This window comes from Ovis aries, chromosome 18 (assembly GCF_016772045.2).
Source record: "Ovis aries strain OAR_USU_Benz2616 breed Rambouillet chromosome 18, ARS-UI_Ramb_v3.0, whole genome shotgun sequence".
NCBI classification, from domain to species: Eukaryota; Metazoa; Chordata; class Mammalia; order Artiodactyla; family Bovidae; genus Ovis; species Ovis aries.
In genome coordinates this window covers 30,771,078-31,314,607 of record NC_056071.1, presented here as the reverse complement: position 1 = coordinate 31,314,607, position 543,530 = coordinate 30,771,078, and the positions used below count along the sequence as shown (strand labels likewise).

General features: G+C 47.8%; 13 protein-coding genes, 3 long non-coding RNA genes, 1 other non-coding gene and 2 pseudogenes across 45 annotated transcripts; 10 read left to right on the top strand and 9 right to left on the bottom strand.

Moving 5' to 3' along the window:
- Positions 1-11,526: 11,526 nt before the first annotated feature.
- On the top strand, positions 11,527-54,012 carry LOC132658083 (14-3-3 protein epsilon-like; annotated as a pseudogene).
- A 49,480-nt stretch (positions 54,013-103,492) lies between these two features.
- Positions 103,493-111,025, bottom strand: LOC121817103 (uncharacterized). The gene is made up of 4 exons (XR_006056855.1): positions 110,828-111,025; positions 108,930-109,018; positions 108,742-108,811; positions 103,493-105,239 (listed from the first exon to the last, which is right to left on the bottom strand). It is a non-coding gene; the product is annotated as an uncharacterized LOC121817103 (long non-coding RNA).
- An 89-nt stretch (positions 111,026-111,114) lies between these two features.
- Positions 111,115-120,970, top strand: C18H15orf39 (chromosome 18 C15orf39 homolog). Of its 3 annotated transcripts, none has more exons than XM_027957169.2 (3): positions 111,115-111,286; positions 114,890-117,721; positions 119,579-120,970. In XM_027957169.2, exons 2-3 carry the CDS (start codon positions 114,940-114,942, stop codon positions 119,929-119,931), a joined length of 3,135 nt encoding a protein of 1,044 aa, XP_027812970.2. In that variant the 5' UTR covers positions 111,115-111,286; positions 114,890-114,939; the 3' UTR covers positions 119,932-120,970. The 3 variants fall into 3 exon arrangements, with proteins under 3 accessions (XP_027812970.2, XP_060257403.1, XP_060257404.1); XM_060401420.1 differs by lacking the exon at positions 111,115-111,286 and adding an exon at positions 111,396-114,621; XM_060401421.1 differs by lacking the exon at positions 111,115-111,286 and adding an exon at positions 111,396-114,621 and having other exon boundaries at positions 114,890-117,773; positions 119,579-119,691.
- An 11,386-nt stretch (positions 120,971-132,356) lies between these two features.
- On the bottom strand, positions 132,357-136,613 carry LOC105603153 (taste receptor cell protein 1). 2 transcript variants are annotated; one of them, XM_042235221.1, is made up of 8 exons: positions 135,891-136,613; positions 135,406-135,470; positions 134,980-135,063; positions 134,202-134,489; positions 133,916-134,061; positions 133,501-133,583; positions 133,297-133,340; positions 132,357-132,856 (listed from the first exon to the last, which is right to left on the bottom strand). In XM_042235221.1, the coding sequence occupies exons 4-8, from the start codon at positions 134,366-134,368 to the stop codon at positions 132,826-132,828; spliced, it is 471 nt and encodes a 156-aa protein (XP_042091155.1). In that variant the 5' UTR covers positions 134,369-134,489; positions 134,980-135,063; positions 135,406-135,470; positions 135,891-136,613; the 3' UTR covers positions 132,357-132,825. The 2 variants fall into 2 exon arrangements, with proteins under 2 accessions (XP_042091155.1, XP_027813058.2); XM_027957257.2 differs by lacking the exons at positions 135,406-135,470; positions 135,891-136,613 and having other exon boundaries at positions 134,980-135,364.
- Positions 134,751-138,456, top strand: LOC121817104 (uncharacterized). The gene is made up of 2 exons (XR_006056856.2): positions 134,751-135,055; positions 137,520-138,456. It is a non-coding gene; the product is annotated as an uncharacterized LOC121817104 (long non-coding RNA).
- A 6,804-nt stretch (positions 138,457-145,260) lies between these two features.
- On the top strand, positions 145,261-146,307 carry LOC105603152 (stress-induced-phosphoprotein 1-like; annotated as a pseudogene).
- A 27,323-nt stretch (positions 146,308-173,630) lies between these two features.
- Positions 173,631-179,180, top strand: COMMD4 (COMM domain containing 4). 2 transcript variants are annotated; one of them, XM_004017842.6, is made up of 8 exons: positions 173,631-173,688; positions 177,080-177,151; positions 177,363-177,428; positions 177,622-177,661; positions 177,948-178,067; positions 178,250-178,330; positions 178,637-178,813; positions 178,900-179,180. In XM_004017842.6, the coding sequence occupies exons 1-8, from the start codon at positions 173,686-173,688 to the stop codon at positions 178,938-178,940; spliced, it is 600 nt and encodes a 199-aa protein (XP_004017891.2). In that variant the 5' UTR covers positions 173,631-173,685; the 3' UTR covers positions 178,941-179,180. The 2 variants fall into 2 exon arrangements, with proteins under 2 accessions (XP_004017891.2, XP_042091154.1); XM_042235220.2 differs by lacking the exon at positions 177,363-177,428.
- Positions 179,181-188,412: 9,232 nt separating this feature from the next.
- Positions 188,413-195,290, top strand: NEIL1 (nei like DNA glycosylase 1). 9 transcript variants are annotated; one of them, XM_042235216.2, is made up of 13 exons: positions 188,413-188,525; positions 188,615-188,690; positions 188,778-188,872; positions 189,648-189,773; positions 190,361-190,817; positions 192,797-192,916; positions 193,005-193,068; positions 193,362-193,461; positions 193,839-193,966; positions 194,288-194,315; positions 194,500-194,558; positions 194,684-194,849; positions 195,017-195,290. In XM_042235216.2, exons 5-13 carry the CDS (start codon positions 190,384-190,386, stop codon positions 195,085-195,087), a joined length of 1,170 nt encoding a protein of 389 aa, XP_042091150.1. In that variant the 5' UTR covers positions 188,413-188,525; positions 188,615-188,690; positions 188,778-188,872; positions 189,648-189,773; positions 190,361-190,383; the 3' UTR covers positions 195,088-195,290. The 9 variants fall into 9 exon arrangements, with proteins under 9 accessions (XP_042091150.1, XP_060257399.1, XP_060257400.1 ...); XM_060401416.1 differs by having other exon boundaries at positions 188,615-188,872; XM_060401417.1 differs by having other exon boundaries at positions 188,413-188,690.
- A 616-nt stretch (positions 195,291-195,906) lies between these two features.
- MAN2C1 (mannosidase alpha class 2C member 1) lies at positions 195,907-207,340 on the bottom strand. 6 transcript variants are annotated; one of them, XM_015101979.4, is made up of 26 exons: positions 207,186-207,340; positions 206,806-206,931; positions 206,041-206,164; positions 204,617-204,687; positions 203,342-203,519; positions 202,843-203,032; positions 201,675-201,781; positions 201,410-201,520; positions 200,955-201,047; positions 200,710-200,826; positions 200,390-200,485; positions 200,141-200,286; positions 199,667-199,790; positions 199,246-199,367; positions 199,039-199,124; positions 198,743-198,917; positions 198,454-198,563; positions 198,180-198,312; positions 197,855-197,959; positions 197,589-197,745; positions 197,359-197,502; positions 196,885-196,994; positions 196,703-196,782; positions 196,428-196,576; positions 196,219-196,328; positions 195,907-196,148 (listed from the first exon to the last, which is right to left on the bottom strand). In XM_015101979.4, the coding sequence occupies exons 1-26, from the start codon at positions 207,287-207,289 to the stop codon at positions 196,022-196,024; spliced, it is 3,195 nt and encodes a 1,064-aa protein (XP_014957465.3). In that variant the 5' UTR covers positions 207,290-207,340; the 3' UTR covers positions 195,907-196,021. The 6 variants fall into 6 exon arrangements, 5 of the variants coding, with proteins under 5 accessions (XP_014957465.3, XP_014957464.3, XP_042091145.1 ...); XM_015101978.4 differs by having other exon boundaries at positions 198,180-198,274; positions 198,454-198,551; positions 198,762-198,917; XR_001436072.4 differs by having other exon boundaries at positions 196,135-196,148; positions 196,421-196,576; positions 198,180-198,274; positions 198,454-198,551; positions 198,762-198,917.
- Positions 207,341-209,367: 2,027 nt separating this feature from the next.
- SIN3A (SIN3 transcription regulator family member A) lies at positions 209,368-275,354 on the bottom strand. Of its 4 annotated transcripts, none has more exons than XM_060401414.1 (21): positions 275,015-275,354; positions 253,711-253,932; positions 249,038-249,214; positions 245,030-245,136; positions 244,071-244,353; positions 242,567-242,818; positions 241,858-242,010; positions 241,565-241,723; positions 239,606-239,695; positions 237,565-237,683; positions 236,769-236,979; positions 236,331-236,447; positions 233,191-233,429; positions 231,680-231,863; positions 230,022-230,595; positions 227,681-227,850; positions 223,215-223,388; positions 217,827-217,919; positions 216,711-216,805; positions 212,866-213,073; positions 209,368-210,652 (listed from the first exon to the last, which is right to left on the bottom strand). In XM_060401414.1, exons 2-21 carry the CDS (start codon positions 253,897-253,899, stop codon positions 210,422-210,424), a joined length of 3,825 nt encoding a protein of 1,274 aa, XP_060257397.1. In that variant the 5' UTR covers positions 253,900-253,932; positions 275,015-275,354; the 3' UTR covers positions 209,368-210,421. The 4 variants fall into 4 exon arrangements, with proteins under 4 accessions (XP_060257397.1, XP_011954055.1, XP_014957463.1 ...); XM_012098665.5 differs by having other exon boundaries at positions 275,327-275,354; XM_015101977.4 differs by lacking the exon at positions 275,015-275,354 and adding an exon at positions 271,026-271,283.
- LOC121817050 (serine/arginine repetitive matrix protein 1-like) lies at positions 270,250-271,152 on the top strand. The gene has a single exon (XM_042234984.1). It carries the CDS (start codon positions 270,250-270,252, stop codon positions 271,150-271,152), a length of 903 nt encoding a protein of 300 aa, XP_042090918.1.
- LOC121817102 (uncharacterized) lies at positions 271,665-279,219 on the top strand. Of its 2 annotated transcripts, none has more exons than XR_006056854.2 (2): positions 271,665-271,709; positions 276,591-279,219. It is a non-coding gene; the product is annotated as an uncharacterized LOC121817102 (long non-coding RNA). The 2 variants fall into 2 exon arrangements; XR_006056853.2 differs by lacking the exon at positions 271,665-271,709 and adding an exon at positions 275,496-275,700.
- A 4,410-nt stretch (positions 279,220-283,629) lies between these two features.
- Positions 283,630-356,661, bottom strand: PTPN9 (protein tyrosine phosphatase non-receptor type 9). Of its 3 annotated transcripts, none has more exons than XM_004017839.5 (13): positions 355,959-356,661; positions 321,906-322,049; positions 319,509-319,598; positions 318,663-318,787; positions 313,406-313,511; positions 304,343-304,453; positions 302,236-302,564; positions 298,320-298,413; positions 293,246-293,312; positions 288,309-288,387; positions 286,964-287,114; positions 286,336-286,543; positions 283,630-285,517 (listed from the first exon to the last, which is right to left on the bottom strand). In XM_004017839.5, the coding sequence occupies exons 1-13, from the start codon at positions 356,019-356,021 to the stop codon at positions 285,303-285,305; spliced, it is 1,782 nt and encodes a 593-aa protein (XP_004017888.1). In that variant the 5' UTR covers positions 356,022-356,661; the 3' UTR covers positions 283,630-285,302. The 3 variants fall into 3 exon arrangements, with proteins under 3 accessions (XP_004017888.1, XP_042091147.1, XP_042091148.1); XM_042235213.1 differs by lacking the exon at positions 355,959-356,661 and adding an exon at positions 352,263-352,292; XM_042235214.1 differs by lacking the exon at positions 304,343-304,453.
- Positions 356,662-373,343: 16,682 nt separating this feature from the next.
- SNUPN (snurportin 1) lies at positions 373,344-416,738 on the bottom strand. Of its 4 annotated transcripts, none has more exons than XM_012098663.5 (9): positions 416,580-416,738; positions 387,713-387,875; positions 385,979-386,126; positions 381,313-381,417; positions 380,983-381,079; positions 379,740-379,837; positions 377,262-377,339; positions 375,609-375,689; positions 373,344-373,935 (listed from the first exon to the last, which is right to left on the bottom strand). In XM_012098663.5, exons 2-9 carry the CDS (start codon positions 387,868-387,870, stop codon positions 373,612-373,614), a joined length of 1,089 nt encoding a protein of 362 aa, XP_011954053.1. In that variant the 5' UTR covers positions 387,871-387,875; positions 416,580-416,738; the 3' UTR covers positions 373,344-373,611. The 4 variants fall into 4 exon arrangements, with proteins under 4 accessions (XP_011954053.1, XP_042091141.1, XP_042091142.1 ...); XM_042235207.2 differs by lacking the exon at positions 416,580-416,738 and adding an exon at positions 388,374-390,713; XM_042235208.2 differs by lacking the exon at positions 416,580-416,738 and adding an exon at positions 388,722-390,713.
- On the bottom strand, positions 394,490-394,596 carry LOC114109277 (U6 spliceosomal RNA). Its single transcript, XR_003585951.1, has one exon. It is a non-coding gene; the product is annotated as a U6 spliceosomal RNA (small nuclear RNA).
- Positions 404,980-406,110, bottom strand: IMP3 (IMP U3 small nucleolar ribonucleoprotein 3). The gene has a single exon (XM_042235209.1). It carries the CDS (start codon positions 406,074-406,076, stop codon positions 405,522-405,524), a length of 555 nt encoding a protein of 184 aa, XP_042091143.1. The 5' UTR covers positions 406,077-406,110; the 3' UTR covers positions 404,980-405,521.
- Positions 416,320-440,779, top strand: SNX33 (sorting nexin 33). Of its 3 annotated transcripts, XR_009597092.1 has the most exons (3): positions 416,320-418,954; positions 438,570-438,663; positions 440,664-440,779. XR_009597092.1 is itself a non-coding variant. In XM_060401412.1 (2 exons), the coding sequence occupies exons 1-2, from the start codon at positions 417,493-417,495 to the stop codon at positions 438,593-438,595; spliced, it is 1,488 nt and encodes a 495-aa protein (XP_060257395.1). In that variant the 5' UTR covers positions 416,320-417,492; the 3' UTR covers positions 438,596-440,634. The 3 variants fall into 3 exon arrangements, 2 of the variants coding, with proteins under 2 accessions (XP_060257395.1, XP_004017886.2); XM_060401412.1 differs by lacking the exon at positions 440,664-440,779 and having other exon boundaries at positions 438,570-440,634; XM_004017837.6 differs by lacking the exons at positions 438,570-438,663; positions 440,664-440,779 and adding an exon at positions 425,430-430,150.
- A 94-nt stretch (positions 440,780-440,873) lies between these two features.
- Positions 440,874-476,412, bottom strand: CSPG4 (chondroitin sulfate proteoglycan 4). Its single transcript, XM_027957164.3, has 10 exons — positions 476,226-476,412; positions 457,198-457,361; positions 452,002-455,532; positions 450,387-450,869; positions 449,889-450,065; positions 448,089-448,287; positions 447,875-448,009; positions 447,609-447,775; positions 443,883-444,066; positions 440,874-443,632 (listed from the first exon to the last, which is right to left on the bottom strand). The coding sequence occupies exons 1-10, from the start codon at positions 476,311-476,313 to the stop codon at positions 441,798-441,800; spliced, it is 6,963 nt and encodes a 2,320-aa protein (XP_027812965.2). The 5' UTR covers positions 476,314-476,412; the 3' UTR covers positions 440,874-441,797.
- A 10,937-nt stretch (positions 476,413-487,349) lies between these two features.
- Positions 487,350-491,941, top strand: CIMAP1C (ciliary microtubule associated protein 1C). The gene is made up of 4 exons (XM_004017835.6): positions 487,350-488,291; positions 489,309-489,419; positions 490,518-490,631; positions 491,312-491,941. Exons 1-4 carry the CDS (start codon positions 488,171-488,173, stop codon positions 491,788-491,790), a joined length of 825 nt encoding a protein of 274 aa, XP_004017884.1. The 5' UTR covers positions 487,350-488,170; the 3' UTR covers positions 491,791-491,941.
- The last annotated feature ends 51,589 nt before the right edge of the window (positions 491,942-543,530 follow it).

Here is a 543,530-nt window from a genome sequence, read left to right as displayed (position 1 = left end):
TGATTGTAGTAAATATTTAGGGGTCTCACCCAAGGCTTGGGGACACTGGGTGAATCTGATTTTACATCATATCCATTAACTCAAGGCTCAGAATCTGATTTTACATCATATCTGTTAACTCCCAGGTCCATCTGTCACCAAAATTTGCTTTAAGGCAGCATGGTGGCAGTGTCTTATTATGAGGATGGGCTGTCCTCCATGGTCAGTAGAGGCATGATCACAAGCATATGCTGTTAATAGGGAAGGAGAGAGAAGGAAGAGAAGTGCATACCAATGGTCAGTGTAGATGATAAGGATTGAGGTGTCTTAGATCAGCCTCTGGATGGGGGAGGCTGGGATGTGAACATTTCCTAAGGACCTCTGGTGTGCCAAGCACTTGTGTATGATCAGCAGGTATATTATTATTTTTATTTTACTAAAAAGGAAGATGATGCATGGAGGATTTACCCAATCAGAGTAAAAGATGTGGAGATGGGTTTTGAGCCAGGTGTGGCCACCTCCATGGTTGGCCCTCTTTCTTCTCCGTGGAAAGTGTTCTCCAGTTGCTATGAGTATGCTTTCAGGATTGGGATGTCAGCCGCCAAATAGAGAGCTAGTTTTCAGACAGTTGAGGGAAGTCTTTAACATGTAAGAGAGGCCAAAGCAACAGAAAAGGGGAATGTCTTAGATTTGATTTGATGGCACCAATGTACAGAGAGGCTGAGGTTTTGCTAACAGTAAGAAGAGTTAGAGCCCTGCTTTCTCTCTCCCCTCCCAGGTCACTGGGAAAGAAGCTCCACTCTAGGCAGCTGCAGTCAAGAACACAGGGCTCTCTCTATCCCCAGTGCCCAGCTGAGAGGTACAGGATCTCCCTGGGAGTGGCAGGCCACCAGCATGTCACAGCTCCCTCACCTCTGTGTTGAGGTGTATTCCAGGTAAGAGTAGCTGAGAAGCCTGGGGCCTTTTTCCTCAACCCATTTCCAACTCACGGTGGAATGTCTACCCTAGTCGTGGGAGCCAGAGGATACTGAGGCCTTCACTCTCTCACTTATAGCGTGGAGGTTGCATTCTAGGAGAGGCTAGTTTAAAAGACCAAAGGCTACTGCCCCAACCCAGCATCCTTATAAAGCAGGGATATCACTCCAAGACAGCAGTTTCAGAGCAGTGGTACAGATGTTTCATACAAACAGAGGAAGTCCATAAAAACTCTGATGCTCTCCTCAAGGGAACTGGCTTTATTTGCACAGAGTGGGGGGAAATTCAAGCATGTTGGTGCTCTCAAAACAATGGAGATATTGGTGATAAGCAATTAAGTCTGGTAGTGCTTTGAGAAAAGCTAGCTAAAAATTAGACCAACTAGAAGTTTGTAGAGAAGCAAAGAGCTAATTGAGAAAAACCCTCCTGAGATCAGAACAAACTTCAGAGACTAGCCTCAAATACTACTCCAGTCACCAAAAACTTGGCCTCTCTGTACACTGATGCCAAATCCAATCTGGGAGACAATTTTGAAGTAGAAAAGGATAACTTTATTACTTTACCAGGCAAAGGAGGACACACCAAGCTTCTGCCTTGAAAAACTGTGTCCCAGCCTGCGAGGATTGATGAAGGATTTTATAACAGTGATTCAAAAGTGGGATTTCTGGCAAGAGTAGGGTGAGTGTAGGGCCTGTACTCCTTTAATCCCATCTCAAGTGGTCAGGTCTAATCTTGAAGAGCCTCTAATCTGGCTTCAGGTGGTTTCTTGGCTTCTCCTCCCTTGATTAGCAACTGTACAAATTTGCCCTTTGGAACTCAGAGAAGGTCATGACGGCTGGAGTCTTGCCTACAAGAAACGAGGGACGGAAATTCCTCCTTGCCTGGGAGCCCCACAGGGCCTTACTCTGTTTCACTCCTGCAAAGAGACTTCATTTCTTTGGATCAGACTGTAGAAGCTTCCAGAAAATGACACCAGATCTTATACAAAGGATCAGGAATCAGGTCGGCATCAGATCTCTTAATAGCAATATTCGAAGCCAGAAGTCCGCAAGGCAATGCCTTGAAGATGCTGAAGGAAAATTATTTTCAACTGAGAATTATATACCCATCCAAGGTATCAGTACAGTGTGAGAAGAGAAGGTAGATATTTTCAGATAGACAAGGTTTGAAAAACTTTATCTCACATGCAAACTTCCTCAGGAAGCTACTGGAGGATGTGCTCCAGCTCACAGAAGGGCATAAACCAAGAAAGAAGAAATAAGGAGCCACTACTGAGAATATGGAGGCAAGAAGAATGGAAATTTCTCCGAGTGGGAAAGGGCCCCAAGCAATCCAGAGAGGATGTCTGTGTGGGTTTCCCTCCCTACCTCGTCCAACTCCCACACTGGTCTTTGTAAATAAATGGTGTGGTCTTTGTTGTGAAGAAAAAGAAGATGAAATAGAATGCAGGAAAAACAGATCATTAAGGGAAGAAGCACAGGATGACAGCTGTGGGGCTGATCTAGAGCTATTCAGATGGAGGCAGGAGAACCAGGGGCTCCAGGAGGGGTGTCTCAGAGTTAAAAAAAATAAGGAATGATAGTGAAAATGTGCATCGAGAATCATTTTACAGGACTTTTGCAGGGTGTGGGATGTGTCAAAAAAAAAAAAGCAAATGAAAAAACGAGTCAACAATTCTGAAGAAGGAAAGTTTACAAAGCAAGGAAGGGTGTTTATGAAGAAGGGAAAAGAAAGGTATGAAGAAAGGAAAGGACAGCATATTACTTGGCTTAGCAGCGAGCACTATTTACTGATTGAAAATGTAACCGAGAAATGTAGTGTTATGATATCAAAAGGAGAGGAAAGAGCGTAAGTGAATCTCATCTGTCAGGAGAGGAATGCCGAGAGGCGGTATGTAAACTGGACTTCTCTGAGATAGAGATAATAGCAATAAGTGCTTTATTTTGTTGTTGTTTTTCAGTTGCTCAGTAATGTCTGACTCTCTGCGACCGCATGGACTGTGGAATGCCACGTTTCCCTGTCCTTCACCATCTCCCGGAGCTTGCTCAAACTCATGTCCGTTGAGTCAGTGATGCCATCCAACCATCTCATCCTCTGTCATCTCCTTCTCCTCCTGCCTTCAGTCTTTCCCAGCATCAGGGTTCTTTCCAATGAGTCAGTTCTTTGCATCAGGCAGCCAAAGTATTGGAGCTTCAGCCTCAGCATCTGTCCCTCCAATGGATATTCAGGATTGATTTCCTTTAGGATTGACCGGTTTCATCTCCTTGCAGAGATTTTTTTTTTTTCTTTTTTAAATTTTAAAATCTTTAATTCTTACATGCATTCCCAAACATGAACCCCCCTCCCACCTCCCTCCCCATAACATCTTTCTGGGTCATCCCCATGCACCAGCCCCAAGCATGCTGCATCCTGCGTCAGACATAGACTGGCGATTCAATTCACATGATAGTATACATGTTAGAATGTCATTCTCCCAAATCATCCCACCCTCTCCCTCTCCCTCTGAGTCCAAAAGTCCGTTATACACATCTGTGTCTCTTTCCCTGTCTTGCATACAGGGTCGTCATTGCCATCTTCCTAAATTCCATATATATGTGTTAGTATACTGTATTGGTGTTTTTCTTTCTGGCTTACTTCACTCTGTATAATCGGCTCCAGTTTCATCCATCTCATCAGAACTGATTCAAATGAATTCTTTTAACTGCTGAGTAATACTCCATTGTGTATATGTACCAAAGCTTTCTTATCCATTCATCTGTTGATGGACATCTAGGTTGTTTCCATGTCCTGGCTATTATAAACAGTGCTGCGATGAACATTGGGGTACATGTGTCTCTTTCCATTCTGGTTTCCTCGGTGTGTATGCCCAGAAGTGGGATTGCTGGGTCATAAGGTAGTTCTATTTGCAATTTTTAAGGAATCTCCACACTGTTCTCCATAGTGGCTGTACTAGTTTGCATTCCCACCAACAGTGTAGGAGGGTTCCTTTTCTCCACACCCTCTCCAACATTTATTGCTTGCAGATTTTTGGATCGCAGCCATTCTGACTGGTGTGAAGTGGTACCTCATTGTGGTTTTGATTTGCATTTCTCTAATAATGAGTGATGTTGAGCATCTTTTCATGTGTTTGTTAGCCATCCGTATGTCTTCTTTGGAGAAATGTCGATTTAGTTCTTTGGCCCATTTTTTGATTGGGTCGTTTATTTTTCTGGAGTTGAGCTGCAGAAGTTGCTTGTATATTTTTGAGATTAGTTGTTTGTCAGTTGCTTCATTTGCTATTATTTTCTCCCATTCAGAAGGCTGTCTTTTCACCTTGCTTATATTTTCCTTTGTTGTGCAGAAGCTTTTAATTTTAATTAGATCCCATTTGTTTATTTTTGCTTTTATTTCCAGCATTCTGGGAGGTGGATCATAGAGGATCCTGCTGTGATTTATGTCTGAGAGTGTTTTGCCTATGTTCTCCTCTAGGAGTTTTATAGTTTCTGATCTTACATTTAGATCTTTAATCCATTTTGAGTTTATTTTTGTGTGCGGTGTTAGAAAGTGATCTAGTTTCATTCTTTTACAAGTGGTTGACCAGTTTTCCCAGCACCACTTGTTAAAGAGATTGTCTTTACTCCATTGTATATTCTTGCCTCCTTTGTCAAAGATAAGGTGTCCATATGTGTGTGGATTTATCTCTGGGCTTTCTATTTTGTTCCATTGATCTATATGTCTGTCTTTGTGCCAGTACCATACTGTCTTGATGACTGTGGCTTTGTAGTAGAGCCTGAAGTCAGGCAAGTTGATTCCTCCAGTTCCATTCTTCTTTCTCAAGATTGCTTTGGCTATTCGAGGTTTTTTGTATTTCCATACAAATCTTGAAATTATTTGTTCTAGTTCTGTGAAAAATGTGGCTGGTAGCTTGATAGGGATTGCATTGAATTTGTAAATTGCTTTGGGTAGTATACTCATTTTCACTATATTGATTCTTCCAACCTTGCAGAGATTTTTGTCTTCTGATTTTTGTCTCCTAAATGACTGAATGAATTGAAGTGGTCACTTCGAAAGAGCAGGATGGAGTGACATAGGAGAGTGCTGTCTTTGTTCTAACACTTTAGCACAGTTTGACTCTGCAAACATTTTTTGCACATGAGTTTGGGAAGATAAAAATTAACTGAAAGACAGATGAAAAGAAACCATGATAACAGTAAGGGCCTTCCCTTTTGAGATGCTCCCATCCTCTGAATTCTTTTAAAACAGCAATCGGGGAACTTTCCTGGTGGTCCAGTGGTTAGGAATCTGCCTTCCAATGCAGGGAACTTGGTTCAATCCCCAGTCGGGGAAGTAAGCTCACACATCACAACTACTGAGCCCTCGTGCTGGAGAGCCTGCATGCTGCAAGGAAAGATCCCACATGCCACAGCTGCAACTAGGACCCGATACAGCCAAATTAAAAAAAAAAAAAAGATTCCTAATCTATGCAAAGAAAACAACTGAGCAAACAACCCCACCCATCTTTTCAGCCATCTCATAAAGTGCATTGTCACCCTGCAAGGCAGATATTGATAAGGGTTCTTGTGAGGGTCAAAAGGGATAGTGTTTTGTAAAGCATGAAGTTGGCATATGGTTTAGATCGTGGTTATCAGGCAGGACAGAAATAAATATCCCCATGTGGTACACAGGAAAGCAGAGACCCTCCCTTCCACCCCAGACTTCCCACAACTTACCTGGCTCTGAGCCCTACCTGGAGGGAGATTAATGTGAGGGCCCTTGATGTCATCAAGGCTCAGTTCTCATCCTGGCAGTGCTCTAAGCACTGACCCTGGTCATAGACTGATCCCTGGTGCTGGTTGCAGGCTGAGCCCCCACCGTTTGCCACTAACTTCCTTAGTAATGCTCACAACCAGACCTAAGCTTGCCTTGGCTGAGAAGAATGGATGGCTGGGCTCCATTCCTCTCCAGTGCTGTCTCAGGGGCAGGGTTGGTGCAGCTGCGGCCTGGCTAAACTCTCTGGCATGGTTTCCCTTCATCCTGGACTAGATTCAAAGCCACTGCCTGTGCCCAGTCCATTTCTGTCCCCTCCCACTGGTCCTCCTTGTGGGGGATGGTGGGGCCCATGGTACACTCTGAGCAGAGATTGTCTCTGGTGAGTCATCCTTGTTCATAACAAAGGAGTCTGGCATGAACAGCACTTTTTCTGCCTTCTCTGCTGCAACGGAATAACGTCCCAAATCCACGTGTTCAAGTACAGCCTTGAACTGGCTGTTTCCCACCCTGGACTCTTCAATCCAATCCATTACCAGGGAAGCATTTCTCCAACATGATTTCCAGGAGTTCCCGGAACATTGGCTTGTTGTAGCTATTTCTCTGCACATAGTGACTGGCACCTCCTCTGAGTATCCTCTACAGTCAGATGGGAAGCAAGGCTGACTTCAAACCCTCTCATCTCTTATCAGTCCCAGGAGAGGTGAAAGGTCAGGAAAGGGGCAGTGGCAGATGCTGGGCCTGGGAAAGTTGGAGGGTGGGTAGGGAGACAAAGGGGATGGGTGGAGGGCAGGCACAGGATCATGGTTTTGATAAACTTGATTTACTACTGGGTCACAAATGTCAGGGCAGTCAGGAAGCTGAAAGACTTCCTCTCCTGCCCCTGTGTCAGACAGATGGAAAAATGAGGTCCCTGAAAAAGAAATGTTCCCAAGATCCCACAATGACTTGGGATCAGAATGGTGGATTATTTATGCTGAGGATCAGCCTCGGGCAGAATGGCACAGATTCCACAGCCCCTAAAGCCAGAATAGGACTCTTGAGGAAGGTCCTGGGGGAGATGGAGGAAAGGCTCCAGGGAAGAAAGATCTTCCTGATTATCTGAATTATCAGCTCTGGGACCTCTGGTTGGAGGGCACATAGGGTCACAGTTTCTCATTACCAGATGCATGGCAAGATGCAGGCTGGACCGTACTGTGGGAATGTGCCCACAGCGAGAGGAGCTTGCTTGCTCTCTTGGCCATGTTTCTCGTTGTGGGACTGGAACCAAGCTGTGTTCCTCACAATCCTAGGGTTCCTTTGCTTGACCTAAGGATCTGCTCTCTTTCTGAGCCCTCAAGATCCAGAACAGCTCCTGTGAGCAGCCCCAGAGCTCTGCAGCTGCCTCTGGATGGCCACAAGACCCTGGAGACAGAAGAGGCACCTGGACCCACAGTTAGAGTATGTATTGAGGAAGAAAGTTGGGAGAGGGCCACCTTGGGGGGTCTTTCTTACAGGAACAGATTAGGTCAGAGAAAATCATGATAGGTAGGTGTCCCTCCTCCAAACTGGTAGGTAGGTAGAATAGGGAAAAGGAGTCCAAAATGGCGGTGGCTAAAAAACAAGGAAGGTCAAAGGAAGGTCCGAGGACCAGAGTGAAGACTTCAGGTAGAACAAACAACACTCCTGGCTAAGCCCAGTTTGCACAGGGCGGGCCCGGGGGGAGGGAAACATATAAAAGGAGGAGCCAAAGCACTTTCTCTCTCTCCTTCTCTCCTGTGTGCGTGCGCTCTTTCTCTCTCTGTCCCCCTCTCTCTCCCTCCCCAACGTGTTCTCTCCCTCTCTCCCTCCCCCATGCACTCCTCCACTCTCTTCTCTTTGAGTCTTTGGGTTGGCATACCCTCACACTTCGAGGATGGATTCTCCTGCTATCTTCTAAATAAAATAGAGCTGTAACACTGATTTGCCTAAGAGCTATAACACGGTTTGTCCGAGACCCGAGAGCTGTGACACGCACTGGGCTCTAATGTCCGTTGCTCCAAATCTTTGTTGTGACGAGACAAAGAACCGAGGAACGTACACTCGCCTGACAAAACCAAGGGTCTGCGCTGCAGCTTTCAGGTGGTGAGAGGCACTTCGGCTCTTGCCTCAGTGCTGTTAGCCAGGGCCTCCCAGATCCTCTCTGCCTGTGCCCCGAAGCCTGTTTCGGGGCCTCTGCTGGCTGCGTCCCCCTGGGGCCGTCCTTCCTGCACTTTGGTTGCTTACTTGTCTCTGCCACTGGGCTGGCAGCTCTTTGAAAGTCAAGTATTGCAGGGTGGGTTCTCCAGGAAGCAGACTGTGGCTCAAAGTGTAGCATGCTGGATGTTCTTCAGGGAGAGCTCTGGAGACTGATGAGTGTAGAAGGGAGGGGGAAGAGGCAGCACTGGGCAGAGGGAGAAGCTGAGCTGTACTGCAAGCCCCACCCAGCCTGGGCTCCTCACTGGGAGCTTGGCATGGAACGGCCCCTCACAGTCCCATACTGAGCTGAAATAGCTGGGCCTCTGCACCCCAGCTAGATTAGTCTTTGGAAACAGATTGCCCAGAGAAGGGCATGGCCCAGGGTAAAGCAAGTATCTGCAGCTGAAGTGATCCCTGGATGGGCTGACAGCTACAGTCCTCCTGCCCTGGCCCCCAGACACCAAGTCCTTCCCTGAAGGGAAATGTGGGCATCACATCTCAGCGTCTACTCTCCTGTGTCCTTGTGGACTTTTGAGGAATGCTAGCTGAAGGAATGAATAAATTAATTTGAAAGAAGACCCTAAAATATTTTGGCCTTATTCTCCCCATCTATGAAACGGGTATATCTTTGACACTCGTGCTATAAAAGGCAAAGCTCTTCATAAACTCCACATCTCATGGGAGTCTTCAGCCTCCCTTCTGTTCTCTTTCCTTTGACACCCCAAGGTTGGGTCTAGGGCCCTGAGGGGTGGAGTGGCTGGTGGAGGGTAGGTGGGGTGGGCTTGGCAGTTTGTGGTTGCTGTTTTAGGAGAAACCACAGCTGCCTCTGGTTCAGGGCAGTCAGTGAGGCCCAAGGAAGGGGAGGTTCATATGCAGGGCAGGCCTTGGGCACTGAGTCACCACCCAGAGGAAAACCACAGCTTCAAGAGCCCCAAGGCCCAAGGAAGGGTAGCAGATGAGTTGGGCGAGTGCCAGGTCTCAGGAGTGGGGCTTTGGACAGCCTCCTTACTCCTAGGGCTGGCCCTGTTCCAGCTTGCAGGGCAGCACCTACTGTATGCCATGATAAAGGCAGGCTGAGTCACACATTTCTGTGAAACAGGACAGACCAAGAAGAGAGTGACCCTGAAAAAGAACCATTCCTCTCCGGTCTCCAGCTCCCCACTCTCTGCAGAAGTGGGGGCAATTCTTGAATTCGAGAAAATTCTTCTAAGATATCTGAAGATTCATAGACTTCAACTTCGCTTATATATAAATTTACCATCATTTTTAGGCTTCCCAAGTGGCTTAGTGGTTAAGAATCTGCCTGTCAATTCAGGAGCTGCAGGAGACTTGAGTTCAATCCCTGGGTTGGGAAGATCTCCTGGAAAAGGAAATGGCAACCCACTCCAATGCTCTTGCCTGGAAAATCCCATGGACAGAGGAGCCTGGCGGGCTACAGTCTATGGAGTTGCAAAGAGTCGGACACGACTGAGCAACTGGGCACTCATGCACCATCATCACTGTAGTCTAGAGAGGCTGCTTCACGTTGCATTCATCTACAGATAGCTCAGAAACTGTGAAATGGCTGGTTTTTTTCTCTTTCTTCTTTGTAGGAAAATGAAATATTCTGAACTCTCATCTTGTGTGATGAAAGCTAAAACAAACAAATGAACAAAGATAAGGTTTCCAGACCGACTTGTTTATGCCTTCTTGAAAGATATCCAATGCTTCGGACAGAGCAATAAGAAAACTCAAAGATGGTAGAATAGCAATGATTCATATCACCATTGAATTTCCCAGGCAATTCCATCGTTCTCTTGTTTTCTTATTACTTTAGTCTCTGTTTTTAAAAAGCATGATTGAGAATAATTAATGAGTGATGGTGAAAAGTAGTTCCTAAGAGGATGAAATAGCAAATGTTTTAAGATCTAGGATATATTTTGAATTTACAAAGGATCTAATGGATCAATACAGTAATTGATATATTTTGGGCTTATAAAGAATCCAGTGGATCGTTTTGGTAAAGGTCTGTCTAGTCAAGGCTGTGGTTTTCCCAGTGGTCATGTATGGATGTGAGAGTTGGACTATAAAGAAAGCTGAGCACCGAAGAATTGATGCTTTTGAACTGTGGTGTTGGAGAAGACTCTTGAGAGTCCCTTGGACTGCAAGGAGATCCAACCAGTCCATTCTGAAGGAGATCAACCCTGGGATTTCTTTGGAAGGAATGATGCTAAAGCTGAAACTCCAGTACTTTGGCCACCTCATGCGAAGAGTTGACTCATTGGAAAAGACTCTGATGCTGGGAGGGATTGGGGGCAGGAGGAGAAGGGGACGACAGAGGATGAGATGGCTGGATGGCATCATTGACTCAATGGATGTGAGTCTGAGTGAACTCTGGGAGTTCGTGATGGACAGGGAGGCCTGGTGTGCTGTGATTCCTGGGGTCACAAAGAGTCGGACACAACTGAGTGACTGAACTGAACTGAAGAGAGAACAAGCTTTATTCTATTTAAAAAATAATTTAAATCTCTCTTTGGTTTTGGGAAGACCCCTGTAGTCATCAAATAATCAATCCTTATTAATAGTTAAAGCTGCTCAGAAAGGGAGCTTAAAAATTAAAATTCAGTCTAAATGACCTTGGTAGTATACTAAGAGTTAAAATAAAATTCCCCAAGGAGAATTTAGCTGAAGGTCCACTTTTCCCTATACCCAAATAGGGAGGAATAAGCAGAGACTATGAATTTGACATAAAATGAGACCCTATGCAAATGACAAATGACATGCAAAAAGATGCAAATAAATGAAGACAGTAGGGAGGGCCCTAGTGCCCTGGGTAGACATGGAATACTGGCTTCCTCTGGTTGGATGGCAGTTCTAAGAAAGTTGCCCCATCCTCCTCCTAGGTTCTCCCACATGGCCCCTCTGGCTGAGAAACTGAGGCCCAAAGACTATTCTTGCTGCCCTGGTCCCTCTTCCAGTCATTTGCAGAGACCCCTGTGGTCCATTGGAGCCACTTTCTTGCCACTCTACTCTCCCTGCTATGTGGGCCCTGGGGCTGGAGTCTGGTGCTGGGTTCAGGGCACTATGGAGTCAGGACAACTGGGCATGGCGGATAATTCTATGGCACCTCTTGATCCTTCAAGGTCTGTCCACTTCTCTTACACAGCCCCTATCCTCACCCCCATGCCATATGTTCAACTTTTCTCTTCATCACAGCAGTGTAAACAACAATAGTTTGCAGGGACTGGACATCAGGCAAAACAGGGCTATGATCTTCGACAGATGGAGGACACACAAAGCGAACCCCATGTTTAACCAACTTTCTTCCTGAGGCCATTTTCCAAACTGAGATGCAGCCAACTAGACCAAATAGGAGGTGACATCTCAAACAAAGGTTTTAAAATAAGTAAGGATAATATGTTAAAGAGAATAGAGCAAAAGATGGACCAAATGGGTGAAAAGCTTGAGTATTTAAAGAGAAAACTTGAATCTGTAAGAATGAAAAATATTGGTGTTTTAGACTGCAAAATATCTGAAATTAAGAACTCACTGAATGGGTTTAACAGGACACTGTATACAGAGAAGACAAGATTAGTGACCAATCAATAGATATTATCTGGATTGAAGCACAGAGTGACAAGGAATTGAGGAATAAACAGAGCTGAGCATAAGAGATAGTAGGACATGCTCAAATATTTGAATAGATAATGACTGAGAATTTTCTAAATATGATGAAAGGCATCAAGCCACAGATTCATGAATATCAGTGACGATTGAGACACTGCCATTTTTGTTGCTCAGAAGTGGAGTGAGAGGCTGAGAGTGGGAGACACTATCTGCTTCCATCCTTCGCAATCTGGTGTATCAGGCAAAGCAGGCCGAGCAGGCTGAGCAATGCGGTGGAATGGTGAAATCAATGAAGAAAGTAGCAGGGACGGATGTGGAGTTGACAGTTGAAGGAAGAAACCTCCTATCTGTGCATATAAAAACTGTGATCAGAAGTAGAAGAGCTTCCTGGAGAATAACCCACAACAAAGAAGAAAACAAGGGAGGAGAAGACAAGCTAAAAATGATTTGGGAATATCGGCAAATGGTTGAGACCGAGCTACAGTTAATCCGTTGTGACATTCTGGGTGTACTGGATGAACACCTCATTCCAGTCCCTAACACTGGCTGAGCCCAAGCTTTTCTGTGATAAAATGAAAAGGGACTAGCACAGGAGAACAGCTTGATGGCTTATAAAGCTGCTAGTGCTGTTGCCGTGACAGAACTTCCATCGACACGTCCCATTCACTTAGCCTTGCTCTCAATTTTTCCATATTCTACTATGAAATTCCTAATTCCCCTGAGCATACCTGCAGGTTGACAAAAGCAGCTTTTAATGAGGCAGTTGCAGAACTGAGCACACTGAGTGAGGAGAGCTGTAAGGACGCTCCACCTATCACACAGTTGTTAGTGATGATCTGACACTATGGACTTCAGACATGCAGGGTGATGGTGAAGAGTGGAATAAAGAAGCACTGCAGGATGTGGAAGATGATAATCGGTGACACAGAAAAGCCAACATGAGAAACCATCTCTGACTACCCCAGACATTCCCATCCTACCCATCTTGGAAATTCCCCCATTGTTACTGAGAACCACCAAACCTGACTTTTACGTATGGCCTCAGACTTTAGTTCCTGCCCTGTTGGTCTTTTTGTTGTTGTTGTTAACGGTTTTCTAAAGTTCTTAAAGGCAAGAGTGAGTTTCTGTGGATTTTACTGGTCCCAGCTTTTAGGATCTTTAAGAGCACTAACAGGAGTGCAGAGAGGCTTTTTCAGCATTACTGCATTGTCTCTTGCAGACGCCGCAAGATCACCATTAGCAATGGAAATTACATTCAAAAGCTGTTAGAATTTTGTGTGATGCAAGCATCTAAGAGAAAGGTTAATCACACGACTGAGGTGTATGTGGTATCATTTTCCCTTTTTCTAATTCTTTGAATTTTAAACCAATGTTTAAAATTAATTGGATCTTAGCTAGAGGTGGTTAAAGGTTGTCTGGGGAGGTTTTTGCAATGGTTTTGCTATTTAAAAGTGTTTCAGACTCTGTTGAAATGTTGAAAAGTATGATGCTGGTAACAGTTTAACAATTGTGGCTGCTCATTCTTGCCTCCTTTTGCTCTTCCTCTGAAGCAGGTTAGCATTGAAGGTGTTATGGAAAAGCCAGCATGCATGTTCAGTTCTTTGTTTCTTCTCCCACTGGACCCCAGCCCTTCCCTCCTTTGCTCCCTCAGCCTCTTTATTCAGTATGTCTAACTTGAAACTAATTTATACTACTGCCTATATGACTTGAGCCATAGATACAGAATCTGTATTGTTCTTACTGAAACACAGCATGGATTAACATTAAACTGAAATAAAAGAAACCTAAATAAAACAAACCTAAATTTGAATAAAACAAAGCTAAACTTGAATAAAACAAACTCCAAATATTATAAGTATAAAGAAAACTATACCTAGGCCCATCAAAAATCTTAAAAGCAACCATATTTTAAAAAATTAACTTGTTTTTGGCTACACTGGGTCCTTACTGAGGTGCATTAGCTCTTTGTTAAAGTGATCATATTTTTAAAGAGACAGAGTTAGTAACCAGTTAACAGTACAGTTGATGGCTAACTATGGAAGCCAGAAGACAATGCAATGATATCTTTAAAGTGCTAAAGAAGAAACCCTACCAATCTAGAATTCTATGCCCAGAAAAAATATCCTTCAGAAATGAAGGGAAAATAAATGTGTTCAAAATTTTGTCAAGTGGACAAAAATTCAAAGAAATTGGTTTGTCACTAGTACACATTGGCCATACAGGAAATTTTTATGGGAATTCAGGATGAAGGAAAATGACCCCTGAGTGAACTGCAGGGAGGAATAAAGGTGTAGCAAAAGATTAAAATGTACATAATTATAAATGAATATTTACTAAAATAACAATAGGGGATTCCCTGGCAGTCCCATAGTTAGGACTCCATATTCTCACTTGCCAAGGGCCAAGATTCAATCCCTGGTCAGAGAACTAAGATTCCACAGTCACATGGTCAATAAATTAACTAATTAATTAAAAAAAAAAACAACTTAAAGCTAACAATATTATAAATTTTTTTTAAGTTTTTATTGGAGCTGATTTACTTTGTTGTGCAGCAGAAATGAACACAACATTGTAAAGCAGTTAATCTCTACCCCCTGTTCTACTGCTCTAGGGCATCACGGAGCACCAAGCCAAGTTCCCTGTGCTGTACAGCAGCTTCCCACTAGCTACCTATTTTACATACGGCAGTGCATGTGTCTCATAAGGTGTTTAACATGAAAGTAAATCCACGTCAGTGTATAAAAATACAAATATATATTTAAATATATAAATAAAATTATACACACACACATACACACACGGGCTTCCCTGGTGGTTCAGATCAAAAAGAATCTGCCTGCAATGCAGGAGACCTGGGTTCAATCCCTGGATTGAGACGATCCCCTGGAGAAGGGAATGGTTACCTACTCTAGTATTCTGGCCTGGAGAATTCCATGGACAGAGGACCCTGGCAGGCTAGAGATCCATGGGATCTCAAAGAGTTAGACATGACTGAGCGACTTTTACAACACACCCTAAACTTAGAGGCTTCCCTTGTGTCTGAAATGGTAAAGTCTAATGTTCTCTGTCAGATTTTATTAGTGGTGGCAGGTGAGTGGCACATGACGATGTGATAAATGATATTAATTAGTTTTAACTTCATTCAAGGTGCTATGGGCTTGAAGAGTATGGGCTCTGCAGACAGGTCTGGGCTTGAATTTCATCTCTGTGATTCTGACTTCTTTGGAGCCTGAGCGTCCTCATCCATAAAATGGATTGTGTAGAATAAGTAAAACGATATATGTGATGTGCTCAGCACAATGCCTGGCCCATGTGTGTGTACATGCTAAGTTGCTTCAGTCATGTCTGACTCTTTATGACCCCATGGACTATAGCCTGCCAGCCTCCTCTGTCCATGGAGATTCTTCAGGCAAGAATGCTGGAGTGGCTTGTCATGCCCTCCTCCAGGGGATCTTCCCAACCCAGGGGTCTAACCTGAGTTTCTCACATCTCCTGTATTAGCAGGCAGGTTCTTTACCACTAGCGCCACCTGGGAAGCCCTGCCTGGCACATGTGAAAGTGAAGTTGCTCAGTTGTGTCTGACTCTTTGCAACCCATGGACTGTAGCCTACCAGGCTCCTCCCTCCATGGGATTCTCCAGGCAAGAGTACTGGAGTGGGTTGCCACTTCCTTCTCCAGGGGATCTTCCTGACCCAGGGATCGAACCTGGGTCTCCCGCATTCCAGGCAGATGCTTTACCCTCTGAGCCACCAGAGAAGTACCACAGATGGTAGATGGTTATTTCTGAGCACCTCAGCTATGTTATAAATATTCTAAGTAGAGAGACCGTATTTCTATTTTGTTGTGGTTAGGTTTTTCTTTTTTTTTTAATTCTTTGAATTCTGGAATATTTTAATTGAAGGATAACTGCTTTACAGAATTTTGTTGTTCTGTAACATAATCAGCCATATGGCTGATTCATGTTGAGGTTTGACAAAAAACAACAAAATTCTGTAAAGCAATTATCCATCAATTAAAAAATAAATTTTAAAAAGAAAAAAAGGCTATACCATAGATAACATATTTACAGTTTAAATAATAATAATATAATTAATACCAAGATACTTATTTCACAACTAGAAAATAAAACACATCCAATTCCTTGGAGCCTTTTGTGTCTTTTCCCAAATCATATCTCCTCTCACCACTTCAGAGGTTGCCACTATCCTGAATAGTATAGTGTAAGTAGAGGTCTTATGGGGGGCAGCACACCCACTCCTCCCAGCCGGGGAGGTCTAGTGGAAGCCAGAAACTCTCATGCCCTCCCAGCAATAACAGATAATACCCCCAACTCCAGAGTCAGTGGAGGCTGTTATGAACTGAATTGTGCCACCCCCATTCATAAGCTGAAGCTGTAACCCTTGATAAGACAATATTTGGAGATAGGGCTGTTAGGGGGGTAATGAAGGTTAAACAAGGTCATAAAGGTGACGTCCTAGTCCAATAGATGTTCTTATAAGAAGAGGAAGAGACACCTGGGATGTAAACACACAGAGGAAAGGCCATGGGAGGAAGGAGTGAGTAGGTGGCCAGCTGCAAGCCAAGGAGAGAGTTCTCACCAGAAATCAAACTCCAACACCTTGATCTTGGACTTTCCAATCTCCAGAATGTGAGACAATAAATTTCTGTTGTTTAAGACACCCAGTCTGTGGTATTTTGCTATGGAAGCCTGAGCTGACTACTATGGAGGCAGAGTGGGGAACCTGGATGTCTAACCCTGCCTTGCCTTAATGAGGTAGCACCTCCCCTCCTCTGCTGGACCAGTGTTAGAGGAAACCAGCTAAAACCAGAAGTTTAAATAAGATCCAGAGTCTCATAATCTAATAGCCAAAGCACCCAGGTTTTAGTAGAAAATTACTTGTGACACCAATAGCCAAGAAGATCTCACACTGAAGGAAAAAAAAATATTAATAGATACCACACTCAAGATTCCAGTGATGTTATCTGATTAAGATTTAAAAGCAGGCATCATACAATGCTTTAGGAAGCGACTGTGAGCACATCTGAAACAAGCAGAAAAAGAGAAAATCTCAGCAAAGAAATATACAAAGAAGAACCAAATGGATATTTTAGAACTGAAAAATTCAACAACCAAAATAAAAAACTTGGTAGATGTGTTCAGTAGCAAAATGGAAGGGGATAGAAGAAAGAATCCACGAAGCTGCCCAATCTGGACAACAGAGAGAAAATAAACTGGAAAAAAAAAGAGTGAAAAGAACCCCAGAGACCCAGGGGACTGTATAAAAAGAGCTAAAATTCATGTCATTGGCATCTAAGAAGGAGAGAACATGTAGGACAGGATATATTGTGACAGTCATCCTTAGAAAATACAGTCCATGTTGCACAGAGCTGTAGTCGCTGTAGTCTTCTGTTTCATTTCAGTATTCTATTGTGTGACTGAACCATAAGCTTTTACTCATTCTACTGTAAAGGACATTTGGGTTGTTGCCATTTTTATTGCTATTTTAAACAGTGCTTCTGGGAATATTCTGTTCATGTCTCCAGGAGTGGAATTGCTGGGTCAAAGGGTATGTGAATGTTCACCTTCACAAATAATGTAAAATTCTTCTTCAAAGTGAGTGTACTAACATCTAGTCCCACGGCGGTGTACTAGTTCCATTTTGCCAACATTTTGTCAGTCTTTAAAAATGTTTCCAAACCAGTGGGCATGAAATGGTAATTTGTGGTTTTATTTGCATTTCCTTTTCTACTAACAAGGCCAAGTGTATTTTCATAAATTTAACAGGCCATTTGTGTTTTCTGTGAAATGCTTGTTTGTGTTTTCGAAACTTTTTCTATTGAATCATTTGTCTTTCTAATTGATTTATAGGATCTGGCTACTAATCTTTTTTGGCTTTATGTAAAAATATTCCATTAGGACTTGATTGGAAAAGTAATAAAGCTGTACATCAATTTGTACAATACTGTACAACTTTACAGTATTGAAACTTTCTATCCGTGAACATGGTGTTACTCCGTTTGGTTTTCTTATTGCCTTTCAAAAAGGTCCTTTAGTTTTCTTCATAAATTTTTTGAACATCTTTTGTTAGATTTATTTTCAATGACCTTATATTTTTCATTGCTACTGTAAATCTTTAATTGTATTTTCTGACTTTATTGCTGATGTTTATAAATTCATTAGACATATTTTTTGCAAAGTGAATTGATATATTTTCCCAGGCTGTCAATTGACTTCTCATTTTGTAAATAGTGCATTTTGAAGATCACTGATTTTAAGCAGTTATTGATGTACCTCAGTGTGGTTTCCTTCATATTTCTTCTATCTGGAGTTCATTGAGTGTTTTTGTAGCTATTGGTAATTTTCATCAAATTTGAATTCTTCAAATGTTTGCCTCTCTCTCTCAAAGCTATGGTTTTTCCCATAGTCATATACAAATGTGAGTTGGGAAGGCTGAGCACCAAAGAACTGATGCTCTCAAATTGTGGTGCAGGAGATGACTCTTGAGAGTCCATTGGTCTGCAAGGAGATCAGGGAGTCAATCCTAAAGGAAATCAGTCCTGAATATTTACTGGAAGGACTGATGCTGAAGCTGAAGCTCCAATACTTTGGCCACCTGATGGGAAGAGCCAACTCATTGGAAAAGACCCGGATGCTGGTAAAGATTGTAGACAGGAGGATAAGGGGGCAAAGAGGATGAGATGGTTGGATGGCATCATTGACTCAATGGACATGAGTTTGAACTGTTGTTCAGTCACTCAGTCATGTCTGATTCTCTGCAACCCTATGGACTACAGCATGCCAGAATTCCCTGTCCTTCACTATCTCCCAGAGTTTGCTCACATTCATGTTCATTGAGTTGGTGATGCTATCCAACCATCTCTTCCTCTGTCACCCCTTTCTCCTCTTGTCTTCAGTCTTTCCCAGTATCAGGGTCTTTCCCAATGAGTCAGTTATTCGCATCAGGTGGCCAAAGGACTGAAACTTCAGCTTCAGCATCAGTCGTTCCAATGGATATTCAGGGTTGATTTCCTTTAGGATTGATTGGTTTGATCTCCTTGCTGTCCGAGGGACTTTCAAGAGTCTTCTCTAACACCACAGTTCAAAAGCATCAATTCTCGTGCAATCAAGCCTTCTTTATGGTCCAACTCTCACATCTATACATGACTACTGGAAAAACCATAGCTTTGGCTATACAGACCTTTGTCAGCAAGTAATGTCTCTACTTTTTAGTATGCTGTCTAGGCTTTCACAGCTTTTCTTCCAAGGAGCAAGCATCTTTTGATTTCATGGCTGCAGTCACCATTTGCAGTGATTTTGGAGCCCAAGAAAATAAAGTCTGTCACTGTTTCCATTGTTTCCCCATCTATTTGCCATGAATTCACGGGACTGGATGCCATGATCTTCATTTTTTGAATGTTGAGTTTCAAGCTGGCATTGTTACTCTCCTCTTTCATTTTCATCAAGAGGCTCTAGTTCCTTTTTGCTTTCTGCCATAAGGGTGATATCATCTGCATATCTGAGGTTATTGATATTTCTCCCAGCAATCTTGATTCCAGCTTGTGCTTTATCCAGCCCACCATCTCATATGATATACTCTGCATATCAGTTAAATAAGTAGGGTGACAATATACAGCCTTGATGTACTCCTTTCCCAGTTTGGAGCCAGTCTGTTGTTCCATGTATGGTTCTAACTGTTACTTCTTGACCTGCATACAGGTTTTTCAGAAGGCAGGTAAGATGGTCTGGTATTCCCATCTCTTGAAGAATTTTCCAGAGTTTGTTGTGATCCACACAGTAAAAGGCTTTAGCATAGTCAATGAAGCAGAAGTAGATGTTTTTCTGGAATTCTCTTGCTTTTTGTATGGTCCATTGGATGTTGGCTATTTGATCTCTGGTTCCTCTGCCTTTTCTAAATCCAGCTTGAACATCTGGAAGTTCTTGGTTCACTTACAGTTGAAGCTTAACTTGAAGGATTTTGAGCATTAACTTGCTAGCATATGCTGCTGCTGCTGCTGCTGCTAAGTCACTTCAGTCATGTCTGACTCTGTGTGACCCCACAGATGGCAGCCCACCAGGCTCCTCCATCCCTGGGATTCTCTAGGCATATGAAATGAGAGCAATTGTGCTATAGTATGAACATTCATTGAAATTTCCCTTCCTTGGGATTGGAATGAAAAGTGACCTTTTCTAGTCCCATGGCCCCATTTCCAAAATTGCTGGCATATTGAGTGCAACACTTTAGCAGCAGCATCTTTTAGGATTTTAAATAGTTTAGCTGGAATTCCATCACCTCCACTAACTTTTTTTTTTATAGTGATGCTTCCTAAGGCCAACTTGAGTTCATACTCCAGTGTGTGGCTCTAGGTGAATGATCATACCATCATGATTATCCAGGTCATTAAGGTCTTTTTTGTATAGGTCTTCTGTATATTCTTACCACCTCTTCTTAATATCTTCTGCTTCTGTTAGATCCATACCATTTATATCCTTTATTGTGCCCATCTTTGCATGAAATGTTCCCTTGGTATCTCTAATTTTCTTGAAGTTGTCTCTAGTCCTTCCCATTCTGTTGTTTTCCTCTATTATTTTCATTGTTCACTTTGGAAGGCTTTCTTATCTCTCCTTGCTACTCTTTGGAACTCTGCATTCAGATGGGTATATCTTTACTTTTCTCCTTTGCCTTTCACTTCTCTTCTTTTCTCAGCTATTTGTAAGGCCTCCTCAGACAGTCATTTTCCCTTTTTGCATTTCTTTTTCTTGGGGATGGTTTTGATCACTGCCTGCTATACAATGTTACGAACCTCCCTCCATAGTTCTTCAGGCATTCTATCAGATCTAATCCCTTGAATCTATTTGTCACTTCTACATATAATTGTAAGGAATTTTATTTAGGTCACACCTGAATGGCCTACTGGTCTTCCTTACTTTCTTCAATTTAAGTCTAAATTCTGCAATAAGGAGTTCACGATCTGAGCTACAGTCAGCTCCCGGTCTTGTTTTTGCTGACTGTATAGAGCTTCTCCATCTTCGGGTGCAAAGAATATAATCAATCTGATTTCAGTATTGACCATCTGGTGATGTCCCTGTATAGAATCATCTCTTGTGCTGTTGGACGAGGGTGTTTGCTATGACCAGTACATTCTCTTGGCAAACTCTGTTAGCCTTTGCCCTGCTTCACTTTGTATTCCAAGGGCAAACTAGCCTGTTACTTTGGGTATCTCTTGACTTCCTATTTTGCATTCTAGTCCCCTATGATGAAAAGGACATCTATTTTTGGTGTTAGTTCCAGGTCTTATAGGTCTCATAGAACTGTTCAATGTCAATTTCTTTGGCATTAGTGGTTGGGGCATAGACTTGGATTACTGTGATATTGAATGGTTTGCCTCAGAAATGAACAGATTATTCTGTCTTTTTGAGACTGCATCCAAATACAGACCCTTTTGCTATGAGGGCTACTCCATTTCTTCTAAGGGATTCTAGCCCATAGTAGTAGATATAGTGATAATCTGAATTAAATTTGCCTATTCCCATCCATTTTATGATTCCTAAAATGTCTCTTGCCATCTCCTGTTTGACCACCTCCAATTTACCTTGATTCATGGACCTAGCATTCCAGGTTCCTATGCAGTATTGTTCTTTACAGCATCTAACTTTACTTTCACCACCAGACACATCCACAGCTGGGTGGTGTTTCCGCTTTAGCTCAGCCTCCTCATTCCTTCTGGAGCTATCTCTGCTCTTCTCCAGTAGCATATTGGGCATCTACCGACTGGGGGAATTCATCTTTCAGTGTCATATCGTTTTGCCTTTTCATAATGTTCATGGGGTTCTCAAGGCAAGAATGCTGAAATGGTTTGCCATTCCCTTCTCCAATGGACCACATTTTGTCAGAACTCTCCACCATGGTGGAGAGTTCACCTACCATCTTGGGTGGTTCTACAGAGTATGGCTCATAGTTTGAGCTAACTCTGGGAAATAGTGAATGATGTGGAAGCCTGGTGTGCCATAGTCCATGGGGTTGCAAAGAGTCAGACATGACTTAGTGACTGAATAACAACATCAATATAAGATTTTTCTCATCTAGTAATTAAATTTGCCTTTTTAGAATTACTTTTTAGGTCTTTTTATGCTCAGGCTTTGTCTACTTTTTTTTTAAGATATGGGATATATTTCTAATTGCTGTTTTAGTTTTAATGTTCTTATCTACTAATTCTATTGTCTCTGTCATATTTTAGTCTATCTCTATTGACTTATTTTTCTTATCATTATGGGTAATATTTTCATACTTCTTCATATACCTGTTGATTTTTTTTTTTTCTTGAGAATATGTCAAATTTACTAACTTGCTAGCAAGGAACTAGCAAGATGACCAAAGTACGTTGTTTCAGAGAGGGTATGAGGAGAAGGAGTGAGATAGTAGGGGCACAGACCACTCCCCTAAATGGAATGTTGCCGAAGCAGGAAAGAGAGTGGGGTCTTTTGGCAAGATGGTCTCTATCATTTTATCAATTGTCACAGAGAGGGCCTTTGTGGCAAGTGGTCTGAGGTACCTACCATCAAGAGCAGACACACTTGTGTGTGAATTGAAACCACAAAGCTCCTCCCTCCTCCTAGGTGTATCTCACTGGCCGATTAGCAGAGGGCAGGAAACAGTGGCACCCCAGAGAAGCAGCCAGCCTCAGAGCAACAAGTGTGTGTGTGTGTGTGTGTGTGTGTGTGTGTGTGCGCGCGCGCCCGCTCAGTCGCTCAGTCCTGTCTGACTCTTCACGACCCCATGGACTGCAACCCTCCAGGCTCCTCTGTCCATGGGATTCTCCAGGCAAGAAAACTGGAATGAGTTGCCGTTCCCTTCTCCAGGGGATCTTCCCTACCCAGGGATCGAACCTGGGTCTCCTGCACTGCAGGCAGATTTTTTACTGTCTGAGTCACCAGGGAAGCATATGACCCAGAAATTTTACTTTTGGGTCTATACCAAAAGTAATTGAAAGTAGGGTATCAAAACCATATGTCTACACACATGTTCATAGCAGCTTTATTCACTATAGCTGAAACACAGAAGCAAACCAAGTCTGCATTGATGAATGAATAGATGACCAAAATGTGGTATACTCACACAATGGAATATTATTCAGCCTTAAAAAGGAAGGAAGTTCTGCAATATGCTATCAGTTCAGTTCAGTTCAGTTCATTTCAGTCGCTCAGTCGTGTCCGACTCTTTGCGACCCCATGAATCGCAGCAAGCCAGGCCTCCCTGTCCATCACCAACTCCCGGAGTTCCCTCAGAGTTGCATCCATCGAGTCCATGATGCCATCCAGCCATCTCATCCTGGGTCATCCCCTTCTCCTCCTACCCCCAATCCCTCCCAGCATCAGAGTCTTTATGAGGTGTCCAACATACTGGAGCTTCAGCTTTAGCATCATTCCTTCCAAAGAACACCCAGGATTGCTTTCCTTTAGAATGGACCGGTTAGATCTCCTTGCAGTCCAAGAGACTCTCAAGAGTCTTCTCCAACACCACAGTTCAAAAGCATCAATTCTTCGGCACTCAGCTTTCTTCACAGTCCAACTCTCACATCCATACATGACCACAGGAAAAATCATAGCCTTGACTAGACAGACCTTAGTTGGCAAAGTAATGTCTCTGCTTTTGAATATACTATCTAGGTTGGTCATAACTTTTCTTCCAAGGAGTAAGCGTCTTTTAATTTCATGGCTGCAGTCACCATCTGCAGTGATTTTGGAGCCCCCCAAAATAAAGTCTGACACTGTTTCCACTGTTTCCCCGTCTATTTGCCATGAAGTGATGGGACCAGATGCCATGATCTTCGTTTTCTGAATGTTGAGCTTTAAGCCAACTTTTTCACTCTCCTCTTTCGCTTTCATCAAGAGGCTTTTTAGTTCCTCTTCACTTTCTGCCATAAGGGTGGTGTCATCTGCATATCTGAGGTTATTGGTATTTCTCCCGGCAATCTTGATTCCAGCTTGTGTTTCTTCCAGTCCAGTGTTTCTCATGACGTACTCTGCATATAAGTTAAATAAGCAGGGTGACAATATACACCTTTGACGTACTCCTTTTCCTATTTGGAACCAGTCTGTTGTTCCATGTCCAGTTCTAACTGTTGCTTCCTGACCTGCGTACAGAGGAGTGGTGGCTGCGCAGCACAGGAGGGCCTAGAGGAGCTATCCCACGTTGAAGGTCAGGAACGGTGGCGGTAAGGAGATACCCCTCATCCAAGGTAAGGAGCAATGGCTGTGCTTTGCTGGAGCAGCCGTGAAGAGATACCCCACGCCAAGGTAAGAGAAACCCAAGTAAGATGGTAAGTGTTGCAAGAGGGCATCAGAGGGCAGACACACTGAAACCATACTCACAGAAAACTAGTCAATCTAATCACACTAGGACCACAGCCTTGTCTAACTCAATGAAACCAAGCCATGCCTATGGGGCAACCCAAGACGGGCAGGTCATGGTGGAGAGGCCTGACAGAATGTGGTCCACTGGAGAAGGGAATGGCAAACCACTTCAGTATTCTTGCCTTGAGAACCCCATGAACAGTATGAAAAGGCAAAATGATAGGATACCAAAAGAGGAACTCCCCAGGTCATTAGGTGCCCAATATGCTACTGGAGATCAGTGGAGAAAGAACTCCAGAAAGAATGAAGGGATGGAGCCAAAGCAAAAACAATACCCAGCTGTGGATATGACTGGCGATAGAAGCAAGATCCAATGCTGTAAAGAGCAATATTGCATAAGAACCTGGAACGTCCAGTCCATGAATCAAGGCAAATTGGAAGTGGTCAAACAAGAGATGGCAAGGGTGAATGTCGACATTTTAGGAATCAGCGAACTAAAATGGACTGGAATGGGTGAATTTAACTCAGATGACCATTACTTCTACTACTGCGGGTAGGAATCCCTCAGAAGAAATAGAGTAGCCATCATGATCAACAAAAGAGTTCGAAATGCAGTACTTGGATGCAATATGCTATAACATAGATAAACCTCAAGGATATTACACTAAGTGAAACAAGCCAATCACAAAGAAGATAAATACTGTATGATTCCAATTAGATGAGGTACTTAGGGGAATTGAATTCAGAGAGATAGAAGGTAAAATGGTGGTTAACCAGGGGTTGGGGCTAGGGAAGAATGAGGAGTTATTATTTAAAGGGTCTGGAGTTTCAGTTTTACAAGATGAAAAGAGTTATGGGGATGAAAGTTGGTGATGGTTACACAACAATGTGAATGTACTTAATATCACTGAACTGTGAACTTAAACATGGTTAAAATGATAGACGTTATATTATGGGTATTTTACCACAATAAAGAAAAAATCACAAAACTGGAGTACCTTGGGGGCTACCCTGTAGGGCTATAAGCACAATGGGCTGCATAGAAGACTTCCGTGTGTGTCTGGAAGGACAATTTAGTAATGATGAGAAGGAGAGAGAAAGAGCCTGGCTCCTAGGGAGACTGGAGGAGGCCAGGCTGAGAAGAACAGAGATAAGGATGGAAAGGTTCAAAAAATTCCATTGCATGGTCAGAGCAAGACGCTTCTGCAGACATCGTTAGTTGTGATATTTCTAAAGTAGTCATCAGAAATGTAGCATGTAAGGTGGAGTGGATGGAGCAACCTGTTAGAGGCTGAGCACAAAGAACCTGAACTAAGATGTAGGAGAAGTAGAAAAAGTAGGAAAGGAAAGAAGGGAAGGAGAAAGGAAGGCAAGAAGTGGGAGAGGGGCAATGATTTAGTGAGAGAAAAATGGTAGGCCTGTAGGAGAAAAAGGCAGAGAGGAATCAAGATTTTTCAGAAGGGACCATCAGCAACAGAAAAAGAGTTCTTAGGATGCCACACATGCTCATCAAATCCTACTCTCCCAACAAGAGTTCAGAAGAGAAGCTGTTTATCTAATACCATTGTAAAAGCAATGGTGTTTCTCCCTCTTCCCTTGTCCACTCACCAAGTACTTAGGATGGGCAGGTACTGTGCCACAGAATCTGACCATTAGGGTCCAGTCTGGGCCTTGGGACTGGTGGAGGGGATCATTCGAGGAAAGGCAAGGTGTCTGGTGCCAAGAGACTATGCTGCCAGAACGCAGAAGGGATGGGCCGGGAGAGAGATGCTGTATCTGGGCTGGAGCCAGACCTGGAGGAGGACCCTGAATGTGACAACAGACCAGAGGGCTGCCAGGAAGAGAGCCACACTGAGGCGAAACCAACAGAGGTGGGCTGCGGCGGTGCATCAGAGCCCTCTCCAGGCACCCACAGTGATGCACAGCTAGGGATTCCAGCCAAGAAATGACATTGCACAGGAAGATCTGCTTGTCTGCAGACTGAAGGATGGGCGACCTGCCGGGAGCCAGCAAGAGGAATCCCGCCCATGGCAAAAGTCATGGGGAAGGAAGCCCGACAAAACGCAAAGGCGTGATCTGGCTTCAGGGGTTCCCCCTGAACTTTCCTGAACATCTACCCCACAAAACCAGAGTCTGCCTGCCTTATTGTACTGTGCTTTCCACTCTTCTGCCTCTAATAGGAATTAATTTAGGGCTCCAGTTAACAGTCTCCTACACATGAAAGGAATGTTTCAGCTCAAACCCCTCTGATGGCTCTCTAACTTGCCTGACAGGTTCCCCTGGACTTTCACAATTTGTGAATTGCTTACAGCCTCCCAGCCATGAGAGGCACAAAGCTTAAAGCATCTTAAAGATACAGAGCCTTTTCTAAAGAGCTAAAAATTATATTGGTGATGGGTTTTCACTGTTGACTCAATGACTGCTGCCAGGCCTCCATATTCTTTATCTTTTAGGCACCTGGGAGGATATTAATCAATGTAATCGGGATGCAGAAATAGGAATATAGTAGTTTTGATGTTAGCAACATTAGACTTTTGAGTTAATTACTTTTCTCTTTGTTAGAAATTACTGTACTCCTTTTACTTGTTATAAATTGTTGTATCCTTGCTATATAAGAATATTACTTTATTTAATGCTTTTTGAGAGTGGAACCAGACTTTGGGACGAACAACACAAATAAGTCTTCTGGTTGACAAACCCTTATCAGAAAAGGGCTGTAAAATGTTAATTGGCCTTCTGGCTGGAAGATGATGTAAATCACCTAAGACTTGTGTATACAACTAAGTATGCAGAGAAAAGGCCTGATCTCAATAAGAGTCAGGGCTGCTGACACTGCATAATTTTGTATTACCCATTGATCTCTATGTACAATCAAAAAGTATAAAAGGCCTTCTGAACAATAAAGGATGGACTGGTTTCTTGGACTAGTCTCTCGAACTAGTTTCTTGGAAATCTGGTTTCCCCCGTGTCTCTCTCTCTCTTTCTCCCTCTCCCTCCCTCTCCTTTTCTGGCTGAATTCCCATCTGGAGCGGGGAGGCTCACCACGTCTACTAACTTGCCCCAGCTTTTAAGTCCCATGAGAGAGGGAGCCCAAGGCGGGCACCCTCCACTATTCAAATGAGCGCCGGTGGCCTAACGTAGATGGTGCAAACTTCTTGTCCTGAAGTTTTATTGGCTTTCCCCGTAAACCAAGTTATTCAGCCTCTTTTCTCCACTAAGTTTTCCTACTATACTATTCCTTCTTAATTTCTTTTATATTTCTAAATAAATAAGTTTTTCCTCGCCTACTCCGTCTCCCCTTTGAATTCCCTGGATCCACCGGGGCTGGACCCCAGCAGCAACCTGCATACTCTGCATCCTCTAAGGTTGAGAAAATGCACTGAGGGTGGCCTGCCTGTTTATAAGTCCCTCGTGTTGCTTTGGGGCTTCCCAAGTGGCGCAGTGGTTAAGAATCCACCTGCCAATGCAGACGAGGCAAGATATGAGTCTTTAAAAATATTCATGAAGTCTAATTTGTCTATTTTTTTCTCTTGTTATCTGTACCTTCAGTGTCATAGCCAAGAAATCATTGCCAAACCCAGTGTTGTGAAGGTTTGGTCCTATGGTTTCTTCCAACAGTTTTATTGTTTCTGGTCTTACATTTGGGTCTTTCATCCATTTTGAGTGAGTTTTTACATATGGTGTTAAGAATTCACCTTCATTCTTTTGCATGTGGCTATCCAATTTTCTCAGCACCATTTGTTGAAAATGCTGTACTTTACCTCACTGAATGGTCTTGTCACCTTTATAAGAAATCATTTGATTGTATATATCAAAGTTTGTTTCTGGGGTCTCTATCCTATTCCATTGGTCTTCAGGCCTATCTTTATGCCCATACCACAGGTTTTGATGACTGTAGCTTTAAGTTTTGAAATCAGGAAGTGTGAGTGCTCTAGTTTTGTTTTCCTTTTTCAAGATTGTTTTGTGCATTCAGGGTCTCTTGAGATTGCATATGAATTTTAGGGTTTTTTCCTCCTATTTTCACACAGAAGTCATTGGGATTTTTGGTAGAAATTGCATTGAATCTGTAGGTTGTTTTAGGTAATATTGACATTTTAACAATATAAAGTCTTCTGATCAATGAGTATGAGACGTATTTACATTTATTTATATCTTTAATTTATTTCCTCAGTGTTTTGTAGTTTCCATTGTACAAATCTTTCTCCTCCTTGGTTAAGTAAATTCCAAAGTATTTTATTTTTTTGAGCAATTGTAAATGGAATTATTTTTATAACTTCTTTTTCAGATTGGTCATTGTTTGTGTATAAAAATGCAACTGATCTTTGTGTGTTGATTTATATCCTGTTACTTATTGAATCTATCAGGATTTTTTGTTGTTAAATCTCAATAAAATTAGGTTTCTCAACATATAAGATCATATTATCTGCAAACAGGTAATTTTACTTCTTCCTTTTCAATTTGGATGCTTTTATTTCTTTTTCTCATCTAAGTGCTCTGGCTAGAACTTCCAGTGCCATGTTGAATAGAAGTGATAAAAGCAGACATCCTTGCTGTATTCCTGATTTTAGAGGAAAAGCTTTCAGTCTTTCACAGTTGAGTATGATGTTTACTTTGTATTTTTTAATATGACTTTTATTATGTTAAGGTAGTTTCTTAGTTTGTTTCATTATAAAAGACTTGGATTTTTTCAAATTCTTTCCTGCATCAGTTGAGATGATCATGTGTTTCTCTTTTTCCCTTCATTCTGTTAATGTGGGACATTACATTCGTTGGCTTTGCTATGTTGGACCATCCTTGCATTCCAGAAATAAACTTCACTTGTCCATGATATATAATATTTTTAATATGCTGCTGAATTCTGTTTGCTAGTATTTTCCTGAGGACTTTTTGCAGAATGTTTATAGGGATGTTGAGCTGTAGTTTTCTTTTCTCATTGTATCTTTTTCTTTGGTATCAGGGTTATCCTGATCTCATAGAATGAGTTACAAAGCGTCCTTCCTGTTCACTTCTTTGGAAAGATTTGAAGGATTGGTATTAGTTTTTTGAATTTTTGATGGAGTGCTCACTTCAGCAGCACAGTATTCTAAAATCTTTGATGGAATTTACCAGTGAATCCATCAGGCCCGGGGCTTTTCTTAGTTGGCAGATTTTGGATTTCTGATTCAATCCCCTTACTAGTTATGGGTATATTCAGATTTTCTATTTCTTCATGCTTTAATCTTGGTAGGCTTTGTGTTTCTAGAAAATTTTTATCTAGGTTATCTAATTTATTGATGTACAATTGTAATAGTACCATTTTATAATCCCTTTTCCCCCTATAGAATTGGTAGTAATCTTTTTACTGTACTGATTTTAGTCATTTGAATCTCCTCTATTTTTTCCTTAGTCCATCTAGCTAAAAGTTTGACAATTTTGTTGATTTTTTTCAAAGAGCCAACTTTAGGTTTCATTGCTTTTCTGTTATTTTTCTATTTTATATTTTGCTTATTGCTGCTCTAATCTTTAGTATTTCCTTCCTTCTGCTAGCTTTGCATTTAGTTTGTTCTTCTTTTTTAGTTCCTTAAGTTATAAAGTTAGGTTGTTTTGAGCTCTTTTCTGTTTTGTTTTTTAAGGTAAGCATTTATAGTTATAAATTCCCCCCAGCTCTATTTTTCCTGCATCCTATGTTTGTGTATGCTGCATTTTCATTTATCTCTAAGTATTTTCTCTTTGTATTTATATTTATTTATTTATGGTTGTACTGGGTCTTCATTGCAGTGCACAGGATCTTTGTTGCTGCAAGGGGATTTTCTCTAGCTGCAGCAAGCAAGGGCTACTCTCTAGTTGCAGAGGGTAAGTTTCTCATAGCGGTGGCTTCTCCTGTTGCAGAGCACAGGCTCTAGGGCACACAGGTTTCAGTAGTTTCAACTCATGGGCTCTAGAGCACAGACTCGGTCGCCCCGTGGCACATGGGATCCTAACTGTCAGACCAAGGACTGAACCCATGTCCCCTGCATTAGCAGGTGAACTCTTAACTACTGGACCACCAGGGAAGACCCTCTAAGTATTTTCTAATTTCCTTTGTGATTTCTTCTTTGATCCATTGGTTGTTTAAAAATATGTTGTTTAATCTCCACAATTTGTGAACTTTCCTTTTTTTGAATTCTAACTTCATCTCCTTTTGAGTAGAGAAGATACTTTGTATGATATCTTTTTTTTTTTAAATCTATTGAGACTTACTTTGTGGCTTAATGTATAGTCTACACTGAAAAATGTCCCATGTGCTTTTGAGGAGAATGTGTATTCTGCTGTTAGGCAGAGTGTTTTGTATATGTGTGTTAGATCTAGTTGGTTTATTGTGTTGTTTAACCCTTTATTTCTTTATTTATGTTCTGTCTGGTTATTCTGTCCATTATGGTGAGTGAGATATTAGAGCCTCCAACTATTATTGTAATAATACCTATTTCTCCCTTCAGTTCTGTCATTTTTGTTTCATATATTTTGATGGTCTGTCATTCAGTTCAGTTCAGTTACTCAGTCGTGTCCAACTCTTTGCAACTCCATGAATCGCAGCACGCCAGGCCTCCCCGTTCATCACCAACTCCCGGCGTTCACTCAGACTCATGTCCATCGAGTCAGTGATGCCATCCAGCCATCTCATCCTCTGTCGTCCCCTTCTCCTCCTACCCCCAATCCCTCCCAGCATCAGAGTCTTTTCCAATGAATCAACTCTTCGCATCAGGTGGCCAAAGTACTGGAGCTTCAGCTTTAGCATCATTCCTTCCAAAGAAATCCCAGGGCTGATCTCCTTCAGAATAGACTGGTTGGATCTCCTTGCAGTCCAAGGGACTCTCAAGAGTCTTCTCCAACACCACAGTTCAAAAGCATCAATTCTTCAGCACTCAGCTTTCTTCACGGTCCAACTCTCACATCCATACATGACACTGGAAAAACCATAGCCTTGACTAGATGGGCCTTTGTTGGCAAAGTAATGTCTCTGCTTTTGAATATACTATCTAGGTTGGTCATAACTTTTCTTCCAAGGAGTAAGTGTCTTTTAATTTCATGGCTGCAATCACCATCTGCAGTGATTTTGGAGCCCCCCAAAATAAAGTCTGACACTGTTTCTACTGTTTCCCCATCTATTTCCCATGAAGTGATGGGACCAGATGCCATGATCTTAACGTTTTCTGAATGTTGAGCTTTAAGCCAACTTTTTCACTCTCCTCTTTCACTTTCATCAAGAGGCTTTTTAGTTCCTCTTCACTTTCTGCCATAAGGGTGGTGTCATCTACTTATCTGAGGTTATTGATATTTCTCCCGTCAATCTTGATCCCAGCTTATGCTTCTTCCAGTCCAGAGTTTCTCATGATATACTCTGCATATAAGTTAAATAAGCAGGGTGACAATATACAGCCTCGACGTACTCCTTTTCCTATTTGGAAACCAGTCTGTTGTTCCATTTCCAGTTCTAATTGTTGCTTCCTGACCTGCAGATGTACAGATATTTATAATGGTTACATATTCTTGCTGTATTGAATCTTTTGTTAATGCATAACATCCTTCATTGTCTCTTATAATTTTTTTCATTTAAAGTCTATTTTGTATGATATTTAGTGTTGCCACTCTTGTTCTCTTTTGGTTACAATTTGCATGAAAAATATTTTTGCATCCTTTCAGTTTTAACCTGTTTGTGTCTTTGGATCTCAAGTGAATCTCTTGTAGATAGCATATGGTTGGATCATATATTTTTATCCATTCTTCCAACCTCTGTCTTTGATTGGAGTGTTTATATTAATGTAACTACATTCAAGAGTGAATTATTTGTCACTGTGCTATTTGTTTTCTATATGCCTTATAACCTTTTTGCTTCTTATTTTCTGCATTCTTGTCTTTTGTGTTTAGTTCTTTTTTTGGTAGTAAAATATTTGAATTCCTTTCTCATTTTTTTTTCATATATATTCTATAGCTATTTTTTTGTGGTTACAATGGGGATTACATTTAACATTTTAAAGTTAAGATACTCTGATTTGAATTACAGAGTATTTACATTAATATTAGCATTTGTAGTAACAATTGATTTTTTCTTTAAATGTTTTAGTCCTTGAAATCATATAGAAAGCAAAAAGCACAGTTACAAACCAGTTACTAGCATTTATAATTGCCCATGTATTTACATTTGTTGATATCTTTATTTCTCTCTTTGACTTTAAGTTACTACCTGGTATCCTCTTTTAAACTTGCAGGACTGTCTTGAGCATTTCTTTGTTTATTTTATTTATCTATTTTTAACCCTTTTATTTTGTATTGGAGTATAGAAGATTAATAAACAATGTGACACATTTAGATGAGCAGCAAAAGGACCCAGCCATACAAACACATGTATCCATTCTCTCCCCAACTCCCCTCCCATCCAGGCTACCATGTAACATTGAGCAGAGTTCCATGTGCTATACAGTAGGTCCTTGTTGGCTATCCATTTTAAACATAGCCGTGTGTACTTGCCCATCCCAAACTCCCCAACTATCCCTTCCTTGCAGGGCAGGTCTATTGGTCACAAAGTCCCTCAATTTTCAACTATCTGGGAATTTCTAGATTTCTCCCTTGCTCTTAGAGAACAGTTTTGGTGGATATAGGACTTTTGGCTGACATTTTTTTCTTTTAGTAGTTCAAATGTATGGGCCTACTGTCTTATAGCTCAAAAATTGTGTCAGAAATCTGACAATTATCTTATTAAGTTTCCTTTGTATGTGATGATTTGCTTCTCTCTTGCTGCTCTTAAGATTCTCTTTGCCTACCTTTTTACAGTTTAATTATGACTCGATGTGATTCTCTTTGAGTTCATCTTATTGGAGTTTGTTGAGCTTCCTGGATGTTCATATTTATGTCTTTCATCAAATTTGTGAAGTTTCCAGTTGTTATGTCTTTAAATTCTTTCTGCCCCTTTCTCTCTCTCACCTCCTACTGGGACTGCCACAGTGCGTGTTTTGCTCCTCTTGATGGTGTCCCACAGGTCTCTTAGGGTCCATTTACTTTTCTTCAATCTCTTTTCTTTCTTCTCCTTAGACTCAATAATTGTCATTGTCCTATCTTCAAGTTGGCTAACTCTTTCTTCTTCCTGTTCAAATCTGCCTTTGAATCCCTGTAGTGAGTTTTTCATTTCAGTTATTGCATTTATAGCTCCAGAATTTCTTTTTGGTCCCTTTTTGTTTTCTGTCTCTTTATTGATATTTCCATTTTGTTCACACATCATTTTCTTGACTTCATCCCATTTTCCTTGAGTTCTTTGAGCATCTTTAAGACAATTGTTTTGAAGTCTTTGTGTAGTATATCTGCCATTATATCTTTTTCAGAGATAGTTTCCATTGATTTATTTTTTTTCTATGAGAAACATACTTACTGTTTCTTTGTGTGCCTTGTCATTTTTTGTGAACACTGGATATTCGAATCAATTAATATGATAATTCTGGAAATCAGATTATCCCCTTTTCCAAGAGTTTACTGGGGGTTTTTTCGTTTGTTTGTTTTACTTGTCTTTTTAATTGTTGTAGGCTATCTTTGTACTGAGGATCAGCCTGAGGTATAAATTCAATGTCTTCTCATATCTTTTCTGAGACTCCCTGGGCATGTATGGTCATTTTCTAATTTTCCTTGTATATGCATATGTTTTTAAATATCCTAGTCTTTAATGTCTGGTTCCTGAGAGGGGGGAAAAAGATAAAAATGAAGGGTAGATAAAAAGATGCCATACCTTTAAATCCTATGTACGTCACTTCAGCTAGAGAGGGAGGAGCTTGCAAAACAGGAAAGATGCAACAACGGCTGCCAACCTCTTCGTCTCCACCTCTGTAATCAGAAACAGCAATCAGCCATCACAAAAGAGATCCCTGATATTTGGAGGACAGGATCCCTGATCTTTGCTGCTACAGACTGCATGCAAGCTATTGCAGGAATATGTGCGCAGCTGCCTGCCATGTGGCTGTGGGGTGGAAGATGGGTAGCTCCTGCTGTGCTAAGAGCTAAAATTGGCTGAAATTAGCCACAGTTCACCATCCAAGTCCTCCCACTGGAAGCTGAAAGCCTTCAACAGATTCCAGATTTCCAGAATATATACATCAGACAGAATTTGCTGGTGCAGCTCTAGGTGGGGAGACAGATTCCTGGTGCTTCCTATTTTGATGTCATCCTAGAATCTTCCTCTATACCTGGTGCTTTTTTATTGGATGCCAGATTCTGTCATTTAAAATTGTGTTTTGGAGTTTTTTGTATTTCTTTGATTTTGATCTTACATGCAGTTAGTTATTTGGTAACAATGTGACTCCTTTGAGACTTGCTTGTGATTTTTTTTTTTTCATGGAGCCAGAGTAGTCTTTATTCTAGGACTCATTTGGCAATACTCCTCTGAGACATCTCTCTGATGTCTACTTTGTCAAGAGATCCTTGCACCCAGCTGTTGAGAACATGAACTGTTCCCAGGTTTTGGTTCTGGTTCTTGTTCCTCTTGTCCTTTGCTTTGGTAGCATCCTCATGTAGTGTGCCATTTAGTGCTCAGCTGAAGACTATAGATTACGGAGCTCTCTTTCTCTGTGAAGGTTTCTTATTCCAGTACTCTGCATCTTCCAGCCACCTTCAACTTCCCAGACTCTCAACCTTCTCTTCAACTCTGGTGTAAATATTAGTATACAGATTTAAGGGGTAGATGTATATTTTCACTTCTCATGAGTATATACCTAGGAGTCAGATTTCTGGGGCATATGGTAAGTATATGTTTTACCTTACAAGAAGCTGCCAAATTATGTTCCAAGTGGCTACACTAAGTGCACCCAACAAAATGATTGCACTGTTTTACAGTTTCACCCAGTAACATATAAAAATTCCAAATACTCTTCATTCTCTCCATTTTTCTTTCAGCTATTCCAACAAGTACGTAATGGCATCACATTGTACTTTTAATTTTCATATTCTTAATGATGATATTGAGCATTTAAACTGTGCTTATTGTCATCTCCATATCTTCTTTGATGAGGTTTCTATTAAAATATTTTCCACATTTTTAAAGTTGTGTGATTTTTGGCTTTTAATTAATAATTTTTCATTTACATGCCATCAAACTCATACTTGTACAACCAAAAAATAAAATAAAATAAACTTGTACTATTATCACCATCATATACTTTTAGAAATTTTTCATCACTTCAAAAATTCCTTTGTGCCCATTTGTCCTCAGTCTCTGCTCCCACCCCAAGACCAAGGCAACTGGTGATCTGTTTTATATCTTCATAAAGTTGCATTATTTAAATTTTGCACAAATGAAATGATTCAATATGTAAATAATATTTTGTTTCTGTTTTTCTCTGTTTAGCATAATGTTTTTGAGATTCTTTAATGTTATAGCATTTACCAATAGTTTGTTTATTTTCTATTGATATATAGTAATACATTAATGCATTATATATAGTAATCCATTTGAATGCAGAGTTCCAAAGAATAGCAAGGAGAGATAAGAAAGCCTTCCTCAGTGATCAATGCAAAGAAATAGAAGAAAACAACAGAATGGGAAAGACTAGAGATCTCTTCAAGAAAATTAGAGATACCAAGGGAATATTTCATGCACAGATGGGCTCAATAAAAGACAGAAATGGTCTGGACCTAACAGAAGCAGAAGATATTTAGAAGAGGTGGCAAGAATACACAGAAGAACTGTACAAAAAGATCTTTATGACCGAGATAATCATAATGATGTGATCACTCACACTCATCTAGAGCCAGACGTCCTGGAATGTGAAGTCAAGTGGGCCTTAGGAAGCAACACTACAAACAAAGCTAGTGGAGGTGATGGAATTCCAGTTGAGCTATTTCAAATCCTAAAAGATGATGTTGTGAAAGTGCTGCACTCAATCTGTCAGCAAATTTGGAAAACTCAGCAGTGGCTACAGGACCAGAAAAGGTCAGATTTCATTCCAGTCCTAAAGAAAGACAATGCCAAAGAATGATCTGACTACCGCACAATGGCACTCATCTCACATGCTAGTAAAGTAATGCTCAAAATTCTCCAAGCCAGGCTTCAGAAATATGTGAACTGTGAACTTCCTGATGTTCAAGCTGGTTTTAGAAAAGGCAGAGGAACCAGAGATCAAGTTGCCAGGATCAAATTGCTGCTGGATCATCGAAAAAGTAAGAGAGGTTCAGAAAAACATGTATTTCTGCTTTATTGACTATGCCAAAGCCTTTGACTGTGTGGATCACAATAAACTGTGGAAAATTCTGAAAGAGATGGGAATACCAGACCACCTACCTGCCTCTTGAGAAACCTACATGCAGGTCAGGAAGCAACAGTTAGAACTGGACATGGAACAACAGACTGGTTCCAAATAGGGAAAGGAGTACGTCGAGGCTGTATATTGTCACTCTGCTTATTTAACTTATATGCAGAGTACATCATGAGAAACGCTGGGCTGGAAGAAGCACAAGCTGGAATCAAGATTGCTGGGAGAAATATCAATAACCTTAGATATGCAGATGACACCACCCTTATGGCAGAAAGTGAAGAGGAGCTAAAGAGCCTCTTGATGAAAGTGAAAGAGGAGAGTGAAAAAATTGGCTTAAAGCTCAACATCCAGAAAACTAAGATCATGGCATTCAATCCCATCACTTTGTGGCAAATAGATGGGAAAACAGTGGAAACAGTGCCTGACTTTTTTTTTGGGCTCCCAAATCACTGCAGATGGTGATTGCAGCCATGAAATTAAAAGACACTTACTCCTTAGACTTCCTGGTGGCTCAGACGGTAAAGTGTCTGCCTACAATGTGGGAGACCTGGGTTCAATCCCTGGGTTGGGAATATCCCCTGGAGAAGGAAATGGCAACCCACTCCAGTACTCTTGCCTGGAAAATCCCATGGACAGAGGAACCTGGTGGGCTACAGTCCATGGGGTCACAAAGAGTCGGATACGACTGAGCGACTTCATTTTCATTTACTCCTTGGAAGAAAAGTTATGACCAACCTAGACAGCATATTAAAAAGCAGAGACATTACTTTGTCAACAAAGGTCCATCTAGTCAAGGCTATGGTTTTCCCAGTAGTTATGTATGAATGTAAGAGTTGGACTATAAAGAAAGCTAAGCGCAGAAGAATTGATGCTTTTGAACTGTGGTTTTGGAGAAGACTCTTGAGAGTCCCTTGGACTGCAAGGAGATCCAACCAGTCCATCCTAAAGCAGATCAGTCCTGGGTGTTCATTGGAAGGACTGATTTGAAGCTGAAACTCCAATACTTTGGCCACCTGATGCAGAGAGCTGACTCATTGGAAAAAACCCTGATGCTGGGAAAGATTGAGGGCAGGAGGAGAAGGGGGCAACAGAGGATGAGATGGTTGGATGGCATCACCAACTCAATGGACATGGGTTTGGGTAGACTCCAGCAGTTGGTGATGGACAGGGAGACCTGACGTGCTGCGGTTCATGGTGTTGCAAAGAGTTGGACACTACTAAGTGAATGAACTGAACTGAACTGAACTGAATGCATTATAAGGCTATATCACATTTTGTTTATTCATCTACCAGTTGATGAGCATTTGGATTTTTACCAGTTTTAAATTATTATGAATAATGTTACCATGAATGTTCATCAACAAGTTTTTGTTGTTATTGTTTTTTGCCACACCATGCAGCATGCAGAACCTTAGTTTCTTGACCAAGGCTCAAACCCACATCCCCTGCATTGGAAGCATGGAATCTTAACCATTGGATCACCAGGAAACTCCCCATAAACAAGTCTTTGTGTGGTAAACATATGTTTTCATTTCACTTGGGTAGCTAACTAGGAGTAGAAATGCTTGATTGTGTATTAAATACATGTTTTATTTCTTTGATGAAATATCTCTTCAACATTTTGCCAAATTTTTAATTGGATTTTTTGTCTTCCTATTGTTGAGTTGTAAGCGCTCTTTATGTATTCTGGATACACGTACCTTAGCAGATACATGATTTACAAAAAAGTTATCTCTCTCAGTTATCATTTCACTTACTTGACAGTATCTTTTGAACCCCAAAGTTTTAAAATTTGATGAAGTACAATTTACTTGTTTCTTCTTTTGTTGCTTATCCTTTTGCTGTCGCATCTTAGAAGGCTTTGCCTAATCCAAGGTCATGAAAGTTTATGCCCATGTTTTCTTCTAAACGTTTTAGATTTTTAGCTCTTATGCTTAGGAATATAATCCACTTGGAGTTAACTTTTTTGTAAGGTATAAGGAAGGGGTTAACTTTTTTCTTTTACATGTAGTTATCCAGTATCCTAGTATAATTTTTTTAAAGACTATTTTTTCCACACTGAATGCCTAGGCACTCTTGCTGAAAATCAGTTGACCATAAATGTCAGAGTTTATTTCTGGACTCTAAATTCTATTCCATTGATCTATATGTCTATTCTTATGTGATACTGAACAGTCATGATTACTGTAGCTTTGTTGTGTTTTAACATCAGAAAGTGTGATTCCTCCAACTTCGTTCTTCTTTTTCAAGATTGTTTTGACTATTCTGAGTCACTTGCATTTCCATATAAGTTTTAGAATCAGCTTTTCAGTTTCTGCAAAAAACACAGCTGGGATTTTGATTTTGATTCCACTAAATCTGTAGACCAATTTGGGGAGTATTGCCATCTTAAGAATATTGTCTTCATCCAATCCATGAACATGAAATATCTTTCCATAAATGTATAAAGGTCTTCTTAAATTTCTTTCAGTGATGTTTTATAGATTTCAGTGTGTGAATCCTGTACTTTTCTTTAAGTTTATTTGCAAGTAATTTACTCTTTTTTATGCTATTGTAAGTGGAATTGCTTTCTTTGTTTCACTTTTGGATTGGTCATTGCTATTGTATTTGCTTAAATTTTGTTCAAAGAAATTTTTCTGAATTTATTTATTATTTTAAATAGGTTTTTCTATGGCTTCCATAGGATTTTCTATATGCAAGATCATGTTATCTGAAAATAGAGATAGTTTTACTTTCTTGCTTTCCAAAAGAATACTCTTCCTCTCCCTCTACCCTTTACTTTTGTAATTATCCTGGCTATTATCTCTAGTACAATGTTTGAATAGAAATGGTGGAATTGAACATCTTGTTCCTGATCTTAGGGGGAGAGCTTTCAGTCTTTCATCACTAAATATGGGTTTTTCATAGATGCCCTTTATCAGATTGAGGAAGTTCCTTTCTATTCATAGTTTTCTGAGTGTTTTCATCATGAAAGGGTGTTGAATTTTATCAAATGGCTTATCCACATTGTTGAAATGATTGTGCAGTTTTTGTTCTTTTTTCTATTAATACATTGTATAACATTGCTTTTCTTTTTCAGACTCTTTGAAGCAAAAACTTAGATTATTAATATTTTACTTTTCTCCTATTCTAACCTAAGCATTTAAAGCTATAAATTATTCTTTAAGCGTTGATTCAACAACATGCAATAAATATAGATATACTGTGTTTGAATTTTCATTCAATTCAATTTATTCCACTTTCTTTTTTTTAAGAAGTGTCTTGTTTAGGATTTCCCTGTTGGGACAGTGGCTGGGAATCCACCTGCCAATGCAGGGGACACAGTTTTAATCCCTGGTCTGGGAAATTTCCACATGCCTCAGAGCAACTAAACCCTTGTGCCACCACTACTGAGCCTGCAAGCTGAAACTATTGAGCCTGAGCGCTACAACTTCTAAGGCCCATGTACCTAGAGCCTGTGCTCTAAAACAAGAGACGTCACTGCAATGAGAAGACTGTGCACCATGATGAAGAGTAGCCCCTGCTTGCTGCAGCTAGAGAAAGCCAGTGCACAGCAACAAAGACCTAACATGACCAAAAATAAATAAATCATACTAAAATGCTTCTAGAAACAGAAGTATCTTCTTTAATTTCCAAATGCGTGGAGGCTTCTCAATTTTCTGCTATTTTTGATTTCTAATTTAATTCTGTTGTGTATGAAGAACATACCTTGTGTGACCTCAGGCTTTTTAACATATTATTGACTGGGGGATTTTTGCAGAAATTAATGCCTGTGGCTGTAATACATCTCTGGTAAAAATTGTGTTGTTTCTTAAGGCTTCTTTTCTGGACTAAAACTTATAGAGTCTTAGAGACTAGAGAATGTTACATGTTTGCTTGGAAATAATGTGTAGTGACTTCACTTTCACTTTTCACTTTCATGCATTGGAGAAGGAAATGGCAACCCACTCCATTGTTCTTGCCTGGAGAATCCCAGGGATGGCGGAGCCTGGTGGGCTGGCGTCTCTGGGGTTGCACAGAGTTGAACATGACTGACGCAACTTAGCAGCAGCAGCTATTGCTATTGATTTGGATTTTCTATCAAAGTTAGGTCAAATTGCTTGAGACCGTTGTTCATGTCTTCTATATCCTTAGTGACTTTTTGATTATTTGTTCATCAGTTACCAAGAGAGGCAAATTGAAATCCCCTAATATAGTTGTTGAACTGTCTATATCTCCTTTCATTTCTATCAGTTTTTGGTTCACAAGTATTAGGGCTCTGTTATTAACTGCTTATTTGTTTATAATTGCTTTATTTTCTTGATGCATTGATTCTTTTATCGTTATGGAGTATCTTTTTGTTTGCAGTAGTGTTTCTTGTTTTAAAGTCTAATTTTGCCTGATATTAATGTCATTAACAATACTTTTTACATGATATATGTTTTTCCATTCTTTTACATTCAATTTATTTATATTTTTTTGAATGTAATGTGACTCCCAGACTTCCCTGGTGGTCCAGTGGTTAAGAATACATCTGCCCATGCAGGGGACATGGTATTGATCCCTGACCCAGGAAGATTCCACATGCCAAAGGGTAACTAAAACCATGTGCCACAACTACTGAGCCCACGCTCTAGAGCCCATACTCTGCAGCAAGAGAATCCACTGCGATGAGAAAGCCTGTGCACCGCAACTAGACAGTAGCCCCCATTCACTGCACCTAAGGAAAGCTGGTGTGCAGCAACAAAGATCCAGCACAGCCAGAATAAATAAATAAAAAAATTTAAAATGTGCCTCTTGCAGACAGTGTACAATCGGATCTTGCTTTATTAGATATTCTAACAATTTACACCTTTTTACTGGAATGTTTAGAATTCATATTTAATGTAGATATTGATATGATGTCATGTCAGTCCATTTTGCTATTTATTTTCTTATGTCCTTTTTGTTCCTCTGTTCCCCTTTGTTGCCCTCATTTACGTTAAGCAAATATTTTTAATGTACTATCATCATTCCTCTGTTGATTGCTTTAACTACATTTTTAGTGTTATTTTCTTAGTAGTTTCTTAAGGATTAAGATCCTAACTTATGACTATCTACTTTTGTATTGACTTAATTCTAAATATAGCAACTTCCTCCAATACAGCTCCATTGCTTCTCTCCTCTTGCATGTTGCTAGTTTTATATGTAATTTACATATGTTATGAACTTGACGATACAATGTTGTAATTACTGCTCTATTTAATTTTCTGCTTTCTAAAAGAAATTAAGTAAGATGAATCAGTTGCAAAAGGACAAATACTGTCTGATTCCATTTTTATGAGGATGTGTACAAACACCTTGAATCCATAAGATTTCCATTCTGCCAGTTGATCTGTGTGTGGATTGGGGAGTTTATTCAAAGTTCATCTAGTTCTCAAGATTGCCTTGGTCTTCACTTTCTGCTAGGGCTCTTGTAGATCTCTGTGAATGCGCTTACTTTCCCCGTCAGCCAGGCTTGTATGGAGAACTGATCTAGCCCTTCCGTAGCTGTCCGATTTCCAGGGTCTCCCCATTAAGTTTCTTGCTGGTGTACTGCTCTCCCAACCAGGCTAGCAAAACTGCAGATTTTCCAATTTGTTACCTACTTTCATTTGCAGTGATGCTGGTTTAAGTTTTTGCCTACTTCAGTTCAAGTATATCCCCTTTTGTGGATACACTTCTGATTTTCATGCTATCCACACCCTGGTAACACTATCACTGTCAATGGCCAAGCTAGGGGGCAACGGATGCAGCCTCAGGTGAAAAGATTGCAGGATTCTACTGTTATTGCTCAAGGTTGTAACGTGTTTTTCATGAATATATGATTCTCAATTTGTTGTTTGCCTTTGGCTAATCACCGAACCACTGCAAAGGTTATTTTGTTTTGTTTTTGTTTTTTATGTGTCCAGCTTTATATTTGTTTTTTAGGGAAAATATTTGCCAACCTCTTCATGCCACCTCAGACAGAAATTCCCCTTCCTGTTAGTGACTTTTGGGAATTCTTCATACACTCTATATACTAGTCCTATAACAAATATGTATATTGTAAATATTTTCTCTCAGGCTGAGGCTTGTCTTTTCATCTGTTTAATAGTATTTGAAAAGCAAAACCTTAAAAACATTTATGAAATACAGCTCATTGATTTTTTCCTTATCGATTGTGCTTCTGGTATACTATCTGAGAAAACTTTGCCTGACCTATGTTCACAAAGATTTTTCTACTGTTTTTTAGAAGATTTATAGTTTAGGTTTACATTTCTATCTGTGGTCCATTTCGAGTTAATTTTTAAATGTGTGATTTGAGTTGAGGTTCTTCTTTTTTTTTTATGAATGTCCAATTGTTCCAGTATAATTTGTTGAAAAGAATATTATTTGTCCATTGAGTTGACTTGTCTTGACACCTTTATCAAAAATCAGTTGACCATATATGTGTGAGCTTACCTTTTATTCTCAATTCTAACCTGTTAAAAGATAAAGTACAGTAAAATTTGGAAGAGTTTATTTGAGTAAACATTCATTCAAATTGGGCAGCACCAACCCAAGTGGTTAGGAGCTCTCTACAAGCAGGAGCTATGCACAAAAGCTTAGCAGCATGCTGCTGCTGCTGCTAAGTCGCTTCAGTCGTGTCCGACTCTGTGCGACCCCATAGACGGCAGCCCACCAGGCTCCCCTGTCCCTGGGATTCTCCAGGCAAGAACACTGGAGTGGGTTGCCATTTCCTTTTCCAATATATGAAAGTGAAAAGTGAAAGTGAAGTCCCTCAATCATGCATACATGGAAACAAAGCAAGGAAATTATTTGATATGCTATAACTTAAGCAGTTGCCTTATTTGGCTGTTTGTGATTGGTTGTTCTTTAGTTTCAATTTCTTAACCTTGAGGCACTTACAGGAATTTACTCTGAATTAGGTTTTGGTGTGCTTACAAGGCACTAGAGTCACCTCAATCTGATGGCCTCTGTTTAATTACTTTAACAATTCCGCTGACATCTGTATATGGTGGCTCAGATGGTAAAGCATCTGCCTGCAATGGGGGAGACCTGGGTTCAATTCCTGGGTTGGGAAGATCCCCTGGAGAAAGCAATGGCAATCCACTCCAACACTCTTGCCTGGAAAATCCCATGGACAGAGGAGCCTGATAGGCTACAGTCCATGGGATCGCAAAGAGTCGAACATGACTGAGCGACTTCACTTTCTTTCTTCTTTTCTATACTCTCTTGAATATTATAGCTTTATAGTAAATCTTGAAATAAAGGTGGCAAAGTTCTTTTTTTTCAAAGCTGTTTTGGATATTCAAGATCCTTTGTATTTTTATACTTATTTTAGAATCATCTTGTTGATTTCCGTGAAAGAACATGCTGGAATTTTTATTGGAATTGCCTTAAATCTATAGATTAAGTTGGGAAGGATTGGTCTTTTGATGTTTCTAATCCATCAGCATTTATTTAGGTCTTCGTTAGTTTTTCTCATCATGTTGATTTCAGCATACCAAGCTTGCATACATTTTGCTAGATTTATACCAAGTATTTCAAGCTTTTATGCTATTGTAAATGTCTTGTTGTTGTTTAGTTGCTAAGTCATATCAACTCTTTGCAACCCCATGGACATAGCCTACCGGGCTCTTCAGTCCATGGGATTTTCCAGTCAAGAATATTGGAGTAGGTTGCCATTTCCTTCTCCAGAGAATCTTCCTGACCCAGGAAGCAAACCTGTGTTTCCTGCATGGTTTATGCCAAGTATTTATACCAAGAATTATACTAAGTATTTCATATATTTTATGCTATTGTAAATGATACTATGTAAATTTTTTAAATTGTTAATATTTATAGAAATACAATTGGTGGGGCTTCCCTGGCAGTCCAGTGGTTAAGACTCTATACTTCTACTGCAGGGAGTCCAGGTTCAATTCCTGGTTGGGGAACTAAGATCCCACATGCTACACAGAACAGCCAAAAAAATAAATAGAAATACAATAACTCTTTCTATGATGACCTTGTATCCTGTACAGTTGCTAAATTCATTTGTTATAATGGTTTTTTGTAGATATTAGTATTTTTATATACAGTCAATTATGATTTTTCGGTATTAGAAACAGGTTTACCTCTTCCTTTACTACCTGCATGCCTTTCATCTCTTTTCTCTGGCATTGCACCAGTAAGGACATCTGGTTAAATGTTCAATAGGAGTGAAGAGAGGGTACATCTTTTTAAAAAATATTTATTTATTTGCTGCAGTGGGTCTTAGTTGCAGCACATGGGATCTTTAGTTCTGACATGCAAACTCTTAGTTGCAGTTTGTGGGATCTAGTTTTCTGACCAGGGATCAAACCCAGGCCCCCTGCACTGGGAGCGTGGAGTCATAGCCACTGAACCACCAGGGAAGTCCCAAGAGCATACATCTTTGCTTTTTCTTGATCTTGAATAGAAAGCATTCAGTCTTTCACCATAAATTAGACAATAGGTGTAGGCTTTTGGTGGATGTCTTTCACTGAGTTGTGGAAGTTTCCTTAATTCTTAGTTTGCTGAGATGTTTTATCATGAATAAATGTTAAATTTCTTCCATGCCTCTTAATTTCTCTTTCTTATCTCACATTTTTATCATTCGTTGCTGAATTCTTGGTAATTTCTTAAGCTTTGTATTTCAATTTACTAATTCTTTCTTCAACTTTGTCTTATTCTGCATTTCACCTTGTCCTTTGATGTTTATAATTTAAATTATTTTTTTAAATTTTTATTATCACAATTTTCATTTCTAGAACTTTTATCTGATTTGTATTCAAACATGGCTAATTTTGTTAATTTATTATTCTGTCATCATATTTTCAATATCTTTTTAAACTTCTTCAGATATATTAAAATAATTATTTCCTATTCTGAATCTGCTTATTTAACTTATATGTAGAGTACATCATGAGAAACACTGGGCTGGAGGAAGCACAAGCTGGAATCAAGATTGACGGGAGAAATATCAATAATATCAGATAAGCAGATGACACCACCCTTATGGCAGAAAGTGAAGAACTAAAGAGCCTCTTGATGAAAATGAAAGAGGAGAGTGAAAAAGTTGGCTTAAAGCTCAACATTCAGAAAACGAAGATCATGGTATCCGGTCCCATCACTTCATGGCAAATAGATGGGGGAACAGTGGAAACAGTGGCTGACTTTATTTTTCTGGGCTCCAAAGTCACTGCAGATGGTGATTGCAGCCATGAAATTAAAAGACACTTACTCCTTGGAAGGAAAGTTATGACCAACCTAGACAGCATATTCAAAAGCAGAGACATCACTTTGTCAACAAAGATCTATCTAGTCAAGGCTATGGTTTTTCCAGTGGTCATGTATGGATGTGAGAGTCGGACTATAAAGAAAGCTGAGTGCCGCCAAGAATTGATGCTTCTGAACTGTGATGTTGGAGAATACTCTTGAGAATCCCTTGGACTGCAAGGAGATCCAACCAGTCCATCCTAAAGCAGACCAGTCCTGGGTGTTCATTGGAAGGAGTGATGTTGAAGCTGAAACTCCGAAGAGCTGACTCATTGGAAAAGACCCTGATGCTGGGAAAGACTGAGGGCAGGGGGAGAAGGGGACGACAGAGGATGAGATGGTTGGATGGCATCACCAACTCAATGGACATGGATTTGGGTGGACTCTGGGAATTGGTGGTGGACAGGGAGGCCTGGCGTGCTGTAGTTCAGGGGGTTGCAAAGAGTCAGACATGACTGAGTGGCTGAACTGAACTGATTCTGAATCTCTTCGTCCCATTTGGTGCAGTATTCGTAGGCCTCACCTTCTATATGTTCAATATACTGTTTGTGCTGATTGATGATCCTTGTGGTTTGTTTCCCCATGAGGTTTTTGTTGTTGTTGATTTTACTTTTGATTATAAGCTTAATGTTCTTTGGAATTCTTTGAGATCTATATTTAAAATATGTTCTTCCAGAGAGGGTTTGCTTTGCTTTTGTCCATCACCTAGAAGTACTTCCACCTCAGAACTACTTAAATAAATTTTTGGCTTGGATTTTTTCCAGTCACACAAAGAATATGATTTAGGGCTTCCCTCTGCATGAATTTGGTTTATATCAGGAATCCTGATGGGCTTTTTTTATTCCCTGTGTTCCTACACCACCCAAAGCCAAGTGAATACAGGAAACTTCTGTGAGTGAGTGGGCATTTTCTCACCCTGTTTCTTTCCTAGAGCTCTGACTTTTGAAAAGTTCCAAATTGGGGGGAGCGGAGGGGTCTTTGGTAACCTCCTTCCCAGGCCCAGACCTAAGACCTTTTCTTCTCTTTCCTGTTCTGTTTGGGTTCTCCTAAGAGCAGAGCTTCAGACAAAAACTTGCATTTAGTTAATCTGACACCAGGGAGGAGGAGTGAGGGATGAGAGTGAAACAAAGAAACAAAAGCCAATATAGGATCAAGGGGACCTCTGATACTTCCTGGATGCTCACAGGATCATCTAAAAGGAGCTTTGCGAAATGGAGCCTAAAGAGAGAAGCATTTATTATTTGCTCCTGTCTTCCACTGATCAAGAGTGGCTCTACAGTGTGCAGAGAAGGGCACCCTCCTATACTGTTGGTGGGAATGTAAATTGATACAGCTACTATGGAGAACTGTATGAAGGTTTCTTTAAAAACTAAAAATAAGGCTACCATATGACCCTGCATTCCAACTCTTGGGCATAGATCTGGAGAGAAACATGATCCAAAAAGTCATGTGCACCCCAATTTTCATTGCAGCACTGTATACAGTAGCCAAGACATGGAAGCCACCTAAATGCCCATCAACAGAGGAATGGATAAAGAAGATATGGTACATATATGTACAATAGACTATTACTCAACCATCAAAATTCTCCAAGCCAGGCTTCAGCAATACGTGAACAGTGAACTTCCAGATGTTCAAGCTGGATTTAGAAAAAGCAGAAGAACCAGAGATCAAATTGCCAACATCCATTCGATCATCGAAAAAGCAAGAGAGTTCCAAAAAAAGTCTATTTCTGCTTTATTGACTATGCCAAAGCCTTTGACTGTGTGGATCACAGTAAACTGTGGAAAATTCTTCGAGAGATGGGAATACCAGACCACCTACCTGCCTCCTGAGAAATCTGTATGCAGGTCAGAAAGCAACAGTTAGAACTGGACATGGAACAAGACTGGTTCCAAATAGGAAAAGGAGTATGTCAAGGCTGTATATTGTCACTCTGCTTATTTAACTTATATGTAGAGTACATAATGAGAAACGCTGGGCTGGATGAAGCACAAGCTGGAATCAAGATTGCTGGGAGAAATATCAATAACCTCACATATGCAGATGACACCACCCTTATGGCAGAAAGTGAAGAGGAACTAAGAAGTCTCTTGATGAAAGTGAAAGAGGAGAGTGAAAAAGTTGGCTCAAAGCTCAATATTCAGACAACTAAGATCATGGCATCTGGTCCCATCACTTCATGGAAAATATATGGAGAAACAGTGGAAACAGTGTCAGGCTTAATTTTTTGGGGCTCCAAAATCACTGCAGATGGTGACTGCAGCCATGAAATTAAAAGATGCTTATTCCTTGGAAGGAAAGTTATGACCAACTTAGCATATTAAAAAGCAGAGACATTACTTTGCCAAAAAAGGTCCATCTAGTCAAGGCTATGGTTTTTCCACTGGTCATGTATGGATGTGAGAGTTGGACTATAAAGAAAGCTGAGTGCCAAAGAATTGATGCTTTTGAACTGTGGTGTTGGAGAAGACTCTTGAGAGTCCCTTGGACTGCAAGGAGATCCAGCCAGTCCATCCTAAAGGAGATCAGTCCTGAGTGTTCATTGGAAGGACTGATGTTGAAGCTGAAACTCCAATACTTTGGCCATCTGATGCAAAGAGATGACTCATTTGAAAAGACCCTGATGCTGGGAAAGACTAAGGGCAGGAGGAGAAGGGGACAACAGAGGATGAGATGGTGGATGGCATCACTGACTCAATGGACATGAGTTTGGGTAAACTCCAGGAGTTGGTGATGGACAGGGAGGCCTGCTGTGCTGCAGTCCATGGGGTTGCAAAGAGTCAGACATGACTGAGTGACTGAACTGAGCTGAACTGAATGTAGCCATAACACAACCTCACAAAACATAACCATGATAACCACACAAAGTAACCCGTGACCAGAGGAGCACCTCATGAGGTGCGTGTGCAGCGCCATAAGCAATCTCAGCTGTTACATAGCCATCCAAAGTTACTGTTTACAGCACCTGGGGCAAGAGGCTATGAGAGCATAGAGCAAGAGAGCCTGTCTGGCGCCATTTTGTTAATTTCCCCACAGTCCCTTTAGGAAGGCTGCTAGGCAACCAGGAAATAAAAGGAAAGCATCAGATATTTATCCTCTCTTTTGTATATGATTTCTCCTTCCAGATAACTAAATAATCAACGAGGGGAAGTTTCACTTTGTAGAAATATGCCTGCTAATGAAGGAAGAATAAATGATGTGGTTAAAATATCACCATTTTGTAGACCCTCATGAATCCAGGCAATGAACGTCAATGGCTGCAAATGTCAAAAAATGACAGCCAACCAGAGATTAGGTGCTTCTGATGGGAGCACGCATCATCACCTAAGAAGCAATCTTTCAAAAAAATTGTTTTTGAATTTGTTCAATTTAGAGAAAATACAGAGGACAAAAGAACATATTAAATGGTGCTACAGGGATAAAATCAGCCAAGTTCAGACTGTGGCAAACTACAATGATGAATGATCCAATTTATTTAACAAAACAGCTTTACAAGATAGATGGTGGGGGAGCCTAGAGATTTAAGGTTCATCAACCAAGCACAGTACACATTTGTTATTCAGTTCAGTTCAGTCACACAATCGTGTCCGACTCTTTGCGACCCCATGAATCGCAGCACGCCAGGCCTCCCTGTCCATCACCAACTCCTGGAGATCACTCAGATTCACGTCCATTGAGTCAGTGATGCCATCCAGCCATCTCATCCTCTGTCGTCCCCTTTTTCTCCTGCCCCCAATCCCTCCCAGCATCAGAGTCTTTTCCAATGAGTCAACTCTTCACATGAGGTGGCTAAAGTATTGGAGTTTCAGCTTTAGCATCATTCCTTCCAAAGAAATACCAGGGTTGATCTCCTTCAGAATGGACTGGTTGGATCTCCTTGCAGTCCAAGGGACTCTCAAGAGTCTTCTCCCACACCACAGTTCAAAAGCATCAATTCTTCAGCGCTCAGCCTTCTTCACAGTCCAACTCTCACATCCATACATGACTACTGGAAAAACCATAGCCTTGTTATTTTAGCATTTGTTATTATTTGGATATTATTTGGAGCCCAATTCAAACAACAATTTAAAAAAGAAAATGAAAGAGAGGAAAATTATAAGATAAAGAAGTATGAACTCTGAATAGATTGCTGTTTCTATTAATGAATTACTATTGATTTTTTGTATTATTTTGTTTAATTCCTTATCTTTTGGAGCTGCATACTGAAATATTTACAGAAAAAATACATGATTTTTTGAACTTGCTTTGAGATAATCCAGTGGTTTCCCTGATGGCTCAGTGGTAAAGAATCTGCCTGCCAATGCAGAAGACATGGGTTAAATCCCTGGTCCAGGAAGATCCCACATGCTGCACAGGACAACTAAGTCCGTGTGCCACAGCTACTGAGCCTGTGCTGTAGAGTCCAGGTGCCACAACTACTGAGCCCACGTGCTGCGGCTACCAAAGCCTGCACGCCCTAGAGCCCATGCTCTGCAGCAGAAGCCTCCACAATGAGAAGCCCGCAAATCACAGCTGGAGAGTAGCCCCTACTCGCTGCAACTAGAGAAAACCTGCACAGCAAGGAAGACCCAGCAAGGCCAAAAATAAATTAATTAATTAATTTTAAAAAAAAGGTAATCCAGAGTTGAAGGAAAAGTGGGCAAGGGTATAGGTGAAAACAAGACTAACCATATGAGACAGGGGTAACCAGAGTTTCATCATATTATTTCTCCTAGCTTTGTATATGTCTGAAATTTTCCATAATAAAATTTTAATGCCTCTATATTCGTCTGTTAGAGCTAAAATGAGGCTGTGTAACAAATGACCCTCCAAAACTCAGAAGCAGAAGTTACCCACCATGGAGAAGGCACCGAGATGACTTGCCCATCTGACATTAGCCAGCTTCCGTCGCTGGCCACCCTGGTGCTCTCACAATGGTCGCACGAAGGAAGCAGCCATAGTCAGAGGGATGGAGGCCATGCGTGAGCCCAACAAAAAGTGCAGGTTCCCACTAGCCACGGCTGTCTAAGCTACTGCTGCTAACGAATATCTGAACTGCCAGCAACAGAGATGTATACCAAGTCCCCCATTTAACACCATTTCTCCAGAAGACCAACTGCCTTGCAGGGGCAACTTAACTATTCTGAGCCCCTTCCATCCTTCAGGGACCAGTAACTCATTACAAAGGATAATGTTTATTCTAAATAGCATCTTAACCAAATAATTAAGTACGTCAAGGCTGTATATTGTCACCTTGCTTATTTAACTTATATGCAGAGTACATCATGTGAAACGCTGGGCTGGATGAAGCACATGCTGGAATCAGGATTGCCAGGAGAAATATCAATAACCTCAGATATGCATTGCCTGGAGAACCTCAGGGATGGGGGAGCCTGGTGGGCTGCCGTCTATGGGGTCGCACAGAGTCAGACATGACTGAAGTGACTTAGCGGTAGCAGCAGCAGATATGCAGATAATACCACCCTTATGGGAGAAAGTGGAGAAGAACTAAAGAGCCTCTTGATGAAAGTGAAAGAGGAGAGTGAAAAAATTGGCTTAAAACTCAACATTCAGACAACTAAGATCATGGCATCCAATTCCATCACTTCATGTCTAATAGATGGGGAAACAATGAAAACAGTGACAGACTTTTTGGGGGGGACTCCAAAATCACTGCAGATGGTGACTGCAGCCATGAAATTAAAAGATGCTTGCTCCTTGGAAGGAAAGCTATGACCAGCCTAGACAGCATATTGAGAGGCAGAGACATTACTTTGCCAAAAAAGGTCCATTTAGTCAAGGCTATAGTTTTTCCAGTAGTCATGTGCGGATGTGAGAGTTGGGCTATAAAGAAAGCTGAGTGCCGAAGAACTGATGCTTTTGAACTGTGGTGTTGGAAAAGACTCTTGAGAGTCCCGTGGACTGCAAGGAGATCCAACCAGTCCATCCTAAAGGAAATCAGTCCTGAATATTCATTGGAAGAACTGATGCTGAAGCTGAAACTCCAATACTTTGGCCATCTGATGCTAAGAACTGACTCACTGGAAAAGATCCTGATGCTGGGAAAGATTGAAGGCAGAAGGAAAAGGGGACGACAGAGGATGAGATGGTTGGATGGCATCACTGACTTGATGGACATGAGTTTGAGTAGGCTCCAGGAGTTGGTGATGGACAGGGAAGCCTGGCATGCTGCAGTCCATTGGGTCTCAAAGAGTCAGACATGACTTAGTGACTGAACTGAACTGAACTAAATAATCCCAACCAGTAAGAAATATTTATATTCATTTCAATCCCCAGACTCAGGTCACTCCAGAAAGATTATTCTAAACACACTGATTGTGTTTTCCTACAGTAATGATACCAATACCCTGATATGAACTGCAGCTCAGGTCTTAGGCTTCTGTACTGCCATCTGTGAAATGATCTCCTGGGATTCTTTACTCTGTGCTTTTGCTAGCTGTCTGTTAAACCATCTCGGCACTCTCCTGACTACTTTGGAATGTTTTCTGTGTTTGGGGATTGGATGTTGCTGGATAGTAAGCTTTGTTATCAGCAAAATGGTACTTAAATTTATAAAAGCCTGCTAAATGCCATTTTTTCCCCAGCTTTATTGAGATGTAATTAACATGAAACACCGTATAAAGTTGAAAGTGTACCTTAAGTGCCATTATAAAATGATTACTTGTTCTATACCAAAAACCAAACCAAACCAAAACCATTCAGAAGCTTAAAACAATAATCACACACTGTCATGCTCATGTGTGTGTGAGTCAGCTGTGCCTTGAATCATCTAGCTTCAGGCTCCAAGCCAGACTGAGTTCAGGTGTACTCTACATGTCGCTCATTCTCCTTGGATTTGTGCTACCCAGGGCGTATGGTCTATTCCTGGACACTCATTCCAGGACCCAGACTGAAGGAGCAGCAGCTATTCGGGGAATGTTCTTATCGTGACAGATAACTGCAGCACAAGAGGGCATGTCCTATTGAGCAAGCACATTTCAAAGCTTCTCTTGTCAGATTCACAAACTTCCTACTGGGCAAGGCAAGTCACCTGCTGCTGCTGCTGCTGCTAAGTCGCTTCAGTCTCCAAACACAAAGTCAAAAGTGGGAAAGAATTCACTGCCCACTATGACAAGGGTGGGGATGGAGAATTCTATTACAGGGGAGCAAAGACTTGACCCAGTAATCCAGTCTATCACAGCCCCTTTAGCTCCAAGCCCCTTACTTAGTTCAAGCTCCAGCATTGGACTATAGGAACATTCTGCTAGGAACCCTGCCTGCCTCTAGTCTGGTCATTCCAAACTTTGCTTCAGTCAGAGTAATTTTTTTTCACTAGTTCTCCATTTTTATTTCCTAATTGAGGTTAAAAAAAAAACCACATAACATAAAATTGACCATTTTAATAATTTCTAAGTATACAGTTATAGTGTTAAGTATATCTACATTGTTGTGCTACCAGTCTCCAAATTTTTGTCATCTTGCAAAACCAAAACTCCATATACATTATTAAATAAAAACACCCCATTTCCCATCCCCTACCAAGTTCCTCGGAGACGGCAATGGCCCCCCACTCCAGTACTCTTGCCTGGAAAATCCCATGGATGGAGGAGCCTTGTAGGCTGCAGTTCATGGGGTCGCTAAGAGTAGGACACAACTGAGCAACTTCACTTTCACTTTTCACTTTCACACACTGGAGAAGGAAATGGCAACCCACTCCAGCGTTCTTGCCTGAAGAATCCCAGGGACGGGGGAGCCTGGTGGGCTGCCATCTCTGGGGTCTCACAGAGTCGGACACGACTGAAGTGACTTAGCAGCAACCAAGTCCCAGGCAGCCACAGTTCTTTCTGTTTCTATTAGTTTGACTACTCTAGAAACCCCCTATCAGCAGAATCACATTTGTCTTTTTGTGACTGGCTTATTTCACTTAGCATAATAATTCATCCAAGTTGTACCATATGTCAGAATTTCCTTCCTTTTTTAGTCTGAGTACTATTCCTTTGGATGTATATAACCACATGTTGTTTCGCCATCCATCTGTTGATATACACTTGAATTGCTTCCATGTTTTGTTGTTGTTGTTTACTCAATCAGGTCCAACTCTCTGAAACCCCACAGACTAGCGCCCACCAGGCTCCCCTGTCCATGGAATTTCCCAGGCAAGAACACTGAAGTGGGTTGCCTTCTCCTTCTCCAGGGGATCGTCCCAACTCAGAAACTGAACCCAGATCTCTTGCTTTGGTAGGTGGATACTTTACCACTGAGCCACCAGGAAAATTGTTCCATGTTTTAGCTTTTGTAAATAATGCTGCTATGAACAAGGGTGTACAAATATCCCTTTGAGACCCTGTTTTAAATTCCTTTTAGTGTATACCCAGAAGTGGAATTGCTGGATCACATGGTAATTCTATTTTTAATTTTTTGAGGAACTTTTATACTGTTTCCCACAGTGTCTGTACCATTTTGCATTCCTACCAGTGGTGCACAAAAGTTCCAGTTTCTTTGCATCCTCACCAACACTTGTTATTTTCTGCTTTGTTTGTTTGTTTGTTTGTTTTGGTAGTGTCCATCCTAATGGTATCAGATTTTTTTAATTAAACTTTTTATTTTGTTATGATTGTAGATTCACATGCAGTTATAAGAAATAATAAAGACATTTCCTTCATTTGCTTCCAGCCTTCACCAGTGATGACATCTGTTAATAGTACGATAGCTACACCCTGGAAATTGAAATTGTTACAATCCACCAGTCTTCAGATTTCAGCATTTTACATGATCTTTTAAACAGATGAATCTGATCATATCACTTCCTTGGTTTTCCTTTGTTTGTTTTGTTGACTGGATGACCTATGGGCTCTTAGTTCCCTGACCAGCAATCAAACCCATGCCCCTTGCACTGGAAGCACAGAGTCTTAACCACTGGACCACCAGGGAAGTCCCAGACTTTGTTGTTTAAAACTTTTCTAAGGATGTTCAGTGTATCATTGTTTAGATTATTTTAAAAGTAAAATAAAAATTAGAAACAGTCACAAATGTTCAGCAATAGAGGAACAGTTTAATAGATTACATTACATTCATGTAATAGGCATACAAGAGTTTTCCTGGTGGCTCAGTGGTAAAGAGTCTGCCTGCCAACACAGGAGACACAGTTTCGATTCCTTGTCAGGGAAGATCCCAAATTCCGTGGAGCAACTAGGACCCTGCAGCACAGCTACTGAGCCTGTGCTCTAGAGCCCAGAAGCTGCAACTACTGAGCCCATGCACCACAACTACTGAAGTCCATGCACGCTAGAGCGTGTGCTGGAGAACAAGAGAAAGCACCACAATGAGAAGCCCGGACACTGAAACTAGGGAGCAGTCCCCACTCACCGCAACTAGAGAAAAGCCCAAGCAGCAGCGGAGACCCAGCACAGCCCCAAAGAAATCATAGATAAATAAGTTTATTTTTTAAAAATTTAGCATACAATGCAGCCATTAAAAAGAACATAGCAGCTATGTATACACTGCTATGGACTAGTTCCCATGGTCCATTATTTCCCTACTGAGAAGAGCAAGATGCAGAACTGAGACTCAGGACTGAGACAAAGACATTCACTCTCTTTTGCAGCAGTTCTCAGACTTCTCTGGGACCCTTTTATATTTAAAATTATTGAAGAGCCCAAAGCACTTTTGTTAATGAAGGCTTAGAAATTGTTGTTGTTTAGTTGCTCAGTCATGTCTGACTCTTTGCAGCTCTGCAGACTGTAGCCTGCCAGGCTCCTGGGTCCCCAGGATTTCCCAGGCACAAATACTGCAGTGGGTTGCCATTTTCTTCTCCAGGGGATCTTTCCAACCCAGGGATCGAACCCAGGCCTCCTGAATTGGCAGGTAGATTCCTTACCACTTGGCCACCAGGGACTCAGATAATTTTTAAATATTTACATATTAATCATTTAAAAATAACTACTATAAACCAGTTATTTGTTAATATCAGGAATATTTTTATGAAAAGAAACTTTTTAAAAAATTAGTGAGAAGAATGGCTTTGTTTTGTTTTTGAGAACCTCTTTAATCCCTGGCTTAGTAGAAAACAGCTTGATTTTCATATCTGCTACATTGTTTTGGTTGAATAAAGTGAAGAAAATTCAGTGTCACAAAGATATATAGCTAGAAAAAGGAGGAACCTTCTAATAGACTTTTGCAGATATTCTTCTTTGATAGCATGTCAAAATTTGACAAGTGGAAGTTTCTTAAAGATTAGTTGCAATGTAGAATCTAAAACCATAGCAAGGACATTTTTCATCCTGTGTTACCTTAAAATATATTGTTCTGTCTTGCACTTTGAATGAATCTTTTATATGGGCATGATTTTATAACATCATGTATTTGTCATTTGGAAAATATTGAGTTATGCAGATTTTCCAAATTTTAACATGTTTTCACGATACAATATTGAAAAATTACATATGTTACTATCACCATTAATCTCATCAGAAAAGTCTTTAAGTACTAGTAAAAGAAAAAACTGCTGTTTCCTCTCTACTCACACTTCTACCAAATGTATGGATTTTTTCCCCTACATCACCTGTTCTCTGACACTGACTACTTGGAGTTACAGCAGACCGCAGAGGTTAACGGTTCAGTCCCACAGATTGCCACCACTTTAGATGCCAGCCACAAATCCTAACTTGTCACTTGTACTTTCAACTAATCAACTATTGAGTCTAGGGTTCCCATAACCCCCTTTTAGATAATTTGCTATAATGGCTCACAGAACTCAGGGAAACACTTATTTATATTTACTGGTTTATTATAGGATAAATAAAAAGGATAAAATAAGAGAGGAACAGCCAGATAAAGAAGTACATAGGCAAGATCTGGAAGTGTCCTGAATGCAGGGGTTTCATCTGCATGGAGTTGGGGTGCACCATCTTCCAGCAGATGGATATTTTTATCAACCCAGAAGCTCTCTAAATCCCTTTGGTTAAGGGTTTTTATGCAGGTTTCATTACATAGGCATGCATGTATGTGTGCTAAGTCGCTTCAGGTGTGTCCAACTCTTTGCGACTCTATAGATTATAGTCCGCCAGGCTCCTCTGACCATAGGATTCTCCACACAAGATTACTGGAGTGGGTTGCCATGCCCTCCTCCAGGGGATCTTCCCAACACAGAGATCAAACCCTCATCTCTTCTGTTTCCTGCCTTGGCAGGCAGGTTCTTTACCACTTGGGAAGCCCCATTACATTGCAAGATTGATTAAATCATTGACCACTGAAGATTAAGTCAGCCTCAAGCCCTGCTGTATTTCCCAGAGATAAGGGATGGACCAAATATTCCAACCTTCCCTAATCTTCTGATTGGTTCCTCTGGCAACCAGTCCAACATCTTTCAGGAGTCACCTCATTAGCATAAACTCAGGTGTGGATGAAAGGAGCTTGTTATGAATAACAAAAGACCTCCTCTCACCCCTACCACTCTGGAATTCCAAAGGTTTTAGAAGCTCTGTGCCAAGAAAGGGAGGAAGACCAAATACATGTTTCTTATTATATCACAGTTTTGATGCCAAAAGCTGAGCTTCTGTGTGCTGGTGCCAAATTGAATCTTGGAGACAAGAGTTTTGGGTGACACAGAAAAGAATAGATTTATTGCTTTGCCGTCACCAACTTGACGAGCAAGGTCCAGGAAATGGTGAAGGACAGGGAAGCCTCTCAGGCTGCAATTCACAGGGTCTCAAAGAGTCAGACATGATTAACCAACTGAAAAACAACAATTGCTTTGCCAGGCAAAGAGGGACACAGCAGGCTTGTGCCCCTCAAAGGTGTGTGCAGGGCCTGCACTCATTTTTTTTCTTGAAAAACAAAATTATTGAAGAATAGTTTTCAGGTGCACAGCTAGGTAAGCAATCATTTAATCTGTCTTTAGGCAGTTTCCTCCTAATGAGCTTCTCTGGGTCCTTAAATCCGGCCTCTGGTGGTCTCTTGATGAGGTTCATGATCTTCTTTGGAGTGAAGAACACTGTTATCTTCCTTTTGTTGGGGGTTTCAGTTCTGGAGGCTTCTCAGGTGGCACTAGTAGTAAAGAACCTGCCTGCCAAAGCAGGAGACATAAGAAATGTCAGTTAGATCCCTGGGTCAGGAAGATTCCCCTGAAGGAGGGCATGGCAACCCGCTCCAGTATTCTTGCCTGGAGAATCCCATGGACAGAGGAGCCTGGAAAGCTATAGTCCATAGGGTCCCAAAGAGTCAGACACGATTGAAGTGACTTAACATAACATGTAGACTTATCTTTGTGTCCACTCTTCATCTCCAGTGATAAGAGACCCTCCTCCCTTCCAGGTACTGAGGGAAACATCTTTGCAAGGGAAATTGATGCCCTGCCTTTAGGTAGATAAACGGAGGATAAAAACCTCTTCCTGAATCAGCCAATTACCAGTTGCCTTCAGGTCAAAATAATCCTTATGCCAAAATGGTATATTTTGGGGTGGCATATTTCAAATCCTAAAAGATGTTGCTGTTAAAGTGCTGCACTCAATATGCCAGCAAATATGGAAAACTCAGCAGTGGCCACAGGACTGGAAAAGATCAGTTTTCATTCCTATCCCAAAGAAAGACAATGCCAATGAATGTTCAAGCTACTGCACAAGTGCACTCATCTCACACGCTAGTAAAGTAATGCTCAAAATTCTTGAAGCAAGGCTTCAACAGTACATGAACTGAGAAATTCCAGATGTTCAAGCTGGATTTAAGAAAAGGCAGAGGAACCAGAGATCAAATTGCCAACATCCGTTAGATCACACAAAAAGCAAGAGAATTCCAGAAAAACATCTACTTCTGCTTCACTGACTATGCCAAAGCCTTTGACTGTGTGGATCACAATAAACTGTGGAAAATTCTGAAAGAGATGGGAATACCAGACCACCTGACCTCCCTCCTGAGAAATCTGTATGCAGGTCAAGAAGCAATGGTTAGAGCCAGACATGGAACAACAGACTGGTTCCAAATTGGAAAAGGAGTACACCAAGGTTGTATATTGTCACCCTGCTTATTTAACTTATATGCAGAGTACATTATGAAAAACGCTGGGCTGGAGGAAGCACAACCTGTAGTCAAAATTGCCAGGAGAAATATCAATAACCTCAGATATGCAAATGATACCACCCTTATTGCAGAAAGCAAAGAGGAACTAAAGAACCTTTTGATGAAGGTGAAAGAGGAGAGTGAAAAAGCTGACTTAAAACTCAACGTTCAAAAAATGAAGATCATGGCATCTGCTCGCATCACTTCATGGCAAATAGTTGAGGAAACAATGGAAACAGTGACAGACTTTATTTGGGGGGCTCCAAAATCACTGCAGATGGTGACTGCAGCCATGAAATTAAAAGATGCTTGCTCCTTGGAAGAAAAGGTATGACCAACCTAGACAGCATATTCAAAAGCAGAGACATTCCTTTGGGGTTGCAAAGAGCATGAGCAATTGAGCGACAACATCCCAGTCCCTTCATGTGCCACTGCCTTAATTTTTGCTAAGGCACTAACAGCTTTACCTACCATTCTTTTGAGTGATCAGTGAAATGATAACATAGTTAAAGGGTAAATAATGTCTTAGAGTATTACTGTAACTGAGCACAGCCCTGTGGGGGCCCTCCTGGGCACAAGAAGCCTTTCTGTGTCCCACCCCTCACCCTCTCCCCTTGTTTTTTATTTTCGGGATAAAGGCTTTAGGCTCCTAGATGTCCCTGAGTTCCAGGGAGCAAACAGTTGCTCATTTGGGCAGAAAGGGAATACAGAAACAAAGGAGGAATAGCCAAGAAACTTTAGTGCGGTTTAAAGCAGGATCCTGGTTCCTCCCCAAGGAACACACATAACAATATCTTTGGATTCTTCTGCATGAAATAAGGCCCCCACCGATGTGGATGATGAATAACTTCAGGTGGACCACAAGGTTCCTGGAGCATCACCCTGTTGCCTTGGTTAATCAGGAGAAAGTCACGCACCCTGCAGTTCAGTTCAGAGACCCCATGGACTGCAGCATCCCAGGCTTCCCTGTCCATCATCAACTCCCGGAGCTTACTCAAACTCATGTCCATCGAGTCAGTGATGCTGTCCAACCATCTCATCCTCTGTCGTCCCCTTCTCCTCCTGCCTTCAGTCTCCCAGAATCAAGGTCTTTTCCAATGAGTCAGTTCTTCGCAGCAGGTAGCCAAAGTATTGGAGTTTCAGCTTCAACATCAGTCCTTCCAATGAACATTCAGGACTAATTTCCTTTAGAATGGACTGGTTGGATCTCCTTGCAGTCCAAGGGACTCTCAAGAGTCTTCTCCAACACCACAGTTCAAAAGTATCAATTATTCAGTGCTCAGCTTTCTTTATAGTCCAACTCTCACATTCATACATGACTACTGGAAAACATAGCTTTGACTAGATGGACCTTTGTCAGCAAAGTAATGTCTCTGCTTTTTAATATGCTGTCTAGGTTAGTCATAGCTTTTCTTCCAAAGACCAAGCATCTTTTAATTTCACGGCTGGAGTCATCATGTAATCCTGCCCCCAAATTTTGCCTCTAAAAACTCCCTGAAACCCATCGAGGAGTCGGGGATTTTTTGAGCACAAGCTACTTGTCCTTTCTTGGCCCTGCAACAAACTTTTCTTGGCTCCAAACTCTGACGTTTTGGTTTGTTTGGTCTCACCATGTGTTGAGCACATGAATTTGTTTTTGGTAAAAGGAGTTTTGTATTTTCATTTGCTAGATCTAGCAACCCTAAGCAAGACATTACTATTTAGCACCCCATTCGAGGTAAACCTCTTTTTATACACCATGTTAACTCTTTGTTAACCCTTGCTGCCTCCATGAGAAGCTTAAAACACTTACTGAAATGAATATTTTCAGTCCCCAAACTGCAAAGACTCAGAGGACAGAGGCAAACTGTGGGCTGGGATGGATACTAGAGGTAAGAACATGTGTCTTCCTATAAAGTACGGGGGGTGGGGGTGGGGTCTCCATTTCAGCTGGGTCACAAGCTCCTATCTTTTTTTTTTTTTAATATATATATTTATTTGACTGTGCCAGGTCTTCCTTGCAGCATGCAAACTCTTAGTTGTAGCATGTGGATCTAGTTCTCCGACCAGGGATCAAGCCCAGGCTCCCTGCAAGGAGGGAACAAGGAGTCTTAAGCCACTGCACCACCAGGGAAATCCCACAAGCTCCTTTTTCAACCCATCTCTTCACCCCACCCTCTCACCAGTCCTGTCTCTAACCAAAGCTGCTATCTCTGCAAACTCTCTCCCCATAGAACTGACCACCACTCCCCACAGAGTTCCGAAATCTGGTTCCACCTCCTGGAAGGCCCCTGGGTGTCTGCAATTGCCCTGGTAGGGGAGCTCTGGTCTGAGGTGGGGTGGTGGTGATGGGTCCTCCCTCCCAGCCTGTCGCTCTCCACCAGACACAGCTGTTGCCGTTTTTCTCTCCTGTTAAGGACCTGACAGCAAACTCTCCTCCCTGCTGGGAGAACTTCTTCCTCCCAAGATCACAGAGTGGGGGATATTCCCTGCTTGAGGCCCTGATTTCTCTCCAGCTAACATGACCTTGACCTATTCCCTTCTGGGAGGACAGCCACCACCATATTAAGATGCCTTGCACTCCTTCTGGGCTGCCATTCCTAGCGTCCCAGAAACTGAATGCTTGCTGCTGAACCATCTGATCAAATGACGCCAATCTGCCCAGGGCTGGTTCCAGCCAAATGGCTCCAGCCCAGGGTTCCCCTCTGAGAAGAAGGCCACAGAGGGAGAGGTTTGGATGTGGTGGCCCCAGCCATGGACCAGTCTCTAGGAGAGGCTGTGTAGAGTCAGGTGCAGCAAACCTCTCCCATTGCTGGGCACTGATCTGGGGAAACAGCTTTGCTCAGAACCAGAGTAGGATTGCCCCCATGGAGGCGGGGATGTGTATATTCTGGAAGCAGTGATGTGTTCTCCTAAGGAGGTAACAGGGGAGCTGGGCGTGTGTGAGCAGGTGGGTATGAAGAAATGGGTGGAGGCTCCAGGGCTGGTGCTTTCAACCTGCCCTCCCGGCTCACAGGGGAAAAGAGTGAGGCCAGAAGACAGGTGAGTTGTCCGAGATCACACAGTGACTGAGGCCTAGAACTCAGGGCTTTGGGTTCTCCACTGGGATAGGAGGCCTCATGGTTACGTGGCAGATTCTCCCTCTACTTCTAGAGGGGGGAAGGGTGAAGTTTCCTGGTGACCCTTATGCCAGAAAAGACTCTTGGGGCTAATTCAGTCACTCCTCTCCTCCCAGACTGGAACCCTAGCTGCTGCTATTGGACTTAAAAGACCAGGGAGACCAGCTCTGGGGTCCTGGCTGGACACCTTCTGATTTAAGCAGGATGGCTTCCCACACGTGTGGACATCTAGAGCAGAGGAAGCTGGGTGCCACAGACTACTGCCCCCTGCATCACTGCAGAGTGGCACTCAGGCACTCTTGCAGCAAGAGTGTACACAGAGGCTGCCACTGGGCTGGCTTCCCTCCTCTGTGGTGGCATGATGCGTATTTCAGAGGTAGCTCCCACAGTATACCCCAGTGCCTTCTTGCAATGTGCTTTGACACATGTCCCATTAAGACATGCAGTCTGTCTGTATGCCCTGCCCTCTCATTTGGGCAACTTTATGGCTACCGCAGAAACAATGCTATATGACTTCTATAACTGAGTCATGAAAGGCGACAGAGCTTCTGCCTGATTCTTTCAGGACTCTTGCTCTTAGACCATAACTGCTAGGCTGAAAGAAAGCCCAGGCCCAGGCCAGCATAGGTGGAGGTGCAACGCCTGCAGCCAGCATCTGAGTGAGCAACTTTTGCACTGACTTTTGCCCCAGCCACCATCTGACTTGACCCGCATACTGGTATTTCAGCAGGCAGGTAGAGTGATCTCATATTCCCATCTCTTTAAGAATGTTCCACAGTTTGTTGTGATCCACACAGTCAAAGGCTTGAGTGTAGTCAATGAAGCAGAAGTAGTTGTTTTTCTGGAATTCCTTTGCTTTTTCTGTGATCTGACAGGTGTTGGCAATTTAATCTCTGGTTCCTCTGCCTTTTCTAAACCCAGCTTGAACATCTGGAAGTTCTCAGTTCATGTACTGCCAAAAGATTTTGAGCATTACCTCGCTAGCATGTGAAATGATCGCAATTGTGCGGTAGTTTGAACATTCTTTGGCATCACCTGTCTTTGAGATTGGAATGAAAACTCCACACAAAAGACTCCGAGAGAGAACAGTCCAGCTGAGTCCAATCAAACTCCAGAACCATAAGAGATACTGTTCTTATTTCATACCACAAAGTTTTGGGGTGGTTGGTTACACAATAGTGATTGGAATATATTCTATTCCAGGCTCCATCCTGCACCACGAGCGGCCTCAGCACCCCAGAACTTCTGTTCAAACTCTACATGCTCCCTGGGTCCCCCTGCACAACAGGCACCATTGGCCAGCCCTTGGACTTAGAAATACCCATCCCTGCTGCCCTAGAGGAGATAAGGTGGGCAGAAACCAGCTCAGGCCTGGAAAGTGGGCTGGAGGTCTGGAGGCCAGGGACCCAGAGTGTGGTCTAAAATGGGGCATGGGCTCTACTCTTGGTCCAGTGGGGCTGGGAGCAGGCAGGGCAGGACCAGAGTGAGGTCTTCCGAAGCACAGAACCCAAGGGTGAGTACTTTATATCTGCCATTTCTTTTATTTTTTTTTTTAACTCTTATTAATTTGGCTGTGCCGGGTCTTATATACAGAATTTTATTTATTTATGTTTGTATTTATTTTGGCTGTGCTGGGTCTTTGTTGCTGTAAGGGCTTTTGCTAGTTGTGGAGAGCGGGGGCTGTTCTTCATTGTAGTGCACGGGCTTCTCATTGCAGCGGCTTCTCTTGTTGCAGAGCATGGGCTCTAGCGCGCATAGGTTTCAGGAGTTGCTGCACATGGGCTCAGTAGTTGCAGTTCTCGAGCTCTGGAGCACAGGTTCAATAGTTATGGTGCTCGGGCTTAGTTGCTCTGCAGCATGTGGGATCTTCCTGGATCAGAGATTGAACTCATGTCCCCTGCATTGGCAGGCAGACTCTTTACCACTGAGCCATCAGGGAAGCCCTATCTGCTCTCTCTTGATCCTCCCCCAGCCCTGCCCCACTGGGCTCATTGTCTTTGTTGCCCATGAGAACACACAGGTTCGCAGAGAGTAAGTCACAAGGTACCGACACCCCAGCAGCAGCCAAGCTCAGATGGTAGCCTTTGTCAAACCACAAGGCTCCCAAGGCCCTCCTTGGCTCAAAGACACTTGATTGAGCATTTCTCAGACATGTAGTCTACCTACCTTTATTTTAAAACCAAACAAAACTGTACCCACTTTCGACTAAATGGGGAGGCCAAGGAAGCCTGAAATAGGAGAACCCAGCCTTGACCGTGGGGGATGACGCTGGAAGTCAGAGGGCTGGAAGCGTCCAGCTGCCATCCATCCAGGAGCCCAGTCCTGTTGGAGGTCACCAAACCAGCTGGCGGAGACTCATTTATCTCTTTAGCTCCCCACCAAGGGATCTCTTTATCAGCTGCCCAGTCCTTAAACCCAATGTTCACCCTGAGGAGTGTCTTTTAAAACCATTTGGCCTTGAGAAAGGCAGTCTGCCCCTTATCGCTCTGTTTTGTTCTGTGTTGGCTTCCTGGTGGGTTATCAGGGGAAGCTTTGGTTTCTTCGTCTCCTGTTATCTCCCTGCTGGAATTCAAAGCTGCCCTCAGCAGCTCCTGGGTGCCCCACCCTGTGGAGAATAGACAGCTGGAGGGGCAGGAGCTTTCCCTTCCAGTCAGTCCTTCCTGAGTCCCAACTCCTGGAACTTGTCTGCCCCTCGCCCACCTGGGCACTTAACAAGGCTGGCTGGGTATCACTCATGGCTTCTCCAGGGACATATGACATCATGAGGGTGAGCCTCATGGAACCTAGATTTGGGGAGTTCACAGAGCAACCACTTACAAACAAACAAGCAAACCAATGTTGGCTTCTTGCTTTACTTTTGTATTTATTTATTTGCCAGATACATTACAGAAAGCAGCTTCTTTTATTTCTTAAGAAAGGATGTTTTAACTCCCAATGAGGCAAATTCCCTGGTGGCCTGGTGGTTGGGATCTGTGCTTTCGCTACCGAGGGCGTGGGTTTAATCCCTGGTCAGGGAACTAGGATCCCACAAGCTGCACCGTGTGGCCAAAAGACAAAACAAACTCCCAAAAGAGTAGGAAGATCCAACTCCCAAAGAGTAGGAAGGCTATAAAGTCAGATTAAAATGATGGTGGCCCTGCATTCCCAGACCTGCCCTCTGACAAGAAAGGATGCCTGGCAGCCTGACATGATCTCTGAGGCCTGTGAAAACCTTGTCTGGGTTGCATCAGCTCCTGGATAGGTATTGAGACTCAGATCTAAGGAAATGAGGCTCTGGGGATTCCACAGAGCTGCCAGGTCCTTGCACACACATGGCTGTCTCAGGGCCTACATAGCACCTTTGCTTGCCCTGAATCCCCATCCCCTCCCCCCCACGCCCACACTCACGCTGCAGACACCGCCTAGCCGTCTCCTCCTCTAAGCAAAGCCTGCTTTGTGGGTGTGAGATCTGTGTGGTCACACAGGCTCTGTGCTGAGAAGGGCCCAGTGCTTGGTTTCACGCTCTGCCTTTGCTATCTCAAAATCTGAGCAAATGGCCTTGCGTTTTCATTCTGCAAGAGGCCATACAGATTATGGAGCCAGTCTTGCTTCCACAACACCTTGCTAATGTCATCTCTCACTCTAAGCTGAGTCTGAGGCCTCAGACAGCTGCTCTGCTTACTCCCCGATCACTCTCCCCTGAAAGCCCTACTTGCTTATTTGTCTCCTCACAAGTCTCTGAACCCCCTGAGGTCTGGGATAGAGTCTACATGAGCCCTGCACCGTACTTAGTACATGGCAGGTGCATGTGTGTTGACATAAACAGTCCAGCAAAGGACTGGCCCCGTTCCTTATGTGATTCTGGCCAGAGCTGGGCTTCAACACACTTCTCTTGCTTTGGGGCCAAGACAATCTTCCCCGCCCTCTTGCTCTCCTGACCAGTGGCCAAAGGCCAAAACCAACCCAGACCAAAGCCAAACAGAAATTTGTTTTTCTGACCTAGGACCCAAATTAACGTATTTTGTTTTTTCCCAAAGGTACTCTACCATTTTCTAGAGGAGTTAAGACCAACTAATTCAGAACATTAGAACACCCTCAACTCTCCAGGGCTGGGAGGTGTAAGGTTAGAATGAGGACAAAAATACCACCCAAGGTGGAGTAGGGCCCTGCTGGGTCATGAAGGACCCAGTATATCTGGGACCCAGATGTGAGGAACTGGTAAGCTGTGACCAGGGGGAGTGGCATGTGCTAAGGCTAGATTTCACAGGAGCAAAGAAAAGAAGGGTATGGCTTATACCAGTTCTGCCAAATCCTCCATGAAATCCCCTTACAGCCTTTTATTCATTCATTTATCCACTTATGCAGGGGATGTCTAGTGAGGAAGACTGACAGATCCCAAAGTTGTTTTTTTTTTTTTTTTGTCTGACTGTGCAAGTGGCTTGTGGGATCCTAGTTCCCCCACCAGGGATGGAACCCATACCTCCTGCAGTGGAAGTGCAGAGTCTTAACCACTGGACCAGCAGGGAAGTCCGGATTCCAATCTTTAATGCTTAGAACCCAATCTTTGGAACAAGGTAGAGTCTATAAATAGTATGATGGAAGGAAGCCACTGGTGCCCACTTGGCTCCCTGCACTGGATGGAGGTTTCACAGATGCACCTTCGGGGCTTCTGCTGTCTTTAGAGGCAGCCCTCTCCTTGCTGGGGGACCAGTGCCCAAGCCAGTGGTTATCTGAGCCTGCAACCGGCAGTGCTGTGCTGTTCTCTAAGTTTCCCCAGCTTCCCCAGGGCTCTTCTCCCCTCTGGTAGCTGAGTTCTCAGCCAGCTGCTCCGGGCTCCATCTGATCAGTCTGCATGCACGCACGCTAAGTCGCTTCAGTCGTGTCTGACTCTGTGAAACGCTATGGACTGTAGCCTGTCAGGCTCCTCTGTCCATGGGATTCTCTAAGCAAGAATACTGGAGTGAGTTGCCATGCCCCCTCCAGGGGATCTTCCCCACCCAGGGATCAAACCTGTGTGTCTTATGTCTTTTGCACTGGCAGACGGGTTCTTTACCACTAGTGCCACCTGGGAAACCCTGAATTAGTCTCTAGCGAAGCCCCCAAACGGACCACTCTGGCTTGCCCGCAGGCATGGGAGATAGATCCGGCCATGTCTCTCCTCAACAAATATTGAGACACCCGCTGGGTGCCCAGCTCTGGGCTCAGGAGGGTGTATCCAGGCCCAGGAGGGAAGGGATGGTCTATTTTCTAGAGCTCTGGTCCCCATTGTGGGCACCCAAGAAAGAAGTGCTGAAGGAATGAATAACCAGGCCTGGGCAGACTAACTTCTGGACAAAGTTGGGGCATAGATCATCAGTGCTCAGCTGATCAGAGAGGAAAGAAGTCAGGTGTATGGGGAAGGTGAAAAAACTTTCCAGTCTCTAAATTCAAGAAAGGAAAAGACTTCCGGGGCCAAGCTCTTAGCCACGAACAGGTTCATTTTAAACCTGGCGGAAGTAACCACAGACAGTCTTACGTCAGTACCCTCAGGGCCAGCCAATCAGTGGCGGCCTCGTTCCAGGGACCACGCTTCTGAGAACCAGCCAATCAGTACCAGCCTTATTCCCCAGCACTGCAGCTTCTGAAAGACAACCAATTCCTAAGCTTTAATGTTGAAAGTCAGCCAATCTACAAACAGCCGGGCTTCTGAAAGTCAGCCAATTACTAAAGAGCCTGCTTTCCATGCCCTGTACAAGATCAGCTCCAGCGTTGTGCGGATTTTGCGCTTGCTTAGCAAGTAAAGTTCTCTCTGTGTGTTTTTCTCTTTCTGCAATAGATACAGCTTCCCTGGGAGGAAGAGTTGCACTCAGTGTACAGGTCCATATGTGACTGGTGGTGTCTGGGCCACTGGGCCACTTCTCTGTAACCCTGTCCTCTTCTTGCCCCAGAGATGTCTTGAGAACTGGGGAACAAGGCTTTGACTAAGGAGAGAGTGTGTATAGGGTATCTTTACAAGGCCCTCTGTGGGGCTCCACAGGCAGGGGAAGAGGGTCCAACCTAAGAGGGATCCGTGGCACAAACAGCCCTGCTCTCCAAGGGCTGCTCTGAGAGGGCCGTTAATGGATAGCGAGACATCCATGACATCACATCTGGTTGGAATGACATGATCTGATGGAGGCGGCAGGACAGTAAGAGCAATCAGCAGAATTATTCTAGAGCTCCCGAGCCATACTAGCGGGGCCCGTCTTTCCCGGGATGCAGTAAGTCCTGAGGAGTGAGGGGAGGGTAAGTCTGGGAGGGGTTTCCATGGGGAGTGAGGTTCAGGGGGCCAGAATGCCTCTCCTACTTGTGCTGACGTTACTGGCCAGCACTTTACGTCAGGGAAACAAAGAGGCGAGCACAGCTCCTCATCTTTCTCTTCTCCCAGTGCTGTCCCCCACTATCCCACAGGCTAAGCCAGTGATGGGGTTGTTACTGAGCACAAGTTTGCGTGCTTGACACAGTAAGGTCAAATAAGCTGAACCAAAATGTCGAAGTTTGAAGCAGAGAAAGGTTTATTGCAAAGCCATGCAAGGAAAAATGGTGGTTTGTGCTCAAAAAACCCCCAGAACTCCCCAAAGGGTTTCAGCGATGCATTTTTAATGGCCAGGTGAGGGAGAGGCCTACCAGGCTATGCACTCAGCTACTGCACAGTTCTCTGGCTGATGTTGAGGTAACAGTGATTAACGTTATCAGTCCTTAGGTGCCAGTAGGCCTGGGGGCTCTGTGCCCAGGATCATTAAGTAGTTAATTTCTTCCATTTGGTGGTGGGTTTTAGCATCTGAAAAACTAAGGAAATACGCATGAGATACTATTATCTGGATACTTCAGAGAGGAGCTTCAGCAGAGGGTTTAGGAGTGAGGTCTGTCCTGGGAAGGCCCTGCAGGGTCCTGCCTAGTCACAGTGTGAACCCAAGGCCAGAGATTCTTTGATTGGAGAACTTCTTGGAATAGGGGCCTGGGTTGGCCTGAAGAGGGCCTGGTTGGGACCCTTGGAGTGATGGTACAGTAAGCAGAGTCAGGCTCTGTGAAGAGTCTGTGCGTTCTGCCTGCTTTGCCCCTCTCTGCTCCTCCGCACAAACACCTGTCGCCACACCTGCCTTCACTGGGTAGATGACATATATTAAGGTGCCTTTTCCAGTTACTGGAATAGACCTCATGTGGCAAGCAACTATCTCAGAAAGTTGTGCTTTATCAAGTCCTGGTCTGTTGGGAGTGTGCAGTGGTTTGGGACTTCTCCTTGAGCAATGGGTGCAGCAGCCACCCACGTGCCCTTCCTACAGTCTGGCTACCGTTTCTTCTTCCCTCGACCTCCTACCCTCAACCCCATGCAAACCTCCAATAGGCTGATTTGCATAACATTTTGCCTATGTTTGCCTGGTGGCTCCTTTCTCCTTTTGGAGCCAGCCTGGAACTCCTGGGTTTTGGCTGCCAGGAGCTCTGCTCCTCCACGCCTGCCTGCAGGATGGCTAGGTTCTTCAATTCTTCTCCCCAGAATTAGGCTGGGACTAAAGCAAGGCCCAAAAGTGCCCACAGCAGAAATAAAGAGGAACTCATTCTTTCATTCTTTTTTTGGCTGCATCTCGTGACTTTTGGGATCTTAGTTCCCCTACCAGGGATCAAAGCCTGGCCTTCGGCAGTAAAACCATGAAGTCCTAACCACTCGACCCTCAGGGAATCCCCCCGCCTCTTTTTTTTTTTTTCAGTTGAGGTAAAGTTGGTTTACAAAGTTGTGCTAATTTCTGCTGTGCAAAGTGAACCAGTTATACACACATATTTAACGTATTCTTTTCCACTATGGTTTATTCCAGGAGATTGAATATAGTTCCCTGTGTTATACAGTATGACCTTGTGGTTTCCTATTCTAAATGTAATAGTTTGCATCTGCTAAGCCCAAACTCCCAGTCCATCCCTCTCCCACCCGCTTCCACCTTGGCAACCACTCCTCTGTGTCTGTGAGTCTGTTTTGTAGACAGGTTCATTCATGTCATATTTTAGATTCCACATGTAAGTGATAGCACATGATATTTGTCTTTCTCTTTTTGACTTAGTATGAGAATCTCTCAGTCCATCCGTCGCTGCAAATGGCACGATTCTGTTCTTTTTATGGCTGAGTAATATTCCACTGTATAGATCTCCTGTTTATCTGTCGATGGCCATTTAGGTTGGTTCCGTATCCTGGCTATTGAGATTGGAGCTGCTGTGCGCAAAGGAGTGCTTATATCTTTTTGAATTATAGTTTCTGAATTATAGTTTTGTCTGGTGTATTCCCAGGAGTGAGACTGCTATATCATACATGAGAAAATGGAATATCTCCTGCCATATAAGTAAACAAAGAATATCACAGTAATCCGCAATTGCAGCCACTGACAGTGAGCTGGTGAGCCCTGAGGGAACTCAGGAAGGATAAAATACCTGCCATCTAGCAGTCATCAAAGTGCAGTCACTCCCTACAGTGAGCCCTAAGGAAGCTCAGAATGTGAAAAACACAGGATACTGGCCCCAGATAGCTGAGGTGCATATCAAAGGAATTATTTCAGTGAGGCCAGACTCTTGCATCTTCCCAAACACAGAAAAGCACTAAATTCTTTAACCTGGGATATCTGGTTTTCTTTAATTTACAAACAACTTTTAACATTCAGACTACTTGCCCTTTGTTGCAAAATTTCTATATTACCTGGTTCATCTCCCTCCCCACCTCCTCAGAGCAGTTCTCTCAGGGTTACTTGAGATGCTGCCTCCTGGGCTTTAGTCCTAAAATTTTCTGCCAAATAAAACATAGCTCTCAACTTTTAGGTTGCGTGTATTTTTTCAGTTGACATATGGTAATTCTATTTTTAGTTTTCTGAGGAACCTCCATGCTGTTTTCCATAGTGGCTGCATCAACTTACATTCCCACCAGCCATGTAAGGGGGTTCCCTTTTCTCCACACCTTTTCCAGCATTTTTTATTTGTACACTTTTTAATGATGGCCATTCTGACCAGTGTGAGGGGCTACCTCAGTGTAGTTTTGATTTACATTTCTCTAATAATTAGTGATGGTGAATATCTTTTACATGCCCACTAACCATCTGTATGTCTTCTTTTGAGAAATAACTATTAAGTTCTTCTGCCCATTTTTTGATTGGATTGTTTGTCTTTTTGTTGTTGAGTTGTATGAGCTGTTTGTATATTTTGGAGATTAAGCCCTTGTTGGTTGCATCATCTGCAATTATTTTCTCCCATTTGTAGTTTGTCTTTTCATTTTTTAAATGGTCTTCTTCACTCTACAAAAGCTTGTAAGCTTGATTAGGTCTCATTTGTTTATTTTTGTTTTTATTTCTAGTGCCTGGGAGACTGACCTAAGAAAACATTGGTACAATTTATGTCAGAGAATATTTTGAAGAGACACTCACTCTTAGGTGCTGACCCTGTCCTTGCAAGATCCTGAGGGTGAGAGCCTCCTGAACTTTTGCCCATGAGATGCCTCACTTGCCTTACTGGAGCCCCTGCTGGGGGTGTTCAGGCCCCCGGGATCTGAAATCAAATCTTATCAAATGTGCCCTAAAAGTTGTTCATCCTGAGTCTGCCCCCAACCCCTCTTGGAGGGGCAGCTAGAAGAGGGAAGAAGGGGTCTGAGGTTGGTGGCACTGTGAGATCAGTATCAGGATCAAGAATCAGAGGGGAACCGCCCCCTAACACCACCCCAGGAAGTGAAAACCACATAGAAGGAAATTTGGAGTGACCTGCCATCAGAGGGAACCAAGCAGGCTGGTGAGTGGGGACGATGCTGATGTGAAACTCAGCACCCTGAACTGAACTTGACCTTCACCACAGCCTATCCTGGGGACCACCTGGCCCTTCCCAGAGAGGTCTGAAAGACTCTAGGGAAGGCTAGGCTGAAGCAGGAGGTTTAAAGTCCATGTCTCTCATAGGTTAGCTGTAGAAAGGGGACTGTTGTGAGGCCAGGAGGCGAGGCAGTGAAGATCTGCCTGTTTTAGGCAGCGGTGGTGGTAGATGTGTGCCTCCATCTCCATGCCTAGGCTTCAGAATTGCTCAGGCCCGGCCAAATTCCCCCCTCTCTCAGCCCTGCCTGCTCCTCACTCTGCAGAGAACTTTATCTTGCCTGACCCTTTGGACATCCCTCCTGCTTTCAGAAGTTATCCAGAACCTGAAACCCCTCTGTGCCTAGGTCATTGTTTGTGGCTTCAGGGTATGCTTTCTTGGGAATTCCCTGGTGGTCTAGTGGTTAGGACTTAGTGCTTTCACACTTTCAATGTTGCGCCCCGTGTTTGATCCCTGCTTGGGAAACTAAGATCTCTCAAGTCACACAGCATGGCCAAAAAAAAACCCCAAAGAAATTTTTTTTTTTTTTTTAAGTCTAGCTAGAGGAGAGTGTGCCCCTGCTCACTGACCTCTTTCAGTGGTTGGTTGGGTGGAGGTGGTCCACAGGCCCACGTGGGCAGGATGAGCGTAAAGCAAGTGCAGGGTGAGCGTCCTCCTGTGTTGGGTGGTGCTGAGCCAGCTCTGAGAGGTGTGTACGCGTGTACGTGGAGGTGCCCCCAGATTATTCCAGGCTGGGTCTTCTGCATTCCCTGCGTGTCTGGGAGTCCTGCGCTCACTGGACAAACATCACCAGTGGCAACTAGCTGGCAAGACATTGTTTTCCAAAGGTGTTTCTTCACTTCTCTTTGGGAAAGGTGAAAACAAAGACAAGAGTTGACTCGTGGTTCTGAGCCTCATCTCCCAGAGTGTGAAGTGATCCCAAACACCCTGCCTCCCATATGTCTCCTCCCACCTCTCCCAGGGCTGGGGAGCCCAGGAGGCTTCTGACATGATACGTATGAGATAGGCAAGCCTCTAGCCTTGTCTTGAGGCTCTCTAGTGACTTATGCCCCCTCAGAGGGTATGAGGTGATAAAAAAGCAGAACAGACTTTAGAGACTGGCTGAGAAGGTAGTGGCCTGGGGAGGCTGGAGGGAACTGATCATAAATCAGAACTGGTGTCAGCCACCATACCCCCTGGCCCCCCACACACACTTTTGACGGTGACCAGGGCAGGATATGCCACGCCAGAAGCTCCCACTGTCACGTGTGGATTGCTTTGAACTGAACACAGTGGGGGCCCCCTCGGTGGGCTCAGGAAGAGCTTTTCATCTCTCTCACAATGACCTAAGGGAATTTAGAGAGGGGCCTGAACCAAGAAGAGATAACTTTTCATATCAGGAAGATTTATTTGCAGGGCATGACAAGCATTTCTTTACCAAACATCTGCTGTTCCCATCTTCCTATGAATTTTCTCTCTTCCCTTTGAAGCCCCTGACCACTACCCTCTTCTCCTTAGCTTGGGATGGTATGTATATAAACCTCAGTTATTCCTGACTGCCCTTGGGAGCCTCGTATTTGTTGACTGAAAAAATACACACAATCTACAATTTGAGTTGTTCTTGTCTAATCACTAAATTGTGTCTGATTCTCTTGTGACCCTATGGACTGTGGACCGCCAGTCTCCTCTGTCAATGGGATTACCCAGGCTAGAATACTGGAGTAAGTTGCCATTCCCTTCTCCAGGGAATCTTCCCGAACCAGGGACCGAACCTGTGTCTCCTGCATTGGTTGGTGAATTCTTTACCGCTGAGTCACCAGCAAAGCCCTACAAGTGGACAGTTATGCTTTATTCAATAGAAAGTTTTAGGGCTTAAGCCTGACAGCCAGCATCTCAAGTAACCCTGATAGAACTGCTCCTAGGAGGTGGGGTGGGGGGTGGAGAGGAGCCAGGTTATATAGAAGTTTTGTAACAAGGGACAGGTAGTCAGAACATCAAAAGTTTTTTGTAAATTAAAGAAAGCCAGATTCCAAGTTACAGAATTTAGTGCATTTCTATGTGTGGGAAAATGCAAGAGTCCAGGCTCACTTATTTCTTTGATCTGTACCTCAGCTGTCTGGGGCAGTATCCTGCGTTTTCACATCCTGAGTTTCCTTGGGGCTCATCATAGGGAGTGGCTGCAGTGTGATGGCTGCTAGATGGCAAATATTCTTTCCTTCCTGAGTTCCCTTGGGCCTTACCAGCTTGCCATTCATGGTGGCTGCAATTGCATGACTGTGACATCCTTGTTTACCGATACAATAGGAAAATTCCATTTCTCATATTTTTATGGGTCTCCCATATGTATGAAATTTAGTTTTTTTTTCCTATTAATCTACCCTATGTCAATTTAATGATTAACACAGCCAAGAAACTAGAAGGGGAAAAGGGAAAAGTTTTCTGTTTTGTTTGGGGCCATGTTAGCCAATGGGGTGAGTTCCAGGGAGAGAAGTTTCAGCTCAGAAAGAAGAACCTTTTCTCAGCAGAGCTAATGATGCCAAAAACGTGACCTCTGTGTACCAGTGCCGAATCAAATCTCAGAGACAGAGTCTTGAGTGAAGTAGAAAAGAATAGCTTTATTGCTTTGCCAGGCAAAGGGGACAGCAATGCACTCCATGCCCTCAAAAACTGTGTCCCAACACTGGAAGATTTTTATAGTAAGGAGTTGTATAGTAATGGCCCAAGGGTGGGGTTGCTGATAAGGATTAGGGTATGTGTAAAGCCTCACAGATTAAAGCTCCTTTAATCTGACCTCAGGTGGTCTCCAGCTTCTCTGGAATGAAGGAGGGCTAACATCTTCCATTTGTTGGGGGCTTTAGTACTGGAAAGGTCCGATGCTAAAGAGCAATATTGCATAGGCACCTGGAATGTCAGGTCCATGAATCAAGGCAAATTGGAAATGGTCAAACAAGAGATAGCAAGAGTGAACGTTGACAATCTATGAATCAGCGAACTAAAATGGACTGGAATGGATCAATTTAACTCAGATGACCATTATATCTACTACTGCGGGCAGGAATCCCTCAGAAGAAATGGAGTAGCCATCATGGTCAACAAAAGAGTCCGAAATACAGTACTTGGATGCAGTCTCAAAAACGACAGAATGATCTCTGTTCGTTTCCAAGGCAAATCATTCAATATCACAGTAATCCAAGTCTATGCCCCAACCAGTAATGCTGACGAAGCTGATGTTGAAAGGTTCTATGAAGACGTACACGACCTTTTAGAACTAACACCCAAAAAAAGATGTCCTTTTCATTATAGGGGACTGGAATGCAAAAGTAAGAAGTCAAGAAACACCTGGACTAACAGGCAAATTTGGCCTTGGAATGTGGAATGAAGCAGGGCAAAGACTAATAGAGTTTTGCCAAGAAAATGCACTGGTCATAGCAAACACCCTCTTCCAACAACACAAGAGAAGACTCTACACATGGACATCACCAGGTGGTCAACACCAAAATCAGATTGATTATATTCTTTGCAGCCAAAGTTGGAGAAGCTCTATACAGTCAACAAAAACAAGACCAGGAGCTGACTGTGGCTCAGATCATGAACTTCTTATTACCAAATTCAGACTTAAATTGAAGAAAGTAGGGAAAACCGCTAGACCATTCAGGTATGACCTAAATCAAATCCCTTATGATTATACAGTGGAAGTGAGAAATAGATTTAAGGGACTAGATCTGATAGATAGAGTGCCTGATGAACTATGGAATGAGGTTCGTGACACTGTACAGGAGACAGGGATCAAGACCATCCCCATGGAAAATAAATGCAAAAAAGCAAAATGGCTGTCTGGGGAGGCCTTACAAATAGCTGTGAAAAGAAGAGAGGCGAAAAACAAAGGAGAAAAGGAAAGATATAAGCATCTGAATGCAGAGTTCCAAAAGACTAGCAAGGAGAGATAAGAAAGCCTTCCTCAGCAATCAATGCAAAGAAATAGAGCAAAATAACAGAATGGGAAAGACTAGAGATCTCTCCCGGAAAATTAGAGATACCAAGGGAACATTTCATGCACAGATGGGCTCAATAAAGGACAGAAATGGTATGGACCTAACAGAATCAGAAGATATTAAGAAGAGGTGGCAAGAATACACAGAAGAACTGTACTAAAAAGATCTTCGCGACCCAGATAATCACGATGGTGTGATCAGTCATCTAGAGCCAGACATCCTGGAATGTGAAGTCAAGTGGGCCTTAGAAAGCATCACTACCAACAAAGCTAGTGGAGGTGATGAAATTCCAGTTGAGCTATTTCAAATCCTGAAAGATGATGCTGTGAAAGTGCTGCACTCTATATGCCAGCAAATTTGGAAAACTCAGCAGTGGCCACAGGACTGGAAAAGGTCAGTTTTCATTCCAATCCCAAAGAAAGGCAATGCCAAAGAATGCTCAAACTACCACATAATTGCACTCATCTCACATGCTAGTAAAGTAATGCTCAAAATTCTCCAAGCCAGGCTTCAGCAATACGTGAACCACGAACTTCCTGATGTTCAAGCTGGTTTTAGAAAAGGCAGAGGAACCAGAGATCAAATTGCCAACATCTGCTGGATCATGGGAAAAACAAGAGAGTTCCAGAAAAACATGTATTTCTGCTTTATTGACTATGCCAAAGCCTTTGACTGTGTGGATCACAATAAACTGTGGAAAATTCTGAAAGAGATGGGAATACCAGACCACCTGACCTGCTTCTTGAGAAACATATATGCAGATCAGGAAGCAACAGTTAGAACTGGACATGGAACAACAGACTGGTTCCAAATAGGAAAAGGAGTACGTCAAGGCTGTATATTGTCACCCTGCTTATTTAACTTCTATGCAGAGTACATCATGAGAAACTCTGGACTGGAAGAAGCATAAGCTGGGATCAAGATTGACGGGAGAAATATCAATAACCTCAGATAAGTAGATGACACCACCCTTATGGCAGAAAGTGAAGAGGAACTAAAAAGCCTCTTGATGAAAGTGAAAGTGGAGAGTGAAAAAGTTGGCTTAAAGCTCAACATTCAGAAAACGTTAAGATCATGGCATCTGGTCCCATCACTTCATGGGAAATAGATTGGGAAAGAGTGGAAACAGTGTCAGACTTTATTTTTAGGGGCTCCAAAATCGCTGCAGATGGTGACTTCAGCCATGAAATTAAAAGACGCTTACTCCTTGGAAGAAAAGTTACAACCAACCTAGATAGCATATTCAAAAGCAGAGACATTACTTTGCCAACAAAGGCCCATCTAGTCAAGGCTATGGTTTTTCCAGTGTCATGTATGGATGTGAGAGTTGGACCGTGAAGAAAGCTGAGCGCTGAAGAATTGATGCTTTTGAACTGTGGTGTTGGAGAAGACTCTTGAGAGTCCCTTGGACTGCAAGGAGATCCAACCAATCTATTCTGAAGGAGATCAGCCCTGGGATTTCTTTTGAAGGAATGATGCTAAAGCTGAAACTCCAGTACTTTGGCCACCTCATGCGAAGAGTTGATTTATTGGAAAAGACTCTGATGCTGGAGGGGATTGAGGACAGGAGGAAAAAGGGATGACGGAGGATGAGATCTGCTGTATGGCATCACTGACTCGATGGACATGAGTCTGAGTGAACCCAGGAGTTGGTGATGGACAGGGAGACCTGGAGTGCTGTGATTCATGGCGTCGCAAAGAGTCAGACATGACTGAGCGACTGAACTGAACTTAGTTCTGGAAAAGAGCTGAAATACATTGTTCTGTGTATCCCTGAGGCAGAACCAGGACCTTCCCCAAGACTGCACTACTGCTTTGGGGGAGCTAATGAGCTTTCTCTCACTGGAGAAGTGCAAGTAGAGCGTGGCCCATTAGCAGAGTTTTGATGGTTTTCTGAAGGCCTCCAAGAAGGGTCTTGGGTGCTGGGACCAGACTCTTCTCTGGGAGCATGGCCAGGAAGGGTATCTCTTCCCCAAATCCAGCTGACCTGTCTGAACAAAAGCTGGGGGCTAGAGGGATGGACGTTGCCTGGATATCCCACTCTCAGGACAGGCTTCTCCTCTGGGCATCAGCAGTTGGTCTTTAGCTTCCTCTCCCAGCTCTGCTTTTGTCCAGCTCCTGTCACCTGACAACTCATTCTCACAGCCAGATGAAAGCAGGCCTGACATCCAAAGGCCACCTGTGTTCAGTGCTTCTTGGATTCAGGTGAGTGATGGCTTCCCTTCTCAAGACCCAGACCTGTTACTCAGGTGGAGTGTCTAGGGATGGACCAAGAGACCTTGCCCCTCTGGGGCTGCTCCCAAATTAGCACCTTTTACTGCTTGCTTCACAGCCAGGCTCAGGAAGGGTGAGGCTGTGTCATAGATGGGCACTGATAGGGAATGGGGTTCAGTGACACTGCACAGGGGAAGTGATGGGTGCCAGAAGGGATCTTCCTGAGCCCTGGGAGCCTATAAGTGGACCTGCTCTGGGTGTAACATGCAGGGGCCCATTCAGATGAGATGAAAATCAACCCTGCGGTACCCCAGCCAGTCCCAGGGCCTCTCTTCCCCTTCTTCCTGCCTGACCATCACAGGGAAGCCAAGCTGGGGCTGAGCCATCACCAAAGGGGCTGGGAGCTGGGTCAGGATCCTGCCCTCAGCTTCACCCCCAGAAGAAGTTCCTTCACGCTTGCAGCCTCAAGTTTCCCCACTTGAATTATCGCTAAGAGCTTGTTTCAAGTGAGTTGAGGTCTAGGGAAGCGGGAGGTCTTGGAGGCCAGAGAAAGTTAAAAGCAGTCTTGGCCTCAGGGCCTACCATCCCAGCAATGTGACCAGTCAGCCTCTGGCTCAGGGGTGACAGCTGATGGGCCTGAGGGTGGTCTTGAGGGTGGGACAGCTTGTGCCAGTGATGTACAAAGGTCCGGATGGTGGGAGCCATATACTCCAAGTGTAGGCAATGTGAGGGGTGTGTGTAGAGAATTTTAAAACAGTAACAGAATAAAGTCTCTCTGCCTTTTATTCTTGCCATGTGCTGGCAGTTCTAAACTCTGTCAGTGATAAAATACTTCACTCTGAAAGTCTTTTATTGGTTGAAGTTTTAAATAATTGTTTCAGTTACTGTTGAATTTTTTGTAATAAGTAAAATAAGCTTCAAATTAGTACCTTTTACTGCATATTCATTAATAAATGTTTTGTTCTACTGAACAAAATTCTTGGGCTTCCCCTTGGCTTAAAGCTCAACATTCAGAAAACAAAGATCATAACATCCGGTCCCATCGCTTCATAGCAAGTAGATGGAGAAACAGTGGAAACAGAGGCTGACTATTTTTTTGGGCTCCAACATCACTGCAGATGGTGACTGCAGCCATGAAATTAAAAGATGCTTACTCCTTGGAAGAAAAGTTATGACCAACCTAGACAGCATATTAAAAAGCAGAGACATTACTTTGCCAACAAAGGTCTGTCTAGTCAAGACTATGGTTTTTCCAGTAGTCATGTATGGATGTGAGAGTTGGACTATGAAGAAAGCTGAGTGCCGAAGAATTTATGCTTTTGAACTATAATGTTGAGGAAGACTCTTGAGAGCCCATTGGACTGCAAGGAGATCCAACCAGTCCCTCCTAAAGGAAATCAGTCCTGAATGTTCACTGGAAGGACTGATGTTGAAGCTGAAACTCCAATACTTTGGCCACCTGATGCGAAGAGCTGACACATTTGAAAAGACCCTGATGCTGGGAAAGATTGAAGGCAGGAGAAAAGGGGACGATAGAGGATGAGATGGTTGGATGGCATCACTGACTCAATGGACATGAGTTTGAGTAAACTCCAGGAGCTGGTGATGGACAGGAAGGCCTGGCATGCTGCAGTCCATGGGGTTGCAAACAGTCGGACACAACTAAGTGACTGAACTGAACTGAACTGCGGCTCAGTTGGTAAAAGAATCCGTCTGCAATGCGGGAGACCTGGGTTCGATCCCTGGGTTGGAAAGATCCCCTGAAGAAGGGAAAGGCTACCCACTCCAGTATTCTGGCCTGGAGAATTCCATGGATTGTATAGTCCACGGGGTCATAAAGAGTAGGACCCGACAGCAACTCTCACTTTCACTCAGAGAATTCCCTGTTACACATACCTGCCAAGCTTCCAGCATGGTTTCCTTTGTCATTCCTAACTGGCTTGCCTCATCGTTAGTCCTGATGGCACATAATCCTGTGTTTAAACAGTGGCTTCTGAATCAGCAGGGCTTCCCTGGTAGCTCAGACCATATAGAATCTGCCTACAATGCAGGAGACCAGGTTCAGAGCTTGGGGTAGGAAGATCCCCTGGAGAAGGGAATGGCAACCCACTCCAGTTTTCTTGCCTGGAGAATCCCAAGGACAGAGGAGCCTGGCAGGCTGCAGTCCATGGGGTCACAGAGTCAGACACGACTGAGGAACTAACCCTACTACTACTCCTAATCAGCAAGGACAGCACAGTGACTGTAAAGACAAAGCAATGAAACATAATGACCCCTGATTCTGCCACTCTGTGTAACAGCTTGGAGGTTTTATTTGTGAAATTAGAGCCAAGTAGGAGGTGTAACAGGCTTCCCAGATGGTACTAGTAGTAAATAACATAATGCAGGAGATGCAAGATAGGTGGGTTCGATCCCTGGGTCAGGAAGATCCTCTAGAGAAGGAAATGGCAACCCACTCCAGTATTCTTGCTTGGAGAATCCCATGGACAGAGGAGCCTGGCTGGTTACAGGTCATGGGGTTGCAAAGAGTAGGACACGACTGAAGTGACTTAGCATGCTTGCACACAAAAGGTGTAGTATTTTTGTTTGATAAATGCAAAAGTTAGTTCATTACAAATGCATTCATTTCATTTCATGATCCTTTCCGTGTAATCACAGAGAGGAGGGAAGTGTTAAAAAATGGTCCACCATGAGTCAAACGTGCTTAGTACATCACTGGTTTGTGCAGCTCTGGGGAGGGGGATCCAGCCAGTTTTCTATCCTGGGGACCTTGACCTCATAGGGAAGGCAGGGAAAGGGGTCAGCCTCGCTGGTAGAGGAATGGCCTGGGGACTTTTGCAGCCCAGCAGCAGGTCCTCCTCCCCCAACTCAGTGTTATTCACCAGTGGATGAAGTTCCCTAGTGTAACCTGCAGCCACTCCATTGCCCCAGGTGGGAGAGGCGTGGGCTGCAGCTTAGTCCTGAGCAAGCTCTGATAAGGAGCAGAGGCCCCAACCTCAGCCTGGAAGAACAACCTGGAAGAACAACCTGGAAGTTGTCTAGAAAACTGACAGGTGCCCTCCAGCCTGGGCTTACATCTCTCATCTCTGTAATGAGCGAAGGGGTACCAAATCTACCACTGTGTCCTAAGAATTATTTTGAGCTGAAGATATTTGAGAAACAACAGATGCAGGGAGAGGCCTTTCTCTGAACTTTCCCTTATCTGCCTAAAAGCAGAGCCTCCCAAAAGAATTCCAATGTCATAAATTCCCTCCTGGGAGTTTCACAAGCAGAGAAGATGGACTCCAGTCACCTGAGACAGGGACCAGAATTCACCTAAACAGATCTTATCACAATACTCTCACTTCTCCCATCCATTCTCCTAAGAGCCCATTTATCTTTCCTAAAAGCTGTTTGTTTTCCCCTAAGTGCTCTTTCTCCTCTTCCGCTGTTAAGATGGTATATAATATCTGATAACGGGTTAATATCCAAAGAACTCATACAACTCAATAGCAAAAAGAAAAAAAAAGATCTAATTTAAAAATGGACCGAAGAACTGAGGAGACATTTTCCCAAAGGAGACATTACAGATGGCCAAAACGTACACAAGAAGGTGCTTGGACGTCATTGATCTTCAGGGAAATGCAAATACGAATCACAGTGAGATACCACTTCACACCTGTTAGAATGGCAGTCATGGGTACAAATGACTGATGCATGTTGATGAATGTCAGAAATAGATGCAATATTGTAAAACCATTATCCTTTTATTAAAAATAAATATTTTTTAAAAGAAATATCAAGTGTTGGTGAGGATGTGGAGAAAAGGGAATTCTCTACACTGTACATTGGTGCTGTCATAATGGAAAACAGTCTATAGGATCCTCACCAGGTTAAAAACAGAACTACCATACGATCCAGCAATTCCACATCTTGGCAAAGGAAATGAAAGTGAGAACTTGAACAGACAGCTATAGCCCTAGGTTTCCTGCAGTGTTATATACAAAAGCCCAGACATGATAATAACCTAAGTGTCAACGGATGAATGGATAAAGATGTGGTATATGTAAACACACCATGGAATATTATTTAGCTATGAGACAGAAGGAAATCCTGCCATTTGTAACAGCAAGGATAGACCTTGAGGACATTATGCTAAATAAGATAACAAAAGAAAAATACAATATGATATCACTTAAGTGTGGAATCTAAAGTTGAACTCCCAGAAACAGAGTAGAGTGGTGGTTGCTAGGGGCTGGGGCAGCAGGGTGGGGTGGTGGTGGAATGAGCAGATGATAGTCAGAGTACAAACTTCCATGCATAAGGTGAGTAAATACTGGGGACCTAAGGTATAGTATGATGATTATAGTTAATAATGCTGTGTCATGTACTTGCAAAGAATGTTCAAACTACTATACAGTTGCATTCATTTCATATACTAGCAAGGCAATGCTCAAAATCCTTCAAGACAGCCTTCAAAAGTAAGTGAACTGAGAACTTTCAGATGTACAAGCTGGATTTAGAAAAAGCAGAGGAACCAGAGATCAAATTACCAACATCCATTGGATGATAGAAAAATCAAGAGAATTAAAAAAAAAAATCTGCTTCATTGACTACGCTAAAGCCTTTGACTGTGTGGATCACAACAAACTGTGAAAAATTCTTAAAGAGATGGGAATACCAGACCACCTTACCTGCCTCCTGAAAATTCTGTATGCAGATCAAGAAGCAACAATTAGAACCGGACATGGAACAACGGACTGGTTCCAAATTGAGAAAGGAGTACATCAAGGCTGTATATTGTCACTTTCCTTATTTAACTTCTATGCAGAGTACATCATATGAAATGCTGAACAGATGAAGCACAAGCTGGAATCAAGATTGCCAGGAGAAATATCAATAACCTCAGATATGCAGATGACTCTACCCTTATGCCAGAAAGTGAAGAGGAACTAAAGAGCCTCTTGATGAAAGTGAAAGAGTAGAGTGAAAAAACTGGCTTAAAACTCAACATTCAAAAAACTAAGATTGTGGCATCTGGTCCCATCACTTCATGGCAAACAGATGGGGAAACAATGGAAACAGTGACAGACTTATTTCTTGGGCTCCAAAATCACTGCAGATGGTGACTGCAGCCATGAAATTAAAAGACACTTGCTCCTTGGAAGAAAAACTATGACAAACCTAGACTGCATGTTCAAAAGCAGAGACATTTCTTTGTCGACAAAGGTCCCTATAGTCAAAGCTACTTTTCCAGTAGTTATGTATGGATGTGAGAGCTGGGCCATAAAGAAGACTGAGCACCAAAGAACTGATGCTTTTGAACTGTGGTGCTGGAGAAAACTCCTGAGAGTCCCTTGGACTGCAAGGAGATCAAACCAGTCAACCCTAAAGGAAATCAGTCCTGACTATTCATTGGAAGGACTAATGCTGAAGCTGAGGCTCCAATACTTTGGCCAACTGCTGCGAAGAACTGACTCTTTGGAAAAGAACCTGGTGCTGGGAAAGACTGAAGGCAGGAGGAGAGGATGAGATGGTTGGATGGCATCACTAACTCAATGGACATGAATTTAAGCAAGCTCTGGGAGTTGATGATGGACAAGGAAGCCTGGCATGCTGCAGTCCATGGGACTGCAAAGAGTTGGACATGACTGAGCGACTGAATTGACTGAAGATGTGTTACCTAATTTAATCCTCCCAATAACTTTTTCTATATGTATACTTTTTTATACTGCATCTACACTGCAGTATACATGACTCCAAGAATTATGGCTCCCAAGTCCCAGAGAGATGGTGACCACAACATCTTATCAGCATCAACATATGAAGGTTGCCCAATTTGCATATCTATCAGACCTACAGCCAAATGTGATGGGGTGGCAGAAGCAGCATTTATGCACTAATCCTGTCATGTTGTTGTTGTTGTTCAGTCGCCCAGTTGTGTCTGAATCTTTGCAACCACATGACCTGCAGCCCGCCAGGCCTCCCTGTCCCTCAGCGTCTCCCAGAGTGTGCCCAAGTTCATGTTCATTGCATTGGTGATGCTATCCAGGCATCTCATGCTCTGATGCCCTCTTCTCCTTCTGCCCTTGATCTTTCCCAGCATCAGGGACTTTTCCAAAGAGTCGTCTGTTTGCATCACATGGCCAGAATACTGGAGCAGCATCAGTCCTCTCAGTGAACATTCAAGTTTGATCTCCCTTAAGATTGACTGGTTTGATCTCCTTGCTATCCAAGGGACTTTCAGGAGTCTTCTCCAGCATCACAGGTTGAAGACATCAGTTCTTTGGCATTCTGTCTTCTTTATGGTCCAGCTATCCTGTCAAGAGCCACACCTAAAAATTTAGTTAATTTTCATGTAGCCAATCATAGTGAAGAAATGAATGGCAATGCCCTTACGGGAAGTGCGGTATGATGTACTTCATATAGTATCTATACTACAGTATATATTTTACATGTGAAATAATATTTTACATATAGTGCACATGTAACATATCTCTAAATTGTATGCTTATTATTTAAATATAATTATAGATACATTTGTTTCTATGAATTTAAATATATCTATATATTAATTTAGGGCTTCCCTGGTGGCTCAGAGGGTAAAGGAGACCTGGGTTTGATCCCTGGGTCGGAAAGATCCCCTGGAGAAGGACATGGCAACCCCTTCTAATACTCTTGCCTGGAAAATTCCATGAATGGAGGAGCCTAGTAGGGTACAGTCCATGGGATGGCAAAGAGTCTAACAAACCTGAGCAACTTCACAGGGATGCTGTAATTGCATTAAAAGAACCTAAAGCTTCCACTGTGCTATTGCTATGCTATGACTTGGAGGTTTGGATATATGAATTTATTCTTGTCACAAAGCTTCTAAGGGGTTTCCCAGGTGGCACTAGCAGTAAAGAACCCTCCTGCCAATGCAGGAGATGCAAAAGACTTGGGTTTGATCCCTGGGACCAATCCCTAGGTCAGGAAGATCCCCTGGAGTAAGAAATGGCAACGTAATCCAGTATTCTTGCCTGGAAAATTCCATGGACAGCAGAGCCTGGCACGCTAGAGTCCATGGGGCCTCAAAGAGTTGAACACGACTTCATGACAAACCCTTGGAATTTCCCAAGTGATAGCAGTGCCTTTTATTATTTGTAATAAGCTCCTTTGATTATACCTGAATTCATGTTAATGCAGTGGCTTTCTGGTCGCCAGAAAGGCCAAATATGTGATCAACGGGTGGGAATTTTCCACTCCACCCACCTTATTTGGACCTCCAGGAAGGGGAAGGGGTCCTGGAAATCGGATTATACAGACTCTTACCCAACGAGGTTCAGAGACCTTCTAAGGTGCTGGTAGGGTGGCACACCTGGAGGTGAGCTTGGAAGCGCCTATCTCATCCTCCATGTCTTGCTCTATATGTCTCTTCCCTCTGGTTGTTTGTTTGAGCCTGTAAAATAAACCTTAGTTCTGTGAGTCATTCTAGCTAATTATTGATCTTGGGAGTGGGGAGTTGTGGGAACCCAAGAATTTGTAGTCAGCCCAGCAGAAGTATGTATGCCCCAGGCACCCCATTTGCAACTGGCATCGGAAATAGGGTCAATCTTATGGGACTGAGCTCTTCAGCTTGTAGGATGTGACACTCACCCCAGGCAGACAGTGTAAGAACTGAACTGGGCTGTTGGGCACCCAGGTGGTGGTAGAGAATTTGTTGTTAATGTGGGGAAAATCTCCATAAAGGAGCCAACTACAAAAAGAGAGTTCCCCACTGCAGAGTATAAAGACCCAGAACTTTCTTACCACCATCCTCTATTTATCGGTAATATGCAAAAAAAAAAAAAGTTTGAAATAAAAGGCAAATCTCTGGCAGGAGGCTCTGTGTATTACTGTGAAGAGCTTCACAGGAGATCCAGTGCAGAATGGCATTCTAGACCCTCACCATTGTTGGTGAGAGAGACAGCATCTCTACCAGCAAGTTGATCACCACTGGCATCCCCCTGGAGCTTAAGGCACCATGGTTCTTTTGCTCCAAAGGAATGTGTATGTCTGTAGTACATATTAATAGAGACCTTTATCTGAAAAGATGGAATATTTCTACATGGAGTTCTTTTATGTTGAATAATCCTATAATATAACTCCTATAATATAACACACTCAGTGGTGTCTGACTCTTTGCGACCCCAGGCTCCTCTGTCCATGGGATTTTCCCAGGCAAGAACACTAGAATGGGTTACCATTTCCTCCTCCAGGGGATCTTCCTGCCCCAGGGATTGAACCTGGGTCTCCTACATTGCAGGCAGATTCCTTACCATCTGAACTAAAGCAATAAAGAATCCTTTTATCTGAAAAGATGGAATAGTTCTATATGGGGAATCTTTGACGTTGCATAATCCTATAATAAATACGAAGAATTTGGAAATGCTGTCCATCTTATCATGGGTTCTCTGACAAAACAGAGCTTAATGCAAGGATTAAGGTGTTAATTGGGGAGGTGCAAGCCCATGGTAGCAAGGGTACAGAAAAGATAAGTAAGGCTGGGAAAGGTGGAATAAAGAAGTTTGGGGTTACAAAGTTACTTTGAAGCCAGTGGAATTAGTGTAATACATTCACTGAAGATGGACACAGTTTCATCCCGTGTCCATCATGAAAACAGAGGGACATCCAATCACGTCCATGGGATGGAGCTGGTTGATGGTGGCCTTTCCCCCACAGGCCTCCTTACTCCATTTCTGAGTGTTTCTTAGAGGAGAAGGACTGCCAGGGGCCCAGCACAGCTCACTCACACCTCTACCTTCCACTGCCTGTGGCCACACCCCAGAGAGCCCAGCCAAGGCCCAACAGTTGAATTCACATCACCCAGTACCACCTATGGTGCACCAGGAACCCAGAAGTGAATCAGACCTTGTCTTTACTATTTGATTGCTAATAATAATAGCCACCCCTATTGCCATCGGTTACTATAGCAGCAGTTTTGTGTCTGGCACATAAACATAAACACACACACATTACACATGCATCTTGTTTAATTCTGACCGCAACCTTGAAGAAGATATACATCACTTTTCCATTTTGCAGATGGAGAAACTGAGGCTCAGATGTGTTCTAGACCTTGCCCAAGAGCACCAAAGGGTTAAGAGGGGCCTGGGTTAGGCTCAAAACACATTTTGAACTTCTATGAGGAGGTCAATCGAAGAACATGCTAGAGGGACGGTCTTTGTTCCTTAATCACCAGGTTTTCTCCATACGCTATAGAGTGCTGTATGGCCAATGCACCGCAATGCACTTCAGGCTAAGGTTTCTGTGTGGCTCCCTGTCTGGCTACTTGTGTGTCCAGATGAGGGCTCACCCAGAGCAGTGAAGCCCTCTTCCCCTTCCTCAGTGCAGCATGGCCTGAGAGCTCATGGGCTGGGCCTGGACCCCCAGAGACGGGGTATCGCTTGCACAGAGCTGTGGGGTCCTCTCATCCTTTGCCCTCACTTTCCGGCCCTCTTCCCTGGTGAGGTGACCCTCCAGCATGCCTGAGCATCTGGCCACTCCTGAGAAATGAAACCCGCACCACCCTGGTCTGAGGCTGCTGTGGTGTGGTGTGAAAAGTGTCCCTTCGAAATTCTCATCATCAGGAAGTAGATGCCTGGGATACCACAGTCACTCCCTTTAAGGGAACAAGCAACCATTCTTGACAAGCTGAAATATTTTTTTAAGCTAAGAAGCGGCTGCTCTAAAGTTGCTAAAACTGAGTCAATATTTGGCTTCAATCCCCAGGACAAATAACAGTATAGAGAAAACTTTTAGAGTTGCCGGTGCTGTATAGACAAATGAATGCAGCCAACTGTATGTTTTGCACATGGGCAATGAATTGGATGTTTGAAGGTGTTATCTTTCATTTGTTTCTTTCTTTTTTTCTTTTTTGTCTCACAGCTAGGCTTGTGAGATCTTAGTTCCCCAACCAGAGGTGGAAGCCTGGGCCACCGCAATGAAAACACTGAGTCCTAACCATTGGACCACCAGGGAATTCCCCTCTTTCACTTGATTGGAAGCAAAAGAAGCATTTTAAATACTCGTATATGTAGCTATTTACTTATTTGGCTGCCATAGGTCTTAGTTGCAGCATGTGGGAGCTTTAATCTGATTGGCAACACATGCACTCTTAGTGTGGCATGTGGGATCTACTTCCGTGACCAGGGATCAAACCCTGCACTGGGGCTTCCCTGGTGGCTCTGTGGTGAAGAATCCAGCTGCCAATGTGGGAGACACAGGTTCGAACCCTGATCCGGGAAGATCCCACGTGCTGCAGAACAACTCAGCCCGTGCACCACCACTTCTGAGCCTGTGCTCTCGATCCCCGGAGCCACAGCTAGTGAGTCCACGTGCCACAGCTACTGAAGCCCACGCACCCTAGAGCCTGTGCTCAGCAACAAGAGAAGCCCCTGCAATGAGGAGCCCAAGCACCGCCATAGAGAGTAGCCCCTGCTTGCCACAACTAGAGAAAAGCCCTCGCAGCAAGGGAGATGCAGTGCAGCTAAAAACAAACAAATAAAATTCAAACAAACAAACAAACCCTGCATTGAGCACAGACTCTTAGCCACTGGACCACAGGGAAGTCCCCAAAAGATGAATTTTTGTAAAGCACAAAAAAGGGAATAGTGGCACAATGCAAATATGAGACTTGCAAATCCTTGATGATAAATGTTCCATAACAGGCTGTATTTTTGCTGTTGTTGAACACGTTTTTGCCAAATTTGCAATGCCCTGTGAATGCTTTCCGTGAAGCAGGAGAGATTTCTCTCCGAGTAGGGAGGCTTTGTGGGTCTCCTTGGCCTCTCTTTGGCCCAGGATCCACAGGTATCTCAGACTTGAGCCTGTCGGGCTGTCCCTCTCTCAGGTGGACGACACACAGTTAGAGCTGGCTTCATGGGTCTGAGGCCAGGGCAGGCCTCAGGACCCTGCACTCTGAAGGGCACCAAGTTTGGTTTAACGCACTGGAATTGATCAGCATCTTGAAATTCATCATAATTTTATCTTTGAATTTGTGTCTTGTAAGGAAAGTCCAGTGGGGTAAGGGGGCCAGTGCCACGCACTTGGGGCCTCCTGCTCACACATGGTCTTGCATCCTGCCACCTTCCTGTCTCTTTGGAACGTGCTCTCATCCTCTGGTACACCTGGCTTCACCTGGCCTTCTCCCCACCCTGCTACCACTGGCCATCCTTCTCTAGACAGGCAGCAGTGTGGTGCGTTCAGCAGGGTGACCTGGCCAGGGCAAGCCTTTTTCCCACTCTCATACAGGTGCTGAGCATATCCTGGCTTGGAGGTTTAGGACATGGATGGGACTGTAGTCCTGTGGAAAGGTTAGATGCCTGACTTGACTCCCTGGAGCATCTACCTGGTGGCTGACAGGAGGGGTAACCTGGTCATCAGTGGATCCCAGATGGGTGTACCAAGTCTTGAGACTTGCCTATCCTACTGCTCATTTGTGAGGGGTCTGCACATCTCCTGTGAGTATCCACATGCTGGAAGGAGTGTGACATTAATTAAATAAAAGGAGCATAGGGTGGATTGAGAGAGAAATCGCAGAAAGAAGGAAAATGCTTTAGCTTTCCCCCTGCTTTCTGAGCAAAGGACCCTGCCATTTCATTTTGCACTGAGCCTGGTGGATTACATAGCCAATCGTGTATGCAGGGTTGTGCTGGAGCCAGCTCTCACTGGCTGCCCACTCCACATCCAGTGATGTCATGTTAGAAACTTGAAAGGGCCCTGGTGATAATATTAACAAGACAGAAATCAGGCAAATGCTGCAAACCAGGACTTTTTTTTTTTTTTTTTTGAACTGGTTGTTAAACATTTACCAGTACACCATTGCACAGAACACTCAATAACACTGGAAACTTCTTCCTCTTGCTATTTTTATCGGCTATGCTGGGCAGGCCCAAACTTCTAGGGGGACAGTGCAGAGCCACGGAAGGAAAGCTAGGGGCAAAAAAAGAAAAAAAAACAGCTTACTAAGTGCCCAGACCATTTCACCACCATTTCTGGGATGAGGAGACAAGCTCAGAGAGGTAATGGACTCACCCAACACCACACAGCAGGACAGCTACTGAGCTCACATTGGGCCCAAGGTCCTAGCTCTTAGGAGAGGTTCTTTAGAGCCACATGTCCCCTGTGTCCAGTACAGGGTTCTGAACTTCAAGAATAAACTGAGATGAGGGGCCTAGGCGGAAAGGCAAGAGGGGAGTCAGAGAAGGACCCATAAGTCTCAAACCCTACACTTTTGTCCTCTTCCAGGATCCTCACAGCCTGAGGCAGAGGCCTAAATGAACGGGCAGCAGGACAGAATGTTCCAGCAGCCACTGACTAGATCAGAGGCACAAATATTTGCTAAGCCCAGAGGCCTCCCAGACACACTGGCAGGGTTCAGGGAAGCAGGTATATGGAGGCTCTTCTTCTGGAGCCAGGGAATCCAGGAGAGGGAGAAGCCCCTCAGAGAGGTCCGCACTGATCCCATTTGCATTGTCACACTTATATTTGAGTCCCTTACTCCCTCAAGTATGTCAAGCCCAACCGCAAAGCACCTTCTCAGCCATGAGCAGAACAGGGAGATGACCCCCACTTTACAGATAAGAAAACTGAGGCCCACTGAGGGAAGAGAACATACTCAAGGGCTGGGAAATGGGGGAGCTTAAAGTGGAGGTAGGATGGGAAAGCTCGCCCCCAATACCAACAGTCTCCTGCATCTGGTCTACTGCCCTCCTACTCAAGAAGTGCCCTTGAACCTCACTGGCCTGGAGTATTATTTCCTAGTCTCTCATATCTGGCCAGAGCTCCTGTACCCTTGCTTCTTACAGCTCCCAAGGGTTACTCTCTCCCCTGGGGAACCTCCCCTCTCTTCTTACCTCCCAGGTCAGGGAGCCCTTCCTGCCTTACACCCTCGGCAAATCTTGACCCTCTTGCCCTACCTAGCTTGGACCTGGCCTCCAGTCCAGAAAGCCCTCCAGGAATGCTTGCTGCTCACAGAGCCCTTGCCTTTTCAGGAGTGAAAGCATGAGGGATCTGAGTTCTTCTCATTAGTGGGAGTAAAACAGGGGCTTGGAGCCTACTTGCAACTCTGTTACCAACTCACAGGGTGATCTGGGGCTATCCTGTTCTCTCTGAGCCTCCTTTGCCTCATCTGGACTCAGTTTGCCTGCCCCACCAGGGAGCTGAGACTGGGTGGGAAAACCTTGACTGTGGGCACAGGTCACAGCTGCTAGAGTTCTTGTTGGCATCAGCACTGTCCAAGCCTTGGGCTCCATCCAGACCACTGTCATCCAACCATACAGCGTATCACCTTCTGCCGCTCCTCCAGGGGTAGGAGGCCTGAGCCTAGCCTGAGAGCTCAGCTAGGGTGGGTGCTGGGCACACAGGCACTCTTGCTCTCCTCCACTGGCCCCAGTGAACCAGGCGAAGGCATGGAGCTGGGATGGGCTGCATATAGAGGAGTTGGAGGCCACCTTGAGTCTCAGACCCCGACAGCTCTGCCCTTCAATCCTCCGGGGTTTTAATGACTTTTCCCAATCAAGAGCAAACTCTGTCTCCATGGCAGCAAGACTAGGAAGGACCCCTGGGAAATACTAGAAGTTTTTTCCCCTGGAGGCCAATTTTGGAAGGTCCAGATAAGTGCTCCCCATAATGCCTAGAATCAGAGACTGTCTTGGCAGTGCATCGTATAGAAGCCTGCTTCCCATAGTACAGATGAGAAAACCGACACCTAGACAGTTTCAGGGACTTGATACCACTGCAGGTAGCTGAAGCTCCAAAACTTTGGCCACCTGATGCGAAGAACTGACTCAATGGAAAAGACCCTGCTGCTGCGAAAGACTGAAGGTGGGAGGAGAAGGGGGTGACAGAGGATGAGATGGTTGGATGGTATCACCGACTCAATGGACATGAGTTTGAGGAAGCTCCGGGAGATGGCGAAGGACAGGGAAGCCTGGCGTGCTGCAGTCCATGGGGTCGCAAAGAGTCGGACACTAAGCGACTTAACAACCACCACTGCAGGGGAGACGCTAGTACGTTCAGAAAGGCGGGACCTCGCCTGGAAGGTGCAAGCTCCAGCTGTTTACTTAGTTTTAACGCAAAGAGTTGACTCATTGGGAAAGACTCTGATGCTGGGAGGGATTGGGGGCAGGAGGAGAAGGGGACGACAGAGGATGAGATGGCTGGATGGCATCACGGACTCGATGGACGCGAGTCTGAGTGAACTCCGGGAGTTGGTGATGGACAGGGAGGCCTGGCGTGCTGCGATTCATGGAGTCGCAAAGAGCCGGACACGACTGAGCGACTGAACTGAACTGAACTGAACGCTATTCTGAGTTGCTTTAGGGGTCAGCTGCTCGCAGTCACCCCTGGGCACCGCTTTAGGTCTTCAAACATCTAAGACTGAAACAAGACCAATCCACTGGAGCTCTGTTTCGAGGCTCTGGACCCTTCGGATCCCAAGGAGGACAGAATCGTGCGCTCTCAGCGACCAGTGTGGGGGCCCCAGGGGGCGGGGCGCACCGGGGGCGGGGCCCAGGCGCCTATGACTCCGCCCCCGGTAAACTCCCGACTCGGTAAACAAGCCGCGGCGGCGCCTGGGGCTTCTCGTGCAAGCCCGGCGCCGAGTTACATCAAGGTCCCCTGGAGTTTCAAGCCCCGGCCGCCTGGTCCCCGCGGCCCTCGCCCGCCCGCCCGCCGCCTGTGTCCGAGGAGCGGAGAGTCGGCGAGGCATCTCCCTCCCCAGGCTTCTCAGAGCAGGAAGGCCTCCAGGTTTTCTCGGGCGGCCCCTGGGACTTCGTGGAAACCGATTCAGCTGGAGAGAAGGGGCTACGGCGTGGCCGCACAGGAACTGCACCTCAGTTTCCCCACCTGTGAAACCAGGGGGCTGCGTGAGGGTTCTGTGCCATCCAACCAGGGGCAGGAGAGGTGCGCCCTGACCCCGGGGCGAGGGGCCGACCCCCGAAAGAAATGGCTGCGGCCAGAGCCGGGCTTTTTCCTTGAGCGGTGTAGCTCGCAAAAAGCCAGGTGTCCCAGAACGCAGACCCTCCCCTCCGAGGGGCCTGGATGACCGTGAGTCACACAGAACAAAAAGATGACTTTATAGTATCCTAGCATCTCCCCTTTCCCGATTTGCGGCGGGACAGCGACCCTCTGGGTAGAAGGAAGACCTGCCCGCCACCCCCACAGCGGGTTTGCGTTCTGAAAAACAGAACGCAATATCCACAGCTTGCACGTCGGAGCCTGAGTTGAGCCTCAGGCGCCGGAGGAGGCAGAGGGCCCCCGCCACTGGCCTGCACTAGATGGGCCAGAACAGGCCTGGGGGGCCGCAGAAGGGACGCTGGCCCCATCGAGCCGGGTCGGGGACACCACGGTTTGGTGATTGTGTACCTGCGCTCTCCAGTAAGGTAACCACTAGCCACTCGTGGCTGTTGAACACTTGAAATATAGTGTGGGGACCCACTTGGAACCACAAAGTTGGCATGAAGATCCTTTTAAGCTGAGGATATTTGAGATTCAACAGATGCAGGAAAATAGTCTCCTGGGAGCTTCCCTTATCTGACGAAAAGCAGCAGCTTCTGGGAAATGAGGCTACCATAAATCCCCTCTCCAGGGGAGTTTCAAGGCCCTAAAGAAGACAAGAGACCATTCATACTTGTATAGACAATTATTACCACAAACTTTCTTACAATGGTTCGCCTAAAAACCCATTTATCATTCCTGAAGAAGTCTTATTTGTTTTTTTCCCATAGAAGTCATTATTTCCCCTCGATTTTTTCCTCAGTTAGGTTTGTAAACCTTTAATCATTTAATGAGCCAGCTACTTCCTTTATTGGCTCCCAAATGCATACGAAATATACTTTTTTCTTCTGTTAATCTGTCTTTTATCAATTTAATTTTCTGGCCTCTGCAACTGAACCTGGAAGGGCAAAGGAAACTTTCCTCCCGTGCAGGGGCTAGTTGGCATGAATACGTGCAAGAGTGTAAAATACAGGATTTCAAAGGCTTAGTTTGAAGTAAAAGAATGTCATGAATCATTTTAAAATTTCATTAAAAATTTCATGTATTGATTACATATAATATTTTGGATAAATTGGGTTAAATAAAATATATTCAAATTAATTTCACCTGTTTTCTTCTCGCGTCCACTAGAAAATTTTTTAAAAACATGTGGCTGGTATTATATTTCTATTGGCCAGAACTACTAAATGTCAGGTGACCTTGTGTCTTTGGGTTTACTTTTACCAGGCAACATCAACACGGCTTTATTAACTGAATGCTCAGTCAGGTCCTGAGCAGCTCCCTGGGGCGAGGCAGAGGGGGGGTTGGAGAAGGCAGAGGCACTGTGCCAGTCCTCAAGAAGTTGCCAAGCCCCTCTTGGCTCCCAGCTCAGCCTGGCTGGGTCCTCCTGCAGTCTTGCCTCCCCTCCTCCGCAGGACACTCAGGCCAGCAGAAGGCTGGGCAGAGGAACCTGGGGCCTGCCAGGGCTCTGGGAACTCAGGGAGGGAGCTCTACACAGGCCAAGGGTTCAGAAGACAGTGTGGCCAGTGGCCAGAAACCATGGCTGGCCTTTGAGAGCTATTCCCATAGCCAGGACCACAGAGGAGCCTTTCAGCTGCCCATTCTCCAGCCTCACTACACAGCACCTCCTGCCCATCAATTAGTGGCAGCAAAGCCCTCTCTCTACAAGCCCTCCCAATACCACCTGGCAGTATTGCAGCAGGTTCCCCAGCTCTCTCATCCTCTCTGCCAGCTCCTGTTCTCCAGGCCCTGCTTGATTAAAAGATGTGCCTGATCATCAAAGGGGTACAGGCTGATGTCTGAGAAAGAAAGATAGCCCAGACGCACGCATACACATACAAAACCCACACCACTTCTGCAGCTGGTTATTTCTGATTAACAGCCCACACCTGGTCATTTGAGGGCTGTCCTAGTTGGTATGACCCAGGTTTAACCCATGCAGCTGATATGAATGTGACAGCTTTACAGCTCTGTAAAGCTAACCAGACCTGTACATAGTTAAAACAACCTTATCTAACATTCCTTTTTCTTCTCCTGTATAAACTTGCTCATAATAATAGTAGCTACCACTCTTATCGTGTTTATTGTGTGCCAGGCACTGTGCTAGTGGCTTATACATATTAATTAACTTAATTTGAATTCAGTTGGATTTCAGGCACAACAACCCTATGACGTCTGTACTGTTATTATCCATTGTTCATGGGTGAGGAAACCAAGGCACAGAAACGTTAAATCAACTTGCTCAAGGTCACAGAGCTAGAAAGGGGCAAAACTTGGATCAAAACTAGGCTGTCTGGCTTTGTGTTTGTGCTGCAAATCACTTCATTACACAGCTTCTCCCCCGCATACTGGAGGAATCTATTGTGTTTTGTTTTCCTTGACTGCTTCCTTTGCTAACCGGTTTATGGTAAACCTCTAACAGTGCTCACCATCTAAAACCTGAGATTGCCTTTCGCATATTAAAAATGAGGTAGCAAAGTGACCAAACTCATGAGGAAGAAGAAATAAATCCCAGAGGAATAAATCTTCCTATCCTTTGTCCATTTCTCTATGTGGGTGGGCAGGAAAGCACTGTCTGTGAAGGGGTGTAGCTTGTTAAAAGAGACATTGTAGCTGAAGGTTGCGAGGCCTGGGCTGATAGGTGCCCTTAGTTTAGCAAGCTGCCTGGGCGGGCTTAGAAATGGAGACCTAGCTGGTTTGCTGGGGTGGGGGCGGGAAGGCTAAATTGCTACAAATGAGGGTAGGAGAACAAGCATTTCAGACAGGGGTTGGGGAAGCCCTAGAAGATGTCTGCAAGCTGTGGCCTGAGTCAGGTGTGGCAGGACAGGAAACTGCTGATGGGTTTTAAAACAAGATGGCCTCTGTTTGGTTGCCTGCAGTGCTTAGCTGTGATGCTCCTCTCCATCCTCCTGACCTTTGGTGGAAACCCAACACTGATGCTGCTTTGTGCCCGACAGTGCTGAGGAGCTAAGGGGCTGGAGTGGGTGTCGGGATCCAGCCTGGGGAGGAGTGGGCCTGGAGGCGACGGGCACAGGGCGAGCTGCTGCATGGAGAAAGAGCAGTTGCTCTGGCAGCCTCCGAGTTGCTGGGGAGGTCATGGTGCCTGGCAGCTGCAGGCTGGGCAGTGTGTAAGGATGTCCAGCCCCTGGAGTCCAGCGCACGCTCTGCTCTCACTGTCAGGCGCTCTGGTGCAGGGCTGTCTGCCCAGCGTGGCGCCTTTCCCCCAGCTGTGTGGGCTGGCAGCGGCCCTGTGTGGAGCCTCTGCTCAAAGCTGAAGACTTGAGGCCTCTCCCGCAGCAACCGCACCACTCGGGTCCCTCACGCAGCGCAGGTCCTGGGCTGCTGCTCTAGACCATCCTGAGTCAGAGAAAGACCCACAGGGCCTCATCCGAACTCCTGATTCCGCCTCCTGCCTCTTTCTGGGGCTGCGGTAGGTCCACCTCCTCTGGGCAGCCTGCCTCCCCAAGTGCGTCCAGCCTGTGGGACGTCAAAGACAAATGGGGCCCACGATGGGAGTCCCAAGGGATATACTACGAGCCGTACAGCATCTGCATTTTCTGATCAGAGTTTGGTTTGGTTTGGTTTTGAAGTTAGAGCAGACTCGAGGGTTTGTTTTATTTATCCATTCCTATTGTTTATAATGAACCTGTGCACCAGATACATTGATTTTCTAATTTAGTCTCACAACATATCTCTGAGTATTTTTACTCCTAAATTACAGATGAGAAAACAGAGTCAGGGGACCCAACCCCTGTCTGTATGGTACAGGTCTTCCAGTTTGGTATGGATGGGGAGGCTGCAGCCTGGGCTTCAAGTGGGAAAAGGGGAACCAGTGAGGGCTGTGCTTTTCATTTGCTTCCACTATAAGAAAGGAAGAAAGGCATAAGAGTCCTGTCTCAGAGATGAGAAAACCGGCCAACTGTGTCCAGGGACTGGCCTGAGCTCACAAAGCTTGGCTGGGGTGCAGCCAGGATGCAAACTCGCCTTTGCTAGTCTGGCAGAGGAACTCAGTGTAACCCCCAAAGCAGTGAGTGCAGGGGCAGGTCTAGGGATGGGGGAGGGTGGGCATGGAGTTAGGGGAACAAAATCAGAGTAGAGGGCCATGGACACCCCCACCTCAACACTCACCCTCTCCACACTTCCTTATCCCAGGCTAGGGGGCTTTCAGGACCCTGAGTGACTAGTGGGTCCTGTGGACACACACAGAGGCCATGCATACCTTGGCATAACAGGCGTGGCAGAGTCCAAGACACAGAACAAAGGGGGAATTCCCTGGCAGTACAGTGGTTTAGGGTTCCGTGCTTGCACTGCAGGGGGTATGGGTTCCATCCCTGGTCAGGGAACTAAGAATCCTGCATGCTGTGTGGGCTCAGCCTTAAAAAAAAAAAAAAGAACAAGGGGGTGAGCCAATGAATGTATAAATGAATGAGGAAAAGAATGAATGAAAAGCCATGTTCGAAGGTGTGTCTGTTCGTGTGTGGCTGGGCTTCTGAGTGGTTGCAATGTCTGCGCCTTGTCCTCCAAGCTCCTGTGAGCCTGGCCTGGCTGGGAAGGCTCCATTCCAGGCACGCTGGCAGGAGCGCAGGGCTGGGAGTGAGGAACTCCAGCTTGGGGTCTGCTTCTGTTGCTCCCTGGCAGTGAGAGCTTGAGCTTGAGGTCCCTTCACCTGAGCTGCCCCATCTGCACGACTGGCCCACTAGCCCACAGCTCTGGCAACTGCTGTCCACTACAGTCCACTGAGCTCCATGAACTGTAAGGCTCTAGGCCCATGATGTCCTTGTTATGAGAAAAGTCAACAGCCCTGGACAGAGTCCACAGGCAGCAGGGTGGGCAGGAGATTGGACAGGAAATGGGGAGGGGTTTAGAGGCAGGACTAGGTCTGGCTGAGTGAGGCTAGGGAGGGGGCAGGCCTCCAGTACTGTGGAGACGGGGTGCTCTTGGCTGTTCCAGGACAGACCCCCACTTGCTGCACAGCCCAGTTTGGCGCCCCCCACCCCTTGGGTTCACCTTCAGCTCACCCTGGGTTCCTCACATCCACACTCTCGCCTAGTCTGCCTGCTTGCCCCACAAGGTGGGTGGGCAGTTATCCTAATTGTATACCCACAGAAGCTGTGCTTCAGGGAGGTAAAATGATTCACCTAAGGCAACACAGCTAAGAAGCAGCACAGGCAGGATGTGAGCTGAGGACAGGGCACCCCCAGCCCAGAGTGTGGGCCTTTGACCTTCAGTGCCCTGGCCCTGGGAGCACATTCTTAAGCTCAGGGAGGGTCCTCAGTCTCCTCTGAGGCCTGTCTCGACTTGCCAGGGGTGAAAAGCCCCGTACCCTGGTAGAATTAGAAGTGTATCAGATCACAGTGATGGTCCTGGCCTCCCAGGGACTGGCTCCCAGCCATAGCCCAGGGGTGGGGCGGTGGTTAGCACTCCACCCGCCCTGACTGAAATCTTGGAGTCAGCCAATCAGAGGGCCCCTCAAAGTCCACAGGAGTGCGTGGGACTGAAGTGGTTGCAGGAGTGGATGAGAGGTGGCCCCGGTTCTGGGCTGGCCCTGATTGAGGACTGAAGCAGACTGTTCGTGGAGGGCAGACACAGGCTGTGGTCAGATGGGCCCAGGGAGCTGCCCAGGTCTTTCACACCCAAGCCAGATCCTCTTCCGGATTCACCAGCTTCCCCTGCTGCTGCCCACCGCCCCCACAGTCGAGCTGAGTAGTGGGAAGAGTTGCCCCCCAAATGCCTTCACATTTGCCCTTGGCGCTCAAGGCTTTATGCTGCCCCTTCTAGGGAAAACCGGGGCCAAGGTCACAGGCAGGGCACAGGCTGACTAGAGCCTCATACTTCTGCCCTCCACCGTCAGCACCCATGGTGCAGGTCAGAGGATGCCCCTGTGGACTTGAGGGTGCATAAGGAGGATCCGGCCAGGGGCAGTGGGAGCCCTCAAATTGCCCCCTGGAGGCAAGGAGCCATGGGGGGTTCTGAGTCCCTTTGCCTTAACTGAACAACCCCCCTGCAAGGCCTTTTGCCCTACTAGGATCACCCTGGTGTGTTTCCTGGCTGTTTCCTCAGACTTGGGACAGGGATGAGGATGGAGCTGGAACTGGAGTGGGGATGAAGATGGGCTGGGAACTGGAGGCTTAAGAGCAGGAGACGTTATTGGAAGGGTCTGCCTGGCCCTCCCCTGCAGCAGGGAGCCTCTGGAGGGAGGAGGGATGGAGGGGGGAGGGTTGGCTTTCTGGCCTTCCCACCATGACTTACAGGACTTCTCCTTTCTAGAGAAGGGAAAGCAGGCCTCAACCCTGCACTTTCTCAGGGTCCCGAGGCTTTCTCAGGAACTGGCCTGAGGAAGGAGTGAGAACACAGGCTCCCTGAGTGCTTATCAAGCACCTGAGAACACTGGGCACTTGAGCCTTACCTGAGGCAGGAGCATCAGTTCAACAGTCAAAGACCCTGTAGGTTAGCGAGGTGAAGGGCCTCCTTGCCTGAGGTCCCACAGCCACGAGTGGCAAGTTGGTATCTGGGATGGGGTTAAGTGTATGGATGTGAGAGTTGGACTGTGAAGAAGGCTGAGCACCGAAGAATTGATGCTTTTGAACTGTGGTGTTGGAGAAGACTCTTGAGAGTCCCTTGGACTGCAAGGAGATCCAACCAGTCCATTCTGAAGGAGATCAGCCCTGGGTGTTCTTTGGAAGGAATGATGCTAAAGCTGAAACTCCAGTACTTTGGCCACCTCATGGGAAGAGTTGATTCATTGGAAAAGACTCTGATGCTGGGAGGGATTGGGGGCAGGAGAAGGGGACGACAGAGGTTGAGATGGCTGGATGGCATCACGGATTCGACGGACGTGAGTCTGAGTGAACTCCGGGAGATTGGTGATGGACAGGGAGGCCTGGCATGCTGTGATGCATGGGGTCGCACAGAGTCGGACATGACTGAGCGACTGAACTGAACTAAGTGGCTGGTGGCTTTTTTTTTTTTTTCCCACCAGAGCATCCTTAAGAAAGCCATGTTTATCCCCAGGAAGGAGGCATTGATGGGGAGTTTTGGCACCAGAACATTGAGGCAGCAGTTTCAAAGCAGTGGGACTTTTCTAGACTGAACTGGAGACTCATTGCAGGGGCAGGCCGGGCCCCGGCCAAGTATCCTCCCCCAGTTGCTCTGTATTTGCCTTTCCGGCCGCTAGGGCTCCAGTCTCAGGGTTGACCACAGCCTGGTATCAGCCCTAAGCCACCCCAGTCTGTGGGTTCTGGCTTGGGGTGAGGCTGACTTCCTGCCTGTCTGTGTCCCCTGCACCATTCAAACTGGTTGGTTGGTTACCTGGGCCTGACATGCCCTCCCTCACATCCTCCCCTAAGCCTGGGCAGTACCTGGTGGGACCCCCATCCCTGTCAAGACCTCTCTCCCTGGGTCAGTGCTGCTGTGAGTCTGGGAGACGGAGACAAAGGCTGTGACCCTCATCTCCTGCCCCATGGCCTGGGTCCCCCCATGCCACTTGCCTGCCTACCACCTCCATAGCACTATGGCTCGCCCCACACCTCACATCCTGTGATTCTCTCTGGAACCTGGGGGCTGTTCCTATGACTGTCCCACTGTTAAAAATGTGGAAACTGAGCTCAGTCGGGGGACATCTCGGCCTGCCCTGACCCCAGAGACTCTCCACTGTGCTGCGGCCTCACACACCCTGACAACCTCTCACATTGTGCCACTTCCTTTTGTCTCCTACAGTGGGGCCTTTCTGACCCCACCAGCCACAAGCTGTCCCCACCCCACCCTTAGCTCCCTGATCTGACCCTACCCTTTTGCCCCCTTCCCTTGGGGACTCAGCTGTCCTCTTAACTTCCCCTGCCTATCACCCTGATATCCCACCCACCCAGGGGTCCCTAAATAAGCAGAGCTGTTGAGAAGGTGTGGGTGGGTGCTGAGAAGGGTCCCAGAGATTGCTGGGAGAAGCCTTGTCCTGGGAGGACAAGGCTCCTAGCCCCCTACTCCAATCCGAGGGGTTCTTCAGATGGCTCCACTGCCCAGTGCTAGGAAGCCCACATCAGCTGAGGGCACCTCTGGGTGCAGGGAGACTGATGGGGCCTTGCGCCCTGGCCCCTGGGCCTGCCTGAACCTGCCCAGCCCTGGGCCCTGAGGTCATGGAGACCTCCTCAAACCCCTTCCCCAGGGGGTGCTGTTCAAAGGCAGACAGGCCTGATGAGGTGCTAATTACTGAGCTAATTGGAGCTGAGTGAGCTACAGATGGCCTGGCTGACAGGAGGGAGGAACTGCCCAGGGGAGGGGGCTGTCCACAGAGGGTGAGGAGGAGGCCCAGGGCCAGAGTCAGCTGTGTTTGTTCAGGAATTGTTGATTTACCAGCCCTGGCCAGCTGTGTTGCGGCGCATCCTGGTCTCCTCCACACCTCGGCCCTGGCCCTGGCTTTCTCTCCACAAGAAGACTTGTGCTCTGAGGCCGCACATGTTGGAAGGGATATTTCCTGAGCACTGGGGAGCAGAGTGCTCTGCTCCAGGGAGACTGGAGGAGGGCGGTCAACCCCGTCCTGGTGTAACAGGAAGGAAAGGGACAGGGCACAAACTTTTGAAAGAATGATATAGCCCAAGGACACAACATAAACCAACTAGAATCAAATGGGACCAAGATGGCAGACAAGATTAGACCTCGATCCTCAATCAGCAAGTGAAATGACACACCCAGAGGTGTCATGACAATTCCAAGGCACTGCCAAAAGACCAAGGAGTGGGCATGACCCAAATCTTGGAAATCTCCACTCCTTCCTCAAAATAGATGGAATAATCCTCCCACTCATTAGCATATGAAATTCAGTTCAGTTCAGTCGCTCAGTCATGTCTGACTCTTTGCGACCCCATGAACCACAGCACGCCAGGCCTCCCTGTCCATTACCAACTCCTGGAGTCCACCCAAACCCATGTCCATTGAGTCGGTGATGCCATCCAATCATCTCATCCTCTGCCATCCCCTTCACCTCCTGCCCTCAGTCTTTCCCAGCATCAGGGTCTCTTCAAATGAGTCAGCTCTTTGCATCAGGTGGCCAAAGTATTGGAGTTTCAGCTTCAACATCAGTCCTTCCAATGAACACTCAGGACTGATCGCCTTTAGGATGGACTGGTTGGATCTCCTTGCAGTCCAAGGGACTCTCAAGAGTATTCTCCAACACCACAGTTCAGAAGCATCAATTCTTCGGCGCTCAGCTTTCTTTATAGTAAAACACTCATATCCATACATGACCATTGGAAAAACCATAGCCTTGACTAGAGGGACCTTTGTTGGCAAAGTAATGTCTCTGCTTTTTAATATGCTGTCTAGGTTGGTCATAACTTTTCTTCCAAGGAGTTAGTGTCTTTTAATTTCATGGCTGTAGTCACCATCTGCAGTGATTTTGGAGCCCCTCAAACTAAAGTCAGCCACTGTTTCCACTGTTTCCCCATCTATTTGCCATGAAGTGATGGGACTGGATGCCATGATCTTAGTTTTCTGAATGTTGAGCTTTAAGCCAACTTTTTCACTCTCTTCTTTCACTTTCATCAAGAGGCTCTTTGTCTAAGATGATCATTGTATCTACAACTGTGGGCAGGAATCCCTTAGAAGAAATGGAGTAGCCATCATAGTCAACAAAAGAGTCCAAAATGCAGTACTTGGATGCAATCTCAAAAGCGACAGAATGATCTCTATTCATTTCCAAGGCAAACGATTCAATATCACGGTAATCCAAGTGTACGCCCTGACCAGTAATGCTGAAGAAGCTGAAGTTGAATGGTTCTAACTAACACCCCCAAAAGATGTCTTCTTCATTATAGGGGACTGGAGTGCAGAAGTAGGAAGTCAAGAAACACCTGGAGTAACAGGCAAATTTGGCCTTGGAGTACAGAATGAAGCAGGGCAAAGGCTAGTAGAGTTTTGCCAAGAGAATGCACTGGTCATAGCATTTGAAATTACCCAGCCTGTAAAAACTAACCACGCCATATTTGGCGGCCGCACTCGCCCTCTGCGATGGCCCACACTCGCTCTATAAAGTGTGCTTCTCTCTGAATCTGAACAACCTCCTTCTTACTTATCACTTTCCCTCTCACTGAATTCTTTCTGCCATGAGACATCAAGAATCTGAGCTTCGTTAGGTCCTGAAACCAGGTACCATGGGTTTGGACTGGGTTTGAGTCCCGTGCACATGGGCTCAAGTCCCAGTCTGTGGTAAACAGTTTCACTGGGGTGGCAGGTGTGGGGCTGGGGCCCCTTGAGCTGGGTCATTGCGAAGGGGTCTGGGGCTCATGCCAGCCCTGACTCTTTCTGGACCTTGGCCTGAGCCCTGTCCCTCAAGAACAGACCCGTGTGGGCTGGAGAGCCTGAGGAGGTGGATTTGTGCTCTATAATCAAGGAGGCGCACACATAAGGGATGAGACTGACGCCCAGACAGAGGGTGGGGGAGTTAGTATGGCCATCTCGATGCAACTTTTAAGGATTCTCTTCACAGCCCACCTTTCTGGCACAGTAATTCTCAGCACCCTGGAGAGAGAGGGTCTTTGTTCACGTAAGGCCAGAACCCAGGCCTCAGTAGAACAGTATGTGACTGTCATTCACATCAGCCTAGGTGTCTCAGCCCACAGCAGCTCTAGCCCCATTGACACCCTGTGGCTCCTGACCACACTCTGCATTCTGTCTGGTCTCCAGGCCTTTAGAAAGCTGTCCCCAACCCTCCGCCCCCTCCCCCACCCAAAGCATATCCTCTCTGCTCCTTTCTGCCTAGTTAAGTCCTCTCCACTCTGCAGGCTCTGGTTCCATCTGCATCTCAGACAGCTCTGTGACCTTCCACTTGACCTGCAGCCCTGGCTTCTCCACACCATTTCCTCAGGGGGCCCAGGACCCAGACCAGGTAATCAGGAGAGAAAGCTGGGAGGCTAAACCTCCCCCAGGTGAATGCTTGTCCCCACTTCTCCTTCCTCCTAGGATGCTCTCAGAACTCAGTGAGATAGTGGGTATGAAAGGCCATTGGTAGTAATACAGGTTTAATAACATGATGACAATTATTCCAATTTTCCAAGTCCCCACTTCTGGGCCAGGCACCACTTTAGGTACTTTCCATGCTTATCTTCTCACAGCAACCCTCCAGGGCTGTAGTTTCTATTGTCCGCACTTTTCAAGGAGGAACTGGAGGCTCAGCGAGGTCAAGCAACCCATCCAAAGTTACACAGCAGTTAAGTGACAGTCTGGGGACTCTTGAGTCCCTCCCCTCACAATGGGGCGGGGGGTTGTTATTATTTTTTTGCCAACCTGTTTCCTTCCCCCTTTCCCCTCCCTCCCTGCCTGTTACCCTCTGCCTGGTGAGTTTGCATCATTACTAGGGCTCAGGGGTCCAATTAGGGGATCTCCTCAAGGGAGCAGACTGAGGCAATCCCTATCCCAAGGGGGCCTCCCTGAGCCAAAGTTTTAATTAGCCATCACTGCTCTTCCTGAAACTCTGACTTGCCCATGGTGACACCAGCCAGGCTGGCTCTGTGGCAAGAGGCAGGACTGGCACCCAACCCAGCAGCACAGATGAAGCAACCCTCGTATGGGAGGGAAGCATGCCTGGGTTCCCATCCCTGCACAGCTCCTATAGGTTCACCTCAACTTATGTGCTTTAATCCATTAAGTGGATTAATGTAATAAATGAATTAAGTGACTTAACCCATTAAATGGATTACATAAGTTAATCACATTAATATTTATTATTGTTGTTTAGTTGCTAAGTCACATCTGACTCTTTTGTGACCCCATGGACTGTAACCTGCCCTGCTCCTCTGTCCCTGGAATCTCCCAGGCAAGAATACTGGGGTGGGTTGCCATTTCCTTCTCCAGGGGATCTTCCCAACCTAGGCATCAAAACTGTGTCTTCTACATTGAGGCAACTGAGTCTCAGGCAATCAACATGTCCAGGGTCACACAACCACTGAGAGGCAGGGCAGGGTTTAAAGGCAAAGCCCAAACCCTGTAACCTGGGAAAACAGACTCCTTGTGTCCCTACCTCAGACCACAGGGTAGTGCCCTCAGTCCCTAAAGAGGGAAAAGTGCCCCTCTCTGCTCCTACTCAGCCTCCCAGAAACCTGAGTATGGGTGTTTGTGTGGGAGACCCTGGAGACCCCCTTAATGGGGCAGGGCTGTGGGTCTAGCTGAGAAAACGATCAGGAGTTTCTGAGGCTGCAGCTCTGAAGCATCACCCCCTCTCTTCCCAGGCACATGAAGCCTCCTGAAGTGACCCTGGCCTTAACTGGCCTGACTGTATGGCACCCCCCTCGGCAGCAATAGCTATGCCAGCCCGAAGCCAGAGCCGAGCCCTTGGATGCAGTTGCCTGGTAACCAGCCCTAAGTGATGGAAACCCCAGTAGGCCATTAACGAGGGCACAATGCCAACTGCCCAGCCCAAACCCCACTGCCCCAGCTGGCTTTAGGAAGGCTTCGATGGACAGTACACCTGGCCTGCCCACGGTAGGACAAGAGGGTGCTCCAGCAGTGAGGGAGGGGGCCCAGGCAGGGCCAGGAGGAACTGGGTTGGCAATCTCCCAAGACCTTTGAACTGGGGAGCTGAGGGAAGGTAAATCCCTATGGAGGCCAAGGCCTGACCGAGGTGAGGTGAGCACTGGGCAGGAGTCAGGGTTGTGGGTACAGCTCGCTCAGGCCCAAACCACCATCCTGGAAGCAGCTGTGCTGTTCTGCCCAGGGCATGGAGGCCGGGGGAGGGGATCCCCAGAGAGAGGCCCTGGATGGGGAAAGGAAAGGAGGTGATTAGAGAGGCTGGCAGGAGTCCAGGCTCCGGTCGGGGGAGCAGCCTCCTGCAACACTGAGGGGGAAGTGCGTCAGCCTCTCCCTGTCTCTCAGGGGCTCTTCTCTGCTTCTCACAACCCCAGCCCCAGGTTGGGGGCCTCCAAGGAAGGGCCTGCAGGCATCCAGGTGGAACTTAGCCAGGTGTTTCTCCCTCCTAGGTCTGGGGGTAGGAGGCTGAACAAGAAGGAAGCCAGTGTTCAGACTGGAACAGGCCTTAGGAGACCTGAACCAGCTCCTTACTTTCCCCATGTTGACCAATGGGCTGCCGCTGGTCTGGGGTTTGCAGTCTCTGGTCCTGAGAGGCAGAGGGGGGCGTGCAGGGGAGCCTTTGCAGCAAAGGCTCCTCTTAGGCTCTTACCTCTGGGCCTGGGGAGGTTTTTCTGCCTTTCCTCCCCTTCAGATGTGCAGAGTCCTGCTTTGCCATGAACCCATCTCTCCACGACCATGGCTTGACTTAGCTTTGTGCTAGGTACTGGAGTCCCAGCTCTCAGGTAGACCCATGCCCTGCCCAGGACCAAGGTCCATCTCCAGGTTAGTAGGGGAGCCCAGCTTGCCACCAGCCAGTTTAGCAGAACGCTAAGGGGCCTCAGAAGAGGTGACCAGACTGAGCCTGGAGCTCTGGAAGTCTTCTTGGAGGAAAGGACCTGAGCTGAGCCTTGAAGGCCAATAGGAGTTAGTAAAAAAAGAGCTAGACAGGCAGCCAAGGTCCAGGGAGAGAATCTTCCACAGCATGGAGGTGTCACCCGGCAAGGAAGCTGGACTCTGGGAGCTGCAGTGGCAGGCTGGCTAGAGAGGGTCAGTGAGGAGACAGGCAGAAGCCAGAGTGGAAAACTGGACGCTGAGGGCACTGGGGAGCTCCCCAGTGGTGTAGTCCCAGGGGCAGATGTAGGCATTAGAACCACCTTCCTGGAGTTAGGGAGGGAATGTTTCCCACTGCTTCCAGCACCTAGCCAGAACCTTACCCACACACCCCCACCACCCCCCACCCACAAGGGGCTTGGCTCTGGCACAGCCAGATAGCGGGCCCTTCCTGATTCAATTCCCAGTACCCTATTTCTCGGGCTTCTTGGGCCACAGCAGCCCCCACCCCACACAAGCACACATCATGCTGGAATGCCATGGTCTGTTTTACAGGCATCTCTCTCACTGACAGGAAAACAGTACCAGGATTCTACACAGCACAAAGCTTGGGGGTCCTCAGTAGTGGAAGGAAGGAGAGGAAGGACAGTCCATCCACCCTGGCTGTCAATTAATCAGAGGGTACCCGCCCCCACCCCCTACTCCCCTGCAGTACGTGGTCTTCAGAGCGGCCTAGTGAAAGGCCTTCCCTTTTTCTTGATCTTTGGGATCCCCCTCTGAGAGACTCTGATTTCCTCTGGAGAGGAGTTCAGGCTCCTCCAGAGTTTGGGGGACTCCCCATTCCCTGCTTACCCAGGCATAATAGCAAGTTCTGCCCTTCTCCCCCAGCCTGGCCCTCCATGCAGAAGGAAACTCTGGTTTACCAGCAGAGTTTTGGGAAGCGGCTTACCACACACTGATCAGATCCTATGAATCTGCCCCACCCCAGGTCCTATCCAGTCCAAACCCCTTGAGATGCCTGGCACCCAGGCCAGCAGCCACTGGGACAGGGCCCTCTTCAGACTCTGTACTTGGGTGGTGGAGACTTCCTGACCACCAGCTGTGCCTAAGCCTTCTCTCAGAAGGGTTCAGGGTCACACAGTCTGGGGTTGGTGGGGAAAGTCACAGCTCCTCTATTTTTTGGCTCTGTGGGCAAGCCGCTTCCCCCTCCCCCTCCAGAACTACCACTGGTTGAGGATTTATTATCAAAAACCAGCTGTGAACTCCTTGGATCTGCAGGCACTCTGTGACGTGTTCTAATCATGACCATTTGACTGATGAGCAACTGAGAGGTTAAGGGGCTTGCCTAAGGTGACACAGCCCAGCAGGGCACACCACAGTTTGCTTGCTTTTCACACTCCTGCCTCATATGCTTGTTGTAAGATTTAAATGAGATCACATCTATCATGTGATGTACGGCTGAGGGCCACATTCAAGGAGTGTGAACTGCTTGCCTTCTTCCCTTGCTCACCCACTGTTGCAGGGAAAAGCTCATTCTGACTCCATGTTGGAACTGTTTCATTGACTTGCTTTTCATTGCTTTTGTTATTATAATCATACATAATGGCCTGCCTCAGAGAACCCCTGACCAATAAACCAAAGTGCCTCTGTTCAGGACCCTGTACACCTGTGGATGGAAGGAAGGAAGAAATTAACACATTCCTTTTCTGAAGCTTGCCATTCTAAGAGATATTTGCAAGATTAACAGCCTTTGTTTCCTCACCTCCCCCATCTCTGATCTATAAAAGAACCTGGCATCCAGACCCCAATAAGATGGTTATTTTGAGACATTAGTCCACCATCTTTTCCATCAGCCAGCTTTTCAAATAAAGTTATATTCCCTGCCTCAGCACCTCATCCCCGATCCACTGGCCTGTCTTTCAGGGAGCAGAGCAAGCTTGCCTCAGTAACACCACCAGCACGGAGCTAGCTGTTCCTCTGCTGGGTGGAAGGAGGAGAAGCGTGAGGAAGTATAGAGGACGGAGCACCTTAAAGCAATCTGGGGGTCTCCCCGAAGGAGGCAATGTCTATAGCTAGGTCTGAAAGGATTGGGGAGCATGTTGCTGTGTGTCTCGGGGAAAGGCACAGCATTGCTCTGTCTCTCTGCTTATAGAAGGAGCTCCTGTGAGGAAGGAAGGAGATTTGTAAATAGCAGGTGTGGCCTCATTATATCGAGGGACATTGTTATCAATAACCATGTGTAGGTAACAAGCTGAGGTTCAGGAAGCTGGCCTTGCCTTCCCAGAGAGCCAGGAGGAGTAATCAGTGTCTAGGGTGGGGTGGAGGAGGAGAATCTGCCTTCGGATTCCATGCAGCTCCAGGGTGTGTGTGTGTTGGGGGTAGGGTGGGGAGGAATGTCCTCCCTTCCAGGCTTTTATATTCTACTGTGCCTCCACTCCAGTATTCCTGCCTGGAAAATCCCATGGACAGAGGAGCCTGGTAGGCTGCAGTCCATGGGGTCGCTAGGAGTTGGACACGACTGAGCGACTTCACTTTTACTTTTCACTTTCATGCATTGGAGAAGGAAATGGCAACCCACTCCAGTGTTCTTGCCTGGAGAATCCCAGGGACGGCGGAGCCTGATGGGCTGCCGTCTCTGGGGTGGCACAGAGTCGGACACGACTAAGGCGACTTAGCCGCAGCAGCAGTGCCTCCAGCCAGGAACCCTACTTAAGGGCAGTATTCTCTTCTCTGCTTTGGCTCACAATGTTCCTTCCAACGGCAATACCATTTCTCCTCTCCATGACCACAGGCTAAGAATCACACTGGGCAGTGGAAGGGAGGGGGGGATCCCAAGGCAGCCACCTTGTACTGGTTACCTTCTTTTATCCAACAAAGGCTTGATAGGCATCTCTCTACACAGGCTCTCCACAGGCTCTCCACATGACCCTTAGGGTAGAGAAGAAGAGGGCAGGGTCATGCCTTCAGGAGCTCATGGTCAGCTGACACTCTACAAACATTTTAGGGTTTACAGCAATTTCTCACACTGATTTTGTTCAACACTCACTTCAGTCTGTGAGGCAGGTTTCATGGTTCCCATTTTGCAGATAAGGAAACTGAGGTTCGGAAAGTTACAAAGGTAACATCTAAGTGATGCTGAAAAGGAATGGATAAGATGCTGATTAAGTGAAGACACTTTGTGAAGTGTCTCTGGATTAAGACAAGCCTCAGTGGGGCTGGGACTGCAGAATCTTAAGTGACCCCGTTGGGTCTCACCAGCCTTATCCTGGCCTGAGTGGGCCCCGCTCATGCTCAGAGAGATCGGAGAGAACACCTGGCCGCTGAGCATACAACTTGACAGTCCTGAGACTAGACCCTGAACGCTGAGAAAACTGCCCTCCACCCAACTCCTAACTACAGGGCAGAGACAGGGAAATGGGTGTCTTAGAGGGGAGGGCAGAGTTGGTGAGGAGCAACAGTGGGGAAGCACAGCCTGTGAGCTGAGACTGGGGCATGACCCCTGGCTGTCAGCACACAAATGCACTCTCCTGATGCCAGCCTGCTGTGTGACTTTGGGAAAGCCCCAACCTTCTCTGAGTCCCTGCTTCCCAGCTCTCTCCAGACTCAAATTCCTAAGGATCCTCCAGCTCTCGATTGAGTGGCACCCTTTCTGCAGCCCCCGGGTGGCCTTTACTTCCTCTTTCTCGCTATTGTGCCCAGCCTCTGCTGCCCAGCTCAGTGGCTCAAGCGTCATCCTTACTCTTGGAACCTGCAGTCCTAGGCCTGCTCTGCCCTCTGACTCAGGCAGGCCTGAACTTTGGGATCTAAGCAGGTGACCTGGGTGGTTGTGCCCCATGATTGGGCTTTGACCTTTGGCATGTCCACCTGGTCCCTCCCTCCTCCATGGCACACACCTGTCCCCAGTCCTAGGGCAGCCCAGGAAATGCAAGGGACCAGGTTTTTCAGAGAAGGCAGCAGCACTGCACCGAGGGGCTTTTCATCTATCATGAGATGGCCCAGAGAGGCAGTCCTTCCACCCCTCCAGCTCCTCTCTAGGTAACAGCCCAATCCCGGCTGGGAATGCTCCACCCCATCTGACCTCTCAGGCCAAACGTGCGCAGGCCTGTTTTACTGAGGGATATTTGTCCTAAAGGACAAGTGGACTCACTGAAGCGACTTGGCGAACCTCCCAGCATCCTTATACCTGGTCCACTTTGCATGCGTTAGTTGCTCAGTCGTGTACGACTCTTTACAACTCTATGGGCTACAGCCCGCCAGGCTCCTTTGTCCATGGGATTCTCCAAGCCAGAATACTGGAGTGGGTTGCCAGTTCCTTCTCCAGGGAATCTTCCTGACCCAGGGATCAAACCCAGGTCTTCACATTACCGGCAAATTCTTTATCCTCTGAGCCACCAGGGAAGCCCTGGTTCTCTTTAGGGATGGGGAAATCACCCCTTCCTCAGAAGGTATGGGGCCTAACCAGAATTGAGATAGGTTTGTAGAAATTTGCCCTCACCGGCTGCACCGAGAATGAGAGGACAGACTAAGGAGCCCTTCTCCAGCCTCCTAAGGGAGAGGGCAATGGCAACCCACTCCAGTACTCTTGCCTGGAGAATCCCATGGATGGAGGAGCCTGGTGGGGTGCAGTCCATGGGGTCAGTGAAGAGTTGGACATGACTGAGCGACTTCACTTTCATTTTCCACTTTCATGCTTTGGAGAAGGAAATGGCAACCCACTCCAGTGTTCTTGCCTGGAGAATCCCGGGGATGGAGGAGCCTAGTGGGTTGCCGTCTATGGGGTCGCAGTCGGACACGACTGAGGCGACTTAGCAGCAGCTGCAGCAGCAACATAACTGTACTAGCGAAGAGTCACATATTTAATGCCAACACTTCTAAGCCTTACGACACCACCATTATGATATAATTTAATCCTAGTTTTACCGAAATGAGGAAACTAAAGCTCACCGAGGTCAAGTGGCAGGCACAAGTTCACAGAGCTAAAAGGCGGCAATGAATGAAGGGTCTAACGGAGGCGTGTGATGGGCGCGCCGCGCGATGGCTTCGCGGAGAGCGGGGGGTACAGAGTGTGCATAGCGCCGGCGGCCCGGTCCCCGGAGGGCTGGCAGAGGCAGGTCCTCTTCACCCCGGGACTCAGGGGAGCACAAACTCCCAGAGGCCCGGCACGGCTCTGCCCCTGCTGCGCGGGCCGCCCCGCCCCCGCTCCGCCCCCAGCCCGCCCCGCCCGGGACCGCAGACGGCGCCCGGCGGCGGCGCGAACGGCAGCGAGGAGGGTGGCTCTGGGCTCGGTGCTCACCGCGACTTCCCGCGCAGGGCCCGGCCGGACCAGGACGCGCGTCCTCAGCGGCGCTGGAGGATGCGGCCCCGGTGCCGGGCAGCAGCAGCGGGAAGCCGGGTGCCCTGCAGGTAGGAGCTCGCCCACTCGGCGGGCGCGGAAACTTGGGCCGAGTTTGCGGGCGGCGCGTGGGGAAGGGGCGGGTGGCGCTGCCCCAGGGCGCCCCTACCGGCCGGTCCCGGGATGGAGCGCGCTGGGCCTGGGCCGAGGTGGCGTGGCTCCTTCTTGCCGAGGAGGGGGGCCCCCGGCGGGCGGGCTGCGGGCAGGGGTCGCGCCGCTGCCCCGACTTTCCCTGGATTTCGAGGCCCCGGGGGCCCGGTAGCGCTCTGGAGCTCGGGTGACCGATCCGGCGCGGGGCTGGCGAAGAGGAGCTAAGGCCGAGCCCCCGGGCCTCCCGCGGGGCCCGGCTCACGTGGACTGCCCGGGCGGAGATGAGGGGGCGGCGGGGGCCTGGCCTGGGGGCGGCTGGCACTGAGACGCCTTGGGGCCCTGGACGCGCCCTGCTGGGACGGGACGGCCCTGCGGTTTCCTTGCTAAGGCTTGACTCACCCTCTGGCCGCAGCCCAGGCTGGCGGGATCGCCCGGAGGCGGTGGCTGCCCGAACTCTGCTGCCTGGCCGCCCCCTACCCCAGCCCTCCCGCCAGTTTTTAGATGTCGGTGTGCGGGGCCCCGAGCGAGGGGAGAAGGCAGTTCTGGAGGGGAGTGTGTGCAGATACGGGCCAGGCACGTACTTGCAGGCGCGGGTTTGCATGGGTGGCGGCCTGTGTATCGGCCTGCTGGGGTGCACGTGCGCCCCAGCGCCGCCGGGTAGAGCATGGGGACACCCGGAAGCCGGCGGGGTCGGGTGCGGCAGCAGCCCCAAAGCCAGGTCGGTTGAGGGCCCCAGACACTGGAGTTCAGGGCGAGGCAGGTAGAGGACAGGGGCGTGGAGCGGATCCCGCCACCCTTCCCCCACCGCTAGAGCCTGGGCTGCCCCTAGATGCGGTTGTAGCGTAGGCAGGGCCCAAAACCTCAGCCGGGGGAGGTGTGAGAACACGGGAAGCGGAGCCGATTCAGCCTCTAAAAGGCGCTGGCCACAGCTGGGCAGGATCGCTCTCTTCTTCCTGGTCTTGTCCAATGTCTATCAGGAGACCCCTTAGGCGTTGGAACTGGGCCAGGGAGCTGTTTGCGCCCCCTGCTGTTTAGGGCAGGGATGGCACGGCGGCGGTGGGCTCCTCTCCTGGGCGCTGCTTGAGAATGGGGCTCCCAGCCCAGCTCCAACTTGTCAGGAAGCCGCTGGATGGCCCCAAGAGTGATGTGACCCTGCTCCCTGGAGCCCTGCCCTTCTTCAAACAATTGCTTGCCTCTTCAGGTGTGTGAGGGAAGGAGGCACCTACACTTGGGCTACCACTTAGCGTGGAGAGGGGCCTTGCCTTGAGGGGTTGTGTGCTGGGCTCTCTACCTCCTAATAGCAGGAGGTTGTGTTACCCCCATACCCTTCATAGCTCTCTGCTGGTTCCCTGGAGCCCTCATCTCTCCCCCAAGATTTGGGGGTCCCAAGTGGCCTCACTTTTATTGGATGAGTCCCAGGGGTGTCACAGGAAGTCCCCAGGGCAAAGGGCACACAATGCGCAGAGCCCAGGAGAGAATGGCTCTTGGGGGCTGGGGCTGGGTATGGAGAAGGTCCCAAGGAGTGTGTGGGGGAAGTGAGACTAGAGCCCACACTTAATTAACCCAGAGCTCCCCAAGGGCAGGGGTCTCAAACCCCACCCCCAAACCATACAACCACTTCTTGCAAAGCTGCTGTGCACCGGGGTGGGAGGCTTTCCCCTTGGGATGCACGCCCTGTTGTAGGGCACTGCCATCGGTATTGTGGCCCCGATGCCCCTTCCTGTCTTCTCAGGACCATCCACTTCTTCATGCTGGTCTGAGGTTAGAATCTGGCCAGGAGGTGAGACAACTGTCTGAGTGTTGCCTGGCTTCCTTGGTATACTTAGGCTGGAATAAGGGTGGTCACTGGCTCCCATAATACCCTTGGCTTGTGCCAGTCTAACTCGGAGCCTGTGGGTGTTATTGATCACCAGCTGAAGGGAGAGAACTGCAGGGGTTGTTGGGGGGTGGAGGTTGGTCTTGGCTTGGTGACAGAACCCTGTGACACCTGGCCCATGGCCTAATCATAGCAAGATTGAGCTGATTCATCCTTCCTAAGCCACCTGAGGGTTTCGGGGAGCAGGGCACTGGGGGAGGTAGAAGCAGGTCAGTGTGGTTCTAGCAGGCTGGCCTCAGATGACCTCTCCTGGGCCATGGGGTACCTGCTGCCTTGAGGAAATCCACGTTGACCTCTCTGGGTCTTGCTTGGCCTAGCTTGGGGACCTTAGAGTCTCTCTGGCACTTTTTTCCTTCAGTACAAGGGGGTCATTGCCAACTAGCACTTCGTGACCGTGGAAGCTCCTCCCTGGATATTCACAGCATCTCGCTTCCCCACCTGCTCCACGGTCCTGTGCTGCCCCCGTGCGCCTTGGGACAGCTGCAGCTTGGGGCTGGGATGGACACAGGCGCTCCTCCTGCACTTTCGTGGGAGCTTCCTGTTGCTGCCACAGCGCCATCTGCTGGACAGTCTTTGCTCTCCTGGTGGGGTTGGTTCTAGGGTGAGGGTGGGGGTTACACCAAAGGTTCCCCTGGGCCACTTCTCCTGGGGACTGCTACTCTCTAAAACCAAGCCAGTATGTGTCCTTCTGAGCCTGGGGACTTGGTTCCAGGTCTGGCTGCCACTTTTTAATAAGACTGACATGTCAGAAAGTGAGATCTAGAGTGTCACAGGAAATCTGGATTTGTAGACAATGCCTGATTCCACACCTTGCCTGCTGTAGGGATCTGGAAATCACTGTGGCATCTAAGACTTAAGAGCTTGTAGTGGGAAGTAGGAAGCCTGCTTCTCGTCCCATCTCTTCCGTCAATGACTGGGATAAACAGGACTCCTCATCTGTATATGGATGGAAGTAGGAACAGGAGGAGTATCCAAGCAAAGTGGCCCTCAGACTGTGCTCCCCAGAGTCTGAGACTTCAGAGGGGGTCTTGGGAGTCATGTGGAGGAAAGCTGAACTGAAGGGACTCCAGGAGTGGGGGTAGGGGTATAGTAGAGCTGCTGCTAAGTCGCCTCAGTCGTGTCCGACTCTGTGTGACCCCATGGACGGCAGCCCACCAGGCACCTCCATCCCTGGGATTCTCCAGGCAAGAACACTGGAGTGGGTTGCCATTTCCTTCTCCAATGCATGAAAGTGAAAAGTGAAAGTGAGGTCGCTCAGTCGTGTCCGACTCTTCAAGATCCCATGGACTGCAGCCCACCAGGCTCCTCCATCCATGGGATTCTCCAAGCAAGAGTACTGGAGTGGGGTGCCATTGCCTTCTCCGATAGTAGAGCTGCTGTGTAAGAATTCTTTAAGCAAAAGGTTTTACAGCTTTAGAAATAAAGTTGGCTCATGCGTGCATTCATTCATCCGTACATAAATGGATGTACTTAGCATATATGAATCCGTGCATGAATGGGTGTACTTAGTATCCATACATGATTGTACTTAGCATCTACTAAGTGCCAAGTTCTTAGGCATGGCATTAAGTCAGTGAGAACAGCAGTTCTCTGTTGCTTGCCTGTGGCCTGTTTTTTTGACAGCCCCTGCCTCTCTTGTCTCTCCCAGGTCAGCGTTTGAGTAGCTGGGGCCCTGGAGGGCTTGAAGCCTTCACAGTGATGGCGGAGAAGCGGCCACTGGGGACCCTGGGGCCTGTGATGTATGGGAAGCTGCCCCGCCTAGAGGCAGACTCCGGGCCCGGCCACAGCCTGCCCCCCTCTGCTGGTAACCAGGACCCCTGCAGCTACAAGGGTGCCTACTTCTCCTGCCCCATGGGGGCTCCTCCTAAGACAGGGTCTGAGCGATTGGCTTCCTGGACCCCATACCCACCCTTGTACCCTACCAACATGGCAGGACCCCCACTCCGAGCAAACAGTCTTCTGACCAGCTGCCTGCTCTACCGCCCGCCCACAGAAAGTTCTGAGAAGGTGCAGGACGCTGGCCCTGTCGAGCTCCTGCCCTTTGGTCCCCAGTCTCACTCCTACCCAGGTCCCCCACTGGCAGCACCCAAACCTGTCTACCGTAGCCCGCTGTGTTACGGGCTCTCGACTTGCCTGGGAGAGGGGGCACCGAAGAAGCCTCTAGATGTTGACTGGACGCTGGTGACCGGATCCTTGTTACCGCCAGTGGACCCGTCTTGTTCTCTGCCCCCAGCCTCTGGCAAGGGCCAGTTCCTGGATGGCACCTTCTTGCGTGGGGTGCCAGCTGGGGCGTCTGACAAAGACTCCTCAGCGAGCTTCTCCCCCTGCCAGGCCTTCTTGGAGAAGTACCGGGCCCTCCACAGCACAGGCTTCCTGGCCTCGAAGTATGCGAGTCCTTACTCTGGGGACCCCAAGCAGGTGTTGTCTGAGGGCCCCCCGAGTCCTTGGACCCAGCTGGCCCAACCCCTAGGACCAACCTGCCAGGACTCAGTGCCCCCTCACTATCCGCTGCCCCACCCCACACAGCCCGTGCCTTGCTTGCCAGCCTGTCGCCACCCAGAGAAGCCGGGCAGCTATGGCTCAGTGCTCCCACTGCAGCCACTGGGAGCCCCCAAGGGGGCTGGGTACCCGGCTGGTGGGCTGAACAGCCCCTACCTGAGGCAGCAGGCCGTTCAGACACCCTATATGCCCCCTGTGGGGCTGGACACTTACGCCTACCCCTCCGCTCCCCTCCCAGCACCTTCGCCAGGCCTCAAGCTGGAGCCACCTCTCACCCCACGCTGCCCACTGGACTTTGCCCCCCAAACGCTGGGCTTCCCTTATGCCCGGGAGGACCTCTCTCTCTATGGAGCATCCCCAGGGCTTGGAGGGACGCCACCTTCCCAGAACAATGTGCAGGCCTTGCCAAAGCCTGGGGCCTTCCAGCGGGCATGCCAGCCTCTGCCTGCCAGCCAGCCATTCTCAGAGCTCACGAGGCCTGCAGAGAAGCCCGTGCAGGAAGCCGAGGAGAAGATGTGGCTGTCCGGCTGCAGAAAGGAGCATCCCCAGCCGCAGCCGCAGGCCAAGCCCCAGCCCCGGGCCGATGAGCACCCCGGGGCACCCATTGTCATCGGAGATAGTCCAGTTCCGCGCACCCCACCGCCGCTCCCACCCTGTGCCCAGGAGCGCCAGTCTCTGCCACAGAATGAGGGCTCACTGCCCCCCAGCTCTCCACCTATGCCGGTCATCGACAATGTCTTCAGCCTGGCCCCCTACCGTGACTACCTGGACGTGCCAGCATCCGAGGCCCCAGCTGAGCCTGAACCGGCCCCAGCCCCCAACGAGAGCCACGACAAAGACTGTGGAAGGTCCCTACCTGCCCAGGAAGCCCCCTCCAGTGAGCACCCCTCACATAAGGAGGAGGTCGCTCTGGACTTGAGTGTGAAGAAGACCGCCGCCGAGGCCTCCCCCACCAAGGTCCCTCATCCCATGGGACGTGCCAAGCCCACCCCAGCCGTGGATATGCTGGCCGCAGGAAGCAATGTCTCCAACGTGCCAGGTACGGGGGACATGGTCTCCAATCCGCAGGGCCTGCCAAAGGCAGTCACAGAGGCGTCAGAACCACCTGGGGTGCCAGTGACCACAGAGGCCACCCCAAGGACCAACTTCCACAGCTCGGTGGCCTTCATGTTTCGAAAGTTCAAGATCATCCGGCCAGCACCCTTGCCTGCAGCTGTGGTCCCCGCCGCGCCCACCTTGGCCCCTGCCCCAGCCCAGCCCACACCCACCCCGACTCCCACCCCCGTGCCCCCTGGACTACAGATGCTCACCCAGCCCTTGCCCGTGGCCTGCTTCGGCCTGACACTGCCCAGCCCTCCAGCTGTAGCCATGGCCTCCCCCGCCTCCGTGCCTGCCCCAGCTCCATCGCCCGCACCGGCTCCGGCTCCGGCTCCGGCTCCCGCTCCAGTTGCTGGCCCCTCCCCAGCTTCTACCCCCGCCACGGCCGACTCCTCAGAGCAGCACTTCGCAGGACTGCATGCATCCTTGTGTGACGCCATCTCGGGCTCCGTGGCCCACTCCCCACCTGAAAAGCTGCGCGAGTGGCTCGAGACGTCTGGGCCCTGGGGCCGGGCGGCGTGGCAGGACTGCCAGCGCGTGCAGGGGCTGCTGGGCAAGCTGCTGTCGCAGCTGCAGAGCTTCGTGTGCACGCAGCAGTGCCCCTTCCCCCACGTGGTGAGGGCCGGGGCCATCTTCGTACCCATCCACCTGGTGAAGGAGCGGCTGTTCCCGCGGCTGCCACCTGCCTCCGTGGACCACGTGCTGCAGGAGCACCGCGTGGAACTGCGGCCCACCACACTGTCGGAGGAGCGGGCCCTGCGGGAGCGTGCCCTGCACGGCTGCACCTCGCGCATGCTGAAGCTGCTGGCGCTGCGCCAGCTGCCCGACATCTACCCAGACCTGCTGGGCCTGCAGTGGCGAGACTGCGTCCGCCGCCAACTGGGTGAGCATGGGGCCACCCCCGTAGCCGCCGGAGCTGTGTGAGCGAGTGACAGGTGTGTGGGCTGTGAGAGTGGTCACCGCTGGGGGCTGAGGGATTCCTGGGCCTCTGGGAAGGACTCATCCCGGTACTGGGGAAAGGCAGGGGCTGGCTTTCTGGGGGGGCCCCCATCCTTCTTCACCCCCAGTGTCAACGAGCACCTTCACAGCCTCCTCTGTCAGCCCCTGAGCATGTCAGCTTGCCAGCTGCTCTGTCCCCAGGGAAACTTGGCCTTCCCTCCACGATCCCTGCTCCCCCACTTCCTCCGTTGTACCTTTTCCATCTTTGGTGCAAGTTTCTCGTCTCTTGTTCCTGGGGCTCTGACCAGGCCTCGTGTCCTGTCTGAGGTCATTTCCCCTTGTGTGTGTCCTGCCCCGCCTCCACACTTCGGAGCTCAAGCCCCAAGTCGCCGACTGCTTGTTGGGCTTCTGCACCTGGGGTCTCTCCTGACCCTTAGCTTCACCTCTGCCTGAGCTTGCTTTCCACCCCAGTCTGTCCCGGCCCAGCGAGCAGCACTGTACTCAGCCAGCGCTCAGTAGTTCCCCAGTCCTCCCAGGTAGACACTGGAGTTGCTTGTGAGTCGGTGCCGTTCTGCGGTTTGCTTTTCCCTGCCATGTGAAGTCTGCGTGGTGTGCTCCCCTGTGACCTTCTTGTGTCTGAGAGCGTCTTCTGCATCAGATCAGGCATCTGGACCTTGCCCTCAGGAGGGGCTGCAGTGCCGCCCAGGTGGACCGTGGCCATCGCACTTAGCCAGGGCTTTGGTGATGGTGCCAAGTGGTGTCTGTTGCTGCCTGTCCTTCTTCAGGACATTTGGCATCGAAGGCTGAGGCCCCCTCTGTAGTCCGCCGCCCACCTGACCTTCCGTCCTCCAGGCCTCTGGCTCTGTCTCTCCAGAAACTCTTTCCTGTCCCCTTCCCATCCTGGCAGCCTTCCCCTGGACTTTGATCTGGTCCAGGCTCCATAGAGAGGAGACCTGAGGCAACAAGGGATAGATGTGGAGCTTGGGGTCTGAGTGAAGAGCATTGCTGACCCCTGAGCACTTGAGAGATTGAGTCATTTGCCCTAATGGGGTGCAAAGAACATGCAAATACAAGTATTCTATTCTTGGATGAGAAGGAATGAAGGTGGGTGGGTGTCGATGCCTCCCTCACAAGCCCTCCAGCCATTTGGGCTCTCTGGGGCCCACAGAGGGGCGGGTCATTTTTCCTGCGTTGGGCAGTGGGGTCCAGACCGAGCCTACGAGAGTGGGGCCCAGCTTCCTGCCTCTGGCTGCGTTTTGGGGCCCTGGTCTCCACCCTCCCGTATCTTTGTGGAGCTGCTCCTCAGAGGTGTCCTTAGACAGGGCTCCCCTGACAGCCTGCCTTCCAAGCAGGAGCCCCCTTTCACCCCCTCCCCCTGGGCAGTGTTCTCAGCCCAGCCTTGCCTGGGCTCTGTCCCTTGTTCTGGCTCTGGGGGTGATGTGGCAGGGCCCCCTCTGTTCCTCAGTTCCCACAGCTGTTCACTGAGCCTTTAGATCAGACCAGTGGTGTCTGGCCTGTTGAGCCCCTTTCCTCTCGTTCTTGTGCCCAGACAGGCCCTGGCGGGGTCCCCTCATCAGATTGAGCCCTGGCATCACCTGGGGAGAGGCCTGCCCTTTTGGCTTGACGCGCTTGACAGTCTTGCCCATGGGCACGTGCTGGGGAGGGTCATGATGTCTGTGACCTTACCAGGGCTGCCCTCACCCGGGACAGCAGAACCACTGGTTTAGCTGGTTTTGGGGGCCCAAAGATGGGACCTGAGGGTGTTCTGGGTCTATGGCCTGACAGTCTGTTCATTTTCCAGGTGACTTTAACACCAAGCCTGGATCAGTGCCCTCTTCGGAATCCACCGTGGCCAGAGACGAGCCAGGGAGCCTAGACCTGATTTGGAAGTCAGCTGCCTCCAAAGCCAAAAAGCCAGGGAGGAAGCCGCCGACCCCTGGCCCAGAGAAAGCAGAGGCGACTGCTGTGGGGGGGTCACAAGGTGCCTCCCCCACCCCTGCTGCTGGCGCCACGGTGAAGGCACGCTTCCGCAGCCTGCTTGAATCTGCCTGGCTCGATGGCCTGGCACTGCCCACTTGGGGCCACAAGGCCTCGGGACCGGACCGGACCGCACCACGCCCGCAGCTGTTGGGCAGCCAGAGCCACCAGCTGTAGCCTTAGGTCACCACTGCTGTTTGGAGATCTGTGGATCGCTCTAAGCCCCGCTTCTGCCGTTCCAGCTACTGAGGGCCAGGAGCGGACACGGCCTTGCGGTTTTTCCAGCCCTTACCCTGCTCGCCACCCCTCACCCCAGGCTGGGCTGAGAGCCCCTGAACTTTTAACTTGAGGGTGTTTATCAGAAAGGATATTTCCTATTAGAGAAAAGGTGTGGGCCTTGGAGCACAACAGACCTGGGCTCGAGTCCTGGCTCCTGTTCCTGGCTGTGTAACCGGGCAGGCCCCTGCCTCTCTTGTGCCCACGGTTCTCCATTTGTAAAATAGCACAACACAGCCTACCTCACAGGGTTGTTGTGGAGTGATGCCCGACACACACCCATCACGGTTTGCTCTCTGCTTCCTGCTCCAGGACAGGAGACAGGAGCTCGGCTGGGGCCTTCCTCTAGGAAGTCCTTGTGTGGCATCTTAGAGTGGTCCCTTGTCCAGTGTACATGGCTCACACACTTTCTAGAGTCATTTCCGAGGGAAGCTTAGAGCTGCAGCCCCAGCGTTCAGGGTTTGACCCTAATCCCCCAGTCGGGAGCTCCCTGAGGGAGCCCCTCCCCTTCCACAGGGGTATAGGGATACAGCCCGGGGCTGGCATCCTTGTCCTGCTGCTTTCACCCCTGGGAGCCCTGGCCTCTGATGAACTGACCCAGTGACTTCCCTGCGCTGCTGCTGTGACCTGGTGCGTTTTCCCAAGGAAGTTGTGTGTTTGCAGGAAGCCAAGCAGCTACAGGGACTCAGGGACTAAAAGGGACAGGCTGAGTGACAGCTCAGCCCTGAAAGTCTCCGAAGATGTCAACTAAGTAAGGACTTTGGCCCTCCCCACACCAGGGTCCCAGCAGCCACTCCTGCTGTGGGTTAGCTCCTTGCAGAGTGCTGAACTGAGCCAGAGGCTGGCAGGTTGGGCCTCTGGCCTAGTTAAGGTTTGTAATAGGGCTGTGGGCCCTGGAGAGAGGCCATTGAACATTAAAAACATTTGGGTGGTTTTTGGACTTGAGGCTTGACTTTGTCTTGGTGAGAGGAGGGGTGTGTGTCGTAGGTTGGCTCCACGTGTCGTCACTGGGTCCCTCGCCCTTCATTCACAGTCTGCAGCTCTCTGCTCCCAGCCCACACGTGCCGAGGCTCTCCAGCACCCACTAGCCCACTAGCTCGGGCCATGTGGGTCCTGGGCTTGCTAGTCTGTAGCCCACTGCCCCATGAGAAATGCTGGTCACCAGACACCATTGCATACCCCTCTCCCAGGACCAAGGACATACCTGCCAAGTTCTAGGTAGGACAGAGCTGTCCCCATCCCCCCACCCCACCCCTGGGACAGCCCCTCTCACATCTTAGCTGGGCTTAGGTTCCCTTCAGACACCTTGCCTCTGCTGGCCTATATTCCTACAGGTTTGTTCTCAGGGCTGCTGAGGTTGCTTCCTAACCATCCATCTGGGCAGAGCCAGTCCATGAGGGCTGGTCACACCTACCAGCATCAACCCTAATATCTGTGGGTTTTCACTGAGCTCAACTACATTATTGTGTAGACCCGTTGCCTCCTGTACTCTAACCATACAGGCCTGAGGAGTGCCCTGGCCATTGATGGCAGAAGGGAAGTATGTGTTCAGTCGTGTACAACTCTTTTTGACCCTATGGATGGTGTAGCTTGCCAAGCTCCTCTATCCATGAAATTCTCCAGGCAAGAATACTGGAGTGGGTCACCATTCCCTTCTTCAGGGGATCTGATGTAGGAATCAAACCCAGGTCTTCTGCATTGCAGGTGGATTCTTCACTGTATGGGCCGTCAGGGAAACCCAAAATGTGAGTTGCCTCTGTGGACTGTACAGGAATTGAACCTACAACCTTGGCATTAATTGCACCACACTCATCAACTGAGCTAACCAGGAAACAGGCAACTCTGACACGTGTGACTGTAGGGCAGAACCTGGAGGAAGAACGCAGTGGAAGCTCAGGAGGGGCTTAATGGGGTGGCGTGGTGAGGGCTCAGTGAGAAGGTGTCCTTGCGTCCCAGATGAGATGCTTCCTGCGTGGAAGCCACATAGGAAGATGCGGGTGAAAGGAGTGCCGGGTGTGGCCTGAGGAAAACCACGTGCGGAGGCTCAGGGGTAAAGTCTGGGAAGGATTAGAAGTGTGGCTGGAGTGTGGGAGCAAGGTGAAGAAGGTGGGGCCTGGTGAGGCTCAATCCATCCTGCTGGCAGCTCATTCAGTCCTGCAGCCTGAAGAGCTGGGGTGGGGTTCGTGCTGTTTAGAGGAAGGTGAAGAGCAGAGAGTCTGAGTCACTCGGGGTACTAGAGGGAGAGACAGGACTGCACTGAACGCCTTGGGCTTCGTCCTCAGTTGCCAGCGCCTTGGTGGATTTGGCTCTGATTCTTGCTGCTTTACTTTCTTATTTTCTTTTCCCTCCTTCCTTTCCCGCCTCCGTCTGTCCCTCCTTTCCTGCCTTCCTTGTACACCTAGAGCGTCCCCTGTTACCTGCCAGAGTGCACATCCTGCCAGCCATTACAGGGCAGGAACTGAGGCCCCGGGAACAGGACTCCGCACCCGAGTCCATGCGTCCACCTGGGGCCCCAGGAGCGGGGCAAGGGCGGAGCAGAGCTGTAGCGAGGGTCGGGGTGGATGCCTCTTGGGACAGCTCTGTCCTGGGAGCCCAGCCTGAGGGGAGAGACCTAGCCCTGGCCTGAGGGGTCTATTAAGGGAGCAGATACGACAGTGTTCCAAGGAGCCCCAGCCTAAGTGGTGGGGACGGGTCCAAAGCTCTACCCAGGCCTCCTGTCCGGGAGACAGTGCTACCACCCGTCACAGTTGTTCACAAAGCTCGTTCCATTCTTTGATAGGAATATTGATGGCTAAGAGCTGAGGGCAAGGAAGCCAGGGTGGGGTGTGGAAGCGAGCGTGGTGGCTGCCCGCACCCCTTGAGGAGACTGGAATGGGGCCCACTCCACTGTGTCCATCCAAGTGGCTCTTCTGACCCCACAGTTCCCCTGCAACTGGCTAAGTCTCCTGGGCTGGGCTGCAACCAGGCAGGACTTTTCGAGCAATCCCTTGGTAAATGCTCTCCTGGGCCCCATGGAGAAGGGTCTTAGGCAGAGCCCTGGAATCTAGGTTTTAATTGAACTCCCAAGGGGACACTGAGTCAGGAATCATTTCCAGTAACACAGACTACTACTCCCTCTGGGTCACAGGTGGGGAAAGCAGTCCAGGAACTTGCTGATGGTCGCATCAAGTCAGGCGCTGTGTCCAGACCTAGAGCAGACCAGGGGCCGTGTCCAGTCCTGAGGGTTCGGGGCCAGTGGGGAGCGGAGAACGTTCTGTGCCCGGCTCTGCTCTGCCCTCTGTTGGCTGGGCCCAGACCTGCCCTGGCCTGGGTTCTCTCTGCCCAGGTGGCCTCACTAGGCAACACGTGCAGCCTCTTTCCTTTTACGTTAATAAAATGAGGCAGGTGCTCAGGTGAGCCTTCGATTTGCTTGAGGCCCTGCCCCCTGGCTGCCCAACCTGCTCCACAGCTCAATACAAATGGCCAAGTGTCCCGACCCACTAGTTTTGCAGCCAGGAGTTAAGCCTGCAAGGAGGTGAGTGAGGGGGCAGCTCTGTAGGGCGTCGGGGGTGAGGAAGAGAGCAGGGCTGTGGGGGGTTGAGGGGCATGAAGACACCCCACTCGCAACCTCCACAGCTTCCTCCCTGGCTTGTTGTCACTGAGGGGTTGAGTGAAGGGGCTGTTTTTCCTCGGTCCCCGCAGAGGAAATGGAGCAGGGCTCACTCCCACCTGACAGAACATGCCTCTGCTGATCCCAAAAGCCCCTCTAGAGGTGGGAGTGGTCGCCTCAGCCCCTGGGGCCACCTCCAACCCTGCCTGCTGCCCCGTAGGCCTGGCCCCAGCTGAGTAAGCCGGGGTGAGCGCTGGGTGGTATGGGGAAGGCGGCGGGGGGCTCTGGCCAGTGGCACCAGGCCCTGCTGCTGGCTGCTGTCTTCTCTGCCCTCTGGACCTCTGCCCGGGCAGCTTCCCCAGCCCCCACCCCTCGTACTCCTCAAGGGGATGCCCAGCCCAGTCCAGGGCCGGCCTCCAGCCCCCAGGGCAGGGGAGGGGCCGCAGGGCCCTCCTCTCCCCTGGCTGGCTGAGGTTGGCAGGCAGGTGGGAGGCTCCTTGGGGATGCCAACCATGGGCATTCTAGCTGCTGCCCACCCAAGCTTGTAGCCACCCCATCTGGCCCCCCTCAGCCTGCACTGGCCACTCGGCTTCCTGCACCCCCACCTCTTGCTTCCAGGGGCCCAATTCCCAGGCTCCTGTGCCTTCTCAGGGCAGTAGGGACCTAGGCTCCTGGAAAGGGGGTGCTGAGCCCCTGAGCTCCTTGGAAGGACCTCAAGAGGCCCCTCCAATGACTGCCAGGCCTGGCAGGGGGCCCCCTGCTCCTCTTCCCACCAGCCCCCAGATAAAATCATCAACAAGCCCCTGTCCTTCGCATGCAGGGATAGTGAGGCTGGGGCAGTTCTCTCTCCTTCTGATGGTTCACAGCCTGGGATTCCAAGAGTGGCGGCTTCTCCTCAAACCCTGCTAAACCTCCCTTCCCCAAGCCCCACTGTCAGAGGGACTGGGGTTTGGCTTGGGGCCCCAGAGCAGAAAATCTAGAAGCTTTCACCAGCCTGTTGCCTGCTGAGGGCTTGGCCCTCCTTCTGAAGGGTCCTCAGTGAGTCCCGGGCTCCCATCCACCATGAGTGGTGATGAAAGTGCTTGGGGAGGCCTGAGTCCCTCAACAACCCTGGGACCTGCCCGCCTCTCTTGACACCTCCTCGATATGGGAGAGCCAGGGCCACCCTGACCAGACTTCCCTGGCACTTCTCAGCTTGCCGCCTGCTGGCTCTGAGGACACGCGGTCGCCAGCTTCCAGGGGGCCTGTCTTCCCCAGAACCCCCGTCTACCAGCACCCTGCCATTGCTAAGCCCCGCAGGTGGCACAAGTCCCAGCCACTACACCTGGTCCTCACCAGCTCTGCCTGCTGCTTCCCCAACACCGCCTTCTAGCCTGATGGGTGTCCCAGGCCCCCAGCCTCTGGTTCCCCAGCCCTTGCCAGTTGTCCAGCTTGGAGCCTTTCTAGACATGATGCTCCCCTAACTGGAGGAAGCGCAGGCCCCTCTCCTGGCCTGGATACCCCTGGCCCCAGCCCCTGGCAGCCTAGTTCCCTCCAGCACTCCTCAGGACTGGTGGGGACAGAGCCTACCAGGATTCTTGGCCTCCTTAATCAATAGAAATTGATCAGAGGCCAGACAGGAAATTCAGGCAAGTCTTTATTAGGGCCCCTGCTGCAGCAGGGAGGAACCAGAACAAGCAAGTTTCCCTTGTTTCTTGCTCTCAGGATGGCGGTGGTGGGGGCGAGCAGGTTGCTTATATGGGGTGAGGGTAGAGATGTGTTCAGGGGTTGGGTCGGAGGGGTGGCTTAGGTGGTTTGCCCACCCCTTAGGTGGTGCTGCTTGCAGAGGGCATGCGCAGTATCCTGCTTTTGTTCCCGGTTCTTTAGAAGTGGCAGTTGGGCTTTTTGGTCTCTTTCTGTGTCATTTAGAATTTGCCCCCAACTGCGCAGAGATATGTGTCTGGGTGCCTGCATTGCAGCAAAGGGTGCCTGGTCTGCCTCCAGGAGAACTCTCCCTGTTCGGCTGGTGCCACGTTCTGTGCACCCGGCGTGCTTTCCATGCAGCCCCAGTAGGTCTCCCTGTTTCCTTGTGGCCCCCAGGCTGACCTCCCTGATGTGGGTCCTAACCTCCTGCTGGGCCCACCATGAGGCTTCTGCAGTACTTCATCTCATGCTGGTCTTCCTCCCAGGGACCCTTCTGGAGCTTGATGCTGCAGACTTCAGTGAGGGAGAGCCCAGTGCCCCTTCCCCCTTGGCTCTGTGGCTGGAAACCCACACCAGGTCCTCAGACCAGTCCAGACCCACAGCCTCCTCTTTTTTGACTGCTGGCCCATCCACAATCTGGACACTGGAGCCCTCGGGCATAGAGGTGTAATGACCCCCAGGACATCACCCTCAAGCAGAGCCTACCGGCACTAGGCCCTGGCTCTCAAGGTTGACCCATGCAGTGGGAGTGTCCCTGGGCAGAGGGCTCAGTCCTGAGGACCCAGCTGTCCTCTTGCCTTGGCTGCTGGGGCCCCCAACTCGACTCATTCAGGAGTCCTGGAGATCACTGCAGGAGGCCATAGCCAGCAGCAGGGAGTGCCTGGTGTTTCTGTCCCTCTTTTTATGTTGCCCACTTGGGTGTGAAGGGCTGGGTGCTTTGGGGGGACTACAAGTCCCCTCTGGTCAGACTTATGGGACTGCCCTTGTCCCACAGGCAGGTCTGAGCAGTCCAGGCCCAAAGACAGAGGGACTCTGCTCTTCCCTTGAGCAGAGTCCCTCTGTCTTTCCAGCCGACCAGCAGGCTCAAAGCCCCAGTAATTGTTGGGTGGCCTGTGTCCCGTTCCACTCTGTCCCTGGCTCCAGTCCTGGCCTGGAATATGGGTACCTTACAGTTGGAGGTCACAGATGGCAGGTTGTTACAGCATGGCCTGCCTGTGCCCAGGGCCTGGCCACCAAGGCTCTCATGCCCTTCTCCACTTCCATGGACATCATCTATGCACTGCTCATCCCCCAACCCCAGCCCCGGCTCAGCCTGGAAGTCATCCTGACAGTAAGAATAGTGCCACCCAAGTTATGGGCTGAGCAAGGAGAAGCCTGCTTAGGGGGTGGCTGGTAAAGGGCCTGAGGCCGAATGTCTGGGAATTCCTCCCAGCTCATTTTCCTTTCTCCTTGGCCCCCAAAGAAGGCAGTTTTCTCCTGCCCAGCCCCAAACGCACATTGCTGCCCCTGGCTTTTCTCTCCCTACCCTCGTGGGACTGATGCTTTGTTTTGTCCTGGGTTCCATGTGACAGGCAATTATCCCTCCTTTCCTCTTCAAAGGCCAGCTGAGGCAGCTAGGTGGATAGATCCCCCATGGCCCCAGCTCTTAATGACAGAACCGAGCCCAGTCCTTCCCCGGTGGCCATGCCCAGTGGAGTCCACGCTTCGAGGCCTCCCTCTCCTCTGCCCAGGCGCTTCCTGTCCTCCTTGCCAGCCTCCTAAAATCCAGTCTGATTCTAGTACATCTTCTCGGCTCCATGCGTCGGGTAGGCTGCTAAGCCTAGGTTTGGGTCCCTGCCCATCTCTAAAGCCCCCTCCAGGCTGGGGAGGGGCCTGGCCTCCCCTGCTGGCTAGCCCACCGGCAGAGTCCTCGCCACACCGGCTCCCTGCAGCCAGAGTGAGTGTCGGTGGAGGCTGGGAGCAGATTCTGCCTGCCGCCTCAGATCTTCCTAGCACTGTGGCAGCCAAGGTGGGCCAGCACATGGGTACCTACTGCCCCTGGTGCATGGGTCTGGCCTCGCTCAGCCCCAGTGGTGTGTTGGGGGGAAGTGCTGCCCACTGTCTCCTGGAACATGCTTGTTATTGCACTTTTGTCCCTTCTGGGTTCCCTGGCTGACCCTGTGAGGATGCCTGTTACCTACTCTTCTGACTGCCCCATGGCCCAGCTCAAACCTTCCCCTAGCCCTGTGAACCTTTCCCCACGGGTCAGCCTCCACTTCTTGCCCCCTCACTCTACAGCTTTCTGTAGGTGTTCACGTTAGGGCTGGGTTTTAAGAGATGGCATGTGAGAGTTGAAACTAGGACCTGGATGGCTATGATCCCCTCAGGGTAAGGCCCTCATCTGCCCCAGCCTCACCTTCTAGAATAGCCCAGAACCCTGCCTCCTTTGGTTTCAGGCCTTCTGGGAGCTGAGGTTGCCCTTGTTTGCCTTCCAAGTCAATATCGACATCCTCTTATGACCGCAGGGGTTTTCCTTGATTAGAGTCTGTGGCAAAACAAAGCTAGAGTATTGATCCAGAATGGCCTGGGGCCCCTATTCACTGTCTTAAAACTCTGATGGTGTTGTGCCCTTCAGAGTATACCTCGGAGCACCTGGAGCCTGTGAAGCTGCCTGTCACCTTGCTAATCCTGCTCAGAATGAAAGCCAACTCAAGCCCACAGAGCAAGCTGAAAGCAAGTGCAGCCCCTCCATCTCCACAGCCTCTGAGCTGGGAGAACATTGTTCCCAGGGCCTGGAGGCAGAATCAGGAGGACAAGGCTCCATAGGGGTGGAGCCTCTTAAGGGGTGGTTCTGGGACCAGGACTGCCAAACCTGCCCCTTCTCCTATAAGTCTACTGGCCCCAGAGATAGCAAGTATCTTGTCCAGGAGCAGAGTGGAACCTTAGACTTCCTTCTCACTCAGCTGCACTTTCCCCACCCCTGCCAGGTGCTGGAGCAGCCAGGCAGGACTCATCCTGCAAAAACCTCTTCGTCTCCCTTCACATCTGGTTAGGAGGGGGAGGGAGGAGATGGGTTAGCTTCCCTGCCAGCTAATCTCCTGTTCAAGGAGAGATGGCATCTGGGCTGCAGCATCTCATTCTTAGATGAGAAAAGTGAAAAATGAAAGTGTTAGTTGTGTCCAACTCTTTGTGACCCCATGGACTGTAGACCGCCAGGCTCCTCTGTCCATGGAATTCTCCACGCAAGAATACTGGAGCGGGTAGCCATTTCATTCTCCAGGGCATCTTCCCAACCCAGGGATCTAACCCCAGTCTCCTGCATTGTAGGCAGATTCTTTACCATCTGAGACACTAGGGAAGCCCCCTGGTTCTTATCTGGCCTTGGGCAAGTACCCTCACTTGCTTCCTAATCCAGGTACCCAGGAGCCTAAGTCTGTCTCCCTAGAGGTCCTTAAACCCATCCCCTGGCAGTCCCCTCTCCTAACCCTGAGGGACCCAGGGCACAGCCATTCCCAGGGCCGTCCCACCAAGACTGGCTCTGGTCACTGCAGCTTCCTGCTGGAGCCTTGGGGCCATTGTCTTGCCACCTTCCAGCCCCCTGGGTGGACATCTAGCCCATAGTTCTTGGGCCCTGGACTTAGACCTGAAGGTCTTTCTGTTGTTGATGAATCTTCTTGGCAGATGCAAGGCACAGCTTTGCTGGATGTCTCAGGCAAGGTTAGGCCCCCTCCCTGCAGCACTGACATCTGTTTGTCAAGCCTGAACTAGGCTATAGGCTGAGGGAGGGGATAAGGTCTCACTTACGTGGACAAGATCCCAGGAGGAAACTTGTTTAAGCTCGTGGCCCCTGTAGTCTCTCTTTTGGGCAAGCCACCCCCCTGCCCCCGCCCTGCCACAAGCCCTGGGCTTTTCAGGTGGTGCTAGTGGTAAAGAACCCGCCTGCCAGTTCAGGAGACACAAGAGACCTGGGTTCAATCCCTGGGCTGGGAAGATCCCCTGGAGGAGGACATGGCAACCCACTCCAGTATTCTTGCCTGGAGAATCCCATGGACAGAGAAGCCTAGCAGGCTACAGTCCATGGGGTCGCAAAGAGTTGGACATGACTGAAGCGAATTAGCATACATGCATGCCACCCTCCCTTCTTCAGGCCAGCAGAAGCCTGAGCGCAGAGCCAGGCCTGGTGGATGGTCCCCAGGTGCTGATGATCTTGGCCAACTGCTTGTGGACCTGAGCTCCCTCACTGTGGCTGCTGAGTGACACCCCTCCGCGAGACTGCTGTCCCTCCAGGGGCCAGGCCTGGACCCAGCTGACTTTTGTCTACTTCCGGCCCCTCTAGGCTCCCCCTGAACATAACTGCCTTGCCTATTGCCTCATCTGTCCTTAACCCTCATGGACATTGCATGTCTTGTCTACCAGCTCCTCAGCAGAGACACAGCCACCTTGATAGTCCTGGGCCTGGCCTTGGAGTAGCCAGGGGGTCATGCTTTCCTTGGAGGCAGAGTGCCCATCCCTGCCTGCCTCCCACTCCTGCAGGTGCCGTGGGAGCTGAGCCCCTTCCCTGGCTTCCAGCAGGTGCCAATTCAACATTCCCAGTGCATGTTGCGGGGTGGGGGGTTTCAGCTGATAGCGCTTTCCCTGGCGTGCAGGCCCTGGAGAAGCCCTGGCCCAGTGGGCTGCCTTGTTCCCTGCCCTGCCACCTTCGCAAACCTGGGGCTGCAGGCCCTGCCCCTGGGTGGGCAGCAGAATTTTCACCTTTCTTGTGCAGATGCTAGCCCACCTCTGCCATAGTCAAGAATGTAGACTCTGGAGTCAGGAGCCTGGGTTCTGAGCCCAGCCCTGTGACTGTCACCTTTCTCCGCATCCTTTCCTCAGCTGTGCTGTGGGGATGGTGGCACCTATGTCACAGGTACTTGGTGAATGCTAGGTTGTTAGAGTGAACTGAGTTCTGGAGGTGGCAGGTGGCGTGATGAAGGTAGAATTGCACATTCACCTCTGAGCCTCTATTTAGCTGGAGGACGGGGTGGCACAGCTCCAGAGTAGCTGAGAAACAAGTCTGTGTGATGGTGGGTCGTGGGAAGTGTCTTGCAGGCACCATCAGGCCCACAGGGAAGATTGGCTTAGGAAAGACTTGACTGTCTGTGTTGCAGAGCTGGCTTGCCAGGCCCTTCCACCGTCCGGCGTCCATCTGGCTGGCTCACCTTGCCAGGTAGAGCCTTTCTCCTTATGTGGTGCAGGCATTGTCACCTTATCTCCAGAGAGACCAAGCTAGGTCCCCACGTGTGGGTTCCCTTCTCTGTACCCTCTCCCTCAAACCCACAGAAGTCACTGGGTGTATCTGAATTCTACTTTCATACAAGGCCTCACATGATGCTCAGCAGCCTGGTTTGTGGAGGAGGCAACCAAAACCTGAAGATCAGGAAGACTAAGCTTTACCGCCAGCCTTGGCCCTCAGGCTCATTCCTGCTTATCTCACCCCTTCTCTCCTTTTGTCGTGTCCAACTCTGTGCAACCCCATAGATGGCAGCCCACCAGGCTCTGCCGTGCCTGGGATTCTCCAGGCAGGAACACTGGAGTGGGTTGCCATTTCCTTCTCCAGTGCGTGAAAGTGAAGTCGCTCAGTCATGTCCAACTCTTCGTGACCCCATGGACTGCAGCCTACCAGGCTCCTCCATCCATGGGGTTCTCCAGGCAAGAGGACGGGAGTGGGGTGCCATCACCTTCTCCGTCTCTCCTTTATCCCTAAAATGACTCTCATAGTAAGGGCGGCAGCTCCGGAGAACAAGGCTGGCATAGCCCTCCCTCCCTAAGAAAAACACGAGCAGGAATAGGGACTTCCCTGGAGGTCCAGAGGCTAAGACTGCTCACTCACAGTGCAGGGGACCCAGCTTCAATCCCTGGTTGGGGAACTAGAATGCCATAACTAAGACCCAGCACTGTCAAATATTTTTTTAAAAAAGAAAACCATCAGCAGGGATGTTTTAGGTATCCTGACTGCCGGGAGAACATCTACCAGGGCCTATTCCTAGTCCTTGGCCTGCTCTGGCCCTTGAGTCAAAAGTTGTAGAAAGAGGGGGCTGACCCAAGGTGGGTGCTGGTCTTCTGGGTACCTAGGGGTACGGCCTTGGGGGGCAAGGGCCCTTCAGGGGTATGAATGAATGATTGCCTATTTCAGAAGTACAGAGGAATCTCCTGGCCTCATGGGGCCCCGAGTAGCTGTAGCTGCCAACTACAGTTAACTCTATGTGGTGACCTTCCTGTTGAACTTCTCTGGCATCTTGGTGTCAGTTGCTGTCTTCGGCTGGGTAATCCCATGGTCTGGGCCCTAGGCTCCTGGGTCCTCTCATTGGGCCTGCTGGCTCTTCTCTAAGTAGAGGGAGCCTTTCAGGTAAGACTAAGCTGGAGTCCCCTTCCATTCTTCCCTTTCAAACCCCGTGGTTTGAAAGACCACGGGGACTTCCTTGGTGGTCCAGTGATTAAGAATCTGCCTTCCAACGAAGAGGGTGTGGGTTCAATCCCTGGTCTCAGAGCTAAGATCTCAATTGCCTCCTGGCCAAAATCCAAACATAAAACAGAAGCAGTATTGTAAAGACTTTCAAAGGCCATCCCTCCGTGCTACCAGATTTCTCATGTCCCAGGGGGCCCAGGAGCTGCTTGAGCTTTATGAGAGATAGCCTTCACCTACCTGTGTCCTCCAGGAAAGCTGCCTCCACGGCCCTATCCTCAGGCCTCTGAGGGGCTCTTAGCCTGGCTTCCATGCGAGGTCTCCCAGCCAGGCAGTCTGTTCTCGGCACTGGGCCTGCCCCACGGCTCCAACCTCCCCTGGTGCACGCCCAGTGCTCTGGTTTGCTGAGTAGCAACCAGGCCTCACCTTGGCCACCAGCCCCCAAAGCCCTTTGATCTGAGGGTGGCCGGCCCTAAGGCAGAGGTGACGCTGGGACCACACTTTGCCCCCCAGGAGTCCCCATCCCCACCCTCGAACCTGTCAGTCCTCTGCCCCACCTCCTCCACTCTGAACCTCTCCCATGTCTTCCTGTCAGGTGACTGCCTAGAAACAAAAGCAATCTCTTACACCAACTTCTGATTGCTCCTGTGATTTAATTTTCTGTACCCTAAACAAGCAGAGTTCATCTTGAGGCCAGTAATACCTCTAGCCTCACTACTGTGTCAGGCCAGGCGCGAGGAAGCCAGCTCTGTTCCCCTTCCCGCATCTTCTGCAGCCTCTGTCTTGCCATGTTCCGCTCCCCACGGCCTGACCTGAGTATGATGGTGACCTGAAGGGTTTTCCCAGACCTTGAGTGGGGGTGGCTGCTGTGGCTAACACCTTCTGGTCTCCCTGGTGGGGGTGGTGAGGTGCTGTTCCCCCCAGCCCACCTCTCGCTCCCTCGGAGTGTAGTTCTTGGTGGAGTTGGAAGGGAGGAAGCCCCCCATGCTGTAGGGACCTCAGGCTAGGGCCTTTCTGCTTTGGTTCTGCTTCTCAGGCCTGAGCGCTGACTCTGGAAGGCTGGGAGCAGGTTAGGGCAGGAGGAGAGGTCTGGAACTTGGTTTCACTGGAGGAGCAACAGCAGGAAGGGGCACCTGGGGGTGGAGGAAAGGACAAAAACTGGGATCCAGGAATCACAAGGTACCCCAGCATGGTCCTCCGCGCCGTCCTCCGCGTCCACCCCTGGGGTCCCCACTTCTCCCAAGCTGAGGAGGAGTCACTGCCTGGTGCTCCAGTGGTGGAGGCAACCCCTCCCACCCCCAGATCTCTTTCCCTGTCCCAGCTCTCCTGGCCATGTGGGGCCCCGGGTTCTGTCTCTGTCTACCCACCCACTGCAGCATTTCTGAGGCTAAGTGGAGCCCGTTCACCACCCCAGGATCAGCCCCCATTAGGGTGTAAACTTTTGGGCCACAGTGATTGTACTGCCCAGGCTCTGTCAACACCCACTGGGAAATGTCTGCACAAAGCCTTGGCAGCTGGGAGGCAGACCCCACCCAGAGTAAACACCCCAGAGGGACTGACACCTGTGCCTCACCGTGTTTGGCTGGACACACCAAAGCAGGTCTTCCGCTTCCACACCTGCAATGGGAAGGGTGGGGTCAGGCCAAGCTTTCCAGCTGGAAGACCCTGAGCTCCCTTGGGTGGGCTCAGGAGGGAAACAAGCCCTCACCTTGACTCAGAGGGTCAAGGGTCCAGCATGTCTCTCAGGAAAGCACCCCTGGCCCAGACAGACACTCACCAGGACCAAGATGAGCGCAATAAACAGGAGACCCAGGATGATGAGTGCCACAGCATAGCAGGAGATGGAGGTATCAGGCTGACCTGAGGATGCGGAAGAAAGTAGGGAGATGGCTGGGGTTGGTCACCATTCTTCTAGACCACAGACCCCTGAGAAGGCACAGCCAGGCCTGCAGAGAAGTCCCGAGTGAGGGGTCCTTGCCCAGAAGTGCTACAAGAATGGAGCTTTGAAGCTGGGGCTGCCTTGGAGGGCTCCCAGGAAGAGGAAGCTGGGATTGGCCCCTAAAGATCTGCAGCAGGAAGAAGGGAGGGGAGGAGGGAGCGGCAGACCGCAGAGTCAGGGCAACCAGGGGCAGCGAGGCGAAAGGCCTGAGGCAGGAGGCAGATGGATAGAAGATAGAGAGGGAGGCACTGACCGAGGTCTGGGATGACCATCTTCACAGAGAGGCCCTCAGCTTCCCACAGGGCTCGCAGACCCTGGAGCACGCAGCCCTGCAAGACGGCTCGGGCCGGCGCTGGCCTGAAGAAAGTGGCGGCCACCCTGGCGGTCAGTGGGTCAGGCCTGGCCGGAGGATCATCGCCAGTGTCAGGAGGCTAGAGAGCCTGGGGGCCTCACTCAGGAAGGCCATTTCTCTGAGCCCCTGACCCGTCCACAGAGCCCAGCCCTGGGCCTCAGGTCACCCAGAGCCTCCAAGGACTTACTGGAACTTCAGCACCACTTGGCCGAAGGGCCGCAGAGGCCTGAGGATGGCGGTCAGCTGGGGAGCAGAGAAGGCGAAGAGGGTCACGGCCTTACTGCAGCCTTGTTGGGGCCCCTCCCTGAGGCTTCCAGCCTCCTGCTCTTCCCTCCCCCTCCCCACTTCACCCATCTCGTCAGTTGCCCCCGAAGTTTCCGGGACTTAGGACTGGTTTTGTCCTTCAGGGCCTCGGTGAAGAGTTGGTCCAGGATCTGCAGCCACACTTCACAAAGCACCAGCTCTGCTTTCTCCCCTAGATGGGCGAGGAGGTGGGCATCAGCCTGTGCCCCTCTCCCGGGAGCCCTGGCGTGCACACCCCAACCTCCTTACTCTCAGCCAACGGTCAGCCAAATCCAGTCTGAGTGCCTTAACCCATGTGCTAAAAATTTTTCAGATAGTTGAAAAACATCAAAAGAATGGTAACCTGTTGCACAATTACATGACATTCAGGTCTCTGTATCCATCTGGTCGTACTGGCGCGCAGCCACGCCCATCTGTCTATGTCATGTCTGTGGCTGCCTTCTCCCTATAAGGGAGCAGTCACGTAGTTATGACAGACACGATGGAGCCTGGCTATCCAGCTCCCCGTCTAACGTGCCACATCTGATTCTCTGTGGCCCCAGGACAAGAGTTTGTGTGACTGAGATGAAGTTCTGTCCATTCTCCAAAGGAGGAACACTGAGACCCAGAGAGATTAAGAGGCTGCCGGCCAAGGACACCCAGGGATCCCAGCCCTGACTCACCATTGGCCATGATGCTGGATTTCTGGACAGCAGGATCCATTATGTTCCGGGCCAGGTAATTGGCCAAGCCAGGGAGGTGGGTACCTACGGGGGTCTGGAACTTGTATTCGATGTAAACGCCCACCCACTGGTCCACATTACTAGGGCAAGTACAAGGCGGGAGTGCAAGGGTTACAGGCTTGGCCAGGACATGTTTCTAGAAGGAGGCATCCAGCCTCCCACCCCAGCACATTCTCAGGCTTAGGGCTCCCTGCCTCCTAAGGCAGAGCTTTACAGGGCCAGCTGGGGGTACCTGGGACAAAACTCTCCCCTGGTGGCCCCTGAGCCCACAGCTCCCATGGCCTGGCTCACAGCCCTCTCTGCCCCAGGGCAACCCCCAAGAGAGGAGGAGGGAAGGCTGGGCTGCAGGGGGAGAGCCCCACCCACCTGAAGAGGAGCAGGGGGCCCTCCTGGGGATGTGCTGAATAGAATTCTGCCACCAAGGCTGTGACCTGTGGGGAGTCCGGGAGGTCAGAGTGGGCCTGGAGCTCTCTCCTGAGACCCAGCGTGGGGTGGGGAGGGAGAGGACTGGGGTGAGGTGACTGAGCAGCTCCTTAAACCTTGCATTCTGGGTGCCTCCCTTGCTCACCCTAGTGCTGGACCTGGGTAGGGGTGTCTGGTTACAGAGCCTGACCATAACCCCCTGGGATGAGCTGTTGCCTGCCCCAGACAACTTCCCCAATGTCAGGCAGAATGTCATCCCTCAAACTGGGGGCCAATGGGTAGGGCTGTGTGCCCTTCATGCCTGCCTCCTCCCGTAGGGCCATGGCTGGGGGCTGCCCCACCCCTCACCCCCAAGCCACAGAGGCCTGCAGTCAAGGAAGGCAAAGTGAGTCCCTGCCCCTTGGAGGGCAGGCCAGAGGCCACCTCACCTGTGGGAGGATCTTCTTTTCCAGCAGGACAAAGAGGGCAGAGCTGGGCAGGAGGAGCAGGGGACGGAAGGGCTCCATGGCTGTGAGATGGATGCTGAGGGTCTCCAGGGCCAGGTCAGTCAGGTTGGACCCTGAGAGCCACGGCTAGGAGTTCAGGAGGCCCTGGGAGCCTCATGATCCACCACCCCTTGCCTCATGGCTGGAAAAGGGGGTGCACCTCTCTAGGGAGCACCCCCAGCTGTCCATGGGCACCAAGGAAGGGGGTGGGGGAAGAGGGGCAGGCAGAGACTCACCATCCGAGGCGAGGCTGCTCTCATCCAAGGACAGGTTCCCCAGCATCCGCCCTGCGGCCTTCACTGAGCGGTGCAGGGTCCAGAGGACTTCACGGGCAGAGGGGCCCGGGACGTGGCCCCCAAACACAAGGGAGGCATTCACAGCTGCGGAGTTGGGCCTGTGGACAGACTCCTCCTTACCAGGGGTCCAGGCGAGACAGGGAGAACCCTGGGGGATGGATGAAGACCTGGCTGGTGCACAGGACCAGGGTCCTGAGGAAGGAGGGAGCTGTGGACAGGGTCGCTGTGTGGCATCACCCCTCTGGGCCTCAGCTGGGCTCCTAGCTAAAGTGGGGATAACGATTCCTTTCAGCAGGGCTGTGTGGGGGCTAATGGTGCAGCCAGCAGGGCACACAGCAGGTGCCTGGGAAAGCCAGTCCCCTTGGACAGCCCAACAAACTGGCTCTGATGGGAACACTGGGAATCCCGCCCAGGGAAACAGCTGCTGTGAGCAAGCAGGAAGTCAGCCTGAGCCAGGCTGAGAAAAACATCTTTGGTGGTATCACAAGGAGCAGGGGGTCAAGAGAGAGGGAGGTGACAGGCCTGAGGAATCTCTGTAAGCCTGTGGGAGGTGGGCCATGTAGCCACATCCCAAGGAGGCAGCCTGGCCTGAGCACGGGGTTGAAGGAGTTTGTGGGGAAAGATCTGAAAACAAGCAGCCTCAGGACCCAGACTTCCTTCATCCTTCCCCAGAGTACCCGTTTTGTGCTGTGCCCTCCTGGGTTTGGGAAGACAAAGCCTCTGTTCAGACCCAGGGCAGGGAATCCAGAGACTGATTTCAGTTCAGAGGGGAAACTTTCTAACCAACTTGGGTGAAGGAACATAGTGGTGGTGAACTTCCCATCGCTAGGTATAACCAAGCTTCCATCAAGGTCCACACTGAGCTCACAACTCATGTGGGGCTGTGATGGTTTGGACTTTCTCAACCTTTTCTATAAGATTTCAGGACTGGCATCTGCTGATCAAATCTGGCTTTAGGACTCTCACAGCACCCTCAGAGGATCAGAACCAGAGAGCCCACTCCACCCCCCCCCACCCCAGAGAATTTGCACTTGCTTACATGTCCTTTAATTTCCCATGTGGTGCTAGTGGTAAAGAACCCACTTGCCAATGCAGGTAGATGTAAGAGACGTGGGTTCAATCTCTGGGTTGCAAAGATCCCCTGGAGGAGGGCATGGTTTTTGTCTCCTTGGGTCCCATAAAGCAGGGAGGTGGCAGTGGGGGCAGGCACCTGAGACTGTGGGCCAGTTCCCAGCCCACCGAGCAGCTGATAGAAAAGGGCTCTCCTGGTTTGCAGCTGTCCTGGTGGTCTCGGCTCCCGCCCTGCCCCTTTCTCCTGCTCACGAAGACCTGGGCCCATCTCCCTGGACCTCTGGCACATCTGTTTTGCAAGGTGGCAGCAAGAAGATACTCTTCCCATCATTAAACCACTTGGTGCCAGTCCCTGCAGGGGTCTTTCCCTCAGCCGAGAGGTCAGGGGAGGCTCCTGGCAGGAGGGCAAGAGGCCTTTTTCCAGAGGCCCCCAGGGACCAGCAAGGTCTCCTAGGCTTCTTCCTGGACTTGCAGCTCCTTCCAAACCAGACTGCCACTTTGGGACCCTCTGGTGGCCCAGGAGGTGACACACACAGACCAGCTTCATCTGCAGTGGCTGAGCCTGCAGCCCACAGCACCCCCAAGTCCCAGCCAGTGTCCCATGTGGCTGCGCCTGGAGATGGAGAGGAGATCTTGGTCCCTGGGTCTCCAGAGAAGGCTACCACATCACCACTGCAGGCTTCTCCCCAACCACAGTCCCAGCCTGTGAGCAGGCACCTCTTCAACCCCAAGGTCTGGACACCGTCTGCTTCAGGGCCCAGCAACTTCAAGCCAGCGAATGCCCCACTTCTGACATTGGCTCCAAGGGCCCCAGAGAAGGCCATGTCCTCAGCACCCCAGGGCCCACTTGCGTTTGCATCGATCAGTCACACGTTGGCTGCAACAGAGCCGCTTCCTCCTGTAGCAACAGCGCAGTCAGTGCTGGACACGGCTTCTGCAGCCCTCACAGTGGTCTCGGGCTCCTCTAGAAATGGTCTGGTGTCCAGTCTGGGCCTGGGTCCTTCAGTATCGCCATTGCTCTCAACAGTACCCTCTTCACAGTTGTCATCAGCATTACCGCCACCATCATACCCACTCACATCCCCATCACCCTCATTGGCATCACTGTCACCCATCGTGGGCCCAGGTTGCCCCTTCACCACCAGAGCCAGAACCTCCTGGGACACTTCTGCCTCTGTGCTCCCCCGCACAACCACAGGCCGTCTCATCGATATTTCCAGTTTTCCACCTGCCCAGCCACCTCCGGCCCACAGTCTCAGGTGCCTGACAGTCCAGCCTGGCCCCGGCTCTGCCCCGAACCACTGTTCTACCTCCAGAGAAATCTCCCCTCTCTGATCCAAGCCCACCAGAGACAAGGCAACCCTGCCCTGCCCCCAGAAGAGGGGACTGTGAGGGCAAGAGGGTACACCTCAAGGGTCCCACTCTTTTCTTCCGCCCCAGGGAAATCCTTTCTGGTGAGGCCCAGGCTGCTGGAGGGGGCTGGCAAGTGTTGTTCAGCCTCCAGTAAGGGAACAAGGCAATCACCTCGTCACATTTCCAGAACTCAGGATGCTTGAGGGCTGAAAGAGGTGAGGGATGGGCGGGGCCCCATCTCTGAAAGCCATAATGCTACCTCTGGCTGCAAGGGTGCACTGAGCCCCCTGGGGCCAGCCCAACGCCAGGTTTCCCCAGTGAGTGACACTGAGTGCCCTTGGGGAGACCCAAGCCCGAGAAGAGGATCCTTTGAGCTGACAAAGCCAGGCTGACATGAGGATAAGGAAGGTCAGCCCTGATGTGGGAGCCACGGGAGTCCCAGAAGAGAGCCCGTGGGGCCTGGGACGGGCCCCCTGGGGCCACAGCCCCACTTACCAGCCAGGAGAGTCCCAGCAGATGGGAGCCGCTGCCCAGCCATGCCGAGGGCGCCTGCTCAGGCTGCCAAGCCCAGAACCAGATGGGAGGAGGCAGGTGGAAGATTCCCTCCAGATCTCCCTTCAGGAAAAAGTGCTGCCCAGCCGTGAGCTCTGGTCAGCCGAAGCCTCCAGCTATGCCCTGAGCTGCGTCTGCCTGGCCTCCTTCCACAGTCCTGCCCTGCAGCCCAGGCACGAGTCCCTGTGTCCTCCAGCAAAGCCCTTCTCCCCTTGGGCGGCAGGCTCTGTTGAATGGGGACTTTGTGTGCCAGCCCCACAGCCTGAGAGGTTATAGGCTTGAAAATCTATTGAAGAAGAGTGAAAAGTTCTGTCTGGTCTAGGGGTGGGGTGGTCTTCATGGAGGTGGTGAGGGTCTCAGCGGTGGCGATGATCTGGGTAGGGGTAGGAGGGGTGTTAGTGGTGCTGATGGTGGGGTGGGGGTGGCTATGCAGACAGCGGCAGTCATGGCAGACGTGTGATGGTGGTGGAGGTGGTACCTGTGGTGGGAGCCCTGCAGGTGTGCCGATGGGATGGGACCTGGTGGAGGGCAGTGATGCCCGTTCCCTGCGCCAGCTACCACCCCATCAGGGTAGGAGGGGAGTCTGGAGGAGAGCAGATCAGAGAATAGTCCCCATCGTGCCCCCTACACTGGGCCCACGTGGAATCCCGGCCAGAGGCCTGGACTGGGGTTGTTGGATGTGGAGGTGGGTGGGCTTTAGGTCAAGGGTCCTCCCCAGGTTCCCCTGCAGACCCGGCATTCTGGGCAGACCCAGAGCCTCCTACTGGTCCTTGCTGTGGTCAGTCCTGCTTTCCTCTCACCACCTCCTTCCTCCCCTCGCCCCTGAAGACACAGGAAGAGAAGGAAGAGGGTGGCCCTAAGCAGCCTTGCGCTACTGAGGGCAGGAAGGGCAGGGGTCTGGTGCCTTCATGGGAGCCAGTTAGGCATGGGGCTCGGACGATGCTCCACACCTCTCCCTACACCTGGCAGCCGTAGGAGGTTCTCAGCTCTTTCAAAGCCTCTCCCACCAGGCTCCTGGCTTGTGCGTGACCTCCAGGAGGGTCCAAGACCTGTCCCAGGTCACTCAGAACAGGCAGGCTGCAGAAACCCCTCAGGGGGAGATAATCCCTAGAACCCTTCACAGCAGGAAATCAGACCAGAAACTCCTGCCTTTCTTGCCTGCCTCTAGCCACCAACCAGCAACTCCTTCCTGAATGTACCCCTTCCCCTTTCTAAGGGAAAAATTCCCCGATGACCCAACCCCACCCTAACACATATATCATCCCAGGATCAGGCAAACGCCCCAGCCCAGCCCTTTTCCTGCCGTTCAACCACAGCTCAACTGCTTTGTAAACCCAAGCTACTCTGTCCGCATACCCAGAGACAGCCATCTGCACCCAGCCCCTTCTGCATGAAGAGGTTGAGGGTCCAGGCACCCTAGGCTCTGGGGTCGATGTCCTCCTAAGGGCAGGCTTTGTTCTTTGACAACTGCCTCCAGGCCTAGGTTCATTGTCCCCATTCTCCCACCTGCCCTTCCACAGGTCTAAATTCTGGCCCATGACCCCATCCCCCAGACCAGGCAACCCACTCCGGCACCCCCATTCCATCTCCCTCTCCTGTGCACCCAGGATGCCCAGGTCTTACCTGGTGATGCCAGGAAGCCTCTGTCTCGGGAGACGTCAGTGTTCCACAAAGGAGATGGTGAGCGCAGCAACCCCAACATCCGCCTAGATGGGCAGGGCCGCCCCCTTCCCAGGCACTCTCGGGACCAGGAATGTTTGGTTTCTGATGGCTCTGATCCAAGAGTGAAGGCCACTCATACCCAAGGCCAGGCTGGACTAGACTATTTCAGCACTGAGCCTGGCTTAGCAGTGATGGTCAAAACATGAGCTCCCAGGGACAGGAGAGGGGTGAGGGAGAGAAATGCGCCTGAGGACCACTCCACACCACTGGGCAAGGGCTCTGGACTTAGGCTCCAGCGGTGGGAGATGAAGACATGCTCTCTCTCTCCATCAAGCCCCGGCTGATTGAGAACAATCTCGCAGAGAAAGCTCAATCAAGAACTAGGGACTGGGGCTCAGGGCTATGTCTAGGATCAGCATTTAGGATATGCATGGGGATGAGGCTCAATCTGTGTCAGCGTCGGTGCTGGAACTTGCACTTGAGCTGAGCTAGACCTGGGCTGTCTCTGCTCTTCCCCTGTGTTCCAATAGGAAGGCCATCCCAACACCCGAAATAACCTGTCTTCATCCTTGAAATAAACTGAGTGGGAATCTTAGCCCCAGATCAAGGATTTCAATAAAAACTTTTCAAAGACTCACAACCTCTGAGGCCGGGGCCGGGGCCGGAGCCAAGTGTTAGGTAATATTCCTCTTCTCATGGGCCAGCTCAGGACCCTCCATCAGGGCCTCCCCTCCTCCCAGCTCCACATCCCTGAGAGGACCACAGTCCAGCCCAGTTATATGGTCTGCTGTTCTGTGTAAGAGCTCTGCTCCCTCTCCATGCCCTGCTCCATAACACAGCTGAGTACAGAGGGGAGCCCTCTCTGTGATCACTGGGGGCAGTGGATTCCTGGGGCAGGAGGAGGGCTGCACTGGCGGTCATCCCATGACCCTAGTCCAGCACCAAAAGAGAGGGTGTGAGGAGACCCAGAGAGTCCTGGAGATGCATACAGCAGTGAGCAAGAGGGGGATCCCAAGAGGAGAAACAGGACGGGTCATCCCAGGACTGACCAGGCAGACATTTGCCTAGACACACCGGCAGTGGGGCCGGCGGATGCTCAGCTTTGCCTATGTACCTTCCGGAGGTAAGGCCTCTCTGGCTCCAAAGGTGGATATGAAGCTTGTCCTCCCTTCCTGGCTGTCTCTTCCGGGCTCCCAATCCCCTAGGAGAGCAGTAGGGGTGGGGTGGGGTGGGGACCAGCTTACATGACTCATGTGCCCCTTGGCAGGTGCCTGCCCATCCAGACCTTAATCCCCTGTTGCTTTGCTCCTTAGAGAAGGGCTGCTATGATGGTTGTGGGCTCTGGCCACTTGACCAGGACAGAACAGGAGGCTCACGGGAGGAACAGGGAGAAGAGAGGGGGAAGGCAGGGCCCTCTGCATCCTCTGCTGAATTCTCAATTCTCCACGAGCCTCTGGCTCTTCTGCCTGGCTGACTTTCATCCTGGCCCACTCCCCAGACCAGCTCCAGCCCATGCTCTCTCCACTCCCACCCCTGCCCATGGCTGCTGAGGTGGCCACGTGCTAGCTCTGGGAAGGGACAGGAGAAGCGGTATGAGAGAAGCGGCACCTTCCACTTCATTGTGCTTCCAGGATGGTGTTCCAGGCTGAGAGAACAGCCTTAGCAAAGCTCTACCGCTAACTCAGTTCATGCACAGGAGGGAGGGCAGACCCCTCCCCACCGTCCAGCCACTTTCCAGAGCCCCCACTTCCCCAGCTCCCTCCAGGACCCAGCCCAGGCTCCCCCAGGGTCTCAGTTCACAGCCCTGCCCATCATCACATCACTCAGGTACCCAGGGTGTCAACCCACCTATTCCAAGCATGTTGACAGGGTCAGAATCACTCTGTGAGCCCCTGTCAGGAGCAAGTGACAAGCAGAAATCCCAGCTGAATCAGGCCAGCTGACTGCTTTCCTGCCTCTGGTCTGCCTCTCCCCCGTCTTTGCCTCACCTGCTGCCTGTCCTTCTGCCCCGGGGAATGACAGTGCCCAAGCAGGAAACCTGGCCCCAGACCTGCCCTTTATCTCCAAAGGCGCATCCTCTAAGGAAGGTCAGGGGTCTGACACCTAATGCCATTTGTCCTGGGTTGTTCTACCCAGACTGGTCTCTTCTACCCAGACTGGTCTCTCTCCTGCTGGAACCTCTGGCTGGATTCCCCTGCTTACCAAGTCAGGCTGTGTGTGGTGTTAAAAGTTGAATGAAAGGAAAATCATGGCTCTCATACAGATGGAAAAATGAACACATGTTAAAGATTATTTTAAATTCAGTATTAATGAGGGAACCAGGCAGACATTACGACCAGTTCAGGGGAGAATTCAAAGAAGCTTTAATTTATATGAAATAAATAAATGTTTAAATAGATTTATAAATACTTGTAAAACTTTTTCTTGTTTGCTTGATTATAAACAATTATTTTGCATTGCTATCAGTCATCCTCAACATAAGATTGTAAAAAAAAGTTTGTTTAGAAAAAAAAAATATATATATATACACACACACAGTTTCAGAAGAATGGTTTTAATCAAAACAGTGAATAGTTTTCCATTGGAAAAATCTAGTAATTTTTTTTATTCAAAATTTCCTTACAGTGGTCAGATTCTCTGAACTGTGCAGCAAAGGAAATGGGGCTTATTAAGTATTGGAGATGTCAGGGAAGGCTTCCTGGAGGAGAGGGACTGGACAGGATAGGAAAGGGGAGGGCACTAGCAGAGACCACTAGTTGTCCCCGAATACTTCTCCTATTTTTCATTACTAATACTATCCCTTCTTCTTGTTCTTCTTCTTTTTTCATACTGCATGGCATGTGGGGTCTTAGTTCCCCAACCAGGGATTGAACCTCCACCCCCTCATTGGAAGCACAGAGTCTTAACCACTGGACTGCTGGAGAAGTTCCTAACTATCCCTTATTCTTAGCTGGGCATGCAGTGGTCCAGAATAAAGACTACATATCCCAGCCTCTCTTGTAGTAGGTGTGACCATGTGACCTGGTTCTGGCCAATAGGATAAGAGCACCATGATTTTGGTTCAGTCCAGCTTTTTGCAACCCCATGGACTGCAGAGCACCATGAGGGATGTCCCCAAAAGGAAAAAGTGTTACTCTTTGTCATTCTCCTTCTTGCTGACTGAAATGTGAAACTCAAGCTCTTGAACCATGCGGTAGAGACTGTAAATGCCAGATGGTGAAGCAAACAGGAAGGTCCTAGACATCCTTGTGAAGCACCTGACCAGTTGTGGACTATCCACCTCCAAGCTTGTTTGGTATGAGAGGGAAATAGATGTCTACGTTATTCAAGCCACTGTTATTTGGGGTTTTCTATTTTTCATTGCCCTAGCCCTGACTTTATACCTGTATTGGGTAGAAACTATGCCTGGCCTCCCTTCTCTGACTTGGCAGCACCTGACTCAGCTGACATGAACAGAGCTCACTCAGTGAGAGCAGTGAGCAGTCTTTGGGGGCACACATCCCTTCCAGGCAACCCACACTTTTAGGTGCTCTTAGCCCTTCATGATTTTGCTTTCTTCATACATCTCCATGTCTCCCCAACAAGCACCCTCCACTTGGGCTAAGTGGGAACACTCATTCTTTCCAGGCACATTTCCAATTCCATGTTTTTGCTCCTGACTCAAGGGGTAGGTATTATGAACTGCCCATTAAAGTAAAGTGAAAGTCACTTTGGAAAACCAGCACAATGTGTCCAACTCTTTGCGATCCCATGGCATTCTCTAGGCCAGAATATTGGAGTGGGTAGCCTTTCTCTTCTCCAGGTGATCTTCCAAACCCAGGGATTGAACCCAGGTCTCCCGCATTGCAGGTGGGTTCTTTACTGGCTAAACCACAAGGGAATCCCATTAACCAAGGAAAAAATTGGAAAACCAGCACAATGTCTACCTTTAATAAAAACCCTGGCTGCAGCGAAATAGAAATCTGCATGAAGGCATCAGAGAGTCAACACAACAGTGAAGAACTCCTAGACCAAGATACAAGGAGGAGACAAAAAGTTCAGCATTCAGAGCTGCATTTCCCATGGGGCTGTTTGTCTATCATAAAAAGGTAGCTGAGAAGCTGATCAGTACTTTGAAGAGCTTCTAGGTTACTATAGAGACAAAAGTTGAAGTCCAGGACCTGCCAAAGTTTGGGGTAGGGTGTGCATTATGTTCTCATAAACCCATAGACCATTGGTTTGGAACACTGGACGGCTATATCGTGGGAGTAAGGGTGATCTGGAAGTGAGCCATATCTCACATAAACTGCAGCCCAGTTTTCAGTCTCAATTCATAAAATTGGATTACAATTATCTTGAATTGCTCATGAATTCAGGCACTGGGATAGGAAAACGAAATTGCCTCTGGTGGAAGATAACATTATCTTAATCCTCAAACATTTTACAAGCTCATGTTTTTAAAATGTTTGGCACACAGCTAAGGCAACGAGGCCCAGGAGGAGACAGGAAAACATGAACCAAGAATTAATGAATGCAGCAGACAGTAGAAACCCCCTCCGAGGATGGCTGCAAAACTCTCAGCTTCAAGCTTGACTGGGGCAAGGGCTACTCGGGAAAACTAGAGGCTCTTGAGTTCGCAAACGAATTTGAAGAAGCCAAGCAAACCTCTGAGGCGGGTTTAAAACATAAGGCAAACATTCACATAAGGCAAACATTCTTCAGCTCAAAGAAGGTTTACAGATCATGGAAGCTTGGTTGGCAGAGAAGAAATGCATGAGCCCTTTCAGGACACTCAATCTGTCCTGGAAGCTGGAGAGTGATCCCAGGACAAGGACGCAGCCCACTAACCCTACCTACCAGGAACTAACAGAGCAACTATGAAACAAGTCATTCAACCTGGACACAAACCTGCAAGATCCCTGATCATGACTGCTGTACTCCCAGCGTCCTCCTCAGGCAGTGTGGGCAGTGTGCCTGAGGAGGAGGACGTTGCGACACCAGCACCACCACCTCCTCCCCCAAAGCAGCCCAAGCCGGAGCCAAAGGAAGATCTTTCCAGAGAAGCAGCAGGCACTGAAAGACAAAGAACTGGGGCTGATAAGGAGAAAGGTTTTGACACAGCCTTGAAGCTCCATGAGAGAGCCACGGGCCTGGACTCCACCAACATGATTTACGTGACCAATCAAGCAGCCACGTTCTTTGCAAAGGGTGACTACGGTGAATGCCGGGAGCTTTGTGAGAAGACAGCTGAAGTGGGCCAGAAGGACTATCAACAGATGGCCAGGGCTTATGCTCGAATTGGCAACTCTTATTTCAAAGAAGAAAAGTACAAGGACACCATCCATTTTTACAAGTCTCCAGCAGAGCACTGCATCCCAGGTGCGCTCCAAACATGCCAACAGAGCACGGAACTGAGCTCCCTCTGCTATCCAGCAGCTTCCCACTAGCTAGTCTACATATGGTAGGGGTATATATGTCAATACTACTCAGCTCGGTGCTCTGTGATAATCTAGATGGGGGGAGTGGGGAGTGGGGTGGGAGGGAGGCTCAGGGGGGAGGGGATACATGTAAACACATGGGTGTTTCACAATGTTGTACAGCAGAAACTAACACAGCATTGTAAAGCAATTACCCTCCAATTAAAAAAGAGTGCCAACAGAAAGAAAATCCTCAAGGAGCAAGAGCCTCCCTAAGCTCTGAGTTGGCTTCAGAGGAGAACAAAGGCAATGAATGTTTTCAGGACAGGGACTCTGCCCAGCCCCGGAAGCATTTAGACAGAATCCATCAAACAGAACCCAAACAATGCCCAATTGTACAGTGATTGTACAATGATCCGGCCTGCTATAGCAATCTCCTGTGGTTTTAGGTGGCACTCAAGAACTCTGAAGACTGTATTCAGCCAGAACCAACCTTCATCAAGGGTTTTCCTTGGAAAGTGGTTGCCCTTGAAGTGATAAAAGATTACCCACAGGTTACAAATGTCCAGCCAGAAGGCACCAAACCTGGACTCCAATCGTAAAGGAGGTGATAGATGGTTACCGGTGCTCCACGAAGGCCCAGGACGACTGACATGACAGCCTGGAGGTGTGACGTGAGGGGCCATGGCTACCTCCAGGTGCAGCAGATGACCAGTGATCCTGCATCACCCTGGAGCAGATGCAGAAGTGCCTCTAGGAATGTAAATTGGTGTAGCCACAATTTATAGTGTGAAACACTATGGAGTTTCCTCAAACCCCCCCTCAAAAAAGTTGCCATATGATCCAGCAATCCCACTCCTGGGCATATACCCTGACGAAACTATAATTAGAAAAGATACATGCATAGGAATTCCCTGGTGGCCCAGTGGTTAGGACTCCATGCTTCCACTGCAGGGGGCACAGGTTTGATCTCTGGTCAGGGAACTACCACCTCACATGCCATACAGCATGTCCAAAAAGAAAACGACAGACACACCTCTGTGTTCATAAGAACAGTTCACACTAGCCAAGACATGGAAAAACCTAAATGTCCATCAACAGATGGATAGAGAAGATGTGGTGTGTATATAGATACATAATGAAATTTTAATCACTCATTAAAAAATGCCATTTACAGCAACGTGGATGGACCTACAGATGATCACACTAAGCAAAGTCAGTCAGAAAGAGAAAGACAAATACCATATGATATCACTTATATGCTCCTTGGAAGAAAAGTTATGGTAAACCTAGACAGCATATTAAAAATCAGAGATATTACTTTGCCAACAAAGGTCCATATAGTCAAAGCGATGGTTTTTCCAGTAGTCATGTATGGATGTGAGAGTCAAGCCATAAATAGGCTGAGTGCTGAAGAATTAATGCTTTTGAACTATGGTGCTAGAGAAGACTCCTGAGAGTCCCTTAGACTATAAGGAGATCCAACCAGTCAATCCTAAAGGAAATGAATCTTGAATATTCACTAGAAGGACTAATGCTGAAGCTTAGGCTCCAATACTTTGGCCACCTGATATGAAGAGCTGATTAATTAGAAAAGACCCTGATGCTGGGAAAGATTGAAGGCAGGAGGAGAAGGGGACGACAGAGGATGAGATGGTTGGATGGCATCACTGACTCAATGGACATGAGCTTGAGCAAGCTCTGGGAGATGGGGAAGGACAGGGAAGTCTGGCATGCTGCAGTCCATGGGTCCGCAAAGAGTTGGACACGACTGAGCAATTGAACAAAAACAATATGTGGAATCTAATATACGGTATAAATCAACGTATCTGTGAAACAAAAATGGACTCAAAAAGAACAGACTTTCGGTTGCCAAAAGGTAGGTGAGGAAAGGATTGGCGGTTTGGGTTAGCAGAGGCAAACTCTTATATATAAGATGGATAAACAACAAGGTCCTACTGTATTGCACAGGGAACTATATTCAATATCCTGTGACAAACCATAATGGAAAAGCATATGAAAAGAACACACACACACACACACACACGTGAGATGGACCTAAGACCTGGGACCCTTTGCTGCAGTGCTACAATGCTTGAACCTGAGCAAACATCTCCTAGAGCAACAAGATACAAGGAAACTATAAGGGACTAAAAATACTTACTTTTAGCAAGTTTGCATGCCCTGTTGGGGCAAATTCTCGACAAGACACAAAAAGACCAACTGCCAATTCTAAAGAGCTGGGGGGAAAAGCAGGGGCTCAGGAGCAAAGGCAGGGTACTGTGCACGCCCCCTGCACACACCACCACCTAAAGGGTGGGTAAACCACCTAAGCCACCCTTGGACACACCCCTACGCTCACCTCATATAAGGAACCAGCTTGCCCACTCCCCAGGGAGTGAGAAAGCAAGGGAATCTGTTACTTGTTCTCACTCCTCCCTGCTACAGCAGGGGCCCCTTAATAAAGCCTTGCCTGATTTTCTTGTCTGGCTTCTGATCAATTTCTATTGATTAAGGAGACCAAGAACTCTGGTTGGTAACATATGTAAAACTGAATCACTTTATTTTACATAAGAAGTTAACACAACATTTTAAATCAACTATGCTTGAATCGACCCTGAATATTTATTGGAAGTATTGCTGCTGAAGCTGAAGCTCCAATACTTTGGCCACCTGATGAAAAGGACTGACTCCTTGGAAAAGACCCTGATGCTGAGAAAGACTGAAGGCAGGAGGAGAAAGGGACGACAGAGGATGAGATGGTTGGATGGCATCACTGACTCAATGGACGTGAGTTTGAGCTAGCTCTGGGAGACAGTGAAGGACAGGGAAGTCTGGCGTGCTACAGTCCATGGGGTTGCAAAGAGCCAGACATGACAGAGTGACTGAACATCAATCCTTCAATAGCATTAAAGAAGTACATTTAGGCGGCGCTAGTGGTAATGGCACCCCACTCCAGTACTCTTGCCTGGGAAATCCCATGGGTGGAGGAGCCTGGTAGGCCACAGTCCATGGGGTCATTAAGAGTCAGACACGACTGAGCGACTTCACTTTCACGCCTTGGAGAGGGAAATGGCAACCCACTCCAGTGTTCTTGCCTGGAGAATCCCAGGGACAGAGGAGCCTGGTGGGCTTCTGTCTATGGGGTCGCACAGAGTCGGACACGACTGATGCGACTTAGCAGCAGCAGCAGCAGTGGTAAAGAAACTGCCTGCCAATGCAGGAGGCACTATGCGAACATTCGAGAATACTGTCATGGCACAGAAGATTCAGAAACTGATGGATATGGATCTCATTGAAGTTTAGGGATGATGTATGCAGGATCCTCCATCCTTTCACCCTCATGTGGAAAAAGGAGCCGGGATTGCAGTAACCAACATGAGACAGAAGGGAGAGAGGGCGGGGGGGCGGAGGGGGGGGAAGTGCCAACTTACCTTTAAATACTTATACAGATCTGTGTGGAAGACACAGAGGCATTCAGTTCAGTTCAGTCGCTCAGTCGTGTCCGACTCTTTGCGACCCCATGAATCGCAGCACGCCAGGCCTCCCTGTCCATCACCAATCTCCCGGAGTTCACTCAGACTCACGTCCATCGAGTCCGTGATGCCATCCAGCCATCTCATCCTCGGTCGCCCCCTTCTCCTCCTGCCCCCAATCCCTCCCAGCATCAGAGTCTTTTCCAATGAGTCAACTCTTCGCATGAGGTGGCCAAAGTACTGGAGCTTCAGCTTTAGCATCAGTCCTTCCAAAGAAATCCCAGGGCTGATCCCCTTCAGAATAGACTGGTTGGATCTCCTTGCAGTCCAAGGGACTCTCAAGAGTCTTCTCCAGCACCACAGTTCAAAAGCATCAATTCTTCGGCGCTCAGCCTTCTTCACAGTCCAACTCTCACATCCATACACGACCACTGGAAAAGCCATAGCCTTAACTAGACGGACCTTAGTCGGCAAAGTAATGTCTCTGCTTTTGAATATGCTATCTAGGTTGGTCATAACTTTTCTTCCAAGGAGTAAGCATCTTTTAATTTCATGGCTGCAATCACCATCTGCAGTGATTTTGGAGCCCCCCAAAATAAAGTCTGACACTGTCTCTACTGTTTCCCCATCTATTTCCCATGAAGTGATGGGACCAGATGCCATGATCTTCGTTTTCTGAATGTTGAGCTTTAAGCCAACTTTTTCACTCTCCTCTTTCACTTTCATCAAGAGGCTTTTTAGTTCCTTTTCACTTTCTGCCATAAGGATGGTGTCATCTGCATATCTGAGGTTATTGATATTTCTCCCGGCAATCTTGATTCCAGCTTGTACTCTGCATATAAGTTAAATAATCAGGGTGACAATATACAGCCTCGAGGTACTCCTTTTCCTATTTGGAACCAGTCTGTTGTTCCATGTCCAGTTCTAACTGTTGCTTCCTGACCTGCATACAGATTTCTCAAGAGGCAGGTTAGGTGGTCTGGTATTCCCATCTCTTTCAGAATTTTCCACAGTTTATTGTGATCCACACAGTCAAAGGCTTTGGCATAGTCAATAAAGCAGAAATAGATGTTTCCAAAATCTGTGTACTCAGATTATTCATGGAACACTGCCTCTGGGCCCTCCCAGCACATGCATGGCCTCTTCAGCTGCCCTGGAGTTCCATGTCTCTTTCTCCTGACTCCCAGTCACTATCTCAGCTGCTCCTTCACAGTTGGTTATTTTTTTACTTGTGCCAGTGGGCATGTATAGGGAGGGGAGGATGTTTTTCCCAACCTCAGATACTGAGGTAGGAAATAGATGTGCCCCTGAGCTGGACAGCTGGTATTTGACAAGTGGAGTAAAATTGAAGCTTTGTTCTCACCCAGACACTCCAAGGACAAAGCTAGTGGTAGAAGCTGAACTTCGTTGAAGTAAAGAGATAAGATGACCACTCCTGAGGTCAAGGAAAACTTCCCTGTCTACACACGTGCAGGGAGGCTCCTTGGGTGTCAAAAATGGAGGGGACACCACCCCGTAATAAGTGTACCCCCATAGTAATAATATCCCTACTGCCTTCTGCGGCAGAATCCATTTTAGCAAAATGTTGTGCATACATGTTGGGGAGAGTCCTAGAACAGGTCAGGGGTGGGGAAAAGAAAAAATTGGCCAAAGGTAAACAAAAACCCTGAAGAACTGTCCTATATAAGGGATGTAAATCACCTCTTTGCCGCACACTTTCTCATCAGGAAGGACACCCATACCCTTTCTCTCTAGGTGTGTGTTTCTGCCTAGCTTCTGTCTTAAATAAACGAACTTTCTCTCTGCTCTTCCACTTCTTGCGCTCTGTCTCTAATAATAAACTTTGTACCTATTACAGTTTTTGCCTCCTTGAAATATTTTTGCTTTCAGTGGGAGTTAAGAGCCAGGGCAACTTTGCTTCCAGCTTCTAGCCTCTGGTGTCTAGTGACGAGGAGTCCTGATTTTCATCCAGGCTACTCAGGTCCAATTCCTGGGCAGGGAACTAAAATCTCTCTTCAGGACTGCTCACTGCTGTCTCTCTGAAATAAGAACCAACTGTCTTCACATTGTTAATTCTATGTTCTCTTCCAACAGAATAAGCCAGTCAGGAATAGTTATTTAAAACAGAGAGAGAGAGAAGAAAAAATAAACACCCCCAGAGAGATCAGATATTGGAATGATCAGACTAAAAAATAACCACGCTTACTATGTTCAAGACTGAGAAAAAATTTAAAACTACCAAACTATAAAAAAAAGGCACAGCAGGTTAGAAAAAACTCTAAGTAGAAAAGTACAATAATTAATGGTTTTCACAGTCAGTTAGACAAAACTGAAGAGAGAATTAGTGAGTTTGTAGACAGGTCAGAAGAAAATATTCTGAATTAAACTTGAAGAGATTAAAGAATAAAACATGTGAAACAGAGAATAGGAGATATGGAGGCTACACTAAGGAACTCAAACACGCCTTCAATTAGAGTCAAAGACAGGATTTTTTAAAAATAATGAAGCTTTATAATTTCCAAGCAAGATAAATAAAATTAATTATACTCCTAGCTACATTATGGTAAAATATCAGAAAACCAAAGACAAATTTTTTTTAATCTTAATAGAATTTGAGGGGAAAAGTCAACTTGCCTTCAAAGGAGCAAGAATTAGATTGAGAGCTGACTTCTCAACAGAAACAGCTGGAAACAGAAGACCATCAATGACCTTCAGTGAGCTAACAGGAAATGGCTGCAGTGTCAAGTTCAAGACAGAGGAAAAACGTATGTCAGGAAAGGAGACAAGAAGAGAAGATATTGAGGCAGTCTGAGCACAGGCTGGAAAAGAATTTCCAGACGCAGAGTATTTCAGAAGGGAGCGAGTTTATTACGAGCAAGGCGCAGAGATAACAAAGGTGCTTCGAGCACAGCACACCACCCTCCTGACAGACCTGGGAGTCGACCATTTTTGTGGGCTAGCAGCCAATTTTTATAGTCTCAAGGCAAAGAAAATTCCTGTTGGGAAATTGGCATTAGGTAATTGGTTAGGGTGCTATAGGGTGAGCACTGGGGTGGGCATTTTTGCTTAATTATGAGTCAGGAGGCCTGCTGGTGATGACTGGGGGGCTTTTGGCAATGGTTATAAAGGGGCTCAGTGAGCTTCGGAGGTGACCTCAGTTCTGAGCTCCGCTTCTGTGGCCTTGGTGCAGGACTCAGCAGAAGATACCTGTAGATATATAAAAACTGAATTTGTCACCAGCAGGCATAAGAGGTACTTTCAGGCGGAGGTCAGATTGCAATAGGGAATAAAGATTAGATAGGTAGGTAGATGTACAGAAAGATTTGTTTACAAATTCACACACATGTGCGTCTAAGTGAATATTTTTATGCTGCTTTAATGAAAATTTTCTACCTACTGGAAGAAAATAATAATCCTATTACTCATAATTATCAACATGGGATCCTCCAAAAGATTATCTACAGATTTCTCTTCAGAAAGCCAAAGAAGACAGTGGGAGCCAAAGAAGACAGTGGGCTGTTATTCTCAAAGAAAAAGGCAAACTGTCAATGAAAAACCCTGTGTCCACAAAAATGGCACTTAAAAAGGGAGGGTTAGGATCCCAGGCTTTCACTAGAATGGTTTGGGTTCAGTCCCTGGTTAGGGAATTGAAATCCTGTAAGCTACATAGTACAGCAAAAATAAGACAGGAAAAAAAGGGAGGGAGAGACAAGAAATCAAGACATTCCCAGATAAACAAAAGCAGAGGGAGTCTGTGACCACTAGACCTGTCCTGATCAAGAAATGCTCGAGAGAGCCCTACAAGGTGAAATGAAAGGAAACTAGACAGTAACTGAAACCCATGCAAATAAAGATCATAATATAAGTAAATATATGGTGGTGGTAGTTTAGTCGCTGAGTTGTGTCTGACTCTTGCGACCCCATGGACTATACCCTACCGGGCTCCTCTGTCCATGGGATCTCCCAGGCAAGAATACTGGAGTGGGTTGCCATTGCCTTCTCCAGGGAATCTTCCTGACCCAGAGAGCAAACCCAGGTCTCCTGCATTGCAGGTGGATTCTTTACTATCTGAGCCACCTGGAAAGCCCATAAGTAAATATATAGGCAATTATAAAACCTAGTATTATTGTAATAGTGGCTTGCAGCTATACTTTTTGTTTTCTACATGATTTAAGAGACTAATGCATTTAAGAGAATTATTAGCTTTTTGCTTAGGGGCTGAGCACTGAAGGATTGATTCATTTGAACTCTGGTGCTGGAGAAGACTTTTGGGAGTCCCTTGGACTCCAAGGAGATCAAACCAGTTGATCCTAAAGGCAATCAATCCTGAATATTCACTGGAAAGACTGATGCTGAGGCTCTAGTACTTTGGCCACCTGATGCGAAGAGCTGACTCAGAGAAGACCCTGATGCTGGGAAAGATTGAAGGCAGGAAGAGAAGGGGACGACAGAGGATGAGATGGTTGGAGGGCATCACTGACTCAATGGACATGAGTTTGAGCAAACTGCAGGAGATAATGAAGGACAGGGAAGCCTAGCATGCTGTAGTCCATGGGGTCACAGAGAGTCAGACACAAGTGTGTAACTGAACAACACAACAACACTATGTATACAGATTCATTTTGTGACACAAACTAAGAGTTAGGATAGAACTGTAAAATAACAGAGATTCTGCATGTTACTGAGGTTGAGTTCAGTTCAGTCGCTCAGTCGTGTCTGACTCTGACCCCATGGACTGCAGCTTGCCAGGCCTCCCTGTCTATCATCAACTCCCAGAGTTTACCCAAACTCATGTCTATTGAGGTGCTAATGCCATCCAACCATCTCATCCTCTGTCGTCTCCTTCTCCCCCCACCTTCAATCTTTCCCAGCATCAGGGTCTTTACAAATGAGTCAGCTCTTCAAATCAGGTGGCCAAAGTACTAGAGTTTCAGCTTCAACATCAGTCCTTCCAATGAACACTCAGGACTGAGCTTCTTTAGGATGGACTGGTTGGATCTCCTTGCAGTCCAAGGTACTCTCAAGAATCTTCTCCAAACCACAGTTCAAAAGCATCAATTCTTCAGCACTCAGCTTTCTTTATAGTCCAACTCTCACATCCATACATGACTACTGGAAAAACCATGGCCTTGACTAGATGGACCTTTGTTGGCAAAGTAATGTCTCTGTTTTTTAGTAGGCAGTCTAGGTTGGTCATAACTTTCCCTCCAAGGAGTAAGCGTCCTTTAATTTCATGGCTGCAGTCACCATCAGCAGTGATTTTGGAGCCGAAAAAAATAAAGTCTGCCACTGTTTCCACTGTTTCCCCATCTATTTGCCATGAAGTGATGGGACCGGATGCCATGGTCTTCGTTTTCTGAATGTTGAGCTTTAAGCCAACTTTTTCACTCTCCTCTTTCACTTTCATCAAGAGGCTCTTTAGTTCTTCTTCATTTTCTGCCATAAGGGTGGTCTTATTTGCATATCTGAGATTATTGATATTTCTCCCAGCTATTTTGATTCCAGATTATTGAGGTTAAAATTATTTAACCTCAATAAATTTAATTTAGAGTGTTATAACTTTATAAATTTAAGTTAGAGTGTTATAACTTTAAGATGTTGAATATAATCCCCATGGTAGTTACAAAGAAAATAGCTAAAGAATATACAAAAAAAAAAAAAGAGAAAGGAATTTAAACATTTCACTACAAAAAAAGTTGACTGAAAAACAAAAGACAGGAATGCAGGAAATGAGAGACAAAAAAACTTATAGAAAATCATACAATGACAGAAGTAAGTCCCTCCTTATCAGTAATTACTTCAAATGTAAGTAGATTAAGTTCTCCAGTCAAAAGACAGGATGGAAGAAGGGAAAAAATGCATGGCCCAACTATATATTGTCTATAAGAGACTCACTCAAGAACCAAAAACACAAACAGGTTGAAAGGACGGAAAAAGACATTCCCTGTGAATAGTAAACAAAAGAGAGCAAGACTGGCTATACTAATATTAGGCAAAATAGACTTTAAATCAAGCAGTTTACAAGAGACAAAGAACAACATTATATATTAATAAAATGTTCAATACAGAAAAATTTTAAAATTTATGGACCTAATGACAAGTCAAATACGTGAAGCAAAACTGTCAGGACTAAAGGTCTACAATAACAGTTGGAGACCTCAATACCTCTAAGTAATAGAACAACCAGACAGAGGATAAGTAAAGAAATCAAGGGTTTAAACAACGCAGTAAACCAACCCAGTGTGCAACCTGGTGTAGCTGAACACTCCACCGAACAACAGCATACACATTCTTTTCAAGTGCGTGTGAGATGTTTTCCAGGATAGATCATATGCTAGGCCAAAAATTAAGTCTCAGTAGGCTCTAAAAGTGGAGAAGGCGATGGCACCTCACTCCAGTACTCTTGCCTGGAAAATCCCATGGATGGAGGAGCCTGTTAGGCTGCAGTCCATGGGGTCGCTAAGAGTCAGACACGACTGACCGACTTCACTTTCATGCATTGGAGAAGGCAATGGCACCCCACTCCAGTGCTCTTGCCTGGAGAATCCCAGGGACGAGGGAGCCTGGTGGGCTGCTGTCTATGGGGTCGCACAGAGTCAAACACGACTGAAGTGACTTAGCAGCAGCAGCAGCAGGCTCTAAAAGATATCATACAATGTATCTTCTCTGACCAAAAATGGGATGAAGTTAGAAATCAAAAATATAAAGAAAACTGGAAAATTCACAAAATTGTAGAAATTAAACAACACACTTCTAAGCAAGCAACGGATCAAAGAAGAAATCAGAAGGTTTTCCATTCCATCCTAATTTTTCAGAAAATACTTAGAGTCAAATGAATATGAAAACACAACCACCCACATTTATCATGATAGATTTCTAATTTAAAAAACAGATATGCAACAAGCAACAAAGGTTTACTCTAGCACAGGGAACTACAGTCAAGATTTTGTAATAACCTATAATGGAAAACAATTTGAAAAATAATATGTGTGTGTATATATAACTGAATCACTATGCTGTGTACCTGAAACATTGTAAGTCAACTATACTTCAATAAAATATACATATTAAGGAATAAAACAATAACTAACACTTATGGGATGCAACAAAAATGGGTACAAAGTGGGGAATTTATAGCTATACTTGCTTACATTAGTAAAACAAAGAGGGAGACTTCTCTGGTGGGCCAGTAGTGAAGACTCCAAGCTTCCAGGATAGGGGAATTGTTGGGAAGAAGACAGTGGGGGAGGGGAAGGAGAAGCTGGGGTGTGAAGGGGGAAGGGTGGGAGGAGAGGGAGCCCCGTGGGGGTGGGGAGTGGAGCGGAGTTCCTTCTCTCACCTTCCATCCATTCTGTCACCATCCAGTGGATGGGCTGGACTATAGCTGTCCAAGCTGTGGGTCACTCTAATCCCCCCACCCAGCTGTCACTCATGTTCCCTCACACACACCTGCTTTCTGCTTAGTGTCTGTCTCTTCCTCCAGCTCTTCCTCCTCCTCTGTCTCCTCGCCTTCATTTTGCCCCTTCCTCAGGGTCTCCCAATCCCTGGCCAACAACGTTTGCCATGAGGACTGCTGACTGAGGCAGATCCACTTTGGAGTGGAGGAGGGGCAAGGGGGTGGGATTATATTGAGAGCAGCCTCATCTTTTGGGAGTAAGACGGAAGAGAGCAGACACTACCCCAGTATGACTCCCCACACACGGACACACACACACACATACATGCAACTCTATTCCCACTTCCCACCCCTAACCAAGTCTCATCACCTTTCTGGAGTATGTGGAACTGAAGTTGAACTGTCTGAATTGCCTTGGACAAGTAACTTAACCTCCCTGAGCATCAGTTTCTCTAGCTATTGAGATGGGGATAATAGTCCTAACTTTGTAGTGTAGATTTAAAAGGATAATGCATGTGAGCTGCTTAGAACAGTAAGTTGTGAGAGCTCAATGAACACAGCTTTTATCATCATCAGTCCCCAGCTCTTTTCCTTTCCTGGGGCCCTTCAGGAACCATATCGTGTGCATTTTCCGTTTCTTGTTCTTCTTCCCATTTATTGTGGCCCCCAAATTACTTCTCAGCTCCTAGACTCAACCCCACTGCCCTGCTCTCAAGGCTTCTATCTGCAGGTGGCTGTCCTTATTATGGGGTGGGGAGGGGACAGGGAATAGAAGGTTAGGCTTGATTCCTGCCCCCGCCCGCCCACGGGGCCAGGATGGGAGGTTCAGGACATACCCTCCTCCAGTTTGATCTCTGGTCAGGGAATTACAATCCCACATGCAGCATGGCCAAAAAACAAACAAAAACAAACCAAACCAAACAGGAATGATCTCAAATCAATAACCTAACTTTACAATGTAAGAAACTAGAAAAAGAACAAACTAAACAGAAGAAAGGAATAGAAGGAAAAGAAAAGAATAAAGGTGATGCGGAAATAGCTGAAATGCAGATTAGAAAAGCAATACAGGAAAATCAGTGAGACCAAAAAAAATGGATTCCTCAAAATAATCAACAAAATTGACAAAACTTTAGCTAGCAGACTAAGAAAAAAAAAAAAGACTCAGATTACTAAAATTGGATCTGAACGTGGTGACATTACTAACTCCACAGAAATAAGAAAGGCTATAAAGGTACTATGGACAATTGTACGCCAATAAATTGGATAACCTAGATGAAATGGAAAATTTCCTAAAACACAAAATCTACCGAGATTAAATCATAAAGAAATTTAAAAATCTGAACAGGCCTACAAATAGTAAGGGGATTGAATAAGGAATCAAAAGTCTATTAACAAAGAAAACCCCTGGGCCTGATGCACTCACTGGTGAATGTTCCCAAATGTGTAAAGAACTAATACCAATCTTCCTCAAATTAAAAAAAAAAAATTGAACAGCATGGATACCTCCTAACTCATTCTGAGGCCAGCATCACCCTAATAAAAAAGACACTAGAAGAAAACCACAAACCCAGAAGTGGAATTGCTTATGAACATTGATGGAAAAATCCACAACAAAATAGAATTCAGCAGCATATTGAAAGCATATACACCAAGACACCATAGGGTTTATTCATGGAAGTCAAAGATGATTCAACATATGAAAAATCGATCATTAAGCCACATCAACTGAATAAAGGGAGAAAAACCACACAATCATTTTCATTGATGCAAAAATAAAAAGCTTTTGACAAAGTTCATAATAAAATGCTTTCATAATAAAAACACTCAACAAAATGGGAATAGAAAGGCAAGGATGACCACTTTCACTACTTCTATTCAACACAGTACTAGAAGTTCTAGGCAGAGCAGTTTAGCAAGAAAAATAAACAAAAGGACTTCCCTGGCAGTCCAGTGGTTAAGACTCTGAGCTTCCACCGCAGGGGGTACAGTTTCAACCCCTGCCCAGAGAACTAAGATCCCCCATCCCAGGTGGCACAGCCAAGACATTTTTTTTTTAATGCAAGAAAAATAAAGTAAAAAATAAAAGGCATCCAAGTTGGAAAGAAAGCAGTACCATTATCTCTATTTCTAGATAACCTTATAAGTTTAAAATCATAAAGACTCCACAAAAAATCTGATAGAGCTAATAAATGAATTCAGCAAAGTAGCAGGATACTAAGTCAATGCACAAAATCAGTTGCATTTTTAAAGGCAATGAGTAATCTGAAAAGAAAATCATAAAAGCAGTTCCATTTACAGTGGCATCGAAAAGAATAAAATACTTAGAGATTGATTTAACCAAGAAGGTGAAAGGTTTGTACAGTGAAACATACAAAATATTGTTGAAATTACAGAGATATAAATAAAAACATTCCATATTTATGGATTGGAAGACTTCATATTGTTAAAATGTCAATACTATCCAAAGAGATCTATAGATTCAATGCAATCCCTATCAAAAATTTCAATGACTTTTTTTACCGAGATAGAAAATCCCATCCTAAAATTCACATGGAATCTCAAGGGACCCCCAAATAACCAAAACAATCTTTAAAAAGAACAAAGTTGGAATACTCATACTCTGCTTTCAAAACCTACTATAAAGCTACAGTAATCAAAGCAGGGTAGTACTGGCATAGAGACAGATATTTAGACTACTCGAATAGAATAGAAAAGCCAGAAATAAACCCTTGCATGGTAAAATGATTTTTAAAAGGGTGCCAAGATTACTCAGTGGGGGAAAGGATAGTCTTTTCAACAAGTGGTGCTGAGAAAATTAGATATCCATATACAAACGAATGACGTTAGATGCTTATCTAACATCATATAAAAAGAGTTAAAAATAGATCAAAGACATAAACATAAGACCTAATGCAATAAATTCTTAAAGACAACATAGAAGTTTCACAGCATTGGATTCGACAACGATTTTTTAGATGGTACAATGGTACAAGTTTAAAAAAAGGAAAAATAGGCAAGTTGAAATTCATGAAAATTTAAAGTGTCAGAAGACACTATCCACAGAGCAAAAACACAAAAGCCACAAAATGGGAGAAAATATCTGCAAATCATTTATCTGATAGGGGATTAATACCCAGAATATATAGAAAACTCCCGAAACTCAACAAAAACCAGATTCAGAAACGGGCAAGGGAACTGAATAGAAATTTCTCCAAAGAACATATACAATTGGCCAACAAGTATATGAAAGATACTCAGCCTCACTAATCATTAGTGAAACACAAATCAAAACTATAATAAGAGAACTAACACACACCCATTAGGGTGGCTGTTATTAAAAAAAAAAAAACAAACCCTAATACAGCAAGCATTGGCAAGGATGCGGGTAATTTTTTTTTTTTAACTGAAGTAATTTACAAAGCTGTGTTAGTTTCTGATGTACAGCAAAGCAATCCAGTTATATATGCATACATATTCTTTTCCATTATGGCTTATTGCAGGATCCTGAATCTTGTTCCCTGTGCTATCCAGCAAGGAATAGTCCAGTACAGTCATGCAGCACGGTGTTATCTATTTTATATATGGTAGTTTGTATCTGCTAATCCCAAACTCCTAATTTATCCCTACCCACCTTTCCCTGCTTTGTGAGCCGTCAGTTTGCTTTCTATGTTTATGAACCTGTTTCTGTTTTGTAAATGAGTTCATTCGTATCATATTTTAGATTCCACTATAAGTAATATCATATGCCATTTGTCTTTCTCTTTCTGACTTGCTTCACTTACTGTGATACCTCTAAATCCATCCACGTTGTTGCAAATGGCATTATTTCTTTTTCATGGGTGAGTAGTACTCTATCCCATGTATATACCACAGCATCTTTACCTGCTCATCTGTTGATGGACATTTAGGTTACTTCCATGTCTTGGCTATTGTAAATAGTGCTGCTGTGAACTCTGGGGTGCATGCATCTTTTCAAATTAAATTTTTTTTCTGGATATATGCCCAGGAGTGGGGCTGATGGATCATATGGCAACACTTCTTTTAGTTGTTTTTTTTTTTTTTTTAGCAAACTCCATACTGTTTTCCATACTGGCTGCACTGATTTACAGTTTCCGCTGACAGTGTAGGAGAGTTCCCTTTCAGGATGTGAAGAAGCTGGAGTCCTTGTGCACTGCGGGTGGGAATGTAAAGTGCTACAGCCGCTGTGGAAAATGATATGGTGGCTCCTCAAAACTCTGTTCTCTTGCTCCTGGAGAGTAGAATAGGCAGAAAATCAGACACGGAATTGAATCATAAGGGTGGCAGAACTGCAAAGGAGGCTGTATGACCAACCATAATTGATCTCCTACCATAAAGGCAGGGTCCCTGATAGAAAAGTAATGGGATTCAGATTACTGCTATGGGAAAATTTGAATGGATACACTCAAGAAACTTGAACCTCCAGTTTTCCCTGAACAGGCTAGGCTATAAAAACCCCTCGTCTCAAACCTTAGTAAGCAGAGCAGCCTCCTGCTGCCTGGAGACTAGGCAAAGAACTTCCCCGAGGTAGAATCTTCCCTTACAGAATGATAATGTGTCCCCTTCTCTTTGCTGCCCCACACTGCCACCAGACCAATACCTAGAGTTAGTCCCCATCATGGCCCAAGATCAAATGTACATTCCTGCTCCAGATGAAACCATTTATTTACCAAAAGAGTTGCAGGAGCTATTATGCACTGGAAGAATCTGGGAGAGGAAGTATAAGAGAAGACATGAGAATTTACTTACCTGGGAGCACTCTCCCATGAACTTAATATCCGTCAACAACATCTGGAGCTCCAACATCCCGCTAGAATGACTCCCTGAAGCCTGGACATGACATTTGCTATAGTAAATTAGGTGGAGATCATATAATTACTTTCTGAAAGCATCAAGGAAGGACAATCCCATAAACTGACATGAGAGACTTGAAGGCTATACTTTGGGAGTAGGGACAATTCCCTAGGAATAAGGACAAAATAGGAAAAGACACACCCTAACAAAACCTAAAGCCAAGCCATGACATACATGGTTAAGTTAATTCCTTAGTAATTTAACTGCTGACCAGAACAAAACTCAACGTATTTAGAGTGAGATAACACAAGCCAAATCTCTACAGTGCATGTTCAAAGTCCACCATATAAAGAAATATTTACTAAATGTATGAAGCAGCAATAAAATGTATCCTAAAATTAAGAGAAAAACCAGTCAACACAAGCAGACTCATAAATGGCTGAGATATGAGAATTAGAAGACAGAATTTAAACAAAAATCTCTGGAATTAACCAAGTCCCATAGCAACTACATTCCACTAGTCACGTACAGATGTGAGAGCTGGACCATAAAAAGGCTGAGCACTGAAGAACTGATGCTTTCAAACTGTGGTACTGGCAAAGACACTTGAGAGTCCCTTGGACAGCAAAGAGATCAAACGTGTCAAGCCTAAAGGGAATCAACTCTGAATATTCATTGAAAGACTGCATGCCCTTGGACCACTTAGGGGAAAAAGTACCTTGGAAAAGCCCCGAGTTGGATCATAAAGAAGGCTGAGCACAAAAAAACTGATGCCTTCAAACTGTGGTGTTTGAGAAGACTCTTGAGAGTCCCTTGGACAGCAAGAAGATCAAACCAGTCAAGCCTAAAGGAAATCAACCCTGAATATTCATTGAAAGGACTGACGCTGAAGCTCCACTACTTTGGCCACCTGATGAGAAGAGCCAAATCATTGGAAAAGACCCTGATGCTGGGAAAGATTGAGGACAAGAGAAGGGGCTGACAAGAGGATAAAATGGTTGGATGACATCATCGACTCAATGGACATGAGTTTGAGCAAGCTCCAGGAGATAGTGAGGGACGGGGAAGCCTGGCATGCTGCAGTCCATGGGGTGGTGAGAGGGTAACAGGCAGGAAGGCCAGGGGTCTCCAAATGGAGGAAACAGGCTACAAGTGTCAGACATGTTTTATCTCTCCCTTAAGTGGCAGGAGGAAACAAACAGTGGATGCTTCATGAAGAGGCAACAGCTTGTGTGGCTGGTCCCCAGCCTCTCTGGCTGTTCAGCATATATGATCCCAGGGATAGATTGGAGAAGCCTGTTTTTCTTTATCTCTTTGTCTCCTGTCCTCCATCTCACCCTGTATTTCACCCTTAGTTTTTGCTGTCTGAGCTTCTCTTACTTTGACTGCCTGGGTTTCTATTGAAACCAGAGTAGTTTGAGGTCTTACTAAGACAGGCGTTGTTTGGCCCTCTACTCTGGCAATTTGAATCTCAGTTTGGATTTTTACTGAGATCAAGGCAACCCTTCCTGGGCGGCGGAGGGGGGGGGGGTTCCCTGACTTTCAGTTTGGAGCCCCAGATATGGGGGCAAAGTAGGAGGACAGAAGGGAGCTGAAGGTTTCATGCCCAAATCTATACCTTGAGGAAATAAATCTGGCATGTCTTGCAGAGAGAAAAAGGGCAACACATATGCTGCTGCTGCTAAGTGGCTTCAGTCGTGTCCGACTCTGTGCGACCCCATAGACGGCAGCCCACCAGGCTCCCCTGTTCCTGGGATTCTCCAGGCAAGAACACTGGAGTGGGTTGCCATTTCCTTCTCCAATGCATGAAAGTGAAAAGTGAAAGTGAAGTTGCTCAGTCGTATCTGACTCTTAGCAACCCCATGGACTGCAGCCTACCAGGCTCCTCTGCCCATGGGATTTTCCAGGCAGGAGTACTGGAGCGGGGTGCCATCGCCTTCTCTGACACATATGCTACTTCTACCCATTTCCCTTGTTTTCTACAGAACTGTTCGAATTGTAGAATGTTACTAAAATTAAGAGACCCTCCAACTGGTCACCGTTCGCCATCATCCAATGGGTACCATGGCCATGGTATCACATAGGAAGATCAGGCGTGTCTTCTTTAAGCCCTAGGGATCAAATCTATCCCAGTTTTTCAGGATACAGTTCAAAGGAGCAAGGCTGGAATTGTTAGCTCCCATCTGTAAGAGAGGAAAAAAAGCGATCAGTGCCATCTTTCTACCAGAGGCATCCCTCCCTGCTCTAGATGGGAGTATAGACAGACTTTACACTGAAGCTTTCCTTCCCTGGTCGGACTTAGTCTGCCCCTTACCAACACAGGTGACTTACTCATCCCTCCCGGCTCTACCACCGAGGTGGAGTGGAGGTGCACTGGGGGACCTGATGGCATTCCAAACCAATGTCCAGCTCCTCAGCATGAAAACCTTGTGTGTCTCTGATACCACCCGGGGTGCAATCAGAGTGACCTTCCGAAATGCCTCCCAAGCTAAGACCAGTGGGGGAAACATTCATCTCCTGAGTGTCTGCACGACCCTGAATATATTTCTGACTACAATAAGATGGGTACAAACATAAAACCAATATGTTCCTTCTGAGCGTCACTACACCAGTATTCCTACAGATTCCACAGAAAGGATATCTAAGGAGTAGGGACAAAAGCCACCCTAGAGTCTCCTCTGATCCACTAAGAGCTACCCTTCCCAAAGGAAGAAGCCCGCTGTACTTCCTGAGGAACCTTCAACCTGAGAGATGCTCTTGGAGCTAGAGCTCCATCTAGCTTCTGACCTTTCAGCTCCTAGTGAGACTAGGCGCTTCCTGATTACCAGTCTAAACCTGGGACCTAAGTAACAGTACATAGTAACAACACAGATCACAAGTCCCTTGAAAGTCTATGATCCAACAGAGTAGGTTAGTAGTTTGTTCTAATTCCCGGAAGTTATGAAATAGTCAGAGAGACTGGAAAGTTTGACCGAGAAAGGAGAGTTCAGCCCACACACTTCGTCCATCTCTGGCCATTCCCCGAAGGAGACACTGGGTGCCTCTTGACATTAGAAGGTCGGTATAATTTCCTGACAGGGTTTCTGCCATAAACCGTATGAGGTCACCTCAGAACCGCAGATTAAGACACAGCCCTTGGTTCACATATGTTTCTCTTTTAATCGATCACACACACAAGCACAGCATAGAGTTAGTAAAATACAGCAGAAAATGTGTTTGCTAGGAGAACAAAGGACTAGAGCTCCAAGCGTCCTTAACTTGTCCTGAAGAACCCCGGGCGAGCCCCCAAGACGAAAGGTTGTTGCTGAGCTGTGAAAGACGCTGCCTGGATTCTTGACCTCTGGAGGAGAGGAATTCAATACAGGGCCAGTGATGAGGCTTGATCGCTCAGAGCGTTTGTGTAATAAAGGTTTAGTAAAGTATAAAAGAGGTAGGAAAAGCTTCTGACATAGACGTCAGAAGAGGGCAGAAAGAGTGCCCCCTTGCTAGTCTTTAGCCGTTTATATCTGTTAAAAAGCTATTAATCAGATAAGAGAGACACCTCAAGGTTGACGGAGTTTCCCCAGGCCCCTCTCCCACAATATGCATTTTTAAGATAGGACGGCATGAGGTGTGTCATTCCCCAGCCATAAAACAATTGATATGAATACTGGTTTGTTGAGCTGTTAAGAGCCCAAGATCTGAGAAAAGAAAAAAGTTAGTCTTAGGTAGAATCATTTTGAAGAAAAGCAAATTCCAAAAGCAAATACATAGTTTCATGAACATAGCTTAAGAAAAACATTTCCAAAAGAAAAACGCATTGGTTAGCTCAAGGTCTGAAAAAAGTTCAGGTGGAACCAGGTGTTGTCATGGCAACACAGAAATTTAAGAGAAAAAAATCTGACTCTTGTAGTTTGTTTCCTTCTGCCGCTTAAGGGAGAAATAAAAACTGTCTGATACTTGCAGCCTATTTCCTCCAGTTGGAGACCCCTGGCCTTCCTGCCTGTTACCCTCTCAGTGGCAAAAAGTTGGACATAACTTAGCGACTGAACAGCAACATAGCAACTACTGCCCTGAGCCTCATGATCTCAACCAGCCAGCTCCCTGACTCCATATTAGATAGAATATCCCCCCTACAGTATCATAACTAATCACCTACTGCCACCCTTCCAGAATGACTTTTCTGTCTTGAAGCCATAAGAATTGGCTCCTAGCCCACAAAAGGGCTCTGCATTGAGCCAACATGCTGTTCTAACAGCCTCTCCAGCTCTAACAAATTCCAGTCTGTTCTTGTTCTGCCTCGTGTCTGGAAATTTTTTTTCCAGCCCACACAGGGACCACGACAAATTATTTTCCATTTTTTAAAAACTCATTTGAAATCATTACAGATTCAAAGATTTCAAAGATAGTGCAGAGAGGCTCTGTGTGCCCTTCTCTGTTTCCTCCAGTGATTACATATAAGTGTAATACAATATCCAAACAATGCTAAAGGTATAGTTCTATCATTTTATCCCATGTGGATTCATGTAACCACCTATGATCAAGATTCAGAACTATCCCACCACTATAAAGAGCTCCTCTACTTCTCCTTTATAGTCACACCTTATCTCTCCTCTCCCACCATCCCTGTCCCCTGGCAGCCACTGATCTTTTTTCCACCTCTATAATTCTGTCATTTCAAGACTGTTACATAAAATCATATGTGATGTGACCTTTTGAGATCATTTTTTTTTCTATTCAGAACAATACCTTTGAGACCCATCCATGTTGTTGCATGTATCAATAGCTTGTCCCTTGTTACTGCTGAGTAGTGTAAAAAAGGGATTTCCAGGTGGCATGGTGGTAAAGAAGCCATCTGTCAATGCAGGAGGTGGAAGGGATGTGGGTTTGATCCCTGGGTCAGGAAGATCCCCTGGAGGAAGAAACGGCAACCCACTCCAGGATTCTTGCCTGGAAAATTCCATAAACACAAGAGCCTAACAGGCTACCATCCACAGAGTTGCAAAGAATTGGACATGACTGAGCAACTGAGCCTGCAAACCTCACTAAAATGGAGTCTAGAGGCCAGAAGAGGGAGCTCTTGCCCAGTACCACTCCATGTCTATTACAGGACCTGGGTGAATTTGACCCCAAGGGGAAAAGATGTACATTGCATCTTCTACAAGAAATTTACTACCTCAGCAACGGCCAAACAGAAAACCATCATCACCCTGAACCCCCAGTTTTCTCCAATGGACTTTCATTCAAAACAAATCCTCTCAACTTCTTTCTTTGTTGGACTTGGTTATGCCTTTTGCTGTAGCTTGCTTATCCAGAATTTCAGTTCCTTTGCCATTTCCAAAGAAACACATTTTCTGCTAGTAAACTACCTTTTATTTTTAAGGTGAACAAGAGTAGTTTGTAATATGGTTGTAAAACACTTTGCTTAGCCATCATTTGAGGGATATTTGGCTGTTTCCAGCGTGGGGCTCTTACAAATAAATCTGCCATGAACATTCATATACAGATTTTTGTGTAGATGTAAGTTTCTATCTTTCTGGGATAAATGCCCAGGAGTACAATTGCTAGGTCATATTAAGGTATATGTTTAGTTTTTAAAAGAAACTGCCAAACTGTTTTCCAGAATGTCTGGACCACATTATATTTCCACCAGACGCATATGCCAGATAGTTTTATTTGTATTTATATGGTCATTACTTTTCAGTTCCCCTCGTTTTAGTTCAGTTGTTCTAGTAAGTATGTCGTGTTCTCTTACCATGGTCTGAATTTGCATTTCCTTAACGGTTAGTGATGTTGAACATGTACTCATTTTTAAAAGCTAAACAACTGTATTAAAAAGAAAACAATTTGGTAAGTGGTCCTCAAAGTGTGGTCCCTGAACCAGCAGCAAAGCATCACTTGGGAACATGCTCGAAATTCAAATCATCAGGCTCCACCTCCGATCTACTGATCAGAAGCTCTAGGGAGGGAATTCCCTGGTGGTCCAGCAGGCTCCATCTCTGATCTACTGATCAGAAGCTCTAGGGAGGGAATTCCCTGGTGGTCCAGCAGGCTCCACCTCTGATCTACTGATCAGAAGCTCTAGGGAGGGAATTCCCTGGTGGTCCAGCAGTTATGGGGCTTCCCAGGCGGCACTAGTGGTAAAGAACCTGCCTTCCAGTGCAGGAGATGTGAGAGACATGGGTTCAATCCCTGAGTCAGGAAGATCCCCTGGAGGAGAGCATGGCGACCCATCCAGTATTCTTGCCCGGAGAAGCCCATGGACAGAGGAGCCTGGTGGGCTATGGTCCATGGGGTCGCACAGAGTTGGACACGACTGAAGGGGCTCAGCATGCACACCAGAGGTTGGATTCAGTGCTCTCACTACTGAGGGCCCAGGGTTCAATCCCTTGTTGGGGAACTACGACCCCTCAAGCTGCATGGCAAGACCAAAACAAACAAACAAAACTGTGGTTTAACAAGCTCTTCAAGCAGAATGTCGGTATCATTTACTACAAATAGAAAGCAACTGTAAGAAGGAATGCATTTGCATAACACCTAAAATCATCTTGTGTGCCAACAGGTTTACACACCACATTTCGGGGAGGGCCCATTTATTCCTCAGCACGGGGGCTCCCTTCACACATATTATGACAAGAATACCCCTCCTTCTCCTAAAATTGTGCAGTGCACAGCCTGCCCAGCTTTATACGGAGTTCTGTCTTTCAGACACTGACCCTGTACTACCCACACTCTTAATCTGACCAAGAAAATGGAGGCTCTGAGGATGGTAGAGGCTCAGCCAAGGTCACCCAGTAATGTGGCCAGACTCCGCTTATAGTGCTCTTATCCCTGCTGGAACCCAGGGCAGGGCCTGCACAATTCCTAACCTGTTCAAAGCCTGCCACTAGTCACTGCTGGATGAAAACTTAGCTTCCAAAATAGAATATGGTATACTGTTTTATAAAGGTTATGTTTATAAAGACTAAAAGGAAAAACTATTCCTCCATACAATGAATACTCCGACACCAAAAGTGTGGGTTTCTCCCCTCACCAACCCACTCCCTTGGCTGAATGTCCTACAGTTCTGCTCTGACACTGTCTACCTGGGGATAGCTCCAAACCATGCAGGAGAAGGGCTCAGTCCCCAAGATTTCCCCTTACCTCAGATACCAATCATCAAAGAGTTGCCCGCCCCCCACCCACAGGAGGTCCAGGTTGGCTACAAATCAGCATTCTCACAATTGCCTCCTCAGGTGAAATAACTTGTCGTAATGGTTCACACAAGTTAGGCAAACACTTATGCTCACCAATTTTGCTATATGACAAAGAACATGATAAATGATACAGTTAAACAGTAAAATGAAGAGACACATTGGGCAAGGCCTGGGAGGTTCCAAAGACAGGAGCTTCTGTCCCAGTGGAGTTGGGGTGTGCCGCCTCCCAGCACACCAACCTGTAGCTCTGCGGTTCGCAGATCATTATGGAGGCTTCATCATGTAGGCATGATCAACGGTTAATTCACTCAGCAGCCCCTCTCCAAGATTCTCTTTTTAAAACCTTAATTTATTTATTTGGCTGCACTTGGGTCTTAGTTGTAGCAAGTGAACTCTTAGCTGTAGCATGTGGGACCTAGTTCCCTGACCAGGGATCGACCACGTGCCCCCTGCATTGGCATCGTGGCATCTTAACCACTGGACCACCAGAGAAGTCCTGTGTTTTGTCATTTATTACAATTATCATGTTTACTTATGTAATTCGAATGTACTAAGTATTACTTCCCAGGCGGCGCTCACGGTAAAGAATCCATCTGCCAACGCAGGAGACACAAGAGAAGTGGGTTCGATCCCTGAGTCGGGAAGATCCCCTGGAGTTGGAAACGGTAACCCACTCCAGTATTCTTGCCTGGAGAATCCCATGGACAGAGGAGCCTGGTGGGCTACAGCCCAGGGGGTCACACAGAGCTGGGCACGACTGAATGAGCACAAATTATCAGCTTGAAGCCATTACCTGTGATCCAGCCAGGGCCAACTGCTGGCAAGGCCAGGAGGCCTTCCAGACAGAGCAGCACCTGCACCCACCCCAGTTTCACAAGCTGAGCTCGCCTGGACACCCTTGGCCTGTGGTCACACTCACGCCCTCCATATTCACACCCACCATCACCTCTTGTGGGTGAGGCCCTCCCCTTCCCAATCCTGGGCGCCCACACAACCAAGGCCTGAGAGTCTGTCTGTCTGTCTCTAAAGAGAGGGGAACTCCTCAGGGCACACACCCTGCTCGACCTATCACCCTAGAGCCTGGCATAGAGAAAAAGAGCATTTGGGAAGTGAATGAAGGTGGAACGAATCCCAGAGAAGGGGATTTCCTAAGGCCTTTCTCCAGCAGGTGCAGCCAGTTCCCCTTTCAGCAGCCTCCTGGGCAGGGAACCTGGTGTGAGGGGTAGGGAGCACAAAACCCAGTGTTTTTGGAAGTCAGGAGCAGCAGACTGGATGGACCCGGGACTTGTGTGAGGCTTGGAGAGGGAGTGCAGAGCTGCTGTGGGGGCTGCAGGGAGTGGCCAGTCTCAGTGAGGTCAGTCCCTGGTTCTTGGGGTCCCCCTGGCCCACAGCTGCGGCTGTGCTGTGCAGCGTGGGGAGCCCCGGCTGAGGGTGAAGGCGCACAGGGCCTTATCTGGGACTGGCCCTTGATCCAGCCCGAGCCACTGACCCTGGGCCTGCGCCCCCAGCCCCTCAGACCGCCTCAGAGAGACACTCACCTTCAACGCCGGGCTGCACGAGAGTGGCAGGTGAGAGATAAAGGCAAGGTGAGCCTCGGCATTAGAAGCCAAATCATCACCTCACGGCCAGAGGCTGGACAGGACCCCCCTGATGATCTGTGGGGCAAGAGGGGCGTCTCCAACTAGCCAGGGTTTCAGAGTTCTGGCCAGGACCAATCCCTTCCTTGCTCAGGAACGTGGGCTGACCCTCCCAGTGCTGATCTGGAGCTTTCTCTCAGGCAGACAGCTGAGATCCCCGCTTGCCTGCTTGCCTCCACCTCCTTATGAAGCCTTCCTCTCTCTACCTGTGGGGTGTGTGGGGCTGGGGTGAGCAGGTGTTCACCTGTGGGCTTCTGACTCTGCTGCCCCAGGTGGGTCTGGAGAGCCTGGTCTATACGCAATGTTCCAGCACCCTTCACTAGCCACCTGGCCATCTTTTCTTTGTTACTTGGGACTATCTCATGCCTTGAAGGCTGTTTAGCAGTGTTCCTGGCCTCTGCCTTCTGTCCTCTGGATGCCAGCATTCTATAGTTGTGACCACTAAAAATATCTTCAGACATTATCAAATATCCCCTCGGAAGGGAAAATCACCCCCAGTTGAGATGCCCAGGCCATAGCACCTCTAGGATAATGTTGGGTGATAATGAGAGTGCATTACTGCTCCTGACTGTAAGGGGATACATCTAGTATTAGAATATAGTATCTGTGTACTCCTGTCCAGGGCTAGTATACCAGTATACTGTATCAAAGTTTAATTTGCAAAAAAGTGAAACACATGACTTTCATACAAGTGGAGGAAAGCATGTCAAATATTTAATTAATGAGGGAACAGTAAGATGGTAAAGCTAATTCAAAGAACTTAAAAAAAAAATCTTTTGGCCACGTGGCATGTGGGACCTTAGTTGCCAACCAGGGATCCAACCAACGCCCCCTGCATTGGCAGCACAGAGTCTTAAACTTTGGACCACCAGTAAGGTCCCCAAGGAACATTTTGAGAAGTTTTTTTTAATTGAAGGATAATTGCTTTACAGAATTTTGTTGGTTTCTGCCATACATCAACATGAATCAGCCATAGGTATACATATTTCCCCTCCCCCTGAACCTCCTTCCCATCTCCCTCCCCACCCTACCCCTCTTGGTTGATATACAGTCCCTGTCTGAGTTTCCTGAGTCACACAGCAAATTCCCATTGGCTATCTATTTCACAGAGGGTAATGTCAGTTTCCATGTTACTCTCTCCATACATCTCACCCTCTCCTTCCTCCCCCCGTCCCCTTGTGTCCTTAAGTCTGTTTCCTATGTCTGTGTTGAGAAGTATTTCTAGTGCACAGGCAAAGGCATTTCAAAGTGTGTGCTGAGAGACAAAACCCTGATAATTACATATGGGGCAATAAAATTGTAATCTTTGGGGTTATCTTTTCTACTGGACAGAAAATCACGAGTTAATATGTAATTTCTCAGGTACATTTTCCTACATTAGTGGCTTTCAAAGTGTAGTCCCCAAACTGGAAATCTCAGCAGACCAAGGAACCTGTTGGAAATGCAAAATTTCAGGTCTCATTCCAGAGCTAAGTAATTAGAGAAACTCTGGGGGTGGAGCCTAGTACTGTTGTAACAAGCCCAGCAGGTGATTCTTAAACACTCTAAAAGTTTGATAACTACTGGTCTAAATAGTCAAATAATCTGTTTGTGAAACAAATGTCCAGTATGACATTAAAAGGATGTGCCATCTGCCTTTTGCCTTATTTCCACATTTAAATAAATCGTCTGTTTGATGTTTCCTGTTTTGTCTTTCAAATACCCTATCGACTTAGGGCAGTTTTCATCTGTTACTAATTTTTTTTCTTCTTTTTAATAATGATTTCCTAAGTGTGTCAATTCATTTCTTCTTTTGGAACTATTCTTGTCCTCTTAAAAGAAAAAAATTTTCTGATATGGTATATTGCAACGCTATTGATTTCACTGTACTGATGTTTATGATTTTTAAAAAGATCTTTTTAAGTGTGATCAATTTTAGCAAGAATTAACTTTCCATCTCTTTCTATTTATGAAGTGGTTTAATTGTCATGGACTCTATCTGTCCTTTCACAGCTTGAAAGGCTGCAACAAAAAAACAATCAGGGCCTACTTGTATAGGTGAGAGGCATAGAACTGAAGAGAGAAATCAGTTTTCCATTTCTTTTTTGGTCATTAGTTTATAGTCTAGTGTATTTTTGTTGTTGCTATCTTTTGTTTGTTTTTATCTATTTAAGGGAATACTGGAAACTTAGTTTTCCTGGTCTGTTCATTACTTCAAGCTCACCAGTAAGCAGACTAATACAATTTAAAGCAACCTTTTTCTCTCCCATTAGATTAAGAAAAATTAAGATAAACAGCTGATGTTCGTGAAGCTGCAAAAGCATTCTGAGCATGTCAACTCTTACAGGCTTTTTGCTATGCAACTAAAGGGATTCATCAAAATGAAATAAAATACCCAGGCACTACCAGGCACTTGAAGGAGGTATCTAAGGTACTGGTAATGTTTCCTTATTTGGGTGTTGGTTACACGGGGCGTACGGTTTATGAAAATTCATTAAGCTCTGTATTTGTACTATGTACAATTTCCTGTATGTGCATTCTATTCCAATAAAGTTTTACAAATGTATCTTTTGCCACAACCCACAGCTGTATAGTAAGGGCACTGCTTACAGATGGGAAACCTGGAAACGACCTGAATACCACTGCAGAAAGGAAGGCCTCCTCTGCCTTAAAGAGAACAAATTAAACGGCTTCCACTCCCTCTTCCTGCTGCTTTGGTTCTGTTTTCAGTTAATCTGGGGGTTGGCGCTGGTCCTTCCCGGGGAAAGGTTCTGGGGACTGACTAAGGGACTCCGTGTTTCGCTCCCGTGACGCTAGGCGACTGGCTCCCGCTTTGATCCCAGGAAGCCCCGCCCCAGCGTCACGTGACGGCTGCATCAGCTGACTCGGCGCGAGCGGAAGGTGAAAGTCCTGGGCGCGGGCTTCCTGGAGCAATGGTGAGGGATGAGGGTTGATACGAGGTTGTGGTTGCTGAGGGCGGGCATGGTAGGAGCCCCAAATTCCCCCGCCGCTGCTGGGGGAAGGAAATGGGAAATCTGCCTGGGCCGCGGAGCAGACACTTAGGTGCAGTCGTTAAAGCCGAGGGTCTGGTAAAGAAAAGCCTCCCTCCGTCCTCCTCCAGCAGGGCGGGACGGCAGGCTTGGAGTGTCTTGACTGGAAGGAAGGGCCCGAACTCTCGGGGGCAGGAGCTGGGGCTTGTCTCTGCAGGCCTTTCTCTGCCCCTGAGTAGGACGTCCCGAAGGCGGGCCTCCCAGCCTTCCTGTAGAGCTTGGAGGAAAACTTACTCACAATTTCGCTCAGTCTTCTGCATTGTTAGGAAATCCCTTTGCTCTTCCCAGAGGCAGAAAGGAATATATACGGGGTGGAAACTTCTCCACTTCTCCATTCCTTCATTCCTTTAACAGATTATGAGTGCCTGCTGTATACCGGGACTGTGCCAGGCACTAGCACTTGGGCTGCAGGAGGGAAGGGCAGAGTTGGAGGCTTGCCAATTAAAATGGGCAGTCATAGTTAAGACCTGAGACGGGAGGGACTAAACTCACCTTGTGCATAGTGCCAAAAGGCTTCCCAAGGATGACATCACCTGAGGGCCTGGGAGCCGGGAAGAAAGCTTGCTGGGGCAGAAAGAAAGCAGCTAGTGTATCAGGAATTGGGAGGCATGGAAAGGGGCTGGTGGGAGGCTGTATCTTCAGATAGGGGACAGCATTCAAAGACTTCAGGTGAGTGAGAGCTCGGAAGGTAGGAATGAATGCATTTCATCACCTGGAAGAGTAGAAACTAGAGGCTAGTGAACGATGAGGCTCGACAGATAAGCAAAGACCACAGCTTGCTGGGTCTTGAGAGGAGTTTGGACTTTTAAGAAAGGACGGTAGGGAAATGAGAAAGAGCCTTTCAGCTGATTTGTTGAGAAAGGGAGAGGGGAACAGCCTGGGGCAGCAGACACTCCCCCACCCAGGAGGTGGTAGTGACTTGAGAGAGAGTGGAGATGGAAGTGGAGATCAGTGGGGCTCAGAGACTAAATGCATGAGGGAGAAGGGAGAGGGAGGGAGCTGGGTTTGGTTCCCAGGTACTGGTGCTCAGTGGTGGTGGGACAGGTAGGGGCAGGTTTCAGAGGGAAGAGAACCAGTCACTGTGATACATGTTTAGTGAGGCCTCTAAGCGCCCAGGTGCACCAGGTAGGAGACAGTCTGGATTTAAGGGTCTGGAGTTCAGAAGAGATCTACAATACGATGGCAGTTATAAATTTGGGAGTCATCAGCAAGATGATCTGTCTCAGCCACAGTGAGTTCAGAAGAAAGGGCCTAGGACAGAACCTAGAGAAATGCTGGTATTTTAAGAAATTACACAAGGAACACATTTTTATGGTAAAAATGTAAATAATACAGAGATGGTAGAAGTCAGAGAAAGTCCAGAGATGATAAAATAGTCCAGCGGGTAGAAGTCAGGGGCCCATAAACTTAGGAAAATACTTTATCTCAGTTTTCACTAACTTCAAACTGAAATTTAATATTTCCTCCAGTTGTGAATGTTGGCAGCAGACCTCAGTATTATTAGCAGCACCTCTGACTTTGTCGCTAATAGAAATCAGATATTTGCATGTCACAGCTGTTGGTGTTATTTACACATTTGTGCTCATTTCCAAATCACTTTCATCACTTGAATTGAAACGTACGTCACGTTACCGATTGGTTTTGAATATTTTGATAACTTTTTTTTTCCCCTGCCACACCATGTGGCTTGAGGAATCTCTGTTCCCTGATCAGGGATTGAACCAAGGGCCACAGCAGTGAAAGCCCAGAGTCCTAGCCACTAGGCAACCAGGGAACTACCTATTTTGATAACTTTTAATTAGTATCTTTCATGTGTAGTTTTTCCTATGTACTTTATTCATTTGAAAACATTGTTTTGAGAGAGGCCTGTAAGCCTTCACCAGATGCCTAATGAGTCCATGCCACAAAACAGGTAAAAATCCCTGAAGTAGGGAAAGAAGCCCCAGACTTTCCCTAACACCCCACCACCTCACCAGCGGTCCCAGTGCCTTGCCTCAGGGTAATGACAGCAGGCAGTCTGCTGAGGTCACCATTGGGAGGCTGGGGGTGGGGAGGGGTGAGCCAGCAAATGAGATGGAGGCCAGGCCCGAGGGAGAAATCCGGAAGGGTATGTTGCTTCAAGAAGGATGGGTTTGTGTCTGCTGTTGTGGATGAGCTAAGGAAGAGGAAGGCTAGGTGTAGTGACAAAAGTCATTTGTGACCATGGCTAGAGGACTTCACTGGGGTCACATGTGATCAAGGGGGTGGCAGGCCAGAAAGGAGGTCTGGAGGTGGCAGGGTCATGGAGCAGGTCTGAAGTGAACAGTGAGCAGTGGGCAAAGTAGACGACATCGAGTTAATAGGGCTGCCTTGAGGGCCTGACTGAAGCAGGAGAACGTGGATTCATTGTGTCTCCAGTTTGCAGGTTTTGTTCCCAAAATCTGAAAGCAGTGCAGGTAGAGGCGTGAAGAGATGAACATGTACATTGTGTGCGTTAGAGCTTTGCTGCAGAAACAGGGCAAAGGACAGTGGATCAGGCGGGTGGAAGATATTATCAATATGTGGTTGACTGGGTGGGTTTGGATTCTAACAGAAGAGAGACCTTGGATAAATAATAAAATGTGATATGTGGTGTGATAAACGCTGTGGAGATCAAAAAGGAAGGAGCTAGAACATGATGGTGAAGAGCTGTTTAAACTGCTTCTTTGAGCTAAAATCAATATAAATCATGCATGTGTAAATGTATGGTTCAGTAAGTTTTGACGGGTATGCTCATGAAAACATTACCATGATCAAGATAATGAATACATCTGCTGACCTTTCCAAACTACCTTGTGTGAGGGGCTATTTAAGAAAGCAAATAGTCACAGAAAGCCCATCAGCAGAGGTGTCATTTGGGCAGAGACCTGAGTGAAATGAGAGAGCAAGCCACGTTTAATTTGCAATAGAAGCAACAGGGAGCCCAGTATAGCTGGAGCTGGAGGGGGAAAGGAAGAGCAGGTGAGGGGCATGTGTTCCGTGCGGCACCCCCAGCGCTTACAGTGGGTTCTCCCACAGAGCAGGCACCCAGGCATGTCCGTAGAACAGGTGCATGCCTGGGACACGCATCAGAACAAGGTTTGGTGGCAGGAAGAGTCAGGGAGAGTGTTCTCTAAACAGCCTAGTAGTAGGGGAGAACAAGTGGCCAGAGTTCATCCATCTTGGCAGGGAGCAGGGACCCTGAGGAGCTAGCGCGGGAGACACCTGAGCATATGTCAGCCCGCCCTCCAGCCTGACCACCTGCCTCACTCTCTTGCAGAGGTTCCGATTCTGTGGTGACCTGGACTGTCCTGACTGGGTCCTGGCAGAGATCAGCACGCTGGCCAAGATTGTTGAGTGCACGGAATCTTGGGGGTGGGGGACAGGGAGGGATTGTACCTGGGGGCTCTTGGGTGGGTGGAGGGTGGTGAGGTCACTCTTGAGTTGGGGTCTCAGCCCTCTTGGGCCATTCTCACATGCTGTGTGACTGATCATGTAGCCAGCCCCTCAACATGCCTGTGTGAAGTGGGTCAGTCTAACTGATATAAGGCCTCCCCCTCCAGTCCTCTGTGAAGCTGAGGCTGCTGTGCGGCCAGGTGCTGAAGGACCTTCTGGGAGAGGGGATTGATGTGAGTACAGGACCCTGCCCACCATGGTCCCATGACCTGGTGACCCCACTGCCCTGAAAGTGCACGAGACCTAGGGGGGTGGGTGATCAGCTCCCACCCTCCCTGGATACCTCATGTCCTTACCACAGGGTCCAAGCCAGGGGGTTGGTGAGTAGGGGACCAGCCCTGCCCTGAGAGCCTCCTTTCTTCACAGTATGAGAAGATCCTGAAGCTCACCATGGACGCCAGGTTTGGTGAGCACCCCACTGGCTCCACAGACCTTTGGGTGACCCTGGGTACTCGGCCTGGGGCCTGGCACAAAGGCCCCTCCTCCCAGCCTCCTCTGACCTGCTGGCCCCAGCTGAGGAGATAAGGGAGGAAAGGCACTGCCACCCCAGGGCCTCCACCAGCTCCTGGTGGGGCAGTGGCAGTGCTCGTGGCTTTAGGAGGCCTGGGTACTCTGAGCTGAAGATAGTGGGGCCACAGGAGGTGTTTGGGGCCGCAGTGACACCCCCCCACTCCACCCATGGCTCCCCCCAGAGTCAGGCGATGTGAAGGCCACGGTGGCGGTGCTGAGTTTCATCCTCTCCAGTGCGGCCAAGCACAGCGTGGATGGCGAGTCCTTGTCCAGCGAACTGCAGCAGCTGGGGCTGCCCAAAGGTACGGGGATGAGGGCAGGCAGGAGGGTGACCTGTAGGCCGAGGAGGGCTGGGCAGAGGTCAGGCTGTGTGACCCTGGGACACACCTTGCCTTCTCTGGGCCAGGAGCCTGAGACCTGCGCTTTGAGCCACCTAAGCCTGAGCCCCCATCTGCTAGCTCAGGGGACCTCCTTTCATCCCCAGAGCACGCAGCCAGCCTCTGTCGCTGCTACGAGGAGAAGCAGAGCTCCCTGCAGGCGCGCCTGCGGGCCTGCAGCTTGCGGGGTGAGTGCAGGGTGGGCCTGGGTTGGGTCTGGGCTTCATTCTGGAAGGTGCCTGTGGTTTGGAAGGTGTTTGTTCAGAAAGGATACTTAACCACGTCATGTCAAGCAGTCACAGGCTGGGATTCCTGGCTCCTGCCCAGGTTTCTCTCCTCTGAGACCTTCCTTGGGTAATCTGATTTCTTGGGTCAGAGGGATGAGAGCTTCTCAAAGGCCACAGAGCCCTGGAGGGTTCAGGGTTGAGCCGGGGTGAGGGCTTGGGCCGCCTGGCTCCTCGGCCTGTGACCTCATGCCCCTCTCGGTCTCACAGTGAACAGGCTGGTAGGCGTGGGCTGGCGGGTGGACTACACCCTGAGCTCTAGCCTGCTGCGCACCGTGGAAGAGCCTTTGGTCCACCTGCGGCTGGAGGTGGCCGCTGCCCCAGGTGGCCCGGTCCAGCCTGTTGCCATGTCCCTCTCAGCAGACAAGTTCAAGGTCCTCCTGGCAGGTGAGGCTCGGCTGTATCGGGAGGGTAAGGGGCACCCTGAGGTCCTGCCTAACTGCTGCCTGCCTGCCTGCCTCTCCCCACTGCAGACTTAAAGCAGGCCCAAACCCTGATGAACTCCGTGGGCTGAGAAGAACAGCACAGGGCCCCGTGTGGAGCTGCCCTCGAACTTCTCAGTAGGGGGCGGCCCCAGCTCCAGGACCCTGAGGGTCTGGTCTCCTGGATCTCTGGCTTCCTAGGTGACCACCTGAGAATCCAGCCTGGGATCCTGAGAACACTTCCAGCATTGCCTTCCCTCCCCTGTGAAAGGAACTTATCAATGGTTTTCCAGAGAAGGGAGAATAAACAGAAGTGTGGAAAGTGTAAAGAAGTGTGCGTGATTTCTTTAGGGTTCAGATCAGAGGTTTTCGTGACAGAGACCAAGTGATACGCTGACCTATGGTACATTTTCTTTTCTCAGCTGCTGACTGAGGCTGGTCAGGGGTGAGGCAGAAGGAGGACCAAAACGAGACAGCTTGTCTGTAGACAGGAGAATCAGGGCTCCAGCTCCTGGTCCTAGGATGCTCTTGGCTCTGCCCTCTCTGTGCTGGCCTTGTCTTGAAGCTGGCAGCAAGTAGGTGGCCCCAACACCAGATGCCCCAAGTAGCAAAAGGAGAAGAGCCTTTGCCTCTGTGCCATCTCTAGGAAGAGAGAGGGCCCATGCCTGAACCACTCATTGGCAAGGGGAATGGGATAATGGGCTGGATGATTGTGACCCCACCCTTAAATTCCTATGTCCAAACCCCAACCCCAGTGAGAGGGTTTTAGGAGGTGGGGCCTCTGGGAAGTAATTAGGTTCAAATGAAGTCATGAGACCTGCATGATGGGATTAGTGCTCTTATAAAAAAAGGAAGACAGACTCTCTCGCTATAAACATGTACGGAGGAAAGCCCATATAAGAACAGCAAGAAGACAGCTGTCCAACAAAGCAGGAGAGAGCCTCACCAAGACCTGATTCTGACTTGAATGTGGACTTCGCAGTCTCTGGAACTGTGAGAAATAGATGTCTGCTATTTAACCTACCCAGTCCATGGTATTTTGTGATAGCAGCCTGAACACACTAAGACAAAGGGCTTCCCAGGACTGTCTTAGGCCATCCAGGGCCGTTTGTAGAAAAGACTGATCCCAGGTCTAGGGCAGGGAGAGTATAGGGGGAGCCTAGAACATCTCAGGGTCCAAAAGTGAAAGTGAAGCCACTCAGTCGTGTCTGACTCTTTGCCTATCAGGCATGGACTGTAGCCTATCAGGCTCCTCCGTCCATGGGATTTTCCAGGCAAGAATACTGGAGTGGGTTGCCATTTCCTTCTCCAGGGGATCTTCCTGACCCAGGGATCAAAGGCAGATGCTTTTACCATCTGAGCCACCAGGGAAATCTCAGGGTCCAAGGAAACTATCAAAAATGAGTCATGTCAACAGGAGCCAGCTTGACACACTGGCTAAAGATGGGACAATTTAAAGAGATAAGGCCTGACTCCCCTCCTGGCTTCTGCTTCTGGAGAAATGGAACAGATGGGCTTTTCTCTGTTCCTCCCACTAAGTGCAGCTAAAAACCTTGGACACTTCTTATAAAACATAAGACTACGAAAGGTGATGAGACAGCAGACTGGCTAGGATCCTCAAGACCTGAAGAACAATACAGCAAAAAGTGCCTTAGATTTTCTTTTTGTTTCATGTATCCCAGGCTGAGTGATGGAGAAGCTGACCGCCTAGAAACACCAACACACAAAGGAAGCCCCGACAAAAGCCTGCTTTCTCTAAGCAGTAGACGAGGAAAAGGACAGCCGGGCAGCACAGAAAAGTTAGAGACAATAAGGGCTGTCCTCTGGCCACACCCTATAGAACCGCAGTCCCCCTTCCACCCATGCCTACAAAGGCTGAGTGGGAGCTTAGACCCTACCCAAGCTGGCAGGAGGTGGCATAGCCCTTCCCCCACTAGCACCATGTCAGAGAAGTCCTGCTAAAAGAGAAGATTTAAACACGATCCAGTCTCATAATGCCCAAAATGTTTAGAATTCAATTTTTAAAAACCATTGTACCAAAAACCAACAAAATTTCAACTCAAAAAAAGACAAATGCCAACACTAGAATGTCTCAGATGTTACAAGTCTATGCTCAGGATTTTAAAGCAGCCATCCTAAAAATGCCTCAAGTCTCAGCAGAGAAATAGAAGATAGAAAGAACAAGATAAACATTTTAGAACCGAAAACTACAATAGCCCAAGTAAAAATCTCAGTGGGTGAACTTAACAACAGAAAAAAGAATCAGTGGACTTGAGGATAATAGAAATTACCCAGTCTAAACAACAGAGGGAAGATAACTTGGAAAACAACAAGAACAAAAAAATAAATAAAATAGAGCCTCAAGGACCTGTAGGACTGTTAACAAAAGATCCAGTGCTCGTGGTGTCAGAGTCCCAGAAGGTAAGAAGCAGGAGGGTAGAGCAGAGAAGAACCCAAAGAAATAATGACTAACGTTTTCCAGAACATGGCAAAGGACACACATGTATAGAGCTGAGCTGAATGAACTCCACACAGGTTGAATCTAAAGAAATTTATGTCAAGATACATCATAATCAAACTTCTGAGAACTAAAGAAAAGAAAAACATATCCTGAAAGCAGCAAGACAGAGATGACACCTTACATATCGGCGGAAACAATTCAAATGACTGAATAGCGCATCAGAAGCCGCAGAGCCCAAAGACAACAAACACAGCGCGTTTCAGGCCCTGAAAGACAAGAAACGTCAGCCCAGAATTCTGTATTCAGAGAAAGTCACCTCAAGAGTAAAGGACAAGGGACTTCCCTGGGGGTCCAGTGCAGGGGGCCCGAGTTCCATCCCTGGTCAAGGAACTAGACCCCACGTGCCGCAACTAAGAGTTCCCAGGATACATCTAAAGATCCTACATGGGGACTTCCCTGGTGGTCCAGTAGTTGAGAGTCCACCTGCCAATGCAGGGGACATGGGTTCGATTCCAGGTCCGGGAAGTTCCCACACGTTGCAGGAAAATTGGGCCTGTGTGTCACAATTGCTGAGTCCGCAAGTGGCAACTACTGAAGCCCACCATCTGGAGCCTGTGCTCCACAACAAGAGAAGCCACTGCAACGAGAAGCCTGCACACTGAAAAGAAAGCCCAGACAGCAGCGAAGACCCAGCATAGCCAGAAATAGATAGATAATAAAAATTAAAGATCCCACGTGTCACAGCTAAAGATCCCACATGGGACAACTAAAGATCCTGCATGCTGCAAGTAAAACCTAGCACAGCCAAAGAAAGAAAGATATATATAAAGAGTAAAGGGTGAGTAAAAGAATGAAATTAGAACATTTCTCATACCATAAAAAAAAATCAAAATGGATTAAAGAGCTAAATGTAAGACCAGATATGATAAAACTTGAAGAAAATATAGCCAGAATACTCTGACATAAATTGTAGCAATTTGGGGGGAGGGATTTTTTTTCTTCCTAAGGCAAAGGAAACATAAGAAAAAATTTTAAAATGGCATATAATTAAACTTAAGCGCTTTGGCACAGCAAAGGAAACCACTGACACAAAAGTCTACACAATGGGAGAAAATAATTGCAAATGATATGACTGGTAAGGGATTAATATCCAAAATATATAAATGCACCCAGAACTCAATATCAAAAAAGGAAACAACCCGATTGAAAAATGAGCAGAAAACTTGAATAATCATTTTTCCAAAGAAGACATAGGAATGGCCAACCGGCAATGAAAAGATGCTCAGCATCGCTAATTATTAAAGAAATGCAAATCACAACCGCAATGAGATATCACCTCCCACCTGTCGGAATGGCTATTACCAAAAAGACTACAAATAAAAATATTGGCAAGGATGTGGAGAAAAGGGGACTCTTGTTCATTGTTGGTAGGAATATAAATTGGTGTAGTCACTGTGGAAGCTATATTGAGTTTCCTCAAAAAAAATAGCAATAGAACTATCATGTAATCCAGCAATCTGACTTCTGGGTATTTATCTGCAGGAAATAAAGACACTAATTAAAAAAGATACACATACCCCAATGTTCATAATATACATGTCACTAATCCATAAAAAATAATGAAATTTTGCTTTTTACAAAAATATAGATGGACCCAGGAGAGTATTATGCTTAGTAAAATAAATCAGAGAAAGACAAAATAGTGATGACATCACTGACATGTAGATCCAAGAAATGAATGAATGGAAGAAAACAAACAGATCCATAGACATAGAGAATAAACTAATAGTTACCAGTGGGAAGACAGAAGAGGGGAGGAATAGACAGGAGTAGGGGATTAAGAGGTACAAACCTCTTTATTTTATGTGTAAAATAAATAAGCTTCAGGGACACATGTACAGCACAGAGTATACAGTCAATGTCTTATAATAACTTTAAATGGAGTATAACTACAAAAATATTGAATCCCTATGTTGCACATCTGAAACTAATATAATATAAATTAACTATATTTCAATTTTTAAAAATGACAAAATTGTAAGACATTTTAAAGAGTAAAGGGGGAGAGCAAGACATTTGCGGATGAGGAATAACTAATACAATTGTCACCAGCAGTTCTAATATAAAAATAAGAAAAGGCTAAAAGGAAACCATAAATAAAAAGACAAGAGAAAATATTTGCAAATGATGTGACCAACAGGGATTAATCCCCCAAATACATAAACAACTCATGCAGCTCAATATCAAATAACCGAATCAAAAAATGGGCAAAAGATTTAAACAGACATTTTCCCAGAGACATACAGATGGCCAAAAAGCACATGAAAAGCTATGCTCAACATTGCTGATTATTAGAGAAATGCAAATCAAAACTACAATGAGGCAGCATCTCACATCAGTCAGAATGGCCACCATCAAAAAATCTACTAACAATACATGCTGGAGAGGGTGTGGAGAAAAAGGAACCCTCATGCACTGTTGGTGGGAAAGTAAATTGGTACAAACACTTATGGAGAACAGTACGGTGTTTCCTTTTAAAATTAAAAACAGAGCTACACTATGATCCAGTAATCCCATTCCTGGGTGTATATCTGGAAGAAAGCATGATTTGAAAAGATACATGCACTCCAGTGCACGCGGAAGCACGACTTACAACGGCCAAGATAGTGAGCAACCTAAACGTCCATTGACAGATGAGCGGATGAAGATGTGGGCGCACTACCCGGCCACAAAAATGAAGGAATGCCATTTGCAGCAGCATGGGTGGACCTCGATATCATTATACTAAATGAAGTAAGTTAGACAGAGACAAGCGTCACATGATAGCACTGAGGTGTGGAGTCTAAAAACAGTGATACAAATGAACTTACTTACAAAGCAGAAACAGACTCACAAGCATAGAGAATACAGTTTTGGTTACCAAAGGGGAAAGGGTAGGGGGCAGGGATAGATTAAGAGGTTGGGATTACCATATAAACACTACTATATAAAATAGTCAACAAGGACCTGCTGCATAGCACAGGGAACTCCATTCAATACTCTGTAATAACCCATATTGGAAAAGAATCTGAAAAAGAATGGAGATATATATATATATATGAACCTGAATCACTTTGCTGTATACCTGAAACTAACACGACATGGTAAATCAATTATACTCCAGTATAAAATAAAAAAAATTTAAGTCTAAAGGAGGATCTCTAAACAGAAGGAAGATGATGGAAGAAATCTTGAAACATTAGGAACAAAGAATAATGGAAAGAATGAAAGCATGGGTGCAGCAGACTTTCCTTCTCTCGAGTGTTCTGAAATATGTTCAACATATTTGAAGCAAAATATAATACTGTTAGATGTGGTTTTCAATGCATGTACAGGAGATATTGAAGGTTGTTATAAACTAGTGAGGGAAAAAGGAGATAAGTTTTCTACACTTTACACAAATTGATAAAATGTCAGTATCAGTGAACTGTGACAAGTATATACACACGTGTAATATATGTATAGAGTAATACCTACATCAACCACTTCAAAGGCTATATACAATGTAATGCACTCAATATAGTTAATTCAAACTGGAATTTTAAAAGATGTTCAAGTAGCCCATATGAGGACAAGAAAAAGAAGACAAAAGCAAAAAACAGGGAACAAAATGCAAATTAAGTGGCGGTCACAAAAAAAATTCCAAGTCTCATCAAATGTGTAATATAAGCTTGGTTACCCAGGTAGCATTCCCTCTTCTGTGTCATCACAGAATCTCCTTTCATTGCTATCATAGCACAGCATTGTAGTTTTGTATTTACTCACTTGCCTTTTACCAATCTTTCTTAAGAATAGAAATTGTATTTACCTGTTTGTATATCCCATCTAGTCAAGGCTATGGTTTTTCCAGTGGTCATGTATGGATGTGAGAGTTGGACTGTGAAGAAAGCTGAGTGCCGAAGAACTGATGCTTTTGAACTGTGGTGTTGGAGAAGACTCTTGAGAGTCCCTTGGACTGCAAGGAATGCAACCAGTCAATCCTAAAGGAAATCAGTCCTGAATATTCATTGGAAGGACTGATGCTGAAGCTGAAACTCCAATACTTTGGCCACCTCATGCGAAGAGTTGACTCATTGGAAAAGACTGATGCTGGGAGGGATTGAGGGCAGGAGGAGAAGGGGACGACAGAGGATGAGATGGCTGGATGGCATCACTGAATCGATGGACATGAGTTTGAGTGAACTCCGGAAGTTGGCGATGGATAGGGAGGCCTGGCGTGCTGCAGTTCATGGGGTTGCAAAGAGTCAGATACGACTGAGCGACTGAACTGAACTGAAAGACTAAAACAGTACTCTTTCAATAAGTGGGGGAAAGATAAAGATTTGGCAGGGAACAGATTTAGCTATTGAATGTAAAAAAAATATGAGTCCATAAAAGATAAACCCCCTCCCCGCAAAAAATCAACCCTAATTTGTCACCATTGGACTTTATTGCTTCACATTCTTAGTCTAAAAATTGATAATTGAAGAGAAGTGTTTCAGAATTCATCCTGTCTTTTTAGTATTTCATAATATCCAAATAACCCTAATCAATTAAATAGAAGCTCTTCTTTACAGAAGAATTCAAGTTAATGTGGAGGGAATGACAGCATTAGAAAATCACCATTCTGTAGCTCCCAATTAAGTACTTGATTGAGGCAAGCATCACCAATGATGAAAAAGCCAATAGGTGAAAAGTTGATGGGATGTGAAACTGGGTATTTGCATGATGCTAAAGAATAACCTCATGTAAACAACTCAATGTCCCTCAGCTGGTAAGTGGATACGCATGCTGCTATGCCTACACAGTGGAACACTACTTGGCAATAAGAAGGATTGATAAGCATCACAACACAGATGGATCTCAAATGCATTATGCTATGAGGACAAAAGAAGACACAAAAGGCTACACACTAAAGATTCCGTGTACAGGCACACCTCGGCGATACTGCAGATTCAGTTCCAGAACACGGCAGTACAGTGGGCATGGCCATAAAGCAAGTCACATGAACTTTTTGGTTTCCCAGTGCGTAGAAAAGTTTGTTTACACTGTACTGTACTTTATTAAGTGTGCAATACATTCTGTTTAAGGGGTTCCCTGGTGGCTCAGATGGTGAAGAATATGCCTGCAATGCAGACCTGGGTTCAACCCCTGGGTCCGGAAGATCCCCTGGAGAAGGGAATGGCTGCCCACTCCAGTATTCTTGCCTGGAGGATCCCAAAGAATCCCATGGACAGAGGAGCCTGGTGGGCTACAGACCCTGAGGTCGCAAAGAGTTGGACATGACAAGCAACTACGCTACTACTACATTGTGTTTAAAAAGCAATGTACAAGCAGAACTAAGTAAACAGAAATCCCCCCATAGATTACTCAGTGGTCCCACGGTATGAAACATACCTTTACAACACATAAGTCTGGCTGTCACAGCCTTACTGGTAATCAATTTCATTCCCACTAAAGTGAGACAACCAGAGGCTGGATGTCTCCTAATGTCATGCAATTTGGAGTATAGAACAACATCTAGGAGATACTGGGGCTTCCCTGATAACTCACTTGGTAAAGAATCCGCCGGCAAGGCAGGAGACCCCAGTTCGATTCCTGGGTCGTGAAGATCCCCTGGAGGGGGATAGGCTACCTACTCCAGTATTCCTGGGCTTTCCTTGTGGCTTAGCTGGTAAAGAATCCACCTGCAATGTGGGAGACCTGGGTTCGATCCCTAGGTTGGGACGATCCCCTGGAGAAGGAAAAGGCTACCTATTCCAGTATTCTGGCCTGGAGAATTCCATGGACAGCCCATGGGATCACAAAGAGTTGGACACGACTGAGTGACTTTCACTTCCACTTCCAAGCCTTTAGATCTAATTTCTGGTGTGCAGGGAGAACTAGAGACAGAGGAACAAGTTAACAACACCCAAGGAAACATCAAACATATCCAGAATGTTGATGGGGCATCTCAAAGGACTCTTCAGAAAGGTAAGTATCATGAAGACCAAAAAAAGGCAAGTGAGGTGGGTAGGAGGTGGGAAGGGTGGTTCCATCTAGACTGGAAGTGATTGAAGAGACGTAAAATCCTCGTTTGGTCTCTGCTTTGAACCAACTAGCTATAAAAGACATTATGGGGACAACTAGGGAAATTTGAATATGGGATGTATAAGATAATATTAAGATGTTATGTTGGGCACTTTTCTGGTGGTCCAGAGGCTAAGACTCTGTGCTCCCAGTGCAGCGGGGGCCTGGGTTCCATCCCTGATGAGGGAACTAGATCAGGAAATTAGATCCTGCATGCTGCAACTAAAGAGCCACATGCTACAACTAAGACCCCCCACAGCCAAATAAATAAACACGTATTTTTTAAAAAAGTTATTGTTAACTTTACTAGGTTTGGTAAAAAGTATTATCTAATGAGTTTCCCAGGTGGTGCTAGTGGTAAAGAACCCGGCCTGCCAATATAGGAGATGCAAGAGAGGCAGGTTCAGTCCCTGGGTTGGGAAGATCCCCTGAAGAAGGGTAGGGCAACCCACGCCAGTATTCTTGTCTGGAGAATCCCATGGACAGACGAGCCCAGCAGGCTAAAGTCCATAGGGTCACACAGAGTCGGACACAACTGAAGTGACTTAGCATGCATGCATGCATTGTTTAATTTACTTTAAAGTACTTTTGGCAAAAATGAAAGTGAAATCGCTCAGTCGTGCCCGACTCTGCGACTCCATGGACGGTAGCCTGCACCAAGCTCCTCGGTCCATGGGATTTTCCAGGCAAGAGTACTGGAGTGGGGTGCCATTTCCTTCTCCAGGGAATCTTCCCCACCCAGGGATCAAACCCAGGTCTCCCGCATTATAGACAGACGCTTTACCGTCTGAGCCACCAGGGTAGACCACTTTTGGCAAAATACACGAATAAATAGATGAAGGGAGAGGAAGGAGGTGTAGTATGAAGGGGGAGAATTGGGTGTGGGTCAGGCACCGAGCCTGCTGCACTTAGGGTGAAATACCAGCTCCTTATAGAGGCCTCCAGAGGTCGGAAGACACCGGCCCATGCTCATGTGTCCGTCCTCCCCTCTCAGCACTCCCCCTAGCCACCTCCCTAGCAGTTCCTTCCACCTGCCCTACAGACTGGTGGTCTCCTCTCTTCTCCAGATGGCTCCTTCTGAGGTTTCAGCCTAAATGTCACCGCAGAGAGACCTTTCCCCACATCGGAAGTAGGTTCCGCTTCTCCGCCCCTGCTTTTGGTTGCCGGCCTGCACTCTACCACCCGCGGTGACGGTGTTTATGTGTTCTGTCTGACTAGCGCTGAAACGTAAGGCCACCACCGGGTCCCCAGAGCCTGCACTGATCGCGCACCTGTTCGCGCCTTGAGCCCAGCTGTAAGTGTCTCTATTTCGGGAAGTTGCTGATGTTTACCGCTGGGACTGCCCACCCGGTCCTGGACTTAGCCGCGTGGCTTCTCACAGTCAGAGTCGGCAGCAACCCAGGACCTCAGACCTGACCCCGGAACCCGCTGGCGCCGGGCAGCGGGAACCAGGTTCTTCCGCCACCTCCCAGCCAGGTGACTGACCGAAGCCTTTCCCACACCCCAGCCACCTACTCTGGGACTCCACCCCGTACTGGCTTTACCACCTGCATGAGGAACTACGCTTCCCAGCAGCGCACGCAGCTCCCAACATGCTCTTAGGCGCCGCTCCGCCTCCGGCATTAACCCCTTGGTGGCTGCAGGCTTGCGGGAGCGGCGCTGGGCGCAGGTAGCCTGCGGCGGGCCGGGGGCCGGGGTGTCTGTGTGTGTGTGCAGCGGAACTGAGAAGAGGACTGGAATAGGGACCTTGGGGAGGAAGGGAGCCAGGGTTAACCGAGGACAGGCAGCGGGAGCTGGAGCAGGTGGGTGGGTAGGAGGCGAGCCATTGAGCATCCGCCGCTCGCGAAATTAGTAACCTGAAGTTCACCTTTTCCCGCAAAAGGAACCCTTTCGGGTGCCAGGCCCGGGGCGGCGCCCAGGTTGCGGGTAGGGAGGACAAAGGAGTCCGCCCTGGCCAAATGCTTTCCCCTGCCGAACACCTACTTTGGCCTCCGATCTCCCGACCCTGGATTGAGGAAAGTGGCAAACTCTTCCTGCCTTAGCCAGATGGGAACCCGCGAGGGTGAGGAAGAGGGACAACCCTCTCGGCCCGAGACGCTGACCCGGCAGTTTCCTGTGTCCCCATGGACCATGGCCTGGAGCTTGGGGAGCCCTTCCTGGCGCCCCATCCTCCTCCCTCAATGTCGTGTGTACCTGACTCCAGCTCTAAGGTACCTGAAGATAACTACATTCCCTCTTTTACTTGTCCTAGGCCTCGGTCCTGACCAGTGGGTGGTGGGCAGCCTCCTCCACCTTGTCTGCCGGCAGAGCCTGTGAGCCACCGTTATTCCAGCTCTTATCTTCCAGGCTCATTCCCTCAATCACTGTGGCAACTGAGGTGGGCCTGATTCTTGGGGAGATGAGCGTGCACAGTTCCCATTCTGGGGTGGGAGTGGAGACAGAGGCAGGCAGGAGCTAATAATTTCAGGTTCTGGGAGTGCCATGAAGGGGGTCAGGGGATGGAGGATGCTGCCTCGGAGAGGCCCCTCTCTAAGCGTTTCTAGACCGAGGGGGACGGCAAAGGCTGGGAGACGGGGAGGGAGAGCTGTGTGCTTGGAGCAAGGGGGGTGGGGCACGTGGGAGGAAATGAGATGACAGCCTGGGCCCAGGAAGGATATGGACTTTATTCTAAAATCAGAAAGTGTTCCTGGAAGCCCATGGAAGGTGTTAATGAACAAGGTAGTCATGTTTCCCTAGTCAGAGCTCCCCAGTGTCCTGGGCTTTCTCAGCATTTTTGGGGATGGGGGTGGGGATGGGGCAGGTGAGGGACAGAGCAGGGGCTGTGGCCAAGCCAGCTGATTTCCCGCCAATTCCCATTGACCATGCCCCCCTCTGACCCTCTGGGTTCTCCTGTGAAAACTGGGAGTGATATTGCCGCCTCACTGGATGCACACCTGGCCCAGCCTGCTGTCATCCTCCCCACAGGGCCTGGCCACCGCCCCCACAGAATGCCCGAGGGCCCTGAACTGCATCTGGCCAGCCACTTTGTGAACGAGGCATGCAGGGAGCTGGTCTTTGGCGGGTGTGTGGAGAAGTCACCTGTCAGCCGCAACCCTGAGGTGCCCTTTGAGAGCAGCGCCTACAGCATCTCGGCTTTGGCCCGCGGCAAGGAGCTGCGCCTGACCCTAAGCCCCCTGCCTGGGGCCCAGCCCCCGCGGGAGCCACTGGCCCTTGTCTTTCGCTTTGGCATGACGGGCTCCTTCCAGCTGGTGCCCAGCGATGCGCTGCCACCCCACGCCCACCTGCGCTTTTACACAGCTCCACCTGGCCCCCGACTTGCCCTCTGCTTTGTGGACATCCGCCGATTCGGCCACTGGGACCTCGGGGGCGAGTGGCAGCCAGGCCGCGGGCCGTGTGTCTTGCTGGAGTACGAGCAGTTCAGGTAGGGCCAGCACCAGGTGTGAGCAATACAGTCCTGGGCTTCAGACGCGACTCATTAGTGCCTTGTTGGCCAATGAGAAGCGAGTTCCAGCCCCTCTGGGCTTCAGTCCTTTCATCTGTAGACCAAGACAGTATCCTTTCCTAGGGACAACTCCCTGAGCTAATGGACGTGGAAACCCAAAACCTGTAAGAGGAGGTGGGGGCAAGAGGTGGAGGACATGGCCGATTGTGTCAGAGCTGGGGCTCTCATCAGCATCCCACACTGCTTGGTACCCTCAGAAGGCTAAGAAGAAAAGTAGAGAGGCTTTCACAGCCCAAGAAGGGAGGCTGAGCAGCAAGGAACTGCTTCAAGGAGGTGGGGAGAGGACCACTAATGACATGGCTTCTGAAGCAGGTTGTGGTCTCCCACATTGTGCCTGCCCACCAGTCTGTGTCCCGTGGTCTCTGTGCCTGTCTTCTGCCTGAGGCGGGCTAAGAGACCCAGCTGGGGTGGGGTGCAGGTCACATAAGATGGCCCAGTGTCAGCCACTTCCTCTAAAGATAAAACATGCACGTGTCTCAGCTTGGTGCCAGTCCAGTTCTAAGTGTTGAGGGTTCAGCAGTGGTCAAGAGGGATGTGGTCCTTGCTCCCACAGAGCTAGTTCAGGTAGAGCAGGGGGAAGGGAAAGTGAAAGTGAAGTGAAAGTCACTCAGTCATGTCTCACTCTGCACCCTCATGGACTGGGGCCCTGCCAGGCTCCTCTGTCCATGGAATTCTCCAAGCAAGAATACTGGAGTGGGTAGCTGTTCCCTTCTCCAGGGGATCTTCCCAACCCAGGAATCAAACCGAGGTCTCCTCCATTGCAGGCGAATTCTTTACCAGCTGAGCTACCAGGAAAGTGCAAAGCTCTAAAGTAAAAGCATTCTGACAAGACTCACAAACAGGAAGGCATGGAGTGGCACTTGGCAAATCCTTTCTTGGGGGAAGGCATGCCTTTCGGCTGCCTATTGGGGTGGGTCAAGGCATCTCTGGCCCAGAGAAGGCAGCAGATTCCTGGCCTTCCCAGGCGTGACCCCAAGTGCACTCCCAGGGAAGCGTCTGTGTTGTCGTAGGTTTCTCCCGCTTCACCTTTCTTGGAGATGGGGGGTGAGGGTGGGGGGTGGGGGTGGGTGGGTGGGGTGGGTCAGGCCACAAGTTAACTCTTTGCCAGGTGGTTCTGAAGTTTCTCTTGTGTGATGAGCATTTTGGCTTATTTGGTCCTCCAGCTGCAAAGCCTGTGGGGATCTGCCTCCCTCTGAGAGCTGACCACCCAGGCTGAACTTCCACTTTACTTTTACCCCTCAAACTTTCTGGCCCCTATATCATTTGCTTCTCATGCCCACCACTGAGTCAGTCTTGTCATGACCTTTTTCTCAAAGAAGCAAGATTCATTTCCTCTTCAAGGTGGTGAGGAGAGACCCGTGGGGGTGCTGGGGCACTCACCAGCCAGGACTTGCCCCCTTCACTCCTGCTAAACAGAGCCAGTGCCAGCTTCCATGAAGATCTTCAGCATCTTGAAAAGAGATGACCCCACCAATGTCAAATCTTCATGTCTAAGCAACTGGAAGTCCTAGACAGGGAGTTCCAGACTGCAGGCACACCTGAGGTCCTGTGATCACCTTGTTCCCAGAAGTATCTTGAATCTGAGCCACTCTGGTGACATGCAAACCATACACATGGATTCAAGTGTTTTCTTGAGCATGTTCCTTTAGATTGGCATTTTTAACCTTTTGTAATGAATTGAAATCCCACATCGTTGTTCCCATTTTTAACAGAAAATGGAGGTTCCTGCTGCCAAATACCATGGAGGCTGGGATAATGGGAAATTGGGACTTGCTTCTTTCCCTGGCACCCAGACATTGCTTCCCCCAGCTCCTCTCCCCTACCCCATTGGGAGGCAGGGAGGGGTAGGGGGTGGGCAGGCAGAATGGGTCTTATGTGCCCGGGCTGTGTCCCTCCAGGGAGAATGTGTTACGAAACCTAGCAGACAAGGCCTTTGACCAGCCCATCTGTGAGGCCCTGCTGGACCAGAGGTTCTTTAATGGAATTGGCAACTATCTGCGGGCGGAGATCCTGTACCGGTCAGCAGGCAGGCCTCGGGCCTGAGGGCGGGGGTGTCGGTGTGCTCATGTTCCCCTCTGCTTAGCACCCCTCTCCACCTCCCTGCAGGCTGAGGATCCCCCCCTTCGAGAAGGCCCGCACAGTTCTGGAGGCCCTGCAGCAGCGCAGGCCGGTGAGGGCACTGGGAGGGATGCGCCTGCCCTTCTCAGGCAGGCAGATGAGGGTCAGGGCTGGGTCAGGTGTCTGCGGCTCGAGCAGGTCCCTTCCCAGTTCCAGCCTGTGTCTACAATGTGTGTGCGTGCATGTGTGGGAGGTGATGGGGGGTGCTGATGAACTGTCCGTGTCCTGCCGAACTGTCCGTGTCCTGCCAAGCTCAGAAGGGGTCTGTTTCCTGAGGGATCAGCTGCCTTCTGAGCAGCATTGCCTCATGCTGACATCCAGGTCCTACCCCTGCCCCTTCTCCAGAGCCCGGAGCTGACCCTGAGCCAGAAGATCAGGGCCAAGCTGCAGAACCCTGACCTGCTGGAGCTGTGCCACTCGGTGCCCAAGGAAGTGGTCCAGCTGGGTGAGGGCCTGAGAGGCAAAGATGGCTGGCTGGCTTTGCTTTGGCATATCGTGTAACCTGGGACAGTTCCTGCCCCTGTCTGGGCCTGGTTCCCTGCCTGGAGAATGGAAGTTTGTTGACCTAGTCATTTCTAAATGGACTATACCTCCAGGCAGGCAGGGCAAGGATTCTTAATCCGACTTCAGGATAGGAAAGCCATGGCCCAGAGTGGGGAAGACACCAGCTTGAGGTCACACAGCTGGAGGAGGGAGAGCCTGGGCCCCCTGACTCGATCCATCAGCTTGTGAAGCTGAGGTCTGAGCCAGGTCCAACTGGGCTCCCCCTCCTCCCTGCCTAAGTCCCCCCTCTGATCTCCACCTGGTTCCTCTGTCCCACAGGGGGCAAAGGCTACGGGTCGGAGAGCGGGGAGGAGGACTTTGCTGCCTTCCGAGCCTGGCTGCGGTGTTACAGCGCACCAGGCATGAGCTCCCTGCGGGACCGGCATGGCCGCACCATCTGGTTCCAGGTTTGGGCTCTAACGCTTGTACAGGCAAAGAGACCCAAGGAAGCTGGTGGGATGGAAAGACCTGGGGTCACACTGGTCTGAGGGTCTAAGCCTTCCCTGTGCTATGCCCTGCCCCTCCTCTGAGTCCTAGGGTCCCTGCTAGTGGCGCAGCCCCAGAGCAGGGGGACCTTGCTGCTGGCGCTGACCTGGAGGGTGGGGAGGGGACAGTCAGGCTTCCTTGGGGAAGGGCTTCACTGATCTGGAAGGACAGATGTGATTCTGCCTCTCCAAGGAAACTACCCCTACCAGGCTGACTCCTGAATTCTGCTGATTCCATTTTAGGGAGATCCTGGACCCCTAGCACCCAAAGGTAAACTACTCCTAATGTAACAAGAGAGCAGAAACAACTAGTTGTGCAAGAGCTACAGCACCCTTCTCCATCCCAGTCCCCCTCTCCGACCCTGGGAGTCCCTCCAGAGTGGGAGCGTGGGAGTCTAGAGAAGGGGGCCGAGGCCACAGAACCCTCCAAGCCCATCAGCATCAATGTCCTGCAGGGGGCAAGTCCCGGAAGAAGTCCCAGGGAGCACAGCAGGGTCCTGAGGACGAAGTGGAGGTATGGCTCCCTGCTCCTCCCTGTCCCTGCACTCTCTCCTAGAGCAGGACCCTGCTCTCCTAGAGCAGGGTCCTCACCTGCCTGACCTGCTGGGCTCCTTGCAGACCTGCATCTTCTCCACCCAGGTCCCTCCTTCTCCAAACAAGGCCCCTTCAAGGACACAAAGGGCACAGAGAGGACTTCCTAAACAGACTACAGCCCAGGTGCCCGAGGGGACCAGCCTCCAACAGGACCCAGAAGCCCCCCCGGTCCCTGACAAAGGGAAGAGAAGGAGGCGAAAAGCAACCTCAGGTGGGCTTTCCTCAGCAACTTCCTCTGGGGAGGGGTGGACTGCCGCAGCGAGCTCCCCAGGAGGAAGGGATGGCAGTGTGCTTGGGAGGAGCATGTGAACAAAGGCAGAAGGGAGACTCTTGGGGAGTCCTTGGCCAGGGACTGCCATCCCACATGTCCTTCCCTAGGCCGCCACAGAACCCGGAAGATCAAGGCTGACACCCTATCCTTGGAGCCTGAGGGGACCTCAGCCTCCTAGCAAGAGGCTCTTCTTGCTTGTATCCACCCCTCCTCCTGGCACCCTGGATCTGGGCCTGTGTGGCTTCCTCGAAGTTGCAGGAACTGGATGCTCTGACCCTATGGCCATTCCCTACACAATTACATTTTTAATTGTACCCCACTATCGCCATTTTTAAAGCCCATGTGAAAAATGCTAATTTTTAGTAAATGCATAAACTTGAACTTCTCAGCACTTCTTGGGCTGACTGCAGAAGGTCTGGGAAGGCTGAATGTGAAGGGCCTGCTGCCCAGTCCTGAGGACAGGAGGGCCATGGCCTCTGCAGGGATGGCCCCTCATGGGTGGTGCAGACTCCCTGCCCAGTTAGCCCAGACTCTAACGCTCCTCCAGTCCAGGACTCCTCAGGGCCTGTGGCTGCTGCCCTAGCCTCGTCCAGACTAGTCAGTGCTCTCCTCCTAGTGGGGGTCAGCCAGAACCCACCCACCAGGCCTCCTCAGCCCCAAGCCCTATCTGTGGGTACAGGGGGAAGCGCCGCTTGTTTTTTCCCATGTGGGATCTAAACTCCCTGACCAGGGACTGAACCCATGCCCCCTGCATTGGAAGCACATAGTCTTAACCGCTGGACTACCATGAAGCCCCAGAACACCGTCTTGTATCATGGTCTTTTAGTCAGTTTATGGTCACCAGTATCCCGGGTCTCTCTCATGGGGGCTGCAATCCAGACGCTGCATACACAGATAACCTTGGGTCTTGCCCCTGCCCCAAATACCTGGGGTAAAAACTGTCCCCTCAAAGCCTGAGAATGGGCCCTGAGGGGGCTGAGCAGGGGCTACCAGCAGGTTTCCTGAGCCAAAGGTTTATTGTTTAAGAGGTAACTGACCCTTGCTTCAGGCTCAGGAGGCAGAACTGAGGCGCTGCCAAAGCCTTCCACAAACAAAACCCCACCCTCAGGGACTCAGTTCGGTGGGGGCTGCAGAACAAGCAACAAGGACTGCACTTGGAAAGGAGTAAAGGCGAGCTTCAGGCGGTTGTCCCGGAGGAGCAAAGGGCCAGCAGGGTCGCGGCGCTCCAGGAAGTCACAGCTGCAGAACAGGAGGTGATGAGGGCCCCGCAAGGGCAAGACCCCCACTGCCACCCCACGCCCCAACTCACAGGACGGCCTCCTGAACCGGCAGCGACGTGTGCAGCCAGCAGTCGCTGTGACTGCCATGGGCCTCATACAGCCGCAGCAGGAGCGTGCGGCCCTGGGGGCTGGTCTCCGCCTGCGGAGGGAGGTGGGTGGTGGGTGGGGCCTACACTAGGCCCGCCCCCGCCCCGCCCCCGCCCCGCCCCCCCCCCCCCCACCCCACCCCACCCCTTGCCTGCTTGACGGTCTCCAGCACTACCGCGGGCGAGGAAACTGAGAAGGCACTCCAGGCGGCGGCGGGCGCCGGGCCCGGGGCGGGCAGCGCCAGCAGGGGAAAGTTGAGGCTGTAAGCAGCGGGGATAACGCCAGCGTCCTGGAACGAGCCTGGGCACAGACCGGAAAAGGGACGTGTGGTGGAACATGGGGTCAGGGCGCCGGACTATGAACGTTTTCCCCACTTACGGCAGCAGAGGCCGAGAAGGGCAGAGGGGTATGGGGCGCAGCACTCACCCTTGTGCGGCATCAGCGCGTAGGTGAACTCGTGCCGCCCCATGTCCACGGTGGCGTCAGGGGACTTAGGCGCCCGCAAGCTGGGGTGGGAAGGGTGGGAAAGGGACAGACCAGAGCTGCTGCAGTTCTATCCTGACAAGACCAGGATCCCATACCAGTCCCTGGGGGAGCCCCCCACTCACAGCGAGAGGCTGAGGACGTTGCCCCGTACTGACGCGCCATACTTGCAGTCATTGAGCAGAGCCAGCCCAAAGCCATGCTCTGAGAGATCCATCCAGCGGTGGGCCCACACCTGGAGCGTAGATCAGAGACCCACTTGGTGGCCCCCCTCCTCCGTGTGCTTCAGAGCTCCTTGTCCTAGACTGAGGGATGCTTTGGGACCTCATGATTGATTGAATTCCAGCTCTTACCTCGGGAGGCCCTGGGCACACCACACAGCCTGTCTAAGCCTCAGTCCCTCATCTGGGAAAGGTGGATTAAGAGTACTTACCCCACCAAATGGGCATGAATATCAAACTGAACATAAAGCACTTGGCACAATGCCTGGCATACACGCCAGGAACCATCATGTTCCTCCTCACCCCATACCACACAACTAGTCGTTCCCCACCCAGGGAGGAGCCAAACCTTCTACTCCACACCACCCCATGGCAGACCTCAAATCGAGCCCAGTCCCAAGAGGTGTTGTAGTGGGTGGGCCGCTGCAGATGTCCAAACTGGACCTCGTAAGTCGCCTGGGGGCTGCGCACACGGGCAGGGAACTCCACCTTCAGGAACTTGTGGGCCTCGTGCCAGTGCACCTGTCGGGGGGTGGGGGTACAAGGGGCTGGCCCCTCCTCACCAGCCACACCCAGGGAAGATACCCCACCACCCTGCCCCCTGCTACCTCAGTGTGGAAGCGGACATAGGGGCAGCCAACGTCCAGCACAACCTCCTGGCTGAGCCGACTATTAGGACTGATCTGCAGCAGGAACCAGGCGCTGCCCCGCACGCCACCCTCAGTGCCCACTGCCAGGGTCCCTGCCTGGCCCAGCACTGGCTTCCTGTGGAATAGAGGGGCGAGGCGCTGAGCCAGGACAGACTGGTGGAGTGGGCCCAGTACACGCGTTCATATTTCTACCACTGCCGCCCAGAGCCCTGCCCAGCCCGCACCGTGTTTCTAGGTGGTAGTCCATGATGTCCCACGCATCCCAGTACAGGGGGACATCGTCAAACAGCACAAACTGGTTCCCCACGGCACCCTCAGCAATGGCCTCCCTGGAAGGACATGGACATCAGTACAACTGAATGACCTTGATCTCCCCAGCTGTTTGAGGTGGGCAGGGTGGAAAGTAGGGAGAGTAGCCCCTGTTCCACGTGTGGGTCCCAGTCCAGAGCCACTCGTGGGCTGCTGTGGTCAGCTGTGGCCAGGGGACAGAGGGAACGAGAGGTTTGGGGTCCACCTGCCAGGCACTGGGAGAGGGCAAGGGGTTAGCACCTGCCGGAGGCCACCAGCACCAGGGATGTCAGGCGGCCAGTTGGGTCCAGCCTCACTCGGAGGATGCCGTTGTCCAGAGTCACAGAACCGTCAGTCTTGGTGGGAGGGGGCCTTGAGGCTAGGTCTGCAGGGGCTTCCCACAACCAACAGCCCACCCGACCCCCAGCCCTAGCTCTGCCTCACCACTTGCTCCAGACTGGGGAGCTCAGAACTTCCACGTTGTTAGGGACAGCCCAGGACAGCCCCTGCCCCACCGCCATGCGCCAGCACTCACCTCTTGCACTACGAACACAGGCTGCTGGGGCAGCAGGGGCTGCGGTGAGGTGGGGGCGGGGGCAGGAGCATAGCCCATGCCGGGGACAGTGACCAGGGCTGGGGAGGAGCCTGGGTGTCAGTGCGGCCTTCTTGACCTTTCAGGAACCATACTTGGGAAAGGGTAAGGTAGGGTGGAGCGGGTGAACACTCCTCCTCCTCTCTGGCCTAGGGCACCCCGGGGCAGAGACCCCCAGGGGAATGTCCCTGACTCTCAATTTGGCCTTGATCCGTCCTGCCACAGTAGCCACCCTTCTCCCCAGCTCATACCTAAGCAGTGGGCCCCACCAGGCCGGGGCAGAGCCAGCACTTCAGTGCGCTTCCAGGGCAGCGTGTTGACAATCAGAAGGCCCTCGGGACCTGGCTCCCCAGCACACAGGGCTGCAGCTGCAGCACTGAGCAGTGTGTTGCCATGGGAACGGATGTCTAGGGAGAGACTGGTTGGTTATGGGCGGGCAGGGGGTCGGGGTGACCCCTGAATGTCCCACGGGGGACACTCTGGGCACTGCACTGGGTGCGAGAGCCATGGAAATGTTGTCAGCCTCACCTTCGTAGTGGCACATGGCTTCCTCTGCCACCAGCTGGATGCAGCTCCCAGTCACCACATCATGGAACTGGGTCAGGAGCAGGAGCCTGCAGGGGCCAAGGGCAGGGCTGGGAAGGCTGGGAGGGTGGGGAAGGCCGGGAGGCTGGGGCAGCCACAGAGGTGTGTGGGTAAGGTTAGCAGGTGGCAGGGGACAGAAAACAGGCTGACCTCCAGAGATCCTGCAGCAGGGCAGCTGGGTAGAGGAACTGGGCACTGCGGGCCAGGGCCAGGCTGCTGAGCAGCTCCACGTCATGCAGGATCCGCTCACACTCCCGGTTCCCCTTCTTGATCTGAGCCCAAGTGAGGGGAACTCAGTCTAGAGCCTTAGCAAGCATCCCAGGCCCCCTCTGCCAAACCCTTCTCTTGCTCAGAACCCCTGATGCTCTCCAGGAACTCCTGGATAAAGCCTTGTGTGTTATCTGCCCCCAAAGCCTGCCCCCTCAGAGATGCTAAGTCCTGCCACTTTCAGGCTCCTGAGCACCCAGCTCTTGCACTCCTCTCAGCTCTTCCATGGAACACAAGCCTCTTCCCCCGGTCTGGGCCACTCTAGGGCGCCCCCTCCTCGCTGGCTCAACAGCCAGTCCCTGACCTGGGCATGGGTGGTGTAGGTGCCATTGTGTAGCTCCAGGAAGAGCTCCCCAACCCAGGTGCACAGCTGCCCCGAGTGGCCCTCCAGCGCTGAGAAGAGTTGCTCCGGAGAGGACAGCTGCACCCTGAGGGAGACTGCAAGCTTGGGTCTCCCAGCCTGGGCCATGCGACTTATCCTTCCTCCATGCAAGTGGGACAAGAGCCAGCCCCAACGGAAAGAAGCCACCCCCAAAAGACTCCCTGTCCAGACAAATCCAGGTCTGGACACCCCCAGGAGAGTTCTGCCTCAGTGGCTTTAAGCCCCTTCCCACCTTTGGCTTTTCTCCCACCCCACCTCCAGGGTAGAAGCTGGGAGGTGCCCATGATCTGGGATCGGAGGGAACAAGGTTGAGGGGAGGTGCTGGGCCCAAAGTTTGATCAGAGGAAGGGCTCAGGGCAAGGGCAGAGGGTGGGGTAGAGTGAACCCAGGCCAGACCTGGGCAGCCCGTCGGTATTGCACAGCCGCTTCAAGCGGTCCACCATGGTCTGGGTGGGGCCACCACCTCCATCCCCAAAGCCAAAGAGGAAGGCGCTGTGGTTGGTCCGTCCCTTGTCCCGGTTTTTGGCCACTGTCTTCAGCACCTGGACAGGTGGGGGCAGGTTCACACCGGTCAGTTTCGGCTGGATACCCAGCCGCCTCCAGCCTGCCTCCCTTCCCGACCTTGGCCACAATATGCCCTCTCACCTCCTCTACACTGCCCTGCATCCCATAGGAGTCACCAGGCGGGAAGTGGGCCAGCACCTGGGAGCCATCCAGCCCCTCCCAGAAAAAGGTATGGTGCTTCAGGCAGGGAGATAGGTGGAAGAGAGAGGCCAGAGTCAGGGCTGAGGCAGAGCTGGGCCTCCCTTACCTGCCCGCCCTGTTGTGTGACCCTGGGAGAGGCATGCCTTCCCTGGGTGGGGGCTGGGTGGTTTGTCCAGGACTCCTCAATAAGCCTGGGCGAGATGTTCGGGCCAGGAGGGACCCAGGCCTGCTCCAAGCCTGGCCCCCCAGGGCCTGCTCACCGGGAAGGAGTTCACCAAGTTCCAGCTCAGCTTTTGGGTGAGGAAGCGCTTGATGCCACAGCTACGCATGATCTGGGGCAGCTGCGCGGAGTAGCCGAATGTGTCTGGCAGCCAGAACTGCAGGGAGAAGGCATCTGGGGTACGGGGACCCGGGAGCACAGCAGAGTGGCCCAGCTGCAGCCCCTCTTCACTCAAGGACAAGCTCTGGCCCCCTCTGCCTGCAGGTGCAGCAGCTCCCCGCCTACCTCTGAGCACATCTTCCCGAACTCCTGACGGAAGAAGTTCTGACCCTGCAGGAACTGCCTCACCATGGACTCTCCACTGGGAAGGTTCCCATCCTGGCCATGAGGGGAGAAGGGGGCCACTGGGGTCAGCACCAGACAAGACGGGCAGGGGCTCAGGCAACCACCCCATCCAGAGAAGCCAGGGCTCTGACACTGGGGGAAGCCAGTGCCCTGGAAGCGTCCATCTCCTCACTTCAGCCTAACCGTCTGTCTGCCAGACAGGAGGTATCTGGGGCCGGGTCACACAGATGGCCCATCACAGTGCTTGAGACCCCCACCCCTCTGGGAGTCCCGAGCCCTAGGATTCCAGGGACTGATAAGAGGGCATGAAGGACCTGCAGAAAGTCACCAGCACAGCCGAGGACAGAATCCTTGATGGTAAGGCCTAAGGCTGAGGGGCTGCAGATGGCACTCACCATTTCCACCCAGGTGCCCCCAACGGGCACAAACTGCCCGCGGCAGGCAAACTCCTGGAGCCGGGCATGCAGGCCAGGGTAGTGGCTCCTTACCCACTCGAGCTGCTGCGCCTGGGGGCAGATGGGGTTGGGGCTGGCCAGGAGCAACATAAACCCCACCCAGAGCTGAGTGCCTGGGGCTCAGTGGGTGGGCTGAGAAGCCCTGGGAACCCCACACTAGCACCCCCTTGGCTCCGGGTACCACTCACACAGCCGTCCCTCTGACCTGGGAGCAGGCAAAGATGAACTCGGGGTTCCGCTCCATGAGCTGAACGACTGTCACCCAGCTTCGGGCACATTTCCGCACGGTCTCCTTGAAGGGCCAGAGCCAGGCTAGGCGGGGAGGAGGGTGAGGATAGAGGGAGAGCAGCCAGGTCCCCAGCCCCTCACAGACCTCCAGCTGTACCCCTGTCCCCTAGCATCCAACCAGGCCCCTCCTGGGCCACCAGAGGGTCACCGTAGCCTTCCTCCCATCCCATCCCATTCCCTGCTGAGTCCTGTGGCATCTCTCCTGAGCTGTCACTTTTACATGGCTGGGGCTAATGGGGCAGTTTTATAGTCAGGAAGTGGGGGCCCCCTGGATTGGCCTTATTCTGGGGTTTAGAGGATCCTTTAGGAAGCGGCAGGGGTGGCCCCTCCCCTACACACACAGAACACATCCCAGAACAGAGGGCACCGCTTCCCTGGATGGACCCGCCTGGGCCAGCTGTCCTGCCCAAGGCACTGCTGCCTCTCATAACCTCTAGGCCTCCTCAATTTCTTCTTTACTAGCCCAGAACTCCACATCCCACGCTTTGGCACAGCAGAGAAAGCCCTGATTCTGTGGCTCAGAAACTTCAGCTGCATCAGAATCAATACCTTGGGAAGTTCATTAAAAATGTCATTTCCTGTAAGCCTCTGACACTGCAGACTCATCAGGTTCTGAACTGAATTCCTGATCCTCCCCAGGAAGCCTCCCCGTGCTTGCGTTCCCATCTCAACTACTTCCACATCACTCCTGTCTGAGGACTCGGGCACCCTTGTCAAATTCTTACTCATCCTCATTCTGTTCAAAGGTCATCTCCTCTAAGAAGCCCTTCTTGAATCTGCCAGACCCAGCTGGGTTAAGTGCCTCTTTTGGGCTCCCCGGCTCCCCATACTTCCCTCCATCATGGCAGCAACTGTCTCTGCCTATTTTGTGATCATCAGTCTCAATAATCCTACCCGTTCCCCTAATATCTAGCATGATGCCATCCAGAACACATTTAGCAAAACCTACAGTCCATTCCCCTTTCCCCATTTTACACACGGGGAAAACTGAGGTCCAATAACACAGTGCTTCCAGGGCGCAACAAGGTCTTCAAGACCACTCCTGACCCCCCCCACTGAGCCAACCTGGCCAGCTGCTGCCCTACCTGTGTCAATGTGGCAGTGCCCCATGGCGTGGATGGTATGCTGGCTTTCACCCCCACGTTGGCCAAAGAACTTGGAGGCCAGGGCCTGGGCCACTGGGAAGGTCTCAGGCTGGGCAGGGTCACATACGTTCACCATCTGGTTGGCAGTGTATAGGGCCTGGAAGCTGCGCTGGTTGTCCTCCCCGAGGCCCTGCAGCAGGGTTCTGCCCCTTAATCCCCATCTCAAGCAAGCAGAGGCTCCAAAATTAGACCCCAGCTGATCTCCCATGGGTTCTCAGCCGAGTTCCTCCCTACCACCAACCCTGTGCTCCTGCTGGTCCCCCTGCTCAGCACTGTCTCCCTCTTCCCCTTTACACAGGGAAGTCCTCTCAACACTCAGGCAAGCACAAAACACTCTCTCTATTCTGGATTCCTGGAGGCCCAGCTATGTGACCCAAGAAACAGCCTGCCTGAAACAGGGCTCGAGAGAGTATCCAGGTGGGGTGGGGGTGTTGAGTACCTTGGCGATCCCCAGCAGGAGCTCCAGGTCCACCAGGAGCTTGTAGACATCCCGGTGGAATACGGCCAGCTCAGCCCGGCTCACCTGGAACATCTTCTCTGGATCAGGGGCTGCGATCATGGATCCCTTTCCGGCCCCCAGGAGCCCGTTGCAGGCTACTTCCACATAGAGGGTCAGGCTACAAATGTGGGGAGGCAGCCTCAGGCCAAGGGACTGGTAGGGGACTCTGGGGTTTGGGGAGGGAGGATCCGAGAGGCATCCGACAGACCCCTCCCCGTGTGCCCCCAGGATCTACCACCCAGAGGATCTCACAGTTATGTCAGGTGCGTTTGACAGAGGGTCACGGTGGAAACAGCAGACTACACCTACATTCTGCCTTGGCTGAGGAGGATAAGTAGCCGAGTTTGGAACTGTGTGAATTATGTTGTTTAGACTTATTTCCAAAGCTGTCTATACAAAGCACTGCCTGGGTCTCAGAACCCTCTTAGCACATTAAAAACATGTTTGGATCTCCCAGGACCAGCTTTCAGAGCAACGATCTGTCAGCCAACAGAGGCAGGCCATTGTTCGGAGCAGTGTGGTAAGCTGTGGTGCTGTTCTGCTCAGTCTTCGGAGAGCAAACGTGACTTCCTTCCGGAAGCCTTCTGGGACTCTTCCCCTAGTGCTCTCCTTGGTCTACAAAGAGCCTTCTCCCATTCAGAGTGTTTTCTTTCAGAGACCTCATCAGTTTGTAATTGTATATGTACATGTGAGTCCCCCTTGCTGTCAAAGATCACATCATTCACCATCATAGTCCTCATGTCTGGAAACATCAGATACACAATGTTTAATAAACACTGAATATAATAAAATATAACATCTAAGCAGAGTTTTTTTGATGGTGTCATAAAATGCACAATATGGAATTTTAAAAAATTAGGACGAGATACCACCTCAATTAGTAAACGCCACCTCTGAAAAAATTTCTGGGAAGAATGCTGAGCTGTTAATAATGGATATTTCTAGGTGATGGGGTAATGGGAATTATCAATATTTACTTCTTTGTGCTTTTCTGCATTTAATGTAGGAACTAAAATGCTATCTTTTCGGTCAGAAATATCCTGCTTTTTAAAAACAAACTATGAAAAATAAATAAATAAAATAAAAACAAACTATGAGGATTGAAGATGGTGCTATTGAGAGTGGATGTGTTTCTCTGGACCTCAGCGGCTCCTCTCCCTCTGGTGCCCCCTTCCCCTACAGCACTGGTCAGCCATAGTCCAGGGACTCACTCACCTCCGGGGGTCTTTCTCCCCTAGCTTGTCAGTCAGAATGTAGCTGGTTTTCTCTCCCTCTTTGGTCAAACCCTGGTGAGGGGGAGAACGAGAGAGACAGGGCCCGAGGCTTGTGGACAGTTCCGGTGAAGTATAAGCTGAAGGGGGCCAAGCCCCTCTACTGGACCTCTAGCACTAGCTCCTCTCTCCCAAGCCCAAGATTGACAAATCAGGGACCTCTGATAGCAAGTGCCCCCCACCCCCAACGGCAGTCAGCACCATGACCGCCAAATGGCACCTGTTGACCAGCAGAAAAGCTACTGGTCTTATGGGGCCTTAGGTAGCTTGTCAGGTCCTTGGTGGCTTCTGACGGCCTCTGTACTCCTGAATAAACATCTGAAAGGAAACTCTATGAGGTCAGGGAAAGGTTTGCTTCATTCTCCACTAAACCCCCAGTGCTTAGCACAGGGACCTGCGTAGAGAGGGCACTCAGGAGACATCCACTGAGCCAAGGAAGGGAGGGAGGAAAGGAGGGGTCTGCTGCCTTTCTGCATAGGAAGAGCAACCCAAGACTGAGGGTTAGTCAAACTGAAATGGAAGCTGTGTGGACCCAAGCAAGTGTGCTAACCTCTATATATCTCAGTTTCTGTCTGTGAAAAGTGAAAGTGTTAGTCGCTTAGTGGTGTTTGACTCTGCAGTTCCATGGACTGTAGCCCGCCAGGCTCCTCTGTCCATGGAATTCTCCAAGCAAGAATACTGGAGTGGGTAGCTTCCCTTCTCCAGGGATCTTCCTGACTCAGGGATCGAACCCAGGTCTCCTGCACTGCAGGCAGATTCTTTACTGTCTGAGCCACTGGCCATAAAAACCTATCACATAGGATTATAAAGGTTAAACCTGATAAAGTTGGATACATAAACAAGGTACTTAATAGTGGCTCTATCTGGGGAATTGGGGGCGAGGTGATAGGGAGAGACCCATTATTTCAGGTAAAGAGGACTCTGTAAACTTTATACTATCCAGAACTGTTTCAAAGTCCTCCTCCCCAGCTTCCATAAGCATCTATTACATATAATAAAAACTAGTTTATTAAAAATTAAAAATAAAAAGTGATATAGTCTCCAAAGCCACTAGTCTGGCACCTAGCACCTAGTAAAGGCTTAATAAGTCCATCTGCTGTACATATTATTGTATTTGATTAGTAACTAGTTTCATTCCAGTTTGGGAGGATGACCAGTCAGTGGCAGAGTTGGCTTCGCATTACTTATGTTGAGACCTTAAGTGATCCACTTAAATATAAGAAGGAACAATTACACAAGGGCCTAAGCAAAAACTCATCCAGTCCTGAAATCCTGATACCACCCTGCAGGCATAGCCACTCAGCTGTGGCTTCACCAGAGACCAGGGCTGAAATGTGGCCATACCCGACCCAGGGCAGGGCTCCTCACCTGGACAGGTTCCCCATCACGCCACACCAGGCCTTCTCCATCACTTTCCCAGCGAAGATGAACTTCCTGACCTACCCATGCCTCTGGGATGGTCAGCTCTACACGGAACCAACAGGTCCACCATCTGCAATAGAACCACTAAGATGAGCCTAGGGGTCAAAGCCTTGTCCTTTCAACATACTTCCTATGATTAAGGTCATCAAGGGCTTGAGACTTTCTGCCAGAATCTGCAGTACCACAAGGTATTCAGCTTTGATCTACAAGAAAGAAGCAATGGGGTGTGCAGCAAGGTGAGGGAAGGAGGCAGAGAATCAGGGGTCTGTGATCTGTCCTAGAGGGCCCTTCCTAAGAGATGTCACCGAACTGGGAGAAGTGAAGTGGAAGTTGCTCAGTCGTGTCCGACTCTTTGTGACCCCATAGACTGTAGCCCGCCAGGCTCCTCTGTCCGTGGAATTCTCCAGGCAAGAATACTGGAGTGGGTTGCCGTTCCCTTCTCTAGGGGATCTTCCCAACCCAGGGATCGAACCCAAGTCTCTCGCACTGCGGACGGATTCTTTACCAACTGAGCCACCAGGAGGGAAGCCCGTGGGGAGAAGTGGGGAAGAGAAAATTCTTCCATGAAGGCTTGAGGAACCAGCAGAGGGTGCTGCTCTGCCCCAAGTGACTGTCTAGGGCAGAGAGCCGACAATGGAGACTTTTAGGGGAGGCAAGCAAGCTGGGAGGTGGGGCCCAGGAACTCCGCCCTCTCTCTGGAGCGTTACCCACGTGGGTCCGAAGCTGTCGCCGACCTGCGCGGGGCGGAAGTCCTGCTGGACTGCCTCCTGGTAGGGAAGTCTTTCGGGCGTCAAGAAGCTGGAGAGCTCGGCCACTGGGCAGCTGTCTCCAAAGAGCCTGGGCGGGAGGGGCAGGTGGGCGCGCGCTCGTGGGCCCGCCGGCGGGTGGGGATGCGCGTTCCCTCCATCCACCGCCGGGAGGGCTGCCCCACGACACAGTCTCTCCCCACTCCCTCCTCCTGGGCCCCAGCACTATCTGAGGCGGATACTTTGTCCCTCGGCCCATGTGGCCGAAGCTTGGGTTTCCCCCAGAAGGGGAGGCTAGAGACTCGTGGATGCGGCTGGCGGGTGCCCTGGGCGAGGGGGCCACACCTGCCGCGGAGATTACAATCGGTAAAGTAGAGCGGCGACACGAATTTCTCCACTCGCTCCAGCGTAGTGCGCCAGTGCTTCAGGGCCGGCGCCGCCGCCGCCATCGCCGCGCGTTCGCTCCTCTCTCCTCTCCCCGGAAGGCCCCAGGCGCTGCCGGCGCGGTCCACGGCCTGGAACCAAAGGTTCCGGCGCCTCAAAGGCGCCTTCCACGCCCGGGCAGCTTTCCATGGAACACCAGCGGCTCAGTGAAGCCCCGCTGCTCCGAAGTTTGAGCAGCGAGCTGAAAGCTAAAAGCTAAAAGCTGCGCTTCTGAGGCTTTAGTCTTATCTCGGTCCGAGCTGGTCGCCACTGGGCAAATCCTTAAGTAAAATAGGAAGTCTGACGCTTTGATTCTGAGAAAAGCCTAGTACAGAGACAGACCGAAGGCACGACTGGTGGGAGCTTCGGTTGCTGCAGATGCAGGTCACCTAATCTCAGAAGCTACAAGCGGAACCTCCTTGCCTATGGTCCTTGTGTCTGCATAAGGTGGCGCCAGGGACCGATGCTTTCAAGCCATTCGGCGGACGTGTGTTAAATAGAGAGTGCTTTATACCCCAGTAACCTCAGGTTCCTCTACTACGTGTTCTATTTTATGTATATGGCTAATTGCTGCCCATCGCCAGAAACTTAAGACTTTGAGATGGCAGATCAGACATAGAATTCATGAGCCTAACAGAATAATGCATTTCTCTACAGGGACTGATGAGTTCAGAGAAGCCATAATACCAGAATTTTCATAATACCTCCAATTTCACCCTCATGTTACTCTGGTGGCTTATTGGCGGCTTTCCCCCACCTCCCTCCTGGGAATGGGATGAAATCTTCCTCTATAAAATCATTAGGAAGAAAAGTATATACACAACATGACCGACCCCTGATATTTTAATAGAAATACTGACCAAGTTTACAACACTTCAAATGCAGATCATAGGGAAAGGTGACTTAAGTACAGAATACCAAACATGACTTAAAATATAACTTGCTGCTGTAAGACAGGCTGAGCTGAGCTTGGAGCTCAGATGTCAGAAGGCAGGAGACATAAAACTGCTGTTTGTAAATCCTGGCTGTAGGTGAAGCTCCGTTTTGGTTGCACTAGTAGGATTGGTCCTGAAACCCTATCCTGACCTGCAGGCAGCTGCTCTGGACATAACCCTCTGCAGACACAGCAATAGCTGGGGCTGCCTGGGTCAGGTTCAATCAGTTCCCCCTATTAACTCCAAGTCAACACGATCTTTCTTAAGCAAGCAGATGGGGGTGGGCTGAGTTACCGGCAGAAAACCTGAAGATCCTACCCAACCCATCAGTATCACTCCACCTTCCAAGTGAGGCAGTGCTGCAGCTTCACCAGAATCTCCCACAAGCCTTTCCTGCCACCTCACACATGTGAGCTGAGTCTCCTATAGTTGCCCATTCCTCCACTGCCCCCAACAAAAAAGTCTAAAAATCAGATAAGCTTACCATTCATAAGGAAAGTCCAGAGCAAAAAAAAAAATGTGGTTTTGTGGTGGTGATATTAGGGATTTTTAATTAAAAAGCAAACAAAACCACACAGGAACACTGTTGTTTACTTTGACTACAGTAATGGTTGCTGGAGAAAAATTCACCAAAGTCCTGGGAGGGGCTCAGTTGGTGTTTGTTCAGAAAAGCCAGGCTGCCCACATACAAAAATCCTAATCACTCATGTTTAAATATCTGCTGCTTTAAATCTATGTAATTAAAAATATATATATACGTATATATTCCATTTGCAGTTGCTAATGTATCAAGCCTTCTCCCTCCTCACCCCATTTATACCACACACTGTGCACACACTTCTTTCAAACACTGGTTTGGTATTTAAGCTGTTCACTCCCATTTCCAATAAAGGTAAGAAAAAATAGAGAAGCACAAACTATACAGCTGCACAATATACCCATATGTAAAATATTTCCAAACAGCTGAAATTAGGGGGTAGAATATGTACCAAAAGAATGAATAATTCTATTTTTTAAATCTGAGATATTTTGATTTGGGACAAGTACAACTGACTGCTAACTAGAGCAAAATCTTGTTTTTGTACTGTATGTAGATAAGGAACCAAAGCCCAAATCCCTGCTTCAACAGTATTCTCTGGTGAGGACAAGGGACTTGTGTTGAGAGTTCATTCCTTAAGTAAGAACCAAGCTTTATTTATTTACAAAAAAAAAAAAAAAAAAAAAAAGTTGGGGCAAGAAGGAAGACAAGTTTTACACAAAAGTACTACAACGGTAACTCCCTTTGGTAAAAAGTGTAATAAATGTCTTGTACATCTGTTCATAGGTACTAAATCTGAAGCCACATAGAACTATGGTACACAAGAAGCTAGAGCAGTTATGCTAGCACATCAAAGCATATTTCTTTTAATAAAAAATTGACAGTATGTACATTATTTACAAAAAAAAAAAGAAAAACCAAGTTAAAATTGTGTTTGTGTGTGTGTGTGTGAGTAAAGCTGGTGGATGGCACTAGGGTAGACTAGTAAAGAAGCAGGTACAAAACAGTTCCACGGGAGCTAAAAAGGACGACTGATTTGAACTTGTTGAGGCTGAGAACCAGAGGAGAGAAAAAAGGGTGGGCAGCAAGGTATTCATCAGGAATCAAATCCACAAGATGATCAATCCCAAAGCCAAACTGCAGGTCCCAGAGAAAACCTAATGGGTGATCTAGATGTGCTCAAGTGACCAGGAAGAAAAATCCAATCCAGTTTTTTTTTTCCTTTTTGAGGGGAAGAGGAAAGGAGCAGTGACCATCAGAGCTACAATCCATCTAAGCGCTGGCTCCTCCTCAAGTCTGTCGTCGATGCTCGCCCAGCTCGTCCAGGTGTGAACAGCATCCGGTTCCCTCACTGAAAGTCGCCCCAGGAGGCTCCAGTCTCCACTCTGCTGGTGTGTGCAAGCTGCGTGTCCCTGTGCTTGCGTGGGTTTCCTCCCCTCCAGGGCAGGCTAATACCCAAAACCCCTGGGAAAAGTTCCAACTCCGGCTTTGTAAGGGGTCACACGTTCCTTATACGTAGCCCACTTGGTGCCAGGTTGCACCAGCCACGCACAGATCAGGTGGCCATGTCCCAGAGAGGCCCAGTGAGGCTTGAAAGGCATCTTCCTTGTTTCTTCAGTGTGTGCGAGTACACGCGCCCCCCACACACACCACCCCCCCTCCAGTTATCTGCTCTGGCTTTGCAGTTACGGGGTTTTGAACACTGTGCCGTATTTGACACGGTACTTGTTAATGCTCACAAAGTGCAGGGTCTCTGTGTCGCAGGTGGTGGTGCAGGGCACCAGGCCCTCCAGCCCCTCACCCATAAGCCACTTGCTGGTCTCCGCTGCCATTTCACGGGGCACATGCTCCTTGGTCCATTTATCTACCCAGGCCTGGAACCTCTGATGTAGCCGCTTGCTTACACGCTCATGGGACTGCAAAACAGAACAAAGAAGAAACCATCCATGAACTAGGACTGAAAAACCCTTCGAATACAAAATCCAATTTTGTTCTAAAGTAGCTGAGGAAAGATGTGGGCTCAAGCTGCAGATCATAAAGCCCCCAGAGAAATGCCAACCCAAGGTCTGGTCAGAACTAGCTCAGTGCTTTTCGATTTTGGTCTGCAGCATCACCACGTGGTGGCATGTTGGGGAAGGAGGAGGTCTTGGGAAAAATGTGTACAGAGTTCCTTGTTTCCATCAATCTGTATTTTTAAACCAGCAACCCAGACGATTCTAATGTACCCTGAGGGAGACAATGAGGCTGTTGGTCACTTCTGTCACAGCGCAAGGCAAAGGGTTTAAAACCCACCATCCCTTCCTGCTATTATCCCATTCTGTCCATCAGATTGTTGGGCACAGCAGATCTTCAGTGGAGGTTTTTGTTCCTACCTCCAACATACTTGTTGGTGCCCATAAGCAAGAAGGGAAGGTGATACAAAGATGAATGAGGTGTTTCCCAGCTCCCTACATCATTTGAATCAGACATGCAGACATATAACACACAGCACCGAGAGAGAAGTACATTAAATTGCCCAATCTGTGCTTCCCACTTGAATGTTCTGTAGTCCTTTGATCTGCCTCCCAAACCTGGTAATAACCCTTTCCTGTTAACAGACATACCCCTAAGCTTCCCAGTTACTCAAGCAAAATAAGCAAAGAAATAAAATCAAAAAACAAAAACCACCAGGTAGCATCCTTAACGCTCTCCATTCTCTTAAACCTCTCCACATCCAATCATTAGCACATCCTGACGATTGTATCTCCAATCCTTTTTTGGCATACAGCATGGCATATTGGATCCCTGACCAGGGATCAAACCCATGCCTCTTGCATTGGAAGCTCCAGCGTCTTAACCACTGGACCATCAGGGAAGTCCCTCCAATCTAATTAAAATTCCTCTATAATCCTGGTAGTCTGGGCAGTCATCTCTCATACGGATGAGAGCAGTCTTTTGAGTGGTCTCTGCCCATCCAACTTGGTGCGTTCGCTCACTCCCATCAATCTATATCTTTATCAACAAAGTCTCAATGTATCTCAAAACCCAAACCATAACCTGTAAAAATAAATAATGTGGCCTCTGCCCACCTTTCCAACTTCATGCATCCCACTTCCCCTATGGCTCAAAACACAATGATGTTTTACTTATTGTTTAAAGGCCCTGCCATGTGGCATTTGGGACTCCAGTTCCCTGACCAGAGACTGAACTTGCACCCCCTGCACTGGAAGAGTGGAGCCTCAATTACTAGGTCCCAAGCAAGTCCCCCGCAACTGATGTTAGGTTTTTGAACACGTGAAGTCCTTTCCTCCCTCCCAGCCTTGCACCTGCTTGTTTCCTTTGCCTAAAAAGTACCAACCCAACTCTGCACCAGGCTGGATCCTCACCATTGTACAGGCCTCAGGGGTCACCTCCTTAGGTCTTCCCAACAAAAGCAGGGCTGTGTGTGCCAGTCACCCTCGATCACCTCGTTTCTTTCCTTGGAAATGCACATCATCACACTGCCTTACATGCTCTATCTCAGGGCTGTAGTCTTAGGGCCTGGCACAATACCTGGTACGTAACAGCACTAGGACTTTCACATGTGAACACAGACAGGATTCACACAAGCAACACTACCGGAGATGTGAATGCTGGGAGTAGCTTCACTAGAAGGTGCCACCAGCTATTACTAAGCTGTCCCCCTACAAATTCACAAGCAGAAATCCTAACTTCCACCCCTCAGAATGTGACCTTATTTGGAAATAAGGTTGTTGCAGATACAATTAGTTAAGATGAGCTCATACTGTCGGAGGGTGGACCCATAATCCAGTATGGCTGGCGTTCTTTAAAAAGGGGGAAATTTGGACAGACTCACACTTAGGGAGAATACCATGCAAAAACGAAGGCAGAAATATGCAAGCCCTGCAATGCTGGTGATTGCTGGAAACCCACCAGAGGCTAGGAAAGGCAAGAAACAGATTTCCCCTCACAGTCCTCAGAAGTTTCAAAGCAACCCTGCCAACACTTCGACTTGGGACTTCCAGCCTCTACAAGTGTCAAGATAGTAAGTTTTTGTTGTTAAGTCACGCAGTCTTTGGTGCTTTCTTACAGCATCCTGGTATACTGGCTGAGGGAGACGTGTGGAGAAATTCCAAATACTGTTTCTCACCTGATGAGCCCGCAGCAAGGCGGTCCTCCGATACATGTAGTCCTCTGACTTGATCACATATACCATCTTGTAGGAATTCAGCTTGAATCTACACTCCAGTTTATCCAGGCTATCCGCATTCTCCATGGTCTTCTTGCTGTTTCCTTCCTTCCCTTCCTTTTCCTGCTGCTCTCGACCACGCTGACACTTCCGGATCCGCCGCAGATTCCTACAAAGCAGCAAAGCCCTGCAGCGTGAGAGTTCCTCCAGATCCAGATTCCCATGACTGCCCCCCCCCCAATTTTTCCTTATTATATGCCTTCATGAAGCTGATCACAACTACATACATCTAAAAAAATGTTCAATGGTTTCATTGTTAAAAAAAATCTTTTTTCAACTGCAGATACGTGGAATAAAAAGTAGAAATTGCCAACTACCCCCTACCCCAATTCTCAAAATCCCATTTGCCTTGGCAGGGGTAGCCACTGTTGGCAGTTTGGGTTTTTGTTTTTTTAAATCTATCTATTTTTGGCTGTGCTAGGTCTTCATTACTCCACGTGGGCTTTCTCTAGTTGCAGCGAGTGGGGGCTGCTCGCTAGCTGCGGTGCGCCGGCTTCTCATTGTAGGGGCTTCTCTTGTGGAGCGTGGGCTCAGTATCTGTGGCACATGGGCTTAGTTGCCCCTTGGCATGTGGGATCTTCCCGGACCAGGGATCGAACTACTGTCCCCTGCATTGGCAGGTGGATTCTTAACCACTGGACCACCAAGGAAGTCCTGCTGTTAGCAGTTTTGGCTTAAAATCTTCTAGGTCTCTCTCAATTTTTCACTTAATGCCATAAAGATTTTTTTTTCATTTCATTAAACATAAATTTGTGTCATTCTCTAACTGCTACAGAGAAACATGTCTTAATTTAACATTTCCTTAACAGGAATCAATCAGGGCTCTTCACCTGAACCACAGAGCACAAAAAATTATTCAAATGTCTATTTTTTCAGTTCTCCCAAAGACGGTACATAATCAGTGCCATTCTACATATGAAAAAAGATAATTCACATCAGTGGATGCCTTGGCAGGTATTTAGAGCTTAATCCCCTCAACAAGCAGAGAAAGGTTGTCAGCTTGACAATTCTATTGTTTCCTATACTTCGCTATTAAAAACTGCTTCAGTGAATATCTGTGTATATACATTTCCGTAGAACAGCAGTTCTTTGGTCCAAGGACTGTCGGAGGGCCCAAGACATTTTTGAGGAAGCTGTGAGATCAAAAATATTTTCATAATACTAAAACATTGTCTTTCTTTCTAAAAAAACAAGGCAAGACACAAAGTACTAACATTAGCATTAGCAGTATAAAAATAACAGTGATTAAAAAAAAAAGCTGATGTGGCACCAACCCCCTTAGGTATCTTTGTACTCTTTGGCCACACACTGGCAATTAAACAAAAAGGAAAGCTGGTCTGACTTAAGAACGTCCTCGTGAAGCAGTAACATTTCTTATGAAATTAGAGCCCCTTATTTCATATCTTTTTAATATGCTGGGTGATGAAATGGGAACTCCATATAAAGCACCTCTGTGTACTAAAGTACAATGGACTCATGAAGGAAAGCACTTGAGTGAGCACCACTTGAACTGCAAATGTTCACACTTTTTACCTGGAAGAATAGCTGACTAGTCAGTCTGGGATGTTTGGCAGATATTTTCTCAAAAATGAACAAGGGAGCCTGGTACCTCAAGGAAAAACATCTGAGCAATATATTTGTTGTTAAAGATAAAATTTAAGATTTCAAGTAAAATTCTGAATTTTGATAAATTGGTACTGGCCAGCATAAGTGACAACTTCCCACTACTTAAAAGATGTGACTGATGAAGTCAACGGTGATATCAGTAAATGTGGCTTTTTTCAGGGGTGGTGTGGAGGTAGGGTGGGAATATTGTAAAAAGAAAACTTGTCAACATTTGGTAGGTCTGCGTAACTCAGTGAGTTCACATTTTCCAAATAACTGACTGTATGAAGTTATAAAACCATGCAAGAAAAAAATTCAAAGTACAAGATAAGCCAATGGATTTTGACAGGCTTGTTGGTATTTTCAGTGATACTGCAACTAACCTTTAAGAAACTACTACTTGGAGAGTTTTGTTGTCATATCAAAGAATATCTACAATTATCTGAAAGGATATGAAAATACTTCCTTTTCTAGCCAGATTTTCTTCACATAGTACAACCAAACGAAACAGGCAGCAGACTGAACACAGGGGCAGCTGTGAGGACCCAGCTGTTACACTAAACCAGACATGAGACAGATTCACAAAGATGCAGAGCAATGCCATGCTTTCCACTCATCTGAAGCAGTGTTTCACTAAAATACTACTTATGATAATAACATGGAATGCATCTAGTATTGTTTTTAATGAATTCATAAACATTTTTCAGTTTTAATTTCTAAATGTGATAAATATTACTATATATAATTCACATAAATAAGAGCTTTGGGGGGTATTCAATCTAAGAATTTAAGGGTTTCAAAGAAAAAGACTGAAAAATAACCTCAGCTGTAATAACAGTTGTAAGGCAAATTATTAAAAACCAAAGGTCCAGGGTAAAGTCATCTGCATTTTAACTGCTCTGACCTCAGAATGATTGTATCAATATTTCCCCCTAAAGTATGTGAAAGTTGCTCCCCTCTTCCCTACACCTGCCATAATACAGTTTACAACTCTTTTAAGAATTTTGCCAATCTGGTGAGAAATATACAATCTTATGTTTATTCGTACTGTTTCATAAGCATGGAGACTAAATCTGTTTTGTTGAGAAAGGGGCCTGGCACAGAGCAGCTGCTTGAAGTCTGCTAAATGACTCAAGGAGTAGAAGAAGCTGGCAGCGTCCTTCTGTTCACACCTCTTTCCATGTTCCAATCAGCAGTGAGTCTAATCACACTATCATAATACCTTTCTGGGAATATAAGACACGAGATTTCAATTCCCAAACTTTGGGAAAGGAAGAAAGCCGCTTAACTACACAAAACCTGTTTTCTACTTCTGAAACTTTGTTTTCATCTTCAGAGAGAGGTCCAACATACACAATTTCCCCATATACAGGGAGGAAATTTCAAAAATTCTGCTAAAAGCAACACAGCCAGCCTAAGACTGCCATCCTTTGAAAACCTTGATTACAAGGTTGTCCCCTGGGTGGGTCCTGGGACTGTGGATAGTGGGAGAGTTTCCACCATTCTTTAAATGCTAAGAGTGTGTCTCACTGTACCTAAACTGCTTGTACAAAGTAAATGGAAAGCTGAAAACCCACTTTCCTTCTGAAGTCTGGAATTTTGGTACAAGTTAGGCAGAGGGTACATACAGGACTAGCAACCTAGTTTTTTTCACAGCACCAAGTCTCCAGCGAGCTTCTTTGGTAGGTAGCATTTCAAACATATTGTAATTTGCTGCTGGAGGAATTAAGAGTGTCCTTGTGACTCCAACGGAAGCCACAGACTCTCTAGAAGCTTGTGCCGCTGATTTTTGTCACAGGCACCTTCTGCCTTTGCTGATTTAGCTGCGTATCCTTTCATTATGGTAAATCATTACTGTGGGAATGACTGCATCCTGTGAGTCCTCCCAGTGAATCACCAAACCCTGGAGACTCTGACACATACTCCTAAAGGGAAATTATTACTGGTTCCTAAAACTCTCACCTCCCTGATGCTTGAGCATACACTCCAGGTAACAGCACGGTGTAAAAGCCACACAAACCTCAAATTACTGTCCTCAGTAAATAGGACAATAGATAAAATGAAAACCAAGAGCCTGAAAGTGAGCTAACCCCTCGTGCCGGTTAGTGTCCTGCTGCCGGTACGTGACGTGGTTCACTCACCGTGGGAGAAATACTGGTTTCCGTGCCAGATGCTCACGAAGCTCAGGAGAGGTAGTATCAGAATTCATGTATCGCTCCACATAGTCTGACCAGCGCTAGAAGTGTAAACACAACATGGGTGTGGGGAAGGCAAAAAACCTGAACTCCAACCTCAACAGGTGGGTTAGCAAATTCTATGACTGAAATGTCTGAAATACTTAAATTTCAAGATTAAAAAAAAAAAGTCTCTTTCCATAATGACATGCTTGGTAAGTGGTACTGAAACACCTTAAAAAAGCTGTGAGAATGCAAAACTTAAAGCTTCTCTGAGATACTTTAGAGTTATCAGAAGTCGTAAATGGTTAGAAGGTAGCTCACTGACAAATTTACATATAGTTCCGCTATACATTATAATTATATTTTTAAGTAGATAAGTTCAATATCAAACTCTCAAAAATTAATAGAATGAGTATACACAGAAGTAGAAGGATACAATAAACCTGAAAAGGTTTTTATTTCCCCACAGAGGGTTCTGTTAAAGAACAAAATGTATAGTGGCAAATGTTTGAAAATCAGTACCTTTCACATCAAAATCTGCATTTCTGGAAACTTTTTAAAAAAATTAAGAAGATTCGGCAACTATAGTCCCATAAAACAAGTCTCCTCCCCTCCGTATGCCCTCAGTGTCATACACAATGCTTGCCTCTCTCATTAATATTATCTGCTAGACCCAGCTATGCCAACCGACTCACTCTCCATCTACTCTGTGGGGTTGAACTCCTGGCTCCATCTATCCCAACAGAAAATAAACATGACTCAAAGAATCAAGATAATACTGGGCAGATGGCACCTCATTTTTTGTTTCTTACGCTTTAGGAGAAAACAAAGCTGCCAACCATGAGATTCCCTCTGAGGAGAGGGCTTTACTGAAAGCTAGATGAGACTGCCGTTAAGTCTAAATCTCTACCACCAGGCAGTCTCTTCAGTCGAAAACACGCTGACGTGACCTGTACTTTAAGCATCAGATCCTGACCCTCGAACAGGCTAACGCTGGCTGGGCTTCTAGCAGACAGTCCCTATGCAGACTCTCAGAGCACAACACACTCTCAGCAGTTTCTACAGTATGTTCATCCATACCTCTGCTTCTACAGGATCATCCGAGTTCTCCTCTTCTGTGTCCAGAAGCTCAATGGTCAGCTGAACCTGGCCTTGGCTCTGAATGAACATAAGCTGCAAATAAGAAAGCTTAGTGTAAACAAAAGACCATCTCCAAAGCTGTAATTAGATTCTCAAGGGTTGAGAGTTAGGGAGGCAACAGAGTTGTAAAAAAAAATTTTGCTCCAATTGAAGAGATGAGGAAGATATTTAAAAGCTTAAGAGGTGATTAGAAGGCAAAGGCTGCTACCAGCAAAATGAAACGTAAGAGCTTCTTGTTAACATTTCATGTTTCATACTTCTTGAATTAGCTAAAACAGTAATCAATATCAGAAAGAGTGCTCAAATCAGAACCATAAAATGTCAATGCCATTTCACTTGATAATCTCATTTATGGGACTCAATGCAAAGATGTAAACAAGTCTACAGTGTTTTTTTGTATTTTTTTTTTAAAAGAAACTTTCCATACCAAACTGAAGTGGAAAACATCAAACAGATAGCAGCAATCACATTTTCACCACAATAAAAACTACCCAAGAAATCACACATACCGTGGGGTAAGGAACACAAACCATCAACATTAAGAAGTGATCTGTTGCAATGAAACCAATGATATTTGAAATTTTGAGTTTTGCTAATATTATTTGTGTGATTTTTTTAAAAATTCCTATTTAAAAGCAATACACTGATAGGGGCAAAACCAAGTCATGTTTTGCACAAAAGAAGTATCAAGTAGTGATGGCACACAGAGTTCCCTGTTGGGAATCCCAGGACTGTCAATGCCCCATCCTGAGGAACTGCTGCAGATAAATCTCTATCCTAACTGCACAGTGATAATAGAACAGACTCTATGCTTTCACTACCGTTAGACCATCAAAGCTTTGCACCTTGTTTTATGTCCCTGGATATGCTTCAGTGTCTCCAAGTTTATAGTCTGTGGGAACTTGAATAGAATTTGTATCCTACTGTTACGTGAAAATTATATAAATCGTAATTATGTTGAATCGGTTCACAGTGCTTTTCAGGCTTACTTTATCTACTTCTCTGTATACTCATTCTATTAATTTTTGAGAGTTTGATATTGAATTTATCTACTTAAAAATATAATATATAGTGGAACTATATGTAACCTTGTTCTATATATATTTTCCAAACTTCCTGTAAATGTGTTATCATACTTTCATAATTCAAAAAAATTAAAATTTAAAACATAAAAAAGATCACTATCAGAATCACATGATAATGATCAGAGATTAGAAGAAAGCTTGAGAATCATTTATATCAATACTCTTCATTTTACATAGGGAAAAACCTAAAATTCAGAGTTCTGATTTCTCAAGGCCACACAGCTAGTCAATAAGCAAACAGAACCAGAAACCAGTTCTGGTTTACAGTTTTTCTAGAGCAGCCTTTAAAAACTCCTCTTGATGAATTTTTTAAAATGACAAGAATATAACATACATATAAACACAAACATAATTACTTTCAAAATAGATTTGAAAAAAACTGTTCCTAGGAGTCTGCTAAAACCCCCTGGGGATTTAGGATGAATGACCTAGAGTGTCAAGATCTGTCCTATGGCTGTAAGGAAGCCACCCTTCAAAGTAATACTTAGAGTGTCCTCTACATGTCTAAAATGGAACTCGATTTCACCCCAACTGGCTCCTCACCTGACACCTATCTTGCTAGGTCCTTGACCGTGTGTTCGCCCCAACTCTCTGACCTCTGCAACCACTCCAAGGCTTCACGAGCTTTATTATTAGACTGCCCACATCACCCCAATTTGGTAATGGCCTCCAGTTGTAAATATGCCTCGATTCCTCCCCTTCTCCTTACTCAGTGCTACTAAACTGATCTTCCTGAAAGCCCAAATTCAGTGGGCTATTTAGTCCTTAAAAACGCCTCACTGCTCACCAACCACAACAAAATTCACACCTCTTACTATGGCTATGAAGATCCTCTACCATTTGGACACCACCCTCCTCTCCTTTTTCTATATACCTCCTTTGCTTCATTCAACTAACACAAAGTCAAGCCACTGAATGCTTGCTATTATCTGTCAGGGGCACACTCAGAAGAGAGCATGGTTTCTTGCTTGTGTGTGAGTGCGCACGGGTACATACGCACTCAACTGTGCCTGACTCTTGCGTCCCCTTGGACTGCAGCCCACCAGGCTCCTCTGTCCATGGAGTTCTCCAGGAAAGAATATTGGAGTGGATCCCCTCCTCCAGGGGATCTTTCCAACCCAGGGATCTAATCTGCGTCTCTTACATCCCCTGCATTGGCAGGTTGGTGCTTTACCAGCTGAGCCACTGGGAAGCCCCAGTTTCTTGAATGGAAGAGCTTAATTCAATAAAAGAAAAGGGATACATACAAACAGCTATATTTACATTACAACAAAATAACTACAAAGGTACTATTCTAGAAACATGAGCAATATGCTAGTCCCTGCTCAGCAAACTGAGAAAGATTCCACTTTACTGAAGTGACACTTAGCTGGGCCCTAAAAGACACGACAAAGGGGAAGACCAATCAATTTCAGAGCAATCATAACAAAGAAAATCAAACAAATCATAACAAAAATATTTGAAAAAGTACATAAAAAGAACTACAGTCCTGCTCCCCCAGAAACGGTGAAGGATGCGCATGCGAGTATACAATACACAGAAGAGGAAAAATGGGTGACAACAGGGAACAGGGAAACATGAATTAAAATATTTTTCTAATCATCTAAAAAAAAATGAGCTTGATAATACTAAGCGTTACGGAGAAATAAATGCTCTTACCAAAGTGCACACTGGTATATCCTGTCACTTCGGGAGAGAAATGAGAATATCTATTAAAGTTTAAATTTTAAAACATGCATGTGCATGGACGCCCAGTCGTGTCTGACTCTTTGCGACCCTGTGGAGTGTAGCCCACCAGGCTCTTCTGTACATGGAATTTTTTAGGAAAGAATACTGGAGTCGGTTGCCATTTCTTCCTCCAGGGAACCTTCCCAACCCAGAACTAAACCTGTCTCCTGCAGCGTCTGCACTGTTGGGTGGATTCTTTACCACTGCACTGGGCTTTCCCTGATAGCTCAGCTGGTAAAGAATCCGCCTGCAATGCATGAGACCCTGGTTCGATTCCCGAGTTGGGAAGATGCCCTGGAGAAGGGATAGGCTACCCACTCCAGTATTCTTGGGCTTCCCTTGTGACTCAGTTGGTAAAGAATTCACCTGCAATGTGGGAGACCTGGGTTCAATCCCTGGGTTGGGAAGATCCCCTGGAGAAGGGAAAAGCTACCCACTCCAGTATTCCGGCCCAGAGAATTCTATGAATTGTATAGTCCATGGGGTTGCAAAGAACTGGATGCAACTGAGGGACTTTCACTTCACTTATCACTGCACCACCTGGGAAGCCCTAAAATATGCATACCCTACCCTTTTAACCGAGTAATTTCATTTCTATGTCTTTACCCTTAACATTACCACATGCACACAAGAATATAAATTGTAAATGCTGTTCAATGAAGCACTATTTGAGATAGTAAAAGTGGAAATAGCTTAAAACATTCACCCATAGGGGAATGATTAAAAAAAAAAAAAAACACAACTATGGCACAGGAAATTTCCTGGTGGTCCAGTGGTTAAGACTCTTGTGCTTTCACTGCTGGAGGCTCAAGTGAGCCGTGGTGAGGGAGCTAATACTCTAAACAAACAAACAAACAAACCACAAGAAACTATGGTACATTCATAGTTTTAAGTATGACATGGCAGCTGAAAAACATGAGTTATGTCTATATAAACCAAAATAGAGCAAATTCTAAGACATATTAAGTGGAAAAAAGCAAGATGTAAAGTACATAGTTTAGTTAAAAAATTTATTTCTACATAAATACACATGTATATGTAAGTGCATAGAAAAGGGTTTGAGTGGTTATATGGAGAGTTAAACATGCCTAATTTTAAAAAAGCACTAGAGAATACGCCTAGAAAAACATGAAGTGAGAGGAGGGTGGAGGTGGGACTGGGCAGGGGATTTGAAGGGCTGCTTATGCTTAGCTTAATGCTTATACTATGGACTTTCATTCTCTATGTAAAACATTTTAAAGAAAAAGGTCACTGTGATGACCCAATATTCCTGGTTACCAAACCTTCTGTTCCCTCTGCTATTCTGACAAATGTGTTATCTACAGGGTGAGTTTACCCATTCCTTCATAGGCCCTCACCACACAATCTGTTAACTCACGGTAGGTGGGGGTGGTAATTCTGTCACCATGAAATAAGCACAGATTAAACTCATGAGAAACATTTATAGATTTAAAACTATGAAAGGCTTAGGAACTCTCCTCTGTAGTGGGAAAGTCCTCAGGTAGTAGAGCATCACAACTGTGACTGAACTAGAAAACTCGTTTCCAGGTCTTTGATTCTAAATTAAGCCAACAGTAGGCTGAAAGTAGAAGCATGCACAGCTAAGTGAACAGTTTGAGGGTCACATCATTAAAGTACATGGGACGTGCTCACTGAGGTTAAAATTTTGTTTAGCTTAGCTCTCTCTGTTCAGCCAACTACAAACCTTACTCTGGGCCATCTAAACCTATCCTTACATACAGGCTTTGTTCAACTATACATATTACACAGGTGCAGTAATAATATACATAATTTTGTGTCCTTTTATTTGCTTCAGTATTTTTACTGACATATAATTAACTTTTAAGAGCTGCAAACACACAACAGCTGCCATTAACCATTCCCACTAAGGGATGGGCATCTAGATTGTTCCCAGTCTCCAGCTACTGGCTTTTCTAATTAGCTATTTTAATGGTGGAAAACTGGCAACAACCTAAATGCTCAAATAGACGGGCATAGTTTTCTATAAGATACTGAACAGTCATAAAAAGACCCAGAGGTGTTGCTAATTGAGCAAAGTAAGTTACACAGAATGCTTTGCCCAGTATAATCTCTTTCAAAATATATACAAACACAGAAAAGTTTAGAAATGCCATCAATGATTATTTCTGGGGAAAACTGTAGACAACTAGTTTTTCTTTTCTCTACATTTCCTATCTTTTCTACAATGACCATGGATTACGTTTTTAAACAATTTTCACAAAGCATTTAACACCAAAAAAAAAGTACAGAGAAAATGAAAATCATATAATAAGAACTAATTTTTTTTTTTAAAGGCAAGAAACAGACTGCCTACGAAACTTTACTTTTCCATGTTTTTTATATTTCTTCTGATGAGTTCAAAGGAACTCCCCGGCACTCTAGGAGTGGAGACACTGGGTCCAAGCACCCTGGTGTGGCTCTGGCTTCTGTGGGTAGAGTCCCAACAGCCTACACTGCCATCAGCATGCTCCCCGACTAAACGAGTAGCTCTCACCTTGAAACAATTTTCATCTGACATGAGCTGCTCAGCTTTCCGCTGATATGCTGACTCCAGGAGGCTCCTTGACGTCTGTGTGTTCAACTGGCCGCCTGTGGCCCCATTATTGTTTTCTGCCAGGTACAGGTCTGTCACTTGCACACAGATCTCATCACTCACGATATGCTGCAGCTGGAATCAAGCAAAGGCAAGTCATCAGGAACCAAAGTTACAGTTCTCCCCATCATACACTTGGCCTTCCTTCGGTGGTTCCAATCATTCAGTTAAAAAAAGGGTTTTTTTTTTGGTTGAAAATTTTAGAAAATTAATCATATAAAATCACTATCTTATTTTCCTAGAGAATAACTGAGCCAAAATCGTCAACCATATCATTGGTCCATGAGTAAAGTATTCATATATATTTAAGAGCAAAACCATAGGTAACTCAGAATGTGCTACTTATTTAAAATTCTAGTGTTGGTCACTTGGTCGTGTCTGACTCTTTGTGACCCCACGGACTCGAGCCCACCAGGCTCCTCAGTCCATGGAGTTCTCCAGGCAAGAATACTAGAGTGACAACTCACTCTTCCCCACCCAGGGACTGAACCTGGGTCTGCCACACTGCAGACAGACTCTTTACCAACTGAGCCACCGGTTGGCTCATTTAAAGTTCATTTAAACTGAACCATTTAAAGTTCTAAGTTACTTAAAAATTGTTTTACATGAAAGAAAATTTCTACGGCTTGCTACCTTTACGGCACTTCTTTAACATTTATAATTTGCTTTCACACATATTCTCATTTGATCCACACAACTACCCTGGGAAGCAGTCTGGATAGGAGTGCCCTATCCAGGGCACTCCTATATGAGATATTTATATGAGATAAATGTACATTTTAGATAAGAAAACTCACTGTGTGCTAAGGTGAGGAGAGGGAACTTGGAGAACCATGAAAACAAGATCCATTCCTATATTCAAAGCCCTGGTACAAAGTGAAATTCAACAGGCCCTGAAGAAGCTGTTGCTGAATTAATCCGTCACTGGCACTCAGCTGAAGGAGCTAAGTCAGAATGAATATTCAAGTTTCTGGACCCCACGCCAATATTCTTTCTAACACATTCCCTATTTTTCCACATCTGATAATAAAAGCATAGTATTTAAATTTTATGCAAATAAACTCATTTTCAATACATGTCAATCATGATTGACTACTGGTAACTTCTGTGACTATCTTATTAAACTCTCTGATACCTAGCAAGTTGAACCCTTCAGAGATTCCATTCTTACAGGTCATGATGATATAATCTATCATAAAATAAAAATTCCTTCAAATGAAATTTTACCCCTTAAAACACCACAGGATGTGAAAAACAGATAAAGAAGAAAGCAAAACATTAATTGCAATAACTATTTTACTTTAAAATTCTCATAACCACTAAGCCATTCTATTTTTAGGAAGATACACTCTTTTTGAAGCACTAGTAACTATGACAACTACTTATTTTTAACATTTGAAAAAGTCTTAAATGACAAGTATGTGTATTTGTAGATAAACGGACAAAATGAAAGGTCAGACGGTGAGTCACCTGCTGGTGGTAGAAAGGCCAGCAACTGGAAATGGTTAAATTACAACCAGGCCATACAACAGCTTTTAATGTGACTGTTAAAACAATGCTTATAACTTGAAAACACAGGGGAAAGCTTAAAACACAGTGTTTAAGAGAAAAAAGCAGTGTTAAAAAAAAAGTATACAAAGCATGGTCTCTACTATGTAGATACATCTTTATACTTCACTGTTAAAGGTCACCGACTCCTTTCACACCCTCTTCTTGGATTTCTGGCCCCACCCAGTCTTTGGAAAGGGCAGCATTATAAATCTAGGCACAACTAGGCAACTCCCAACCCAATGCCAGGCTTGTCAGATTCTCTATCCTACTAAACTGAAATGACACAATGAGTGTGTCCGGTAGACAGACATTTTATAGAGGAGCACCTGGATTGGAAAGGTTGGTCATGTCAGCGCTGAAAACACTCAGGGGGCCGGATGTTCATCTGCAGAGAGAAGCGTGAGGATGGGGGGGATGTCCAGAAAAGAGGCATGCCGGAGAGGGAAAAAACCTTTCCAGTCTAGTCCCCATCTGGTCTGGCCATACTTTCAGTCCCACACTAGACATTTATGAGACTGCCTACTGTATTCCTAAGCAAACCCGTATTAAACTAGTCTGGAAAAGTAAGCTAAATATATGGTTTGACCCTGCAATGTATATTCGACCTCAATAATGAACTCTGGGAGAACAGCAAAGGATTTAAGGAGAAATGTTATGCCTCCAATTCAGGAGTTAACCTGAGAAGCATAAACATATGCTTTTAAAACACTAGATTTGGATTTTTGGATACAATCTGTCTCCATAAAAAAAAGACTGGACCTTATGTATTACTGACTCAAAATCATCACCAGGTGCTTCTAGTAAATGGACTAATCACTAATCTATTGTTTAAAAAATCAACTGTGGGCTTACAAAAAAAGAAAAAGCTGGTTGTATTGGATTTTTAAAGTTGAGCTGATAGTATGAAAGACTTTACTTCTAGCTCCAGCAACAGCGAACTTGTAAATAGAAACATAAGCACATGGTATGGTAAGCGGACTCTTATATAAATTTAGGGGACATTCCAGTGGTCATGTATGGAAGTGAGAGTTGGACTGTGAAGAAAGCTGGGCGCCAAAGAATTCATGCTTTTGAACTGTGGTGTTGGAGAAGACTCTTGAGCGTCCCTTGGACTGCAAGGAGATCCAACCAGTCCATTCTGAAGGAGATCAGCCCTCGGTGTTCTTTGGAAGGAATGATGCTAAAGATGAAACTCCAGTACTCTGGCCACCTGATGCAAAGAGTTGACTCACTGGAAAAGACTCTGATGCTGGGAGGGATTGGGGGCAGGAGGAGAAGGGGATGATAGAGGATGAGATGGCTGGATGGCATCACCGACTTGATGGACGTGAGCTTGAGTGAACTCTGGGAGTTGGTGATGGACAGGGAGGCCTGGTGTGCTGTGATTCATGCGGTTGCAAAGAGTCGGACATGACTGAGCAACTGAACTGAACTGAATAGGCATTAGTCTCTCAAAAATTATGACCATAGATGATTATATCCATGTAAAGATTTCTGTCTCTCAACATAAAGACCTCTTAAGGGAAAGCCTAATAACCGCTTCAACTTGCAGCTTCCTCCATAACAACTTTTGTGAAGATGCCAAGATTCACTTATTCCTTGACTTTGAGTAGATCCTATGAGAGGGGTGCAAAGCCACACATCCTTCTAAACTCAAGACAAAAGCAAGAGTACCTCACAAAGGATTCCTTTGTGATTTTACCTAAGGAAGGCACTTTCCACTTTAAAGAAAAAAGTGGGACTTCCCTGGCGGGGCAGTGAATAGGAATCTGCCTGACAACACAGGGGACACAGGTTCAATCCCTGGTCCGGGAAGATTCTACATGCCTCAGGGCAACTAAGCCCATGTGCCCTAGAGCACGTGCTCTGCAATGAGAAGCCTGATCACCGCAATGAAGAACAGCCCTCTGCTTGCCATAATGAAAGAAAGCTCATGTGCAGCAACAAAGACCAAGTGTAACCAAAAATATATAAATTCATTAATTAAAGAAAAAAGTGCACTAACAACAGACTGATACCTTTGAGAACTCAGAACAAAAGGCAAAGGAATGGAAACCTATTACATGTTATTTGCTATAAAATTATCATTGTTGTAAAGAACAACATATCTACAAACTCCCAGGGTACCCCAAGAATAAACCACAAAGCCAACTACAAACCTAACACAGAGGGAGTCTCAGATAGTGAGGCGGACAGAGTATTATAAAAGATGTTATACAAAACCCTTCCTGTAAAAAGAACTTCAAATGTTAAATGAGGCAAGTCCATAGAATTACCAACATCTATTCAGACAGTAAAAAAATCCACCTGCAATGCAGGAGACCGGGGTCAGGAAGATCCCCTGGAGAAGGAAATGGCAACCCACTCCAGTATTGTTGCCTGGAGAATTTCATGGACAGAGGAGCCTGGCGGGCTCCAGTCCACGGGGTCACGAAGAGTCAGACACGACTGAGTGACTAACACTTTCACTTTTCACAGAAGAGAAACAGCTCACACCTGGTAAATGACATAAGAGCTGGGAAGACAGGTCAGGAGCTGGGGGCAAAACCTCACATCTGAGGTAGGTTCCTCCTCCCAGGGCACACTGAGCAAAGCAGTCAATCACATGGCTGAAGCCCTTCCACTCAGTTGACAGGAGAAATCCAACATCACATTAACCTCTCCCTCCCCTCTACAGAACCACCTGTTCGTTAACACTATCACATGAGAAAACGGCTCATCTGTTCCCAGAAGCAAACTTGCCCCGTCTCTTTCCTGACCCACCTGTAGACGAGGACTGTCTCCCTCCCCAAGCCTCGCCCGCACCACACCCTCACCTGTCTGACAATGCTCTGGATGAGTTTGTCCATGGTAAAGGCAATGTAGGCATGAATGGTGAACATCTCTCTCAGTGAATCTTCGTACTGGGACGAGTCTATGTTGCCATCCAGCAGGCTCCGCACCATGTCCAGGAAAGCTGGGTAATAATCTTCTACATCAACATCCACTGTGGGAAAGAGGGGAGAGGTGAGGCCTTACCCTGCTAAGAAAAGATGGGAAGAGAGGGCAGGGCAAACCCCACAGCTGGCCTGAAAAGCACTTTACAGAACAAACCCTCGGTATTCAGTCTGCTGCAGACAGATGAGATCTGACAGGTGGCCACAATCCCAGCACTGTCTATCAAAGGAGAGTGACGCTGCAATTTCAACAGTGGCTTTTAACCCTCTGACTGACCAAAACACTTATTTACAGTACAGCCTGGCAACGCGTGACATGAGAGCAAAATATCCCAGGAAAGAAGTTTCTTCAAAAAGCTGTCGGCTCCCTGCTAGGAGAGGAGCCTGCAAAGGGAGTATCCCCCACATGGGTTACTTGCTCAAATAGCTATTTCAATGAAGCATAAACGGCTGAAGAGAAAAGGCAGACAGAACCGAACACGAGCACTGAGAAACCTCTTAGGAACACGAAACTAGGAGGGCAGATTAAATCCTTTATGAATAATGAAGTATCTGCATTTGTCAAAGTCTTTTTGTTTAAAAGTGGATTCTCAACATGGTATTTCACAAATTGCATCAAATGATCTATACCTGCTGCATATGAATCACCTCAACCACCAGATAGAAACCTTATCCGTTGTTACAGAGACATCTGGCAACTAACAGCGCACAAGGAAAGGTGGAAGGACTCCACCTTTAGCTTACTCAAATAAGACCTATTTACATGAAGATGGCAAATCTCATTTCCAGTGCTGGCAATCCAGACAGCAGTGCAAGGGGGCTACTGGTTATGTTGTTTCCTGATCTGGGTGCTGGTTACACAGGTGTATTTGCTTTGTAAAAATTTACTAAGCTACGCAATTCTGTATATGTGTTGTACTTCAACAAAAAGTTCACTACAATGAGAAAAATTTACAAAGAGAACTCTTTGTCTTTGACATTTAGCTACCTCTTTGTAAAGTTTATACAGGGGAAAAAAGGCTCTGAGAGCAAAAACTGAGTCCATTTCCATTTATTTGAAGTGTGATGGATTCATTCAATACAGGCAAAACAGGACAACTACTATTTAAGAGAAGCAACTGGCTTGAGTTTCCTAACAGAACATTACCTTGTTCAGATCCACAGCAGAGGCATGGGCTGTGCTATTGCTGTGAAAAATGCTTTCACGTCAGAATAAAGCTATGAGTTCTACTGGTGCAAACCACGTGAGCCACGATCAGTGGAGGCTTGGCATTATTACTCAAGAACGAACTGTTAGCCTCAAAAATCAGGTTAAGCCAATGGTCAAGCCAAGATCAGGTCATCTTTCTTGTTTCCACCCAAGCAGAGGGAATCGCCACACTGAAGTCTAAAAGATGTCTCTCTCAAGCTAGGATTAATCCAGATAAAGGCTTTTAGAATTAATTTTCAAGGTCATTAGCTCTCCAACAGATAGATGGCCAGGGCTTCACATGGGCTTCTTACATTACCAACAGTTAAAAAAAAAGGTAATTCACTCCAAAAATGGGTTATTTCCTAAAGAACACACAAGAAGGTTTCACAGAAGAGCTTTGGCTAACAGCTTAAGTACCTAACTTACAACCTGAAGGGAGATCTAGAAGCAAGTGGCACAGAATCACGTAGAGCACGTGGAGGCTTCCTCAACCTTCCCTTATTTTCCTTTTTCTGAGTTTTCTATCTTCATTCCTGTTCTGCTGTCTCAAACCATCTCCTGAGTCCCCATCTCTTTTTTTGTAATTGTCTCAGGCACGAACAGTTGTTCTGTCGTGGAGTGGAACCAACCAACTATGATGCTTCAGTCATTCTCTGTCCTTTCAGAGAGACCTTCCATTTGGGAAACTGACGATGGTAACTGACACCCACTTCCTTGGTGTCCACAGTACCAGCTACTGAGGGTCTATGATCTAAGCAAGGCACAGGGTGCTTTGCATATTTCCCCCAATTCTCCCAGCAGCCCCACAAGATAACAAGTAGCACCTCCAGTTTACAGAAAAACAGGTTCAGAGAGTTTAAGTAAGGTCACGCAACCAGTAAATTGCAGTGCTAGGATCTGAACCCAGCCAGCCTCGAAGAACTGCCTGTGCTCTATGCACTAACATAAAAGAAAGCAGTCCTGAGTCTAACTAGGTCCTGCATCCCCGAGCTCTCACACCTTCTGCAGACCGACAACCCTAGCACTCACTAGGTTCTTTGAGACGCAGCTGGATGGCAGGGCTGTCACTCTTGTCTCGCTTAATGCCCAGCACTTCCCGTTCCCACTCTCTTTCTCGGTTTTCTTCTTCAATTTGCCGTTCAGCTTGGGAACAAATCCGAAGCAGCCTCAAGCAGAGTATCTGGTGCAGCCGCATAAAGATATACCAGTTATTATTAACATAGAAGAGGTTGTACACTTCATCCATCCCTCTTAACTTCTGAGCTGCTGTGTTACTAAAGAGTAGCTTGGACTTAGGGGGACTGCCCCCAACACCATTGTGCTTCTTAGCCGCCCCTGTGGCTTCATCTACATCCATCTCTTCTTCTTCCTCTTCCTCCACATCTGAGAGATCACCTCTCTGAGCAAAGAGCAGATCTGGAATAAAATGATGCATGATTTGCTTGATTTTATATTTGTCTTCCTTCTGAATGCCTGTCTGCCTCTTCACGTGGTGGATAATCAGAGCAGCAGCATCTTCCAGAATCTGCTTGTCTTCATAGGCAAGTGAGAGGTGTGGGCCAACAGGTACACCAGCATTTTCTTCCGTAGCCTGCTCTTGCCTCTACCAGGAGAGAGAGAGAGACAAAGTATTATGTGACAGCTACAAAAGCACCAGGCAGACCTACGAGACTACACTAGCAGTATGTCCATAATGGCCACTATTTTCCAATCGAAAACTTCCAGAAACAAACAGATACTGTGCAAGATGTGGTTTGATACCAAAATGACTGGAGGTACCATGACTGGTACCTCCCAGACACTGAGATTTTTAAAAGACAATAGGACAGAAAGGGGACCATCTTCTAAAATTTTACATTAGTACTTATGGAGGATACGATATGAGGTCTAAAATTTCCTTTAAAATACTTCTGGGAGTGAGGAAGGTGGCAGATATAACAGAACTGGCAAGACAGGGAGGAAATTAAATTTATGTCAGTTCATTTTACTGTTCTCTCCCTTTTCATGTATGCTTGATATTTTCATAATAAAGTTTAAAATTCAAGATCACGCCCTTCTAGAAATTCTCAATCATACTCTATTTGTTTCTATCCATCCCCTAAGACTATGAGCTCAAAGAAACAAGGATTAACTTCTTATTCATCTGTGTATCCTAGCTCCCAGTACTCTACATAATCCTGAAGGATGCCGAATAAACAAGGATTAGAAAGTCTGGGGGCAATTCTCTGGTGGTCCAGTGGTTAAGACTCCATGCTCTCAGTACCAAAGGCCTGGGTTCAGTCCCTGGTGGGGGAACTGTAATCTCACAAGCCACACAGCATGGTCAAAAACAGAGAGAGAAAGAGTGTGGGGATTGAAGATAGTATTTTAAGTTGTGGAAAGTTGAGATAGGCTACAAGAAGGAATATAAGGTACTGTTGGAAGGAAATACGGAGAGAAGTGGAAGAGGGTGGCAGTGGGCATGAACTATAACCAGGATGGAAAACTGGGAAACCAGTAAAACAGCTCAGTGAGCCTTAGATTTAAAATGGTAGAAGAATTGGGAATAGAAGTCTATCCTATGAAGCAACAATCAACAAACCTTGGAGGGTCTCAGGCTCATATAACAAAGGTAATTTGCAGGAGTCAAAGCTATGCTGAGCATACAGACTGGAGACTTCTCACAAATGTTGAGACCCTCGACTCACCTCATCATATATACTCTCAATCTCATTGAGTAAGCTCTTGGACCTCAGGACCTTGGTGTCATTTTGTTTAAAGTTGATGCCTTGGTGGTCCAGAGATTTCAAATAGTATTTCTCATTTTGCTCTCTCCACACCTTGTTAAAGCCTCTCTGAGCTTCTCGCCATTCTTCCTCTTTCATCTTCAACCTAGTGGGGTGGAGGGTGGAAAAAGAAAGACATAAGAGTTCAGAGGAGGGAATTTTAAGGCAAGGAGTCATATTACACTTGTAGACTGGAATCCTCACTCTGCCATATTAGCCACGTAAGACTGCCTCCTTATCCGTAAAAAGAGGATAACAGCACCTCATCCCACAGGGTTTAGAAGTAAGAAATATGTCAGGTTTACTTTATTTCAAAGGTCAACAGGTACAGCAGATCTGTCAAATCTGTTGGCAACTCTGGAATAAATTTATTCAAGCTAGTCTTGAACTCTGATACACGAGAAAACTACTCATTCGGGACTTACTATGGGGAAGTAATTTATCCCAAAGTCAGAAATCTTGCAGAGAACAGTTATTTCTCAACCAACATTCCACAGAATACCCTAGAAAAGTAGACTCTCTTCTTTGGCCAGCTAAAACAAAGTGAAACAAGTTTCCCTGCTACAGGACTTCTGAGAATTGTCATTATGCTAATGCAAATGCGAATGTCCAAGAGCAGAGAACTTGAGCAACAATGGATGCTCCTCTAGACAGAGCCTGGAAGTTCCAGCAAAAACAACTGACTGAGCCTCTGGAAGAGAGGAGAGAAAAATCAAAACCAGCACTAGAACTGAAGGATATCCTCCACCTCGAAGACAAAAGTTAAACACTACTGGCAAGAAGGCAAACACCTTCTGCCAGCTCTTGAGAGGAAGACTGGGGAGGAACAAGAAAATCTGGGCACGTGTGACTGTGCAGTGGATAAGTTTTTCCAGTGGTGATACAGGACCAGATTTTTAGGAGCGCCATGGACTTCGAGGAGCCTGGGGCTCAGCCCTGGCCTCCTCGATACCTACAGCCTTATTTTAGGTGGGTTCAACAGCCCCTCTATACTTGGTTCGAAGGTTGGTTAGAAGAAAGAAGACATTCTTGAATTTTTATGGGACGCTAAGGCTTTTTAAGTAACATATCAATTTCATAAAGACAAAGTGATTTTTCTTATTAAAAAACAAAAGATGTGAACATCGGTTAGTACTAAGTGGCAGGAAGGTGGGTGGCTGTTTTCTTCTTTGTTCTCTATTTTAAAATATCCCCCTAAACACACAGAGCATTCCAGTATGGACTGGAAAGGCTTGTTCTCTGCTGTTGGTGACACAGAACCCCATCAAGAAGTTCCACTATCCCACACTATCCACCTGACTTCCTACAGCCGCGGTTGGAGAGAAATGGAGGTCTCAGGGAAAAACTGGGCTGAAAAGGAGAATCTTATTTAATGGGACACTAAATCTGTTGAGAAGTGCACTAAAGCATGAAGGGCGTATGCACTCAGGTACCTTTTAAGGACAATTGGGACAGCAATGGAAGGGTTCTTCCTCAGACCATCAATGATGTCAGCTGCTTTGTCAGCATATATCCTTTGGAGTGCTTTTCGGTGGATGACTTCCGATGTGCCCCCGAGGGTGTTGTCCAAGCGAAATTTAGCTTGTTCTTCGGCAGACAAGCGGGAAAGTTTCTTCTGTATTGCTTCCAGAACCCGGATAGTTGCCAGATTGGTCTCTAAAACTACATCAAGCTATTGAAAAAAAAAAAAAAAGACAGTGTGCTCAGGACCCAAATCAGAACAGAATAGCTGTCAGGAGTAGAAGGTAGAAGTCAAACTCCCTGGATTTGAATCTGGGCTCTGCCATACCATAGCCATATAAAACTGTTAGCTTATCAGTAAGACAGGAATACCACCACCTACTCTCACAAGGTTGGGTTCTGGATTTAACAATACAACCCACATAAAGGATTTAGCACAATACCAGGCACACAGCAAACATCCAAACCCTGAATATTCACTGAAAGGACTGATGATGAAGCTGAAGCTCTAAAATTTCGGCCACTTAATGCGAACAGCTGACTCACTGGAAAAGACTCTGATGCTGGGAAACATTGAGAGCAGGAGGAGAAAGGGGGTGACAAGAGAATGAGATGGTTGGATGGCATCACCAGCTCAACGGACATGAATCTGAGCAAATTCAGGGAGATGAGTGAAGGACAGGGAAGCCTGATGTGCTCCAGACCACAGGGTCACAAGGTCGTCTTAGCAACGGAACAACAACAAAGCAGTAGTTGATACTTCTAGCGCCACCAATGTGGTTTATTGAGGATGACCGGCCCCCATGCCAGAGGGACCTAGGAGGAGGCAACCTTACTGACACTTTCCCCTGAACTTTTGTGAATTACTCAGATCTGTTACAGACAATAACAACCACTACCACCAAATCCCAAAAAGATCATTCAAGATATTAAATCAATCTCATGAGTAAAGTTTTTCAGAGTAACTTGAGATGTTTAAATGTTTAATGTCTTTTTGCACATCTACTAACAATAAGAGCATTACTTAAGGGCTTCAATGTTGTATTTGTGAGTAACCATTTAAATTTTCACTGAATATTTCTGACACTTTATTTTCTGGCAAGGGCCAAGCCTAACCTGGTTAAAGACATGACTAGCAACCTTGAATTAACTTTTTTCCAAAGCTTAACACAAAATTTTCCAGATGAGAAACAGAAAATAAAGGAAATAAGCAGTCTCAAGAGTCCATGACTCTGTATAAGTGTTTCCTAATTTTCTAGTTTGAGGACTATGGTAGTCATTTTGTCAAAAATTTTAATGCCCCCTTTCCCCAGTTATGGATAAACGATGGCTTGGACTTCCTGGCTGCCTTGAGATTAGCTGCTGCTGCTAAGTCACTTCAGTTGTGTCCGACTCTGTGTGACCCCAGAGAGGGCAGCCCACCAGGCTCCCCCGTCCCTGGGATTCTCCAGGCAAGAACACTGGAGTTCAGAAAACTGCCATTTCCTTCTCCAATGCGTGAAAGTGAAATAACTTGGTCGTGTCCAACTCTTCGAGACCCCAGGGACTGCAGCCTACCAGGCTCCTCCGTCCATGGGATTTTTCCAGGCAAGAGTACTGGAGTGGGTTGTAGGGCCGTGTAACTAGCTCTGACCTATGAGCTGTTAACAGGTGAGTCAAAGTAACATCTATTACTTCTAGGCTAGCGCATTTAAGGGTGCAAGATCCATCTGAGCTTTTCTCCTACAGTCATGGATACTGTTCATGATGGTGCCACTCTGACAGCCCAGGTCCCCAAGCAATTCTGATGAGTGGAATCTTCAGCTGAACATCAATGCACATGCAGTATGATAAGGAAATAAATCCGTCGTTTTCAAGTCACTGGGATTTAGGGGTTGACTATATTACAGGAATATTAACCAATCCTGATGCATAAAGGATTCAAATTAGTCTATCCCATCCAATCCTCAGCATGTACATGTGCATACATACACACATTTCTTTCATCTTCACTACTGCAATAACAAGCAGGAAATGAGGCTGATGCCTCTCCTGTGCAGGGATACTAGTTGAGAATAAGAATATCCTGTCAAAAACAGGCGTCAATCTCTGCTAACCCATCACTGAAACTGACTAAACATAGGTTAAAAAAAAAAAAAGAAAGAAATGCTTTCTTCAGCTTGATAAAACTTTACACAGAACTTAATATCTGTCATGACTGAGTTTTCTGCAAATGGTCAAAGTTCCTCATAAACACGGGCCCAGCGGACCAACCAACATGTGGTTCTTCATTCAAAACACGCCAGAAACAGGGGAAGCAAGTGTGAAGGGGAATAACTGGCACAGAGCTAAATCAGTATGGGTTAAAAAAGGAGCAAAACATCTCCCACCCATAGGAAGAGCAGGGACAGTCAGTTTTATATAATAAACACATTAAAAAGGAGGCATGTAATTTTCTCTCTCTAGACACATTTAACATTCCCTTTTTGTTGATATCGGTGAGCCAGACATTTAAACACACTGGGAACTGAGTCTGTTTCCAGTACTCCCACTCCTGGTATCAGGGCTCTGGACCAGCTCATTTCTTCACTCCAGCTCTTTCCTTCCCAACTACTTTAAAATGAAGTCCCTAACTCAACTTCCTTTCAAAAGGAGACAAATCAACATCAGAAATATGACAGAAGAGTTTCATTTCTCACAGGAGAGCTAGTTTGCTAACCATGTTAGTAAGATACCTGCTAAAAATAAAAAACACTTTAAGATAAGCAATTTAAAACAGCTTCCAGAAAGTTTTCCACTAGGTCTTAAATTACTGATTTTAAATACTATGTACAACACAATAACCTTTAAAATGTCATTAAAAATTCAAAGGAGTATTATTCAGCCATCAACGGATAATTTCAGTTAAAAGGGCTAAAGTGGCCTTTTAGATAAGTCACATTTGTTATGAAAATATTACTAATATACCTGACAAAGTCACAAAACATGGTAAATACAAGAAGCATTTACCACAGAAGAATATGAGCCTCTTGCTCTTTGGTCTTAAAAGCCAGTCCTCTCAGGTAGGTATTTAAGATATCCTCTTTCAGAATCTCTCATTTCCCCAAACTTCAAATGATAAAGGAGCTTGTACCTCAAAACGTTCATCTTCACAACGATAGATATGTTCTTCATACTGAGTTTTCTTGGAACTAACAAAGGTGGAGTCCTCAGACCAGGAGGGGAAGGAAACCCAGGTATCATTTAAAACCTTTGGGTAAAAGAAGAGAGATTGAAACAAAAGTGTAACAAAATTTTCTGGTGATTAAGCTTTCTCAATTAAAAAAGACAAAACTTTAGGGGAGGGAAGAAACAGTTAACATTACAAGTTTCACCCATAGCAAGTGAAACTGTGTAGCAAGTTTAAAAAGATAGAAAAAAGTTCTCAATATAAGTACAAAACATTTTCTTTTGAAAAAAGACAGGAAAGGATTTTGATTTCTTCATTCGTATAAATTCTCCATCCCACATACCACTTCCTTCTGGAGGAAGCTGAGGACTCAGGGCTGATGCCTTCCCTGGAAGGCCTTACCTCTTTACAGAGAGGAGTCCGTCCCGTACACTTGGGCTGCTGGTAACTCTTCGGTAGAGCTCGATAGCTGGAGCCCAACCGTTTACAAGAGGCATAATCTATCTCCATGGCAATGCCCTCTGTGGCCCGTTCCTTTGGAAAGGTTTCCAGGTGTACAGACTCCTTATAGCCCAGAAAGTTTTTAAACCAATTAAACAATTCTGGGAATTTCCTAAAGAATCAAACCAAAAAACTGGTGAGCAATTAGAAGTATTATGCAGTAATGCTGAGGTGTGACTACCACTATTTGATGTAGAGTCAGAACTTTGCTATCACTGGACAAATTCCAGTGACAATTATTACTTCTTGCCTAATAAGTACTGCTTTTGAATACCTGGCTTCTCCTTTTCTTACAGAGTGCTCTAAGATCAGTCAAGGTGGTGGTGCAAGAACTATACTGAAACAAGGCAATAACCAGCCATTCTTCTAATCAACAATATTGTTTCAAAGTTCAGATAATTCTTTGGTTGTCAAAGTCAAGATTCTAGAACCCTGGAAGAGACTGGTCTATATAAAACATCCAACATTGGTCAGGGGATCAGGAGACCAGTAGTCTTGGCCAATGTGCCCTCTGCCAATCTTTTCATCTCCATAGTTGAACTAGAAGACTTCACAGAGGACTCTCTTAGCACTAACATTTTATGAGTCAACTGACCCACCACAATCAAATTAATTTTGTCTATCATTTACTTGCACAAACTAAGTTTTATTTTACTTCCTTATCACACACCAGGGCCAAGCTCCTGACTCCACTTACCCTAGGAATGGAGAGACTAACTGCACAAGCTCCGCCCGAGAGATCACCTCCTGGTTAAAGATAACAAGACAGCGCAGGAAATTTTCATAGGCCTCTGCACTCCGCAGAGCCTTTCGGACCTTATGGAGACAACCGAAAGAAAAATAATTCAGTGAGAAATCAAGAGATCCTGGCTCACTTTTAAAAGACTGGGGAAACTTGAACTGTTATTTGATGATATTAAGAATCAATTTTGTTTTTTTTAGATGTGTTAATGCTTATGTTTGAAAAAAGGAGTCATTTAAAAAGGAAACTTAGGGACTTCCTTGTTGGTCCAGTGGCTAAGACTCTGTGCTCCAAATGAAGGAAGACCAGGTTCGATTCCTGATCAGCAAACTAGATCCCACGTGCTACAACTAAGACCAGATGCAGCCAAACAAATATTAAAAAAAGAAAGAAAACTTAGTACTCATGGGTGCAATATTGTATCATACGAGACTTGTCTCCAAATAACCCGGGGTAGGTGAGAGTGCACATGGAGCAGGCGCAGCAGCTGGAGCTGAGGCCCGCCGAGGCTGGTGATGGGTGCACGTGCTGTCATCTCACCACTCTCTCTAATTTCACATGCTTAAAAATGCCTGTAACAAAAGTTCTGAAAAAAGAGGTCCTGGAGTACACAAGACGTTTACTTCTCACAAGCCTGATTCTCTGAACCATAAGAGTGTTGCCCAAGCTTTGGTTGCTTCGCCTAACGGATGTTTACAGAATCTTTTCAACACTCTTTTCAAACTCTGGTAATCCTGACTAATAACCTTTTAAAATAAGCGACTTTTGTTCTCTGGCTTGATCTGTTTCCTTTCTCCATTTCTCCTTTCTTCACAGTGCTGAGAATTTTAATAACCCAAAACACTAATCATTTCCCTGAATTATCAAGCAAACTCCGGACTTTCTTTTAGTATGTCTAAGAAATAAGTACCTCGAAAACAACAACAAACACCATCACTATTTTTAAAATTAACTTGTTCAGTCCCCTCCCCTCACCCTTTCCTTGCCATCTGTTGGCTGTGACCTGGACTTTCACATTTGCCTCAAAAGCACCAAGTGCCCAGGCAGCCCTCAGAAATGGTTCAGATCAGAGTCATGGACTCAGGAGGCACCAATCATGGAGATACTAAGTGATTTGCCCTTTTGCAAAAACCCAGAGGTGCAGGACTTTCCTGGTGGCTGGCTCAGTGGTAAAGAATCCGCCTGCCAGTGCAGGAAACATGGTTCAATCCATAGTCTGGGAAGACCCCACACGCCTCAGAGAAACTAAGCCTCTGGGCCACAACTGCTGAGTCCACGCATTCTGGGGCTAGTGCTCCAAAATAAGAGACGCCACGGCAATGAGAAGCCTGTGCATCACAACTAGAGAGTAGCCCCTGCTCATAATCAAAGAAAAGCCCTCATGACATCAAAGACCCAGCGCAACCAAAACTTAAAAAAAAATCACCTGTGGAGCTCTGACAACATACAGTTAAATCAGAATTCCCATGACCCAATATTCAATACCACAAATAAGTTTCACAAGCAATCAGAAGGTTACAAGCCATTTAAAGTCCTCAACAACTGGTGCACTGACGTGCTTCACTATATACACCTGGGTATCTACAATAGAAGCACAGTAGTTTGAGAGTAATATCATGCACTTCCTTTATAGCTTTTTTCCACAAGGCAAATGCTATATTTTGCTGCAAACTATTTCACAAAATTAAAGCAAACAGTGTTACCATTTCTCTAGTTGTGCTAACAGTTCTCAAAGATGGCAAGGACCTACAATTTGAAATCTGTGTTAGAAAGTACAAAGACCTAACCAGCTTGATGCCTTAAAACAAAATCTTCTTGGGGACAAGGCGATTTTCTTTGGGCATTAGTAGCTAATATTAGGGGTCTTCCAACTGGACGCAGTTTTTCAAAGTGAGGCAGGGCTTCCCAGGCGGTGCTAGTGGTGAACCACCTGCCTGCCGATGCAGGAGACTTAAGAGACCCGGGTTCAATCATATCCAATTCATTTATTACTCACCTTATCAAAAAATAATGATTCCGTTCCTACACCATGCTTGCTGGCATCTGCCATAGAAGAATCTTTGAGGCTGAGCAGTTTGGGTTTCTTCTGTAAAAAAGGAAAAATATAAACATGTAAGATTCAAAGAGAGGGTTTCTCTGGGCTTTATGTTCTTTTCTGTTTTTGCTTTCTTGGCTGTGCCCCGTAGTGGGATCTTTGTTCCCCAACCAGAGATTGAACCTGGGCTTCCGGCAGCGAGAGGGCCGGATCCTAGCCACTGAACTGCCAGGGAATCCCCTGAGCTTTATTATCATCTCTGTTCTAAGGTTCCATCACTAGCCACCACTGATTAATAATTTGCAACAAATGAGAGAATTCAAGTCACTAACTTGCTTTATATCTTAAAAGATTTCCACTTATCTTCCCTATTTTTCAGATTGCCTGTCATTTCCCCCCAGAGGTTCACAGGTCATTCTACTTGCCAATAACTCTTTCCATAAATGGTCACAGCATTACTGTGATGTTAGAATGAATATCCTTACTTTTTTCCATGGGCTAAAAGTAACTTTATTAGGAACCAAACGCTATTGCTTTATCTTCCTAGCTGTGGAGGCAGAAGAGGCTATAAAAATATCTGGACTACACAGTAATCAATCTTTAACCTTTACCTTTAAATAGTTCAACTGAAAAAATCATGGGAAAAAAAAGTTTATTTTCCTAACAGAAGGAATAACTACCTTGTCAGTAATATCCACTCGGACCAATTTAAGACTGTTATCTTAAAGCAAATGAATGGGTCATACATAACCCCAGGCAGAAAGTTTACTATAAAGAAATCACCTCTCAGCTGCCTGTGAAGAAATGCACCGTCCGGGAGAAGCAGCACATTTACCTTCGCCGTCGGACTGCGTTCTCTTAGGAGCCACAGCCTCTGCCTTACACTGCCTAAGGAAAAGGCAGACAGGGAATCCTAACCTCCCAATATAGGATTTCCACCTGCGGGTAATCAAGTGTGGGAGAAGACCAAGATTGGCGCCTATCTGCTGACCTGATTCTTGCTACTCGTATTACTAAAATTCCTTACTAAAGGGAAGAAACATACACGATTACTATGTTCGGCTGGTTTCAAAGGGAGAAACCATTACAAACGTTGAAAAATAGTTCAACAGTCCTTCAAAAGTGTCAACACCTTACAGGTCACTCTTTAGTGGTTATTTGCTTATTTACCAGTCACTTCTTACCATAAGATATTCCACTAGCTTTTGTTATTCTTTAAATTCTAAAGACATATCTACCTCTTCAACATCATATACAGCTTCAGAATTCACTGAAACAACACTCAGTACATACACAGAGCCCACTCCCTAGCACTGCTGCCCCACGTCAACAGGGAGAGAGTGGGCTCAGCTTTCTGCAGGCAGACCATCAGGGTTTACCCTAACAAGGAGCACCATGATAAGTCACTAACAGGAGTTTAAGACCGCCCTCTGCTGTACCCCCAAGGTCCTTCCTTGGAGATTAAGATGAGGCAGATAAGATCTGGCAACCCAACAAAGAACCTTGGGGAGGACAGGCCTCTAGACCAAGGAGATCCCACAAAGCATTTGCACTTTACTCACAAGAGGACCTCAGAGACCACTGACTTACTTTGGAAATAATTATTAATTTAATCAGCTTCTTTCTTAGTACAAAGCAGGAAAAATTAAGTCTCAGAAACCCTTGGCAGGAAACAAAGAAATAGATGAGAGCTAATAGCAAAGAAGGGAGAAACTATAAAGAAAACCTGTAAGAACGCAAAAGTAATTGGAGCAATTTATATTCTAACATTCCTTCACAAAGCCAGATAAAAAGCTTTGCACTGAGTTTATGTGACATACACCAACTAACTTCAAATATCCAGGATCCAAGTGTCAGCCTTGCGCACTGTCTGCTACTACCGTTCCTGAAAGTCACAACGAGCAGTTTCACCCTCCTCACCTTCACTGGAGGGGTGGCCCCTGTTCCAGAGTGCCTGCGAATCTGGCAGCCATTCTGGCTGGGCCTCTGCGGCTTGTTGTTCAGCTGAGGTTTCTTCACCGTGCCTCCGTGGTCATTTCTCACGGAATCAACCTTCTCAGCAGTTGTTTTGCTTAAAAGCTAATTAAGAACACATGAAAGAGATGAGTGCTCTTATAAAAGCAAGTTATCACTTTGAAAAAGTCTCCTTCTGATTCCAGCTTCCTAACTTATCACAACCATTCTCAATTGTGTAGTTCTTCTAAATAACTTACCACAGAGCTGTTGGCATCTGGTAGGAACTGTCCAAATTCTGACAACAGATCTTCCTGATTTTTAAAAAGACGAGCCACCTGGGCATACACCTCCTGCTCAGTCAACGCTGGAGTGTAGTTTCCTCCAGCTTCCTTGGCATTTCGCTGCTCTTTCTGATAGGAAATTGCAAATGGGAAGAGATCTTATTAAAGGGGCACTGTTTTGAATGACTTGCTTTTGCACACTTTTCGAGATGTCTGGCTTTGTAGCAGTCAGGAGGAAAGTCTATGTTCTTAGCACCTGTTTTTGGCTTCAAGCTTTGAAGTTGACAAAGGAGTGGAAGATGGTGGCTGACAATTCCTTTTGAAAACCAGGGAAGTATATGTCAATGCTCAGGGGACCACTACCGACTGATAAAACACAAAATATTAGAGAAATTTCTCCTTCTATTGTACTTTAACTATATTACACAAATCATTCTTTCAACTTTCAGATAAATGGCACTGTTTCACAGAGGAGTGACTTTAAAAATCCTAACTGGCTGCTACAAGGGAATTAAAGTCAGGTAAATCGAACTGGCTTTACAAACACACATCACAATGTCTAACTGGTTAACTACCAGTAAGAATTAGTGGACACAACTGTGTCCACAATAACCAGTTCTTCTCAGACTAGTTGTTCCCAGAAGGCAACCTGGTTAAGACAGGCTGAAAAGGGCAACTGTCTTACCTGATACGTGTGCAAAATCTCCAGGAACGCTTTGTAGATGTCTGGTTGGCCCTGGAACCTGTTCTTGATCTTATTAACATAGTTGATGGCATGGTTAAACTCCACAGGCTGATTGTTCTGCAAGGGCGGGGCTGTTCCCAACGAGATTGTCACTGGTGTGTGAGGCTGGACAGGTGGAGAACGTGGGGACGCGTATGGTGGGAGTGGGGGAGTCTGCTGACTGGCTGGAGTATGTGCTTGTAGTTGGGAAGGCTAAAAAGAAAAAAGTCTTTATTCTCCTCAGGAATACAGATGGTTTAACACAGGAAAGAAAGTTCAAAGTAAAGAGAAACAAGGTGTCTGATTAACATATATACTTTATTCACTCTGGCTAGGCCATCTTAGCCCAGCTCAGATCACACTGAGCAGGGGTGGCAAGAGCAGAGGGTTCACACATTCTGATACAAATATTCAAGCCTTAAATTTTCTAAACACAATCTTAAAAGTGGGCGATGTCTCCAATTACAGGGAAGAATTTTCATATGCAATTTTTAAGCTTACTTGCTCAACAGGTGTGAACAGAATAGGAAAAAACCTTATTCTACATAGATCTTTAATGTCAAAAAAGACAATTCAATTGCTGCAGTTAACGCCACATAAAAAAAGTCTTCTAAACCAACTCTGCCCAACAGACTCTCTGAAGTGATGGAAATGTTCTTTATTTGCATTATTTTGCACAATAGCCACTAGTGAAGTCGCTCAGTCATGTCTGACTCTTTGTGACCCCATGGACTGTAGCCTACCAGGCTCCTCTGTCCATGGGATTTTCCAGGCAATAGTACTAGAGTGGATTGCCCTTTCCTTCTCCAGGGGATCTTCCCGACCCAGGGATTGAACCCGGGTCTCCTGCATTGTAGACAGACGGTTTACCATCTGAGCCACCAAGGAAGTCACCAATAGCCACTAGCCACATGAAACCAGTGAGCACTTGAAATGTAGCTGGTAAAACGGAAAAACTAAATTTATTTTAATTAATTTAAATTTAAATATAGCCATGTGTGACTAATGGCTACTGTATCAGTAGAGTTCTATACTAAAAACACCTCATCATCATCATCAAGATCTTCTGCTTAGCTTGATATGGTCTAATCTGGTAAACAGAGTAACTTTTGTAAAATGATGACCATGCAGAAAACAGTATAATCTGATCATAAGCTGACCATTTCTGCCTGTGTTATCAAAGTACTATTACACAAAGCTGTCATTTCTTGGGATGCTCACGGGTTCAAACAGCAGAAGTTGGGGGCAAGAGAGTCCATGTAGGTTGCTGATGTGTAGACTTAAATAGATATATAACTATGTGGTGTGTAAATGTGAGCCACTTTATAGGAATGTGACTCGCATCTTCTCTGATGAATTTTAACTTGTGTCATCTATCTAAGCCTTATATACGAAGGGAAAATGTCAAAGGAGGGTGCTTTCTAGGGATGCATTTCACATGGTGCAGAGTGTTCCAAGTGCTCACCTTGCTGACTTTGGCAGGTGGGGGCTGAGGAGCTGGCTGGGCAGGTGCTGGGGCTGACTGGGCTGAAGGCTGGGAAGGATGCTGGGGTGGTGGCTGAGGCTGGGGCTGGATGCCATGGGTTGGGATCTGATGAACCTGGCCAGGAGTTGTCACATTCACCATGTCATTGGTTTGCACCTCAATCTTGTAGCCAGGGGGCAAGAAGGTATTGAAGCCCATGATCAGGTCAGGGTGGCCTTTGAACAGCTGGGACACACGACTAATCACTCCTGGAGTGTCGATGCTGATTAAAAAAAAAAAAAAGAAAGAAACACAAATATTAAAGTGGCAAGCCTGACAAAGCACCCTGGCAAGACAAAATTCACATTCCACTAGGTTCTCTACACAGGAAAATAAAACTCAACCTGAATATTACAAAATTAACCACACCCAAAGACCTCTGAAATTCAAAGCCATTTATACTCATAACCAAAGAGGCATGGTCACAGTTTTAAACAGAACAGACATTCAAGCATGCTAATAGTCCCCTCAAGCAGATACTCAGGCAGTAAGTCTCCAACTCCAATTGCCATGCAAGATCCAACCCCTGATACACTGGCATAAATCATCATGTATCTATATACACTGTTCAGATGTATATAATCACTCTTTTATAATAGTGAACCATGCCAGAATATTAGGGTGTCTTAAGCTAATCCAAAAAGCAAGTAGCTTAATCATTACCAGTTTACTTCCCTGAGATTAAGTACTAAGAAAAATTTATCAATATGCAAAAAATAAAGGTGTTGGGCCTTCAATTTTTATACAATATATAAAACAAAAACATGACCCATGGAAATAAAAGCACAACTCCCTCCAAAGAGCCCTTTATCGTTCAGCAGATGAGAATAAGCTATATCCTCCTTCCAGAACCAACAAAACAAGCAAAATTCTCGAGTACAACCACATGTATCTTTTACCTCTGAGATTTGAACTCCTTCATGATGTCAAGGAAGTCATTGTAGACCTGAGGCTGACTACCAAACTGCAGCTTCACTTGGTCAAGGTAGGATAGTGCATCCTCCACCTGGGGCAGGGACAAATCCCAAGGTTATTAAGAGAAAAGCCAGCCAAGAATCACTTCCGAAAGACTGATTTATACCCTAAATAAAATCAGCATATTAAGTGAAATAGAAACATATAGTAAACATACATTAAAAACACTAAAAATTAATATGGGTACCAGTAATATAACTCAAGCTTAAAATAAAAATTAACTCATAAAATCTGTAACCCTGCTTTGAATAGTTTTGCATGGAATTATTAGTGAAGGATAATCACATCCATATGTCATTCACTTATTCATTCATTTATTCATTTCACAAATATTTACTAAGAAGCAACAACATGCTAGGCCAGGCCCAACGTGAGGTCCCAAGGAATTAATGTCAAATAAGCCACGGTATGCCCTGCTGTACAAAAGTTCATTCCACATCCAGCTGGGAGTCATAACACAGTGGGAAAGTGGGCAATCACCAAATGCCCAGAGAGCACATGGGAAGGGCACCCCTCCACACACAAGAAAATCAACCAACCAACCAACCTATGGGGACACACCGGAGGGCTTCCTTAAGAAATGGTGTCTAAACTGAGTCTTGTGGATGAGTACAAGTTAGCAAAAATGAAGACCCATGAAGAAAGTCAGAGGAAGCAGCATGGGCCAAACTGCAGACGGGACACCATCTGGTATATGTGGAAATGTGAAAACAGTTTAGTTTGGCCAGAGGATCTGTGGTGGAAAGAAGAAATGGTGGTAGGAATAGTGATAAGAGATAACACAGGAGACAATGCAAGATCTAGATCCTGAAAGGATCTTGTTAGAAAGCAATTCAGACTATTATCATCTGCACGTGTATCAATTTGGCTATAAGTGTTGAGAACAAGTTGGTGCAGGAAAAACAGATGATGAAGAGGCAGGAAAACCAGTCATGCTATAAGGTTGGCTCACGTGTGAACAGGAGTGGCATAAAGTATAGTACTGACCAAACAGAGAGAACTGGGCAGATTCAAAAACTTTCGGGAGACAGAAGCGACAGGGCTTGGGGGCTGACTGACTGTACATGGAAGATAAGGCAAAGAGGGCATTCACTAAATTATACACCATGTGGGCATTCACAAAGAGGAACAAGTCTGAAGGGCTACAAAGTTACAAGTGTGATCTAGGACAACTTGAGTTTTAGCTACTCAGGAGACATCTAAGGGAACTGCCCACTAGGTGTATCCTACATACTCTGGGATTATTTTTAATTCTATATAACATTAAGTTTAGGAAAGTTTCACAAGTAAACATCTGATTTGACAAGCACTACTTTGGTGACATATTGTGAAACAGAATCTTTATGATCAAATAAGCCATTAAAGAGTAGTAGCTCAGGAGTTGCCCCAACTTCCACTATAGCCATGGTTAATGAGAGCATTTGTGCTGCCAGAGCACAGTGTGTATACCTGGTCAATACCAACTCATTGGAGGTTGGTCTTTTGGTACTTTATAAATAACATGACAATTTTTGTTGAAATTCAATATTCAGAATTTTCCATACTGAAATGTTTCATTAGTGACCAAATTGATGGAACCTAAAATTCAGTAAGTTTGCAGAAGGGAAAGACTTTGGAAGATATTTAAGAACAGTATTTACAGTCACAACAGAAAAGTTATCAAAAATAAACATACAAAAAACAAGCACTCTATGGTATAATATAATAAATACACAGAGAGAAAAAATCCTGAAACCTGAAGAAGGAAAGTATATGTGATGTATGTGTGTCTGGAAGAAAAAGGTACAGGTCATAATGAACCACTGTTTAAAAATTAGTATAGTAAAACTCTTTTATAAAAGCATGTATACAGTTCTAGAAATCATTACTTAGAAGAACACAACTTGGAACAAATCATTTGAAAGCTACAGGTTGAAGGAGGCATGTGGGGAGGGTCTTAGATTCTGCTGATGCATCTTCCTGGCTCACTTCCACAGGCATTTATTAGTAAAGTCCTCAACCTCCTGAAGTTCACAGTCTTGTTGGGGAGACAAGCAAACAACTGTAAAGAGAACTTGCTAAATATGTGCCAAATATGTACGCTGCTGGCATTCAACAAATAACTAAATCACACCAAACGTGTCTCAAATTATTCAAATCTTGCTTGTCATCAATCTGCCAAAGACAAAGAAAGTATAGACAATGTTGATGTATGAAATAAGCTAAGAGTTCTCACTGAACACTTCCTTATTATAGAATATAAATGGTTTACTGAAGCTGGTTCAAATGCTTGTAAAACATTTTAGGACTGATCCAAAAATGGCAAGTGATGTGAGAATGTTAAATGAAATTACATGGAGGCGCAAGAAACCATTTTACCTCTCCTTGTTAGAAAGGACATTCAACAAGTTATCATGTCCAGGAATCACATTCAAGAGCTTGTAACTAAGAGAACAAACCTAACTCGACCTGTGACTCACTCTATAACCCCAACTCTAAAGCCCTTCTTGCTTCCTTGACAGCACCTATAAAACATACAAAGCCCACTCTATACACTTATAGCCAAGTGAGGAAGGAGAATAAAATAGGTGCTATGCTTTGACAGGGCTGACTGGAAAAAGGGTATAAAAATAAATATATATTTTTTGTTAGTTTAATAAGTAAGTTATAAGTGCTTTTGCAACATTAAGGTATCAGTTGCTGAACAGAGTATTAATATGGAAGTCAGTCACACCAAACCAACTTAAAAATTTTTTCAGGACTCAGTAACAATAATACATTTTGGGATACAGCCACCACTCTACAGATAGAGAGTAAAAATGTTTTAAGGAAAACTGATATAGCTTACAAATATTTTCCTAAAGACAGAGCCCAGAGTAAAGTTTCAGGCCCAAATAATTACTCTCTTTAGGACTATGTTTATGGATAGTCAACTCCTAATGACTTAAGCTAATATACAGGGTAAATTTCACAAAATCCCTCTATATAGCTTAGCTTTGGTGTGCTTTTATTTATGTAACATTTAATTTCTTTAGGCCAATGTTAAAGTTCTTGAGAACCCAAACAATGAGGGCAGGAGTCAGGGAGAACTAGATTAAGTACCAAAAAATGAGAGAGATGAAATATCTCCTTCACATAGATGTATCTTTTAAGGATACACTGTTCACTCCTACTTGCAAGCTACTTGATATAATTACAATCGTATGACCAAATAAAGATCTAACATCTTATCTCTTTATAGGTCTTCAGTTTTACACTTCTTGTACTTGATTTCAAATTTTATATAAAAACTAGGGGAAAAAAAAGAAATCTGGAAAACTTACTACCATAATCACACATTTGGAAAAGTAACACTCAACTAAACAGAGAGAGAAGGTTAGCTGGAAATGAAAGTTTCATTTCTCCATGGATGCCTCATGAATTTCAAAGTGTTGAAAACCTACAGCATACACCCAGTAGATCAGATGAAAACACTGACTTTTTATTCACAACGATAGCCTTTCCCAAACTTCATAAAGGTCTCCCCAAAGGAGCATGTGATTTACTAAGGATGGACTTGATGATGCTGGCCAATTCAGCTGGTCATAAAGAATAAGAAGATTAAACCATAATACTTGGGTCCATTTACCATATAGGACTGTAGTCAACCATATGTATGTTAATAAAACCTTATTCCATGCTAAGAACTGAAGAGTTCAAAAGCAGGCATCCAAAAAATGGACTTCATTTCAAATAGCTCCTCAATCCTGGAATGTCTGAACACCACACATTCATCCCAAAAACATCTCTTGAATTTATTCTCTGGATCAGGCTCAAGGTGCTAGGATAGGAAATCAAAAGAAGACTTCTTGTCATTGACCCCCCAGCCTACTGTAAACAGCTGTAACACCACTAGCAACAAGCTGAAGCCAATGCTGCCTGCTAAGAGAGAAATGGAAGGGGCGGAACACCACCTTGAGTCTCTGAAACTGCTGCTGTCCCTGCACTGGTGCAACTGGTGGAGCTGGGTGAGCGTGACTCTGGACCACCTGGCCTCCGTGGGGCTGCACGGCTGTGGGGTGATGATGGCTGCTGTGCACCGCTGCGATGGTGGGCCCATGACTGCTGGAGCTCTGCGGCACTGCTGAAACCTAGAACGGACAAAACGCTGATGAGAAGCTTCAAGGCTTGTGCATTCCTCTCCAAACGCCTCTAAAGAACACACACACACAAAAGATTACCAGAAACCCAAATTTCCCACAAAAGGGAATTGGTGAAATAAACTATAGCCCACCCATCTTAGAGCAGAATTCTACAGCTATTAAAAATTATATAGCTTGGTATATCTCAAACCATCTGTGGCAAAGGACCAGTTTTTCTTGTTTCTTAAGTTCTGATCCTTCATGGACTACTACTTTTATGAAATACGATAAAAATGAATTACTACATATGAGATAAAAATACATAAGCCCCTATTTTTTATTACAAGGTTCTACAGACATAAAATTACAATGTCCAATTGCTAAATAAGTTTCTAAACACTCCATTTCTGTACTTATCTCATTACAGACTAGTATGTAGTCCACATCAACCATCTGTGGACCACAGTTTGAATAGCACTGATAGAGAGGCATATATTTTAACACTTAAAAATGCTCACAATCCATAAACTGAATGTATTCATGTGTTGCATATGGATTTAAACTTTTAAATAATTTTTTAAAGCACATTACACAAAGCAGTATATATAATATACTAAGGATAAATTAGGAGTTTGGAATTAACATATACACATACTATATATAAATGAGATAACCAATAAAGACCTACTGTATTAGCACAGGGAACTATACCTGGGATCTGGTAATAAACTCTAATGGAAAAGAATCCTATACACACACACATGCACTGTGCTATACATCTGAAACTAACACAACACTGCAAATCAACTATACTAGAATAAAAAAATTAACATTCAGAAAAAAAACACAATAAAATTTTAAATCCTAGAGAACAAATATATAGTAAAATGTGAACATTTTGTGACTGTAAGGTTAGAGAATATTTTTATTTTGTTTATTCTGTATATTCTCATTTGTTCCTGGAGTGAAAGCTCCAAGTCTCTAGTCACTGGACTAGGACTCAGGGAATTCCCCCTTATTTATGACTTTTAAAATAAAAAATTTTTAAATTTTCCAACCTGTTCGTGAAACATGAAACATATTTCTTATCTATTCTCTCTTGTCCTCTTAAAAGTTTAGGGTTAAAATAGAAGGCCCCTTTCCTTCTATTTCTATTGCAAGAAGTGTTATATAAAATTTCCAAAGCTCTAAAAATTTTCCTATTTCAGAACTTTAATCACTACAGAAAACAACTAAGAACAATACACCTGATAGGCCACATCTCCAAGGTAAGGAGACTAAATAACATGACACTTTGAAACAATGTAAACTAAGCTAAGTACTACAACTTGAGAATGTTTTTTTCCCCAAGGCCCCACAGATTTACAAAGATTACCCTGGGCAGAGCAGAAGGTGGGAAATAGAGCAACTATTTACAAATCCATAGAAACAATAAACTTAGGAGTAAAAAGAAACTATTTGGATGATTCGAAAAGCTCTAATATTTTTAAGAAGAGTTTTATGTTTCTAAGCTTTTAATATTACAACATGCATATACTGAACAGGTTTTTCTAAGACTTAACTAGCATTTACAAATACTTGTGATGGCTGGTTTTATAAGAGCACATTACAGTTTCTGGTATAGGAATAAATGTGATTATCCCAGGTATAGGAGAAAGTCGTGAACTAGTTCAGACAAAAGTAATCACCCAAGGAAAACACATCACCTTTCTTTCCTACAAGTCCTAATGTAACGATGTGATCTGTAGCAGTCCTCTGACTGCCCCACCCCACCCCATAGGAAGGCACTATATTGCTGCAAGGTGGGCTCCAGTGGAGGAGTGACACCTAAGGAATTGCCATTTCCTACTTCATCCAGGTTTCCCTCTACCTTGACTGTTTTCTTATAATAAATTCCTAGATATGTAATTGCTAGGTAAAAAAATAACAACTTTGATACAAACTGCCAAATCGCTCTCAAGGAAGATTAAACCAATTTATATTACCAGTACCAGCCAAACCTTTTTATTTTTTCATTTTTATTTTTTCTGGCTGCACCACATGGCTTGCAGGGGCTCAGTTCCTTGACCAGGGACTGAACCCATGCCACAGCAGTGAAAACCCAGAATCCTAACCACCAGGCTACCAGGGAACTCCTGTGCCAGCCCAACCTGTGCGTCTCTAGACTAGTTACATAAGTTATGGTTCTGACTGAACTGGAATATTATATATGCAATGATTTTTTAAAAAATCACTTGGGATGTGCACTGGTGGTCCAGTGGCTAAGACTGCAAGCTCCCAATGTGGGGGGCCCGAGCTCAATCTCTGGTCAGAGAACTGGATCCCACATGCCACAACTAAGAGTTCACATGCCACAGCTAAAGATCCCGCATGCTGCAACTAAGACCTGGAGCAGACGAGTAAATAAATATATACATACATTTTTAATTACTTGGGTCTATACATATATTCAAGTGGAAAATTGTCTACTATGTATTAAGTGAAAAGAAATAACAGAACAGTGTAGACTGTATGGCCTAAATTATGTAAAGAGGGAAGTACAGCTAAATAATTAGAAAAGTAAATAAACATGCCTGCATATGCAGAGAAAACTCTGAATACCCGAGAAATGCACCCAGTGGGGTTAAGTCTGAGGGCTCAGAGGAAGAAGTCACATCTTTTTATTTAAAATGGTGACATTTACTTTCAAAATTAAAAAGGGCAAACACAAATTTATATTTTTACAAAAAAGAGTGAACAGACAAGAGATGAATGATCAGTGTTGATCAGGATATGCAATGACAGGAATATACAATGCTGGAGTAAATAAACTGGGACAGCTCTGAAAAACAATTTGACGTTACCTGCTAAAGGTGAAAATGTATGCACCCTATGGCCCAGCAAACCCTCTCCTAGATACTCAAACTTCCTACTGTGTCCTCAGACCTGCAGTTCAGTTGTTGCTCAGTCATGTCCTACTCTTTGCGACCCCATGAACCGCAGCACGCCAGGCCTCCCTGTCCATCACCAACTGCCAGAATCTACCCAAACCCATGTCCATCAAGTCGGTGATGCCATCCAACCACCTCATCCTCTGTCGTCCCCTTCTCCTCCTGCCCTCAATCTTTCCCAGCATCAGGGTCTTATTTCAAATGAGTCAGCTCTTCGCATCAAGTGGCCAAAGTACTGGAGTTTCAGCTTCAATATCAGTCCTTCCAATGAATACCCAGGACTGATCTCCTTTAGAATGGACTGGTTGGATCTCCTTGCAGTCCAAGGGACTCTCAAGAGTATTCTCCAACACCACAGTTCAAAAGCATCAATTCTTCGGCACTCAGCTTTCTTCACAGTCCAACTCTCACATCCATACATGACCACAGGAAAAACCATAGCCTTGACTAGACGGACCTTAGTCGGCAAAGTAATGTCTCTGCTTTTGAATATACTATCTAGGTTGGTCATAACTTTCCTTCCAAGGAGTAAGCGTCTTTTAATTTCATGGCTGCCAATCACGATCTGCAGTGATTTTGGAGCCCAGAAAAATAAAGTCTGACACTGTTTCCACTGTTCCCCATCTATTTGCCATGAAGTGATGGGACCAGATGCCATGATCTTCGTTTTCTGAATGTTGAGCTTTAAGCCAACTTTTTCACTCTCCTCTTTCACTTTCATCAAGAGGCTTTTTAGTTCCTCTTCACTTTCTGCCATAAGGGTGGTGTCATCTGCATATCTGAGGTTATTGATATTTCTCCCAGCAATCTTGATTCCAGCTTGTACTTTATCCAGCCCGGCATTTCTCATGATGTACTCTGCATATAGGTTAAATAAGCAGACCTGCAGAATGGTCTGCAAAAATAAGCAGCTTGCACCAGAATGCAAACCACCTCCTTCACTAATAAACACGCTGTTTAATTCCACTGCCTTTTTTTTGTATTTCCACAGCAAGACCTTCTTGATAAAATATGTAGTGCACCAAGTCTGCAAGCTCATCTCGCCGGGACTGCCACTGCGAGCACCACTGCACTAGGAAAACCTGCGGACACTCACTGAAGCCCCTGTCTAACAGGAAAAGTCTGGAAACAGCTTGATACTCTACCAACAGAAGAATGGATAAATTAATTGAATATATTCACGTAATTCATAACCAAGTGAAAATTCTACTTAATTGGTCACATACATGAAAATGCATGTCTTAGGAACCACACTGAATGGGTTTAAAAAAATGAATCAAAGAAGAAAATATACATTTTTACTTCAGATTCAAGTTCAAAAATACAACTAAACAACTTTATTGTCGCAAAAGCGACCAGGGAAAGACAGGATGAACTTCAAAGGTTACAACAACACTCTTTTAAAAAAATGTGTGTGGTAAATACACAAGTGTACACTGTTTACATTATTTTTTATACCTTCCATATAGCCCATAAACAGATTTTTAATACCTGAGTGTTTAACAAAAACTTTGTAACTGGATGCTTTACCAGTGTTCCTCCTTTACCCTAGTCCCTTGCTGGGCTCCAGCTTACCTGATAACTGGGTGTCACAGAGTACTGAATCCCTGTGGCTGACTGCATGGTCTCAGACACCGCTTCATACACAGGAGGGGCAGGGGCAAGCACCCGGTGCTGGTGAGGAAAAGCCTCCGCGCTACCAGGAATCCGACGCTGCTGGGCCGCATACACCGGTGACTCCTGGTCATCCAAACGTCGCTTCATTCTGCGTTCATGCTCAGGGATGCACTACAAAACCTGCAGAAACCAAAAGCAACCACATGCAAACCAATTCACACTCCAATATAACGTGTACGACCAGTTACCCGAAAGTTCAACTCCTGGAGACAATGACTATCTCCTGCATCTAGAGATGATCACTGGGTAGTTTAAGTGCATGGGGGACCACACACTCCCAATCCCAGTGGACAGATTATCATAGCTGAGAGACAAAAATGTAAATAATAACCCAGTTTGAATTACCTTGATACTGCAGAGCAGAAAAATAGCCTCCAATTTAGAAACACACAAATATACCTTTCTTTATTCTCTGGTTTTCTCAAGTGCCATCATCCCTAATATTAATTATATTATTCACTGGCTATAAAAACATTCAAGTGTTTCTTCCTAACTCCTCTCAAAAGCTAGCATTATAACTGTGGTCTAATTTTTAAAGTATGAAATGTTTCAACAATTAAATGGTATCACAGAATACTAGGCCAGTAGTAAAGAGGACAATGGTTGTAAACTTGCCAATTTAAGAAACTATATACATCCCAATAAGCTCCTCCTTCCATGTAAATTTATTTCTTCAAAAATAAAGTAAGGTTGAAACTGACCATTAGTAAGGTTTCTCCTTATATTCTCAAGTTCTAAAGTGATTCCAGAACCCCCCAGTTTAATAATCCCCCTGTACGGGAATAGTTCCTTTCCCGCAGCACACAAAGTCTAGTCTCTGGCCAGGAATCCAGATGGGTCTTTTCGGAGCTTTTCCAACATCAGTATCATTAATACAAGCATATCAATAAGAAAGAGAGCTCTAGTCAGCCAAGGACAAAATGGGCCAAGCCCTACCACTTTTCTGGTCACAAAACACAGCCTAAGAAAGACACGGCTGCTGTGGTGAGAAGATTAAAAATACAGTAATAGACTTCACAAGCCACTCCCTTTCCATCTAAAGCAAGATTCTTTTTAAAATTGGGGGGGAGTGGGTTACCTAGTTTCTAAACACATCCGAATCTCTTTTCCTCATTTCCCGGGAGCGTGCAGGCCCCGAGGGGAAGCAATCCTCACAAGGACTCCTTGAGGCTGCTTCACCTCTTCTCCAGCCTCACCATCATCTTCAGCATGCCTGTAACTCGGGTGCTCAGCCCTGAAAGAGCGTCTTGGGTTGTTCTCACACTCTCACAAACCTAAGTTAGACTCTGACACAGGAGCACAACTGTTTCATCTGCAAGCCAGCCATTTTCAATATTATCTTTCTGTAAATCTCAAGCCATAATTAATCTTTCTGCTGATTATACTGTATTTTTTGCTGTGAGGGATATGAGATCTTAGTCCCCCTACCAGGGATTGAACAGAAGCACCCTGCATAGGAAGTGTGGAGTCTTAACCACTGAATCGCCAGGAAGTTCCTATTCTCCATAAATTTAGATCGAAGGACTGTCGCCCAAATTTATATAATATGTTGAATTCAGTTAACTGGAGTTGAAAACATACTGCTGATGGCTGCCGAGGGGAAATAATTTAAAATGTCTTAACTGATTATGTCTTCCCAGGCTTTTCTAGTATGAAGTAGCATATTTAGCACAGTATTTCAAAATTTTTCAGACATATTAAGAAGTTAGAAATATAGATTTACACATGCTATTTGATACTTAAGAACTACCAGTCAACTGACTAGGAACACTCAATCTCAACCTTTTGGGGAGTAAGTCTAATAAATGGACAGAGTGAAAAGTCTTAAAGACTTTTTGGCTGTTACTTCTATGTAAACCCATGATCTAGATCACAGTTTGATCTTGGGTTCTACTAGCGTGGAACCTAGATGCTTAAATACACCTGAGATTAATCCCTGGAACCAAAAGCCAGTCAATACTTCATAAATGGAAAACCAAATTTAGATCAGAAGGTCACGACACAGACTATGGAAAAAAGACTAGAGTACCTGTCAAGACCTGGATTCTAGTCTGAACTGACTTGAAGCCATGTAACTTTGGTTCTGTTTTCTTATTTGCAAAAGCATGTAATTAGACTATTCTGTGCGTGCACGCTAGTCGTGTCCAACTCTTTGCCATCCCATGGACTGCAGCCCGCCTAGCTCCCTTCTGTCCATGGAATTCTCCAGGCAAGAATACTGGAGGGGGTTGCCATTTCCTTCTTCAGAGGCCCTTTCTGACTCAGAAATGGAACCTGAGTCACCTGCATTGGCAGGCAGCTTCTTTACCACTGCTCCACCTGGGAAGCTATTCCCAAATGCTGGTCTACCGACAAGTCTATGGGAAGATGAAAAAGAAGGGGAGGAGGCTGCAGTGAATTTTCCAAAGGTTAAGTATTAGAGAACTATACTTTATTCTGAGATCATATCCTATCTTTTAGCTATTAAAATATCATTTCCTTTATAAAGTGACTGTGATTCTATAAAGTAGTTAACTTAATTTGCCTCTAGAGTTTGCCTTCCAGACCATCTCTATGATACTGTAAGAGGCTGCCCAAGGTCTGTACTTTCTGTGAACTGCCCTCCACTTCTTTAAGAATTACCACTCTTAATTCTATTCCCTAAATGATTCTCAAATCAATTGCTTCTCCGCTAGTCATACAGGCAACCCCTCATTTTTGGACCTTATCATGCTTTGTTACCAACACCTTCCAGCCTCTCTCCCATACAATCTACACTGCTTTTAAAATGGTTGGCTTCAACTGCAAATCCAATCCAGTTGTACATCCATCAATCCAGGATTTTCCTGGTGGTCCAGTAGTTAGGACTCGGCACGCTAACTGCTGAGGGGCCTGGGTTCAATCCCTGGTTGGGGAACTAAAATCCCACAGGTCACACAGTGCAGCAAAAATAAATAAATAAATAAATAAAATCCAAATTTCTTAAGTCAGCCTTCGAAATTCTTTCTCACTGATTGTGGGGACAATTTAACTCACCAATTATATCCATTCAATCCCACCCTATCATCCAGGTTGTCAAAATGTCTTTCCACTCCCCTAAAGAAGCCCGAAATCTGTAAGTTTCTTCAAGATAGAGTCCTTTCCAACTTTGTCTGCATTTCTCACCTTCCAGACACTCATCACAGATGCTCAAATACTGCATATGCAGAAGGGAAAGGTAACAATTAACATAACAGCAGCATATATTGAGTGTCAAGCACTATCCTATACAATTTACTAGTAATAATTTAATCCATTCAATAACCCTGTAAGCAAGATGCTACTATTCTCCATTTTATAAATAAGGAAACTGAAACGCAAAGATTAAGTAAATTGCCCAATGTTGCACAGCTATGAATCCACGAAACCTGCCTCCAGAGCCTGGGTTCTTAACCATCTCACTATCCTACCTCACACAGAAGAGGAGAAGACAACAGGAAGAAGAGTTCCTTTACTGATTTAACACACACACACGTTGAGCAACTTCTGCTTTCTTTAACTTCTCACACACTTGCCTCATTCACCCTTTCTTCAGCCTTACCCAACAGCAGGAATGCTCTGGCAGCACTCATTCATTCATTTAGCAAATATTTAGATATGAAGGTGGCAGATGATTTCAACCTATGCCCTAGAAAAGTCTGAAAGCTAGTTGGAGGGACTTTCCCGATGGTCCAACGGTTAATTAAGACTCCATGCTGCCAATGTGGGTGGGTGGTGGGGGTGGGTTCAATCCCTGGTCACGGAATTAAGATCCCAGCTGCCGTGAGAGGCGACAGAAAGCTTAAAAACAAAACGCTAGCTGGAAAGACCATATACAGCCTCACTAGTAATATAAAGCAAAATGATTACTCAAAGGAATTAGCAAAGATTAAAAAGAGAATGATGATATTCAGTGTAGGTGAGAGTACGGGGAGACACTACTGGTGGTAGCTGGTAAAGACTATTTGGTTGGCAACTTTCAGGCTTTTATCAAATTTTTAAATCAAATTGAAAATGTGCATACCCTTTAACCACCTAACAATTCCACTTCTAGGTCTCTATCCTATACATCTGCCAAGTATATTTACTGCAGCAAAGTATGAAAATTTTAAATGTCTATCAATAGCCAAGTAAACTGGATCCATCCATATTTAGAAAACTATGTAGTAATTAGAAGGATTAGGGTTCATCTACAGGGAAAGGCAGAATAGTGAAAAAAATGAGCTACAGAATATATACAGTGTGCTCTCAACACAGACGCAATGTACTCTTTTAAGATTTCTGCATTTCATTGTGTGTAAATTCTAGAAACAAGTACTGAACTCTAGATAAGGAGATGCATGCTCAAGCACTTAGATAAAAGTATAGAGAATTCCCTGGAGGTTGTGATTAGGACTCTGCACTTTCACTGCGGAGGGCCCCCCAAAAGAGTGTACCAATGTCTGAAATGTACTTAGACTATCACCATGAAATTAGTTTGGATTAATGGATGATGGAATGGAAAGATAGATATATAATAAAACAAGTACTGTAAAAACGGAAATAGTGAAATCCAGGTAGTATGTGTATGTGGGTGTCAAATATAAAATTTTATCAAATCATGGGAGGAAAAGCTAATAATACAAACTAGTTCACAAGTGATACAAACAAACACTATCAACTGGGAAGGGAGTAGAAATGTGTACACTGAGAAAGATCCTATATGGAGAAGGCAATACTTAGTTTTGAAAATTAGGGATGAATTATGGTATGGGAGTATACAGGATGAATTAAAATGTTATAGTAACTTGGACTTATAGGCAGTAAATAGCTTTATAAAATTTTTGTCAATTTATCCATCCTACAAATAGTCCCTGAGTGCCAAGCCCTGTGCTTAGGGTGGGCGCCCCAGCACTGAAAAGGATGTTCCCTGCTCCACAGCAGCCAAGTCCTGGGTATCTGATCGCTACCAGCTCCTCACAACACTCCTGTCGACTGAGCACACTCAAAAGCCTTCTATCTGGAGGGAAACTGATAATCAGAGAAATTAAGCGACTTATTCCAGGTCACAAAGCTGGCTAAAGGAACAAAAGGGTAGATACTCTGTCTCCTTGGAATATATGATATATCTGGAGTAGAAATACTGGACAGACCAGAGGATCCTCCTTAGAGAGAGGTATAGTATAATTCGAAACCATCAAGTATTTGAATGCCAGACGATGGAGCCGAAAGAGTTAGAAAACTACTTTCAAGCCCCAATTCAGTTGACATGATTTTCATCTGCGACTATGGTCTCCAACTGTTTCCAATTTGGAGGTTACCCTGTTATCAAAACGCTAATCTAAGAAGGCAGAATTAAAAAAGAAAAAAAAAAAAAAGCACTCTGAGGGATAGAAACTAGTAAAGAAAGCCTAATGTGAACAAACAATAGCACAGGACACTACGAAGTCATCAGGTCATTCGTTATAATAAAAAGTGGCAACAGCTCCAAATCATCAGGCAAAGTAATCATAATTCCCAAATAAAACAAGTAGAGCAGGATAATTCTGACATTGCAGGGGAGTCTTCTGGAGTAGGACAGAACAACTGAGGAGCGAACGAGACACATTTCAGACAGGAGGGCAGGGTAAAAGCTGACCCATTCAAAACAAGAAAAATAAAAGCCAATTTTCTAGTTTTATAAACTAAATATCTTTAACCACAACAAAGTGTTGGCCTCCGAGAAATCGAGAAATTTCTCCATAATTACTAAAATCCAAATGGAAAAATCCAACTATAAAGAATCTTTTAATTTAGATTAAATTTCACACATTGGCTTAAATGGAAACAACAGAATTTTTTCAGTCAAGATAAGTTCAAAGTAATAGTGTGCATGGAACATACCACCTTATAATGGAGGATTTTAACACACAACTTTCTTTTTGAAATGCACTTAACTTATGGCTGACCCTTTAGTGCCTCTTGCTTTTGTGTTGGTATTATCTTGAATTAGGCACACTTTAAAGGTCTTTTATTTATACAGTAAAAGAAAAATCTAAAGTTACTCTCTCTTACTACATCACGTGAAATCACATAAAATGTGTCCTGGTCAGTTTTATTTCAATGAATACTCTTGAAAAAATGGAAAGCTTCTCTTCAAAAGTAAAGAAATTTTTGCCAAAGCACAAGTGTCTATAATTACTTCAACCCAGTAAAACTCCTGTCACAGTCTACTTCAAAATATGTCCAAAAATCCACTTCTAGATTTAAATCTGTTAGAAAGTGAAAAAAATGTTTCCAGAATGAAAAAGTCAATCCATTTAGATTTCCCACATTACTCAGAATAATTGCTCAACAAAATTAACAACCCATTTTCCTCAAAATACAGCAAGATATGATACCCAAGCCTCCCCTGAAAAGTAGTTTCACATTTTCCCAAAGAGGCAGTCCCCCAATCTGGGGAGCTTTTGCCCCCCTCCAGGGTTCATCTGGCAGTGTTAGAAGACACTTTTTGTTGTCACGATTCCAGAAGAGAGGTGCTACTGGCATCTCATGAATGCAGACCAGGGATGTCACCACACACACTGCAGTGTACAGGACAGTTCCCCACGAGAGAGAATGATTCAGTCCAAAATATTAACACAGCCAAGGCTGAGAAACCGGGATTAATATAATGACAGTCCCATTTGATACATACCTTTTGTGAGCTCTGGTGAAGTTATGTCATACTACAGTGTGACAACAAGTTTTAAAAAGGTGATTCAGGACAATCACCTTGTATGTGCAGATGGTAACACTGCTTTCTTTACAACATGTGATTCACCTTTAACCCCAGTATGCCAGAAAAACTTATCATTAAACATCTGAGCTAGAAACACCTTTATTAGAAATTTTAGCGAGAATTTAAGCTGCAAATCCAAATTTTAGTCCACATCTCCCTGATTTTGAAGATATATATATATAACCAAAATAAGCAATATCCTTTAAAATGCAACTGACTATAGTCATCAGCTGTCATGCACAGACTTATCTCAAGTAAAGTTCTAGCTTATTATTACTTTGGGGTTTTTATTGGTTTTTGCCCTTACATCATCAAACACAACTTTGGGAATCTGTCCATTTACAAAGTGTGTCAAGTAAGTTTTGGTAGAAGAATACCACTGTACATCCTTTTAGCAAATCGGAATGGTTTACACTCTTGTTGAAAATACTGCATTCCTAAGTCCTTCTAGTTGAATGATTCCTGGATGAGGACATCATAGTCCAGCCTGCACCCTATCCTCAGAAATATATTGTCCACACATAAATTCTTCAGTTTGAGAAAATTCATCTAGGATCTTATCATCTAAAGCCTCAAAGTCATCAGCTTGGCTTATGCAATCAATTTTACCATCCCCATCATAGCCAAGAGTGTTGCTACCTGCTGCATTGTTATTGTTTACTCACTAAGTCACGTTTAACTCTTTTTCGACCCCATGGACTATGGCCCACCAGGCTCCTCTGTCCATGGAACTTTCCAGGCAAGAATACTGGAGTTGCCATTTCCTTTTCCAGGGGATTTTCCCGACCCGGGGATTGAACCCACATCTCCTGCATTGGCAGGCGGATTCTCTACCACCAAGCCACCAGGGATGCCCATTACTTTCATCTATTAGTTCCTCTGATAACTGTGAAACATCTTCCTCTGTTAGTTTTCCTCTTTGCCATTACTGGAGGAAAATAAAAGATTACAGGTTATGAAATATATTGAATAAAAGCTTATTAAAAACTATAAAAATAGTAGCATAAAGAACTGTCATCTACTCTTCACTCAGATAACTCAATTGGTAACATCTTACATAATGTTTCAGATGGCATCTCTCAACTTCTTTTATACTTTTTTGAAAGGTGCTGTAATGCTTTGGGCAAAGCAGTAAGAAAACTGCCGTAATGATGACTTAAAATTTTACTATTGCCTCATTCTTCTAGGATCTCCTAGGTGGTATAGTGGTAAAGAATCCACCTGCAATGCAGGAGATGAAAAAATACAGATTCGATCTCTGGATCAGGGAAGATCCCCTGGAGTAGGAAGTGGCAACCCACTCCAGTATTCTTGCCTGGGAAATCCCATGGACAGAGGAGCCTGGTGGGCTACAGTCCATGGGGTCGCAGAAAGTTGGACACAATTGAGTAGGCACGCATGCACACAACACATCCTTCTAGGCGATTCATCATTCTTCCACTTACTATTTTGGGTGTCTTTTTTTTTTTTTTTTAAGCATAGTTGGGAATAATTGATCAGTAATAATAAAGTAATTCCTAAGATGATGAAAGACCAAAATGGTTCAAGATATAGAATAACTAAGATCATCAAGATCCTACAACTTCGGTCAGATGTATAAACGGTAAAAGCTAGAACCAGTTTATTCCATTAAAAAAAAAAAAAGTAAATTTCCATTCTTTTGAAGACCTCTAATAAAGAATCAAGTAATGAAATATAAATCTTTACAGGTAGTTAATACTGCTCAAAAAAGAAACTCAAAAACTAAAATTGGGTCTAACTAACACTGATGTTACAGACAAAAAATGGACAAGAAACTATTTAGTTCAATTCAAAAGATACTAACAACTGTATCAATATTCACTTTCTGATTTGATCACTGTATTGTAGTTTTATGTAAGATGCATTTGGGAGATCTGGGTGAAGGTTATGTGGCAATTCTTTGTATTATTTTCACAAGTTTTTAAAGCCTAAAATTATTTCAAAATAAAAAGTTTAAAAAACTAAATATTAACAGTAGAGTAATTTTGAAAAAGGAAATCATTGTGTATCCCTCTTCTCAAGGACATTAACATTTACTTCGTGTGACAAGGTTTCTATAAATTAACTGGCAAGTATAAAACAACAGATTAGGTATAACAGAAGTTATGTTAGCTGCAGCTTTCAAGAAAGTATTATAAAGAACAGAACTCAAGGTGGTTCTGTGGATGACAGATGTGCCACTCACCTCATATTCCCTCTATTCTATTCGCTATATTTCTGCCCCCACACAGACATGGGCACACAAACCTTTAAACACCTTTGTGTCCTCCACTGTGCTTAGGATAGCGTTTTGCTGTGATGGAAACCAAATCATTCATTCACACATGTATGCATCCTCTAATATTTAGTAAGCACATACTATGTGTCGGGCATTATTCTAGGAGCCAGGGATACAGATGTAAATAAAATAAAACAAACTTCTCCTTCCTCAGGAAGTTTACATGTTTAAAATCATATATTTATCTACTTACTCGCCTGCGGCAGGTCTTGCTTACAGCAGGCGGGATTGTTAGTTGTGGCATGCAAACGCTGCACTGTGGCACGTGCGATACAGTCACCTGACAAGGGATCAAACCCAGAGCCCCTGCACTGGACCACCAGGGAAGTAAACCCCAGAAGTTCACATTTTAGTGGGAGAAATAAACAAGATAATAAACAGTGTTCAAAATATTAGACAGAGACACACGCTAAGAAGAAAAAGCAGAGGAGAATTTTTGAAATTTTAGGTAATCATGACCAAAGAATATCTCACTAATAAGGTAACTCATGAAATGAAATAAATGAAGAGGCTGGCCATGTGGGGATCAGTAGAAGCAGCATCACAGGCAGAGGGGGCAGCAAGTGCAGACTCTGACGTACATATGTGCTTGGCATTTTCCAAGAAAAGGGAAAAAGCCATCTAGTTGGAGAAGAATGGAGGAAAGATAGACTAGTAGGAAATGAAGTCAGAAAGGTAATGGAGTTGGGGGTAAGAGGTAGAGAGTACACGTTTGTTCTCAGAGGTCGTAATAAAGACTCAGACTGAAATGGGAAGCCACTGGAGGGTTTTAAGCAGAGAATCACTTGGGTCGCTATGTTAAGAACAGATTGAAGAGTGGCAGTAACAAAACAGAACAGTTAAGGTGCTACTGAAACAATCCAAGCTAGAAATAGAGATGTTACTGACATTCATTGCTGTAGCTGGGGGTAGGGGGTGGAATTAAGTGGTCAAATCCTGGATAGTTTTTTCTATATAGAGCAAATAGTATTTATCTGCTGTGAATAAGAAAGTCAAAGATGCCTTTTAGCTATCCAAGAGGAAGCAGGAAGTGGGCAACTGGATTTGTTCCTCTACTGTAGAGAGGAGAGGTTTCCAGTGACAGAAATTTGAGTTATCAGTATTGCTTAGGTTTCGGAAAGGCATATGGTGCATAGCGTAGCTCTCCATAATCGAGCACATTCACATTTCTGCACCAAGTGGGACAGCTTAGATCAGGTTGTGCCTCTGAATTCCTTATTCAGTTCAGTCGCTCAGTTGTGTCCAACTCTTTACGACCCCATGAATCGTAGCACGCCAGGCCTCCCTGTCCATCACCATCTCCCAGAGTTCACTCAGACTCACATCCATCGAGTCTGTGATGCCATCCAGCCATCTCATCCTCGGTTGTCCCCTTCTCCTGCCCCCAATCCCTCCCAGCATCAGAGTCTTTTCCAATGAGTCAACTCTTCGCATGAAGTGGCCAAAGTACTGGAGCTTCAGCTTTAGCATCATTCCCTCCAAAGCACACCCAGGGTTGGTCTCCTTCAGAATGGACTGGTTGGATCTCCTTGCCAAATTCCAAACTTACCAAAATTTGGAAGTTGTGCCTCTGAATTCCAAACTTACCAAAACAAACAAACAAAAATATTTGTATTTCAGAGCTGCAAATAAGGGACTGTGTCTCTGTATATCCTTCAACAGCCTTCAAGTCAGCAAGCCTAGCCCTGGAGGATATCAACAGGACTGCAGAAACATTCACCACCACGATGCTGGTAAATACAACCAACATGCAGGCACTCACAAAGAAGAGTGGGTGAGGAAAACAAAAGCAAAAGAAAGGAGGAGCAAAAAGGAGATGGATCCGTTAGAAATTCCTACCAATAAAAGCCTAACTAATTTTGAAGCCAACTGTTAACTAAACAGAGGTATCCTCTAGTTGTTTAGTCGCTAAGCCATGTCTGACTCTTTGCAATCCAATGGACCACAGCACGCTAGGCTTTCCCGTCTTCCACTATCTCCCACAGTCTGCTCAAACTCATGTCCATTAAGTCAGTGATTCCATCCAACCATCTCATCCTGTCACCCCCTTCTTCTCTTACCCTCTCTTTCCCAGCATCAGGGTTTTTTCCAATGACTCGGCACTTCGCATCAGGTGGCCAAAGCATTGGAGCTTCAGCTTCAGTTCTTTCAATGAATATTCAGGGTTGATTTCCTTTAGGATTGACTGGTTTGATCTCCTTGCAGACCAAGGGACTCTCAGCCTTCTCTAGCACCACAATTTGAAAGCATCAATCCTTTGGTGCTCAGCCTTCTTTATGGTCCAGCTCTCACATCTGTATATGACTACTGGAAAAACCACAGCTTTGACTAGGTGGACCTTTGTCGGCAAAGTGATGTCACTGCTTTTTAATACACCATCTAGGTTTGTCAGAGCTTTTCTTCCAAGGAGCAAGCGTCTTTTAATTCCATGGCTGTAGTCACCATCCATAGTGATTTTGGAGCCCAAGAAAATAAATCTGCCACTGTTTCCAAATGTTTCCTCCATCTATTTGCCATGAAGTGATGGGACTGGATGCCACGATTTTAATTTTTTGAATGTTGAGTTTTATGCCAACTTTTTCATTCTCCTCTTTCACCCTCAGCAAGAGGTTCTTTAGTTTCTCTTTGCTTTCTGCTATAAGGGTGGTGTCTTCTGCATACCTGAGGTTATTGATATTTCTCCCAGCAATCTTGATTCCAGCTTGTGCTTCATCCAGCCTGGTATCCTGCATGATGTACTCTGCATATAAGTTAAATAAGCAGAGTAATAATACACAACCTTGATGTACTCCTTTGAAAATTTTGAACCAGTTCGTTGTTCCATTTCTGGTTCTAACCATTGCTTCTTGACCTGAATACAAGTTTCTCAGGAGGAAGGTAAGATGGTCTGATATTCCCATCTCTTCAAGAATTTTCCACAGTTTGTTGTGATCCAGTCAAAGGCTTTAGCATAGTCAGTGAAGCAGTAGATGTTTGTTTGGAATTCCCTAGCTTTCTCTATGATCCAACGGATGTTGGCAATTTGATCTCCAGTTCCTCTGTCTCTTCTAAACCCAGCCTGTACACCTGGAACTTCTTGGTTCATGTACAGTTGAAGTCTAACTTGAAGTATTTTAAGCATTACCTTGCTAGCATGTGAAATGTACGCAACTGTGTGGTAGTGTGAACATTCCTTGGGACTGGAATGAAAACTGACCTTTTCCAGTCCTGTGGCCACTGCTGAGTTTTCCAAATTTATTGACATATTGAGTGCAGCACTTTCAGTTCAGTCGTTCAGTTGTGTCCAAATCTTTGCGACCCCACAGACTGCAGTATGCCAGGATTCCTTGTCCATCACCAACTCCCAAAGCTTACTCAAACTCATGTCCATTGAGTCAGTGATGTCATACAACCATCTCACTTTAACAGCATCATTTTTAGGATTTGAAATAGCTCAGCTGGAACTCCATCACCTCCACCAGCTTTGTTCATAGTAATGCTTCCTAAGGCCACTTGACTTCACACTCCAGGATGTCCTCTAGTTATCAAACTATAAAATGTCATCAGAGTTCAGTTTGTAAACTACTTATCTATTGTATGACCTATTGTATGCCAGGACTGTCCTAGACACTGAGGATATGGAGAAAATAAAGTCCCAATATATATGAACTGTGAGCTGCTGCTGCAGCTCTCCCTGAGGAAAATCAGTATCAGGTTTCTGTCCTGCAAATATACAAGGACAAAAAAAATCTGCATTTGGTTATATGTGACAACAAATCCCACTGGGCATGTCTTTTGGGACTTTGGGGGAGAAGGACTTGCCTTTTGAAGAAACAGACCTCAGAAGAAAATTACATAACTGAAGAGAAGTCAAAGGTTTTTAATGTGTTGTTGAAAGACAATTGGACAGATAACTGTATAAAGATAATTCAAATTCAAATTTAAAAAGATGTCTGCCAGAAAAACAAAACTCCTTGAAATATTCAGAACTCAGACTACCCAAGTATGCTGCTGGATGCACCTCATTATTTGACCTTAATCTCAACAAAGAACAAAACCCAGGAATTAATTACATTGTAACAAGCAAAATATTAAAATCCTAAGATATTACTTTGACTACTCACTTATTAAAGTAACAGAAACAGGAAGGTAGGTGGAGGAAAAGAAGTACTAGGAAATAACATTGACCATATTAATAAAGTATTTTGAGCTTAACAGAGTAACAAGAAGTTACCCCAAGTTCATAATTTCTTCCCTGTGCTTCTTAACTACCTTGCTAAGCAGGGGAAGCAATCACATCTGCCAACTGAAGAGAAAAGGATTCACAAACTCTGAAAGACAGACAATCCACATGCCATTTTCAATACAATGCCACCCTTTCTAACACTCCAAAGCATTCTCTGGGGTATTTTGAGAGATGTCTAACAACTCCCTTAAACTGGCTCTGATTTCAGACTCCTCCCTCCTGTTTCTTATTCAGTGTCCCTTCTTCCTCTTCCCACCAAAAGCTGGGCTCTCCACTGAATTCCTTACAGCTCTCTGTACTTTACTCTTACACGTTCAACCTATACTGGCGTGTAGTAAAAATCACATTATATGTATATTTACCTTTCCTTCTAAGAATGTAAACTTTTCAGGGACAAACACTCTCGCTGTGTCAATCCAGAGCTATTTAAGAAGATGCTCAATAACCTTAAAAAAAATTGTGAATCACTGTGTTGTACACCTGAAATTTATATAATACTGTACATCAACTAAACCTCAACTTAAAAAAGGTGGTCAACAATGCATGTTGACTCATTTTAACTTTAGAATCTGAATCTCAATCTTACCCCTCAAACGTGCCTTCAAAAGCTCATTGCTGCTTCTTCCAAAAATTAAACATAAAATTATCATATGTCTTAGCAATTCCACTTCCGGGTATATACCTAGAAGAATACGAAGTAGGTACTTGAAGAGATATTTATCCATCCATGTTCACAGCTGCATAGACAAGAAGTGGAATAGACACTATTCCACTTAGACAAAAAGTGGAAACAACCAAACATCTATCATATGGATAGATGAAATGTGGATGGAGGCAATGATTGCGCAACAATGTATATGCACTTAATGTCACTGAATCACACATTTAAAAATAGATAAAACTGTAAATTTTATATGTTTTACTACAACCAGAAAAAACAAACAAACAAACACCACACTGCTCCTTCTCCATTTACTATCCTTAGACCAGAGACAGCTGGAGTATAGCATTAAGAGCCTGGACTCTGTAACCAGAATGCCTGGGTTCAGATTCTGGATTAGCCATTTACCATATGTCTAACTTCTCTGTCCCACTGTTTCCTCATCTTTAAAACAGATTTCATAGTACCTACTACACAGTGCTGTAGTGAGCATTAAACATTAATAAATGTATAATACTTAAGTCAGTGCCTGGGGCATAGTAAAGGGCTCAGTAAGTGTTCTCATTACTACTCAAGAAGAGAGACAAAGTGTAGTCTGAAAAAGCATTTATCATCTTTATAAGACTCTACAGAAAATAAAGCTTAACAAATTCTTGATTGATAAGAGTTATCCAGAAGAGTAAGAAAGCCTTTGAAAGCACTGCATTAGATTACTGAATGCCATGGATACAATCTTTTAATTCCAACTAAAATTCACAGCCATTAACATCTGCCTGGCAAAGATCTTCAGCATCTTGTCTGTTTGCACTGAAGATGCAAACAGGATTATGTTTTGCCAGGAATCTTATCAAATTACTATATAACCCATTCCTGAAAAAAAAAAAAAAAATTTTTTTTTTCTTCTTACTCTTTAGGTGAAACCTTAATTACAAAATGCAAATCTATCTAGGGTCTTTGACAAAACTATATGATACTGATATTTGATATTAACTCTCTTAATACAGCATTATTTAGGCTCTTACCTGAAATTAAAGTCTATGTGGGACTTCTGACCCTGGCTCACCAAAAGACCACACAGTCTTCAAGGGCATGAATAGGGTCTTCTATGTTTCCCAGCACACAGCATCACAAACAGTGGGAATTATGTGCTGACCAAACTGTCCTCAATGGAAACTCTCCGCTATTCTCACCAACTTTATCAGTTTATAGAAACAGGGAAAATACCCAGGTTTCCTGCCTCCAGACCAGTTCTACTACAGTCACCACTAAGCAAATTAAAGTTGCTGTTGCCACTGCGACTTCTTTAGCTAAGAAGGTGGGACTTAATCTCTTCACATGAGTACAGCACAGGACACCAAGCTCTCAGTCCCAAATGAGCAAAGCACAAATCCAGAACTGAATTTAAGTTCAGCTAATTAGCCAGAGGGCTTGATAAGATATTAAGGAATAAATAAACATTTTTGTCCCATGTTTATTTTCTCATGAAAAATATTAAAAACACAAGTAATTTCTCTTAAGAAAAGAGAATGTCTCTGGCACTCAGGGCCGGTGCATTGGGATGACCCTGAGAGATGGGATGGGGAGGGAAGAGGAAGGGGATTCACACATGTATACCTATGGCTGGTTCATGTCAGTGTATGGCAAAACCCACTACAATATTGTAATTAGCCTCCAATTAAAATAAATTAAAAAAAAAAAGAATGTCTCAACTCTGAGCAAAATCCTCAATTAAAGTGGTTCATTAACCTTGAAATGTCCTAAGGCAATTTCCAAATACACTGCAGGGCAACAGTACATAAGCCACATACATAAGGCTCAATACACTAGCCTCAAATTCACCCTTCTCTAATAAAATAGAGTAAGAACATTATGCTTTATAAATATAAATAGAAAGTGGTCTAGATGTTCTAACAGAATTACATAAAACCAGGCTTTTCAAGAACATCTAAAGTTACCTAAAGGGCAACTTACTTATTTGTGAAATTAAGCAGCAGACCACCTGTACAATTAGGGCATTCAAAAAATGCAGGAGCTGAAGAAACTGGAAAATTTTATTCAAAGTCTCAGGTTTTTTTAATCACCGTTTTTGATTAAAAATCATTTAGTAAAATGCAAATTCAACATTTCCTTTTCTAAATCTCAGTCTTGGGAAGAGAAGCTTTCTCAGCCTTTCCTTGGCTAACTGGATGTGAAGTTCTAAGGCAAAGAAACAGTGGCCAAGTCTAACTAACTACCCACCATCCCATTGGCTTAGAGGAAGCCCCGCCCCGTTCAGCCTCGGTAACCCAACATCAAGGGAACTCCAGGAAAGGTTGTCCCCGGCCACATTTCTAGTCTCTGATGACTCTCCGCCCCTCCCCCCAACCAGCACCGCTGCGGAAGCACGGTCTCAGCACGAGCAGCCCTCGACCGCAGACTGCAGCGAAAGGACCTTGAGCACCTCGCCCCAAGAATTACAACCAAGAGGGCCGTGAAGTGGACCACGCTCTCACTCTCCAGGCTGCATAGTGCCATCCATGCTGCACCGAGTAAAGCAGAGACAACAGCTCTGGCACCTGACTCTCCGGCCCGAGGCAAAAGGCTTGGCCGAGCCACAAGAGAAAGTCCTGACACCTCCACAGTTCGCAGTCTGGGGGCTCCTCCCACCCCATGGAGACGTAGGGCGGGGCAGATCTAGGCGCCGCGACTCTCAGCCAGACAGGACAGCGGGCTTTCCCGAGCCCCGCCTCACTTGCCAAGGAGGCGGAAACCCGGGAAAGGGGGAGGACGGTCAGGGGGAGTGGCATCGCCGCTCCGTCCGGCCCCTCCGGCCAACCGGATCCCAGGAAGGCGGAGGAAGGCAGATTTCACGCCCCCTCCCTGCCGCGCCCCGAAGCCACAGGCGGGAGACCCCCAGCCCGTCACCCAACCCCAGCAGGCCAGTGCTAGGCCGCTCAGCCAAGGCCCCGCCCAACCAGGGAGGACTGGAGGGGTGGTCGGCGGCAAAGAGCACTCAGCATAGGGCCCAGCCCCGCCCCTTTCTCCACAATCGCACGCGCGCGCCGGCCCCGCCCCTGAGCGGCGGCGCGAGAGCCCGCCCCCTCCGCGCGCACCGGGACTACGCTCTCCTCCCCCTCCCGCACCGAGAGCTACCCCGCTCCGCCCCCCACCCCCCTCACACATCCACACGCCTCCCGCCCTCCTGCTCTACGGGAAGCCGAGGAGGTCAGCCCCCCCCCAAAATACACACCCTCGCTCCGGCGTTACCCGCCACCAGGCTCCCCGCCCCGACCCCGGCCCGGCGTGCTCTCACCGCAAAGCTGCTTCGGCCGCTCCTCACTGCGTGTCCCTCTCGGCGTGAGCCTCTGGGGCAGGGAGGCCCCAAGAACCGCGCGGAGCACAGGCCCGCCAAAGCGGACTGGCAGCCGCCCCTCTGCTAACGGAGCGGTCACAGGCCCCAGTGCCCAGACTGGGAAGGAGGGAGGGAGGGAGGGAGGGAAACTCCGAGGGGGGAAGGGGAGGGGGGGAAGATGGAGAAACCGTCTCCGCCGCCTCTACCGCCGCGGCCGCTTCTCTGTTACCCGGGAAATCCCGCCCACTCGCCCGGCCCGCCCCGCAGAGGGAAGACTCAGCTTCGCTCCGCACAGGCCGTACTATCCGCCCGTCAAAGATATAGCCAATCGCTGCGCTCTGCCTGCTGATGCCCGCCCCTTTCCCCCCCGGCTGGAAGGGGAGGGGGGGAGCCGCTCACCTTCTCCACGCCCCTATTGGCGGGGAGCTTCCCTAACTCAACCCCGCCTATTGGAGACGAACTGCTGAATCCCACCCCCAAGCCACAATACTATTGGAAGAAGCAGGGAAGCTCTCCGCATCTCATTGGAGAACTCTATATGTCCCGCCCCATGCCGTCTCAGCTACAGGCCCAAAAACTCCGCTCCCGCCCTCGCCGGTCACCGTATTGGAAGACTACCCCTAGCTCTCCGGCTGCCCTAGGAAGGTAAGTAACCGATGTGGGGTAAAATGTCCGTGAGCAGGCTCCTCCTACCGCACTGCCGGACCATGCCCCGCCTCCAACCATCAGACTGGCTGTCTCGGCGCCGGTAGGAGCCTCTATTGGCCAGGATGCCCGTCTAGGAAGCAGCTGACTCCGCCCTGCGCGAGGAGGCTGAACCTTAGCAGTCCTTTTGTGGAATGTTTACACTAGAGACTGAAGCGCAGAGTTCCAGGGCCTGTAACAGAAGGTGATGCGGAGCGCAGCAGCGGGAATCCGATGTCTTGGGATCTGAAAGGGAGAGGCAGCAGCATTGCCACCGTGGAGGACCCCCTTACAAAGGGAAAGAGAATCTCATTCTTCCCATCCAGTTCTCTACAATTTACATTTCTGCAGAATGCCTCCTTGTAGACACAAATATGCGGAGCAGCCGACAGCTCCTTTCAGTAAGTAGAATACAGAATTAAGGGCTGGAGATCAAAGTCGAGGAATAGCTCCAGCGGTTGTTCAGCCCGCAGCTAGGGGTGGCTGCATACTTTTAACACCGACACTCCCTAAACCTGAATATGCAGTCCTAAGAGGGCGGAGATAACCAAAATGAGGGCAGGGCCCTAACAGCCAACGCCCTGGCAAGCCTCTGAAAGGCGGAGCGTGAGGCGTACGGCAATTGCGATCTCCAGGGTAGATCTGGAGGATCAGACTCGACTGAGAAAAGGAGACCAAACAGGCCATGGCATAAATGAATCTTGCACCACACTTCAGAGAAATAATAAAAGTTCCAGAGTTGGAAACGGAATAAGAACAGCTGTTCCCTCCTCCTTGGTCAGCGAGAGTTAATGACAGTTCCTAGGCCCTCTCTGTTTAGGTAATATGGCCTTGAACACAGACGAGATGCTAGCGATATCTAGGTGGCTTTTATTTATTCACTAAATAGGGCGAACTGACGCTGGCCTTGCTTTGGGGGGCGCTCACGGAGCGCCAGGAGAGGAGGGGGCGGGACTAGAGTTTTCCCGCTCTCTTCCGCAAAAAAGCTACTCCCCTAAGAGAGCCGAGTCCGTATCCGAGAGGCAGGCCCCAGGTAGCTCACTCCCAGGTCCTTTCTTGTCCTTCCTCCGTAATCCGCCGGAGACCCCAAGAAATGAGCGCTGGCAACAGGTGGGCCGGACTCCAAACCGGAAGGCAGCGAACTGAACTTCATCAATAGCCGACAGATGGGAACAATCTCCCTGGGAGCCAAACCCTGCCCCAGGACGGAGCTCAAAAAATAAGTAACACGGACGAAACAAACGAGACCCCCAGCCCAAACCTCTAGGAGGTTACGAAGAAGCGGCAAATATGCAGAACTGGGTCTTCCTCCTCTCCTTGCACTGGGTGCCACACGGCATTCCCACCTGGACATCAAGAACCATTTGGAACTCTAGCAGAATTGGGCCACTCTCGACTTCTCTGTCAGCAGGGGATGAGCTGCCCTGGATATTGCCTAAAGCATCCACGGCAACCCTAGGTTGCTCAGAGGTTTTGATAAAGCTTAGTAAGGACAGCGGCTGCCTTATGCTGGAAAGAAAACACACTGGCAGCGTCCGCAGCGTTCTGAAGCTAGGCTTAGGGCGGTCTCCGGGAAGTTGAGTCGCAAGAAAAGCCAGGATGCAGGGTCAGAACTTTAGTACTTGGCGAGGAAGGACAGACCACACCCCCTCCTCCCAACCCTTGCAGAACCACAGGAGCAAAGCCCCCCAAAGCCACCCTACACCGTCAACCCCTAACTTCAAAGCGAAGGCTACCAGATCTCGAGCCTTGGAGGAAACATCGTGTGCCTTTCTCGGCTCTCCCTGCCCCCCTTGCCAAGAGCTCCAAGCCCGGGACTTCCGGGCGGGAGGACTGTTCGAAGGAGCAAGGCGCGCCTTACACATGTGCTGAGCGCGCACACACGCTAGGGTAGGGGGCGGGGAACAGGGGTGGACTTCCCTCTCCAAGCTCGCTCCCCCGTAGGGGGCGGGACTATCCACCTCACCAATCAGAAGTAGGGGCGGACCCTTGCGCCTCACGTAAGCCGCAGGAATCCTCCCTCCGCCCTTCACGGAAAAAAATCCTAGCAACTTAAACTCCAGCCCGGCCTCCGATAGGCGGAGCTGGGAAGAATGTCATCCAATCAACAACCGAGCAGGAAAAAAGGGAGCCTCGCCCAGCCAGTGGAAAACAAGAGAAGGCGGGCACTCTGAAGAAGCCCGAGACGGGTGGAAGAGAGGAGGGAAGGCCCCGCCCCTCAGCTCGCCTCCAGGCCGGTTGCACAAGCCGTCGCCGGAGTATAGTAAACAGGCTAGGCCAAGGAGTGGAAGCTGGGGTAGTCTGGCGCTCCAAGGGCCGGGCCCCTGCGCCTCCTCTCCTGGCGTCGCCCCGCCCGACCTCCGCGGTTCGCGCCGGCGCCCCGCCCCCCAGCCCGCGGCCGCCATCCCGACTGACAGGCGCGCCTCCCGCGCCCCTCCCGCCCGCTGATGCATTTCCTTTTCCCGATTTCGAGCGTGGAGACTGTTTGCCCAGTTTCCGACCTTCACTGCCCCTTTCAGGCTACCCCCTCGTGGGCGCGCTCACTCGCCGGTGCCCCCGCCCCCGCCCCTTCCGCGGGCGAGCAGCACGGCAGGGGGAGGGGAAAGGAGCCGCCGTCGCCGCCTTGGGGTGGGCGGGGAAGGAGGCAGCTCCATGTTTGCAAAGGGATCAGCTGGGGCTGCGGGTCGAAGCCGCCGAGTTCCTGGAGGTTTTCCACACCCCCGGGCCGGGTTCCGGCGCCGAACGCTAGCTCTCCTGCCACGGCCCGGGAGTTCGGAGAGCTCAGACCGGCGCATGGGTCTACTGCCGAGGCGCTGGGGCTCTTTCCGGTGGCCTCCCCCGCCCCCGACCGCCCCTCCCGCAAGTCCGGCGTTGCCCCCGCCCCCAGAGTCCATAACAACCGCGGGCCCAAGGAGCCCGCGCCTCTTCTGAGCGCGCCCACCGCCCCCTCCGACAAGTTTGCGGACAGAAACAAAACCCTTGGGCGGCTGCCGCCCTCGCCCAGCGTGGTTAGCGGGGAAAGCTGCGGGCCTGGGCTCGCTCGCTAACTCCAGCTCTCGACCAACTCCGGGCGGTTTGGTGGGCCCGGCCGGCTGAGCTCAGGCCGCCGCCCCCTGCCGAGCCCGCGCGCCGCATCTCGGGCCCGGTTCCAGTCGGTGTACGGAATCTCCCCTTTTTTCTTCTTTACAATAATTTTTAAAGGCATTCCAGCAGGGCGAGGGATCTCCTCCTGCCGGCCCCTTACCCAGCCCGCCGCCGAAACCTACCGAAACCGACCGCTCGGTGAAATAAACTAGGCAGCACGGCCGGCACACTGGAGACCCCGGGTCGGGCCGACCCCCTCCCCGCGGATCTGGCCCGGCTTGGAAACACACTGGCGAGCGGGCGGCGCCAAGAGCTCTCCTTCCTGGCCTGCCCCTCGCCTCCCTCGGCCGCCGGACTCCAAGCCTCCCCTAGCTCCGTCCCAGGGCCCGCGGCGCCTGCACCATGGCTGACTGGTCAAAGGGACCGGCCGGCAAACAAGCCCCCCAAACGCCCGAGATTGGGGAGACCAAATTAAAAGCAGCTGTTTAACATACCTTCCGAGCCAGGCGAGGAGTCCTGAATGGGGGGGAACGCCCCCCACGGGCCATTGGCTCCCTGGTGCTCGCGTCAGTCATCCTGGGCCCGCCTCCTCCCCTTGCTCCACCTCTTCCCCTTCATTGAACGCCCCCTCCCTCCAAAAAATAGAAATAAATTAATTAAACTAGCTGTGAGTGGGAGGTGCAACCATGGCAGAGGGCCCCATCTCTACCGCACCGCCGCTTGGAGTTACTTGAGGCCCTTGGACTGGAAGGAGACCTCCTGGGACTCGGAGATTCGCTGGGTGAACCTGGAGGAGGAGCTATTGAGGCTACCCGGCCCCCATATCCTTCTTACACACACCCCATTTGGAACTGGGCAGAGAGAGCGGGTGAGGATACCCTAGCGACTGACTGGAATGTCCCGACTCCCCTGGCTGTGTAACCTAACCGTGTCCGGCGCCTGCCTAAAAACTGAGCGGTGTAAGCGGGAAGTCCTGCCTTCGGGGTAACAGGCACTTGCCTGAGCACCTACAGGGGTGAGGCAGACACATTCACACCGCACCTGCTGCTTTTTGCCATTACAGAAACTGAATGAGATGCTCACTCTGTGTCCTCTTAGGGCTTCAGACCTAGCTGAAGAGAGGATACAGAAAGAGCTAAGGCAATTTGGAAATGTATATAGAGACACCTCCAGAGGCTCAGAGCAGGGAGAGTCTTCTAGCTGAGGAAAACTGGGTGAAGACTTCATGGAGGAGGTGGCACTCACGCAGAAACGGAGGGGCAATTAACTCATTTTCAGCAAAGCACACAAAATGATAAATGCAAAGCAGTATTAAAAGCTTCTTCAAGTGTGGCTATAGTAACGAAAACCAGAGTTGGAAAGATGGAGTCAGAGAGCAAAGACTTTTCTACCTTGTTAAAATACTTAGACTTGTATAGCAGAATGTACAAGCAGCATGCTGGGTCACAGGACCACAGGCCCAGAACTACCATTTAAGATGCTCAACATCCCAGCAGCTGGATGAATTCTGAGGGTGGGCTGAAAGAAGGGTGACTGCAAGTGGCAAGGGGAGGCAGAAAGGCTTGTAATGACTGGTTTGAAGACTACAGAGGTACATCTTCTGGTGGGAGGGGTAGGTGGAGGGAGCCAAGATGTTTCTTGTCTCTCCTGGTCCCCCAATCCAGAAACCCTTCCTACTTTCAGCAGCCCTAAAGTCAAAATTCGGACTCAGATGCTTCCCTGGATCATTTGTAATTTTTTTTTTTTTTTTTTTTGCAGGGGGATGGTGAGGCTATGCCACATGTCTGTGCTCAACAGAGCTGACCCTGGGGCCAGGTTACACAGTGAATGAGCAAGAAAGACCAGTTGAGATATTCAGGAAAGGAAGCTAGTGTGGATAAGGTGAGGTGTCAGAATGCGAAGGGCCTTTAAATCCTGTGGCAGAATAGGGCAGCCTGCTGCCAGTTAGGCTATCCCAACAATTCAGGTGAGATGTAAGGAAGATTTGACTAGGGCACTGGCAATGGGTAAGCAGGAATAAAAATGGGGAGATGTGTTTGAGAAAGCTTCAAGAGGACTGGGTGACTGATCATTGTGGGTTATGGAGGGAAAGTTGTCAGTGGCTGGTGTGTGAAGAGGTAGGAGAGCTTGAAGCTAGTGCTTTGGCCATCTGGGTAGTAAGAACAGTGATTTAGCAGTATATCCTTAGGCAAGTCCCTTTCTCCCTCTGGGCCTGTTTCTCTTCTGCAAAAATAGGGGTAAAAAAAATTGGAGTAGAAAGATAGTCTGTAAGGACCCTTCCCTCCCTGAGTCCATGGGGGTGGGGGGGGGGCTCTAATGGGGAGGAAAGTTTGCTAAGGAGAGCACGTGGGAAGAAACACTGATTTGGGAAAGGAAGTAGGTCATCTCAGGTATAGGGACTAGAATCTGGGTGGCAGCTTGGTTGGAATTACTGAAGGAAAGGGAGTAAAGAAGGAAAAACCAGGAGGTGAAGACTGTGTATTCAGTGGGAAGCCCAGCATGTGGCAGGGCCATTGAGGCTGAAGTACATTCTCAGCCTGGGGGACCCTTAGACTGAAGACCAAGTTTTCCTATATCAGAACAGAGATCTCATGATGTTTGGAGCCCTATCTCAGATTTGGGCTTTATTTCCCAAGATGCTCTGCCCTAAATGAAAGCATAACAGATACTGTGTGAATGTAAGATGGGGGAGAGTAATAGAACAGAAAGAACATTCATCTGGAAGTTGAGCCCCATGGTTTCCACTTGGTCTTCTTATTTCCTGTGGTTCAGCCTCCTGTCCTGTACAAGAAGTTCACAGAGCAGTCCATACCGTTATGCAGATCACACATGATGATAAAAACTTGTTTTAATACACCTAACTTGTCTTTAATACACAGAAGTTTGGAACTTCTGTGGAGGCCAAAGGCCCAAGCATCTGACTGTAAGCCTTAACTCTAGTGGGTGTACTGTAAATGAGGTTACTTATGGAGCATTTGCAAACTAGGACAGTTACTCCTGCTCAGAGAACCAGACTTCACTGATAGTCCTTAACCTCCTAAGTGCACCACCCTGATGGGAATCCCCTCTTAAACACCCTCTAGACTGAGTTCCTCAAGGAGAGTAACTCTAATGCACCCCCGAGCCGCCTGTATCCCCAGCAGTCAGGCAAGGGGGCCCCTTGAAAGAGGTCCTGTGATTGTTTCTGGCTCGGTACATTGATCCCTGCAGAACACAGCCACTCCCAGACTCTGGGAAATTAGTTAAGTTTGATTTGGAGACAATGGCCCTCCAGCTTCACTAACAGTTGCATCCACCCCCACCTCACCCCTACTCTGATTATCAGTGAGAACAAAAGAGTGAATGAATCTGTGTGAAGGCCTTGGAGAAGTCACACGGGGAAGCCAGGTTCTGATTCCCAGGAGTCCTCTTTTGTGTTGAATTGTATTTGTAGCTGAGCAAACTGGAGGCTCACAGTACTAGAATGACTTGCCCAAACCAAGCTGCCAAACCGAGCCTGCCTGAGCTTCGTCCACTCCACCTCGTGCTATTTCTAGACATACTAGGACCCGTGATTCAAGTTGGGACTTCTGAGAGAAACAGCCTCCCCTCTTGTCCCACACTCCTTTCCTTCCTGACTCCAAAAGCAGCTTGTGCCAGCTTGAAATGATTTCTGGCCCTTTTCAAAAAAAATTTCTCCAAAGAAGCAATTTGTTTCCAAATCACATACATGCATCTTCAACTCACAACACATAGACTCAAAACTGTCACATTTTCTGACACCCTGCCTCCTAGGCATCACACACATACACCCTCAATCACAGTTTTTAGGGTGCTTATGGTAGGTGGTGATTGAGAGTTATTTAGGGTCTGCACTTTAGTAGTTCTGCCAAAAAGATGTCAGTGCTAGGGCCCTGCTGACACAATTTCTGCCAGCTAAAGACCATTGGCAGTTTGGGAATATACAGGTGAGGGGCATCTAAGGCTTGCTTCCCACTCCCAACCCAAAGCGTCTGATAGGTTTAATGGGAAAAGCTTAAGGTATTGGTCAGAATTCCAGTTTAGCCACTTCCTAGCTAGGCTGTCTTTAGCAAGTCATTAATCTTTTCAATTTCCTTATCTGTAAACTAAGAATAGGGCTTCCCTGATTGTTCAGTGGTAAAGAATCCACCTCCAATGCAGGAGACTGGGGTTCCATCCCTTCCTGGGTTGGGAAGATCCCCTGGAAAAGGAGACAGCAACCCACTTGAGTGTTCTTGCGCAGGAAATCCCATGGACGGAGGAGCCTGGCAGGCTACAGTCCGTTGAGCCACAATGAGTCCAAGACTTAGCAACTAACCACCACCAAAGAATACCTACTGCAGTGGGTTATTGTGAGATTAAAAATAAAGTATGCCTAGCACTCAAAGGTTGTCAGATCCTTTTTTCCTTTATTTTGTCAACATTCCCTTCTCCTAGCCATTCAAAGTCCCTGGTGTTCCAGTTTGAGAGGAGACTAGGATAGGCTTGAAGGACCCCAAAATTCCACTGTATAAATTAGAAACCACATTTCTCTGGCAGCCAGATGGCTTATATGGTTGTACATATGCCATATTTTGAGCATCCCTGACTCAATGGACATGAGTTTGAGCAAACTTAGGGAGATAGTGAAGGACAGGGAAGCCTGATGTGCTGCAGTTCATACGGTTGCAAAAGTCGGACATGATTTTTAAACTGGGTTTCCTCGCTTGGCATTGTTTACCCCTCTAGGTCACTTCAGCCCAAATCTAGAAAAAAGATGTAACAGTATGTTCAGTTTACTCTGCTTTATGCTTTCAAACTGTTTGCTTTTGGATATTTGCTGTTGATATTTTAAGGTAGCAGTTTCCTTTGTTTGAATGAAATCTTACTCAGAGGTCTAATATGCAAAAATTGGGCCTTGCTTTGGTTGAAGTGGAGCCCAAGCACTATTCCTTCACTTCTAACTCATATTTCCTCGTCACCTCCTGCCTCAGGATCACTAGTGAAGTTCCATTTCTGAATCCTGGTCATTCATCCCAGCCACTCCCCATCTCTCACCAGTGTGTGAGAAGACAGCCTGGTCTTGTCCTTGGTTACCTCTGCCTAGTAATCAGAATCTTTCCCAAGCTTTTCTTTCCCTATCCTCCCCTAAATATCAGTGGCTTCCAAGGGTCTCGCCTCTCTTCTTGCCCTCCTCATTCTTCTTTGTTCTCACCCACTTCCAAGGCTCCTGGCTCTATCTAAACTAAGTCACCAATTGCTATCTCCAGACTAGCATCTGCCCTGAACATCCTACTCTGTAGGCCACTCGTTGCTGGCCACAGAATAGGTATCATTAAAGGTCAAGGAGGTAAAACAGACTTCACAGGATGAAATGGGTGAGCTAGACTCAGCTATGCATCTGGCCAGTCGTGAGGCTAAGACAACTATTGATACATTAGCTTAGAAAAGAACCAGGTTCTGATGCGAGGGGAAGGGTAGAAGTGAGCCTAGTGGGGAAGAGCATGCTGTGTCCTTTTTTTACTACTTTCTCTACACAACTCACTGTCTTGCTTTCCTACTTTCACCTTCATCTTAGTCCCCCAAACTATCAGGAACATATTACCATGTTCAGTTCAGTTCATTTCAGTCACTCAGTCGTGTCCGACTCTTTGCGACCCCATAAATCGCAGCACACCACGCCTCCCTGTCCATCACCAACCCCCAGAGTTCACTCAGACTCATGTCCATCGAGTCAGTGATGCCATCCAGCCATCTCATCCTCTGTTGTCCCCTTCTCCTCCTGCCCCCAATCCCTCCCAGCATCAGAGTCTTTTCCAATGAGTCAACTCTTCGCATGAGGTGGCCAAAGTACTGGAGTTTCAGCTTTAGCATCATTCCTTCCAAAGAAATCCCAGGGCTGATCTCCTTCAGAATGGATTGATTTGGATCTCCTTGCAGTCCAAGGGACTCTCAAGAGTCTTCTCCAACACCATGTTAGGAGAAACATGTTGTTACCCTAAGTTGTTGAGAAGGGATCAATGGCTCCCCCTTCCATCCAACACACTCTAGGTTTCTGGTTTAGTTAGCTTTGTCCATGTTGGGTTTAGCCAGGAAAAAAAAAAAGAGAGAGTATTTAAGACTGCAGAACACCAGACTTAGCTTGAACAGATTTTATGAAAGCTATGGTGAGAGGTAAAAGAAGGCTAAACACTGCAACAGGTTTCTGAGAGTGCTAGATTTCTATTTGTGGAGCTGTTTTCTGTGGTCAGTTAAAAGCAGTGCAGTCTTAAAACATTTGATATTCGCAACTGTCTGTGTGATGGTAACTGTAGAGTGGGTATCTCCCAAGACTAAATCTGATTCCCAAACTCGTGGATCTTTTAGCTTCTGTCCTTGGTAAGTTAATGATGGTGTGTGGATAGTAGTCTTGGTAGTAACCAAGGCTAGAGACAAACCTAAGACCTTGGTTGGGAGCTCTGGTAGCTCGGCTCTGAGTCACCCAGTCTGTCCCACATGTAATAACACAAAAGCCTTAAAGGTCTATGGGTTGGCCCCCTTGGATAGAGAACTGAGGGATCATAGGGAGGTGGATGCACCTTGAAAGAGGAGACTTTGAAAATAAACTAGAACTGGGGATTCCAAGTGGCAGCTGACCCAACCAGAGAAGGGTCTGATGGTTCCTCTATAGGTAGGTATCTTGCATTGTCCAGTAAAGAACCAGACCCTCAGTGTTGGAGGGCCTGTAGTAGGATCATTTAAAACAGCACCTTTTTTAAAAATAAAAGCTAGGACCTGCCTTGAGTTGAGTGGTGAGACCTCAGAACTACTGAAGAGCTCGGTTACTCTAGGAAGACTTTTCTACCTAGCCATACTTCCTGGCCCACCACCCTGCAGTGGTCTGACTTGTGAGGGTTTCCGTATGTGTCTGGTTCTCTGACTTGTGAGGGTTTCCGTATGTGTCTGGTTCTCTAGAGATGGGAAGATCCTAAGGCAGGAGCCCCATCTTCTTCAGGTATGATGCTAAATAGTCCAGTCTCCTGAGAACCAGTCCCATTCTGTCATTCACTTGCACATAACAAAGGTGGGCCTTCTCTGCTGAGGATGCTGGGGCGCCCTTCACCTCAGGAATCCTCATCCTAGCAAAAGCCCAAGTTATGCACAATACGCTCTCTCCTTTAAACACTTTCTTCATCGTATTTGATTGTGGGTTCTCTGGCTTTGTTCACCAGATCTCTTATGTGACAGCTTTGACTTCTGGACAGATTCAGGGCTCTTCCCGTGTCTTCTTTACCTCCTTGTACACCTAACACAGGCAGGCTCACACTGAGTATTATCTCATGGGTAAAGGGCTACAAGTAGACTATAGCTGGGGAAAGCCACTGATCCTTTTCTCTCAGATTTATGTCAGGGGCATGAACAGTAGTTCAACAAGCTTGCTCATCCTGCCACTCACTCAACCACCTATTGGGTAGGACCCAGGAAACTGCATTTTTATGGAGCTCTTGCAAGTGATAACCTCACCAATCCTTAGATGTGCAATGAGGAACTCAAGCATAACTTCTGAGTTTACACAGCTATTGGGCTACAGTCTCTTCAAAGAAGTGACAGTTCAAGGCTACCTCCTCCAAATCTTTTATCATTAATTCTGTTTCCTACATATTTCACCAAACTCCAACCATTGATTTCCCAGATTTCAGTGTCTCTCTACCTATTATGCTTGCCCGCATCCAAAGAAAGCTTTGGCATAATTTTTGTTGTATACTTCAGCTCTTGATTAAGGTAAAAAAACTCAAGGAAATTTTGTTGGAAGATCAGGAGATGGAACCTTAAAGGTCTGAGCTCTTGCTGTGGCAGATTAATTTTCCTGTGCCTCAGGTTTTTCTCTTCTGTCAATACCAACCTCAAAAGTTTGGTTTGAGGGTACATGAGATAATACCTAGAAAGCACTTTGAAAAGTACCTGGAACAGGGTTAATCAGTAAATGCCTGCTACTGTCACTTTTATTAAGAACACCCCAGGCCAGAATGGTTCCAACTGGGCAGGTATCACTGGCTGACAGGAAGTAACTACACAGCATGGGAAGTGGTCCCACATGGACACAGCTTCTGGTCCTGCTCTAAGAGAGAGAGATGCAAATGACTCACGATCTTCCCACAGAGGTACCAGTATATCCAAATGTATGGGGTATCCCTGAGAGAATGACCCCTGTGGTATGCTGCAGACTTGAGGAACTACAACAGGAGGTCCCATCTGGGAGAATCAGTCACCATGTCAGAAACCCTTCTAGTCTTCTACATACATCATGGGGCTCAAAATCAACTAGCTGGAACCTAAGAACTGTCCATACTTTGAAAAGAACATTTTAAAACTAATTTCCAAAGACAAAACATGCTGTAAAGAGGTCAAAGGCTTTGTGAGCAAACCAGCTGGAGCTCCAGTTCTAGAGCTGGACCTGCTAATAAGCCTTACCTTCACTGTAACACTCTCTGTAACCCGTGGTACTTTACCTTCCTCATCAACACAGAAACAGAAGGGAGGGAGAATAATATTTCATTGGACTGTTGTGAGGTTTAAATGTAGTATGGGGTGGGGTGGCGGGGGTGGCGGGAAGCACCAAGCATGGAGATTGGAACTTGGCAAGCAGTCAACTGGTGCTGGTTCCCCTTATCTGCCCAGAGCTGGGCCATGGCCTGGGGCAAGGTGGACGGCTCTCAGACCTGAAAGGCTCTAAGTCTTGGGTTGCTCCCTGCCTCCCCATCCCTCCCAGACCAGCTCTTAGAGCCCCTCCTCACCTTCCCAGCCCCAGACTGCTACTAAATTGATGAAGCTAAAAGGATTTGATCACGTCGGTATATTTATATGTAAATACAAAACTGTATCGCTGTAAGATACTGAATATGAACATTACAATTATTTTCTGAATCTGACTCAGTCCATTGACGTTAAATACAAAATGAAAAGATTGTAAAAATAAGAATATATACATTCAAAGAGCTTATTACAGTATAAAATTATTGAGGTCTGATCAGCTGCCAACCTCATCTGTGATGGGGGAAAAATTTTAGGGGCTCCTGGGGTTTTCTTGGGAATGTGGAATACTGGGGACTCTTGGCCCCATCCCTGGCATATTGGGCTTGGTAGGCCGGGAGCAGACAGAGACAGGTAGGGTGAATAGGGGGGAAAACAGTGAGTGTAGGGGACTGTTTCACCCAGACAGGGGTTAAGTTTTTTATTGACACAGAACCCACCAAGCCTGAGCTCCAGGGTCTGGCAGGCTAGTAGGCAGGAAAAAGATGGGCGTCTGAGTAGACAGGGCCAAGCTGCACAAGAAAAAGAACCTTCCAGCAAGAGAGAAAGGGGCCCCAGCTCAATCCTTCAGGGAGGGAGCTTCAGAGTATGGAGTTTCCTTTCTCTCACACCTGGGCTCCCTCTCTTTCCTTCTAAGACTTCGTACCGATTGCTTTTGGCTCTAGCTGCTCAGTGAATTCATCTCTGCCCAGATCCCCATCCCTTAGAAAGAGGGAGAGGGGACAGACGGTCTGGAATCACAGTGGAGGTCTACTCCCAAAATTGGCAAAGTAAACAGAGAAAACTCATTAGATAAGGGCAATCCATGCTGAATTAAACCAGTGTCACCACAAACCAGTATTCCTGGTTCCAACAGGCAGCATCCTGGAGAGATAGAAGTCATTATGTAAGGATGAGGGCCTGTGGCAGGAGCACGGAGAGTGGATGTGTGTGTCCTCCTCTTCCACCACTCTGTGGTCTGACAACAGGAGACACGATCCCCCAACCCCAGCTAGTCCAGGATAAACAGTAGAACCAAGAAGCAAGGAGTCCTGAACTGCAACAAGAAGCCCCAGGAACTTCTACAAAGGAGTATCTCTGTGTATATGTATTTATAGAATACGACCATATTATCACATACAATATATATTATATACACACGTACATATGGACTCATACACATAAGTGCACATACACACACACGCACACACACAGAATGACAGAAAAGACTGGAATACACGCCCTAGGTATAAACGTGCTTGGCACTCGGGGGACGTTCTCTAGAATATGTAACTTGGTCAAGCTCTCTGGGAAGGAGGTGGATGCTCACCAAACCTCCCCATCAAATCCTAGCAAAGGGAAGGAATGGAAAGAGATCTTGAGAAGGATAATGGCATTGGGAAAGAGGGGAGGGAGGTTCCTTCCCCACTTACCTCGGGGCCCCTGGCAAATATCGATAGCCACAATTTGGTTTTAATAAGGCACAGTTCGATAGCAGGTGCTAGGAATTAAGAACAAATTGCTGCTGGCCCTTTCCAGTGGCAATTTCACCATATCTATCTAGCCAAAGGGAAAGGCTGCCTTGCGTGCACGCGTGCGCCGGGAGACACAAGAAAGAGGTTGGTCCATGGCTTCAGCGTAACTGATGGCAACCTATAGGCTCAGCGGTGTCCAGGGTAGTTTAAGGAAGGCTGGCCAACAGACAGGAGGCTCGTGGGACAGTTACTGACCCTCCATGGCCAGGAGGTTGTGGCTGGGGGGCACCATGCCCTCCCTCTCTGCAAACTCCAGGATTGCCTTGTAGCAGAAATAGTACTGCTCAGGGGTCTGGATGCTGAAGGCCCTCTGGGTCCTCATGCGGGACACTGTCTGGAACACATTTAGGGTGCCAAGCTCCTCCAGCTGTGCCAGGCAGATGTCCAGTGAGCAGAAGGTACCTGAAGGAAGGAAGGAAGTGGTCACACCTGATCTACCTCTCCTCTTTTCCTCCCTCTACCAAATAACCCAGGCAGGACTGGATGAATGAATTCAATGGCAAGGTACCTCATGGCAGGTGGCCAGTTGGCCTTAGGCCTGAGAAGACTCAAGGAGGAGTCACAGGGAGTGCTGAAGGCCAGAGAAATGAGAAGGCCTCTTGTCTCCCAGGGCATCTCTGAGGGTAACAGGATGAGTAGGTGGGAAGCAGGACTTCTACTTCAATCCCAGACACAGAGAATGACAGCACTCCCCCACCTGCCTTGCTTCCACCTCTGGGCCCCAGTTTTCAGATTCTACAACTTCTCCACAGAGACCTAACACAAACCTATTCTTCTTGACTTTCTCCCAAAGGAACCTCTGAGCTAGAAGGCCACAGTCCCTGCGATCTTCATCCCCTTAAGGCAAAAGCTGCTAACTGGTTCCAGAATGGAGAGCATGGCCCAGGGTGGGGACCTCCCCAGGCAGGGGGATGGGAAGAGAGCAACTGCCCAGATCAGCTCTCTGGGACACCCAGGTGACTGTGATGGGATCAGAAGAGGGAATCATGTTGATGGGATGTATTAAGCATCAACCCCTAGAGGACCTGGCTCATGAACTGTACATTCTGGCCAGCACACCTAGCACTAGGGATACTAAAAGAACATTAAAGAGGAATTTTTTTCATGGCAATTCACCACCAACGGATCAAAGACTCACATTCTGGCAACTAAGAGCTTTGTTATTCCTCCCCCACCCTTAGCACCTTTGGATGCTCCAAGAGCTGCATCCAGTGCGTTACCTGTCCGGCCAATGCCCGCACTGCAATGGACCACAATGGGTGGCTCAGGGCATTGCCCTTTGGCGCGCGCTCCCATGCTGCTGACAGCCAACCTCTGCTGGTTCCTGACGGCTCTCAAGAAATCAATGAGGGAAGCTGCCGAGGAAGGGACACCATAATCTGGCCAGCTCAGGAACTGAAAGTGGGTCACCTGGCGCTTCTGCCGTTCCTTGGACGGAAAAAGAAGCAAAAGTTAATGAGGTCATTGCTCTGTGCCCCTGACTACCTTTGGCTTTTCCAGATTCTCAGCCCTCTGGAGTTCCCTCCATCAAGGTTGCTAACACTCTCAACTTTCTCCACAATTGCTTCTCTGCAAACCCAAAGGGAAGATTAACTGTTTGGAGAGGGCAGAATTCCTCTATTAAAGGATCCAGACTTCTTATGTTATAAAAAGTTTCATTCCTAAGTAATGCCACTATGTGTTGAGACAATATGGCTATTTTGGCTCTGAGCTGAATATCCTAATCCTGCTTCCAGAAGAATGGAAGCCACTTCTAAGCTCTCTGGAATCCTGCCTATTCCCTTTGGAGATTTTCTTTATAGTAAACGTTTTCCCCCAGTTTCAAGAGAGTGAGAAAATAAAATTTACCTCTGTGTTGTGAATTTCTAGTGTTGTTTTCTTATAATGGGTCATATTCTCCACGCCTAGATTGGTCACGGTGAGGAAGCCAAATCGGATCCGAGAGTCTTTTTCTAAAGGCCAGTATTGGCCACACTTTCTCCTGCCGCCCTCCTCAAAGCTGAAGACACAGAGAGAAAAATAAGCCTCCATCCTTCTTCTCCACAGCAGTAACCTTGTTCGCCCGTGAACCTGCTGTACCCCTAGGCAGAAATGTCATCTCTTGCACTGCTTCTGTCTATTTATCCCCTTGCTTCTTGGCAGAAAAAGAAAACCTTCCTTGTAGACAACAGCTTAATTTTCTGCATGTACCCATTAAGCAAACATTTACTGAGTACCAGTTACATCCATTTGGTCCCTTTCCTAATACCTCTTGGTACTCCACACATACTTGGCATAAATACTGGGTGGACAAAGAAAGACAGTAGAGAAACTATGGCGGGCCAGACTGAACTCTGCCCTGTGCCTCAGTTACTGTTCATTCTGTTCCCCAGTGAGAGCCTTGGCTGACAGAGGACTGGGAAAGGCATGCATGGTTCCAGGGATGCCAACAGAAGGCTTATGTAAAGGCCTAAAAGTCCGCCCTCACTACTCGTAAGTGGCTCCACAGTACCCCAAGGGGGCACTTCCTCCACTACCTCCTCTCCAAGTCAAAGGTGGCTTGTAACAATGCCATGAGGAAGGGATCTAAGCAAACGTTCTCATGCATTTTTTTCTCCTCATCCAAAATGGGTTATAATAATCATAATAATAATGATACTAATGAAATAGTAGTTCCTGAATTTTGGCAGATATGCACAACATTTCAAAACTATTCCCTTCATCAAGAGCTTCCTGCAGACCTATTACGTTTTACATCTCCTTTTGGTAAGTTCTCCTCTAGATGCAAATATGAACCAGAATAAAACTGGTCCAAAGTAGCAGGGAAAGGGAGAACTATGGGGAACTGGTAATTCAGAAGCCAGGAAGACAGCTGACCTTTATAAGTAGAAAGGAGGCTAAAAGTGGCCTGCCCCATGTGTTTCCCAGTGCTTCCTCTAGTAAGTAGTTAAGGCCAGGACCTAAGGATAGTCTGTACCTCACACAAGGTCACCAGAGCCAAGGATTAAAGCTCTAACAAGTTAGATCTACCAATTTCCACCATACCCTGGCTCTGTTAGCCCTGGGTCAGCTGAGGAAAAGCTCAAACTCTTTGCCATGGCTTAGAAACCCTCCCTGTTTCTAAGAGCTAAACTCCCCTCTATAATCACCCATGCATGGGGGTTGGGGGGTGGGTAGAAAAGAAGGGCAATCGGTAGGAAAGGGATGAACTCACCGGGTGGTCATGACAATCACCAAGACTTTTTGCTCCCATACCATTAGCCAGAAATCTCGGTAGGTATTCTCCAAAGGGCCTACAATGGAAGAACAAAACAAGGAACATAACCCTGGCAAGCACTTCTTTCCTCCTCAGGCTCTTCTGTTTTTTCCCAGATACTAACTCCAAAGCACATATGCTGTCTCCCTGCCTTTTTGACTACATCCCTGCTATTCAGGGTGGGGCTTGGGCAAGCAGCACCAGCATCAAACGGGAGAGTGTCAGAAATGCACACTCTGCATTTGAACACAATCCCCAGGTAAAGCTGTAGGTAGGCTACCATTTAAGAAGCACTGTTACATAGCCTCTTCCAGCCTCATTGTCAGGGCCTCAGCTACCACATCCAGCCTGACAGTGTCAACTGTGTACACGTCTCCAGCTGTTTCCACCCCATCTAAGCCTTATAATCACCAGCTGCCTACCTAACCATTCCCCGTCCAGGTGCCATCATCCGATTTCCTCAGACCCTGGATGTCTGCAATCCAGTGTCCTTCAAAGTTAGCTTTCTCTCTACACTTTCTCAACTCTGCTAACAGTACTGCATTCTTAAATCATTCAGTTTCAAAAAGTTGGAAAGTCCAACTCTGACTCATTTCTTTCATCTCCCAGAAGCATTCACCAAGTCCTAGATTATTTTTGCCTTTGGAATTTTTTGACTTTTATCTTTTTGTCTTCCTACCGAAATTCACTGTCATAAGGACGACATCATTTTTTTTTCTAAGTTCCTATAATATCATTTTGGTTTACTTTTCTCAAGAGGAATTTCTCTTCCAGTCTTTTCTGGATATCTCTGCCAGTTTTGCTTCATCACAATATAGACACACATGCTCACTTCTGCCTTTATTCCCTTGTTCATGCTCTCTGTTTCACCTCTACTGCCACTGACTTTCTACCCATTTTTTCTCTCTCCTTCTAGTTTTTTTGAGATATAGTCAGCATGCAGCACTGTGTAAGTTTAAGGTATAGGAAGCATAATGATTTGACTTAAGTATATCATGACATGATTACCACAGAAAGTTTAGTGAACACCCATCATTTCACATAGATACAAAATTTAAAAAGAAAAAAAACCACACTTTTTCCTCATCATGAGAACTCAGGTTTTATTTTAACTTTTAGGTATAACACACAACAGTGTTAATTATATTTATCATACTGCACATTGCATCCCCAGTACTTATTCAGCCTATACTGAATTTGTACCTTCTGACTGTCTTCATCCAATTTCCCCCTCCCCCAACCCCTGCCCCTGTAACCATAAATATGATCTCTTTTCCTATGAGTTTGTTTGTTTTGAAGTATAATTGGCCTACAATACTATGTTAGCTCCCAGTGCACAAGATGCTGATTCAGTATTCCTATACACTGCAAAATGATCACCATGCCGCCCATTTTCAAATGCTGCATGCAGGTAAGCTAAGTCGCTTCAGTCATGTCTGACTCTGTCTGACCCTATGGACCGTAGTGTGCCAGGCTCCTCTGTCCATGGGATTCTCCAGGCAAGAATACTGGAGTGGGTTGCCACGTCCTTCTCCATTCAAGTACTGCTTCTCCCCTAAATCTTTCTTTTAACACCACATTCTTTGTAGGGCTCCCTCTCCTCTCAATTCTCGATGGCACAGCTGGATCAAAACAGCTTAACCATTTGATGTACATGGTCTCACATCAGGCATTTTACTTTGAGAGAAGCAATCATATCTCAGCCAAACGTGGTGCTGAGGGCAAGGGCTGTGTCATCACTTCCCCTTTTAGAATCAGAACCTGTACCGGGCTGGGCACTCAGCAGGAACTTTGAAGATGCTTGTCAGCCGATAACTCCCTTTCAATCAAGTGAGTAATGGCTCAGGATAATTCCTTATACTTTTCCAGTGCCTTTTCTGCCTTTACTTTCAGGGAAGCAGGGCAGTGCCATGGGTTGATTTGGTCCTGGAAGTCTGCTAATTTCACTGCCATTTTTGCTAAAGTCTGTTAGGAAGCACTAACATTTTATGATACTAGAATTTCCTCTGTGCAGAAGGGGACACTGCCAGAAGCATGTGAAGTCTTGAAAACAAGCTAAATGTTTAATAAGAGTTAAATTATGGCATACCCTAAATTTTAGCAGTCCATAAAGGTGATACTGTACCATCTGTATTTTTGCTATGGAAAGGTATTCACAAGATAACCATCAAAAGAAAAAAGAAGTAATGTATAGAAAATGCCTGTTTTGTTAGGTATTTTATATGTCCACATCTATTTGTATGCACAGAATGAGGTTTAGAAGGAGATGCTGCAAAATGCCAGCACTTTCTCTGAGTCTCAGGGTTATGAGTGATTTTCATCTTCCTTTTCCACAATGGACATGGCATTACTATAGCATGCATGTCAAGAAGATAATAAAAACAGCCTTTCCCTACCTCTGACTCTTAGCCTTGTTCAAACCTCACTGTTCTGCATCACAGTAGCTCTCATAGACTTTATTTTCCACATTCAAACCACTGGCAAAGCTGGTGTTGCCACACAAGAGAGCCTGACAATACCACTCAAGACTCAGGCTGGACAGAGAAGGGTCATAATTTCCTCAGAAGCATAAGAGAGAGATTTAGAAGGGAAAGTTATGCTTCCCCAGATTAGATTCTTTAACAGTAGATGTCTCTGAAGAAACAAAGTCAGCAGTTTATGCAGACGTGGGTGAAACAATCCACTAACCTGGCTTGTCTGTTTGAATCAAGCAGACATGTGCTCAAATCCTGGCTCTGCCACTTACTAGCTGTGTGATCCAAGGTCACTTAACCTTTTTGAGCTTCAGTTTGTTCATGGATTTATAAACCTTCCTTGCAGAGTCTCTATAATAATTAGATGGCAATTATATATCTAATATATTTAAAATAGATACTTTCATAAATAACAGTAGAACTATTATGAAAAAAAATCAGAATACAGAATATAGCCAAGAAGGTTAACCAGATATATCAAACCAACCGATTTTCCAGTCCTAACAGTGCTGATGCCTTCTAAGTGATCAGTGTTTAACTCAAGAAATCTCTCTCATACTTCTGGATGAGTTTCCTCTCCCAGACAGGGCCTTCAGAGCCAACCTAAAGAATCCAATTCCTGCATAACTAACAACTCTAGGAGGTGCATTTGTCATCTAAACCAGAGAAAGGAGCACTCTGAGACCCCTAGACCAATCTTTACCCTCCAGAAGCCCACCCATGCCACAGACATCCTCCTCAACAAAGACATCTCCTTACTCTCAGGCAGATCACATCCTATTCTTTACCTGCCAGAAATCTTTCCTGATAGTTCTCTTATTTCTTCCTAAGGTCTTAAAGGACGCTTTCTGGAGGTAGTAGTCCCCCCTAAGGGAAAATAAGCCTGTGACCATCAGACCAATTAACAATGTACCATAAACCCAAAGGTCCTTTTCCTTTTTATTCTCCCTCAATTTCTATTTTGAAAAATTTGAAACCTACAGAAAGTAAAAAAAAAAAAAAAGAAAAACCCACAGCACAATGTATGCATACTTTGGCTTGAAGGCTATCATTTTTAGCTATTATTTTACAAAGCCTTCTCTATATATACACAACACATATTTTCTTTTTTACTATTTAAAAATATGTTTCAGACATTATGACATTTCACTCCTAAATACCTGAACACGTATTTAGAAGAACATTCTCCATAGAACAATATCATTATCACACTGCAGCAATTACACATTAATACAATAATACTATCTAATATACAGTCTCCAACTGTGCCAATATTTTGTCCTTAAAAATTATTTTTCCAAATTGAGTTATGGATGACACATTGCCTTCAGTTATCAATGTCTCTTTAGTCTCCTTTAATCCCTCCCCTCCCCCTTTTTTTCCCCATGGCATTAACTTGAAAGAATCTAAGCCAATTCTCCAGCATGTTCCACAATCTGGATTTCTCAGGTTTGTTTCTCACAATCCGACTGATTCACTTAAAAACTGGCAACATACAACAAAGGTTACCTTGTGTAGTTCTCATTGTATCAAAATAGGAGGCATATATCTGTTTCTCCATTATTGGTGATACTAAGTGTGATCACTTGGTTAAGGCGGTACCGGCGAGATCTCTTGCTGGCCATACTCTACAATGGTCAAAGGCCCTTAAACCCGTATGATGGCCTCTCTTATCCTCCTATGTTATGATTTCTTACCACCCTCTTTGAAGGAAACCAGGTATTCTTGAGATGGCAGAGAACAAGTCATTAGCAGTACTAGGGCCCACAAGAGCATTAATAGAAACTCCATCTGAAATCCTCCTAGAGCCCAATACTTCACTGTCAGACTTAGCAAAGACTATCCACGTTAGAGGCTGCTGGTATTCTCTGTAATGGTACACAGACCAGCAAAAGTCTCTCAAGCCAGCAACACCCATTCACAGGCTGAATTCAATCTCTGGGAAGTCCACTGCCATTCCTTTATGTCCTACTCGACATAAAGACAATCTCACTAGCCAGTCAATTCTGATGTCCATCCCCCTGGGTCTGCAACACTAAGACTCAATCCAAAAACTTGTAATGTTGTGTGTTCAAATCTCTAGTTTATCTCTATGCAGTGAGTTTCTAGGCACATTTGATAAAGACACTCTACATCTCTCATCTGCCTTCTTCTAGAACCCTCAATCTTTATGAAAGACCAAGATCTAGAGAAGGGAAAGGCTACCCACTCCAGTATTCTGGCCTAGAGAATTCCATGGACTATACAGTCCATGGGGCTGCAAAGAGTCGGACACGACTGAGTGACTTTCACTTTCACAAGATCTAAGGGCTGCAATATCACCTCAAGTTACCATTTCCTTTAAAAATTACGCTATCCCCTGGTGCAAACAATCACAGGCAGATAGTACAAAATCAGTTTGTGAATGGCAGACTAACTTACCTTGTGTACCAATGTAAGCATTCTTCTGCTTGTAGCCATCCATGAAACTGGCATTGATGTAATCTGTCTAATGATAAAAAGGAAATATCATTGCAGTTGTGTGGAATATACCAATTGGGTACGAAAATGATGTACTAGGTAAATAAAACTCAAGGTATGGATTTTCTCTTCTTGTCAGGCAGTGAAGAAGTGAAAGGACCAATTTAAAACCTCACCTGCACAAATGTTAATGCAACAACTGGATATCCACATGCAGAAAAATCAAGCCTACCCTCTTACATCATACACAAAAACCTAACTCCAGGGAATTCCCTGGCAGTCCAGTGGTTAGAACTCTGAGCTTTCATTGCTGTGGGCTTGGTTCAGTCCCTGGTCAAGGAATTAAGGTTCTGCAGGCCACACAGCACGGCCAAAAAAAAAACAAAAACCTAACTCCAAATGGATTGCAGACCTAATGTAAGAGCTAAAACTATAAAATCCTTAGAAGAAAACATAGTAATAAATGTTTGTGACCTTGGGTTAGGCAAAGCCTCCTTAGATATGACATCAAAAACACAAGCAACAAAAGACAAAAACAGATAAATCGAACTACAGTAAAACAGAAAACTTTTGTGCTTCAAAGGATACCATCAAGAAAGCGAAAAAACAACCCACAGAATGCACACATTTTATAAGGGATTTGTAGCTAAACTATATAAAGAATTCTCACAAATAAACAGTAAAAAGACAACTCAATTTTAAAATGGGCAAAGAATCAGAATAGCCATTTCTCCAAGAGAATATACAAATGGACAATGTGTACCTGAAAAGTTGCTCAACATCATTAGTCATGAGAGAAATGCAAATCAAATCCACAATGAGATAACACTTCACACCCACTAGAATGACTACAGGTAAAAGATAATAATGAATATTGGCAAAAATGTGAGAAGACTGGAATCCTCATACATCACTAGTGGTAATATAAAATGGTGCAGTCACTTTAGAAAACAGTCTGACATTTCCTCAAAAGGTTAAATACTGAGCTACCATATGACCTGGAAATTCTAATCCCTAGGGAAATGAAAACATAGATCTACACAGAAAAACTCACATACAAATATTCATAGCAGCATCATTCATAGTAGCCAAAAAACAGAAACAACTCAATTGTTTATCAGCTAGTGGAATGGATAAATAAAATGTGGTGTAGGGATTTCCCTGGTGGTCCAGTGGTTAAGAATTCACCTGCCAATGTAGGGGACCATGGGTTTGATTCCTGGTCTGGAAAGCTCCCACATGCCATGGGACAACTAAGCCCATGTGCCACAACCACTGAGCCCATGCTCCACAACAAGAGAAACTACTGCAACGAGAAGCCTGTGCACTGCAACCAGAGAGCAGCCCCTGCTTGCTGAAACTAGAGAAAGCCCGAGTACAGCAACAAGGACCCAGCACAACCAAATATAAACAAATGAATAAGTAACTATTTTTTAAAATGTGTACACACACACACACACACAATGGAATATTATTCAGCAATAAAAAAGAAATACTGATACATATTACAATATGAATGAACCTTGAAAACGTGCTAAGTGAGAGAAACCAGACATAAAGGGTCATGTATTGTATGACTCTATGTGAGATGTCCACAAAAGGCAAAAAGAGTACACAAATAGTAGATGTGCTTGGGAGAAATGGGGAGTGACTACCAAGGTGAGTTTCTTTTTTAGGTGATGAAAATGTTCTAAAGTTGATTGTGGTGATAGTTGCACAACTCTGAGAATATATTAAAAACCAATGACTTGTACACTTAAGAAGAGTCAACCGTATGGTGTGTGTATCTCAATAAAACTGCTATTCAAAAAAAAAAAGTCCCTTAGGACTACAGCACTGCAGCTCAGAACCAAACCCAGAAGGGAGGCAAGCCAAGCAACCTGAGCAGGAACATCCTGTCCACGTGGTGACACACAAAAGGCAAAGTGTGACTGGAGAAGGAAGAGTTATACCTCACACCTAGGACCATCAACAGCATGGGCCAAACACCCAGGCTCTGTTACTGCCTAAATTAACACAAAGCAAAAGCCGCACACCTTCAGAAGAGTCTCAATGAACAGCTCAGGATGCACTCTCTTCTGCGGGCCTTCTCCCATTTCCCAATGTCCTCTATTTATATCATTAGCCATCAGGGAAATTAAATAGGCTTAAATTTTTATTGCTTTTAGTCTACCTCCTCACAAGATCTCTGTCAACACTATTTAGTCCAAGCTGATAAAAAAAAGCCAAACAGATGCAGCTACAGCCTCAAGTCACAATGTAACTAGTTGAGAACACCTAGCAGCTAGGATGGATGGATATTAGAGGACAGGAAGGATTACAGGGCAAAAGTAAAGATGTTTCAACAGGAAACTAGGGAAAACTCATACTCCATTCCAATCTAGAGAGATCAAAAAGACTCCATCAACCCTTTCGCCGCTGGTTCCAACACTTGGAGGACAGTCTGAACTGTCAGTACGCCCACAGCCATCCTCACAAAACAACTCTGAGGAATTCCTGGGCGGTCCAGTGATTAGGACCTAGGGCTTTCACTGATGTGAGCTGGGTTCAATCCCTGATGAGGGAACTAAGATCATGCAAGCTGCATGGCTCAGCCACAAAAAGAAAACATCTCCATCTCATGGTCAAACCCATGTTATTTGGATGAATGTCCATTAGATAGTCAGTCTACCAACTTATCTTCCCACTGATTATTTAGTCGAGTTTCCTGCTCTTTTCTTCTCCCACAGCAACTGGTAGTGACCTCATACTAATACTACTAGTGCTCTACCCTCATTTGGACACCTTCACTAAGCTAATGGAACATGTGCAGTGGACCCAGCAAGCTAAAAGTCTCACTCACCCCAACCAGGCTTCTTAATCCAGGCCTCACCCACAGTCAGCCAAAGCCCATCCTCTGTTCTGCCTGGCACACTCAGATGGGACCCTAAAGGGCCCACGTGAGAAGGCATAGAAAAGTACAAATGATTTAGCTGGTACATGTCAATCGACGCCGTTGTATAAGTAATATATAAGCTATTACGCTTGGAGTTACCTTCATGCTTTGAAAAGAAATGGCACTTCTTTAAAGGAGACTTATTTCTTTATAACTAAGGATACCAGTTTTTAGCATCCTTGTCTCTGAGAGCACTGGGAATTAAAACCAGCAATTTCAGAAGAATCATTAGATATTAAAAACTGAAAATGACCTCAGAGATAAAGTGCAGATTTGGGGGCAAACTAAAACAGCAGGAAGAACCAAAGCAGCACACACATTCTGTTATGGGCCAGGTTCAACAGAAATATAATATAAGTCCAGGTATATATAAATCTGCTAAACAATTCACTAACAAACTTGAATCCTCCACTTACTGTGGAAAAGAGCCTCTACCAATATTTGTAATGTGGAGAGAGAGCATTAACTCAAGTGATGATCTTCAGAATAATTACACGATTACTAGAATAGTCTCCTGGTACACTGGGGTTCACTCACTCACTCACAAATAATATACTGAATGTCTGATACATGACAGGCACTGTTCTAGGTCTTGGAGACAGAGCAGTCAACAAGACAGATACATTCAAATATCTCTGACTCTAGAGCCTCAATTCAACTAAGACAAAACTCAGTAATACTGATGAATTTGTCTTCAATCAGGCAGACTCTCAGCTAATACCACTGCAGAAAAACCCTCTGTAAGGATCCTAGACAGGGTTATGAATTCAGTTTATGAATTGAAACAGTAGGGTCAAAGAGATTAAAACCATGATCCTACAGTCCTGACTCATATATCATATATGCCCAAATATAAAGCAGTGATTTTCCTAAGAATTATCCTCCAGAAAAAAGAAGAAGGATATAACAAGTCCATATACTGCGTGTGATGTTAAGGGGCACTATTTAAACTCCTTTGCTGTGAACGGGAACTTCAATCAATGCTGTTTTTTGATGTGTATAAAGGTCACCAGACAGAACAGTTGTATCAGAAGGAAAAAAGAAGAAATAATAATACCTATTTAATTGCTGACCTCAAAATTCTAAGTTTTGGATGTCACTGTAATCAAGTCATACGAAAGAGGACTTTAAAAATAAATAAATGATTATGCTATAGAGGATGCATGAGATACAGGATGAAAGAAAAGAAAAAACTATGCTAATGTTATAGATTTTTTCTGATTTAGGATAAATTTTCCAGTGACAATATACTTAAAAAAGGAAATAAAAAGATGTGTTCTGGATAACTGTTAGACTGACTCAAAAAGTAGCTCAAATAAGGACAAAAAGAAACGGATGTTAAAGATGTATGTGAAGAGTCTGAATAACATTTCCACTAAATATCCCTACTAAATATATGTGATTTTTAATATGTACAGATATGATTGAATCAATACTAAATAATATAGGCATTTGACCAATTCATCTCTTTTGTGCTTAGTCACTCAGTCATGTCCAACTCTTTGCGACCCCATGAACTGTAGCCCACCGGCTCCTCTGTCCATAGGGATTCTCCAGGCAACAATACTGAAGTGGGTTGCCATGTCCTCCTCCAGGGGATCTGCCCAACCCAGGGATCAAACACAGGTCTCCCACATTGTAAGCAGATTCTTTACCATCTGAGCCACCAGGGAAGCCCATGCATACAGTATTTGTCTAAAATTTTTGTCAGATCTTCTAGACGGAAAAATCAGAGGTCACTTATAATGAGTCCCCTGGTATTGATGCAATATATACCCTCACACCAGTGAGGTAGATGACATGTCTATGACTTTATAACTAAAGAGTAAAAGGAGAGATAATTTATTGAGTACCTACAGTAATACACCAGACTTTGGGATATCAGCATGTATGTAAAGTATTTCATTTAATTTCCACTTAGTACTGTGAGATGGGCATAAAAGGACTTTCATATGGTAACAGACTAGTATGTAGCCTAAAACTCAAACCTTCTCTCTCTGGCTTAGAGTTCATGTTCTTTCTACTACAGTATTAGTAAGCTTCACTTTGGAAGAGGCTTACATTTGCCCTAGTGCTTCTGAAAGACATTTATCTTTCTACCTGAGTGTGGCCGCTTCGTTTCGTCAGCTTCACTCTAGTTTGGTCCAGGCAGGGTACATCCCCATAGCGGTTCTTCTCTAGGTTTCCTGGAGACCTGAAAGAGATGAAACAAACTGAAATAAAGACACAACTATAAGAGCTGAAAATGGATGACAACAGGAGTGGAATGAGGGTAAGGAGGGAGACTGCTATTTGCCATTCATTACTTTTTCTCTTTGGTATTATTTGATTCTGAAAAAATCATCTGCGTATATATTGATTAAAAGCAAAAAAAAATTTACAAAGACTACCCACATAAAGTAATACTCTATATTATTTATGCATATGAATGTATATGTAAGAGTATAAACAATGATCTGGAAGGAAACATACCACATTCATACTAGTGACTGCTTCTGAGGAGTGAGAATTGATGGTGACGGTTAGAAGGAATTTCAACTTTACAATTAACTCTTTCTTTTATATAAAAAGATGAAGCAAATACAACAAAATACTAAAAACTGCCAGTTATTAATTCTTGGTGGTTAAGAAATAGTTGTTAGTCACGTTATACTCTTAGGGGCATCTTCCCACACAAATAAACCCAGCTGATATTTTACAAAGTTCCAAGAACAACTCAACAGAAAAAGGAATACTCTTTCCGACCAATGGTGCTGGACCAATTAGATACCTATAGGGAAAAAATCTGAACATCAAACTAAACCTTACACAAAAAATTAATTCAAAATGGATCACAGATTTAAATTAAATATAAAACATAAACTATAAAAATTTTAGGGAAAAAAGTAGAAAAATCTTTGGATTCTAAGGCGAAGCAATGTGTTCTTAGGCTTGACATCAAGAGTATGATCCATAGAGGAAAAAATGATTAAAGAACTTCATCAAAATAAACTTCTGCTTCACAAGAGAACCAGAAAAGAAAAAAAGAAAGAAAAGCTACAGACTGGAAGAAAATATTTTCAAACTATGCATCCAACAAAGAACCAGTACCTAGAACATAAAGAACTCTCAAGTATCAAGCGTTTAAAAAAAAAAATCCAAATAGAAAATGGGCAAAAGACATTTTTACAAAGAGGATATACAGATGGCAAAAAAGTACATGAAAAAATGTTCAATAACATTAGCTAGTAGAAAAATGTAAATTAAGACCACAATTTTAATTTTAACTTAGGGGTATCATTACATACCTATCAGAACAGCCAAAAAAAAAAAAAAAGTGACAACACTGAACACTGGGGAGGATGCAAAGAAAACGGACATTCTGGGACTTCCCTGGGAGTCCAGTGGCTAAGACCCCGTGCTCCCAGTGCAGGGGGCCCAGGTTTGGTCCCTGGGGCTGCAGCTAAGAATCCCATATGCCACAGTGAAGGTCAGAGACCCAGCAGAGTCAGATAAAGAAATAACACATATTTCAAAAGAAGAAACAGCCCATTCACATATTGCTGGGGGGAATGCAGAAGAATATAGCCACTCTAGGAAACAGCTGGATAGTTTTTCATAAAACTAAACACTTAGTTAACATATAACCTAGCAATTCCACCCTTAGCCATTTCTCCCAGAGAAACAGAAACTTATTTTTACACAAAACCTAGACATGAATGTTCACAGCAGCTTTACTCATAATCGCTAGAAACTGGAAACAACCCAGATGTCCTTCAACAAGTGGTTAATTGGTTAACAGTTTACACTGTGGTTCAATCATATCATGGGATATTATTCAGCAATAAAAAGGAACAAACTTGATACAAATAAAAACTGGGGTGAAACTCCAGAGAATTACACTGAGTAAAAAAAGGCAATCCCAAAAGTCTATATACAGTATGATTCCATCTATATAGTAACATTCTTGAAATGACAAAATTATAGTAATGGAAAATTGATTAGTAGTTACAGGGGTTAGGGATGGGGAGGGATAGAATGGAGAGGTATGTGGTTATGGAATTCTGTATCTTGACTGTGGTTTTGTATACACAAACCTACCTGAGTGATAAAAATTGCAAAGAACTAAATACACAAACACACAAACAAAAACTGGGGAAATCTGAATAAGATTGGTGGACCTGCAATGTAGAAGACCTGGGTTCGATCCCTGGGTTGGGAAGATCTCCTGGAGAAGGGAACAGCTACCCTCTCCAGTATTCTGGCCTGGAGAATTCCACGGACTGTATAGTCCATGGGGTCGCAAAGAGTCAGACACGACTGAGCAACTTTCACTTAACTTACTTATCAATATCCCAGTTGTGATACTGTACAAAGCTTCTGGAAGATGTTACCATGGGATAGCTGTGGAAAGGGTATACATGATCTTTGATCTACAATTTTCTCATAATAAAAATTACATTTTTATTTATTAAAAAAAAATCCTTTGAAAGAACGATGTAGAGGGGAAAAAAGGTAAAGTCTCACAGTCCATGGGCATCCTGGAGCGCAGTGAATACCTACTTCTTAAACTAGAATTCCAAGGAAAACAGTTTGTTCTGTGTAAGCAGTTCTACTGGAACTGAGTGTAAGACACAGGCCTGAAGATGTTGAGGATTCTGGTTTCTAGCTCCTGAAGTAGGATGTTTTCATTCATTCAATAAATAAAGAGGCAGGACTGGGAATCCTTCCATAAGATTGGGATATATTCTCTGATTATAACATGATAGCTGACTTGGATGATGCAAAGAGGATAATCCAAACATACTTTTTTAATGTGATGAAGGGGAACCATGGTAGAAATGACACCTTAAGGACCCCTCAGCAGAAGCACCAGAGCAAGGTCAGGGATTCCCAGAACAAGGAATCCCTCTGCTCTGGCTGGGAAAAGGACTGGACACATATAGGGGTCTAGAACTGGTGGGGAAGAACACTCTCCCCACGTGATACATGCTCTGCTTTCTCGCTGTTTTTTTTCCTTATTTTTCTTTGGATTCTTGTTTTACTGATTTTTTTTCTTAATTGCTTCTCCTCTCTTACCTTCCTTATCTGTTTCCTAACTTGTTATTATTCTCTTTCTTTTTCTTTCTCTTTCTTTCCTTACTCTTTGCATACCTTTTTTACAGTACACTGACTAAGCTGGAGAGGAATTACAAGGGGAGAGATTCCTAAAACATTTAAGCTATAAAATAATCAGTGGATATCAGTGAGTCTAACATAAAATATTACAAACAGGAAAACTGAGGTATAAAGTAGGGAAATAACTTGGGTAAGTCACAGAGGATATTTTCAGCTAAGCTGGTACTTGAGCCTGAGACCCACTGAAGACAGCTTCCTTAATTTTCAACAAACAGATCTCAAAACTTGGAGGAAAAGAAGTTTTCGCTGCAGTCAATGAAAACATGTTAAGATAAATGACAGCAGCAGTAAGTGAAATGATCAGTGCTCTACTGCCAACAATAGTTATCAAGTAGTTACAAACCAGTTATAGAATTTAGGTAGAAGGAAAATCCCACAGGCTAAATTCCTAAGAGGCAACTCTTCTCTCTTACTGACTGTGGGTTATTTAAAATGGACCAGTACGCCTCCTCAGAAAGTAATGTAACACTATAAACGCTCTAGGCAGAAGCTGCCCAAAAGCAAGGACCAGAGATCACACTTACCACAAGAATCAACAGCCTACCTTTTGGGCCTCTACTTTTTTTTTTTTTTCCCCTAAAAGCACTTGCATATCAGGAACACATCAAAAAAATGCATCCTTTAGTATACAGTTTCTCTATTGTTACCAAAGACCTTCAGAAACTTCACAGCATATGCTACTGGCAACAAGCGCCAACTGGTGCCTCTTTCTGGATGAGAGAAACCATGATCTAAGTGAAAGTGGTGCTCCTTAACCTAAGGAAGAGCCTCTCTTAAGGATGTAAGGTGTGGAAGGTGTACCAACACGTGTCACAAGCATCTTGGAAAGTGATCACTGGCCCAAACCTTCCCTACTTACATGGAACAGTGGAAAGTACCAACTGGGTTCTCACGACGGATGTCTTCATACTCCTCGTATATCCCCCGCTTCTGCCTGGTGCTAACATAGTCCATCAACTCCTGGATGGTCATGGCTTGGGGGTCTGGGACATGCACTGAGTCCCAGTCTAAGGCTGGAGGGAGGGAGAACAGGATGATCTCATCGAAGGGATCTGGGTGGCCATTCATCTGGGATAGAAACTGGAAATTCCAAGTGGCGAGGTCAATTTTGACATATCCACCCAGGTTTTCCGGGAGGCACTCTCTGGGCAGGTGCTGGGTGACTTCAGACGTCTTCAATATCTGAATCTGGAAAGTAAGAGAGAACTACATGAGTCTGTGGGAAGGGAGGGGCATACAGACAGTGAACGTAAAGAACCAAAGTACTTCAGAGAATGAGATGAGATTGGCTTGAAACACGTGGTATACTTAGAAAAGACGTAAATGCAATTTCATCTGTTTAACATTGAAATCCTAGGAATTTCCCAGGAAAGGTTTGATTTTCCACAATGTATAGCAAACTCATTCCTGGAATTAGGGGCCCTGTCATAAACATAAAGGTAGGTATAGAGAACCAAGGCTTTATACTATATACAAGGCTTTCCAGTTCCATCTCACATGGGTCCTGGCCTTTTTGACTACTAAGAATGCATAGAAAGTGGTTGTTTTGTCAACCCCATACTAAGGTAACCAATTCTAAGTCTGTTAGCTTGTCCTTTACTCATAGCTTGGTATGGATGTTCTCAAAAATAGATTTCTAAATGAAAGCAAGACAAAACCAGCCACCCAGAGGCAGGGAAGCCCAGGAAAAATGCTAGAGAAGTAACTACAATACTCAATTCCTCTCTTTGCTGCCATAGTGGACACAGCCATATTGGACCAAATTAGCCTAGCTGGTTCCTTATGAAATCTGTGTGGAATGGGATGTTTGCCTTGCTTGCTGTTGCTTCTTCCTGGAATGCCGTCTTTTTCTCTATGGCCTCTTCAAGGACCAGCTATGGCTCAACTCTTTTGCGAAGCCTTCCCTGACTGTCTGAGGCAATATTCTCCTCTGTGTTCACGTTGAGCCACAGTCCTCTGAACATGTCTTGTCCCCTTTCACAACCATGAGCTGCACAGGAGTAAGGGCTATGGCACTCAAGTTTTAATTCCCAAGGCTCAGAACCTGGACTGTAAAGGTGCTCAATATATTTTGAGCTTGTACATGCATGTATATACACTTGTATAAAATGCAAGTGTTAAGAACTCACCCAAGGAGTCCTCTCAAAGAGTCACCTGGGAGAGTACCTCTCCTACTCTGGGGTCACTATGTCCCTAACCTTCTACAAAACGAAATGTCTTTAGTTTTTTCCCTCCAACCCAAGTTGCCTCAGCAACAAAGATCTGTATTGTTAGTATTCATATAATCTCATATTAAAAAAAATCCTCTGATAATATTTTATATTATCATCTTATTCTAGTATACCAATGTTTCCTATACCCTTTCTCTTAAGGGTGAGAAATGAATGAGTGAATGACTAAAACCATAATCTTTGTGTCATGGAATATTCGGGGAATGATAATAGAATTAAGATGATGTTAGACAACACTTTTGAAGTTAGGAAGCAACAAGCTGTTTTAAGAGAAAATGCCAGGAGTAAAAAAGTGTCTGAGATTCTCCTTTACCACCCTGGTGGTCAAAGGGACTGAGTGATACTTCCAGTTGAACAAAATCAAATACCAGCTCAACTGAGGTAATTATATTAGAAGCTGTACAAATCTAAATTTGGGAAGTGGTAGCTATCTCTAAGTTACTCATGGGACACATTTCTTCGATATTAGCTGCATGCAAGGTACTATATAGAGGGGAAGTGCCCAGATTATTTCCAGGTTCAAACTTCAAGGAACTTGTAGTACAGTCAAAAAGGAAGCTTGTACTGAGCTGAGTAAAGAATAAAGCAGAAAATATAAGTGAACACACTAACAGAAGAAGGAAGAGAGACAAGTCAGGAAGGCTTTTGAAGGCAGAGAATTAATTGGCAAGTTTCAACAGCAGAGATGGAACTGTACCTATCCCACCTCCAAATAATAAAGTTAGCTTGCCTTACCCTCTCCCGAACTTTATCCTTCAGAAGGAGGCTGATAATGGAATAGGGCACTCGGAACCATATGGGTGCTCCCACAATCAGCACTTTCTTCAAACGAGCTGGAAAAGCTCCCTGTGGAGAACACATGTGTGTGTTAGTCACTCAGTCATGTCTGACTCTTTGTGACCCTATGGACTGCAGCCTGCCAGGCTCCTCTGTCCATAGAATTCTCTCAGCAAAAATACTGGAGTGGGTTGCCATTCCCTTCTCCAGGGGATCTTCCTGACCCACGGATCACACCCGGGTCTCCTGCATTGCAGGCAGATTCTTTACCATCTGAGCCACCAGGGAAGCCCTGTGGAGAACACATATAAGGATTTAAATACACCAATCAGGGCACTTCAACAGTGCCTAGTGGGAGCTTTGATTGTTTAAATCCAAAATTTAGGTTTTCTGCTCTTTTCACCATTCTTACCCAGCAGGGGGAGTCTACAGCCTAATTCAGATTTCACTTAGTGGCTAGAGAAAAAGTAGTTAAAAAGAAAGAAATGAAAGCAACCTAAAAGTCCATCACCAGAGGAATGGATAAAGATGTGGTACATGTATACAATGGAATACTACTTGGCCATTAAAAAGAACAAAATAATGCCATTTGCAGCAACATGGATGGACCAAGAGATTCTCATACTGAGTGAAGTCAGACACAAAGGCAAATATATCACTTATATGTGGAATCTTAAAAAGAAAAAAAGGGTACAAATGAACTTATTCACAAAACAGAAGTAGAGCCATGGATATAGAAAACAAACACTGTTACTAGGGGATAAGGGTGGGAGAGGGATAAATTGGGAGATTGGGATTGACATAAACACAATACTATATATAAAACATGCAACTGATTCACTTTGCTGTACACCTGAAACTAACACAGCATTATAAATCAACTACAGTTCAACAAAGCTTAAAAAAAGAAATTAAAAGCTGATTTACCATTCAAAGTAATCATATTATGGAGACATAGACAGGGGCAAAAGTTCAGCCTGGGACACCTAAGGATTATAGGTGAGTATGCTGGAATCCACACACTGAAATGCATGGGCTTTGAGTTATTTGATCTGGATCCACTTAACGCCAGAGAACGACTTCAGAACTTTTGGTTACGTTAGTAAGTAAGATATACCCTAAAGATTCTCAAGTCTCCCTGCAGATCTGAAAGAGGAATCTCAAAGGAAACAGATGAGTATCTCCTTACCTTTTTTTTTCTGTGATTATATTCCTTTGATCAAGTGAGTTCTCTATGATTTTTATTGTCAGTACAACACCACATTTTCAAAAAAATGCTTATTTGTGAAACAAATAAAATAAAAAAGTAGTAATATTATGTTCTTGTCCATATAAGCTTTATAGATCAAAACTACTCTGACTTTTCTTGTCAGCAGACATGTATGCATCCTTACATTCTAATTATTAAAACTTTAAGGAACAATTAGATCACAAATAAAATGAACATGAAACATTTCTCATAATCTTTCCTTTATATTGATATCTGTGTGTTTATAATCATTTTCTACTCATCTCTTCATCTATTTATATATTCATTCATTCAGTCAATCAATATGATCGCCTGGGCATGAGGACAAATTAGGTCTAAAAGAAAGGAGACACCCTGATCTGCACAAGGCATAAGAATTAAAAATTATTTCTTTTTAAGCCACAGCTCTCTGTTTCATTTATAGTTTCTCATAGTTTCTCATTTATAGTCCTGCTCATAGGCAGGGATAATGAGTAATACTGTCCTTCTACTGGGAAGAAATTATTCCCAGCTATATAATAGTATTTTAAAGCACTGTAATAGCATTTTAAAATATGAAAGATAAATATGAGAAAATCAGCCACCCTATAAATAATAATCAACATAAAAGTATAATGGTAAAAAGCCTCTGGTTTATAATAGTATTTGTACACAAAAGCACCATCTCTCTCCCTGTGTGATAATGGTATTACAAAAGAGATGATTTATCCCTGGAGTTTACTATGTTTATACATATATATATGTACATTTTTTAGCCTAAGAATATACGTCAAAAGAAACATGTAAGACACATAGTTTTAAAATTTTATTGAAAGACATAACAGAAGACTTTAAAAAATCCATAAAACAAAGCATTCCTGGACAGGTAAAGATGAGGCTGTAAAGTCAATTCTCCTTAAATTAATTCATTATATCCAAATTAAATCCCAAAGTGTCTTATCTACCAGAACTTGACTGAATGACTCTAATGTTCATCTAATCAAAAGATCATGATTTTTTAAAAGCATTTTCTCAACAGATTTATAATTTTGAAAAAGTGATTACCTCTGTGGAATGGCACTGGGCTGTATGAAGGAGGGGTTGGAGACTTTTCCTTGAATTAGTTTTTTTGTTTGTTTTTATAATTTAAAAAAAGGTATAAAGTTTGTTTTTAGAATGCATGTTATATACCAGTAAAAATTTAAATAAAAGCACACAAAAGTGCATGTAAAAGAATAAAAATGTAAAAACAGTCAAAACAATTTTTAGAAATAAAAGAATACAGGGAAGTTTATCCTATAAAATGTTAAACTTCATTATAAGGCTACAATAAACTTAAAAAGTGAGTATGTTGGTCTGGATGCCTAGATCAATAGAACAAGGAGTCCAGAAATAGACACACTTACCATATGGAAATTTAGTATAAGATAAAGGCGTTACCCAAAGTAAGTAGGGAAAAAAGTGTATTAGTTAACAAATATCACCAAGACAGCTATTTAAAAACAAATTATTCTGCCCATAATATTATATACTATACATATTATTAAATGTAAAATATGTAATACAGTATATTAAAACTATAATGAAAAATTGAGAAAACATGGTACTATGACAAGACATCATCATGTTGAGTAAATTATAAACTGCAAAAATGCTGGTAACACATACTTAGTAATGTTCCTAATATTCTTAATAACAAATTTTGCAAATCAATGAGACAAACACTTCAACAGAAAAATGGGTAGAATATATAAGCAGAAAAAAATTTTTAAAGAAATACTGATGTTAAACGTGAAAATAAGTTAAAGTTCATCAGTAATAAATAAACACCAGATAAAGACATGAATATGATTAAAATCCAAATAATAAATGATGATGAGAATCTAGCAAACAAGGATGTTGATGGGAGTATAAATCTGAACTAAGGTTTTAGAGGACTATTTGGCAATATTTATCAAATTTTAAATGTACCTACATTTTGACCATAAATATCTGCTTACCTAAATTTATCCTGAGGAAATAATTGACCAAATATACAAAAATAAATGTAAAACGATGTTCACTGAAGCCTTTATAACAACACAAAAAAATAGAATAAACTTCATTTTTTCTGCTTGGTATATTAACAACAGGAACATTTTTTGTAAGGGACTTCTCTGGTGTTCCCAGTGGTTAAGAATCTGCCTGACAATGCAAGCGGTGCTGCTAGGTCACTTCAGTCGTGTCTGACTCCTTGCGACCCCATGGACTGTAGTCCACCAGGCTCCTCTGTCCATGAGATTCTCCAGGCAAGAATACTGGAGTGGGTTGCCATGCCCTCATCCAGGGGATCTTTCCAACCCAGGGATCAAACTGATGTCTCATTATGTCTCCTGCATTAGCAACCGGGTTCTTTCCCACTAGTGCCACCTGGGAAGCCAGCCACTGCAGAGGGACATGGGTTCAATCCCTGGTCCAGGAAGATCCCACATTCTGGGGAGCAGTTAAGCCTAGGTGTCACAGCTAGTGAGCCTGTGTGCCGCAAATACTGAAGCCCCCCAGGCCCTAGAGCCTGTGCTCTGCAACAAGAGAAGTCACAGCAGTGAGAAGCCCACACACCACAACAAAGAGTAGCCCCCATCTGCTGCAACTAGAGAAAGCCCACGCAGCAATGAAGACCCAGCACAGAAAAAAACAAAAACTGTGCAGCCACTAAAAAACGTGAGGGAAAAAAGGAGCTAAGAGCTATATGTACTGACATATAAAGATGACAAAGATACACTGCTAAGTAAAAAAATGACCAATTACAACTGCTGAATATAATGTGCCATACTTGTAAAGAAAAATAATTATCCTCATCCCATATGTATGCATACCTATATACACATGTACACATTTTAAAAGCTTGGAGCTTGGACATACATACCCTAAGTTCTTTATACTGATAATTTTCAAGGGGTGGAATTATAAGTAATAGCTCTGTACTTATTGGAGAAGGAAGTGGCACCCCACTCCAATACTCTTGCCTGGAGAATCCCATAGACGGAGGAGCCTGGTAGGCTACAGTCCATGGGGTCGCTGGGAGTTACACACGACTGAGTGACTTCACTTTCATGCATTGGAGAAGGAAATGGCAACCCACTCCAGTGTTCCTGCCTGGAGAATCCCAGGGACGGGGGAGCCTGTCTATGGGGTCGCACAGAATCGGAGACGACTGAAGCAACTTAGCAGCAGCAGTAGCAGCTATACTTACTAGTTGTATTACCTTCAGCAAGTTCTTGTATTTTCTAGGCCTAAGTTTCTAGATCTATAAAATGGGTACAATAATAGTAATAGCCATCACAACTCATGGGAATGATATCAGGATTAATTGAGGATTAATGATATCAGGATTAATTAATTTAAAGCATGAAGTTAGAACTGTATTCAAAACATTCAGTAAGTGTTAACAAATATTACTTTATAAGTGTCAGCATTAATAAATTTTCTGAAAATTAATGTACTTTTAGTCATGTATTTCTCTTTTTTTTAAACTCACTCATTTATTTATTTTTATTTTCGGCTGCACTTGATCTTCTCTGCTGCAGCATGTGGGCTTTCTCTAGTTGCAAGTAGGGGCTACTCTCTAGTGGTGCGCGGGTTCTAGAGCGCTGACTCAGTGCTCGCAGTGCACAGGCTAAGTTTCCCCACAGCATGTGGAATCCTCCTGAACCAGGGATCGAACCTGTGTCCCCTGCACTGGCTGGCAGACTCTTAACCACTGGACCACCAGGGAAGTCCCAGTCATGTATTTCATAATCAAGAAAATAAACATTTATTCTTTGGGCTAGACAAATTCCACATTGTCTAGTAAAAGTAAATTTCACACTGCATGGTTTAAATGGTTCATCTAAAACAATAGTTAAGAATCCATATGATGGCAACTAAAATAGTTATGACATTTTAAAATTTAAAACAAGGATTACTCCTAAGAAAGTTACCAAGATGGGGAAAATTTATTCAGATCAACTTAGGAAGTCAAAGATTATGTATACTTTTATTCTAGTGTCATATTTTCATCCAAATCCTCACCACAGTAACTATTGGAAATTAATTCACACTGAATAGAAATCTAAAGTGTGAGACCGTGCACTGAAGATAAACTTCTATTTATAACTTTCGTAAGAATGAGGATGGTAGGGGACTGAATTTAAAATTTTATCTATTCCCAATGATGGAGCAATAAGTCACTAAAGAGAACATATAGATATATAGATTTTAAGGCAACCAAACTTTTATTTCATTCTGTTTGAATTTATATAACAAAACATCTACAGTATTTTCACTATTTTGCAGCAAATAAAGGAGGACATACAAACAGCAAAAGAACATTTGAAGAAAAAGATATCATGTTTTTAAGGAACTCAAACAACAAAAAAAGGATACTATTATTTTAAAATTCTATATTCAAAAAAGGAGAACAATTATAGAATGCAGTACTGGGATAGTTAACGGAAATAGATACTCTTATTTGTTGGTGACAATGTATATTTCTTTTCCACTTTTATCGAGGGTAACCTAGTGATGTATAACAGAGACACAAGAATATTCATAATCTTTAGCCAAATAATCCAACTCTCAGAAATATCTTCTTAAAATAATTTAAGAGAAAGAGCAAAAATAACCATAATAGTATTATTTAAACCTGAAAACAATCTGAATAATACAGAAAGATGGTTAGATAGTTAAACTGTCTATGATATATTAACTTACCAAGTTATTGTGACTCTGTTAAAACTGATAAGTAAAAGGCCTATGTTGTGGAAAGGAGAGGCTATTTAGTATGCAAAACTGGAAAAAAAAAAAAAAAGCTATCCATATGGAAAAAAAGTCAGATTCCTACATCTTATACCATACTCGAAAATCAACTCCAGATGGATTAAGGTCTTAAATGACAAAAACAAAATTTTTAACTTTTAAAAGAAAATAGCTCCTCAAAAAATTAAATGTAGAATCACCATATGATCTAACAGTTCCACGTGTAGGCATACACACCGAAGAATTGAAAGCAAGGACTCAAATAGATGCTGTAACACCCATGTCCATAGCAGCATCATTCACAATAGCCAAAACGTGGAAACAACCCAACTGTCCTTCGACAGATGAATGGATTAACAACACAAGGTATATACATGATAGAATATTATCCAGCCTTAAGAGAGAATGAAATTCTGATACATGCTACAATACGGATGAATCTTAAAAATATTAAGCTGAGTGAAATAAAACAGACACAAAGGGCAAATACTGCATGATTCCATCTACATGAGGATCTAGAACAGGCAAATTCAGAGAGACAAAAAGTAGAAGAGAGGCTGCCGGGGACTGTGGGGTAGAGAGGGGATATACTGTTTAATGAGCACTGAGTTTCTGTGTGGGATGATGAACAGTTTTGAAAATGGATAGTGGTAATGGGCTACATTGTGAATGTACTTAATGCTACTGAACTGTACACTCAAAATTGTTAACAACAGTAACCACAAGATTGTGTATAAGTGTATATTTTATCAAAATAAAAAATAATTAAAAAAATAATACACATGGTGGAATCAGTGGTAGAGCAGTAAAAAATAAATATTTAATATTATTTTTCTGACTTTGGAATAGGGAAGGACTTATGATGCAAAATGTATTAAGCAGAAATTAAACACAGACACATCTAACCATATTAAAATGAAGAACTTTTGTTAGTCAAAAGGACTCTACAAAAAGTGAAAAAGCAAGCTATAAACTGAATATATGTGTATATGTGTATGTATGTATATACATGTGGATGTACGTACATACATACAAGTATGTGTGTGTGTCAGTTGCTCAGTTGTGTCTGACTCTTTGCGACCCCATGGCCTGTAGCCCACCAGGCGCCTCTATCCATGAGATTCTCCAGGCAAGAATACTGGAGTGGGTTGCCATGCCCTCATCCAGGGGATGTTTCCGACCCAGAAATTAAACCCAGGTATCCTGCATTGCAGGCAGATTCTTTACCCTCTGAGCTACCAAGGAAGCCTGACATACACACAAAGAGATTAGAACTAATACATAAACAACTATATAAATGGACGATAGGAAAATGGGTAAAAGTCATAAATAGGCATTGTGCAGAAGAAAACATAAATGGCCAATAAATATATGAAGAGATACTCAATCTCACTAATAAAAGAGATTTTGAGTTATATCACAAGATACCATTTTATACCTGTTGATTGGGAAAAATTAAGAAGTATGACATTATCATGTATTGGAGAGGATGTGGAAAATTTACACATGGCAGGCAGGCACAACCATTTTGGAAAGCAATTAAACACTATCTTAAAACACTGAATCTTCCCAGGCCTTATGACCCAGTAACTCTACGCCTAGATGTATACTCTAGAACATTTTCAGTGGGGGTGGTATCACCCCCAGAGGGTGAAATTAGTTCTGAGAAGACTGGGAATGGGAAAAATGGTCCAAACATACATGCTCTCTTTGCACATAAAGCAGAGATATACGTTCTGCCTTAGAGATATTCTTCCACACACACACCAGAAGATATGTATAAGAATGTTCACAGCAGCACTGTTCATAATATTAATAGCAAAAATCAGAAAACCACCCAAGGAGCCATCTATAGAAGTGGATAAACAAAATGGTATATTCACCAATGGATGAGGAATTAAAAGGCATGAATCCTTCAACCATCAATTAGAAAGGAAAGAATATCAGCTACAAACCACACTAGCAATTTTAACAACACAGTGATGAGTGTAAAAATACAAGTCCCAGTGAACAACATGCAGTATAATATTCTCTTTACATAATTCCTGCTGGAAAGCTGTAGTAGTAAATGACCACTTCTAAACATCCAGTTCCACAGCACTCCCAAGTGAGACACCAGAACAAAGACTACACAGACTCCTGGGTGAATGTTTTTCCCGCTGCAGGTTGTCATGCAGCGGGTCCTGAAATCAATTTAGTGAGTCATGACTAACACTTTAAAAAAATGATATAGAATAGAATACTCAAAATGACTATACAGAGTAAAGTTTGTTTTATGAAACATTTAAAATTTTGTTTTATAAATATGTACACAAAGATCTATACACCTATATCCTTAGATTCTGAAATCTACACATCTCTGAAACCACTGGTTTCTATTGTTAGTTTGGTGCAAAAATCCACGCAACAGCAAACTCTGACCTGAAATTTCATAGGTTATTTATAACCTTTGTTCTTCTCCACTCATTATGAATAACACATTTCATTGCAGAAATACTTGATACTAGAGTGACATACATACCACATTATCTTTTAAAGTTCAAAATATTAAATAACACCTCTGGACCTAAGAGTTTGAGATAAGAGAATAAGAAACTATCTCTGTATATAACTTTATATGTATGTGTAGAGTTAGTGTACATATACTTTTGTGAACTAAATTGCAGTGGAAAACATGGTTCTGACTAGACTAAGACAAAAAGTCTGAAAATCACTGGCTAGGTTACATTTTTCACAGACAATGACCATCCCTAGCCTTCATTAATTTTTACTCTATAAAACTCCGAGAAAGAGACATCCCACCTTTACAACTCATTGTCCCTGTGCATTTTAATTCCTCCCACTTTACTTTTAAGACTGTTTCTTATTCTGAGGAAGCAGATATTGGTCACCATTCACAGGTGACCTTGACATTGAACATAATTCTGAAGTTTACATCATTCCTAAATCTCACAAAGAATAGAAAAAAGTAACCACTGAAGGAGGGTTGAAAGGGTCCTCTCACAGCCCTTCCTTACCTTTAGCAAGTTTAGGACTTTCTTGCCAAGATCCAGCTCAAAGTTGGTATAATTAGAACCGCACATGTCATAGATAAACACCAGTCCATTCCTCTGAGTTTCAAAGCTGTAAACCAATCATTGAACAAAAATATTTATAAGTAATAAGATGGATGAGGCAGATTGAAAACCTGGTTCAGAAACAAAGAACACAGAGAGTGTGGGACACATATGGGACCGAAATAACTGCCTTCCCTGAACACTGGCCTTACAAAGAATTTATAATAAGAAATACATATTTGGACTTTGACCCTGTTTCCTGGCAGAATTCCTAAAACTTGGAATTTCCTAGGAAAGCAAGGAAGGTATCCATTGCCATATTAATGAGGTGACCCTTGGAATGCTCTTAGGACACCTAAGGATGGGGGCTGTTTGCCAGAGGAACCAACCACGTGATTAGAAAGGGCTGGAACTTCTAGCCCTATCCTCCCATACCCAGGAAGAGGACTGGCGCTGGAGACTGAGCTCAGTCCCCAGTGGCCAGTGATTTAATCAATCATGCCTTGCAATGAATGAAGCCTCCATAAAATGCCAAAAGGATATGATTTTGGAGAATTTCCAGGTTGATGAACACATGAACACATGCAGGTGAACACATGTAGCCCTCTCAGAGAGGGCATGGAAGCTCCATGCCCCTTTCCCCACACCTTTCCCTCTATGCATCTCTTCCATCTAGGGGCTTTCCTGGCGGCTCAGACAGTAAAGGGTCTGCCTGCAATGCAGGAGACCTGGGTTCGATCCCTGGGTTGGGAAGATCCCCTGGAGAAGGAAATGGCAACCCACTCCAGTACTCTTGCCTGGAGAATTCCATGGACAGAGGAGCCTGGTAGGCTATAGCCCATGGGGTCGCAAAGAGTCAGACATAACTGAGCAACTTCCTCTCAGAGAGGGCATGGAAGCTCCATGCCCCTTTCCCCATATCTTTCCCTCTATGCATCTTTTCCATTTGGCTTTTCCTAAATTATACCTTCTTATAATAAATTGGTACCATATTAAGTACAATGTTTGAGTTCTATAAACTGCTCCAACAAATTAATCAAACCCAAGGAGGGGGCACTGGACCCTTTGATCTATGATCAGAAGCAGAGATGACAACCTGGACTTGCCGCTGGTGTCTGAAGGGATGGTCTTTTAGGACTGAACCCTTAACTTGTATAATCTGAGGCTCTCTCCAGGTATATAGTGTCAGAGTCGAGCTGAACTGCCAAATGCCCAATTCGTGGGGGAGAACTGTTTGATACTATGGAGGAAAAACCCCACATGTTCGAAATTGAATTATACTAATTGATGCATATTTATCCAGATTCATCAAGTACCAAACTCATAGTCTGAGAATGTTCCAGAGCATCTAGGTTATCAAAATTTGAACTGTATTCTCCTTTATCTCTGAACCTGACTATCCAAATTCTGTACCATACTATGTTTAACTAAAAAAGTTTCCTCTTCCATGAAGGTCTCCCTGATAATTGTCACCAAATGTACTACCATTGTTCATACCCCTCGAAGCCCCACAAATCTTTCTGTGGATTTTTCTAGTGTCTCTTAAAGTACTCCAATTTTGTGTAGCAATCTCTTCTCTCCTAGAGGGCAAAAACATGTTTTGTTCACCTCATTACCCTCCACAGTCCATAGCACAGTCCTTGCAAATATCATGAATGGTCACAGAATTGTAATTCAGTGGGCTCGAAGCTCATCACTAAGAAAACACTGTGGGCCTATGAAAAACTGTAAAACAAAATTCTAAACTCAATGATGATGTATTTATCTCTTATGACTTTAATGAAGGAAGAGAAAAACCTACTAATGGCCTTTGGGAGGCATCTTAAAAAGTACATAAAGAGCTGGTGGGCCTATTCCCAGATTGAAGTTAGGAACAAAAACTATCACTTGGTCCAATCTCCTTAATTCCTAAAGTTGCACTCTTCCACCAAGCCCGATCTTTACCTGCTTCTGATCTGCACACCTAAATGTCTGTTAGAAATAAATTACTTGACTGGACTATTCACAGATGATAACAATAGTTTTCACATGTATTTATATTCAAGAAAACTTTTTGACACAAAACAAATTCCTGAACACAGGAATCTCAATGTTATTTTGTATCCTTATTTTTTGTTTCTGGCATTACCTCCTGGAAACCTCCATAACTTCATCCTTTCAACAGAAAAAGAGGCAGAAGCACCTATCCATGAAGCAGCACTTCAAAAATCTCTGAAGTAGAACCAAGTTCTATACAGACTTAATCTCAAATGGCCCCTCACATGTTAAAGTGACAGCTATATCTTGTCTCCTTTTTTCACAACCCCGGAGAGACTAATTTACCAAGATCAAAGATGCTGTTAAATGAGTGGCCCAGCACTGAGAAGACCACCCACATCTAGAGATGTCGCTTCTCTCCACAGGCTCAACAAGGGCCAAACTAGAAGAATTACAGGTTTTCCCCTCACAGCTCCAGCTCGTGGCAGGGGATTGAAACAAAGAGAAATCAGCACCAGAGGAAACAGAATTTAATAAAAGAAGTTATAGTGCATAATGATGCAGATTCTATACTCCTAGACCTGAAACTGCTCATCCTTTGAAGGCATACGAAATACAAATGCAATAGCATTTTCACTTCCCTGGGTACAGAATATAAGGTTTATCATTCAACAACAACACTGATTCCCTACTAAGAATAACCGCTTCCCTACCCTACTGAGACTGATTTCTGAACTAGGATATAACTGGGAACACCAAGAAGACTACCGCTGCCCCTGACATTTGCTTCAAAATAATCAAAGGTAAAAGGGTGGGTGCTGCTGCTGCTGCTAAGTCGCTTCAGTCGTGTCTGACTCTGTGCGACCCCATAGACAGCAGCCCACCAGGCTCCCCCGTCCCTGGGATTCTGCAGGCAAGAACACTGGAGTGGGTTGCTATTTCCTTCTCCAGTGCATGAAAGTGAGAAGTGAAAGTGAAGTCACTCAGTCGTGTCTGACTCTTAGCAACCCCATGGACTGCAGCCTGCCAGGCTCCTCCACCCATGGGATTTTCCAGGCAAGAGTACTGGAATGGGTTGCCATTGCCTTCTCCAAAAGGGTGGCTGAGGGGCTATCAACAAAACTAGACTGGTTTCAGATCATGTGAAAGTTGATGATACGATTTCTTCTCCACCATGGGGATTTGGGAATTTTCCATCATATAATGTTGAAAAGAAGGTTCCCTGCCCTCCTAGAGCTTACCATCCAGTGGTAGGTAAAAAGAAAAAAAAAAAACATAAGATAAATGACATCATAAAGCTGCTGCTGCTGCTAAGTCACTTCAGTCATGTCCGACTCTCTGCGACCCCATAGACGGCAGCCCACCAGGCTCCTCCGTCCCTGGGATTCTCCCGGCAAGAATACTGCAGTGGGTTGCCATTTCCTTCTCCAATGCATGAAAGTGAAAAGTGAGAGTGAAGTTGCTCAGTTGTGTCCAACCCTCAGTGACCCCATGGACTGCAGCCTTCCAGGCTCCTCCATCCATGGGATTTTCCAGGCATGAGTACTGGAGTGGGGTGCCATTGCTATGTATAATTAAATACAAAATGATTGGTATTAGTAATAACTGCTATTAAAGTCAGAGTAGAAAGAATTTTATGACTAGTTGGAGGGGTGAGGGAGCCAGGCACAGAAATTAGGCCTTCAGGGAAGGGCAAGATTTAGTGAAGAGAAAGGGTTTCCTCCTCTTCCATTCTGGTTCAAGGTAACAAAGGAAAACAAAAATTTCTACTCACTGGTAGAATATTTCATTTAGGGGAAAAAAAAGGGGCTCACATTTATTTAGCTTACATGCACCCTCTGAAAAATGAGGAGTCACTGAGGATTTTTAAGAAAGTGATGGAGATCATGAGCACAAAGTTTTAATTGCGTTTACCTGTGTGGTATTCCTATGGGATTCAACACTCTCACTGGAAAAAGCAAGCTTTGGTCACTGTCATGCCTGTATGAAAGCTCTGACTCTAAGCTGCTCAAAGAGGGAGCCAATGCTAAATTTCCTGGTAAAAGAGCCTTCCACTCAACCCCCTGAGGTAAAGAAACATTTCAAAGGGAATTATATTCCAGAAATTATGTCTGAAGAACAATCATAAGAAAGAAGAACTGAGAAATCCTTTCTCCTTAGTAACTTCTCATTTTTAGAATAATGCTGTGGGTGTGGTTTGGATATATCTCCCGCTCAACACCATCAGCAGAAGCTAAGTACATGAAAGTAACAATAACAAGGCAGGAGTTAAGTGAACCAGACACAGAGCCCCACCTCAGAAAATCCTTCAGCTATCCCCATCCTCTAAGCACAAAAGTATGACTAAAGTGCACAGCTGCCTCTCACTATCTCCAGTCTCAGCCCTCAATATATCACTTCTAACCCAGAGGACCAGTCAATGACACTGGGAGCATTAACACACTGTAAATGGCGAGCTCGAGGGAAAAAAGGATGTAAAAGAGAAAGATAACACAGTAGGAGTACAGATAGTTCTGACCAAGAATGAAGAAACCAGGGTCTTAGACTTAGTTCAATCAATATGTGATGACTGTAAAAAAGCCACAGAACTTCCTGGGGCCTAAGTTTCTTTGTCCATAGAACAGTAATAATACTATTTACCTAAGAGCAGGAATGGAGACATCACCCAAGCTGGTTCTTTTGGCTGATAGAGGAGCCTAGTGGAGCCACAGTCCACGGGATTGCAAAGAATCAGACACAACTGAGCAACTGAACACAGAGCACACTTATTTATAAAGATGGTTCTGCTTAACTTATGCTCTTGGACTCCTCTCTCCTGAATGCTGATTCTCAAAATCCTCAGCATTATTCCACTTTTACAGATAACGAAACTGAGGCTCCAGAGGGTTTTGAAAATCAATACCAGGGGAGAATGGTCAGAAAGAATGAGCACGGGTCATCTTACCTTCACACTCTTTCAATAAGTAATTCTCAGTACACTAAGAATGGCTGGTTAATTAGCTTTCTTAGCCTCTGTTACCCTGAAATAGAGCCAAGCAGGTAAGGATGCAGAATACCCATCATCTTGATAGTGCCTGGAAACACGCCAAGCCCTTAAGGACATGGAGTGTTTTCTATTCATAGCACTGCCCAAGGCACATCCTAGGAGCACGGTAAACGCACTGCTGAGTTTAATCAAATCAAACACTGGCACTTTCCCATCTGTATGTAGAACACCCCAAAAGATAATGTCCAAACTCACCTATCCACAGCTCTGTCCAGCAAGTAAAACAGAGCCTGAAGTACCACATGTTGGACTGACTTGTGGGGATGATGTAATCTGGCAGTGAAGAGGGCGATAGAGGCTCCTGTTGGGTCCCGAACATTCTAGAGCAAACAAAACAAGAAATATTTAGATATCAAGTAGAAAAATCACAGAAATCACTAAGGCTTCTTATAGCTTGGACAAAGATTTGCCATAAAGAGCACAGATGCTGACAATACTTCTCTGACTTGCATCAATTGCTCCAGAAAAGGAAAAAAGCTTTTTAATCATCCCATGTCTGACTCCCAGCACTCCCAGGATCATATTCCTATGGCAGGAAAAAACCACGTTCTCATAACTCTTCAAGTACAGAGAAATTAAATTAAACAATGGTCTATATTGGCTGCCTAGCTGATTTCCCAGAGAGGATAGTGAAGAAAAAGCAACAGGAGAAAACCATAGAATATGACCATGGTTTCCATGCTCTGCCTTAAAAGTACCACTGGACACTTACCTGAAAGGCTGTGGTCCCTAAGTGGAGAGAACTTAGGTTAAATAAGCAAGGACAGGGCTCTGACACACTGTATACAACTCCCAAAGGTCTTTACTGACCTTAATGGACCAATGAAGAAACTTTCCTAAAACTACTAAACAACTGAGTTTCAATTATTTCAGTTATTACTAGAATAATTTTATGCCAAACTTCACAGCTGTTTTACATCTATTCCCCGCTATTAAGACTCTCTAGATTCAGGACAAGACATCTAGGAACAAAGTCCAAAGAGAACAATAGTTACAAAAGGAAATAAAGAGATGTTATAAGAGCGTTTCATAAATACTCACCAAGATGGTGAATTTTCCACTAAGGATCTCAGAACGGAGAGGTTCCTCATGAGGTTTCAGCTTCACAATGCCCTCCTTCCTTCGTGTTTCCTAAAAATATAATAAGCAAGATAAATTAATATAAAAATACTGTATACTTATGACAGCTTTATGTAAACCACCAAATCTCAGAGATAAGGGATTTTAGAAATCAGCTTACTGAAGCATGAATTCCTTTGTAACCTTCCTCGAGGCCAACTGTTAGCAGAATTCTTGTCCAATGCTACCTTATCAGCCCCTCAGAGCTTAGGATCTTTCCTTTGAAAGAGTGAGAAGCCTAACCCTGAAGACCAATCAATATATATCAATCATTAGAGTACAAAGCTAAACTTCTTAAACATGCAGCAGCACTGATATTAAAATATGCACCTAAACTGTCTGGAAGCATATATCCTAACATCTCATCCAGGCTTAGGCCTCTTCTGTCTTAAATAGGAGCCATCCCCCACTTAGTATCCTCTGCAACAATAGCTACCATGATCTCATTTTAATTCATCTTCAGCCAGATTCTTCAAGCTCACCCTCAGCTCCCTCAACACTCATTCAATCACATTCTCATTTCCTCCCAGTCTAACCATACCACCCAGAGCCCCTGCTCCAGTGACCAGGACCTTCCAGTCACTGAATCCAGTGCACATCTGTAGTCCTCCTTTTAATAAGGTTGACCACTCACATTCTCTTTTTCCTAAGAGATTCTCTATTTTTTTTTTTAATACTCTCTTGGTTTTTCTATTTCTTCAGCTACTCCTTCTAAGACTATTTTGCGGGCTTTTTATCATTCACTTGTTCACTCATTTCACTCACTGACTCATTCATTCATTCTGCCAATATTTATAGAGCAAATATTATGTGCCAGGCACTGAACTAAGTGTTAAGAACACTGCGGTGAATACAACAAACTAGGTCTTTGTTCACATTCTTCTCCAATTCATCCCAAAATCAAATTCAAATGCCTGCAGAGGCAAGGCAGCAAATGAAGACAGTATGCAAGCTGGAATCACAGGAGAGTGCACGCTTTACCTAAACCATGAAAATTTAACTTAAACAAACAATAGTGAGAAAAAAGCAAAGAGTATGAAATGAGGTTCTGCTCTACACATATCCCCTACTCCTCACTCTCTCCCCAGATGCCCACCCCCATTCTCATGGCTCCAATATTTAGCTGCAATATTCTACTATGGTCAGTCTCAAGTCTCTACTTCCAGTCCAGCCTTCTTTCTCAAACCCTAGACTCATATCCCCACTGCTTGGAGGACATGTCGATTTGGCTATCCCACTGGCATTTCAACCTTAACATGGCCAAACTGAACTCATGGCCTACTCTGTTCACATACCTATACCCCTTCAGTGTCTCTTAATTAGTAAATGCCGCCACCATTTACCACCCTGTTGCCCAAGTCAGAGACCTGGAATCCACCACTCTTCTTTCCTCATACACCAATTCAAGTAACTCTGTTCTATCAATTTCACTTCTAGAATCTACCCACTTTTTCTCTATTCCCACTAACACTATGCTTAATGACACGACAATCATCTCTCTCCTAGCAAGTACAGCAGCCTTATAATGGATCTGTCTCCACTATAGCCCTTCTGATCCATCCTCTAAAGCACAGTGAAAAAAATCTTTCCAGAAAGCATATCTGATCAACACATTTTGCTGTTTATACTGTCAATGAATTTCTCTGCCCTTAAGAAAAAGCAGATACTCTCTGATCTGGCCTTGTTTACCTCTGTTGCTCAATCTCCTGCCATACCCCCACCCCTACTGAGCATCTCCGCTCAGCTCAATTTCCCTCTTGCCACTAGGCATCTGAACTTGCCGTTCTTTCTGCAATACTCCCCCACTGTCCAATTCCTACTCACTCTTCTTACTTTAGAAGTCATTTCCTTCAGCAAAGCTTCCTCGAGTCTCCTAACTAAACGTGCTTTCCACAGAACACAGTTTTGCCCTATCATAGCTTTCCTATAATTCTTTGTGTACTCTCTCTTTCTAAACAGTAATCTCTGCACCTAGAACATAGTAGGTATATAATAAACAACTGTTGAATAAATGAGTATTGAACAAGATGATCCATAAAATGGGTGTAAGTGAACTTTAGTCTTAAACTCATAAACTAATCCCAGTGCCTCTTATCCCCCTCCCCATTTTTTTTTTTTTTTTAATTTATTTAGGGAGAGTCTAAATATCTTCAGAAGGATTTTCTGACTTCAAGGTAGGGCTCCTGGATACTGCTCCACTATTGTTTGTTTTCTTTTTTAATGGACTGGGGAGAAACACCATGTGTACAGACTGGCAGAGACAACAGCAATATAGAGAGCCCAGGTACCACACAGCAGGTCCATCTCTGAGCTACGTACTCTGTAGGAGTGAAACAACTCAATGGCTCGAAGCACATCAAACTTCCGGGCCATGAGGAATTTGACGGCCACATTCCAAGAGAGGGGGGATACGTTGTACTGAACTGTCCACTTGTTAATCTCTTCAAGAAACTGCTTGGTGGCCTGTTTGAAAAAGAAAATAAAGAATAATTATTAGAGAATATATTTACAGAAACAAAAAAATAAACAAGAAAAAAAAAGACACTTTCTCCAAGCCCAAGCAAGTTTGAACCCCAAGACAGCTGGGAAAAACAGAAGTTGGAAACAGATCTGAAATCAGAAATTATTACAATTCATACAAATCAATGAGGCCAGAAGCCAGAGCCAGGTTCAGAGAGCAGGGCTTACTTAGCGCAAGGATATATGAAGAAATAATGAGGGGGGAGAACAAGGTTCCCAAATAAGATGCAAATTACTGGCCCCAAAGCAGAAAAACAGCAGTTTGTTGTCTGTGTGTGTGTGTGTTTTTTTTTAAGGCTAAAAAAGAAGTAAAGGGCCCCTCTGAAGGGTTACTGCATAATGCACAGGGCAGTAGAGCAGTCTCAGCTGCTGTTTTGGTCCCATAGGCTGGTCACACACAGTAAAGCAATTAGAAAATGGTTTTGGCTTTGAAATTAGCAATACTGTGGAGAGCAGCAAAACAATTACGCAGAATTTAATTAATCTAAAGGCCAACTGGTCTTTGCACTGCCTGACCTCACAGGACCTCTCTGTGCTTCATAAAGCAGCCCTCAAAATGACACTAGTGGCCAGAGGGTCATTAGCAGCTCCTCTGGACAGTGGTCTGAGGGAGGGATGTGAAGGTGGAGAACCTACTTCGGGGGAAGGGTGGGAAAGTTTCATTCTCATGGTTTAAGCCCAAACTGACAGGATGCCTACTTCATAATTGTTGCTGTCTTTTAATCCACGTTCTTTTATCCTGCCTCACCCTACTTCTCCTTATGTTTTAACCAGTCTCCGCTCTAGTCAAACCACTCTTCTGTTTCTTCATTTTAGAACAGGATTTACATCAGGATTTTTTGGCATGCATATTTTAAACTGCTAAACATTTCCTACACTGCTATTTGGTCCCTTCCAACCAGAAACTTCTCTCACATATGGATCCAAAATATGATCAACTTGATGAGAATTCTGAGGTTTAATTGATCAATCAACCCCACAGTTAAGATGTATTAATTAAACTATTATGTATTTAACTATTTGTTAATATCTAAAGGCCAACTGTTGTGCTACATATAAGGAATACAAAAATGAGGTTTGTTTCAAGAGGTATAAGACCAAACTATTAAGTGACCGTGGTCTCTAATTTTTCAGTTCAAAAATAGGCGAGAAAGGGTAACAGCAATGACCTATTCAGAGTCTTGGCAATAAGTTCTACCTTGCAAATACAATCCAACTTGCTACATACGTGTTTAAACAAATAGCAAACTACAGTCCTGGAAAAGTCAGCAATAGCTCATACCACAGCCCCAATTTCTAGGAAAGGAAAAAGGCACTTTACAAAGTGGAGCAAAATCTAAGAGGCTTGGGGCCGCATCTGAGCTTTAGAACCCTGCAGCTGAGGCACTATACCTCACATCAGCTGGCAAAGGAGGAAACCAGCAAAACTAATCAGACAAAGTGCATAAACAGAAAGAGCCAAGAAATAAAGGCTACGAAGAAAAGCTTTTACAATCACTTTGGCCCAGAACCACTTGAAGTCAGCCCAGAGAAATGAGTCCCAGAGAAGACAACAGCACAAACTTAGAATGCTCCCCCCGAAAACAGCTGGAGTTGCCTCTGTGGGATAAGTATTAGCATCAGAATGAGGAAAGACGGAAGAGAAAGTGGAGCATAAAGGTCCCAGAGACAAAACTTCAGGAAAACTGGAAGGTCCCAGGAGATTTTGTAAAGGCTATTTGTTTAACATATCATCTTTTAAAGCCAGCACTTCTGGGCGTCTCTGAAGCTGCCTGTAGAATAAAACACCAGAATAACAGAATATATTTTTCCTCCTCTTCTAATAAAAACAATAAACAGACAAATCAATATTCAGGTGGGAAGGGAAAATACAGTTAGATGACCAGGAGGTAATATGAATGCCACCTGTTTAGATGATTATTTTTTATTTCTTATACCCCAAATGAACTGACTCCTTGGAAAAGACCCTGATAGTGAGAAAGACTAAGCGCAAGAGAAGAAGGGGACGACAGAGGATGAGATGGTTGGATGGCATCACCAACTTAATGGACATGAGTTTGAGCAAACTCCAGGAGACAGTGATGGACAGAGAGGCCTGGCATGCTGCAGCTCACGCGAAGAGTCGCCAAGAGTTGGACATGACCTAGTAACTGAACAACAACAACAAGAGACATACAGGTTTTACACACTTCCTTCAAGGTACCTATTGGCTTCCTTCTTATTAAACTAAGTTCTTTCAAGGTTCTTGATGTCGTGTAGCTCCCAAGAGCTGCTGCCTTGAGCTGACCTCTGTTCCCTGCTGGTCAGGATGTTATTCTTGGCTTTAAGCACGGGAACAATTCCTCCAGACTTGGCCTGACTAGGCTTTGCATGAAGAGTCCAGCGTCCAATAAACAGAGATGTGGTATTCACAGATACAAATACACACATACACCACCTGTTATGTTCAGCCTTGGATTCACTCTCCTGTATCCCCACTCCTCTGGAGGAAGTGATGAACCTCTTACAGAAGCTAGAAAGGATGACCTTTCAACAACAGCCACTCTCCAAACAGTTAATCAGATCTTTAACAGCCTCTCTCCAAATAGTTATCAGATCTCTCCCTCTGTTTAAATAAGGATTTGTACAACCACTAAGGACAGACCAATTTGCGGTTGTTTGTTACCAGAAAAACAAGACCCAGATATTTTAATGAGCAGTACACTCTTCAGAAGGGATCACTGAAATTCCAGAAATTAATACTCAGTATATTTCCTGGTGAAAGAATGAACTAACCAAAAGGTGAGTCACAGCTTACAAAATACTTCAGCTCAAGGTCAATGGTTTGAATCTATCTAGGCTTATGAGTAACCACAAGTTGTTAACATCTGGCGACTAAGGAGTGGTCACAGTTCAAACAGCCTTGGTCTTCCTCTGGGAAAAGGTCTGAACTGATGTGCAGAAAAACTAACCTTACCACTTATAACCTTCCTCAATCAACTTGTTCAGTATAGGTAAATTTCTTCAGCATAGTCAAAGCTTATTGTAGGGGAATTCCCTGGTGGTCCAGTGGCTGGGATTTCGTGTTCCCAGTGCAAGGGGCCTTAGGTTCAATCTTTGGTTGGGGAGCTAGATCCCACATACTGCAATTAAGACCTGGTGTAGCCAAATTAAAAAAAAAAAATAGCTTACTGTAATTATATGCTTCTTTCTGAGTCTTTATTTCCTCATGAAAGGATAAGGCTTGAATAAGACAATGGATAGGAAGCATTCACCACAGTACCTGGTACTTGGTAGGTAGTCTCTGAATGCATGTTCATTCTCCTTTTTTTCTTACTCCAGTCATTTCACACTAAAACTTCTTTCGACAGAGACAGAGCTCCTCAAAATCAAGTGACCACTGTTAATTCTCTTTAGCCTGCACCAATTCAATCGCTCTAATCCTTTTTATCCAAAAGCATAAATTTAAATTGGAAATTTCCAATACGTGTTCAACTGCAAGACAAAAGTCTTTAAAGGAGCAACTTATCCTCATTCAGGGCTCTGTGACAACATAGAAAAAGCCAGATCCAGAGGTATTTATACCCTTGCTCCCAACTCTAAATGCTTTTGTCCCTACACTGGCAGCTCTGGAGATTAACACTGCCATCCTGAGCACAAATCCTTTTCAACAGCATCAAACTGATTTGAGAGTATTTCTCATCATAATACAGGAACAACTTTGTGCAGGGCAAACACATGCACTGAAGCAAAAAAAAAAAAAAAAGGCACTGAATACCTAAATAAGAAAAGTGATTCAATATAAGACTCAGTGTCTGCCTTTCACCAAATGTAAGGTTACCTCTGTATTTTGGCAAATATGCCATTTCCCCATTAATTTCACTGACAAATGCATTAGTAAATTTACCTTCCTCTTTTGCCTGTTTTCCCACCTTTCCTTCATTGTGAATTGTCTTGTTATGTCTGTTAATCCCTTTAGTCCATACAAATCTGCCAGGAAACAGAATCTGAACTAAAATACACTAGGTTGCTTTAATGCAACAAGGTGAAGCCTGTTGAATTTTCAAACTAATAACTACCATCTTCCCTTTAGCCCTCTGTTATTGTGTCAAACATGGAAATAAACCTAGTCTCTTTGAATTACTGTTTACTAGTTACTCTCAAATATTTTCATTTTATCAGGAAAATTTTGCCTTTTCTTAAAATGTGATTTTAAAAGAGCCAGTGTTTCCTTAAACAGGGTTTTACTGCATCTTGAAAGGAAAAAGTTCTAAGAACAACTTCTGATCTTATCATTTTATGAAATAATGTAATAAAGAAAATCTGCAAAAAAAAGGGAAAAGATCAATCAAAATCCCATCATTCCACAGCTGTTCTCATGTATTTTATAATTTAAAAGTTAAAATCAACAGAAAAATACTACCAAATACATACTTTTTTAAGTTTATGTCCCTACAACCACCTCACTCCGCCCCCCACCCCCCAACACACACACACATTTTGGGGAGAGGGAAGAAGAAAGTACACACTGTGTTAGTTCAGAGACTTGTTTCCTCCCTGGCAACCTTCCATGACTAGTAGCAGTAGCATCTCCCTTCAAGGCAACAGCACAGCAGAGCTCTTTCAGGCATCCACTCATGTGGTCAGTCAAGCATTTACAAGTATTTGCTGAGGAACTGCTTTGTGCTAGGGGCTTCCCTTGTAGCTCTGTCAGTAAAGAGTCTGACTGCTATGCAGGAGACCTGGGTCGGGATGATCCCCTGGAGAAGGAAATGGAAACCCACTCCAGTATTCTTGCCTGGAGAATCCCATGGACAGTGGAGCCTGGCAGGCTACATACAGTCTATAAGTCGCAAGAGTTGGACACGATTGAGCGACTAAGTGCGTGCATGCGCACGTGCACACACACACACACACACACACACACACACTTTGTGCTAATTAGTACAGTAGCTGTTCAGACATAACTCAGAGAGAAAAAGACCCATTCTGAGCAGGTTACAATCATTTAAACATGGAGACATGAATAGGTCAGCATCACATAGTTTAAGTTCTAAGATCTATGAACAGAGTACTGTAGGATTCAAACTCTCAGGAAAATTAAAAATAAATCTTTTTAAAAGAGTGCCTTGAAGGATGAGTAAAACTTTGCCAGGAAGATATAAGAATTATCATTAGAGAAAACAAAATACGTGTAAAAGCGGACTTCCCTGGTGGTTCAGAGGCTAAGACTGCACTCCCAGTGCAGGGGGCCCAGGTTCAACCCCTGGAGCCCATGTGCCACAACTAAGAATATGCACGCTGCAACTAAAAATCCCGAACGCTGCCACAAAAATCAAAGATCCCATGCGTCTCAACTGAGACCTGGCGCAGCCAGATAAATAAAAATAAACATCTTTTTTTTAATACAGTATTTTTTAAAAAAGAAAAGCAAGGTGTTTGTTTTTTTTTTAATGTGTAAAGGCTGAGTCATGAAGGAATGGGGGTTACTGGGGGATACAGTGTAACTGTGTGCCCAGTGTATATGACAGAGACTGGCAGAAGATGAGTTGACACAGAGGCTGAGCCACACAGGAAAGGTCCATAATTCTATACCCATGAAGGATTCCACAGAGATCTTTAAGAGAAGGGATGAAATAAGTTTAGTTCTCCTATCCCAGCTAAAAACGACTCTTCCAGCAGTGGGGAAGCCAGATAGAAGGAAAAAATTGCAGTAGGGAGGGAAGTTCTGTTCAGTCAAGGACTGTGCTCACTCAGTTGTGTCCAACTCTTTGGACCCCATGGACTGTAGCCCACCAGGCTCTTCTTCCATGAGATTTCCCAGGCAAGAAGACTGCAGTGGGTTGCCATTTCCTCCTTGAGGGGATCTTCCCAGCCCAAGAATGGAACCCACATCTGTGGCTCCCACACTGGCAGGTGGATTCTTCACCACTGAGCCACCAGGGAAGCCAAAGTCAAGGATCATATTTATTTTTATTCACTTAGCTCCTAGCACTGTGCCTGGCATAAATAAATATCTCTAATAATATCTAATAAATATGTATGATGAATAATGAACAACAGAACTCTAAACAATATTAACATTTAGAGGGCAGAGGAGGAAGAACTAAGGAACTTTTAAGATTCACTTTTAGAAGTACAAATGACCACTGAGTATCAAAGAAATGTGAATGAAAAAACAAGAGCTGTCAGATATCCCCTACACACAAACATGCACAATTACCTACAGACTCAGATGGCCTTTATGCCATAGTCTATTAAAGCTTCATGGTACAGATAACGATCTTGTTGTAGAAACACCAATAGAATAGAGAACAAATACATCATAACCAAAGACTTCCCAGGAATGAAAGACAGTTTAACACAAGGACATCTACCAGAGCAATCTTCTATATAAACAGATACTAATGGAGAAAAAGTATATAACCTTCTCAAGAGATGCTGAAAATGCACTGTATAAAATTCAACACCCATTATATATATATATTTTTTAACTGAGCAAATTCCCTCGAGGCATAGAGGGATCAACTGCTGAGTTCATGTGCTGCAACTACTGAAGCCCACAAGCCTAGAGCTCACGCTCTACAAGAGAAACCAGCACAATGAGAAGCCAGCACCTCAACTAGAGGAAGCCCAAGGGCAACAAAGACCCAGCGCAGTCATGAATAAATACATAAAGTGTTAAAATAATACTTTAAAAAAAAAAAGAGAAACCTGATTCATAAAGACAAGACTTAAAAGAAGAGAATAAAATCCAAAACCAATCTTAAGTATATGTAGAATTTGTATACATAATCCTTGTGTATATATGATACAAGTGATATGTCAATTAACAGGAAAAGTGTATTATACGAATCTGTTCATACATGCATAAAGTATTTGTCGAAGAATACATCAGAAAAAAAAACAAACTGAAAATATTGATCATCTCTGAGGAGAGGAAATGAACTGAGACTAGGAAATAGGGTAAACTATAAACTTTCACATCTTTTAAACTAAATCTGGATTGAATCCAGGTCTCCCGTGTTGCAGGCAGATTCTTTACCATCTAGCCACCACGGAAGTCAAACCTAGTCAAAAAGTAAATAAAATTTATAGATATTAAAAGATAAATAAAAAGGGACACCATTTTCTTCTATCAACTGATGACAGTTTATAAGATTGACATATATAGTATTGACAAGAACATGGGGGAATTCCTTGCTGGGCCAGTGATAGAACTTGGTGCTTTCACTGTGGGGACCTGGGTTCAGTTCCTGGCCTGGGAACTAAGACCCAGCAAGTGGCACAGGGCAGCCAAAAAAAGAAAGAGACAGAGAGAATGTAAGAAATGAATGCTTTCACCCAATGTGGCAACTATATAATTTATAATACTTTAAAAAAATCAATTTGGCACTTATCTAGCATAGTTTCAAATGTGCAAATCTTATAACCCACACAACCTTTTCCAGAAATCCACTGTACAGAAATATAAACATGAATTGTAAAAGACAGATAGACACAGAGTTGTTCCTAATATTTTGCCATTAGAAATAATGCTGCAATGAATACCAGACAAACGGTTATTTACTGCAGCACTGTTCCTAATGACAAAATGTTAGAAATAACCTAAATGACCAATAATAAATAAGGTAATGAATAAATTATGCAATGTTCACACACAGAACCACCACATACCCAGAGTACATCAGTTTTCTGTTAAAAACACAAAGACACCACAAACACGGCATCAATCTGTAAAACACAGAACCAAACACCTTTTATCCTTTGTTCCATGCTAATACTTTTCTTTCAGAAAAAAAAAAAGGAAAAATATATATGAATTTCAAATCAATCCAAAATAGTTCTATTTGCTTACTTAAATTACTACCAATGTTACTTAAATTATACTATAATTACTGCCACCAAAAACTTTAAATGAAAACAAGATACTCCAATGGCAGCCTGCCAAAATTCCCAACCAAAAAAAAAAACATGGCTAGAAATGAAAACCAAATCTGTGCAGCCATTCCAAACTATAAGTGGTCCTCATTTTAAATGCAATAACTGACCTTTTCATTTATTTTTTAAAAAGAAAAATATATAACTTTTTCCCATAAAAAAGTGAACTTACCACAGATCAATTGACCAAGTAAAAAGCTGTTAACATCTCAGTGATTTATCAAAAAGTGGAAACAGTGACAGATTTTATTTTATTGGGCTCCAAATTCACTTCAGAAAGTGACTGCAGCCACAAAATTAAAAGACACTTGCTCCTTGGAAGAAAAGCTATGACAAACCTAGACAGTGTATTAAAAAGCAGAGATATCACTTTGCTGACAAAGGTCTGTACAGTCAAAGCTATGACTTTTCCAGTATGTACAGATGTGGGAGTTGGACCATAAAGAAGACTGAGCGCCAAAGAATTGATGCTTCTGAATTGTGGTGCTGGAAAAGACTCTTGAGAGTCCCTTGGACAGCAAGGAGATCAAATCAGTCAATCCTAAAGGAAATCAACCCTGAATATTCACCGGAAAAACTGATGCTGAATCTGAAGCTTCAATCCTTTGGCCACATGATGCAAAGTGCAGACTCATTGGAAAAGACCCTGATGCTGGGAAGACTGAGGGCAGGAGAAGAAGATGGCAACAGAGAATGGGATGTTTGGATGGCATCATAGACTCAACAGACATGAGTTTGAGCAAACTCAAGCAGACAGCATGCTGAAGCCTGGCATGCTACAGTCCATGGGGTCGCAAAGAGTCGGACACAACTTAGTGACTGAACAACAACAACTCCTAGTCTACCTCCCACTGGGGTCAGTTCTAGGACCATTCTTACAGCAGCTGAAAAATACAAGAGGCAACAGAGGGGGTGCCTGCAATCAGACCTGCTTCACTTTCTCTGTTAAGTTCTTAAGTTCTCAAGTCCGATTTCTATTCACTTTTCCTTCATTGTCCTTATTTATTTTCTCTATTTCAATGGATCAAACTTTAAAAAAAATTAGTTTCACTTTCATTCGTTTTTTATTTTTAATGCTTTCTTTCAAAAAGTCAGAGAAAGTATGGGATACTTTAATGTCTCTAAATTTTGATTCCTTGGGCCTTAGCTATAATGAATTCTGTATTTCACACTTCCTAATATATAAAACATAACATACAAGTCTTAAGTCCATATATTCAAATAGAGAATTGATGCTTTTGAACTGTGGTGTTGGAGAAGACTCTTGAGAGTGTCTTGGACTGCAAAGAGATCCAACCAGTCCATTCTGAAGGAGATCAGCCCTGGGTGTTCTTTGGAAGGAATGATGCTAAAGCTGAAACTCCAGTACTTTGGCCACCTCATGCGAAGAGTTGACTCATTAGAAAAGACTCTGATGCTGGGAGGGATTGGGGGCAGGAGGAGAAGGGGACGACAGAGGATGAGATGGCTGGATGGCATCACTGACTCGATGGACATGAGTCTGAATGAACTCTGGGAGTTGGTGATGGACAGGGAGGCCTGTCGTGCTGCGATTCATGGGGTCGCAAAGAGTCAGACACAACTGAGCGACTGAACTGAACTAAGACATTTCTACCTTTCAGTGGTTCCCCAGTTTTCTCTAGCAGTATGAAGACACAGTAAATGTAATTTGTTTATAAAAGATAAGTAATAGCAATCTGGAGAACAGTAATTTGGGAACCCACAATCAGTGACTTAAAACCGCTTAGAATCTTGCACAGTGGATATTCAAATTTTTTCTTACTTTTTTTCCTTGGCCATGGCATGCGGGATCTTAGTTCTCCCACCAGGGACTGAACCTGTGCCCCCTGCAGGAAGCATAGAGTCTTAACTGATGGACCGCCAGGAAGTCCTGAAATTTTTCTTACTTTAAAGATATCCCCACATCAGCAGTTGTCTCTATTCTGGTATTCATGTGTTAAACTATATAAAATCTCTTTCTTGGGACTCCCCTGGTAGTTCAGCGGTTAAGAATCCTCTTCGCAATGCAGGGGATGTGGGTTTGATCCCTGGCTGGGAAACTAAGATCCTACATACTGCATGGTGTGGCCAAAATAATTAATTATTTAAAAATCTCTTTCTTTCACTCATTAAGAGACCAAAGAAACCTCAAATTCAAAGGCCTACAAATCCCATCAAAAGGGCTGAGTCCAGATAACCAGGAAAGAAGGCCTAACACCATCTTCCTGATAAAACCACATGGGACTGGTTCTGCAATTCAGACTCTTCCATCTATTAATCAAGCATTGTGCAAGAACCAAAAAGAATAAAAACTAATTGCTAGTACAGGATTAACATCACAATGGGAACTGAATAGCAAGAAACCTAAAGCAGGGCTGACCAAGCAAAGCTTCCCATAAGAGTCCAAAGCTTCAAGCAATAATGAAGAACCAGAGCTAATTGAGTTATTAAACATGATGAAAAGCTCCTCAACATTAGTAACTTCCTACCAGGAGAAGTGAAGTCCTAGGGTTTATCAGCACTCCAACAGTCAAGCATGAAGGCCTCAGACCAGGAATAGCTGTTCACCAATTCCCAATGAACAAAAAATGTTCTATTCTTTTCAAAGTGCTCTCTCTGTCTCCCCTAGCTCATGGTTCCCTTCATAAGTAGGGAGCATGGGTCACATATTACAGTAAAGAAGGCAATTCAATCCATTCCTTTTTTTACAGCAAGACTCTGCCCCTCCCCGTTCACAGAGGCCAAAGAGTGTGGTCCAGCAAGAAGCAACCGCTTGAGAAGCATTTAATATGCTCCAAAGAAGGAACTGTATGTGTGTGCTCAGCTGCTTCAGTTGTGTCCGACTCTTTATGACCCTATGAATGGTAGCCTGCCAGGATCCTCCGTCCATGGGATTCTCTAGCCAAGAATATTGGAGTAGGTTGCCATGCCCTCCTCCAGGGGATCTTCCTGACCCAGCGATTGAACTCCTACATCTCCTGCATTGGCAGGTAGGTTCTTTACCACTAGCACCACCCAGGAAGCCTGGAATATATCATATTCAACCACTTAAAGAAATCAAAGCACATAGAGCCTAAGCAAGCTGTTCAAGGCCACTCAACTAATAAATGGCATAGGTGAGGTTTTGAGGCTTGAATTCAAAACTTTTCCAATCCTACAGTCTTTCTACCCACTAAGTGGCCTTGAGAAATACTGGATACACATCATTCATCTCGTCAGCATATATATCATATCAGCAGTTCCCAACCTTTTTGGCACCAGGGACCAATTTTGTGGAAGACAAGTGTTCACCTCCTGCTATATGGCCTGGTTCCTAACAGGCCACAGACCAGTACTGGCTGGGACATTACCTGAAATATATATTATGACATATATAGTATGTCATGTGTTTGTGCACAAAATTACTCTGGAAGGATATATAATAAACTGGTAACACTGGTTGTCTCAGAGGAGAACTAGGTGGCTGAGAGATATGGCAAGAGGGAGGATATTTACCAAATTCTCCTCTGTACCTTTTTAAGTTTAAATCATGTGACTATATTATCTACCCCCAAAATAAAATATATTCATTTTATATAGTCTTTAACTAAAATATATATAATAAGGTTATCTGAACACAATGCCACCAAATGATGAGTTTGTTGATAGTCTAATAGTCTTCCTATCAAGGCCAAAGATGATGAGTTAGGGAGCTCTACAAAGGGATAAAGGCTTACAGCTGCTTTTTGGAACCTTCAGTATTAAACAGAAGAACTGACTCACTGAAAAAGACTCTGACGCTAGGAAAGATTGAAGGCAACGGAGAAGGGGGTGGAAGAGAATGAGATGGTTAGATAGCAACACCAGCTCAAGGGATGGGACTTTGAGCAAACTCCAAGAGATAGTGGAGGAGAGAGGAGGCTGGTGTGCTACAGTCCATGGGGTTGCAAAAGTTGGACACAACTTAGCGACTGAACAACAACAAGCACTAAACAGGATGTTCCAAGGCACTGCAGAATTGTGCCACATTCGCTTTCCTGATGGAGGCCTCTGCCAAAAGCATATTTACTAAACACAAGCTGGCATCTCTCCTCTCAGGCTTAAATACCACTTTCCAGACAACAGTTATCAAAGAGGATGAAGAACTCCCAGAGACAATGGAGGAAATAATTCCACAAGAAAATAAGGAAGCAAACATTTCTAAATTGTCATAGGAAAAAATTCATGTCCAGAGGTTGAGGGGCAGAAGAATATAACACAGGCAAGAAACACAGGAAAACAAAACAAAACAAAACAGAAATCTGGAGAATAAACAGGAAGCTCCTCGTCATCAACAAGAGCAAAGCCACCCATGTTTCCAGGGGGAAACAGGGGTTGTGGGGACTGGGGGTGAGTACATAATTGGTCACTCTCCATAAGGACAAACCCAAAGGCAGCCTGCCAACTGCTACCCATTCTAGCTGGTTAATAAGAGGGTGAACTACACAACCAGAAGAACCTGGAATGTATTTCTAGAGAAAAAAAAAGTCCAAAGGATTTGTGGTACCCAGGCGATGAGGGAGGTCTTTAGTAACAATTATCTCTTCTTCCAATTGCTGGCTGAGACATCAGAGAAGAGAGGAGGATGTGAATGACTATCAGTAAATCAGATATGCCAGATCCTGCTGGAACATTCCTCTCCTTTCCCTCCTCCCAACCCTGGCTTACTTTTATTCACCCTTTATTTGTTGTTTGTGTTCAGTTGCTCAGTCGTGTCCAACTCTTTGCAACCCCATGGACTGCGGCGCATCCGCAACACCACAGTGCATGGCACCACTCTGATGAGTGAACGTATGAATGATGATGGGCTCTCAGCTTGCTAAAAGAGTGTTGCTGACAGGGAGTAGGAAGAACATATTCGTCTGAATGCTTGCTGTTCTGATTCTGAGAGTTTAAAACTGAAAACTGAGTGAGAAAAATTCCTGGATAAAACTGGCAAAGAATATCAGGAATGACATAAGAAAAGCAATGAGAGAGGAAACTATGAAGTCACAAAAGAAAATATCTGAATATTAAATTGCTGCTATCTTAAGACATCTAGGGAACTTCCTGGCGGTCCAGTGGTTAGGACCTCATGCTTCCACTGTGGAGGGCAGTTCACTCCTTCAGTGGGGAATTGAGATCCTGCAAGCCATGGAGAGCGACCAGAAAATAAACAAATAAAAAGGACCGAAGAAAAGAGAAAATGTAAAGGAATAAAGGAGGTTTATTATTTTTTTTAAAAAGACATCTATAGGAGAGATGCTCAAAATAAATTAAAGTTTACAAATTTTATGAAGTAAGACATGGTTCCTACTCATGAAAAATCTGAGTTTGATGAATTTGTGAATGCTATATGCCAATGGATGGGCAAATCTCACTCAAATCTTTTTTACACATGCAATTTATTTATTTTTGGCTGTGCTGGGTCCTTACTGCTACGTAGGCTCTTCTCTAGCTGCAGTGAGCTGCGGCTACTCTTTAGCTCTGGTGCATGGGCTTCTAATCGCGGCAGCTTCTCTTGTTGCAGAGCACGGGCTCTAGGGCGTGCAGGTGTCAGCAGTTGCGGCTCCTGGGCTCCAGAGTGTAAGTTCAACAGTTGTGGCACACAGATTTAGTTGTTCCTTGGCATGTGGAATCGTCCCAGATCAGGGATCAAACCTGTGTCCCCTGCATTAGCAGGCAGATCGTTTACCACTGAGCCGCCAAGAAAGACCTCTCATTCAAATCTTAAAGGGGAAAGTGGGATGGCAATGTGTCCCAAATGATATTCCCCAGTAGAAATTCATCAATCACATTAGAGAATTTCTGAATGAGAATCAAAGAGTAATGGACATGGCAGAGCTGCTAGAGTACCCTTCAGCCTGCTCAATGATGGTGAATATAGATTATTTTTCTGATTGAGATCCCTCAATTGGCATGGTAATAGTCATGTTAGAGATAGGAAACTTCAAGCTTCCCATCACTGGCTAGGTATCAAATTTATCCTAAAAGGAGGTAGGAGGTTGAAAATCTGATAAAACCTTGCTGACAGCTTTGTTCTAAAAAGATGAGGGAACTACTATACCAGATTTAATCCAGACCAAGAAGATAAACTAGCAGAAAAACTAAGAGGGTCTCAAAGAGCAAGTAACCATGTGATCTTGGAAAGTCTGATGACCAAGGGGCTTCTGGCTTGGTGAACACAGAGATTGTGGGAGAGCGGCGCACCTGGGCCTGGAGAGGCATGGGTGCGCCATATGCCTTTCCACGTACCCTGCCCTGCACTTCTCTTCCATCTGGCTGTTCCTGTGTTTTTGCAATAAATATAAGTGTCAAATCACTGTGCTGTACACCTGCAAATAATGTAATCTTGTTTGTCAACCATACTTCAATAAAAAAAGAAACCAAAAAAAAAAGTTTGACAGCCAGCTGTCAAAAGGATGCAGTAAAGAGAATAAGTCCTAGATATGGCACCAGTAATCCTGGGTTAAAGACCCAGTTCTGCCACAGCTACAGGCCCTCAAGCCAGTCAAAACTCTTCATGCCGAAACTTCCTCATTCAAAGAAGGGTAACACCCACCTACTTCACACGGTCCAATAATGGGCTCTCGGAAGGCATTATGTAAACCCTACTACACATCAGTAAGTAACACGAAACCATTAACAAAAATAGTTGTTAACAACAGCAAATACTTATTGGGTACTGAGCTCTAACCACCAGTCAGATACTTAGTTTTACAGGGATTGTGAGGTCCTCTCAATGGCTTTAGGAGGTGGCTACTCTCATTATCCCCGTCTTACAGTCAACAAAACTAAGATTTCCAGCTGTTATGTAACATGCCCAAGAGCCCTAAATGAACCTGACTCAGAATTCAGGCTTTCTGACTCTAGGAAGTTCACTTTTTAAAAAAATCCATTGTGCTTTATAGTGTTTTCAAGATGTTGCTGTTGTTCGGTCACGAAGCTGTATCTGACTCTGTGCAACTCCGTGAACTGCTACACTCCAGGCTTCCCTGTCCTTCACTATCTCCTGGAGTTTGCTCAAATTCATGTCCACTGAGATGGTGATGTCATCCAACCATCTCACCCTCTGTCACCCTCTTCTGCCCTCAGTTTTTCCCAGCATCAGGGTATTTTCCAGTAAGTCAGCTCTTCACAGCAGGTGACCAAAGTATAGGAGCTTCAGCTTCAGCATCATTCTCTCCAATGAAGATTCAGGGTTGGCTTCCTTTACGGTTGACTACTTTCATCTCTTTGCTGCCCAAGAGACTCTCAAGAGTCTTCTCCAGCCCCACAGTTTGGGTCCAGCTCTCACATGCGTACATGACTACTGGAAAAACCGTAGTATTTACTATATGGACCTCTGTCGGCAAAGTGATATCTCTGCTTTTTAATATGCTGTCTAGGTTTGTCATAGCTTTTCTTCCAAGGACCAAGCGTTTTTTAATTTTGTAGCTGCAGTCACTGTCTGCAGTGATTCTGGAGCCCCCCAAAATAAGATCTGTCACTGCTCCCACTTTTCCTCCATCTATTTGCCATCAAGTAATGCAACTGGATGCCATGATCTTAGCTTTTTGAATGCTGAGTTTTAAGCTGGCTTTTCACACTCTTCTTTCACCCTCATTATGAGGCTCTTTAGTTCCTTTTTGCTTTCAAGATATAGATTTCATAAAATTAAATCTATAACCTAAAACTCTAGAGAGAAAAGAGTTGCTGGTATTTTTTAAAGAAATTCTCAAAAGTGAGATTGTGACAATCAATTGTGCAATTAGTTATGAATTATACCAATTCAAATTTAAAATAAGAAAAGCTAAAATAAAAAACACAGTAGTATGGTTGCACAGCATTCTCCAATGAGTACAGATGTTAAAAGCACTCCCACCAATACACACATGGACAAAGTAGAGGGCACAGGAAAAAAAGATTACGAAGAGTGGTGGTTCTGACCTAAAGGAAAAGTGCCAAGAAATTCATAGCCCAGAATGAGCCAAGGTCCATCAATAAAACTAAAAAGATACCAAAAAGAGCTTTATGACAACTGTCCAGATCAACTCCTATTTCTTTCATTTCTCTATCAACAACTACAACCTCCAACCTGAAGAGAGGAAGAACAAGCCTTGTGGAAAGCAAGAGCTGAAGCTCAAAGTAATAGAGCCTCTAATTATTCTAAAGCAGTTCAAGCCTCCAGACCTACAAAACCTGACAATCCTGGGAATTCTAGGGGAGCCTGATGAACATCTGCTATAGAACTTAATGGATGAGAAAAGCATCAAAGCCCGAGGATGAGAGAACGAAGCCCTAATCTCAAGATGGGACATCTACTGAGGGCTACAAAAGTTACCAGTCCCTGACAATTTTACTTCAGTTCTTGGCGAACTGTACAACTGATCTTTCTTTCACATACACACACACACCTAGCGCTGGCCAACATTTTTTCTTTTAAAGTTGGCTTTGAGGAGTTCCCTGGCGGTCCACTGATTAGGGCTCGGTGCTTTTGCTTTGACTGCTGGGGCCCAAGTTTGACCCCTGGTCAGGAAACTAAGATCCCACAAACTGAGTGGTGAGGTCAAAAAAATAAAGTGGGCTTTGAGCTTTTAGGCAGGGGAATACTGATCACCAGAAGCGACTTACTGAAAACGAGTCTTTAAAGAAAGAATACACTAGACTGAAAAGTAATGAATGTACTCTTTAGCAGTGATACTCAAAAGTGACATCTTGTAGCCAAGTAGTAGTGGAGTCACCATGAAGTCAGACATGCAGATCACAGGCCTCACCACAGTTAATCAGAATCCCCATGTTAACAAGATCCTAGAAGATTCTTCTGTGTGATTCAGTTTGAAAATCATTGATGTACAAAACAGATCTACTTTTAGCAAGGCATCTGATGAGCATTTCATGCTATCTTTGTGGACAGAAAGATTTCCTTCTATTAATTTCTGTAAATTTGCCAATCAAAATGTTAAGCAGGACTCCCCTGGTGGTTAAGAATCTGCCTGCCAATGCAGGGGACAGGGTTCACTCTCCAATCTGGGAAGATTCCACATGCCAAAGGGCAAATAATAAGCCCATGCACCACAACTACTGAGCCCACAAATACTAAAGCTCACATGCCCAGAGTCTGTACTCTGCAACAAGAGACGCCACCCAATGAGAAGTCTGAGCGCTGCACCTAGAGACAGCAGCCTCCGCTTGCAACAACTACAGAAAGACCGCACAGCAACAAAGATCCAGTGCAGCCAGAAATAAATTTAAAAATGTTAAACGTTAATCAGTTGACTACTTATTTAATTTGCCAATAACCCTACTAAGTGGGCATTATTATCTGTAATTTGCAGATATTCATAGTAGCAAAGATTAAATTGTTTCAAGGATTTCATAAATATTAACTTATTTAATCCTCATAACAATTCTTTACTGGAGTTACCTACATTTTACATGTGATGAAACTAAGGGAAAAAGGGATTAAGCTGGGTACTCATAATCATGCAGAACTTATCGTACAGTTCTTAACCACTTCTTTCTACAGCCAAGTGTGCTGCCACAGTGGGGATTATGACAAACCCTGCGAGAAACAATAAACAATTATACCCAAAGACAGTCAATTTTTTTAAAAATGAGTGGGACCTGAGGTGGGGGATTTTAAAGGATATTAAAAAAAAAAAAGATGTTAAAGAATTCTTTGAAAGAAGGGAGACAGACTAATGTTTATTGAGAGCCTACAGTATGCTTGCTAACCCATGAGTCAAGCACTCTGCATCCATGTTGTTTATATTCAACTTTTCCAATGGCAGGTATTGAGACATTTTATGTTTGAGGAAATGGAGGCCCAGACAAGTTAAGTACTTTGCCAACTCACACTACTCCTGATGATACAACCAAGATTCCAAAACCAAGTCTGACTAAAGCTCACACTCTGTCCCTTGATTTGCTCTACATCCCTCCCTGGCCTGGTCCCACTGCTATAAATGACCTAGATAGGGGCACTGGGTCAGGCTGACCATGTAAGAGGAGAGCTAAGCTTAGACAACAAACATACAGTAAAAGAGAAAACAGATCTAAAAGATCAAAACAGGATAGAACAATGGGCTAGAATGGTACTCAGAAGTGAAGCTTTGGGGTCTGACAGACAAGGGTTTGAATAACAGGTTCTAGCACTTAGTGTTTAGAATGCAAGCAAGTTACTTCTTTGAGCCTTAAAGACTCCACATCTTTAAAAAGGGAGTAATAGGACTTCCCTTGGAGAAGGCAATGGCACCCCATTCCAGTACCCTTGCCTGGAAAATCCCATGGACAGAGGAGCCTGGCAGGCTGCAGTCCATGGGGTCGCTAAGAGTTGGACACAACTGAGCGACCTCACTTTCATTTTTCACTTTCATGCATTGGAGAAGGCAATGGCACCCCACTCCAGTACTCTTGCCTGGAGAATCCCAGGGACGGGGGAGCCTGGTGGGCTGCCATCTACGGGGTCGCACAGAGTCGGACACAACTGAAGCGACGCAGCAGCAGCAGCAGCAGGACTTCCCTGGTGGTACAGCAGATAAGAATCCAACTGCCAGACAGGGATTCGATCCCTGGCCTGGGAAGATCCCACATGCCCTGAAGCAACTAAGCCCATGCATCACAACTACAGAGCCCATGCTCTACAGTCCCTCAGCCCCAACTACTGAAGCCCCCATGCCTAAAGCCCATGCTCCGCAACGAGAGAAGCCCCTGCTGGCTGCAACTAGAGAAAGCCCCCGGAAATGAAGCAGTGAAGAGCTGGTACAGCTAAAAATAAAAATAAATCAAACAAACAAATAAAATGGGAGTAACACTCCCACAGAACTGGTGTAAGAGGGAAGAAAAAGTAATATTTGTAAACTTTTTGACTCTTAAAGCTCAACAAATGGTAGTGAACATTAAATCTAACAAAAATTTAAGGATAAAGGCAAGAAAATAAATTTTAGAAGCATCAGATGAAATTTAACAGAAGCTCATAAGAAAAGACTTGGGAATCTTAGTTGACTTGAATCTATTAGTCAACAGTTTACTAAAACTGCCAAAAATTGTTTGGAATTTGGAGCACATTACAGAAACGTGGTGCCCAAAACAAGGGGGCCTATCAGACATCATTTGTAATACTGTCTTTAGTTCTGATGCTAAACTCTAAGATGGTCACTGGCACATCAAAATCAGTCCAAGAAAAGATCAGAGTGGTGAGATGCTTTGAAAATGTAATAGCTAGTTCCTTCTTTTTTGGTTTTATATTCCCTCCCACTTCACACAATGAAGCTGCCTCTCAACTGCTTCCATTCCCTAATAACTAGCACACCACCCTCATATACCTCCTCTCCCCATCTTCATCTCCATCCCTCTCTCCTCACCCTCTCTCACACCCCTCATGCTCAGTTTTGCCAATGTCAAATAGATCTGACAGGGCTGAGTTGACAATTTCTAATCCAACACTTTAGGATTCAGCACGTCAGATCTGCAGCTAACCTGGCCCTGGCCTGCATATTAGACCAGCTGTTGCTTATCGACAGCAAATTTAACTGGCCCAGTTTTCTTCCTACGGCCAAGTCTTAGGTTACTGAATCTTGACTGTCATACATTCAAGAAACTTGGGACCACGACCTGGAGCTTCATTACTCCCTCAAATGGAGTAATCTGGCTGGGAGACTGCAAATTAGGCAATGTCAGTTATCCAGACATCTCAAACTTGCTGGATTAATACTTCCAAATCCAAGGTGGCCTCTCACTAACTAAAGGACAAACTTATTCACGTTCATAAAACAGTACAAGCAGATCAGTTTATTGTACCGAAGAGGCCTACAAAGAATGAAGCCTGGAAAAGCTGCCTACAATCTGGCCGTCCTCACTGCAATGTCCCATTTTCAACTCCAGACAGAACTAGCTCAGCTCCTGTGCAGGACCCAGACAGGAAAATCTGGTAACTCCTAGGTCCAGATTCTCAGGGCAACTGACACTGGAGTAACACAAGCTTCCCTATGGACTGGCCCTGTCAAAGCTGGCAGGTTTTTCCTGGCTGAATCAGAACAGCCTGTGTCTTCTTTCATTCAATACTTCCTTGGAAGCCAAGCATCTCTCTAGGGAACACCATCTGCAGTGGACATCAGGTGTCTCAATGCCTTGTTTTGCAGACATCCTGGTTCCCTTTCTACTTCTCAAGTAGTAAGGCTCTGCTCTTTCTTTGGATCAGATCGTGGTAAATAGCCTTTGGAACAACAGTTATAGTATAGAATGAGATGATTCCTGCAGCTTTCAGCCAGTTCAGACAATACCTAGAGTTCCAGAGCAATTTGTAAGCAATTTGTAAATCTTCCCTTTCCAAAGTGAACCAAAATGTTTAAACTCACTTCTAAATGATTCCCCAACCAGCACAACAGCACCCTAGTTATTTTCTGGACTACTAGTTCTCAAACTTGAGCATGCATTTGGAGACTTGTTAAAATACATACTATTAGACCTCAGCCCTAGAGTTCCTGACTCAGTAGGTCTGGGATAAGACGTGAATATTTGCTTTTTTAACAAGCTCCCAAGGCATGCCTATGCTGCTGATCTGGAGACTACACGTTGAGAACCAGGGCTCTAGATCAACAATATTTCAAGTCATTCCCAGAACTGTACTGGGAGTGGGGCAGGAGGCGGGGGGAGGAAATGAGAATGCTATATATACAGGGTCCATTTATACCATAACACTCAAAACTTTGTTCTTCACAGAAAACTCCTTATTCTCCTACAGAGTAGAAGTGAACTGGGATCTCACAGGTGAAATATTCAGGAGTTTAAACACATGACAATTCACATTCTAGCAAATTATTAACAAAGATACACCCAGAAACAATAAATGGTACTTATATAAGAGATTCTAGGCTTAAGATCAGGAGCCAAGGAGAAGTGGAAGTAACACCTATTCTCTTTCCTTTGACTCACCAGCTGCATTATTCACTAAATGAATTAAGATTCATAAAACACTTTGAATGGTGCTTGACTGTTATTTTTTTACTAGGATATAATATACAAAATACTTTTGATTTTTTTTTACCATTTGTAAGTACACAATTCAGTGGCATTAAATGCTTTCACAAAGTTGGGTGAAACATCACTATCTAGTCCCAAAACTTCTCCATAACCCTCAACAAAACCTGTATACTCATCAAACAGTAATTCCTCTCCACCTCCTCCCAGTCCCTGGGATTCTACTGTCTCCATGAATTTGTACCTTATACAAGTGGAATCATACTTCTGTGTCTGGCTTATTTCAGTAAGCATAATGTTTTTAAGACCCATCCACATTATAGCATATATCAACATTTCATTTCTTTTTAAAGCTGAATAATACTCCATTATATGTATCTACTACATTCTGTTTAGCTATTCACTTATCATTGGATAGTCAGGCTGCTTCTGTCTTTTGGTATTGGGAATAATGTTGCTACAAATGCACGTACATGTATCTATTTGAGTGCCTGCTTTCAGTCTTTTGGATACATACCTACAAATGAAACTGTTGCATCGCCTGGGTAGTTCTATGTTTAACCTTTCGAGAAACTACCAAATTGTTTTTCACGGTAGCTGTACCATATTACATTCCCACCGGCAATGCCAACAGTTATTTTCTTTCTTTCTTCCTCTCTCTCTCTTTTTTGGTGTTTTTTCTTTTTTAATTATAGCCACCCTAGTTAGTGCTTGAAAGTGAAAGTGAAGTCACTCAGTCGCGTCCGACTCGTAGTGACTCCATGGACTGCAGCCTACCAGGCTCCTCCATCCAGGGGATTTTTCAGGCAAGAGTGCTAGAGTGGGTTGCCATTTCCTTCTGCAGGGGATCTTCCCAACCCAGGGATCGGACCAGGGTCTCCTGCATTGTAGACAGATGCTTTACCATCTGAGCCACCAGGGAAGTCCTAGTCAGTGCTTACATGTTTGATGTGGGCTTTTACCAATAGTTCTAGCACTGTAAGGATAGCATGACAACGATCAGAGGTTCCGACTAGTTTCCATGTTCCAGTGGTCCTAGCAATTTTATTCAAAACACAAGTTTCCAGTTGTTTCTAATTTTCTCACAAAAATCACCTCCAAAGCTAGCACTTCCTTAGCCTTATATAAACTATGAAAGAAAATGATGCTTTGGGTGGTTAAAGGAAAAAAAAGGAATGGTTTTCAATTTTTTAAAATGTTACTATTAATTCCATAACAATGCAGTTTATTTCCTATAAACAAAATGGTGCACCAGCATTCAGTATGAAAAAACATCAGACGGTTTCTCTAAAACATTCAGAATCCTAATCTAAAAAGATTTTTAAAAAAAAGTATGCTGGGAATTTCTGTATATTTTAATCTTGCTAGCTATATCCCTAACTTTGCCAGAAATACCACTTTCTCTTCACTTCCAGGGTTTCCTGGCACAGAAGAGGTAAAGTCAATGAGACAAACTGTCTCATTCCCAACTAAAACTGTTTTCTTGCGCTTCTGTTTTATGTTCAAGGTTTTAGGTCTCTCTCTCTTAGTAACTGTTTTTCTCCCTTTACAAACATAAGACAATTTATAAGTACAGAAAGTAAAACCAAGGGAAAAAATCCTTTCTTTGGAAAAAATTTCTTCCTCCACTTTACCGCTTGGCAAGAGTTGGAAAGGGAAATCTAGTAGTAGTTTGTGCTTGTGCTTAGTCGCTCAGTCGTGTCTGACTCTTTGCAACCCCATGGACTGTAGCCCAACCGGCTTCTCAGTCCATGGGGAGTCTCCAGGTAAGGCTACTGGAGTGAGTTGCCACGCCCTCCTCCAGGGGTTCTTCCCAACCCAGAGATTGAACCCAGGTCTCCTGCATTGCAGGCGGATTCTTTACCATCTGGGCCACCAGGGAAGCCCAAGAATACTGGAATGGGTAGTCCATCCCTTCTCCAGGGAATTTTCCTGACCCAAGAATCAAACCGGGGTTTTCTGCATTGCAGGTGGATTCTTTACCAGCTGAGCTACCAGGGAAGCCCCAGTAGTAGCGTAAGTACAGACAGAAATGTGGGTAAACTGAAGGCATCATGGAAAAAACAATTTTAAAAGCCGTAGTCTCATCCTAATTACTGGTAGGCAAATACACCATATATACTTTCCCATGATGCTGATAATAGTATCTGAAAAGTTAAACTCCACACAGACAAGACTAAACACTAGTTTTATAAAGGCAAACAACAGACCTACAACATTCTGAGAGGTACAGCCGGAGATGTATATGAAACTTCAAGTTCACTAATCCCATTAAAATATATAATTTCTTTCATAAATATACAACAAGCAGCTAGGAACAATGGAATCACATGTCTGTAGAGAAATTTGTAAATGGTTGAAACCAGGAATCTTTAACATACAAATGCCAAGAAAGAGCTGTTTCTGGTATATATGTATGAAGTGTCATACACAGAAACACGTGATTAACACAGCTGACATTTACTAGAGACAGCACTGCATTTAGTCCCAGGTTGCCTCCCTGGTGGACTGCTGAAAGCTTCTGAACTAAATATCTGTATCAGGAAGATAATCATCCTAAACAAAATAATACTTCACCAGTGTGTGAGGAATAAATAATTTCAACATATACAGTTTCACTCATTCTTCAGCAAACATATTTTGAACTCTCACAATGTATACAAAAGATGTATAAGATTAAGTATCTGCCCTTGCTGTAGATAAGAGGTCCTCCTCCTTGGTATATACCCCACAATTCAAGACCTGCCCACAAATAACTGGAGGGCAATTCCTCAAGGACAAAGATCCCTCAATCCATGCTGAACAAGAACCTGGCACACAGCAACAGACAATAAATGACTGCTGAATGAACAAACTGTTTTTCTGTTTATGATCTGTAAAACTTTCCTCTTTCTAGAAATTAACATGAAAAGGAAAACAGGTTGATACATAATAATCACCTCACTCACTGTAAGAAAATAGACACTCAGTAGCAACACAGAAATATTTGGAAGGGAAAGCAAAAATCACAATTTCCATTATCATCCCATGGCAGGACTCAAGTAGTGTTCTGCTAGTCACATAAAATCTCCCGTCTCTGAAAACTCCAGCAAGGGCTGTGGAAATGTCTCATTTCATCTTGTGTGATGGTTATGCTGCAAAATAATTATGTTATAGACTGGAGTTTTTCAGTATGTGAAGTCAACTGCAGAAACCAGTATTTATGGACACATAATTTGAATAAATATTACTGTTAACTAAAGACCTGCCTTGAACTAAAAAGTAGGAACTTGTAACTCTGTTCCTAAGAACTACAAAACTCTTCAAATGTAAACTAGGGTTTCTCAGCCTTGGCACTACTGACATTTTGGGCCAGTTCACCTTTGGTTGTGGTGGCCTCTATGCCCATCATTATATTGGCAACATTACTGGCCTCTACCCACTAGATCCCAGTAGCATCCACAGCTGGGACAATCAAATGTATCTCTCAGTTCAGTTCAGTTCAGTCGCTCAGTCATGTCCAACTCCTTGCGACCCCATGAATCGCAGCACGCCAAGCCTCCCTGTCCATCACCAACTCCCGGAGTTCACTCAAAGTCATGTCCATCGAGTCCATGATGCCATCCAGCCATCTCATCCTCTGTCATCCCCTTCTTCTCCTGCCCCCAATCCCTCCCAGCATCAGAGTATTTTCCAATGAGTCAACTTTTCGAATGAGGTGGCCAAAGTCCTGGAGTTTCAGCTGTAACATCATTCTTTCAAAAGAACACCCTAGTGATTGACAAACTTCCCTGGTGGTCCAGTGGTTAAGAGTCTGTTTGTCAATGCAAAGGACATGGGTTTGATCCCTGGTCCGGGAAGATTCTACATGCCACAGGGTAACTAAGCCCATGAGCCACGACTACTGAGCCTGCACTCTAGAGCCCACGAGCCAGGAAGCCTGAGAGCCCTAGAGCTTGTGCTCGTGCAACAAGAGAAGCCACTGCAATGAGAAGTCCTCTCGCCACAATTAGAGAAAGCCCTCTTGCAGCAACAAAGATCCAGTACAGCCAAAAATAAATTTTTAAAAACTTAAAAATATGTGAGGGAGTTTAGGGGAGAATGGATACATGTATATATGGCTGAGTGCCTTTGCCGTTCACCTGAAGCTACCACAGTGTTGACTGGCTCTGTGTGTGTGTGGCCTCAGTCGTGTCCAGCTCTTGGTGACCCCATGGACTGCAGCCCGCCAGGGTTCTCTGTCCATGGCATTTTCCAGGCGAGAATACTGGAATGGCTTGCCACTTCCTTCTCTATAATTGGCTATATCCAAACACAAAATAAAAGGTTTTAAGTTTGGAAATAAATAAAATCACCCTGGTTGAGAATCACTGATATGAACAATGGAATGGGAATTTTTTCATAAAAGCTGTTGAACAAAGATAAGAAAGATGACATAAACTATAATTCTTTGTACTCTAAACATGTCATTTTTAGATCATCAGATGACCTTTTACAGTTTTATCTGGAAAAAACAAAAAGATGATAATCAGTGCACCTAAACAAGAAATCTATTAACGAAGAGGAAATAAACCAACGAACAAATGGATAGTGTGTTAAGTGCTACTAGCATAAAATGAGCACAGGCAGCCTCACTACCATCTTCGAGATACAGTATTCAATTGTTAGAAGCCTTAGGCCACCTAGAAATCTTCTATTTCAAATTTTTCCTATTCTTATTTGAAAAACATGATTTCCTACAGCACAAAGGGTAAGAATACTATTATCACAGATATTTATTGAGCATTTTGTAACTGTAAGGGAGTTTAAAGTGATAGCTGCTTAGTCATGTCTGACTCTCTGCGATCCCATGGACTATAGCCCACCAAGCTCCTCTGTCCATTCCATTCTCCAAGCAAGAATACTAGAGTGGTTAGCTATTCCATTCTCCAGGGGATCTTCCCGATGCAGAAATCAAACCTGGGTCTCCTGCTTTGCCGGCAGATTCTTCACTATCTGAGCTACAAGGGAAGCCTGTAAGGGAGTTAAATAAAATTAATAAAGTATTAGATAAAATGCCTGGAGCCACAAAGGAAGCCAAGGATTCCTGAAGTTTACCTAAGACTCATTGGCATCAACTCTCCAAAGGCCCAGATTTCACCTGTAAATGTTGTTTAGAAAAAAAGCCAGATTTGCATTAATCCTAAATACTGGGATCTCACCAGTTAATAACATAATCCCAAACCTGTATAGAGTATGCAGCACTTTCTACAGAAAGTTACTGGTTTTAATGATAAAAGAAACATGATCATTGTAGAGAATATAAAAAACCTATTTCAAAACAGGTGCATTTTAATATGACGTCTATTGTGTAACAGTGAGGTATAGAAAAGCAAATGCAAAAGGAAAGACCAGCCATTTGTTCAATGAAAAAGTAATTAATGGATTAATATCCCCAGACACTTCAGGATTAAAGTCATGGATGATTCTCTTTAGAATGTGCCCATCAATTCTGAGAATAAATTCTGGTCTTATAATAATTCTACTAGGCTTGTTAGATCTGTGCCACCCATGCTGGATAAAAAGACAAGAAATGTGCATGTTTGTTTTGAATGGATCTGGTATTTTAAAGGAAACCAGTACATAACAGAAATTGTCTTTCCCAGAGAAAAGAATGGAATGCTTTTCTCAGAAGCAGAAACTAACGAAAAAGCCATCTCTAATCTACTGTTTGGGTTTCATCATTTTATAGTCTGGACCTAAGAGATAACCAGTCCTTAATAAACAGCTCTTCCCATGGGCTCTGAAGCTTCTCCATCTCCTATTCCCAGCCCCCAGCCCCCAGCCATCTCAGTTAGGTTCTAACGAGGTCTTTTCAAAATCATATATGAAAGCGCTCATTCCAGTAAGCATAGGCCCTCCAGCACTGAGCAGTGCAAGCTTAACTACCTATTCTAGGAATATCTGCCCCTACTCCAGAGGAAGAGGAATAAAAAACAGTGACTATTCCAGTGTGGAGGCATATGGGGGAGCACTGGGAATGTAATAATGATTGATTTGGAAAAAGAAAGTAGCCCTAACTGTCTAAGACATCAAGGCAGAATGATAAAACAGGTGCGAAATGGCTGAAATTGCACTGAACACCCAAGTACCTGAACAAATAACTAGAGTTAGGGACTCTGGTGTATAATATTGACACTGCAGTGGTTCAGCCATTCTGCTATAAAATAGGTCTTAATGTGTGGACTTATTGGAAAAGACCCTGATGCTGGGAAAGAGTGAAGGCAGGAGGAGAAAGGGACGACAGAGGATGAAATGGTTGGATGGTATCACTGACTCGATGGTCATGAATTCGAGCAAGCTCTGGGAGTTGGTGATGGACAGAGAAGCCTGGCGTGCTGCAGTCTATGGGGTCGCAAAGAGTTGGACACAGTGATGGAACTGAACTGAATATTTAGATAACAAAGGTGGAGAATCCCAACATTACTATGTCTTTTCCACGATAATAAAGATATATATGTCATAAAATGAGATTCAGCTGTACTGACCTACAGTGAGTTTTAACTTTTACCTCTATTTAACAGTTCAGTTCCTTTTTAGAGTGTTTGTCTTACTTTTCAACTCATTAGCAAGAATCAGAAGTTAGGTTCCTTGGGGAATATCTACAGGTCTCTTTAACATTCACAACTAAAGCCCAAGACCCCTGATACACTCAGAAGTTTTAAAAGAAAAATACACTCAGAAGTTTTAAAAGAAGAAAATTCTCACATCCAAATGAGATCTTGCCTAAGTGCTAATTACAATATCTTTAGCTACTGGCAATAAGGGAAGGAATGAGAATTCTTCATCTATCCCCTCTTCTTTCCCTTTCTGGAAGGACTCAACATTATGAATCATTTGGTCCTTGACGTATGGTTACTTCCAGGGGGACAGATGACATTTAGCACAGGACATGTGAGGCTGTGGGAAAAGGGAAGTTCTTGGCCACAAGAACCAGGGCAAAACCCCTGCCCTTGGGAAAAATGCCAAATATCTCTAAAGTCCACTGCAAGGCAGTTAAATTTTTAATTTCAGAAAATCCGGTTATAAGAACACAAATCATGGCACAGAATCAGAATAGCTTTTTGAAAATTACACTATGAAGGTGCAAGATAACTATTTTCTGGCATTCAAAAGAATCCATGCTAAGTGATGATCCTCAGTGTGAAATATGAATATTTTTCTCCCTTAGGTTTGGTTTAAGCTAACTTGGCTCTAAACTCTTTCACTATTGAAAGACAGAGAATATAATGGCTAATGTAACGGAGTGCTTACTGTATAATGCATTACTATCTATATGCATTAGCTTATTAATCCTTACAAATAAGCTCTAAACAACATGAACTCTAAAATAAAAATTTTCTTTGGAAGCTTTGAAAGTAAGTATTAGTAGATTATCTATTATAACAACTTTAAAAAACATGCATTATTTATAATGTGACAGAAGGATTCTGTAAGTTATTAGAACCAACTAAAATGAAAATATGAATAAACGTGTAACTATTTTAGAAAACAATTAATATACTGGCCATTACTGGGAAATCTGTGAAAAACCAAAAGACCCTAAAGGCTGTAATTCCTTAGAGAGTCCATCAAATAGGTTTATAATCCTTGTTAAATGTCTTTCTTTTAAGGTTTATTGCAAAGAGGAAGTTTTCCTCATAATTTATCCTAAATTGATGCAATCCAAGATATCCCACTTTCTGTAGGTTATGTGGACACAGAACAGATAAGTAACACACCCTTAACTAACCTTGGTGGTCAAGTTAATTATAATTTAGCATATCTGATAAACTTACCAACTTCAGGTCAAGTTACAAATGTGAGAGTATCTGCTTTGGAAAAGTAAAATTAAGACAATTACAATAATAAGAATGAAGATTAGTACTAAAATGCAGAAATTACCCTTCACACTGGCAAATTTACAATTTTGCCACCCTATTAAGAAAGGCTTTTATATTCACATATAAACATATCAAAAAATAATATATTTCTGACACAAAAACACCTTGGCTTTTACAGTTTGGAGAAATAATATCCTTCATATTTGGCTCTAAGAATAGCTATCTCTCATATACAAAAGAAAAAGAAAATATTTTTAAAAGTAAATTTTTATTGTAACCACACCTCAAAATGGAGAGTTGCCAACTCTATCTTAAGGAACAAATTTTTTCCAAGAGTAATTTCATCATAATTTCTTGCACAGGCTGTACAATATGTTTCTGCTGGAAATAAACAGGTCTGAATAAGGTTTTCCAAATTTTTCTGTCTGCATTTTTTTTTAATATATTTGGCTGTGTAGGGTCTTATTTGCAGCACACCAAATCTTCAGTCTTTAGTTGCAGCATGTGGGATCTAGTTCCCTGACCAGGGATGGACTTGAGCCCCCAGCACTGGGAGTGTGGAGTCCCAGCCACGGGACCACCAAGAAAGCCCCTGAATTTTTAATACTATATTTTAAGAAGCATCGTCAAGGTTTTCTCTGGTGGTCCAGTGGCTAAGACTCTGAGCTCCCAATGCAAGAAGCTCAGGTTCCATCCCTGGTCAGGGAACTAGATCCCACACGCTACAACTAAAGATCCTGCATGCTACAATGAAGATCAAAGATCCCTTGTGCTGCAACTAAGACCTGGTGCAGCCAAATAAATAAATAAAACTTTTTTCATTAAAAAAAAAAAACCTTCAAACTCAAACACATATCAATACATGTATATATGTGCATATATGCATCAATACCCAAACCCAAAATTAACTATTACATATCCATGTAGGCATCTTATTAGGCTGGTTAACTGCTTCACAAGATGTAATGTAGTGAGTGTAACAGAGGGAACATCTGCAGGGGAGGCAGAATAACTAGAGCTGAGTGGAAATCAAGGCTCCATCACTTGCTTGCTGCTGTCGTTGTTTAGTCTCTGAGTCATGTCCAACTCTTTTGAGACTCCATGGACTGCAGCCTGTCAAGTTCCTCTGTCCACAGGATTTCCCAGGCAAGAATACTGGAGTTGGTTGCCACTTCCTTCTCCAGGGGATCTTCCCGACCTGGAGAGAGATCAATCCTGGTCTCCTGCATTGCAGGTGATCTTTTACCACTGAACCACCAGGGAAGCCCCCATTACTTGCCATCTATGTGCATTTGGGCAATTTCCTTCTCTTAGTCTGAGTTTTCTCATTTGCAAAATGAGATAATAATTCCAATCTTATGAGGATTAACTGTATGTGAAATGCACAGCACAGAGCCTGACTCAAAGCAGGAGCACAGGAAACAGTTACTGTTATTACCCTGTTGTTATTCATGTGAACTTCTTAAAGGCAAAGCATACTTTTTCTTGTAACTCAATTGCAGGCTTTATAATATTGAGAACTGAAAACATAAAGGCAAGAAACATCACGGTTACAAAGGACTGGGTATAATATCAGTTCAAAACATGACTAGATAGGAAATGAGACTACTAAGTAATAACGATGACCTTCAAAACATATATAAAAATGAACAATGCCCTTATTTTTATAAGCCACTTGGAAAGATGATGCTGTCTGTATACATATCACAAATAGAACTACTCTTCATTCCACCAGTACTATATTTCCTAACAGTTCATTAAGTGCCAGTCATGCTCAGTAATGTTCATATGATGGTGAGCAAAACCAGACGCAGTTCAAGCCTCATGGAGCTTCCCATCGTACAATCATGTGCGTGCTAGGTCGCTTCAGTTGTGTTCGACTCTTTGCAACCCTAGGTACTGCAGCCCGCCAGGCTCCTCTGGCCATGGGGATTCTCCAGGCAAGAATACTGGAGTGGGTTGCCTTGCCCTCCTCCAGGGGATCTTCCCAACCCAGGGATCAAATCAGCATCTCTTATCTCTTGCATTAGCCAGAAGGGTTCTTTACCACTAGCGCCACCTGGGAAGCCCCATACAATCATACAAATAGTGTAAACTTGAGACAAGTGATGTAGAGGACAGTACATGGTACTCTGAGAGCCAATAACAGGTCTAACCTAACTGAGGAACACAAGGAAGGTCTTCCCATGAGCTGAAGGATGAAGAGGGAATTAACAGTGGAGGGTATTTCCAGACAGAGGAAAGCAACTTGTGCAAAGACCTTGGAGCAGGAAGAAACAGGCAAGAATGCAGGACCAAAAGGCCAGTGTTCCTGGAGCAAAGATGAACTGTGAGAATAAGCTAGGGCTCTAAACCATACAAGGGCTGAGGCACTGCAGACCACATTCAAGAGCTGTAACAAATCATACACGAGCTGTAACAATCCCAAGAGCTATGAAAAGCCACTGAGGGTTTTATAAGTGCTTACATTTTGAGCTTCTCTGGTGGCTCAGATGATAAAGAATCTGCCTGCAGTGTAGGAGACCCAGGTTCAATCCCTGTGTTGGGAAGATCCCCTACAGAAAGGAATGCTCCAGTATTCTTGCCTGGAGAGAAGAGCTTAGTGGGCTACAGTCATGGGGGCCGCAGAGTCAGACACATCTGAGCGACTAACACACACAAGGAAGGAAAAATGCAATCAGATTTGCGATTTGCCTTTGTTTCTTGGAAAAAGAGCTAAGGAATGCAGATGGATCAAGTAGGAAACAAAAGTTCTGTCAGGATATGACAGCAGCTTGAACTAGGGCGACAATAATGGTGGTGGTGAACTGAACTGAGGGTGGAAGAAGTCAAAGAATTCAAGAGATATTCAGGAAAATCTGATGATGTACAACATACAGGGGCTGAAAGAGAGCAGAGTATCCAAGAAAACTTCTGGGTTTATGATTTGCATGACTGTATAGAGAGAGGTACTATTTGAGAGGGATCTGTTCCAGAAACATCTTTATGACAGTTTACACACCTCATAAAGAGCCTGAAACTATGTTAAACAGCTTGATGTCCTCCTTTACCTATGAAATAGGATTCCAAAAAAATTTTTTCTATTTCCCAAAATCAGATGGATGCTCAAATGTACAAGATTTTCCCAACACTAAACATATTTCAAGGATTCTGACACAAAGTTTGAAATCAACTCCAAATGAGTTCTAAAATTGGTTTGAGCAATGGGGCATTATGGAATGCAGTTATTTCCCATGGAAACTACTTTGATAAGCCTAAAATGCATCTGCTGCTGTTTAATTTCAATAGTTTAAAGTAATCTTATCAGTTAAGAGTACTCTTATGTGATATTAAATTAAAATATGATATTTTATCAGGCATTACCACAACCGGAATTATGCTTTTATGTTTATGTCTCAACATTTTGAAGTACCTGCAGAAAACCTGGTGTTTTGTAGGAAAAGTTATGGTTAAAAAACCCACAGAACTTGTTGATCTTAATATATGTACATTTTACTATTTTCATCAAGTCCTTGATAATTCCATCACATTCATTCAATATTATTTCTAGTTTAAACTCAGTTGCATATATGTATATACATTGTATATATGTACAGAATAAAGTTAATGCTTTATCAATACTATGTACACTTTAAGATTTACTTCTCTCAGTTTAAATTTTTTAATTCACAACCAAATGGCATTTTCATAGTGGAATACTGATGCCCTCAAGTCTCAGAAATATAAAAACTTCAAATCTGACTAACCAAAAGAAAAGAAGTGAAAGAGTTTTGCCCATTTAAAATCAACCAAACACATCGCATCTTAGTACTGAAGTGGTATTTCCCTAATTTTGGCAGTGTGGTCTCCTTGGCCACCTGCTCGCATTACACTACAGTTACCAGGATGTTACCACTGCTTGTACAGAGCAGCAGAATTTTTTTTTTTTTCCTCATGCTGATTTTATCTCTAGGTGTCAAAAGACAAGGCTGTGGTCTAAAGCCAAATATGAAAAAAAGTCATCTCTACAAATGAGGAGAAAAGTCAAGGGCATTTTAAAAACCCGGTCTTAAACAAGCCTATTAACCAATATTAGTTTGCAAACCAGACTGTCTTCACACTAGAGATTGTACTACCAAATGCGGTCCTTGGAAACAAGGCCTGGCAAGCATGAAATGGTTACCAGCATGGTTCATCTTTTTTTCTTTTTTTAGGTTTTTTTCTGTTTGTTTATTTGTTTTGTTTTTAAACATAGAATCAAGAGCATGGTTATATCTGACCATGGATGTGGGCAGTGCTAAGGAAGAAAGAGCAAAAAGACTTTAGGGTTCCAATCTCAGATTTTCCTACCGTTCGCAGAGGAGTGGCCCATGTCTCCCCAACAGTAATGTGGGCGAGGGAAAGTTATAAGGACCCTGGGCTCTTTCCTTATCCGAGGCCCTCAAATGACACCGCAAACCGTTTCCTTCTGGGAACTTAAGCTTTAAGGGACAATGGGGCTCAATGTAGACTTCAGAAAGATGGAGACAGTGAGATGAGATGGGGGTAGGTAAGTGGGGGTGAAGGGATGCGCCCAGCCAGAGAAAGCTAAACAGGACAGTCAAGGCCAGGGACTTTGGGAACCTGAGAATGCCTGGATCTTCCAGAATGATGTCCAAGTAGGCCACAAAAAAGCCCGAGGGGCTCGTCTGAAAATCTAGAGCATCTATGGACTTCTCACTGTCCTAGGGAGGGGAGACAGTCCCCGAAGGAATCCGGCCCCCAAAGTGGGCTTTCTCTGACCTTAGAAAACCACAAACCCTCACGGAATGAAGCAAAACACATTTAGGGGTGGAAGGGCCAGAGGCAACGTAGGTGTTCTTACAAACGTCGGGGGATGTTGGTAAGGGTAAAGGGAGGCCCCCAACAGGAGAAACTGCAATCATCATCGGAATACGGGGAGGGGGCAACACGCGGCCCGTAAGCAGCAGACTGAAGAGGCCGGGAGCAGAAGCAGCGGCCAGCGGCGCCCCTGGCTTGGGGGATGACGGCCTGGGGCGCGGCCGCGGGGGGAGGGGGTTGGAGGCCATCGCGGACCCGGGGCCGCGAAGAGCGCAGCCCGGCTAGGCCTCGGGGGTCCGGACACACCCACCACTGCGTCCGCAGCCCGGCTTACCTGCTCCTCCTCCGGGGTCAGCTCCGGCGCCATGTCGGGCTGGGGCGCGGTCGCGGGCTCCATCCCACCGCCGCTGCCGCCGCCCGGCGGACAGAAGTCGCCCGGGAGCGCGGGGAGCCCGGTGCGGTGGGCCTCCGCTTCCGCGTGCCCGCGCCTCAGCAGCCCGGGGCCGGCTCGCGCATGGCTGGGCCGGCGGGGCCCCGCGCCCGCGGCGGCCGCAAACGCCGCTTCTGTTTCCTTAAGAAAAAGCTCTCAGAACTGTCGCTCTCTTCTGGGCGGAAATCCTTTTTTATTTTCTTCGTTCCTTTCCTCACACTCCCCCACCTCTCCCGGAAAAAAAAAAAAATGCAGGCGAGGAGCTAATCGGGATTTAAAAAAGGAAATGGGAAATCAAGAAGTTTCTAAACCCAGAGCAAAGGACCGCGGGGAGTTGGGGGAAATATCCCGAAGGCCACCGGCCTCCTCGGCGACCAGCTTCGTCGGCGGCGCTCCGGCTCCAGCAGAACGCGACGGAGGCGTCCTCGGGGATGCGGGGCCCTGCGACCTGCGCCGCGGCCTCTCAGCCCCGTTCCTCAAAAGCCGCGGTGGCGGGAGGGAGGGAGAGAAGGAGGGAGCGAGGGAAAGGCGCCCCCCTCCAGGCTCACTGCCAGCGCTGCGGCCGCACTGCGCCCGCCCGAGCCCCCTGCGGCTCCATTGAGAAACTGAGCGTCTCATTCACAAACTGGCGACGCGGAGAGCCCGGCCGAGCGCCGCCGCCGTCCGGGAGGGGGAGACAGAGAGGAGCCCAAGGGCGGGGGCGGCGGCGCGCGAGGAGGGGGACGCGAAGAGGGGGCGGGGGCGGGGGCGGGGGGAGGCCGGCGCGGGGAGGGGGCACCCAGAGGCACCGGGGCGGGGGAGGGGCTTCGGGGACTTCTGCAGCGCGCGGAGCGAGAAAAAGGAAGAAAAAGCGTGTGAGTTTCGTGAGGTTAAGCTCCGTGGAGGAGGAAGAAAAATACAAGTGTTTGAAAACTAGCTGCCATAGGCACCTGGACTGGGGTTAGTTGCTGCTATCACTTCCTTGTGAGGAATCCACAGTCGTCACCCACTTCCGCGTCGCTTGCTGACTGAAAGACCCCTGGAAAGGTTGCTTACTAAGTCCAGGGTCCGCAGGTAGAAGAAACAGACCCTATTAACTAGTTGCTCGCGGCCCTAGCTCGCTCTCACTCTTTGCCACCGGTATCCGGTAATCCATCACCCGCGTGGTTAATTTTAGTGTTTCAAAAGAAACACCATTCAATTTCGAACCCCTTGCAGGAATCACGCAGTGTATGCAAGCGTTTGATTTTCATGAAGGCGAGAGCTGCAAAGAGCTTGGGGAAGGTCTTGGGAGTCGGTTTGGGAATAGAGAGGGCACTGGGAAGGCAGGACTGGGTCTAGTATGTTTTTGCATCATTCCAGACCAAAAATACTCTGAAAGGGATGCAGCTAACAAGTAGTGCCACAGCTAGTGCCAAGGGCAGAGGGCTGAAGGTCACAGAGGCCAACAGGAGGGGTCCTCAGGCAACAGAGGAAGATGCCCTGAGTTCTGATGCTCCTTCTGGGACTTAAAAAAGTAACCTCTGGTGGGACTTCCCTGATGGTCCAGTGGTCCAGTGCAGGAGACATTGGACATTGGACTCTAGACTTGGTCAGGGATCTAAGACCCCACATGCTGCAAGGCAACCTGAGCCTATAGACAACAACTACCGAAGCCCACCGCCCTAGAGCCTAAGCTCTCTCATAGAGAGGCCACCACAATATGAAGCCCTCAGGCCACAACTAGAGAGTAGCCCCCTGGAGGCAGCTAGAGAAAGACCACCTGCTGCAAAGAAGACATAGCGCAGCCTAAATAAATAAATATTTTTTAAAAATAAGTTAAAAGTAACCACTGACCTCACCTCATTTCTACATCATTGCAATAGAAACTTCAGGCTGCCTTTGATTAGAGAAGAAACCCTTTGGTGGTTGGATTTGTTTCTGCCTCAGATGGAAATGGCAGCCCACTCCAGTGTTCTTGTCTGGAGAATCCCAGGGACGGGGGAGCCTGGTGGGCTGCTTTCTCTGGGGTCGCACAGAGTCAGAGATGACTGAAGCGACTTAGCAGCAGCAGCAGATGGGTTACTTTCTCCTTTTCACCAGTAAGGATGACTCCAGGTTGAGTTCATTACCCCATAAAGAAGTTAGTTTCAGTACTGTAACCGGATGCTCCTCTGGCGGACTATTTAACAAGTATTTTATATATGCCAGGCACTGAGTCTGCCCTAGGGTTACAACCATGAACAAGACAGTGGTCTCTTCCACATGTAAGGAATGGAACATCGTAAGCTATGTTATTACATGAGAAAAAAGCAAGACCCAAATAGTGTGTATAACATGCTGTCACTTGTATAAAGAAAGAAATGAATATGTATTTGTAAATTTATTTATATGCCAAAAAGGTTTGAGGGGATACACAAGAAAGAGAGCAGTGGTGGTCTCCCAGGAGGAGAACTGGGATTCCTGGTAACAGAAGGGAAGAGGGAGACTTTCCCCTATACGATCAGTTATACATTTTAAGTTTTTTAAGAACTTTTTTAGTGATGTATAATATATATACATAAAGGTGAAAATATGTGTACAGCATGATTTTTGTAAACTGAACACACCCATGTAACCAGCACACAGATCAAGAAATTCCCAACTTGTCAAAGTCCTCTGTCCCCTCCCGGTCACTGCTCGAGTTACCACTATTTTGACTTCTAACAACATTGTGTGTGTGTTTAAATTTTGCACATGGATGTATAACCTTTTCCAAAAAAAAATTTTTTAATAGTAGCTTAAATGTGGTTGTTATCCCGAAGAGGCAAATGGCTCTAGGGCTAAGCTGGAAATGGCAAACCTGAGTAGTACAAATCACCAAGTGGACGTAGAAGAGATTGAAGTTTCTCAACCCACTATTTACACTTGTTTTTGCCAATGACCCTTAGGATACCGGGAGTTGGGGCAACACAGCTAATTCATTAGTATTGAACTCAAACTTGAATCCTAGCATTCTGACTCCTCATGCAGGTATCTGGTGACAGAAATTTTAAAAGGGGGAGGTTGGACAGAGTGAGCTAAGAGAGAGAGATCAGCAGAGTTTTCAGAAGCACAGCTGTGTGTGTGGGCGTGTGGGTGTGTAAGGGAACAGTTTTCTGGAACTGTTGCCTATCACAGTCCAAACAGGATAATGTTTGGAAGTTTCTGAGCAGAGACGTAAGGAACAGAACCAAGTGCAAGGCAGCTGGCTGGATTTGCTCTAAGTGGGAAATCTTTGGAGAATCAGAGTACAAAGTCTTGCCTTGAACTGCAGGCTTGGACTAACAAAATCAAGTGTAATACTGTCTTCCTGGTCAATCAAATCTTAGAAACTACAAAACAATTTGTAATACAAAAGATTGGAAACAATGTAATGGCCCATCGATAAGATACTCAGTAAATAAATCATGATACATACATACACTGAACTAATAGTTCACATTTGCTGTATCCTTACCAAGTGCCAGACACTGTTCTTTTTATTCATCTAATCTCACCATCACAGTATGAGGTAGCTGAAGTTATAATCTTCCAAAAAACATATATATATACATATATATGTGTGTGTGTGTGTGTGTATAAAGTCGATCCATTTTTCAATGCTTGGCTGCAGGGCCTCAAAAGGAAGGCTAGAGGGTTAGGAGTATAGGCGACAGGAAAAAAAAAAAAAACACACAATTTTATTAGATTAACATGAACTGAAATCTGAAAGTGGAAAATAAATTACAAAGAGGGAACCTTAGGAAGAGGAGTGTTAGGGGTTGTACATTTGTTTTTTGCTTTGAAAGCACAGGTTTCAAGTCTGTCTCTAGAAAGCTTACCCTCTCCTTCCTCCCACCTCCTTCACCAGATGAATCTGACTCATCTTTAAGGTCTCAGCTCAAAAGTCACTTCCTCAGCAAGATCTTCCTTGACTGCTCCCTGAACTGCTCCCTGAACTGCTCCCTGTTACTCTCTCCTAGCACCTTCTTATTCTTTATCAGAGAGCTGATCACAGTCAGTAATTATGCACGAGTTTCCATGTTCACTGGCCTCGTGTCTGCCTGCTTAGCCAGGAAGGCAGGAGCCACATCTGTCTTGCTGGCCCTGCTACCCTCAGTGCCTAGAGCCTAGTACCTAGTAGGCAGATCCTTCATGAATATATATTGAATGACTGAATCAATTAGACAGCCACCTTAACTCTGAGACCTCTGTCTTAGCATTTTCTCCTGCCTCTTTAAATATTTGTTTGAGTCTAGGAATAGAGGCATTTCCAAAGCTGTGATTAGAATTTTGTAGTTTCCCCCATAATACCTTTACCTCTAAAATCCAAAGGTTATCTTAAATTTGCTCGAAAATATCTACTGCCTATGAAAGACATGTCTAAAAGACAGATACAGAATAAGTAAGGCCAGGGACTACCCTGGCTGTCCAGTGGTTAAGATTTTGCTCTCCAATACAGGCAATGTGGGTTCAATCCCTGGTCAAGGAGCTAAGATTCCACATGCCTTGTGACTGAAAAGCCAAAACATAGAACAGAAGCAATACTGTAACAAATTCAATAAAGATTTTTTAAATGGTCCACATCAAAAACATAAAAAAATAATAAAGTCATACTACTAACCAATGTCTAGGGTAAAAATTTGTTCTCGTTTATTCATAGGCCAAATCTATAATCACTAGGATGGCCAAAGTAAGCTATGTAAGGAAGGTGAAAAATCTTGTATAGATAACAGTTCCCCTATTACCAAATACTTTAGGGCCTGGTATTTACCTACTGCTATTCTCTGCATTTTTCTCTTTTCTTTTTCTCTAAGCTAAAATATGATCTGTCTTCTTCATCACACAGGTTTCCTATCCGACACTCCTATCTACCACTCCCAGATCACGGATTTATCAGTTACTCGTCTATGTTGCATGAGATGGCTGGATGGCATCACCAATTCGATGGACATGAGTCTGAGTAAACTCTAGGAGTTGGTGATGGACAGGGAGGCCTGACGTGCTGCGATTCATGGGGTCGCAAAGAGTCGGACACGACTGAGTGAAGTGAACTGAACTGAACTGAGTCTATGTCCAAGGAGTGGGCGCAGGAGGGCCAAGAGGAGCTACTCCATGTTCAAGGTCAGGAGGGGCAGCCGTGAGGAGATACCCCTCGTCCAAGGGAAGGAGCAGCGGCTGCGCTTTGCTGGAGAAGCCATGAAGAGATACCCCATGTCCAAGGTAAGAGAAACCCATGTAAGAAGGTAGGTGTTGTGAGAGGGCATCAGAGGGCAGACACACTGAAACCATACTCACAGAAAACTAGTCAATCTGATCACACTAGGACCACAGCCTTGTCTAACTCAATGAACCTAAGACATGCCATGTGGGGCCACCCAAAACAGATGGGTCATGGTGGAGAGGTGTGACAGGATGTGGTCCACTGGAGAAGCGAATGGCAAACCACTTCAGTATTCTTGCCTTGAGAACCCCATGAACAGTATGAAAAGGCAAAATGATAGGATACTGAAAGAGGAACTCCCCAGGTCAGTAGGTGCCCAATATGCTACTGGACATCGGTGGAGAAATAACTCCAGAAAGAATGAATGGATAGAGCCAAAGTAAAAACAATACCCAGCTGTGGATGTGACTGGTGATAGAAGCAAGGTCCGATGCTGTAAAGAGCAATATTGCATAGGAACTTGGAATGTTAGATCCATGAATCAAGGCAAATTGGAAGTGGTCAAACAGGAGATGGCAAGAGTGAACATCGACATTCTAGGAATCAGCGAACTAAAATGGACTGGAATGGGTGAATTTAACTCAGATGACCATTATATCTACTACTGTGGGCAGGAATCCCTTAGAAGAAATGGAGTAGCCATCATGGTCAACAAAAGAGTCTGAAATGCAGTACTTGGGTGCAATCTCAAAAACGACAGAATGATCTCTGTTTGTTTCCAAGGCAAACCATTCAATACAACGGTAATCCAAGCCTATGCCCCAACCAGTAACGTTGAAGAAGCTTAAGCTGAACGGTTCTATGAAGACCTACAAGACCTTTTAGAACTAACATCCCCAAAAGATGTCCTTTTCATTATAGGGGACTGGAATGCAAAAGTAGGAAGTCAAGAAACACCTGGAGTAACAGGCAAATTTGACCTTAGAGTACAGAATGAAGCAGGGCAAAGGCTAATAGAGTTTTGCCAAGAGAACACACTGGTCATAGCAAACACCCTCTTCCAACAACACAAGAGAAGACTCTACACATGGAGATCACCAGATGGACGACACCAAAATCAGATTGATTATATTCTTTGCAGCCAAAGATGGAGAAGCTCTATACAGTCAGCAAAAACAAGACTGGGAGCTGACTGTGGCTCATATCATGAACTCCTTATTGCCAAATTCAGACTTAAATTGAAGAAAGTAGGGAAAACCACTAGACCATTCAGGTATGACCTAAATCAAATCCCTTATGATTATACAGTGGAAGTAAGAAATAAATTTAAGGGACTAGATCTGATAGATAGAGTGCCTGATGAACTATGGAATGAGGTTCGTGGCATTGTACAGGAGACAGGGATCAAGACCATCCCCATGGAAAATAAATGCAAAAAAGCAAAATGGTTGTCTGAGGAGGCCTTACAAATAGCTGTGAAAAGAAGAGAAGCAAAAAGCAAAGGAGAAAAGGAAAGATATAAGCATCTGAATGCAGAGTTCCAAAGACTAGCAAGGAGAGATAAGAAAGCCTTCCTCAGCAATCAATGCAAAGAAATAGAGCAAAATAACAGAATGGGAAAGACTAGAGATCTCTTCAAAAAAATTAGAGATACCAAGGGAACATTTCATGCAAAGATGGGCTCAATAAAGGACAGAAATGGTATGGACATAACAGAAGCAGAAGATATTAAGAAGAGGTGGCAAGAATACACAGAAGAACTGTACAAAAAAGATCTTCATGACCCAGATAATCACGATGGTGTGATCACTCACCTCGAGCCAGACATCCTGGAATGTGAAGTCAAGTGGGCCTTGGAAAGCATAACTATGAACAAAGCTAGTGGAGGTGATGGAATTCCAGTTGAGCTATTTCAAATCCTGAAAGATGATGCTGTGAAAGTGCTGCACTCAATATGCCAGCAAATTTGGAAAACTCAGCAGTGGCCACAGGACTGGAAAAGTTCAGTTCTCATTCCAATCCCAAAGAAAGGCAATGTCAAAGAATGCTCAAACTACTGCACAATTGCACTCATCTCACATGCTAGTAAAGTAATGCTCAAAATTCTCCAAGCCAGGCTTCAGCAATACGTGAACAGTGAACTTCCAGATGTTCAAGCTGGTTTTAGAAAAGGCAGAGGAACCAGAGACCAAATTGTCAACATCTGCTGGATCATCAAAAAAGCAAGAGAGTTCCAGAAAAACATCTACTTCTGCTTTATTGACTATGCCAAAGCCTTTGACTGTGTGGATCACAATAAACTGGAAAATTCTGAAAGAGATGGGAATACAGACCACCTGACCTGCCTCTTGAGAAACCTATATGCAGGTCAGGAAGCAACAGTTAGAACTGGACATGGAACAACAGATTGGTTCCAAATAGGAAAAGGAGTACGTCAAGGCTGTATATTGTCACCCTGCTTATTTAACTTACATTCAGAGTACATCATGAGAAACGCTGGGCTGGAAGAAGCACAAGCTGGAATCAAGATTGCTGGGAGAAATATCAATAACCTCAGATATGCAGATGACACCACCCTTATGGCAGAAAATGAAGAGGAACTAAAAAGCCTCTTGATGGAAGTGAAAGAGGAGAGTGAAAAAGTTGGCTTAAAGCTCAACATTCAGAAAACGAAGATCATGGCATCTGGTCCCACCACTTCATGGGAAATGGATGGGGAAACAGTGGAAACAGTGTCAGACTTTATTTTGCTGGGCTCCAAAATCACTGCAAATGGTGATTACAGCCATGAAATTAAAAGATGCTTGCTCCTTGGAAGGAAAGTTATGACCAACGTAGACAGCATATTCAAAAGCAGAGACATTACTTTGCCGACTAAGGTCTGTCTAGTCAAGGCTATGGTTTTTCCAGTGGTCATGTATGGATGTGAGAGTTGGACTGTGAAAGAAAGCTGAGTGCTGAAGAATTGATGCTTTTGAGCTGTGGTGTTGGAGAAGACTCTTGAGAGTCCCTTGGACTGCAAGGAGATCCAACCAGTCCATTCTAAAGGGGATCAGTCCTGGGTGTTCATTGGAAGGACTGATGCTAAAGCTGAAACTCCAATACTCTGGCCACCTCATGTGGCCATTGGAAAAGACTCTGATGCTGGGAGGGATTGGGGGCAGGAGGAGAAGGAGAAGACAGAGGATGAGATGCCTGGATGGCATCACCGACTCGATGGACATGAGTCTGAGTGAACTCCGGGAGTTGGTGATGGATAGGGAGGCCTGTTGTGCTGTGATTCATGGGGTCGCAAAGAGTTGGACACAACTGAGCGACTGAACTGAACTGAACTGTCTATGTTACGTCTATACCTGATACCCATTGTCTAGAGTTTACCCAACAGTCTGAATTGTAATTATTTGCTTATTTGTCTGTTCTCCCCCACTAGACCATGAGTTCCTTGAAGGCACCATGAGTTCCTTGAGGGCACCATGAGTTCCTTGAGGGTTCCTTAATGTCTTATTCATTGCTCTCCCTTCAGAACCTGGCATAATATATAGTTCAGAGAAGCTGGTAGTCAACCAAAGTTTGCTAGAAGAATGGACCCATCCTTTTTTGCAAACAAGATCCATGCGTCCATGCTCAGTTGCTTCAGTTGAGTCAGACTCTTTGTGAACCTATGGACTGAAGCCCATCAGGCTCCTCTGTCCATGGGATTCTCCAGGCAAGAATACTGGAGTGGGTTGCCATGCCCTCCTCCAGGGGATCTTCCCTACCCTGGGAATGAACTTGCATTTCCTGCATCTTCTGCTTTGCAGGCGAGTTCTTTACCACTGAGTCACCAGGGAAGCCCTAAACAAGGTCCATTTCCTGTCAAAGAGTACCACATAGGTTTGGTTACCTTGGATACTTAATTGCTCATGGGAAAATATTCAATACAGGTGCAAGGTACCAATTAGTTACTTTACTCTCACTCTCTTTGACTTACCTGTGTTAGTGGGGAGGCCAGAGAAGAATGGATAAGGCCCATACCCATAGATAAAACTTTATTTGAGCCACTTTCAACTTCCTACCTTTTAAAAACTTTTGTTAAAGTTCCTAATGAGAAGCAGAACTGACAGATTTGAGTTCCATCTTTTATTTCCCAGACTGACTGCAGAGAAAACCTGAAGGGCAAAAACAAGAGGGAGAGATAGAAGACTTGAAAGATTGCCAGCCCACTGGAAGAGAGGAATGGAGGAAGTTTGCTAAAACTGTTAATGGTCTGTGCAAAGTCCCAGCCAGAAGAGCTCTCTAGGTATCAAAATTTGCCTCGTCCGGTTCCACATTTTCCCTGAAGATGGGAAGTATGCTCCTGGGCTGGGTCCAAAAGTGAGGCCTACCTCCCAGTTTCCAAGGCTGCCTCTGGAGTCATTTTTCTGCCTCATCAAAGCAGATTTTAAAAAATCAACTTTTCAAAATACTCACCATCTCATGAAATGGATGTGAGAAACAAATATACGCATCCTACTTTTGGGGACTCTGTCCCTTCCCTCAAATGTTTGCTGCCTGAGGCCATTCTTTTATTATTATTGGACTATAGTTGATTTATAATGTTGTGTTAGTTTCAGGTGTAAAGCAAAGTGAATCAGTTATACATATACATATATCCATTCTTTTTAGATTCTTTTCCAGTATAGGCCGTTACAGAGTATTGTATAGAGTTTCCTGTGCTATACAGTAGGTCAGGAGTCCCCAGTCTTTTTGTGGAAAGGGACTGGTTTTTTGGAAGACAGTTTTTCCATGGACTAGGGTGGGGGAGATGGTTTCAGCTTTACCCACTGCTCACCTCCTGTCATGGAACCTGGCTCTTAACAGGCCATGGACTGGTACCAACCAGTCCGTGGCCTGGGGGTTGGGGGCCCCTGCAGCAGTAGGTCCTGATTAATTATCTATTTTATATATAGCAGTGTATATATGTCAATCCCAAACTCTCAATGTACCTTCCCTCTACCCTTACCCCCTGGTAACCATAAATTTATTTTCTACATCTGTAACTCTATTTGTGTTTTGTAGATAAGTTCATTTGTATTCTTTTTTTTTAGATTCCACCTGTAAGTAATATCAAATGATATTTGTCTTTTTCTGTCTGACTTGCTTCACTCAGCCTGGCAATGTCTAGGTACATCCATGTTGCTGCAAATGGTATAATTTCATTTTTTCAGGCTGAGTAATATTCCATTGCATATACGTGCCACATCTTTATCCGTGACTCTGTCAGTGGACATTTAGGTTGCTCCCATGTCCTGGCTATTGTAAGTAGCACTGCAGTGAACACTGGGGTACATGTATCTTTTTGAATTATGGTTTTCTCTCTATATATGTCTAGGAGTAGGATTTCAGGACCATATGGTAGCTCTATTTTTAAGCCTTTAGGTTTGTCTTTTTTTCCCTTGTTTAATCTTTTTTTAAATTGCAGTGTAGTAGTATAGTTGCTTTACAATATTGTGTTAGTTTATGCTCTACAGCAAAGTGGATTAGCAATACACATACATATATCCCCTCTTTTGGAGATTCTTTTCTCATTTAGGTCACCACAAAGCACTGAGTAGAGTTCCCTATGTTATACAGTAGGTTCTCATTAGTTATCTATTTTATACATAGTACAATAGTATATATATATATGTCAGTCAGTCCAAATCTCCCAATTCACCCTATCCACCCTTTCTCCCTTGCTATCAGTATGTTTGTTCTCCATGTCTGTGTCTCTATTTCTGCTTTGTAAATAAGATCATCTATACCATTTTTTTCAGATTCCACATGTATTAATATATGGCATTTGTTTTTCTCTTTCTGACTTGCTTCACTGTGTTTGACAGTCTCTATAAATGACCTAAATTCCATTCCTTTTTATGGCTGAGTAATATTCCATTATATACATGTACCACATCTTTATTCATTCCTCTGTGATAGACATTTATGTTGTCTCCATGTCCTGGCTATTGGAAATAGTGCTGCAATGTACATTGGGGTGCATGTGTCTTTTTTTTTAAGATTTATTGTTATTTCTTTTGTTGTTGCACTGGATCTTTGTTGCTGCAGGCAGCCTTTTCTTAGTTGCAGAAGAGGGGCTACTCTTCACTGTAGCACACAAGCTTCTCAGTGCTGTGGCTTCTTTTGATGTGGAGCACGGGCTCTAAGGTTTTTGAGCTTCAGTACTTTCAGCAATTGGGCTCAGTAGTTGCGGCTCCCAGGCTCCAGAGCACAGTCAGTAGTTGTTCCAGGACATGTGGGATCCTCCTGGACCAGGGATCAAACCCATGTCCCCTGCATTGGCAGGTGGATTCTTAACCAGTGGACCACCAGGGAAGTCCAACATATATTTTTAAGCAAGCATGATCTTTTGTTTTATGCTTTCAGATATGTAGGGCAGGAAAGATTGATAAGCTTTGAGCTTTTAGCCAGCATATGACTGGTTGCTTTGGTAAGATGAGCTGATTTTTGAGTCCCACTTTGTCTTGGGCGTTTGTTATTATACTCAATCTTTACATCAAAAGAAAAACTAGATTAATTTTTAAATTCTGTTTCCCCCTCCAAGTACTGAGAAGTTTGATCTTGGGCCCTGATTGATTGTGACTTACCTCCTGTTCCGTCTTCCCCGAGAGTGTCTGCTATCTAATAACAAGGCAGAGGCAAGGTGTAGAGGGGCCTGGGAGTGCTGGGAAGCTGGCAGTAATGAAGCTGTATTAAGAACAGCCTCAGCAAGAATATACAGTGGAGAAAATACAATCTCATCAATCAGCAGTGCTGGGAAAACTGGACAACTCCGTGGGAACGAATGAATTAGAACACTCCCTAACACCATGCGCAAAAATAAACTCAGTTCAGTTCAGTCACTCAGTCATGTGAGTGGACCAGTGACCTGCAGCATGCCAGCTTCCCTGTCCTTCACCAACTCCCGGAGCTTGCTCAAACTCATGTGCATTGAGTCAGTGATGCCATTCAACCATTTCAATAAACTCAAAATGGATTGAAGTCCTAAATGTAAGGCCAGATACTATAAAAATCTTAAAGGAAAACATAGGCAGAACACTTTCTTTTTTGATCCACCTCCTTGAGTAATAAAAATAAAAATAAACAAATGGGACCTAATTAAATTAAAAAACTTTTACACAGCAAAGGAAACCATCAACAACACAAAGAGAAAACCCTCAAAACAGGAGAAAATATTTGCAAATATCTGTAAAATATACAAACAGCTCTTGCAGCTCAATATCAAAAAAAATGAACAACTCAATTTAAAACAATGGGTGGAAGATCTACATAGACATTTCTCCAAAGACATACAGATGGCTAAAAAGCACATAAGGTGTTACCTTAAACCCATCAGAATGGCCATCATCAAAAAATCTACAAACAATAAATGCTGGAAAAGTGCAGAAAAGGGAACCCTCCTATACTGTTGGTGGGAATATAAACTGGTACAGCCACTATGGAGGTTCCTTCAAAAACTAAAAATAGAACTACTATCATGTGACCCAGCAATCCCACTACTGGGCATATACCCAGAGAAAATCATAATTCAAAAAGACACATTTGGGCTTCCCTGGTGGTCCAGTGGTTAAGAATCCACCTGCCAATGCAGGGGACATTCGATCCCTGGTCCAGGGAGATCCCCCATGCCACGGAGCAACTATGCCTGTGCACCACAAATATGACCTGTGCTCTAGAGCCTGGGAGCTGCAACTACTGAGCCCACGCTCTGCAACAAGAGAAGCCACCACAGTGAGAAGCCTGTATCACAATGAAGAGTAACCCCCGATCACAGCTAGAGAAAGCCCAAGTGCAACAATGAAGACCCAGTGCAGTCTAAAATAAATTAAATATATATATAAGTGAAAGTGAAAGCCACTCAGTCGTGTCTGTTTGTGACCCCACGGACTGTACAGTCCATGGAACTGAATAATGGAGTGGGTAGCTGTTCCCTCCTCCAGGGGATCTTCCCAACCTAAGGATCGAATCCAGGTCTCCCACATTGCAGGTGGATTCTTTACCAGCTGAGCCACAAGGGACGCCCAAGAATACTGGAGTGGGTAGCCTCTTCCTTCTCTGGTGGATCTTCCTGACCCAGGAATCGAATTGGGGTCTCCTACATTGCAGGTGGATTCTTTACCAGCTGAGCTTTTTATTGATTTCTCTGTTAGAAAGGAAGTCTGTAACTGGGAAGGTCATTTCTTTCCCTCCTCCAAGGTATGCAGTGTGAAGTTTTTGTGGCTGTCCTTTTTTTTGGCCACACCAGGTGGCAAGTGCAGGATCTTAGTTTCCCCCACTAGGATCAATGAACTTGCACCCTCTGCAGTAGAAGGACTGCCCAGGATGTCCCCTTTTATGGCTCTCCTTTTAATCACATTCACAAATTAAATATAGTTCTCATTCTTAGAAGTCTGTAGCATATCCAACTACCTGTTAGCAGCCTACAAACCTCCTCTCAATCTTCTCTCCAGGGTCACTCCCCTGGGCAGCAGAGAGGGGAGGGGTTCCTCTCCAGACTGCATTCTCATTCCAGCTCATCATTTCATTCACTCAGCAAACATTTATTGGTGCAAATACCAGTCATATTGCCAGGCACCAGGCTCTGAAAGATGAATAAAACCAAGTCCCTGACCTCAAAGTGCTTACCATCTAACAGAAGAAGTCTGTCATAAGTAATTCAGCCTTGCCCAAAGAGAGGCTGGCCTTTGCCCTTGGCTCCTGGGAAGTAACCTCTAAGCCCTTGGAATGTCGTGACTAACAATAATGTCTTTGTTTGCATGGTATCTTTTGCCTCACCAGATAACCCAGCAATGTGACATGTTATCAGCCAGACCTCCGGAGAGGCTGGAGAATGAGGTTGGCCAACCAGGTCTGTATGACCAAGTTCAACAACAAACTTCAGACACCAAGGAACAGGTGAGATTCTCTGGTTGGCAATATTCCATGAGTTTTGTCACACAATTACTAGGAAATTTAAAGCTGTCCATGATGCTAATGGGACTTAAATGTTTCATTTCACTGTGATAAACTGTAACTGGGAGTAAAACAGTTTTCAGTGAGTGTGCTGAGTCCTTCTGGTAAATTACCAAATCAAAGTACAGTCTTGGAGACTATCCTAACTTTGGGAAATAGATATGTAATGGAATGGGGAGGGCACAAAGATGAAAATGGCTAATTGCACCTGCAGAGGTAATGTTCCAAACAGGTATCTGTCTATCCAACATGTGGATAGGTAGGGACTTCCCTGGTGGTCCAGTGGCTAAGACTTCATGTTCCCAACACAAGAGGCCTGAGTTTGATCCCTGGTCAGGGAACTAGACCCCACATGCCACAACTAAAAGTTTGCATGCTACAACTCAAAAGATCCCGTGTGCTGTAACTAAGACCTGGAGCAGCCAAAAACACAGATGGGTAGGTATATTCATCAAGTGGATGAAATCAGAGCGAGGAGGGCTGGTTTGGGGGTGGGAAAGGAGAAGTATGAAACACGTGTTTGTACTAAACCATAAAGCAGCATGGCTAGAAAGGAGGCAGTAAAAGCGGCAAGGTATCCATGAGACGAGACAGATGTACTAAGGCCAGGTCATGAAGAAACTTGTACAGCAGGCCAAGGAGCTTTACGTGTACCTTGTAGGCTGTGGGAAGTCCTTGAAGTAACATGATCAGATTTGCATTTTTACAAAGGGTCACTCTGCCAGTTGTTGCGACAGAGACAGATTAGAGCTGAAGGGAAGGTGGGGAAGACTGGTGGCAAGAAAACCCGGTGAGAGACGCTGGCAGTGCTGCAGCGGAGAAATGATGAAGACTTGAATTAAGGCCTGACTACTGATGTGTCAATCTCCCACTCATTTCAAACTCGGCTTGTCCCAAACTGAGCTCATTATCCTTCTGCCCCAGAGTCCCTCCCAGTCATGTTCTTCCTGAGATGCTTGTCCTTGTTAATAGCATTTAGGCACCCAAGTTAGGAACTTAAGAATCACTCTGATGATTCCTGTCCATTTCTTTTTTTTTCTTAATGTCTTTATGCATAATTTATGGCAAGACAATTACTCAGTCCTCCTTTTTCACAGATTTGGTATTTGTAAATTTGCCTACTTGCCGGAACTGGAAGCCTCCCAAATCAATACTTCACATTTTTTACATTCGTTCACATGTTGTTGTTGTTGCTCTGCCCCTCGGTCATGTTCGACTCTTTTGCGACTCCATGGACTGTAGCCACCAGGCTCCTCTGTCCATGCGATTTCCCAGGCAAGAATACTGGAGTGGGTTGCCATTTCCTCCTCCTCCTGTCCATTTCTTTCATTTCACAGCTAGCGAGTCACCATGTCCTTAAGTCCCACCTCTCTCTTCTTCCACTTCCTCTACAATCTAAATTTGGAGTTAACATTAAAATAACGAGTATGCAATCACGGAAACCAACAACACAACTGTCTTTGAAATGAGTGGCAGGGGGTGATTTCATAATTCAGAGAGAAATATGACCAGGAGACACATTCTATTCAGTGACTGATAAATCATACTGGCTCATTGAAAAATATGAGGGCATATCCCTGAGAAACATCCTTCCAGGTACCATTTAACAGTATCAAATTGTACATGGTGACATTTGGCTATGGTCTTTGATTCATGCATCTGTCCCCAGAGAGCATTCTTTGAGGGAAGTAGTCCTTCTAGACCTGATTATTTTAGGGCAGAGCCTGGTCAAGTCTCTACTGATACTGGCATGCACAGCTCCTGAAATGATACAATTGGCTGCTGAAAGCACAAACTAGAGCATCCAGAAGATCATTAAACAGAGACTAAACCTCTAAGCAGCCTACAACATGCTTTTTGGCAAGGGGAACACGATGTTCCTATTACAGAATTGACCTAAATTCAGGAAACAGCTTACTGATGTAGGCATGCTTAAATCTGCGGCCAGCTGGGTCATTATTGGGTAGGGAAGGGGGTTTCTTCCTTCTCCAATTTTACAGTGTCAGCCTGAGTGGCCCTCTAAGAGCCCAACACTGAGGCTAGTTCCAATGGGGCGCTGAATTTGTGTAATTAGGCTCTGCTTAACCACAGCTTCTGCCCAGATCCGTTCCCAGAACTGATCAACACAAAGAAACAACTGCATGTCAGACAAGATCTGACCTGGATCCCTCTGAAAATTTCTCCGCAGGATACTAGTACATTGGAGTGGAATAGTGAAGACCTTTTGTCTACTAAGAGAAGTCCTAGAAAGTGGAAAGCAGTATGGGAAGCAGATTGAGGCCACGGGAAATGGGACACATTTCCTGAACAAAGAGCAGAAACTAACTGGTTGGCGTTAGAGGCCACCTTCCACCCTCGCAGCTGCCACAGAGCTCTCGTCCACAAATCTGAGTGGACCTTGCCTGTTCAAAGCGCTTCATCAGCTCCCTTTTATCCATGATATAAAATCCAAAACCTCTGTAAAACACACCTTAAACACACAGGCCACGTACGGTCAGGGCCATCTCTTTCCAGCCTCCTTTCCCACAGCCTCCCCAGCCCCACTTTACCCTCGAGCCGTGCTGAACCAACTTCAGGCCCCAGAGCAAGTCCTGCTCAGCTCTGGAGGGGTGCAGCTGCATAAACTCCTGCTTCTGCGAGAAACTCCCCCCTCCTTGTCCACAGAGCACATTTCTGTCCCTCCTCTGAGTCTCAGCCCAGCTCTGAAAGCTCCCTCTGCTCCTTCCAGTCTCCCCCGCCCCCCTTTCTGCACTAAAGCTATCATCCCACTATCTAGATGCTGGTGAGTTTATTTTCTCACTGGATCCTGAGCTCAAGGGCAGGGATGAAATCCTGTTCCACACCACAGCCTACTCTACACCCCTGGACCTAGCACAAGGCTTATTTTCTGGAAGGTGTTCAAATGTTGGTGGAAGCAGTGAATGAACTCTATTTGCATTTTATCTCTGGCTGTGTCGAAACCAGAGAAAATCACACTTGTCTTCTCAGAAGAGGGAACATATTCAAATACCAAGAACTGCAGTTCCTGGTAAGACCTTTTAGAAAATGACGTTACCAGCAGCAGCAACTAGAAACTCAGCAGAATGCTTAAGTGCTAAACAGAGTGAAACGGGCCAACACTTGAACAGTCATGGTTTAGGTAGCCTGAAGGAGTGGAGGTGGGGGAGATTCCTGACAGTCTAAAGTTTAAGAACCACAAATAACCTCTCAAGAATGACATATATTTACACTGTGGATCTGTGATACATTTTCACAGGAGTTGCTGCTCAAGCCGAAGACCACCCAATGTGGGAACCTCCCCCTACTGTTAAAGCCAGCATTTCAGATAGGAGACAAGCTCTTTCCAGCCGGAATGGCTTTGGAAGGTCTGCCCTAAAATGAAGTCACTTTGTTTTTGTGACTGTCCACCTCCTCAGCCTTCCTCTGAGCCAACCACCATCCTGTGGCTCCCAGAGGAGGCTGCCCTGCCTAGTTCTCCATGAGGCTCTCCGGGTGCTTGGGGCTCTGGGGAGGGCTCTTCAGCTTGGGGGTAGACAGGTGCTCCAACTCATAGTGTCCATTCTCAGAGGCCCTGGGTGTGAGCTTCCCCATTATGCCCTCCTTCTGGCTCTTCTTGTGCTCAATAATCTGCTGGAGCTGGTAGCCAGCATATTCTGGCTTGGTGGTCAGTGGGCAGGCTGGCACAGCTACGCCAAGAACATCTGACACCATGTAGGGGCGCAGCCAGCCCACCAGAGGAGTGCTTCCAGGGCTGTAGTGGGTCTGCTTGTGGTAGAAGAGAAGCCCATCCACCTACAAGAGAGGAAACCTGGGATGAGAAGGGATTCTGGGGCCCATGTCTCCGGGAGAGCTAGGTACACTGCGGCAGTTCCTATGGTCCAGTTCTTTTTTCCTGGGTCGCTGCCAGATGAAAGAGAGTCCTCATTTCTCACACATGCATTTCTCTAAATGAAGAAATGGCCTAGAAAACGAAATTTTAATATATAAAGACATACAAAGTACTTTCCTGTTTACAGGGTGCTTTCCTATCCACTATTTCACCCTCTTGAAGTATGTGTTAGTCACTCAGTTGCGTCCGACTCTTTGCGACCCTATGGACTATAGCCCACCAGGCTCCTCTGTCCATGGAATGTTCCAGGCAAGAATACTGGAGTGGGTAGCCATTCCCTTCTCCAAGGGATCTTCCAGACCCAGGGATGGAATCTGTCTCCTGCACTGCAGGCAGATTTTTTACCATCTGAGCCACCAGGAAAGCCCCATTTCACTCTCTTACCCACCATGAAAGTGTCTGAGAGCTGGGGCTGCTCCAGCTCCAGTTCTGGGGCCTCCCCCAAACACACTGAGGATGAAGGAAAAATCCACCTTGAGCCCAAGTCTTCTCTCCTGATTCCATGTACTTACTACCACCTGGAGGTCCCAGGAGTGGGGGATGTGCTCCACACAGGGAACAAAGCAGGGAAACTGGACAAGCCCCTCCAAGATGCCAGACTGCTGAGTGCAAGGGAAGCAGCCGGTCAAGCAGCCAGCATTTCTGGCTGCCTGAACCTCCCCCTAAATTGTTTGAGAGCTACGTTCTGGGAAACTCAGTTTTTCTCAACGGGAAGACCTCCCACAGTCCCATATTTTCTTTTCTGTGATTCAGTGACTCATCTTTAAAAAGCATTTATTGTCACTGGGGCATAAGGGTTATAAATAAAGATGGTGTTCTTACCACCTTCTTAATTGACTCCCAGAAATGAAGGCAGCTCAGCCTTTGCTATTTCCTTATTTGGGAAGCTGTGATCCTTTTAGCAAGATTATATTCAGTTCAAGCAAATACTTGTGGGTGACTAGGCAGAATTTTAAAGGATATGATGGGCAAAGGAAGTCTGTGTAGAGGGTACGGGCACATTCTGAGGAGGACAAAAGGCCCCAGGGCTGAGCAGACCCTGAGGGCCTGAGACTTTGAGTTGAGCACTGAAGCCCCGGAGGTCCTAGGCGACCTGGGACAAGTTAGTCACTCTGCTGCCCTGCCACTGCTCAGCATGCACTGCCATCCCCGGGGACCATCTGCTGGTCGGAGGAAGGAGGATTAGGAGCTCAAAGCCCTGCAGTCTGCCAGCCACAGAAGCGCCTTTACATCATCAGCCGTGGCAGTCAAACATGGGGCTGATTCTCACGCTTGTAGCACACAGAGGACACAAGGACCCAGGAATGGAACCCTCAACTCTCTCTGGGCCTCAGTTTCTCCAGCTGTAAAATGAGGGAGTGAGATGAGCTTTCCTTTCAGGGCCCTTCCAGCTCAGGCCTTCTGACTTATCTGACTCTGAAGGGTCATGAGCACATCCTTTCCCGAGAGTCAGCTTTCAGCCCTTTTTCTGACGCTTTGACTCAGCAAAGTCAGAGGCACTCTTAAGACTCCATGTAGCCGAGTTTCCCTGTGTCCCACAATCACATCAGAGCAATAAAGACAATGGTTTTGTTACCTCAAAAGGGAAGTCCATAGATAGCACCTTACACAGGCTCTCAGGGGTACAAGGGAAATTCTTCAGTCCCACAAATTTAAACTGAAACACAAATTAGAACAAATAATTAGTATATGTTACAAACAATACTGGTTCCGGCAGTTGAAGAGCTAACAATATATCAAAGAAGAAAAATTTAAATCTCACCCTAACCGGCCCCCTCTATCTATCCTCTGAATTACTAGGCATAGAGTTCTCAACCTTGTTTTTTACAGGAGAACCATCTGGGAAACTCTTAAAAATTACTGACGCCCAGGCCTCCCCCTGAAATTCTGACTGAACTGCTCTGGGGTGGGACCCAAGCATTTTTGTTTTTTAAGCTCTCCAGTTGATTTTAACATATGGTCAAGACTGTGAACAACTACGCTGTACTAGGTGTGGGGATTCTGTTATTCTCCCAACACTATGACAGCTGCCCCAAACAAAGGGCTGGTGAAATGCCACAACAGCAAAAAATTTTATACTAAAGCAACATAACAAAGTGATGAGGATTATGACAACCTCTCAGTCAGATTGCTTGGGTCTGAAGTGCATCTCTGTCAATCATGTAATCTACATATGCCTCTATTTTCCTGTCTATAAAAAGCTTCTACTGTGTAGGGTTGTCATGCAGACTCAGTGAGACAGGACACGTAGAGCACACAGAACAGCGTCTCAGAGGAAGCAGCACCCGTGTTCTTCCTGGACTTTATTGATAACGTCACTGGAAGTACTGGCTTCATTTACTGTCCTGTAACTGGTTATCTAGTTGCCTTTAAAAATGCTGTAAGCAACCCAAGCAAATGCCAGTCTATAGAGCTTAACAAATAAAACACAATGAAAATAGCCATCCTGTGCTTAATCCCTGAGCAAATAGCAAAGACCCTTGGGCTATCATCCTGGACTGTGGGACCTTGGGGAAGGCAGCACCCTCTCTCTGAGCCTGCATCCTCATCTATAAAAAGGGGGAACTCACTAGATGAGGTCACTCTTAGCTCAGACATAAAAGCAGGGGTTCTCAAAGTGTGGTCCATGGACCAGCAGTATCAATTTCACCGGGGAACTTGTTAGAAATGCAAACTCTCAGGTTTTACCCCAGACCTACTGAATCAGAAACTCTGGGGGTGAAGCCCAGGAGCTTGAAATTCAACAAGCCTCCAGTGGCTATGGATGCAAGCTACAGTTTGAAACCCACCATGCTAGCATTCTAAATAGCATTATTAATAAAAGAAGTTATTAGCACTTTCTATCAACTGCTATTTTTGAGTGCTCACCCTAAGTATTATGCCAGCAAGACTTGCATCATTTACATCGTTTGGGTCACAGAACCAAATAGTTAACTTACTGTACCATCTATGTAAGTCAGATCATTGTGCTCTATAAGGTAGGTGCTATTAACCCCACTAAACAGATGAAGAAATTAAAGCCAAGTGAAGATATTAACTTAACCAAATAATTGTTAAAAGCCAAAACTGGAATCTGGATAACTATTAAGTCCATACTTTTCCCACTATGCCATGCTGCCTCAAAAGGAAAAAATAAAGATAATTTTATCCATAATGATTGAATTCAGACAACAGAGCACTCCAAACTGATCCCCAGAAAGAGCTCTGCAGTCCTAACACCAGGCCTTACTGGATTGAGCTTGGTTTTCTCTCCCAGTCCTTCTTCTTCTGGTAACTTTGTATGCAACCAGTAGAATCGGAAATCAGTCTGCCAAAGAGACAGGGAAAGATGAAATAAGGCTCACTGTTTCATGAACAAAATCTTATTTTACGAACAAAAACACCCCATTCTAAAAATCTGCTTGAGGCTCCAAAGGCACAGATGCCCAGTTATAAGATAAATAAACACTAGACACTGAAAGCGGAACACGATGACAATGGTTAACTTTGCCGTCGGGTATACGGTTGCGAGCTGCTGATCCTGAGTTCTCATGGCAAGGAAAAAAAAAATATTTTCTTCTTTTTTGGTGTCTGTATGAGCTGATGGGTGTTAACTTACTGTACCATATATGCAAGTCAGATCATTGTGCTGTGCACCTTGAACTTACACAGTGCCGTATGTCAGTTATACTTCAATAAAACTGTGGAAAAAGCAGTCACCTGATTGATGAAAACCTAAGCCCTCCTCTCATTACCCTCAATTCTGTTAAAACACTGCTATAAGGTCAGGAAGATGTCATAAAATCTTTGGATATATTTTCCTTAAATCCAAAAGGATTATTAATAGTAGTAATGCCAACATTTATCACTGAAGGCCTACTATGTCTCAGGCTCCACGCTAAGGACCTTACGCACATAATCATATTAATCATCAACCATCCTCTCCAACTTGTATTGTTACGATCTCCATTTTATGGGTGAGGACTCAGGCATCACTGGGTGAGACTGCGCCACTTACCCAAGGGCACAGCATTACCACAGGACCAGGACTTTGCAACTCCAAAGCACACTGAGTTAACTTTTGTCTTACTTTACCTGAGGGTTAGAAACTACTTTGTAGTTGTAACTTCTCATAAACTACTACTTCTGATGCATACCCTTCTGTTGATATTTAGGGGCTTTTCTTTTTCTTTTCAAATTTCCAAAAACAAAATTGAAAAAAAAAACAGTCTTTTTTCTTTATATTATCAAAATATAGGTGGCTTTAGTTACCAAATTTGTAGGTTGTGAATGTATGTTACGAAACATCCTTCAATAGAATTAAAGAAAAACAGGTTCTGGATTGAATTTGTGAACTCTGAGTTTGGGGCTTGGCTCTACGTTTGGGCAAGGTACTTAACATCTGTGGCTCTCAGCTTTCATATCTAAACGATCAGGAGTAAAAACAATAGTACATACTTATCTTTTAGAGTTGTTGTAAGGGATTCAGTGAGATCATGCTCACAAAGTGCTTAGCGATGCAGGTCTTGGCTGTTATTTTTTTAATTAGATGCATGTTAAGATTCTGAACTATCACCATCTGGCACGATTTGGAAACCCAGGTTGGGGTAATGGCTAAGGAAAGCAGCAGCCTATGGTGATAACCTGTGATTCGCATGCTTGGGCCTCTGTGAGGATCACTTGGAGGCTTGTTAAAACATAAGCCCCATCCCCATAATTTCTGATTCAACAGGTTGAAGAATTTGCATTCTGAACAACTTTCTGAAGCCACACATTGAGAACTACAATGATAAACTATTAACAACTGAGAGGGAGCATTAAAAACCCACTACTATAAAACTGGACAGAGCTTGCCAGGTGGCTCAGCGGTGAAGAAGCCAATTCGGGAGACGTGGGTACAACCCCTGAGTTGGGAAGGTCCCCTGGAGGGGGAAATGGCAGCCCACTCCAGTGCGCTTGCCTGGAAAATTCCGAAGAAGCCTGGTGGGCTACAGTCCATGGGGTTGCAAAGAGTTGGACATGAGTGAGTGACTAAACAACAAATAATAAAACCGGGACAAGGATGGGGGAGCACAGGAGCAGAGATGGACCCTGCGGGGTGACCTGGCCTCTCTCTTGATGACTGCTTGTTACTTGTAAGTATCACCAATCTGAGAAAAATGTTGTGGGAAGGTGAAACTTGAGGGGAGAATATTGGGCGGGCAGCATTTCCTCACTTGGAAAATCTGCTTCCAGAGCTAGCCCCTCAGGGACTCATGCCCTTATCATCATACTAAGGCGGCCTTGACATTCAGGGTCAGGATGCGGCTGGCAAGGAGCAGGGGTGGCAGAAGTCTACCTGATGTGCTTACCATTCCACTTTCTCTTCCTGGTGCCGCCTGCATGAGGCAGCATCCCCTCCACCCGCAGCCTTCCCTGCAGCAAGCCTCCCACACTCTGGAGAGAGGGGAGGCTACAGCGTCCACCAAGTCCCAGCCTATCCCTCCACTCTGTTTCTCCTTCCTCCCCTCGAGAATAGCTATGCTCCCTTAGTTCCTCCTACCTCTTTTTAGAAATGAAGCTAATTTAAACACACTCAAAGATGCAAGGAACATTAGGTGATGTTCTTGATATACCACATCCTGTAAACACCAAGAAGCTGGTCACGGACCAAACCCATGTGCTGAGCCACTTTCCTGGGAAGAGAGGAGAAAGCAGGAGAAGACATGAGGAGAGCATCAGTCCTTACCTGGCAGTCATAAAACGGGTGTCCCCGCCAGCACATCACGTCCAGAACGTAGTAGGTCTGGTTCACCTCACTGTAAATGCAGTCCAGGATGGTGTAGTCTGCAGGCAGAAAGTCCGTGCACAGTTCCCATCAGGGCTCCCTCCACCATAATCTAGGGAGCCCCATCTTCGGGGCTTGGGAACTACATCCAACAACCCTCAGTGATCACAGGAAGCCCCAGCACTAAGGGACAAAGTTCTTCACAGCCTTTTCTGGCTGCCTGGTATAGCCCAAAGGTGGCCTGAGGTGTGTCAGCATAGGAGGGGTCGAGGCCATGCCACATGGGATCTCTCAATCTTTAGATAAGGTTTAAGAGAAGCTCAAGTTTGAAGGCAAGTAACTTTCCATTTTAGTTGACAATTACTTTTGAGTTCCTATCATAGGCACTGCTTTCTGTGGGGAGTATTAACTGTAAGTCATCCCTGCCTTTAGGGAAGTTACAATCCAGTTGAGGAGATAAGGTGATCAAAGAGAAAACCAAGAGCTGCACTGTGTAGCACAAACTAAGAGGAATGAGAGTTCCAGGAAAAGGGGACTGGACATCGGGAAATGCTTCACGAACAGACAGGATATGAACAGTCTGGTGGGATCTGAGGACTAAAATAACAGGGCAGGGGACAGGGGAGGGCCCATTTCAGGCCAGAGTGAAAAAAAAACAACGGAGGGATCTGGGCTCAGGACAGAGGACAGCAGGAAGCACCAAGGGAGCCTGAGCCGGTAGAGACAAGAGAATTGTGTAGGCCCAGCTCTGCCAACTCCTCGCTGAATGACCGCAGGCAAGTTATTTAACCTTTAGTCTCCTCAGCTGGGCCCAGGTGCTGGGGAGAAGCTAAGGTGAGGACAAAGATAAAGGAGAAAAGGGAATTTAGCAGGAAGCCCCAGCAACAGCTTACTGTATGTTACACTTGGGTCTTCTGAGGGACCTTTCCCCAGAAAATCGCACCTGTCACCTTGTGACGGAAGTCCATGGCGAAGGTGCACTGGCTTTAATTCAGGGGTTTAATTCAGCCGGCCTCACAAGTGCCAACTATTCTGCAACTTTGGAGGCCTGACCCTGAAGGAGAGCCCAGTAGGCAGAACAGCATCCTTGTGCAGTTTCAAAGGTGTCCTTTCAAAGTGGGTCTTTAAAACAACTAAGCAAGTAACCAAGCACTGTCTCTTACTGATTATAAAACTTAATAAACAGACAACTTTATGTAGGCACCTTTCTCTGTTGTTGAGTTTCGCCTGTTGCCTCCTGGCAGAAGGGAAGGAAACGTGTTGACACAGTAGCCACTCTTGGTGTACGCACTGGTAGAACCCTGTGGGGAAAGACAGTTACATCAGGCATCAAGGTCTCCTCCCCTTTTTGCTTCCACACTCTGCATGGGTGCCATCAGGCCAAGGATGGTTCTCACCAAATCCCTCCCACAGGAAAGCATTTCAATCCCTGGGCGGGCACAGCTGCCTGACAGATAAGGAACACAGAGCGTGCAGAGAACCCCTAAAGCTGCAGGCCAGGCCCACTGCCACGGGCGTGGGAGCGGCTACTCACCTGGGAAGCCACGATAAGGGCTCTTTTTCCAACAGGGCACACGACCACAATCCATTCCTGCCCCAAATCTGAAGGGACGTCAATTAACCACTCTGAGAGCATTAACTGGGAACACAAAAAATGGTGTTGAAAGTGAACGAGGCTGATGATCCGACTAGAGAACGGACTTGGGGCGAGAACAGCGACAGGTGAAAACGGGATGAACTGAGAGACAGCACTGACACACACGCTATCGTGTGTAACAGAGACAGCGGTAGGAAGCCGCCATGGACATTTAACACAGGGAGCCCCACCTGGCGCTGTGATGATCCCAAGGCGCGGAACGGGGGTGGGAGGGAGGCTCACGAGGGAGGGGAGAGAGATATATGTATAATTATGACGATTCGAGTTGCTGTATGGCAGAAACTAACACGACATTGTAAAGCAATTTTCCACAAATTAAACAAACAAAAACAGTCAACAGGAGTGTGCTGCTCCTGTGTTTACAGTGACAAAGAATTTATGTCCTGGGACTTCCCTGGTGGTTCAGTGACTGAGACTTCTCCTTCCCAATGCAGGAGGTCCAGGTTCAAACCCTGGTTAGGGAAGATCCCACAAGATGCAACTAAAGATCCTGCCTGCCACAACTAAGAACTCCATGCAGCAAATAAATATTCAAAAGGAAAGAAATATATATATATATGGCTTCCCTGGTGGCTCAGATGGTAAAGAATCTGCTGCAAGGCAGGAGACCCAGGTTCAATTGCTAGGTCAGAAAGATCCCCTGGAACAGGAAATGGCAACCTGCTCCAGTATTCTTGCCTGGAGAATTCCACTGACAGAGGAGCCTGAAGGGCTACAGTCCATGGGGCTGCAAAGAGTCGGACATGAGTGAGTGACTAACACTTTCACTTCATGTATATATTATAATGAAAATACATGTAAAAGAATGAGAACAGAAAACGGTGACAGTGGAACCTCCACCTCACTAGCTCTTAGTAATCAGCGCATCTCCTGTTCACCTTGAACTTCAACTTCTCACCTTCATTATCTGCATCCATATACATTCTCACTACCTCACCTACTATACTGGAGGATGCGACCCTCTTTCTTTCCTTACTTTGTCCCCCCAACTACCTTTATCACACCATTATGTTCTAGGGATTATACCTCAGAGATGAATAAAATCGTTACCTTGAGATGCTCTAAACTAGATCAAGTCCCAAACTACTGACCCAAATACTACACCAAAAGATGTTAGGAAATCTACCTCAAAGGAAAAAAAAAAAAAAAGCTGTGGTAAAAGGAATTTGAGAAGATCTGCTTTTCCATGAGGAGAAGGCAATGGCACCCCACTCCAGTACTCTTGCCTGGAAAATCCCATGGACGGAGGAGCCTGGTGGGCTGCAGTCCCTGGGGCTGCTAAGGGTCGGACACAACTGAGCGACTTCACTTTCACTTTTCACTTTCATGCACTGGAGAAGGAAATGGCAACCCACTCCAGTGTTCTTGCCTGGAGAATCCCAGGGACGGGGGAGCTGGTGGGCTGCTGTCTATGGGGTCGCACTCTTCCATTCATCACTGGTCCCTCCCATCAATACCAAGACTTTGGCCTATCAGGTAATCCCTCCCACTAAATTTATGTCTCTCCCATCTCTCCTTCCCTGTAGGCCACAAAATACACAACCCCTAATCCTCAAATCCAAGGCAAAAATGAAACTTTACACTCTACATTTCTATTAAGCTCTTCCACTTTCTGTAACTATGAACACTTCATATTTCCTGCTACTGCCTTCCCACCCACTCTGACACCCTCAGTCCAGGTTTCCTACCTCACACCCCGGCCTGACCTCGCTGCAGCCGAGCATCTCTATTCCCGCATCTCCCCGTCCTTCCTGCGCTCCTGGTGTGATGCTCCAGTCACATTCTCCTCGACACACGCTTCCTTGGCCCCGTGACACACCACTTTTCTATTTTTCCTCCAAACAGTCCTCCACACACTCTCCCAAACATGTAAATAATCTTCAGAGGGCTGTTTTAGGTCCCCCTTTTCTTTCCTCTTAGATGCTATCCCTGTTGGGGTGAATCTCATCTACTTCTGTAGCTTTACTTGTCATTCCAAAGAAGATGCCGCCTAATTCTCTTCTTTTTCATCTCCAGAATTCTTTCCTTTGCTCCAGTTTTGTATTTCCAGCTATCCACTTGGTATCTCTTTCTCTGCTGGTCCTCTCTGTACCTTAAACTCAGCATATCCAAAACAGAATTCACTCCCTTCTGTACCCCAAGTACTTCCCATCCCTGAAACGCCCACCCTTCCCCTTCTGCATTCTGTGCCCAACTAATAATAACATCACCTCCCTCTGTGTTATTCAACCTTAAACCCAAGGCATAATCAACAATCCCTTAAACAATAGTAGTAATATAACATCAAAAGCACAAATGATGAAACAAAAGATAAAATAAGATTACATCAAGCTGTGAAACTTCTGTGTGGCCAAAAATAGCATTAAGAAAGTGAAGACAACCCACATAAAGGAAAATATCTGCAAATCATGTATCTCATACAGAACTTATAAAGACCTCTTACAACTCAATAACAGAAGACAAATAACTCCACTTTTATATGGGCAAAGAATTTGAACAGACATTTCTCCAAAGATACTGGCTAATAAACACATGCAAAGAAGCTCAATATCATTAGTCACTAGAGAAATGCAAATCAAAACTATGCAACAGCACTTCACACCCACTAGGATGGCTATACTCACAACGCTGGACCATAACAAGTGTTGGCAAATACGCGGAAAAACGAACTCTCACACATCATTGGTGGGAATGTAAAATGGTACAGTCACTTTGGAAAACAGTCCGGCAGTTCCTCAAAAGGCTAAACACAGAGTTATCATACGGCCTAGTGACTCCCTCCCAGGTATATATCCGAGAGAAATGAAAATGTATGTCCTCACAAAAACATGGTAAACAAATATTCATAGCAGCAATATTCATAACAGCCCCAAAGTGGAACAATTCAAACGGCCATCAACTGATGGATGGAAAAACAAATGTGGTGTATCTATACAACAGAATATTACTTGAAAAGGAATGAAGTTCGGACACATGCTACAACATAAATGAATCCTTTTGCTAAATGAAAAAAGCCAGACACACTTTTACTGCCCTTAGTAAACTCACCATCAGCTCTTTTAGCAAACCTAGCTCCGTACCACAATCTCTCTCTTCCAGGCCGTTCTACACACTGATGTGGGAGTCATCCCATGAAGTCCCACCTCTGCCCCAGCTCAAAAATTCTCAGTGCTTCCTCACAGTCTAGGCCGGAGTCTAAATCCCTGTATATATTTCTGCTATATACCTCCCCCAACCCTATGTTGCTCCATCTGCACACACCCTCTGTACATCCCTCCTGAACACATCATATATTCCTCTCCCACCTCTGGGCTCTTGTTCAGCCTTATTGTGCTGCCTGAAACACCCTGAAATGCTCTGTACCTCTGCCTGTCCTACCCACGATTCAAAGCTGTCTTCTCTTTCATTAACCTTTTCCTGATTTTGAAACCCTGCTTCCTTCCCTGCTGGAAGTTAATATTACTTTCTTACTGAAAAAAAAAAACATACTCTACACTTACTCTAGAAGTGCACGGGCTATTTCCAGCCCATGTCTACTTTCTGAGCATAGCCTAGCTTAACAAAGAACAGGGCCTTCAACAACGTTTGCTGGGGACTTGCCCTGGCCCAGTGGTTAAGAGTCATGCTTCCACTGCACAGGTTTGATCCCTGGTCAGGGAACTAAGATTCCACATGCACAAGACTTGCTCCACAGAACTCAACTGTACTTTGTCACAGAAGATGTCATCTGTGCTATATTTGAGGCAGAGGAAGAGAATGGGAGTGTGTGCACCCAGGAACCGTATTCTGAAAGTAGGAGAGGATGCTGAGGTGACAAGACACTTGGGTTACAGAGAGAAGTATGCAATAGCAGGGTAGACCCCCGGCCCCACTCAGATACATGCCCTACCTCTGCAATACCTGGGTTGCCTAGAGCACTGGACAGTCTCCATGCCTGCCTCCCCTCTGGCACCACAAGCCACAATGGTTTCTCCTCTGGAATCAGCAGGGCACTAAGTGAAGTTTGCTATAGTGTCTGTTATAGTGGTCTCAACCTCAGCTGGCTAGCCTGGGGGTGCTGGGCAGTTCCCAGTGTTCAAGGGCAGCTGTACTTCCAACCTCCAACCACCTGAATGTAAAGATTCAAGACTGACATATTAGTCCATCACTTGAGAAAGATACCTGGGAGGTGGGGTGGGGCACAGTGCTGGGCTGGGCAGGTCTAATCCAAAACATCTGCATAATGACTAGTAAAGAAAGACAAGAATGGAATCAACTAGCTTATCAATAGCTCAGGGGGGTTTTGGCAGCAGGCCAGAAGCCTTTGCTAACAGCATGGGGTGATGATTCTGAAACCCACTATTCAGATTCCATCAGCAACACCCCTCAGCACACAGAGCTGTAAGCCATCTCTTCATCTCAGAAACGTTCTATACATCAGCACTCTCAATGCAGTTCCTATTCTTCCTATCTCGTTCCTCTCTGTTCATGGTAAGTAAAGAGCTCTGACTGCACAGTAAATGGAGCAGGACCAGCTACACCTAGTCTTCTCTGGACCACTTACTTGATTAGCATAGCGCTTTGGTAACTCCTTGCCAGTGTCAATGTCCATTTCCTCATCATCTTTCTTTTCTTCTTCTTCTTCACTCTGCATCCCCGTCCAGTCATCTTCAGCCAGTCTTCTGGCATGGTTCACGTAATCCAGCCGCTTTCTGGAGGGGGGGGAGGCATAAGGCCAGGTCTTTATGTCTTACAGGAAGACACCCTACAATGTGACAGATGTAATTCAAAGTCTTTAAATTCAGGAGAAATTTGGAAATTGTGGTGGGAGTAAGAGATGATAGAATTTCCTTTGTAAGCCTTAACTAGTGACCACCTCCTCACAGACCTTAAATAGGAAACCCAGTTTAAGCACACTCGGCTTTCTTCAGAGTTTCCTAGGAACAAGCAAAGTACAGTATTTAAAGGAATTTTCAAGTTTTGCTAGTGGTTGATCCCACTCCCTCCCACTCCACCCTAGACGCCCATCTCCATGTAGGTGAGAGCTGACACTTCTCTGCCTGGCAGACTTCAGTCTGAAGGCTCTTAGGGACTGCAAGGAGGAAACGCTGGGATGCAGTGAGAAGTCTGAGACAGGGACAGCTTCTGCGGCTTTCTGAGAATCAGCAATGCATCTCTCCTAACTTTCAAAAAAGACCACTTAGAAGAGCTAAGGAAATCTAATAATAATGTATCAACATTTATTCATCAGCTGTAACAAGTATACTATAAGATGTGGGGAATTCCCTGGCAGTCCAGTGGTTAGGACTTGGCGTGTTCACCACTGTGGGCCTGGGTTCGATCCCAGGTCGGGGAACTAAGACCCTGCAAGCTGCTCAGTGTGACCAAAAAAAAAGTGAGAGAGAGAAAGGAACTTGATGTCTAAAAGACAGATTTTTCACCATGTACTCTTTTATGTATTGTGAATTTTGAACCATATGAATGTATTATCTATTCCAAACTAATTAATCACAATTAATTAACTGTGGAGGTTATGGAGAAGGAGCAATCTGAGAATGTAATCTGCAAGCAACCCAGAAGCCACAGGGAACCATCTCTGCTACACACATCTAGCAATGAAGCAGTGGGCAGAATGGAGACTGCATCGAAACTGCAGCTGTCGACAGTGTCTCCTAAGTCTTAATTCCTTACCTAGAAGAGGCCTGTGTTGCACTGAGAATAAAAGGACAGGCCTCGCCTTTAGCGCGGCCCAGTCTCAAACACTCGCTATCCTATAAACTCTCTTTCCCTGTTTATTCAGCTTGGCACTGAGGCTGAAGTGTATGGAAGACATTTCCTCAGATTCCCTGTGGAATTATTTGTCTGGAACTCCCAAGGGCTCCACAGAAACATCTGGGCTGAAGGAAGACAGGAAGCCCACACCAAAGCCAGAAGTCAGAGTGCAGGAGAAGCCACACAGGGAATGTGGGGAATCGAAGTCTGGGCGTGACTTTCATAAGCCCTTAAACTGCAAAGCTCAGTACTGCTGCCAGGAAAAAAAGAAAAGAAAAAGTTAACCAGATAGTTGAGCTTTTGCTTTCAAACTTCAGTCTCTCCCTACTTCCTCGTCTTTTCCCAAGCTCTGGATGTCAAGGATGTCTACCTCTGCCGGGATTTATCCCTCCCGACCTTGTGAGCAAGAACAATCTACAGAGGGTCCACTTTGAAGGGGGTTCTGTAGAGACAAGCCGGGAGCCTCCTCTGTGGTTCACAGCTGCCAGCCTACAGAGAGAAGCTAAGGAGTTAAAACCTCTCTTACAATTTCTGCAGTTCCAGTAACTGGCGACGCCGCTCACTCTGCTCCAAGGAACTGTACTTGGACTTGTACTGGGATAGGCGGGGGTGTGGGGCGGCTGTGCTGTTCAGATCTTGAGACACAGAAAAGCTACCAGCCAGGGCTTGACTCAGTTCTTCCATCTTCCCTACAAAGGAAAACATAAGAAAACGGTTCATTCATTTTGTATCCCCTCCTGGGTACAGGCAGTTATGACGTAACATGATGGCTACATTCCTAAGAAACCTCACTTAATCCAAAATCACAATTATTTCCATCGGGAAAAAAAGGAAATTAAAGGGTGAGCTACATATGAGCAAAAACTTTTTTCCTCAGATATTTTAATAATGATCATTTTGATAGTTCTGAGTGTATAAACTTCAACATCAATCACTAAGCAAATCTACCTGGTGACTGAATCTAATTTTTGCTCTTTGTCATCATTCATCAGGGACCTTGTCACTAATTCCTTCTTACTATCATTGACATTCAGTGATGTGATCAAATATCTAGTTTTTTCCTGAATAGTTCTAAAAATCTGTTTTTTGATAACTAATGTAATTGTCTTTTTAAGACAATTTTTTAAAAAGTAATTTCAGATGCAAGTTTGATGGGCTGTTTAGTTTTCTAATAAATGCCAACTCACATCAAGAAAATTGAGCTCCAGGAGAAGTGCTGGTTCTGAAGCCTTGAGAGGAAGACAAGGAGCCAAAAACCCAAACCTGGCAGTTACTTTCTTGGTCTGCAGTTTGCTCTGCATGTTTGTTTGGCGCAGGCAGAAGCAAAGTTTCAAGGTCACATATGCAGGACTCACTTGGAAAAGAACTAGAATATGGAAGGCCACCTCCCAGTTAACACCAGCTGCCCTAAGAGTGTAAAGGACTAACCTGTGGCACATTCGGGAGACAGAGGGTAGATGTCACACTACAGACAGACTACCAAGGGCAACTCTAAAGAATCGGAGTGGAAAGAGATGACTTCACACTTCACTCACCCTTCCCTGAATGAAAGCACGGGGCAGTACTGAAGCTTGTTGCTGTTTAGTCTCTCAGTAAAATCTGACTCTTTGAAACCCTATGGACTGTATGTAGCCCACCAGGCTCCTCTGTCCATGGGATTTCCCAGGCAAGAACACTGAAGTGGGTTGCCACTTCCTGCTCCAGGGGATCTTCCCCACCCAGGGATAGAACCTGAATCTCCTGCTTAGCAGGTGTATTCTTTATTATTGAGCCACCCAAGAAGCCCTGCACAGGTGCTTACCCAAGGATTAAATGTGTGCCTCAGGGAATTCCCTGGTAGTCCAAAGGTTAGGACTCTGCTTTCCCTGCCCAGGGCTCAATCCTTGGTCTGGGAACTAAGATCCCACAAGCTGCTACAGCCAGGGGAAAAAAAGTGTGCCTCAGACTGTAAGAAAAACAGGAATATTTGGGAGAAGTTGGACTCACAGCTGGGCTGGCCCAACCCTTCAAGTTCTAGTACAAACCATAGGGTACCACTAGTGCTTAACTCCATCCCAGGCCAGGTCCAGCATCCAGACCAACAGGTTCATTTCAGAGCCTCCATAGTTAAAAATACAACTCTATGGGTCTCTACTTGGCAACGAGTTATTTTCCATTGCACACTTGAACTCAGATTTTATTTCTTAATTTATAGCACTAGGTTTTTTTTTTTTTAAATGCCTGCCCCAGGGTTTGTGGAATCTTAGTTCCTCAACCAGGAATGGAACCCCACTGTGAAAGCACCAAGTCCTAACTACTGGACAGCCAGAGAATTCCCTAGTTTTTTTTTCTTTCTAATTTGAAAGGACATTTTGTGTGTGTGTGGTTAAAAACACATGACATAAAGTTTACCACTTAATCATTAAGTGTACAATCCAGTTGTGTTAATTACATTCACTGTTGTGCAAGCAATTTCCAGAACTCTCCACTCTTGCAAAATGGAACCTTTATACCCACTAAACATGAATGGAAAAAAAAAAGCAAAACAAGTTTATCAGTATGAATTTGAGGCGTACTGACACGTATATGTTATGCAACTGGGGGTGGCCATTCATGGTTGAGGTTAGGTGGTACTTAGGATTCTAAATTGTATGCTATTTTCTGTATTTTTCTATACTTCTGTGTAAGTCTGAACACTTTCATAATAAAAACTTTAACATATTCATTATGTCTTCGGTTTACCGAAGTAATGACCAAACCAAAAATGCATTTATTAGGCCTCATCATGCCTTATCGTGGTGTGGGCTCATGCTCTGCCAAAAACTATAAAATCCTTAAAACTGATGCGTTGTATACTGGGGCGGGGCGGCTCCCCTCCGCGCCCCCCACCCCCGCCCCGCTCCCCAGGACCACGCTTTTATGGCTGTCCTTGGCTAGCTCCTGCTCTATCAACCCATTCTTCGGATGGAGATAACTCAAGGGTTTTGACTTGGCGGTCTCATCCTCCACCTGCATTCATCCTCTAACTCAATTTCCGACCAGCTAAGGCCTCTCCTCCGAGCTCCAGACCCCGCGTGTTCCCCGCCACGGCTCCTTCCTCCTTTCCCTCCCCCTCCGGGGACCGCCGCGTCGAATCCTCCAGCCCAGGATTTGGGCTTCCTCGGCGTCTCCCATTGGGCTTCAGTTCGGGGGCCTCTACCTGCTCCACTCGACAGTCCTCCCCGCCACATCCCCGCACTGTTTTTCTCTATGGACCGAGTGCATGACTCGTCCCTCCCCCACAAAAGTATCCCCGAGGGGTCCTGGCTAGACAGCCGGGAACTCGAGAGTGGAAGCCCGCCCAAGGAGAGGCCCCGGCCTCGCTCGGCACCCCCACCCAGATCATGCCTCGGGAGGCCAGGAGCGTGGAGCCGGCCCGAGGGAGTCACGGCCGGGAGCCTAGGGACAATTGCGGAGCCGACGAGGCCCAGGCTCGAACTCAGGACTCACCAGGCCGAGGTGACGATTCCACGCGCAGCCTCCACCACCGCCGGGCCGACCAATCAGCTGCCGTGAGAGAGCCGGCACCGCCCCCTTGGCCGCCGCCGGGCCCACCCACCTCGCGCTGGTTGTTTCCGGCTCCTCCAGCCGTTGAGAACGCTGGGAGTTACTCTGCGGTTCGGTCACAGGTTTGCGGTTACTTCCGTCCTTAACGGCCGGGTATTTTCCAGTCCGCTTGGATTTGGGGTCCGCCTTTTGCTTTTGTGTTGTGACCCGCCTGCAAGGTGACTTGGCTGGGCCGAGGCCTCACTCCTTGGCACAAGCTGCTCCAGGTTACTTTGGCTAACAGCAGGAACTCCGATCTCGTGGCCGGGCATTCAAGTTCCTCCAGCGCCTGCGTCCTGTCGCCTCCCCCAGATCCGCACAGTCCTTAAGGATCCAGCTGCAGTCCGCTCCCACTCCCCTGCCCGTGTTTATACAGGCAATGCAAGTTGCCCTGAATGACTGCCTCCTCCCCAGCCGCCCCGCGGATCCCTAAGTCTCAGTCGTCCCCTCCCCATTTCCTCCTTAGAACACTGGAAACCTTGATTACAGCCCGTTAGTCGGCTGTGAGCTTGGCAATGGTAGGGACCTGGTTTGATTTCTGCCTCCGGCAAACGGCAAGGTACTGGTGAAGGAATGATTGAATTGGTGCTAAGGGTAGAGGGAAGCAGCTGAGGTTTAGGAAGTTAATCAAACTAGACAGCAGCCTTTGTAAACTAGGACTGCAGAGATGCAAAATAGAAATGTGAATAGCCATTTATTGAATGCTTACTTTGAGGCGGATACCGTGTATCACACGCCCTATCTTATTTAAGCTTACAGTAATGCAAGGAGACTGAAGCGAGAGTGGAAGTCACACAGCTTTTGAGCCAAATAGTAAGTTTGCGGCATGGTTGTCTTACAGGGAAGTTGAATATTTCTATACTACAGAAACAGTGTTGGCACATTTTGAGTCCAAGGAATGCCAAGGTGTGGATTTGTTGCATATTATATACACGATTCCATCCTTTTGGAGGTCAGATTGATGGAAGGGCAGAGGGGTCCTGGAAGACCAATTAAAAAAAAATCTAGAATTTATATAGGTGAGCTTTAAGTTGCAATGATTAGGCTGTGCACTAGGTTATTTGGTGCATTGGCAGATAAAAGCTGATTTATGAGACTGAATTTGACACCAGGATATTAAGTATTTTGTGTCTTGGAACCACAATTCTCTACCCACCACCATGGAGGTCACAGAAAATAAAAGCCCTATACATTGGAGGAAAATAGACTGACATGGACAAATTCATGCACTGAGGTCCAAGAGAACAGCTCCAGTCCATCATTCACACCAGATAAATAACTTCCCATGTCACTGAAAAAAACAAACTAAATTGCTTTCAGCCCAGGGGCTCATCTGGGGCCAGTTTACCATAAGGGGAACTATGCTCTACCTGCAACAATGATACCATAACTGTAGACTCTTGCACTCCACAAGGTTGGCCACATACACCTGTATTTAATGTCTTTAAACCAATTTACTTTTTAGAAAAGCCTAGTACTTTAATTGTGCCCATCTTTGCATGATATGTTCCCTTGGTATCTCTAACTTTCTTGAGATCTCTAGTCTTTCTCATTCCATTGTTTTCCTCTGTTTCTTTGCATTGGTCACTGAGGAAGGCTTTCATATCTCTCCTTGCTATTCTTTGGAATTCTGCATTCAAATGGGTATATCTTTCCTTTTCTCCTTTGCCTTTAACTTCTTTTTTCAGGTATTTGTAAGGCCTCCTCAGACAACCATTTTGCCTTTTTGTATTTCTTTTCCTTGGGGATAGTCTTGATCACTGCCTCCTGTACAATGTCACAAACCTCCGTCCATGGTTCTTCAGGCACTCTGTCTATCAGTAAAGGACAGAAATGGTGTGGACCTAACAGAAGCAGAAATATTAAGAAGAGGTGGCAAGCATACACAGAACAACTATACAAAAAAGATCTTCATGACCCAGATAACCACGACGGTGTGATCACTCACCTAGATCCAGACATCCTGGAATGTGAAGTCAAGTGGGCCTTAGGAAGCATCACTACAAACAAAGCTAGTGGAGGAGATGGAATTCCAGTTGAGCTATTTCAAATCCTGAAAGATGATGCTGTGAAAGTGCTGCACTCAATATGCCAGCAAATTTGGAAAATTCCGCAGTGGCCACATGACTGGAAAAGGTCAGTTTTCATTCCAATCCCAAAGAAAGGCAATTCCACAGAATGCTCAATCTACCACACAGTTGCAGTCATCTCACATGCTAGCAAAGTAACGCTCAAAATTCTCCAAGACAGGCTTCAACAGTACGTGAACTGTGAACTTCCAGATGTTCAAGCTTGATTTAGAAAGAGAAACCAGAGATCAAATTCCTAACATTTGTTGAATCATTGAAAAAGCAAGAGAGTTCCAGAAAAACATCTACTTCTGCTTTATTAACTATGCCAAAGCCTTTGACTGTGTGGATCACAACAAATTGGAAAATTCTTCAAGAGATGGGAATACCAGACCACTTTATCTGCCTCCTGAGAAGTCTGTATGCAGGTCAGGAAGCAACAGTTAGAACTGGACATGGAACAACAGACTGGTTCCAAATCAGGAAAGGAGTATGTCAAGGCTATATATTGTCACCCTGCTTATTTAACTTACATTCAGAGTACATCACTCGAAATGCCAGGCTGGATGAAGCACAAACTGGAATCAAGATTGCTGGGCGAAATGTCAATAACCTCAGATACCCAGATGACACTACCCTTATGGCAGAAAGAGAAGAGGAACTAAAGAGCCTCTTGTTGAAGTGAAAGAGGAGAATGAAAAAGTTGGCTTAAAGCTCAACGTTCAGAAAACTAAGATCATGGCATCTGGTCCCATCACTTCATGGCAAATAGATGGGGAAACAATGGAAACAGTGAGAGACTTTATATTTTGGGGCTGCAAAATCACTGCAGATGGTGAATGCAGCCATGAAATTAAAAGATGCTTGCTCCTTGGAAGAAAAGCTATGACCAACCTAGGTAGTATATTGAAAAGCAGAGACATTACTTTGCAAAGGTCCATCTAAAGCTATGGTTTTTCCAGTAGTCATGTATGGATGTGAGATTTCGACTATAAAGAAAGCCAAGCGCTGAAAAATTGATGCTTTTGAACTGTGGTGTTGGAGAAGACTCTTGAGAGTCCCTTGGACAGCAAGGAGTTCCAACCATTTCATCCTAAAGGAAATCAGTCCTGAATATTCATTGGAAAGACTGATGCTGAAGCGGAAACTCCCATACTTTGGCCACCTGATCCGCAGAACTGACTCTTTGGAAAAGACCCTGATGTTGGGAAAAATTGAAGGCGGGAGAAGGGGACAGCAGAGGATGAGATGGTTGGATGGCATCACCAACTCGATGGACATGAGTCTGAGCAAGCTCCGGGAGTTGGTGATGGACAGGGACTGGTGAGCTGCAGTCCATGGGATCGCAAAGAGTCAGGCATGACTGAGCAACCGAACAACCAGTGGTTAGGACTCTTGAGTTTTGTTTTTTCTATTTTGATTCATTTTTGTTGATTATTTATTGGTTGTGCTGGGTCTTCATCACTGTGAGTGGCGGCAAGTTGTGGCAAGCAGGGGCTGCTCTCATTGCTTTGGCTTCTCGTTGCAGAACTTGCGCTCCAGGGCATGCAGCCTCAGTAGCTGCAGTGCACCGGCTTAGTTGCCCTGAGGCATGTGGAATCTTCCCAGTTTAGTCACTCAGTCGTGTCCGACTGTCACTTTTTTTTTTAACTGAATTGTTCTCCTTTATAAAAATAATGGAACGCTTCACAGATTTGCGTGGCATCCTGGCGCAGGGGCCATGCTAATCTTCTCTGTATCGTTCCAATTTTAGTATATGTGCTGCCGAAGCGAGCACTTGACTGTCACTCTTTCGTCCCCTTATCCTCCTGCCTTCAGTCTTTCCCAGCATCAGGGTCTTTTCTAAAGAGTCTGCTCTTCCCATCAGGTGGCCCAAGTATTGGAACTTCAGCATCTTCCCGGACTGGGGATCAAACTGGCAAGCAGATTCCCAACCACTGGACCACCTGAGAAGTCTGTTAGAACGCTGATCTTTTGCCGCCCAGGATCCCATAAGCCTTGAGACATGACCAAAAAAAAAAAAAAAGCAAATTCTCAGGCCCACTCCAGACCTCTTAAATCAGAAACTCAAAAGGAATGGGAAGCATCTGTTTTCACAAGCTCTCCAAGTGATTCTGATCCCTGCTCATGTTGAGAACTGCTCTAAGCCATAAGTGTATGGAACTTGGAGCCAGCAGCAAGCAAATCCAAGGTGCATATGTTTATAAATAAGTGACTGGGGTTTCGATAGTGGCTCAGTGGTAAAGAATCCGCCTGTCAATACATGAAACATGGGTTCGATCCCTGATCTGGGAAGATCCCACGTGCCATGGAGCAACTGAGCCTGTGGCTACAACTATTGAGCCTGTGCTATGGAACCTGGGAGCCGCAATTACTGAAGCCTGCAGGCTCCAGAGCCTGTGCTCCAACAAGAGAAGCCACAATGCGAAGTCTGTGCACGGAAACTAGATAGTAGCCCTTGCTTGCCACAGCTAAAGAAAAGCGTGAGCAGCAAGGAAGACCCAGCACAGCCAAAATAAATAAAAATATTTTTAAAACTTAAATAACTAGAACTGACAAAAAAAAAAAAAAGGACCAGAACTGAAACAACTGAAACTGTAAGACTTGTAGAAGAAACCACAAGGGAAAATCTTTATGACATTGAATTTGCCAGTGGTTTCTTGGTTATGACACCGAAAGCACAGGCAACAGAAGAAAAAGGTAGATAAATTGGATTCCATCAAAAGTAAAAACTTCTGTACATCAAAGGACACTATGGGGAATTCCCTGGCAGTCCAGTGATTAGGACTCTGTGCTTCCACTCCCAGGGGCCCAGGTTCAATCCTGGTTGGGGAACTAAGATTCCCTAAAGCCACATGGCGTGGCCAAAAACAAACAAACAAACAAACAAACCCAGAAAGCAAAAATAAACAAGGACATTGTCAAGAGTGAATAGACAACCTACAGAGAAAATTTTGTAAATCAAATATCTGACAAATGGCTAGTATCCAGAATATAAAAAAGAACTACAGCTCAACCAGAAAGACCTAACTTAAAACAGGCGGGAGGGGACTTCCTTGTTGGTACAGTGGGTGAGTCTGCCTGCCGATGCAGGGGACGTGGATTTGGTCCGGGCTCTGGGGAGATACCACGTGCCTCAGACAGCTAAGCCCACGCACCACAACTACTGAAGCCTACGAGCTGCAGCTTCTGAAGCCAGCAGGCCCTTGAACCGGTGCTCTGAAACAAGAGAAACCACAACTAGAGAGTAGCCCCTTCTCGACACAACTAGAGAAAGCCCGCAAGCAGCAGGGAGAATCCAGCACAGCCATAAAAAAAAAAAAAAAATAAAGTAGCCCAAGGGAAGAAGCCCAGATCTAAGATTTTCCATTGCCCTCTCCCTATGGGGTCAGGACAGTATTTTTCTGCTAGCTTCCATGGATGACAATATGCACAGAATGCTGCCACCTAGAGAAGATCACCAGGCCAGAGTCTTTATTGAGGCTCCATTACATAGAAATGGTTAACTCTTTAAAATAGGTAGCTAGTTGGAATTTGCTATATGACGCAGGGGGCTCAAACCGGTGCTCTCTGATGACCTAGAGGGATGGGAAGGAGTGGGAGGTGGGAGGGAGGTTCAAGAGAGAAAGGACATATGTATACCCATGGCTGATCCATGCTGAAGTATGGCAGAAATCCACACAACATTGTAAAGCAATTATTAAAATAAATTAAAAAATAAATGGTTAACTGTCCACCTCGGGGCAGTTTTCAACCCCTTCAAGACTCCAGCTATTACTCCAAAACTCCCACCCTTGACCATGGTGTGGGTGTGGCTCAGAGCCCCACCCTAACTCACACTGCTGTTATCTGACCGTGCCAAGGGCACCAGGCAAACAAAGACATTCCTATCAGACATGACAGTCCAAAGGTTTACGGATTACCTCCCAGAAGAAAGGGTGATGACCTTTTGGGGCAAAGTTGTATTCTTTTTTTCTGTTTTAATATTTGTTTGTTTATTTGATTTCCCCGGTGGCTTAGACAGTAAAGCGTCTGCCTGCAGTGCGGGAGACCTGGGTTTGATCCCTGAGTTGGGAAGATCCCCTGGAGAAGGAAATGGCAACCCACTCCAGTATTCTTGCCTGGAAAATTCCATAGACTGAGGAGATTGGTAGGCTACAGTCCATGGGGTCACAGAGAGTTGGACACGACTGAGCGATTTCACTTTTTTTTTTATTTTGGCTGTGGTGGATCTTTATTCGTTGTGACATGTGGATTGATTTTTGTTTTTTGTTGCAGTATGAGAACTCTTAGTTGTGGTTCATGGGATTTAGTTTCCTGACTGGGGATTGAACCCAGGGCCCTGGCATTGGGAACACAGAGTGTTAGCCGCTGAACCACCATGGAAGTCCCCAAAGTTAAATTCTTTACTACACCCTAATACCAGTGGGAAGTGGCTATGATAAATGGTGTGGTAACGGTTCAGAATGACCAGACCCTGGGAGACCCAGAGTGAGGCCTGTTAGATTCTCCTCTAGGTTGCTCAGCTCCCAAACCCTCAGCTGCTAGTAAGTCCAGAAATGTAAACAGCCAGCTTACTGTAGCCTCTGTCTTCTTCGGATAGGGACCGTGACTTCTCTGTACTAATTTCTCACAAGCTTTGAGAGCACCACGCCTATCACCAGGGCAGGAGCTAAGGAGAGACAAATGAAGGGTGCAGAATTTAAGCAGGTGCTCATTTTTGGGGTCTAGCAAGTGTCCTGGGTGCCTTCTCCCCTTTAAAAAATATATATTTATATGGCTGCACCAGATCTTAGTTGCAATATGCAGGATACAGTTCCCTGTTGTTTAGTTGCTAAGTTGTGTCCAACTCTTTGCGATCCTATGGACCATAGCCTGCCAGGCTCTTCTGTCCATGGGATTTTCCAGGCAAGAATACTGGAGTGGGTTGCCATTTTTCTCTCAAGGGGATTTTCCCAGTCTAGGGATCGAACCTGTGTCTTTTGCTTGGCAGGTGGTTTCTTTACCACTGAGCCACATGGGAAGCCCACATTTAAGGCTGAGTTGTGAGGCATGAAGGATCTTAGTTTCCCGACCAGGGATCAAACCTCTGCTCCCTGCATTGGGAGCTCACTAGATCACTAGACAAGTCCCTCCTTTGCCTCACTTTGATCCAGCCCAGCTGGTCACTGCAAAGAGGCTAAATGTGAAGCAGTTATTAAGCATCTACTGTATGCAAGGCCTCATCCTGGGGCTCATGGTGAATGACACAGGTAATTTTCCATGATGCCTGAGCCACACTCTTGAGCAATCACACTAGCCACAGGCAACTTGAGACTAATATTAAAATACCATGCAAGTTAACTGCTGCTGCTGGGGGATGAGACAAAGGCATCTCAGCCAAGCTGCCAGTTTTCACAGCCAAGACCAGCTGACAGCCAGCCAGCCTACCCCCAGACTTAAGAGACAGCATAGTCAAAAGTCAGCAGAGTCATTAATCCAATACACATTCAATCACAGAATCTAAGAGCCCAGCAAAGATCTGAAGTGCCAGGTGACCTGCAAATTCATGAGCTAAATCAATGCTTACTGTTTTAACTCTGAGTTTTGGGTTGGGTTTGTTATACACCATTATTGAAGCGATAGATAACTGATACAGAAATTGGCCAGACCAAACCAACACAATAATGTGAAGCAATTATCCTTTGATTAAAAAAAAAAAAATTGCTCAGCCTAGAGGTGCATGTGACTAAGTAGGCACAGAACTGGGCAATACCAAAAGCTCTGACCTAAGTACTTACAGAATGAGGCCTGAGCTCTCTTCTTCCCTTTTGTTGCTACTCCTCTGGCTTGTACAGCTCCCAAACCCTCAGTTGCTCTTGACTACTTTGGTCAGAGACATTTTTACCTTGACATAGCTCACAGGCCTCAGGCGGAATGGCAGCCTGGGAGCTGCTTTTATCCACAACGTTCCCAGGTAAGCTTGGTCCTGTAATTTTTTTTTTTTTTGGCTACGCCACAGGGCATGTGGGATCTTAATTTCCCAACCAGGGATCGAACCCACGGCCCGTTTTGGAAGCTCAGAAGTCTTAACCACTGGGCTGCCAGGGAAGTCCCGGTCCTATTGTTTTGATTCTTCAGATCCAGCCAGAGTCTCTTGGACATCCCTTGACAGTGAAGCCTGCCCAGGAGTCCATCTGGGCACAGAAGCTCATTAGCGGGCTTTCTGATATCATCACATTATCTTCATTTCACAGATGAGCAAACAAGGCTCTGAGGTGGGAGGAAGCTTGTTTGTGATTAAATGGTCAATAAAAGATGGAGCTTATGTTCTGACCCAACAGCTGGGAACAACAATTTCTTAAATATTCCAAGTTAAAATACCATAGTAATTTGAAAAAGGTTGAAGTGTATTAAGGGCACGTTTTCAAACCTTAACAAAGGTTTTGACTCATCAGTGGATTGTTAAATTAACTTAGTAGGTTGGGACCAGCATTTTAAAAAATTAATAATGACACATTTTTATAAAACTTTTGTTTCAGTTATCTACATATTAGTACTTAACCCCTCTAGGAAGCTGGCCTAAGTTGTGATGGCACACCAGGCAGGCTCCCAGAGGCTGAGGAAAGCTGACCATTCCTTTTTTTAAGTTTCTTTCTTTTCCCTTTGTGATGAGAAATTTTAGTATCTTACCTAGCATGTAGAGTAGGGATCAAACCCAGGCCCCAGCAGTGAAAGTGCTGAGTCCTAACCACTGCCAGGAGGGAATCCCCAAGCTGACCTTTCCTTGATTCACTGAATTTGGGGAAGAAATTATTTTCAGTTCACTGGGCTCTTTGTCCAAGCCTCTTTCTAAGAGAGGTTAGTGTCACTCCTTTTCTCTTTAATGAGACCCTTTCAGTCACTCTTTGATTAAGAACACTGCTTTTTAAAGCTGTTTCTTTCCCCAAAACTTGCTGCAGGTATAAACGTCAGACTGAGATCACACAAAACTGTAATTTATCTTAGCATAATGCACAATCTTCATAGAAAAGTTGGAAAATACTGAAAAGCACAAAGAAAAAGACTAAAATCCCAACACTACTACTACCCAGAGACAATATTTTTTCCATTATTTTGTCTATGCTGATATGTCTTCAAAAAAATGGGACAGTATTAGTACTATTTTACATTTTATTTGTTAGCTTTTTGAGTCCTTAAATATCTTGTTACAATAATTTTTAATAGTTGTGCTTCATCATAAAGATATCCGGTAATTTAATAGGTCCCATTTGGACATATTTTCAGTTCTTCCCTATTATTCTATTTTGGGGGCTTCCCTGGTGGCTCAGACAGTAAAGAATCTGCCTGCAATGCAGGAGACCCAGTTTTGAACCCCGGGTTGGGACGATCCTGGAGAATTCCCCTGGAGAAGGGAATGGCACCCCACTCCAGTATTCTTGCCTGGAGAATTCCAAGGACAGAGGACCCTGGCGGGCTACAGTCCATGGGGTTGCAGAGTTGGACATGACTGCGCAACTTAAACACACACATACATGATGATGAAGATCCCTGTAATTAATTTTTTGCAAATATCCATAATTTATTTATGCTGAATTCTTAGAAGGGGCAGTTCTAGGTCAGAGGGTGTATAATATATGTTTATAAGTTTCTTGATACATGTAAAACCGCTCTCCTGAGAGCTTGTACCAATTTGCCCTCCTGGCTCCTGTGTAATAAATTTTTAAAAATTATTTAAATTGGAGGATAATTACTTTACAATATTATGATGGTTTTTGTGATACATCAACATGAATCAGCCACAGCTATACATATATCCCCCATCCTGAACCCCTCTCCCACCTCCCTAGTCTTAATATCAATTTTGCCTTATATATTACCACAGAGACATTACTTTATCAACAAAGGTCTGTCTAGTCAAGGCTATGATTTTTCCAGTGAGTGCTGAAGAATTGATGCTTTTGAACTGTGGAGTTGGAGAAGACTCTTTGAGAGTCCGTTGGACTGCAAGGAGATCCAACCAGTCCATTCTAAAGGAGATCAGTCCTGGGTGTTCATTGGAAGGACTGATGTTGAAGCTGAAACTCTAATACTTTGGCCACCTGATGCGAAGAGCTGACTCATTTGAAAAGACCCTGATGCTGGGAAAGATTGAGGGCAGGAGGAGAAGGGGATGACAGAGGATGAGATGGTTGAATGGCATCACTGACTCGATGGACATGAGTTTGAGTAAGCTCTGGGAGTTGGTGATGGATAGGGAAGCCTGGCATGCTTCGGTTCATGGGGTCACAAAGAGTCGGACATGACTGAGCGACTGAGCTGAACTGAATTACCACAGAATCTTCTTTACTTCTCTATGGTTAAGAGATCAGAGACAGAATGCCCATTCTATTTTCTGTAGGTTTCAGTTTCCTCCTTAGCATGCTTGATTCCAAATTCTTGGTCAGTTTCCAGAGGTCTGGATTGTGGCTCTGTTGCCACAGGGTGCAGTAGCAGTCAGTTGGAAAGAGTCAGGAAAATAATAGAGCCATATGATGATAAAATGACCTGATGTACCAGTGAGATGTTATTCTTTCCGAAAAGAAAGAACTATATTGGAAATTTCTCCAAGTCATTGTGTAAAGAAAGACATGTTTCAAAGCTCCACGAAAAATAGGCAAGCAAGTGGGAAGAGAGTAAAGCACTAATCAAAGGCAGCAGAGAGAACATGAAAAATTAAACTTTTTACAAGTTTAATCTGGAGCCATTCTGTCAAACTAGAGGTCACAGATAAGAAAATTTATATTGTAGTTGTTGAGTGTGTTTGGGGATGTTGCTCATTTGGGTGCATCAATTTGTTGCCTGGCAAGTCATAAACTTGTTGTTGCTTAGTTGCTAAGTCGTCTGACTCTTGCCACTTCACGGACTGTAGCCCACCAGGCTCCTCGGTCCATGGAATTCTCCAAGAAAGAATACTGGAGTGCGTTGCCATTTCCTTCTCCAGGGGCACAATTCTTAATCCATTAGGCTTTTTTGTGTAATATGTTTATCCCCCTGCACTTCTGTGACCTGGGGAAAGAGGATGGGAGCTCAGCTCACATGCCAGGAACTTCTGTAAGGGCTTTACAGGAATTATGCCATTTATTCCTCTCTATAATTTTTAATGTCAGTACTAGTATTACCCATCTCCCTTTTCATTCTTATAAACTGTGGTATGTATATGGTGGTGGTTTAGTCACTAAGTCGTGTCCAACTCTTTATGACCCTATGGTCTATAGCCTGCCAGGCTCCTCTGTCCATGGGATTTCCCAGGCAGGAATACTGGAGTGGGTTGCCATATCCTCCCCCAGGTGTGTGTGTGTGTGTGTATAAAACAAAATTTGTCATTTTAGCCATTTTTAAGTGTACAATTCAGTGGCATTATATTTGCAATGTTGTACAACCATTATCACTATCTATTTCCATTTTTTTTTCATTGTCCCAATCAGAAACTCTGGACCCATTAAATAATAATTTCCCATTCTTCCCCCCCCACACACACTCTATATAACCATATTTGTGACAAGGAAAATGGAGGTACATAGAGGCCAAGTAAAATAATCATTACATAGCTAGTTGGGCACAGACCTGGAGGTCTTCTGAATCACTTGTTTTGCAGGGTTTTTTTTTTTTTTTTTTTTTTTTTGTTTGTTTGTTTTTTAAGCCCAAAGTTTCTGGTTACAGGTTCTGGTAAGTTATTTCTTTCCGCACTTTCTCCCCAGAGAGAAGAAATAGCTTTTCTAAAGAATCTTGAATTTTACTCCTAACTTTCTAAACCAAGTTTCCTTCACAAGAACTTTGAAGTTGTATCTGCTTGAGTGATAAGGGCAGGATTCAGCTACTCCAAAGGGACCACCAGTCTGCCTTGCCCTGTGGGGTCTAGTGGGGTCTAGTGAGAGCTGGAGGGCTGCAGGCGGTTTCTGCCTTTTGGAACCACCAAATCCTCCCCCGTAAGATCCCTAATTCTAAGAGCCCTGAGGACACTCCTCAAATGGGCAAGAGATTCTGCTCAGCCACCAGAGCTAAGGAGTGGGATTCTTTCTTCTTCCTTTCTTAAAGGAATGGCACTGAAAAGAAAACGGCCTTTAGAGCTGCATGAGCCTAGACCCGAGCCCCAGCTTTGGACAAGTTCTCCTCCCAAATTTGTTTGCCAAACTGAAAATGTCTAAATACCACCACCTACCTGTAAGGGCTGTTAGGAAAAGAAATGGTAGCCTAGCATAGAGAGGACCTCAATGAATGTTAGTCGAACCTTGGCAACTCAATGCCTGTTCCTTGTTCAATTCAAACCTTTACACCCTGTTGGGGACCAACCATGTTGTCTAGAGCTGCTCTTCTCTGCTGGCTTGGAAACTGAGGTTCAGGAACTCTCTCTAAACCCTGATGTTTCCCAAGGGCTGGCTGTGACAATGTTTGCACTTTTTTTTTTTGTTTGGACATGCCCTGTGCCGTGGGACATCTTTGTTCCTGACCAGGGATTGAACCGGCATCCCCTGCATAGGAAGCACAGAGTCTTAACCACTGGCTCTCCAGGGAAGTCCTTGCATAACTCTTTTTTAAATTATTATTTGGAGGCTAATTACTTTACAATATTGTATTGGTTTTACCATATATTGACATGAATCTGCCGTGGGTGTACATGTGTTCCCCATCCTGAACCCCCCTCCCACCTCCCTCCCCATCCCATCCCTCTGGGTCATCCCAGTGCACCAGCCCCGAGCACCCTGTATCATACATCGAACCTGGACTAGTGATTCATTACACATATAATAATATACGTTTCAATGCCATTCTCCCAAATGATCCCACCCTCTCCCTCTCCCACAGAGTCCAAAAGATTGTTTATACATCTGTGTCTCTTTTGCTGTCTCGAATACAGGGTTATCGTTACCATCTTTCTAAATTCCATATATATGTGTTAGTATACTGTATTGGTGTTTTTCTTTCTGGCTTACTTCACTTTGTATAATAGGCTCCAGTTTCATCCACCTCATTAGAACTGATTCAAATGTATTCTTTTTAATGACTGGGTAATATTCCATCGTGTATATGTACCACAGCTTTCTTATCCATTCATCTGCTGATGAGCATCTAGGTTGCTTCCATGTCCTGGCTATTATAAACAGTGCTGCGATGAACATTGGGGTACATGTGTCTCTTTCAGTTCTGGTTTCCTCAGTGTGTATGCCCAGCAGTGGGACTGCTGGGTCATATGGCAATTCTGACTCTTAAAGGAAGCATTCTAGCTCCACCACCTATTGGCTATGCAATCTGGGGTAGTTTGACCCATCTCTGCCTCAGTTCCCTTATTTGAAAAGTAAAGAACTGGGCTCCCCACATCATTGAATTGTTGGATTAAATGGATTAAGATATGTAATGCACGAAGTGTCTGACATACAGTAGAAGCATTTGCTATTATTGTCATCTCCAGTGTCACCTCCTCTTGTTTCTTCACCAAATGTTGCCTTACACCTGGTGAGATGGAGATGGTACAGGTAAAAGCAACCCACTGGTCTTGGCATTCTGTTATTTCCCTTGTAGTGGTAATGAGTAAATTCAGTAGTCTTCCTTCCAGTGAGCTGGCTGCATTAGAACAGATCCTCTCCCTTCATGTTCTTCCATTGTCATCAGGCTAGGCTCCCTGACTCCCAATCCATCCTTTGTGTCCCTCAATAAAACCCACTCTAACTGGGCAACTAACCTTTCTCTAAATTAAAGGCTGGGCAGGTAGTGATGGTGGGCAGTGATGGGTAATAGCTGTGCAGCTGCTGCTCTGGGCAGGCAGCCCTGGAGCCTCCCGAGGGCTCCACTCCTAAGAACTTTCCAAGACCCTCCTGGGCTACTTCTAACCGCTAGATAAGCTACAGGGTGATTATTTCCTTAGGCAAGCAAACACTTCAGCCCTCTAATATGGTATTTCCTGAGGCTGGAATAGCAACAGGAAGTCCTGTGGGGAAGAGTTCTGCCAAAACACTCATTCTGAGGAAGGGATCAGTAAACTGACAAATCTGGTCAGCCCTGTACAACATCCTGCAACCTCCACACGTGGAACCCAGGGCAGGTCTCACCCACAAGCAGCTCGCTGCCGTCACTATTCTTCTGTGGGTTCCTGAATTCAGAGAGACCTATACATGCGACCCTACGTGACAAACCCAGACAAAAATTTGCACTTAAAAAGCAGTTAGGCCATTTATTGGCATCAGGAGAGCATTTCTTTAAACAAGAGAAAGAACTCTGAACACTAAAATCTCATCTATTTTATGAAAACTTGAGACCAACCTCTACGACATCTGTACACAGTTTAATCACGAACAAGAGCAAGGATTCGAGTTAAATAAATTAAACCACACTGTCCTGTTACAAGAAAATGAAACGAAAGCTGGGGGCGGGGATAGGTCCTCCCCAATCCCAAGTCCTTGCATTCACACCGCAATATTTCAGGTACAAGAACAAAACAAGTCCCCAGTGCAGTACAAAACCGCTTCCCATTGTTTCTTATGGCAGTCACTGAATTACCAATTGTCCGAAAGCTAAGAAAATTTCGTGGAAAAGGGCGTACCCTTTGGCTCCATGCGTGTCCTGTAGCTGAGGAGGCAAGTTCTTAAGAACCGACGACTGGCTGATACACTCTTGGGGAGATGCGCCTTCACAGACTCTCAGGCTTGTGTCTCAGCTTCCCCATGCAGTCCTGGCGAGGGGAGTCCGCTAGGCGTCCAAATCGAAGTCGTCACGCTCCTCATTGTACTCCAGCACGTGCCGCTTGATCTTGGACGAGTCAACCCAGGTGACAAAGTCCTCCATGCTTCGCGTGACAAGGAAGGCGGGGTCGGTGACCACGTCGGGGCCCACGCGCACGTGGCCCTGCTCCACGAATGCCACGGCGGCCTGGAGGTGCTGCGCCATGCGCAGCTTAAGCAGCACAGTGGGCAGGCGGCGGCGGCAAAAGGACGAGGCCGTGACGAAATCGCAGAGCTCCAGCGATCCCCGCGTGGGCACTAGGCCGAGAGCATACAGCTTATCCAGCAGCGCGGCCGAGGAGCGCACGCGAAACGGGTCGCGCTCCGGCAGATCGCGCAGACGCCGGGCCAACTCGCGCACAGCACGGCTCAGCTGGTTGTAGCGCGTATAGTCCTCGCGCCGCTGCAGCCGATAACGCCGCAACACGCGTAGCTCATGCAGGTTGTGATCTGTGACCTCCCAGTTCAGGAAGTCCACCTGCTTGAGCAGCTTCTGCTCGTGAAACTTAAGCTTCCGCACCATGATGGCGGCTCAAACGTTGCCGGACCGGAGGTTCAGCGCGCATTCCGGCTGCAGCGCGACTTCCGCTTCAGTGCTGCTAGACCCGGCCGTCTTTGGGACCCTGCGCCAATGAAAGGAAGACTCAGGGCCAGGCCTCCCATTTCCATTGGTCAGGGTGAGGCCACGCCCCGTGTTCGTATCTCGCGTTTCTTCTCCGCGTTCTCTGAGGGAGGCGGAGGGAAGAAACGCCTGGAGAGGCCTGGGATGGGAGGGGAGGCTTCCTAGGCGACTCTGCGCTGTTTTAAGTTACCTAGTGCCGTAATTATTTCCTCTCGTTTAGGTTTCTGTCATTCAGGGCCTCTCTGGAGAGCCTCTTCCAGAAGAGCTAAAGAGGATAGTTCCGGGAAAGAGGGGTGACCGCCGCGCTAATATGGATATACTGTGCTAACTGACCTTGGCGGGGGTTGGGGTGGGGAGGGGCTGTCCTCCCACCGTGTTGGGGCTTCTCAGAGCTGACTGGAGCTGATCGGATATCCCCACGGCCTACTAGCCGCAAGTCTATTAACGAGGCGGGCGGAGCTTTTTCACCCTACCAATTAGGGCTTGAAGCCACTGAACCTATCAGTACTGCTTCCCAGGCTACCTCTGCACGCCCAGAATCAGGATCTACCCAGGAGTCACTTGAAAATCTGTATTGTTAACAAGAATGTCAGGTGATTCATAAAATCCAGTAAATTTGAAAAACTTGGATAGTACAAATCCTGCCTCTTTAATCTGGGCTGAAAAGAATTAGCCTGACAGGTTGGATTTCTGGAGTATTTAGTGAACGGACAACACTTTTTCTGCAAATTGTATCTGTTTCAGTTTAGTGTAGCGCTAACAGGACTAACTTCTTTATTTACCCAAGACTTTGACGCCACCTAGCTTCTTTGCCTGTAATTTTATTTTTGTACGCTTTTCATTGTTTTTTAAAGATACAATATTTAATATGGGCGATACTATATGTAACATATGTGAGATACAAGAATATTTGTGGACCCAACAGCCAGTTTAAGAAAGCATCACCAGGACCTATTCAACCACTCTCCCAGTCAGAGGTAAAAATATCTGCTCTCCTGAATTTAGTGTTTATCTTTGCCTTTTGTTTAAAAAGAAAACAGTTTTATCATTTTATGCATCCCTAAGTATACTGAGAATTTTCTTACTTGAAGCATAGCCCATGGAACAGCAGAGAGCTGTTGAAAATGCAGAATTTCAGACCCCATTCCGGACTTACAGGATCAGAATCTTCATTTAACCAGATCCCCAGCTAATTTGCGTGCATGATATTTGAGAAGTGTTGCTTAGATGATATCACATATGGAATTTTTTAATATATAGCTGCAGTTGCTTTTAAAAAACTGCTGCATTATATTCCATTGTTTTGTTGTTATTCACTTGCTCAGTTGTGTCCGACTCTTTGCAGCACCACAGATGGCAGGCTTCCCTGTCCTTCACTATCTCCTTGAGTTTGCCTAAACTCATGTCCATTGAGTTGATGATGCCATCCAATCATCTCATACTCTATTGTTCTCTTCTCCTCCTGCCTTCCTAGCATCAGCGTCTTTCCCAATGAGTTGGCTCTTCGAATAAGGTGGCCAAAGTATTGGAGCTTCAGCATCAGTCCTTCCAATTAATATTCAGGGTTGATTTCCTTTAGAATTGACTGGTTTGATCTCCTTGCACTCCAAGGGACTCTCAAGAGTCTTCTCTAGCGTCACAGTTTGAAAGCATCAATTCTTCAGCGCTCAGCCTTCTTTATGGTCCAACTCTCACATCCATATATGACTACTAGAAAAACCATTGTTTGGTTCTGTCCAATTTATTAATCCATCTCCTGTTGGGTTTTTTTTTTTTTGGAGTGACTATTTTTTAGCAGTGCTACATTCCTGTAGGTTTCCTGTTTCACCTATGCAGTAGCTTCTAGTATACATCTTAAATTACTGAGTTGTAAAGGATGCGTGCGGAGGAGGTGATGGCACCCTTCTCCAGCACTCTTGCCTGGAACATCCCATGGGCGGAGGAGCCTGGTAGGCCACAGTCCATGGGGTTGCTAAGAGTCGGACACGACTGAAACGACTTAGCAGCAGTAGCAGCAGCAGCAGCGGATGCGTGAACATGTAAAGTGCATGCTCAGCTTTACTAGCTGTTGTCAAATTGGTTTCCAAAGGGGCTGTACCAATTTATTTTCCTTTGTCACTACGTGAGAGTTCCCTTTGCTCCTCATTCTTGACAGTGCTTGGTTGGTAGACTTTTTAAATATTTGTGAATCTGATGAGTGTGTGATGGTATTTTACTGTGATTTTAATTTACATTTCCTGATGAATAAAGGTTTCATATATGTTTCTTCCTCTGTGGAATGCCTCTTTGTGTATTTTTCTATTGGTTTGTGGGGTAGGTAGAATAGTGACCCCTCTCCCAAGATGTCCACCCAGAGCCTGTGAATGTCACTTTATAGGAGAAAAGGGATTTTGCAGATGTGATTTAATTAAGGATCTTGAGACAATGACATTGTCCTGGATTAACTGAGCCAGTCTCATTAATCACAAGTGTCCTTAGAAGTGAAAGAGGGAGGCAGAAGAGTCAGGGAGATATGATGATGCATGCAGAAGTCTGAGGTGTGATTTCTGACTTTGAGGATGATTGGGAGCCAGAAGCAGAGGAATGTGGGCAACCTCTAGAAGCTGGAAAAGGCAAAGAAATGGATTTTTTACCTAGAGCCTTCAAGAGGAACATGGCCCTTGCTGACACCTTGATTTGAGCCCAGTGAGATCCAGTTTGGTTTTCTGGTCTCGAACACAGTGAAATAATAAATCTGTGTTGTTTTAAACCACTAAGTTTGTGGTAATTTGTTGCAGCTGCAATAGGAAACATACAGATTGTTCGTTTGTTTTCTACTTTATTTGAAGGTGTTCTTTGTATATTCTAGATAGTAATCCTTAGCTAGTAATCTATGGTGTGCAAATATCTTTTCCCAGTTTGCACTTCATATTCCCCCAGCCTCACTCCCTTCCATCTTCAGCCTTTGTTCAGTGTGTGTGGGAGGACTCTTGGTTAATTCCCTTCTCCCCAGACAATAAACATAATAAATAAGTAAATTATATTTGTTGGCAGGTGAAAAGTGTCATATAACAAAATTGAGCAGGATATAGGAGAGCTTGGGGTGAGGATGGGCTGTAATTTTAAACAGGGCATGTGAAGGTAGGTCTTACTGAGAAGGTAATATTTCATGGTGGGTTAGCCATGTGGGTATCTAGAGAAAGAGCATTTCAAGAAGAGGAAGCAGTGAGTACAAATGCCTTAAGATAAGATCGAAATGTGCCCGGCATCTCAGAAGAGGAATAACAAAGCCATGTTGGCTGGAGCAGAGTGGGCTAGTAAGTGAGGAAAGGGGGCTCAGATAACAGAGGCTCCACAGGCTCTCTTAAGGTCTTTGGTTTTTAGGTTGAGTGAGATGAGGACATTGGAGGGTTTTGAACTGAGAACTGACATCTAACTTATGTTTTAAAAGAACCACTCTGACTGCTATGTTGAGAACAGACTGTCAGGAGGCAGAGGTGGAAACATAGAGGCCATTAGGAAGTTGGAGTGATGCAAGTGAGAAGGGTGGTAGCTGGGACCAGGAAAGCAGTTGTGAGATGCCAATGAGAGAGGAGTTCCAGAATAAAGAGAAAGGTCAAAGGATGGCTCCAGTTTTGAACCTAAGCAAGTGGCAGAAAGTACTCATTACCTGAGATGGGGGATATTGCCAAATAGAACAGATTTGGGTGGCAAGATTAGAAATTCAGCTTTGGACATGTTGGGTTGGAGATGTCAACTAGACATGCAAAGAGAGATGGCAAGGAGAATGACTTGTAAGTCTGGTAAGTCTGGGGTTTTATTTTTTATTTTTCTTTTTTGCCAAACCTCGAGGCACGCAGGATCTTAGTTCCCCAACCAGGGATAGAACTTATGCCGCCTGTGTAAGTCCTAACCACTGGACCACCAGGGAGTTCCCTCAGTTTGGTATCAGCCCAGAGAAAGGCCTGGGCTGACGATTTAAAATTTTGGATACTATTGGCAGAAAGATGGTGTTTGAAGCCATGAGTCTGGGTGAAATTGTCAAAGAAGTGAAAATAGAAAAAGACAAGATGACCACACTACTAGTATGCACTCTGGTGTCAAGAATTATTGACTTTTTGTCCCTTTCTGGCATTCAAGATGTCGAAGCAAGGTGCAAAATTCTAGATTTCCTTGGGTCTTCCCCTTGGAGCCATGATCAACTGTGCTGACAACACAGGAGCCAAAAATCTGTATATCATCTCTGTGAAGGCAATCAACGAATGACTGAAGAGACTTCCTGCTGCTGGTGTGGGTGACATAGTGATGGCCACAATCAAGAAAGGCAAATCAGAGCTGAGAAAGAACATACATCCAGTGATGGTAATTTGACAATGAAACTCATATAGGAGAAAAGATGGTGTGTTTCTTTATTCTGAAGATAATGCAGGGGTCACAGTAAACAATCCCTGGAGGAGGAAATGGCAGTCCACTCCAATACTCTGTCTGTGCACGGACAGAGGAGCTTGGCGGGCTACAGTTCATGTGGTCACAAATAGTCTTGACACGACTGAGCAACTGAGCACATAGTAAACCGTAAAGGCAGGATGAAAGGTTCTGCTGTTATAGGACCAGCTGCAAAGGAGTGTGCAGACCTGTGGCCCGGGATGCATCCAGTGCTGGCAGCATTGCATGCTTCTTCGATGTATTTGTAAAAAAGATGTAAAATAAAAATTATTCCCGCCCCCCCCCGGAAAACAAAACAAAACAGAATTATTGGAGAGAAGTGGATGAACCCGTGTAGTAGAAGGGAAACCAGGAGAGTATGGCTGGCCAGTGAAAATGAAGAAAGTGTATCCAGGGGGAAGGAGTGATCAACCTGGTCAAATGCTACAGAGAGCCTAAGTACAAGAGAAGGGCTGAGAATAACCATTAGGTCATTGATGGCTGATAAGAGTTTGAGTGGAGTGTGAGATTGAAAGAATGGCTAGAGGGGTTTAAGAAGAGAAAGGGAGGAAAAATGTTGGAAGCAGCTGTTAGAGATGGCTATTTTGAGGAATTTGCTGCAAAGGTGAGCAGATAAAGGGATCTGCTAGATGGTCCAGTAGTTAAACATCTGCCTTGCAATGCAGATCCCTGGTCAGGGAACTAAGATCTTACGTGCCCGGGGCAACTAAGGCCACAAGCAGCAACTTCAGAGCCCTTGCTCTCTGGAGCCCATAACATGCCATAACAAAGAACAAGTAAGACCTGATGCAGCCAAAAAAGAAAAAGCAGAGGTGGGGTGCAGGGCGGGGGAGTAGTTGTTGGGAGGGAAGTGGAGTCAAGAATCTATTTTTTAAAGGTGTGCATTGACTCTTCCCTCAATACCGACATCTCGTTGGTTGTCATTCCAGTCTGTTCTACCCCCATAAAATCCCAAATTTGCTTCTCCCCAGACCATTACCTCAGGCCTTCATCATCTCTTGAATGCGTTTCTGTAGTAATAGTCCAGTGTGTCTACCATGCTAGCCGCCAGCGGAATCAGCCTGGAAACCACTGGCCATAGTTCTCCCTTGCTGATTCCTTTTCTAAAGGAGGAAAGCTGGGATGGGAGATGGATGCTGTTTCCTGTGTCTGAGTCAGGGTCCCAGCAGGAAAGAGAGAATACACTCCAATTAGAATAACACGAGAATTTAATAAAAAATTTCCCAAAGGAATGGGCAGGGTGTGGGGAAACCACAAAGGTTAGTGCAGTTGCCTGAGAGTAGTAACTGTGGGTCCTGTTACCCATAGGTTTGAAGAGAGTTGAGAATAGAAAATATAGGTTCTGGAAATCTCTGTGAAGCTTAGGAGTGAGCTTTCCTCATGAACCTGAAAATAGGGTGGCCACTGTGAGACAGAAACCACCTCCTCCCTCAACATACGGAAGTAAATCTAAGGTGTAAATGTGTATACATATGTGACTTGGGCTTCCCTGGTGGCTCAGTGGTAAAGAATCCACCTGCCAATGCAGGAGTTACGGGTTTGATCCCTAATCTGGGAAGATCCCCCATGCCATGGAGCAACTAAGCCCGTGTGCCACAACTATTAAGCCTGTGCTCTAAGCTGGTACTCCACAAGAGAAGCCACTGCAACCACTCTAGAAGCTTCTGCACCACAACGAGAGAGTAAGCCCTACTGGCTGCAGCTAGAGAAAGCCTGCGTGCAGCAACAAAGACCCAGCACAGCCAAAATAAATTATCAAGATGTGACTGAAGCATTTGGGAACCAACTAAAGACCATCAAGGTGGTGGCTGGGGGTCCCTCTGAGGGGTGGGGTTAGACTGAGCGCCGGAGATACTTTCAAACGGTGGTGTTGGAGAAGATTCTTGAGAATCCCTTGGACAGCGAGGTGATGAAACCAGTCAATCCTATAGGAAATTAACCCTGAATATTCACTGGAAGGACTGATACTGAAGCTCCAATGCTTTGGCCACCTGATGTAAAGAGCCAACTCATTGGAAAAGACCCCGATGCTGGGGAAGATTGAGGGCAGGAGGAGAAGGGAGTGACAGAGGACGAGATGGTTGGGTGGCATCATCGACTCAATGGACATGAGTTTGAGCAAATGCTGGGAGACAGTGAAGGACAGGGAAGCTTGGCATGCTGCAGTCGATGGGGTCACAAAGAGTTGGACACAACTGAGCGCCTGAACAACAACTAGTAGGGTGAGTAGAAATCCCATTGATTGTCAGGAAGCAACAGTTAGAACTGGACATGGAACAACAGACTGGTTCCAAATAGGAAAAGGAGTATGTCAGAACTGTATATTGTCACCCTGCTTATTTAACTTATATGCAGAGTAGATCGGAGAAGGTGATGGCACCCCACTCCAGTACTCTTGCCTGGAAAATCCCATGGACGGAGGAGCCTGGTAGGCTGTAGTCCAAGGGGTCGCTAAGCATCGGACACGACTGAGCAACTTCACTTTCACTTTTCCCTTTCATACATTGGAGATGGAAATGGCAACCCACTCCAGTGTTCTTGCCTGGAGAATCCCAGGGATGGGGGAGCCTGGTGGGCTGCCGTCTATGGGGTTGCGCAGAGTCAGACACGACTGAAGCGACTTAGCAGTAGCAGCAGCAACATCAACAAGCACTAAGGGAGTAGCTGCTTCTGTTAAACCAAGTTTGGAGAGAGGTTCTGCAAATGGAAGAGAGATCACAGAAAAGGGGTGTCCCAAAAGGAGTTGTGGGAAATATTCAGGCTCTGGTCCTGGCGATCCTAGGCTGAACTGAGTCCTCAGAATCAAGGCTGCACCTATGGTTGAGGGGACCAGACCTCAAGGTTTCTTGGCTGAGAGAACCATTGGTTCTTCCCATCCTGGGGCATTCAGTTTCACTGGACTCAAGTGGGTAACCAGAAGTTACCCACTTCTGATAACTGGGTTTCCCAGGGAGCAGCTCAAATTCCCTTGGTCTATTGATGCGTAAATTCAGGTGTGCCTGGACAGTTGAATTTCTCTTTGCAAAGTAATACCTGGGCTTTTGGGGTTTGCACATAAACCTTTATTCTGGTCAAATGCCAGCTCTGCGTGGGGCATTGGATCTACTCACTGAACCAGTGAAATTGGCTTTTGGAGCCAGAAGCCTGCAAATTACACCCTTCAAAACAACTCAAGGTGGGGAATTCCCTAGCAGTTTAGGGGTTAGGGCTCTGTGTTTCTAGTGCAGGGGGCATGGGCTGTATTCCTGGTTGGGGAACTAAGATCCTGCATGCTAAGCCGCCAAAAGAAAAAAGCAAAATAAAACAACAGCCCAAGGTGCCCACCTTTACAGCACCACCTTGTGCGAGTTAATCTACAACAAGTGGGAAGTATGAGCGTGAGGGGGAAGGAGGTTCTAGTTAGAGGAGGTAGACAAGGCTCAGGGCATAGCCAGGAAGGGGAGTAGGGGCTGAAGTCTTTGTTCATCTTAGGTACCTCCTGTCGACTTAAAAAAATTGCACAAAATGAGAGTTGCAAGTTAAGTTTTATCTTGGGCAAAACGCAGATTGTAGCCTGGGAGACAGCACCTCAGACAGCTCTGAGAAACTGTTCCACAGAGGTAGGGGTTGGGGGGAGGACAGTATATGTGTGATTTTGGTAAAGGGGGAGTACATTGTAATCAAGCAAATATTTTTTGTAGAAGTTTCTGCTAGTCTTGTGAAGCTTCTTTAATCAGCATTAAGGATTTTAGTTTTAGTGCTTTTCTTAATATGAGGAGATACAAGAATTGGGCTCATAAAATCAGCTCCTGAGAATATCTATCTGAAGACCTGTCCTGCCAGTTTTTCCCTGAGCACAGAGTGCATCATTTCTGCTTTCCACCCTGAACTCCTTCAGGGGTGTTGAAGGTCAGTGCTGCAGCAGCACATGCTTTAATCCTTATAGAGTTAGATACAGAGAAGGCAATGGCACCCCACTCCAGTACTCTTGCCTGGAGAATCCCATGGGCGAAGGAGCCTGGAAGGCTGCAGTCCATGGGGTCCCTGAGCGACTTCACTTTCACTTTCATGCATTGGAGAAGGAAATGGCAGCCCACTCCAGTGTTCTCGCCTGGAGAATCCCAGGGATGGGGGAGCCTGGTGTGCTGCCGTCTATGGGGTCACACAGAGTTGGACATGACTGAAGTGACTTAGCAGAGTTAGGTAGATGGCAAGTGCCAATTTGTAGTTGACATTCCTCCCCCAGGAAGCGTTCCTTGATCCTTGCTCAACCCAGGTTGGGATAGGTGTCCTTCCAGTCACATTTCATGGCACATCGATTTATTTTCCTGATCCATCTGAATTCCGGTAGGTGAGGACAATGCCTTATTCCTCTTTGTAGCCCAGGAGGCCTGGTACAGAATACTCAGTTAATGTTTCCTTGAGTACATGATCAAATGAATGAGACAAAGACAATGAATGAACAGAGGACAAGAGTTGTTAGGTCGCTCAGGCGTGTCCAGCTCTTTGGTACACCATGAACTGCAGAATGCCAGGCTTCCCTGTCCTTCACTATCTCCTGGAGTTTGCTCAGACTCATGTTCATTGAGTCGGTGATGTCATCAAACCGTCTCATTCTCCTCCTGCCCTCAGTCTTTCCCAGCATCAGGGTCTCTTTCAATGTGCCAGCTATTCTTATAAGACAAGAGGGTAGATTGTAAACTCTCCAAGGCAGGCACCCCCACTACCTTCTGGTACCCTGATCCCCAGTGCCCAGCACAATGTCTGGCAGAATCAATGACCAGGGTCAAGAACCCTTTACCTCTTCCCAGAGCCCCAGCCCGACCATTCCTCTCGTCCCCGTGGTGTTAGCAAAGATGAGACACCGGTCTCCGCCAGCCGCCGCTCAAAGCACGGCGGAACCTGGTCGTGCCTACTCTTGTTACCCGTCACTGCAGATGTAGTCTTGTCTTTCTCCCCGGAGGGAGTCGCCCAGGACAGGGGTTCTCCTGGCCCTGTCCGTCTAGGGTACTAGGACCCGCCGCGGCCTGTATCCCAGCCAGCTCAAGCTTTTTCCATGAGGGCACCGCTGGCTCTGGGGCCCCCTCCAGAAAACAATCCCCAGGCGGCGCCACGGCGGCGTCCGGCCGGAGCGGTGGCGGGGCGGAGAAGCGAGAGCGGGGGTCTGCGGGTTTCCGCGCACCCTTCCTCCACCTCCCGGGTCCCGGCTCTGGCGTTCTCCTTGTAGCCCCGCACGTGGCAAACTTTCAGAGTTTTCCTCACTTGCGTCACGGAAAAGGCAAGAGGGTGACGGAGCCCGGGAGGCGAGGCGGCGGCTGGAGAGCTCCCCCGCGCGGCGCTTGAGCCCCTCGGGGCGTGAGGAGTCTCCCTGAGAGCGCGGACAGGCTGCGGGGGCGCGGCTGCCCTAGGGTCTGGCCCCGGAGGCTGCCTCTTCCGCGACCGATCGTCTTGCTCTCGCATCCCGATCTCCCCGCGAGTGAGTAAAGGCGCCCGCCACAAGAGAAAAGAGAGGAGTAGGCGGGAGCCAGGCTGCTGCGTCCCAGGCCAGCGGGAGGGCGGAGCCGGGCCGTCCCCGGCCAGCCAGGACGCAAGGAAGTGCCGCGGAGTTTGCCCAATTCCCCAGCCTGCTTTTCCTTCTCCCTCCCTCTCCCCACCCCTCAACCCCTCCTCCCCGTCCCCCCGCCGGCTATTCCCTCCTTCCTCGGGACGCCACCTCCCGGAATCGCCTTTTTTTTCTGTTGTTTTGGATCTGGCTTCTCGCTGGCGGCGCCGAGGAGCCGCGAACGCTAGAGAAGAACGCGGGCTCGGGGCTCAGGCCGCCGCCCACCGGCGGGATCCCGCAGGGCAGGACGGCCGGACAGACGGCCGGACAGACGGCCGGCCGCACCATCAGCTCTCCAAGCTCACTCTCCAAACTCCTGTTGAGTGTGTGCGTGCACGCGAGAGGGGGAGGAGGGGGTCTACGTCCAGCGCTCCGGGGCCGGTTACCAAGGGGATTACCTTTGGACGAGGGTCCTTGGACTCAGATCAGGGTCATCTTCAGGCTCAGAAACTGCTGAGGAATTAGGCAAACAAAAGAGGCCACTCAGCTAGTGGCCAGGAGTCGCCCGAGCGCCTCGTCGCGTCCCCTCCTTTCCCCCGGGTTGGGGCTGGCCGCTTGGGGGCGGGGAGAGGGCATCCGAGCCGGCTGAGGGCTGGGGGCCGGGCCGGGCCGCCGGGTCGCAGAGTTGGCCGGCCTGTTGTGTAAGCCTCAGTCCTTGTTTTCCCGGCCTGGCTTGTTGTGAAGCCGGACACATCCACCCCTGGATTCGATTCAGGAGGCTGCCGCTTTTCTCCTTGCCCCTCTTGGATTTTCTGGATTTTTGAAAACCCAGTGGCCCAGGAAGAGGAGGAGGAAGGAGGAAGGAGATCTGCAGAGGAATGTGAGAGCCTCCCGAGGCCCAGGCTGGAGGAGCCAGAAGCAGCTGGGAGCCAGAGCTACCGGAGTTTCTGGGACGGTGGTTTCCAAGTGATTCTTTTCTATTTTAGAACATTGTTCCAGCGGAGAGTGTCGAATTCTTGCCTGCTCAGGGCTGGTTTTCTCCCAGTCACTTGACTTTTCTTCTAGGAGTGGGAGGAGGAGAGACTCTCTCCTGCAGGGGCTGCGGAAGGAAGGGAGGAAGACCAGGGACATGAGCCCTCTCGACTCACAGGCATGTGCGGGCAGACCTGGTAGGGCCGATTCTGGGCCATGGACATTGCTTTGAAGAGAGAAGGCTGGATACCTTCTGTGGGTGCTCAGACCCCGCAGTAAGGGCTGAGAGACCGAGGGCTGTGGCCAGCCTTGAGTTGCTCGTGCATCCTCGGACACCATAACAAGTGTCCTCAGTTCTGGGCAGGACTCTCCTCAGCATTCTCTACCACTGGCCCAGACATGGCACTCAAAGGGCGAGCCCTCTATGACTTCCGCAGCGAGAACAAGGAGGAGATCAGCATCTGGCAGGACGAGGACTTGGTCATCTTCAGTGAGACCTCGCTGGATGGCTGGCTGCAGGGCCAGAACAGCCGTGGGGAGACCGGGCTCTTCCCTGCCTCTTACGTGGAGATCCTCCGTTCTGACACCGGCTCCAACCATGCCGACTACTCCAGCAGCCCCGCAGGCTCTCTGGGCACCCAGGTTAGCTTGTATGACAGCTCCAACACTTCCAGGAGTGGTGGCGGCAGTGGCTTTCTGTCAAACCAGGGTAGTTTCGAGGAGGACGATGACGATGACTGGGATGACTGGGATGATGGATGTACGGTGGTGGAGGAGCCACGGGCCGGTGGGCTGGGCACCAACGGGCATCCTCCGCTCAACCTCTCCTACCCTGGTGCCTACCCCAGCCAACACATGGCCTTCCGGCCCAAGCCACCCCTGGAGCGGCAGGACAGCCTGGCATCTGCCAAGCGAGGCAGCGTGGTGGGGCGCAACCTCAACCGCTTCTCGTGCTTCGTGCGCTCTGGCGTGGAGGCCTTCATCCTGGGTGACGTGCCCATGATGGCCAAGATCGCTGAGACATACTCCATTGAGATGGGCCCTCACGGCCCCCAGTGGAAGGCCAACCCCCATCCATTTTCGTGCTCCGTGGAGGACCCCACCAAACAGACCAAATTCAAGGGCATCAAAAGCTACATCTCCTACAAGCTCACACCCACCCACGCCAGCTCACCTGTCTACCGGCGCTACAAACACTTCGACTGGCTCTACAACCGCCTGCTGCACAAATTCACTGTCATCTCGGTGCCCCATCTCCCGGAGAAGCAGGCCACAGGTCGCTTTGAGGAGGACTTTATCGAGAAGCGGAAGCGGCGGCTCATCCTCTGGATGGACCACATGACCAGCCACCCTGTGCTGTCCCAGTACGAGGGTTTCCAGCATTTCCTCAGCTGCCTGGATGACAAGCAGTGGAAGATGGGCAAGCGCCGGGCCGAGAAGGACGAGATGGTGGGTGCCAGCTTCCTGCTCACCTTCCAGATCCCCACAGAGCACCAGGACCTGCAGGATGTGGAGGACCGCGTAGACACCTTCAAAGCCTTCAGCAAGAAGATGGACGACAGTGTCCTGCAGCTCAGCACGGTGGCCTCGGAGCTGGTGCGCAAGCATGTGGGGGGCTTCCGCAAGGAATTCCAGAAGCTGGGCAATGCCTTCCAGGCCATCAGCCATGCCTTCCAGATGGACCCCCCCTTCAGCTCTGAGGCCCTCAACAGCGCCATCTCTCACACGGGCCGAACCTATGAAATGGTTGGTGAAATGTTCGCCGAGCAGCCCAAGAATGACCTCTTCCGGATGCTCGACACACTGTCTCTCTACCAAGGCTTGCTCTCCAACTTCCCTGACATCATCCACCTGCAGAAAGGTAAGAGCCAGTGTGGTCTGGAGACCCTGATGGCGTCTGCGCTCTGCAGAGCACAGGGGCTATGAGGATGCCCAGATGGAGCAGAGCGGCGCAGCTAGTCTTTCAGTCGCTGTCTCATCTGCTCATTCAGCAAGGGTGTTGAGCACCTAGCAGACGACAGGCACTATTCTAGGTACAGGGATATTTATGGGCAGGTCTGGTCCCTGTCCTCATGGAATTCACTGTTTACCTTCTTGTCTGTTCATTCATTCAGTCACTCATTCATTCATTCATTTATTTTCTCTGTTTTTGTCTCATTTACTCGTCTACCCATTATACATTGAGTCCTCCAAGTTATTAGGCTGGGTTCTGGGAACACGGAGCTGACCAGGGCCCAGGCCTTGCCCTTGAGGAGCCCACAGGCTTGTGGGGGACATGGGCACAGACCCAGATAATGAGAGCACAGAGCATAGCCTGTCTTCCCGCTTGTTACCAGCTCACCTCCCTGCCTTTGCAACTTCAGAGACTGTTCTCATGGCTGTACATCCTATCTGTGAGCTTCCTCCCTATCTGTGTTCAGGAGGGTTGGCTGTCCCCATTTTGCAGATGAAGAAGCTAGGTCCACAGAAGGGTGGCTGCACAAGGAGTCCTTGGCCAGCTGGGACTGTCCCTTCCTTTTGCACCTCCCCAAGGACACATGCATTTTGGCCACCTCCCAAGCTCAGCCGTGTGTTCAGTTCTCACGGTCTCCTCCCTAGGGGAGGGACAGGATGGGTCCCTGTTACTGTGGGGCTGTCAAGGAACTGCCAGGGAAGTGACTCATACCCGGGTCACCGAGGGGCACCCGGACTGGGCTGAGGGAGAAACCGGGGGTCCAGGTTCCTGCCCACATGGTCCATCCGATTCCCCCTTCATGAGCCTGGCTTCTCTTCTTGCCTGAGCACTGAGTCAGGAGCTGACCCGGCAGGTGGCTGAGTCTTGTGGACTACAGGCAGGGCAGGAGGGAGGTGTGGTCCTCCCCAGGGCTGCTTGGTAACTCAGGAAGAACGTCTGCAGGGCGTGGGGCTGGCTCCCAGGCCCCTGAGCCCTGAGGTCAGGCCTGGCTTGGTGGAGAGGTTTCCTCTGGGCGGGGCCAGGAAGCCGGCTCTGCGCTGAGCCTGGGGGACAGCAAACATCACCGCCCTGCCTTGGTCGCTGGTAGTAAACCAGCCTTGTTCCCCTTTGTTGTTGTTTAGTCACTAAGTCGTGTCCGATTCTTCGCCACCCCATGAACTGCAGCACGCCGGGCTTGCCTGTCCTCTATCTCCCCGAGTTTGCTCAGACTCATGTCCATTGAGTCAGTGATGCCATCCAACCATCTATAAGAGGTTCACTTCTAGAATTTCTCCAGCTTCCAGACTCTTTTTTCCCCTTACTGTCTCTTCTTCCTCCTTCTCCGCTCTGCTTTTTTTTTTTTTTTTCCTTCTCCACATTCCTCTCTTCCTCCTTCCCTTCTTTCAGCTTCAGGAGACATGACCTGAGTTCTGGTGCTGGCTCTGCCCCCAATTTGTTGTGTGTCCCTGGGCAGTGCCTTCCCCTCTCTGGGCATTAGTTCCTCAGTCTGTAACACAGAGTGGACACTGTGAGCTCTCAGGCTTTCAAGGGGGCGGGGTGGGGGAGAGAGTCCTGGAGAATGTCTGGTTGAGGACAGAACGCTGCCTTAGTTTCGGCTCTGAGTTCTGGGGAGGGACAGGGCAGGGGTGGTGGCTGGGGCCGGCTGGCCCACTGGGGCAGGTGTCGCCTTGTGCGGAAGTAGAGCCATGCTCACTGCTGCACTAGGGCCTGGGAAAGCTGGTTCAACCAGCTCCTCGGATGGCGTGTTCCTGTGTGGGCAGGAGGAGAAAGGTGAGCAGGGGCAGTGATGAAACAGCTGCTCATGTGCATGGCTAGGGACCCTCCACACAGGGCTGAGCTGAGAACAGGAAGGCAACCCTGGACTCAGGGCTCCCAGGCTCCCATTAGAGCAGGAGGGATAAAGTCAGTCTGGCCTTTCTGGCCCTGGGTCAGGGGCACGGAGCTGAGAGAGGCCACTTCTGAGTTTCCACTGGAGGCTAAGATGAGGGGCCCAGTGGCCCTCTGCCGGTGATGTATTCAACCTCAGACAGAGGCCACACCTACCTTCCCTTAACCAGAGGACCCCTCCCCATTCGGCCAAGGGCTTTGGGGCTTACTATTCTTCTTTCTAGGCTCTATACCACCACTCCCAGCCCTGTGTGAGGCAGCTACTACAGTGGTTAGGGAGTGGGGCTTGACTGGCTGAGACAGAATTGGGCAGGCTTTGGGGAGCCACAGCCTGCTGGGGGGAGAAGTCCCATGGTGGCCCTGTGGATAGAGACCTTTCACAGAGGGAGGAGCAGGAAAGGTGGGCCCTGGGTGCCCTGAATGCTGTCAGCCTGTTCATACACTCTAAAACACGGTGAGCATGTGGGAGAGGCTTTGGAAGGAAGGAGACAGGAGGCCTGGTAGGGTTTAGGAGACCAGAATTTGGACACATGTTGTCTTTGAGGTGACCCCGATTGAGTTTCCTCCCCTGAAAAAGCTTAGGAAAATGGGCCATGGAACCCATTTGGTGCAGAGGTGAAGCCTACCAGCCTTGTTGGCCCACCAGCTCAGTCCCTGGAGCTCAGTCCAGGGGTTTCTCTTATAGGGAGAAGGGTAACCATGTGATTTATCATCCAAACCAGGGCAATCTTGTGGGAGGAAAAGCGACCCTTGATAATAGCTAATCTGGGACAGCGAGGGGAAGCAGTGACTGTCCAGGGCCCCTGCCTGAGAGCCAGCCAGGGCAGGACTCTGTCCTAAGACTCATCACAAACAGACATCAGTGTGGGTCCCTCCATTCCCAGATGAGGGGCAGTGAGGTGGGCTGATGATCAGAGCAGGAATTGGAGCTCCAGTGTCTCTAACTCCACAGCCAGGTTGTAGCCACTGTGTCAGACAGATGGGAGTGGGGGCTCCCTAAGGGGTGGGTGCCTGGGGTAGACGAGCCAGAAGGGGAAGGACCAGGGAGGGAGTTGGGTGTTCTCGCACCAACTCAGCTGGCATCCTCTGTGGCCTGGAGGCAGGCCCTGGACCACACAGCATGCATGGAGGGGTCATGGTGCTCACAGGTGGCCAAGGCAAAGTGGCCCTTGCAGGACCAAGTTCTACCCTGGGGGAATAGGTGGGTCTAGCCGCTGTGCTCTGGGCCGTCACCAAGCTCCCCTTCTGCCTCCCTTCCTAGGCTCCCATGAACAAAGAATCGTATGGCCCTGAGCCACCACCAGCTGGGTCTTGGCTGTGACTGAAAAGCAGTTCGCACCTAGCTGCACAAAGCATCTGGAGCTCTTATCCTGGAGCTCCTGGAGTTCCATCCCAAGTACTTTAAACGGATTAGTTCAATTAAACCTCTGCTCTGACTAGAAGGCAGGGACCATCATTATCCCATTTTACTGATGTGGAAACTCGAAAGTGCTGTACTACCCTGAGCAGCTGTCAGCAGCATCATAGGTAGCCCAACCTGTCCCGTTTGACAGTGAGGAGACGTGCAGTCCTTGTTGGATGACACAGTGGACTAGGACCCAGACCTCCTGCCCTCAACCTAGGGTAGGAACAAGATGGATTCATGGGGGAGTTTAGGGAATATGCCTGAGACTCTGGGGATCTGAAACCTTCCTGTCCCTGTTTCTTGGATCTGGTCTATAGGACAACTGCCAGGGCAGGAGGTGCCCAGGGTCCTCAGCTCAGGGTGAGTCCTAGGTGGAATGTGGTGGGGTGAGGGGGGACTGGCCCAAGCCCTGACTCCCGGTTTGTCTCTGGGATGCGTTAGTGTTAGCTGGTACCAGTCCCACATCTGAGTCACAGGGTGGAGGGTGACAGAGAGCAGGGTGGGGCCTCCTCTGGCCCCCATAGGCTTTGCCCCCCAATCCCTGGCTCCCTGCCTGTCTGTGGATACCTGGCAATTGCAATAGATCATTCCTATTATCTGGGCCTCAGTTTCCTTCCTCTAAGGCCATGGGATTGTGCTTAGTCGCTCAGTCAGGTCTGACACTTTGTGACCCCATGGACTTTGTAACCCACCAGACTCCTCTGTCCATGGGATTCTCCATGCAAGAATACTGGAGTGGGTAACCATTCCCTTCTCCAGGGGATCTTCCCAACCCAGGGATCAAACCTAGGTCTCCCGTGTTGCAGGTGGATTCTTTACCATTTGAGCCACCAGGGAAGCCCAGGTCCATGGGCTATTTAAGGCCTTCAATAGCTTCTTAAATGCAGGTCCATCCCCACCACACCCAGACTTTTTCAGGAAGGTGGAATCCAGGCTGGTATGTTTCCTTTGCTGAAGCCTAACTCTAGTTTCTTTGTCCAGCTATTTTCTACCTTTCTTCTTCTGGTTCTTTCTACCCCTTGGGACCTTCTCCAATTCCTGAGTCCATTGTCTGGATGCCTCATGTATGTGCCTGGAGGACTTGGCCTAGGCTCCCTGCAGTAGAAGTGGTGTCCACTCCTGCTCTGCAGGGCTCCCTTGGGGCCAGATATCCCGCACTTTGTGGGCAGGAAGGAGGCTGGGAGCCCCTGGACAAGTCCTTTCCCACCAGGGCCTGAGTTTCCTCTGAAGAGTACCGGCGTGGTGGTGGAGGTGAAGGTGGCCATGGGGGTAGGGGCTGGACAGCTGTCCTCTAAGGTTGCTCCAGTTCTGAAGCCTCTCAGGGCGTGTCTCATCTTGGTCCCACAGTCAATCCCTCTCCTGCCCAGGTCTGGGCGATCAACCTGGGGAAGGGACCCAATTTGGAAGAATCTGAATGAATCAATAAGGATGGAACGAGAGGCAAGAAGAGGTGGTTCAAGGAAGGTGCTGAAAGGACTGAGTGGGCTGGGAGCTGGGCACTGTGGAGTTCTTTTGGGTGCTGTGTGAGCAGTCCTGGAAGTGTTGCAAACGTGAGTCGGCCTGCCCGTAATGCCACTATTTGCCGATTAGCCACACACTTGCCATCTTCCATGGGTACTGCTTCTAAAGGCAGGGTTATTTCTGGCACATAGTATATGCTCAGTAAATGCGTCCTGAATGCACTGAACAACTTGAGAGTAAACAGATTACGTTTCAAAGGTTCCTGAGAGGCTCCCCCTTAAGGAAGAGGTGGGAAGCATTGAAAACAAGCCTGTTACTCATGTGCAATGGGTACTTTTGAAGTGCTCCAGGAGCATGCTGTCCTCTGTGCCAAGCCTGCCCACCTCCATACTCTTCACACTGTGGATTCCCTACAGCCCTGTGAGGAATGCCTGCCAGGCACAGGCACACTGCCTCCCTGGCTCAGCAACTGCCCACTGGCTTCAGCGCAGAATCAGTCAAGTGCTTGTTAATTCAGAACTGAAATCCTTTCACCAATTGCTTGTTGATTCACTCAGGTTCTTCCAAATTGGGTCCCTTCTGCAGGTTCATCCCCTGACTCCCCATCTGTCACCTGGTTATGACAATGGCCTCCTCTAGTTGCCCGGGGACTGGGGTGAGGAGGGAGCAGAGCCTATATGTGAGAGAGACACACAAAAGAAAACCCCAGGTGGCCTTTCAGCCTCTGTTTTAGAATCAGCAGTGTGATGGGGGCAGGAAGAAGGATGCTCCCTGTGGGAGTGGCACCTGATCAGAGCCTTGAATTATGCAAAAGGATCCGGGAGGCAGAGATAGGGAGGCAGGAGAGAAAGGGTGCATTTGATGAATATGGGGTCAGTGCGGAACAGGTGCAGGGGTCAACTCCCAGAGGGCCTCCCAGGCCAGGAGAACTGGGGACCTTGCTCTGCAGGCCAGAAGGAAGCCAGGGGAGACCTGGAGTCAGCTTGGCTGCTCTTCAGGTGCTATGGAGAACCTCTCAGAGGTTGGGACTGAAGTGGGGAGATCCGTGGGGGGCCTGTTGCAGCAGTCTGGTGAGATTGAATCAGTTTATCAGACACATGTCAGAATCTGCGTGGGCTAGGCTTTGTTCTAGGTGCTAGAGACATTGAGCTCATACCTGGAGGGATGCAGTCAGAAAAACCACAGAGAGGTAAGAGCTGTGGTGGAGGGAAGCCCAGGACACCTGGGAGCAGGCGAGGCGCCTGATGCAGTGGGACTGCCCAGAAGGCTTCCTGGAGAAGGTGATATCTGAGCTGAATGGGGAACCAGCATGAGGGCTGATGAGGCCTGTGGTGGATGGGGACAGCCTGGTTGTAGAAGTCAGTACAGCTAGCAGGGCTGTGACCAGTCAGGTGTGCGCTGCTGGCGTAGCCTCAGGTTTGGAGGGAAGATGGTACGTCTGGCTTAGGACATGCTGAAGGTGAGGGTTCGGGGGACATCCATGGACCATGGGTCTGGAGTCCAGGAGGGAGGCTGAGTTGAGCCAATGAGGCTACTGTCTGCCCTCTAAGGGTCTCAGGGCGGGGTTAGGGAGCTAATGGGAGAGACCAGAGCCCTAACCGCCCTTGACCTCCACTCTGCCTGTGCCAGGCGCCTTCGCCAAGGTGAAGGAGAGCCAGCGCATGAGTGACGAGGGCCGCATGGCGCAGGAGGAGGCTGACGGCATTCGCCGGCGCTGCCGCGTGGTGGGCTTTGCCCTGCAGGCCGAGATGAACCACTTCCACCAGCGCCGCGAGCTCGACTTCAAGCACATGATGCAAAACTACCTGCGCCAGCAGATCCTGTTCTACCAGCGGGTCGGCCAGCAGCTGGAGAAGACGCTGCGCATGTATGACAGCCTCTGACCGAGTGGCCCAGGCCCTCGCCCCGCCCCCGGGGCCTTCCCACACCAGCAGTGCCTGGAGGGCGGGGAGTTGGGGGTGGCCTTTGGAGGAGTCATGAATATCCCTGGGAAAGTCCCTCACCCCTTAGAGCTAGGGGCACAGCAGGGATGAGAGCTGGGCCAGGAGCCCTCCAGGCCCAGGCCTGGGCTGCTGGTCAGTCACTTGAGGCCAGGCCAGCGTCTTAGCTTCCCCTGGAGCCTATAGCACATGCTCACCTGGCCACTTCCCCCTCATTCGTTCAGTAGACACGCGGGCCTGCTGCGGTCAGACACTGGGCATCCAGGGCTGCGACACGCCTGCTCTTGTCCCCAGTTGAGGTAGGGGTCAGACACAGAAACAGGCGGGGGCAATACAGAATGATCGATGGTAAGGAATGGGCTTCTGGAAGCTTGCCGAAGGGACCACTTGTTCTGCCGTTCAGGGATAATTCCATGGAGCAGGTGACATGTGAGCAGTATGTCTTGAAAGATGACAAGGACCTGCCAGGCAGTGAGTGGGGACAGTGGACGGGGAAGGCATTCAGAGGAGAACAGCCTGGAAAAGCTGTGGAGGCCTAGAAACTCCTCTTCTCCTCTCCTTTGTCTTTCCCCAGCAAGTTTGGGCACCTTGGTGTGTCCCCTTGTGTGACAGAGGGTGGGGATCTGCCTGGCTCCCATGCCCCTGTCCCTGCCCCGCTTCTCCCCACCCCGCAGGAGGGGCTGCAGGCCAACTCCCTCCCGACTCCCCCCTTCACCAGCTGAGCCCCGTCACCCCCTGGCTAGGGGACCACCTTTGCCCTGGGCTCAAGGTGCTGAGACAAGCCACAGACCCCAGGATTTTGGTGGTACCTGCCTGGAGGGGACATCCGCAGGTTACTGGGTATTTGAGTTCACCAGCCATAGCTGTCACACTCCTGGCAGGCTTGGACCTCCAGCTCCCAGGGGCCAGCTTACCTGTCGCCCCAGGGATCCCAGGCCCACCTGCCCATCACCAGGCTCACTGTGATGCCATCCAGGTCCTGGTGGGATTGTGCTGTCTCCCACTCACGTTTACATCCTCAAGGGGGCTCTTCCCACACCCCCAGGTCGGAGTATGGTCAGAAACTGACAGATGCCACTGCTGGCCTTCCCAGGAGGTCATGGCTATTTCTGGCTGCTGCTGCTTCAATCTTCATTCTTTCTTGTTTTCTTGATAAACCTTTTCCAATTAAGATAACAAAAGTATGACTCCTTATTTGGATCCCGGGGTGGGGGATGAGGGTGGAGGGAAGGGTGGAGCCCTAGTTGTCCCTGGGAGCAACTGGACCAGATTCTGAGGTCGTGATGGGCACAGTATTCACTCCAGAACCTCAAAAGTTGGTGGGGGGAGGGCCGTGCTGGTGGTCGGGGCTAGCTGGGGACCTCTGGGTGGCCATGGACCCCAGCTCAATGCAGACCCTTCCGAGACCTCACTCTCCTCTTTTCTCAAACGGGTGGAGTCCTGCCAGGGGTTTGGCTCTGCTGCTCTGTGATCCAGGACTGAGGGTCGCATGAGGAAGGGACAGTCTAGACAGGGGGTTCGTCTCTCCAGGAGAGCATATCCCAGCCTTGCCCCCAGGAAAGCCCAGTCCGGGAGAGGGGGTGGGTGTGTCCTTCCCCGGGCCATCCAGTCCAGGGTGCCTAGCCCTGCACTGGCTTCCTGGTTTGAAACTGAGGTGGACCCCCAAGCTGTTCCCTTGGGTATGTCCTAGGCAGGATGGACAGGAATCTGTTTCAACATAGGAAAGAGGAGGGCTAGGGGGCTGAGGTTCTCTTGGGGGCAGTGGAGACTGGGTGGAGGGAGAGCGGCTGGGGTCCAGGCATCAGGGGAGGCTTTGGCTGGGCTGGGGGCTGCGGGAGCTCACGGCCGTGACATGGAATGAGGGGTGGCAGGTACAGCGGGTAGAGGCAGCAGAGGCTCCCTGATTGGGGCAGAGAGTCCTCAGAGGAACTTCTGGAATGGGCCCCTGGCCCTGGGTCAAAATTAGGTCAGATTTGGGACTTTCTGTGGAATTTTCCCCTCTCTCCTCCCTGCCCTCCTTCCTTCATTTTCCAGTCCATCTGAGGACCTTCCCACCCTTAACCTCTTCTCAGCTTCAACCTCTAGGCAGCCTTCTGCAGTGAGCTCTCTGACCATGGGGAGAGGTGGGGGTGAGGGGGTGGGCTTCCCAGGGCTCATCTGTGTTGAGTGATGGGGATGCTCTTAACACCAGTGCCTGGAGAGTCCCCTTGTTCATGCTTCCTGCCCTGGGAATAGCGTTGCCTCTTGTGTATCTTAAGAGGGGTGGCTACCTCCCACACCTGCCGTCCTCAGGGTGAGGGGGCTTAGTCTGACACGTTTCTCAGGAGGGGCTGTACGTAGGAAAAGTATCGAGATGTGAGCTAAAGGAAGGGAAGGACGGGCCAAGCCTCTGAGGTCTCTAGGCTGGGACGGATGTCTGTGTGGTGGAAGCATGGATGTCACAGCCCTTCTCTCTGTGTGGGTTGGGGTGCTGGGGGAACTTGAGATTGATTTGGGCTGGCCAGCCTCTTTCAGCAAGGGCCGGGGGACCAGTGTGCGTGGGGGTCCAGTCTGGTAGTGGCTGGGCCTACTGGCTGGCCTCAGTCACACGCTGGGCAGATGTTCCAGACTGAGCTGGACCCAGCTGCCTCCAGTTTCCTCCCTTGGGAGGAGGGTGGAAAACAAGGCCTCTCTTTCTGCCCTGGGCAGCTACCGGGACTTGGAGGTGGGGGGCAGGGACCCCGAGCCTGTCTTGGCCCAGCCCAGGGAAGGAGTCTGCTTTGTGGCCTCATATGGGGGTTGGAGAATGGGGATGGCTCTGTGATCCTGCACCCAGGTCCAGGGGCTCACAGGTGCATGGGCACACAGGTCACACCTGGCTCCACACACACACACATGCATGGTCACACGCTGACACACCTGCACTCCCAGCCACAGTGCAACAGTCACACATTCCCAGCCACGTCCACACTTGCCCACACCCACATGCGTGCTGTCTGTCTCAGTCACTGTCACTCATAGCCCCACCAAAGTCCTGTGCACGCAGGACTCATCCAGTGGCACACACACTCAAGTCATGCACGGCCACAAAGTCACACATGCACATAGCGAAGGCGCACACACAGATGCTCTAGAGCCGGCCTGCATCACCTCCTGGGGGAACCAGTCCGGATCCTTCATCCTGACACCACCAAGTTCAATTCCTCGTTGCACAGACGGGAAAACTGGCTATATCACCCAGTGGGGATGGGGCATGCTCTGGGGTCAGAGACCAGTTCCCAGTGGGCTCTGTGGCCTGGCCTTGGCCACTCCTGGGCAGTCCCTGGGGCCAGGCTGCCTCTGAAGGCCCCTGGCTGAACCCACTCAACAAAGCTCCAGGCATCTCACATCTAAGAGCCAGGATGTGGTGGGCAAGTCCCAGGCCTGGGCGGGAGGAACATTCCTGCACCATCTCCTCCCCAAGCCTGCAAGGACTAGGCCCGCCCTGCCTGCCCGCCCGCTGACTCAGGCCTCCAGGAGCCAAGCCGGCTTGGCTCCCTCACCCACCCCAACCCACCCCAACCTGCTTCCCCACCACTGCGGCTCTGCTCCCTCTCTCTGCTGCTTGGGGCAAGAGGAGATGGTGAGGCCTTGGCAAAAAGACCATGAGGAAGCATAAAAATTCACCTCCCCCAGATATAGCTCAGAAGGGCTGATTGTGAAACCCCGCTCCGGGCTTTGGCAAAGCTTTTTCCCTTTGGTTTTGTTTGGTTAGTCAAACCCCAGTGCAGTCTAGTCTGTTTAAAAAGCAGTGTCTCACACAGTTGCGTCCTCCTTGGTCCACATGGCAGCCCTGGTAGGCAGTTATGCCATTTCAAGACAAAGAGACTGAGGCTTGGCCCGAGAGAGGATGCGACCTGGCTAGGGTCACACAGTGGGTCAGGGGTGGGATAGACTTGAACCCAGCTCTCTGGCCTCATTCCCTAAAGTCACCTTGATTAACTCCAGAGGGGTTGGCAGATCTTAGCTCCAGAGGTGTGAAAAAATGGGAGGCTGGCAAACTCACTGCTGAAATGTGCAGGGACTTTGAGGGTGGGGTGAGTCCCGCCAGCCCCCCAGGGGTGAAGAGGCTGAGGGCAGCATTGCACAGCGAGGTCTGCAGTGACTCAGGGTCTCCATTTACAAATGAACATGTGCGAGGAACATCACTTCATTTTTCTGTAATGACCTGAATTTCCCTTTTGCTTTCTCGTTAACCCACCCAATAGAAAAGTAATCTGAAATCAGTCTTGGGACCCTCCTTTCCCCAGGGAGGCATGTAAGTTTTGGGGCTGGCACATTTGAAGACTTGAGGCAGGCCCCTGGCACTTTGAATTTTAGAAGCTGAATCCCTGATCCTATCACTCGCATGAAATTTTGCCTGCATTCCTCATTAAAGATCATTCGTATATACCTACTTGAGTTGGGTTCAGTTAATTACTTGACAATGTCTTGTCGTGTAGATATTTAATTAAATTTTATTCATTTTGATTTTGTCTTTATTTTATTTTGCTTTTTGGTGTTTTGCTACTTTTTGTCTACCTGGCTACAAACATTGTTGTGGGTCTTGCAGAGCCCCTGGACCCTGGCAGTGGGCCTGTGTGCCCACCGTGATCCCAGGTTAGCACTGGACCTTTGGCTCATCTTCCCCAGTCTCCTGCCTTCTCACCACCTGCTCTTTTGATCCCACCCTTAAGCCTCCGTGTGTCTGGCCCTTTTTCAGTCTGGGGCACTCCAGGTTCCCTCAATTGTCCTTGTACCTTGTGGGTCTCAGGGAACCTCAAGCGGCTGGCAAAATCATTCCATAGCCTCCACCACACATTCAAGCATGAGGTGCTCTGGGAAGCTGCTTAAAGACCCTGTGGAACCCTTTGTCTTCTGAGGTCTGGTTCTGCCTGGGAAGGGGTTCAAGTCCCCACTGTGCCTGGATCTCCCAGCATCTGGGCCATCCACCATCTCCTGGGCAAGCAGTACCGTGGTGGACAATGGGATGGCCAGTGTTTCACAGCCACCCAGTATGCAAGAGATAATCAGCATCATTTCACAGACTGGGAAATAGGGCCCAGTGAGGGAGGTGCAGAGTAGCAGAGTTGGTGTGAGTGGTTCCCAGGGTCTGGGCTATCTCTGGTGGGGAGGCAAATGACTGATGCCCGAGGTAGGAGCTGGGGGCTGGCTGGTGCCTGGAGGTACCTGAGGCCTCTCCTGGGCTGACTTAGTCCCTTGGCTGCCATTGGAAGGAGTGCTCTGGGTGAGGGTAGCATGAGGCTCTGGCAGATAGCCCTGCTGCCCCCCAGACACAAAGGCCCTTTCCCTCCACCACTCAGAGGCAGGACTGACGTGGCTGAGCCTGAGTACAAACCACTCCACACCTGCTTGTCGTCGGGATGTTACTTAATGCTGCCATGCTTCCGCTTCTCCATTTATAACAGGAATTCCAGATGGCTGTTAGGAGGGATCTATGAGCCAAACATGTCAGCCGGACAGTGCCTGCACATAGCCAAGGGCCCAGTAAGGAGAAGCTGGGATTACCAGCCACCAAGCAGCCCTAGAGACAGGCAGGACCAGGAATACCGTTACCCCACTACATGAGTGAGAAAACTGATTGGACTAGCCCTCTAAGGCCACCCAGTGGGTGGATGTCAGGGCTGAGCCCGAGTGCACAACAGCAGCCATTGAATGGCTGACACGTGCTGCTCCTTGCTGGGCACTGGCCTCAGTATTCCCGGGAACTGTCTCTTTGCTCACCATGGTCTGGAAGGTGAGAACCACTTCTGGACTTCTCCAGCAGACGGAGACGCAGAGGCAATGAGTCATCTGCGTGAGACGGTGCAGCTGCTTGGTGGCAGGCAGGACTGACTTCTGCCTGGACACAGCCGTGCCCTTCCCACGGCACTAGGTGCCCTTCCAAGGCTGGCAGGCTGGTTGGTGGGCTGGGGTGAGTGGGCAACTGTCCTGTGGTAGAGCGAATGCAGGAGTGCTAGGAATCGAGGGGAATCAGTGGGGAGGTGGTGGGGATTGGTAGAGGTGACTGTGCACCTTCAAGGCAGCAGGTGGAAGGGCAGGGGGCTTGGCCCACAGTGAGCGCTGAGCAAATATTTATTGAGCGATAATTTTCTGTGGGCTTCTCTGATGGCTCAGAAGGTAAAAGAATCTGCCTTAGGGTGGGGTATGGGAGCAGGATCTGGAGGCGACTGGACAGATGAGGCCGGGGGCAGGGGGCTGGGTTCTGGTGTCCAGGAAGAAAGTGAGTCAGGAGGCTTCTTGCTCGAGGGGCTGACATGGGAGGCGGTGGTGAGGGTTGGTAAGGAAATGCTAGGACTGCGGACCCTGTGGGTGCTGAGGCTGAGGTGGAGAGCACGGGGGCTGTAGTCCTGGGGCTTCTGTGTGGGGCAGGGTGGGGCAGGCAGGGGTGCTGTGAGGGCTCTGTGCCTGGTGTCCCCCTGTGTGCTTGCCTGGGGGCTGACGCTAGGTGTGAGGTCCCCACCCGGGTGCTCTGTGCCTCTAGTCAACCGGCTACACATGCTCCCCACTGTGTCCTCAGCCCTCACTTCCAAGCTCAGGTCCTGCTTTGGAATCACGCTTGAAAGTGAACGTGAAAGTCGCTCAGGGGTGTCCGATTCTTTGCGACCCCATGGACTATGCAGTCCGTGGAATTCTCCAGGCCAGAATAGTGGAGTGGGTAGCCTTTCCCTTTTCCAGGGGATCTTCCCAACCCAGGGATCGAACCCAGGTCTCCCACATTTCAGGCAGATTCTTTACCAACTAAGCCACAGGGGAAGCCCAAGAATACTGGAGTGGGTGGCCTCTCCCGTCTCAGAGGATCTTCCTGACCCAGGCATTGAATCAGGGTCTCCTGCATTGTAGGCAGATTCTTTACCAACTGAGCTATCAGGGAATCATGCTTAGCTCCTCTCTTTTTCTCGCTTCACATCCACCTGTGAGCAAAGTTCCTCAAAAGAGATCCCACACTGGATCTGTCCCACCATCTCACCATGAGTCCCAAGCCCAAGTCTCTATGCTTGCCCAGACTACTATAGTAGTCTCCAAACACTTCTGTTTCTCCTTCTCCTGAAGATCTAACAGGAGCCAGAGTGAGCTGGGTTTTTTTTGTTTTTGTTTTTTTTTTTTAATATTTATTTGTTTGGCTGTGTTGGGTGTATATATGTGTAGCTGCCCCATGTGGGCACCTCCTTGCAGCTACTACAAATACTCTAGTTGTAGTCTGTGGGCTTACTTGCCCCTCGGCACATGGGATCTCAGTTCCCTGACCAGGGATTGAACCCGCGTCCCCTGCATTGGGAGGCAGATTCTAAACAGTTACTGGATCATCATGGAAGTCTCCAGAGTGCTTTTTAAGACCATATTCTAAATCAGATCACATCTGTCCTGTGCTTTCAACCTCCAGGGAATCCTGCTGTTCTTAAGAGAGATTCCTAACTCTTATCACAGCCACAAGGCCCCTTTGATATCACTGTGGAATCCTGTGTATTTTGGTCACAGAATTCCAGACCTACCGAGCTGCTATTTCTCAAGCTTGTTATACCTCAGGACCTTTGCATTTGTGGGTCCCCTCTGTCTGAAATGTTCTTTTTTCTGCCTTCTAACAAAAAGCTATATTTAGCATCTAACTTGGGCACTTTTAAGTACTTGTAGAGGAGACTGTGATATCTAGAGTTTGCTGGAAGCAAGGGATGCTGGGAGTAAGACACTGGCCCAGGGTTGATAATTGTTCTTCCTCCCAAATGCCTGTGTATTTTGAACCTCAGTTAATTCAGGTCTTTGCTTAAAACGTCACCTCCTTGGAGAAGCCTTCCTTGACTTCTTAGTTCTAATGCTTTGTATCTTTACCCTGCCTTTCCCCTCCCTTCATTTTACTTATCAATTGCCAATTATATATGTACACGTATTTAACTTTCTATTTTGGAAAGTTTCCAGCATATACAAAATAGAGAAGCTAATACAGTATCATGGATAGCTGTGTGTCCATGCCTGAGCTTCAACAGTTTTCAACCCTGCGCCAGTATCTTACTCCCCCACATTTGTTGCTTCCAGAAAACTCAAGCTATCACACAATCTCCTCTGCAAGTTAGATGTTAAATGTATCTGTTTGTTAGAAGACAGCCTTCAGGGGACCTGGGGTCACTCTGTCGTGCCCAGCATGGTGCCTGGCTCATAGCTGGTGACCAGACATGGCTGTGCCTTGGGTCTCTGGGGAGAAGGCGTGTGTGGGTTCTGGTTTGCACAGGTCGGCTGCTGTCAGGGAGTGGATCGGCACATGTCTGCGTGCACGGCCTCATGTGGCAGTCCCTTAAATTGTGTGTGTGTGCACACACGTGTGTGTTGCCGCAGCAGCTGACGGCTGAATGCATTCTTCTCCCCTGATGTCATCTCCCACACCCCCTAGGAGCCAGTGACTTGCTCTGGGGAGTCGTTCGCTCTTCCTAAGCAAAGTGTGGGTGCGAATGGGTGGGAGAGATCAGATCCTATCCCCTGCCCCCACCCCCACCCCGCCCCCCGCTTTAGAGGGCTGGGTTCAAGGCCAGAGCAGAGAGCCCCTCCCTGTTCCTCTCTGGTTAGCGGGAGGCTGTGCTGTCCTAACCGGCAGAGCGCGCAGCCTCCTTCCCTCTCTGGCACTGCAACCCTGCCCTGTTGGCCTTGGCTGGGTGGGGTGTGGGGTGCATACATACGCGGGTGGTGGTGTTCCAACCTGACCAACTCTTCAGGCTCCTCGGGTGACTCCTGGGTAATTGGGTTAACAGGGCCACTCACACTGGGGGTGACTGGGTGCAGAGCTCTGGTCCAGGTCTCAGAGCCCCCAACTTCCTACCCTGGTTCTGCGTCATAAGGGGTGGACCCTGGGGGCACGGGCAGTGGGAAGAAGTGCTTCCAGCCCAGCACTGGGCTTACTCTTGGGGGCTGCTTCTGCTCAGACCTGGCTTCCACAGGAGCGTCTCTCAGTCTGCTCCCAGAGCTCTGTCTGCTCCAGGGCCTGTGTCCTCCTTGCTCAAGCTCTGCATCATCTTCCTCCCTCTTAATGCTCTGACTTAACCTCAGGTAAGTCCTCTGACTCAATGGGGAGGCGGGAGGTCAGAGTGGGGCTGCTGGCTTCTCTTACCCAGAACCTGGCCCCTTGCTGCACACCTCACTCTCCCTGCCCAAGCCCAACAAAGCACACGCTCCCACGTCCATCTTCTTCAGGTGGGGGATGCATGCATCTGGCCTTCCATGAAGACCGAACATTTGTTCAGCACCTACTGTGCACCAGGCACTGTGACGGCTGTGATAAATGACAAAGATCACAGCAACACCAACCTGGAAGCACCTACAACATGCTGGATCCACGCCAGGCAATCCAACAACAACTGCTGTTACAACAGAGACTCATCACAGTGTCGACATTTACTGACTGTTTACACACGTACTGAGAGTTCACTGTCCAGGGCTCTTCTAAGAGCTTTGCAACAGCCCCGACCCTTTGAAACAAAGCCTTGGTCAGTTGCTCTGCTAGGTCCTAACTCAGGCAGAGGAACGGGAGCTGGCCTGGGCCTCTGGCTGGACACACTGGAAGGGATAGGAGATGGGGCAGAAATGAAGCAGTGGGGCTCTAGGCAGAAAGCGGGCGGCCTGCTCCTCCCAGCTGGCTCTATCCTCTCCAGTGTCAATGATCCCATCATGAGTTACAACAGGTGGGTGGACTTGTACAAGTTTATTGGGCGGGCACAGTCACCATCTCTGCCCTCCCTCCTTCAGTTCATGGATTCTGCCCCCAGACTCTGAGGTCCTCATGGCAGACTGTGGGGCAGAAGGGCGAAGGTCCTGAGGCCTGGAACCTTCTCGGAGTCCTCAGACCTTGCCCCAGCCATCTGTGCAGGTGACACCCTCACAAGGCAACCTTTTAGCTGGGTTGACTCAGAAGGGGCCTTTCCGGCCTGAGTCACTGTCTTCCAGGAGTGCCCAGGCTCTGCCAGCCTCGCCCACCTGCCTGCTTGCTCAACAGCCCTTTACAATAGGCTCCACCTTCCTCAACAGGACCCAACAAGGTTCCCCCTGCCGCTCTCTGGCTCTTGGCGGTCTCTGTCCTGGTCAGCATGGCTGGCAGCCCTGGCCCACCTGCGTTTGCTCTGCTGCCTTTGTGGGAACCAGGAATCCCACTGCTGGGAGAGGCATCCTTGGCACCTGGAGGGGTTTGGAGACTCGAGGAGGCCCAGCTCTGCCAGCGGATTGCTGTGTGACTGTGGCAAGGCACTCCTGTAAGGTTGGGACTCTGAGCCTTCAAGCTGAATGCAGGCGGTCTCGCAGTGGTTAGACCAGCTGGGCCAGGAAGGTTCTGGCAAGGGGCTGGAGTAGCAGGGGAGCCTGAGTGTAGGGGTTCTAGTTTGTCTCCCCCTCCTGCCCTGTGTAATCCATTTTGACTCTTCGGTGGGCTTCCACATTTAACTTGGTCAAAGTGTTCTGCCCATGAGATTCTGAGCAGATAGAACCCAGGTGTCTGGGTGGGAGAGAGCCATGGTTCGGGTGTGGAGGGACAGAGAAAAGTCTGGGAGGGAAAAAGTCAAACCTGCCCCTTAGAAACTCGAGGTCTGCCTGGGCTCAAGAGGGGAGGAGGGAGCCGGAGCAGCAGCGGGGAGCCTTATCAGCTCTCCTGGGGGATGAGGGGAGCTGGGAAAGGAGGTCTGGGTGGGACTGGTGTGAGAGACCTCTGGGTCTGTGAGGAGGGGCTGTATTCTGGCAATAGATGTTTCCTGACCATCTCGGCATGCCTAGCATTGGGCTGACATGACCCTGCCCCGAGGGAGCACACAGCATTGAACTGTTTCCTACAAGGTGTAGACCTTCTGCAGGGGCTGCAAGGCTGGGACCTTCTCCCAGGCTGGGGGCCTCTGAGACCTGGGAGGGGAGGGGACCTGGGTGCTCCAAAGACAGTCCCAGTAGCAGGGCAACACACAGGCTGGAGGTCAGAGTCAGCATTTATTTTGGTGGGGGCAGAAGAGTTAGCTTGGAAGCCTCCATCCAGCCCCTCCTGCTCCCCACCCTCTACAGGATGGAGAGTTCTGGGGAGGCCCAGCCCCACTTCCTGATCAGGCTGGGAGGTAGCCGGCTAGCGGCTTCTTCCCTCTTCTTCTGACTGCTGTGTCCCGCCCTGGAGGAGGCCTGATGCACTGACCCATAACCCTGGCTGGACACCTCCCTTCTTCGTCCCTCCTTCTGCAGGTGGGGAGGGGCCAGGGAGGGAAGGACGGGCTAGATCGCAGACGGCTTGGTGCGAGAGCAGCTGCACTGTCCAGGGACCTGTCTGTCGCTGGGAGGTAAGAGTGGGAGTGGGCAACTCCTTGCCGACTCTCTTCGCTGGATCAGACCTCCCTGCTGGCCTCACCCTCCCTTGCTTCAAGGACTTAGACAACCTAGCTAATTTGGACTTCAGGACTGACACCTGAGCCCTTCGTGACCTCACAAAGCTTCAGAAGGAAGCCTTGGGTTTAGCTCCAGGCTAAGGGCTACCTGAGCTGGCAGTTCCTAGGTTGGGGGCCAGGGGAGCCATGTTAAGGTAGAAAAGTCACTTCTGGGCCACTGGCTGATTTACACAAGGGCTGCTTCTGTCTTCAGGGACTCCCAGGACATCTGAAGTGTGAAGGAACACAGTACCACCCACCAGTTATCCTGGTGGCCACAGGGGGCTCCCCGAGGAGTTGGCACCTTTTATGATGACAACAGCTGTCAGTTAAATACTGTACCTCATTGCACTGAGAATGGACATGTGAGCAGGAGGTGGGTTGGGCATGCTCGGCATTAGCACTGCGTGCCTACTCCTGCCATGGAAAGACCCGGCGCTCTGTAAGGAGAAAGGAAGCAGCCAGAGCCGGAGGCCCTCCCACTCTGGGCTTCCCTGCAGCAGCCAGCTCACGCCACTAGGTTAGGGCACACATGGTGTGGTAGTTACTCACTGGCATGTCTGGGGCTCTTCAGGAAGGGCTGGGTATATTTCTGTTTGCACCTCCCACAGGATTTTTGGCACCAAATGCCCTTGCCAATGCCTAATCCCAGCGGTGATTACCCAGGGATGACATTAACTATGAGGGGACCTAGGATGGGACAGGGGGTGCAGAGAGAGGGGTCCAGCACGTCTGGTCCCCGCATCTTGGTTCCACTCACTGGCCAGGGCCCCCTCACATGTGCCAGCCAGGAACAGCAGACCCAACCTGAGAAGTTGGGGGAGGCATTGCTGCCCAGGGACCTCCAGCCCTTTAAGATCTGGAATCTTCAGGGCCCAGAGGAAGATGCTAACACCCTTAGCCGTTCCCATTGGTCAGGAGAGATTGGTTGTGGGGAAGGAGGACGATTTCTCTTGTTTCCTATTGGAGGACAATGGTTCCAGCTCTGTGGGTTCTACAGCCACCCCAGCAACTCAACTTAAAGGACCAGCTCATAGAAAGAGGAGAGGGGCTCAAAGGAAGCCCCCCCTTTTTTAGCATCTAAGAGGCTAAACCACTGAGGGTAGTGGGCAAGGCTTCTTCCAAGCTGGGGACCTGGGCCCCTCTGGTAAGCCCTACCCTACTCCCCACACCCTTTTCCACCATCTTCCCCACAGTGCGGAAGTGAGTTTGGACCTGGTGATGGGCCGCATATCCCGGGTCCCACGTGGCCAGCTTCTGGGACTGTGGGAGGACTATAGGCAAGGGGCATTCAACTCCGGAGTTTGCGTACCTGTAAGTGCGTGTTTGTGTATGTGTATAGGGGGTACATAGGCAAGTATGTATCTCTGTGTTGTGTTTCTGAAGGTCTGAAGGTGCACAGCTGTGAGCACAAGCCCACATTGTGTGTGTGTGTCTAACAGGGTCAGAGGCTCCCGGACATTCCTGAGTGCTTGTACACAGGCTGGCTACTATTCTCAGTGCCTGGGAGGAACCAGCTCCTTAAATGAAGGAATGGTGAGTTATTTTGTAAAGTGGGTAGCAACCTCCTTAAGTTGGGGGTGCTTATCTGAAATCTGCAAGGGGGTTTACCTAATAAACTGAGGCCCCACATTTAGAATGGACTCTGAAGATGGTGTGCCAGTCAAAGACCCTCTCCCAGGTCCTGGCAGAGCCGCTGGCACAACACCTGGGTGGCAGCCCACTGTCCAGCCCAGGCTTGAAGGAGCAAGAGCAGTATCGGCCTGTGCCAGCTCGCTGGGGGCAGGGCAGGCTGGGCCACGTGAACAGAGAGGGTGTCGTCAGGCCTCCTGGGGGAACCCGAGCCGAGCCAGATCCTGCCTGGCGAGTCCGTCACCTTCATCTCAGCTTACACTCCCAGGGAAACTGGCTGCTCTGCGTGGAGGCTGGCCCCAGATATCAGGGCCCCGAGGATGCAGCCTTGAACTCTGGAGAGAAGCAGACCAGAGAGAGGGGCGTGGCATGGAGACGCCCTTGGCAGTGCCCCTGGGTGAGGCTGGTGTGGGGTGGATTGGAGAGGCCAGGCTTGAAAAGGAAGCTGGAGCCAGGACTTTGAGCTCCGGGTACAGAGGGATCTCTGCAGAGCCGCTACTTATGGGTCCTGGCCACCTTCCATGAGGGGGAGGCTTTCAATGTGGCAAGAGGAGCTGGCTGTGCTCAGGGTTCTGGTCTACCCAATGCAGGAGACATGAGACACAGGTTTGAGCTCTGGGTTGGAAAGATCCCCTGGAGTAGGAAATGGCAACCCACTCCAGAATTCTTGCCTGGAGAATCCCCATGGACAGAGGAGCCTGGTGGGCTACAGTCTGTAAGGTCGCAGAGTCAGAAAGAATGAAGTGACTTAATACGCACACATGGCTGCCTGCTGTGCGAGACTCTAGACAAGCCTCTTGCCCTCTTAGTCCCCCTGGGTCCTCTGGGGGCCCTTCATGCAGTGACCTACCAGGATTCCAGGTTTCCTTCCCAAAACTTCTGAGAGTAGGGGAAGTCCTAGGAGGCTGGATGCTGAGATGTGAAGGGCATTGGGGGGAGGGGTGGTCCAGGGACAGCAGCGTGGCGGGGAGGGAATCTCCTCTCTTGCCCTAATTCCTGGTTCAGATGCTACAGATGTGAAGAATAGCAGAGAGGTGATGCTGCTGAGCTGCCAGAGGCTGGCTAGGGCCTTCACCCCCAGTGCAGCTGTGCTCAGGTCCCAGACGCCCCTCCCTTTACCCTCCCCTCCTCTGCCCTCGCACATGCCCCCAGAGCTCAGACCACTTTCCCCCTGTTTTTCTCCTGAGGACTTCAACCTGCTCCCAGGGCCTGGGCTCTTCTCTGGGACCTTGAATCTGTCTCCATTGCCCACGATCCTGGGAGACCCTCTGAAGGGAAAGGACCAGAGAGTGGTGGCTCCTCGGCAACTCATGAAAGATGGTCTGAGGATGCTTTGTCTCAGATCTCTCTCTGGCTACAGGGACAGATGACTTTTTGGAACGCTTGCCGCTTGCTCTGCCTTTGAAAAGCACTCTCGGTCCTCTCGTTAGGTCCTCTGTAGCCTGCCAGGCTCCTCTGGCGATGGGACTGCTTAGGCAAGAATATACTGGAGTAGGATGCCATTTTCTTCTCCAGGGGCTCTTCCCACCCAGGGATTGAACCCTTGTCTCCTGCATTGACAGATGGGTTCTTTAACCCTTGAGCCACTAGGGAAACCCTGTTGGAAGGGCAGAGACCAGCAGAAACCTTCCATGGGAAAATCTCCAGGGAACCGAGCAGAAGCAGCTGTGATGGTCCTTCTCTATCCCTCTCCCCATGCCCCAGCCTGGGGATCCCCAAGTCCCCCTCTGCCCCTGGCCCTGTGCCCCAGCCTTGGGATCCCCAAGTCCCCCTCTCCCCATCTTTGCTGTTCCAACCTCTTGAGAGGTGGACAGAGAAACAAGGCTGTGGAGCCCCAAACTCAGGCTAAGACATCTACAGCTGGGGCTCTGAATGTTTCTTGTTTTTGTTTTCTTTTCTTCAAGCTCCCTGGAGAGGGCCTAGCTTGTCTCTGCCGAACCAAAGCCCCATCCCACAAAGACTGGCCCACCTGCCCGCACAGGTGGAGGCAGAGGAGATCTGAAAGGCTCCAGGAGGTGGAAATTCAGGTCCCATCTATCCTGGTGACAGGCCTGGGGGAGTGCAGGCTAGTGTGGACGGGGGCCCAGTGCATGGTCAGACAAACAACACACAGCTGTCCAGAACCTCTGAAGCACCTTTTATCCAGGCCTCACAGAGCCCAGTGCCCCCAAGTACCCCCCCACCCCCAACAGTCCTCAAGGGGCACAGGCATTGCAGCACTCCAGGGCCTGAGACCCTGTATGCTCCCCAGCTCAGCCCTCTTCAGGGCCACAGACCCACTCTCGCCTAGCCATCACCCATTAAGCTGGGGCCTTGGGAGTGAGCTGGCCTCAGACCTTTCTCCATCCCTTACTCCAGGGGCTCCATCAGTCTGGGCTGGCTCAGCACCATGTTAAATAGCTTCCTTGCAATCCCCCTTAAATAAAACCATCCCAGAGCAACCCACCCACCTGGCACCCTGGATATATGATTCCACTGCTTATGCTTTTGAGAGAGTAGGGGGGACCCTCTCCTCCTGCCCTCTGCTCCAGGGAATAGCATCTCCCTGAAAAACCAGGGGAAGAAATTTTCCTCCCCATCCTGGGGCAGAGATGAGGGGAGGCCTGGCACGGAGTGAAAAATCCAGGAATCCCCATCTGTCCCCGTCATCCGTCTCTGCTCCTTGCCCTCTTAGCAGCCTGGGTCAAGTGTGACTTACCCAAGGTCACAGACCCAGGACTCAGAGTCCTGTTCATCTAGGAGGTCGCTCTAGTTTTGATCACCCACACTAGCTCCAGGGCAGGGGACTGACTCCGAGCCTGCCTCTGTTCTCGGCCCCTTGCAGTTCTCTTGGCCAGAAGTGAGCTGGAGAGGTTCCAGCTCGACTCCACTTGGTCCTGGATCCCTGGGCCTTTCTCCCAGCACCCTCCACACCCTGGTATCCCCAGGACTCTCTGGCCCTGGGGAGACTCAGACAGCACCAGGGTATGGGAGCAATGGGGCCGGGGCCCGAGCAAGCCTGTCCCTGGCCCAATCAGCATCTGGGCCCAGGCCAGGCCTCACACCCAGTACTGGCCATTCTTGAGGGCAGGGTTGGCTGTCCGGCAGAACTGCAGCAGCTCAGGGTCAGGCTGGCCCCCTGGTGGGGGCTCCTGGCCAGGCACCGCTGTCAGTGGGATGGCCTGGCCTGGCTCCACCTTGCGGAAGGTCTCGGCGTCACTGGCCAGGCCATTTCGGGGCTTGGCGGTCAGCACCTGGACGTGGTGCTTGCCTGTCTTGTTGCGTTTGCGGAGGTAGCAGAGCAGGGGCACGATCAGCACCAGGAGCAGGAGGACCAGGCAGATGGGGATGATGACGCTGAACATGTTGGCCTCCAGGAAGCCCAGGAAGCCCCTGCTGGCCACGGGGGGCACAGGGCTGGAGGTTGCTGGGCTTGGCCCGCCTGTGGGGTTGCCGCTCTCTGGCTCCCCGGCTTCGGTCCGAGCAGCCTCAGGCAGACTGAGCAGAGCCACTCTGTAGGTCCGGGCTGCATTGAAAGGCTCCGTGGCAAAGTCCAGCGAGGCCACAGCGGGAGGGACACCTCTTGCCCATAGCTCCAGAGTGAGACTGTCGCCCATGGGGCCGGGAGAGCTACCCTCTGGCCTGCCCACCTCCAGCCCCAGCCGGCCATCCTCAAGGTCCTGCTGGGTGAACTGCTCCACAAGCTGGCCGCCCCGCGGCTCTGTCCTGGCCCGGGGCACTCGTACCACGCGGCCGTGCCGGGGTCCCGCCAAGAGCCGGAAACGCGGCACGCTGCCCGTGCGGTTGGCCAGCTCTCCTGCATCTAAGACAGTGGGGTCCAGGCGCAGGGTGGCACCCTGGGGCCACGGCCCACCTGTCCACACGTGCAGCAGAGCCCTCACGGTGACGTTCACCGTGGCGGATGCGTTGGCACCCCTGGCCAGTGCCAGGATGCTGAACTGATCATGAGAGGAGGAGAAGTTGGTGAAGGCAAAGACCACGTCCCCCTGGTCTACCTGGAGCTGGCTGAAGGCTGTGGCAGGCTGCCCGCCCACCAGCAGATGCCCGTAACGGGGCCCCTGGGTGAGGCGGTAGGCTGCGTCTGGCTCTTCCCGATCGGAAACCACTCGGAGCTGCTGCCGGCTCAGGGAGGAGCGCCCTAAAGCTTGGGGCACCTCCAGCGGTGCCCGCAGCTGCACCTCAATGGCTGAGGGAAGGACATCCACCGCCAGGGACACGAGCAGGGGCGGGCTGGCCCCGTCGGACACGCTCAGCTGGAACACGCCCACCACGCTGCTCCCGTTGGCCACGAATGCCAGGCGTCCTGCATCCACGTCAGCCTGCGTGAAGCGGGTCACCGGCCCCGGGCTGGCCCCTGCCAGGCTCAGGAAGCCATTGTGGGGGGCCCGCTGCACCTCATACTCAATCTCCCCGGGAGCGGAGTCTGGGTCCACCACGCTCAGCTGGGCCCGGGAGACAGGGCTACGGGAGCCCTGGGTGAGCCGGAGCGGGACGGAGGCCTGAGGCTGCGGCGGCCGCTCATTCACATCGCGCACCGTGATGGCGAAGGCCTCTGAGGTCTGGGGTCCCGCCACGGAGGCCCCCGCCGGCCCCTGGAGGTGGGCATGGAAGCGGAAGCCATCCTGCTGGGTGCCCCCGCCACCGTGGGCGTACACCAGCTGCCCTGCGGCCAGCTCAGACTGCAAGAAGTGGGGCCGCCCGGCGTGGAGGGGCTCCTCGGACACCAACAGCTGGCCCCGCGTGGGGAACTGCGTGATCTGGAAAAGCACGTCATGCTCCAGGCGCTGGGGCGATGGGACGCTAGCCAGGAGGTTGGCGGCGTCAAGGGCTTCAGTGGTGATCTCGGCCCTCTGGCCTTCGGGGACCCAGAGACCTGGGGATGGGACACAGGCTGTGAAGGTCCTGTCCACCGAAGGGAGAGCTGAGGACCTTCAGACCAGAGTCTTCAAGGCCAGATTGTCCCTCCCCGCTCAGACCAGGCACCCCAGCCCGGATACGCCCCCTGCTGACCCCACCTGCCCATCCTCCCTGTAATGTACCAGGTCCTCAGGGCTGACGTGAGCTGCTGACCTTTGGCCGTGTGCCCCCCACCCCCAAATTTGCCAGCCCATCATGCTGTTCACCTTTGTTCCTCCAGAGGCGGCTGGGGCGCTGGGGACAGGCAGCCTCGAAAGTCACCGTCACGGCAAGGGTGGCGACCATGTCGAGGGCAGGGGGTGAGGACAGCTGGAGCTCCAGGGCATCATGGGCCTCCCAGAAGGGCTCGGAGGGCATCTCGTGCTCATATAGAACGTTCCCAGCATATACCTGCAGGGACACCCCACTGGTTGGATGAGATCCTGCAGGGCCTGGGACCCCCTCCGAGGCTGGCACCGGTACCGGGTACTGGGGTCTCCCTGGCAGATGCCCAGAGCCCAGCCACCCTCGCGGCTCTCCCCAATGTGCCTCGCTCTATGTCTCCTTCATCAGCTCAGGGGGTCGCCATAAAACAGTCACACGACAGTGAAGAGCTAGGCTCTGGATCCGGACGCCTCTGTCAAATCCCAGCTCTGCCACCTCATCTCTCGGAGCCCCTGGGAAGGCAGTACTCTATCTGTGCTTCTCTCCACAGCAGCTTGGTCCTCTTTTGCATGAAATCCCTGTCCCTCTTCCCTACTGAAGCCACCGCTTCTACCAATGCCCATCTTTTCCCCACGGCGTCAGTGTCCCCCCAAACGGATCAGTCCCATCATTAGGTAACTATGCTATCCACCCATCTTAAAGAATAAACTTCTCCTGACTTTACTTTTTACACCAACATATGTTCTTCCTCCTTTTAGGCTCTTTGCAGCAAAAAGCCAGAAGGAATAGTCTATACTCTTCCCCGATGTAGTCTTGAGCACACTCTCCCCAGACTTTGGTTCCTGCTGTTGCCAAGGGGACCATGGCCTCCATGTCATTGAATCCAGAGGCCAGTTCTCAGCAGCACTGGACACAAGTGAGCGCTCCTTCCTCCGGCCCACCCGATGGCTTCCGAGCGGTTCTGCTCCCTCAGTTGACCTCCAGCCTCACTAGCTGCTTCTTCACAGACTCTTCTACTGGGCCCACCCCTCCCCCGCCCGCCCACCCCATGTCTGTGGTTTGGCCTTGACACTCTGCCTACAGGCACTACCCATGCGCTCTCACTGGGTCTCACGTCCTTAGACACCAGCCATGAGATGACCCCTTTATTTGTTTCTCCAACCCCAGGCTTCACTCTCCTGAACTCCAGGCTCATAGCTACCTGCTTCCTTGGCAGCTCCACTGGGATGTCTGAAGGACATCTCAAACTCAGCGTATCCGAGACGACCTCTGACCTGCTCCGCCTCTCCCAGCCTTTCCACTGCGGAGGGCATGTCTCTGTTCGTCCTGTGGCTCAGGTCCCCAGACCCTGAGTCACCCCTGATTCCTCGCTGCCTCTCTTACAGTGTCATCTCTGGCCTGGATCATTGCTGGAGCCTCCTAACTGTGTACTGGCTCTCTCTCTGGCCCCCACACATGCGTGCTAAGTCACTTCAATCGTGTCCAACTCTTTGCAACCTTATGACCCTAGCCTGCCAGGCTCCTCTGTCCACGGGGACTCTCCAGGCAAGGATACTGGAGTGGGTTGCCAGGCCCTCCTCTGGGGGATCTTTCTGACCCAGGGATCGAACCTGCATCTCTTAGGTCTCCTGCATTTGCAGGTGGGTTCTAACACAGAAGTCAGGGTGAGCCTTTAAAAATGTAAGTTGGGTTCTGTCAGTTTTGCTCAGACAGTGCAATGGCTCACCACCCTTTGGCTTCAAAGACCCTGTGTGACCTGTTACCTGCGACCTCACCTCCTCCCTCTCCACTCCAGCCACGCCCGCTATTCTCTAGGGCCAGCTGCCTGTTAAACACCAAGGAATAGTCTCCACTTCCATCAAGAAATCCACTCCCTCCTCTTCTAATCCCAATGTGTCCTCTTGGCTTATCTTTTGTTTTCCCCTTTTAGAAGACACAGGGAACTATTTTCCTTCTCGTGGAAAAACAGGACTTGTGCAATAATGAGAAGGAAGCCGACTGGGGTCACAGTGTGGGAGGATCTAGGCTTCCATCTCACTGTTGCACCGGGGTTGTGGTGAAGTGGGGCACCCTGCCCGGTCAGGAGGGGGAGCAGAGCTGGAGGTGCTCTTCAGAGGCTGGCCGGGAGAGGGGAACAGAAGCTTTTTAAGAAACTGGAAATCAGGTTGCATGTGGGTGAAATACCCCAAAGGTTATATCTTGACCACTAATTTAAAACCATTAAATGCATGCGCAAGCCAAATAAAACACATCTGTGGGCCAGCTGTGGTCCACAAGGACTGCCAGCTGTGACCTCTGGCCCGGGGCTGACCAGTGAGCAGGAAGGAAACAGAGACCCTCAGGAGCTGGAGTCTGGGTACACGAGGTGCTTGTGGGTTGGGGGGCTGTCCAGCTGGGGATGAGGCAAGTCACAGGCGAGGTGGGGAGGGGGCCCTGACCTCTGGGAACCAGCAGCGTCCTTTGCGGAAAGAATCTAGGACTAGCAATCTGAAGGCACAGCCCCGGGATGGCTTCTCACTAGCCACGGGATCTGAATAAAGTCCCTTGACCTCTATAAGCCTCAGTTTCCTTATCTGCAGAATGGAGACACCTGGTCCCTGTCTCCTCTCCACCGCCCCCAGCTCAGAGTCCTGTGCCACCATGGCGCTGTCAGATCCCACCCAGTTCTGCCCTGCCCCCTTCACCAAGGGGAGGGTGTGTCTGCCTCAAGGCCTCCTCCAGCTTCCCTGGGTGGCGCTGTCAGCCTGGCCCCCTGGTGGCCATTCAGTCTAGTCCGCAGGGTTGGGGAGGGGCCTGAAGTCCTCCTCCTGCTCCACCCTCCTCCCTCGGCATCCCAGGGATTCAGGGTGCACAGCTGGCCTGCTGAATATTTAATTGTGGGGAGGGCTGGGAAGCGGGGCCACAGCAGATGCTGGGAGCACAGAGAACTCCAGCCTGGGGGACGGTGATGTGAGAGAACTGAGAACCTCTTCCCACCCTCATTAAAGTTCCTTCCTGCCCTCACATGGAAGACATTCCCCCCACCACCCCCTGCCACCACAGGGAGAGCCTTCAGGGCAAGCCAAGGCTGCCCTGGAATGCTGGGCGCCTAATGCACTTACAGGGACCTAAATTAAAACGATGGCTGCTGGCCCCATTGGCCCAGGTAGCACAGAGCGCTCTGGGACCCCAACAGAAGCAGCCTGGTGGTCTGCCTCTTCCCGTGGCTGAGAGTCCTAGCTTTCACTGGGGGCCTCTGCTCGGGGGCAGTTGTGTCCTGAAGCTGCCCTGAAGCATGGATGGCAGCTTCACCCCCAGCTCGACTTACTCAGCTGCTTGTGTTCACTCGTCTGCTTCAGGACCCACCCTGCTTCTTTCTGGCTCTTCACCTGAGCCCCGGGCTTACATCTCTGCCCACAAGCCAACCAGCTGCCTTCATCCCAAACTCTATCCCCCCCCAAACCAAACACTGTCCCCCACCAGCCACTGGGGTGTCTAGTGTCCCCTTATCCCCTAGGGTCCAAGTGCAGTTCCTCCTGGAAGCCAAGTCTGAGAACCTGATCCCTGCTCTGGGCCCCTGGAGCCCTGGTCTCCTGCATCCTTCTTCCTTTTCCTGGAACACTAAGCCCCATCCCTCCCCCATCCCCCAGCCTGGCAGCTTCTGGAAGGTGGGGCATGCAGGGCCTGGACCATGGCAGGCCCAGGGAAGCTGGAGCTGGTACCCGTGTCCACAAGTGTGTCCAAGGGGACAGTGGGCCTTAGACTGGATGGAGTCTAAGGCTTGAGTGGCTGAAGAGAGTGGCCCTTACCTCTGCCTGAGTGAAGTTCTCCAGGGCCTCCCCAGTGCTGCCCTGCTGGGTGTGGAAGAGCCGGCCAAGCTGAGGGCCCCGCAACACCCGGTAGAGCAGGTGGTGGGGGTCAGTGCCCGCACTGGAACTGGCTCTCAGGCTCTGGCTGCTGAGCGGCTGGACGGACCCTGCGAGAGGCCAAGGGGGACTGTCGGACTCTGACCAGGAGCCAGGGCCAGACCTGCGGCCACAGGGGAGGCAGAAGGGCCCTGGCGTGGCTCACCCACCTGGGCAGACGGTCAGCGTCCGGCTGCCCTCCAGGGAGAGGAGCAGCTGCTTCTGGGCCATCACCCGGAAGAAGTGTCCCGCGGAGCTGTGCTCGCCGTCAGACAGGCTGAAGCGGAAGCCTCCGTCCAGGGCTCCTGGGACAGGAGGGGACTTGAGCCTCGCCGGCCCGCACTGGCACCCAGCCTCGGGGCACCCCCACCCCTCGGCGCCCACCTCTGTGTGAGAACAGCACGAGCCCGCCGTCGAGCTGGGCCTGGGTGAAGCTGTGGGTTTCGATGCCCGGCGCCGTACTCAGCACCACCCGGCCGTTGCTGGGCCGCTCCAGGGTGTAGACCAGGTCCTCGGGTCCAGAGTCGCTGTCTGTGCCCCTAAGGGCCTCCGCTGGGATGGGCACCGTGGCCCCCTCCCACATCTGGGGATACAGGCCTGTAAGGGATATGATCCCACCAAGCCTACCCACTTCATTCCCCCCTGGCCTGGGGGTATCATCAGGGCTCCAACCGCACTGCCATCCGGGGCTTCCCCACACAAAGGGGCCCTCCACCCCATTCACTTTCCCCTGTGGGCCCAAGGTTCCCACGCCCAGGCTCCCTAGGGCTCCCTAGGGCTCCATCTGCCCTAGTCCAGCTTGTTCCTCAAGGCCAGCTCATGTACCCCTACCCCAGGAAGCCCCCAGCTTTCACCCCTCAGAGTCTCCCAACTCTGACCCACAGTGCCGCCTCTGTGGTTCACTGGCAGGGCAGGAGTCTCCCTTTAGACCCTCCATGGTGAATCTGGGCAGGGGCACAGGATGGGAATCAGATCAGGATACTTAGGATTAGGCTCCCCTTCCGGGTGAGGGATGGGGAGGGAGGCTTGGTGAGCTGGAGAGGCTGGTGCCAGGCCGCTGCCTTGCAGCACCTGATGGGGGCCCAGGTGCTCCCAGTGCAATCACGAGGCCCCAGCCAGATGGGTAAAGGCTTCCTGGGTGCAGGTAGCCCCTCCCCATGCTCAGAGGGGAGGGGAGACCCCACAAGCCTCTCTCCTGTCAGCACGACAGGATCCCATTCCGAGGGTCCTATTGGGTCAGCAACTTATGAGCAGTGTTGGAGAGGGGCTTCCTAGAAAACCAAGCACTCTGGGATTCCCTCTCCCAGCCCAAGGCTGACCTCGGCCAGAGGTCTGGAAGGAGGGCCATAATGTATAGACCTGGCCTTAGCACAGGGCTCCCGGTACAAACACAGTGGACAGCACCACCTGGTGGCGAAATGGCACACAGCACCGTCTGACTCTGGTCTGGCAGCCCTCTGCCTGAAACCTACCCTCTGCAGGCCTTCCGGCACCGGGCTGTTCCCCACAGGCACATCCTATACACCAAAGATTCTCATGCCACAGACAGCCCACATCGGCCCTCTTCTGAAACCTTCCATAGCTGCTGCTGAGCCAGAGGCTATACCCTAGAGGTCAGCATTCAGCGCCCTGCCCGTTCACTATCCTGCTGTGTGGCCCTGGTCAAGCCACACTCTTTTCCATCGGTGACTTCCACTGTGACCCTGGAGAAGTCCTGTCACCTGTCTGGGCCTCAGCCTTCACCTCTGCTAGATGGGGACCCCACTACCCTGCAGTAGTGTAAGAGTCAGGGGGTTGGGGGGTCCAGCTGTGGCCTGCACTTGCTGGGGGTGGAAGTGGGGAGCAGTTGGAGTCCACCCCTAAGGGTCTGAAACAGTTTTCTTCAGGAGTCCTGGTGCTGAGCCAGAGCAAAAGCTTCCTGCTGAGGGTGAGTCCAGGGAGCAATGGGAAGCATGTCCATTCACAAGGCTGTCTGCTGCACTTGTAAGTGGCCAATTACAGAGCCTCACACCTGTGTTCTATTTCCAGTGCCGTAGCTCTTCTCTCCTCCCAATAACCTAGGGCGGCATGGGGCAGGATCCCCATTTTACAGAGGAGGAAAGTGAGGCTCACAGCAGGGGAGCTCGGTGCTGGGCCTCTCTGGTGGGGACAGGGACAGCGGGAGGCTGTCCTAGACGCTCTCACCTGCAGGCCTGTGTTTGTGGTGAGGATGGGGGGCTGGTCGTTGACAGGCAGGATGGTGATGGTGAGGACCACGGGGTGGCTCTGGCGGTCCATCTCTGAGGCGTTGGCCACCAGGACAAACCTGTCTGCCAGCGTCTCACTCCCATCATGCACGTAGCGGATCAGCTGCTGTTCCACCTGCGGGCAGGCCCCGGGCCGGAGGTCAGGCCCCGGCAGGCCTGAGTCCCCTCGTGGGTCTCAGGCCCAGTACCCTTCATGCCCTGCCTTTGGCTATGGGAGACTGACTCCTTCAGAGCCTCTGTTTCTGCGGGAGGCAAAGGGGACCGTCATTTCTCCCAGGGTGAAAGAATGATGGAAATGGGGACACTCGTTTCTCTATGCCGGTGAAGGAGGGTGAGATGAGGTGCTCCGTAAATGTGGGCTCCTGCCTCCTCTCCCTGCACACCCCCAGACTTGGCCCCCAGAGCTGGGCAGCACCCTGGGCCTCCCTGACCATACCTCTCTCCAGGAGAAGGCGCTGAGGCTCCCGTCTTGAGGTCCCTCCTCTCTCTGCAGGGCCCCATGCCGGGGCGGCTCCAGCACCTGCAGGTGGAGGGCCAGCAGCGTGGGGAAGTAGGGCCCAGAGATGCGGAGCAGGGGCGGGGCCAGGGTGCGGGCTCCGCCCTCCGGGACACTGAAGTTCTGTGCCTCCAGGGGGATGGCGGACGGCAGCACCTCCAGCTCCAGGCGGACTCCCTCGAGGGGAGCACCCAGGCCTGAGGACACATCCAGGGAGAAGGTGTCGCTCCAGACCTCAGGGCGGGAGTGCAGGTACAGGACCCTGCCCGCATCCACTGCCTCCTGGGAGAAACGGTGCACGGGGTCCAGGCTGGGCGGCTCAGCTGCCACGGCGCCGGGGGACAGCATCACCAGGTAGCCGGCGCTCGGCGGGGTCTTCACTGAGAACACAATGTCCGCTGGTGGCACAGCCTCCTGGGCTGCCTGGTTATCAGAGGGGTCACAGGGGGAGCCTGTTGAGGCCTCTGAGACACACACACACTCTCGCAGAGATTACACAACCACACGGCCTCAGGTTCACTGACACGGACATACAGTCTTACCACACGCCAATGTGTGCACCCAGACACACGTATGTCACACACGGACATACACACTGACTACCCGTGACATGCTGATGCCACCAGAGGGCGCCCCATCCTTCTGAGCGACCTGGATTCCTATACTACGGGGCTCTATGGAGCTGGCAGACCCGAGGCCAGTCCAGGGCCTGGAGGGAAGATGCTCCCTCATCTGATGACCCAGCCATAACAGGCTACACACCACCCCAAGCTCACATGTCTTATTCTGTCCCTCTGCCTGGAAGACTGTCCCCCTCCTCTCTGCTGTTAAACCCCAGACTCTTCAAAGCCTAGCTCTTCAAAGCTGCCTGCTCCTGGGCAAAGACTTCCAGCCACCAGACATGTTTAGTCACCATCTGCCCCGAAGTCTCAACAGCTTCAACAACCACAAGAGGCTCAGAAGCTAGCAGCTTACTCTCAGTAGAAGAATAAGCCCAGAGAGGGCAAGTGACTGGTGTGAGATCACACAGCAAGGCAGTGGACCTACCGGATGGCCTGTGGTTGCTCAGTGAGGTTCCTGGGTGGTCAGCAGCCCTCAAGGCCTGGTCTGAGGTCCAGGAAAAGAACTGAGGATGCAGGATCTGGCTGGCAGGTGTGGAGGGGAGCCAAACCTGCCTCTAAGGCCTGTAATCCTTAAAGTCCGCACCCATCAAAACCCTTCAGACAGCCCACTCCTATTAGAGTGCATATTCTCAGGCTCCAAATCAGGGTCTGTGGTCTGGGTAGAGCCCAGGAATCTGCATGTCGGCCACAGCGTGTACATGTGTGCATGTGACATGTGGAGGAATATGCAACCCACAGGCAGCCGTGCATACAAAACACTGCCCAGAAACCCTCAGGTACACAACATACAGATGCATGGGTGCACACCCAAGGCACATACACACACCTGGTCACACCCCAAACCATCCAAGCAAGCATGCCTGGCATGACTGCTCGGGTTAGGGGCCCCATTTACCTGGCCCAGACCCCTGCTCAGGCCCCCAGCCCTTTACCTCCAGCAGGTCCCTTCTGATCTCAGCTGCCTCTCCCTGGAAGACATAGATCTTCTTGTGCCGGACCAGGTGCAGGGGGGCCACTGGCCCCTCGACGGCAATGGCCACTTGCAGGGTGGCTTCCGTGTGCACAGGCCCTGCCTCCACAGAAAAGGCCAGGGTGTCACGGGGACTGAGGCTGCCGTTGTGGTTGTAGAGAATGGCCTTCTCCAGCAGGTCCTGCTGGGTGAAGCTGGTGACCGGCTGGCCGGCCCGGAGCAGCTGCCCCCAGCGTGGACCGGCTGTGACCTGGTAGTGGACCTCCTCTCCACTGCGGATATCTAGATTGGTGTCCAGGGGGAGCACATCTATGTCAATGGTGCCCTGGCCTCCTTGAGGGACCACCAGGCCGGAGCCATTGGCCACGCGGAGGTAGGGCTCCGAGGCCTGCACTTCGAGCAGCGCGGTGGCCTGGTGCTGCCCGTCGGACACCTGCAGCTGGATCCAGCCGCGGTCGGCCCCCGAGTGCACAAACAGGACCCGCCGGTTCCTGAGATCCTCCTGGGTGAAGCGGTATATGGGCCGAGAGGGCTCGTCCACAGCCACGATACTGCCGAAGAGGAGGTCCTTGCGGGTCAGCACCAGCTGAGCATCTGCAAAGCCAGAGTCGGCATCACTGAAGGCCACATCGTCCGTGGTCAGCAGCCGCTGCCCGCCACGAGCCACGTGGAAGACGCGGCTGATGGTCTGCACGGGAGCGTGATCGTTCACGGGCTGGATGGCCACGCGGAAGACACCCCGTACCTCCTCCCAGGCCATGTCACTGCTGCCCTCGCCCTGGCGGGTAGCCACAAAGGGGATGTCATCTTCCATGGTCTCGGAGTTGTCGTGCTGGTAGACCAGCCGGCCGTGCAGCAGGTCCTCGTTGGTGAAGGAGGTCACCATGGTGGTGGCCTCGTCCTGTGCATCTCGCCACACCAACCTGCCATGGCGGGGTCGCTCCATGACCTCGTAGAGGTAGCTGGCGCTGTTGAGACTCTTGACGAAGAGGTGGTCAGCAGAGAGGATGCCCTCCCCGCCCTCGGGCACTGACAGGAGGACATTGGTGAGGACGGGGGCATCCGGGTCACCGCCAATGTGGATGGGGAAGGTGTACAGCGGGGAGAAGTGCGGCGGGGCTGTGACGCGGAAACGGAAGGCGTCCTCGACTGCCTCTGAGGCACGAGCTGTGGCCCCGTAAGTCACCCGGCCAGCCCGCAGGTCGTCCTGGGTGAAGCTCTGGCCATCTGACAGCCGCGTGCCCTGAAGTTGAAGATTGCCCTTCCTGGGGGCCTGGACCACCTCATAGTGGAAAGTGGTGGGGCTTGGGCCTGCCTCCTCCAGGGTGGCCTCCAGGTGGGCTGTGGTGAGGGCCTCCTGCTGGGTGTTCTGGGTGTGCAGCGGCTCCAGTCGCAGCAGCCACACTGTGGCTCTCTGGACCGTCACTGGGAAGGTCAGATTGCTCAGGGCCTCCTGGCCCACCTGTACCTCTAGGGCCACGCTCTCCACTGTGTCCTCGGCGTGGTGCTGCGGGTCGGTGCTCAGGTACCTTATGCGGCCCTGCTCCACGTCCCGCTGGTGGAAGGCCCGTGTAGATCGCCACTCGGTGCCCTCTGCCCCGCCTGCCCCCTGCTTCTGCAGCTCCCCCAACCGCAGGGCCCCGGTGACTCGGAACAGCACGCTCACATCCTGCCCCACGGCATTGGTCTCCACCGACAGGTTGGCGGGCAAGACAGGTGCAGCGGAGCCCTGGGCCAGGCGCAGCCCCGTGTTGTGGAGGACTTGAATGGCTGGCCTGACGGCCACCACCTTCAGCGTGACTGGGGGGCTGGCTTGCAGCCCATCGCTGACCCGGAATGTCAGGTCTGGGGCGGGCCCGCCGCGATGGACGTAGACTAGGCTGCCTGCCTCCAGCTCCCGGCAGGAAAACTCGGTTGCTGGCTCCCCGGGCTGGTCTCGGCGCTCCACGGGTAGGCCGGCAGGGGCACCGAGGAGCTGGAAGGTGAGGCCCTCACAGACGGAGTCTGGGTCATAGGCCTGGAAGACCTCTGGCCCCAGGGGCTTCTGAGTGTGCTCCAGGATCACCATGAGGCTGCCGTGCGGGAAGATGACGCGAGGTGGGTCATTGACAGGGTTCACCTGAATGGGCAGGATGTACGTTTGGCCCCTGCGAAGGCAGGAAGGCACGGCCCCCCGAGTTGTCACTGACACCTCAAGGACCAGCTGGTCGGAGGGGTCCTCAGAGCCATCATGGACGAAGCGGGCCTTGCGGTTCACCACGTCCAGAAGGGTGAACATCTTCCGTGCTTGGGCGCCTGGAATGTCGAGCTCCAGCTCGCCGTGGCGGGCCCCACGGCTCACGCTGAACAGTACCTGGGACTTGCGCAGCTCAGCCTCGTTCAGGTCCAGTGTGGGCTGCACGTGCCGCCACTCCAGCCAGGCTGTACCGCCCTCAGCCACCACCAGCGGGCTGACGGTCAGCAGCTGGGTGAAATTGGCAAAGACCAGAGGCAGCCCCGGTTCTGGCACACAGGGCTCGGGCAGCTCCATGGCCGACCACACCTCGGGCGCCAGGGTGGAGAAAGCTTCGTATGGGCCGTAGGCGTCCTCCTCGTACTCATCTTCCTCCAGCCTGCAGCCGGCTGCCATGTTGCGGGTCAGCCAGGCTTCCCGGAGCCCCTGCCTCTGACTGTTGACACTGAGATCCTCCATGCAGCCCAGGAGGGAGACGTTGACAGCCAGGCCCAGGCGGTGCTCCTGGAGGTGGCGGGAGGCCTCAGCATCCAGCCCCCCAAGGAGGAGATTGCCTCGTGGCTCCAGGTAGCTGAGGACCCCACGGTTGGAAGTCCGTGTGGGGTACTGGTCCACAGAGATTTCCAGCTGGTGAGCATCCACGTGGACGCTGACCTCGTGGGGCTGCCCGTCGGCCACAGGCACGCTGTTGTGGAGCAGCACAGTGCCCTGGCCCTTCTCCACCACGGCCCGCAGGTGGCCCTCAAATATGTCCACGTAGATGAAGTCCCCCTGCCGGCCCCCAGCCTGGAAGGCCAGGGGCGCCTTCTGGCTCCGTGTGGTGAGTGTAAACTCCAGGGTGCCTTCGTCCCGAGTGCCCCAGGCAGGGAAGGCAGCCAGCGAGTAGGGCCCAGAGAAGCCCATGGCCACGTCGTCACCAGCAGAGAACTCCTCGGCACAGCCCTCGGGCACGTCAGCCGTCAGCGGCCGAAGGAGGCTGCGGCCGTTGAGGGTGGCCGCGTGGAGGCAACCCCGCAGGGGTCGGCTGGCCCTCGTCAGGTAGGGCAGGTCAAGGCTCCCCGTGCCCCCCAGGAAGAGCCCATAGGGGACCTCCAGGGGAGCGCCCTGGACTGGGGCTGAGGCATTCAGGAGCCCGTCGACTGACAGCAAGGCCCAGCTGTCTGACACGGTCAGCTCCGCGGTGTGCGGGACAGAGTCGCTCAGCAGTGTCTCTGCCGGGGTCTGCACCCTCACCTCCTCCTGGCCCAGGAGAAGTCGGACCTGAGGAGACACGGTGGGAAAGGAAGCCGATTGCAAGCAGCACTTCTGCGGTAAAAGCGTAACTGGCTCCCCACACTTGGGGTCCCCCGAGCTGAGGGCCTAGGACAAGTGCTTCTCAGGCCACTCCCCTCTCTTTCCTGCCAGCTCTTTACTCATCCCCCAAACCCTCCCCAAAGTGATTTCTGAACCAGGCCTGGATGGGCTCAGGGGACCCTGATGTGAATCAGATGTGGTCCCTGCCCACGCAGACCTGTCACATGGCAAGATGCTTTCCTAGAGATTCAGCCTAAATTCTTGTATGTCTCCCCTCTTTCCTTAGGTGAGAGGTGCCAGAAAAACCACCTTGGAATACAGAGGATTCCTCCCCTGGAATAATCGGCACCTGAGAATCCCTTGCTGTGTCCCCCAAGTAGAGCAAAACACCTTGGAGTCACTGAGGCAGCTAGGCTCATTGTTCAGGGATGGGGCACCCAACCAGATGCTCTGCGTTTTGCCCTGTCCAAGAGGGGTGGTCCTTGGGGAGAGAAGGTTCTGTCTCTAGGACATTGACACAGAACTGGCTCTGGTGCGGGGCCCCCACAGCCAGATGGTAGGATGGGTGGTGGCAGAGTATGGAAACTGAAAGAGAAGAGCCCTACGAACTTATGGCCTTAGGAGTCCGTGTATGGAGCGCCTTTCTAGGAGCGTGGCATCAATATACCTGGCAGGAAGAAAGAACATCAGTGCCAGGTTGTACGAGGCCATGTTCAACAGTGACACCTTGTGGCAGTGAGAAGCAATGGCAGCATCAGATGGACAGAGGGGACCAGAGTCCTCTCCCCACTGGAGTGTGGAAACAGATGGCTCCCCCAAAGATAGACTAAGACCTCATGTCCTCAAACTCTTCATGGTTAGGGGAAAGCCTCTAGAGACAGCCAGAAGACTCTGCAAATAAAACTTGTGGTGACTTGAACGATGAAATAAAATTAAGGAAGCTGTGGGGCTTCCCAGGTGGCTCAGTGGTAAAGAATCCTCCTGCTAATGCAGGAGACATGGGTTCAATCCCTGGGTCAGGAAGATCCCCTGGAGAAGGAAATGGCTACCTGTTCCAGTATTCTTGCCTGGAGAACCCCATGGACAGAGGAGCCTGGCAGGCTACAATCCATGCGCTCACAAAAAAGCTGGACATGACTTAGTGTCTGAACAATAGCAGTAGCATTCTTGGTTGTTCCATCACTGACAGACAGTGGTGATACTGTCACAGTGGGGATAGAGGGTGGCCAGGGCTTTGCCAGAGGCATGCACAAGGGTGCTGGGACCCAGGAGAGGGGAATCCGCCCAGGTGAGGAAGGGGTGCCCATGCTGAGACTTCGTGCAGGGAATGAATGAAGCTTGCATCAGGCAGAGTAGTGAGCAAAGGCCTGGCAAGAGCAAGAGGCCACGGGATGGCAGAGAATGGAGAGCAGGCGGGGTGCTCAGAGCACCGAGGACAGGCGAGGGGTCGTGGTGAGAAGCGTGGCTGCAGAGCAAACGGGCAGAGCCGGTTCCTGAGGGGGCTCACACGACTGTCCATCTCAGAGCGGGGCGGCGGGGGGCAGTAAAAGTGACACGCTCAAGGTCACAGCTGGCGGGTGGGGTTGTGCACTGGAAGCTAGAGAAGGAGTCCAGCAGGGCGACATCACTGACCTGCAGGCGTCCGGAGTAGAGCTGCAGGAGCAGGTAGTCAGCCGGGCCTGCGGCCAGGAGAAGCAGGGCCTCGGGCTGTGCCGTGGAAAACTCCAGCTGTAGGTGTATGCTGGTCAGAGCCGTGGCTACAGGCACCTCCAAGTGGTTCTCTCCGAAGAAGGAGGCTGTGTGAAGGAAAGAGCTGTGGTGAAGTGTGGCTCTGTGCTTGGAGGAGGAAAGGAGCCTTAGGGTGGACGGCCGGGCGGTAGGGAGGGCGCTTCAGGCCGGGGCTCTGCCTTGGTTCTCCACGGTGCCCCTTGTGGCCTCAGCTGGTCCCGGCGCCAGAAGGCACGGCCTTGCCTCATGTCCAGCCCGGACCCTGGCTCTGAAGGAGGTCAGACCCAGTAATCCCAAGCATCGAGGTCTCCTCCTTGGGGGTTTCTGGGGCCAGAGGCTTCTGCCAGCTCCGGCTCTCTTCCCCTGGGCCCTAGAGGAATCCCCATCCTGGGTCTGGCTCCTTCCTGGCTCAAAGGGAAACCATCCCTGGCCTAATCAAGTGGCCCAATGGCCACAACCCCCAGGGATGAAGCGCTAGGAGAACCACTGCTACCCAGACTGATGCCTGCTCAGATTCTTTCTCTGAGGTGCCCATATGGTGTAGCTCCTGGATTGGCTGGCCACGGCTGAGCCCTGGTGGCGGTGAGTCCACTGAAGAGCAAAGGCTCTGAGCCCAGATGGAGAGCATGTGTGATGCCAGACCCAAGAGGGGCCAAAGCTTCCTCCATCACCCTGTATTGCTTCCTGCTGCTTAGCTATTAATGGTTCCTGGTGAGCTGTCAGATCCGGCCCCATTATTTCCACCGCGGCCCGGAAGCCAGGGTTCAGCTGAGTTCTCCAAGCCTGGGTCTCAGACAGAAGGCAAGGACTAGGAGGGGCTGACAGTATGATGGGCCTCCCAAGACAGGAGGTCATATTTGGGGTTTCCCAGGGTCACTGTGTAGGCCCTACACTGGGATACCTCCTCTTTTTAAGTTGTCACCCCCTCCAGGAAATTTCTCCAAATGAGCTTCCCTTGGCCTCTAGCCTGCTGCCGCAATTTCTGGTCCGTTCCTTTCATGGAGACTAGTGCCAAATATAATACTGACTCTGCCTCCTTGATGTCCAGGGCTGGGGTGGGGTAAGGGGAGACAGGAGGGGGTTAAAAAGATGATTCATCCTCCTTGATCTTCTCTTAAATCCTCTGTGAGTCAGTCAAGGCTGTTGGCCTCATTAGGGATGATCTGCAACCAGCCTTCTACGCGTTGCTCCCCGGGGGGGTGTGAGCCAGCTAACATGCACCTGAGGAAGCTGCATCAGCCACTGGAGGAGTCCCAGACTTGTGTGCCCTAAGGGTAGTCAACACAGCCTGTAGAGATGGAGGGATGCCCAAGAAAGATGAAGTTCTCCCCTTCAGGCTGAGCTGAAATCCCTTCTACTTATCCCCTCTTGCCAGCACTTGCTGGCCACACCAGAGCCTTCTCTAGGAAGCTAAAAAAAAAATCAAAGCAAAAGTGCAAAGCCATCTAGGTGGACACAGCCCGGTGGGCCCAGCACATCTCGGTGTCCACGAGGGACAGACCAGGGAACTGGCAGCTGGCAGGCACCTACAGGGGTGTTTTAGCTGCAAGGTCACGGATCCTGAGGAGCAAAATGCAGCACACTAAGCTGGGGGCAGCCGCAGCGCAAGGAGCGGAGGCAGGTGGCCCCCCGTAGGATGGAGCCACCATCACAGCAAAGCTCAGAATGGCTGGCAAGAGATGACCGTTACATTTTCAGGAAAGTTGTAAGCCAGGTGATGCTGCCCAGTGAGCTTATTTATACCACGGAAAGAGGCAAAACACACCGATCAGGGCTCCCTGTCTTCCGGAGTGCCTATTGTTAAACCCTCACTGGCTAACATGCACTGGCTGGGGGTCCCTTTGCTTCCCAACTGTGTGTGAGTGAGCACAGGCCCTCACTCACACTCCCTTTCACTAAAGGTGGATGTCAACCTGCCAGGGCGTGGTCCAGCTGGGGACCAGGCAGGAACTGAAGCAGCTGGCTGGCTCTAACCGTTGAACCACCTGCCTGCAGCGCCGTCCTGGCATGGGGGAGTACCAGCCTGTTTGGTCTGGTTCTCCAGGCCAGAGTGGGAGGGCGACAGGAAGCAGAGGTGCTTTCCAGAGAGAGCTGGGGTCTGAATGGGCCCATTGAGGGGCTGGGCCCTGCTGTTTCCTGTGGGGCCACGCGGGAAGGGCTCACACAGGCTGCCTTGTGCAGCCGGGAGCACACAGGCTGGGAAGCCCCCTCACCCCAACAGAGGCCTCTGAGGCCTTGCTGGCTGGGGTTTTGGAAACTCTGATAGTGCCATTCCCCTCATCCCCTGGTCTTCTGCCGCCTCTCTGTCTCTGATGGGTGGCAGTGGTAAGAACCAAGAGTCCCTGTCCTGGGCGGTAGGCCGGGGGAACAGTTGGAGAGGGCCTTCAAATGGAGAAGGCAGGCAGGATAAAGATGGCATGAGCTAGGAATCAATCCTGGAGGGCTTCCTGGGGGAGGTGAGGGTTAGGTAGAGGAGCGGAGAGGGAGGGAAATGGGCAATCTCAGAGGAAAGCAAGGCCAAGAGGCTGGCGGGGATGTACAGGTTCTGGAAATGCTGAAGACAGAGGAGTAGAGAGGAAAGCAGCAGGGGCCACACCAGGCTCGGCAGCCTGATAGGGATGCTAGGGCAGCGCGGGGGAGAGAGGAGGCCTCATTACAGCCTGGAGGCCTGGCCTTGACTCTCCTGGGTCAAGAAGACCCATGATTCATCAAACACCAGTTCAGGCATGCAGCAGCTATGTGGGCTCTCCTCTGGGCCAGAAGGGGCCCAATTCAGGCCTCAGTGTCACCATTCTGTAAAATGGGCACCCCTCCCTACTCTCTCCCACTCCTGTCTGTAGGGATTAGTCCTGGAAGTCCCTTTCTGGCCTGAGGTCTGCTCTCAAAGGTGAGTGTGCAGAAGGTCAATGGTGTGGGCTGCTTGGGCAGCTCCAGGCTTTTGGCATGGGGGGATCAGGATGCCTCAGAGGGCCTGAGGGACAAGCAGGAGGGGCAGGACGAGTGCCCCAGGTATGAGTTTCTCTGCCTGGAAGAAGGCACACCGGGCGGGTGTCCTGGGCTGCGCAGATGTGTACTCGCCTGTGTGTGTGAGTGTGTGGGTGGCTGCTGGGAGTGTGTTTTGGGTTTGCGTAAGGCTGTGTGTTTGTGCATGTGTGCGCGTGTGGGCCGGGAGCTGCCAGGACAGAGCAATGATTGTGCCCAGGCCTGTCTTGCCCCTCGGTGCCTGCCCGCCTTCCTGCTCTGGGTTCCATGAAAGGGGCAGTGTATTCCTGGAGGGCTGCCACCCCTCCCGCCCGGCACCCATCCGCCCAAGAGGTTTGCTGAAGGTGGAGAATCCCACAGCTCCCCGCCCTTCCTGCCCACGAACAGGGCGCTGCTGTCTGGGTTCAGGGCGGGTGCCTCCATCCCTCTTCCTGAGACGAGGGCTGGGGGCACAGAAGGAGTCTGTCTCCATCCCCACCACACCCCCTCCTTACACACGGAGATGAAGCCTAGGCCCAGGTCCCCCAACAAGCCACCCCCTGGCAGAGCATGGGTTCTGCTGGCACCTCCTGGCTCCCTGGGCCACTCCTAGGATGTTTGAGTGAGGACTGGGTCCCTGTCCCTGGGGGACCCCAAACATGAGGCTTACTTGCATCGTGGCGTTCAGCCCTCTACTTGGCAGCAGGATTTTGGCCTCTCAGTCTCTCTCAGGCTCCCCAACCACCCCCCAGGCCAGGGCCAGGGGCTCAAGCAAAGGTGCCTTTCCAGTCCTGGGCCTGCTGCAGACTGTTCCTTCCAGGTCCTCGGAACCCCTGGGGCTGGCCAAGTTTGTCTCTCCCTCTGTCCCACGACTCCCTTGTCTCTGCCTCTGCTCATCTACTTCTCTCCTTCTCTTGGTCTTCAGCCCTCTCTTCCCCTTCCCATCCCGGCTGTAACTCGGGGCACCACCCTTGCCCTAGGACAGTCCAGAGAGCCAGACCTGCTCCCCCGCCCAGCCCTGGGACCCCCATCCCTTGGTGATGGTTGTACAATATCAAGGCTCTCTGTGGCCCTTGCCTGGAGGAAGGCACTTGGCTTCCACTTACCAGACAGACAACTGAGGCTTCAGAGGAGAAGCAATTTGACAGAAGCTGAAAGCCTGTAGCTCCGGGCCTTGCCGCCTGTCACAGCCCTGCCTGCTAGGCACCCCACCCCACCCACCCCGGGCAATCAATTTCTGCGTGCCCCGCTTCCATCACATTCCTGGTCGCCTGGGGGCAGCCAGGCAGCCCTGCAGCTGGTATGCGTCATGGGCAGCAGCAGCATTCCTGGGTGTCTGCTGCCGCCTGACTTTATAAGGGAGAAAGTTCGGGAGCCCAGAGCTGCTGGGCAGGATGGCCGGTGGGGAATGCCTGGCCCTGCAGTCAAGGGTGAGCGGTGGGGGGCCTGGACCAGGATGTGGTCCAGGGATGTGGGCGGGGCTCAGCTAGTGGCGCTGAGATGGAGCAGGAGGTGAGAGGTGGGCGGGGAGAAAAGCGGGAACCCACACATTCACTCACTCATCATTCATTCACCAAAATAATAACGCAGCGATGGGAATGGAAACGGGGAACTAAGTCGAGAGACACAGAAAGCCTGAGAAAGGTATTAAAAGTGAGCTTAAAAAATAAAGACCCCCTCTTCTCCACAAAGACTGAATTCAGGAATCCAGATGGAGGCCTGAGGTAGGAGATGGAGGAAGAAAAACCAAGAGAGAGCAGGCAGGATGTGGGACAGGAGCAGGGAGACCCGCCAGTCAGCTGGGGGAGGAGGGGTCCCGCTCTGGGGTGAAGCTGGGCTTCTCCTCCAGGGCCTCTCAGGGTTTGGCCCCAGGGATGACAGATCCTATTTCTAACCAGATCCTGGGTAGGCAGCGGTGAGGCTGGGAGAGTCCCTCTGAGGGAATCCGAGGGGCTGCAGAGAGCGCCAAGGCAGGGCTGAAGGGCTCTCTGTCTCCCCTCGTTGGGGTGTGTGTGGGGCCCACCTGCGGGCTGAATGCGGCCCTGTGTGCGAGCAGGGATGGGCCGGGTGCTCTGCCCCGTCACCCAGGCTCTCTGGACCTCATGCCTCATCCCCTCCTCTCACGCCTCCAAGGGGCTCATTTTTTCTTTACCAGCACTGTTCCCAAGCCAGGGAACCTCTGGGGAGGCCCGGGTTGGGTGGAAAGTTCCCTCTGATTCAGAACCAGAGTTTCCGCCCCCAGGATTGCCAGTGAGGCTGATGTTCCCGCCACCGCCCCCTACCATTTCGGAGCTGGGAAAGCGAAAGTGTGGGGATGAGAACTCGACCCCACAAAGCACAGCAGACCCCCGAACGACCTCAGTGGGCTGCATGTGGGCATGAGTGTGCCTGAGTGCAGGTCAGGGCCATGCATCACGGCGGGCTGAGGGCAGGCGTGTGGGCAGGTGAGGATTCGGCGCTGTGGGCCCAGTCTGGCTCTGGATACTGGACCATAACTCCCTGGCTACACCTGCTCCCAGGGCCCCCAGGTGAGGGGGAAGCTGCCACCGCATCTACTCAGGTGCCTGACCTTCCCTCATCACATCCCACAGTCCCCCAAGCCTCAGCCCTCCCAAACCGAGCTATGACCTTCCACCCAGGCTGTTTCCACTGAAGATAACAAGGGGGAAAGTTAGAGCGATGACTTCAGGTCAGACCAAGAGGACAGTGTAACCTGCCCATGGTGATGACACTGGGGTCGTAAAGCCAAGGCTAGGTGGCTTAGCCCCTGCCGGGGCTGGCGCCTAGAAGATGCTCACACACCTGCAGACCCACAGCGCTCACGGCACTGGCTCTGCTGCCCTGATTCCAGACCAGAGAGTGACCAGAGCCACCCCAGTGGCCCGCCAACCACCCACGCCTCTCCTGCCCCGCAAGCCATGGCTGTAGGAACAATAGCTTATGGGAGTCAACTTCAGCGTGGCTTCCCTCGTGGCTCATGGCAAAGAACCCACCTGGAATGCGGGAGGCCTGGGTGGAGTCCCTAGGTTGGGAAGATCCCCTGGAGAAGGGAACGGCTATCTGCTCCCAGTAATCTTGCCTCGAGAATCCCATGGACAGAGGAGCCTGGTGGGCTGCAGTCTACGGGGTGGCAGAGTCAGGCACAATGGAGCAACTTTCACTTTCACTTTCATGGGAGCTAAAAAAGCAGCCTTCTTCTTGGGAGACAATAGCTGTCTCCACAGAGTGCAGGAATGCTGGGTCCTCCTGCCCACCTCCCCATCTCAACACAACAGAGACCTCACTGGGGTCAAGACGACCCCGCCCTTCCTCACTCCAAGAACTCTTGAGCTCTGAGACTCCCTCTTGGGGTACTTAATCTCTTCAGTTGCCTTTCTGGCTCCTTGCAAGGCCCAAAAGGCCAAAGCAGGACAACAGTTTCCTTAGCTATTGGCTGATCTCTGACCCTGGTCACTGGCCTTGGCTATCATATAATCAAGCATCCGGAGGCCACCTGTGCTGAGCGGCATACGCTGGGGAGCATTTCCAATTCACAGACCCCCTGTGGAAGGTGAGCACCCTGAAGAGGGATGGGTGGGGGTGGGAGATGCCGAGCCTGGTCCACAGGCACCAATAGGGGCAGGGCTGGTGCCCTGGGCACCCAGTCACGTGTTCCATCCCTGGGGCCACGTGGGGCACAGAGGAAGTGGGAGGGAAAATGAGAGGTTTTGCTGGAAGCAGCAGCCCAGCGTCCACCCAGGCTGGAGGGCTGGGGTGGGGAGGAAGCGGGGCCCTCAATGAAGTCTTTGTGGAGACTCTGCTGCTCCCTGGGGTGGGGCGGCCGCGGTGCGGAGCAATTCCCAGCGGCTTTTCCTTGCCTTGTAATTTGCCTCGTTCTAGGGCGGCTGGGTGGATTTCCATGCCCTTTTCCACATCCCCTTCCCTCCGGCTTTCTTGGCCACAGAAGCAAGGTGGGATCCTCATCTCAGTGGGCCCAGGCTGAGAAGAAAGATAGGGAAGGACCCTTGCCTGGCATCGGGCCTGCAGCCCCCAGCCCCCGGCCCCCATCAGGGTCCTTGTGAGGTTGCTCCCATTTTACAGGTGAGGAAACTGAGGCTCGACGGCAGTCATCTGTGTTAGGGTGTCAAGATGGGCTGCAGCCAGGCTGGGATTCAAGCCCCCATGCATGTGGTTCCAGAGCTGGGTGCTGCGGATTCAGGGGGGGGGTGTGTGCACATGGAAGCACGGAGGGGAGTGGGGTTAGTTACTGTCTGTGAATCGGAAGTGGAGCATCTGCTTCTGGCCCCAGCGGGAGGAGGGTGTGAGAGCTGGCCCCCTGCCTGGGCAAGACACAATTTTTCCCTTCCCTTCCTGTCCTTGGGGGCTCCCTCTCTCAGGGTTGGGGGTGGAGGTGGGAGGGAGTGAGCGGGGCGGGGGAGCATCTGCTTGCCATGGGTGGTTTGGCAGCCGGCCTTTCCCAGTGTGGCTGGCTTGGGGCCGGCCGGACCAGGGAAGGACCTTCTTCAAGGCTGCCTGAAGGCGGCACGTTCCAGAAACCAGTGATAAGTGCTACTCATGCCCACTGGGGTCTTGGAGGTCAGAGAAGAGGGTAGAGAGGCAGGGGTGTGGGCTCTGCCCAGGGTGAGATGGGGCTCTCTGGCGGGCCAGCCCCTGTTGTGGCCAGAAGCCAGAGCCCAGACGCCTGTTGCTCATCTCCAAGTCTCCCCATCGTTCTGGGCTGAGAAACCGCTGAGGGCAGGGCTGCCGGAGAGATGTCTCAGGGCTTCCCCCAGCCTGGCAGGCAGATCTTGGAGACAGTGAGTGTGCAAGCTGGGATGGGGATACTGGAAGCAGTGACTGTGGGTTTGGACAGAGGCCTGGCCCCATTTGGCTCAGATTGTGTTCAACAGGCTGAGTGCCTCAGAGAAGCCACCACCATCTGTGCCTCAGTTCCCCCACCTGAAATATATGATAGAGGGGTGGGGTGACCCCACAGACAAAAGTCCCACATCCAGGAGACTGGGGAAAGCAGAGGCTTGGATCAGGGATTACCCACCAACCTATACACACACCCTTGGCCTCTGGCCAGCCCAGGCCAGCAGAAAGTGGCTGCTGGAGAGGTGTGATCACTACAGCAGGCAGAGCACGGCCGCCTCCGGCCCGAGTGGCCACAGGCCTGGCTAGACTGGAGGCTCTGGAGGGCAGGACCCAGCGCCTATATCCTCAGGTCAGCTCATCTGCCATCCTGGAGGCCCACACACATGCGCCAGCAGGGAAACATCGGCACCCAAGGGGATGCAGGGACAACGATGGTGACGTGCCCGCAGCATGGCTTTCCCATCAGCACTGCTATCTGACAGCAGACAGGCCGAGAAGCAAGTCCCTGGCGCTGGTGTTGTGCCCACAGGAGTGAGCGGCCTCAGAGGGTGGACCAGGAAACCTCAGTGCCCTGGCTGGGGGCCTCTGTGCTAACCAGGATCCACCAAGATCCCCAGACTGACACCCCCTGCTCCACTGCTGGGCAGGCCTGACTCCTCTTGGAATAGTTCCTAGCCTAGCACTCTCACCTGCAGGTCTGTAGACCCCTCCAGCCTGTCAGCACCTGCTGAGCTGTGCCCCATCCCTGACCCCCTCTCTCCAGTTCCCTACTTCTCCCCGGGGTTCGGGCACTGACTCTTTGCTCTGGTACACCTATCTGTGTCCCCAGCACCAAGTCTCCAGGGCTCTGGGCCTGCCTGCCAATGCCCTCTGGACATTTACACCAGAACACCCATGGGGAGCCCCCCAAACCCAAGTCCACTTGTTCAAGCCAGACTCAGCATCATCTATCCTCCAACTTGCTCACCACCCAGTGAAGGGCCCATAGGCACCCACTGCTGGGCAGAAATCCAAAAGTCACTCTGACCCTCTCCCTCCTCCTGACCTTGAATGAACTTCCCATCCATTCAGCCCCTTCACAGTCCTTCAAATGTGTCTCCCATCCTGCCTCCCTGTGCCATTCTGCAAGACAGATGGTCACCATCCCTCGCCTGGCTTAATGAATTTCTTGCCTCCCTTTGTTAATCGCAGCCAGTTAGCCTAAACTGAGTCGCTCCATCATCCTCGCTTGCCTGGATGCCTTCTATGGCTCCCCAGTGCCTCCCACCGAGCCCCCAGTCCTCTGGTGTGGCATTGAAGATGCTGGGAGACCCTGTTCCCACCCTGCCAGGCTCTCCTGTTCACTCCTCCAAACACCCAAAGGTACCAGGCTCACCAGACCTCGGCTGTTTTCCCTCCACACCTGACAGGTCTGCTCTCCGGCCTTTGCTCAGGCTGGGCCTTCTGCCCAGCAAGCTCTCCTTTCCCTTTTGGCTGTGAAATGCCCTCGTGCTCCTTCAGGAAAGACAGGCTCCCCACCCTTCCCCAGCCCTTGGCTCCTTCTCCCGCATTTGGGGTGCAAAGAGACTCCACCACAGCTTGAGGAGTTGTGTGACTGTCACCTCTCTCTGTTAACACTGTGAGTCTCAGGGACAAGACTGGTGATGGGAGGTGGCGAGAAAGGGAGGGGAAGGCCTGGCCGGGCAGGAGGGGGCCGTGTTCCCTGGCTGACCCAGCCGGGAGGGGTTGCACCTGAGAGGCTTGCCCCAGCTCTGCCCCTCCAACTTGTCTTACCTCTGGGCTTGCTTCCAGTCCCCCTCTGCCCTCCGGGGCCCCAGTGCCTGCAGGTTGGGGCAGGGTGGGGAGGGGTGGGACACAATGGCTGAGGCAGCGAGCACTGCCCCAGCCGGGGAGTGCTTTTCTGGGCCTGTGGTGACAGTCTGGTGCTTGTTTTGAAAGAAAATAGACTCTGAGCCCCTATTTATAGTTGGAGGCCACAGCCACAGACAGGAGATGGATGGCGTTTGAGGCTGTGCAGGCCCGTGAGCAGGCAGGGGCTGGGGGTGGAGCCATTCCCAGGCCCCCTGCCCCCCTTTCTCAGCCTCCAAGCAAACTGTCTGAGGAATCCTAACGTTCCCTGGGACAGGATGCGGCCTGCGCTCTGGGGCGGGAAGGAGGGGGCTTGGGTGATGAGGATGGAAATTTTCTCGCAGAATGGGTCCCTGGGGCCCAGAGTCCATGGTGGGAATGGCTGGAGGTGAGGGTGTGTGATGTCTAGGAGTCTAGGAGGTAGAGAAGGGCCTGCGGAGAGTGCGGGTGCCATCTGCCATTGCGAATGGGTGATGGAAGGAGAACAGGACAGGGCCAGAGAGATGGGGCAGCCAGAGAGGGCCAGCAGCGGTGGGGAGAGAGATGGAGAGACAGCCTTGGGGAGAGATGGGGAGAGGCGGGGGTGCGGGGCCGAGCTGCGGCCCAGCTGACATGGTGAACAGAGGGGAGAGAGAGGGGAGCAGGGGAAGAGCTGAAGTGGGGGTTCTGTACCACAGAAAGTCTTCACGGTGCTCTGCGCAGACTGGCCAGTGCATGTCGGATCCAGGTGAGGAAGGGCAGGAATCAGGCATCTCTGTGGCCTGTACCCCAGAAGGCCAGGCCTCTGCCTGCTCCCACCACGTCCAAGGCTGGAGTGTGCCTGGCAGTGCACGGCTGAGAGGCTCCGTGGTCTCTTTGGAGGCAAAGCAAAGCTGTGGGGGCAGAGCTGATTTTGAAGGGCTTTGTTGCCAAGGTCTCTGAAGGGCTGTCCTGAACAGGGGGGCGGGGTTGTTCCAGGACTGCTGGGGACAGGTCTGGGTTCTGACGTGCTGGGTGGGGAGTTCCCTGGGCCTGGAGGGGTTCCAAGCTGAGGCGGTGGCCCGGGCTCACACCTGCCGCTGGCTTCTATTCAGGCCCCTGCCTTGGTTGGGCCGTTGGGGGGTAGGGGTGTCTATAGTCCCGGTCATGTGTCATGGAGTTATAGCCACAACCGGTGACTCAGACAGTTAAAAAAGGAGCAGCTCTGAGCAATGAGTCAACTGGCTCTGGAGGGGCTGGGTGGGGTCTAGCTGGTACAGGATGGGGTGGTCTGGGTTTATTTTTGGTGGGGTGGGGCTAGGGCCAGGGGGCTGGAAGATGGGAACCGGGGGTGGAGAGGAGCCGTTGCTCTCATCCCAGGAGAACCCCAGGGCTCTGTGCCAACTTAGGAAAACGGTTTCTCCATGCCAGGGAGCTCTGGCAGCCCGGGCTGCCTCTCAGTCCTGTTCTAAGCCCAGCCCGCCTTGCTGTGTGGACCCAGACAAGCAGCTGGCTCTCTCTGGAAAGAAGCAGAGATCTTTCTCCTGCTCCGAAGAGGCTCGAGCTCAGAATTTTAGAGCTGACTTTGGAGAATGGACATTTGACACAGAGACCCAGACGGACAGAGGTCTGCTCAAGGCCACACAGCAGGGCCAGGTATCCCAAGGGCTGACATTACACATTTGGCTCAAGTCCCTGCAACATTTCTCCTATCCCAGGGCTGTCAACAGTTGGAGGGGCAGGCCTCTGTTCGAGTACCTTCTCCTTGGAAGGGTTCAAGCTGGGCTCCAGATGAGCGTCTGGAAGCATAAGGGCCAGATGCTCAGAGGTGGAACCTCAGCTGGGGACAGGACGCTGGACTCTATTAACATACCACCAGGGAGCTGGCCAGTCTTTGCCCAAAAGTCTGTTCAGGGGATGAAGGCAGAGGATGCCCCCACACTGGGATCATGGCTTGCGGGGGCCAAGGCTCTTTACCCAGAGAGTCTGTCCAGTTGGCACTCCCCTAGGCTGCTCACCCCCGTCTGCAGCCATTTCCTGAGACCCTCCCTCATCTCTACATCCACAGACTCAGGCATCACCTATACCTCTGGTGGGTCCAAGCAGCCCAGGCAGGGCAGAGAGAATCCTCAGTTTTCCATTCGAGATCCTCTTGACACAGATGCAGCCACTGCTGCTTGCTGAGTGGCAGTAATAGCCCCACAGGAGCTCCAGAGGACCCATCTCACATCACGGGGCCCTGGCCTCCAGCCCCTACCATCACAGGAGCCCGAGAAGGGTGGGCAGAGAGCAGGGAGAAGACAGGCTTCCAGGCTCCCCACCCTATAAAGGTCTTGCTGCCCGCTCCTTCTCTCCATCCCCATCCATCTACTCCTGGGACAGGAGTCATTTGGTCACTCATTCACCAGATTGGTTGTGCTGCATCTTGGCTCAACTGTCTCTATCCAAGGGGCCATTAGGCTTTGGGGTGGGGCTCGGAGGGGCTATTCTGCTTCTCCTCACACAGGACAGGTGTGTGGACCTCAGCCCAGTGAGTCAATCAAACGTAGCCTTCCCCTCACCCCCCTGTTCCTTTTGAAGGGTCCTGGGCTGGCTGGCAGACAGAGGCTGGCTTGACAGCTCCATTTTCCACATCACTTTGCTCCAGACAGACTGTCTTTTAGGGCCACCTCATCCAGTCCCCTGCTTTGGAAACCTTCTCAAAGATGCCTAAGCAGGAACCCTGCACTCCCACCTTGCTCCCATGATGGGCCTGCCCACCTCCAGAAGAAGATGGTAATAACGGAATATTAGCAACCTCAGGAGCAGGCACCTACTGAGTATTTACTCCAGACAAATCCTAAACACACAGGAGGTAGGAATTATTTATCCTATTTTAGAGAGGAGAAAACTGAGGCTCAGAAGGGCCTGGTCTCTTGCATCGAGTGGCTGGGTGGGAACTGAATTCTGAGCTGTCTTCTACCATGTTCTTGACCAGGTGAGCCTGGCCTCCTGCCTCCCCAAGCCCAGCAGAGCTGAGGACTCAGAGGAGGGAGAGGCGGGGCCTGAGTCAGGATGCGGGGTGGGCTGGAGGGAAGAAGCTTACTCTGAGCTGCCCCAAGACGCCCAAAAAGGGTGATTCGTTCCTTCCCTCACGATGGTGAGAAGTGTGTGTGTGTGTGTGTGTGTGAGTGTGTCTGGGCCTGAGGCTGGCCTGGCTGACCTCCAGCTGTAGGAGAGCTGCGCCGGCCCCAGTCGCTGTACACAGGGAAGGGGCAGGGAGGGGCTGGAGTCGTGGGAATCAACATCCTGGGCCCACTGATATTTATAGCTGCCCCCTCTTGAAATATGGGGAGGAGGGGCTGCTCTTAGGTGGGAACGGAAGTTGGTCTCCTTCTCTCCGCCCTCTCGATCTTCCCAGAGAGCAGGATGGCCCAGGCTAGGGGCCCTGGCTGGGTGGTGGAGCTGGGGACTGTATCCTGAGCTGGGGGCTTCTCCCAGGCTTCTTGCTTGGGGGCTGGACACTCTCCTTGTTAGGAGAGTGTCCTAACAAGCTCCTTAGCCAGGCTGTTGAAAGCACTCTGTGTGTGTGTGTGCACGTGTGTGCAAGCATGCACACACACACACGTGCACACATACCTACTAGGTGTCACATTGATGGAGGTCACAGAACAAGGGCAGGGTCCAGGTAAGAGTAGGGGGAGAAAGGCCTGTAACCCCGCAGAGATGGAGGGTAGGGCCCCAGCAGGGCGGTGGACCAGGCTGCAGCCCGCAATAATCAGTGGCTAGAAATGGCAGCCCAAACAGGGGGTGGTGCTGGAGCTGAACCTTGAAGGATGGAGAGAAAAAGAGAGACCAGCTGTAGGCAACAGCATGGGCAGCGGTGGAAGGGTCCCAGGGATTACGGATTGTTATCTGATGGTCTAGTGCACCAGCCAAACGATGGGACACAGCGTAATCCTTGAACGTGGATCCCAGCTGATCTACTGGGGAGAGAGAGGGCCCAGCCACAGCTCTGGGTCCTGCAGGCAGGTGGCACCACAGCGGGTGCTGTAATCTTGATTTGGATTCTTTGTAAGCCAGGAAGTCCTCTCTTGTATCTGACCTGGCTCTCCCCTGCTCTCAGAATGTTTTAACTCAAAGCAATTAATTAGTTTTTACAGAGAAGGCAAATGGCACCCCACTCCAGTACGCTTCCCTGGAAAATTCCATGGACGGAGGAGCCTGGTAGGCTGCAGGCAATGGGGTCTTGAAGAGTCAGACACGACTGAGCGACTTTGCTTTCACTTTTCCCTTTCATGCATTGGAGAAGGAAATGGCAACCCACTCCAGTGTTCTTGCCTGGAGAATCCCAGGGATGGGGGAGCCCGGTGGGCTGCCGTCTATGGGGTCGCACAGAGTTGGACACGACTGATGTGACTTAGCAGCAGCAGCAAGCCTTTTTTACAAAGCCACAGAACGCTTTATCAAAACTGTATCTTACACAAAACCTCCATCTATAAACACATGTTCATGGGACTGCTATGCATGAATCAGTGTGGCATAAGCATCCTGTATTCCCAGATATGGGAATGTAAAGTCCTGGAGCACCTCGGACACAGTCTGAAAATCCCTGGTTGGCTCAGTGATCTCTATGCCCCTTGTGGGCTGGGCCCCGTCCTGGGCTCCGTGAGATTGGGGTGACCTCAGAGAAAAGCAGAGGGGAGGTCTGCCCTCTGGAAGCTGCTGGCCATATGGGGGAGGCCACACCCAAACCAGGATACAAGGACAAGGAGCCGAGAGGCCTACCACCCATCCTGCTAAGGACTTGCTGTCTGACTCTGAGAAAATAGCAGCCCCCTCTGGGTCCTGATTTCCCTATGAGTATCCTGGGGGAGCTGGCCTGGGCTGGGGAGTCCCTGCAGTGAGGTCTGGGAAGGGAAGCCACCTCACTGACCACCAGGACACTTAAACCATGAGAGACACACACTGAAACAGTTTAGCCTGAGCAGTGGTGGGACGCCTGGCTGATACCCATCAGCACTGGCAGAGCTGGCTCTTTGGCAGGCTGGGAGCGGCAGGGGTGTGGGCAGGAGCTGAGTGGGAAGAAGGAATGGTCAACAGGAGAAAAGCTGTCCAGAACATGGGTGAGCCATGCCACCAAGCCACCGTGACGGCAGCCCCAGGGCACTCCCCTGCATCTGAGGCAAATGTGGCTTCATTTGCCATCCTAGCTGTTCGGGGTGGGGTGGTAGGCATTCTTGAAGAGGATCTGCTTGGGCCGTGAGGAAGTGGGGAGGGTTTAGAAAGTTGAGGGGCAGTTGTTGGAGGGGTCTGCAGAGATGGACACAGAGATCTGGGGTTCTTAGGGGACTGTCTTTCTCCTAAAGACCTCTCTCTCCCCTGGTGGGGGGCTGCCCACCTGGCCTGAGCTGTTGTTGGGGTGAGTGAGAACACCATAGCCCGTGTGCCCAAAGAGTGGCTGGAGGCTAGTTCCTGAGGTTCTCAGAGTCTGTTTCCATATCTGTAAAATGGGAATTTTTGTGACTTGCAGAGCTGCCATAAGGCTGCAGGACAACATGGCCAGTGTCCACTCCAGGGCTTTCTCTGGAGTTATGGACCCTGTTTGGAGTTATGGACCCTTCTGAGAAGCAGAAAGAGCCACGAGGCCCTACCCTGGGGAGAATCCAAGTTCAAAATTGTTCATATGAATTCAGTTCATTCAAAAATTACTCACATATATTCAGTAATAATGGTACTACAGTTCTTTTGAAACACACCCTAAACCTGTACCTGAAGAAGGAGTCTTTTATTATTATATTTTCTTGGTCTCATCTCAAAGCATGTGGGATCTTAGTTCCCCAACCAGGGATCAAACCTGTGCCTTTTTCATTGCAAGTGCAGACTCTTAACCACTGGACCACCAGGGAGATCCCTGGAGAAGGAGTCTTAACTCTTAAAGGCTCTATAGCACAGGGCACACGCTGGGTCAGGGCATGTTAGAAGCAAAAGGGCAGCTGGACGGGGCGGGAGCCGGGGAGGGGTAGTGAAAATGCTGAGGGACCTGGAAGGGAGGAGACTCAGGCCCCAGACCCAAAGGCCCCCTTGTTTACTTGCTCCTGGCACTGAGTAGGAGCGCCAGTGCAGCTCAGCACCGCCTGCCCCCCATCTTGTCCTCACCTCTTTCCCTGAAGGCTCCGCCCAGCCCAGGTCTGGGAGCTGGTTTTGCACACTGTTGCGCAGGCCCACAGCTGCGTAGCCAGTGTGTGTCAGGGCTGTTTCCAGTTCCCCCGCCCCCGCCCGCCCCCTCCTGGGCAGCACGCCCAGTTCCCTATACACTTCCTCTGAGCGCTCTGCACACCCTACTCCCCTCCCGCCCTTCGTTGGCGGCCTGGCCCACCTGGCGCAGCCCCCTCCTTGGGCCCCCCAGGCGGGCAGCACTGAAAGGCTCTTCTTGTCTTGGCTGGGCAGGCAGGAGGGTGAATGTTGGGAAGGGGGGCTCAGTTATACTTGGTTTTGGAACAGCACTTTCAGAGTCCGGGTGGGCTGGGCTGAGGGCACTGGCCCCTGCCCCGCTCTAGAGCGCTGGAGTCCCAGTGTACACACACACAGACATACACAGACACACACACACACACACACACGACTCAGAGGCTGTCTCTGTCTCCAGTCAGAGATGGTCCCCCAGACCATCCTTAGAGGCAACAGACTACCCTGGCTCAGTTCCGTGCTTCTGATGCTCCCCTGCTCCCACCCTAGCCCTGCTCTCTAAGACACCCCCATCAGTTCAGGGCCCCCACCCAGATGACACAAGAACCCTCTCCACCTGGCACTCCCTCCTGAGTCCCACTTGTGCCCCTCCTCTTCTGCCTTTCAAAGTCAGCTACGCGAGGCAGGCAAGAGGTGCAGAGCCGCTAGCCCGTATGCTCTGTAGCCACTCGGACCTCTCAGTTTTGCTTGTGCTATACCCGCCTCCTGGAACCACATCAGCTCCAACTCAATCTCCCCAATGCTTGTGGCTCTGCGGGGACTCCCACAGGGCTTAGAAGGGAATGGACACCACACTTACCATGCACACCGGCACAGGGGCCCAAGCCTAGCTGACTATGCAGGTGGGGAGCTCCCACAAAGTGTGACTGGGGGGTTCCTCCTGGGCAGCTGGGCTTCTCTGCAGGTTAGACCACTTTGCTTCCTCCCTGGGCCCTCAGTTTCCCCATGTGTACAATTGGAAGGTTGGCCCAGGTGGTCTCCAAAGGTGCTTGACTCTCAGGCCCCATGACCTGGATGCTCTGGAATGTTGACGAGTGTGGGGAAAGCATCCCAGTGTGCCTCACTCTGGTACCTGAGACTCAGAGGCTTTTGGGGTAGGCTTCTGGTGTCCAAGATGGGTGGGAGTGATACATTCCGCGGGTAGGGGCTGCCCCTATTGCAGAGACCAGGACAGGGAGCTAAGCCAGGCCTGGGGACAGAGGTGGGCTGCTAGAGGCGAGCTCAGACTGGGAGGAGGCCAGGGTACTAGCTCACCCACCCCCTCACCACTTCCAAATCCCTCCTAAAGGAAGGGGCTGCTGGATGTTTTTAGCCCCACTGGCTGCTCTCCTCTCTAAAACCTGCACTGGCTCCCTACTGCCAGCAGGGCTTAGGCTGTGCGCTGCATTTTGCCATTTCAGGTTTCTGTGCCCCACCCCAGTGGCTCTTACTGGCTTGTGCTCAAAATATACATGCCTTCCATCCAGGCTACTGGCCTCCTTATCTCCGCTCACACCCATCTCAGAGCCTGAGCTCACTGACCCCCTTCGCATCCTCCAAGGTTTAGCTCAAGGATCACCCTCTGTCCCGCCTTAGTTTGCCTCTGAATTTCTTTTCACCGCACCCCTCGTGTGGATCTTTGCCGACACGGTAGGAGTTGCTGTTTGAGTTTTAATTTGCTTTTCTGCCTTCTGAATGAGTCCAAGTCCATTCTGTATTTCTGTACACTCCCGACTGCCCAGCACGATGTCTGCACGTTGTTGATGCTGGGAAGGTATTTGGGAAGGCTCTTAGTTGAAGCCCAAGGGGGTGGGTCCTGGAGTTGCTCCTTTGGCTAGAGGCTGGGGGCTGGGTGTGTACCCATCTCTCTAGCAGCTCAGATGCCCCTTTCCCATCTCTCTAGAGGCTCAGCCTATCACCCACCCCCTGAGACCTTGAAGGATGCGGTCCTTGGGGATGGGAACAGGGAGCCTGGGGATCAGCTCTGACTCACTCCAGTGGGGGGCTCTCCCCTGACTCATTTCCCTTTTGGGTACCGTGTGATTACTATCCATTTGAACCGGCTTCCCCATCTGATGGGGAGAGGGGTGTGGCCTAGGTCCTTGGAAGGGAGACTCAGGCCCTTCTTGGGCTCAAAGTTGTTCTTGGGAATGGTCCCGAAAGATGTAGGCTGAAGCACTGATTCATACATACATGGGTATTAATGACTGATGGGCCCTGAGGCCACAGTTCTTAAGGCATAACTAGACCATGCCTTCACTAAGGGAAGAATGCCATAATGGTGGGATTTCTGGCATTGGAATAGAGACTGGATAAGTCCTAGCACCTCTCAGATGGCATTCCATTTCTGCTGGAGTCAAGCACCAATGGCTGGGACAGAGAGGTGTGCAGGGGGTCCCCCAGGGCTGTCTGAGGGGCGCCAGCCCTGCCTCTAGGAGGCTGAAGAGTGGGTGGTCTTGTCTGTCACCAGCTAGGCTTTCTCAGTGAGGAGAGAGAAGACAGGGAGGGGAGGAGAGGGTGGTGGTGAAGACAGAGAATGCACCTGGCAAAGGGGAGCAGGAGCAGAGTGGGGCACAGCTGGAGGAGACCCAAGGATGCTGGAGGAGGTGGCAGCTGGGGTGCATTCGGGGCCCCACACAGGGTGGGGAGGGTGGCTTCCTCCCTGCCGCCCACCTTGCAGCACTCCCCGTTCCTGGCCTGGGTGTTGGAGGTGGGGGACGCCCTGTCACCAGGTGTCCTTTGGGCACTGACTCGGTCACAGAGAGCCTGCTGGACACAGGGAGCCCAGGAGGCACCGGGGCGTCCCCTCTGGGTCTAGAGGACAGGCCTGCACAGAGCCACGCCCTAGGCAAACGACCTAGGGGCCAACCTCAGATAACCAGAGTCCACTTGGCCCCCAGATGGAGAGGTGTCGCTGGGGATCCTGCCTTCCCTGGGTGGGGGGTGGTGCTGCCAGAGACCCCAGCCGGGGATGGCAGAAGTGTGGCCCCCTCATTTCCCCGTCTGGGGGCCACTCCTGGGTCCTCCTGTCCCTTTTTTCTGCCTAAGAAACGCTTCACCACTCTGCCATTCTGGGTCGGGGTCTCCGGCCCCTCACTCACCTGTGGATGCTGGTCCCACCAACACAGCGAAGGTCAGAGCCAGGGCCAGGTCGAGGGCTGGAAGCGGGACCCGGGGACCCCAGCGCATCGCGGCGGCGGGCTGGGCAGCGGGAACTTGCGAGGAGCGGAGTCCGGAGCCTGGAGCTTGGACGCCAGAGTCTTCGAGTTGAGAGAACTGGCGCGGGCTGGGGCTCCCGGGCGTCCAGCCGCCTACTTAACGCCGGGGCGGGGCAGGCGCCGACCCGCGCTCCAGTTTCAGGCCGGGGCTCTCCCGGCGGCCCCCCCACCCCCAGCCGTCTTAAAGGGCCCGTGCAGGTTCTCCTCCCCGTCGAGGGTGAGAGGATCCTTACAGCTCGGTCAGACCCAGGCTCCAACTTAAAGATTCAGAACGAAATCCCAGAGGAGCCCGGATTCCCGGGGCTCCGACTCAAGGGCTCCCGGGAGAACTCCTCTGGAAGGAGATGTGAGCTGGGCTGGTCCCCTCGCTTCTCTGCCCTCTGCTCTTGCAAGGACTGTGGGTGGGGGGCGTCCTCACGCCAGGCCCGGAAGGAAGGACAGACAGACGCTCTCCACCGCACGGACTGCTCTGGGGCTGCTTTGCCTCTGAGGGGTCTTCAGAATGCCATTTGGCCATAGAAGCACCAGCCTGAGGTTCTGTACAGCTCTGTGCCCACTGGCATTGCCTCTTTGACCTTTTCTGCCTCAGTGACGGAGTCTGTAAAGGAGAGATGTTTTAGATTCTCCCACAAGGCAGGAGGGATTCTCAACTCCGTGGGATCATTTGCCTCAAATGGACCCTGCCAAGTGGCTGTCAACCACTCCTGCCCTCATTTCATGGAGGAGGAGACTGGCTCAGAGCTGGAAGTGGTTCTTGAGAGGCCCCCAGATGGATAGTAGATACCTGGTCTTATGGGACCAGAACCCAAGGGCTCCTGAATCTGGTGTTTCAACTTCCTCTGGGGCTGCCTCCTGGAAATCTGGCCCTGGATTTAGCACCTACCTAACAGTTTCAGGCTGGGGCCCTGCTCCTCTTGGCTCCCTCCCAGGCAACAATCTCAGCCTTGTCCCAAACAGGAGAAAGGGCAATGTTACTGTAGAGCTTCTGGCATCAAGAGGCTCTGCTTGCCCTGCGTCTAATCCCAGCATTGGCATTGCCTGGCCTTGGTTTCTTTGTCCAGCAAATGGGTGGAAGAGAACCCCTGGAGTGTCTCCCCTCTCTTCCTCCATCAGAATCTGTTACCCTTGCCTGCTTTAGCCCACCCCAACCCCATTCCACCACTCACTCTGTCCTCAGCCCCTCCCCTTGCCCAGTGACAGTCCTACCATGTGTGTGCGGCCCTTCAAAGTTTGCAACAAAATTGTGCCCCATTCTGCAAATGAAGAAACTGAGGCTGAGGGAGGTTAAGGGACTTGAGCAAGTCTACACAGCTTCCCTGGTGGCTGGGACCCAGTTTTCATTCCTGGGTTGGGAGGATTCCCTGTAGAAGGGCATGGCAACCCACTCCAGTATTCTTGCCTGAAGAATCCCATGGCTAGAGCAGCCTGGTGGGGTACAGTCCATGGGGTCACAAAGAGTTGAACACAGCTGAGCGATAAACACTTTAACTGAAACACAGCCGCTAGGAGGTAGAGCCAGGTTTTTGGCCCCAAGCCCACAGCACAGCGGTAACTGGGGCTCTGGGTTCAAATCCAAGCTCTCCTGCTTAGCTGTCCAACTTGAGCAAATCACTTCACTTCTCTGTGGTTTCCTTCTTTGTAAAATTGGCTTTGTGAGGATTAAAGGCTTTAACGTACCTCAAGTGCCTAGCCTGGGGTATACAGCAGGTGCTCAGCAAATGCTTGTCTTTTTTTCCCTCCTTGCCCTGTAGGCCTGCTGCACATCCTCCCTGGGTCTCACAGTTTGCATGTAACTTCCAGAGGCAACTGTACACAGTAGGTACCCAATAAATGCACGCTAGGATTGACTTAGAAGCCAGTTGCTGCTCTTCTGGGGGAATTTTGGCAAACCTAACAGCTCCCCTCCAGTTCACCCTTGGAGGCCTGAGGTGGCCAGGCTGTTCTCAGCTGGTCTTGGTGGCAGTAAAGCCATCAGTTCCATACTTGTCCCTTGTTTTTCCTTCTCTCCAAGTCAGCAAGGCACCTGGTCCTTGTTAGGGACTAATTACTGGCCGAGTGTGGGCCCCAAGATGCCGGGGCTGCTGAGAAGACAACGTTTGGAGGAAAAGAGCTTTCTTCTTAGGAATGAAAAAAAAGAAAGGAGGAGAAGACTTTTGCTTCTTTATGATTCAAAATTATGGGTGGAGATTTCCAGCCACCCCATCTGCCCATCCTTCCCCCTCCCCATCTTCTCCCATTTCCTCCCCAATCCCCACCCACTCAGATTTACCCACAACTACCAGGAATTATTAGTCTGTCTGTGGAGCCTCCCACCCACAGCTTAGATTCAAGTCGGGATTAGCTTGCAGCCTCCCCCTGCCTGGTTGCTAGCTGGGGAGAGAAACACAGGCCTGGAAAAATAATGGCAACTGGCAGGGCAGTAATAACCCACTGTCACTTCCCTGCTCGGGCGTCTCAGTTTACAAAACATTCACCTGGTCTCTTGACAACCCTGCAAAGTGTGTGTGTTGGGGGACAGTGTTCCCTTTTCACTGATGAGACAACTGAGGCTCTAGCGGTAAAGGGATGCTGGGGCACTGGAGCATACCTGCCAGGCCTTTGTTTAGCCTGTAGCCTGGGACTTGAGCCCCGGATTGGTGCTGAGCAGCATCATACCAGGGAGACTGGCGGAAAGTTGAGGCCTTTTGTCTTGAAACTGATCCCTGACCGCCTCTTATCATCTCAGAACAAAGGCGATTGTTGAGCAGTGCCTGCTCCTCAATTGTCCCCCCTCCCCGCCAGCCTCCTCAGTGTGCCCCCCACTAAGGCCCCTACATCCTCATCTTGAGTAGAGCCCACTAGGACCTCCCTAGCATCCTCAAACTTCTTCCTCTGCCTTCTGACTTTCTCTGGCTTGGGCTCGCCAGGTGTCCCTGGTGGCCATCCCTGACCGTCCCTGCCTCTCTGGCCATATCTCACCATCCTCCAGGAAGTCCTCCCAGCCTTCCTTCCCACCCTGACCTCCCTTTTCACAGACGCCCTCTGTATTCTCCTAGTGCCGCGGCCTCCCTGCCGCCTCCCCGGGGCACGCCGAGTTGAGACAATACTTCCTGTCTTCTCAGTAGATTTCTTCCCAGCAAAGCACAGGACGGGACACCCAGGATGGGGGGAAGAGGAAGACCTAGGACACACTTGAATGAAGAAGGATGCCCACGGCTGAGGGCTGAAGAAGTCAAACTGCTGCCTTGGTTTCTCCAAATGATGGGCCTCCGGGAGGACAGGCGATAGAGCCTCACATCACGGGCTTCTCCACTGCAGAGTTCAGTCAGGCGTGCTGGCCAGGTCCTCCCGGTCACTCCCATCCTTAGGCTGCTTGGATGAAGAGTGCCCGCTCTGGCTGTGGCCGTGGCCGTGGCCGTTCCATGCCTTGGGTGGGGCTTGGCACTCTGGGTGCCTCTGTGTTTTGTACCCTGACTGCCTGGGCCCCACCCAGGGAGCCTGTGGCCAAAGCCAGATTGGGGGTAAATGGCGGGTGCTTGTGCCCCAGTGGGGCAGAGCCTCAGCTCCCGTTGCCCAGGTCCTCACCTCAGGGAAGTTGCCTTCCACCATGAAGGATCTAGAACCCAGGGCACTACTGTGCAGTCGGGGCTTTTGCCCTCAATTCCATGACCCTGCAGTCACGTGGCCAGGAGCTCCACGATGGTGGGCCCCAGGCCTGGGCCCCTGACCCGGGGCCTCGGCTAGGAGTGGCCTTGCTCCCGCTCCTGGCTGGAGGCATCCATGGGGCTCCTCCAAGCGCAAGGCAGCCAGGACGGGAGGGGTGGGGCCTGCTATTCCCAACAATTACACAGTTCAGGAGCTGAAAAGTTATGTTTGCTGCCCTTGGGAGCCGGCTGTGGGCTGTGGATGGGAGGCCTGTGGCAGGGTTTCTCCTGGCCAGGCGCAGGCTCTCCCCGGGTCCAAGCTGTCCTGGGGAGATGGGGGTTGGGGGAGGTTGAGGACCCTCTCAGGGCCTCTGTTCCCAGGAGCAGCACTCATCTTCCACACCACGTCCACAAAGGCTTGTGGCTTCAGTGGCTGTGACCAGCTGGCCGCAGCTGACTCCTCCTGGGGTTGTGCTATTTCTAAATATTGGCTCAGGCTGTTAACCCCTGCTCTGCTCCATCCGTGGATATTCAGCTTGGCTGCAGAGAGAGCCTCTGGGAGTCTTCGTTTGGATGGAAAATATTCATGAACGTATTTACTCAGGGTCTAGTGTGGGGCAGATCCTTTTGGGGGCTGGGGTGGGGCTCCCAAAAGAAGGGTGAGAAATACCTGCTTAGGACCGGGGATGAGGCTTCAGTGGGTGTTAGGAGACATGGGTCTGAGCTGGCAGCTGGGCAGGGCAGTGGAAAGAATGTGGGGTTAGGAGCCAGAGGTCTGGTCCTGCCAAGCCTTTTCTGTGTGGCCTCAGGCGAGTCACTTCACCTCTCAGCACCTACACCCTCATCTGTGAACTAGAACCGCTATGGTGCTTGGATGACGCCCTCCAACAGAGGCGCAGGGGCTTTATAAACTGTGAGGGGCAGCACCTGTTGGTTATGATGAGGGAAACTCATGATGCCAGGGTTGTGTTCTCTGCACATCTCCCAGGAAACCTTTGAAGGAGAGATAAGACTCACAACCAAGAGGTGGCTGGAGCGAGCTGACAGGGCTGTCTGCAGCCTGGGTGGGGTTTAGTGCATGTCCCACTTCATCTAAGGGTGTATAGCTTGGATTTCAGCCCCTGTTGGTCCCGTTAGCTCGGGGTCCTTGTACAGTGACAACTCTGTGGAAGCCAGCCTCCAAGATGGCCCTCATCTTCTGACATTCACAACCCTGTGGAGTCACCGTCCACACTGAATAGGGCTGACCTGAATAGCCAATGAATGTGTCAATTGCTCAGTCGTTTCCTACTCTTTGCGACTGCCTGGACTATATAGTCCCCAGGCTCCTCTGTCCTTGGGATTTTCCAGGTGATAATACTGGAGTGGATTTCCATTCCCTTCTCCAAGGAATATTCTGGACCCAGGAATCGAACCCAGGTCTCTTGCATTGTAGGTGGATTCTTTACCATGTGAGCTACCAGGGAATGGCCAACAGGGCTTTGCAGAAATGATGGAGTATGATTTCCAGGATAAGTCACAAAAGAGATGGCAGCCTCTGCCTTGTTCTCTTCTGATTACTTGCTCTTGGGAAAGCCAGCCACCATGAAGTGAGGACAGTTGAGCAGCCTGCAGAGAGCTCCTATGGAGAAGAACTGAGGCCTTTTATCAAAGGTCAGCACCGACTCACCATTCAATGTGAGTGAGCCATCTTGGAAGTGTATCTGCCAGCCCCAGTCACACTTTCAGATGACTGTGGCTCCTGACCGCCACTTCTGGAGACATCTGGAGCCAGAACCATTCAGCTAAGCCACTTCTAAACTCCTGACCCACAGAAACTGTGTGTGATGATAAATGTGTATCACTCTTTTAAGTTCTTAAGCTTTGAGTATAATTTGTTACACAGCAAGAGATAACTGATACAAACTTCCATGAATGTAAATTGTAGTCTAGTCAGCAAGACTGGGCCTGTGTCTGGGTTCAGAAAGTAGAACTCTGTTCCCATGAGGAGTGATCTTTTTCTTGATCAATCAAGGGATCAACTCATTCATTTATCCACAGACATTTCTTAAGCACTTACAATATGTCAGGACACTTTGTTGGGGACTGGAGCACAAGGGTAAGTAACAGGAGCCCTGCCTTTGGGAACTCATAGTCTCCCCAAGTGACTTGAGGATTATTGGATGTGGGGAGTAAGGACAAGGGAGATGTCCAGGACGAGCCCAGATTTCTTGCTTGGATACTTAGATGGGTTATGGCATCATTCATTGAGATAAATGGGGTCAGGGGGCATCTCATGAGAAGAGCTCTGAGCATGGTAATTTTTAGATGTTTTGAGAATTTCAAGTGATGCTGTGCAGGCTGTCAGATACATGGATTTAAACTCCTAAGAAGGGCTGAGCCGGAGATATATATATATTTGAGAATTGTTGGGATACAGATAATGGGAATGAAGTAACAGAGGAGATGAGAGTTCCCAGAAAGAGGAGAATGGTGGGAAGGGAGAGGAAGTTCCCAAGACTGAACTCTGAGACACCAACATTTTTTTCTAAAAAAAAAAATTTTTATATATTATTTCAGACTGAGAGAAAAGTAGGAAGGCCATTACAAATATTTCCCACATACTCTTCAGCAAGATTTCCCAAATGGTAATATTTTATCACATTTTAAATTATTTTCTATGTATAGACATATTTGTTGCCTATAAGAATTTTTTGAGAGTAAGTCACAGACATAATGCTACTTATCCTTAAATGCTTCACTGTGTATTTCCTGGGAATAAGGACCTTCTCTTTCTGAACCAGAGTGCAATGACCCAAATCAGGAAATTAAGGTTGGTATTATACTTTAAACTAGCCAGACTTTTTTCTGGTTTTGTCAATTCCCCAATAATATCCTTGACAGCAAAACAAAATCCTGGCTCCTGCATTACACTTAGTTGTCCTGTTTCTTGAGTTTCCATTATTTTAGAAAAGCTATTCAGTATTTCTTTGTCTATCATGATATTGTCATTTTGGGCAAGTATCTGGTCCCATCACTTCATGGGAAATAGATGGGGAAACAGTGGAAATAGTGTCAGACTTTATTTTTTGGGGCCCCAAAATCACTGCAGATGGTGACTGCAGCCATAGAATTAAAAGACACTTACTCCTTGGAAGAAAAGTTATGATCAACCTAGATAGCATATTCAAAAGCAGAGACATTACTTTGCCAACTAAGGTCTGTTTAGTCAAGGCTATGGTTTTTCCTGTGGTCATGTATGGATGTGAGAGTTGGACTGTGAAGAAGGCTGAGCGCCAAAGAATTAATGCTTTTGAACTGTGGTGTTGGAGAAGACTCTTGAGAGTCCCTTGAACTGCAAGGAGATCCAACCAGTCCATTCTGAAGGAGATCAGTCCTGGGATTTCTTTGGAAGGACTGATACTAAAGCTGAAACTCCAGTACTTTGGCCACCTGATGCGAAGAGTTGACTCATTGGAAAAGACTCTGATGCTGGGAGGGATTGGGGGCAGGAGGAGAAGGGGATGACAGAGGATGAGATGGCTGGATGGCATCACCGACTCGATGGACATGAGTCTGAGTGAACTCTGGGAGTTGGTGATGGACGGGGAGACCTGGCGTGCTGCGATTCATAGGGATCGCAAAGAGTCGGACTCGACTGAGGGACTGAACTGAACTGATAGACCTGTTATTTTGTAACAGGAACGTTGATTTGAGTTTATCTGTTTTCTTTGTAGATTCAGGTTATGTGCCTCCGGTGGGAACACCCCAGAAGTGACCCTATGTCCTTTTTTAAAAAGCGTTTTATTTGGTTGTGCCGGGTATTTGTTGTGGCATGAAGGAGCTTTAGTTGCGACATGCAAACTCTCAGCTGTGGCGCATGGAATCTAGTTCCCTGACCAGGGATGGAACCCGGGCCCCTTGCATTGGGAGTGTGGGATCTTAGCCACTGGACCACCAGGGAAGTCTTGATTCTGCGTCCTTCTCAGTGCATCCTTGGGAGGTACACAGCACCTATTTTGTCCCATTGTCGATGATGTTAACTTACAACACCTGGTTGAGGTGATGCCTGCCAGGATTCTCCCTGTATTTTCTTATTTTTCCCTTTGCAATTAATGAGCGTGTGCCAGCACTGAAAAGTCAGGTTGAGGAAGAAGAGCCAGAGATTGTGAAGGGGCCGTGGGGGTATGGGAGGAAGACCAGAACATCTTGAAACCAGGAAGAGGCATTGCAAGAAGGAGGGAGTGGTGGCCCACTGCGGTCCAGTGCTCCTGGGAGGCCAATCTGACGAGGCTGAGAAGCGGCCACTGGCGGCAGCTTCCACATGCAGGTCACAGTTGAGGTGGAGCGGTGGGTCTGAAGCCAGCTTTTCGGGAGTCAGTGTTAAAGGGAGGTGAGAATGAGGCAGCAGGGAAAACGCCTCTTAGGGCAAGTTGACTGGGGAGAGGTGTGTGCAACCAGGGAGATACTTTTTATTTTTTTAATTATCTTTTTTCTTATAAAAAATTTATCTTTTTGTCTGTAGCAGTAATTAAAAAAATTTTTTTATTCAAGTGTGGTTGATTTACAATGTGTGCCAATCTCTGCTGTAGAGCAAAGTGACACAGTTATACACAAATAGACATTCTTTTTTTTTTAAATTTTTTCTGCTGTGGTTTATCATAGGATATTGAATATAGCTCCCTGTGCTAGATGGTTTTTAATAGATGGGAGAGATGCAGAGTATATAGAACGTGATGGGAAGGGCCAGATGAGGGGTTAAAGCAAGGAGAGGATGGCAGCAGACAGTGAAATATTCTCGAGATGCAGAGGAGATGGGAGAGGGTCTTCCCTCCTAAGCCCCAGGAGGGAAGCGGGAGCAGGTACCAGTGGAAGCTGGTGGTTCTGACAGTGTGGAAGGGAGGCTTTGAGTCAAGGTCAGTCTAATGGCCTCTGTGTGCTCTGTGAGCAAGACGCAGAGCAGAGGGCTGGAGGGAGGGCCAGGTACCAGGACGGCAATAAGCCATGTTTGAAATGGTCTCTGGGGAGAGGGAGAGAGCAAGCTGACCAGCACGGAGGTGGGTGGCTGGGTGGAATGGACTCAAGTCCAGGGTCTGGGGGCCATGAGTCTTTTCCCAGCTGGTCTTGTAGGAGGGCAGGTCAGATGTGGTGACTCAGGGCTGGGACTTCTCAGCAAAGGAGTTAGAAAAGGTGGGCAGCCTGAAAGATGGGCGGGGGGAGGTGCTGGGTCACTGATGGGGTCTTGGTGATAGAAGACAGTCTGTGTAGTGTCAGAAGTGGAATGGTGAGAACAAGGGATGGTGTTCCTGATAGGACAGTGAGAAACCCAGAATGTGCTGGGGAGGGTGGCTGGGAGGGAGTGGAGAGAAGGCATTTGGAGACTCTGGGAGAAGGAGGTCTGGGAATTGGGAAGCCCAGGGAGTGGTCAGTGGCCCCTGGGGAGGCCTAAGTGACCAGGGTAATGCAGGAGTTGGGAATGGGGAAGAAGACCATGAACCAAGGCTGCCAGGTTTGTAAGTCAGGACAGATGCCAATCCTGAGAGATGAGGAGGGGCACCCTGGATACTGGGTTCTTCACGGAGCCATGCCCTTGTCAGGGAGGGGACACTGCCTGGGTGGATACCCAGGAGACCAGCCACCCACTCCACCTTGAGCTCAGAGGGACAGAGCAGTAGCTTTGGAGAGAACCGAGGGCTGTCTCCAGGGTCAACTAAATTTCAGTTAAAGTTGGAGGGAAGGGAGCCTTTGGAGCAGAAATGGGGTGACCTTCCAGGGAGGAGAGTGTCTCAGTTTCCCTAAAAGAACCAGGCACAAGGATGGCAGACAGCAGCAGCGTGTGTAGTGGGGTCAGAAAGGCTCCGTGGGCCTGAGACGCTTGGAGACCACCACTCTCCACCAGCCCAGGATGGTGAAGGCTGCAGCCCAACATCTGGCCGCTATCAGTACAAGGGAACCATCAGGACTTGGGCCCAGAAGGCCGCAACTTCCAACAGGAAAAGCTGGCAAGGATGAGGGTGAGGAGGCGGCACCGCCCGTGGCCCGGGGCCAGCTGAGGCTGGGCCAATCCCAGCCTTGCCCAGCCCTCCCTTTCCAGAAATCAAAGGCTTTGCTGCCCCTCGGGTGATGAGAAAGACACAGGAAGGAACTGCTGTGCGGGGTGTGGGCACCCTGTCCTCTGTTTCAAGCCTTCAGCCCCACCAGTCAGGCCCTGAAGCACGCAGCATACCTGGCTGGTCTGCTCTGAGTCCTCATTGTGCCTACTGTTTGGAATGAGTTCAAGCGTGGTTTGGTTTCCATTAGATCAGAGGCTGTGATCCAAAGAGAGTTCTCGGTTCTGGTTCCATCTCTGCTACTAATGTGATGGGAAGCTTTGGGCAAGTCTTGGGCCCTTTTGAGTCCTCAACTGTGTTATCTGTGTACCGGGGCTCTGACAGACACCCTCTCTAAAGCCAGTGGTCATCTGTGCCCAAGATGGAAACCACTCTAGATCATATCCCTGGTCTGAGCTATGAACTGGTAGGTGAAGCAGGCCCCAGGGTCCCTGAGCCGCCTGTTTTTTAGGGGTGAGGGGGTGTCGAGCATTTCCTCAGCCCCGGGGCTCATCCATCAATCATAGGGCAGCTAAACATCCTCCCTATTCTTCAGTGTTTTCTCTTACACTCCCACCACTCAGGGGATGCTCTTGACCACAAGAACAGGAAGTAGCTTCTTCTTTTTTAAAAAAGTAATTTTATTTATTTTTGGCTAGGCATGCACTGAAGCACGCGAGCTTTTCTCCAGTTGCAGCGTGTGGGGCTTACTCTGTAGCTGCAGTGCGCGGGCTTCCCGTGGCGATGGCTTCCCTTGTTGTGCAGCACAGGCTCTAGGGTGCCTGGGCTTCAGTGGCTGCGGCACGTGGGCTCAATAGCTGTAGTTCCCACGCTCTAGGGCACGGGCTCAATAGTTGTCGTGCATGGGCTTAGTTGTTTTGAGGTGTGTGGCATCTTCCCGGACCAGGGATCAAACCCGCATCTCCTGCATTGGCAGGCGGATTCTTTATCACTGGGCCACCAGGGAAGCCCCAGGAAGCAGCTTCTTGAGGCCTCAGCCCCAGCCTCCACCGTCCTTTATTTGCACCCATCCCCTGCCCGAGATGTCAGCAGCAGTCAAATATCCCTAGACATGGATCTCTAAAGACACCATCCCTGGCATAGGAATCTGAGAAGTTATCAGACAGTCACACCTTACTATGAAATAATTGGCTTGATACTTTCCCTAGAAAAAATAGACTGCTATAGAAGAGGGGGGCATGTCCAGAATCTGGGGGATAGGTGGGAGGGGCGGAGCATAGATGACCACTCCAGGGGGCTGTGCAGGTAGCAAGAATCCTTCACCCGTGACCTGTCCACTCTTTCACCACCTCCAGGGCACCCACCAAGAGTGAGAGTCCCTTGGAATGCAAGGAGATCAAACGAGTCCATCCTAAAGGAAATCAACCCTGAGTATTCATTGGAAGGACTGATGCTGAAGCTCAAGTTCCAATACTTTGGCCACTTGACGTGAAGAGCTGACTCATTGGAAAAGACCCTGATGCTGGGAAAGATTGAGGGCAGGAGGAGAAGGGGATGACAGAGGATGAGATGGTTGGATGGCATCACCGACTTGATGGACCTGAGTTTGACCAAGCTCCGGGAGAGAGTAAAGAACAGAGAGGCCTGTGTGCTGCAGTGCACGGAGTTGCAAACAGTCGGACACAACTGAGCGACTGAACAACAAAGCCGGAGTGAAGAGCTGGGCCTGTCACTCCGCTTCTCCCTTTCTGCTTCTTGATCCAGGGTCCTGGGGCCCCTCAGGCTACTAGCCAGGTTGGGAGCAGGGACAGTGGGGTTGAGTTCTCAGGGTTCCACAGCTGAGCTGCCAGCATAGAATTTCTACACCGCAGTCCAGGCGCCACGGCAACTGGAGGAAATAAACACTCTGGGTTTCACAGTCCAAGTTCTGCAGTGATGTCATCCTTAGCTCCTGCCTGCGGGGCCCTGCAGCTGGCTGCACCCCAGACAGCCTCAGCTGCTCAAGTAGGAGGATTGCTCTGCTTCTCAGCCCTCACGCCGCCTGTGGCGTTGGGGAGAGAGAGTGAACACAGGGGCCTGGGCAGGGGTGCCCGGAACAGGTCTCACCCAGGCCCAGCTCCTTGCCCGGTGCTCCACGTCTCTCAGTAGCTGCTCTGCCCCCCGCTTGGCCCCAGACATGAAAGTGCCCAAGGGTGTCAAGAACCCTGTGTTTTATGGGCAGCAGCCAGAGAAAAAGTTGCCAGTGTCCTCAGGGCACGAGATAAAGCAGACCCCTGTGGTCCTGGCGATGCTCAAAGGTGAGAGCAGGCCCCTGACCCGGGCTTGGGCTCATTCCTCTCTCTGAAGAGAGGCTGAAGGTGTGCTAACCTTGAAGCCCTGCCTCCCGCAAAACCCCTTCAGGCTCTTCTCAACACCACAGAAGATCTGCACTTCTAAGCTAAACTCCACAAGCAGAATTAACTGCTGGGAATTTGGGGAGGGTGGTGGGAAGCGGTTTGAAGTGAGGCCAGTTTTGGAAAAAGACTAGGGATTCAATGGCATCTTTAGTCCGTATTAGCTTTCCTCACTTCCCTTGAATCTTACTCTCAACTGAAAGCAGACAAACAAATTCTTACTATGTTGTTGATGACTGAGTGTTGCTGTACATGGGGGTTGTTTAGTATGTGATTAAATGTGTGGGCTCTGTTGGCTACTGTCTTAGAATTTTCACAGTACCAGCTTGTGTGACTTTGTGTGAATTGCTATTTCTAAGCCTCAGTTAGAGGCTGAACATCTGTAAGATGGGAAAAACAAGAATATGTATCTCACAGAGTTCTTGAGAGGGTTAGCTGAGATAACCCGTAGAAAATGCTTAGCATGGTGCTCGGCACAGAATAAGTTCTCAGTTACTTGTAACGATTACTTTTCTTATGATGCATTGCCTGTCCAAGAGAAATTGCGTTTTGTCTAGGAACATTGACTTTCCCCAAAGGAAGTGTCTCAATGGTGGGATTTGTGGCAGTGTGACGTTAGCAGGAGCAAAGACCCCAGTGTTCTTTTTTTTTTTTTTAATATTAATTTATTTGGCGGTACCAGGTCTTAGTACTGGCACATGAGATATTTAGTTGTTGCATGTGAACTCTTGGTTGCAGTATGTGGGATCTAGCTCCCTGAGCAGGAATTGAACCCAGGCCCGCTGCATTGGGCGCCCAGAGTCTTAGCCACTGGACCACCAGGGAAGTTCCTGCAGTGGTCTTAAGCACACTGTATTCAGGGCTTTCCCTGCCTCTGATCTCGCAGGCCCAGGCTGAGGGCTTCTCTCTCCGTGCTCACAGGTCCGGGGCCTGCCCAGTACCTCCGGCCATCCTGCACGGGCTATATAGACCACGATGTCTCCATGTTCCAGGAGCCGGCCTATACCCTGCATGCCCGGCACTCGGAGAAGCGTGAGTGCTTGCCACACCCGTAGTCCCCGCGGGCGTAGGGTTATTACTATTGGATGTTTGGGGCGGTGTGAGAGGGGAGGAGTCATTACCTGTAGCCACAGGCCCCTGGGAGCCCAGGCCTGCCTTGAGTGGGACACCCAGGTGGCCTGCTAGGTCCAGAAGGAAGTCGGCAAGGGGCCAAGTTACCTGTCCCTCTGAAGGCACCTCCCAGCTGGCCCTCCTGAGGGAGCTGTGAAGTGACCTGTTGCATCCAGCTGGCAGGGTCTCCTTTCTGACTGGTCTTTGGCTGGCACCCTTCAGCTTTGACTGCTGTGGGTTCACTTGCCAAAGCAGTTGGGCAGGAATAATGGGGATGGGGTGGAGGGAAGGGGGTGGTGGTGGTGGACTCAGGGCCTCCCAGGTGGCTTAGAACCCCCTGGAAGGCAGGGAGCTGAGGGCCGGTGAGAAGCTGGGGCCGACGGCCACAGCTGGTGAGAGGGTGGGCCGCGGTGTGTATCTGGGGGTCTGATATCCAGGCACTTGCTGGGGTAACACACCCTTCTCAGCAGGGGACCCCCCCTTTCTGGGGCTGGATCCTTTCTTCATGCTAATAATAGCCACTACGGGCTTTCCTGGTGGCTCAGTGGCAAGGACTCTACCTGCAATGCAGGAGCCTCAGGAGACGTGGGTTCGATCCCTGGGTCGGGAAGATCCCCTGGAGGAGGGTATGGCAACCCACTTCAGTATTCTTGCCTGGAGAATCCCATGGACAGAGAAGCCTGGCGGGCTATAGTCCATGGGGTCGCAAAGAGTTGGACATGACTGAAGCGACTTAACACACACACACACGCCTATTATTGTCCCCTTGGCACCAGTCCCTGGCAGCTGTTACTTTATCTGTTCCTCTGAACAAGTTCTAGAGAAATGTTAGGTCATGTGTTAAAAGATCCATTTTACAGATGAGGAAATAAAGGCTCCCCAAATCCCTAAGAGCCCAAGGCATTAGGAAGGTGCCCTCGGTACTTTTCTTGGGGAGGGGGATCTTGCCAGGAGACAGAGGCCAGACTCAACCTGGGGCGGCCTCTGGGGTGACCGGCCCTTTCCTTGGCTGCCTTGCAGTGATCATGGACATATGTAGCCCCGGGCCTCGCTATTTCTTGGATCCTAAGGTAACTCGGTTTGGGATGGCCAGCTGTCCTCAAGTTCCCATGGCAGAGCACATCTCTAACCTGCGTAAGACGGGCCAGAAGAGGGAGGTCGGGGGTGAGAGGTTGTGGGGTGGGAGGTTGGGGGTGGGAGGTCGGGAGGGTGGGAGGTTGGGGGGTGGGAGGTCGGGGGGGTGGGAGGTCAGGGGGGTGGGAGGTCGGGGGTGGGAGGTCAGGGGTGGGGGTCCACACTTAGGACCCAGGCAGGAGCAAAGGGGTCATGCATGACTCCCTTCGCCAGGTGTGTCTGCAGATGCTGGCCTCTCCCTGTAAGGTCACTTCAAGACACCCATGTCACCGTGTCTGGTCACAGTACTTAATGTCTGGAGGCCAATGTTTCATGTATGTTGCAGGGTGATACGGTAAAAATATCACAGGGCTCGTGTTATGCTAATGAGCTCACAGACTACTGATTCCAGCACGTTTTCTTGGTGCTGTCACAGGGACAATGACAGCCAAGGGTGATGTTCTGATGATGCTTGGGGTTTTTATATTATGAAGACAGTGTCTATGAAGAAGTCCCTACCCACCCTCGTCCCAGAGCCCCACGCAAGGAGGTGGTGTCCCCGTCCAATGCTAAGATGGTTATAGGGAAGTCACACCCAGCTCACCAAGGCCTTGCCCCTCCCTAGACTCGTTAGCTGGTCACCAGGAGATTCAGCCTGGTTCCAGCCCTGAGACCCCTCCCTTTCATTCGCCTACATTCAGGTCTGAGCCCCACCCCGGCCCCCTGCCATTACCACCTGGAGAAGACCCGCCCGCCTGGGGAACGAAGGGCTCCTGAGTACTCACTTGGCTTCCGGTGCCCATACCGAGTGATGGACCCCAATCCGGGCCCCAACCGGTACCAGATGCCACTCCTGCTGGGGCCCAACCTCCCTGCCAACAAAGCTGCTCCTTGCTATAGCTTGGCCCACTTGGACAAGAACTGGTTCTACAAGAATATGTCAAGAGGCCCCGGACCGGCCGCACACCCCCGGCCAGAGCCGTCCGTCTATCAGAACCGCAGCCCTGTCTATAGCATGGCCAAGCGCTTTGGCTACCCGGTGGACCACACACCTCGGCCTGGCCCTGGCTCCCACAACGTCCAGCAGGTCACGGCGCACAAGCCCCGCCCGCCCGCCTTCACCATGGGCATCAAGCACTCGCCCTGCCTATGCCCACTGGTCATCGACATTCGTGACTGAGGCCCCCCTGGTGCACTCCCCCCACCACCCTGTCCCCGGAAGTTATTTTTCTGTACCGAATTGAGCGACTTACCCAGATTTTAAGTAGCAGAGCTGGTGCCTGCTGTGTCCAGCACATAGAAGGCGTTAGATAAATATTTTCATTTATTTATTCCTCGGTTTTGCAAACACAGCTGCTTTCTTTGGGCCCTGCCCTGGTTGAGCAGCTGGGGATACTGTGAGGTGTGGGAGGGGTCCTTGTCTAGGAGATGTTCTGCTGTGGCTCACCAGGGGAGGCAGCTCTGTGTCCTCCAGGGAGCCCCGGATGGAGGCTCTGGGGAGCTGAGTTCCAGCCCCGCGTCTGCCCTGAGTGTGCTGTGTGGCCTTGTGTGCTCCCACAACTCTTTGGGCCTCAGTGAAGGGGGAGGAGGCACCTAGAAGATGGCCAGTTTCCCTCCAGCTCCTGAACTGTTTGATTCTGATCCCTGATGGTGGCCAGGATCCGAGAGAGGAGTGAGGAGTAGGGTGAGTGCATGTGAGCACAGGAAACAGGGGCCATGCGGGTTGGGGATGGAGGAGGGCAGTTTTCCTGGGGGAGGAACCCCAGGAATGAGCAGAGACAGTGAGTAGCATGGAGGGTATTCTCGGTGGAGGTAAAGATGAAGAGGATGGCACACAGGTGGGACCAAAGGGTACAAGAGTAGGGAACCAGGGCAGGCACAGAGGGCGGGCACCTAGGCTCTTGGAGGCTGGCCTGAGACCAGATAGTGGGCAGCTTGAAGGGGACTCAGGGTTTGTCCTCAGGGTGATGGGGCTGGAGGAGATGTGGTCTATTCAGAATTCCTTGGGCAGTGAGAGCAGGTTGGGCAAGACAGGCAGAGCCTGGAAGCTAGGGATCAGCGTAGCGGGGACGGAAAGGGGAAGGGAGCTGCTGGGAGGAGGGTCTGTATGTCACACGCTGTCTTTGGAGAGTCACCTGTGTGTCCCCACCCCAATCGGTTAGCCCTCTAGCGTCTGGTGGCAGAGGAGAGGAGAGAGCTGTGAATAACCGGTAGGGGGCAGTGTTGCCTCACTCATCAGTCCGGGCAGTGCCGAGAGCCCCCACCCCTTCTGGCCTGGCTGCTTTTGAACTGCCTGGTGCCCGCTCTCCTGCTGGTCTCTGGGGAGGCTGGGGTCTTGGGGGCTGATGTTCGTCCTTCCCTAATTCTTGGTATCCAGATCCCCTGTTCTGATCACCCTCACTCCTGGGGCAAGCCCCTCTCCTAGCTCCGCTCGCCGCAGGAGATGTGGGGAGCACTGCTCTGCAGCCCCTGGAAGTGAGGAAGGGGAGCAGGAACTGTTGAGGGAGAGGGGTTCAGGGAAGCACGAGAGGAGGCTGAATCTGCCCCAGACCTGATGGCTCAGGCAGAGGCGTGTTCCTCCGCAGCCTCTGTCCCTGAAGCAGGCGGCAGGAGGAAGGGGCCACTAGGAACCAGTGTCTGATGGTTCATCCCTGTGAATCTGAGCAGTATTCAGGTTTTATCTTTGCTTTTAAATTTTCTCACTCACTTTTGGCCGCGCTGGGTCCTTGTTGCTGCGTGCGCTCTTTTCTCTAGCTGCCTCGAGTGGGGGCTGCCCCCTAGTCGCGATGCACGGGCTTCTCACTGCGGTGGCCTCCACTGTCGTGGAGCACGGGCTCCAGGGCACATGGGCTCATTGGTCACGGCACGTGGGCTCAGTAGGTCTTGGACCCTAGAGTATGGCTCAGTAGTTTATGTGCACAGGCTTAGTTGCTCTGCAGCATGTGGGATCTTCCCATACCAGGGATCGAACCTGCGTCTTCTGCGTTGGCAGGAGGATTCTTTACCATTGATCCACCAGGGAAGTCCAATATCCAATTTCATCTTAACTGAAAATGAAAATGGTATTGAAGAACTAACTTTAGGTAGAAAGGAGCAGAGACTATCTTCGGAATATTAAAAAGAAACAAACAACTGAATATTTTAAAAGGGGGGCTTGTAGAAAACCCCAGTGGGGTCGTTCCTGACTCTGGGGCTGAAATGTCCTCCCCTTCCCACCCCAGCATGCAGGCCTGGGGTATTGTGTCTGTCCTGTCCTCCATACTCCTCCACAAGTCTGGTCTGGGCAGGCTCAAGAGACAGCCAGTGAGCTCAGGGACCCATCTGTCTTGCAGCAGATTAGAAAGACGTCGTTCTGCCGACAATGCCATTTATCATGGTGGCTGCAAAAATTAGTGATGCTTGGGCTGAATGTGTTGGTTGGGGGTGGGGGCTGGCAGGTGGCAGTGGCTGATGCTCTCCACTGTCACCAGGTCGGGGAAACTACAAGCCAACCTCTGAGTAGGAGTTTTCTGATTTAATGATCAGTTTATCCCAAGGCCCTCCATTAGAAAAAAGAAGAAAACTGAGGCCCAGAGCCAGGGAAATAGCTTTGGCCAGATGACAAAATAATGGCCTGTCTCTAAATAAAGGTCCAGGCTCAGTTCATGACCAAGGTCAGGGCGCAGTGTGTGATGTGATCAGGGCCAGGGCTCAATGTGTGACGGGGTCAGGACTCAGAGTGTGATCGGGTTTGGTAAGCAGAGTCAGGGCTCAGTTTGGGGTGGGTTATTTTAGGACTTATATAGTCTTAATATGGAGAAGGCAATGGCAACCTACTCTAGTACTCTTGCCTGGAGAATCCCATGGATGGAGGAGCCTGGTAGGCTATAGTCCATGGGGTCGCTAAGAGTCAGACATGACTAAGCGACTTCACTTTCACTTTTCACTTTCATGCTTTGGAGAAGGAAATGGCAACCCACTCCAGTGTTCTTGCCTTGAGAATCCCAGGGACAGAGGAGCCTGGTGGGCTGCCGTCTATGGGGTCGCACAGAGTCGGACACAACTGATGCAACTTAGCAGCAGCAGCAGCAGCAGCAGTCTTAATATATTATATTAGGAATGAATGTTCGTTTTTGCCTCTGTGGCTCGGTCTGGGGCAGACCTGCAGCCTCGTGGCCCCAGCTGTTAACAGATAAGGATGGGCCGGGGCTGTGTGTTCGCCCCAGAGCTAGAACTAACCCTTGGTTTGTGGTTCCCAAGGAAGGATAGCAGGCTGGAGGATTCAGGGTGAATCTTTGGCGCAGGTAGACTTTTTCCTTCTATTTTTTGGCTGCACCACGCAGCATGTAGGATCCTAGTTCCCTGACCAGGGGATTGAAGCTGTGCCCCCTGCATTGGCAACGCAGAGTCTTAACCACTGGACTGCCAGGGAAGCCCCAGGGGGATGAAGATGTTCGAAAGAGAGATGGCCCTGCCAATAATGGGCTGTGGCCTCCAGAGTAAGTAAATGGGGCCTCCCTGGTGCCTCAGCCCACAAAGTGAGAGGGTCATTTAGCTTGAGACAAACCTTTCGACAAAGCAGTCCCCAGCTCTTGGCCTTGCCTGCACTGTGGTGGTGACCAGGTAGAGGACCTGGAGAAGGTCAGTGGGCATGGCCTCTCAGGCCTGTCTGGGCGCTGACTGCACCCCTTCTGAACAACTTGGGGGCCACGCTTGACCTGGCCGGAAGCCCTGGTCTGACCCATGCAGGACTTCAGCCTGTACCCTCAGGTAGTCGGGTCCCAGATCACACAGACACAGTCATTCATCCATTCAGCAAACATTTGCTGAGCTCCTGCCCTATGCCAAGCTCTGACTGTGCCTCAGAGTCCCAGCCACGCCTTCCAGGAGTTCAGGGGGTGGCTGGGTGGGAGGATGAGAAAGTGCTGTCCCGGTGTGGGCAGACATAGGAAGGTAGGTGAGAGTCATGTGCACGGCAGGATGCCTACCAGAGCTTCTGCCTATCTCTCCCGGGGGTGGGGGGAGCCCACCCCTGCCTGGGCTTGGTGGTGAAACTGCAGTCACATGACCCTCCTGGACACTGGCCAGGTTGGGGGAGAGTGGGTAGGTGGCCGCCCTTCTGTTGTTGCTGGAGGGATCCTGAGGGCCAGAGGTTACTCTGGCTCCCAGGAGTTGGGAGGATGGTGGCCCTGAGCCAGGAGTCAAAGAGGGGCCCTGCTGGTGGGAACACACTGCCAGACCGCTCACAGGCTCACAGGTAGGGCTTGCGCGCACACACTTGTCCTTAACCCACAAATGCGTGGGGACAAAGCACAGACGCGCCTTACAGCGCTGCTCGCACGTGCACACGCACGCACGCACACGCTCAGACCACACACCCTACTTCACACACGTGCCCCGACACCAAACCCACTCACACACACGGACACACACACACCAGACACACGCATGCCCACTATCCCAGACCCTGCTCTCTCCAAGCACCTCCTGATCTCAGGCACATACTCACCTGCCCCCAGGCTCCCTCGCAGCCCACTGCCCCGGAGAATCAGAGCAGAGACACCATGAGAACCCCCTCTCCCCGCCACTTGACATGCCCAGGTGCAGATTGGGTAGAGTGGGCTGCAGGCAGGGAGCTCAGGAGGGTCTCTGGGCTCAGGATGGCGTGATTCCTAGCCCAGGGTCGGGGGCTGAGGAGCTGCTGCCTGGCTCTCAGCCCTCCAGTCACCTGATTGGTGAGCCCTCACTGACCAAGACAAGTCAGACTCCTTCTCCCTGCCCCCACCCCTCCTGTTCCTGGTCCTTGGCCCGGGTGGGGACGGGAAGCTAGTTGATGGACAAATGCCCCTGGCTTCCCGGAGGGGTCAGAAGCTGCCTCTCCAAGTTCGCTGGAGGCAGAATCTGCTGCCGACCTGTTCCTTCCGGCTTCTCCTCTCTCCTTGTGGAGTCCACGTTCTTCCATCTGGCTTTTCTCCCCTCCGTCTTTCTGCCTCCCTCTGCTCTCTTCTCTCTGCCTCTTGCTCCACACGTCTCTCTGCCTAGTTTATCCTCTAGAATAAAGATCGACACTTTCAATTACCCCCAAAATAACAGAGCCGTCCTTGGAGGCCCACACAAGAGGAGGGTTGGGGAGGCGTGTGTGCATGCGGCCCACGGGTGGGGCTGGGGGGCACCCACGGGGCCCACTGTCCTTTGTTTGCCGTTTCTCTTCTGGAGCCTTCATTTTTTCCTGGGAGAGTGGAAACACGTTTCCCTTCAGGGGAGGACGGGAGACAAAAGAGAGAAATAAAAAACTGTCATGGTTTTCTTGTAAACACAGTGTATGGTGCTGAGTGGGGACTCAGCAGGAGAGAGGGACCGAAGGAGAGGCAGGGACAGAGAACAGTGGGGGCTGAGAGACATGGGAGAAAAGGTGGGGGGCCAGGGACCATCGCTTCAGGGCCTGGGTGGGTGTGGGCTGCCAAGGGGAGGGGGAACGGACTCGAGGAGGGGGAAACCCTTATACTGAGTGGCAGACAGGGCCAGGAGGGAGAGAGCCTCTGGGCAGCTATTATTCTCTGAACATCCTCCCCATGCTAGGCTCTGGGGATGCCAAGGTGAGTCAGATAGACACGTGTCTGCTCTTGTAGGGTGTCAAATATACTGGAAACAAAGAAGTAGCTTCGTGTGTTCAGTTCTTGCCAGGCACCACGCATCTAAGCTGAGGATCAGACAGGGTGGGGATCCTGTCTCGTGATAATGCACAGTTACGGGTGGGGGCACCAGGGTTCCAGCCCAAGACTCCCTGACTCCAGTCCTCCCTTCACACGGCTTCTGCTAGGGGTCCGGGGGCTGGGAAAAGGGTTAGAGACCAGGCTCTGCCGTGTGTGATGTGTGACCTTGAACAGATGCTTCCCTCTTCTGGACTCAGTTTTCTCATCTGAGAAGTAGAGAATGCAGGCTGTTCTGCAGCGCATGTCTGGATGCGGGTGATCCCTCAGCTCCGGTTCGCGGGAGAGTCAGCTGAGAGCGTGGGGAAGCTAAGAACATCTGGTGCTGCGGGGAGGGACTGGTCGGCAGCAGCCACGGAGGCCAGATTCTGGCTTTGCTCCCGGCTGTCACCCAGTGGTAAGATTTGGGTACTGCATGGGATGGGTCTGGGTGGGCTTGTCTAAAGCTCAGAACTGGAAGATGCCTTCCAGAGAGTGTGGTCTGGTCCTGCCTGGCCCTGTTTTGCAGGTGCCTGCAGAGGAGAGGGACTCGCCCCCAGATCACTCAGGGAAGCAGCTTGTGCTGGGGCTGGTCTGGGGCTGGGATTGTCTTTCAGGGCAGGGTACTTCCCCATAGCCCTGTGGTGTTCAGGAAGTCCCCAGGTAGCCTCAGAACAAGAGAGGTAGAGCTCTGCTTCCTCTGCTTGATGTCACCTCTTCCAGGCAGCCTTCCAGGATTTCCTTCAGCAGGACGGGGTCTCACTCCTGTTCTGCAGCCCTACATATATCCTCTCCTTTTCCTCCTGCTCCACCTGCCCTACCTTCATCCCCTAACAAATCAGGGAGCAGGGGGCATTTTGAGACATCAGAGATGAAGGAGGACAATTTCCAACACCTATCAAGCACTGCCAGGAATCCAGCTCTGCCCTGGGACTTCACCTATATTGTATCACTTGAACCTCATAATGACCCCAAGAGGTCAGGACTATTTTTGAGCCTCACTTTTCAGGTGGGGAAGCAGGCACAGAGAAGTGGTGACTCTCAGATACAAAGTGATAGAGCAGGAATTCAAACTCAGGTCTGTGAATTCTCTGGAGAAGAGGAGCGCTTATCTGGAGGTGAAAACTATCCTGAGGCTATAGGACAATCAGCTGGGATCAGACACTGACTTGACTAGTCCAGGGTCTTGTGGGCTCAGGTCTCAGCTACACCATTGTGCTGCTGTGTGACTCTGGGCAAGGCCCGTCCCTCTCTGGACTTCTGGTTCTTCATCTGTGAAGTATGTGTGTGTGTGTGTTCTGGATTCCTTCAGAAATTCATTCTGGAATTTGGCATGTCCAGCCTCGAGGCCTGGGATGGATTTGTTCGAAGCGCACTGTTCCCAGGGATGAGCGAGTGGCAGGTCTGGGAAGGTGGAATGCTAGCCTGGAAGCTGGGGCCCTTGGGTGCACCTACTGTTTGGCTGTCAGCGTGTGGGGCTGGGGGAATCGTGGGAAGATGTGAGCTGTAAGCACAGGAGAAGGGACCAGGCTGGGGACAGGTATGGGGTAAGGGGCTGGCCCCTGGGCCTGGGAGCCTTGCTCTCGGCTGCCTGCCACAGAGGGGATTTTTCTTGGCAGGAAACATTCTCATCAATCAGCTGCAATGGGGGACTGACGGGCGGCCACTCCCCGCTGGCCGGGCTTGAGACAGACCCATAAATCCCACTCGAGGCTGGGCTGTAAATCCCTGTGATTCATACTCGGCCACTTGGAGGACAGAGACATTGGGGCCGTGGGACAGGTGGCTCTCCCCTGGGCAGCACAGGTGGAAGAGCTTATTCACCGGCCCGGGGGGCTCAGAACCTCCCCCTAGCCTCTAAGGGAGGTGTGGCTGCTGACCCCCCGGACACGCCAGGCCCAGCCTTAACTGTCTCTGTTAAGACCCCGGCCACATCTGCCTTCAGTCTGGGTCAATCCTGTGCCCTGGCCTCATCTGGCCTGAATCACACCAGGGGCCATGCTTGTGGAAACTCTGTGTCCTCTGAGGTCATATGGGGGCCTGTGGCCAGGTAGCAACTTCTCCTGCCGCTCCTGGTGCTGGCGTATCATGGTGCTGATGAGGACAAGGTGGAAACCAGGGCCCGGCCTGTGTATTTCTCGTTCTAGGGGGCCTGGGCGTCTGAACCCACCACTTCTTGGAGAGGGAAGGGCCTCAGAGACCCTCTGGCCTGGGGCTGCAGTCACTTGTCAACGTCCATCAGGACTCTGTCATACTCAGATGCCAGGTTTTCTTCTCATTCACTGAACATTTTTCTTTAAACTGGCTCACTGCCTTCTCTTAAGCAATATTTGTGAAATCAGGGGTCTGATGTGCTAAGTACACACAAACACACACATACGCATGAGAATAGACACATGAAAATAAACACACAGCAGATGCCCGTCTCTGCACTATCTGAAACAGGCTTGTGTCTCGCCATTCTTTTTAAAAATATTTATTTATTTGGCTGTGTCGGTCTTAGTTGTGGCATGCAGGATCCTCGCTGCGGCATGTGGGTCTCACGTGGGATCTTTCCTTATGGCACATGGACTCTCCAGTAGTGGCATGAGGGCACCAGAGCGCGCAGGCTCCTAGTTGCCCAGTGCGGGCTTAGTTGCCCTGTGGCATGTGGGGTCCTGACCAGGGATCAAACCCGTGTCCCCTGCATTGCAAGTCTTCTTCCCCTACTTTACAGACAGGGAAACCAAGACCCAGAGAGGCATGGGAGCTCGCCTAAAGTCACACAGCACCGGGGTTATCAGCCGGCCTGGTTGACTCCCGGCCTAGTGCTCGTATTACAGGGGCATGCTTGGTGTCTGTGAGGGTCAGGGTGTGTAGGCTTTCCTTTCTCCAGGAGCACATTTGGATTCCCAGAGGCCTTTTGGTGACCGGGCCCTAACACAGAGGAGTACCCTGGAATGTGGGCTCCCGGCAGCAGGCTGATGGGCAGGCAGGTGGGCATCCTGGGTCTCCTGGCGGACGAAGCACTGGCCCTCCCCTCTGTCTGCCCTTCCTTTTGGTGCCCAGGGCTCCTGCAGCATCTCAGGACTGCTGGGAGGTGGGGAAAGAGGTCTCGGGGGGAGGGAGAGAGTAGGGCTCCGTCAGCAGCCCTTCCCTGGGGAGCTGCTTACTGAGGTGATAATTAGTGGCAGCAGCTCCCAGGCTGGCAAGGAAGGTGGCCTCATTAGCGAGCGCCTTCCCCTGCACCACTTCTACCTTCCTACCTTCGGGCTCCTGCCGCCCGTACTGCCACCGACATCACCCCTGAGACGCGGCACAGTGGCTCTTGCAGGGGACAAGGCTGCCGGCCCCCAGGGAGCCAGGAAGGAGACGTGCGTGCAGGGCAGCCAGGGTGTGTGGGTGTGTGTACACTGCACACGCACGGCCCGCGTGCCCCCAGACATGCTCATGCGCCAGTGCACGCGTACCATTAGATGTGCACACATAGGGATATGCGTGCTTGTGTGCACACACACAGCCTCACCCAGAATACAGAGGCATGTGTGCCTACCTCCAAACAGGCTTGCATGGTAATGAGGTCTACCCAGACTCACAGCACAAGTGGATAGATTCAACAGCGTGGACCTAAATGTGAAGACGCACGATGCGCGCATGCCACGCCCACACCAAGAGACTCGTATGTAAATTCACACCAACATCCTGACGTGTGTCTCCAGATTCAGGAGCGCATATGGAGTTGTACACAGTCGTGTGCGTGTCGATGAACCTGCAGGCCGGACATGCTGACACATGCAGTAGCACACTTCGTGCCCCCATGTGCGTGTCTGTGGGCAGGGACAGCCACGTGCACACATACGTGTAACAACAGAGTACACCATTGGTTATGTTTTTCTTGGAATCTAACAAGGCCTGAGGTGCTAGGACTGGTTAAATTCCCTGAAGGAAGTGAGGAGACAGGAGCTGAGGACACATTTAATTAATTCTTATCATTTCTGACAGAGAGAGAAAGGGATGGATGGATGGAGAGAGAGAGAAAGAGAGGGAGAAAAGAAAAGGAGCAGCTGGTGGGGTGAAGGGGAAAGGAGGCACTGGGCAGGTGCGTTAACCCTTTCAGCTAAGGGCAGGCCCAGGGACCCCATCACTCAACCTCAGTCACAAACTAGATGGGCCCTTTAAAGTCACAGTGGACGGCAGATCAGAAATCTTGCAGAGCCCAACATGGGGAATTCACCCCATCTTTCTTTTGTTTCCAGTGAGTCTCAATCTGCGCTTCCAGAACCTCCCACTACAGCTCCACTCCGCTCTGTGGGTCTTCCAGCTCAGGGGGTGTGGTGCTCGCCTTTACAGGGCCAGTGTGGGGGAGACCTGACTCCCCAAGGGGGCCCCTCCTGGACAACGGGATAGCTCCCTGACCCGTTGCCCTGATCTCAGACCCAAGACGAAGTCGAGAAGGCAGGGCTGGACAAAGACAGAGGCTCTGAGGAAGAGAAAGGGGGTGTGTGTGGAGTGTGGGTGGGGGGTGAGACAGAGAGACACAGGGACCAGAGGTGATGGAGGTGGAGACACTAAGAAAGAAGTCAGAGAAAGATGCAAGAGAGGCTGAGACCGAGCTGGTGAGAGCCAGACAGGTGCAGAGACACAGTGGAATCTAGAGAAAGAATCAGAGCAAGGATGAGACAGACCTCAAGCAAAGGATGCCCAGAGAGATAGGGAGATCGGGAGAGACAGCCCAGTGCCGCCACTTTCCTTGGTGATGAGGGAGTCATTCCACCTGGGGACGGTAACCGTAGCTTAGAGGGGATGCTGTGTGACCTTGCCCAGGCCACCCAACCTCTCTGAGCTTTGGCTGCTGGTCTGTAAAGTGAGCCCTGGGGCTCGCAGGAGAGGCTGGCTTGGCCCTTTGTTCCCTCCACTCCCCCTTGGGGCACACAGGCCTGCAGATGGGGTGGGGGCTCTGCAAGGGCTTGGGGTCCAGGCTCGACCTGGAAGCTCCTGAGCTGGCAAGCCAGGTGGAAGAGGAATATCTCGGTGGGGCCGGTGTAATGTGCTGCAGCCATGCAGCGCTGAGTGATGGAGCGTTTGCCCTGAATATTGAAAATGCATAAATATCCATTTTCAGGCACCAAGGCAGATATAAATACAGAGGGGGTGTGTGTGCAGCCCTCAGTGGTAATTTACCGGCGCCTGCTACTCACCATGGCACGGGCACTTACGCTTGGCTGCCAGGAGCCTTTTTTGAGATGGCTTTATGACCGCCAGCTGCCACCTGGGTCCCTTCTCCTGCAGAAGTGGCTCCTTGGGGATTGCTGCCCATGGTGGGGGTGGGGCACGGCAGGGGTGGTCATTCCTGGGCTGGCTCCATTCCGGGCCTCTGGGCCTCTCCGCCTTCCCCTCCTCCAGCATTGCCTGGCTTGGGGGGAGGGAGGGGACACATCTCTGCCTGGCTGGTGTGTGCCCAGCCCTGGTGCCCTTGGGTGGACTCGGAGAAGCTCCATACCTGCCTCGGAGGGTGTCCAGACTGGGAGACAGAGGGGCTACCTTGGGTCCTGCCCTCGCACAAGGGGCAACTGAGGGCCAGAGAGAGGACTGTGTGGCCAATGGTGGCTGCACATATCCGGGCTTAGCCCTGCATGACCACCGCCCCCAGCCTAGGAAGCTAAACAGCAGGGGCCTTACTGCAGATTTGGACCACAGAGGCCACTGCTGGTGGACTGGGAGCTCTCTGGCGCCCCCTGGAGACATCATAGACCTTGCCAGATGAGGCCTTGTCTGGACCCTGGGCTGGCAGGTGGAGGTCCGGGGCCCCTCCCTGTCTCTCCTCCCACAGTGGGAACATGGACTTGGAGACCCTGAGCCTTGAGGCCTGCACAGCTGAGGGTGTCTTTTCCTTTGGGCGGGCGCCCACAGCTGTGTTTGGGAGCCCACTTCCCCACAGCAGAGAAGCCACTGACCTCCAGGGGAGGGCACACTGTTCTCCGGGCTGCACTCCTTTCGGGGTCCTTGAGCCTCTTCTTCCAGGGAGAGGCGAGGTCGGGCTTCCCGGCCCTGAACAAGAGCCCCCCTCCCACCCTGGGCAAGAGGGAGCTGGGCAGTCACCCATCACCTGGGCTGCGTGCAGAGCCTGTTGATGGGGCTTGCAGGCACCAGAAACAGCATCGCCAGCCTGCCAGGCAGAGTGGCCTCGGCAAAGAGCAGGGGTTGGGGGGGGGCGGGTGCCACTGAGCGGGTGGGTGGGGGCACCTGCGGGGGAGGGCTGAGGCTGAGCCTGGGACAGAAGTGTTCCTTCTCTTCCTTGCCCGCTATTCACCTTTACCTCCTGCATCTCCACCAAGGCTCTGGACCTGCCTCCTGGCTGCTCTAGACACACTCTCTTTGCTTCTGCCTCTACTGTGGATGGACTAAAATGTGAGGAAGTTCCCAGGTCAAGTTACTTAGGGGGATAGTCTGGTCCAGTCATTTCCCACCAGGCCAATTGTCAGCCCACGGTTTGGCCTTGGAGGTCCAATGTTCATAGGCATGGTTGCTCCAGGGCGACCCAGAACGGACCTGGGAGTGGGGCTGTCTTCCTTAGAACAGGGTGGGAGTGGGGGCAGGGAACTGTGACCACCCGGCAAGCTAGTGTCTGAGCTGGGCTCAGCCTTGTCCCCTCTGGCTCAGAGGCCACACTCGCAGCCCCCCACCCCGGCCTCCTTGATCTGGTCCCAGCCATGCCTACTGTGTGCCAAGCACCATGCTGGGCTTACGGGGGGCAGGGGAGGTGGGGCAGAGAGGAACAAGACTCAGTCCCTTCTCTCAGGGGCTGAGAGTCTCCTGTGGGAGACAGTTTGTCCAAGCGCCACAAGGAGCATGGTGTAGCATGTCTGTTCTGCATGGGGGAGCGGGGGTGGGGGAGCTGACTGCGCACCAGTCTGACTTGGTTGGTGAGAGAGCCCAGACTTTGGGAGCTGACCCCAAAGTGGGCAAGGTCAGCTCCTGGAGGTCTGAGGGTGTGGCCAGGGTGTGGAGAGGGTGGGGTGGAAGTGTCAGAAGGGCTTGTTGGGCTGAGCTGCTTTGCTTGTTTGGGGGTAGGGATGGCCAGCCATCAGGCCCTCCCGCTGGGCTCCCAGGGCCTGCATTTAGAACTGGGCAGACACACAGCCCTCTCCGCCCAACACCCTGGCTACAGCCTGATGTCAGGGCTAAAATTAGCCTTGTGGCTCTCAGGGCGGCAGGAGACACAGTCATGGGAGCCGCCCTGCCTTCTCTCTCAGAGGCAGTGGCCAGAGCAGCTGGCAGGTGATGGACACAGGCCTGGACCCAGAGTGGGGCTGGGTTTACTGCAGCGGCAAGAAACCGCGCAGCCCTCCTAACTTGGCTCTCAGACCAGGAGCCTTGGGGGGTAGGAGCCTTTCTTTTGTGGCCACCCCTTGGCCACTTCCAGCTGCCTGGGGGAACGGGTGGCCAGGTTCTGAACCCCAGGAGCCCACAGCTCCTGATCAGGTCAGCAGCTCCTCCCCACTCCTTCTCCACCTTCTGCTTGCCCAGGTGCTCAGCTGATTTTGTCTCCAGGTTGCCATGGGAACCCCGGGTGGCTGAGGTTTACCTGAACCCGGCTTCCTTAAGAGATGGGCAAGGCAGAGCAAGGGGACCTATTCCCAGCCTGAGCTCTGAGCTGCTCGCTTCCTTTGGCTCACAGCCTCTGTCTGGGCTCTGCCTTTTCAGCCTGCCTCCTGGCCCTGTCTTCACCTCCTCCCTCCCTAGCACTCCCCACGGCCTTTCAGGCACCTGTGTGCGTGCATGCTCAGTCGTGGCCAACTCTGCGACCCCACAGACTGTAGCCCACCAGGCTCCTCTGTCCATGGAATTCTCCAGGCCAGAATACAGGAACAGGTTGCCATTTCCTTCTCCAGGGGATCTTTCTGACCCAGGGATCGAAGTGAGGTCTCTTGCGTCTGCCGCATTGACAGGTGGACTCTCCATCATTCAGCCACCTCGTCCTGACCGTTTGTTCCACTTGCAAAACATCCCTGGGACCCATCCCCTCTGCACTAGCTTCCTTGCCTCCGGCCTAGTCTCCCTTCTTCAGTCTGGTCTGCACACGACGGGAGCACGCCATCAACCACATCCCTGTCTGTCTACTACCCTTTGGTGGCTCTGTATCCCGAGGACAAAGCCACACTCCTGACCACTGGCTGCTGGTCTCAGCTTCTCCGATGCCCCTCTCCACCCCCTTCACAGGCTGCAGCCACCCTGGGATGTTGGTTTGTGGACTGCATAGGTTAATGTGGTGAGCCCTACTTCTAGAACCACATTCCATGCAACAATAGTGTCTTTCCGGAGTTAACGTGTATGCCTTGAAAATGGGGTCCATGTGGAACTCTTTTGAGAAGCTCTCCCTATGTTCTGGCCCCTCAAAATGCACAAGGCATTTTGTTGCACGTAAAAGCCTCAGACAAGCCCTGTAGTAAAGAAGTCTGTTTTGCTTTATTTAAGCCAGAGATTCCCAGAGTGTTTGTTCATAAATAAGGAACATCTTTGAACAGCTCTAAGAATTAGCCTCGCTGGACTGCAGTTTGAAAAGTGCTGGATGGGCCTTAAAGGATTGTACCCTGTCCTTAACGATCTGGGGTCCTGAGGTCTGCTCCCCTTTGGTACGGAGGGGCTTCCCATGCGGACATCTCAGAGCAATGTAGGCCTTGGAAAGCTGGCCTCACTGTTAACACCGCTCCCATCTCCTGGCCTGTGAATCGGGTGTGGTTCCGGAATGAGCTTTGTTTAAACCACACAGTGTTCTTTTAAGATTTGACCTGGTTGCCAACATTTAAAACCTGGGAGATTCCACAACAGATTCTGAATTTTAAAGTTCTCTTAAAAAAACACAAAACAAAACCGAGGAGATCTATCAACACAGCGCGCATCTAACCGGCTGTGGAATTGAAGAATGGCAGGCACCATTTACATGCAAAGCAGATCGGTTCACTCCTGTACCTGCTGAAACCCCACTGAAAACATTCCAGTGTCTGATCTCCATCAAGGGGAGGGGGGGCCCCTTTTCAAATGAGTGCCTCTTCACAGGGGTGACCTATGTCCACCCCCTCCACGGCGTGTCTTTCTGCAAAGGACGGAGGCAGGATGGGCTCCTGGAGTGGTCCTCACATCCTGGGAAGCACCAGGTATGCTATGCAAATCAAGTCAGCGAGGTCTAGTGAAGTCCACCCTCAGCGCCCACGTTCCTGGAAGGTGACGGGTGCCTGAGGCGGGCACACAGGGTCGGGGGCGGTGCTATGGGGATGGTGGTGGGAGGCCTGCCCCGGCTCCTCTCACACCGTCTGCCTGTGGACTCGGCTCATGAGGAGACGCACAGCAGCTGCTCAGGTCACCCTGGTAATCGGAGCGTGCTGGGTGCAAGAATCAGTGCCTGCAGGAGCTAAACCTGAGAGCAGCGTGGGAGCGGCCACACGGGCACTTCTGAGGCTGCTTGCTGCTGCGGAGAGTCCGCTAAAAATAGCTCGCTCCCTCTCACCTGATGCTGGTACCCAGGAAAATCCACTCAGGAGCCGCGGCTGGGGCAACCCCTCCCGTGTTGGCATTGCCTGTTGGGCCCAGAGGTGCGGGTGGGGGGGAGGTGGTGGGGGCAGGTGGGAGCCAGGGCCCTGCTCTGGGAAGACGGTGGGGAGCAGAGAGAGCTCTGAGTTGAGGGCCCCTGACTGAGGGTGGGTGTGGGGAGGCCCTGGGCTGCCAGCCCAACTGCCACGCTGTTAGGATAACCTAGTATCCCCTGCCCCCACCATTGTCAGGCTGAGGTGGGGCACCAGGATGTGTCTGTCCTAGGTGGGCTGGTAGGGGGGATGTCAACAGGGGCCTCTCCTCCTAGGGCTCAAATTCTCAAAGTCCCCCTGAGACACCTCTCCCCGCAATGGGGATGTCTGACTCCATCCATCCCCTGCTTTGCCTAGAGATGTCCTGTCTACCTTGAGGGACCCTCGTGTATGTCTTCCATTCTCCAGGAGGCCACTCACCTCGTCCTACTTGTCACCAGCCCCTCCTCCCAGCCTATCCCTCCGCCTCCAGGGCTGCCCTTCCCCTAGGACACCTCAAGATGCTGTGGCACCTTGGACAAGCCACTGACCCTCTGCAGAATCAAGCTAGAGCCCTGCTCTGAGGTCCAGCTGGCTGGAGCCCATTGTACCTGCTTTTGTGATATCCTGTACATGTCCCCATGCCCCCCATGGTGCCCTAGAACGGGAGAACTGGAGATCTGGGGTTCACTCCAAGTGTGTGTGACCGCTGGTCCAGATGCCTCTCAGAGACGATTGTGTGTGGGGTGTCCAGCCTCTGCTCACGTGCCTGCGAGGGCAGGGCCCTCACCACCTCCTGTGATAGCCCCACCCTGCCTCTGCTCTGGGCCCTGCCTCTGCCACAGTTCCCAGGCGGCGGCCTCCAGCCTGGCTGAGGGGAGTGGGGCTAGATCCAGGACGAGGCTTCAGAGGACAAGCCCCAGGGGCTGACCCCTGCTGGGGCTGGACAACAGGGAGGAGAGACAGGGAAAGTGAGGCTGGAGGTACCCTGCTGCACCCCTAACCGTGGATAGCATGGTGCTTGTCCTCAGCTGCAAGTGGGGCTGCGGGCAGAAGTGTGAGGACAGGCCAGGGAGATACAGGGCTTGGTTATCGGGGAAGGAGGGTCCCTGTCCCTGCAAGGGGTTGATCAGGCTGGGCTGGCCTCTGTGATGGTTGGGGAGCTCCTCTCCCCCATGCCTGCTCCTGAGATGACCCTGGCACGAAACCGCCTTTCCTGTGGTGGGCCAGGATGACAGCGAGGGTCCGCTGTCCTATTTCTCGTGAACTTGATCCTGAGAAGGGCTGTGAGTACAGAGGTCCACACATCCTGGCTTCCCAGCTTTGTCTGTGCATAGGACCTGGGGCCTTTTTGCCCTGCGGCCTGACTTGTCCATCTGGGCAGGTTCAGAGTTGAACCAGACCGGGTCCAGCTTAGTGGCTGACACACTGGAGACTCCAATCTCACTAACCTGAGCAAACTTCAGCATCTTGCTTTGTCTTCTGGCGCCTCAGTCCCTACAAATGTAAAATGGGGATGACAACAGACTGTCTGTCTCAGGGCTGCTGTGAAGATTAAACGAATATATATATATAGTGTAGGGCCCGAAGTATGGTGTTACATAAATGGTCATTAGTATTCCCAGGTCACAGGCTCTTTAGAGAATTCAATAAAATATAGAGACTCTTCTTCAGAAAAAAATCCTGCACCCACTTGTTCAAGTTGGTGCATAATTTCTAGGGCTGTGAACTCCCGGAAGCTCGCGTGGATAAGAACACGTGACTGAGGCATTCTGACTCTTTATGTTTTCAGTTGATTTTGTTTGGTTAAATTAATATATGTGACTAGTTTTAAAAGTTCAAAGATAAATGGCTGGCCCTGCTTCATCCCCACTTCCAGCCAGGCTTCTCCAGAGGCCACAGCCCCACGCAGGCATTTCCCAGGACATTTCTCTCCCTCTCTGCACCCTGAGTGGTGTTGGGAGCAGGTGGGTGGCAGGTCCCCTCCCTTATCTTCCCCAGTGACCATGGAGTCAGGCTGCGCCCCTCTGACTCCCTTCCAAGTTCTGGATCCCACCCTCTGAGAGGCTCTGGGGTCTGCCCAGGGGGCTCCCGCTGCTGTGCCTCCTTGGCCCCGCCCCAGGTTCCGATGCCTTGCTTGTTCCCCCAGCGGTCCCTCTGCCTCCACCCTTGTCCCTCACTGGTAACTAGAGCAGCTTTCAAGTTGCAAATCCCACCACACCCTCTCCGGCTGAAAACTCCCCAGTGACTCCCCATCGAATGCAGTGAATTTAGCATCAAGGTTGAGGGAGAAAAAGTTATGTAAGATTTATGATATCTGGGGTGCAGAAAAAGCAAAAATTCTTCCTGGTAAATATGACATCATCCAAAGGGGCCTGGGGTTGGTCCAGGGGCCTGCAGGCACTCCAGGGTGGGGGATGGGGGTAGGGAGGCAGCAACTCTTGGATGAAACCATTTCATGCAAATATATTGAAATGAGGCTTTGGGCTGGTTTGCAGGTACAAAGACTCTGTGATGCTCCTGTCTCCCACCTCCCCAACCAGCTGGCCTGACAGTTTCATTGGGGGAGTCTGGAAGAGGGGTTGTGGAGAGTGACATCTCAGGCCCTGGACCTCAGGGAATTAGGGGAAAAACCGCACACCTGAGCTCATTCCCTGCCCTCCTTCCACACTTTGTTGGCTGTTATGCTGCAAGGTGTGGTAAAGAATCTGCCTGCGATGCATCGATCCCTGGGTTGGGAAGTTCCTCTGGAGAAGGGAATGGCAATCACTCCAGTATTCTTGCCTGGAGAATTCCATGGACAGAGAAGCCTGGCAGGCTACAGTCCATGGGGTTGCAAAGAGTCGGACACGGCTGAGTGACTAACACATATTCTACAAGGTGAGATGCAAACACCCTTTGGCAGGTACAGTGGTTGGGTTTCTGGCTCATATCTGAGTGACACTGTCTTTTCTTTCCAGTTATAAATGGACCTCAGATACACGGAGCTGGGTAATCACAACCCCTGGTTATGACACACTCCTTATTGGCCTATACAGGGCCCCTTTAATTAAGCAGTTTGTTTACAATGGTTTATTTTTTTGAAAAGCTTTTCTATTAAAACATATATTTATTTATTTATCTGGCTGTGCTGGGTCTTATTTGCACGCGTGGGATCTTCAATCTTCATTATGGCACGTGGAATCTTTAGTTGGGGCATGTGGGATTTTTTGTTACAGCATGGAAATTCTTACTTGTGGCATATGAGATCTAGTTCCCTGACCAGGATTGAACCCAGGCCCCCTGCACTGTGAGCGTGGAGTCTTAGCCACTGCATTACCAGGGAAGTCTTACAATAACCTATTTTTGTTTACAATAATATAGTGAACAGGTGTGAACTCAGAACTCAACCTAAGATCTATAGCTTTAACAATATTTGCTCTAATCTTGTGCTTCTTCCTCCCTTATCTTATTCCCCTGCCTCTTGCTCAGAGTGTAATCACAATGCTCAATTTTGTGTTTAACACTATCTTGACTTTAAATATAATTTTAGTATTGTATCAATCAGGATGAACCAGGTTACGCTGCAGTAACAAATAGTCCCTCATCTCAGTGGCCTTACCCAACAAAATTTTATTTTTCAGTCATGCTACATGGCCGACGTAGATTAGCCAAGGACATTGCAGACGTGGACCCCGGCACGGGGCAGCCAGCATCCTGTGAGACTGCTCTTCAACACTAAGATCTGGGGTTTGCTTTGGCAGGGGAAGAGAGTAAGAGCTAAGCCCCCATACTTAGAGGTTTCTGCCCTAAACTGACATTGAACACTTTGGTGACACTTCACTGGCCAAAGCTCTTCCCATGGCTCTCCCTAATTTCAAGAGGGCAGGTACCTATAAAGGAGGAAAAGTTGGAAGTTTTGTTGACCTTGGAGCTTGGATACCACAATCACATACCTGTGGATACTGAAATAATATGTTTTCATTGTTCTTTTGTTTTTATTGAGAGATAATTGACATAGAGCACCATGTAAGTTTAAGGTGTAGAACATGATGATTTGATTTACACACATCATGAAATGATGACCACAGTAGGTTTAGTGAACATCCATCATCTCATATAGCTTCAACATTAAAGAAATAGACATTTTTTTCTTGGGATGAGTGAGCAATATGCTTTTGATTTTAGTTGTGAACCTTATAGAAAGCATCCATCATGTTATATGTGATCTTCTGAGATTTACTTCTTCACTCAACATTGTTAAGTGTTGCTAAGATTTATTCATACGACTGTATGTAGCTGTGGCTTCTCCCATTTTATTACAGTTTAGTGTTTCATAGAGTGATTCTATCCCCACGTACCCATTTTCCTTTCAAAGGGTATTCGGATTGTTCAGTTTTTATTTGTGTTTGTTTTGTTTTTTGCCATTACAAACGCTGCTACAGTGAACAGTCTCATCTTGAAATTTCGCTTGGATTTCATCATCCTAAACTGTGGACTTTGAGCTACTTGGAGTTCACGGAGAGGTCCATGCAGCTCCTGCCTCAGCCTTCATGACCCCACAGCCCACGCGGTCTGGCCTCTCAGTGATGGAGGCAACTCCGCTGGGCCTCCTCGCCTTCCTGCCATCTTCCCCACGGGGGCAGATTAGTGAGCAGGCCCACCTGGCTCTCTGACTGCAGCGACACTTCTGCTTCTCCAAGCACTTAACGTTAGGAGGTAGGTCAGTCCACAGCAAGGGACATTGTATCAGTGGTCAGGTCCTTGCTTCCTTTTTTCCCCCCAATACATACTAGGCTTTGGCTGAGAATCATGTCCTGTGCTGGGTGCTGGAGAAATAGAGACTAACTCATTCAATTACAAAGCAGACATTTATTTTGGTTTATGCGCCAAACTCTGCTGGGCTGAGACCACAACCAGAGAGACCTGTCCTCAAGGAGTTCACAGTCTAGGGACTTCCCTGGTGGTCCAATGGCTAAGAGTCCACACTCCCAATGCAGGATGCCTGGGTTCGATCCCTGCTTGGGGAACTAGATCTCGCTTGCCACAACTAAGAGTTTGCAGGCTGCAGCTAAAGATCCCGCGTGCTACAATGACACAGCCAGGTAAGACCCAGCACAGCCAAGTAAATAATAAATAAATAAGTATTAGAAAAAAAGAGTTCACAGTCTAAATGAGGAAACAGAGGACACAGACACAGTACTAGACTTGCTGATGTATAAGACATGCTGCTTTACAAGTCACATCGTAAATTCTTATAAATACAAGGATTCAAATAATCTAAGTATTTTTATTTACACGTATGTCTACGGCTCTATGTCTCCACATCTCTGTCTGTCTAGGTATGTATGTATCTATTGTCTCTCCATCTAGCGAGTGTGATTTTATTTAAGTAAATTCAGCATCCTCTGTACCAGGATAGAATAGGAAATCAAATCTTGATTGGTAGAGTATCATTTTCATAGATCATAAAAGTTTTAAGCTAATATCCATGTTTTAAGTTCGTCTAGTTGGGGGCCACTTAAAAGTTCTCCTAGAGAGATGGATAGCTCCAGCTTTTAGCTGCTCTTTTGATTTTTCTCTAAGTCCTATCTTCTTTTTAATTCTATTCTCTGTTGCTGGTGGACCAAAATATCACTACATTCTCTTGGGAAGTTAATAATAAGCTTGACCCTAGCAGTGGCTCTACCGTTTTTGACCCATGGCTTACATTCAAATGGAAAATGCTGGGGAAGTAACCCAGATTCTACCTCTGATCAGCGATGTGGCTTGTTGTTGTTGCTTTAATTAAGAATCCCCACAGGAAGTGACACTGGAGTGTTTGCTGTGATGTCTTGGGCTGCCTTGTCCAGCTTCACTTCAAGAGGATGGGATTATTTTCCTGCTCGTGCTCAGCTGCTCGGTCATGTCTGGCTCTTTGCGACCCCATGGACTGTAGCCTGTCCTTGGGATTTCCCAGGCAAGAACACTGGAGTGGGTTGCCATTTCCTCCTCCAGGGGATCTTCCTGACCCAGGGATCGAACCTGCATCTCCTGTGTCTCCTGCACTGGCAGGAGGATTCTTTACCACTGAGCAACCTGGGAAGCCCCAGTGGGCCCACAAATTCAGCAGCAGAGGTTCCCTGATGCAGGCATCCAAGGAGCTATGGTTGCCCAGAGGAGGACTGCTATAACTCTGCCTGTGGCTGGTGGGGGAGAATTCACAGAGAGGATGGCACACCCGTGGTGCCCTGAAGATCAGCTGGCATTAGTCAGAGTGAAGCGGGGGCTAGAATTCCAAGCCAAGGAACAGCCTGTGCAAAGACACAGAGACAGGACAGGGCACAGGGGCCAAAGGAGGCAGCACCAGGCTGCAGAGGCCAGGGCAGAGGTCATTCAGGGGATGAGCTACATGCCTCCCTGTGCTCAGCAATACTTCTGGTTCTCCCCTCATTCTAGGGACATGCCCTCTTGAGACTAGGGTGAAGCGGCGGCGCCTTGCATGGCAGCGTGTGATGGGTGTTTTAAAAATTGAGGTATAATTGACAGATAACATTAGTTTCAGGGGTAAGAATTTCTAAGAAGTTGTAGTAAAATACATGCATAACATGACGTTTGCCATTTCACCATTTTAAGTGTACAATTCATTGGCTTTAGGCATGTTCGCAATGTTGTACAACCATCACCACCTCCATTTCAAGAAAGTCATCTTCCCAAACAGAAACTCGGTCCCATTGGAGCAATAATTCCCCTCCCCTCTCCCCCACCTCCAGCCCCTGACAACCACGGTTTTACTTTCTGTCTCTACAAGTTTGCCTATTCTAGGTACCACTTACAAGTAGAATCAGACAATATTTGTCCTTTTGTGTCTGGCTTCTTTCACCTGGCATATGATTTCAAGATTCGTCCATGCTGTAGCACATATCAGAATTTCATTTCTGTTCATGGCTGAATATTATTATGACACAGTGGGATTTTGACTTTCTCCTGGAAGTACTGCCATGCTGGGGAGAGTTATGTAGGATGACAGCGAGTGCCTGGTGTTCAGGATGTTCTCAGACCCATGTGTGGGAGGATGGGGAGGAGGGTGGTGGTCAGCAGGAGCCCGTGGTGATAGTTCGTTCAGGAGTAGAATTATGACCCTTGCAGCTTGATGTAGCTGCAACTCCCTCTGGACGCTTGTCTTCCACTCTGAAACCCCCAGGGCCCTGTCGTTCTTCAGAGAATCAACAGCTGAACTGCACAGTCTCTGTTATCTGCTAACCTTTGGGCCGGTGATGACTGTGCCTCCAGCACTCTAGGACCCTCAAGCCTGACCCCAGTTTCTCCTCCCTCTGTCCCCCACGGCACAGCCCAGTGCCCTGCGGAGGCCTCAGTGGACACAGGAGTTGGGATTCAGGAAGAAGGGACATCGATGGCAGGTGTGGCCCTGGAGGAGTCAGTCTTTCCTGCCACCTACCTCCTTTTGCTCCCAGCCCTGGATGCTTGGGTCAGACCGCATCCTGCTGGAGCTTTCATCTCCAGAGCTGGTGCTGAAGGAGACAGAACAAGCCTCAGGGGTGTCGATAACAGGGCTATAATCCGGCGGGATGAGACTGAGCTCTCTGGAGTCTCATAGCATTTTTCCAGCCCCGGCCACTTTATTACCATATTGCTGAGTGATGGGGCTCCGGGGAGCTGTGGTTCCAGCAGCCACTCCCGCACGCCCCGCGGACGATTGATCAAGCACAGTTAGGCTGAGCAAATTCACGCTGCCTCCTGCCACCCTGTCTTCTGTCCGCCCCCGTCGCTTCCTCTCTCTCTTGCTCCTCAGGCTGCCCCTCCGAGGAGTGGAGATTTGGCCCCCCCTTGCTGCAAGGGCCCTAGGGTGAGGGCAGCAGGCCACGGAGGCTGACCCTGGGGGTCTGCGGACTCAGGGCCCCCCCCCCCCGAATCCTCATCGTGTGACCCTGGGCCTCACTTTCCTTCTCTGAACAGTCAGGGGGTTGGGCCAGTTGTTGTCTGAGGTTCCTTTCAGCCTTGAATACTCTGTGACTTAGTATTTTTCTTTCTAAGATTTCAAAGCAAATTGCAGAGTATTTTCTTTCAAGAGAGTTACAGTGTGACGGAATTGGGTGGGCATACTAATTTCTGTCTTTCCTTGACTCCACAGGAACCCCGGGCAATGAGGACATCCTCTCGCTCCTCCAGGGAAACATGGTACTAGCGCCAGGCCAGTGGCTGGTGACTCGCCCCAAGGTTGTCTTAGAGTCCGCCCATTAGGTCAGAGCTTGTGGGAGAACCAGATGCCATCTTGATGCAATAAACACAGAGCAGCCCACCCAGGGAGAGGGGTGGCTGAGCAGGCTGGGCAGGGAACCCAGAGCCCACCTCTGGCCCCCATCTCAGGCTGGATCTAACTGTGCCCACTCTCACATCGCTGCATGTCTGTTGTGCTCCGGAAGCTCTCTGGGGAAGGACATTTCACAGACGAGGAAATTAACCAGTCTAGAGTTTTATAACTGCAATATTGGGCCAAGTCATTCTACTGAGAAGTTGTCAGTGATTTAACTTTCTTTCTAAGTATGTGGAGAGATTAACTAAAGAACGGCTGGGCCCCATCTTAAGCAGATCCTAAGAACGATAATTTTCTTCACAAGAGCTTCTTTCTCCCCACTTGGAAAACACCAGCTCTGGTCTTGTTAGGCAGCCTCCTCCTCACTGTCTGCCTGCAGAAGTGAAGTCGCTCAGTCGTGTCCGACTCTTTGCGACCTCATGGACTGCAGCCCACCAGGCTCCTCTGTCCATGGGATTTTCCAGGCAAGAGGACTGGAGTGAGATGCCATTGCCTTCTGCAGGGGATCTGCAAAGGTGCACCTCAAACACCAGTGCTGGGGGCTGCTCTGTAGATGCATAGCCTCATGTTCTAAGATCTGTTGTTCTCCCCAAAGGAGAGTGAGGGGAGCCTGGACTGCTTGGCAGTGTTCCCCAGGGACATTGGCTCTCTCTCATCTCTGGCATCATTTTTTTTCTTTTACTATTTAAAAAAATATATAAAAAATTTTGATCTACCTTTTATTTTGGCTGTGATGGGTCTTCCTTATAGCACTAGGGCATCTCTTTAAATCAGGCTTAGTTGCCCCCTGGCATGTGAGACTTTAGTTCCCTGACCAGGGCTCAAACCCACATCCCCTGCATTGGAAGGCATATTCTTAATCACTGGACCACCAGGGAAGTCCCACCTCTGGCATCTTGAATGAGGTTATATGCACAAGATTAGTCTGAATCAGCCTCAGGGAGGAGGCTTCAAGGAAAGATACTTCACAGTCCCTCTGCAATTAGGAGGTGACGGGGAGACAGGAAAATATGGGGTTGCGGGAGTGGGGTTGGGATGTGGATTCTGTTTCTGGCTGTGCCACTCACCACCGTTCGCAATCTCTGCCTCTCTGACCCTCAGTGACAGCCCCACCCTCCCCACCTCACTGGGTGTTCAGGGGATGCAAATGAGGTAGGAAGCCTGAAAGTATTTGGCAAAGATTTCTACCCCCACTCCCTGGTCAAAACATTCAGGCCTGCATTTAAAGTCCATCATCAAACCACCTGAAAAGAAAAAGATCAGATATAATGGGATTACCCAAACAAATTATATATTGCCGTTGTTTGGTCGCTAAGTCATGTCGACCTCTTTGCCACCCCATGGACTGCAACACACCAGGCTTTCCTGTCCTTCACCATCTCTTGGAGTTTGCTCAAACTCATGTCCACTGAGTCAGTGATGCCATCCAACCATTTCACCCTCTTTTGCCCTCTTCTCCTCCTGCCCTCTATCTTTCCCAGCATCAGGGCCTTTTCCAGTGAGGCACTTCACATCAGGTGGCCAAAGTATTGGAGCTTCAGCTTCAGCATCAGTCCTTCCAATGAATATTCAGGGTTGATTTCCTTTAGGATTGCCTGGTTTGATTTCCTTGCAGTCCAAGGGACTCTCAAGAGTCTTCTCCAGGACCACAACTTGAAGGCATCAATTCTTTGGTGCTCAGACTTCTTTGCAGAGAAGGCGATGGCACCCCACTCCAGTACTTTTGCCTGGAAAATCCCATGGACGGAGGAGCTGCAATCCATGGGGTCGCTAAGAGTCGGACACGACTGAGTGACTTCACTTTCACTTTTCACTTTCATGCATTGGAGAAGGAAATGACAACCCACTCCAGTGTTCTTGTCTGGAGAATCCCAGGGACAGGAGAGCCTGGTGGGCTGCCGTCTATAGGGTCGCGAATAGTCGAACATGACTGAAGCGACTTAGCAGCATCAGACTTCTTTGTGGGTCAATTCTCATATCCATACATGACTACTGGGAAAAAAAGCTTTGACTATACAGACCTTTGTTGTCAAAGTGATGTCTCTGTTTTTTAATACACTGTCTAGGTTTGTCATAGCTTTCCTTCCAAGGACTAAGCGTTTTTTAATTTTGTGGCTGCAGTCACTGTCCACAGTGATTTTGGAGCCCAGGAAAATAAAATCTGTCACTGTTACCACTTTTCCCCCATCTGTTCACCATGAAGTGATGGGACTGGATGCCATGATCTTAGTTTTTTAAATGTTGAGTTTTAAGCCAGCTAAGTGATAACTTTTAAAAACAAATTTAGAAAGTTTTTATAGCATGTAAAGATGTAACTCTGCAGAGCAGATGTGATGAAATAATTTGACTGCATCTCTCTGTTGCTTTTGTTTCCTATTAAAATAATTTTAAAAAACTCTTTTCTTTATTTTCTTCCTTTTACTTTCTTTGGACTTACTTTTTTTTTTCCCCTCTGTTTCTGAATTTAAGGACTTAAGGTGTTTAAAATTTTTCCATGTTTTAATGAATTCATTTAATATTATACATTTACTTCTAAATATTGCTTTAGTTGCATATCACAACCTATACATTGTATTTATAATCTTTAGTGGCACTCTAACATTTTCAATATTCATATTTACTTATTTTTTTTTAAAACAAAGTTCATGGGTTATTCAGTATCCTTATTATCCTCTGGACAAATACTCAATTTCATTGTCTAAAATATTATGTCTTTTTTTAAAAAAGATAACTGTAGCTATTATTATTATTATCATTTTATGGTCAATTTTTGTTGTTTAGTTGCTCAGTCACGTCCAACTCTTTTTGTGACCCCCCCCCCCAGGGACGGGGGAGCCTGGTGGGCTGCCGTCTATGGGGTCCCACAGAGTTGGACACAACTGAAGCGACTTAGCAGCAGCAGCAGCATGGACTGTAACTTGCCAAGCTCCTCTGTCCATGGGGTTCTCTAGGCAAGAATATTGGAGTGGGTTGCCATTTCCTTCTGCAGGGGATCTTCCCAACCCAGGGATTGAACCTGTGTCTCCTGCATTGCAGGTGGATTCTTTACTGCTGAGCCACTGGGCAAGCCTTTATGGTCAACACTGCAGTTAGTGCATATGCATGTACGTGTGTGTGCTTACACACAGGAAACCCTAATATATATGTGTATGCACATGTATATGTGTATATATACATATACATATATATATTAATTGCTGGACTCATGCTTATGTTTTCACACCCTACCTTTTCCATTAGGTTCACTTACCATTTTGCTGAAGTACATCCTTTAGGACTTCTTTCAGTGAAGGTCCTTGGGTATAAATTTTCTAGTCTTTGTAAGTCTGACAAAGGTTTTGTTTTAATCTTGAGTGATTATTTAGCTGCACATGGAATTTTAACCTCCATTTTTTAATACTCAGTACTTTGAAGCATTTGCTCCGTGGATTTCTGGCCTCTTATTGATGAGAGGTCTGTAGGTCTTGTTGTCAGTACTTTGATAGGTGAAAGGTCTTTTCTCTCGGGAAGCCTCTACATTTTAATCCTTATTTTTGATGCTCTGCAGTTGCACTACTGTGTGTCTAGCTGTGACTTAGCTGTAGTTATGATGCCAGACATTCCATGTTTACTCCCACCCTGAGAACTTATCTTTGCCTTTAATTCTAGGCAATAATCTGTTTTTATATTTTTGACTATTACTTCTCTTCTATCCCTGGATTCTCTTCTCCTATCAGGGATTTGTTAGATCCTCCCAACAAATGGCATGCTGCAGTCCATGGGGTTACAAAGAGTGGGACATGACTTAGCGACTGAACAACAACTCAATTTACTTTCCATTTTCCCTAATGGACTGTTTATAGCTTTACCTTTCTATGCTGAGTTCTACTTAAATTCCTTAGCACTAGCTTCCAATTCACTAAGTTTCTCTTTGGCCATGCGTAGTTTAGAATTTATCCAAGTTTGGAGGGCTTTCCCCTAAAGACTATATCATTTCACTTCTAAGGTTTTAAATGGGTTATTTTCCACATATCTACTCTTATTACTTTTATGCTCATTTTTGTTTAATTTTTGTTCCTTTTGGCAGATGCTGTCTTTTCTTCCATTTTTTAAAGGTTTCTAAACAGGCTTTTGTTGAAACTGAGCAGGACCCTGTGTGGTGGCCTTCTTGGGGACAAACCCCCTCCCTCATCGTGTCCCCTGCCTCTTGTTTGTGGTAGAGCTTTAGGCTCCTAGGTCTTCAAGCACTTCCCAGGTGGCGCTGGTGGTAAAGGACCCACCTGCCAATGCAGGAGACTCATGAGATGCTGGTTCGATCCCTGGGTCAGGAAGATCCCCTGGAGGAGGAAATGGCAACACATTCCAGTATTCTTGCCTGGAAAATCCCATGGACAGAGGAGCCTGGAGGGCTACAATCCACAGGGTCGCAAAGAGTCGGACACGACTGGAGCTACTTAGCACACATGCACGTCCTACGTCTTCATGGAGTTTCAAAGACAAAATTTAATCAGAAAAGAGAAAATGCAGAAGCAAAGGAAAGCAGTCAAGCAAGACAAAAGTAATAATAGTTAGGCCACAAGACAAAGCCAAGCGCCTTTCGTTCCTCCCCAGGGCTATAGATGAACATTCTGAGCCGTATCTTTAATTCATTTTGCAAATGAAACCCCCCAGGTGGAAGAAGTTAATTGTACGCTGACCACCAGCATTTAGAACCCAGGTATGCTGAAACCAGAAGGATGATGACTGAGATTCCAGAAACATCACCCTGTCACCTCACCGTCAAGCAATTAGAGAGTTGCGCATGAGTTCATCACACACCCTGTGACTCTCCCTTGCACTGTCTTAAAAAGCCCCTCCCGGAAAGCCATCCAGGAGTTCAGGTCTTTTGAGCACAAGCTGCGCAACCTCCTTTCTTGGTCCCTGCAATAAATGTCAAATTTTCCTTCACCACAACCTAGTGTCAGTAGACTGGCGTTACTGTGCAACAGGCAAGTTGCCCCAAGTTCCGTTTGGTAACAGTGTTAAGCCATTTAAAGATTATTCTATTAGTTATTTTGTCTGCAGTAAGTTCATCTTCTAACTGTTGATTTTGCTTTAACATCAATGTTCTTTGTGCGTTTTGAAATTTTGCTCTATAAGCACATCCTGAGGGGACAGTTTTTCTCTGTATTTTTTCCCTGCAACTGTTGGTTTTGTAGTTGCTCCTTTAATCCCCCGAAGTCCTGAGTGCAAAACCAGGTCTTATTTTTTTCTTATTGTCTGAAATGTTGGTTTTACCCTCCTTTTATATCCTGCTTAAGGCTCTTCAAGATCCCTTGGTGATCTTGTAGGTATTGCGAATTCTGTCCCTAAACCAGCCTGCGGCTTTGCTGGGTCAGCTTCCTCTGGCTTCCCTGGGTTGTACATTTTTTATATTTTTTTGTTTTTAAGTTTACTCTGTCACTGTTAAAGTTTTGCATAAACATGGAGGGAGTTAGTGGTAGGCCCACAGAGCACGAGTTTAGAGAAGCATCCTGACTGAAGGTCCACTCTAGCACCTTTCTCCCTGAATGTAGCCAACAAAGACCTTTGGATATTGAGACATGGTGTCAGTTCCAGGCTTGATGCTGCAGGTTTGGCTCTAGCTCCAGGATCCAGGCCTGGAGATGCTCTGCCCTGCATCCCGTGCCTTAGAGTGAGCTCCATCTTGGAGCTTGAGCCTTCCCGCACACCCCTGCAGTGTGGTCCGTGCCTGCCTCATTCTCCGATTTCCTTCTCTGGGTCTCTGCAGTACTCTGCAGGTGGTGGAGGTGAGCCCTGAACTCTGGCTCTGTCTGCTGTGGCCCCAATCCTTCTCTTCTATTTTTTTCTCTTCCTCCCTCAGTCCTCTTCTATTGGGGCAGAGGCTTGCTCACAGGATCCCCTGGCTTAGGGGACTTGGGCTTACAGAGGCCCTGGAAACCAGAACTATAGCATCGTCTGCAGAAGCCTAGATACACACACCTGTACACACACAAACATATGAACAATTTTTTAAAGCACAGGTATGTTTATAGCTGTTTTATATCCTACATTACATTATAAACATGTTTTCTTGTCATTAATAGTTCTTTAATATTTCAGAGGTGCTTACTACCATTTACTCAGTCTTTCCTTCAGTGTTATTTCCAGTCACTCTTAATTAAGAGGTAACCTGATGACCCAGGGCTTTGTCCACACTTTAGATTATGTCTTCAGGAAAGACCCCAGAAGGGAATGACAAAGTAAAAATCAACATATATACACTATTGATACTACATATAAAATAGATAACTAGTGAGAACCTACTGTATCATAGCACAGGGAACTCCACTGGCTGCTCTGTGGTGACCTAAATGGGGAGGAAAGCTGAAAAAGAGGATGTATATATAATATACACATATATGTATACACACACACATATATATGTGTAACTGATTCACTTTGCGGTGCAGCAGAAACTAACATAGCATTGTAAAGCAACTCTACTCCAGCGCATGCGTGGATGGTCGTTTCAGTCGTGTCCAACTCCTTGCAACCCAGGGGACTGCAGCCCGCCAGGCTCCTTTGTCCATGGGATTCACCAGGCAAGAATACTGGAGTGGGTTGCCATGCCCTCCTCCAGGGGATCTTCCCGACCCAGGGGTCCAAACCACTTCTGCAGCTCCTGCATTGCAGGAGGACTCTTTATTACTGAGCCACCAGGGAAGCACAATCTATACTCCAGTAAAATTTAATGAATAAAAGTCAGAGGCTCTGGCTATTGATGTCTGTCTAGAGTGGGTGCCTGCATCCTGGTGGCATTGGGATTTGAGCTGCCCTCACCCCAGCCTACTCACCCCCAGTAGCTCCCAGCTTGCTGTGAGCAGGGAAGGTACCTAGATGATGCTTCAGGCAGTGAGTGACTTTATTTCCTCTGGTCAAGAGTTCCCTGATTACAAACTCTTTCGTTGCTTTAAGAACCTCCTGGTTGGGCCCCAGATATAGGGAATGAAGTACCCGAGTGAGTGGGAAGGCCTCTGGCTCACCAAATCAAGTTCCTGAAAGGCTACCAGATGTGAGGTTTGACACCTAACAACAAAAAGGCTCAGGGTTATAAGTAGTGAATGTTTTCTGAGGTTCCCACTTTACGGTTTGCTGAACTGTTTTCTTCTACGCCTTCATAATCCTTGCAAACTAAACTGCAAGGCAGAGGTCCTTATTCTCCCCATTTTCCAGAGGAGCTGACTGAGGCTCAGAGCCACTTGAACAGTGTTTCTTAAAAGGCAGTGTGCACATGGGTCACCAGAGATCTTACTAAAACACAGATTTGGATCCAGGTGATCTAGGATTCTGGTTTCTAACAGGTGATGTCAATGCTACTGGTCGAAGGACCTTACTTGAGGAGGGAGATGCCCGGGAGCGCTGCCACGTTGCGCATGTCCTAAGGGACTGAACAGGGGCCCGAGTCTCTCTGACTCCAAGCTTGCACCCCGCTCTGCTGTTCTCACCTAGATTCCTGCAGTCTAACCACTTACTTTTCAGGACGGCAGAGAGTTGGATGCTTCTGCTGGAGGGAGAGAAAGCTTTGTTCAGGGAGGGGCTGCCCTCTCCAGGCCCCCCTCCCCTTCCTCGAGATTTAATGAGGAAAAGACGGATGGAAGGGGATTGTCTCAGGGGTAGTGAAGCACCACAGCCAGGCAGCCATCCATGGGTCTGTTGGAAAAATTAATTTTTTAATTAAAAACATCTTTTTCTCCCCCTCTTCTTTCCCCTTTTGCTTTAATATCTCAGTCTGGAGTAATTATGAGTCGCTCTGGGGAGACTGAACCTTAGAAAAATGGCTGGTGCGACTGGCGAAGAATTTATCTGATTAACTTGGGCTCAGCTTTTGAAGAAAGCGAAAGAGAAGTAAAAAGAAAAAAAGGAGGAGGGAAAGCCCCAGGTCCCCATTCTCCTTCTGGCACAAAAGTTAATCACAGCGTCTTGGAGGCCAGGTGGGTGCCGGCCACTCCTTCAGGCCAGCCCATTCAGGATGGGTGGGGAGGGCCAGAGCTTATCTGCTTTCCCTTCTCAGGACCCCATTGTCCCCTGCCCCAGCCAGGCCCCCACCTGTCCTTCAGGTTTTCCTCCAGGGCCAGAACGTGTCACTGTGACTAACCCAGCAAGGGAGAGGGTCTCTTAGACAGGGTTCCTGAAAAGCAGAGCAGGAAAAGGAGATCCAAGGGCTGGAAGTTTATTAAACCAGTGCTTTCAAGAGATGCCCACAGGAGAGTGGGATAGGACGGGAAGGAAGCTAGGCAAGGATGAGGGGTCAGCTGAAGTCTGCTCTCTGCCTGATCCCAGGGGAGCCCTGGAGCTTGAATAGCATCAGAGTTGTCAGGAGGCAAAGGGGCTGGGGGCAGGGGGGTGGGCTTTTGTTCCTGGATCTGTCAGCCATTGGCTGTGGGTTGTAAACCTTCAGGCATTTCCCGATAAGGTCGGTCTCCCTTGGCTGAGGGCAATGCTCCAGAGCAGGACAGCTGTGAGCTGTTGACAGCCAGCACTCACAGCAGTGCTCAGAGGGTGGGGGGTGGGGGTGGGGATGGGGGGGATGCACTGGTGGAAGGGATCTGGGTGAGGCAGAAATAGCACTATAGCCATTACTATTACTGGGGGAGGGGGAGTCTGGTGGGTTACAGAGAAGTGGATGGATTCATGGTGATTTAGGAGATAGAGTTGACAGAACTTAGTTGAATGAGGGGATGATGGAGAGCAAGGTGACACAGGGGCTTCCAGGTTACTGGTTTGGGTGACTGGATAGCTGGGGGTGCTAGGTTCTTAGATGGGCACCCAGAAAAAAGGCAGACCTGGTCAGGGAGGAGGGCGATGTGTTATCTGAACATGGTGGACACCCAGGTGCAGGTGTTGAGCAGGCAGCTGGGGGTGGTCCTAGCACCTATCAGACTCCCAGGCACATAGTAAGCACTCAGTAAACCTTTGCTGAAAAATAGACTAGATAATACCCTTATGGCATCCACCATGCACTACATTAGACTCATTTACCTCTGAAGGTGCTATTATTATCTCCCCACTACATTAGACTCATTTACCCCTGAAGTGAAGTGAAGTGAAGTCGCTCAGTCGTGTCCGACTCTTTGCGACCCCATGGACTAGTAGCCTACCAGGCTCCTTCCTCCATGGGATTCTCCAGGCAAGATTACTGGAGTGGGTTGCCATTTCCTTCTCCAGGGTTACCTCTGAAGGTGCTATTATTATACAGATGGAGACTCAGAGGCACAGAGAGGTTAAGTAGCCCACTAAGATCACACAGGGGGCTTCCCTGGTAGCTCAGCTGATAAAGAATCTGCCTGCAATGCAGGAGACCCTGGTTTGATTCCTGGGTTGGGAAGATCCCCTGGAGAAGGGCTAGGCTACCCACTCCAGTATTCTTTGGCTTCCCTCGTGGCTCAGATGATAAAGAACCCACCTGCAATATGGGAAACCTAGGTTTGATCCATGGGTTGGGAAGATCCCCTGGAGGAGGGCATGGCAACCCACTCCAGTATTCTTGCTTGGAGAATCCCATGGACAGAGGTGCTTCGTGGGCTACAGTCCATGGGGTTGCAAAGAGTTGGACACGACTGAGTGACTAAGCACAGCACAAGGTCACACAAGGGGTAAGCGGCAGAGCTGGGACGTAACTCCCCAGGGGCCATGCTACTGTGTGAATGAGTGAGACAAATGACTGTTTCGTGTAGCACACGTACATACAGTCACAGGTACAGGCGGCCACATAAGCGTGGGTCACAAAGGCAGCTCCTGTCTGCTGCAGGAAAGGATGCCCACAGCCTCAGGGAGGGGACCTTTACAGGGCAGCCCTCTCATCACACTGGACTGGCCAAAGCTACTTCTGACCTAAGTTACTGCTGCCTTTATAGCCCTTGAGGACAGAAAGTTACTGGGGGCTGGGCTAGAAGAAGGCATGTGGAAAGCCCTGGTGTCAGGCAGGACACCCTCCAATCCCGTTCTGCTATGACACAGTTCCTGGCAAGTTCCTGAGCCTCTTGGAGCCTCAGTTTCCTCATATGTGAAATGGGAATAATTTATATTTCTTTCTCAAGATTTTTGTGAGAATCAGAAATGCTACATGGTGTCTGACCCACAGAGGGTACGCCTAAAATGGTGTCACTAGTACATGGAATAGCCTCTATGCCCCCCTTATTGTTACATTACAAACCCCTTTGCCTGGTTTTGGAAAATGTAAATATTGCCCTGAAGTAAATGGGCATCTTGCAGTTATCAACTACCTGGCTGCCGCTAGGGTGCGGCAGACACGCCATCCATGGGCCTGTCCAGCCAGATGGCTGGTGGCTGCTGAGGGGGAAAGGCTGGGAAGAGAGGTTTGGGGCTGGCAGGGTCCGGGCTCTCTTGTACAGGCACCTAAGCTGGCAGTCTTTAGTCAGCCCCCACCCATGACCGCCAGGAGAGAGACTGCTCAGCTGAGACTAAAGCCTCCCTCTGGAGCCCACCATCAGCTGGGCTGCGCTGAGCACCTAAAGCCACTAGGTGGGGGGGGTCTAGGGGGCACTCAGCTCCAGGGGGCACAGTTCATGTACAGTCTGTGGAGTTGGGCTCCAGGGGCATGCATTAGTGGAAAACAACGAGTAATGTTCCCTGGAGGTGTGCAGCTGAGGCATGAGAACTCTTCAGGGTAGCCATCTCAAGGCTCTGCAACTGCTAGGAAAACCTGAGGAAGGGGCACGTGGGCTCTTAGTTGAAGCAGGCAGGGTCTAGTTTCCTGACCAGGGATTGAACTCCTGTATTGGGCCACTGGACTGCCAGGGAAGTCCCCAGGGAACGCTTCTGGGGCTGTTCTGGTTAATTCAGGCTTAACCCTTTGAGTGCCAGACACTTCTGTTTTATTGCCAATAGCGCTGCCTCCATGAGCAGACTGAGAATTGATCCTATCTTCCTGGAACACCGAGGTTAGGATCTGAAACTGGACACCTACCTCCACTTGGAGTGCTCCTCTCTGACCTGCCCTGGCAGGAGTGGGAATTCTGAACTGCAGACTGTCCTTTCTCCTTCCGGCTAGTTCTCTTGTTCTCTGGTTCTCAGGACAGCAGAGCCCTATGGACTTGCTTCTTCGCGGTCGCTGGCATCTCCCTTTTAAAAGCATTGCCACCCAATCAGTTCACGACGTCCCTCCTTTGAGCTGGAACTGACCAATCACACTCGGCCTGGTTTCTCCGTTGCTAGGTACTGGAGGCTGCCTCCCCACTGCCAAAGGGCTTGGGTTTTAAAAGTACAGTCCTAGGTCTGGAGCTGATCCAGGAGGTTAGCTGCTCCGGGGAGATGGATTTAAGATTTCTTGAGCGCAGTATCCAGTAGGTTCAGCCCACCATCACCGTTCTCGGAGCTAGAAGGGAGGAGAGAGCACCCAACCCGGGGTGATCCTGGAAGACTTCCACCGCGGGGTCGGGGCGAGGGGTGCGGAGGGGGAGGGGCGGAAGGAAGATTTTCAGGTCCAACTTCGGTGTCCCTTTCTGCAAACAGCAGACCCTTCTCAGTGCCCTACCGGCAGCCCCTGCACTTCCCTTCTGGCAGCGTTGGGACACCTCCCAGCCCCACTGCCAGTCCTGGCACGGTCCTCATCCCTGAGCTCCACTCTGCCCTAGGACCCCCTTCCTTTCTCTCACACACACCCCCAGGGCCCAGTACCCCAAGGCCTAATCCAAACACCCCTCTCTGGCTCCAGACACTAGGAATGGAGGCAGCCCAAGAAATGAAACAAGAGGACTCAGAGACAAGGGAAGAGTATCCTAGGTGGGGAGTACAGTGTAAGCAAAGGCTTTGGCGGCATGTGTGAGAATGTTTGCATGTCTGTCTGCCCATATACACACATGTGTTGGTTCCATGCATAAGTCTTGGGCACATGTGTGCATGTGTGTAAAAAGCTGAGAAAGGACATCAGTGCTTCCTTGTCTGATTTGTGGATTTTCTCACCTCCTCTCCCTACCATCCCGCCGCCTGCTGTGGTCTCTCCTTGAAAAGCCTGGCTAGCTCCCTGGGGGTCCAGGCTCCTGAACTCAGTCCCCACCTAGTCCCCACTCCAGCCAGTGTATCAACTTCTGGATAAAAAATAATGATGGGAGCAGTCCACAGTGGAGCTAACATTGCCTCCAGATGGAGAAAGTCCAATCCAATCCCCGATTCTTTCCCTCTCGCCACCCAGTTTTACCTCTTCTGGGCCCGGGGGCCCTGCTCCTGCACTTCAGTCAGAAGGGCCCACTGAGAGTGGAGGGCCGGATAAAATCTGTGCCTCCTTTTCCCCAAGCTCCTGAGAGCAGCCTGATGAGCAGGCTGTGTTCCTGCTCCAGAACAGGAGTTCTGGAACTGTGTTCCAGCCAGTTCTGTCTGGCTGGAGTTCAGGTCCCTTCCCCTAGAGGAGCCTGTCTGTGTTCCCTGGGCTACAGTGAGGGGTCATCGTGAGGAGGCCTGGGCTGGAGTCAGGGCCTGGACTCCTCCAGGACTGTCCCTCTGAGCCTCAGTTTCTACAGCTCTGAAAAGGGGACCATGATTCCCGAGGCTCAGAGGACAGGGGATGCGCAGGGACCCTGTGGACTCTGAACTGCTGGAAACGCTGTGCTGGTCTCACGGGGGTCTTGGCCAATGGGAGCATCTTAGGGCACAAGCCAGAGATGGCAAATGTTTGACCCACTGGGTACTGTAAAAAATTGAAATAGTGGCCAAAATTTTAAAAATGGATGCCTTCTGAGAGAAGTCTGACTTTTGGCTTCTCTTGAAAAATCAACAGGCCCACATGGAGTAGTTGGGGTTTTTAGGCAGAGTCTGCGCTTCCCTGGCCCATCCTCAGCAGATCCGTTTCTGGTTACCTGCCTGACCCCTTGGGGGCAGAGAACCCTAACCCTTTCAGAAAATGTTGGCATTTCAGAAGGGTCTTCTGCAGTGGTCCACAGAAGTGAGTGGGCTGTGTTTGGGCGGGGGAGGAGGGCACATCTGCCTCCTGGGTCTCCTCGTGCACACCCTGCTCTGCGCCCCACCTCCAGCCCCTCAGCTTCAGCAGCTCCAAGTGGGGAGCAAGCAAGGCATTCAGTCTGGGATGTGATGACTTTCCCTGCTCCAACACCTTGACCATTGCCCATGGGGATACCATGGGGTATCCTTCCAAGGCCCAGGGAGCCAGCTGGGCAGGTTCTCCCAGAGCAGGTGTAAACTAGGCTAGACAGGGCTTTCTCCTTTGACTCCTCAGTGATGCTCACCTGGTCTAAGGCTTGTGCTATGTCAGCTCTGTGGATCAACCAGGGGCAGGGCTGGGAGAGCCACTCTCATCAGACTGGAAAATCTGCTGTTTCTGACCCACCGCTCCCCAGCTGTGTAACCTTGGGAAAATGACTTAGCTTCTCTAAGCCTCAGTTTTCTCACCTGTTACATACATATTACCATTGGATCATGTAGGATCCTAAGAGTTCTTATAGGATCACATGGGATCAAGTGTAAGAGACTTGCCTGGCACAGGGCAGGCACACAGTAGGTATTTAATAAGTGCTGAAAAGAGTTGAGGGTTCTCAGGCCCAGCAGTGGAGCCCGTAGAGTTGCTCTGCAATGGGGATCGAGTACCAGGGTCCTGGCCAGCTGGGGTTGAAAGTGATGACAAGAGTCAGGGGCCTCTGCCTTGAGACCTTGCCCCTTCCAAGTTGGGGTGCCTGGGAGAACGCGGGAGTGGGGAGCAAAGGGTAGAGGTGTAGCTTCTTCTCTTGCCCCACTGCCCACTCTTGTAATGAGGACACAGCCCTTTCCCCAGCATTCGAGCCCCTTCCATTTATTCATTTATTTTTGTTGGCACATAATTGCTTTGCAATGCTGTGTTAGTTTCTGCTCTACTATATTGTGAATCAGCTATACGTATACATAAATCCCCTCTCTCTTGAACCTCTGTCCCACTCCCACCGTCCACCCTCTAGGTCATCACTGAGCACCGAGCTGAGCTCCCTGTGCTACCTAGCATGTTCCATCTATTTTACACATGGTATATGGGGTCGCACAGAGTCGGACACGACTGAAGCGACTCAGCAGCAGCAGCAGTGTAAGTATGTCAATCTTATTCTCTCAGTTTGTCTCATCCTCCCCTGCCCACTCTATGTCCGTACGTCTGTTTTCTATGTCTGCGTCTCTATCCCTGCCCTGCAAATAAGCGCATCTGAACCATCTTTCTCGATTCCATTCATGTGTGTTAATATATGGCATTTGTTTTCTCTTCTTGACTTACTTCACTCTCTATGACAGACTCTAGGTTCAGCCACATCACTACAAATGACCCAATTTCATTCCTTTTTATGGCTGAGTAATATCCCACCATATATGTGTACCATAATACATCTTCTTTAGCCATTCATCTGTTGATGGACATTTAGGTTGCTTCTATGTCCTGGTTATTGTAAATAGTGCTGAAATGAATATTGGGATATATGTGTCTTTTTGAACTATGTTTTTTCCAGGGTATATGGAGTCCTTTCCTTAAACAGGAGGGCCCCTGTTTTCTTCAATCACTAGAATCTGGCTGCCTGGTTTCCCACTGAGATGGGGAAGTCTGGGGGTCCGAAGAGGCAGGCTATGGAGGGAGAAGATGGCCCCATAATCAATTGGTCCTGGAGTCACTTCATGGGGTTTCCCCATCAGGACTTGTGAATGGTGGGTGGGAGACTGAGGGAGACACTCTCAGAGCCTTACTCAGTCTAAACTTGAAAGCACAGGTAGGACAAGGATATTCCAGGTCCCCAAGGGGGAACTTTGGGATGGAGTGGATCTGAGCAGCCTCTGAAAGGAAGGCCCTCTTCCTCCTCCCTCTAAAGACTGTCATCTGGCCGTTGCACATAGCAATGGTGACCACTGCTTTCCCCCCATGTGTGCTTCTGGAGCCACAAACTGGGGGTATACATCTGGGTGTGTTGCTATCCCAGAAGAGGGGTCTGCCCAGGGATGATGAGGGATAATGAGGATTATGGTGGTGATGATGGCAGCCGATGACATTTACTGAGCACCTGGGCTGAACACCTCATGATGCACTCACCTCAGTTCTAGGGCTACAGACCAGCCCATCTCATTGAGGTGCATCTTCTACCTGAAAATTCAAATGGAAACAGCCACCCACAGGGAGGAGGGAGCATCAATTCATTGATTTCACAAAAGGATTGTCCTTGGTCACGGTGGTGGTGAATCTAAGCAATAGCTCCCCGCGTGTGCTTAGGGTAATAGTTCATGTCTCAAATGTTGATGTACCTTCCTTGTTTTTAAAAACATGTCCAGAGAATCAAATCAGCTGCTTTGGGGTCTCCAGACTGCCTGCTTACAGGCAGGAGAGCTATTTCAGGACCCTGGAGAGTGCCCCAAACTCCCCAGAGGTGGGTGGAATGCCGAACTGGGCTTTTCAGAAGTGGCTCATCCTGGGAAATCATCACATGGGTGGGACCTGGGGCCTGGAGCCCTGCGAACACGGGCTTGCCCAAGTTATTCAGCGAGTCAGTGGCCTCATGTTTCCATGCAGCCTGTGCCTACGTCTGACACAGGTACCTCACTTTCTGCACTCTAAAAAGTGTGTGCAAATAGGAGTGTTGTAAGTTGAATCCTACCCCCAACACTATTCTGGGTTGCTTTTGTCTTTGGGGGCAGTACTTGGCTGTTTTGGTAGGCAGCTTGGTAGATGGTTAGAGTCATGGCCTGTGCAACATCACTGCCTGAAACTGAATCTTGGCTTGGTCTCTTCCAGGCTGTGCGAACTTGGAGGCATTACTTAACTTCTCTGTGCTTCAGTTTCCTCATCTGTGAAATAGGGATGATCCCGATTTGATTCCTGCTGGAGAAGGGATAGGCTACCCATTCCAGTATTCTTGGGCTTCCCTGGTAGCTCAGCTGGTAAAGAATCTGTCCACAATGCAGGAAACCTGGGTTCGATCCCTTGAAGAAGGGAACGGCTACCCACTCCATATTCTGGCTTGTAGAATTCCATGGACTGTATTGTCCATGGGGTAGCAAAAAGTTGGACACCACTGAGCGACTTTCACTTTCAAAGGGTGCTATAGAATGAAACATAATACATAAAGCACTTAAAGCAGTGCTTGGTATGTAGTTAGTGCAGTAAACTGTTATTATTTTTTAACCTCAAGCATTTCTGCTCCAGCTCTGCTCCAAGGACCTCCAGTACCTGGCCAGGTTCTTCCCATAGTAACCTCTACTTGCTTCCAGAGTCAAGCTAGGAAGAGGCAGACATTTTCTGGGCTTCTAAACTGTTGAATATCTGAAGAAGCCTTGGTTTGGAAACTGGAAGGCCCCACTGCCCTGGACCAGGGGTTTTGGAACCCAGAGAAGAAGCCGGACCCTGGCACTAGCTTCCTCCTTGGTCCTTCTTCATATGGTTCCAGGCCTGGTCTTTAGAAAACAGAAAGATCTAGGCTCAAAGGGCAAGTCATTATTGGCCTCTTGGGGCCCACTCTGTGTATGGGCATAACGATACCCTTGGCAAGGTTGTTCAGAGGATGAGATGAGAAAATGTGGGCAAAGGACAGACACAGGTGCTTTCAGGGCTGTGTATTGGTGGCTGTCGCATGACTATCTTCCTAACGTCTGTCTCACTGGGGTCTCTGCCACTCCCGTCTCCCTCCCACTGGATGAAGTTCTCATTCCTTCTCCTCGACTGCCTGTCTTGGTCCAATCCAAAAGACACAGGAACCTTTGGGGTCAGCCCACCCAGAGCCAAACCTCAGAGAGGGAGGCTTTTAAAAGATAATAGTGGATTCTGGCTTCCTGTGGCCCATTTCCTGTGGCCTTATTCCTTCTCTATGCTTTGTCTTAGTATTAATGCTGTGGGTTTCTAGACAACCCCTTTGTCCCATAGCCCTGGGCAGAACCCCCTCTCCACTCCCAGCTCTACCCCATTCCAGCAGCAAATGGGGAAACATATATCTTGCTAGAAGCTCAGATTTTAAAACATTTATTTATTTATTTATTCATGGCTGCTCTGGGTCTTTGCTGCTGCTCGTCAGCTTTTAGTTGTGGGGAGCATGGGCTCTTCTCCAGTTGTTTCTCTCCTTGGTGGCTTCTCTTGTTGTGGGGCCTGGGCTCTAGAGCATGGCTCAGTAATTGTGGTGCATGGGCTTAGTTGCCCCATGGCATGGGGGCTCTTCCCGGACCAGGCATCAAACCCATGCCCCCTGCGTTGGCAGGCTGGTTCTCAACTACTGGACCACCTGGCAAGTCCAGCAGCTCAAATTTAACAAGCATGAGCTTGAACTGGATTCGTTCTTGGCTTTATCACAAAAATCATCTCATCTATAATTAGCACTAAATTAGCATGTATTTTGTGTCCAGCATTGTAGGAAGCACTTTACACACCTTTTCCTATTTAATCACCCAATAGTCTCTAGAGGTAGCTCTTAATACTAATTTTATTTTACAGGAGAGGAAACTGAGGCTAAGAGGAGTTGAATGATGCTTGGGTAACAGGGAGGGGGCCTTGGAGCAGCAAGGAAGCTTGTGAAGCCCCCCTTAGCTCAGTGCCCGGCACGCAGGAGGTGCTCAATAAAAGGGGTCAGCCTGGTCTACCCTGAGGTCTCTCTCTGGGACTTCTAACTGGGATAATTCCTCTTCACACCCTCTCACCTACCCTGTACCAACTCTTCTAATGGCCAGAATGGATTAGTTTGCATATGAGCCAGGCAATAGAATTCCAGGCAGTATGGGAACTGGGTGTAGGGAGAGGGCAACAAAGAGGATGCCCACTGGCTCTAGTCATAGCTGAGGCCCCTTCCCGCTTGCTGCTGCGGCCACTTCCAAGCAGGACTGCGAGGTGCTGGGCTGTGGAGTCAGCATGGAGTGATGTGTGGCTTTCGTGAGTTTCTCAGTAGTGGGTTACTCATTCTGCCTGGGAACTTGAACACAGCCCAGCCCTCACCCCTCCTCTGCAGACTCTCTGCGACTTGGGTATGAGGGTAGGCGGGCTGGGACTTTGGAGGCTTCAGGTTCCCTTCTACCACTGTCCCAGGGCCTGGCGCTGACCATGACCTCCCTGCAATGCCCCCTTGGGCTGCAGAGGAGACCAGATTTCTTACTGTGGCTCTGTTGTGGGCAGCTGATCATCAGGCTCAGGGCAGGTCTTTGTCTCTTTTTGGGTTTCAGGGTCCTCATCTTGTAGAATGGAGGGGAGGACTGGCTGTTCTCAGAAGGCTCCCCCAGCCCTGCCATGCAGTGGAGTAAATACAACGGAGAATCCCTCTCCCTCTGCCCACGCTATCAGAGGGTAGCAATAGAGGGTGGGGACAGAGGGCCTGGGTCAGGTAGGATATGGGGAGTGAGGCAGATGGAGGAGTTTCAGTGTATCCTTGCCCGCTGGCTTGAGATGTTAAGTGACTTGTCCATGGTTGCACAGCTGGTAAGTGACAGATCAGGGGCTGGCTAGGGAGGGAAGAGGCCAGGGACCCTGGCTGGCTGACGCAGAGAGACAGAGGGAGAGTCAGTCCCCAGGGAAGGCTGGTCCAGCCTGTAGACCAGCACTGGAACCAGGAGAGACTTATTCCATCTGCCTGTCTCTCCCCATTCCACAGATGGGGAAACAGATCAGAGAAGGGATAAGATTTCCCAGGTGCATAATGTCAGTTAATAATGACCCTGGGAGTGTTCCCTAGGGTTCTGCCTCCTAGACTGGGATATTGCTTAATGAGATGGGGAAGAAAAAGAGGCAAAGGTGAGTTTGAGGAGGGCTGGTGAGTTCAGTTTGGATCCATTGAATTTGAGATGCTCAAGAGATGGGCCTAAGTGGCCAGCATGGAGGTGAGCTTGAATTTGAAGCAGGGATGTCTACACCAAAAGTCATTTTCTTTTTAGCACATCACCCCCAGCAATGTGTGTAGTGCACACAGTCAAGTTACTGAGGGTCAAGGAACAGTCAGAGAGGGCAAGTGTTTAGGGCAGGGCCAGCACTTGGAAATAGTAGTGGTGAGGACAGAAGTTTTAATCAGGGAAGGCTTCCTGGAGGAGGCCACTGAGTGGTGTGTCCTTGAGGCCATGCTCAGAAAGATTATGTGATTTGCCTAAGGTCACACAGCTAGAAAGTGGTGGAGCCAGGATTCCAACTATATCTGCCTCCTTCCAGGGTCTCTATTCTCAACCCCGTAGGCTGATGCTCTCAGAGTATGGGGCCTGGTAGGGAGGGGGTTGGGGAGAAAGGGCTGGGAGCTAAAGGGTGCATATGATGGATTTAGTCTCTTCCAGTTCAGACCAACTTTCTCCATTCTGTATATGGTCAAATTCCAAATCAACAAAGAGCAGAGCTTTGACCCTCAAAGTTTCAGAACACAAGAGCTGAGATTGTCCTAGTTTTATGACAGATCCGACTCCAGGTATAGTTGCTTTTTAAATGTAAATGGCCTGGGCAATTAATTAGCACCCATGAACTGATGTGCACCCAGAATCTCCCTTGCCCCCCCGACTGATCTGTCACCACGCCCGAGAGTTCATTCACCCACCGTGATGGATGTGCAGATGTGGCCTGCCTGGTGTCCTCCTAGGAGGGAGCATTGCTTTGGCTCCTCCCACTTGGCACAGAGGGGACTTACAGACTCTTCTCTCCTGGGCAGAAGGGGCAGAGGTCCCTTTCGTCTCTGCTTTGCAGAAAGCCAGCCTGCCATGTGAAAGACTGGCTTGCCTGACAGAAGGGCAGGGAGCCGCTGGGCACACCAAGCTGCAGCGGTGGCAGCCACGGCCAGCGCCAGCAGCTCACAGTGAGCATGCGGTATCAAATGGGGAGTGCTACTCTCCGCGCAAATTAAAAATTAAAATTAATCAAACACTCAAATTGATTTCCTTCCCGTCTGTTTCATCTGTTTGCTCTGCTGTGCCAGTCAGATCTAGCCTTGCCCAGCCCAGTTCATCCCAACTTCACGCCAGTGCTGGGCAGCTCAGGCTGCTGCGAAGGTCTCTGCAAGCCTGGAGGAATCGTAGTCACCTCTTTCCAGCCATGGGGGAATTGAGTAAGGGTCAACCCTGACATGTCTCTGAGCCTGAGACCTGCTGCTGGGCTTGGAAAAGGGGCCGGTGGAAAGGGAACAGCAGTCTGGTCCAAAGAAAATGCCCAGGAGTTCCCTGGTGGTCCAGTGGTTAAGAATCCACCTACCAATCAGGGGACACCAGTTCAATTCCTGGTCCAGGAAGATCTCATATGCTGCAGAGCAACTAAGTCCAGGTTTCACAACTTCTGAGCCCACACTCTACAGCCCTCAAGCCATAACTACTGAAGCCTGCATGCCTAGAGCCCATGTTCTGCAACAAGAGTAGCTATCACAACGAGAAGCCCTTGGACCACAACTAGAGAAAGCCTGCACACAGCAATGAAAAGCCAGTCCATCAATCAATCAATCAATAAACCAAAGGAAACGCCTGTATAGGTCTGGGAGGCAGAACCTTAGGGAACATTCCTAGGGCCATCATTAATTGACGTCATATGCCTAGTCAATCTTATTCCCTTCTCTGATCTCAGTTTCCCCACCTGTGGAATGGGGAGAGAGCGGCAGACGGAATAAATCCCTCCTGGTTCCAGTGCTGATCTACAGGCTGGACCAGCCTTCCCTGGAGACTGACTCTCCCTCTGTCTCTCTGCGTCAGCCAGCCAGGGCCCCTGGCCTCTTCCCTCCCTCAGTTCAGTTTCTCAGTCGTGTCCGACTCTTTGCGATTCCATGAATCGCAGCACGCCAGGCCTCCCTGTCCATCACCAACTCCCGGAGTTCACTCAGACTCATGTCCATCAAGTCAGTGATGCCATCAAGCCATCTCATCCTCTGTTGTCCCCTTCTCCTCCTGCCCCCAATCCCTCCCAGCATCAGAGTCTTTTCCAATGAGTCAACTCTTCGCATCAGGTGGCCAAAGTACTGGAGTTTCAGCTTCAGCATCATTCCCTCCAAAGAAATCCCAGGGCTAATCTCCTTCAGAATGGACTGGTTGGATCTCCTTACAGTCCAAGGGACTCTCAAGAGTCTTCTCCAACACCACAGTTCAAAAGCATCAATTCTTTGGTGCTCAGCTTTCTTCACAGTCCAACTCTCACATCCATACATGACCACAGGAAAAACCATAGCCTTGACTAGATGGACCTTTGTTGGCAAAGTAATGTCTCTGATTTTCAATATGCTATCTAGGTTGGTCATAACTTTTCTTCCAAGGAGTAAGTGTCTTTTAATTTCATGGCTGCGATCACCATCTGCAGTGATTTTGGAGCCCCCCCAAAATAAAGTCTGACACTGTTTCCACTGTTTCCCCATCTATTTCCCATGAAGTGATGGGACCAGATGCCATGATCTTCGTTTTCTGAATGTTGAGCTTTATGTCAACTTTTTCATTCTCCTCTCTCACTTTCATCAAGAGGCTTTTTAGTTCCTCTTCACTTTCTGTCATAAGGGTGGTGTCATCTGCATATCTGAGGTCATTGATATTTCTCCTGGCAATCTTGATTCCAGCTTGTGCTTCTTCCAGCCCAACGTTTCTCATGATGTACTCTGCATAAAAGTTAAATAAGCAGGATGACAATATACAGCCTCGATGTACTCCTTTTCCTATTTGGAACCAGTCTGTTCCATGTCCAGTTCTAACTGTTGCTTCCTGACCTGCATATAGGGGTTTCTCAAGAGGCAGGTCAGGTGGTCTGTATTCCCATCTCTCTCAGAATTTTGCACAGTTTATTGCGATCCACACAGTCAAAGGCTTTGGTGTAGTCAATAAAGCAGAAATAGATGTTTTTCTGGAACTCTCTTGCTTTTTCCATGATCCAGCGGATGCTGGCAATTTGATCTCTGGTTCCTCTGCCTTTTCTAAACCAGCTTGAACATCTGGAAGTTCACGGTTCATGTATTGCTGAAGCCCAGCTTGGAGAATTTTGAGCATTACTTTACTAGTGTGTGAGATGAGTGCAATTGTGCGGTAGTTTGAGCATTCTTTGGCATTGCCTTTCTCTGGGATTGGAATGAAAACTGACCTTTTCCAGTCCCGTGGCCACTGCTGAGTTTTCCAAATTTGCTGGCATATAGAGTGCAGCACTTTCACAACATCATCTTTCAGGATTTGAAACAGCTCAACTGGAATTCCATCACCTCCACTAGCTTTGTTCGTAGTGATACTTCCTAAGGCCCACTTGACTTCACATTCCAGGATGTCTGGCTCCAGGTGAGTGATCACACCATCATGGTTATCTCGGCCTAGCCAGCCCCTGATCTGCCACTTATCAGCTGTGCAACCACGGGCAAGTCACTTAACATCTCTGAGCTGAATTTCCTTAGGGGTGAAATGGGGATGTTAATACTAGCACACTGAGGAAGATTAGCATGCAGGAGGTTTATTAGGATTGAGACCCATGGCAGTGAGGGAGTGAGGGAAGCAGGATGGGGCAGAGCGGGGAGATGGTTTGTGATGCATTCATAGCACAGAGCAATGGGAGTCTGTACCTGAGCTCTCTTCGTGGGCTCGTCCTGAGTTGGGCCAGGAGGGTTCGGCTTTTATCCCCTGCCTTGGGCTTCCCTGGTGGCTCAGCTGGTAAAGAATATACCTACAATGCAGGAGACCTGGGTTTGATCTCTGGGTCAGGAAGATCCCCTGGAGAAGGAAATGGCAACGTACTCCAATATTCTTGCCTGGAGAAGCCCATGGGCTATATATAATCCATAGGGTAGCAAAGAGTCAGACACAATTGAGTGACTAATACTTTCATTTTGGGTCACTCGTTGGATGCAGCTGTCCCTAGAGGGGCAAGGCCCTGGGCAGGGAGCCTCTTTCTTCAGCTGAGGGGCAGGGGCTCATCTGTGGCCGGCCAGCCAGCCTCAACACTCCCAGCGACACGGAGGAGTGCTTCAGCCCGAAGGGGGTTCAAGCCGTGCACCATGGTGCCCCCTACACAGTGTAGACCCTCAGGGAGTTGGGTGTGAGGGTTCCCTGGAACAAAGTCGTGAAGCCTGGCAGGGGTCAGCTCACAGGAAACTCTGTTGAAATGCCATGGGGGGCCCCTCCTTTCCTCACCTCCACACTCAGACACTCATCAAGCCCTGCTTCTTGAATTCTTAAGTATCTCTCTTCTATTCCATCCCATCCCCTCACCTAGAGGACCCCATTGGCTGCCTCTCCAGGCTCTGACCTCCAGTTTCACCCCTCTATCTATCTTCCACACAGGAGCTGGAGGGAGTGTCCACAAATTCAGATCTGATCATCTGCCTCACCTTAAAATCCTTCAAAGTACAGTGATCACCCCCATGGCATTCAAGGACCTTTGTGATCTGGCTCTGATCCCCTGCCCTGCCCTATCTGCTTTCCTGCCCCTTCCTTGACAGTGTGGGTGCTTTCTTATTTTTCTGTCTGTGCTCAGCAGGCCTCACTCCCTTTCTCCCTCCCTGGCTTCCTTCTTTCATTCAAACACCATCCAACTGGCCAGCACATGTTCCCTAAAAGCCTGCAGCAGCCAGGCCCAGGCTGATGGGTGCCGAGGACTCAGAGGCGACCTCTGCTTGCACTCGTGCCTCCTCAGGCCCCCTTTCCCTGCCCAGTGAATTCTTATGCACCCTTCAAGGGCAGCCAATCCACAGCCTTTCTGAGAGAGCCTGATCCTACCTATGGACACCAGCCCAGGTGAGCGTGGGAAGCCCCCTCATCCCTTCTGAGGCTCAGGGCCAGGTGCCGTGGGCTCCTGACTCAGTTCTGTGATCCTGCCAGCCACCTCGACACAGTACCTACCACTCCAGAACTCGGAACCTTGGCCTTCCTCTATGGATGTGGCTGTGAAATCCCTGAGGACCGGGCCCCCCAGGGCCTGGCACAGAACACGTTCCCTGTGAGTGGGAGCCGAAGTGTAGGTCTGTCCCCCGAACTGGGTGTACTCTCAGGTCCTTAAACACCCCCTGCCTCACTGGCCTCCAAAATGCAATTCCAATCCCACCTCTCAGTAATAGGCAGGGTCATCTCTCCATTCAGATCCCCAACAACCACCTCTCCTGCTGCCCTAGGCATTCTCCTTTGCTGACTGCCACCCCGCCCCCAGGTGACTGTGATGGACTGCAGGTCCCCAAAGTCTGTACTGGTCACAACCCTGCGATTCGGTTTCTTTATCTGTAAATAAGGCCAATCCTTGTTCTTACTTCCTGGGCAGTAGTGAGGCTTTGCGGAGAAGGCACGTGGGATAGACTTGTGTACAGCAAAGCGCTTCCCCACTTACAGGTTGGTGTGATTGTCATAGAAAAAGCTGATAGAACAGAACTGTGAACTGACCTGGCCAGGGCTGCAGCAGACCTAGGGCAGCATCCTTATGAAGGACCCTTAAAAAGATAAGGCCAATCAGAGCAGCAAGTACAACTCAGAGGAGCGAGGTTCCCACAGCGCAGAGGGCATTGCTGCCCAGAGAGGGAGCAAGTTCTGAAGCGGCCCCCCTCCAGCTGTTGTCTGGACAGACAAAGGAGCACTGGGAAAGGGAAGGTGGCACCCCAGGAGTCACCCTTCTGTGGACTTCCTATCGGGAGGTGTGTGGTGTCCTTGGGGAGGGCAGCTGGCTATGGTCTTCTGGGGGAGGTTTTAAAAGGTCAGCTGGGAGACTTCCCTGGTGGTCCAGTAGTTAAGAATCTACCTTTCAACACAGGGGATTTGGGTTTGACACCTGGTCAGGGAACTAAGATCCCACATGTCCTGGGACAACTAAGCCCGAGTACCACAACTACTGAGCCACGTGCACCACAATTGGAGAGAAGCCTGTGTGCCACAACTAAGACCCCATCTAGCCAAAAATAAATAAATAAATAAACAAATATTTAAAAAAATCAGGGGTCAGTTGGTGTGTCTGTTTCCCCCAGTGCTGTTGACATCAAGGTCCCAGGAGAACACTTGACAAGGGAGCAGTGCCCCTGGTAGAGAAGGTGGAGGTTATACCCATAAGCCATTTATTCATCTTCTCTCCTCCCAGGGAGACAGGAGGGGAAAGGATGACACCCTTTTACAGATGGGAAAACCAAATGTGCAAGGAATCCAATTCAGCTCTTACAGGCTAAACAGTGATTCCCAAACATCTGATGGGGGAGAAGTGGGTGAGGGCATGGGCCATGCTGGGGTGGAGGGGAGGAGGAAAGCCCCCTTGGAGTGCTTCATTTGGGAAGATAAGCTCAGGAGGAGAGGCGAGATGGGACAGCACTAGGCCAGCAGCAGACCCCAAGCAGCACCCTACTTCGTACCCCTGCAGGGCTCTAGGCCTGAATCCTCTGGCTCAGGCAGGATCATTTTGACTGCTGAGTCTTTTCCATTCACTTATTACAGGCTATGCCCCAGGATCAACCAAGATGGTAAAGGAATCAGTCTAATCTTTGGCTTACAGCTATGAGGGTCAGAGAGAGGTAGGAGCTGACCAAAGTCGTTCTGCCAGAGGCTGGGTGAAGGCTGAGCCAAGGTCTCCTGTCTCCTGTCTCTCCCTGGCCTGGCTCACCAAGTTGTCAGTTCAGCTGCAAGTCTGAGCCTCAGCATGTCCCACCTTATGCTAGGGCTGGGGCATCAGAAGAAAGGGGTGGAAGTGGTCCCTGGGTGCAAAGGTGCTGAGTGGTGGACTGGGGAGCAGTTGGAGGAGAAATGGGCACTGTCCTCTGCTTCAAACCTCCAGGGCCAGCCCAGAGCCACCAGGCTAAACATTCAACTCCTTGTGGGGTCCCTTGGAACCTGCTGCCCTGGCCCCATGCAGCCCCATCTCCAATCCCCTCTCCTTATGCTCTGGCCATATGGCCTTTCTCTCCTTCCTCTCAACACAGGGCCTTTACACAAGCTGTTCCCTCTCTCTGGGGCTCCTGACTGCTCCAAGTTAATGTCTACCTAACCTTCTGGCGCTAGGTCAAATGTTAAAACGTCACATCCTGCAGGAAGCCTTTTCTGACTCTCAAGACCAGACTGTGCCTCAACCAAATAGCTCCACAGAGCTTCATGGCACTTGTCCTAGTTGTAATTTTACGTTTCTTTGCAATATAAAAGTGTTCTCTGTCTTTCTCTAGACTCTAGGTCCTCTTATGTGTATTCCCTACACCTGGCCCAGAGCCTGGCATGGAGCAAGCCCTCAACAAATGTTTGTGGAAAGAATGAAGAAAACAGCCCTCAGTTCAAATCCTGGAAGTGCACACTAAACTTCGGCTTCCTCTTCTCTGAAATGAGAATGATAACACCAGAATTAGTGTAAAGATGAAGCAGTGAATGAAAACTCCTGACACACAGTAGTTAAGAGTACAAAGGAGGAGAGAGATTGGAGAGGGCAGGGAGTACTCAGGGGAAGCCGTTTAGGTATGGAAGGACTTGAAAGGTGGACGAATGTGTGGAAGCCAAGAGGTGGTAGGACAGGTGGGAAAAGACTTGGAGGTGGGGAGGTGGGATAAGAGACAGCAAGGAGAAAGCCTGACTGCATGGGACATTTCTCTCTTAGTGACCCTATTTTCCACCCTGATCCAGGAAGCCAGTTATTGACTGATAAGGCAGGCAGGAAATGCTCACTGTCTCCTGGGATTCCATGCAGGCCACTTAGCCCCTGGCTAGACCTGACTTAGTGACTGGGTCTGGGGCTCAGCCAAGGTCTCCCCCACTGGCCTGTGGACCCAGATGAAAACAGCAGAGGAGCTGTGAGCAAACATTAGTAGGGGCACTGACTCAGCCCTTGTGGCAGGAAGCAGCTAGTTCCTAGCATCGCATGAAGGAGCATCTTCCTGGAGCTGCCCACACTGGCCTGGCCCCTAAACTTAGCTGCTGTGGCAGTGGGGAGTGATTCCTCCATGTGTCTGTTCATATTCATGCCTTGACTTTCTGTAAAGCCTGCTGGGAGGCAAAGGCAGTAACAGCTCCTGGTCACTAGCACAAGGGCAGGACATCCGAGAGTCCCAAGAGTCTTTTGTATCTGTCTGCCTCTCTGAAGAATTCCTGGATAAAGGGACATGGCCTGGACTTGTTGAGGGAAAATACATGACTTAGACTTATGTTCATTGCCCCTTTCGGGCACACCAGCTTGTCCCCATACTTAGGAAAGAACCTGAGGTTCAGAGAGGGTGTGCTACTTACCTGATGTTGCACAGCAAAACTGGGGACATAAATTCCCAAGCACAAACACAAAGGCTGTGTGGCTCCCAGCATAGGAGAGTGGGAGAAATGGAAGGGGCTGTAGACCGCAACTTTGCTTGGATGTCAGGGACTCTGGGGGAAAGGCTGTTTGTCTCTGGTTGGCTTCCCTAGGGTCCATCTGCAAGCCCTGGGAAGACTCCTCAGGAGGTGTGTTGAGCCAGAGCAGGTAACAGCCATGAGCTCATTTCCCTTGAGGCCCCCGGAAAGGCAGAAAGAAAATGGCCAGGGAAGGAAGGAAAAGGGAGGCAGCAAGCACTTTGGGAATGGTCCACAGAGCCAAGGCTAGGTGTGTGGAAGGAAAAGGACATTTGCTGAATGCTTTCTGTATGCAGGGTCATACTTGTGTGTCATTCCTCAGGAATTCTTTGCCAACCTCCTTGGTGGCTCAGTATTTTTATTCCTATTGTACAGAAGAGGACACTGAGGCTGGGACTGGCACTGGGCAAGACTTGATGACTAAGTCTGGGGTCTTTGCAGGGCACCTTGGTGGGTGGGTGCTAAAGTCTGACCCTTCCAGGACTCACAGCACCACCACAGCCAGGCCTGGGCTTCTTCCATTTCCAGCTCCGGTCAGCAGGGGGAGGCTGTGCTGCGCCTGGCTGGAGAGATTGGGAGCAGAGGTTGGGACTTGGCTTCGGAACAGGAAAGAGGAGGTCTCCTTCAAAGGCTCCTGGATCTGGGGAGCCCTTAGCAAAGCATCTGTGATGGCTGAAGGATGATCATGGCTTCTCCCTAGACTGTGTCATCCCCACTATTACCCCTGAACAAAGTCGAAACTCCTCAACTCAAGGCTGTTATAGCTTCTCTTTGCCTCTCAACAGCACCCCCCCCCCCGCCCGCCCCAATATGCTGTGCTGTGCTTAGCCACTTAGTCGTGTCTGACTCTTTATAACTACATGGACTGTAGCCTGCCAGGCTCCTCTGTTTATGGGGATTCTCCAAACAAGAATACTAGAGTGGGTTGCCATGCACTTCTCCAAGGGATCTTCCCAACCCAGGGATCAAACCCAGGTCTCCTGCATCGCAGGTGGATTCTTTACCAGCTGAGCCACCAGGGAAGCCCAAGAATATCGGAATGGGTAGCCTATCCCTTCTCCAGGGGATCTTCCCGACCCAGGAATCATACCCAGCATCTTTCCCTGCTTCCCACACCTAGGTCTTTGCATATCCTCTTGAAATGGGATACTTTCTCTGCCCAGTCAACTCCTACTCATCCTTCAGTACCTAGCTTCAATGTCAACTCCGGACCGCCTGCACCCCGCAAAGTTCCATCACACTTCCTGCTCTTACAGGGAGGAGGGACCTATTGACACTA

Coding starts and splice junctions, on each gene's coding strand:
- C18H15orf39 (XM_060401420.1), top strand. CDS start 114,555: ATGGGATTCTCCAAGCAAGAGTACTGGAGTGGGGTGCCATTGCCTTCT. Junction 114,622..114,889: donor TCCGATAGTAGAGCTGCTGT/GTAAGAATTCTT, acceptor TGTCTCTCCCAG/GTCAGCGTTTGAGTAGCTGG. Junction 117,722..119,578: donor CTGCGTCCGCCGCCAACTGG/GTGAGCATGGGG, acceptor TTCATTTTCCAG/GTGACTTTAACACCAAGCCT.
- LOC105603153 (XM_042235221.1), bottom strand. CDS start 134,368: ATGGGTGAAGTGGGGAGGGGGAGGGAAGAGCAGGAGGCTGGAAGCCTC. Junction 133,341..133,500: donor TTGCGCTCATCTTGGTCCTG/GTGAGTGTCTGT, acceptor TTCCCATTGCAG/GTGTGGAAGCGGAAGACCTG. Junction 132,857..133,296: donor GGTGTGTCCAGCCAAACACG/GTGAGGCACAGG, acceptor CTCCACCCCCAG/GTGCCCCTTCCTGCTGTTGC.
- COMMD4 (XM_004017842.6), top strand. Junction 177,152..177,362: donor TCAGCACGCTGGCCAAGATT/GTTGAGTGCACG, acceptor CTCCCCCTCCAG/TCCTCTGTGAAGCTGAGGCT. Junction 178,814..178,899: donor GTTCAAGGTCCTCCTGGCAG/GTGAGGCTCGGC, acceptor TCCCCACTGCAG/ACTTAAAGCAGGCCCAAACC.
- NEIL1 (XM_042235216.2), top strand. CDS start 190,384: ATGCCCGAGGGCCCTGAACTGCATCTGGCCAGCCACTTTGTGAACGAG. Junction 194,559..194,683: donor GTCCTGAGGACGAAGTGGAG/GTATGGCTCCCT, acceptor TTCTCCACCCAG/GTCCCTCCTTCTCCAAACAA. Junction 194,850..195,016: donor GAGGCGAAAAGCAACCTCAG/GTGGGCTTTCCT, acceptor GTCCTTCCCTAG/GCCGCCACAGAACCCGGAAG.
- MAN2C1 (XM_015101979.4), bottom strand. CDS start 207,289: ATGGCGGCGGCGGCGCCGGCCCTGAAGCACTGGCGCACTACGCTGGAG. Junction 203,520..204,616: donor GGGGAGAAAGACCCCCGGAG/GTGAGTGAGTCC, acceptor CCACATTTGTAG/CCTGACCCTCTATGTGGAAG. Junction 197,960..198,179: donor GTGCTGGTGGCCTCCGGCAG/GTGCTAACCCCT, acceptor ATGTCCTTCCAG/GGAGGCCATTGCTGAGGGTG.
- SIN3A (XM_060401414.1), bottom strand. CDS start 253,899: ATGAAGCGACGTTTGGATGACCAGGAGTCACCGGTGTATGCGGCCCAG. Junction 241,724..241,857: donor CAGATGCCAACAGCTCTGTG/GTAAGTTATTTA, acceptor GTTCTTAATTAG/CTTTTAAGCAAAACAACTGC. Junction 216,806..217,826: donor ATGATCCTGTAGAAGCAGAG/GTATGGATGAAC, acceptor TTACACTTCTAG/CGCTGGTCAGACTATGTGGA.
- LOC121817050 (XM_042234984.1), top strand. CDS start 270,250: ATGCTGCACCGAGTAAAGCAGAGACAACAGCTCTGGCACCTGACTCTC.
- PTPN9 (XM_004017839.5), bottom strand. CDS start 356,021: ATGGAGCCCGCGACCGCGCCCCAGCCCGACATGGCGCCGGAGCTGACC. Junction 293,313..298,319: donor AACGAAGCGGCCACACTCAG/GTAGAAAGATAA, acceptor TTTTATCATTAG/ACAGATTACATCAATGCCAG. Junction 285,518..286,335: donor TGCGGGCATTGGCCGGACAG/GTAACGCACTGG, acceptor TCCTTCCTTCAG/GTACCTTCTGCTCACTGGAC.
- SNUPN (XM_012098663.5), bottom strand. CDS start 387,870: ATGGAAGAACTGAGTCAAGCCCTGGCTGGTAGCTTTTCTGTGTCTCAA. Junction 386,127..387,712: donor TTACTGGAACTGCAGAAATT/GTAAGAGAGGTT, acceptor CCCCCCCTCCAG/AAAGCGGCTGGATTACGTGA. Junction 377,340..379,739: donor ACCCGTTTTATGACTGCCAG/GTAAGGACTGAT, acceptor TCTCTTTGGCAG/ACTGATTTCCGATTCTACTG.
- IMP3 (XM_042235209.1), bottom strand. CDS start 406,076: ATGGTGCGGAAGCTTAAGTTTCACGAGCAGAAGCTGCTCAAGCAGGTG.
- SNX33 (XM_004017837.6), top strand. CDS start 417,493: ATGGCACTCAAAGGGCGAGCCCTCTATGACTTCCGCAGCGAGAACAAG. Junction 418,955..425,429: donor CATCATCCACCTGCAGAAAG/GTAAGAGCCAGT, acceptor TGCCTGTGCCAG/GCGCCTTCGCCAAGGTGAAG.
- CSPG4 (XM_027957164.3), bottom strand. CDS start 476,313: ATGCGCTGGGGTCCCCGGGTCCCGCTTCCAGCCCTCGACCTGGCCCTG. Junction 457,362..476,225: donor GGTGGGACCAGCATCCACAG/GTGAGTGAGGGG, acceptor TCCTTCACACAG/CCTCCTTCTTCGGAGAGAAC. Junction 448,010..448,088: donor CGTGCTGTTCTCACACAGAG/GTGGGCGCCGAG, acceptor CTCCTGTCCCAG/GAGCCCTGGACGGAGGCTTC.
- CIMAP1C (XM_004017835.6), top strand. CDS start 488,171: ATGAAAGTGCCCAAGGGTGTCAAGAACCCTGTGTTTTATGGGCAGCAG. Junction 488,292..489,308: donor GGTCCTGGCGATGCTCAAAG/GTGAGAGCAGGC, acceptor CCGTGCTCACAG/GTCCGGGGCCTGCCCAGTAC. Junction 490,632..491,311: donor AGAGCACATCTCTAACCTGC/GTAAGACGGGCC, acceptor GCCTACATTCAG/GTCTGAGCCCCACCCCGGCC.